This window comes from Sylvia atricapilla, chromosome 2, assembly GCF_009819655.1.
Source record: "Sylvia atricapilla isolate bSylAtr1 chromosome 2, bSylAtr1.pri, whole genome shotgun sequence".
NCBI lineage: Eukaryota > Metazoa > Chordata > Aves > Passeriformes > Sylviidae > Sylvia > Sylvia atricapilla.
This window is the reverse complement of record NC_089141.1, coordinates 63,233,172-63,809,887: the sequence shown is the minus strand read 5'-3', so window position 1 is coordinate 63,809,887 and position 576,716 is coordinate 63,233,172. Positions and strand designations below refer to the sequence as shown.

General features: G+C 34.9%; 1 protein-coding gene and 1 long non-coding RNA gene across 6 annotated transcripts in view; one reads left to right on the top strand and one right to left on the bottom strand.

Moving 5' to 3' along the window:
* DACH1 (dachshund family transcription factor 1) overlaps nt 1–49,362 on the top strand; it is a 355,298-nt gene extending 305,936 nt beyond the window's left edge. For 3 of the 5 annotated variants that reach the window (XM_066313379.1, XM_066313376.1, XM_066313375.1), the window contains 4 exons: nt 7,230–7,377; nt 11,622–11,765; nt 12,233–12,301; nt 46,565–49,362. In XM_066313379.1, the coding sequence (XP_066169476.1) occupies nt 7,230–7,377; nt 11,622–11,765; nt 12,233–12,301; nt 46,565–46,602 (399 nt within the window). In that variant the 3' untranslated portion in view covers nt 46,603–49,362. Of the gene's footprint in view, nt 1–7,229; nt 7,378–11,621; nt 11,766–12,232; nt 12,302–16,246; nt 16,314–46,564 lie in introns of all 5 variants that reach the window. The other 2 variants (XM_066313378.1, XM_066313377.1) reach the window with 1 other exon arrangement.
* Nucleotides 49,363–166,362: 117,000 nt separating this feature from the next.
* LOC136357802 (uncharacterized) lies at nt 166,363–447,370 on the bottom strand. Its single transcript, XR_010742957.1, has 2 exons — nt 447,294–447,370; nt 166,363–166,428 (listed from the first exon to the last, which is right to left on the bottom strand). It is a non-coding gene; the product is annotated as an uncharacterized lncRNA (long non-coding RNA).
* Nucleotides 447,371–576,716: the final 129,346 nt, after the last annotated feature.

The window sequence follows — 576,716 nt, the reverse complement described above, 5'->3', positions numbered from 1 at the left end:
TCTTGTGATTGAATTTGAGAGTGCTGCACTACTTCAGGATAAATGACCAGGATTAATTTTCCAAGAATGCATTCAGTTTTGTTTTACAGAAAATGTGAATGTGAAATTCAGTCGTTAGGGTTTTTTTTTTAAAAATTCTAGCCTTACCTGGACTGAAAAGATAAAATAAAAGGCAATATCATAAACAAACCAGATGCCGTTTTATGCCTTCTTTTGTAGTGCTTTTAAATATCCTGCTCCTTACCTTGAAATTCCACATCATTACAAATCATCTATTAGTGTAAAGTGGTGGGACATAAGTCCTTCTGGATTTTTTCAGTATGTCCCCACATCACAATACACGTTTTTCACAGATTTCTAGGAATCCTTTCATAACAGTATATGAAAGGCATTTCCCTCCCTCTCCCCTGCTCCAAGTTCAACTTTTATCAGGATAACATTAGAAATCTGCTTCATAAAATAAAAAATAACTGAAATTAGTTGATTTTCCCATCTGTGTAGGAAAAGTTGACTTTAACAGCAGTAGAGTATACTACAATATCGTATGGACAGTAGTGGCAATTTTGTTATCAACGCCATTTAAAATGGTTTCCATATTATTATTTCATTGCTATTGCAATGAAAGGGGGTTACCCCATACCCACCAATGAGTTAGATACTGTGCTGCTGACACTCCCAGAACAGTGTTTTAGGTATTTGATTACAAGTTCAAATTTGTTGATGGTGTCTGTGGAAAGAGGCTATTCTGTACCATGGTTCCTGATTGCAGTGTAATTTGTGACTTTGCTAGGAAATGCATAAGCAGCACCTGAAACCCGTGATGCATTTATTACCTGAATTAGAAGGACTCTCTTCACTGAGTAAATGGCTCCTTGCTGTCCTTTGGACCTGATATGTTTTGTGTCCCTTTCAGCAGAGATGTGGTTTCCATAGGGAGGTGGAGCAGTGTGATCCCTCACTGTTCTCTGGTTGCAGCAGTGGAGCAGGTCTAACTTCCTCAAAGAGATTGCCAACGGCTTCATGAGTGGATTTGGTAAACACTGCTCTTTTTCCCCCAGGGTCATTCATGCTGAAAATAGGCATGTGTCCTTTCACTGAAAGGGTATATATCTACTTGTGAAATGCAAGTCCTCATTTTTTGTAAGGTCATGGGTCTGGAGAGCGCCCACAACATACCACACGTTGTGCTGGAGGTAGCAGATGTATCATCCCCACATTTTAGGGATGTGATCATGACAGAAATATACAGGCAAGGAGCTTCCGGCTACGCCAATATGCATGGACTTCATGGTGGATGTCTTTGCCATGATGCCCTTCTGTATATTCAGTTGTGTGAGGTGCAGGATCTGGAAGATCTGAATAATACAGACTTCGTGGCCTCCAAAACAGCTTGCAGAGAATGCCCTGGTTTAAACAGAAACAAGAACAGGATTTAGGGTGTTGTACGGGCACTAGGAGCTCTAATTTTTACCTCTGACAGGGTAAAAAGGATCCTAAATCTTGTCATTGGGACAGTGCTTTTTTGGGTATGCGAACAAAATTTCTAAAGATTTTGTTATTTGAAAACAAATGTGCTTTAAGTCCTCGAGATGCTGATGAACTCAGGGGAATTTGTTGCCTAACTTTAATTGTTTTAGAAGTCTGAGCCATTTTTTAGAGCACAAACGAGTCTCTTTCTTCTATCCATACTAAAGTTAAGTGGATGGCCCCTGATCATGAATTCATAATTCTAGGCAAACATTAAGCAAGCCTATTTGCTTCTGCTGTCACCAGTATGTCTTTCTGTATACCATATATATGGGATTTTCTTACTTCTCCATAAATACTTTTTTAAGCCAAATACAATGTTTAATTATTTGTACATTTACAGTGGAGATAATAACAATGTACAATACTCGGAATAACCAGCATTGTTCTTGCTAGAGACTGCTGAAATACAAATAATAAGCTCTAAAAAATAAAATTAGGCAAATACACACATTAAAGAAGGAAAAAGATTGGGAATATATTTTCTTATTTGGATTTATATCTGCACATCTAAAAGGAAGGGAAAGTAAATTTTCCCAGAGAACTTAAATCAAGTGCTACGTCTGTTTTTTCACAGAGTGTATTTGTAGATTTATTCTGGATTAAATGCTGTAAGTCTAAGTGCAGTTGCAGGGAGGATGAAAGGTGGGGGAAAGTGAGTCAGAGCAAAATGCTGTGTATGTGCTAGTGAGAAGGCTAAAGATGTCTCCATACCCCTCACATGAGTTTACCTTTTTGAGTCATGCCCTGATTATGCCAAAGTATGTTACAGCCACGGCCTTTCACGATGCTTCAATATTCTTGGGTAATAGTAATGTTCTTTCAAGCTTTTAGAGTCTGAATCTCTACTGTCCCTGAACTGAATGTCCATTAATATCTAAGGGTTGCATTAATATCTAAAGGTTGATATAGTTGCACCATGATAGCTGTATTTTTGTATCAAGTTTGTATTATATTGACACGTTTTTATTGCTAAATATTTTTAAAGAGATACATGAAATAATTTGGAAGTTTGATATTAGTAATTGATTCCATTGATATTAATAAAAGCAGTGTATAGTTACAAACTATATCCCCCTTTGGAAACAAAGAAAACTGTTAGCTTTATTGCTGTGAGTCTCCTGCACTGTTACTATCTATGTCTAAATAGTAAGGGAAAAAACAGTGCAAACAGTGGATAAAGTAAAAAAAGTCCCAGTTTTACTTCATGTTATTTTATCTGTCTTCTGCTAAAATTCAAGAGAATGAATTTATTTTTCACAGAAAGTATGAATGACAAATATAGTTGTGTCATATGCCTTTTTCTGTGGTAAAGTATGCAACCTGAGATATTAAAAAATTTTTTCTCAGGAGTCATCTCTAGAGGTATTCTAACTGTGTTGTGTTGCTCACAGTCACTGCTCAGTTATAAATAGCAGATATTCAAAAATTAATGTGTGAAATTGACTAGAATTGTATGTATATATATTTTTTTTCCCTAGAGCTTTTCACTAGATACTTTTAATGATGACAGTGTACAAATTATATATATTTTCTTGACTAAAAGAGAAGGAATGACATTTGAAGTGTTTTCACCATGAATAGCTAATACCGCAGAAAGAAGCCCCTGAGCTACAACCCTCTGGAAGCCAGGAGTTTTGACTAGGAAAACTTCCTAATGTGCATGCCCTGATCTTCTAGTTTTCCTTTTTCACTCAATGTGGGCAGTTGTTGGAAACAGGATATGATCTTCTAGATAGAATGTCAGACTAATTAGCAAGGTCATTTTGATGTCACATATAAATGTATTGCCAACTAAATTCTGTTAGGTGGAACACACACTTATAGATGCAGCTAGAAAGAGAAGGAGCTTCTATACACCTTCCCCTCCACCCCTTTCAAAGCAGGCAACACATTATTTGCATAATTTAAAAATAGTGATGAATAATACTGGTTTTAAGACTGGGTTGAGATTTGATATATGTTTAGGTTCTGTAGGATCATGAAGCTGCCTTTATATGATGGTATTCTCAGATCAAAGGATGGGAAGAAACACATCTATCAACTTAGCCTTGTGTTTGGGACAGTTCTAAAGGATTTGTCAGTGAAAAATACTAAAAAAAGTAAAGTAAACAAATCTGAATGATCTATAAATCTCCAGGGAATAAAATGTCCATTTTTTGACATTGCATTGCAATAAAAATTAAGAGAGACATTGAGAAGAATGGCCATGCTTAAATCCAGGCTCCAGATAGAGCCATACTGTATTAAAAACAAATCTGGAACCTCAGCATGTTCAATGCAATTATCATTATCCAGCCTCCGTAACATCTGACCTTCCCTAAAGAGAAATATTTTCTTTTTGTTAATGTCCTATGTTGCACTGCATTTCCCATTGTCATTGGCAGCATATTGATTTAATATCAGGTTAGAGGATTAGCCATAGCATATACAAGTTGTACATACTGTATTTTGTATAATCTTCTACAGCTGATCCACTGGGAGAATTAATAGAATTTCATGCAACCCTGAAATTGCTATTCCTGTTCCAGGGGGCACTGATGATTTTTTAGATGTTGCACATTTTTAGTTTTTTTCAACCCCTTCTGCACTGAAAAAGAGAGATATTGAATGTTTCCAGTATTTTTGAGTTAGTGCTGTCATTGGCAACAACAGAACTTTTGATATGCATCAGTTTGGCTCTAGTGCAGATTTTTTTTTTTTTTATTGGATGCCTACTGATGTGCACTGATTTAACTTCTAAAAATGAAACTTAATTTTGTGTAGCTTATAAGTAGTCCCTAGTGGATTTTGGCTCCAAAAAGCTAATATTTTTCAGACATAATCAGCAGCAATAGGTAATGTATTACCATTAGCTATGTTAGCAAGTATAAAAAAAGGAAAGACTGGGGGAGGAAGTGTGGTGCAGAAACTCAATAGAAAATGTAATAATCTTTTAGCAGCTTCTTACTTTGCAGCAATTCTTAATATAAAATTACACACATCAGTGTTACACTCTAGTGTTATTCTCCATGTTTATTCATAGTGATTGTTTCATATTTAAAGAACACAAAAATATTGTGTTTTCTCAGCCAAGGACAATAATAGTTTAATAGTAATTTATTTTAAACTGCTACTGATAATACAACCAATCAACACATTAAGTGATGCCAACATTGGCATCTTGCTAAATAATCTCTAGGCTTTGCACCGAGAGTACATCTTTCAAAGATAAGTCAACAAGAGCAATCAGAGCAGAAAATTAGAATTTGGTATCTTAGAATTAAAATACAGCTAAACTAAAGTTTTAATTGGGGTGATCTAAAAGGGCACTTGATGTAATGATCTCTTTCATTTGTTACTAATTGTTTGTTCCTGATGAAGAAGAAACATGTACATGAATGTAGTTGAATTGAGTAAAGATGGCAGTTGCTTTAGCGGCTTGATTTTATTGTTAAACAAGATGGATTTAGGAATTTGAGAAGACAGTTTTTGCAGCTTTAAACTTACTAGACAATACACTTTTCATCAAAAACACTGTTCATGTAATTTCTCTTGATCTGGCTTACCTATGGTTTGGATGATTCACATATTCCAGTAACTGAGGAATAGGAGGCGATTAAAACACTCTAGAGTTTAAGCATAAGCCAGAAGCAGGATAAACTTGATAAACAAGTCCTGCTTCAGTTTCTTACTCATTCAAATGTCCCAGACATAGGAGAATATGGCCATGGAAAAGGAACAGAATTCGAATTAATATTAACTTCTGAAAATAGATTGTAAACACTTTCCTGATACTTCAAATGGTATTTTACTTTGCATATGTATGGAGAGCTTTACAGGTAGATTTCTTTGTTTTTCTCTAATAATTATTCGGGTTTAACATTCAACCCAAAAATACCTTCGTGATTTAGCTATTTGACAACAGCAAAAGAAAACTGCTTAAACTTTAAACATTTGTTTAAAGGTCATTTGTTGTGTTACCATTGGTACCATTTTTCTAAACATGGTTCTGTTCTTACTTAGTGTATATAATTTTGCTGACCATATGGGCTTTGCAGTCAGAAGGTGTTGGGCTCTTTTAGCTTCTGTTGACTTCAATGGGTTGAAGTGTAACAGAGCTGCAGAGCATTAAGCTCTGAACAAGACAAGATTTGAAGCAACAATTTAAGAAGGAGGATGAGAAGTACTGAAAATAACAGGCTCTGAAAACAGAACTAAAAGTTTGGAGGACACATAGTTTACAGCAATCATTGACACTGGGAAGACTAGTGGGATAAATGTGCAGATTAACACTCAAAAAAAAATTCTATTTCTCAGGTATCATTGTACTTGCTTCTTTTTCTATTCTTCTTCGAGAGATATTTTTAAAAATTGAAAAAAAAAAAAAAAAAAAAAAAAAAAAAAAAAAAAAAAAAAAAAAAAAAAAAAAAAAAAACCAAAAAACCCCAGAATCCTATTTAGGAAGTGTGGCTGAGGGGTGAGGAAGCTTATTTAGAAGAGAGGCATCATGGTTTTTTGCCTGTAGTGCTCAAACCAGGTCTTGAGTGGGAATCTTATATCTGTTAGCTGAATGTTTCCCTAGCAGAACCATTGGCGAGTACTGTTCTGTCTCTCTTGTTGGCATTGTTTTGCTTTATATCAGTAATTAAATCTCTGTTGGGTTAAATTATCCCTATGGTATAGTTATCAGGAGTCTTGCCTAGGATATAAGAGAGTTAGTTTCATATCCATGGAGGTTCATATGTGAATATCCGTGCTTAATTATCTACTTTATTATGATAGCTTCAGTAGGAGAGATTCGGGTGTAGACCCAAGAGCCTGATGGCCATGCTTTTGGGAAAGGGAAAAAGATATTTGCATGTTCATGTATTTCAAATCCATTTCTCCTTATATTTTGATCCCCTGTTTCAGTGTCCTAACTATCTAGTTAATATTATTAATAATACACTGTTAGCTGTGCCAGGATCATCGTATTTCCTTGCAAAAGGAGAAGGAGTTTTGAAGTTGGAATTCTCATAAGAAGTTTAAAATCATCTGAATTGTTATTTCCTGATACACTAACAACAGAAAGACAAGTAGAGTTTGTATCAGCCATCTCAGGTCACGAAATCAAGAGATGATTGTGTTTTGTTTTTCTGATGTGAGATAATAATCATACAAATCAGGGAAGAGGCTTGTTAAAACAGAGATGTCTTCCTGCATAGTGACTGTCCTTTCCTTACTATCCCAACATACCTATACTCCATGGAATCTAAATTATACATGTCAATATTTGAAATTAATAGTAGTTAACAAGGATGAGGAGCAAGATGGCAAGGCTTTGAAAGAGGCTTTCTACTTTATCTAATTTCCACTGGCTTGAGTTGAACTAGAGACTGAATTGTGTGTATGATGTGACTGTAAGCTTGCCAGTTTCCCTTAAGAGGAGCAAACCTGTTCCTGCATATTTCTCACACAAGTTATATGCACAGTGAGAGGTGAGTTTGCATTTTGTAAGAAAACCTGACTCCCAGCTTTTTACAGATTTTTGTCCACCTGTTAAAAAGTTAATTCCAGTTAAAAATTGATGTTGATAATAGATAATTTTGATGATGTGACAGAATTATTTTCTAAATAATATTTTTAAAATATCACATCACTATCAAGGAAAAATAAAGGTATTTAGTTATTATGTCAACTGTTCTAATGTTCTCCAAATATCCAACTTTATCTCTGAACAGGGTCTACTAAAGGTTGCTATAGACAATGCCAGAGCTCAAGAGAAACAGGTTCAACTGGAAAAAACAGAGCTGAAGATGGAACTCTTCAGGGAACGAGAACTGAGGGAAACACTTGAAAAACAGTTGGCTGTGGAGCAGAAGAACAGAGGTATCTTGATTAAGCAGACATAGACACCTTGTAATTTATTTCCTTAGGAAACAATTTTCTATCAAACACCTGTGTTTTTTCGAAGGTTTATCCCCCGTAAATCATGTTAGGTCTCAGCTGACTGCAGTGAAGGGTGTTTTATAACCTGCCTAATTTTTGTATAGGGTCTTCAGGAGACTTGGACTCATTTGTCTTAACATTTTTTCTTGAATAGTGTTACATCAGTAATGCATAAGCAATTATAAATACCCTACATGCTGTAACAGACTTTTGCAGGTCATGATCATTAGGAAAAGGGACAGCTACTTAATACAGACAATTTGTATCGTATTTAAGAATCTGCAAGTTTTTAGGAACTCTGCTCTGTTCTTATAGTGCATATTTAGGCAAACTGCATGTAATAAATAAAAAGATAATGGTAATATATGAGCTCTTTATAATACATAGTGGATAAAATACATGTTTGTAGAAGTAACAGTGAAGGTTCTTCTTGATGAAGCAGAAGCATTAGTAGCATTTGTAGCATTAACATCAGCCCACTGTAAAGCCTGTACATGTTAGAGACTTTTAAATAATTACATTGTTAGTGAAGGTGAGGCAGTTTGGAGTGATTTGCATTAACTATTTGCATTACGAGCATGTTTCTATCTTTCTTTATGCATTCATTTCTCTGTCTCTGTATGTCTCACCCTTTCATAGTGCCTGATTACTTTGCAAGGACAGTTAACCTCTGTGACACCCTTGCTGTTTAACTCAGACCATGACAAGTCAGATATGTATGTTTGCAGGCCTATAGTTACAAGTCATTTCTTGTCCTGTTTAATTTTCTGGTAACCACCTAAACAGAGAATCCCAAGAACAATTGGATTCAAGACCAATGTCATTATGCCTTAAACTAATATGCTAGCAGTAAGTACACAATGTAATCCTGCTTCATGCCTTGACCCATTAAAGGGTAGGACTTTCACATCATTAATTACTCTTTTTTAACTTCTGAGAATGTATTTTGAAAGACAGTTGCTGTTATCACACACAGTTATCACACCTGTGCCATGAATCATCCCTTGGTCCATTCTGCTCAATACAATTGTATTACTTACACTTTTAAAGTAATTTGGAAAAAGACTAAAGTAATTTGGTTAGTCTTCACATCTTTCTCACAAGTGCTCAAATATATGTTCCTTTTTAGAGTTGTACAATCACATGCAAAACGGAAAATGTTTGGGGGGAACCCACCTGACCTTACTTTAGTTTTGCCATTTACAAATTAAGCATCTCATTTTAATCAATAGAAATGCACTTTCTGGACAATAAAAAGAAACTTGTATAGCCTGTTCTCAGATAGGTAGGTGGAGTCAATTGTACTGTGAAGACCTTTTTCTCTTCCCTTTAACTCCAGAGGTCACATGGTTGACTAGGCTGTGCTAGACACATGTGTTTTGAAAAGATAAAATTAAGCAAAATTAATTTCACTCAAGGTTGTATGTCAGGAAAAAACCATGGGATAGTCTCTTATTTTGTTCAGGTTACTGAAATAATTGGCAATATTATTTTCAGCGTGATGCATTACCTTCTTTTGTATATGCATCCCTCTAATGACAGTCTTGCACTTGGAAAACAGACCAAAGAGGAATGAATTTGAACAGTTAATGGTGGTATGCAGCAAACCAAATATAATGAGGATTACTATCTCTGCTAGTAGATACTTCTGTACAAAGGAAAAGTATGGATCATTCTTTCAAATAAACAGATCGAAGTAAGAGAGAAAAAATAAGGCCAGGTTGTAATCATTGTATTCTTCAGTTAAAGGCAGAAAAATGCATAGGAGCCTTTACCTATGATCAGTTTTTCAGATAGCAAGTGTCATATCTTAAAAAAGTTTCACATGTCTTAGTGGAAGCATGAGCAAGAAGGGAGAAATGTACCATATTCTCTGCTAGGTGAAGAGATACTGTATGAAAATACTGAAAAACACTTAAAAGCTACAGCACAGAAACACAAGCTGCTGTGTCACATAAGGGTCAAACCCTTTATATGAAGGGGATCTTCAGCATTAGGCAACATCTATCTATCATTTGCTCTTCATGTTAATACAAGTCAAATATAATTCTGTTTGGTAGCTATAGATGAGTATTTTTGCCTTTTGTTTATAGAGCATTGGATTCATGGCTGCTACTGTATGTTCTACAGAGCTGCTTATTTGCTGTCCTGTTTCCTTCCTTCTTTTTAAATTTTCCAATTAACGATTCCTAAGGCTGTAGGATGTGTCTCATCAGCTGGTGAAAGTAGGATAATATCTCTTCTGTGAGCAGCTACACAGTAAGGGTTTGCTAATTCTGGCTCTGACTGCTGTAGTCACATCTACAATGTGTCAGCCATGATGACATTTTAATTCAGAAAGCAACATATGTTTCCTTCTCATTTATTGCAATCACTTTCAAAGTACTTATAATGAAAACATTAAAACCATGCAATGATTCAGAATGTATTTAGTTTAGCCTTTGTATAGATGCTAGATGTTCTTTGATAATATGAGTTAATTAGCCTGCAAAGTAGTTGGTGTACAAAATGAGAAAGAACCAAAATTCCAGAGTCTTGGATGTAAATTATGTAGTTATTCTGACTACAGGATATGTACTTATGTTAATTTTGTGCCTGAATGGTTCTGTATAGCAGCACAAAATATACAAGATCATCTAAAAGGTGGTTCTTCTTAGCATATAAATTAAAGAGTAATAACAATGACAGCTCCTTTTAAAAGTTTCATTATTTGCATTTTGTGAAATGTACCACCATCAGAGTCTACTGTCCCTGGGGAGTATGAACTGGTGGAAGTACATTTCTGTATTTTCCAGCATTCATTCCTGGGCATATACCAGAGGTCACTTTGCAGTGAGGTACAGGGCTAGATAGATCCTGACATGCAAATGTAACAGTTCCTAGCATCTGGGTTTGGTAAGGATAATTCTTTTGGTGTGTATAAAGAATTCTTTAGTGAGTAGTTTAGTAGATAATTTTTTAGTTAGTGTCACAATAACAGAATCTCCTGGAAAGGATTATCCAGGAAGATCTTAGGACAAAAAGCTTTTTACGTGAATGTCAATAAAAACACTAAATTTGCTGTTTAAGAACAGTTGGGGTGTGGTGGGGGAGATAATACTATGCTCTACAACTTTACATGATTGCTTCAGAGGCCCGCTTTGGTTTTAATGGAGTAGAAAAATTGGTTGACGTTACCCTTTTCCATCAGGAGCATAACTTGTAATATGCTCCTTTAGTTAGAGATTCTGCAAGTCTTACCTTTGCGGTTGTAAGTCACTGGTAAACTAAAAAAGCAAATTGTGATGAAGTCCTGCACTGTATTTGCCATCCTTTTCCTACAGAGTTTAAGCTGAAGAGATTCAAGGAAAACATTTTTTCTAAATAAGGACTTTCTGTATTTAATTTCAAAATACTCAATTTTTTTTGCTAATATTTTCCCTCACATTTGACAAAGCATAGTAATATTTACTTGATTGGAGGATCCAGCACTATAAAGGATTTGCTGTGAGTTCTTCAGGGTTAGGTGGCAGATGGGACAGGCAACAACAGAAAGCAAGAAAGAAAAAAGGGAAAGACAAAGGAGAAATGTGCAAAAGAAATAAATAGGGAGAAGAAACAAGGCACCAAGAGGTCAGATTGCTTGCAGGAAGCAGAGCTTGGAGGGGAGTTAGAAGTCTCAGGGCCTTTCTCCAAGAAATAAGGACCAGAGCAGAGTCGAGACAGCCCAGGACCCAGGCAGATGGATCCCCCTCTTGTGTGAGAGAAGCTGCAAGAAGGCAAGAACTCTATCACCATGTATCTATTGACTGTGTTATGTGAAACAGAAATGGTGAAATTAATTCTGAAACCCCCCTCACTTCCAGAGACAGGGGCTTATCTATGTCAGATGATTCAAAAAATATATTCCATTGCTTGTTTCCAAGGTTTTCTGATTTGAAAATTCTCAGATTCTCTGCTGTTTATTTAAAAAGAAAAAAAAAAGTCATTGCTCGATACCACATACAGTTTTACATATAGAACAGTTGATTTTAGAATATTCCTGGGTGATTACAACAAATTTCAAGTAATCTAAATGGTTGTTGTGTAATTAATTAGTTTATATGAACATTGCAGTTATAGTGCTTCTCAGGACCCTTTATAGGTCATCGTGAAGCCAAGTTTCTGGTCCAAACTGGAGTACACATGTTATTTTCTTTTCACAGCAATAATTCAGAAAAGGCTAAAGAAGGAAAAGAAGGCAAAGAGGAAATTGCAGGAAGCACTTGAGTTTGAGACTAAACGACGAGAGCAAGCAGAACAAACACTGAAACAGGCAGCTTCAACAGATAGTCTCAGGGTCCTAAATGGTAAGAAGCCAATTTTTGCCTCTGTGTCATTAACTTTCAATTTAAGTGCCAAAAGAATCTTGTTATACTGAAAATTTATAACATGATGGAAAGGGGAAAAAAAGAAAATCTCTTTCCTTTCCTTCACTCAAGTGATACCTCTCTCTTTATTGCTTTGTTACTTTATATAGTATGTGCAAATAAACTCACTGGAGAGAATGTTCAAACTGGGACAATTTTATATTATTAGCTTGAGAAGTCAATTTTTTTCTTCCTTTTTTTCTCCCCCCCTTTATGTTTGAAAAATCTATTGCTCATTAATCTTCCTAGTCTAACAAAAAATTGTCCTGGCCTCCAGTCATTGTTCAACATTAAAAACACTGACAAAGGTTGATTGTATTGTAATGCTGCATTGGAGTAACAGGTTGTAAAAAGGGCTATAAGAATCAAATGAAATATGTGTCAGTCTTACCTTTCTATGTTTCTAGACTCTCTGACCCCAGAGATAGAAGCTGACCGCAGCGGGGGCAGAACAGATGCTGAAAGGACAATACAAGGTAGGAATTTGCAAAAGGCTATAAATCTAGATCTTGCTATATGAGTTTTTCCTCAGCTTTAGACTGCTATTCAAGCATGTAGCCTACCATCTGGGCCACATCAAAACAAGTTCAAACAAGGTCAAGTTCATCTTGCTTGTTTATAAGAGAGAATACATTCTGTGCTGATAGATTTTCTTTAAATTAATAGGTCATTTCTGTTTATACAGAGCAATTAAAGAAGAATAATTAATTTGAAGCAGTACTGGCTTGAATCTCAGACATGCTGAATGCAGTTTTTGTGAATATGTGTAGTTTGATTTGAATTAATAATATTTTTAAAGGTATGCTTGAAACATCTTGAGCCATTTAACTGTACAAATGGCTAAACCTAATGGGTAACATTCAAGGCATGATGAGAATTTCATAGCTAATAGTCAGTGGCAGTTACTGAAAGGTGTGTTTCAGTAAGCTACTCTGAGCATTAACAATAAATAAGCTGTTTATTCCCATCTTGGATTTTTCATTTACCACATCCCATTATTTACATTTTAATAAAACAAATCTGCTGAGTAAATTTATACATGAAATACTAAAGAGAGCTATATTACTTCCCCTGTGAATCTAAATGTATGTATACACTGCAAACATCAAGATATAAGTAAAGAGCAAATTTTGAAGATAGTATTTATGTTATAGTATCTATTCTTATCAACAGGCTAAATCTACCTACATGAATACCAAGCAATAAAAACAACAATTGTTTTCAATGGTAAATGAAGGTGCATTTTTCAGAGACGAGCCTAAAAGGATTAGCTCCAGTAATCACACTCAATTGCCTTTATTTTGCATTTCGAAGTCAATCATCCTAACAGTGTCATTTGACATCTTCTCTGTGTTATTTAATCACATTTCCTAACATCCAAGGAGTTGTTACTGGTGTGCCACAAGGAGGCTGTAACAACAGAATAAAAAAGTCAAGAAGCTTTTAACGGATTGAACATATAAACAAATAACAAAAATGCAGTAAGTGCTTATGAAAGACAAACACATGTATACAAACAAAAGCATTTAAAGCAAGTTATGTCTGCAAAGTCAATAACACAGAAGTTGGAAAATGCCAGATTAAATGTTGCCTGGGAAGTGAATACATGTTATAAGGTCTGTTAAGGTCTGTCCAGAATCCTGCCTTCCTTCCCATAAAACTTATGTGTTATTCAAAGCACCATTTGATGTAATTCATTTGGTAAGAATTCAGCCATTATTTCATTTTGTTAAAATCCAGATATTTTGGTTACTTCTTTTGATGCCAGAACAGACTCCTAATTTCTTGGGAGGCCATGCTGCTGTTCTGGTCACTGCAGTACTTGCATTCATTGCAAGCATTAATTGCTCCATCTTCAGAGCATTCTTGCAAGGAAGTGAAATTTTGAATATTCCAGTTTGATAGCTGGGAAACAGAGTCAAATACAGATTACGTTGACATCTGCTTAACTGTCAAATATCAAGGACCTAATTTTTCAGGATAATTTGCATTTTTGGTAGTAGCATTCAGATGTAATCAAATCACTGTTGTTGAACTCAGTCTTGTTCCTAGGCTGAAATCTCAAGTTGGATAGTTATATTACAAGCATCACAAATTTTAAAGCATGTATTCTAAAGGATTTTTCTGAAACTATATAAGAATAGCACTTCAGCTTTTGAACAATGATTATGCATTCTTTCCCAGCTATCCTCTGCTCATTTCATGTATTTCCATTTTTGCAATAAATGAAGTCAAGGGTTTACAGGAAACATTCTCAGTAATGACTTTTCCTTGATTTATCTGTCCAAGGTGATGCACATTAAAAACAAAACTTAAATTCAAAGATGATTATTTAGTTCAAGATTGGACCATGATATTTGCTGATTGCGATATCGAATCATATTGCAAAGGCAACCTTAATTCTGACATTTCCTGTATTATCTACTTTGCACTCTCAACATACAACTAAAACAGAGGGGTTTTAAGAAAAAGGAAAGAAGCAATAAATACAGTTTTCATGTCTTACAGCTTAATGTATTCAGCTCAGTCATCATAAAACAGTTCAGAACTTTTAGATCTACTGCAATATGTAACCCTACAAAGCAAATATAACTGTTAGGAACATGTTTTCAATGTAAATCAGTCATTATAGGGTGACAGGCTTCAAAAACAGTTCAAGAAACAGTTAATAGCAGGCAAGTCATGCCAAATGTCAGGACTCTTTGTGTTCATTTCCAGTACTGGAAGGAGTATTTCCTTTCAACATAAACTCCCTTTTCTCTGTGCCCCCCTTGCTATGTATCCCTTTGTATCTGTCCCAGTTCCTTCTTCTGCCTTCCTCCTCCCTAAATCTCACCTTTTGTCAATTGCTAATCTGACTCTTTTCCTTGTTCTACATTGCATTGCTCTTCTTTTTTTCTCAACTTCACATTCTTCCAGCATTCACTTCTGAACTTAGTTTCGTGCTACCCTGATTATTTCCTTAATTATAAGCTCTTTCTGTCTCCGTGATCCCCAGCTCCCTGGCTCTGTCTGACCCTTACTGTTGCCTCCTCCCCTTACCAGTCGTTTCAAGAGCTGCATTGACATTCCCTGTTACTAGCCTGCCCTGTTGCAAACCACACCTCCATCTGTAGTGTCTGCTTCCCCTGTCTGCCTGGTCAGGCTCACATCCCTACTGGTTTCAGTACATTTCTCTTTCTTTTTGTGTACCTGCCTGAATATCAGGAAGGGAAGCACTGAGAGCATTCTGTTCCAAAATTAGCATTTAGCATGACAATTGTAGGCAGGAATGAGGAGAAAGAATTGCAGGGAAAGAAAACCACTTTATTCCTGCAGCACTGGAATAAAGCATGCTCAGTACAGATAGGGCCCTTTACCAGCAGAACTCTACAAAAGCTTTCCAATGATTGAAATATTTTCCAGTACTTTCTTGGATTTTGTTTGGGGCAACAAAGACCATATTGTCACAATTATCATTTCAAATCGTGTCCTTACATTTTCCTTGTAAATAGTATTTTGTACACTTCATTATGCACTATAGAAAAAATATCGTATGCAAATATTTCTTATATACCATTATTCTATATACACTATATTCCATAATTAAAAATATAATACTCTTGCATCTTTCAGGTTCTGGGGAAAAAAATAATTACTAGGGAAATACATTCTTATTCCTTTCAAAAATATACCTGTGTCCCAGTATCTAAGCATGCCTGGGGTAATAGTCTTATTATTTTTTATTTTTCAGTTTACTGTGTTGAGCATGCTATGTAGTTCTATAACTAAGCAAACAAAGGTAGGAAAGCTGCAGTGCTCTGTAGGGAAGTGATATAATTGAAATACAAAGTGTAATTTCAGCATTTAAGAAAATATTATGCAAGAAAATTGTAATTAAAACTAAAGATTTTGTTTACTATTTATTATAAATAAATGGATACTTGTCAACTTGAAGTTATATACAATGTTGCTATTTTTAAGTATCACTTTGAAGAGTAAGGAATAGAACTAATTTAAGCGTAGAAGATAATTGCATTTGTCAATAAGGGGGTATGTTCTGTTCTATTTTTTAGACATGTAGCACTCATTTAGATTCACTTTTAGTGCATGTAAAGTCTTTTGTAAAATGGGAGCAGTAATAAAAAGGAATTTGAATACAAGACTATAAAAAGAAGCAATGCAGGGTATTTTAGGGTTGTGTTTGAGTTTTTTAAATACTGAGTAGATAACAGTTTGCTGCAATATTCATAAAATGTTAACAAATAATCATAATAAATAATTCAAATTCGGGTCTCAGATGTACTTACGTATTTTTTTGAGCGATAGAAAGAGATACTGAGCTATTAGGAACTGGTGAAGACACTGGTTTTAAATGTTTTCTTTGCTTCTGTTTTAAATAATAATAAAGCAGATTATCCTCTTCTCCATACATATTGTAGGTTCACTAGATGCCTATGCCTAGCTCCCAATCCGGTTTCCCAAGACCCCCTCATCCCACACAAAAAGGTACCATACAAAGATAATGTTTGACTTTTATATACTGTTTTATTAACAGACTTCTTACTAAGCACTAGAACAATGACATTTACTGCCGCTTTTACTTTCATATTTCCATTGATTTTTTTTTTCTTCTCATCTGATTACTTACCATGTATATGCCTTCCTATATTATTATGGGTTTTTTTCCTCTATATACCCCATATTCCCAATTTTCTATCTCCCAATAGTTTCCTCCCCAAGACCGGTACCTTCATTTTCATTCTATTTAATTTCAAGCAATACCATTTACTTTACACATTCTCTAAAATCCTCTAGAAGTGTTCTAGTTCTGCACCATCTTACCATAGACCATTCTTTCCTTGCCGTGTTCCTTTCCCCAAATTGCTCACAAATGGTTTTGTGCTTTTGTCCCAAAGCTATCCTGGTAAGAAGAGGAAGATTAATAAAATTTTCCCCTTTCATGCTGCAATTTTTTTTGTCTTTTCCATTTATTTCAAATTTACTAGCAATTGCCTTAGCTCGTACCTTTTCTGCTTTCTTCCAAATAATTTCCATCTTCTGCATACCATCATTCCAGCTGCTCCTGAAATCAGCTCCATCATTTTCTCCTAAGTCTTCCTTACCCTGCTTAGTTCCCTGAATTCTCAGGTCTATCTGTTTTTTTACCCAAAATGTCTGTTTTTGTAGCAAGAGGCCCTTTGCATTTTCTGTGTTCTCAAAGTTCTTCCATCCTGTTCACTCTCAATCAGTTTTTTCCTCAGCTATGCATTCTCCTCTAGCAGAAAATTTATCCTCCTTGTCCATTGGTCAAATTTTCACTCCTCAGTTCCTTATTCTGCTGCAAATATTATTTTTTTTCTTCTAGCACATTATCAGCCTTTCTCCAGATGTGTCTGTTATCTACTCTCACTGTCCCTTAGCAAATTGAACTTACCCTTTCTAAGCCCTTTCCCATTGACATCTTCCCTTTCTTCACCACCACTTCTCTAGGCTCATATTTACAGTTCAGCTAAGTGTAATGCTAAGTGGTTTCAGATTATATTTTCCTGCTGAAAGAAAAAGACCCACTCAGCTACCATCCACACAAAGCCTTCTAGGCCATCTGTCTTTTTCCCCTCCTAGAAAGGACAAGGCAGGAAACAGAGATGTTGAACAGATCCAGAAACAGGGAAAGAAAATAACAGCAACTCAGCACACTGACTTGCATGGTCCTGTATGAAGTTCTTTGTAAAGCCTTTGAAGGCTACTGAACAAGAGCAAGAAACAAATTATGATTTAAATTTCCCCATTGCAAGTGTGCATTTTGCTGCCCAAATATTAGGGGGAAGCTGCCCTGCAGTTGCCCTCCACATTAATAAAAATTGCTTATATACAGCTTTAGTCATTTACCCTGAAACCTAACCTAAATTGTTTCTGCATTGGTTTGAAACTTGTTTAATCTATTTTTCAACAAGCAAAATCCACATAATAATCTCAGCAACTGATAGTCCTTGATTCTTTCTTGTTATATTTGTGTTTGAAAGATGAGTATCTGAGGGACTTCCACAATGAAAAGGAACTTCTGGTGGTTCTGTGAAGCTGCTGCACACAGTTCTATTTCTGATATATAAATCTTGGACAAAAGTATGTGGAAATATGTGATGATATTTTTTATGAGATCAAAAACTTTATTGGAAAAGGCCATTATCAAGGCTGCGAAGTCAAGCATTCCAAAATTAGGAAGTGGTAGAATTAAGGTTGTCTTCCGCACCTTTGTTCAACTGTCTTTGTGCATGTGTTATGATACAATCTTTAATTATATGATTAGATACTGTATTTTTCACAGTACCTTGTTTCATTCAGTGCAGGGGACAAAAATATAGGTGAATAAAGGAATATCTATCCAATATTTTCTTCATCTTCAGTGGTCAGTGTGTCTCTTATGCTTTATATAACACTTGGTTTATATATAATTTTTCCATAATTAGACATCATGCTTTACCAAATAGTTGTAAATTATTGCCTAAATTTCTTTCATATATTAAATCTTTTTCATTTCCCAACAGCTGAGGGCTTTGCTTCACTATTGTCATAGGTAACAATCTCCTAGGGTTGTCTTCTTAACAAGTAAACTACAAAGTCAGACATTTCACCGTGAGACAACACCTGAAATCCATATGGAATTGAATCTTAAGATTGACAGTGATAAAGCTAACCAAGCAATGGATAAACTGTAATACCATAAAATGAGCAGTGTGGCCTAAAGAATGGCCATTTTGCTATGGCAGTTTTACAGATACGTTCTGAGACTGACATTCACAGAATCTTCCTTTCATTTTTCTTGCAACCTGTATCACCTCTAACTGTTTCCGTCAAGCTTTCTTTTTCTTGGTTCTCCCTCATTTCTGGGTTTTCAATCAATCTTAATAACAACTTTCAAGTTTTCTAATTTCTTTCTTGACCCTTTTTTCCTCACTCCTTTCAACATGTTTCTTTTTATATCTGGTCATAATTCCAGCCCCTGAAGTTTTGACTTCTTCTACCTGATATCCTTGTTAATCAAGATCCAGATGTCTTCAGATACTGACTCGTAACATTCTATCTGTATGCCAAATGTCCAGTTACTCATCGTGATTTTTTTCCCTCTAAGAAACCTCAGATTTCTTCCTCTAAGAAACCTCTTACGATTGTACTTGACTTTCTTGCCCTAGCTGTGTTCTGTCTCCCCTCTTTCCTTCTATTCTCAACCAGAGTTTTGTTCTTGTCTATTAATGCAAATAATTTAGTACCCCAATTTCAGTCTCATTCATTGTCTGTCACCCAATCATTTTTAGTACTTTATTTCACAATGTCTTCCAGTGCCCTGGTTTCCATGTTTCTATGTATGTACTTAGCCAGTCTCAGTTACTCCCCCAGTCACATATTCTGTCCTTATTTCCAATTCTGATCACATCAGATTTCTTGTCCTAATTTCTGTAAATCTTGAGTATTTTTATAAGTTCATGTTTGTAGACTTAGAGAAGAATACTGGTGGCTGCCAATCATAGATAGGATACATTTTCCAGTGCAGGGCTACTCTCAACTAATGATTTTTTAAAACAGTTTTCAATATCCTCAAATGACAGAACATTTATTTATTTTCTATGGACATGAGTGTTCTTTGCAGCACATTTAACTAAGATATCGTCTATTTCATCTCTTCTTCATTTATTTTTTGCATGGTATTGACTATGATGACGAGTGCTAAGTACATTTTTTTATCTGTAGAGTTCTTTCAATAATTGCATCTTTCTCTTAAAGCTTCTATCTCCTATCTCTGCATTTCTGTCTGTTCCTTTCCACATCCCCCTTTATCAAAAGCAATTCCATTTGCATCCATATCTGCCTAAAGATTAGGTCATCCATCTGTGTAATGCCATATAAAACAATTGCCATATGTTCTCTAAAGTATTAATTGATTAAAGCTAAGAAAAGCACCTGATTGTTTATAGATTTTATCAAGATTTTTCTTGCCTTTTTTTCCTTACTAAAACTCTTGGAACTGCTAAATGTCTCTCTATGTATATCAACTTGTAAAGTCTTCATTTTTATTCAATTGACACCTGTTCATCTGTTATTCTGGTTTTATCACCACTTAGTAAGTACTCTGGATTTGTTGTTACTCATTTATTGTTGCATGAGACTTCCAGCAGAAAGGTGCTTGGGTTTAGTATAGAGCCAGGATTCTCAAATGAATGTATCAGGTCATTTGCAGAATGAAAATATATTTTCATTTTCCCATGTGACATTCATTCTCCCCCATTGATCCATTTCAACACAGCTTCATCTTCCCCTCTCTTGTTGCTTTCCCATTTTCCTTCCACCTCTGTTTCACCTCCTCCCCTGCCAAGTACTACTTCTGAATATCCCAAATATTTCTTAATATGTCACTTCCTTGACCTGCAAGGCAATGTGTATGTATGATTTGGAGCCATGTGGCTGCTGGTTGACCAGGTGGCTGACTAGGAGGTACATGCATTCTGAGGGATCAGTGACAAGCCAGGAGATATGCATTTTCTGCTGGACATCTTGTTGCTGCCTCTTGGCAGCTGGGCAAATCAAACAGTACATGATGCTTCTCAGCAGCTGAAGGGCCAAACAAATGGTTTTTCAAACTGCAAGAGACCCACAGCCCACCTGTTGTGCAGGCCTGCTATAAAGGTTGAACATTTCAGCAGGGAAAAGAAGTCAGGAGCTGGAAACAAAGCTGTCAGAAGCCTGGAAGGCAAAGGGATTTTTTTTTTCTAGATATGTTGAATAACTGCCCAAGGAAACATCTGCTACTTAGCTAGGCTGTTTATGGAAACAAACAGCTGACGATTCTAGACCCATAGAAATATAAAAAGGTTCTGTGAAGCAGCAATGACAAAACAGTGGACTGACTTGTTTCGAGTTGAACATTTCTGTGATTTTTAGGCCACTTAGCCTGTTATTCCATTAGGCGAGATTAAAACAAACAAACAAACAAAAACCACCAAAAATCACCCCACAAAAAAAAAAAAAAAAAAAAAAAAAAAAAAAAAAAAAAAAAAAAAAAGCAGCCAAACAAAAAAACCAAACGTTTCCGTTTAATTTATCAATTAAAATTTATTCAGCCTAGGAGTCAAGAAGCACTTTGAAGGTCTCCAATGTGAAATAATGTCTTGTGAAAATGTGAGCAATCTGAGACATAGATTCATAGATTTTGCATTTTTCTTTTTACCTGTCTGATTCTCAGGTTTCTTCTTTAAGTTTTCCATTTCTAAGATTTCTAAAGAACAGTAAGACAACTGGTTTCAGTTTTGGTTAACTGCAGGCATAAGATGAGACTGTCTCTATAATGCGACTGTTCTCCTTTGGATTATTCTAGCACCTCCCTAGGTAAGAGTAGTGATTTGAGCTAACAGAAATGTGTGGGAAAGACAATGGAATGGAGCAAAGCCATTGTAGTGACCCACTGGGGAGTAATATCTGTTTTGTTATTGATCCATCTCTGCATGCAAGAGTTTGTCAAACAAATTGATGCACTGGTGAAAATGAATGCACATGCACTGTTCAATTATAGAAGCTAAAGGGTAGTGTATTTTCTTCATTGCTCTTCTTTTGTCTTTCTTATGCTCAAAAGAAAATTAATTTTCAGACCTAGTGATGGTCTTTAGGGTAAGACACTGTTAGAATATTAGTGTCTAACCCTCAGTGACGTTTAGTGGAGCTGCCTTACTAACTCCCCTTGGATCGTCCACCTGATTCTACTTTATTTTTGTTCAGTCTTCATAAAATATTTGCTGGTTCAACACTGTTCTGATTGCAGTAACACATAATGCTTCATTTTCTTTCTGATTAGTGCCTTAAACTTCAGCTGCTTTTTGACTTCACTGTGTAACACCTTGTATTAATGTCAGGGTCATGCACTTATTATTCATGTGAACAGTGCTATTCACTTCAATGAAATTATATACATAATAATAAATAACAACATTAATCTGTGTGCACCACCTTGAATTTCATTACTGTTGCAGAAGATATATCTCTGAAAATAGGTTCTCTTAATTTTTATACATTTTAGAAAGAGCTTGGCTCTCTCTATGCACACTAATTTAAATATCTTGTTTTATTTCTCCTAAGCCTTACTAGCTTTAAGAGCTCACAAGTTTTAAAGACACTTTTTCTACTGATTTTTTTTGGCTTGACAGACTATCCAATATAGTTTAGCTTTTAAACCTAGATTGTATACTAGACATTTAAAACATATCTTGCTAGTTCATCTGTCTTTTACTGTTGATACTGGAATACTCGATGAGGAAACAGACGTTAAAGATTATTTTGTTTCATATTTCATTGACCATGGATAAATACTGAAATTATCTTACAGTGCACGGAAACCAAACAGCAATAAGTATGTTCCCTATCTCCCTGACCAAGACTCAGTACTTTGGCAGGTTTTCAGCTCAAACGAATCAATTAAAAACAACATTGATTAACTTAAACAGAAGGTGTTATTGATTGCAGGCAGTAACATATAAATAGACAATTGTTTCATAGTGTTCATAGGTCATTGTTAGCTACACCTTTAAACTTCAAGGTACATAATCCTGTTATCTATCACCCAAAAAGCAAAGGAAGAGCACAGAATGAATATACAGTTACATATATGTTTCAAAGTACTCTTATACAACTCTCTCATTCAGCACTTATACTCTTACATAAAATTTTTCCCATTTTTTTTGAAATTGCTATCTATTGCAATTTACGCCTCATTTTATAGCTGTATATATATGAACCTGATGGAAATCAAATATGTTCCTGACTTTTCTGCTGAGGTGAATGGTTAATCAATCAGATTTTCTTCCAACATGGTGCTTTAGTTCACTTTTAAAGAAACTGTATGTAAAATTAATGACTAAGCATGAACAGAGTCAAGTGGGAAAATTCAGGACAATGAGAATATTTTAAAAACCCCACACTATGCTCCAGAGGCTATTAAGACTTTATATGGAATTGTTTTGACTTTCATTTTTATTCATCCTACATGCTCATCTTATTCAAAGAGGGAGGGATAGGATAGATGTATTCTAATAGACTTCACCCCAGTTGTCTTGCTGCCTGGGAAGGATGGGCACTGCAAGGCACCATCCTAGGTACTTTTGTTTCCCATATTTTTGTTTCTCTGTTCACTTTGTCTTCTCCCTCCGAAGATGACTGAAACCTGATCAGGCAGGTAGAACATATATTTCTAGTGTAGTCTCATCAGACAAAAATAAATAACATTTTCCTTTTTAGAAAAAGAACTAAAAGGCTTGATTTTTTTTTTTTATAAACCAGGATGAAAATTTGATTAGAACAACATTGTCTCAGTGAAACGGTATTTCTATAGCCTGTGGGAGTGGGCGGAGCCCCAGATGCTTTGCCCGGGAGAGGGCCAAGCTGAGGAGTTAAGAAAGAATTTTGCAACTTCACCCAGAGCCCCTAAGGCAAAAGACAAACCTTCTAATCACGTCGACCTCTCCGGAGACCCACAAGCCCCCTCGGGATCTTATGTAGATCTGTTACAATTGATTGGTTTTGTGCTCTTTTCCTCCCACCCTGGTGTCCCATAAAAACCCCTGGGTTTCCTCTGGTTGGTAGAGGTACCTCGTCCCTGGACCCCTTTCGCTGGTACCTTTGCAATAAAGTTACCACCTGTGGAAATTCCACACAAGACCTCTCTCTCTCTCACCACGGCCGGCTAAAAGAGGGGCAAAATCACAAGGGCAAGAGCTGAGAGCACTGAGCTGAAATCACTGAACTGAAATCACTAAACTGAAATCACTGCTCTGCCCTCCTGCTGAGAACCCCCTCTGCCAGCTGAGGAGCGCCCTGACCCCCCAAGAAGCTGTTTCTAGCGAGAGAGACATCTTTTGGGGGTAGTTGTGGCTCTCTGAGTCCCAAGCTGCGAACACTAGAAGGTTTGTCTTTTGCCTTAGGGGCTCTGGGTGAAGTTGCGAAATTCTTTCTTAACTCCTCAGCTTGGCCCTCTCCTGGACAAAGCATGTGGGGCTCTGCCCACTCCCACAATAGCCTACCATGAAACAGGTATAAATAAAGTGGATTTCTAGTTCATTCACAGCTGAACTATAATCCTGGATGTTCTAAGGCTGGTTGAGGAGCTAGATCTGCTGGATATAAGCTGCAGAGAGCTGTTTCTTTTTCTCTTTCTTGTATACTTTTTTTTCCCTCTGCCACATTTACTATCTTACACAACTGCTGGAAAGTGACATCACATCATGTTAAGATATGTCATAAAGAGGATTGTTTCTTGGCATTAGTTTTATAAGCTATATAAAGATTTAAATTTTCCTGATGTTTGTGTATTATACCCATATAAAGTAATTTTACCTTTTAGTATTAGTGTTGCATTCTTCTATTAAATCCTTAAGACCTCACCATCAACAGATGTCAAAATATTTAATGATTTGAGATTTTTCTAATAGATGCACTTCTACTGTGACTTGTGTGAAGAATGAGGGAGACAACCCTTACACCAAAATAACCATTATATTTTTCAATTCTTCTAAAAGCACTGTGCTTTGGAGACCTAGTAATGTAGACTAGCTACTAGTAACTAGTAGCAATGTTACTTTATCCATTTAGCACATATACAAGGAAATCTATTAGACAGGGAGATCCATATATCCTTCCTGAAAGATGCTATATCTTGAGTAGATAAAAAGAAGCATCCAATCCAGATTGGATTTCAAATCTTGAATATCAAATTCAATGAGACTTAAACCATAAAATATGAATATGAATTCTATTCAGTGGCTTTTTTTTTTTTTTTGACAACAAATCAGCCACCATCTGTATCAAAGAAGAAAAAATTTCTATGTAAGCCATGCGAGCTAATCTACCAAGAAAGGTCATAATCAATTTTCTATCTTATCCCTGCATGTCTGAAACTCTGAAATGAGGTTTCAGAGAGAAGCTAAGATATTTTTATCCTCACATTAGTTCTCACACTATTTAAAAGTTATTTGATTGTCCACAAGTAGATGACTCGTGCTACTTGAGATGCTGCAGTGCATCTGAGACATCTGCATCATGCCTCCAGAAGATCCAGGCCCTTCTGGAGCAGCAGCTGGAAGCAGCCTTACAGGATGTAGAAGTCTGATTCAAATCATAACCGATGTTGAACCAATTCCTTTTGCTCATTTAGAATGCCTTTGAATATTCTTGGGTTATAACACTTGGGTTATATTAAATGGAAATTCATAGTTTATTGTATCTATTGAATAAAAATAAATTTGTCACTGTTTCAATTCTGTCTAAAGGGAAAGCCTATGACACTCCTATCATTGTTACACACAAACATTCATGAGATAATTTCTCTAGATTTTGCTCTCCTATTATTTGTGGACTAGCTTATATTTAACATAGCATTTCGCTAAGATAGGAAAAAGTCAAATGGGGAGAAAAAGTTGTGCATGTTTTTTTAATTTTTTTTTTTTTTAAAGAATCCCAAACTGACAGACTTTCAAAAGCTCTGATAATATTTACCATGTGTGACTCAAAATCAGCTCTTTGCTGAAATAGATAAATGGTCCTGGATATGGCAGCCCTGAACTTTGCTAATGTGTCTTAGCATATTTTAGTACTTTCTCTATTCTTTGGAACATCTTTGACTTCCATCTGTACATTCAATATTAAAATCTTTTCATAACTGCCTCCTTTTTCTTTTTGATTTGAAACAAACAATTCATTTTGGCTGTGAAGCTTGTAAGAATAATCATATTTTAAAAATAGCTAAAGAAGCAAAGTTGGTCTCTAGCAGACATTCAACAGAATGTATTTATTAAGAGTGTGTTTTTCTTTTCAACTGCTATTGTAAATAAGTATATTGTAACAAAACAAAATTAGGCATAAAGCTGAAGGAAAGTGTTTATGCATAATAGTTCTGAGAAACTGTTTAAGGACAGATTATTCATGAGAAAGCACTAATTTTTTAAATCTACAAAAATTAGCTTGTCCAAAATTACTTTGTTAAATTTTGGTTGGTTATTTATTTTCAGAGGAAACTTATTCTATTATAATGTTTCTGCATGAATATAAGTTTTAGTAAATAGATACTTATTTTTTATTTGTTGTACTGATTCCAATTTACAGCCTTGTGGCTGTCTCAGATAAATTATTTTGAGCTATGCCAGGAGTAACTGGAAATCTACTAGATTTTTTTTAATTGTAATATCTGAACAACTTTACAGTCTTTAATGGATTTAGTCTTCACATCAGGAAATACTCCTGTGATGCAGAACAAAGCAATTATCTTTATATATAGAGGGGCTAAGGAGCTTGATCATGGATATGTCAGAAATCTGTGGTATATCAGAGACAGAGCCTAAATCTTGCAAGAGCTGAAGATTTTATTCTGCCCTTCATGTTTTGCCCTCCCTTTTATATATTCTGTCATGCTTTCTCGTTGTATAGACATACGGAAAACTAGATGGAATTTACCAACTCGAATATCAGTGACAGAATTTATGTCCCAAAACTCCATGCTAACAGAATACATGGAGCACATAATCTGTGCTTGCTCTGCACTTGCTCAGACTGATGGCTAACCTCTGTGAATATCAGGGTAATGACAAAGTGCACCTAGTTTAAGTGTTTTCAAGTCTTTTCTATTAGACAAAGCTTTGAAAATACACCACCATAGGCTGCCTAGCATTATTTGATTATTACTTGATTTTATATGAGTGCTACTCGTGTACTAAGTTGACCCTGTGTTTTTATCTTTTGAAAAAAAGACCTGATATAAATTCTAGATACGCGTACTTCTACATAAATATAACCAGTTTGATTAAAACACCTTGCATTAAGACATTTCAAAGTTTTGAAGAGACAGTAGGAGAATGTATTATTTAATTAGTGTAGGTTCTACCTGCTTCCTAACTCAAAGTTACAATGAACCTTTTTTCTTCAGCTTTCTTGTATACACACAAGCTCAATACCTGCTAAACATTTACTCACAGAAGTGAAGATAAACCAGTATGAGCTTTTTGTGCTTCACGAGCTGAAAGCATGTGTGCATTACTACCCTGTCCTTTTAATGTTTTAGTCAAAAACACAGAGAAGATGTAAATTAATTTCATTAAATCTGAGCCATCAAATGCAAATCTGTCTACAAGTATGTTAGGGCAACAGCAGTGTTTTGTGTGAAGAAAGTCATTTAATGTGTTTCCTCTAAGAGGTAAACTGATATCTTGCCAGCAGTGGGGCAACAGTATTCATTAAATCTTTTGTTGTCATCATCTCTATCTATGTTCCCTACAATAGTATGGAAATTTTTGTCCCATATGACCAGGTAAACTAAAGTTATTGAAGGAATGTTACCAAATGATGTCACTTCCCTTAAAACTTTACACAAATGTTGAGGGGAGATGATGACTGTAAGACATTAGTGACTATGCTGGTAAATGCCTTTGATTTATATGGGAAGTTTATATGGGAAGTTATATATGTCCATGAACCTGTATTCTCATCACATTATGGATTCAGGCAGCACTCCTGATCTCAGGTGTTTCTGTGAGACTCATCTGCAAATCCAGGCATCAGACCTGAAGGGTTGTAGAGTTCATCTTGTAAGCATTGCATAGGGGTCTTCTTAACTGTGGACAGCACTATATGAAGCTGCTTATTTGGAAGTATCACTCCAGTATGGAGCATTTTGATAAGGAGTAATGCACAAGGTGAAGGGTAAGGCAAAACCTTTCAAGTACTGTGTTTCTACTTCTTAAAAGGGAAGAGCCAGTGAAGGTTTAGAAGAGAGTGACAATTCAAAGAAGCAGAGTAGGAAAATATTTTTGCCATACAAATTTGTTTATACAACTGAGACAGAAACTTTAGTAGGTGAGATATGAGGAGAAACATCATATGAATTTATAGCTAGAAAGAGGGATAGGAGAATGAGGGGCAGAGACTTTTTATGAGAATAAATTTAGACACTATGTTGTAATGAAGAGTCAGAAGTTACAAACAAGCAGAATACCTTGATTTTGAACTTTACTGACAGAGAAGATAAAAAGAGTTGTTCATAGTGACTAAGAGCAGTAGTAGTAGTGGGGAAGATGAGGAGGAATCTGAAGGGGTGAATGATTAACAGCTCTGTTTTCTCAAACTAAGATTGTCAGAGCAGCGACACATGCACACAGAGGATCAGAAAAGCAGACTGAGGTTTTATGTCAGACAGAAGAGAACAGACCTGGAGTACAAAGGGCCTTGTCAATTGTCAGCATAGATATGGTGATTGAATTTCAGTTTATGGATTAGAATACTCAGATACAAAGTACAGAGAGAGAAACAATGTCAGGAAGATTGTAGCCCTCAGAAATTAAAACAGAAAGTTGAGGAAGAAGCAAAAAATGTCAAACTGAGAAAGAAGTTAGCAATGTGGAGAGAGAATAAGATCCCAACAAAGGGAGAACAGTATTTGAATGCCAAAAGCTTTTTAGAAAATGCTAGTCTAGAATATACCAGATACGGTATGAGGTGTTCTAATATTTGTTTATATAGAAGTCATTAACACAGACACATTCCATGGAAGTTCCAAAAAATCAGCTGACTAGCAGAAATGATGGTCAAGGAAGAAGGCAACTTCCCAGCTTTTTGAAAGAGTCATGTTCATTCATCCGTGTATTTGACACATTCTTAGCAAATTAGGAACATGGACATATTATATCCATGTTGTTAAGCAATAGGTAGCTATAAAAAGGTTTCACAGATTTAAACTTTTTATCAGTAATGTCCCTAGAGACATCAGGATTTTGTAAAGAATTGTTACAGTGTGAGTTCTAGAAATTATATTGGGTAATTTTGCTAAATCTCTGTGGTAGGTGCATATGAGGATTTTTTAAATTGTGGTAATCAACTTTCGAAAAATGTTAACACATGGCCACATTTTGTCTCCTTGTGTTTAAAGAGAAAAATCCCTATTTTGATCAGATTCTATAGATTTGCTACCTAACTGAAATAAGAAATAAATGATATCAAGTCATTGCACTTTAATATCTGATTCTAGATTAAGGTGTGTAGACAGCAAAACTTTCTAAGGGAGGTGCCTTCTGTTGGAACTTGGTAAATCTGCAGGGGAGGGAGAAGTTAATATTTTAAAGGGGCCACATAGTCTTCCATTACCTTTAATCCTGCAATAAGCTAAGAAATACAGAGTGTAAGTGAGCAGATGTCTTAACAGCCTTCTAGCAGCCTGTTTTTGTAAAGAGTGCCAGCTAGTGATTTTCACTGCTTGTAGGAAAACTGGCTTTGTAGTGGTGTAAATGTTAAGGAGAGCAGGTGAAAATCCACCTCTATATACCTTGTAGAATGCATGTATGTATATTCATACTATGGAAAAAGAAAATTACGTTATCAGATTCGGAGCGGATATCATAACTCTTTTGCTAGAGCAATCTTTTTACTACAGGAGCTTAAGCTGCAGAAAAAACACATTATACCTGGGTATTGCATGTAATAAAATATGATTCAAATGAAAGATATTGAAATAAAAGTTTCAATTTAGGAACTTGAGTGTACTGTTGTGAAAAGCCTAGTCAGTTATGTTTATAGCTTTATCTTTTCACAGGAAGAAGTGTAAGGATTCCTCATGCTTTATGCAAGTACAGTAGGTTTTAGATAACAGGATCAGGTCCACAATTTGCCTTTCTTAGAACCTACAATAAGAAATTAAAATAAATGACACCACCATACAAACTACAAAGGTGAAAAAATGCTGTATCTTGCATATTCCTACCTCCTGTGGCTAGGGACAGAATGCAGACATGCCACAATAATGTTTTTTATTTCTACTGTTCAAACCATATTAATGAGAACATCATTTTGGAGAACTAATTATTTCTATTTGTCTTGTGTCACACTTTCTAATTCCCCTATATTAGCACAGCCAAAGCAAATTAATTGCTTTTCCAGCAGTTGAACCTTGTCCAAGAATGAGCTCACATTCCCTTCCAGTTTTGCAGTTTCTAGGAGTGCATTGTGTCAAAAATTTCTCTTGATACTAAACATAGCCCAGAGAATATCTTTGCAGATTTCTGTTGCTGCTCACTTGATGAAATTTATAAGTTTAAGTGACCCACTAGGAAAGATAAAGTTCTTAGCTGCAAGATTATACATCAAAACAGTTAAAGTGAAATTAAAATTAAATGAATGAATCTCACTGAAGCAAAAAAAGCAGTAATTAATGGTTCCCTTAATTGTCTTCATAAAATATTTGCATGGGTCTAATTTGCATAATTTGCATGTATTAATTAATCTTTCAAAGGAATTTTGTGCTGAGAGAAGCCAAAAAATCTCTTTGTTTTATTTAACATCTAATGAAATATTTATCTTCGTTAATGAACTTCTCATCTTCATTAAAATAAAAATTGCACAAGTTTGTATGTTTTAAATGTTTTTATAATTGAAGTATACAAAAAAAAAATCTCTTCAGACCTACAGTATCTGAAAAATAAACACATTATTGCACATTCTGTGTCATTTTGACTACAGCAACATTTAAATTTGGAGAAACCCTACTCCCTCTACCAAAACTTTTCAAGGACTTTAAAATTATTTCAATTTTATCTAAATTGATGATAATTTTTGTTTTTTATATTTTACAAATAGGGCTGACAAAGTAAATATTTTGAGGTTGTTTTTTTTTTTTTACTGTCAACCTGTGATACCTCAGCAATTTTATAGAACAGATATTATGCATAGAAAAAGAAACTAACATCATAGATTGGAGTTTAAAATACTGTAGAGCGTGCACGTGATATGAGTTTAGTTTTTACTCTGCAAGACTAATAGTTGAGGAAAAAAGAAAACAGCTCATGTGTTACTGCCTGGCATTTGATGGCTGAACTTAGAGTGAGACTGATGAATGTAAGTTACAAAGGACAGTCCTAGCTGTGGTGATCAGCAACTTTGAGACAGTATTCAAAGTAGTCAGACATGCAGAATGAGAATATGCAGTGAAAAAAATACATTAAAAAATCATCAGATTAGAAGAAATTAAAAAAAAAAAAAAGAAAACCAAACCAAAACAAGCCCCCCCCCCCCAAAAAAAACCCCAAACAAACAAACAACAACCAAAAAAAAAAAAAAAAAAAACACCACACACACAAAAAAACCCCCACAAAAAACCCCCACCACACCCCAGGTATAAATGGATTGGGTGTTTTGAGAAAAAGATGAAGGCCATTAAAACCAGGACCACCTAAAATCCCAAAGTAATCTATCAGCTACCTAATATTGCTGGAAATAGAGTCTGTGGACAAAGAAGAGAAAGTATGGTTAAAATACTGTGTATACAGAATTTTAAATGTGCATGGTAAGACAGCTGAAAAGGAGTTTTGTTCACTTCAAGGATGAGTACAACATTATCGGAGTAATGAAAATATACTTGAAATAAGGAAATGATTGGGCGTTTATAATTTGCAAGAAATTATATTTGCACAGTAGGGAAGAGCACTATGGGATTTTTATTCATTTTCAATATGCCTGCATTTGCTTAAATCCTTGAACAAGTTTATAAACACATTAATGTGTTTGCATTCATTTTAGACATGCAATACCTGAGAAAGCCAGGCCTGCAGAGACTGAAAAGTAGGTGCTCTTTAAGAGTGCTTTAGAATTTAGTAAACAGGATGTTTAAGCTATCAAGATGGTATACAGAGTCATATACTCTTTACTGCACTATTCTATAATTTTTTAAACTGATAAGATATAGTAGGACTTTGCTGATACCATAATGGCAGTATAGATACAGCTGTGTTATGAAGGTGCGGAATAGCTGCTGAGGGAATGTACTTATCTATAAAATACCCAAACAATATCAGTGGGAGGAATATGTTCCACTTCACATATTTGTGGGGTAGATGTCTTTATCTGAGCTATTTGGCTGGACTCCTATTAAAGTCAATGAAGAGTAATAGACACATCTCTCACTTTGAAGAAAATGAATCACATCTTCCAAGTTCCTTCATTGATTGTAAAGGGAGTCTACTAAACCAGTTCAAATGCAGCTACGTACAGTGCAGGTGTCTGAAGTTAATGTGATGAATTTCATATGTTGTGTATTTTCCTTTTTGCTTGCCTCAGAATTCCAGCATCACTTGTGACAGTAATCACACCATGAGCAGCTGCATTTCAGTCACTTCTTGTAACTTGATGTTAGAAATGGGTAATTTTGCATCAGTTCTGGAAAAATATCCAAGCTTGACAAATCCTTTTCTGATTCATATAATTCTGAACATTTTTGAAAGTTGCATAAAGCATGACTATCAAATGTAGAAAAGACAACTTGAATTCTGCATTAATATCGAAGCTTTGCAGCATTTATTTAATTTGAATGCTACCACACAAGGCACAAGGCATGAAACAAAGGTCAAAAAAACATTTTGAAAACTCTGAAATAAGAACAAAAGCAGCCATAAATTGAGAGACAGAAAAAGAGATAGATGAAGTACCAAGAAAAAGAGGTAGATGAAAGTATCACAGAACTCTAGAAGAGAAAATAGTATCATATTATTCATACAGTTGCATTGTATTACTGTAACTTTATTACTATATCATTACTGGTTTCTGATGGACAACTAATTAATGTTTTGCCTTTTAAATATAGCTATGCTTGCAAACAAGACATGGGCTGGAATTATTATTGATGAAGCATAGTTTTCAATGTAGACATCTCCATGTGTGCTTGCCACCCTTGAGCTTCACTGGAGGGAGTGGAAAGAAATACCTAGAGTAGAGTTTGTCCCATTATAAATAATAATTAGAGTACCCTAGTATAGACTACTGCAAACAAATTTAGTGAGTTAAATCATATTCTAGAAAAGCTGAATTCACTTTTATGGAGGTTAGAAATTAATTTCTTTGTTGTGGTTTTTGTTTGTAGTGCATGAAGGTTTTTTTTTCCCCATACAATAAATCCATTTTATAGCATGGGTTGTAATTATAGTCCAAAATTGTCTAATTGCAAAGAATTGATGCAGCATTTGACACAGTTACAAGAAATATATGCTAAGGAGTCACTGTTTTGCCCATTTTTAATTTTTCAGCAAAGAATTGACTGGATAATATTGATTTCAGAATTAAAATGGTACTGTTTATTGGGGTGGCTTATGTGCTTTACATCTGATGTTTAGCCTTTGAATGGCAAATGAATACCTTATTTTGCATGCTTCAGGGCATTTTTAACCAATGCCTTAAGCTGAAAACAAGTTTTTATGCATAAAGAAAGAAATAATATCGGCTGATTTCTTGATGGCAGCACCGATGCTTTGGTGTCACACAAAGGTGTTGTGAAACTTAATTAATATTTGTAAAGCATTCTGGATCTTGGATGAAAGGCACAGTAGAAGTTCAGTTATGTTATTAACTTCTGCTTTTATATTTTCTTTGGTGATGGATCAGAGTCCTAAGCATTAAAAAGTGGCAAAGAAAGGCAATGCAAGATACAGCAATTTACAACTATTATCAGCTAATTATAGTTAGTTTCAAACCTTGTACAGGGAAATAGCTGGAGGAATATTTCATAGGATTTAGCAAACTAATAATTGATAGCCTAAATGTTGTGTAAATGTCTCTTACCTGAATCATCATATGAGAAAAATTTAATAGACTCACTTACCTTAATTATTCTGCATTAGATCAGAAATGGCATATTACTGAGTGACAGCATTTTGGTGTAGTACAGGACAGTCTCTCTTTTATAATCCTGAGGAGTCAGAAATCCTGTTAAGGAGAATGAGAGTTCAACATACACTTAAAATATTCAAGAGGCAAAAAACCAGTTAGACATAAAATATAAATAAAACTGTACTGTGAGACTTCATCAGTCAGGCAGCCCTTTGTGCAGTGTTAAGAGTTAAGAAGGCAATCATCTTCCTAAAATATCACTCCAACTTAATTGCTCTATTTTGTCAGTTGGAGAAAAAGAAAAAAGTAAAGATAATCTTGCCATCAATAAAGCTGTATTAACTTTAACTAGCTGAGGATCTGATGGTTTAATTTCGAAGTGGCCAAAGATTTTAGGTTATGTCCTTTCCCTCTTTGGCACTAATATTAAAAAAGAGGCATTTCTGTGTCCTCGAGAAATAGGAAATATTTTACCATACTTTATTTTAAGATAAACAAAATGTTAATATGTATGTGATACTCATATAAAGTTCATATTGTAAATTTCTATGTTAAATCTACTGTAATTCTAAAAATAGTGTCTTCTCACAATGGTTATTTTTATATTGATATGATTAAGAATAAAATAAAACAATTTAGCCTGTGTATGATTCAAGAATTTAGCTTTCCTGTGGATTTGATGTGGAATTTAACCCATCTTTATTAGTATCTCAAGTTCCTATGAAATAAAAATGAAAATAAAAATCAATAAATAAAACCAGCTATGAAAAGGAAGTATAAAGGAAGTGAAACTAAAATTAACACATTTGGGAGGACTACTTAGCCAGCATCACGTTCTATCTAAGCTAAAATTCACTGTCAGCATATATCTATAATAAGTATTCTTCCAGTGAACTGCCAGCTGGCTTGTAAAGAGGAAAATATATTCTACAGAATAGACTGCTAGCTTTAAAAAGAAATATTTTGCTTTTGCTCGTTGTAGGGTTCCGTAACACCTGAAGGACATCCTGGGAGACAGCAGCATATATAATGATAATGTGATGTCATTTTGTTTTTCCTAGTTGAGAAACACAAAGTGTGTACCAGTAATGGTAAAAACATTTTTTCTATTATATTCTTGTCAGCCTTATTTTTTAAAGGTGATGCAGCCTCTAATAGCTTAGGAAAAGCAGCAATAGCATAATAGTGTGTGTTTGTCATGGATGTTAGAAAGGATGGATCACAACGTGCTACAGCTGGCCTTGGAAACAAAGTGTTATGAAGGCAGGACCAAAAAATTTACAGTGCTGCTTTATGTGCATGAAATTAGAATATGGATTGTTGAAAATATACAATGCTGTATTAGATAATTCAAGTTTTGACTTGTTTATTTTGTCTATGTGTTGATTCTGCAGATTTTGCCTGTGACAAACTGTTGGTGCAGCCATTGCATTAAAAGACATGTATTTTTCATGATATTGTTTCATACTGCAATATGCTGGCTACAACTCCTTTCAAGTAATCAAGCTATATTGTATACAAACATAAAGTCAAAAGCAGTAATAATTTGCTTTTGTTTTTAGCTTTATACTCTGACTCAAAGATATACACTCCTAGTCACTGGAGAGAGGATAGTATCTTTGCACATTGCTGAATTGGACATAAAGTACTGTGGCTGGATCAGACTCCTTGGCTTCACTAGAAATACTGGAAGCATCATAAAAGTAGTACACTAACCGGAAGATAAGTTCCATTTTCAACCTTGCCATCAAATTTGCTATGACAATCACAGTCACTTTCACTGCAGTAACTGTGCCATCCGATGCAATCTGGTTCCAATGCTAAAATACTGAAAGGCTAAAACACTATTAAAACATACAAATATCATTTTTATTCCATTCCAAATGGGCAGTAGTACCAGAGCTTGATCTTAAACATTCAGTGCATAGAAGAATCCTTACTTTATAAGGTTTCCCTCTATGTTTTTTAGTATTCTTGTAAAACCATAGACTCCTTAGATTTTCCAGCTAAAATTAACTTTATAGACAAATGTATTTTACCAGGCCAGATATTCAATAAATGTATTCAGGATATACTCAGGTTTTGCCTCTTTTTCTACTAAAGTAGCATAGCATTAGAGATAGTAGTAGATGGGCTTTAAAATCTGCATTTTCAGGCTCTGATATCACAAATATATTCATAAAGATCATTTAAATGCATCCATTTGAGACTTCTCAGAGACTTCTCAGAGCTGAGTTTCTGCAAAAGATTTGCTTGTGTCTCTTACTGTTATTTGATGTATATACAAGGAATGATCAGTTGCTCTTCTGTGGTAAGCAAATCAATTGATTTCATGTGCATCTTCTGGACTGTATTCCTTGTCTTATACTAGCGGCCCATTCTGAAATTATTCCAGTCTATGTTCACCTTGAGGATGGGTAGCCAACATCTTAAACACTGTTCCAGGCAGTTCCTGCAAGTGACTTGTATTGGTATTGACAAGAAACATTGTAAGTGGAAAGCTGGGGGGAATGAGTAGAGGAAGGTATATGGGTGAGCAAGAGTAAAAGCAGCCAGGAAGTAACATTTTTCATTTCCTCTGTCTTGAGAAAATCACACTTTGAAGCAAGAAAATTTTACACTTCAGATATTTTGCACAGCTCATTGCTTCTGACAGCAAGGCAGTCACTTGATCCCAAAGTCATTGGTTAAGACTGCTCTGTGGTTTAATTTAGCCATTCTCTTTTCTCTTGCTTACTTTTTGATGATGAACCATGGTGTTAAGTTCTCTCTGGGAAAGCATGCTGCTTCCATATGGTCTGGGATTTCTGTAGAGGGGTGCATCCAGGACACAGTCTGTCATGACATGCTGTTTTTTCTGAGGAATCTCTACTGGCAAAGACACAGAGTGGTGCCAAATTCAAACCACCTGGCCCTAAGGCTAATTGAGTTTTTCCTTGGAGGGTAGAATAATCATTTTGAAGTACCTATCTGAAATTATGTTACCACTGAGAGGGACTGAGGAAGATTGGCTTGTCAGTGCAGTACTTAAATGCATCTATGAAGACATATTCAAGATGGAAGTTTACAATTAGTTAAGGGAACTAGTTTGAACTTTGAATTGAAAAGCAACCTACCTGGGCTAGCATTAGAAGCACTTGCCACAGAAGCAGACTTCCCTCGCAATCTAAAATGCTGTTGGTTTTCTTTCTGGAAAAGACAAAAGCCTTTCGTTTAAGTATTGCTCCATAGCTAACTGCCAGGTTAGACTCCATTTACGTATTTCAGCTCGGGGTCTTCCGCAGAATTAACGTGAGCTGCTTTTATTGCAGTTTTACAGTTATGCTGCTCGTGCTAAGCCCTGGGAACTTCATTAAGATCTCTGTCTATTTCTGAGTGCTGGAAGGATTATGTGTGACTTCAGTTCAATGCTCATTTCATATGGCAATGACTTCTGGTTTGGTTTCTGTTGCCTTGACTCTTATTCTGGAGCTGAATGGCACTGCTTGGTGCCATAAACTTGCTTTCATACAAAATACCTAAAAGCACCAAGGTAACGTTATGGATGTTTTGACATCCCATGCATCCTTAATAGATTTTCCATAAGCTTTCTGCTGTGCAATCTATTTTACAGCCTCATTCCTTCCTGTTCTGCATGTGACTATTTCTTCATGCTTTTCATTGGGCAATTACCCTGTTTTAGCACACAGATGAGAACAAGGGTGGTTGTGTATTAAAGTGGACTGCTAATGTGATACTGATGAAAAAAAGGATTCCACATATTCTAGAATTATGTACGCAGACTAAAATAGCTTTCTTTAAGTGGTCTCTTTTTTCAGTAAACTTTGCAGCAGTTGCATCTCAGTTACATACTCTTGTATTAATTGTGGTGTTTAATCTGGAAACAACAAAACACTAGTCTGCCTTTTAGTTACTTGGGAACATGAAATTCAAATTACTTGTTTAGAAAAGATATGGCTGGGAGAAAAGGATGAGGTAGGTTTGTGATTCTGTGAACCAGAAAAGGTGCTCTGTGTAGGAGTAGGTATTAGATCTAAGTATTTTCTTGTGTTTTGAAAAGTAATGGAGGTAAAGCTCTAGAAAAAAATAATACCTTAGAAAAGCTTGTCTTCATAAATTATTTGAATCTGCTGAAAGAAATTAACATCACAGTGACTGTTGATGGAGAGTACTAACTATGGCCACAACTATTCCTAGCAAAACAATCATGACCCATATTACTTCTTCAGAATTGTATAAAAAAATCTTTATTATTCATACTTTATTATGGGATCTATAGTTGTATACACCTGTACCCTGCCTATTGTATCAGCTTCTAGTTGATGGAAAGGATTTCTATGCATTTCTGTTCTTGAATATGGAGGGTAGTTTTAAAGAAATACTGATTCTATGTACTTTTGCACAGATATTTTCTGTAATTCAGCAAAAACTGCTGAAAGCTCCAACAAACGCTATTCTACTGTATTTTGTTCCAATTTCATTTTATGACCACTTTTTCCTCTCTAGAAAAGGAATTATTTTTGAAGTCTGTTTGAAGCTTAACTGTATGATTGATCTCTTGTATGTAAGATTACTTTGACGATGATGTTTAGTGTAAAAAAGTGATTGTTTGAGCAAGGCACTAAAAAAGAAGGCAAAATGGAGAGAAGTGAAAGAAGACTGCTCAGACTAAAGGCATGAGTAGTAAATTCTGTTTCCTCCATCTAGAATTTACTAAAACCCAGAACCAAACAAAGGGAAAGAAGGTGCCAGGCAGAAACTACATTCCAGTATTCAATTCTTTATCAATTTTATGCTATCAGATTGAAGGTTGTCCGCTGAGTTAAAAAAAAAAAAAAAAAAAAAAAAAAAAAAAAAAAAAAAAAAAAAAAAAAAAAAAAAAAAAAAGTTGTTTATGTTTCTGGAAATACAGTAGCAAATAAAGCACCTTTTTGTAGAACTTAAAAGTGTTTTATGCAGGACAGATTGTTCAGCACCAAAATTATCCACACTGTAATACAAGCAGCACTGAACACAATGAGCTGAGGAAGCTCACAAGCTGATTTTATTTAGCTGTGACTTCATCCTTTAATAACTTTTCCAGATGATTCTTCAGTTGAAAGGGTTTTGTTCTGTTTTGTGTCTCTGTTGTTGTTGTGTATCATTACTATTTTTTTTTTTTCTACCAACATGAAGTGACACAGTACAATGCCTTAGTGACTCAGGTTCAGTGCTTGTCAGTAATCAGTTCTCTTGCCTTTTTTTGGATATGGCTTCTTCTGTTTATATAAATAGAAAAAGGGTTGCTAAGTTTGTGAAGCAACAAGAAAAGACAGTATGATTTTTTTTAGAAAAATATTTATTTCAAACAATTTCTCACCTTACTAGTTCAGTTTTTTTAGTGCTCAAAATGACCAGTTTTATGCATTCTGTATGATCTTTAATAATAGAGGGTGACATATTCAGGTACTCCCCTGCTTTGTTAGTTTACTAAAGACCAGATTGCTGACCTTTAGCTTACTCCCACAGTAACATGGGAGTAATGGAAATAAATATTAATGATTAAAACATACGGTAAAATCACTGAGAGAAGATAATTCAATATTTGAAAATATCTGTGAAAAAAAGGTGTTTAGGTGGTCTTTTTCACACATCCATTGTTTAGTTTTGTGTCTTAAATTAAAATTAAAATCTCCTACGTACAAATTGCTATTTTAAAAAGAAACACATGGACATCTCAGTTTCTTGAATATTTGCACTGAGTATTAACACAAATATATTTGTACATGAATGTTAAGTAGAGAAATGAAAGGTGTATGATTAATAACAATATGCAAATTCAAAACTAATTTATTGGTGTTACACAAAGGGCAAACTGGAATAGTGTTTGGCCAAATATGTTTACATACTTCGTATTTGCATGCGTTTAATGAACATGCAGTGTGAAATCACCCATCTTTGCATAAGAACTGGATGAACACTTTTTTAAAAGAACAAGTTGCTTGAATTTCAAAGCCTTAATGGTTGAGCCAGTTTTCATGCATCTCCTGTACTCTGCTAGGGAAGATGGCAGTGGATCCATCCATGTTTCTCAATGCATAATCTACTTGCCAGTAACAATGTCAGCTCAGTGTATATCCCTATGTCCCTCCTTTTCAGGGTTGAGTTATAAAACCTCAGAGTTCTAATTAACTCTAGACACTGGGAGGAATTATTTTCCCTGACAATGTACTGTTTTGCACTTTATTAGGAATACTAGGAAAAGTTATGTTCAGTTGATTCCATGACTGAATTTTACAAATGCAGGGCTTTTTGTCTCACACTTGGCAAATTGAAAAAGACTCAAGTTCATCCTGAATTATTTTCCCATGATTAAAAAGTTAGATTTCCATTTTTATCTTCCATCTTCAGTGGAAAATAAATCCTCTTGTGTCTCAATTTGGAATGAAATATATGAAGAGTATACAAAAATATATTTCCTCCTTAATTAGTTGTTTCCTTTAAGTTTTTTTGAAGAAGGGTTACAACTTGACTAAGATCCCTTCCATCTGCCACAATATGCTTGCTTTTATTTTGACTTCCCATTGCTGTCTTATCAAATAGCACATGAATCATTACCATTTTTTTGCCATCCCTTTCTTTTGTTTTGTTTCTCTTCCTCCAAATAATCAAAACATCATCTTGAATGAAAGGTTAGAAGTACACCGTGATTCACATTTGCCCCATCTTATTAAAACAAATAAACTGACCAATTACGTAATTTTAATGTGCTTGAGCTATGGCATGCAGATGCCTTTATCAGCTCTGGGCTGAAGAGGTTGTGTGCATTTGGGCATGCACATACAGCTGGTCTTTGAAAAGGACAAACCTCATTAAGATTACAGGTGCCTGGAAATAACTTTTGAGAAAATAGCTACCATTTTCAATGAAGCTACTTCCTAACAGGAAATGCAATTTTTTATGTTACTTAGCACAAGTGAGTAGCTTTGCTTTGATTTAGATATGAGTAGCCCCATTTAAGGTCTCAAATATTTTACTTCTTTTAAACTAAAGTTAGCAGATTTTAATGGTTGGAGGGTCTGGCAATAGTATACTCAATTCCAGTATGAAGCATTTGCTGCCTTTAGGAGCACATGGACTGGTCTTGGAGATTTTGTGTTGCAACATGTGATTTTAGAAGAGGAGCCTAAGCTCAGTTCAGCTCAGTCACCAGCCACAGAGATGGGGTTCAAGTGGGTTTTTATGAAGAACCTTTTATTTCCATTAAATGCATATGCATGTATAGGTTTTTTTGGTTGCTGTTGTTGGTGGGTTTTTTGTTATTTGTGCTAATACAGTACTTAGAGGATTCAGCTAACTCTGCTATTATCTTTCGAAGGACATGAAAAGAGACTGAGTATCTTTCATCAGTACATGAAATTTCTGTTACCTAAAATGAAAAGGGAAAGAAACAGAAAGTTTGAAAGAGAGAACAGAGAAACAGGGGAAAAAAACAAAAAAACAAAACCAAAACAAACAAACAAAACAAAACAAAACAAACCCGAAAAAACCAAACTTAAAATCACAGAAAATTTCAAAGCCGTATTTGGGAATAAAGTTCCTGTCTTCACAACAAGAGACATCAACCTTTGTTCTTTGAAAGTACAAAGAGATTAATAGATACACTATTCAAATACCCTTAAGATCCATTTTAAGTGGCTTCTACCGCTGGCCTGTGCATATTTGACAAAAATATGTTGATTGAAGTTAGGACTTTTAGCAACTAAAACTGTGGCTACTTAGATGTTAAGGTTCTTGGAGCATGGGCTGAGATTTACTATTCTAGAGCTCACAAATTACCATTAAAAAAAAAAAAAGATAAAAAAATTATTCAAACCTTGACACTCTAACTTTCCAAAGCTCACACTGAGATTTCATATCTTGTCTTTCATTTTCTGAGCTACCTGGTCTAGTGAAAGGAATCCCTACCTGTGGCAGAAGGGTAGTCCTTAGTGATCTTAAAGGTCCCTTCCAACCCAAACCATTCTATGACACTGTGATTTTCCTTCTCACACAGTATTTCATCCTTTTCTTTTCTTCTTAACATGGACTCTGGGAGGTTCTTTCTTATCATCTCTCTGTGTCAAGCTGATCTTTCTGTCTGTTTGGTCTCTTGTTTGGTTGTTTTCAGCTCCTAACTACAGAAAACACTATCTTTTTCCTAAGGAGAATCTACCTCAGGTTTTTGTAAGATAGCAAGTGACTGAACTCAGATCTGAGAGCACACCTTGGACATTGATTTGCAGATTTTCATAAAATAAACACTGCAGTATTATTGTCATGATGATTTATTTTTAAAGCAACTCTGAGAATACAAACTAGAATATGACTTTTTGGATGGCAAATAACCCCAATGGGACTTGCTTGAAATGCCCACATTACCATCTAATGGGTGACTTCATTTGCAGTTGAAGGCAAAACCTAGCATTTCATTGTACATTTTTATCAATTTACCAGGTTGCATATTAATATTAATTATATTTGTGTGGGTTTGTGTTTTTACCTCTCAAAATGCTGGGCCCATAGAGAAGCTTACTGGAAGCTGCCCACAGAACACTGAAGTGAATCATTACCCAGATGACATCTCTGTGGGAATGCATTTCTAGGCATATGATTTGTTTCAGCATTGCAAATTTTTATGTCAGTTCCATTTGTTTGTTTTTTATAACATTTATGACCTTTTAACTATTTGGACATGTTCATTCAAAATCCTCAAAATGAAACTTAATTAAAAAGAGTTGATCTAAAAAAATACTCCCTCACTCTGGGTAAAATTTCTGTCATATCAATCCACAGACAAAAACAAATGATGTTTAGGAGTAGTGGCATTTTCAGTTTGAGTTACTAGCATGAGCTTGTGTGATCTTGCTGAACACTGCCATTTGCAAAAGAGCAATTAGAACAGATGACAATCTGCTAATCACACACAGTTCTATTTAGAAATTTAGCAGTATTTTCCCAGTTTGTGTTTTTGCTTGACTTCCTAGGAGTAAAAGTAAGTTTTATGTATCATATTGTATATAACAGTATGTAAATTTTGGAAACTTCACCACAGAACAACAGTTTTCAGTAGGCTAAAAATATACCCCTGTGTTGTAAACATCCTTAGTGAAAGCTCCGTGTGTGTGTTTGTGTGATATATGTTTGTATGCATTTATTTGTGTGGCTAAAATATTCCATATTTGTTTTAGGTAAAATTGTTTTTATGCTGCTAGACAAATTCTGCATTAGTTAACAGAAGAAAGTAACGCAACAGGCCTGCATAGCTGATAAATTAAAGCTGATTGGGAGGTAGAAGGCACAGGCATGCTCAGGATTTAGGATTTAGAAGTAGTGGCATTTTCACATTGGCTTACAAAGAATGAGCTGGCTCGATTTGCTGATCACTTTCATGATTTGTAGGTTTCATCTGTGATTTTAACCTTGAAATCATTAAAGGCCTATCAGTGGTAATACTCCACTTGTATTCAGATAGGAGCTCTGGCTACACCTAGAGGCGAAGTGATTCTGGTGGTTTTGCCAACAACACTGAGAAGTTCCTATCATTAGGAAAGAACCTCAGAATATTAGGAATAGAGAGAGAAATGGATATGAACAAGGTAGTAGGAGTCACCAATGGAAAGAGACAGCAGTCAAATTGTATTGGACTGTATTCGGTCACCAATTTGTGATGCTAGGTCATCGTTCCTCTGTGGAGCCGTGAGTTTTTTCTTAGTGCTGTTTGAAGCCTTTGAATTTCTGAAGTGCACTGCTATTCATCTGTTGCTCATTCTTTATGCGTGGCTACATGAACTTCTCAGCCACAGTGCTCTGACTACTTACCTGGGGAGCCTGTTCCAGTTCCCAGCCACCCTGTGGGTGAAGAACCTTGTTCTGATATCCAGTCTAAGCCTCCCCTGACTTGGCTTTATGCTGTTATCCTCACTGGTCATGAGAGTGAAGAGATCAGCTTCTGCTGCTCCACTTTCCCTTGTGAGGAAATTGAAGACTGCAATGAGGTCTCCCCTCAGTCTCCTCCAGGCTAAAAAGACCCAGTGACCTCAGCTGCTCCTCATATGGCTTCCCCTCCAGACCCTTCACCATCTCCATTGCCCTCCTTTGGATGATCTCTAATAGTTTAATGTCTTTTTATATTGTGGCACTCAAAATTGTCCCCAGCACTGGAGGTGAGGCTGCCCCAGAGCAGACCAGAGCAGGACAATCCCCTCCCTTGCCTGGCTGGCCATGCTGTGCCTGATGCACCCCAGGACAGGGCTGGCCCTCCTGGCTGCCAGGGCACTGCTGACTTTGTTCAACTTGCCCTCGGCCAAGACCCCCAGGTCCCTTTCCATGGCACTGCGCTCTGGCCTATTGTTCTCTAGTTTATACACACCAGCAGGATTTCTCCATCCCAGGTTCTGAATCTAGCACTTGCCCTTGTTAAACTTCATATGCTTTGATCGCTCACCTCTCTCAGTTGTTGAGGTCTCTCTGCAGGGCCTCTCTGCCCTCGAGGGAGTCAACAGCTCCTCCGGCTTTAGTGTTGTTGGCGAACTTTAGTATTCCTTTGTGTTCTGTGGCCAAGCTGCTGATGAAGATGTTGAAGAGAACATATATATATATATATATATATATATATATATATAAACAAGTATCCTCTTACTTTGTAAGGAAGGTGCTTTGCAGAGCTGCCCATTTCTATTCTTATTCATTGTCTGTGAATACAGAATACAGGATCTGATAGTGCCTTCTTTTCAAAGTGAAAAACCTCCTATTGATTTCACTGCCAGGTTGGATCCTTAAGCAGTGTAAAATAGAACTGACTTTTGAGACTGTACCGCTGTTAATCTTTTGTTGGCTGTTACAAGGATTCTGCTTCCTGCAGCTGTATTTTTAATTGAGAATTAGTTTAAATACATATTTTATTTTAAATGGTAAATTGAGACCTTTAGTCTAGTAAAATAAAATAAGTTACCAACTGCAGGTTATCAGAATGTTACGACATGGGAATTATACACAGCACTCATTAGCAAGCGTACATTCAGCATAGCCAAAGTGCTGGTATATATGTAGAGTAATACTCCTACAGAGGTGTCTAGGCAGCTTTAGTGCTGTAAATGTTTATTGTGTTTATTCAGTATGTTTAAGAGAACTATATAGAAATGTAGCCAAAAGTAGCACTAGCTATTCTGCACTTAATGCAGGTTTTCTTTGGAGATGGTGTTCCAGGCCTTCAGTTTTACTGAGCTCCATTTCAGAGGCTCCTTCTTTCTCTCCTAAATTCCCATAAGCATTTTGATTGGTTTTCATGCATCAAATAATAACAAAAAAAAAAAATCTTTAATTTAAGGCCTTACTCAATTCCTTTTTATTTCTCTTCAGTGAAAAAAAAAAAAAAAGACCATAAAGAGCAAAGAGTTTTAGATAGTGGAAAAGTTATCATGTACTCAAAAAAAAAAAAAAAAAGAAGAAAGAAAAGAAAGAAAAAAAAAGAGTGAGGAACATAAAAAAGTGGAGAAAGGGGGTAGGAAAATGTAAAGATGGGGAGAAAGTAGTGAAAGGGCATACACTGCAGAAGCTTGCAAAAGAAAACTAGTAGTGGAAAAGGAAAATCAAAGGCACATTAGATAAGAATCATTGCAGCAGAGTGATTATACAGCCTCCCACTTTCCCCAGCAGTTCTGATAGAACTGGAAAAGGGTGTGCAGAAGGTTTTATAGCTGTGTGGTGTGTACTTTTGTCCATTTTCAGGTTAACTTTTCTTTCTCTCAACAGTTTGAGTAAGTTTGTGGAGGTGATGCCACAACTTTGATAACCAAGCATTTCAAAAATTTCAACATTCATTTGCACAGGTTTATCTCATGCAATTGCTTCACTGTATATCTAATTTTTACTGTATATCTAATAAAAAATTCTATGGATTGATTTGGAATAAAAATGTTAGACTAAGAAAACCAAAACAGAAATAAAAACTTCTGAAATCTTGGAAATATTTGCTGAATTTACTTAGATTTAAATAAGAAGTTCATGCAAACTTTAAGAGCTGAGATACAGCTTGTAGTTGCTAATGCTTACAGTCTAAAATATAAGTAATGTTAAGTAATTATGCACTGGGGAGGATTAATTGCTTCATAATGTGCTTTATTCCCATGGGGCCAACACTGTCTACCCTCCAGGACAGAAAGCTAAGAAGCTTTTCTGTCTGTTTTCTGTTTCTTTAAAAATAATCTTTATATTGATATCAAAATAGGTATATATAAGATGTTCATGGCCCAGGTGAAGAAAAAAATGCTTTGTGCTTACAAATTAGGAGAAAATATGTTGTGGCAATATGTTCTCTTCAATTTTTTTGGTTCAACAGTTACTGGCTAGGTGAGCTTTGTGTTTCTCATGTTCCCTCACATATCTCACTTAAATATATGCTCTTCACTTGGGTGGAAAAAATGTTGTGAGAAAGGTGCTTACATCTTTAACGTAGTAATTGTTCAGTTAATCTCATTTATAGGGGGAAGGAGGCTATACTTCACTGATACTGTTTAAATATCCTATACTGGGTTCTATATAAATAGCTACAAATGTGCACAATGGTTACATTACATGGTATATTTAACAACACAGCTAAATCAGAAAGTATGAGCTATGCCTTTTAGTGATGGGAGTACTAACGATTGCATGCAAGAAGATTTTTTTGCTCTGCAACCATGAAGGAAATAATTGCTGTTCAGCACTATTCAGTTATGTATGCATATCAGTAAAAACACATGCACAGAGGCCCCACCTACATTCCTAGTGCCCTAGCACTAATATGGGTCCAGCATACATTAAAGCTTCAGAAGCTGTTACAGTTTTCCCAACTTACAAAGTGCATGTAATTTTCAGCAGAGTTAGTTTGACCACTGACAGATGTAATTGCCAAGGTGACATTCAGGTTTTATGATTTTTTTTTTATTTTAGACAAAAAACCGTTGGGGACATTTTTGAGATTTGTTGCATGACTACTTCCGCTGAGGTTTTAAATATTGTGGGAGTTTTCCTCTTTTTGATTCATTGAAGATATAAATATATAAAGCAAATGTTTCTCTTTCATATTTTAGATGGAAGACTTTATTTGAAAACTACTGTCATGTATTGAATTTTTCCTGCTGAAAATACGTGTGCTACAGTAAAGAACGTTGCAGTAAGACATTGGCTCATAAGGAGTTCTGTGGAAACAAAACGTTTTCAAACCAACTTCCTCAACTTCATTTATCAATGTTCTTCAAACATGTAAAGAATTCTGCAAGAGTGTCCTCCTTTGATTATCTCCTGTGGCTCAACCTGGAGATCTAGAGAATGTTTGTAAATGTACAGTAGCACTGTTCTCACAGCAAAAATCTGCATCTCTGCACCGGACTATTGTATCCAAAATTACAGGTGGTCAGAACAAGGCTGAGTATTCCCTTTTTCAAGGAATGCAGACTCTCTCCTCCTCTGATGATTCTATATATTTGAGCACATCCAATGATCCTTCCAGCAGTGTCCAAGTACACTTACAGACTGTTATACCATACCGAAACCAGCAAGACAGCTCAGAAAATGAACTCGTAGAGGGCATAAGAGGATTCTTATCTTAAAAAAAAAATTTAAAAAAAGGAAAAAAAAAAAGAAAAAAAAAGGAAAAAGAAGAAAAAATTGATACATTCAGTTTTCAAACTGTGATCGTGAGTTTTCTTCTAAAGACGTTTTTTCCACATGCTTTCCAAGAGACCAACACATATATGTTAGACTACATTAAGTGAAATGGAATTTTGTGTAAGTGAAAAGAAATGCTGAATGTAAACAAACTGTTTTACCATTCACTAAGTCTCTTTTCCTAAAATAAAATTAAAAAAAAAAATAAAAAGAATAATAATTTCTCATTGTAAACTGGCAGGGGTTTATGAAATAAAAGACTTTGCTTCTTATCAAAATGTTGGTCACATGTACAGTATATAACACAAATCACACAAGGAAGGTATTATGTATGCAGTAGAAATCTAGAGTTTAGGAAATGAAACTTTTAGATAATATTGTTTTGTCACCCTGTTGGTCAGAAAGACACCTTTCTAGTTTTAACGCATGCAGGCATGTAAATATTTGTCCTGGAGTCACAGTATTACTGAATGAGATCTTAAGCATCTGGTAACAAGTCAGAATTCTGTATCAGCCACTTTTATTTGTATATTGAGCCCTGGTTAGTGCCCTGACTAGTGCACTTCTAGGAATGGACTGTGGCTGAGCAGCAAGTCAAAATGCCAGAAATATTTTTATATGTTAATGTCATATTACGTCAATGTTGCTAAAAAAAGAAAACCTAACAAACACTTGATGTATCAGTCCAATTCCACGTAGAACTGAGTGATACAGTTGAAGTCTATTGTCCCTCCCACCTTGTCTTAGGGATGGATGGTTGGTTATGTGTTACTTTCACTGTCTTTATGAAAGCTACAGTATGTGTTTTCACCTTTGTGCTGATAACTGGAAGTAAGCTGCAAAACACTGCTTATTACATTACTAAAAATTATGTTCTTTGCTTTGCATAATTTTGGGTTACCCCTTTAAAGACTGATTTTGTGAATCAGTGCTATTACTGTAAGTTTTGTGATTATGCTTTCTTCATCTAATGTTTTATGCATATAAAATATTATTTATTACATGGAAACATATCAAAATCTTAAATGTCTAAGATGCCTAACTTAAAGCAAATGTTTCTTTAAAGTAGTTCTGATTGGATATTAATATTGTTTTGTCCAAAAGGAAAAAAATCTAATGTTTTGTAAACTCTAGCACTGAGCTTCTATAGTTTGTAGGTCTTCCTTGCAGTACTGGTACACATTTATTTGTGCAGTTCATAGTTACTCCACCACAATCCTTTTTTAACAGTAGAAAGATGTATATACAAGTTCACATCACGGTGATTTTTTTAAAGAAATATTAAGCAATATTTTTCATTAAATATTGTTGTCTAATACTTTGTAGTGATGTTATTTTCTAACCATGATTCTTCCATGATAGTCATAGTTGCTTAAACACACATGGGATTATGTACTCCAGTTTTTTCATATGCAGTCTTTAAAGGGTTAACAGCTGTAAAGTTAGATGGACTTGTGGCAAGCTTTTGAATCATTCATATCTGAAAGAGAATTAAAAGCCTACAACTGAAATATGTACTAGCATTTGCCATTGCTCTGCTCCTTGCATAGAGTCACCTGTAAGTAGGTTTAGTAGTTTTACAGTATATTCTTTCAAGACCTTTGGGAATGCCTCAGTGTTTGGCTTGGTACATAAACAGAAGTGTTAAGGATTAAAGGGGAACCAATTTATGAGCTGGATGTTTAGAAAGAATTTTGCTAAAAACAATGTAAATATTACAGAACATGAGATGTTACCGTAAGTTGAAGTTTTTTTGCCCCTCTTTAGTTTTACAGGTTTTGGGTTGGTATTTTGGTTTTTGATTTGGATTTTTTTTTTTTTTTTTGCATAGATTATGATGAAAAGTTGTCCTCATGTTATTGTTTATATGCTTTTGTAATCTTAAAGATATTAATGTCTAGTTGTTCTATATTATAACCACATTTGCGCTCTATGCAAGCCCTTGGAACAGAACATACTCATCTTCATGTAGGACCTATGAAAATTGTCTATTTTTATCTATATATTTAAAGTTTTCTAAAAATGAAAAAGGTTATTACGAATTTTGTTGTACAAAATCTGTACAAAAATCTGTTTTTACATCATAATGCAAGAATTGGAAATTTTTCTATGGTAGCCTAGTTATTTGAGCCTGGTTTCAATGTGAGAACCACGTTTACTGTTATTGTATTTAATTTTCTTTTCTTTTCAACAATCTGCTAATAAAACTGTCTGAAATCTCCCCGCGACTTTATTTACAGTTCATCTTTATTAAATTTTCTGAAATGTATAACATCAGAGGAATATTTACTTTCTAATGGGAGGCATCTAAAAACAACATAAGTCAGCTCTTTGTAATGTGAGGAGAACAATGCTGAATGATTTTATTTAACATGCAACTGCTTCTATCTCTAATATGAATTACTGTGGTGAAAAACATCATAAAAGCACACTCTGTGGTTATTGTTTAACAAGCATATTTTCCATTTTTTTTCTTGCCAGCTAAGCAAACTGCCCCCATCTACATGATTTATTTATGTACATTTCTTAGTTTATGAAGCTGTTATTTGTACCTTTTTCCTTTATATTGTGATATTCCCATGATTCTTATTTCACAAAGCTTTATGCTGAACAATGTAAAGTGGTCACATTGATGGAACAGAACAATATTATTCCTCTAACTACAAAAATGCAGGGATAATCCTGTTGGTTTTGTCTCAAATCTCCTTCACTTGATAGAATGTGTTTAGAAGCACATTTTTTAACAAACCTCAAGTATTTAAACATTTAAACAGCCATTTGGAGAAAGAAATAGCTCTGACAGCATATCTTTAGATGGCATTGTGAGGAAAAAAAAAGGCTGGTTTTTTTTTAAGGTCAAGATTGTTGTTTTAGAACAAATCTGGAACTAAGTTGGTTTTGCTTACTGAAAATTCAAAAGTCAGAGAGGTGTGACTGAAGTATTCTCCCTTATTGTCCTGGCCTTGGCTTGCCTTCTCTTCCCATCATTTCCCTTCCCTTCCTTTCTGAACCATACCTACCTGAATACTTCTGCTTTCATGAGGGGCCAGACCTGTTTGGGACAGCAGAAGAGATCACGTCTCTGGGATAAGCCCATTCTGCTATCCCTGGATGGCCTGGGAACTGCAAGCATGAGGCCGACAGGCTTCCTGGGTTCCAGCAGCTTGTTGTTGCTGGCTGCCTGATTAGGATTTTGGTTATCTGTATAAAGGACAATCACAATCTCCTTCTGCCTGCATTAAAATGTCCTGCATGTCTGAGTTAGTGAGGATCCCAAGTACACTGTAGCCAGTTCCCCTGCTATAAACTGGCACAGCTAAAGCAGGGTAAAAAAGTAAACTCATTAATCTCAGTCTGGCTCATGCCGAAACCCAAATTATCTCTACAGTAACAGACTAGCAACCTACCTGTGTGCTTTTAAGCATCCCAGGAAATAATCTCTTTCAGCAGAAAGGAACTGTACTCTCATAAGTTCCTCCCTACCTCCATTAATAAATAGCTGCTTCATCTGTGCAAGGTACCTGGCATTTAACAGGTCTGAGACTGGGTAGGCTGAGAGATAGTCAGATGTTGGTACTCTTTGTGACTTAAGTAAAACAAAAATATGTCAAAGCTGAGATCAAAATCAAGAAAATTTTGGCCTGAATATATCTTGCCCCGCTTCCCCCTTAGTAGTAGGTTATGGTCACACCCAGACTCATCAGCTAGACAGCTAAAGTTTTAGGAAAATCTTGTGAGAACTGACAGACTGAAATGGGAATTACTTTTAATTTTTTTTTGTATTTTTGCAATGGAAAAAGATATAAAGTTGGGTTTTGATCTGAGAAGTTAACTTCTTATTTGTTGAAGGTTCTATAAATTCTTGAAAATTGCTTCATCTGTTATGTGCTTACATGTTATTTGACACAAGACTGCAATAAACAAAGACTGAGGCCAAGATTTTCAAGCGTGACTGCTGATTACAGATACTTCTAGTTTTGCTGGCCAAACTTCAGACATTTTCAATGCCCTTCTTAAAATAAAATACCCTAGCTCCAGAGTTCTGTGAAACATGTTTCTTCAGTAGCTGCTAACTCATCCATAGGATATTGAGGAATGTATTAATGTGCCTTTGCTGAGCAGGAGCTCACTCTGATCAATGATGATGGTTCCAACATCAGCAGTATCATACCATTTAAGCTACAGTCTCCTGCTTAAAAAGTTTCTTTTGCAAAGAGAGTAGAAACAAGGACTTTCTGAAATTCAAGCTCTTAAAAGGAATCAAGTTAGAAATTAAATCTAGACAGCCAGAGTAGGGGGAAACTTTGTAAATATTCACCTAAAAGTCAAGTACTATGAAATACTAAGCAATTTTGGGGAATTTGCACATGGTCTATGGAGAAACATGATTTCTTCATCCAGATTAGAGTAACAATGGTTGGCATAGTCCAGTGAATTGGGTAATTGATGCTCTAAATTTGATTCATAAAACACAGCTAGGTTTATCTTGCTGTATTAAAAAAAGGACAAGAAAACAGATCCCTGCAAAAAGCAAACAAACCCCACCAAAAATAACCCAAAGTTGAAAACAAAAGAAACCAAAAAAACCAAAAAAAACCACCCAAAACCAAAACCTCCAGCTGGATATAAATGTGTAGAAGTCTAAATGAGAGGGATGAAGCACTAGAACAGTTTTCCTAGAGAAGTTTCGGGATCTCCATCTTTGAAGATTTTCAAAATTAGGTGAGCATGGCCTTTAGACACTTGACCTAACTGTGTGCAGTTAAAAAAGATTACAGTGCTTCACCTTCAGACATGCCTTCCAAACTCAGTTTTTCATGGTTCTAGAACCACAAGGCTTATTTGCATGATGCCCTTCTAGGCATAACACTCTGTATCCAGCTTAACAAGCAAAATTTTATCCTATAAATAGTAGTTGTAAGGTCTAGAATAGAAATTGCTGGGATATATTTAAGCATTCACAGCTTTTTGATCTTCCGTATCAGAAGGCCAGAAGAATGAGCTGTACTAATGGCAAGATGTGAAAAAAGATACAGGAAGTGAATACAAAGGGGATTAAAATGGCACCTATACAGATATAATTATTTAAATAATAGGAATGAAAACTGTAGCAACTTTGGCAATCAGTTTTCTGATTAATTTTCTAGCAATAAATAAATACAAGGCAAAGAAGAAATAATTAATCTAATAATATAAAGAACAGCTGTTGGGGTTAAAGAAAGTAAGTTGATATAGTTTTCTTGGATATACTGACCAGACAATCTTCATGGAAAGTGGAAATTATAACGTGGAACAGATAGATCCTCCTTCTAAAATATACCTACTGTATTTTTTTAAATAACTGTCTCCAAATGGGTTCTTCAAGACAACCAACTATTTTGGAAGTCTAGATTTTCACCATTCTGAGATACAGAGGACTTCGAAGCAGTCAGTTTGGATTGTTGGCTTCTCTGTCAAGTGTGTCTTGTCAAACAGACTGGGAGCCTGAGGTATGGAAATGTTAAATTTGGCATTTTAGAACCAGAGAGACAAAAGGAGTGACTTTGGGCTTCAATGTCTGTGAAGTTGTATTATGGTACAAGTATATTTAACTAGGACTCAGTTCTGAAGGTTCTTGTAGTGTTTTTGCTTTGGAGGTGCTAATTATGGGGTGAATTCCAAATAGAGAGATTAAAACAAAAGTCTTGTTGAGAAAAGCAGGGTAAAGGAATGAGGCTGCTACAGAATTTTTAATTGAACACAGTGATGGCAGAAAATAGATTTCAGCTGTCAAGATCGAAGTAAGTAGTGATACAATAAGGAGAAATTGTATTCTAAAGATACTCTTTAGAAAGATGTGGCAAGATACAGAAGGAGCAAACAAACTCATTTGGCAGGGTCCTTGGCAAGCAGACATAGTTTTCAATTCAGTTCAAAAGCAACTAATAACCATTTGGCTTCTGTTCACTGTGACCAAACTGATGCTGCAGAATCTGGCTGTTCAGTGATGGGATGATATATTGAAGGCCAGAAATAAGTTTCTACATGGATCTCTTGAACAATCTGAACTCAATTTAACAATTGAAGAGGACAGAGATAAAGTATTACCTTCTTTGTGAGCTGATCAATAACAAGCACACCTCTGGGAAACAGATGCTTCAACAAATGCCAGTATTACCCTTGGAAACAATTTCAGTGCTGGAAGCTGAACAGGTTCACAGGAACCTTACACAAAACTTACAGAAGCAGTAAATAATTATAATAATAACAATTATTAATAATAAAGAAGATCTGATTCTCAGCTTTTACAGGTAAAATCTTATCCTATCTGCATCCAACACAAACCTCTACAGCACTGCAAATATATATATGGCATATATGTATCTTACAGAAGAAAAGACTCAAGTGATGAATTATTGCTTAAAACAAAATCACAGCAAAAAGTTAAACTAAGCTATTGACAAACTTGGAGAAAAAAAGGTAGTGATTAAAGTAAAAATTTGGGTCAATGATTTCAGGCATCCACATGCCAAATTCAAAATCATAATAAAATAATTTTTGAAGTATGGAATGCTTACTAAATGTTTCCAGGACTCTCCTGGACACTCCTTGGGCATTGATGATGATGTATCAGTTCCCTTCTGAAGCACCTAGATGACTAGTATGGGCATAACCTCCTCTTGGAGCCAAAGTCTTTGTTCAATAAAGTGATGCATTGAGCATTTCACTACATCAGAAATTTTATTACATTTCACTACATCAGAAATTACATAGCCTAGAAGAATAATTGAAAATAAGGAAATACAGCTGCCAATCCCAACTATTTCTACAGTTCCACAGCCCAAGAATCCAACCACCCATATACCCTACTGCTAGGCTAAACAACACACTCTTATTGTATTTTTCCTTCTGTTACTTCTTCTCCATGCACATCAATCTGTAACTATTTCATTTTGGCCTTCTGCTGATGGAGTGGAGAGGGAATGTAAACCCACTGAGAATAAGAAGCAGCCTGAATGACACCTCCCATGCTTTCTTGGGAAAGTGTTCCTACCACTTGCCTTGAGAAATGGACAGGCCTGGTGTCCTGTATCTCTTGTCTTTTAAAGGCACATTAAAAGTGCATCTACATGAGCAGTTTTTTGTGCAAAAATGGGACTCTGTAGGATGAATTTGCCTTGCATTTGAACTTCTGGTGTGCACTTGGGTTTCTAAAACAGTTTCTTTCCCTGGTGGAACTTAGTCATGTGAAAGGATATCATCTGGATTTTGTTATTTGCAATGTGGCCTTAGCAGCTGGTGCTCTCTACAAGCCTAGGCCTGGCAACCAATAGAAACTTCATTGCTGGTAATGCCATGGGGAGGTCATGCAGTCCTACGAGTGCAACAGATTGCATTTGTCTCATAGTGGGGTCCTTCCCTCCTTGCATCACAGCAATCGCAGTGGAAACACTCCGTGATTGGAACTGCTGCCGTCTGCGATGCACCATCTCCAAAAGGTCCCACAAACCCTGCTGAGATTCGGGTTTGAAGTGGAGCTGATAAACCAGAGCTGGTGGGTGGGGTTTTGGCTTAAATGAGGTTTTTGAATTGAGTATGAGGGTACTGAGAACACATTTTACAAAGTTGGGAATGAATGGCATCAGGTATATTCTGCCTTGCTATACTAATGCTCTTTTTTACAAATAAATTATGCTTAAATCAATTAGCTATTTCTTGATTCTTTTTTATTTATTTCCAGGGGTTACTTTAGTGAGGACAGATTGTGGTAATTATAACTAATGTTTTTTCTTTTAGTTTACTAAGACACTATCAGCATTCAGAAAGATTATGTTTGGGACTGTATGAGGAATGTATTTTGATGTGAGAACAACAGCAGGCACTTACCTTACAACTCCTGCTAACCTTGGATCCTTCTATAAAAGTTGCATGAATAAATGAGTTGTATAATGCATTTTTCTAATAGTTTTCAGTTGTATGTTTTATTCAAGTTTAAAAGTACTTCACCCTTTTAACAAATGCTGCATATTCATCTAAGAAGTGGTCATTAAAGAAAGTGCCTCTATATCATTCCTTTGTATTTAATTTTGGGGTAGAAAGAGAAAACTATACTTTGGTCAAGGTTTATTTCTTTTCCAATTTAGGTAATTTCTTTCTTTACCTAAGCTGGCCAAGTTCGATTTAAATCATTGAGTGAATTGTTGGTGAGATGCTTTTATTTGAATCAGCAAGCATTTGGCCATGGCGAATGAACTTCTGGCAAACAAGAATATTAGTACCAGGGGACATCTTGGAATACTACAGTTTGTTTTTGTGTATCATGAACAGTTTTCAGTGTTAAAAGTTATGTTTTTCTTAAATATTGTTCCATTCAAGGTAAGAGGGGTTGCTTGTTTCTTTGATTTTCATTCCATTCTTCTATCACCACATGTAAAGAATAAAGTTTAACAGGAATTTGATAAAAATCAATGTGTTCCAGTTTATCAGTTCTTCTCCATTTTGCTTTCTCAACTCAATGCCATTTTTTTACTACTTTATTTTTTTCCTAGCTGCTATGATTTCCAAAATATACATCAGAAAATTCTTATGTGATTTTTCATATTTGATTAGGCTTCAGCAGTGCAGTAACCAGGGCAGATGGGGCAATAACTAGTCTGCAATCCACAGAGGGTTCAACACAAGTATTTACTTGGCTGACGATATTTGTCAGTCTCCTTCTCAAAGGCAGAAGAGCTAGCAAGGACTGTGGGGAGCACTTTGGCAGCAGCTGATTCTCTCTGCCATTTTGTCTGAGCCAGTGCTTCACCTGAGAACCCTCCACTCTGTGGCTCTTCTGCAGGTGTGCAATAGATCCAACACAAAGAGACTGAAGGTCGATGTGTACAAGACTGCTCACATTTTTTTTCTTCCCCAATACACTGATTTTACTGAGCACATGAAAAAGTGCCGTCCTTTACATAGTCAATAGAATAGAGTTTTCCAGGACATGGAAAGGGCTCACTACTTATGCAAGACAATCACCCTGAATTGTACACAGTAGGATGTCCTAGGAAATGGCACAGACTGTGCACCATAGCCTTCATTTGATTTTTGCAAATCAGTCAACCCCCCCCACCTAAACCACAAACAAACAAAACACACACACACAAACCCCAAAACAAAATTAATCAACCAAAAAAAAAATCTCAAGAAAAAAACCAAAACAAAACGAAACCAACCAACCAACCAAAAACCCTAAAACAACGAACCAAGCAAAGAGGTTGAAATTATTTACAGTTCTGGGCGTGGGGGGCAGGTGCATCATCTAGTATGGGTCTAAAGATTTTGTGAGCAGACAACTTCACTTTGAAGAATGAGAGAGAACAACATAAAAAGATTGCTCTTTTTGGACATTGTTTGGATACAGAATTCCCAGACTTTTGTGATTACATATAATTTACCAGTGTATTTCTTGCTTCAGCATACAACCCACACTTCTCAGTCATAGCATATCACAGACCCCTCCTAACCCCATCACATTCACATTGCATTGCTTGCACACAGGTCTAGTCATCTGTACTTGCTGCCATTGTGAATTCTACCTTGTTATTTCAGTCTCTACTCCACTAGCTGCCCCTTTATTCAGATATTCACTGGAGATCTTGTCTGGGAGAGGAAAGGAAGAAATATTCAGCCCCAAGACACCTGTCTTTGAAACAAGTATCTTCCATTGCAGCCAATAGGTCAGAGTCTCTTTCTTCTGGGTGGATACTGTTTCCAATTTACTGTGTTTCACTGATACTTCCAAGGACTTTGCAAGAACAGTTAAGGGACCTTTCAGTTTTGGGAAGGAATGGGATGCTTCAACTTGAGACTTTTTTCCTAATTCTCCTTAAAATCAAGATCCTCTAGAGAACGAATTTCTGAATTGTGAAAGAAGATTTAAGTAGTAAGATGAAGTTTCTTTGGGAAATATCTGTTTATTCTGACTTGCTTTTGAAAAAAAAGTCTAAATTGCTAAAATTTATGCACCCTACTGCCATCAGATTTTTTTTATTATTATTATTTAATTTCTATTACTTACGTTTTTTCCAATATTTTTCATTCTTTTCTTTCATGTGTGTGTTTGCACTCAGGTACATACACTGTCAGGATCCTGTGCTGAACTCTAGTGGGAGTTACAACGATGTATCACTCTCCCATAAAAGGATGACAAATGATAGGAAGGTGTCCATGCTTTTCTGTAGGCTGTGGGTATTCATACTTTTCTCTAGGGTGTGATTCCCTTTAAGTCCCAACACCTGGATAATGGCATGCAAATTGAGCCTACTGAATCAAGTAGATAGCATTTTTTAAAACAGCTGTTGATATTTTTCTGGCATTGAAGTAGTAGGAGGATTGAACAAACACATGTATACTTAATTTTTCCAAGACATGCTTTGTTGCATGTACTGGAATTTGGAACTGCCTGGATATCTATTTAAAAATTCACTGGTCACTCGTGGTTTTGTTTAATCCCTTGAAGTTCTTAGTTGCATCCTAAATGAGTTACATACCTCCAGAATTCTGGCCTTTAGAGGTGAAAGAATCTTGGACAATGGCCCTATTGTTAATCATTATTTCCAGTATAATGTAACAAATGTTCTAACCTTGAAAGGAGGCAGGGGAGTAAAACCCTAGCCTGCCTTGTTATCCTTTTTCCTTCCAGGTTTTATTCTTTTACAGCTGTAGCAGTACAAAGCAGCTACAACTAAGAATATGAATCACTGTTGCTATCGTCATTAACATAATGCCCATGTGTAGATTTATCTGCAGACTTTCAGTTTGATAAACTGTTGGCATGTAAATATTTCCTTGAAGAAATTCCAGTCCAGCTGCTTTTGTTTACAAATCTATCAATGGTTAACACCATAGAATGTATTTTGCCAGTATCTGAATTATAATTACAACTTCTTTAATTGTGAATTCATTATAAAGAAGGAGGACAAAACTAAATAATAAATATTTTGCAGAGTTTTGGAATGATGCCAGCAGCTTTGCCTGCATTAATTTTTGAAAATGTGAGGACTTGCGCTTGTAAGTCTCCATTCCATTATTCTTTCTTATTATTTAATTGTGAAGAAACTCTTTCTGAATAATTATTTCATTGTACTTATTTTGTCTTCAGAGGTACTTCTGCTTATTCCTTGTTTTTACTTCTTGACTCCTGCTTGATCATTCTATGGATTTAATTAAGAGTTGGTTTTGATACACCAGTCACAGTAACATCTAAACCGACCTGAATACTGAGTATTTGCAGGTTTTTGAAAAAAATTTTTGAGATACAGATCAAAGAAACTCTGGAATTTCACTTGGCAGCAGGTTATTGGCTTTGCTTGTTGCTGTTTTGACCAGCGATGCAGAGAGTCGTGCTTTGAATTTATTGAACTCTCACTGGTTTGTATAATTGTTTGTTACAACTTAATTACAATTCAGCACAATTTTCACAGATCAGCTCTGGAGGCAAACTATGAAATTTATTATCCCTAAATTAGGATAGCTAAAAGTAAAATTTGAGCTACATATTATAGACCTATTTATAGCCAATGGACAAAATCCACACCTCAAAATAATAAATCATTTGTTATCAACCCTTGGGTGCCTCTTCTAGGATTAGATAAATCGCTTGTGAAGGTACCTATTTGTCTTTATTAGTCTACTAAAGGGTACATTTTAGCCAACAGCTATGGCAGGAGATGAGGTTTACCTGGGAATTGCTGTAAGAGCTGTTGGGAAGCACTTTGGTTTCACTAGCTAGTCCCACCAAACTTCTTCCAGGATTTCATATCCTTTGCATGTGTATCCTTCCAACTTGTTTTTGAGCCCTCTAGTGACACCAGTGAGAGGGTCCACCACATCTGTATTTGCTTTGCTGGTTTCCTCATTTTGCTTATGATAATCAAATAAGTTTGCATGTCTATGGTGTGTAGAATCTGATAGGCACAATCATGGGGATTAGAATACAACAACATCTGGCATTTTTATAGGTTTCGTTGAAGACTTTGGGGTAGTTGCAAGAAGTAAATACAGGATTTTTAATTTTTTTATTGCCTTATTGTATTTTTAAAGAGTTAAATGTTTTGAGATGCAAAAAGAAATCAATGCAAATAAATAATTTTCAGTTTGTGCATACTGTCTATACATATGATAGCTGCTCAGTCTTACAGTTTAAGTGTATCTAGGAGTGTGGGTTAGACCTCTTTTAGACTTAGACGTCGTATGGCAGCTTAGAGGCTCTTGAAACCAGATATCCATCTCCCCTCCCTGCTTCAGGATACTGTTTCAATGGCACCACTCTGCAAAGAATTATTTTAGACTATTTTACTGGATTAAAACATATGATTTTTGTTTTCTATCAAAAGGAATGAGTTGCTACTTTTAGCTACTGCTTTATTTATTGAATCAGTGCTGACTATATAGTCTTCTAATTTTGTTGCTGTTTATTTAAGATAAAGTTCTCAAGGTTTGGCTATTAGTAATAACACTTAGAGATTAACTCTGTTCAGGTACAATATTGATTAACTCTATCATTTGTAAAACTGCTAGAAAATATTTAGCTATATAATTCATTGACTTTCCACATAATCAGCCTGTGAATTATATGACTAAACTTGATGGGCTGACAATGTGAATGATAAATTGATTCAGTAGAGTATTTTTGATGTATTTTATCTTTCTCTGTTACATTATCAAAAATGAAACTTTGTCCATTTAGAATATCTGTTGTAAGTAGTTGCCATCTAGTGCCAGCACTCATTTCTATTCACAGGTAATGGTGCAATACTTAAACTTTGGAAGGCAATATGTTTCTCTCAATTTGTAATGCAGTGAGGTAATGTCATGTCTGTAATGGGAAGTAAATAGCATCCTTTGACATGAATGGACACTTCAGGCAATCATTAAAATAACTGAGTGTGGTAGAGAGTTAGAAAGATGGAGAGTAGAAGAGTTGCAAGCTCTTTCATTGACATCTCCAACACTGTGGTTTGCTGAGTGTGTAATGCTCATGATCTAGTAGTAGTGAATCCATCTGATGGGGCGGGAAATGGTTCCTCTGACCTTCTCATAAAATGTTAGCTTCTCCAGGGGAACATATCATAAATAGGAAAAACATTGTAAATTCTTATCCCCAACTTAGGGATTCATTCTGAACATTAACTCTAACATGGCATTATGTCATTGGGAGAGTGGATTTGTGCTGTTGTCTCTCCATAAGCCTTTCGAATTTGTTCAGTTTACAAATAAGTTGGAAGTGGAAGCTTTCTTGCTGGTTTTGCCAGATATGTGAGAGCTTAGTAGGATTTCTTTCCAAACAAAATACTGCAATAAGATTTTACTGAACCATTCTTTAAGTGATGTGTGACTTTAAAACGATTTTCCAGCAGAACCACAAGCAGTAATCCTTTTGTATTTTTTTTAAATTACTATGAAAGGAGATATGACATCTGGTAAAAGCAAAGGTCGAATTGAAACAGTCCCTTTAAAATCATCCTAACATTAAATATAACCTGTACAGCTGAGTACAGGCAAGGCCTTCCCAAATGAGTATATTAATATCTTCTCTTAATAGTTTTTAATTTTCGTAAATAAAGAAAAGGTGAAAAACTAAAGATTGTTTCTGTCCATGGGCCTGTGGTTTCATCCATTGGATTAATTTATCACACTCTATTCATGCCTCTTTTTTAGTAAAATGGATTTTAGTTCCTCATTCTGCTGCAATGTTTGTTCAAGGTCCCAAAACCTGAAGTGTTGGGTAAAGGTAGGCTTTTCCAGATTTTAAGAAATCATGAAAACTGTGATATGCAAATTAGCTGAAATTCTTGCTATTGTTTGTTTCTAGAAAGTTAGATAATTGATCTGCATATGAAAACTCATCAACAGCTCCCTATAGAACTTTTGGCTGAATTCTAGAATAAACTTTATCTATAACATCTAGCCTTGATGCACCCTCCTAAAGAAAGTGAAGCTATCAAATAACAAAGAGATTTTTTACTACCTGTTCACTATCTCTAAGACTTTATTCCCAGGCTTCAGCCCTCTGTCTTCTGTGTGTGTGAAAGTAGCTATGTGTGAATGCTTCTGATTGCATTGTGAGATTACAGACGATTAAAAAAAGAGTGTAGTAGGAAGTGAGATTTACCTTTTGACTTCTATCTTTTCCATCTGCTAAAATACTCACACACACACACACACACACATGCACATGCACACGCACTTTAGTTTCCAAGTGCAAAGTGGTTTCGGTGGTGAAAATGAGTGAAACTGATCTTGCCAAGATTAATCTCTCTCCACCGCCCTTTCCTTTTTGCAAGCCTGTCTAAACCCTGAGCTGACACTGAAAGTGATGCCCACAACTTCCATTCCAAGTCCTGATCCAGCAAACTTACAGCTAAATTCTGTTTCCTTTCAGCGCCAAAGGAACAAAGTTGTACTGGGAAGCAAAGTCATGCTGTGCCATACTTCCTTTCTGAGGGAAGGGAGAAAACTTCAAGGATTTCTGTTGCTTCTGCAGTATACTTCATCCAAGGAGTAATTTTATGTTCTAGCATGCGCAGAGGATGCAAAAGATAATGGCTGGAGAAACCGTATAATTTATGGGTCAAGTGTCTTTAAGACCATGCAGTCCTACTGCTTACCACACTACAGCTTAGAGCACTTTCTGTGCATTGTCACTTCTTCCCAGTTCTCTCTCCTATGAAGGTTGTAAGAGTCTAATTAGCTTTGTCTTTTCACTCATCCAATCTCTCCCATACCCCCATCCTTATCCCATTTAAAATTTCTTGGTAAACCATTATTCTCCAGGTACTTGTATCTACTATACATTTCTTGTTGCATTACCAAAAAAAATCCAAAGAAATTAGTTGTTTTTTAGGTAGAAACTGCCTTTGGAAAGTCATGATTTTTGATTTTTAGATGTTTAGATTATTTCGCTTCTTCATAAAACCAACCCTGGCTTTTCGAAACTGTTCAAACCACTATGCTCTCAAACGTTGTCTTAAACAAGCAAACAAACAAACAGACAAATGTTCCAAGTCACTACCTATTCATTTTTGAGGCAGAATGGATTTGCCATGGAACACTGTCATGTTGTGCAAAGTATACATCTTCTTACAAGAAGGCAGGTAAGCCAGGTATGACACAAATCACTAAACATACTTTGGCGTTAAGGTGGCTACTTATATCCCGCAAGACTCATATATCCCACATTCATGATTAATTTTCTTTGATGCATTTTAAATCACTTCCATGTATACAGTAATTACAACTATACTCAAACCATGTCGATCTATCACTGCTCTGAAACAATATGGAATATATTTTCCAACTATTTGTAAATTACAATGTTCATATATGCCAAACATCTTATAAAAGTATAGTTAGTTAGAATAAAGAGCATATTTGTTCTTGTATTGATGTATCTCCTTGTCAATGCTTTTTTGGGTTGCCATGCATATTTCTTTTTTTAAATTCAAGATTGCGTTTAACTTTTTATTTGCAGTGGAGTTTTCCTTACTTTCCAGATTTCACTTTCCATTCTGAGTTACAGATAACTATGTACATGTTTAAATGTACAAGTCAATACTTCTACAGGCACAAATTGCAACTCTGTGCTTTTCGCTGGAAATTCACCTCTAGAGACACCCCCCTAGAAAATGCTATACAAATTGTTGTCTAAAAACATTAATTTTCCATTAAGATTGTGTCTTGTGTAAAGGTATGAGGTTAGAACAAGAAAAAAAGTTAAGGAAATCGTAGTCCATATAGGTTTTCTCAACCACTTAAAAAATAATTTTAAGTGTTGCCTTATAAAAATGTGGTGGCAATTTAATATTAAATATCTTTAATGTATCAACTTCTAAATTTTTAGTTGATATTTTATTTTATTCATTTTAGTGATTAGGCATTTATTTCCTGACCTCTCAGAGCAACATACAGTGGAATTTTTCTCCAGGTAAAGGGGCTCAGCAACCTTAACAGCTGGCCATCAAAGTGCAAAGGGAGAACTGACATGAACCTTAAGTATTTCCTCCAGTTTTTCATATGAACTAGGGAAACTTTGTGTGGCTTCAATACAAAAATATCAGGTACCCACAGTATTAATTCAAAGCCAGTCTTAAGTTCATGAACCTTAACAAACCTCTTGATGAACCTCATTTATGTTTGGCATTTCTAATGAAACACAATACCACAAGGGTTTCACATGGTTTTGGGTTTCACGTAGTTTTGGGTTTCTTTGCAAACATCTTCAACCTAATTATTATTACTGTGAAGATATAAAATGCCATGGAGCAAATCTTCACTAGGTGTAAGCTGACAACTCTGCACCAAGTTCACAAACAGCCTTCAAGGTCTGATCCCTTAATTAATAAGCAATACTTGTCATTGACCCCAATTGAAATGAAAAAAAAATGGTACTTTATCATATCCTTTCAGTGCAGAAATGTGCAGATTTGTACAGATAATATATGGGATAAAAATACCATTTGGGCACCTAAAGAAATGAACTTTTTTAGATAGATGTTATTTTAACTGCAGTAAATATGCTGACACATTACTCACTGTTATGCATCCAATCACTATTAGCCAGATCACTATTAGCCAGATTAATTCTTTTTGCTTAATCTCTAGCATTTTTCCTGTCAGAACAGCATTAGTTATGCAAAAGTGGTCATACATTGTCAAACTGAGAGGCTCATCTTGATTATTCTTGGTTATTTTGAGTATAAGTACAATCCACCCTGACTGTTAGTCTGCCCTTGGGACCCAAGCAATTTGGCTGTTATTATAATGAGGTGTGGCTCATCATAAGGCTGATTATAATGGAATCTAAGGGAATAGGGAGTCAAGCCTACTGTATATTATCTTTCATTTTTAAAGACTGTACTTTGGAATAATGGTTGAGTATTGTAGCATTTCTGTTCATTGCATGTCTTCAGGGGTTGAGATATCCTCCAATGGACTGTTTTGATACTAATAGGAAAGCACGTTTAGAACATGAAAATCCCTGTATCTGTTCCTTCAGGCAATTTGTTCAGAGTGTAATTCATATCTGATGAATACTTGGTGACACTGAATGGTCCAGTGAAGATTGGTGCTAATTTTGCAGTAATGCTCTCTGTTGCATCTGTGGCTGAGTGGGAAGGTATTTTTCACCAGTTCATGAACATTTTAAAATCACTTGTATATTTGTGATCATAATATTACATTATATTCTCTAATTTCTTACTGGAGTTGCTGTAAAGTGGTTTTAGGTCTGAGCTGTGATCTTCATAATGTTCTCACTTTTCTGAAGAGGATGAGGTCCAGAAGCAACACAGTTCCTTTTAATTTAGAAGGTGTCATCTTCAGGGAAACTAAAAACTTGTAAAAAAAAAAGTGTTGCACTTTTTCTCCATTCCTTCCTGTGAACAACATCGATGAGAGATTATTTTCATTAAAATTGAGTGCCTTAAATTGTCACCATAAATCCAAACAAATCATCATCTCCGTATAGGATGGGATATTAAGGATTTAAATTTTAGTTGTTTCAAAGATATGATGGACAGAATAACAACAAAAATTAATCAAAATGATTTTCTGTGAAGTCTTTCAAAATATCTCTGAAGTGGGCTGATGTTAAACAGAAATTGCTAACTATATCTAAGAATTAAGCGAAAAGGCTTCTCAAGGTTTTTGTGTAAACGTAATTCCAGTGTCCATGTGTAATTTGTATGTATTGTTACAAGAAGGAGAGAGCTATTCTGACAAAGCTGCATCATTGCCTTCTTATTGAAATAGTTCAAGGTATAATTGTAAAAACAAAGACAAAAATGAAATCAAAATCTTCATCCCTTTCCCTTGACTGGAGAACATAATAGCTTTTAGTTTCCGCTGTACTCTTACGAAGTAATCTAATAGACTCAAAAATAAGTAGAATCCTTTTCTAATATTGGCACATTTTGTGAATGTAGGCAATTCCATTTACTTCATTATAATTTTGTTGCACTTCTTACCTTATCTTTTAAACTTGGGCAACATAAAAATTGATGTTGATCCATTTGACCTAAAGATCCAAAGTTTGATGACTTGAAGTGTTACAGCAATAACAATACAATGGTGACAGTCTGGAACAAAGTGAAGAAAGGTATCTACCCATATACATGGTAATTTGCTGAAATATTTACCAATAATTGTTTGTGATTCAAAATAAGGCAGGTAAAGAATACTGCGGGTCAAATCCAAAAAGCCTTGTTTGAATCAGCCACTGTGCATGACATTGCTGAATTTTACAGCTCTCTGCTTCACAGAATGCCACTAAAAGATTGCCATTCAACTGCAATTACTAGGCAATGGCATACTTTTTTTTTTTTTTTTCTACAGGAGGTTCTGAGAAGTGTTGGTATGTGATGAGAAATGTATTGACCATTTTTCTATAACAGATATTTTGGAGAAGTTTTGCTTAATGCCAGGAATCTAGAGTTGTTAGGATAGAAAATATTTTGCCATTCTTTGTCACAAAGCACATGTTTCATTGGTAGCTGTTTTTAATCTCTGAGTCAGGTAGAAGGAGCATAAAATAATACAATGGAGAAAACATGGCACATGAAAATGATCATTATAAAAGCTAGACTTCCAGATGTGGTATTTCAAGCTAGAAATCCTCATACTCAACATTACTCCATTTCCAAGTTTTAAGGAAATATATGCTTGTAAAATGACATGGGGTTTTTTTGCTTGTCTGTTTGTTTTGGATTTTTTTGGGGTTTTTTGGGTTTTTTTGTAAACTGAAATAATCTGAACTTTTTTGAAGCTTACTACCTCAATTTCTTATAATAATTTCACATGACTGGGTATTAATTACTGTTAGAAAATGCACATATATATATATATATAAAACTTAAATATATATAAATAACTGTAATATTTTGAGAAGTTCACTGCTAGACAATAAATATAAAAAAATATAAGCCTCCAAATTACAATTCTTAATTTTTTTATTTCTGCAGGCCATGGAAGTTTCAGCAAAATCACAAACAATGTTGCAAAAGTGCCTACTTTTCAGTCTATGAGTATCTGGTATGACAGGAGATCTTGCAAATATGTTTTATCCACATTGTGTTCAAAGCACAAAATACCACCAGGCAGTCCATTTTTAAAACTAGAAAAGTTTCTCTCTGGCATGTGCAGTGTTCTGTTGCCATATGCTAATATCCTGTCATTTCTCTGAGCTTCTTTCTGCATGGATGCTCCACCAAGGCCCCCATGACATGCCTCTGCGTGGACTGTAAATATCCTTTTAAAGTGTTGGAAAGCTTAAAAGGACTTGATGACTGGTGCTCACTAGGAGTATGGGAAGACCTTCTAATTTGAGCAGTGCTCAAAAGGGCAACATATTTCATAGTATGTGATGTCCAGCACTGAGTGACGATATAGACCTTCATGTAATATGGCAAAACTTTTGACTTTTGACTGTGTGGATGTTTAAAGTGTAGCTGTATGTGAAAGAAATAAAAAGAGAATTTTAAAAAAGGAAAAAAATCCCACCAAACCCAAAACTAAAACCAGACCAAAAATACAAAATACTTCATAGGGTAATTTCCCTTAATTTCAAGGAGACAATGATTCAAACGTCCTTCTGAACATGATCAGAATAGGTAAGAATAATATTATATTGAGGAATGATGTATCAAAATACCATTAAAAGGTCTTAGCTTTAATGACTGCTAATAGTGGTTCTGACACTGCCAGGATAAAGTGTTGGGGTAGAATATAACCATTCTCAATAATAATTGGTTTGAGTTTGGGGTTTTTGTCTGCCTTAAAGGAAGTTGAGAGAATTAATTTTTTCTGACTCTTCTAATATTGCAGTTTATTTAATGTGCACATGAAGAAATATTTATCAGATTGTATAACTTGGGGTGGATTGTGTGGAGAAAAAAAATTTTCCATTTTGGTAATCTGAACTGAAGAAGGGAAGGGAAGGGAAGGGAAGGGAAGGGAAGGGAAGGGAAGGGAAGGGAAGGGAAGGGAAGGGAAGGGAAGGGAAGGGAAGGGAAGGGAAGGGAAGGGAAGGGAAGGGAAGGGAAGGGAAGGGAAGGGAAGGGAAGGGAAGGGAAGGGAAGGGAAGGGAAGGGAAGGGAAGGGAAGGGAAGGGGTACTTCTGGTGGAAGGAATCTATGGTCATCTAATCCAACTGCCTGAACACTTCAGAGATGATAAAAATTTAAATTAATTATTAAGGTCATTATCCAATTATCTTTTAAAGTCTAACAGGTTGGAGCATAAATCACATCTCTAGGAAGTGTGCTGGTTTTTGACTACTCTCTCTGTAAAAAAATGTTTCCTCCTATCTAATCTGATCCTTTCCTGGTGCAGCTTTGGAATATTTCCACATGTCTTATCGCTGGTGCCCAGATAGGAGAGCTCAGTATCTCCCTCTCCACTACCTCTTCTCAGAAAACTGTAGAGAGCAATGTAGTTACATCTCAGCTTCCTTTTCTCCAAATTAGACAAGCTCAAAGTTCTCAGCCACTCCTTACAGAACATTCCTTCCAGCCCTTTCACCAGTTTTATTGCCCTCCTCTGGATGCACTTGAATGCCTTCCATCCTTGTTAGAATGTTAGGCCCAGAACTGCACACAGGACTGCAGGTGGGACAGCACAAACACTGAATGCAGTGGGATAATCGTCTCTTTTGACTGGCTGCTTACTCTGTGTTTGCTGCTCCCCATGTTGCACTTTGCCCTGCTGGCTGCCAGGGCACACTGCTGGCTCCTGTTGATCCTGCCATGACCATCACCTCTTTCTGTAGGGCTGCACTCCAGTCACTCCTCTCTCAGTCTGTAGTCACATTTGGCCTTACTCTAGACCAGGTTTTGTCACCCTGGTTTACACTGTTTTTCTAGCTAGACTGTCATGTCAGTTATGTAGGGTAATGCAATTTGTAACACACTAAACAATTGCACAACTGGATCCTGTGCCTCTAAGCAAAAAGTGAACTCCATAATTCACTGAGGATGAAAAGAAAAAGAAACTGTTGTTTAAACCATTTTGAAATGTCAAGTAACTTTATATAATGTACCTGTATGGTGCCTCACAGTAGGTCTACAAAACAGTTACAGTATGGACTTAAATAATACTACTTTTCCATGATTAGCATACATAAATAGAACAAATAAAAGCAATTAAAGTGCCCCATCTCATTTTTTTTTAGTTCTGAACTTAAACAAAAAAGTCTGATGATCCCCTCTGATTGCATTTCCTGGATTTATTTCTCAGTAATGACACTTTTGGGAGCAATTCTATAGGGAAAGAGATTGATCACCCATCACTGCTGCTGATGTGCTGTTTAACCAAGCTGGTGAACCATAAACTGTCATCAGAGAGTGGATCAGACTAACAGTGTGTATCATGCAGCTCACTCTCCTGTGCACCTAACAATGATGATCATTCTCTTAGTCCATTAGACAGCACAAGGACCTGTTAAACAAACCCCTGGACTGGCACACTTTGCATACCCAAAAAAAAGAAACCAAATCCTGCTAGATGTGCTAAGTTGTGACATAAATTGAATCCATAGGTTATGGAGCAAGAAGTCTAATGATTCATGAGTTAATTGTTTAGTACAGACTGGATTCTTAAAGCTGAAACTGAAACTTTATTTGATAATAGTAGATATGCTCTAAAGAAGGGTGAGCATAACGTTTGAGCAAAGAACACTTTCTCCAAAATGCTGTCGGTTTACATTTTTTTCAAAGAAATGTGAAGCATTTCTCCCCAAAAGAATTTAAAAGAATAAACAATATTTGTGTTTTTAATTTTTTTTAAAACTCATGTACCACGTGTTCCAATGTTGAAAACCATATAAACATGATTTTAAAAGTTATGATAGCTAGATAAAGTTTATGATCCAGGGCCCCAGACCTATGAATTTTTAAGGACAAAACCTCAAGGGATTTGCCCAGATCAATGAAGATGTACATAACCTGGTGATTGACATTTATGGTCTTTCTAAACTGGTATGCATAATTCCTACTACTGACTTCAGTGGAAATAGTCACATTTCCTCCTTTCATGCTTTTAGTTTTCTCCTCTCTCATGCAATTAGTTTTTGGAAGATCAAAACTGAAATTCGTCCTGGTTCTTCTTCCTTGAGTTGTTGAAGTCTGGTGTTTTGTGGGTTTTGTGGGTTGTTTGTGTTTGTTTGTTCTTGGTGGGTGTTTTTTTTTGTTTTTGTTTTTGTTTTCGTTTGTTTTTTTTTTCTCTCTCTGAGTGAATTGTTCAAAAGATGTAACTAGAAATATTCAAGGAATAGTCATGAGGCATTTGCCCCAAATTAATACTGCTGAGTGAGTTGCAGGTACTAACAGATATTGTCACAAATGCTCGCCCCAATTAATATTGCAGCTGTACCCATGAGTAACCCTTCATTCCCCCTGAAATTTTTTAGAGCTCTGAGGGTGGCTTTGCCTCCTTTTTTGTCCCCCAGCTCCATGATCCTGAGAAATCACCTAGAAACATACTTGGAAGTCTAAATATAATCAAAATTTCACTCCAGGATTTTTTTGCATAAGATTCCTCTGACCAAACTTTTGATATCTGCAGCATGTGACATAAACAATTAAATTAGTCAGTGGGGAAAAAACCGACTGTTCAAGGGCAGGACTCTTCTGTGTTAAGAAGATATGAAGTGAACTTCTCACTGGTAGAGAGGATCTATCTTGTAGAGTGGCTATACCTGTTGATGCCCGAATTCAATTAGACAAATCTAATGCCTTCTGTCCAAATCTGAGTCTCCTCAGGTGTGAAATGAAGTCAGTTCAGTTAAAACAGAAACTCTACCCCTTCCTCTGAGCAACCCATTGTCAATTGATCCCTTTTGAAAATTTTTGTGCAAATGCTTCTTTATTTTCTCCCATCCATCTCTCACCCCTGGAAGGAAATTGCTATAAGGTCTGCTTTACCTGTAAAGTCTGCTTATGGTTCTCACAAATTTCTGCTGGACAGTTTTGTTTTCTGTAATTTCTGTCAAAAGCCTGGAATTATGTAGTCCAGTGGATAACTGAGACACTTAGGAAATACTGGCTTCTGTTTCCAAGTGTTTCTTCTGTGTCCATGCTCTGGCTTTGTTTTTACTGCAAGTACACAGAGGCAGTAAAAGCACTTTCAGTGGACAGTCAGCACACTGGAACATGTAGTGCCTGTGAAAGTAATTAAGCTGGCAGCAACAACAAAATTGAAACGATAACAATAGTAGCACTAATAGCATCTAAAAGTACAAGTAAACAAGAAAAGATTTAACTCTAGAAAAAATAGTCCTCAGGACTATTCCTCAGGAATTCCTCAGGAATCTGTTTTCTATGTACATCACCTATTCAGAATTCACACAGCCACAACAGAATTAGGAAGTTTCAAATAGAAAGTTAAATCATTGTACTAAAATTAAGTAATATCCCCACTATATCAGGAAGTTAAGAAAACTTAGGCACTGATTCCAGAAATAATCATGAGAATAATCATGAGACCCCTGAGGGCACTACCAGCCCTGGCTGTCCCTGCCTAGCCCCTCCAGTGTTCCCCACCTGCTGCTCATGTCCCAGGTCCCTGCTTCAGCCTCCAGAGCTGTCTGCCCCCAGCAATGCCACAGCAGGCTGGTCTCCAGCTGCCCACATCCCTGCCCTCTCTGGCCATGGGACCCTCTGAGTTGGCCCTACACAGGACCCACATCCCAGCTCAACTCTGACCCATTCCAATCCTCACTGAGGTGCCCAATGCCTATGGCTGTTCTGGTGCCCCCCGGCTGCCTCGCTCCTGGCCCAAATAGACCCTGTGGGGAAACACCCAGCTGCCAACACTAGTGGCACCTGGATGATCTGGATGCAATGCTAAGCATAATATCCTTTCATTCAAGTCTATGCAAATTCGTATTGAGGTATTTGATCATTCTTATGCATGAGGAATACCAAGATTTTTTTTCTTACTACTAGAAAAGGTCAAAATTTCAGAGGATGTCATTAGGAGAGTCAGGAAATAGAACATTTCTACGAACTCTTCTTTGGTGTGGGAAAGACAACTGTAATTACTAATTTCTCAGGTAATAAAATATTTAAATTGTTGCTTGTTATGATACCATTGATTTTTTTGTTGTTGCTGTAACTAAGCCTAAAGCTAACATAAAAGCAAATGAAATGTTCATGCCTCTCTTTGCAAGTCTGAAAATCAGAGTCTATGGCCAGAGTAATGTAATGCCTATGCTTTATATGTGTTTTCTCGTGGCTGGATCTTCTATAGATAGTGGAGTCCACAGATTTTGTAAAAACATTTATCTGAACAGAGAGTCCTAATGTTGTTCTGGATGTCAAAAGGTTTCTGAGATCTCTGCAAAAGGCTGGCTTATACAACAGAAAAACCACAGGAGACTTGTGTAGTTCTGCAGTGGCAGCTGGAGGTAAAGAAAATACCTGGTATAAAGGAAAATACCAAGGGTATTTTACCTCACACCAGAGTCCTGTGTTTAAGCACATTAATTAAATCTTAACTTGATTTTTAAAGGTTTAGTTAATGATTCCTCTTGTTATTCAAAATAAAAATAGAGATTTTTACTTGTTTGGTCTATTTGTTGTTTTTATTTGAATACTATCTGAATATAGCGTATTTTGTCTTTCCTTTTTTTCCTAGAAAATACAGACACTGTATGCTAACTGACCAACCACCTTAATTGGCCGGCTGTTACTGATGGAAGAGATTGGTCCCCTCAATCAAAGTTTATAATGGAAACATTTGCACTTTCTCTGTTTACTACAGAAGGAGTAAAGGAATTATAGAATCGTAGAATGTTTTGGATTGGAAGAGATCTTAGCTCCCTCTACCATAAGCAGGAACAAGAGGAGGTTGCACAAAGTCTCATTCAACCTGACCTCAAACATTTCCATGGATGGGCCATACACAACTTCTCTGGGCAATCAATTCTAGTGTGTCTCCACCATCATGGTAAAGAATTTCTTCATAATGTTTAATATAAACCTACCCTCTTTTAGTTTAAAGCCATTTCCCATTGTCCTGTCACTACATGTCTTTGTAAAAAGCCCCTCTTCAGCCTCCTTGTAGGCCACCTTTAGTGGCCTGAAAGTCTGCTAGAAAGAGCCTTATCTCCAGCCTGAACAACACCAGTTCTCTCAAGCCTTTCCTTGTAGGATTGGTTCTCCATCCTCCTGACATTCTTCATTCTTCTAGCCACATCTGGAGTTGCTTTAATGTAGCCATGTCTTCTCATGTTAGGCTGGAGCCCCCAGAGAGGGATGTGGTATTCATGCTGAGGTCTCACAAGACCAGGGTAAAGATTTCCAGCCTGCTGGCTACACTTCTTTTAATGCAGCTTAGGACACAATTGGCATTCTGGGCTGTGAGGTCATAATTTTGGCTCTTACTGGGCATCTCATCAATGGACACGCCCGGGAAGATCCCCACATCCTTCTCCTCAGGGCTGTTCTCAATCTAGTCTCTGTCCAGGCTGCATCTGTGCTTGGGATTGCTCTAACTCAGATGCAGGATCTTGCAGTTGGACATATTGACTTTCAGACATGAAGCTCACACAGGCCTACCTCTCAAGCTTGTCAAGGTTCCTCTGATAGCATCTCAGCCCTCCAGAGTGTCCACACAGTTTGGTGTCATCAGCAAACTTGCTCGGGGTGCTACTATCGCTTACTGCCTATCCTACTGACAAAGATATTAAACAGTGCTGGTCCTGCCACTGGAACATCACTCGTCATTGGTATTCTCTTGGGCATTGATCTGTTGACTACAACTATTTGAGTGTGACCATTCAGCCAATTCCTAATCTACTGAGTCACTCTTTTGTCAAATCCTAGTCTCTCCAATTTAGAGACATGGATGTTGTGTGGTACAGTGTCAAATGCTTTGCACAAATCGAAGTAGATGGTGTCAGTTGCTTTTCTCTTATTCTCCAACACTGTAAACCCTGTTTTAGAAGGACACCAAATTTGTCAGCTCTTGGCAAGTTGCTTTTTCCATCAACTACAAACAACTTTTCCAAAGGGGTCTGTGCTTAGATTCCCTCAGTGCATAGTTGTCTATTCTGAAATAGTTGTAGAAATCTATGGAAAACAGAGTAATGTCATTTCAGAAGTGTATCATCCTGCATCAGAAACTAAAGCATGCAAACCCAAATTGATTTGTAACAGGTACCTTATTAGAAGCAAACATCAAGAAAACTAGAATCAATGTTGAAACAAAAATTTGTCTTGTAAGCAATCCTGAGTGAAATGTGTTGACACAGCATCACATTCTGTAGCCCCATTTTTGCATGCTTTTCAAAGCACAGCCATCTCGATCTGGGAGAGATGAATAATTGACTGATCACTGCATAATTCAACGTACTGTTGTAAAAATTCAAGGTCTGGCAAATTTGAAGCTTTTCTTCTTTATTGAGACTGAGGTTAAAGTTTCAATCAACCTTGAAGAAACATTTAAATAGCACAAGGATGCATGATTTATTAAAGTGCATATTATTCTTCCATATATTCCCTCCTTCTTCATTAAGCTTCCTTACATAATGTTTATGTGAAGTTTATGAAGTGTACCTCATAAGTTGAGCAAAGATTACCCTAAAAGATATTACTAGAGGTCAACCATCTAATTCTTTTTAATGAAAAGTAAAAGCCAAAAACAAAAAGTAAAATGAGTTTGAAAATAAAGAACATATTCACCCATGTCTTTAATAAAATACTTGTGTACTTAAATGCACTGACTTCCCCATTTCCATTTAGGAAAATAAATTTCTCTAATAATTACCAATAAGAGTTACTTTTGCACTGTTCATAATAGTTACATGCAATGCTCAACAATTAATGGCTTTTAGGATATGTTGAATTCCCTAGTTAAATCACCTGTCATTGTCACTAAAATGTCTCATGTGAAAGTTGGTCAAATCTACTTAACTTTCAAGTCATACTGCAGTTTGAGGAATATGTTTTCAAATGAAAATATTAAGTTAAAATGTTTACATTCTTACTGTCCAAAGTTATTATTATTGGTTCTTCATAATATTGCCAAAAATTTGACTCAGGTCAGATTCTTAACACTTTACAGGTCATTGCTGAATTCCAAAATGGTTTGGAGTACCCTTTCATTATTTCATATCTAATACTTATCTAGAGATCTAAATTTACATGGTACCATCTGACACCCAAACCGTTTTCTAAGGGCTTATTCACGAAAGGAGATTAGTGTACCAAAAATGAGGAAGTGAATTTGCAGGAAACTGGGAATTCCATGCTTTCTCTGGTTTATTTTGGATATACACACGATGAGTTATGGGTGCCTTTGTGCTAGAGAAAGATTTAATTTGCATGATTAAAAGTGTTATTATGAAAGTTACTGCTGAATACTTTGTGTGCTGTGAATTTATGCAGTTTCCTGTGGAACAAAGCCCACTGTATGGACAGATTCTATGATCCTATTTATGAATAGACTTATATGTATATGTGAGCAGCATTGCTATTGTAATTTGCATGCATTGAGATGACTAATATATGTACAATTTCTCCTCTGTATTACATATGCAAAATCCAAACTGAATAAATAAGCAGACATTAGTAAGCTGAACACTGGGAAAGGGAGAGTAGTCACTGAAACAGAGATAACTTGATGACATTTTCTGATCAAGTGTTCATTAGAAATAAATATGAGTAAACTAACTTAGATCACACAGGGAATATGTGCAACAGAAATCTGGCTAAAAGAAAATATATATTTTGGTGGAGGGGAATGAAGATATTTGGAAAAAGGGAAAAGAAATTTTCTAGAGTACAGATAAATCATCATGGAGACTTGAGTGTTTATTACAGCCATTGTGTAAATTAACATTAATTTCTCACAAATTTAGTGGAAATTTGAAGGACACATCACCTTGCGGACAGATGAAGCACAAAGATATAGGAAGGACCAGAAACAAATAATATTTAATTTGAAATGAAATAAGAACATTTTGATTTGAAATAATTTTCACAAAAGAAAGGATCAAGAAAATTAACTCGGAGTTAATTTGGAGTCAATTGGAAAAAAAAAAAAAAAAAAAAAAAAAGGAAAAGAAGAAAAAGAGAGTCCTAGAAAAGTACTGCTAAAATAGTTTGCTTCAGACATGAAATGTAGGTAAGAGTCATAAGATTAAGATTTTGGTTATTCTGGTTTCATTTCCTTTTTAGGAGCTTAGTGAAAAAAAAAATCCTAATCCTTCTTTCAAATTAAGGTTTTCAAACATAAAGGACTTTAGCATTTTCATTTTTTGAGTGCAACATCTATAAATATTTCAGGTTATTTGTGTATTTTGACTGCATTTGTGCTGCTTCTAATTATTTTTTGATAAGGACGGGACCTTTTAAAATTTTCATTGATCCATGATTAAAATATTAGATTCTGTAAAAGCAAGGCAAGCCAATGAAGACCATTTTCTGACACTGACTGTCACAGGAGAATAAAACTTGGATGGAAATACTTCAGAAAGACCGTTTCTTGTAACTTTTGTGGTATTGTTCCTACTACTTTCTTTGTAACCTAGATACTACTTGCTCAGTTTAGGGATACAGTGAAGTATATTATATAACACAAATGTTGTAATTAAATTCATATGGTCATGTATTTACCTTCACATAATTCTGTAAATACAAAGGTAAGTGAGCTCTAAATATGTTTCAATAATACATATTTATATCAACTCTAAAGGTTTTTTTTTTGTGTGTGTGTGTGTGTTTTTTTTTGTTTTGTTTTGTTTTTTGTTTTTTGGTTTTTTTGGTTTTTTTTTGAGATGAAATGCCATCACATCAGGTGATTGCTTTTGTTCCTATTAGGAATATCTATGAGTGCTGATACATCAATCTTTGAATGTTATTGGAGTAAATTGAATAAGAACAAGTTTTTCATGACTTAGCAATTGCAGAACTTAAAAATACCAACCTTCAAAAGTTACAGAAAGCATTTGGAAGAATTTTCTTTTTAAGACTTGATTACAAATGCCAATAAATTTACTCAGGTACAGAAAAATAAATCTATTTTATTAACTTGCTCTTCATTTTCATAACCAAGCCATGTTTGATACACGTGTAATTAGAGTCCATATGATGTACAAGTTAAAACTTTGGTGGTTTTCATTTGATCACTGACATGATCGGTTTAGAAATGATTCCTGTTCAAAATACAAAAACCCATATTTGTAATGTTTTTCTATTATGTGATTCTTTTAATATGGAAGTATGTTTCTATTGTAAACACAGGACAGTACGTAACTGAAAGTCAATACTTTCACCAATGGCATTTTCAAGCCTACCTTATAATCTTTGGAGTATGCATGTAATTTCCATAGAAATGTAACTGCTGGGAAAAAAATGAAAAAGCAATGCATACTCTGCAATGTTTATCAAAAATAAGATCTCCATATTTTCTTCATTTAAATAGTTTGTGATGACCTTGGTTGTTTAACCTTTAATTTTAGCTCCCTTACTACATGAGGAGCATCATATCACTGAAGATTCTAATTACCTCCCAGGCCCTTGGGTTTGCTTTTTGGGGATCTGACCCAAAGCATCTTGCCATTCCCAGGGGATTTGTAGAGAAGCAACACTATCACTGAATAAGATTTCTTGCCTTGGAAATGTGCTGTAGTCAGTTACTGATTTGTCTAGCAGCAAATGTAGGGTGAACCGCTAAACCATTGGTAATATGCTATTTGAGTAAAAAACAATAATATAGCAATTTAAATGAATGCCATATATTTGAAACAATAATTTGGTTTTTAAAATATATTACGCTGCCTTACTAAATGTTGTTTTGAGCTTTTCCTCAACGTGACTGAGTATACTTATCATTTAAATAGTGGAAGGTTGCTCTGTGCTTTGCAAAAGAAATGATAATGATTTTCAGTATTTAATGGCTAACAGAATATAATAATAATTCATATAATCAAGATAGGAGTGTTAGCGTAAGCATTTTTACACATCATGCACTTTTAGGGAAAGATGATCCTTTCTTGTGAGCTAAAAGAATCTGATCTAAATAACTCACCATTAAATGTGTGTCTTCTGGCTTCTAGAAAAGTTGTTGGACATTTCTTTACTAAATTGTGATAGAGTAGGAAGTTAGTGACAACTTTTAGATGTAAATAACTGCTTTGTCAAAGAACTTCAACTTCTCCTGGCCCCTAGATTAGCCTTCTGCCTAATTCAGATAATGAATTCCCACAGGTGATTGTTGGCTCAATCTCATAAGGTTGCTGTTGAGCCTTTGTCTTTTTGAAAGACAAAACAACAAACACACCCCACCCCCTCTTCCTTCCCAAAATACACACCTCTGCTTTAAAGAACACCCATGATGGGGGTACCTGTAACCTGTTTGAAACTGTTCCAGTGCTTCACTTTTTAAAATATTTACTTTTAAAATTCACACAGTGCAAGCAGTTTCAATTTCTCCTGTTGGAGAGTTCTTTTTGAGTAAGTTCTCTTCATTTGTTAATCTTGTCTTCATGCGAGAATGGTGATCAAGTGATCTGTTAATATTTAGAATATTCTGTACAAATTGTGAAGTGCAAATTTAGCACTTTGTGTCCGTTTGGGGGAATAAGATAGGATCTTCAAGGAAGGAGAAAAGGGGGCCACCAAGAGTCAAAGTAACTGCACATTTAAACTCGGACAAAAATTTTAAAAGAGGTACTCTTCATTTGTTAGTCTGCTGAGTTCAGTATTTCTGAATGAAAGCATGCCCTCTGTAAAAAACATGGCTTTATTCTTCTGTGTTGCCTTTGGTTTACTTATTTTTTTGTCAGGTAGTAACACTTTCAAAGAAGGGATCTAATGTTCAGATTTTTTTAAAAAGTTCAGGTTCTTAACAAAATACAAAGTTCATTGTGACTCCAGCTTCAAGGTTCAGTGCAGGTGAATTAAAATCTCTCCAATGATTTCAGTTCAGAAATAAATATTCAGTTCAGAATTAAACAAAATCCAGCAAAAAAATGAGAATAAACAAGTACCAAGTATGCTAAAATTTACAAAATTATAATGTGAAATAATTATTTGCAGAATGCAAAATTAAATAAAATAATATCTTTCAAAAAATCCAGTGACACATCTAGTTTATTACCTTTTATCAACCCTTATAATGGAAAGAAATTAATTTTCACTTAAGATTAACACTGAATGAATTTGACACTGCTTCATCTATAGGGGACATTTAGACTATACAGACCATATAGAAAATGTGATTTTCATGTCCTGATTATTCTGATTAATCTGATTGGTTGATCAATCAATCAGATTGATGATCAATATAATTTTAACAGCTGATGATGCTGGGCCTTCATCACTTTTCTGTACAGACCATTGCAGTCCTTATAGTTGAGATTCTATTGTAACAACTTTTGATAGACATTTATAAAGAATGGATTCTTTCTAATTTCAGCATAAGAGGAAGAAATTGAAAGACTGCAACTTTTGCAATAATTTGTTTTCCTGTCTGTTGTCTTCCATCTCCTCCAGCTATTACTAGTTTTCCAAACAGCATGGTTATTCTTTGGTGAAGGATATCACTGTGTTCTTTCATTCTTTATATTGTTCTCCTAAAGCAAAGGAAGTGCTTTGTATCTAGAAGAAAAAGGACCATAGCAAGAGATACATGTGCAATTTAAGTTGTGAAAAGTAAGAATGCTCACCTTTTTATGGCTTCCCACTACAGAATCTTATTCTTTATCAGAAATAAAATGCCATAGTATGCCTTCAGGGTGTCCCATATTTGTTCAAACATGTACAGCTCTGTTAGTCTGTATAAATTCTAAAAGGCACATAGGAAGTGGTATTTCATCCAACTCTTCTATTCTTTAGGATGCCTGAAAAAATTGGTATTATCTGCCTATATTACTTTGGCATACATATTCTCAATTATTTCAGTACCCTATATTATTTACTACAGGGTTATGGATATATTCGTAGAAATATATATTGCTATATATTCGTAGAAATCCTGTGTTTTTCAACTTAGCTCACCTGGAAGTAGAATGAAGGTTTTCTTGCATGAAGGAGTAGGCATTTTTTACAGTATTACAGACTTAAAAAAAAAATTAAAGAAATTTTATAAATCCATTATCACTCAACCAATAATTCTGCAGTGGCAAAAAGGAATAGATCTTTGCTGTTACCCAAATAAAATATTTTTATCTGAAAGACTGATTTTTTCCCTAATCTAATCCATTGAAAGCTTAAAAGTTGGTTTAAAGGTCTTGGGAATCAGGCCACAATATCATTGTTGTAATTTAGATGATCTTCAGTCCCTCAGGACTTGATTGTGCCTCTAGGCACAGCCTTCAGCAAGAACTAGTGTGTAGGTTGTTCATCCCAAGAGGTTGTGTGCCTTAGAAATACACCTCTGAAGTGCAATTGATTCCTTGTTCATACATGAATTCAGCTTGTGAGGAGACTTTTCTTATTCTCAGTGTTCTTCATCCAATTCTCAATGACAAAAGGATCCAGCAGTTGTGGACATGTGCCCACCTAAATTAGGAGCCTAACACAGGAAAAAAAGCTAGACTAGGCTGTTTATCTTGTTAAAAGGATAAAAGGAAACTGGAAAAGTAACCTCCAGGAAGATGTCTCTGTCCATATAAGATCTGGTTTGCTTTCTGGAGGTGACTCTCATGAAGAAATTCCCACATTAGCAGCGGGAAGGAAGAACTAATGCTGCTTTGAAGCACCAGGACACTCAGAATGGTCTTTAAAGCAGAAAGCTGCAATGAGGCACAATGTTCTCTTTTCTGTTCCATATTAGCTAATATGACTTACCATGACTTATCCCTTTCCCTAACCTAGCAGCATTTGGGATCCTAGTATCCATTTGACTCTGAGCAGTCCTTCAGCAACCATGGCTTCATCATGTTACAGTTGATTCCAGTAAAACTTCCTCCAAGGGTTCCTTTGTTATTCTTGACAACTAGACTACTGTGATCTCAGAAATGCATCTTACAGATCTTGTACCTTTCTTCCCTTTCTATTATTGCACTAGAAGAGAAATCCTAGTATGTCTTTTCAGCTAGCACATGAAAAAGAATATTACTGGATGTACAGTGTCTGGCAGGGATAGCCGCAAGTTCAAAGCACAGCACCATCCTGGCTGCTATGAAGAAAGTCTAAAACTGTTGATTACATAAATGTTTTGGTGGTTGCTGAACAAAGCTTGCACATAATCAAGGCATTCTCTCTCTTCAATGTTCACCCAAAGTGAGGAGATTGGGGATGCAAAAAGTTGGGAGAAGATGCAGCTAAGAGACCAGACCCCAGCTGACTGAAGAGATATTCCAGACCATATGGAATGCTTATGCTCAGCAAAAAATATCAAGGAAAAGAGCAGAAAGAGGGAACAGTGAATTTAGTAGAGAATATTCATTACTCTTACTTTTTATGGAGTTACTGTTTACATAACATTCAAAAACGAAGGAAGGCAAACCCAATGTATTTTTTAGTTTTCCTATTCTTGCCAAATACAATCCTAAGATGGAATTATATTTTAAATTATAAAGTCAAATTGTAATGGCTGAAAATTTAAGTATTGCTAGCATCTATATTCTTTTTTCCCACATTATAATTATCAGTATTTAATTAAAAAAAAAAAATCCAAGCAATACTTCTGAATATTGTTGGAACTCACATAAAATAATTTTTCTATGTTTGTGCTCTACAGTATTAAATATATGGCCAGCCACCACATAATCATTGGATTATGATCATTGGATCAAGACTAATTCCAAAGGAAAGCAGGAGAAACTTGCTTTGGAGTCTCATGTTCTATTTCCACCTGCTAACTAATCAATACAATTCTGGTACTGTAAATAATTTTCATCTGATTATTTAAATGAAATAAACAAATGTAGCATGCATTTCACATTTTATTTGGAGAAGACAAAGTATGCATTGATGTATTGGTTATATTTCATTTTCAGATACCAAGACATAGAATTCATGCAGAAAGAGGAGGGAAGGAGGTTTATGACCTGGCCCTGAAGATGAGGGTAACTGAGGCAGGTTAGAATGAAATGACACTCAATGACCAGTGGTTTACATATATATTTTTGTGTGTGTGTGTGTGTTTGTGTATGTAGGGTTTATTTAAAAAAAAAAATTGGTTGCAATGGAAAGCAGGTATGTAGCTTGTTTGCTAATTATCTGTAGAAATATGGCAATATAGAAGCATAAAAATAACACTTATTACACTTAAGAAAATGTATAAGGAACAGAAAGAAAGAAAGAAAAACAAAGGATAAGAGTAGAAAGTTATCACCCTCTGTGGATCTTGATTGTTGCAATTTCTATAACAGTTCGTCCAAGAGATCACTTGGTCCATCTTGATCTGTGAAAGGGTGGAAGAAGCCTGGGAAACACAAATTTCAGAGGGCTCATATATACTCAGGTTCAGGTTGCAATGCCCACATATCTCCCCTTGGCAGGAAAATTTACAGTATTTGTTGCAACACTGTGGATCATATGCAATCCTCTTGGTGGAAGGCCCCAGAAATGAGTCTGCAGGCACTTCAGGGATCTTTGATGGTTTATGATCCCTTCTAAGACATGACAGCTGCCTCCCACCTCAGCACAGTTGAGCAGTTATGTTCCATCAGAAGAGGTGAAAGCCCTTGGGACAATGTGTGAATGTTCTGGTACTTCCCTGGGAAGTGGGGGAGTTTTACACCTGAGCCATTTCTGTAGAAGAGGACACTGGCATGATAAAAAAACCCAAGAATTTTGCCACCTTGGAGGATCTGCTTCTTGTTGGCCTCTTCCCTTATCTGGCTCAAAACCCAGCTTATTGTGTGCACACCCTCTCTGCACCTGGGCTGTGCCTTGAACACTGTCAGCAAAGCATCCTCCGTTTTTCAAATGGCAGATTGTTCTGCATCATTAACCATTAACGTTCCTCTCTTACACAAGGAGTCCCTCCAAACAGGAGGTCCAGAGAATGCTTCATCTGGTATCTTGTGGAGAAATAGAAGCATCAAGATGAAAAATATGCAAGCAAGAGTCCAGTCCTGTTGTCGCATGTAGACAGGTACAACTTAGAACATGTGCAGAATACATTTAAATCAATGCTATTCTGTCAGGGCGCAGAAGTCCCACATAGATTGTACCTGGAGGTCTGGATCTGGTGAAAAGACCGTGAAGTAAACAACAGAAAATGAACAAGAGAGGACATGAATGAACTGAAGCTGGGCTGTGATGATCTTCATGGGCCTCTTTCAGCTCGGGATTCTATGATTCTAACAATATAATCAATCTTCTTAGGAAAATAAAAGTCTATATTGATTATATTAAAAGAAATGAGTTAAAGCTACTATGAAAATGCCTTCTTATTTCACAAATAGGAGTAGGAAAAAAGGTGATAAAAAAACCCCATATAGTTCACTTGCCATGATAAAATGCGGAGCTAGTAAAGGAAAATTTTCTTTTGTTCTTTAAGGATGCATTTTATGAGGAGGCTGGTATTTTGTATCTGGGCTCAAAAAATCTTTTTGGTATCATTTAAATTTCAACGACGGATAAATAAATATAAAAGTATTTTTTAAATATGAAAAATACCAAATAAGTTGCTGTATGGTTTTTCTTTCATTGTATTTTCCACAGCTTCAGATTTCAAAATAAATGCCAGAGTTGTTAATAGGCTGTAGAGGATTTTTTCCTGTCCTCACTTGATTTATTACTGCTGAGTGTAAACTGATCTGGAAACAAGTGAGAATTCCCCTGCGAAATGTTGTAAAATCCAAATTCCTCACGGAGAGCAGAAAAATATTTGAGCAGAAACAATCATCCCCACGTGTATAAGCTTTGAATAATAAGAGCCTGATTTCTACATTTCTTTTGTTCATGATGTATCAATCCAGTGTGAAAGGAAACATAAAACCAGCACATATATAAACCAAATGTGCTACAGCAAAAGCTTTAACAAACCTTAATTATTCAGGTGGTTAAGGAACAAGCTAAATAGCAGCACTAGTGCACTGTAAATCCTTGTGGCTGACACAGAAGTGGTTATGACAGCTTTCACATTATCTCATTGCAGTATCGAGGCAGTAGTCGCAGCTGGCTCATATGTCAAAATGTGTCAGGACTTAAATGGTAAAACAGGAGTGCAACAGCAATCGGCTTTTCAATCAATAATGCAATCAATATATTTCACAGATATTTTCCCATATCTAAATTACTCTGCAGAGATGAGGTAGCCTGACTGAGTGTTTATAAATCAATAAAACACACAGCTAAAGGACATCTGCTCCTGTTCTTTCACTTCAAGGTGCAGTTTGCCTCTTATTTCCAACTCTCTCTTATTTAAGAATGTACTTTTGAGGAAAAACAAGTCTCTTTTTGCACACAAATCAGTTTTGAGTTTCATTCTAACTATAGACTATTTCTGTTAATAATTGTGTACTTCAGTTTTAAATAGGTGTAAGGGACAGTTTCTATTGGCAACAGAGATGAGAATTAAAAACATACATTTCAGATTTGGAATACACATACAAACAGGTATTTTATATATCATTGGGTTTTTTTTGGTTTTTTTTTTGTTTGTTTGTTTGGTTTTTTTGTGAAGTACATATACACAATTTTAAAATTCTCCCAACCTTAGGTAACACAGGGTTTTTTTTTCCCTGAAACAGAATTCCAGAAGATTCTTGGCCATGTTTTGGAGAACAGCTTCTTCTCAGAGCATCCTGGATCATATTTCAATAATTTATTCCATTTTCAGCAGCAGATACATGAAAGGTGATAGCTTGTTATGATACTGTTAGATGAAATTACTGAATTTGCCTTCTGCACCTTTGTTTTTGTTTGTGAAGCAGTGACTACCAGGAAGAATATGGTTTTCAACACCTATCATCAGAATAATTCCATAAGACAACACAGTTTTCTGGTTTTCCTCTATCTGACTACAGCATATACATATTCTATACTGATGCATTTATACTGTTATATACTACACACAAAGATACAGTACGTGTGAAGCACTGTAGTGCTGGAGTTATTTATGAGTTAATGCATACAGGTGTTCATTATTGTTTTGTGCTCTACACATTTTATTTATACAGTGTTCAGAATTGGAAAAAAGTGTCCCTAATAGTGCATTTTACTGTAAAAAGACTTACTGTATTTTAGCCTTATTCTGTTGGAGTCCAGGACATCCCCTTGGATGGCCTGGGACCTGAGGAAAGGAGTTTGAGCCCTGGACAGGGGGGTGTGGAGACAGTCGAGGGGGCTCGGAGGCCTTGGCACAGAGCCCAGGGAGACACCGGGTTTGATTTTGATCCATGGGAAAAGCTTTCAACATTGCAGAAGTAATTACAAACTTCCAGGATGTGAAAATTGTAGTCTAGCACAGTAGATGATGTAGAATTTAATAGCCTTAGAATTTTTAGAATAGAAGTAAATGGGGACAAGATGGTGGAATTTGGGTGGTACCTTATGTACTTCTCCTTCTTCCTCGTACTCCATTTTTTGGGGCGGTGATGGCACAAAGTAGTTAGAGTGGATTGGGCCGAAGTAAAATGTCACTTCTGGTGTGGGCACTGGGCATTGGCACAAAATAGTAAATAACTAGTACGTAATTATCTGTATAAATGTTAGGGGACATCCCATCTGTGGGGCAGTCGCCTCGTGTCCCAGCTGCTGTCCAGACCTCGGCTGGGAGCAGAGAAAATTTTGAGATACCAAATAATAAACAACACGAGAAACCTGAAAACAAACCTTGAGGACTCTGCTTTTTTACACGGACGAGACTCGGGGCTTTTTAGAGGGCCAAGGACTTTAAACCACCTAAAGCTCGGGTGAGGAAACCCCCCCGACATATTCTTCTGATGGAAAATTATATCAGGCATGAAAGAGAGACTAACAAAAACAATTAAGTCTTTTGGGTAAGATAGCCATATTCTGTCAAGAAGTACACAAAGCCAAACAAATTGCATTTCCTAATCTAGGTGTTCCATTAAAAATAGATTGTCATGTTGGTGAATGCCAACTAATCTTATCATGTTATACCTTTAGCTCATATGCTGGGTTATTCTCTCAATGTATATGATCTCTTTCACAAATGTGAGATTCGTCTCTGAACCACTCTTGCAACACAATCAAAGCACAAAGCTTGGGACACAGTGGTTCTCTGATTCACTTACCCTCTGCATTTTATTAAGATAAGCTTTAATGCTACACTTTTAAAGCATTTTAGAAGATTTAAGTAATTTCATGTCACAATTTGAATGTGTCTTTACTGAAAAAGCTCCAGTTAAATTGATCTGAGATCTCAAATATCTCATATCTAAATTGGCGAAGAGATTCTGTCTTTGACTTAAATGGGGAGACACTTTTGGGCTCAATAGTTGATAACATACAGCAACATGGAAAGAAAATCTTGAAAGTATTACAGAAGAAACAAGGAAATTGCCAAATATTGAGATACTTTAAAAGATGTCGTCAACTGGGATGGGATGGCTTCTTTTGTTTCACAGCACTTCATATCTAAGGTGCCACTGTATCCTTTTTGTATCAATTAACTTTTTTAAAAAAATCTTTTTGAAGACACATATGAATAATTTTGATAAACTCTGAAATATTTCTTTTTTCTTGATATGAAGCCTCATCGAAGTATTAAACTAATGTGAAACAGAACAAGGAAATACCTTTTCTTTTTTAGTTAGCAAAAATATTAAATGAATATAATAAGTGGAATCATCATAAAATGCTTTGAGAAAATTTTCCATTAGTTTGATAAAGCTGGCTGAAACTGCCAGAGTTTTTTACAGCTTTTGAAAACTCTTTATTGTTTCAGTGACTGAGCTCTGTGGAATCCCAAGTCAGAAATTCCTACAAGTGTCATTAAAGCCATTCTCATCCATTGCATGTAAGTGTCAGAAATATTTTTAGAGACCTGAAAATCTATTAAACTTCCAGCAGGAAATGTATCTTAAGCTCCAAGTCAAACTCCCAGCAACAATAAAGTGGCTAACATGTTAGTATTTGAGAAGCTGCAAAATGAGAGAACACTTCTGGGAACTGGAAAGTAAAACTAGTTGAAGAATGCCCCTGGTGACATGAACTTTATTTTAAGTACAAGCTGGTCAAAATGCAGTAGTTGAGCTTTGCAAAATACGGCATCAACATTGCAGAAGGTGTTCTGTTTTGCGAAGGTTGCCCATAATATTATTCTGGGAATATTCATATGCACAAATTATGACCAAAAATATTAATTTGTAGTTCTGGAAAAATACTTGAAGAACTTACATGCTTGTTTTGTGTTTGTTAAGGTTTGTGTTTGTAAAGGCTACTCTTCATTATGCAAGGCCAGCTTTTTAACTTGAAGGTTGTGTGCTTTGGCTTAATCACAGTATCTCATGTTTTCTTTCAAAGTGATTCTCTGTCCTATGTGGCATTACCTGGGAAAGGGAAAAGAAGTAGAAATTTTTTCACTAAGTAAAAGAGTATTACTATACAGTGTTGTTATAAATATAAAGCTCTGAAATTCAAGAGATAAACATGACATTTAATTGTAGACATGTCTACTTGCTGGTTTCAAATGCAGTGTGACATTGGATTCAGATGGGTATAAAAACAGCAATGGAAACAAGGACCTTAAATACTTTTAGGAATTCAAATTTAGAAATAACTAAATAGGATATATAGATGAAAACCTTTATAAATTACATTTTTACTGAAAGTGTCATCAGGTTAAATAATAACCAGGATAGTATATAGTCAACCCAGCTTTTAATTTTGTTCATACAGACTATATAAAGAGTAAAGGTTAACCTGTAGACTGTAAACTATATTCTAATTATAAGAGTACATAAATCAATAATCCCTCCAGGGTATAAATGATGGTAGAGGAACACAGCACATGACAAAGCAGAAACCAAGAGCAACACAGTGATTAAAAGGCCTAACAGGCTCTTAAAGGTAACAAAGAGAGATATAATATTGGTCTGACCTAGCTTATTTTGTTCACCCAAGCAGAGGGTTTGGGTGTGCAAAAGTGTAGGCAGATAAATAATCTAAAAAACTATCAAACATATTTCTTTTCTATAACATGGTCTTTTTAACCAGACTATACACCAACTCCATGGTAAGTATCACTACACTGCACGGAAGAGGAAAAAATTCTGTCCTTTGCTAGATAGGTTAGTCACCTCATTTATTTCTGAATAAAACCAGCTTGCAGCTGATTTTGGGGGTGGTGGGGGGGGGGGTAGGTCTGTATGTCTGAACTATCTAAAGAAAAAATTGCTAAAGATGGAAAATGATTTGAGACTGAAATATGAAAGTATCTTTAATGTCCACTGCTACGTGAAGATCTAGGCCCAATTCAGACACCAAACACGGGCATCTAGAATTGAATGTTTGTTGGGGTGTTAGTCTATTTCACCTGGATTCAAGTCATTGCTCCAAAAGCATAGATCCCCTATAAGTCTTATATTTTACCTTCCCTCTTACATGCATGTCTGCAATACCTGCAATGTTCCAGAAGGCTATGAGTTGTCTTTGTGTGGGTAACTGAACTGAAGCCCTCTTTTATTGGTGCCTGTTAGAAAACCTTTGTGATGTTTCATAAGGGATGTGAGTTAGGCACAGGGCTGTGAAAGCTGTCTTTGCAAAACTATCCTGCAGCTACTGTTCTGTACTAAATGCTGTACAGATGCACAGCAACTTCCATAAATCTTAGAATATATAGAATAGACTGATATTCTATAGTGCTCTTACAGTGAGTTTGAGAAAAAGCTGTGCCTCTGCCTTTCAAAGGGAAGTGAGAGACATTATGAGGAAAGTAGGGATAAAATGCAACATTAACTGAAAATGGAGATGGAAGATTATACTGAACTAAGACTGAAGTTTGTATTTAACAGAACACTTGTCAATTTTTTAAAGATATAATTTCTGTTAGAAACTTCAAAAGATGTATATAAATTAAATTCAACATGGACGAATTGTTTACTCAAGGCTAAAGAATTAACTAGTCAAAAATATTTGCTCTGTGAGTAAGCTATCAAGTTTTAAGGGATGGGTTCAATGGCCTTATCCCTGCTACTAGAAATAATTATATTATTGTATTATTGGTATTACATTGCATCTTCTCAGTGAAAATCTATTTTAAAATGCATATGAAAATGAAATCAGTATGAAATTTGGTCCTCAGCAGCAGTGAAATATCAAATTCAAGCAAATTTCTTACTTTTTTCCTTAGTTTTTAAAATCTATGTAAAGGCATCTGATAGTAAGTTTATTAGAAACCCTTATCAAAATGATACAGGAAACAGCCCATTGAATATATTGCAAGAAGATGCATTTATCCAATGTGATTTGATAAATGTGAAGTAGTCTGCCAACAAAGTAGGGGACAGATTAATGGAAAATCCTTAAGGTATATAGGCGGTTTGTTTATTTTTGTTTTAAAGTATTTACTTTGTTACTGTGAATACTGAAAATAAGCATAAAATATTTATACCTTTCTTTTGCAAACAAGATCCTTAATGATATATAAGTAATACTTATTTTTTTCTTCTTCCTTAGAATATAGAGTCAGTTTGATTTCTATTAAGACTATATATCCTTTGGAAGTCAGACCATTTATTTATGACAGCTAGGTATAAAAACTTAGAATTTTTTGCTGAGGGACAGAGATTAGCAGAAGAGTGGAACACAGCTTCTGAGAGTTTTTTCTACACTCTCAGTCCTAAATTACTAAATACAATGAGACATGACCTTTCAGCTTCTAGGTGCTCAGTTTTAAATGATTTTTTCATCTGTACAAAGAATGCCAAGTATTCTGGGATGCCAAGGCTGACTTCATGTGGTAATGAGCACAAACTAAGGAGGGCAGCTAAGAAATACAAAGCCCTCTTCTTATATAAAGCTCCAGCTAAAGGAATAACTTTGCAGGAAAATGAAGAAACCTTTGAGTTGGATATTTTTTCTTTCACCACTGAGAGAATGCATTGACAAGAGGGTTAAGGGGGCTGAAATCATTGGAAAAAGTAGTGATAAAAGATGAGCTTGTTGTGTGTGGGGGCACTATATAATAAGATTACATATGTTCCCCCAACTTGGAAAATGAATTGAATTATACTTACTGTAGGATCAAAAAAATGATTAGTAGTAATAAATAAATAATAATAAAAAGGAAATATTTCAGAAGCAAATATGTAAAGTTATTGTCCAAATATTAGAGAAATTATTTTTTAAATTAAAATTAAGATGATGCATATGATACTGTGATCAATGCATAATAAGGAGATCAGCTACTTTTTCTGAAGTGTTAGAAAATGCTTATGAAACTTAGAGTCTCATGACTGTGCACACTTGTGCACCCAAGCAGGCTTTCCTCTGTCTCGTGGGTGCACAAGTGGTTCACCAGATGTACATACCAGAGGGACAGGATAGAAGGCATTCACTTCCCCAAACAATAAGAAATGCCATCTAAAGGCTGAGGAGATATGGGCCCCATCTGCTGCAGTGGGAAGGTGCGGCAGATGTTCAGCATGTCCTTTGGCCTTGGAGAGACAGACAAAATAATGGCATCCCAATGGACTTTAGGGATCTCTCTTTAGACAACTGAATCCTGGCTAGCTGGTCATACCATCTATTTTTCTCCAAGAATAAACATTGAAAAACAACTCCCAACTCAGAAGGTTTAAGTTAGGAAGTGAAGACATCACTCTGTATCCTGAACTTCTGATAAGAAGACGATGCTGGAAAACGCTTGCTGGTCTGAGGAACAGAAGAATGTTATAAAGGCCTCAGAATTTGCTAAGATTAGCATTTCTGATGCTACTTACCCTTGGCTTGCTTTAGAGCTCATTCATTATAAAAATGTTCAGGTCAGATAATAATGTAGAAAATACCATGGAATCATGGTAACATGGCAATTGCTTTTTTAATCAGGATTCCACTGACTTAAAAAAGAATTCTTCTAGTACTAACTCACAGGAAAAACCCATCCTTGATACCATTCTATAAGGATTAAAAAAAAAAAACCCACATGTATAAATTAAAAATATGTATAGTTATACATTTATTTTTTTTCCTTGAAGTACCCCTTAATTTCACTTTTACATTTCTCTTTTATAATTATTTATTTAGCTGTTATGATAAGAGCTATTATCAGTTAGATCATGCAGATGTTGCTCCAGAAGTTGAAATCACTGAGAGTAAAGCTTTACACAGCCTAGAGCCAAGAAATTTTCCTAACGTGTTTCTGCTCAGACAGCATAAATGTCAGTAAAACAAGAATTTCAGCTGCAAAAGGTAGCCTCTGACATATTGTTAGAAACTTTGCTATTGCATTAAAGATTTGGGGTCCATTAGGTAATGAATGGATTACACTGAGTAACTAGAGAAGATTAATTGGATATTGTTTGTGAATTGCTTTGCAGATAGTAAGCCTCACGTAAGTGCTCTGTATTACCATTATTAATGGACTTTTTTTATCTGTAGTGAATATCTTGCTTCACCATTGTTCTTATACATAAAGGAAAACCATAATACTTTCCTTCAGACCAGCATGCAGAACTTCAAAAGGAATTACTTTTAAGCCTGAATAGACTGATTAATGTTAATCATGAATGAGATGATATGTGACTGTAAAGAGAGGAAAGAATGCATAAAAAAGGTGTTTTAAATATCCGAACAGAGATCTCAGCAGATCCGATATTAATATGAAATATTTAAGTAGGGCCTGGAAATTTAGGAAACAAGCTCTTAATATCTAAACATAAGCTATTATCTTATATGATGCCTTAAGTTTTAGCTTTCATATTTTCTAGATTCCGCACTGCATTAGTATACAACTCTGAACTTCGTATAAATTGTTAGTAAGTTCTCCTCACAGCTTAGTTAGACAGAACAATCTTTTTCCACACCAAGAACCAAGGTCACCATTGCAGCTTCAGGCACAACAAGTATAAACAACAGGGAACTGAGGAGAGCAATCTGGGAGGATGGGACTTCACAACCTGAAGCTGTAATTGAACAATTAAGGCCAATAGGTAAATGGAGCAAAACTTATAAAAGTCTGAAAATGTGTGACCTGTTGTCCATCTTGGGTGCAGCCATGGCCAGGCTCTTGTACTGACCAAGGTGTATCCTTTGAAGGCCTTTTAATAAATCCTTACTTTATTCCTAGAACATTGCCTAGCACAGTTTAGCACTGTCTAGAACACTGTTCTAGGTAAGCTTTCAAGGCATCAGTTTTTGGTGACTCTGCTGGGAGAGCAAGGCATCTAGAAATTCCCCTCTGCCTCTTGATTTTTCTAGAAAGGTACCCTTTAATTACTAATATTTCACAGGAAACGTAGTGCTAATACTTAAAATATTTAAATTCTTTTTTGAAAAAGAATACAGAAAGGATTGGCTTTTATAACAAATGAAACATCATAGTTTCCAGAAAAAAACCTTTAAGTGTGGCAACAATTCTCAATCTGCCATGAAGATTAGAATAGCTTGCCCGTTACTGAAATTGATTTCAATATTTGAATGTGCAAGCTGGTATTTACAGAAGAAGTAACAAAAAGCCTGTCAGTAAACCCATGTGTAAGTATCCTTTCATCCTAGTCTCATGTTCCTATCATAACACTCTCAAATATTCACACTTCAGTTAGATTATGCAAATACTTATATCCTCTGATAAATAATTCCTAGAAAAATCTCAAGTATAACTCCTGTGGCATGAAATACTATTATTGATAGATTCTTTTTAAACATGAACATCATTTAGAAGCAGGGAAAAACATCATCTCTATCTAGAAAACAAATAAGTATGAAGGACACATAGCAGTGCTGATGAAAGTTCCTATAGCCATAATATGGATATGATCCACTGCATGTTTGCTCTGCCTGCCTTGCCATCTATGGTATGTCTATTACAGTCTTAGGCTCTGTTCCATGCTAATAAAGCTGCAAGTCTTTGAAATTACAGCAGGCTCAGATCTGGCCAAATATGTACATAAACTGAAGATCTTGAACATACTATTTATTGACAAGGCATGAATCTCCATTTAAGATAAAATACACGATTTCTTTCCTTTTGGTTTTCAGTAAGAAAAAAAGAAATGAATATAGATTTCTATCAGTGTTATCTCAGCATCATTTGGGGGTGTTTATTACACACTTTTCAATCTCTGTCAAATTCAGACAGCTGGCAGAGCTGCCAGAATACATTTAGCTAAATCCTAAGCATTTCTTATGACAGTAGTCTTGCCCTCCCAGCAGGGAAATGTACCAAATGGGTTTGCTGAGCCCATATGCAGTTGTTTCACTGAGGAGTCTCCCATCCTCAGCCACACTAAGTGTAGCAGCATAGGTTAGTGTCAAAGCTACATGTTTAGATATTATTTATTCCTAATGATAGGTCAGGTGAAAAATAGACCAGATATGTACCATAGACCACTGTATTTCATTCTTTAAATGATTTAAACCAAAAAACCACAAATGCATATTAAGCCTTTACTTCAGTGATACTTTATGTTGGGTGCTAAAAGAGTGCTGTAACTCCATCTGTATAATCCAACAATATACTTAAGTCAGATTCTCTGTATTGGACTTTTTTCAGTTACACAATTCAGTGTTTGGAAGAATCCCAATTATCTGATGTTGAAAATATTGATGAGGTGCTGAACTGCTGAGATGGCAAAATCTGCTTGAGCCTTTTACAATATTAGATACATATCGTGACACATACTATTGTTGTGCCATGGGTAAATTTTTTGTTGCATAGCATGTTCCCAATATAAATGAGATTTGTGGCATTTTTGCTAACTGCTGTCAGAAATAATCTCTCATTGGAACATCTTTCAGATTATCCTCTGGGATTCCTTTGAGATTTTGACAATTTCGTACACATGCGATTGTGTGTCATATTCTAGTATTCATTTGAAAGAAGCTGATCCAGGTTATTTTCAGTAGAAATGAAAGTACATTACTCTTAGAAAGTCTTTTGTGCTTTAAATGGCCTGAATGAAATTTCCTACATGAATCAAATTTGCTAATAGGAAAGTAGTGACATTAACTTTCTGGTATACAGCTAAACAACTCCATCCCAAGTTCCCCTGCTTCCAAAAATACACAGACAATAAGCACTAATCTCTTAAAAATGTAAAATAAACGCAGTATTTTACTCCTTTTCTATGGTAAGAATGAAAGCGCTTCTCTACTGTAAAGACAGTAATGAAAAGAATACAAAAGTCTACTTTAAGAGATTTTAGGAAGTCTCTCCATTTCATCTTTCATATTAGCAATTCAATCCTTAATTTTACTTTTAACTTTGTGAATGGGATCAAGGGAAAAGCATAGTCATTTTGATTTTTTAATGAGTTATTTTTAGGAGAGGAAGGAAAGGGTACTTAAATGGATGTGAACGGCTCCTCTTGGTGCTAATCAATGAAGAAAAATGACTAAAATGTCTTCAGGAGTATGGCATTAAAAATGTAGTCTTTTTAGAGCCTTATTTCTGATTCCAGTGCAGTTATTTCTATCTGTCCAAAGATTGTCTATCAGAATGTTAGTGTATTATATTTTGTTTTAAATAGCTAGGAAGAAACAGAGTTGATGTTTGATGTTATTAAAACAAACATTGTGGCAATACCACAGAAAGGTTTTGGAAAAAAACAGAATGCAAGTAAAACTCTGAGATGATAGTATTACTCTTCCTGTGAACTGGTAGTGTTTTTGGATCAGTGGGAAATTACCAGGTATGGAGATTAATTGTATTTCTCCTAAGTTAGCTTCACTTGCAGATTACTTAGACAGAGAAAAAAATCTTGACATAAACAGATATAAGCTGTGAATTAAAGTATTGAAGAGTTCAAAAGAGGAAGTAGAAAACAAAACTGCAGCTTTTGCTTTCCTTGAATTACAGAATTGAGAATGACGGGAAGCTCGTATGACATGTTTGAGGACAGAATTAGCTCTGTTCTCTTGGAGTTTTTGGAAACAAGTAACATGGGTTTTGAGGACTGTTGTTACATTTGGGCTCTGTTTCAAGTAGTCACAGAGTTTACAATTATGGTTATTATTCATCCATTAATTGAGAATGATTTTTAATCATCCAGCCAAACTCTGTACAATTCTTAATATATATTTCCCCAGAAGAAAGGTAGGTATTAAAAAGTAGAAAATAATTGCTAAGTTCAAGAAACTAAGGTAAAACCTCTGAAGATCAGTGCTGTACTTTCTATCATATATTTTAGGAAAATTTGTCTGGTTGTGACATCATTGATTTGTCAGAAGTATGGCACCAGCTAGTTACAAAATTTCTGCACAAGACACATCTGCCAGCAGTTAAAGGAAATGTTTTGTGGAAAGCAACTTACAACATGTATTTAAACTCCCAATTAGCTTGATCTATGGACGTATTTGGCACTACAGTCCCCAGAATGAAATTATTTTCCATAAATTATGTAAACAACGGAACCTTTATACCTCAAAAGTTATAGTAGTGGTACCAAAAGAAGTTGTTAAGTTTATTTCCTGAGAAAAATGCTTAAATATATATTTTAATGGCAGGCTGCTAGCAAATTTATATTCATTTATATTTGTATTCAATAAATTGTATATAGTGAAGAGATGTAAGTAAACAAGTTTGTCATCCTTGTTATGTTCTTTCTGATAAGGATTATATAAAAAGGAGTAAAAGCTTTATCCTGAAAGAGGGCAGGTTTAGATTAGATATTTGGAAGAAATTCCTTACTGTGAGGGTAGTGATGCTCTGGAACAGGTTTCCCAGAGAAGTGGTGGATGTCTCCATATATACCAGGGAACATCCCTAGAAGTGTTCAAGGCCAGGCTGGATGGGGCTTTGAGCAGTCTTAGCTAGTGGGTGGCATCCCTGCCTGTGGCAGGGCAGGTGGGGATTGGAACTAAATCATCTTTAGGGTCCCTTCCAAACCAAACCATTTTATGATTCTAAGATCAGAGAACTTCTGTTGTTAATTCAGGTGTATAGTAGAGTAACACAATCACACAGATGGATTAGCTGCTGTGTGAAATTCAAGCATTCCACTCCATTTCAGAATGCTAGATAGTGTGCTTTGGTACCATAGTAACTATTTTGCAGACCAGGGTTGCTTGGATCTCTTGAGATGAGCCACATGCAGAGACATATAATTAAACATTTGCTATCTCTTAGTCCACCACTTCTTCAGTCCTTCAATAAGTTTAATGAGGGACATAAATATTTGCATTTACATTAATAGTTCCGTTATAATAGCTCAACTTTAATTTTTGGCTCTGTTCAACCACTTTTCTCAGCAATGCTGTTATCTTATTTCTGTGGTGTGAAAATATTTGCTAAATAGAGTTCTTAAACAAAACTCTTGACAATGCTTTTTTTTTACAAAATATTCAAGTTAGGAAATAGGACATATTAACTGCAAGAAATTTCCTTCCGTTTGGCTAGCATTTGTGAATGTCTTCCATATTTCACAGATAGAACTCTTAAGAAAATAAAATAATCTAGATAACTTGTCAAATATGTTATAAATATTTCAAAAAGAAAAATAAGAAGGGGATGAGAGATAGTATGTTAGCTAACCAGTTTAACAAAGTGAATCTTCAATCTGGATGTCTTCTTAAACATCAGTGAAGATACAGGAAAAGGCATTTTTTAGGACCAGGAGAACAATCTTGTTCTTTGTATGGATTGAAGAACACAACGTTTTTTCACATGATGTTAATGAATGATTTTATACATTTCAACATAGGACATCAGCTCATATTACTGTAATCTTGCTAACATGGAGAACATTGAAAAGGAACCTTATTTGATTTGATGGCTCATTACATATTTTCACAAAGGTGCTCTGAGAACATAGCATATCAAACTAAAACACATGGACAACGCAGACTTATGAAGTTCCGCAAGTGATCCTGAGAAAGGAGAGTATAGTCCATCTACAGCTAACTATTGAGTGTAAATATAGCATCACTGACTTGCTAACGAATTGCTAAAAAGCTAACAAATTTTTCTTAGATATTAGCAAAAGGTAGGTGTGGGTGGGGAATAATTCTCAATGGAATATGGAAGGTACTTCCCTGTTATATGGGAATACATAAAACTCTGTATACTCATTATGTTTCCCACTGGATACTTGGAAGATTTGTGTACCAGGTAGTGCACCCCAAGCACGTCCGTAGCACCATATTACCCCATGCTCTCCACCTTCATGCTGCATGCTTTTCTTCACACACTATTTCCATACCACCTTACCTCTACACTCACCACCTCCGTCTTGCGGTATTATATCACAGTCACTACTTTCAGAAACCTTAAACCGTCCTCACACTCTTTCCACCTGGCAGCACTCCCTTACAGAAATCACATTTTTGAGAAGAGTGCATGCATCTTCCAGGATTCACCATAGTACCTGAGTAATTTTCTTGTAAAAGTATCAAGATTACCTACGCACCATCTGCACATCTCTCTTTGATTTCAAATTCTCCTTTCAAGATTGAGAATTACACATGTAGGTTTTAGTAATCCGAATTTTAAATGCATCTTTTGTTAGCTGCAGATCATATTAATACTTCTTTACAGAAGTATAACAGTAGTTTTAAATTGTTCTTGGAGGTGGAGAGCAGATCTGTCACTGTGTTTGCTGTATTCTGAGTCTGAGCCAATCCACTGGACTAAATCAATTTAGGAAACAGGAACAGAAGATCTCCTGACTCAACAATCTCAAACAGAATTTTAGTAAAGATACGATTAATCAGAGAAAACTCTGCCTGAATTAAGGTGCAAATGAGACCATATGCCAAGGTCAATAAAACAGATTTTACTTAACAAAGACTGTGAGATGGAGATATAGAAAGAATAGAAAAGAGAAGGGGGGAAGGGAAAGGAAAAAAGACAGAGAGAAAGAGACAGAGAGACAGTGAGCAAAAGTGCTACTGCTTTATTTGTAGATCTCCTGATCCAAGCATATATGTAGTACTGAAAATTCTACAGAATTAAACTTGAAAAGGAAAATTTCCTTACCATAAGAGTAAAAATGATTTTTCTAATTTCTCTTTTCTCTATACATTCTTGTGTTAAGGACCTCAAAATATGATTTTATTCTGGAGACCTGGATTGCTTTCTAAACATGGAATTTTTCAACAGAGAAAGTGATGTTTTTGAATTCAGAGGCTCTTGATATTGTTTTGCCTTTGCCCAGAGTCTTCTGGAACCAAAACCCTGGACTTAAGGGGTCACAAAGTCCCAGCTAATTTGAGTACTATCTTTTTGATCAGCAGAGAGCTTTTAGATCCTTTTCTTTCCACACAAGCATTTAAGGAAAACTGGAAAGATAACAGGCAAGAAAGGCACGTGATACATAAATGTGCATCTCCAATTCCTCTCTGAGCTTGGTAAAATAAAGAAGCAAGCAATGGGAAGAGCCATACAGATGATTCATTTTGAGAATAAAGTGAGTGCTTAGGAGCTTAATAGGTGTGGATTTTCTTTTGCATAAAGACATAGAAGATCCAATTCAGTTGTTTGAAAATATGTAACTCCTGCCAACTAATAGGACAGAAAACTTCTGAGTTAATTCCATCCAGCTGTGAGACATGACACAGGATTGAACTACTCTGCAGAAGAGGATGGACGAACTGGAACGAGACCATAGCCTGCAATGCAGTTTCATGCTGACACTTGAATTTATACGTCTCTGTGTGAGCCAGATGCTAAAATTTCAGCTATAAACAAATGAAGACCTTAGAGAGTCAGCCAGTGAAGCCTAGAAAGCATTTCTGTTGACCAGCTTCCAGTGCTCACCCGAGGGGAAACTCTTTAGGCTCCATTTACTCTATTGACTGTATCTTGACTGCATAGGAACCTTAGACACACGGCTGACACCTGGATATTGGCACACACATGTCTATATTTAGATATCTTAATCTGAAGCTGCACAGATAAAGATAGATTTGAAAGGAGGAAGGGAAAGGAATTCCAAAGGAGAGAAGAGAGATCCACAACGTTTTGAAGAGAATTAGAGATGGCAAAAGAGCTCCATCTATTCCCTGTTAAGGAAAGGAACTAATTAATATATTTTATAAAAATATGCTGTTCATATTGAGTAAACCAGTGTCAAAAGGGTAAATATGGCATATTGATATACATTGCCTTTGTAGAATACTTCAAACAGATCAGCTGACTAAGGCAAGATCAGAAATTAAAAGAATAAACAATGCATGTAACTGATATCAGATACTGGAGTAAGCTGAATTCTATTATTGATGAATTAATTAAAGATAGACTGATGTATGTATGAAGACAAGTGAAAACACAGAAGCATGAATAAGAATGAGTACCTATAAGAAAAGAAAGACTTTAGAAAAAAATTAAAAAAAAATTTATTTTAATACTTGAACACCTTACACTGTAACATAAACACACAAACAAGCATTATCTGCTGGTAGCATACTATCTTACCAAGGAAAATTCAACCCAGGATCTTGACCAGAAGAGAAATGAGTATGTATTAAATAAAATGTGATATAGTTCACTGGAAAAAAGATTCTGCATTATTTAGGAAACTGATAAAAAAATTAATAAGTACTTGAAAAAAGAAAATATCATTAACTGAGAATTTCTGAACAGGTTAGAGTAAGCAGACTGAGAGTGAGCCAGCTTGGAAGGTTAGAGAATACATGTAAAGAACAAATTTAGGATAAAAAAGGCTGTTAGAAAAAGAAAGTATATTTGAGCTGTGCAGTACAAAAGCAAGCAAAGTTTGCACACTTTGTGATGTGCGAATATTTCTTGTTTGTGGGCAGTTTGGGCTTGAAGCAAAGTCAATGGGAGTCAACATACTAACCAGCTTGTGGAATTGGACAGATGGTGTATATTGTGTGCAGTTCATATTTTATTTAATTCTCTGGCAGAGGGAAAGAATTACAGGTCAATATTTGTCAGAAAGTGCTGCAGCTAATGAGAAAGTAAAGGAGAATAATGTGTGGCAGCTTTTTACTTTCTTTTCACTTGGAAAGCTAGTGACTCCGTTAATTAAACAAATGCAATATATCTAAATGGGAGATTTTCAGGCAACGAAGTAACCTAATCCGTGCATTTCTAGCAATTTCACTGCAGAAAAAATATTTAGCTATTTTTTTTAGTAAAAAAAAATTAGTAAAAATACTGAAAATATTGTCAGTTTAGTAAGTTTTGCTTATCTTAAAAGCAGCAAAGGCAAGCAGTAACACAGATCCTTGGGTATCTTCTTAGTCTTGAAAATGAGAGTGTCACACTATCACAGAGAAGCCACAGGGTATCACTCTGCCACAGAAGCCACAGGCTCCTGTTCTGTGGATCTGCTGTGAACTCCAGCTTCTGCTGAGCTCTGATTCCAAGCTATGCAGTTGCCTAAGTGGTGCTAGTTTTTAGGGCATTGATTCTCAGTCATAGAAATGTTGTATCTTCTGCTCCTGATGGCAAAATAAGTGTTTTAAATAAAAATTGAGGAGAGCATGTTATCTCTATTTCAACAAAAAAGTTCTATTTCAACAAAAAATTTCTAAATTCTAAAATTCTATTTCAATGAAAGTTCACAAAAATGCGCTTAGTATTCAATCTACTTCCCTGAGATATCTAAATACTGCCAAAATTTTGTGAGCCTAGGAACAGGCCCCTTAAAGTAAGCATTTAAAAGTTACTCATCTTCATGGAAGGAAATAACCCAAACTTAAAAAACATCAAAAGAAGAAAAAAAAAATTATGGAATATGTTGATGATAAAATTAATTTCTTTTTTCCCCCCCTAGTTATTTTAAATTAACCCATTACTATGAACCCATTACTATTTTGGTAAACTCAGAAATATAATTTGAAATTATAACAATATATAATCAAAGTTTAGTGTCCTCAATAATTATTTTTCACTCACTTGTTCTCCCTTCCTTAATTTACTTTTTTAGATTCTCTGTAGATAAACTCAGGTATTACATGTAGGACACCAGCAGAAAAAGTAAACATCACCTTCACACATCATCTCTCTGCATGGATTAATTTCCATCTTCACAATAAAGAGTTACACATTAAATAATCAAATATTTGTAGAATATACTGAGAAATTAATTGTTTATCCTGGTCACTATCACTACAAAATTTGTAGATTGATTCAAAACTGTACATTATGCTATGGAGGATAATCTCTCCACATCTCTCCACTATTTCAACCTCAATCTTGAGTCAATTGATTAATCAGTAATAACTGATGATAATCAGGGTGTAAGTAAATACATTGTCTCTTGTATTCAATGTCAGCATTGATTACATCAGATTTCCTTGCTCTGCGTCCTGTGTCCCATTCCTGAATCAGCCAGCATGTATTTCTACACATGTTACCTTAGATAGTTATCTTTATATTTTGGTCTGATTTGACATGAATGTAGGAAAGTATCTCAAAGCAATCATTATTATCTTTTCAGTTTATATAACAAATCAATGTTTACTTCCTTCCTTCCTTCCTTTCTTCCTTCCTGCCTGCCTGCCTGCCTGCCTGCCTTCCTCCCTTTTTTTCCCCTCCACAAAAGCCCATTCTTGATGCCATGGTTTGAGAATGGTACTCCAGAATTCAGTGCTCCCAATGAGACTGTCCAAATCATGCTGCTTCCTGCTTTTTCCCCCTTCCTTCTCTCCCTTCCTTGTGATGAGACAGAGAGGAGAAATAGAGGTACAAAAGATAAAGCTTAGAAATTGGGAAAAGAACTAGTTACTGGAAAAACAAATAGGGTAAGAAAAATGAAGAGTAACGGCAAGCATACTAATAACAGAAGGGTGCAAGAGAGAGGAGAGTGATTCACTTGCAAAATGGTCAGAACTGTCTTTACCCAACTGCTCTCTCTGCCATGCTTACTCAACTGGAAGAGACTGCTACTCCCCGGAAGAGATTCATGAGGAGGTATGGAATAACCTCCAGGTCCTAACCATGCCCCTTCCTGGCTACTGCAAAAATTTACCTTGTCCTGGCTGGAACAGGGCACTTAATTTTTATGTACTTTGGCAGTCACTAAACCAGCATGTATATGATCTTTCCTCTTTGAGATGGAGAAATCGTGATGAAATGTTGTGTAAGAAAAGGTTTTTGGGATATATGTGTATATATATATATATATATATATCAGCAGAATTCAGCTTTCCTGCATGTAGAAGTTGCCTTTAAGATAAAATTAGTAGCTAAAAATATAGGATTCTCTGTCTTGTAGGCTTTTTCTTCATAAGTCTGTAAAGCTTTTAGGCAATCAAGACGATCTGGTGCTTCTGTTAAAGTCAAAGAAAATCTAATTTGTGCAGTCAACATGGCATGGATTGGTTGACCATACACAGCTCTTTAGTTCCTTTTGAGATAGCCTGAGATAATCTGGACTTCAGCTACCATTTCAGATGGACAAAGATCTTCCATAGATACTGTATTATATCTGCCAGACTAGGATCTATGTCTGATATACCACAGAGTATCTTAAATATCATTAAAAGTTGATAGCAGACAAGAGTCTGGCTCTCAGAATGTATTGAAAATAATTTCTGAAGCAAGGAGGCTAAAGGGCAAACCCTGTGTTTTCACATAGCTCTAGAAAGTAAATGTCCACTTGTTAAGGAAGTCACATCCAGTTCAGAATGAATAAACATTTCTGTACTGCTTCTGAATTGTCCTGAAGACTGTGGGTGTCGTACAGGCTGGTGACTATAAAATCTCAAACACAATGAAGTAGGTCATGTGCTTTTAAAGCTATTATTCCTCTTAAGTGTTCCTTTAACCAAAACTTAATCCATTTTAAAAATGCTAATGTGATTTGCCTTCCTTTTAGGCTTTTTTACCAGTCAAAACAGCACCTGTTGATTTATTTACAGCAGTTTCTTAGTGGAAAGAGAACAAGACCAAGAATTGAAACTAAAAGGCAGCTACTATTATTATGACAGACATGTTCTGCCTGTCATTTTGTCCATAATTTCGAATTCCAAAGCCCCACAAAGGCTTGTTGATAGAGTATTCCTGAAAGATGAAAATATTATTAGGTAAACCTGGCTATCTGATGATGAAATTGCTATTGCAAAACACTGTCTTTGAAAAGTGATAATTCTGAATAAGGTAGGAAAAAAGATATCTTTGGTCATTCCAGCTAGAAACAGAGCAAGCTAGTAAGTCCAGTCTTTGGCCATTTTTAATAGTTCATTTTTAAAGCAATGGAAGTATGTGAGTAGTTACATAACCTTGGTAAAATTTTAATGTGGACATTTTGTCTTAGCTTCTTTTCCTTTAGGAGAAACAAAATGAGAATATAAAAAATAAAGGAAAAAAAAAGGTGGCCCCCAAAATAAATGAAACTCAATTTCACGGCACATTATCTCTCTCAATTCTTTCCTCTCAGCTTTCATTTTCATTAAAATCACAGACAACCATAAATTAATAATTACTTCAGGTTGACTAAATGCAGGCCACAGTATTTAGCTCTCATTTTCCTACAGTGGCCCTTCTTGTTCATGCTGGAAAAATGTTAATTTAGATAATGTGGCTTGCCCCTTGTCATATAATTCTGTTTTGCAGTTTCACTGATCTATAATGGTCTCTTCTGATTAGGTAGTATTAACTTTATCTTTTGTTCAATCAAGCTTCACAGTTTCCTCTGAATAGCTAACTATTGTGAAATATCAGATGAAATGTTCTATTATCTATATTTCTGTTATATTTTGATTCATCTCTATGTTGTAACAGCACTCAGCAGCATTTGTAATTTCTTCCAGTAATAAATTTATTGGCCATTAGCCCAAGCCATATGTGAAACTTTTTTTGGCAAGAGCTATATATATATATATATATATATTTATATGTTCATATTCCTCAATCTTACTACTTTACAGTTTATGCACATTTCAGATTAGTCATTTTATCAACCTGCTTTCCAATTAAGAATGGGTGAATAGGTTCAAATAAAATAAAACCTGAACTTTCACCACAGAGCCTGAACTCAATTTGTTTCTGAGGTTTGAAACAATTTTGTGTAGTTCACTTACTATTATTTTTTTGGCAGAAGATTCTGGTAGTGAATGAAGGAAACTGAGACTTACAACAGCATTTATTTCTAATTGGTGATTGACTTGTTGCTAGTGTCATTTTCATGAAATCATTTAACTTTTCCATGCCTCAATTTACCCATTCTTAGAAAATACTCACTTGAAATTAAATGAGTATCTAGCTGTCTTCAAGGGAAAACAATGGCTATGGCCTCCTCTAAAAATTGTTTCAATACACAAATTTTTATAGAAAAACCTCACACAAAACAAAATTAAATTCCACTGACAATAGGACAGAAATGACACTTTTTATTCATAAGTGAACAACTCAAAGTTTCTAAATGCTTACATATTTTGTACTGTATTTTCATGGTAAGTTGCAACAGAATTCAGCTTTTTTCTCAGGAATCCTTTAGTAGTGAGATTCTACTTCTTGCAAAGTAAGGGTGATAGTTCTTTCATGAAATAACCTGTGTGAAGTAATTAGATGAATATCACTGGTGTTCCCAGATGAATATCACTGTGTGAGGAATTCCTAGATGTGTAGATACCTTTTGCACCCACACCTATCTAAACTAAATAAATTATTGCAGTAATTTTACCTGTGAATATAAGTGGGCAAATATGGTTGCTAATTTCAGAGGGATTGTGGGCCCCACTTTTAATGAGTATTCATAAAATTTAATATAATCAGTAAAATTTATTTCAGGTAGATTCTTATTCATGTTCGCCCAAACAAATTTTCTTGAAATAAGACATAGGAAATTGCCTAACTTGACATTAAAGACCATTGGTAACCATTTGAAAATGATATGTAGCTTTTTCCCAAGTGTCAGAGTTCTAATTCCCATGACATATGTTCTATAATAAGATATATGTCCTCACAGTTTTAAATAAATGCATTTTTCCAAGTGAATGGCATATTTTCTTTCACCCTTGAAAATTGCTTATATAAACATTCTGGTAACAGGCTATTGACATATGGCCTAATCTAATTCCTTGGCTTTTTTTTTTTTTTTTTTTTTTTTTTCTTTCTTTTAGGGAAATAACCTAAAGTCATTAGTGGAAGTTTGAAGATGAATAAGTAAAATTGGCCTGTAGAATAATTTTTGTTATATAAAATTTATTTTGTATCTGTCTGGACACAACTAAAACATCTGAAGATGTGGTGATCTGCTGTAGATTATCATTCAATTTAAGTCAATACTTAAAATTTTAAAATAAATCCTGTATGGCAAATTACATAATACATGAATGCTTCTTTCCTGAACCAATAAACATTTATCACTTATTACAGCAACATACTTAAATGGACCAAAGCATCTTCCATCATCCAAATGATTTAACTCAACAGTGATGCACCTGTTCCATAAGCTAAGTTTTTGACAATCTTTAGGTATGCGCACTCAAGAGAAGAGATATGAACTAGTTTACAGAGTAATACATGAGAAAATAAGATCTATTTATGTCTGTTGAATTAGTAATCATATTGTCACTGGCAAGTCACTTTACCTCTGAAGTCCTTCACAGTTATGTTTCCCTTGAAAGAGAAAGATGAATTGACTTGGGCAATGACAAGTGGATCCCCTTTTTGCAGCCTGTGATACAGCATATCAGTATCTAAGGCAGGCTTATTCTTCAGAAAATATAGATGTCTGGAGCATAAATGTCTTTATTTCAACTTGTCATTTAAATTTGCCACATATCCAGTAGAGAGGAAGAAGCATTTTTCATCATTCATCTGATCCTAACACAGCCATTAAATGTAGGTCAGAGGAACTGTACTTTAGTTTCTCTTTCTGAGCACTGCCTCTCAGCAAAATTTAGACAAGTAGCTCATACATAGATGTCTACATCATAGACACCTGAAGTCAGGTGAAATGTCCCTAAAATCTTTGCTCTACATACTCTCGAATCATAGTGATTATTGGATGCTAATGTAAATGTCTTTGCGCATTTTGCTGATATCTATAAAAGTTGCCTTAGGAGAGGGGAAAAGTAGGCAGGTGGTGTATTTGAAAGGCCTCTTGCCCATGCAGTATGAAAAAATATAATAATCTGTGTTCCTTGAAATTTTTTTTTTTGATAAGGAAGGCAGAGCAGCAAAGCAAAAGTTGCCTGAGGGGTATCACATGGTAATTTTAGGCAAGAAAAGACAAATTAAATTGTCACAGAATTAAATTTTTCTAAAATACTTGCAGTGAAAATATTTTAATTAGCATTTCTTTAAATAAAAATCAGGATAGCATTTTCCCTTCCAATAATAATTCTTTTGTTCAGCCCCAATTCAAACATTGTGGCACTGTATTAATGCAAGACAACTTGAAAAATGGAACTGACTAGTTTCCATTTGACTGAAATGAGAACAAGATCTAGCCTTAGGCAACAGGATCATAACTAGCCAAAAACAAATGCCATTTTTAAATTTCATGAAGTGATTATTTGCTGTTAAAAAGTCAGTATTTCCCAACACATATAAGACAGTAATAGAATCTGAGCTCTCAAATGACCTTATGCTTACAAAGGAAATAGCTGTAATATATCAGCCATTCCAGTGATCACTGGAAATAGGGCTCTATCAGATCTTGTTTGAATTAAAATAGTATAAATTAGTATAGCACTACTTCAAATTGGAGTGGAACCATAAACTTCAACAAGTCTTTACTGATTCAACTCAACAGATACAGGATTTACTAATTGTACAGTGATGGATCTGACTCATCAGATTTTCAGTTTGACGGATGTGTCTCTTTGCAAGTGTTCATTTCCACACCACTCTAGAGTAACAGACCCATGTAAAACTTTGAGGGAATAAAAAGGAAGGAAAGAGAAGGGAAGGGAAAGGGAAAGGAGGAAAATGCAGATTTTAGGTGCCATATCCAGTTAGTTAACTCTATACTGCAGTACTGAATGCATTTTTTTCAGAAATAAAAATATATTAATATATGAATAAAACAGACTAAGGTAAGATCATATCTAGAATATAAGCAAGAAAAAATGCTGAATATGCTTTTGTATGTTAGGGTTATGGTTTTGTAAAAGAAACAAAAAAACCCCACCCACAAACAAACAAAGAAAACCAGAACATTTCCTTCTGCATGTCTCTAGCTGTTGTTACACTGTGACATGATAGAGTCTTGCTAAATTTCCTTGCTCATGCTGTTTATATCCACAGTACAATGTTACCTGTAGGGAAATATCCCTGTGATTGAGATATTTTATCAAAGAAATCACAGTTGCAGAGAGTGTGTGTCATTTATGCATTTGATGCCATAGTCTCGTCACACTGAAAGAGTTAGTCCTGGGGAAAAAAAAGTGCTCTAGCATTTTATAGTGTACCATTAAATACTGTAATTATGTACTTCAATTCCTCACATCTCTATGGATCTATGTAAGTGAACATTCATGCTTTGAAAGTTCCTGCTTTTTGGGAACACTGCTATGGGTTGTGATGCATAATTTTCTGTAAAGACATACTTTACAATTAAATGTTTCAATTACATGAAAATTTAAAAGACTAATAAAGTTAATATGATTAGGGATTTAGTAAACAATTTTTTTTCAGAATACCTGAATCAGCTAGCTGGACAATCATGGCATCTAACTTTGAGGAATAATTTTGCTAGGACTTCACTTTGTGTTTTGTTATCTCTGAAAAGAAAAAAAAATGTTTGTGTAACCCACTTTTTACTGCATGCTTTGGATCTCCTCTGCCCAATCCTATTGTGATGGCCTGAGAGAAAATATTTAGTCTTCCAATGGAGCAATGATGAGATTGTATCTCAGAAGTGCTGGCCAAGAAAATTCCCTTTGATTTCAATTCTTGAGGGGAATAGTGAACCATTATTTTTTTTTTCTAATAATTCATGCTTTAAAGTAATGGAAGGTGAAAATTAAGTATTTCTTCTACCAAAATGTCAAATCCCCACCCTTACAGGTAAAGTTCTGATTTTCTGGTCACAGAAATATCTATATCAGGTATATGTGGGAAAATAAAAGTAAGGCAGATATCTGGCACATACCCAGGTGGATGAGGCAGAATATATTTACAGAACTAATTATGGCTAGGAGAATTAATAGCATCCTTTCAATATTCTTAACATTGAACACTTAAAATAATGCAAAATTAAAGTTATGTAACTTATCCATATTGCAGGAATACAAATACACTTTGCTGCACATTTATAAACTTAGATACACACCTATATTCTTTGTGAGAAAATGATTTTTTTGGTTTTCCCCAATTTCTCTGATTTTACTTTTCTAATAAGAAGTAGTATGCAAGGAAGGAAGAAAGAGCTGAAATTTCACAGAGTAGATCTTTGACTGTTCTCACCTTCTGCCAGTCTCACAGACAGGAACAAGCATTTTCAAAGTATTTAGACCCACAAATACACATTGCACTCCAGCTATGCTTCTGAGTTGTTCATACATGTACTATTTTTACATCAATGCCCACTTTTTGCATAGATTAGAGACTTTGAGATGATCAGATCTAAGAGTCCCCTTTAACACTTCAAGTTTAAAGTAAAGAGTCTAGACTTCTCTGTATCTGGTAAGAAAAAAAAGAAGAAAATCCTCTTATGTCTTCTATTGCATCAATCACTGCTCTTCTTTACTAGCTATTCCCTTCAGAATACTTTGAAATGAGATCTGTCTTTGGATTGTCCTACCTGCCACAGTTCAAACACCTTTCTAAAGAGTGGCAATAAAAAGCTCTAAGTGCAAACCTGGCAGAACAAGGAGTCATTAAGCCCCTTAGATACCGTGAAAGTGGTGATTGCATAAGAAACTATATAGATAGATGAAAGCTTTGGAAAAACATAGCATGCTAGCAGAACTGTAGGAATTTATTCCCTTCATGCAAATAACTTTAAATTTAGAAGTCTTGTGTATGCAAAGAATTCAAAGTGGTGTTGCACTCATAGACAGTCAAACTTTGTCAGTGGACAAGAAATTGCATTTTTACATGTGTAAATCTGCCTTACATCTGCATATGTATTTACTTAAAATGCATGTAGAACTGTTGATTCCTGTCTGTTCAGAGAGAATTGCCACGCATTTAGGTAATAAAACTTCATCCCATGATTACTCTAAATTTTTGATAGTAGATGACATACCGTCATGATTTGGAATTAGTAGATAACTATTTACGGCATTTTGTTTGTGAGGTATATGACTACTGAAGGCTTTTCAAACTTTCTATGACTTTTAATAGGGCTTCATCTGAAGAATTTCTAGAAAATCAGACAAGTCCTGCTATTCTTAGACAGTGGAAGCAATTGCTTTTTCCCTAAGATATTGACAGCATCACACTATCATCTCACGTTCAGCACCAATTTAGCGGAGATCTGCAAAATGAATAGGTACTTGTACCTCAGATTCTGTGAACTTCCATTGGAAGGAGGAGAGTTTCCATGACTAAACATGCTGCTGCCCCCTCTTGGCAATTTTTATGGTTTGGGACACTTGATCAGTTCACATGGGTGTTGAATGGATGGGCTGCTTATTTGGGGTCATTTTGGAAGCCTTTACCCTACATTGCTTTCCTGATTTAGTCAAGTTACTTTCTTAGCTTAATTTCATTGAACAGCTCAACACCCATAATATAGAAATACGTTTTCAAGACAGTAGTTCAAAATCTTACAGGACACTATTGGGAAAATTTGACAAAACCTTATTTGTGCTATACAATCATAATTTTTTTCCTCAGGAACATTTTTTTATATATTTCCCCTACAGACTACCTTCAGTTGATACTCAGTTCATACAGATTACCTTCAAATTTTTCAACATCCTCCTTCTTCCTGAATTTATACCTGCATAATCTTAAATCCCACACTCATTGTCCTGTCCCAGTCCCCTCTTGGGTTTAGAAACATTCTCAGGTGAAACTAGCACAGCAAAGCCTGTGGAATCTGTAAACACAGTATTAAATTTCTTACTCATTATACACCGAAGTGGGTTGTCCTTAAAACTTCCTTTTATGTTTATATGTCAGCTGCTGTTGAGGCCTTTTATTACTCAAAATCCATCAACTTGAAGGTCATGCTTTTATAGACCGTTGATGTCACTGCCTTTTGCATTTAGTGTAATGTGTGCTTGAAGATATAGTGAAGGCAAAAGGGCTTTTGGTTTCCTTGGGGAGTCCCATGCTATTATGTCCATGACTAGATTCACATGACATTTCCTTATAAAGTAAGAACTTTATCTCTGATGTATAGAAGTGGGATGAGTTGAGTTCTGGCATAGCATGCTTCATATTTTCAGATATTTTCATTTTTTCTGACAAACAAAAGCTATTTAATATCAAGAGAAGCTAACATATGTGGGTGGACCTCAGAGAAAAATATTTGCTTTACAATCTAAATTAATTCCGAACTTGTAGATATCTATTTTTTTAGAACATTACTGTGATGTGCTCTGCATTTTGACGTGCATAAAATAGTGCCTTACCTTTGTTGTTATGTGTTGCTTCAGTATTCAATTTGGAAAAAAATAGATAATTCCAGAGTATAAAAAGATTTTCAAAATATTCAAAATCCAAGTACATATTGTTCTCTGTTTGTTGATGATCATAGCTGTCAAGGCAGTACTTTCTACAAGACATTCATTTTTCCTTTTCAATGTAAAACTATGCAAAAAGGAATACTGAAACAGAAGCATTTAAAATTGAAATAACTTTATCTTATGCTAGGATGTATCTGGAGAGAAGTATGGATTTGAGAACAAAATACCAGGTATATAAAACTATATGTAAAGTGGCATGTGTTAAGACAAATGAGAAAAGAGAAAAAAAGCTTTGCAATTGAGACTCAGTGGAGACACCTGATCTCTTTGGATTATATGAATTCATTAGAACTTATATAACTACCAAGCAGTATCCCAAACTATACCAGTTTTGGGATAAAAAACTTCTCTCTCCTTGCAAAAATTTTAAAGCTTGCATGATTGAAAGTCAAGCAAAAAACATCAGATTTTTCATATCTTCCTATGTTTAACCTCTGCTTCAGACTGACCATTTTGTTTACTGTTAAATATAAGCACAACTCTAGGATTAAACAATTTCTTCCAGGTCTGTAATTTTAATCATAGTTGGTAGCAGGAACCATACCTCCTGTATTTGAGAATTGCTTCTGTACCTATTTGTCTCTTGGGTCAAAACTAAAACTTGGTGACTGGAAGTAGAGTATCACATAACAGAGACTAAAGGGATGCCTAACCCATACCATCCTCAATCAGGCATATGGGAATCTCATGAAGTTCAAGCAAAGGAAATGCAAAGGTTTGCATTTGGGGAAGAATAATCCATTGCACTAGCACATGCTAGTGATTTACCAGCTGACATGCAGCTCTGCTGAGAAGGATCTAGAAATCCCAGTGTACCCCACCTTGACCAGGAACTATATAAATGTTTGACGTCTTGCAGTCAACAGCACCAACAGAAAATTCTGGGTTGTATTAGGAAACACATTTCCTCTAGGTCAGGAGAAGTGATTCTGCCCCTCTATTCAGCCCTGGTGAGACGCAGCTGAATTGCTGGATCCAGTGTGGGGGTCTCCAGTATGAGAGAGAGCTGGATATCCAGGAATGAGTCTAGCAGAGAGTCACAAAGCTGATGGAGACTGGAGCACCTGTCGTGTGAAGAGAAGCTGAGAGAACTGGAATTGTTCAGCCTGAAGATGAGAATGCTCAAGGGGATTTTATCAATGTGCGTAAATACCTGATGGAAGGAACTAAAGAAGCAAAAGCCAACACTTTTCAGTACTGCCCATGACAGGACAAGTGGGAATCAGCACAAATTCAAATGCAAAAAATTATTTGCCCAGAGAGATGTAATCTCCATTCGCCACTCCTGGAGATATTCAGAAACCAAGGAGACACAGCCTTTGGCAACTTGCTCTAGCTGAAAACTTGAACAGAAGGCTTGGATTTTAAGTTACCTCAGCATGTCCCTTCCAACCCAATGATTCTTCTGAAATATGTGAACTTTATTTTACATTAACTATTGACTCGTATTTTTTTAATTAAAAGAAAAATCTTTAGCTCCCATAAACAGGAAATTCATCCTCATTTGCCATTAGGCAGATATCTGCTCCTGCACTGAAATAGTATGATCACTGTTGTGTCTTCTAGGACAGTTAAAAATTAGTGTCAAGGGAGATGTTTTGCACTATACCTGCAAAAGAACAATGTATCCTTTCAAAAATTTCATGAACTGGAAAAAAAAAAAAAAAAAAAACCACCAGTACTAGAAATCCTTAAATTGAAATTGTTAAAGAATTGCCATCTTCCTGCATGATCTGCTCAAACTGTTATTTTTCTCCCCGAGCTCCTGGATCTGCAACATATTTATGTCAATTTGACCTTGGTTAATGATTGCAGCACTTTTTGTTTTCTAGAAAACATGAAGTCATTATTTAATTCTCTAAGTAGTTTTGTTGCTGTTGTTCTTTATTTGAAATTAATGTAATGAATAATAACTTCACATAAACCAAGGTTTGGATCATCGGCCTGACAATCAGCAATGCTAGTGTTAAAAATTGGCTCTCATGCTCTACACTAAGGCAAGAAAGCTTTCTCTCATAAACTATCCTCAGCCATAAAATATGGTGTTACATTTGCACTTCCATGAAAAATCCCTGTGGTCCTTCCTGAATCAATTGTATCCCCCCCTGAACATGCAGTAGCAGACAAAAATGCTGTTATAAGAGGATATACATCCCAAATGACAAATACATATAAATAGTACTCTACTTAGCCATTTTATTGAGTGATGAATGAAGATTTATTTGGATAGATAAAAATAATAATCTCTGATATTTTGCATGGAAAACCATTAAAGATTATTAATGTTATAGTATTTCACAATTATTTTGTCAATTTTGAGTAAAATTTAAATTCCTGTGAACAACACTGAATGGCAATTTTAGCAACAATAGCAGGTTTTGTTGAATATTGCCAGTGACACATAAAAGATTTTGTTAGTCAGTAGAGAAAGTTGATAACAAGATTTTAATTTAACTGAATTAAAATCATGTAGGAAAAGTATCTTTGGGCAAACTAAGTGGAATAATACCAACCCAAATTTTAAGTGTATACATATGAACAAAATATATTACCATATTGTTTAAAAATAGATTCCTTTGTGGTTCTACGGGATTTTTTCTATAACGTCAGTCATTGCTATTTTTGAAGATACTGAAATAAAAGTTACAAAATGCTATTAAAATAGCCTATCTGTGAGGAAAATGTTTTACATTCCCTCATTAGTTTAAGAAGCCCTGATAATTTGTATGTTACAAAATTATTTTTGGTGCTTATTTATGTTTTTTGTTTGTTTGTTTGTTTTTTATTTTTTATTTTTTATTTTTTATTTTTCTCATAACGTGGTATCACAGATAAAATAGTAAAGACATAGAAGGTTCTGGCAAACACTGCATAAATCTCTAAAATAATTGCCACAACTAATCAGTGTTGCCAAGACTTTCATCCCCATTGCGGAGGTGTCTACTTAATTTATTGTAGGTCATTTGTAAACCATGGTGATCTATGAAGACAAAGCTAGGCCTAAAAGCAGTTATTTCCATGGAAAGTGAATTTTCCCCCTGTTCCATTAATGTCAGAAGTCATTTCTTGTAACCATTTCCCCACCCTGAAAAGAGAGATACATTCTCCCCTCATGACAGGAGACAATGAACACTTCATGTTGAAGATATTACTTCCAAATTCTAAGCCTCTGTTTTTGACCCAAACAAATGATTCAAATCGATAGAGACTACAGTCATCCAGTCACCTAGAGGACTTCAGTAGTTTTCAGCAAGAACTGGAAATCCTAAACATCAATACTGAAGTCGAATTCACCAAACATGTTCAAGATTGGGTCATAGTCAGAGCTTGGAGAAAACTGATCAGAGCACCCAAACACAATTAAGCAGACCTCACTGGCTCGGTTTTTTGGCTTTGGATTATTTCCCAGATGGAAGTTGAAGTGAAATTAAACCCATCCATTATATTTTTAACAATTACAGCAAATCATAGAAATTATATAATTAGAACCACAAAATGTGAATATGTTAGTACACATAATAATACTGTTTGAAAACCACAAAGGATGAATATATCCCTCTTCTGAAAGTACAGTTCCCTCTTGCTGCAGCAGGAGATGAAGGTTAGAACAAGAAAGCATCAATTTACGCCTTGCTCAAAACCCAGTTATCTCCTTACACATTTGCAAGGCTATTAGAAAAAAAAAATAGAGATAAGCATAAAACCAGAATGAAAACAAAAATCGCTATTTTATAGTATGAAAGCTTTTTTTCTCTGATTTTACCCCAGTGTACAAACAGGATGCTTTAGAAAAATGAGTATATCCAGCAATTAATCATAAGAATACATTTCAGAAAGCTATTCTCCTAGCAAAAATACTTAAGCTTTAAGAAAGTCCTGCTGATGCTGTGTACAAGACAGTTTTTACACATAGAATAATTCCATAAAAGAAAAAAAGCAGGAAATGCTGAAATATTGAATCCACTCAATGCCCCAGATAGAGACCTTTTGAGATGTGTATCTATTTTCAGAAAATGATAGAAAGAGATGGAATTCAGCAGATGTTTAAATCCTGAAAAGACATCACAAATGGTACTTTTTCTTCAGCAATGCTCCAATGGTATATATCAGTTTGACAGTGAAAGGCCACTCTTAATTCCCTCTGTAATAACCTAGGGAATGACACTTGCTCAGAATGTCAAGTTCTGGAAACTTGCTGTTAATTACAATGCTTGCCATGATATTTTCAATTTTATCAGCATTGGTAAGAGTTTTTGTCCGTTTCTCTGTCATACAGTAAGCACTGAAAACTGACCTTCTGGTTTATGCTCTGCCCCAGCACACACAGCTCACACCTTTAAAGTGACCTTTATGTTCACTAGCAGGTGTAAGATTATATAAATTATGACTCCCAGTGTATTATCAATCAAAGAGCTACTTGTCAAGCTGCTTTTTTGCTAACAACAAAAAAAATCAAATCTATCCTCAGAGGCTATAATCCTGTATAGGCGAAAAAAATACCATGGGGTCTGTTCTCCTCTCTGTGCACATACGTAAATCTCATTCCTACTAACATTAATGGGGAGTTACATGCGTGCATCAGGAGAAGAATAAATCTGCAGCAGAGCACGCAGGAAACCATTCAGTGTGAAATGTTTTGAGGAGACAGATAGGGGAAAACACTGCATGGAAAGAGCTTATAATGCATTCATTCAGTTTTACTTACAACTCCTGATTGAAAAAAAGTTTGAACTTTTTCAAACTGAATGCTGTACATTTGTGTCATGTGGATTTAGAATGCTTGATAAATTATATTAGCAAGTGCATATTAACTGTAGCATGATTCAGGTGGGATTGCTGTCTCTGGGTCCTGCATTGCAGATTGATGGTTATAGGGTCCAAAATCTTTTAAAGAATTCATGTTGAATATTTTCAGGCTTCAGTTTTAACATGTTCAACAGGTATTTAAAAATTATTTAGGTCTTACAATCTCTCTTAAATGTTTTTAAGTCTTGATTTAAGTGAAACCAAGTAAATACATACATCTGCTTCCTCAAATGCATATTATTCCATACAAGGCAATCAGCAGAGAATAGAGTGATTAGATGCTGCACTTTGTAACCTCAGGCACATACATTCTCTGACTCTCCAAGTTAAATGTGGTTTACGTGGGCTTTGTACAGTCATATCTTATTAGGAATATTGTGAGAAGGATACTTTGTTTGGACTATTGTAAAATGTTAATCATGATGGGGGAGAAAAAGTAGCTGTACAAAAATGTATCAATAGAACTTCCTTACAAACACCCTGGTTGAAAATCTGGCTTTCTGGAATCACACTTGCTGAGTGGCAATTGAGTCATCTAATTATGCTTGTCCTTAACAGAGAACTTAATAGACACAGGACTTTATTAATATACGTGTCCATATATGTGTATATTCATAAATATATGTATATATATATAGCATAAATATATAAAATTGTGAAGATCATATCAGAAGCAATTTAAGATGCCATTTTATTTCAAAGGTGAATGGCAAAATGAGTGCCAGGAATGCATGATAATTGTAAGTAAAGCAGGAGATTGTCTGAAGAGAGACAGAATTTTCAGAAGTAAGTTCGGTGTTTTTCTTCCCCATCCCAATAAATTCAATTTAGGTGATTATGAATTGTAAAGTAACTGAGGAAATAATGCAGCTTGAAACTTTTTTTTTACAAATTCAAATAAATTCATATGTTCTCAAGTTATTGTTGTGGGTTTTAGTTTGATTTGGTTTGGGGTTATTTTTGTTTGTTTGTTTTTGTTTGTTTGTTTGTTTTTTCTTTTCATCCAAAAGAATGTAATCCTCTGTGAAATGGATGAGTGGAAATTTCAGTTTAAAGACATCATTTTCACATGCTGACAGATGTATCAACCTATAATTTAAACCCTACTTACTCTGCATTAGAAATAGATCTAAAATATTTACTAAACCAGTTAGGGCAGTGAGATAATGGAAGGGGTATGGTAGCACTCAAATAAATAAACTGCAGCAGCATCTGCTATAGACCCTGAAGGCTTGATGAGAGCAAGTATGAAATATTCCTGGACCAACTATCATAGTGCTTGAAATCTCCAGGCACTGTACTCATGGGAAACTTTTGCTGTGCAGCCATCTGGTGGGTGACAAGTACATCCAGCCATGAATCACCAAAGACATCCCTGAGTTAGACTTGTAGAGGACAGTATCATGATTCAGGCAGAAGGGTTATCCAGAAATCAGAGCCTTTGCAATTAAGGAAATGTTGATAGAAAAGAGTATGAACATAGTATTTGTTCAGATACTTGGATGTAAACTAAGTGGTCAAGGAAGTGACTTATAAAAAACCCAGTAATATAAGTGGAGAATAATGAAGAATTAAGAATAGTGGAGAACTAATAGCAGTCAAAATCGTTGGCCTAATCAAATCCACTTGTGTTTCACTGATGATTTGAGTAAAATCAGGTTTTTATTTATACTGGGATAATGGCAATGAGAAGTAGTTGAAGATGTCTGTAGAAAAGAAACTGACATACAAGAAGTACTAAGATTAAATTACAAGAAAGTATTATTCTAATAACAAGAGAAAATGAAAGAATCTATAAAAGGCCAGAGTAGCTTTACAATAAAATTCTTAAAGGTTAAAAGGATCCAGACAGCAATAAATGTAATAAAAAAAATCAGTGCGTAAGATTTTTTTGCAACTCTCTACAATGTCCATGATTTAGAGGCCCTCCCAGAGACCTTTCTGTAGTCCGATTTTACTATCTTTATTTCTTATCCAGAAAGATATAAATAAATTTTAAAAACCCTAGGTAACAAAAGATACAAGGATTGCAGAATTTGCAGATAAATTAGACTTTATTAATAATTTTTTTAATAAACAGGAGATTATGCCAGGTGTAAAAAATATTCCATATTTCACAACTGTAGAACAAAAGACTCAGGGACTGAAGTGAATTTCCTGGAAGTCCTAATGCTTCTGACACCTCCTGCTGAGGCCTCCCAGTCAGCCCGACATGCTAGACAAACGATTATATGGTATTTCTCATACAGCAAAGTTCTGCCTATGTCCATGTCTGGGCAAACACTTGTGGGACGTTGGGGTTGTGAAGGAGGTCACATGCTGAGTTAAAGCTAATACCCACACTCCTCTCATTCATGTTCTAGGTACCTCAGCCTTTTATTGAAATACAGCCCCAGGAGCCACCAGCAACTTCTGGTTCAGCACACCAGTGGAATAGATGGCTTAGCACACATTCTCTTTTCCTTGTGTAAATTGTTGTTCTCTCAGAAATAGCTTCTTATAAACTCTAGCTATTATTTGTATATAAACTCTTTCATAGTGCCAGTACTACATAGCTGTCAGTATAAGGTGCAAATATGGACGCAGAGCAGTGTAATTTCCTTTTAAGTACAGACTAGAAATTCCAAAGTATTCCACATCCAAAACCCATAATTTGTTGTCTGTGGTGAGATTTTTTAGAAGTTATCTTATGTAGAGGGCCTTTTAAAAATCTCATAGTCTATCCCCTTCTCTAATGTGTCATGGAGCTATAGGAAGTTAGTTCCAAACAGGATAAGAAAATTGTTTTTCATCTTTCAAAATGTTTGATTTGAAAACTTTTCCATTTCTGTTACCTAATTCAGGGAATATTTCCAAAAAAAATTTCAAGTTAGTTGAAGAATTTAATTTTCTTGGGATTATGCACATGAATAATATTCCCCCTGTGTGGAGGTACTTAATCTACTTATATAGTATATAATTTATGTTTTAGATTTAATATCCCAGACTCACCAAACTTCTCTATGAAGGTAAACCCTGATAATCCCAGATACTGTATTTTTTTAATTGAGTAGAGGCCACTTAAAATAGAACTTCTAATTTAGATTTAATAACTCTATAAAAGATAAATCTAGTTGCCATGTAATAAATAGTAATTAATTAGTTAATATCAATTAAATACTAAAAATATTAATTTACATTTAACATCTAACTATTGTAATTTGCTATAGTTATCTTATTAAATGCTAATTAAATTCCTAAACATTCTTACAAGTTTAATGCATTAATAATAGGAACGTAAGTACACATTTACTGTATCTGCAGTTCTCAGTTCATTACATGGCAACTAGATTTATCTCTTTTACACTAATTAAATATACTAAGCAAACCTCAGTAACTTTTCTTAACACATACCATAACTGTTTTATTAATTTCAAATTAAATGCCCATTTAAGATTGCTAATCTACAGCTGCCCTAAACAGCTTCCTGCTAACAGAGCAAAGGTTACACTGATGTTATAACTAAACCATGACACTTCTAGATGTTGATTATATGAGAAGCAAGGCTTTCTTCTCTGCTTTGTTTTAATTTAAGCATAATGACTTTTGACTAATTCTCGTTTCTTCTTCGCAGAAGGGATTTTTCCTTCCTTTCTCACTCTGTCCCATGTTAGTATAATCCTATTTCCTTTCTGTAATTAGTTTTGCAATTTTTCTACCTGTACTAGCTGATCGTCTACCTTGGTTATTTCAACAGTCTTGAAATAAAAGCAAAATTATTTCCATATATACAACTATCATTGTGTTATTTAAAATATCTCTGATGTTAACAAAATCATATTAATCTTCAGCAAAACCACTCAGCACCATGGAAGGTTTAAGCAAATGACCATACAAACACCTGTAATCAAAGAAATTCTGGTCAGAATGTCAGTCAGGCCACTATGAGCATGTCAGAGTAGCATCCATAACAGGATTTCTTTGGGAAATGGAGGGAAACGCTACAGTCACATGTATCAAATTATTTAGAATCATGGTTCTTTTCACATACGATGGAGGCTGTCATAAAAACAGGAGGCTGCTGTGCAGCAAGAAAAGCACATTAGCTATTAACCTTCCCCCAGCCGATCAACTTTGTTTTGCAATCTTTCCTCAGAACCATTAGAATACCCTGAAGAAATAACTTTCCAATTAAAAAGGATCTCAGAGAACAAAGCCATTTTATCTCTGACTCCTGGTGTTCTTTATTCCAATAATTTAAATTGGAATTGATTTTTCAATTTAGCCGTTGACTTGCTATGGACACACAGCTGAAAAGGCCGAATGGAATTGCATGGCTGAAATATTTGTCTTTGTGATGCACTCCTCATAAATTCACAAGAGTCTGCTTTTTTTTTAATGCATTTTCTTTTTGCTGCTACTGCTTTAGACAACAGCTTTTTAGCTCAGCATGAGCAAACTGAGAAAACACGTCCAGTATGACCTCAAGGGCCTCATACTCAGTTCTTCATAGATCTATTTAATTGTAACATCCCTAAGAAAAATGAATAGATCCAATGAAGTCAAAGTGATGGCTGTTTTTCAGAGCCTGAAAATGTGTTCTACAATTTTGGTGCGTATTTCTGATTTTATTTCCTTAAAATAATACTCTTAGAAGTGAAAAAACAGTAATAAAGGAATAATTTTTAAAAGTAAATACCTATAGTCAGGAGATTCCACTGTGTTCAGTACAAATGTGGAATTTAGGTATATTTCCTCACTGTTCTAGTAGCAGAACACTTATCACAGTAACTGATTTACCTGTGGAACAGTTTTGAATTAAACAGTCAAGTTATTAAGGAGCCTTTTAAAAGATTAAGGTTCAGTTATGCCTGTAGTTCAGATCAGTGCTAGTGCAACCCAATACCTGACATAACTAAAGAGAGAGTTGTATCAGTTTGACTAAGGACAGAGGTGGGTCCTAACACTCAGAGTTTTGTAATGTCAGCATCTTATCTTCCCAGTGTTTTGCAAGTAGCTTTTTTACTGCACAAACACAGCTGAACATCTGATTCCGAAAGTAGAAAGCAGAGCTGGAGAAGGAAAGGTAAGAGAGAGCAAATTTCTGGTCCAATTAATTAGTTATATTCATCTATTATGGAGATGAAGAGTTGTACTCATAAAGAAGACTGAAACATGATAATTATAATTTTTCTTTGTGATCTTTCATTCTTGGCCTTTTTCTTCTTTTTATTTCTTTTCCCCTGGAGAAAAGCATCAAACTTTCTGATATTTGAAAGCAGCTAGTCCAAATGTTATTCTTGGACACTTCTCTGCTGCAGTAATTTTACTGTTTTAGATGGAAAATTAAGTACAGAAAATCTACTGCTAGTAAACTATGCAGAAGAAAACACAGTAAAAAAGCAAGAGTATCATATTCCCCTTTTCATAGATACAGTCAGAGGAAAAAAATCAGAAAAATAGATGCTGATGTTTTTATAGATGCAATTTTAGAGCCAATCTGTCTAAACCCCTCTCCAGATAGCTAAATACTTGAAAAAAATCAACATTTGTTAATTTTAGTAAAAGTTGTTTTCACAGTATGTGCCCTATTGTCTGTGGTTCATTTACCCTGCTTAGTGAAAAACGACCATGATGACAGCAGCACAGATGATTCTGATTTGAAAGGGACACATAAGGATCATTGAGCCCAGCTCCTGGCCCTGCATAGGACATCCCCAAAATGACTGAGTATTGCACTAATTCATCTTGGACTTTGTCAGGCCGATTCTGTGACCACTTCCCTGGGGAGCCTGCTCTGGTGGTGTACCACCCTCTGGAACTTTTTCTGCTCCAGGTAGGTTTCTTTTAGGTGTACTTTTAGATATATCTGGTCTTAGAAGATTAGATGTGTGTACATGAGAAAGTGTGTGTTGCTGGGATTTAGGTCAAAGCCTGGTCCTTCTTTTTTCCCCTTTTTTTTTTCTCAGTTTGTCAATAACCTGTATGTCTGTGGCAGGATGTCTCCACTTAATGCTGAAAATTCTTAATCAAAGTGGGATGGCAATTGGAACATGGATAAATTTTGAAGGAAACTATGTAGAAACTGAAAGGGCTAGGTTACCCGTTGAATACTAAAGTACCATTAATGTCTTCGACAAATGTATGAAGTAGTAAAGATGAGGGAAGGAGGAAAAAAACATAAGGCAAGGATGTATCAAAATCCTATAATTACTAAACTATCAACAAATAGTTAAGCTCAACAAAATTGAGCTGGGATTTTAGTAACCTTTTTAATTGTCAGAGCTGAAAAGACATCTTGGTTCTTTTCCAACATGAAAAATATGTAAGTATTTTTACTACTTTTAAAATAGATTTTGATAAGTTTGTAAGTTATAAGTTTAAGTGCATAACAGTCTCTTGCAATAATATTATCTTGGAGTTAGAAGTTCATTCTAGTTCTGTATCTTTCTGCTTTTTTTAATTAATATTATAGGCATGGGAATATTTGAATTTTTTTCTGGTTCCTTGATCCAGTTGTATTCCAAACACATTCCAATGATGCCCAGATACGTGATAGATTTTCCCCATCCTTATCCACTTTTGCTTTTCATGAAAAGCAATCCCAGACTCACAAACAGAAGGACAGTCTTATTGGTCTGGTTGACTGGCAAGATAACCAGGACTTCAAATGTTTTGTAGCTTGCATCAATCAGCAGAAGTGAGTGAAGACTCAAGAGTCTTTCAAAAGAAGCTTGGATGGCAAAAATAGCATCCAAATTCCCTCAATTACTAGAAAAAATAAAAATGGAAATGGATTTCCACATACATACATACATACTTACACAGATACAAAGAAGCACATATGTTCTTATACCTTAAAATACTTCCTTTCCATGTGGTCTGCTTCAGGCCATCTGTATAATAAAACAGCAAAACAAATTACAAGAAGCTATTTTGAATTTATTCTACCAAAAGCCGAGAGCAAAAAGATTGTCATCGTCCAACTGGGAGATTTGAGAACATGTTTAGCTGCTGAACAGTGGTCTTCCTAAAGTATATCCTGAAACGGATTTCTAGCCCTTAGATGCAGATTGAGGGAACAGACCATTTCAAGACAGGAAACTGTCTTTCTTTTTAATGAGAAAAAAAGAGAATGAAAACGCTGCTTGTTACATAAAAGACTGAACTCCAAGTTGCTTCAGAAACACAGATGTACATTGTCATTCATTGTATGTTATATTAAAAGCAGTCAGTGTATTGGCAAAATCAGTATTTCCCTGTACAAGACATTGCATAGGAATTATTTAATGTTTTATCCTTGTTTGAGAACAGGTTTGATCCTTTAATTTTAGAGGATCCTCTATTAATTCTGTTAATGTAATTAATTTATTACAAAGGAAGTGATTTAGAATGCTAATGAAAATCTCGAATGCATTCTTACTTTGTCTTAGGATGGCACTGCCTGTGAGGGCATCTTTGGTCAATCGGTTCAAGGAGCCCCTTTTCTTCCTTCCTTGCTAAAGTCATACTCCGCAAATTTAATCTTGTTTAAAAAATTGTTGGAATATTCTGAGAACCTTCAACTGATATGTTTAGGCAGGAACATTCCTTTCTTTTTCTCTTTTCTCCTCCTTATTTTTCCTTCATGATTGCTATTTTCTCTTTGAATCACCTAAAGACAATAAACTAGATTTTTGTTGGGGATTATTTAAAATATGCAATTATGATATAGTTTTAGGGACTTGAATCTATTTCACCATAATGTCTGAAGTATTAACAACTGCAAGAAATTCAGAATGAAGTTTAAAACAGCAGCAAGAAAGAATGGTCTAAGCATTTAACTGCAACTGAGCAGGTTGAAAATATTTATTTTTTATGGAAAATAATCCAAAAATTTTCTCATAATATGCAAGTAGAAGAGACCATTAGTTATGCAAGTACATATATGGAGCTTAAGGTTTCATGCATCAGATTCCAGCCTGACACATTATTTTAAACAAATGCAGCTTCATGGACTGAGTATATGAACTAAACCTTTGACATTGTACACAGTTTAGAAAATTATTTTCCCCAAATTATTACTTTTATGGATGTCAGACTCATGGCCATAATAATTTCCATGTATGCCAATGGTAATGAGTAAATGATGCAAGAGGTCCCACATTTTTATTGTCTGTCTTGTTCCCTAACATCAATAAAAAACCCTAATCTAGAAATCATTGCATTTCTCTTTAATTGTATAATCACATTTCTGTAGAAAATGAAACCAAAACAAAAGCAGGAAAAAATCCCAACAAAACCTACCCTTAACAAATACTGCATAGGTACCATGTTATTCCACAAATATCTTGGATACACTTACGTACCTCAAATGTTGCTTGTCTTTAGGTCCTGTCTTGCAGCTTAAAATTATTTATCCTTGTCCTACGTGCCCCTGTAAAAAGTCCTTTTCTGGTTTTTTTTAGACTATCTTCAGATTCTGGGACAGTTAAGTCACCCCAAACTCTTCTCTTCAACTAAACAATCCAAATTCTCTTAGCCTTTCCTTATATCCTCATATTTTTTTAATCATTTTAGTGGCCTCCTCTGGACTCCAACAGGTCCATATCTTTCCTATGCAGAGACCCCAGGGCTGGACGCAGCCCTGCAGGTGGGGTCTCACCAGGTCAGAGCAGAGGGGCAGAATCCCCTCCCTGGCCCTGCTGCCCACGGGGCTTTGGATGCAGCCCAGGACACGTTCTCTGGGCTGGGAGTGCCCATGGCTGGGTCATGTCCATCCTCTCACCCACCAGCAACCCCAAATCCTTCTCAGCAGGGCTGGTCTCCATCTGTTCTTTCCCCAGCCTGGCTGATACCAGGGGTAACTCTGACCCAAGAGCAGCACCTTACACTTGATCTCATGAGATGCCCTTGGGCCCACCTGAATTTGTCCAAGTCCCTCTGGATGCCAGCCCATCCTTCAGCTGTGTAAACTGCACCACTGAATTTGGTGTCATCTGCAGCTTCGCTGAGGCTGTCCTCAATCCCTTTGTCTGTTGTTAATGAAGATGCCAAATAACACATCGCAGTACAGATGCCTGAGGGGCACCACAAAGGGGATCCTATTGACCAACTCTCCTTGGTGAGCTGGTAGTTTGCTTTCCTATAGCTCAGGGGCCTAACTTTACTTCTTACCTGACCCCTTTCCCTCAGGACTGCAAACTTCAATTGTGCATAATCAGGAAACCTACTGGACAAATCTGGTTGGAATTCTACACTAGTGCTGAACACACTATGATCCTAACTGTGATCAATATTTTAGTAGGAAATTATCTGAATGGGAAGCTTTGACTTGGATTTAGTCTGCCCTATTTTTTTTGGGAGCTTCATTGATTCAAATAGCAGCAGTCTGTCGTGTAATTGTCATGTGATATGTGAAATTTCACTGAATGTCCATTTCAAATGTAATTTTATATTTTTGTTATACATATTGAGCTTTAGGGCCAGTGAAAGAAAGCATGTGTGCATAACATTCATTGTGGTATGAACAAGCAGATGATGTTACAGTGTTCATTAGATTACTTAAGATTAAGGAAACACTTTTTTATTTTGAGAGTGACATTCAAAAGCTGTCTGGACATAGCCCAGGGCAACAGGATCTAAGTGGCCCTATTAAAGCAGGGGGCTTGAACCAGATAACCTTCAGTGCTCCTTCATCTTCAACTCTTTGGTGACCCCGTGATTCTTTCTTTACACATAGCCTCATAATACATGTACAGTTTTTTCCTATGTGCACCAGAAAGCACAATCTATTGAATAATTCAAATTCTTACTAAGAAATTATAGTACATAATGATATCAGTAATTGAGTTTAGCAGAAATTTTCTGAATTCTTCATGTACACAAAGAATGACTTATTTTTTGCCCTTCAAGTTTTTATAGTTGCTACTCTATAGGCTAACACATTTATTCATCCATTTAAAATGTTTTCTCTAATGCTTAGATATATTTATTTATAAATTGTTTTTGAATGTGAAAGTTAATCTAATCTTCTAATAATTTGCTATGGGAAATCACTTAGGAGTCCAGGTGATTTTTATTTTCTGAAAGGATTTGTTTTTTTAATTTGTGCGCAGGGGTTCTTTTTGCATTGCCTAATTGGATCACAGTAAGAGTGTTTTACAGAAATTTTCACTACAGAATATTTTTAGTGGATCAAAAAACTGTCTGTGGGGGGTGTATGAGTATGTGGGCAGAAGGGCTTCAAAAGTGTATTATCTGGAATGAATTACTAATTGACTGCACCAAATATGAGAAGGTTTTCAGTGTTTTTTGCTTACAATAATTTCTCAAAATATATTTATTTGGGCATCACTTATTAAACAAAATTATTTGATTAATTATGTTACCTTGCACCCCCCAAAAATAAAACAAAGAGAAAATGGAAATAAAAGGAATTTCATCAACAAGTTCTAAAATTATAACATTGCAGTGCATAGGAATTTCAGAGACCGTTTGGTCTTGAAGTTGCCGAGTCTTTTGGTTTTCTCTGATCTGCTGAAAGAGGACTAGGGAGAAAGCAGTTAGCATCTGACTACCAACTTAACTATCCTTCTTGTTGCTATTTTGGATGCATCATCTAGACATGTTAAGATGGAAACATTTTTTCAGCAGGGTGTATGTGAGCCACTTTGTACAGAATGGTCCTGTGGTCAGTGATCACCCTCTTTTAGTTGGCAATGTCAATGAATTTAGCTTATCTCTTTATGCAAAGAGAGGCAATATCATTTTATTTGCTATATAAAATGTAGCCCAAGGGTTCCATTGGGGTTTTGTACTTATCAAGCCTGAGTTTGCTCTTTGGAGACGTAAAGAAAAGGTGTGATCTCGGCTACCAAATAATATATGATAGAGATTATTCTACTGGATTGCCAGAGGTGTCACAAGTTTTGGGTGATGTTTATGTACACAAATATCATTTATACCAAAGAACAGGAAATCTGAGTCCTAACTGGCTTCATTTCTAGCTTCTAACAATTAGCAATATCTAAAACAAATCTAATAATTTTTGATTTTGCAAACTACATATATTTTAGTTTTCCTATCCTATTTGTTAGCATATACAAAGACCCACCTTCAGACACCCCAATTGTTTCTTTTTTAGACTACAAACTGGTCCAAAGGCAGGGAATGTAGGAAGGTCGAGGGAAGGTGAAGACACTTTTCCTGAAGTGAAAGTGTGATTAGATATGGGCTATCTCCAAGAGGGAACTACTACAAGCAATTGTTTATCAGGTTATCCAGTTTAGTGGATCTGAAGGAATGAAAGCAGTAACAGATCTTCCCAGCGGACTGAGAAAAAGTAAGCAGCATAATGCATTTTAAATAATTTTAGACACTATGATAGCAACCCAAGTTTGGTTGTTTTTTTTTTTTTTTTTTTTTTTCTCCACATAATGCATTCAAAGCACTGGGGTTTTTGTTAGGAAAGAATTATTGTCTCATTTTTTATGTCAATGGAAATAATCTTTTACAGAAGTGAAGGAAGTAATCTGTTGATATCTACAAAACCATGTAGTTAGACTGGGGTTCAAATAATATTTTTTCAGCCAAGGTAGATATAGCTATAAGAAACTGAAACTATTCAATTCAGTGCATTTTAAAAAGCAAACTTCAGCACAAATTTCTTTCTGATGTAGTTGTGCATTTGGTGGCATGAGGCATGATAATTCTATGTTATTCTTTTGTTCAACAAATTGCATTATGAAGCAGAAACTAGAACATTGCACTTTAATATTTGTGGGGAAGAGAAAAACTACGTCCATAGTTTGCAGAGGAAAATGATTAGTTTTCTGATGCTGATAGAAAATGTAAGAAAATACTGTACTTATGTCTGGCACATCTAAACTCATAACATCTATTTGCTTTGCTTTGTCAAAACATATGAAAAATCATTAAAGTGTTTTAATAAATGTCTGGTTTTCTTGCTCATTCATCTTATAAATATTAATTAGCCATGGATCAGGCAATTAAAGTTTAATCAATTTGCACTAATTAGCACCACATACTTGCATAAAAAGATAAAACCAGCTCCTGCATCTGGCTGTTATTTGCAGTTTTTGTCAAGTGCTGATGAGTTTCATCTTGAAGAGAAGATTAAGAAGAAAAGAAGAAAATAGGAAAGTAGTGTTAATTTTATTAAATCTTCAATCAAACCTTCTGTTCATAAGCTTTGTGGGACAATACCAGGTAACATTTCACTTAACACGAAAGTAGACATGATTGGGCAAAAATTTAACACTTTTCTGTGACCACACCCTTCCTAATTATAACTTGTAAGAAGAAAAATAAGCTCTTCTGTGCAAAAGCCCAGGTTCTATCTTACAACAAAATATATTTTTAATCATATACCTGGATCTCAACACCCAAAACTTTCATAAGGAAAATAAAAACATATTTTCATCTAAAAATATTTTCAGTTCTCACATATGTGAGTGGGAACAAATACTGCAAAATCTAATCTTAAATTCACTTAGAATTCTGATGTTTTTAAAGATGCATTTTAGTATTTAAACTATTCCCTTTTCCAATGGAATAATAAAATTTCAAAGGCCATCTTCCAGTATTTTGCTAGAGGCTGGACCATAGGACAGAAGATTTTAGCCTAGCTCAAATAGCACTGAAATTAGTTCATAGATACATTACTGGAAATGTTCAGGCACCTGTAGTGAAAAGGGGATAAAAGAACTTCCTGTCCACCAGGAAAGAAAATGATTTTCTAATTCTTCTGGTAGTTATTAATGCTTGGTGTTTGTGTTAAAATATTTATTGTCTAAGTTATCTATTCAGCAAAACCAACAAAAAGAGCAAGCAAGGTAACAAAATTAAAACATGCACACACACACACTCTCAATGTTCTTTTCCTTCAAGAGGTCTGTTTCTCAGGTGTTTCTAGAATACGATCTACCTTAGTGTTTCCCAGTGAAAGTGAAAGTCCTAATCTACATTACAGGATTATTAAGAGTATTGGATATGGTTAAGAACCTTATAGTATCCTTTAATACTACACTGTCATGTATTTTAAAAAAAATGCACTCTGGCTGTGCACCTACATGGTGGTCCTTGAACAGAGAAAAATTCAGACATTCCACACATCAGTTACTTATTCCTAGTTTGATTCCAAAAAACAGTGTGGCCGAATGGATAGCTAGATAACAGCTAAGTGTTACTAAATAAAAATTGAAAACTGCATGTTTCGCTTATCACAGACTTGTCCAAGTCACTGTACTGGGCTCCTGTTGGCCATGGCTTGACATTAAACTCATGATTGTCTACTAAGGAAACACTTGAAAATCAGCATTCTGAGTCTCTGGTTTTTTACATAGTAAAATGTCCTGTAGAAACAGTTAAGGTTTTTATAATACAGCTCTGGATGAATTAGACTACCAATCTACCAAACAGGTATTATTGACTACTTCTATATGACTGTTTTCAACTTTAATAATGGGAGAAATCAAAGCATTCCTTATTTATGTAACTGAAAATGTTTACAGAGAATGAAACATGTATTTTATCACCAATGGAAATTTACTTTAAACTCTGCAGGTAAAGCCAAACTTTTGCAAGTGATTTAACAGTAAAAGATCACAAACTAAAAACCAAAACCACACAACACCGACCAACCCATAGCATGAATCATAAAGAAGCTATGCACCATTTACATAGGGATTTTAATGTGGTTTATGCAAGAAAAGACTTGTGAATGGTTATTGATATTTTTCAAATGAAGTATGTATGAGCCATTAAACTCCTCATTCCATAGTGTACAAGCCATTGCTCTGCTAAACACTCTTTTACCAGATAGGCTATAAACAGAGCAGAGGCACTTGAAAATGTGTCATTTTTCAATGTTTGTTTAAAGATCTGACACACATGACACACAACCACCTGGTAGATGAAAGTTCAAATTGCTGAATGTTGTTACAGAATCTTCATAATAGGATATTGTGCAGAAGATATATTGTTTTAGAGTATAGAAAGACTGATTTTGACATGATCTCTAAGCACTTTCCCTAATTGGGGCACTGAAACAAAAAAAACATTAGTAGAACAAATTCCTTCAGAAGAATAATTTTGGCTGAGGGATTTTCTGCTATAATGTACCATATGTATATATACATTGAACAATGCCCTTCACTGAAACTAGAAAACTAAACTCAGTGGAACAGTTTACAGTAAACTTAAGTAGGCTTAGGAAGAAGACAAAAGCTATAGTGTATTTGCAAATAATACATAGACCTGTGAGCAGTATAGATATATTTACTAATATATATTTAGTAAGATATTAGGGAGCTCAAGTGTTTCTTAAAGCTCAGTGCCCAAGGAGTAGCCTGCAGCTCCTAATTAAGTGAAACCAGACCTTATTTTACTGTCTTCACACAGAAGGCATTCAAGGCTTTGTGACTAAATCTTTGCCAGTAAATGCAGAGGCATTAAGGCAAACATCTGAAACCATCCTCATCTTGTACTGTCATTGTTCTTTGCACTCTTGCAAACCAAGGGCTCCATTTTATTGTCTTTTCTATGATCTGGTTGAATAAGACAGAAGTATAGGTCAGCATATCAAATCTCAACTCAACATATATTCCAAACCCGAGTTTTAATACAAATATGGCTTCATGTAACATTTACAAGGAAGCCCTCAAAATTGTGCTCATAGTTGATACCCAGTCTTTTTCAAACATTTTAAATACCTGTCTTTTTTCATGTTTTTCTTCCTGAACCACTGCTGTGCCATTCCAAGACTCACATAAAAATTACACAAAAAATAAAAGAAAAAAAAATTAATTTCAAGGTGGAACATTCTTTAAATACCTATTGCTTTAATTACTTTTGCAACTCAAAGATTTGAACTTATAAATCAAAATTCAATCCCATTTGTTCAGCTGCATTAAATAAATTAGCATTTCAAAGACTGTAGTAGTACTTTCCCTACTGTCATAACAATGGCAGACACCATTATGAGTTCTGAGTTTCTGTTGAATCTAAGAGAGAGAAACTAGATTAGACTCTTAAGACACCTGCAATGAAATGGCACAGGTGGGGAGCCCAGCATTTCAAGGCAGTGTTAAGCCTGAGGGTGTGTCATGTGCTGATTTGTATAGCTCTCTGCAGCTGATCCTTATGTCCATAGCAAGGGAAGGTTGCTTTACCAGGATTGAGAGCCTCTAATACACTACTGCTGTCTATAGCCATGGACAACAGGACTTGAAAATTGCTGTCATGCTTTTGGTTTTTTTCACAAATACGTTGGAAACATAAATTTATATAGTATGAATTTATTTCAGAAATATTGGTTTGGGTCCTTCATGCTGCAGACCACTTGTGTAAGAGAGCACATACCTAGAGATACCTGAATCTTGTCTGTTGAACACATTTTTCTCTGGCTTACATAAATTTGAATTTATAGCATGTTGTTCAATTTTCTGGTGAAGACACTGTGGGAGAAACTAGAACAACATGTGTGGAAGGTGTTTATGGTTGACTAAGAGTTAGGGTGTTTTTTTTTGAAGAAGGGATTTTCAGAACCGTTTTAGTGGATAAAGCTATTAAGCTGAAGTGTTATTTAAATCATAACAAGGATACTAGTGAGAAATTATAGAGTGTCCTTTTAGGGTTTTGAAAATCAGAAGTGGAGAAAATAATGAAAAGTACATATGTTTTGCATGCACCATACAGTTAATGCATTTCATATCTGACATCAGTTTTAATCAAGTCCTTTTGGATCCTTATTGTCACAGTAATTTAAAATCTGTGCCAAATTTTCTTTTTTCTATCTTTTTCACACAGTTACTGAAAAATCCAAAATTATCACAACTTACCATTGTAAGATCTCATCACTTATATCCAGGGACTTTCTTCTACTTTCCAGTGTTTTTATTTTTTTATTGCTTTGGGTTTTGTTTGCTTGTCTGTTTGTTTGGTTTTGGTTTTGTTTTTTTGAGGTTTTGAAGGTTTTTCAGTGGTTTTTTAGGGTCATTTTTGTGTTATGGTTTGGGTTTGTTTTCCTATTTTTTTCTTGAGGTAGCTTTTTCTTTAAAAATCACTATATTTTGTCTCAACTACCTTTTTCTGAAGTAACAGGTCAGAAATTATTCACTAAATGTCAGATTATGAATCGCTTCCTGTCATTGGAGCTGTGACATGAGTAATTTCATTGACTTCATTGTGAGTAACAGCTACTTGCTGTTGTGAAGTCAGCAACTGCTCTCTGCTACTACAGGAGGAATGCTATGGATGATGTGAAGATAGGTACTGATCCAATTTCTCTACCTTTGATCAAGATCAAAGTATGCTTTCTGAGATTGGTGCTGTGTAAGATTAGGCTGTCTTCTCTACTATTCCAATTTGCCATTCTGTTTTTCTTTTGAGTGTATAAAAATTGAGTTGCTTTTGTATTGACAGGCATTGCACTGAGAATATCAATTTGGAATTTTGTTGTCATTTTAAGTCTGTATGCATTCTTTGTAAATGCACATAAAGATACAGTGATTTCCTACTTAATCTTGATATGTGCCTGTAGAAAGTTAAATGAGCACTCAGACAAATGAGTTCACTCTTGGAAGCCTTACTTCACTATCAAGGAGACAAGTAAGAATTGTGCTGCCTACTTTGAGTTTATGCACAGTAGGCAGTAAATATCCTGAGTCTCATCTGTTTTGCAACAACAATGGGTGCCTGGAATGGAAGGAAAAGAAAGTGGTGCATCGCATCTTTCTGCCACTTGCAAGAATGTGACTTCCAGAATCAATAACAGCCTTTGTCTGAAGATATATTGTGAGGTGAAGTACTTTGTACTGTAGAAATGGAAGGGTGATATGGAAGATTCATTAAAACTTCATGTGTATAAACTGCATAGCACAGATAATCATGCACAACTTCACTTCCATAGGTATTTGATTTAATAATTTGATTTAATTTAACTTATTTATTAAGATATCTTCTAACTTTTCCAGACTCTAAGTGTAACAATGTTGGTGGTTTAAGCATAAATTCTGTTCAGAGATCATTGTTCAATGACTAATGAATACTTTGCTCCAAAGGACTTGCATTCTAAGGACGACAGATGGCTCAGCACAAAACAAAGACGATGGTACAGAAAACAGCTAGAGGGTGCTCATTGTAGTTGGAATGTATTCATCCATTCTGGAATTGTGTGAGGGAAGTTTGTGTGAGGGAAAGATATGAAGGAAGTTGCTAAGAGTGACACTTGATTGAACAGATGGAGAAGAATGAAGTATAGAGATAGAGTTTGGAGCCAAAGACTTATCATTATGACTGAATGGGAGTCATAGTCAACTTTAGTCTACATATCACAGGAGCTAAAATTGAGTTTTCTCAAGTATTTTATCTGAGCTTGCTTAAGTGTCATAACACTTTCATCTTTTGCCTTTCACAGAGTTCCCCCCTCTCCCCCCCAATTACATTCTCCTGCCACTTACCCACTGGAAAAGTATTCCACTAGGCACAGAGGTGCTTTCATTGACAAAATCCAGAAATCTTCCAATGATGAGACATTCGGTAAAAACATCTTGATAAAAAAAATGAGAATATGAACAGAAAAAACCCCAGCAAGCTAGTTTAGTTTTATGGCAGAGTTACAGCTTGAATTAGATCACTACTCGACATTTACAGATTGGAACACAAGGTTCACATTTGAGAGAGAACCCTAATCCTTCAAGTATACATCGGATTTATTACACTTATTAAAGTGAGCCCTCTCCTATCTCTGCCTCATAACAGAAGGTATTGCAGCAATGGCTGCATTTGCATGTGACAAGAAAAGAGCCTGTCACAAGGAATACAGCTTTAGCATATCTGAACTACTGTTCAAAGAATGCTAACACTGATTTCGCATGGAGCTCAAACTTTAAAGCATAACTTTAAACTCAGCCAGCTTAAACCTTGTTGGACTTCCAATTCCAGTAGTGCAGGAATAGGATACTGATGTGCAAATACATTTGTAGATAAAATAAAGTAAATAAATACAATACAATTTTCCTAGTAACATAATATAATTTTGCCTTTAAGTATGTATTACTAAGTATCATAGGTAAAATTAACATCTAATATTGAATTTGCATGAGGCACTGTATGTAACACCAACAGATTGTCCAGAGAAGTTGTGGGATTTTTTTCCAGATCTATCCACATGATGCAAAATACCATCTGAGAAAAACAGATGGTCATGCCTCTTCAATCTTGCATTTCTATATATGAGCTTATAAAAATAAGATCCGTAGACAAATTAGCTAGAAATGTTTCCTATTTTATCTTGACCAGTGGATAAAATAAAGTCTCTAGAGTAAAAACTCATAGCAATAACCTAGGATTCCCTGTACCAAACTGCATGTGCTAACTAGCAGCTTTTTCTCTTCTTTACCCTCTCCTCTCTCTCCTCCCTCTCATGATATCCTGAAATCTTTTCTGCATAGTGACACAGCTTCAACAAGAGGGGTGGAATACATTTCCTTCTCTCCCACCTGCCCTCTCTCCCAAATGATTAGAGCACTTTTCAACAAAGTGGGAGATGTGGGTGTCCCTCCCTACCTCATATACACTGAGAATACATTAAGTATGAAATTGCCTCCCAAGGGAAGTGATGGAAATGCCACTTGTTCATTTTTAAACTGGATCTGAAAAAAGCTTTATAGGAAAAAATTCAGCTGTAGTGAGGAAGAGATTACATGACCTTCCTGAGAAAGATTTTAATTTCTAATTTCTAGTGTCCTGATACTGTGGTTTGCTCCCTTCCAGTCTGTCAATTTTTTCATAGCACTGTGTTTTAGGAGATTTATTCAAAATGTGTGTGAGAAAACCAACTGAAGATCTTCAAAGCAGACAGAATATGGCTTGGTTTCATCAGCTGTTTGAACCTGAATTACTGTAATGACTGTAGTGGAATTATTTTCTTTTAAATGAGCAAATCTGACACGAACTTCAAAGGGGAAGTAAATACATGTAATAAAGCATCCGTTTCCCTTTTTCTTTTCCTAAATGATTTATTTTATCCCCAGAAACACCAACAAATGTTCAAAGTTCTCGATATTTAAATAGGTACCAAGATGTCTGAAGCTGTAATCCTTGCTCTGCCAGTTCATTGAAAAATTGCTGACCTTATAAAAGACTGTGTTCCTTTCACTTTGATAACAGCTTTTGCTTCATCAGTCCACAATATGTATTACAGAAGTGAATCCATGCAGGATCAACTAATTGCTTGTACATGCATTTAAATATAAGTACCTTAGAATTCTTACCCATAACCATACATACACAATTTTATTTTAAGAAAGAATTAAAAAGTTTTTGTTCTCTTAAATTATTTTTGTGTTATGGACCTTGTTCTAACAATTACATTTTACCAGTTAGTGCTTTATGAAGCATGATGGAATCTAACCAGCAACTAATATAAGAGCTCCGGTTTGCCCTCAGTACACAATCTTAAAGCCCATTAACATTTGCGAGAATTATATGTGCAATGTGCAGAGAGAATATAACCTTAAGCAAATGAAAACTGAAGTTACCATGTATGCAGTCTAGATTTTTCACAGCAGTGTGTTATATCAATTGAAGTTTGTTAGACAGCAGGGAGACTAATAAAAAGAGGGATAATATAAATAAGATGAAACAAAAAAATTAACAAAGCCCGTCTGCATTTACTAGGACATAATCTACAGATGTTTCTCTGTTGGTAGAAAACAGATTTCCACACAGCAGTTGCATTTAATACAAATGTTTGCACAGAATCCAGCTGGACTAATATCTCTCAAGATTTGAAGCTTTATAAAGAGTCACTGGCTGACTAGAAAGAAGATGGATGTCTTAAGTTATTGTCCAAATTTCCAAAGAAATAAATCAGTCTAAACTGTTGTCTTCAGATGTAATCGAAGCAGAAATTCCTTTCAGCTGTGCCATCCCTGACTATTTCTGTCTTTCTGTTCAGAAATTTGGAGAAGACAGTGAGCTAAAGAAAAATTGCAGGCAGTTGTGAAATTCCAAGCTTAATATGTGTATCAAAACCGTTAATGTGTGTGTGTGTGTGTGTGTGTGTGTTAAGCTTCATCTATGAAGCCTTTATTTTCTTAGCCATGGCTTCCAGCTTAAAATTATCTTGGGACTTGACAAAACTAATTTTAACTTTGATAATATGGGCAACTAGTTAAAACCTAGAGGTCATCAGGGAAAATAAGAGTGGTGAAACACAGGGCATCTATTTTGAATGTCAGAATGTGAGTTAAAAGGAAAGAAAAGACTCTAATTTTTCAGATTTATGCATTCCTTAGTGATTTTGATCAAGTTAGGAGTTGGACTCGATCATTTTTGGTCCCTTCCAACTATAGATATTCTGTAACACTATGATGATCTGTCCTATGTTTCTTCTTCTTTCTCTGATTCTAAATTTCTTCATCTGAAAACCTAATTTTTTAGCGTGGTGGGTGTTCTGTTTTTGGTTTTTTTTTTTTTGGTTTTTTTTTTTTTGTTTTTTTCCAGGTTTTTTGGTAACAAGTAATTTTGTATGTTAAGCAGTTGGAAAAAACACAAAATTTGTTATGCTGCTTTTCTGTTAGATTCCCCTAAACAAAGATGCTGGTAGAAGATTATGTCTTCTGTCTTGCAACTTCTAAAAAATACTTGGAAATTAGTGAAATTCTGGGTCTTGGAGTGTGAGGGATCCTGCTTTTATATTCTTACTGGTCAAACACAACAAGAGGCTTTCCATATATAGGCACCATAAAAATTATCTTGCTGAAGTTTTTCTGTAAAATGTACATATCTTGCCCAACTCTTTGTTGTCTTTGTCTCCATCTGTATTCCCAAGGGAACCGCCTCTAGAAAGTGTTGAATTTTGTCTGTAAATTTAATTTTAGATACTCATCTTGCAGGAGGGTAATTTACCTTCTAATGTACTTTTATTTTTAATGTGGAGAGATCCCTTGAAGCTTGCTTAGAATTGACATCCAGCACTCTGAAGGATACAGTTAGAGAAGAAGAATAGACTGTCAGCGTTCTGCACTAAATGCATTGAAAGACACATGGTGTCAACATGAGGAGGGTTAATCCACCTTGGAGCACTTCTGAAATCCTGCATTCCTCTTGCAACATTTTTAAAACATGTTATAATAAATACAGAGGCCAGTAGCCCCATGCTGAGTTAGCAACATTCAGGGAACTGTTTTTATCTGATGCCAGTTATGGAGTTTGAAAGTAGATGAGGTCAGTGCTACATATGTCATATCAAAACAATTTCTGACAACAGCTTTCTCTTTTGAAATGAGTTCTCTTATAATAATCATAAAATCTCAGTTGTTATTATATTCTTATTTTTCATTAGCAAGAATATTTTAAAATAGAGGAAAAGAATCTGCTTTTGTCCTTGTAAGAGCTGATCACCTTCAGGACCTCTACTCAAGTTTTCTGTTTCTTAATTTTCTGTTTCTACTACTGTTGCATCTTGTATAATTTTACTCTGACTCCTTTTCAAAGTTATACTTTCTTAAAGGTTTGATAGAGGGCCGGAACTGTTTGTGACTTGCCTGCTTTACTTTCCCTTGTTGCTCCTTGTTCAAAAAGCCCTTGATAATGCTAATCATAATTATTCAACTGCTGTGTTGTGTTCCATACAAAATGCTTGGTCTGTCTTTAAGATTTACTTCCTTCTTTAGCAAATAAACAGACATTACAGCACTGTTGCTTACCAATAACCTCTTGGTTGCATGTATTCATCAGCTCAGAAAATCTCCTCACTTTTTATTGATTTGTGCAACTCTTTTTTGATATTCTGTAAAACCTTTTTCTTTGATTTTCTTATTTTTGGTGTTTTCTTCTTTCTTTTTGAAGAACAGAAGGCAATAATTATTACTACCTTTAAAAATCCAGCTTTTAACTCCCTTGAAATTTTTTTGAAATTCCATATTTTATGTGTTATTGCCAAAATTACCTTAAAAGATATGCCTTTAATGTTTTTGAGGCCAGTGTTTTAATGCTTACTGAACTGCAGGTAGTAGTATGTGATTGTCTTTTTGAGTGTAAATATGTGTCAAATGTGTATCTGAGTGCCTGGTAGCAAGAACATACATAACAATGATCAGCAACTCCTATTAATATATATTAATATAGCAGATACTGCATTATCATTTTTTCCACTGCAGAGATACTGCTTTCATACTGCTAACTGACAGTTTCATACTGATAACTAGCATTTATATATGGAGGATAAATTTTCTAATGGAGAATCCTTGATGCTGCTGTCCTGTGCTCTTATTGTACTTTGAATATCTATCTAATCAGCAGTTACTCTGTAACTCAAGTGTTTAAAGAGTGGCTGCTAAATTTATGCAGATGGCAAAACTTTTGTAATTTATATACCTCCAACATGTATCATGGTGAATAATGTATATGATGTGTTAATTAACAAGTTTTAAATTTTGAGGAAGTCTGACACAAATTAAAATGTGTGAAAAGTCTTGCACCGGATGTAAATATCATAATATAGGTAATAAATACGGTGTAATGGGCAACTGGTAGAATCAGGCATGAACTACTGTTTTAAATCCAACTGCTTCTAGCTTGCCTTGGTTTAACCCCAGCTGGCAACTAAACCCCACACAGCCACTTATTCACACCTCCCCTTTCCTGCTAGGATGAGGGAGATAATTGGAAGAGTAAAAGTGAGAAAACACACGAGTTGAGACAATGATGGTTTAATAGAGAAAATAAAAACTGTGGATGTGAGAAAGCAACATAGGAAATCATTCATGACTCCCTATGAACAAGCAGCTGTCCAACCTTCTCTAGAAAAGAAGAGCTTCATTACTGCAAACATCCTCCCCTTTCTTTTCTAATTGCCCAGCTTTATATGCTGAGCATGGTGCCATAAGGTCTGGAATATCCTTTTGGTCAGCTGGGGCCAGATGGGTAATTTTATTAAACAGTTACAGATATCTCACCTCATGCATGCAGAAAAGACGGTATTTTTTCACTGAGGTTGTTTTGCAGTATCAATAACCTGAAGCAGCAATTTCAGCAAGATTCCATAAAAATCAACTTCTGTCATATTCCATGTATTCTGTTCCTTAGTTTAAGAGTGATAACAGTCTTTATAGGCACCTTGAATTATTTCTGTTCAACTAAAATTCAGTTCTTCCTTAAAGATAACAAAAGTCTTTCTAATGTTTTTTTGTTTATTTTACTGTAGCATCTGAAGTGAGTGGTAAAAGAAAAAAAAAGAAAGTGTAAGAAAATCTAGGCAAAATAAACATACATTCCTGACCTCAGTTTATCCAGATTAGTGTCCCATAAAACCCTCACACAGTCAAGAAACCTCTGTTGACAATGTGGTGTAGAGACTGGTAAATAACATTAATAGAAGCTCATAAAAAGTATGTATCTAAAATAAAAAGTGCCATTTAATTCTGTCTGTCCTAGGCTGCTCTGGGCCAGTGAAAGAAGGAACAATGCAGTTACCTTTCTGTAAGTTCTCAAAACTGAATAAACAAGGAAAAAATATGGTTTTGACTCATGTAACAGAGATTCAACACTGTGAGCCTTTTGGTTAAAATGAACTAAATTACTTAAAAATTTTTGCTGGATGTTTAGCAACAGAGATACATTTTCAAACAATAAACAGCAAATATACATTGAGGTCTAACATTCTTGGATCTGATCCATACGTGTGAAGGGAAACTTGAAAATAACAGTAGTGGAAGAGGTTGTGTAAGTAATTGTACTGGGTCCTATTCTTTACAGAAATACAGCTTCCATAGTAAGCTGCAGGACATTTTGGATGAATATGTGATTTCCATTCAAAACACTTTCAATGACATAACAGTTCTTTCAAAACCTGGTTGGAAATTGTGTGAATTTTGGTTTTGGATTGTCAACCTAAACTACTTTAAGTATGGCTGAATGAAGTTTCCTTTTTTCCCTTAAAACCTTAGTAATGTTTACTCCATTGTAATAGCTATTTAGCTTGCCATGACAATACAGGCATAAATGTCCTTTCTGAGACATTAGGGAAGTTCTTGTCATGTCTTTTGGATTACCCTGAAAGGTCCTAATAAAATTGAGAAAATGTTGCAGATCTTTCCCCATTCGTGATGCCCAAATCATCCATTTGGAGGGGAACAAAACATTTTATCACACAGTGGCCCTTGAATATCTAATTAATATACTAGGTTAGGGTATATATTTCCCACTGATGACAAAAAAGGCTTTAATATTAAAACTTATGTATTTATCAAACATCTAATGATGCCTAATCCTTGAACAACCTGATGAGTGACTTGATTATCAGCAGAACAAACCATCTGAAATTCATTGCCCTTAGTCAGATAACAAAAGCCAACAAAAGTAACTTTCTGTGAATTTGTCCTCAGACAATTAGCAGATAAATGCACTATCTTGCAACGATCTCTCTTTAAAACATTTTATCTTTGATTTAACTTTAATTGTTTGAATTTCAACTGGAGTTTGAAACAACGACAAGGAGTTGTGCTGAACAAAGTTGGTTTTAGAACATACACTATCACAATTACATTTTGTAAAACTAATCATACTTGCTATGCAAAGAAGCTGAAGAGACTAAGTGTTTTTCCTGAACTTTCTTCAAGGAAAAAAAAAAAAAACCAAAAAAAACAACCTACTTTATACAGCTAAAATAATCTCTTTAATATTGGTACCAAAATAGCAAAATGCTGTAATTACATCATTATTTTGTCAGTCTCTGTCAATCCGTTGTAAGAAAGTATTCTCTCTCTTACCCTTTATCCAGGTCTTAACACCTTCATAATGTTGTTACCTCAATTGTTTTAGAGTGCATGCATTTCAACTCAGGGATATGGCTCCTATTTGTCTGTAAAGTGCCATCATATTTACTGAGTTATATTAGTAAATCAATAAAAAATGGTAATTGAGCATCTTTTGTAGTTTTTAATGCCCATAACAATGCATTTACTTTGGCAAAGCAGGCTATCCTAGTTATACGTATTTGCTATATCTATTTCAGATATTGAACAATTTTATTGCCCCTAATTGAGTACAAATCGCACTCGAAGTTTACTCACCAAAAGGTTATCTCTCCTTCCCAGCAGTAGCTTTGGACAGCAATCTGTCTAGTTTCTACTCATACTTTGGCCTGCATCTATTTTAGTAAATTAAGCAGGGCAAGAGAACTTTTGCAGAATACTGGAATGCATCTGTCTGTACTGATATTTTATAATACTCCTTTACATGTTTCCTGGTTTGTTGCAAAAAGCAATAACAAATAGCTCCTGATGACAATTGCAGAAAGGAACAATTCCCAAAAGACAATATGGATGTAATTTCTGGTACTGGAGGATATAGAATTTTTTGGTGTGGTCGCATTGCTAACACTGAATGCCAAAGAATTATCCCATTAGTTTTTTCACAAGTATAGATGCAGCCTTAGATGATAAGTAATTTCTGTAAGAGAAAATATAAGTTTTTGTTCTTAAAGGCTGAAAAAGATTTGGAGCTGGTAAACATTCGGTAATCTTACTCTGGCCCCCTGCTGCATAGCCATGTGATAGAAATTTCTCACAAAGACCCTCTTTTTTATCCCCAGGAAAAAATCTGTGAGAAGGAAGGAAATATATTAAGTGTTGTATATAACCTACTGTTTATTTTCCAGTAACACATGTAGTAACAAACTAAATTTGTATTAAAAAGTTGTATTCTGTGTGATACTACAAAAATTTTCAGAAATGGAAGTGTGACCATGATGTGTGCTCTATAGTTTGCCTGAATAAATATACGTTTCTTTGTCTTCACATACATTAGAAAAATTAAGGCACATATAGCTAGTATGTCATCAGGTAAGCCAAAATGCATTGTTAATTCCAAGATCAGAGTTCAACTGGGCATAGATCTTCTAAGACTGCAGCTTATACTGATACAATAACAAGATCATGAATCTTTAAACATGGATTCATTCTGTCTGAAAATTCAGAAAAGTCTCATGTTCAGGAGCTCTTCACAGGCTGTTTTCCCACATTGTGCTGGCGATTTATGTTTTTTTTTTTTTTTTTTTTTTAAGATCAACAAACAAGGAATAAAATCTGAGAAGCATATACATATATATATATATATAAATATATATGTAAATATTAACTGTCTGGAGAAGAATTTATGCCTTTTTAATGACAAGTAATTTTCTGGTACAGATTTCTAACAGTTCCACTTACTTCAGGAACACTATGTGCAGTATTATATGTATATTGAGAAGATGTGCGTGGTTTAACCAAGCGTCTTATTTTTTGACTGCATTAATGTGGGAGTCTGAGTATTGAAATGCCTGCACAAGCTACACACTAGATCAAAACACAGATTTAAAGAGAATAATATTAGCAAAGGCAGTTAAAATTATTCAGTGTGTAAGATAAATTTCAAAAAGACTTGTCTTTTAATGTTGCAGCTTTACATAACTCTACCTGGAGGTATTTTGCAACAAAAGTATATTAAGGTAAACAGAGAAATTCAGATACATAATATCTAGAGCTCTATGATTCCCACTGCAGAAATCTCCATAATTATAGAGATTATAGAGATTGCACACTAATACTAATTCTCCTCTAAAACTGATGCAATTAAAAGATAGTAGTAGTTCTAAATTAAAACCTCAAATTTGCATTTGAAAGATAACAATTAGATTAGTCAATAAAACTTTGTGAAGTAAAAATGTAATCTTTCTTATTTTCCCATGGAAAAACAAAGGAAATAAAGAAGAGAAGAGATAGACTGCAGGAACACTGTAATTATTTACAGTGGAGCTTTGTTCTCCTAGTCATTGCAACACTTCAGTTTTGGATTTTGGGAACATCTGTTCACACATGTAATATGTATATCTACATTGCCATAAAAGATAGATGATAAGTTAGGCTTCCAAACTACTGCTGCTTGTATTGTTGAGTTTGTCACTTTACACTACTTTCTGGGTATACCTCAGCCAAAAGTGATGGAGGAGATAGAAGGGGGAAATGGCAAAGCCAGCCTTTCAGCACTGTACAATAGTAGGATCAAAGTTCTCTTTGAATTCCTTGTATAGTTGCCAATATTGATTTTCAGAAATGTTGGAGAGAAAAAAGTATGGAAAATTTTGTGAGAAAGAATTCAGCATTTAAAAAAATTATTTCAACTGTCTCTAGGTTTAAAAAATATGTTAGAGAAAAACTTCAGTGGAAGCTTTGGCAGAATTCAGAGACTGAAATGCTAGAGCTATTTTTTTTTGTAAATGAAGCCTGGAAGACAAGGAATTTGATGCATATGTTTGTTCTCCAAGCAATAGGGATATTTTAGAATTTGTGGCCTAATTTCTAATCCGAAAAAATAGATTGCAATTTTATTTAGTTGTCACCTGCTGTGTAGACACCTTGTTACAAATGCAAGGATCATAGGGGATGTTGTGGGCATAATGTATATTTTCCCCTCATCGCTTCAAACGAAGGAAATAGCTCTCTCCTTAAACCTTAATGAGTCAAGGTGAATTCAAACCAGATGTTTTCTGGTTTTATTCCCACTGACAAATCACAGCTCAACTTGTTTCATAGAATGCCCTAAATGTAATGACCAACTGGTGCCCTCTCTTTTAGGGCTGAATGTTCATGGGTCAGGCTCCAAGCTAAATGTTTATTTTTCTAACTGTTTTATAGGAGAGTTCTGTTAAAAGACTTGGCACAGCGCACTTCAGTTTAATTTTAGGCTTGACAGCAGTCCTGGCCTCAGAGTGTGTATATGTGTAATTTAGTTGCTGTGCTACTGGAAGTCTATGGAAGATTAATGAATGGTAAAGCTCTATGGCAGTTGTGAAGAGATGCAGGATAGAACAAATCAGTTACCATCTGTTCAAAATATCTCTTACAGCTTTTCTAAGGAAAAACCTTATCAGCAGGAGATAAAGGCATGCAATAGTTTTAAATATTAATATTTTTCTGATGTCAATGGAAAGTTCTGTTGCTGTACTTATCTTGTGGGACAGTGTCTCGTATACAAGTATACAAATACGATTACATTGGTGTTTATGTGATGCATGTTTAACTCTGCTTTTACTGTGATATTTAGAAAAAATGAAACAGAAAAAAACCACATAACACAAAGCACTAGAAACTTGATAGTTCAGGTTATTAAAAAAGCTACCACATTTTTTTTTCCCCAAATAAGAGATATTTACTTCTATATAAATTTTTTGTGTATTATGCATATTGATTAAAATCAAAGTTGATGGTTGTTTATAAAATTTGAAGCCATATGGTTCCTTACTTTGGGACATCCTCAGTTTTCAGATGGATTTAAGAGGTTTAGTAGAGAATTCATGGAAAAATTTCAAGCTAGAGATATATATTGCCAGACTATTGCCAAATTATAAGATGCTTATAATTTGATTAATCAGCATTTATCTGTATCTTGGTTTTCAGAAAAAGTATATAGTGAATGAGAATCACAGTTCTGAAGAAGACCTGACTCTGATTTGGTTGCTAATGTCCCTCAGCAGATAAATCTGGGTGCACTTTCAAAATCTCTCCAACCCCACGAATGCTTTAACACTTCCTGCTATATGAATTTTTGATAATCTGTACTTTTAGGGGTTAATTCTGTTGACCCTTACTTCATCAATAACAGAAACAGAATTTCTGTCACTTCAGAGGAGAGACTCTGCTCATCCTACCTCCTTTTGAGTGAGATCAACTTTCAGAATCCACCTTGAAACAGTGTGTAGGTTTCCTTTACAACCAATACAATTCAAGACAGTATAGTCACCAAAATCTGAAGAGATATTCAGGGGATCAAATGTAGATGATTTCTGTAGGATGAGAAAAATAATTCTTCTGCATGTCATGAACTGCAGTGATGATGGAAAAAATTAATATGGTGACCCATAAACCTCTGCAATTTTATATGCCATGAGGTTATTCCACGTGTCTTTTAACTGCTTCTTCAGAAGGGTTCAAGTCTCCTCCAAGCATTGTTGGCTGTCAGTCAAGCTCTGTGTTATTGCTTCTGAGAGCTAAGGGGATCTCAAACAGAATGAGGTTATGTGAATCTCATCTGCTATTTCCACTAGAGTTGAATAGGAATTTAGATAAACCAGAGGACATGTAGCTCTAGATGTCTAAATGTATATGAACTGATTCCTGTTCGATTCAACTAAGATTTAAACTGATCATCTTGAGCTTGACTTTTAGGAGACTTTAATGCATCTTAAAAAGTCCAAGAATATCTGCCAAGTCTAGCATGTGGCTGGACTTTATGGGGAGGTGTCTGGAAGTGTTGATGGGAGCCAGAAGTAGTGTCTAGGACATTGAAAAAGAAGTATGTGGACAGTTGAATTGAGCTCTTTACCTGCCTTTGCATATGCAGAGAGAAATATACACTCTGGAAGACATGGGTTTGAAAATCAATTTAGATGAATGCAAAAGAACCAGAAGAGCAAACACGTTCTGCACACCACCACCAAGGAACTGCCCTTCAGAGATGTCTGTTTGTCCTCACTGATTACAGCAGGAACACAGGAAAATAAACTTAAAAGCAAACTAGATTTTTACATACCTCAAAAACTAGGTAAGACTAAACCCATCCATGTTTTCTAAAATTTCCTCATATTTCCCTCTTATAATACAGCTACCTTTGTTTACTCTGTGGGTAAAAAATCAAAAAAGGAAAAAATGTAAGGATATTTTCTTTCTGCTTTCATGTGGATAATCTTTAGCCTTTACATGGAATCCATGAACTGCCAAAGAAAGTTCAGAGAAATATATATAAATTGTTTTTAAACTTTCTGCTTTGTAAAACAAGCTATCAGAATTAGTTGTGCTGTATAAATTGCACATAAAGCAAGGACATATGAGGCCAAAGCAGGCACAATGTAACAAACATATTTACATTTTATTTCCTTTTTTTTTCTATAAAGTTATTGTGCACTTTGCTGTGTTTTGAGTTTGTATTTGCTATTCATCTTCTATGACGAATAGGCTTAAAGATAATATAATATCATCTCAGTCCATCAAACATTTAATATTGTAACAGTAACCAACATTAATTTTTCTAATTAGAAAAAAAGGAGTTTATTTTCTGTGACATGTAGAATTTCAGGGGCTTTTAATCCATCACACAAAGCACATTTTCATATTTGAGAAGAAAACTATAATTTTTAATTAAAGCACTGTACACAGAAAAGTCTAATAATTTATTATACTTTTATGAATAGTAAAATATTCTTTCAACACTCACTAGTCTATTCATTTTTCTTTCTTTAAGAATGATTAGAGGCTACCAAGGCAAAACATCTTTGGTTGAAGCATTAGACTTTTTATTGTGTTTATCTTACACAGGGTAATAGGTTTTAATAGTTTAACATTTGTTCAAACTCTACTCTTTTAAAAAAAAACTAAAATTCCATTTCTAAGAGAATATTTACTTTTAATAAAATCTCTAAATTCTTTTCTAAAAAAAATGTAGTGTATATAAAACTGAGAAATCTAGTAATCTGTTCCTTTTTCCTTAGACCAAAAGATACACAGGAGCCAGGTTGAAGATAGAAACCCAAGTTCAAGAGGCAGACTGGAATAGGTCTATTTCATATGAAATGAAATAAACTGCAGGCATCAGTGCCATGAGATAAAGTATTCATTCATGGAGTCACTATAAATCAATCTGAATTTTTTTAAACTTGTTGGAGACAGGTGCTATTTTTACTAAATACTGGAGTACAGAGAGATGAATACCCTTAAAGCCTTGTTGTCTGAAACCTGTGAACACTTAGTATGATCAAGGGTCTTTATGGTGGGATTCAGAATCAGATCCTCTAGTGGATAGACAGCACATTTCCTTTGAAATTAATGTCATAAAAGACAAAAATCTTCCAAATCTATGTTTATTACAATAAATATAGAAGTAAAATTAATCTTTACTTGAATAAAATCAATAAAATCAAGTCTAAAATCAAGTGTAGGAAGGACACACCTTTCCCTTTCAACTTGCTTTTCACTGAGCTGGCTGAGGCAGTCAGCAGCACTAGAACAATGCCTCTGAGTCAGATTGCAAAGTCTCCTTATCACCATGCTGGAGGCTGTTTTCTAATATAGCCTCTTTTCTTTTCAGCAGGTTCCCAGTGTCTTCTCCCAGCTAAAGTTTCATCCATTTGTCCACTAGAGTTCATCTTTCCACACTACCTAATTACCTGGTCAGGAGAAAGGAGAATCCTATTAGAAAAGGGTTCTGTTCCCAAATAGCCTATGCAAAAATTGTTAGGGTTTTTGGTTCATAAGAAGACTTCTAATTTCAATTATAATAACAAACATATAAGATGAGATCCAGACTGCTTGTTTCCAGAACCAATTTAATTGGTCTGACACTTAACAAAAGGTGACAGGTGCAAGATGAGTTTATTCAGATTTGATAAATTGAGGGATTATGTTCTCTATGCAATCAGTCCAAAGAAGTAAGTGTTCCTGAGGCTGAACAGGGCGTAGTCAATAAGACTAAACAATGTAAAATCATATCTACAGAGACACATTTGCCTTTTTGCCCTTCTCTGCAGGTTAGTAATCCAATAAAGATTGTGCTTATACAGTGATGCAATTAAGTTCTTGATCCTAAGTTTAATCAGAGCAGACCTGCTAACACATCAAATTTATGTCCATGTTTGATATGTTAACATACACTAAGCCTGTCTACACATAGTCAGTTATGGAGTCAAAGCTGGGAGCTGGAATCTAATAGCTGAAACGCATCAAGGAACAGCTTCTTAAATTACTTTTAGTTCTGAAAGGTTTTATGAGCAATTCTAGTTAGAAAAAAAAAAAAAAAAAAAAAAAAAAGGAAAAAGAAAAAAAGACAATAAAGCTCATAACTGAAAGGCTATTTTTTAAAAAATGAGCTGGGTTTTCAACCCATTAATCTCAGTGTCTTAATTGGAAGTGGTGGCTAACCAAGTAAAAATGTTCCTAAATAAAATAAGTAAAAAGCTTCCTAAACACCACTCGGCTGGAAGTCTTTGAACTACAGACCTATTAGAGTCCTTTATCCCTGCAGCAGGAAGGGTGGATTTAATTTTGGATTCTGAGTGCTATCAGTTTACATTCACTGCTATGCTTACTCTTCAGAGAGGCTCCAAATTGCACCATGTTACATTTTATTAGGTTGATGGTTCAGCTGGTAAACCTCAAAGGGAAGATTTAGGGCCTTACTGAAAAAGCTACATAAACATGTCTTTAGAGTTGTTTCCTCCTTCTGAGGATCAGGACCTTGGGGTTTTCATGTGAAGGCACATTGATTAAATAATCAGACTTTTTATGTGTCAGAAGACAAGAGGATAAGATAGAAGTGCTCACCTTGTGTACAGTAGCTCTGGAACGGATTCAGAGCTCCTACTTGCAGAAATTAGGGGATTCAAAGAGACTAATGGGAACCTTCCGACCCTTCTGTCAAAGCTGGATCCTGGTGAAGCAAGAAAGTAAGAGAAAGGGACTGAGAGAAGAGAATGCATTTGGAAAGTAGCTCAGAAAATCCTGTATTGCTTCAAGGAAGAAAGCATGACAATTCTTTTTGTGGTGATTTTTCTTCCCTTTTATTCAGCAACTGTCTAATATTAAAATGAATATACATTTCAGGGAGCAATAATTTTTTATATCTAATCCATATTAATAGAATAATTTGTATTATTTTATATATTTTTTATATACACACACATATATATGTATATATATGAAACTGTAGGTATGATACTTTAGGCTGGGTAAAATGCAGCTGTGGTCTATGGAAAGGTTGTGGCTGATCTTTATGGCTGAGTATTTGAGAGTTAATCAGTAACTAATTCACATAATGCTCCTGTTCTCTTGTAGGACTCACAAAGTAAATTTAGCAGTGTCAACCTTTAGGTCTTGAATCATTAGCTTCAGTAGCTTACTTTAAATGTCTAACTATCTAAGTGGCCCTGCTGATAATATAATTACAAAGTACTATAAAGAATGGGACAACAGGTCAATGTAACCCAGGATTTTTCTTCCAGTTTGCTTGTGAAAGAGTACAGGAGCAAAGAAACTACCTTATTGGTTACCTTTCTTAACGTACAGGAATCAATGGCTTTGGAAATTCTCAAACTGAAGAATGAAGTCAGGTATGAGAGTTGTAACAGTCAGAGACCTACTTTCCATGAACTTGTCATATTTTTTTAAGCTCACTTAGACATCTGGCCTTCAGAACATCTTGTGGCATTGCATTGCTTAGTTTAATTACACGTGATACCAAAAGAATATATTTTGAGAAATCATGTGTCTTTTACCAAATGCACATCCTTTTTAAAGGAAGAAATTTTGTAAATAATATCTGCCACTATATCAATAATCTATCTGGAAAAAGGTAAGACTACTGTGTGATTGAAACCCAGTTTTTTTATTAGTTCATTTACTTTTTGCCAAATATATTGTCTGGTTCAGTTCCTTTCTCATAAACCTTAACTTTCATTTTTACTTACACAATTGATCATATTTAACAGAAATGTAATTGTGGGTCCTAACAAGAGATGCTTGAAAATACTCTATTTCTGACATCTCTGTCCTGGTATTTCAGTAGATAAATAGAATTTGGTCTCCAATTCCCTGGAGGCTCCCAGCTTTAAATTGGCTTCATCAACTATTATTGGTTATACAAAGTTAAATCATAGAATCACAGAATGATTTGAGTTGGAAGGGATCTTGTAGGTCACTTAGTTCCAAGCCTCTGCCATGAGCAGGGATACCTTCCACTAGACCACGTTGCTCAAAATCCCATCCAACCCTGTCTTGAGCACTTCCCAGGATGGAGCATCCACAGCTTCTCTGAATAATGGTTTCAGTGCCTCACTTACCCACACAGTGGAGAAGTTCTTCAAAATATCTAATCTAAATCTACCCTCCTTCAGTCTGAATCCATTTTCCCTTGTCCTATCACTACATGCCCTCTTCCTACTGCCTTGTTGGTCCCCTTCTGTAAAGTACTGTGAGGCTGCCATAAGGAGCCTTCTCCTCTCCGTGTTGAGCAACCCCAGCTCTCTCAGTCTGTTTTCAGAGGATATATATTTATCTATTTATTTTTAATAAGGTGCACTTATTTTTTAATTCTGAGTGATTTCATAAATCAGGGTCTATTCTTTGTCTTGAACCTGGGTCTTCGTTTTCTTTCAGAAAACAATCCTCATCACATTATTGCAAATGTCATATGGTGTTTTTTAACCAACTTCAGCCCACAGCTACTCATTTGCTTATAAGAAAGCTGGATTTAGCCCTCATTTTTGAAAAGGCATGAGAAATGTAATCAAATACATTTTGTAAACATCGGATGTTTAATCCAGTTCTGCATATTTTGGAAAGAAGATTTTGCTAATAAGGCAACCTTGCTTAGAGACTAAAATTGGAAAGCACAGATCAGAAAGCCTACAGCTGCACAGTTTAGCCACACAGTCCATTATCTACTAAAGGAAAGGATTTTTAATGAGATTTCCTTGACACTGGTGTTCTTCTATCACAACCAGGACTGCTAATGTACCAATCAGACCAGAGCAGTGTTGCTGCCAGCATTCTTCCTTAAAGAACACTTTTGTTTTTTTTTGTTATGCCCGGTTAAGTATTTAAGAGGTTTGTGTTGTACACAAATCCTTACAACACACTTTAGTTTTTCATATGAAATAAATCAGCCTTCAGATATCAAACTGGTTCATTTCAATGAACATGATTTTTTTTTTCTTCCAGATGTCAATATTAATGGGGATAGAGGTGAATGGGTGGCTCTAATAGTGTTCCTTTGTCACTTTTTAGGAAAAAATGTCTTAGCTATGGAGTAGTTCAACATAATATTTTACTTTCTCCAAGAGATAATCTCAGCCCAGGCAATTAGGATAGCTAGTGGAGATAGATGTAGCACATAGAATGTTGTTTATACAAACCCGATTTTAGTTGTTGTGTTGGCAATTAGGAGTTGTGGCATGTTTCATTTATTTAGTTATCTATAGAATTTAATTTAAAGTTTTTTTTTTTTAATTATTATTGTTATTGTTGCCTGCCAGTTCTGAAATTGAACACAGAGGGTACTGTGCTGGACATGTAACTATGAGAACTCATGCAGAATTGTCTTGAGAAAAAGACTTTTTTTTTTTATTTGTGCAATAGTGTAACTCTAAATGTGGCATAAATTCTGTACTGAAGTCCATTTTAACAGAGTTTATTAAATACTTCCATTTAATTAGGTGAGTTCAGTTTAATTTCAAGACAAGAATATTATAGTGGAAGCATGGTCTGATGGTTAAAAAATTACAGTAGTATGAGCTGTATTCAAGTCCTATTTTGCTATGCCTTCCTGCTAGGACCTTTGGTAAGTACGGAGAATCACAATGGGAGTTTTGTAGAGTTTGGGTACCTAATTTACATTAAACACATAGCAAACTGTGGTAGTCTTAGGAATTGTAGCTGTGGCATTCTTCTCATGTAGTTGTCATGAAATATAAATAGAATGCAAACCAAACCCAAAACAAATCAAACAAACAAAATAAAAAACCACAACCCAACAACAAAAAAGTCCAACTAAAAGCAAAACACCCAACAGTGTGGGCTTGTTTTGTAGCTTTGTTCCTCTTTCATAACTCTTTATCTTTTTGCTGCACAATTTTTCTACCTGATTGAAAAATGAAAATGTTTCTGTCTGGTACTGCACAATGGTAAATTCATTTTCATAGGAGCAAGAAAATTAATTTTGAACACTAAAAAAAGATGGAGGTATTGAAGTTATGGCTCCACCTTATCAGGGAGGCTTTTACCTTACATTCTTTCAAGGGCTGTGTGCAGTATAACAGTGATCCTCAAGAGAAAAAACTCAAGAAGATAGCAAAGACCTTGAAAATTGACAATGCTAAAGGCCATAAAAATATAAACACAGGTCATATATAATCATAGAAGAATGAAACTTTAGGAGCCAGAGAGAACACACTTCCCAGTATAACAAGGAGAAAACAAAATCTATGCATCTAAAATCTGTAATGAATCTCACATATGTTGAAATGTGAAGGGGATAATATAAATATACACTGAAGTCTGCCACAGCTTCTACCAACATGAGAAATGGAAGAAAAGAGAGCAACAGCTGAAGTATTGCTTCTCTCAAGTAAGGACACTATGCCTAATCTGAATCACTACTTACCTGCAACAGGTCCTTGTTCCTCCTTAGCAGAAAGTACTGCTCCCTCAGTTGCCATTATGTTTTGTCTAAACATTAGATATAATCAAGAGTCAGTGCTAAAGCCTGTGCTTTCACCTTATTTTGTTTAATAGTAGCTCGTATCCACATTCTCTGTCCATGAAGTGTATAGACTGTACTTTGATGACAGATTTCTTCCTCTGTCTAGACTGCAAAAAATATTTAGGATATTTTTTAGAATACTTTTACTTTCCTAAATTTCTCAGCTCCTAAATGATGTATGTAGCTATAATTTTTTCCATCCTGGAATTAGATTTGAAGAAAGCATTTTGAATAATGCTAATATTTAAGTTCCCTCTCAGGTGATTTGACCCCTAACTTTGACTACCAGTTTCCCTCCCTTGAAAGAATAATTTATTTTCCACTTTCTTTTAGGAATAGGCATCAAAGCCCTTTCTTTGAGAGTTTGACATTTGAGACCTCTCTTAAAAAAGGAAGCAAAGGTGGAAATGCCCTCCCCCACATTTTTTTTCCTAGGAACTAGTGCTTAGAACATTTACTTGGAAAGATTGAATTCTTTGCTTCAGTGAGTCTTACTTGATGCATAGCAGAGCAAATTGCACAAGCAGGAATGAGAAATGCCTGCTCCAGAAATCCTTGTAGCCTGTATTTTATTGTATTCACTTGGGACATGGTCTTAACATCTCATCTTGTAGAAGAGAGACTTAGGCCTAGTTTACCATTTTGGAAAAGTGTCCCAAACTTCTGTAGGGAGAAATAGTATTTGAGAATGACCTGCTGCTAGTATTTTCTTGGGGCTTAAAGTCAGAACTCTGAGCATGTCTGTCAGTTCACATCTGGCACACGAGTTTGTGAGTGATGCTAAAATGTAGCCATGAAGTTGAGCATTAGGGTTTGTCAGGACATAGTTGATGAGGAGGATGATTAGAAACAGTCTCTTATGGTCTGACATCAGTATATATCAGTATGTTTATCAGCTAAATAAAAGGTGACTAGTCCTCCAAAAGGAGAACAAATAGCTTGTTGACTTGTATCCACTCTAATATAAAATACATCTCTATGTGACAAAGAAATCTATTTGGAAAAATCAAAGTAGATACAAAGTAAGATCAAAGAATGAAGAAGTGGGGGTGCTCAGGTTCCTGTCTGGAAGTTTATTTCCTCTGTCCTTTTTTCTTAGAACAAGCTGTGGAGCAAACTGGTTTAATTTAGCTATCTACCTACACTCTTCTCTTGATTTCTTGATTTTTTTTTTCCTTATGTAATATCAAGTACTTGTATACTAGTGTGATGGTTACTGAGATGAGCTGTGGCAAAGGAGAAAGCACAATGTGGTTAAGACAGCTGACTGCTAACATTGTGGGCAGGTTGTCTCTGAAACTGTAGACAGCTGTCTCTTCAAAAGTGTTTTGAATGGGATATTCCTCACTTTCTCAGTGGCAGTTTTGTTTTCCAGAATGCTTGTTGGCTTTCAAGTCAATGGGAAAAGTTCTTTGAACACTTAGGGTGGGAATTTGTGATTCTGTGATTCACCTCCACTAATGCAAGATGTTTAATTCCAAGCCATTTTGGTGTATAACCTAAAATAGATTTCATTTACTCCTTTAAATTCTAAGTGCTCTGGCCATCACGTGCATGAGCATGAGATGCAGCTCCACCTGGGCAGTTGAAATAAGCATATTCCTTGGCCTCATTCTTTCCCTGTTAGAGTGTCCTATTTGTGAAACAGACAGTAACACCCCTCTGTTTCCGGGAAAATTAGAAAAGTATTTCTGCTTTAATGCCTTTCTGTGTAACCATAATATTCTTCTAACATGGTGCTCTAATAACAGGGATAAAATGTAGGTTTCGCTACTGTAAAAAAGACTTTAAGGTCAAACTTCTGCTGCTTGATCTCTGTCTCTTAGAGATTTGTTTGTATTTTTGAACTCCCTACAGTTCACCTCATAAGCTCAAAGTAAAATAACAGAGATGAAAAAAAAAAATAAAAAACTAAAGGGACTTATCACAGTCTTGAATCTTTGCTGTATGTTTGTATCTCTCCAGAAAATATTTCCTGGATCCTTGAACCTGTTTTTGAATTGCTATAAGCTTATGTTAATTATGATTTTTTTTTCAGAGCTTAGATGTAAAGCTTTGGTTTTTCACTTTGTTTCACTCATTTGTTTCTTCATTTTGTCTAAAAGATTTTATATACCTGAAAGGAAAACCTTGGTCTGACATACCACCTGTTCCATGCAGTTTTGATCTATTCCTTTGTAAGCTTCTGTCTCCTCTTTTTGTGGCAATGTATTCTGAAATGTACTTACTGGTATGGTTAGGGGGAATCCATTATTTGATGCTGTATATTTTTCATTTTTTGAGAGCATGAAGGATTTTAAGAGGCTACATATTCAATGCAGCAGCAATAATGGTCTTGCTGAATATGATAATATTTTGTGATTGTTACATGTTAGACAGGTACTTGAACACACACGACCTATTCATGCCAAAAGTCCCCATATTTACTATAATGCTACAGCTTTTCATACTTCCCCTGCTGAGTTTCTAATGCAAACTATCACAGTGTGTGGTCCTCACTACCGTAAACATGAATTCGCTTCTCATTGTGATTTTATATCTTCTACCCTGATTATAATGATTCTCTATCAGCTCAAAGCTGTCAATGTGCTCCTGAAAGAACAGTTAATGGCAGAAAAAAAAGGCAAAAAAAAGTCTTGGGTACCTAAAAAATATAAAGCACTACCAGAATTAGAATTAGGAAAAGTTTAAATTTCTTTTACTACTTAGTTTCATATAAATGAATACATGTTTATGTATGCTGCTTCTTTTTTCTCTCTATTTTTTTTTTTCTTCTTTAAGTAATCTGAATAATTTAATGCGGGGAGTAGCTCCTTCCCTCCATTTCATATATTTTGGAGACATAAAGATGCATTACATCACACAGTCCATCTATCCCATCAATTTCTGTCCTTGCCAATATCAGTTTGCATTCATTATGTTCACCCACCCCACTTCAATATTAGATGTGAAGCAGGTCTGCTTCCTTCTATTGGGAAACTTATCCATGGTTAGTATAACTTAACTGTACCTATCAAAAGCAAAGCACTGATGAGGATGTCAAATTCTTTTTGCACAGAGGAGGACACTTTATTATTGCAAGAAAGAAAATAATAATGTCACAATGTAAAGCTACTGTGTATGTCCTTCATCAGCCACAGCAGGAAGCAATACTGTATGTGGTAGTTTAAAACTTCTTCAGTGATTTGACAGCTTCCAACTGAGTAAAAGAGTTCACATCCTTAGAGTGAATTAGATGACTTGGAGCGCCAGCCTTAGACTTCAAGAACCTGGAGTTATAGCATAAGCATGTGATCTCATGAGATTTTCACATAAACCTGGCAATAATGGTGAGCTGTGTTATAGCAGTGTTACATGAGAAAGAAGCAACAATGTTGGTTTTTTATGAGACAGAAGCAATTCTCTCATTATTTAAAATACGAAGAATTTCAGGGACTCCAAGTGTGGACTATCTTTTTCTTAAATATATTAATTTCTCTATCAAAACTGAAGAAAATAGATAAGGATTGATGGATTTCTACTACAAACCTGCACTATTTAGCTATGAAAAGTTCTTAATCTATGGTCTACTCCTGGAACAAACTTGACATATCTCACATATCTTATCATAACATATCTCACACTTCTACACGAGACGTTGAAGTGGTAGAGAAGCAGTTACTTTGTTCTAGCAACAGTTAATGTCTACTTTCATTAATTACAGCAAGGATGAGAATCAGACAGCTTATCTACTATTAATTGAAATAAGCAAGTGATCAATATGACTGTTAATTGCACAAAGGGCAACAAATACCCTGGATGCCTTCCCACAGGGTACCAACTGAAGATAATTTTTGTACTGCTGCATTCTTTACACCAATCATACTCATAGGAAAAGAAACCACAACACTGTTGTTCAGTAGACTAAATTTAATGGTGCTCAGTTATAATCAGGGCCTTCAGATACATTACTAATAGTAATGTCAAGCACGATTATATTTTCAGATTTATGTGAAAATATTGGAATGCTATTAGCTATAATTTTTTCCAAGGTTCATCCAGTTGTTTATGCAGTATGTCAATATTGATTCTACATAGTAAAATGTTTATAGCAGGGGCCCAGTGGCTAGTGCATCTAACATGTCCAGTGCCAGCAGCAAGTGATTTCTGCCAAGGATTGGTGGCAGCATGCCAAGCCATCCAATGCACAGTTCATTTTTGCTATGCTATCTGGCTTTGTATTATTGTGGGGTTTTTTCAATCACTTGTGCTTTTCCTGAATATTTTTTCCTTTCACCTAACAGACCATGCAAAAAACCACAAAAAATACAGAGGCAGGTAAAGGTCTTTTTGAAGGCTATTTCTCAATGAAAAAAAAAAAAAAAAAAAAAAAAAAAAAAAAAAAAAAAAAAAAAAGACATATCTAGTAAAGATACCACTCGAGTCATTTGAGCTGTTATATGTGATTGGTGCTGTGTCATTTAGCAAAGTGTTGCTCAGTGAGTACAGCAGCTGGTATATATGATTTTCTATACCACCTGTGAAAATATCCCATACCATATAATCAACCACCTGGATAAAAAAGAAGGGTAGCGAGACACTGTTTATTATGTAGCAGCACTCATATTTTCCTTAAAGTTGCGAGTACATAAACAGACTGATAGTACAGGACGTGTACAGTATAAGGTTTGTTAAAGCTTTTCTGTTCAATAAAGCATCTACTGCCTGCTGTTCAGATAGTATTGAACAGATTTGCTTATTTCTAATGAAGGTGTTTGGGCAATTTTCTGGCACAAATGAAGTAAAATTATGTACTTTAAATGTTCATTAAAAAAAAAAAAAAAAGGCATTCAACCAGCCACCACCATTTTCCTGTAACAGATTGGAAAGTACAAAACATACAAACAGAACCTCAGTGATAAATTGGTATCATTAGTACTGTTGGGATTACTCATTTGCTTAGAAAGATCCTGTCCAGTGGCAACATTTCAAACAACTGTTTTAACAACTTCTGATTAGCAAACCGCTCTCTAACATAGGCAAGAGGTACCTCAGATCATCATTGCTCAGCCAGCTCCCTCCCCACAGTTCCCACTGCTATTACAATTGCAGTGGCCACTGTGATTCGTTTCCATGAAGCTACAGCAGTTTAGTCCTGCTGGAAATCTGGCACTTGGTCTTCAGCCTCTAATGCAACACACCTTTCCACAGCGTAATAATGCTCTAAGTGAGCCAGAAGGAGTTTTACTAAAGGCTTTGAAAGACATGTAGTCTGGCTGCATGAGGTTTTTATGTATCTGTGATTCATTAGAAACACAAATTTTAGTGCTGCATTACTGTCCATATGAGGCTAAGGGTACCATACAGGAAATTCTTGGGTGCTATTAGTTATCTGACATTTGCAAATATCTTGTTGCTTTTATTTACTTTTTTTATGCCTAAATTCTCAGCATCCTTCACAACTGATATTTTGAAGGCAATATCATTTATTGACCCAATAAAATAATGAAGTGTATCTATAAGTAGACAAATTTTTCTTTCAGTTTTACTATTCTAGTGGCTAGATTTGTTGGGTTTTTTTCAAAAATTGCTTTTATGTTATAATAAGAAAAATATTTAAATAGAAATTTAATATTTGAATGTGAAAAATAAAAAATGTAGAAGGATACAGACTCTTTCAACTTCAGGTCTCTAATTCATGTCTGCTGAAATAATACCTAACTTGGAAATTTTCTATCTGTTGGTTTGATGTTCATCTTAAAATGAGCAGAAAACCTGATTTCTGGTTCTGGTGGACCAGTAAAATCATATATGACACCAACTGATAATTTTGTCTATAAAGGCAAAGAGTAATCAAATTTTTTTAAATAAAGAGGAAAAATTGTTCTGTCAAGATCAGTTCTGGCCAGGAGACAAAAGAAATAAACTTAGAAAAAAAAAACCCAGGAGTCCAAAAATCATAAACTGAAATGAGGACAATAGTTTTGTGGAGAAAAAAGCATTTTCAAGACTATTAGCAGTATTCCATTAGAACAATATACTTGTACAAACTGTGAAACTTCACAAACAGAACACATGGAATAATGCTAAACACAGCTTATCATGGAGAGGAAAAGCATAAAAGTACCTGCTGTTATCCCACCCTTAGGAAAAATAGTTTATTCATTTAGAGCAGTAACACCAATTCTGTTTGCCTGATTTGAGAGAGTTTAACAGGTTGTTTTCCTCAAAGTTCTTGCTTAATATCTAGTGGAGAATGACACCCAGACAGTCACACATTTAGAAACTTAGAACAAGAATTTTCAGAGCAGATCAACAAAGAGATAGTAAAAATGGCAATAAAATAAAAACTAAAGAAACCAATCAGTAAAACCGGTTTGGTACCAGCCTTATACAGAATCGCTGTATAGCTTCAAAGAGAGGTTGATTTTTCAGGGTTGTCAACTCAATATCTTACCCCGTTGAAAAAACATCTCTTCAGGAATTTAAAAAAATAAAAATAAAACAAAACGAATAATGCTAAAACACTAATTAAGGCTGTTTTCAAATTATGTTAATGAAACTACAAAGAAAATGCAAATCTAGAAGTCTCCAGAAATTCTAACAGTTGTGGTGCAGCACCATGGCTGGTAGTCCCACAGCAATACTTCCATTGCCCCCAGGAGAATACCATATTAGTGGTTCACAAATGTGCCTTAAATTAATCTGTTTGATCAGTAAGTGTTTTCAATTTTTTTGGCGAGCAGGGATTTATTTTGAACTCTGTTCTATGGGATTCAAAAATTGTGGAGTAATGTTGCCATTTGAGTCACAGAAGTAATGTGAGCAAAAATCTGTCACCATTCGTAACACTAATATCATTCTTCAAACCTCATGACATCAGCCAGCAAGATTCTCTTCATTTTAAGTAAGATATAAGTACACTTATAAGTAATGCTATTTCAGCCCACTAGAAGTCTAAGAGGTCCCACTACAGCAGTATAACAGTCACAAGACTAGTGATGCAGCACTTTAGGAGTGCTTTGCCTGCCTAATCATATTATAAACATATTCATAGTAGTCCCATGGAAGTCCAAGACTGCTTTTGTAGTACGGTACTTATGCAGTACAAATGAAGCTCACTTTGTCACTAAGGAGAGACTTTTTAACATTTTCTTTGGCACATGGGACTCCTGTTACTGCAAGTTTCCCATTATGTTTTTCCATACACAAACACCAACCATATACTTTGTCAGATTGACCTTTCTTTGATATTAATTGAACAACAAAACAAACAAGAACAAAGGCAAGCATCTGTGAGAAAGCATGAGAGTGTGTATGTCTTTGCACTGTACTAAGCACAAGCAAAAATAAAACAGCAGCAGTCTCTAGATAGAAGGGGGCATTCTTTTTTATGTTAAATGCAAGACAGAAAAATGGATATTTTCTTATGCACATTGGAAAGGCCTACACTGAACTCACATTAATTTTAATGGTTGCCTACAGCTCTGTTAAACCAGACTTATCTTTATTCCCTTATAACCTGAAGACCTCAGTTTATCTAAGAAAATCAGTTTGTTGGGAAAGGACAGAAAGAATTAATGGTGTATATACATATATATATATATAAGTCCTCTTCTCTTTGTGTTTCTTCATCCCTTTTATAAGTAATATAAAACTGAAATTTAAATGTTCTTGTGTGTAAGAAATGCAAGAAAGCTTCCCGAGGATACTGAAAAATACATGAGGATACTAAATGATGAAATTTTGTTGATTCAGGTCTCCTTCAAATATCCAGCCTCCAGCTACTTTTAAAAAGCTATTAATTACTTATTTAGGTACTTGACATGATGTAAAAGAGGCTCTTAAGTTTTCAAGTGAGCTCTCTAAAACTCTAATTCCTGTTAAACTACAGTGTGGTTAAAGCTTTCTTTGCCATTTGCAGAAGCAGTGGTTGGCCTTTGGATACTTGTCATGAGTCCTTTGCTAACTATAGGTTGCATATAGTCCATTGATTACTACCCTGAGCTCTGATTTTGGTTGCATTTATCTTTCAATTCTAGGCCTATAAGCCATCAAATATTTGAGTTCTTTTAGATTTTTATTTTTTTAAAATATCTGTAATACATATTTCTATATATATATTATATGTGGTATGTGTGTATTATTAAGAATAACAATATGTACATAGAAGTTTATAAATGAGAATGAAATAACTAATATGAAGTCTAAAACTAACATAAGGCTTTTATAAAAGTTACAAATTTCAGACCTTTAGCATAACCACTCACTTAAAACACAAGATTCTTTAAAGTATTCAAGTAAGGGATATTCTGGTCATTATTTTCTATCTTTTTGTTTGCTTGTTTTTTTGTAGCCTTTTATAATATATGTCTGAATTCCATAAAATCAGGTATTTTTTCTTCACATTACAGTGCTAAGAAATATAAGAGAGACACACTTCAATTTTCTGCTTTGATTCTGTTTTATAATGTATAGTCACCAAACACAGACCATTGTTTTTTTAACTTGTACTCCAGGATAAAAACCAGTGTAGTTTTCAAATTCACTAAGCCGAGTGGTGAAAATGGACATTTCTTCACATGGGAGCAATTGCGGATTTTTCATAGTAACTTCTACTCTGGAGGTATAAAAGTCAGTGCTATTTTTTAAAATGAGCATGTAATTAGTCATTTTATGGTGTCTATTTACCACAACATTCTTTTCTAGCAGTATGATGATTTCTTCTCAGGTGCTAGAAATTTGAAGATGGAATAGGAAGGTAGAAGTTGGAATAATTTAGTTTTTGAGTGCTTTTTCAATGAGTCCTCTTACCACAGTAAGATGTTTTTGGAATACTTAAAGATTGTTGTCACATAATGATTCCTTTGAATATGCAGTAATGTGAAGTTATCTCACTGCGCATCCTTTCTGAGGGTTTGAGATTGGGTAAAGGTTGCAAGAATCACAGAAGTTACAAAGGGAAAAGGTATATTGCACACTCCCCCCTTCCCTCACAGTCCAGCTGTTTTTCTTCTCTGCTCCATATAGATTTTATACTAGCCTGTTTTCCACACAAAAAAAACCCCAAACCAAACCAACCAACTAAACAAACAAACCCCCACAAAAATAAAAAAAAATCCCCACAAAAAACCCACCATCCACTAAAGTACTTATTTTTCCAATATTACCTTTCAGTCTCTCCAGATTAAAGGTCAGAAATATAACTGATACAATGCATCAGAATTAATGTAAATGCAAACAATATTATCCTCAGAAAGTGGATGCTTAAGGAAAGAGTGTGGGAAAGAAGCTGTCTATTCAGTGATTTTTTCTTAATGTACCAGCTGAACTTTTGGAAGCCACCAGTTAGGGGCTCCTTGAGCTGAAGACGGCACCAATGCGGAACATCAGAAGGTCTAAGCCTCATAATTTTGTCCAATTTCTTTCTGAACAAAGCCTCCTTTCTTTCTTTTCATTTATTCAGTGAGTGGTTACAGCTGCCCTGAGGGAAGGCTGAGCCATTATGGCGCACTGACAAGGACACCCCGCTTAGGGTGGGTGTAGTTACCATGGCCGAGCAGATTGGTGAAGGCAAAGAAACACTATCCTGCGAGCAGGGCTTGCCTCTTTCCCTCATCTAACACCCAGCTTGCAGTCTGGGGTGTTGGATGCACTGGGCAGCTGCTGCAAATGACCTGCTGCCGGAGACTGAAATATTGTTTTTGACTTAAACGTTTTCATGAAGGACTTTCAGAACTGTGAATATCACCACACCCTGAATGGGCCTTTGGAGGGAGGCCCTGTGTGGTTTGCTGATGAAGGTAAGGTGAAACTCGGGGTGGGGACATTTACAAAGCACAAGTTCAGCACCTTCAGGGAGAGGGTGCTATTGGCTGCCAAGCTCCCACAGACCCTCCCACCAAAGGGTGGGCGGAGAGAGGCTTTGGGTGTGTGTTGGAAAGCCGCTGGTCAGGCAGTGAATGCCCCTTCTCTGATGTGCAGACCCCTCAGCTGAGGGGCCCTTCACTTGGGGAAAGCTTATCCACAACAGAGAGGGTGTCATGGCCCATCAAAGGGCCCCCCAAAGGGGTCCCCAGACCCTGCACCAGAGATGATGCAACAGATCCTCGGTGTTGCAAGGGACAGTGTCAAACCGGGCCCCTGCAAGAGAGGCACATGGGCATTCCCACCTGGCCCAAACCCTGTATTAATCCACAGAATTCTGTACTCTTTGGCATGGTGTGGTGTGTGGTGGTGGCGACAGGGGACCCTCACCACCAAGAAGACCAGATGGAGAGGAGCAACAAAATATCATTGAGGCCCTCAGATGAGTGAAATGCTTCCACCTAACCCCTGTCACTCTGTCCCTTTCCCTTCCTTCCTTCCTTCCTTCCTTCCTTCCTTCCTTCCTTCCTTCCTTCCTTCCTTCCTTCCTTCCTTCCTTCCTTCCTTCCTTCCTTCCTTCCTTCCTTCCTTCCTTCCTTCCTTCCTTCCCTCTCTTCCCCCCTCCCTCCCTCCCTCCCTCCAGTTGGCAACAGCACAGTTGAAAGCCTCTAGGTGAGAATCAAGGGGCAAACAAAATGCATTCAGCTGGATAAACACATTATGCTGTAGATAAGCCACTGGCTCACAGGTCGGGCATAAAGGGTCTCAGTAAATGGGGTGACATCAGACTGTGATCTGTCACTGGTGGGCTTCCTCTGGGCTCCACCCTCAGGTCTGTTCTCTTCAACATCTTCATAAATGACTTGGACACGGTACTGGAAGGGATACTGAGCAAGTTCACTGTTGCTACAAAACTGGGAGGAGCTGTTGGCTCCCTTAAAGGCAGGGAGGCCCTGCAGAGAGACCTTGACAAATCAGAGGAATGGACAATCACTAATGGCATGAAGTTCAACAAGGAGAAGCGCTGAATCCTGCACTTGGGATGGGGCAATCCTGAATGTATGGATAGACTGGGGAATGAAGTACTGGAAAGCAGTGCCATGGAAAGAGACCTGAGGGGCCTGGTCAGTGGCAAGTTGAACATAAACCAGCAGTGCCCTGGGAGCCAGGAGGATCCACCCTGTCCTGGGGACATCAGGAACAGCATGGCCAGCCGGGCAAGGGAGGGGATTGTCCCAGTCTGCCCTGCACTGGGACAGCCTCACTTTGAATATTGTGTGCAGTTTTGAGCACCACAATATGAGAAAGACATAAGGCTATTAAAGAGTATCCAAAGGAGGGCAACATTGTGGTCTACAACATCCTCCTGAGAGGAAGTTGAGGGGCACACACAGTGATCTCTTCTCTGTGCTGACCAGTGACGGCACTTGAGGGAATAGCCTGAAGTTGAGTCAGGGAAGATTTAGCTTGGATATAAGAAAAGGTTCAGAGAGTGGTTGGGCTCTGAAACAGGCTCTACAGAGAAGTGGTCAGACCGCAAAACTTGATAGAGCTCAAGAAGCATTTGGGCAATACTCCTGGGCATATGATGTGACTTCTGGGGATGGTGCTCTGCAGGGCTAGGAGTTGGACTCCATGATCTTCCAACTCAGCTTATTCTGTGCTTTGTCTGACCAGCACAGTCTGTCTTGCCATCTAATTGCTTTTACTTCTAACTCTCTTCTGGGTTAGAGGGACTCTGTTCTGTGTGCATCTGTGTATGCATGGGAGCTTGAAAGCAGTGGATCCACAGGTTGGAGGGCTTGTATGTCCATGATGGCAGCATCTATCTATCTATCTATCTATCTATCTATCTATCTATCTATCTATCTATCTATCGATCTATCTATCGATCTATCTGCCATCTATGTATATCTATACACCTATTTCTATATAATTAATTCCTATATCTATCTGTATGTGTGATACATGTGCATGTTCCTTATAGGATTACATCATTGGCCTTGCTACAGATTGAATCTGGGAGCAGGAAGCAGCAAGAGTCTTAACTCTTTTGTATGGTTGAATCCAGCATGATATATCTTGATGGATGATATATGAAACAATAAAGCTCTATAATGCTATTTTATTTTTCAGCTTACTAGTGAAAGAAAAAGTAAAATGAAACAAAAAAATATTTAACGCCAGATTTTGTCCTGAATCACCACCACTCTTTTCTGCTGGAGTCATTTAGTTCTCTTCAAAATAAAGAAAGGCTATCATGTGGAGATACCAGCATTGCTATTTTCTTTTCATAATCACAAATGACTACTTAACGTGCACCACAAGTGGATTGTCAACAACATTCACTGAATATGTGGGCATAATGATACTTTGTTTTGCTAAATAGGATGAATTTCCCTACTCATTCTTGGGACTATATTGGGATGAATCCTTTTGGCATGGTGCAATTTTTGTAGCAATGCTGGAGCATAAAACTAATTTCAAGAACCAGTATTCTGCTGGAATGCTCTGATCTAGAGTCCTTTACTTGACACATGGGACGATGCTCTGTGCCCATTGTGTTCTGTGCACCAGATTTGGTAACTGTTGGCTCACAGAGCACAAGCACTTTCCTTTGATGTCTGGGGGGCTGCCTATGACAAATTTTAAACTCACAAAACATTTCTCTAATATAGTAAGGGACTAGCTTCAGTGTCCTGACTAGCCATTATCTTTCTCATTAAAATAATTATTGCGTCCAGGGTTGAATGTGAACTATTGTGTGTTATGACTGTGCATTTGTCGACAAAGTCATTGCGCTCCTGGAAGCTATTGTGGCTCATTTCTATAGGAAACCTTCTTATTATCTTGACTGTGAAGGGGAGTGGGGAAGGAGGGAATTCTGCCTTTTCCATATTCTGCATTTATTAAATATCATCTAAAAGAAAATATTTTAAACACATAAAAGCTTTTATATGCACTCTGCATCCAAGGGAACAGATTTATTTTTTCTGCTACTTTAGCAGTATGTATGTGGTGATGCTATTTAAAGAAAATAGGTCAGGACCTTTTTCAGCCTTTATGAAGACAGAACATTTCTCACCGTGCTGGGAAAAATAGTGGCCTTGCATTTTCTTGCATTCCTTAACTACAAAAAGTTGTCCATGTATTTAGAAATCTCCAAACTACATTATTTCCTACAATTGTCAGAAGTGACTGGAGATACTTCAGATTGCTTTAATATCTCTCAGTACAAAGTCAGCACCATAAACCCCTTTTTATAAGAAGGATTTTCTTAAATATTGTACCACACTGGTGAGATTGAATGACCATAGCAATCACTTATCGTCTTAATTTGTCTTCTGAAGCATTTTTTTTTTTCAGTTTTTGGATATAAATCAAAATTTTCAGGCTAAAAATCTATACATATCTTCCAGTTACAGATAAAGTAAATTATTTGTACATAATAACAAAATCTCCAACTTTTCCTTCCTTCACATCCTCAAAATTACAACTTTAGTTATTTTGTTTTTCAGCTGCTTTTATGTATGCATAATTATTTCAGTCACTCTCTGTTCTGGGAAACCTGTAGTAAACTAACTCAACTGTAAAAAAAAAAAAATCTTCCTTCTATCCAGTCTGAATATGCTTTACCATTGCTCCCTGTCCTATCACGACAGCTACTAAAGTTTGTCCCCATCTTTCTAAGAAGCCCTCTTTAAATTCTGAAAGAACACATTGAGGTTGTTTCTCCCCAGAACTTTCTATTCTCCAGGCTGAACAACTCCAACTCTCTCAGTCTTTTGTCATAGGAGAGGTATTCCATCCCTCCAATCATCCTCATGGTCCTCCTCTGGATCCGTTCCAACAGGTCCAGGTCTTTCCTGTGGTAAGGACTCAAGAGCTAGATCCAGTACTCCAGTTTTAGTCTCAAAAGTCTAGAGTAGAAGGACAGGATCAACTCCCTTGACCTGTGGGCCATGCTTCTTTTGATGCAGCCCAGGATAAGAGCAGCTTTCTGGGCTGCAAGCACACATTGCCAGCTCATGTTGAGTTTCTCACCCACCAGTACCCTCCAAGAATGACAGCCTGTTCTCAATCCCATCATTCCCTAGTCTTTATGGATATTGGGGTTTGTCCTTGCAGGACCTTGCACTTGGCCTTTTTGAACCTTATGATGTTTCCACAGGCCCATTTCTTGAGCTTGGCTCTGCATGGCGCCCTGTCCCTCAGGCATGTTACCTGAATCAGCTTTGTGTCTTCTGCAAACTCACTGAGTGTGTCCCTGATCCATCTGCCTATGTCATTGTTGGAGAAAACAGTAGTGGTCCCAGTGCAGACACCTGATGGACATTATTCATTACTGATCTCCATCTGGACATTGAGCAATTGATTTCCTTCATTTCGGTATGAAGGTACCTCATCCCTCTGAAGTTTTACTCCTGAACAGAGGATGTTGAAAGAAAAATCAATGCAAATATCCATTTTGAGATTGAGTCTAACACTAATATATTACTGTCACAGAGAAACATACCTGGCTAATGATATTTGCATGAATGTCAAAAGGCCACAGGACACCCACTGCCTAATTAGCAGAAATAGAGGTTATAATGACCTGATCTAGGTTTCACTGCCCACTTCAAAGGTATTTTCATTTTGCAAGCTCGGTATTTAGGCATTTATAATTAAAAGGATCAAAGACAAATCAAGATGAAAATAAGGAAAAACTATTTATACATCTGAAAAGAGTATAACAATGCATGGTTATTTATTAGTAAATATCACTGATTTTGAGACAAAAAAATGAACTAACCTGCACACGTGCACTTATAGTGACAATTAGAACACAGCTTTACTTAAAATTATTTTCTCATTTCTATTCTGGTGTGTCTTGCCAACTTTACACTGGACACAATATACCCAACCACTAGATGAAAAATTTTGCATTGTTTTTAAAAATTGTTTCATGTGAAATGTAAATAAATAACTTATGCTATACTAATATGTATATGAACAAAATATGTAACTGTAAAACACACCGCAAATTTGTTTATCAATTCACTGGAATGTTTGATTGAAAAACTCTCCAGATTTTGGTTGGCTAAATCTCCTGCACTGAGGCAGGCTCAAAGACACCTGTAAAGATTTTCATGCACATTATTAAATAAATATCAATACAAATCCATTTCAAATTTGTCCTAGGGGTTACTTTCTGATGCTTGTATCCCCAGTCATCTCTTCTGTTTATGCTGGATATTAAGTTCTTCACCTTTAAGACTGGTTCTGAGGGCGAAGGGAGGAAAGAGAAGACGTGCACAGTTTGTTTTCAGAAGCTGCACTTGCTCCCATGCATTCCAGCTCATGGACTGTGTTGTCTGCAGCATAGACAGCAGGATGGAGCTCTCCTTTGCTTTTAGTTAATTTTTAGCTAGCTGAGGCAGAGAAGTTCTCTGGGCAGTGGCTTTTCTTTCTCTTGGAACTGATAGGCCTGCTCTGGACTGAAAACCCAGAAAACCACCAGGAACTCACACCTGTGGCCCACCAGGGCCCGGGACGTGACATTTTCCAGGACAGGAGGGACTGATAAGAGACTGAGTGAGCTGAGCTACCCCCCACAACAAGGACTTTCTGAATTTGCCATCTCTTCAGAACAGTGGAGGTTTTATTGCTTAATATTATTCTTTTTATATATTTGTGAATATTTTGCTTGTAAAATAAAATAAAAAATAAAAAATAAAAAACAAAAAAACAAACAAACAAAAAAACAACTTTGCTTGTTAATAAAATAGTTTTTTTTTCCACTTTCCTTCAAGGAAATCTTTTCCCGAACCAGCTGGAGGAAGGACCGCTTGAATCTGCTTTCTAGGGGTACCCCTTTGGAAGTTTCCTCTCAAATTTCTCCATAACCAGGACAAAATTAAATCAGAAATTATGACAGCAAAAGTATTGCCTAACTGAATGACAAACTGTCAGAGTGATTTAAATTAAGTAAAAAAGTACTGTCCCCAATCTGTTAAGATGATGGAATACTGACTAAGTATTTAGAAAAGTGCATAGGAGTGTTTTCCTAAGTTTTAAGAGCAATTCCTTTCCTCAAATGAAAAAAAAAAATGCTTCTTTATAAGTTTAATGACAAATTGATTGGAAGTTCAGGAGACAGGACTGCTTTCTTTTCCCCATCTATTCTATGAGGGAAAAAATAAACAGTATGTATAAGGGATGAGAGAGAGATATTATTTGCTGATTGTAGGAAATCAATCTGTGAAACACAGATAATACTTTGTCTTGCCAAGTAAAACTAAGGCAGAATTAATAAAATTTTTTATATTTGAACACAATTAAAAGTTTTACTTAAGTAATGAAAACCATCAAAAATTATATTTTATATGTTTAATTTGTATTTACTTTGATTCAAATTTAGTTGCTGGAATTTTTAAGTGAATTAAACTTTGCCAACATTTCTCAGCATATTAAAAACAATAAATTAGAAAATGTAATAAATATTTGTGGAATAATGCAACTACCTAAATGTGAATTGGCAAGATACGTATTTCTGGGTAACAAGTAGGAATGTACTAACCTAAACTTTCAGTAGGACAATCATTAAGACATATGAGGATAGGATTTTTTCTTGCCTAACTTAGACTTTTAAAGTTAACAGAGAGCAACCAGCCTTTTTGTAAGTCTATTCTCCTTCAGAAATTCTCCATGCTCACCCCAAGTGGAGGGGCTGGATTTATACAAGTTGCTCTTAAATGTTTAAGGCAGTTGAGAAGATTCCTACCTGCATTTAGTTATTGATATTGGGGGGTCTGAGGCTTGTAGATTTAGAGAGAATTGAAAGTCATGGGCAAGTCTAATTCCTCGATGAAAATCGAGAGCAGCCATGCAGTTCCTTTTGTATTTGCCCTTCCAGTTCTCAGAAAGTAATTTTCAGAGCTCTTCCATCCTCTTGTGGTGGGAATAATAAAATGAACTCATGACTTCTCTTTCTCTCCTTCTTAACATCTACAGTTTAGCTCATCCTCAAATGCTGCTTGTGGACAGAGCTTTCTTTCAGGTTTTGGTGTCTTTTTTAAAGTGTTATTAGCTACAGTAATAAGGAAAAATCTTATTGGCCCAGCAACTGAAAGGATCTTTTCTTATCATTCCTCAATGTAACCAGTCGTTTGATTAACCAAAGCCACAAAACACAAGACTTTCCTCTTCTGTAGAACTGTCACAACACCTGTGCCAAAATTTGACTGTCATTTGACCCAAGCTGGTGTTAACATATATAGTGTAGAGGGGAAAAAGCAGACACTAGCAAGAGTTAACTCCAGAAACTTATAGCTCCTATAATATGTCATGCTAACACATATAGCACATTTGCACACTTGAGTGGACACTTTCTGGTGGTTGACAGAATCTAACACCCTTTCTTCTTTGTCTGATTCATTGCTATTAGACTGGTTAGTTCATGTGTCTTTGTGCACATCTATAAATCCTCAATATTTTTTTGCTCCTTCTAGGAAAATTCTTATTTATTTGCTATAATTTTAAGTTAGTTTTATGATTAACATAATTTGTAAAAAAAATAAAAAACCCTAATGAAACAAAGAGAAGTAGTTTTTATTGCCATTTACTCATATTTAAAAGGGTAGAAATTTTAAAAAAAGGATGACTGAGGGTTTTCCTTCAGAGGATAGATTTCTATAACCTTTTCTTGCATTACTACTTGAATGTGGTTGAGTAGCCTCATTGAGACTTTATTTAAAATAGTCAAGTTAACACTGGTACAAGATCAGGTCTCTAGCCAAACTCTTCTGTGTACATCTGTTCAGTCCAGGAAGTGACTGTCTAAGATTTCTAAAAATTAGATGCCAGAAATGTGGATAAAGGCTAGGAAGATTCCCTCAACTGAAATTGAAATGTATATTATTAGTGTGAAATGGCAACTAGAAACATAATAAGAAAAGTTTTATCAAAATTATATTGAATTTTAGACAGAAAAGCATTCCTTCTTTGTCCCCTTTTTTACACTGGTCTGTAAAATTTAACAGAAAATAAGATAATCCAGTGAGTAAACTAGTATTTCTACTTATCTGTATGAAATGATTCTACAAAGAAGTTTTTTTCTTTTAATTTCACATACACTTTTCCTATTTATGGAGCAGCAAATGAAATAATCATGTTAACTCCTATGAATGGCAAATACTCTTTCATAGTCAAGGACTTGTTCCTAAACTCTCAGTGGAAATTGAGTTTATAAGTGAATGCAACTTCTTCCTAAGAATGCTTATAAATGTTTGTAATTCAGCTTAGAATTCTTGTGCTTTTTCCCCATCATTTTTTAAACAATAAAAAAATAGTCCTTGTTATTGAAAGGAAAATGTTAACATCATTTGCCATTAGTCAGAAGTGTAACTTCATTAAAGCAGAAGGCCATATAATCCCTACAGGAGCTCTCTGCAGGAAATACTTTATTCTTACTTAGCATATCTGTGAATTCTATCAGCATTAGTGTCTTTCACAATGTTTGTTTCTCCTGAATATTTATGAAGGACTGTCCAGTGACCTGCTTAGAATCTCCAGGCTTGTTCTGCCTTAACAATCTCTCAAGTAGAATGCAATCAGAAGACTCATTCTCCCTCAACAGTGATCAATATGGCAGAGGCCAAGGAAATGTCTGCAGAAAAGAGATTTCTATCAATGAAATGGAAGAAAAAAACCGAAATATAGCGCTGGACTCCAACTCACAAAAGAAGTCCTAATACCTAAGTCATGGTAGTCTCTCTTTTGTTCATTGTATAATCACGTTGCTACAATATAATGTTCACCACAAAAAACTGATAAAAAAGAGGTAGTTATTTTAATCATAAATTTATAGAGCTTTTGAGATCAGAGAAACAGTGTTCCTTCTTGACTTATGGACACGAAATAATTAATAACTTAAAAGTTTGGATCAATTTATTAGGACCAGAAATTTTGAGGGCTTTTTGCTGGTTTTTGGCATATTTAATTTTAATATTATTGCAACTCTTCATTAAACTTAAGTACTCAGTCACAATTAAGCTATGGGTTTTGTTATCCTCCTGAAAATTGTGTCTCAATTTCCCAAACACCTACATGTCCCAAACAGTGTTTGAGAAGGTTGATGTAACACTAAGCTACACATAACACTCGTGATAAAACACTGTCATCTCATTGACTTTATAACCTCCCGCCCCCAGTAGATTAATTCCTTTGTAATTATTAGCATCTAAAACATTACCAGTTTTTCTCCTTTTAATTCCTCTGGAATTAAACGTACACCCACATTTGGTTGCACATTTGTATAGCTGTTGTTTGCATTTACTGTCATGACAAAGAGCTATGCCCAGCACTATATACAGATACTTCCTAGATATGTTCACATAAACCAACACATTACTTTTTTTCATTTTCACAGACTCACAGAATAAGAAAGGTAGGAAAGGACCACAGTGGGTCATCTGATCCAACCTCTCTGCTCAGGCAAGGTCATCCTAGAGCACCTTTCACAGGATTGCATCCAGATAGTTCTTGAATACATCTAGTGAGGGAGACATCACAACATCTCTGGGCAATCTGTTCCAGGGTGTGGTCATGTGTTCAATAAAGTTCCTCCTCACGTCCAGGTGGAACTTACTGTGGATTAGTTTCTGTCCATTGCCTCTTGTCCTATTTGTTGACACCACTGAGAAGAGCCTGGCTCCATCCTCTTGACACGCTCCCTTCAGATACTGACAGACAATGAGATCAATAAGGTTGCCTCTCACTTGTCTCTTCTCAAGTCTGAACAGGACCAGCTTTATCATCCTTTCTTTCTAAGAGAGCTTCTACAGACCTTTGATCAACTTTGTAGCTCTCCACTAGACCCACTTCAGGTGCTCCATGTCTTGTCCTGAGGAGCCCAGAACTGCACACAGCACTCCAGATGTGGCCTCACCAGGGCTGAGTAGAGGGGCAGGATCACCTCCCTTGACCTGCTGACAATGCTCTTCCTAATGCACTCCACGATACCTTTGGTCTCCTTGGCCCCCAGGTCACTCTGCTGACTCATGGACAGCTTGTTATCCACCAGGACTGCCACCTCCTTCTCTGCAGAGCTGCCTCCCAGCAGGTCAGCCTCCAGCCTGTGCTGCTGCGTGAGGTTATTCTTCCCCAGGTGCAGGACCCTGCATTTGCCTTTGTTGAATTGCAGACAGTTCTTCTCTGCCCATCTCTGCAGCCTGTCAGGATCCCTCTGAAGGGCTGCACATCTCTCTGGGACATTCCCCCCAGCTTTGTGTCACCAGTGAACTTGCTGAGGGGCATCTGTCCATTCATCCAGGACACTGATGGGTAAGTCAAATACTGGGCCAAGTATTGAACCTTGGGGGACACCACTGGTGACAGGCCTCCAGTTAGTCAGTGTGTCACTGATAACGACCCTCTGGGATCTGCTGTTCAGCCAGTTCTCAATCCACCTCACTGTCCACTCATCCAGTCCACACTTCCTGACTTTGCCTATGAGGTTTTAATGAGAGACAGAGTTGAAAGCCTTGCTGAAATCAAGGCAAACAATATTCATTGTTCTTCTCTTATCCATCCTGGTAGTTTTTTCATTATAGAAGGCAATCAGGTTGATCAAGCATGATTTATCTTTAGTGAATCCATGCTGACTACCCTAATATTCTTCCTGTCCTCCATGTGGATAGAGATGGCCTCCAGAATAAGGCTCTTCATCACCCTTCCAGGGATTGAGGTGAGGCTGACTGGCTGGTAGTTCTCATCTCACCCTTTTTGAAGACCAGGGTGAAATTTGCCTTATTTCACTCCTCAGGCACCTCCCCTGATCGCCATAACCTTTCAAAGAAGTCTCTGATTGTGAGAAGTCTCGTTATGATGTCTGCCAGATCTCTCAGTATTCATGGATGCATCCCATCAAGGTCCATTCTGGAAATAAACTCGTAGGAAAATAGAACTAAATCTTCCAGGAAATACTTCATTCTGTGTAGACAGGCTAGCAACACCTTAGCCCACAGGCTACTACTTCTGGAAACTGAAAGTCACTGCTGAGAATTTTTTATGGTACATGTCTAATATTACCTGTATGAGCAGGAAACATAAACCAAATTTAAGATATCATAGGGTAAAGATACAGTTAAAATGAAAAATTAAGAGAGGGACAATTTTATTGAAAACAAATATGTTCTTTTAGGTTTCCCAGAAGAGAGTAACAATCAAGCAAAAGTAAACTGCTTCTTGCTTATAATCCCACCCCATTTTGACTTCAATTTACCCTACATTACATTTGTTTTCTAATTTTTATTTTGAGGATTAAATTTTTTAAAAGTTAAAAATAGATGTGGATAGAGAGGGAATATTGTTGTTTTATAATATATAAATTATTATGAAAACCCTTTTACTTCAAGTAAAAATTTGAAAAACCATCATAATAAGTTATAAAATCATAAGGCTAAAAGAATAAGGTTTTTTTTTGTTTGTTTGTTTTGTTTTGTTTTGTTTTGTTTTTTTTACCTAAAGCAGGAGAATACCATTAGATCTCAAAACAAATATACATGGCTATGTGCGAGTTAAAAAAAAAAAAAAAGGGAAAATTATCAAATGTGCGAGGGTGAGAAGTTTACCTGAGAACTCTGGATAACATAGAAGCTTCAAGTGAGAGATTGTTGAGATTTAAGTGCTTTTCTCTATTTGACTTTTGCTTTATTCAGAGACACTCAGGTTTGGTATTTTTTGTAAATAAAGACTGTTTTGACAGAAATAACTTGGCTTTATCTTGTTATTCTCCTGAATATATTGGTTATTTTTCCTTACATATTTGAACAAAAGTTCTTGTTTTCTGAAAATGGAGCCTGCATGAAACATCCTATAATGACATATTCTGTGAATTTTAATATAAAGAAGTTAAGCTTTTGAGTTGATATATATTAAAAAAATGAACCAGTTCTGATTTACTCAGAACAAAAAGGATCATATACTACTTCAAGAAAATCAAATAAAAAACCCCAGGCTCTTCATAACTACATGTAGTAAGACCTTTGTTTTCCGTAACATCTGAGAGACTTAACATGTAGTTTGAAAATTGTCTCAAGTTCTGGTCAGTCCTGCCACTCCACTGAAAAAGTTTGTGTAACTGAGGGAAGCTCTGGTATTCTTTCTATATCATCCAAGTCATAGATGTCTGTTGGTTTCCATTTTGACAACTCTTGCTATCCATTACCTGACTCAGCTCAGCTGAATTTCTAGATCACCTACAAGGCGAAGAAGGATGTGAAAGAAAGAAGAAGATTTTTTACCATCATCCTGCAATTATGAAGATTTACATTATCTTGGAAACACTACCTAATACAACTTTGAGATTGAGAATTATATATGCATATATAATATATATACATTATATATATTATATGGCTAGGAATATAAAGATTGCTCTTTACTTCTGTAAATAGGAATCTAAATAAAAAGACTGCTTCCAAAACCAGAGCAGAAAGTCCAGTCACTATAATCAAACCCTACAGGAGATTCCCTATGGGAGCCTCATAAAACATTTTGAGAATTGATCTAGCTGTTTCATTTTCCTTCAGTTTTGAGCAGTATGTTTAATACAAGCCATCCTGACAAAATGCTGCAATGCTGGTTGAGCACTGACTCACAAGGAAGTTTGATATATAGAAGATGATCAACATTGCTTCCTACAGTAGCTCTTTTTGTTTCCTTTTTCTTTTTCTTTTAAGTTTGCTATCTATGTACTGACAGATTTCCTACTGTTTAGCTTGTGAAGACTGACAAGAGCACAGACCAAGGGTTATATGGCTGCAGTTCATATAAATCCTGCAGACTTTAAGTGATGCTACAGCAAACCAGCCATGCACACAGAAGTCCATAATGCTCTTTACCTCTTGGAGAAATTGCATACTGGTTGAAATACAATTATTCAAGTTTATGAGGAAGGGTAGTATCACATGGTTATGTGAACCCCAAACATTGATAATACATAAAATCTGTGTAATTTTAGGACTACTATATTTCCTTGTTGCAAATACTGTTAAAGATATTGTTTTAAATTGCACCTTAACGCTAAAATGGGACTTGCTACTTCAGACATTTTACATCAGAAATACACTCCTATTTCACGATTTCTCATCTGCTGTGTACTAAAGCATGAAGTGTTCCACTTAATACCACAGCTTACACAAATAAACATGTTTGATTTTGATGAATCTTGAGCTTGCTTTTTGATGAATACTATTGAGACAGCTCATTAAAAGCTAAACTTTTTTTTTTTTTTCCACTTTGGTCACATTACTATCTAGAACAAAGTCAGACTGCTCTGCAAGAAAAAGAAGTTATATAATGACTTGGATTTCACCTCTGCTTATTAAAACAACATCAGAGCCACGTGCTGCATTTTCTAAGAGAAGGATTGATAGAGTCATGAGAGTCGATGCTGTTTAACATGTATTGTCACAAGTTTCACCATATGTTTTTCTGTTAGCGGGGAGAGCTTCAGGCAATCTAGTTTCCATATGCAAAGCAAGGTTGGCATTACCAGTATCAAAGGCAAACCATCAGGTTTGGGATCAGGAGAAGCAGTACAGCCATGGACACGGTGCTTGGCCTAAACTCACAAACCTTGCAGCTCAGTACAAGTGATGAGGCTACGTGGAGCTCTGCACCTGTGTGGCTGTACCAGTTCCACTAAGAAACGTTTTTAAAGCTTGCCTGAATAGTTTTGCTGCATGACATCGTTTGTGGGTCCTGAATTCCCAGGGTTTTTTAAACAGAGGGTTGGATGAACAAAGTTTTTAATTTTTTGTCGTTTTTAATATTGCAAATATAATCTGAAATTTCTAAATATTGGTTAAAAGCCTTTATTGTCTGCCTCTATTAATTATTTATGTTTAAGAGTCTTTCTTTAGTAGGGTTCAGTGGTGAAGATCCAGGAGGTAGGAAAATAGTTCCTTCCATTTAGTGTGTAGCTGAGACAGAAACTTTGAAGGGCTTATTTGAAAACAGTGATTAAAGTGGAAAAAAATGCTGCATATTTTCTTAGTTGCTATGTCACAGAGCTTCTGAAGGAAAAGAAAACCTTGTGATCAATGTATCAATAAAACTATTCCTAAAATTGACAGCTTCTGATTACTCTCTTTTCTGGGCATATTTTATCCATAAATAAATGTGAATGATGTCACTTCAAGACATTATTTCTTGTGAACGTCACTAATTAAGAAACATGTTAAATGGAAAGACCAAGAGATATGTGCATGTGTCTTGATGGAAACGTCCCAGGCCAGAAGATTATTTTGCTGTGTTCAGATGTCCATTTAGAGTAAAACTCCGAGACTTTTTTCCTCCTTTATAAAAAGGACTAATGAATTAAAAAGTTAAAAATAATTTCGATTTTAGCTGTTCCACTTTTGCTGCTTCTAATTCTGATAACTAGTGTTGAACAGAGCACTGAAATATATTTGGAGCCTATTTACTTAATTCAAAACCAGGTAATATTCCACCAGTAGGGTAAATGGAAAAAAAAATCTTTATGTATAAAGTAAACATCAAGGAAAGAAAGAATCAATCCCAATGTCATGCCAAAAAAGCTTTAAAACTATTAATTGATAATTAGTTGTATTTTTCAAGTCTAAACATCTATTTAGATGAAAATTTACATACATTGCTTTATTTAAGTTGGATATTCTGTTTTCTTTGAAAGGTTGAATACAGGTATGGCTGCTGAGTTACTTATCTTGGTTTTTGGTATGTGACATGACAAGAATCACAGAAGGTTGAAACATGAAGTGGTACTGTTAGCTCAATTTTGATTTGACACTACTGAAAAAACAATTTCTTCAGTGGCACATTCTTTCACAGGCATTGCTGTAAGTGTGAAGCTTATGTTGGTCTGATTATATCTCTTTTATCACTACAATGTCTAAGGCATTTGATCAGCAAACACTTAAGCACTGAAAGCTATACTCAGCTGATGGATGTTTTTTAAGAATATAGATCTATATAACCTATATAGATAAGTACTGAACTACCCAATTCAGTTCATGGAGAATTATAAAAGCATGTCCTGGGGTGTAGGACAAGACGGAGAGACTAGAACTTCTGCTAGACTGTGGCTGAGCTCCAAACATTTAATAAGCAAGTAGATATTTGAGAAAGCCAAATACTGACAGTTGATAAAAAAATTGAACCTGCTTTTAAAATTTCTGCTTTCAGGCAGAAATAGAAATGGATGTGCTAGATGCTGCTGGCAGTCATTTTCTCATAATATTATTATGTTTGGGAAAAGATAATTTATTGAAGATTTCACAAGAACAGCTACTTCTTTGTGATCTGCAAATAAGTTTAGCCTATGATTTTGTAAATTACATATATGACCACTGCTTATTTAACATTTTCAGTACAATGGCATATGTTAATTTCTGGTAATATTTCAATAAGTACTTTCATGAAAATAAAACTTTTTCCTGCTTCTTTTCTATCCTAGGAAAGGACTGTGTTTGGCATGTTGATTGGATTTGATTGCTTTTTCACAATAGATGCAGCTAAGGATGGCTAGGATGTTACTTCCAAAGTAAAGAATAAGAAAAAAGCTTTGAGATGAAAACTGCAAAATTGTTAGTGGGCAAGTGAATCCACAGGTGAGGCTGATTGCTGAATTCCCCTTTATGGAGAGATTCACTACTCTCACAAGATTTCCTTTGCAATAAGTTATTTTATTGTTCCAGTGAGAGGAAACCCGACACAGTATTATGGGCCACAGGAAGGCAAGATATCTTAAGCAGGTCAGTCACAGAGGACTTTGAATTGCTTTCTATAGTTAGTTAAGAGCAAGTGAATGGTGACCTACATAGCTGAGAGAATTCTGGTGTTTGTTTGAAGTAATTGGAGCTTTTCAGGATATATGTCTCGGTTGCTAGAGGGAAGCTAAAATAATTAAGTCCAAATCTTGTGCCTAGATCTGTGTCCAAAAGCACAGACTACAGTAATCTCTTAAGAATGTAAGGGGTAGATGTTTGGTGCTTGACTGTTTTTATTACAATGTTTGATACAACTCCTCACAGAAATAAGGAAACCAAAAAGACCACAAGATAGTAAACCAACTTAAAAATGCCCTCAGCTGTGAGGATTATTATGGAGAAGATAAATCTCTTTCAAATGCTATTCCTAATTGCATCTATCGTTACCTGGTTATCGTGTTGATTTTAGTGATAGGAATCACCACAAAGCTCGAGTAGATATCTGGAACATGGAGTTTGTCTTTCACCTCTCGATATCCCACATCTTTTTCTATGTGTCTTGTGGTAAGTCATGTGAGGGTCATGTGATTTTTGTGGGACAGTAAAAAACAGCAGCCCATACTTTATTGTATGTAATATAAAAAGAGAAAAATATTATTTTTAAAATATTTTTAGAGTCAACTGGAGGTGTAAAATAAAATTTGGGGTGCAAATAACTAACTTAATGGAATATTGCAGAGGAATATGACTGCACTTAGGCCTTGCTCACAAACCAAAGCAGTCACCTATTGAAGATTGTGTAGGTCTATTTATTTTCAGTTATGCCTGCATATCTAATGATTCAAGATTTTGTTGCCTTGATTGTCATTTTTATTTGTTTCTCTGTTATCACATATTAGAAAAGGAAGACAGATATACTATTGTCCAATACTTTCCAAGAGATCCATATTGTAGAATGTGAGTGATTTAAAGCCTGTATTAAGAATTACTTTTATGATGAGTTTCCAAGAAAAAACCCAAGATTATATTCATAAAATATTTAATTTTAAATGAAAATATTTTGGAAGCCTTACCAATGGTAAATTCATTCCAATTTAAATGTTTGTTAAGTCCTGAAAACTGATTTGAATGCATTTCTTTGAGGTTTATGATAACTTTGCACATTGACAAGTGTTTTTGTAATCACTAAGATACCTATCTTTTAAAGGACTACAAATAAGAATGAAAAAATGATCACAATATCAACAAATACTTGAATGTATCAAATACAATGAAATATTATAGATTTTTTTATTGAGATTAAAAACTGTTACATTAATATTCTTTATTAACTTTCTTGTCTAGTAAAAAGTTGCATTCAATAAAATCTACATATGACTTCTTATTAATTTTATTCTTATAATTTTAATTGAAAGAGAAAAGAAAAATAAGACAGGTCACTGCTAATTCAGGCCTTGAATGGTGGCTATTGTAGGTGTCTGGTTTTTGAGGATTACAGATCTGTTTGGCACAGTCATAATAAGTGACCCTGACATTATCTCCACGCTATTGATTTTCACATGGGACCATTTGTTTTGTGAGAAAACTAAACAATGTATAAGAATTCACAGAACTTTCCTATTGTATAATTTTATCTTGAAAAAATCTCCCCAAGTATTTGCAGTCAGTTTTTCATGCTGCTTAAATCTGTAGATCAGGTGTCTTGGACTCATATTTTGCCAAGAGATTTACAATTGTCAAAACTCGATCTTGAAAACTTTGTGCAAGTGGATTTTGTTCTGTTCTCTGTTTTGTTCTGGTTTGGTCTGGTTGGTCTGAGAGTTTTTTTTCTTCCCTCATTAAAATCTGGCTTTTGGATTGGTTTTAGCAAAGGACTTGTCTCACTCATGTGGACTTCAAGACTGAATAAAAGGTTAATATAAGGAGTAATAGCTTTGAATTTCACTGGCTGAAATTCACTCACTGGGAATACATTTCAATTTTAAAGACAAACGAAAAACCCCAAACTAACAAACTCCCCCAAAATAAAGAACTTTTAAAATTTAAAAGATATATGCTTATGTTACAGTTTAAAAAGATTTGAAATTCTATTAATTTTCTATTATTTCTTTAAATTTATGCTATACAGTAATCTATCCTACACATATTGCTAACATTTATGTGGACATAACATTGATTCACATAATGTACCCAATGTGTAGAAAATTAATTTTGGGAGGAGAAGAAGGAAGAAAATGGAAGTCAATATCCATTTCTACTCATGGATTCAGCCAGCTGTGCCATTTGAATTGTATTTTGGATCTAAGCAGGCCATTCCATGGTACTCATGAAATTTCTATGGCTCAGCCACTTTCAAAAGTCTCTTTAGTGCTGAAAGGAGTCCTTAAGCTTTACAATCCTGTTAAAGCCTTCATTTTCCACTCAGATTAACCTTTATACTTTGAATCATTGGGGTATTCATCCTTGCTTGAAAGAAAACTGAGGAAGCTATGGGAAGTAAGAGACAGGAGTTCATCGTTTTGAGGTTTGGCTTTTTTGTTTTAATGTGGGGGGAAAATAAACCTCTCTTTCTGAGCCCTACAACTAAAAATGCCTCATTCTAAAGAAGAGACATAAACTATCAAATGTAATGAAATGTTTTTGTTAAATAATAAGCAACAGAAGCATAAAGAAATAAATATTTTTCATAGAGGTAAAATATATACAACTATAAAATCATAAATATACTGGAGAATTATAATATGAATTTATAAATTGTATGCAAATAGCTTGAAACCAGATCTACAAAGACATAAATAAAGCAACAAGACTGAAAGGTTTATATGTTGGCTTGTTTATAGAGTAGCACAAACATTTTTCTTTTTTAATTGGCAATTAATTTTCGGCAGCCATCTAGGTACTTTCATGTCAAATTACTTTCCCTATACTAAACAAGATTAGGCATCCAAGCAGCAAAGCACTTATGTGAAAAGTGAGAAACTGACTGTCAAGTAGATATTTTCCACATATAACCAATTAAAATGTTTCCTTTGTGATGAATGGATGTTGTAATTCCACATCTTGTATTTCCACTTTGGTCTGCGCACCTGCCTAACTTCATAGTTCTAATGTCTGAAGATAGATAAAGGCAATACTGAGTTCTCTTACTGTTCCTCTTGCTCTTTAACTCCAGGACAAATGTGGTATACAAGCATCTGTTATTGAGGTCTGAGTCATAAATAATATATCCAACCAGTAATGCTGCCCATACATATTTTAGTTCAGATGAATACCCACAATACAATGGATGAATGTAAGTTTTTAGCAGGTCATTGCTTTGATGATTTTTTTGTTTTGCATCACTTCAATATTTTTTCAAGATATCTCTACATTTAAATGTAGGGCTACTGACACATAAGGTATAAAGTGATGTATTATTGATACTTTTCAAATGAATGACATAAAAAGGAAAATATTGATTTTAAGAAGATGTATCATTTTTCTTATTTCACAGAAGACTGATGCAGGTTCATGTGGCTATCAATATTATTTGAATTAATGCATATTCCTTACTATTGATTGCTTTAACAATGATTGTCATAACTGATTTATGGGCACTTAGGCATGTTAAATTTTTAAAAAAGCAAATATCAAATTTGTATATATAGATGGATTGACTTGAATAAACAAGATTGCTAAATGTTAATGACACAGTGTTTGATGGAATTTACATTATAATACATTATGTTCAATACTTTGTTTTTAAAGTGCTACTGAAAAACCCCAAAGTTTTCTTTCAGAAATTTTACTGTACGACAGATTCTGTTACTCTCATTCATGATATCTTATTCAACAAGTCATACCTTTGATTTCAGTGGGATTTACTTTATATATATTTCATTATAAGTAAATACTTTATTAAAATAAAATAAAATAAAATAAAATAAAATAAAATAAAATAAAATAAAATAAAATAAAATAAAATAAAGAGAAAAGGCTAAATATACCTTAAAAATCAAGGATGGCATCTATTCAACAGGAACCTAAACAGAAAAAATGTATGGGAGGGAGGGTGGGAGGGAGGGAACCCAAACTTTTCACATGAAGTGTCTGTCTTTAAAAGAAAAAAAAAAACACAGGTCAGAAAAAAAAATAAAGACCAGAATACAGTGATGGAAGTGAGTGTAAAGAACTTATGATACATAGAAGCAAAATTGTCTTTTGTGGAGGAAACACCTTGAATTACAGAGAAAAATCTTGGACAGCACAGTGACTTGAACTACCCAAGTGCTCTGTTGTAGTGAATAAACTGTTTGGAACACGGTCTAGAAAGCATATGAATTTGCTTTCCTGTGTGTATGTCTAAAGAACCAATATTGGCTGAAGTGGACTCAGAAGAGTGTGCTAGAAAAAATAAAGATTCATTTCACATTAAGTTCAGCATCTATAGGTTTGTTGCTAGTTTTCTAAGATGAATCAATTCACCCACACATAAAAAATGGGGTCAAAACAGCTGAAAGACAAAGCATCTGAACTTTAAACGAGTTTGCAAAATAGGTGATACTTGTGAACCATTTTTTTTTTCTCGTTGATTGGAAAGGGAAACCAAGATGATTACTTTAGCTTTACAAGACTATGTGGTAAATATTTCAAATTAGGTGAAATGAATTCCATTTATTCAATGTCCCAGTAAATAAAAATGCCTGGATTCTGTTAGGACTCAAGGAAATTAAAAATTTCCAGGGTTTAAGTTAGCAGCCAGGACAAGAGTCTGCAATATGTCCATCTAAGCCATTTCACTAGGATAGTTATCACATTTGCCTGAAACCAGTCAACCAACCTTTCTGTCAGAAGAAATCTTGAACTAAGCAGAAGAGCATTTAAGGAATATTTTGTTCCATCCAAACCCTAACTGAGAAAATAACTTTTGAGTTGATCTTTAATCATCTCAGTATCTTTCTGGCTTAATTGTATCATCCTGTGTCCAGAGATAATCTTGCACTCACGTTGTGTTTGTTTGGTTCATTTATTTACTTTGGTTTTGGTTGTTTTGGTTTTTTGAAGAGACATACATAAAAATTTCATCAAGGAAAGAACATTAGGGTTAGGGAAAGAGCATGGTTAAGTTTTTAGCCATGCACTTTTTGAAAGGTAGTACCTCCCCTCAAAGTTTTGAGGGGCAACTATCCTAAATCCACATGGGATTTAACTGTAAAAATATTTATTGCAGTTACTAATACACAAAATGTCTAGACTGCCTTTATATCAAAAACATTTAGATGTGAAGTAAATGGGTTTGTTGAACTTTAACTGAATCCTCCATGTATGCTGTAAAATTTCCTGAAAGTTGTTGGAGTCCTAGAAACTTAGAATTTGGGGTTTTAGTGTATAGTAATACATATGAGTCAAGATGTAGGTGTTGTCTAGGTGTTGTCTTTGCCCTTTTTCATCTTCTTCTTCCTTCTTCTTCACCCTCTTCTTCCTTCTTCTTCATGGGTTTAGGTGGTTTTCTGTTATTGGGTGAAAAAAGTCTGCATTGCAGGCCTTGGGTGGTCATTATTGGGTCAAAAATATAAATAATATAGGTGTCACCTTGGTATTGGGTAATTATTGCTTAAAAGATCTTGAAAAGAGTTAGAAGCTCTCCATTTTACCTCATTTCTCTAGCTTGCTAGATTGAGCTCACGGCTCATGAGTCTGTAAATAGTCTCAATAGATAAGATACAATAAACATTCCAAACTTGATCTTTTGTTTCCTGTGTTATTCATCCTGACCTTAGCAGAGAGAAAAAGAAGCCAAAACCATTGCAAACTATTCTGAAATCATATCAGAACAAGCATAGTACAAGGAAAATACTGTCTCTCTCTCCCTGATGTGACTTTATCAGCGAAGCCTTCATACCTTCATGTGCCAGAGCAGCTTGGAGAAAGAAAAGAGTTACAAAATTCATTAAACTATCATTATTCACTGAGTCAGTGATGCTCCTACTATGGTCTTTACTCTGGTGATGATCTAAGCTACTGTGCTTGGCTTTGCAATGAAATTGGCCAAGATTATCTATTGGATCAACTACTACACTTCAGAGAAAAGGAAAATTAGTTTCTGAGGAGTGAACATTTCTTAGATTGCATGAATTTGTCTGTGATAGTAATTTTGAGACAGTTTAGTTAGCCCATTGCAAATCCTGGATATAACTGATGGAAATCTGGAGAACAACATTTTGTTTTACCAACTGGAAATGCAAATCAAAAAGAGGAAAAACAAATTTACTGAACTCCAGTTCAACAACAGTTCTGATAACAGCAATGTGTGTTATGCTTACAATATGAATCCATTCTGGTTACTAAAAGTGTGTCATTTTTGAATTATAGATGGATTCAGGCACGCAGACAACTGTCCCCTTTTTAATCAGGAAAAAAAAAAAAAAAAAAAGAAGTCCATACAGACTTTACAGCATAAAGAGACATCAAAATTGTCTTGAATGATGGCATTAATATTTTTCCATTGCTCTTGGAACTTTGCTTAGTACACCCAACATATTCTGTTTGCCTTTTTGTCAGTTACATTATGCTGATATGTCTTGATGATGTCTGTGGTTCTGATACCATTCTAAAGATGGTTTTTATTGTATAAACACTAAGAACAGTTATTTTTGTTTTGGGCTGGAGTCCATAGTTATTTTAAAACCTGCAAACACATTACACTTTGCCAGTCCAACTAAATCTTTCTCAGACATCCTGTACCAAATAATGCATGACCTCCTCGTTTCACAACATAAGGATTTAACATATGTTGTTTACAGTTATATGTTACCTTCACCAGTATAACACTCAGGGGAGTGAGGGGTTTTGTAGTATATGTTTTAGAAGCATTGAAATTTTCTGCAATTTCACCTTCTTAAGTAGCCTCTGACAAACCTGCCATGAGATTACAAGAAGCAGAGGACTCTGGATAAAGCTCAATTTTATATTGCATTGCTTTCACTTGCAAAGGAATTCAAATAATAACTTCTAAATTAAACAGCTGTGGAGATGTTAAGGTATTCTCCATGGACTCTGTGCTGTCGTCTGCAAGCTGATGATTCTGGAATTCTCAGGTATTGTCCCCATGAGGTGCTTTTTGCACTGACCTGTACATCTTTTCTGCGTATGTCCCAGTTTCTTTGCACAGTGTTTGTCCTTGAACCAGCAATAATTGGCACTGTGAGACTGTGTTTCATAATAAAAATATACAACCTGTAATGTTCCCTACACTGTACTTCCTGCTCTTCTCCTGGTGTATTTGTTGCCAAACAGATTTTCTGATACTGTTGTGACCCTTTGCAATCTTCAGTAGTGGTCCAAATTAAAACAGTAATATCAAATATATGTTTTATGAAAGCAACCACAAATAGAAGATTATTTGTGTTTCTTTAATTTTGCAAGCTGTGTATGACATGTCCCTTCAGACTTAAGAATTATCCCTTGGCTTTTCATTGAAATCACTTGTCTACTGCAAATGCATTTCTTTAGTTCAGCAACAGCAAGTTATTAATGGCTGAGTTTTTTGGTTCTGTTTTCTTTAACCAGTCTGTAAACGTTCTACAATCTCGTCAACTCTACAGCTTCTGAATTAAGGTAAATTTGTAGAATTTCTGCAATTTCAGCATCGGTTTAGGGCTGTGTTTTTGTGAAGCAGCAGAAGATATGCAACAATGTTTAGGTTCAACTCCAACTGCACTCCATAAAACTGCTACTTTTTCCTCATCACTAATATAATTATTAACTACATCCTGTTACAGTCTTTCAGTATAGGTACTTCAGTCCTCTAACTGAGCCCTCAAATGAGAATATTATCCCCAGGCAAACAATTTAAGTATCTTTTCCTTCTGTATTTGAGCTGCACTGCACCAGAGCTGCAGGATGTGGTTTTAGCTCTACTTTTAATCTCCAAATAATTTGTCTTTTACTGTACATGTGGAATAGGGTCTTGTGTTTGTCAGCAGTTAGTGTATCTTGCTTGCTTGTGGCAGAGAATCTCAAATAATGGTGTGTGTAGGACCATTACCTGTGTAGGAGCGCACACAACATGTGGCTATCAAAGGGTTGCAATCCCTATAGCTTGTGGCAAGCAGATAAGTCCATGGCTCTTGAAACACAGTTGTTTTTTTGAAAAGATGTTCATTTCACAGAAGGAGCTTGTGTTATCCGAAGTAAACACTGAAGCTGTGTACCAAGTAGTTGACTTTAACAAATATCCAACACTCTCCTGCATCTAACTTACAGGGGATGTGTGCTAGAGTTTGCCTTTTTTATATTTACAGCCCAAAAGGTATTTTATTTGTAACTAGAAACCATTTTGAGGTTATCAGGATAAGCTATAAGGACAAAGCTCAACAGCAAAATAATAAACCTTGTATTACGTAGGATTATACTTTAAAGGAAGTGATAAATATCCTAGTAATATATTTTGCACTTATTTATTAATACTAACAGATTCTATATGAAGCATCACTCTTACTCAATTCTCAACCTTCTTCTGAGTGTGAAGGGGTGTTTGGGTATACATTAATAGTGTTAATTTTCAGGAGAAGACTGGTTTTGTGGAATTGCTGTATTATAAAGGATGTGTTAGCTTGTCAGGTTCCTCAGAGAGGGAAGCCTGTGAATAATTGTTCAGACATTTAAGCCTTAAGTACTTAACAAATAGAAGAAAAACTATGCTTTACCTCTCTCAAAGCTAGCTTTTTTAAGAGAAGCACTTAGCTGCAAAAGCAAGAGATCTAAATGGACACTGTCATCAAGCAGCTAGGCTATCATTCTATGTACAACCACCAAAAGTATTTTGGTCTCCATATTTATACAAAGAAGGCTAAATAGGGAGAAAGCTTTTTATGGTGGTGAAGCCAAGCAACTGGGATCCTTGTCCCAGTATGCAGGCATTGACAAGGAGATTGGGAAAAGCACAGAAACTCTTAGCCTCTGCAGGCGACTCCTATTAAGTGAGAAGCAAAGGTGTTTTCTCAAGAATGGTCTATTATTGCACTGAGATGCATAGAACACCATGGAGCAAGGTATCCAATAGCTGAGAAAATTAGCTATGCAGGAGGTACTCTTATAAGGATTCAAGGAATGAGCAATCCTCTTATAAATGCAGGTGAAGTTCAGTGTATAGAAACCTCGTGGTGGAACTTCCTACACAGTGTGCCATAGTCATATGGCACTCGTTGGCAACTCTATGGCACTCGTTGGCAACTCTATGGCACTCATAGCCAACTCCTTTGCATTGATGTCTTGGAAAGAAGGAGAACAAAACATGTATTATTTGGTTACCAAAAGCAGCTCTATGAAGAAAGTATCTCTTTCCTGATACAAGCCTGTGTCTTGCCTGTGGAAAAACTGTTCAAGGATCAACAGCAATTTAAAAAAGTATCCCATGCCTCACCAGTATGGAACAGATTCTCTGTTACGGGGAGCAGGTGCCCCTGACATCTTAAGTTTTAGTTTTCATATTTTCCAGATTTGGTACTGCGTTTGGATATAACTCTGAACTTCATATAAAGTGTTAGCAAGTTCTCCTCACAGTTTAGTCAGACAAAACAATCATTTTCCAGTCCAAGAACCAATGACACTGTTGCAGCTTCAGGTAGAGAAAGTATAAACAGCTGCAAGTTGAGGAGAGCAATCTGGGAGGATGGGGCTTCATAACCTGAGCTGTAATTGGAAAATTAACCCCAATGTGTAAATGGACCAAAACTTATAAAAGTGTGAAAATGTGTGATCCATTGTCCGTCTTGCGTGGAGCCTCACCCAGGCTCTTGTACTGACCAAGGTGTATTCTTTGAAAGCCTTTTTAATAAATCTCTACTTTATTCCTTTAACACTGTCTAGCCTCTGTTCAAGGCAGCCTCTCAAAGCATCACCCTCCCTCCCTATTTGAGATCATCTAGAATCTCTAATCAGAGAAAGAAACGAGATCCTCCAGATCACAAGTTTGCTTTTAAAACAGGTAGGAAGAATGACTCTCCATGGACTGCAGAGGGAGCCAGGAAAACCAACCTAAGCAACACACTTAAATTTCAGATGTCTTAATTTAGGTGAGATTATTCTCTTCCCATGAGTGAGAGATTTCTTAATGACTCATTTTAAATAGGGAAAAACCTAATATCTTTCTATGCAAGAGATATTATTAGGCCAAATTAATATTCTTCAAGTTATTTTCATCTTATTATCTTGAATGTATTGTCAAAATCCAACCTGAACTTACAATATCACAAATGTAATACTATTGTAAGAACAAATACGAATTATTGATGGACTTGTTAATACATGAATGAAGTAAAAAATTCATATTATAAAGTTTATTCTCTTTTAAGAGAATTCTAGATATAAGATAGTTAATAATGAACTATGAAGCTTAATAGCAAACTATATTTATGTCAGCATTTTTATGAGTGGATTTATTCCCCTTTTATCCCTTTAAGGTATCTAATAGACATGTTAATCACAAAGCCCTTCCTTTTTCCTATTAAAAATCCACACAGAACTGGCAGATATGACCCAGAGAACCTGTACCTCTCCAAAATGGCAGCTAAAATTGAGGTAGGACACTAGTGATCTTGCAGTGCTTGTGTTTAAGCAACTGAACCATGCTATTATGAGCTACCATATGACTAAAATCATGGAAGAGCTGATGGAGCTGTAAAGCATTTTCTAAACTTATTAAATGTGTTTTGTTTTTGCAGAGTCAAGCTTAATTTTTTACTTTCTTTCTTTGATTATTCAATTACAATTTTTATATTGATAATTAAAAGTCAAAATCCAAAGATATTTGGTTCATCTGACAAGCAACAATGAGCCTTCCATGGGCCAAAATTATCAGAGCACAGATTATCATATACAGCCTGAATATACAATCACTTTTTGCACATAATTAATAAGGGTTCATGTTTGAAGGAACATCCACCCTTGAAATCACTGACGAAATATTTCTGCAAGGTCAATTGTGGAATATTTGCAAATGTAGTGTATTTATATGATAAATATTAATTTCTCATATAAATGAACTGCTGTGGAGTGCCACAGATTGGACAGACCATCTCCAAATGCAGAATCCTGCCTTTGATGCAATAATTGTATCACCTGAAGAGATGAAAGAGAATGAACTTTACCTGAGGAGACATGCAAATGGTATGAATTCTACTCTAATTGCTAATGAATCAATTTTCATTGCAAAATTCAGAACAGAATATTTGCAGTACATCCTCTGAAGTTTTGTCATGTCATGCTTTAACTTATTTACTATATTGTCCTGGGAAAATGATTTCATATGCTGGCATCTACAGCATGATATGTAGCCACATGCTCTGTTAGTCAGGAGCTACTATTCAATCTTCTTATAAGCTCTTATACTGTATGTCGAAACACTAGTGCAGTCGACATGTTGCTTAATTGCTGTCTAAGTCCTAATAACCTCAAAGAGAGTAAGAGCAGCTACTGGCAATTTAACAGCACTAACATCGCAAGATGAATCTAGGTAATGGATATAACATGTGAGGGACCAGTGGGCTAATTTACTTAAAACAAAATGTGATTAAATGATCTGAATACAAAATATCTTCAGCGGGTCAGGTACTTCTATACCGCGTGACAAACTGTTGGATGGATGCCCAAACTGGCTCTGGAAAGCTAGTATTTATAAACTGTCAGTTCAGAAAACAAATGTATTATAGCCTGGAGCAAACTCCACATTTTCTGAGGCAAAGGTGAGTCAGAAGTACTGCATTAAAAGTGCTGCTATGAAGCTCTGAGGAATGTGATCAAAATAAGTTCCAAGTGGAGAGACAGAGGAAATAGGAAGTACTGAAGTATGATTTGCCTAACATATTTAGGTATCTAACTTAGAAGAGCTGGTTTGTACCCTAGAGTGCTTATTTATTTCCTTGGTGTATAGGTGAACTATATGTATATGTATATGGAGAAATCTGGCTTGATTCATTTGAATGCCACAACAGTTCAGAGATGTGACACAGTCTTAGAAGGGCCAGTTCCCTTCTGCAGTGGTAGCTATGGGCCAGATAGAATTAGAACATCTCAGCTGGTATTACTATCCTCTGTTGGAAAAGCAAACCCAACAGCACAGTGTAAGTGTGAGTAAAATGAGATTGTATGCATCCATATCTTAATCACTGAATGTGAGTATCTATCTGAGGGCTCTATTTCCAAGCACTCATTACATTCCTACTTTGTTGCAGGAGAAGGGATTTTGTTGTTTAAGAATCTTAGCATCATTTTTTTCCTAGATTAGTGTCAGATGCCACTTCTGGATGTGTATTTGGAGGTGTTTTATTTGAGAGAGTTAGTAGAGATGAATACACAAAAATCCAGTGCTTTTTGCTGGGTTTTTCTTGACTCTATTATCCTGCAGTGATTTAGCGTCTGAAATTGAACTTCAACAGAGTTTGAATTTAACACAGAGGCAGATCAATCCTGAAACTATATGAAAACTAATATGCCTTGTGGTAAATGTAGCACAAAGCAGCAGGTGAAGACAAGGCTGCATTCTAGCTAATTTTATTGCCTCCCACTTGGGACAGATCTTCTCAATTTTCTGCTAGATTTTACCTAATACAATGTGTGTTTCTGCATCGTGTTTTTGACTGCTTTGATGGCATAATTTTTCAGACTGGAACAATGCTAAGATTGAATTATAAGCCTTCTCAACTGAATGAAGTGCCCAGAATTTAATTGTAAAAGAACACACATTAAAAACAGAAGAAAACAAAACAAACAGGCTCAACTCAGGCCTGAAATATGCAGAACTGAAAAAATCCCGAAAAAATCTTCTCAACCCTTTGTAGAAGTCTGGATTGTCTCTTCACTAAGATCTTGTTTCTAGGAACTTTTTGCTGAAAAGCAGTCTCAAAAAGGAGATGGACTGCAACCCACAACTGTATATTTTATCAGTCCCACAGTGTCCAAGGAATATACACCCTTTGCCTTCATTTTATTAAAACTTAAATACCTCTCAGATTCACAATCATTAGTGGGGGTGAGAGACATTTATTTATAAACTCTGATTTAATTCCATGTGAGTAGTCCATTGTACTTGATGTGGACAGCAACAGTGAGCTGGGCAGCTGTCTCATGCTGTGTTAGCAATATTGCAAAGTGGTTCATGAGCTAATTTTGCCTCTGTTCTCTGTAAAATGTGAATTATACTTACTTCTCTTGCAAGTGAGTGGAAACTGAAGATAAAGATTAATTTTGGGGGCTTTTTTCAGCTGAAAAAACGAGAAAATGCTTGTACGGATAAAGAATTTCCCTTTGAATACAGAGGCTCTTCACTTACTAGTAAATAATGAGGAAAGCTTTTAAAAAAATAGAATATTAAAAAAACCCATGGTGGTTCCCTTGACAAAATGATTCCATTAGTGGTCCTGCCATCTAGGAATGAAGTTTAATCATTATCTGTTTAGGTCAATCTTAATGTGGGTTATATATTCATAATGTAGTATTTCAACCTCCTTGTGTTTTAATTGCCATGTGAGAATGGCAATTCTCAGGGTGTGAGAATACTGTGCAGGATTTTAGCTTGAGATCTACTATGTGTTGCCAACATTTCCTTAATTTAGTAAGGCTTATAAAAGTAAGACATAGTTAAGTTGGCATGATTTCTCTGTGACTACTATATGGTAGCTACATTTTATCACCTTACTTTCCTCTAGGTGCTTACACACCGACTGCTTTAATAAATGTTCTAGCAATTTACTAGCTATTGAATTTAAACTTGCTGTTCTGTAATTTCCTAGATTGATTCCTCTGCTGTTTTAGTGGAGGCTATCCAATATTTTAGGGAATCCATTTCCCAGAAAAGAAAATGTAACACTCTGAATGCTCTTTAGTATCACCGTTTTTATCTCAGGTGAGAGAGTATTTCAGGTGTTACTCTCATGATTCTCTAGTGTCAGTTTTAGAATATCTCTGCATGGTACAAACCTCTGCTGTAGTTCTTGGTCCTTGGTCCCTTGTCCCTTTGAGTTATACTTTAATCCAGAAGAATTCCACTGAAATGCCTTCAGCCCATGTAAAAACCTGAGAAGAAAATAAAGCCTTAGGAGCTCTGGGTATGAAATTCTTACTTCATGTAACTGAATAAAATGGGGTCACAAACTCTGAAATATGACAGCATTTGCTATTCTTTGTGATGAATTCGAATTCCTTGTTTAATTTGCTTCCACACTGTATAGAATGTAAATAAATAATAAATAAAAACAAAATAATATTTTTAATATTGAAACTTCCTGATGGACAGAGTATTTCTTCCTAATTAATATCAGAGATAAAAAGTGATTCAGTCGAATGCATCTATATTCCAAGTGGCTACTTTTTTTTACACCTCTGCTCCAGGGAGAAGAGGCTTGTACCAGCTGCTGAGCAACAGAAGGTGATGAAAGGTTTAACACCAATAAAATACTTGTGTAAGGACATAACCTTACAGGAAAAAAAGAAAGAGAAAGAGAAAGAGAAAGAGAAAGAGAAAGAGAAAGAGAAAGAGAAAGAGAAAGAGAAAAAAGAGAGAGAAAGAGAGAGAGAAAGAAATAAAATAAGAAAGAAAGAAAAAGGAAAAGATAAATTAAAAAAAAAAATGAAAAGGGGAAGGGAAAGGGGAAGGGAAAGGAAAAGGGAAAAGAAAAGGAAAATAAAAAGGAAAATGAAAAAGAGAAAAAGAGACATCAGGGGACTGCAAATCTAAGGCAATGCCAAAAGACACAGCAGCATCTCTCTCAATTTGCTAGGCTTGCCAAATTCACTGAAGTAATGTCCATTATAATAACATCTTCCAGTAAACAGCAGTGCAGGGTTTCTGCTGTCTGCCAAAACAAGGCAGCAGGTCCTCAGAACAGTATGACTTTCATCTAGGTTCTTCCCCAAACACACAAAAACTCAATGACTCCCTCAAAAACTATCACACAGGAAAAAAGGGAAATTCAAAAAGTTTTTGTTTTTATTCATTTGTAATGCATACAGTGAAGACACTGTTCACAATTCATGACATTTTATTATCTAGCCCCTTAGATAACAGCAAAAACCAAAGATCTAAAAGCTAGCCCCTTAGTTAACTTGCTGTAATTACAGTCAGTAATTGAATGAGCAATTGACTGTCCTGATGAAAGGACTCTACATAAGCACAGGTAAGCTCATGCTTATTGCAAGAAAACACTTGGCAGAAAACACACTTGTTCTGCATGACCAGAAAATGTCATATTCTGTCATGAAATGTCTGTTCATGGCTCCAAGATCCTTTAGGTTGGTGTTTTACCAACTGCCCTCTGATACCTATCTTTCATCAGGGTTATACTCTCAGTCTATTTATGACAGTCTTTTTCAGTTTTATCTTATATGTTTGTTGGACATGTGAGGCCTTTCTACAATTTTGCAGTTAGTGAAAAGATGAAGAATCAGCATCTTAATTTTCAGTCACTAAGCTGTAAATGAGGCATGCTCTGGCCACACTTTTTTTTTTTTTTTTTTTTTTTGTTTGTTTTTGTTTTTGTTTCTGTTTTTGTTTTTGTTTTTGTTTTTGTTTTGTTCCCCTATGATATTTTCATGCATTTTGCATTAAATTATAAATTTAATAAAAACTAGAAAAAGTGCAGAGACTGAATCTCAGACCAGTGATCTTCAGATTGGGTTCAGAACTGGCAGTTTTGAGGTCACAGAGATGCAGCTCTGAGTGAAACATTTAATTATTTTAGATAGTATTGGTGGCAAATCATAAATTCTTGGCTAGGAGAGCCTCACATCATAGTTTTCATGGTGCTAGAGCCTGGAAAAAATAGTTATATGAATAGTTTTTGACTAGAAGCTTCAGGTTATAAGTTACATAGATTCAGTTTCTGGTTGAAGGCATCGTACTCATTTAACTTGAAGATAACTTCTTTGCTGATAACCATGATTCAAGTAAGATTCCAATTAAAGGTAAAGTAGGAAAAAAAAAAGCAGCATAATTTCTAATATGGTCAACAATTGGGCTTCCTAATATTAAACATGTTTCTGTTTCTTAATAATCGTATTTTCTGCTTTTGCTCCAAGAGAAAATATGCTTCCAATCCTCAAGTGAAATCCAAAGTAAAAACAGGGTTAAAAATCTGCAATAAATTGCCTCCTTGTTCAAACCAAACCTGCAAATTTTTCTCAGTCTTTGCCTTGGAACAAGCTTCTCAAATCTATGCAAAATATGTTTGTGAAATTATCAAGTCACAGAGTTACTAAGTGAAGTAATCTTGTGTTTACTTTGCATACATGGATGTATGCATCATCAGATGAAAAAGAAGGGAAAATAAACCAGACCAAGTGTCTATAAATTAAACATCCTGTTGTAAATATTGATGCATATTTTTAATTTTTTAATTTTTATTTTCTATATGAAAGCATCTTAAAGATGCAAGTTACAAAGCTAGAATTCTTACCCATTATAGATGTAGTAATAACTTTCTAATTAGAGAATTCATTGCTACACTGCATAATCAGCTTGTTGAAGGCATGCATTATAGTAAAACAAAAAAATAAAACAACCACTCAACAGTAACATAGCTGTCCCATTAAAGTCTTGATTAACTTCACAAAAATAATGCAATATCATTATACTTTCATAAATTAGAAGACAAATTGTATATATATCAACTGATGAACTTGTATGTATTCAAAAGGATGCATGTTTAATTTAAAGTAAAAAACCTCCAATGACATTAATTTCTTAAGTAGGAGGGTGACATGTATAAACTCTACGCAAACCAAATATTTCAACAGCTCAACTGTATTATGTAAGGGCTTCAAAGAAAGCTGTAATATACAATATCAATGACTATATGTATATGTATATGTATATGTATATGTATATGTATATGTATATGTATATGTATATGTATATGTAAGTGCCACATAAATGACACAGACAACATCAAAAGCAGTAGATATGAGCAATGATAATTGAGATTATCCATTGCAGGTAGGCTGACCTATTCAGGTTGAGTCCCACTGCTCCTGTTTGGTCAGCAGGCACCTTTTACCATCTGCTTTACTTATATTGGCTCAATCTTTTCTTTCATTATACAACAAAGATGTGATCAGATGGTTATTTGGATCCAAAATGCAGTCTGGAAATCACAAAATTTTTAAACTTAGATTGAAAATTTAGATTAAGTTTATAAGACTTTAAAACAGGACAGTACTGATAGCTAAACATGGAGTTACACACATATTTATAAGTAAGAAAACAAAGACTGGTTTCCATATAGCAGAATTTTATATCCAATATCAAGATAACTGAATGAAATGTTCTTAGGTTAACCAGAACCTAGACAAAAATTTCTTAAAAACAATCTCAAAAAGAGTATATATATCACTTCTAGGATCAAAACTCCTCTTACCCCACAAAAATCCCTCTATATCATTGCTCTGTAACTATTCCAATAACATTTTTGAAACTATACTGCTCTTTATCAACTATACTATATCAACTCAGAAACTGAATAACAAAACGGTTTTCTTACAATCATTAGACAATCAACCAGTGATTTAAAAGACTCTATACTGAAGTTCAGTCTCAAAGAGGCATATGACCATAAGAGGAAGACTGCAGATACAGAAAGAAGGCTGGGTCAAAACCCCAGAGCATATCTGAGAGCCCATAGGGCTGGCCGTTTACTTTAAAATGTAGCTAATAAATATTTGTCCAAGCTTGCTTCTCTCCTCAAGAGAACAGAGAGTTCTAAAATTTGATATGCTTTCTATTTTCTATTGTGTTCATATGGTACTTCATACATAGGAAAGAAAGAAGATCCCAACTTTCATCTCATATTAAAGTGAATCTCTTTATAGGAAAAAAAAAACATTTTATCAACAATTTCTTCAAGAAGATATCTATTAAACTGGAAATCTGAATCATATTAGAGTAATAAAATGTTTTTTTTTTTTTTTTTTTTTTTGGTCGTCCCTTTCCTAGATTGTTCTGCAAAGCATTAATTCTGCCTTATCCTTGGAGAAATCATTTTGGTTTCTTTACCCCTTGCTTTCAGCTCATAGAGATATCTTTGGGAGAAACTTTGTTGTTATTTAGATTTTTTGGAAGTGTTACAGAACAGAAACCATGAGCTAGCTAAAAGCAATGGGATTCTAGTGAATAAGACATCACATCAGTATCCTAATCATTTCACAGCCTAAAGACAACTGCAGTGAAGCCAACAAAAGAGCAAGTAGAGCCTGCCAATAAGCCAGATGCTACTGTTGAAAAAGAAATTTCTACAGCTTAACATCTGGGCACTGTGAATACCTTTCAGAGATGAAGGAAAGAACCATTCTACACTGAGACACAGAGAATGTTTATTAAAACATTTCACCAGCAGACACGCATATTACAAAATTGTGATTGGAAGGTATTTATTCTGTAGCTGAATTTTTAAAAAGAGAAGGAATGTAGAAGAACATCCTCTATACTTTAAAGCAGCCCTTGTCCTCAGTTTGAATTAGCAAGAGTGGTTGATAGGAATCTTGAAATCAATATGGAAGCTAATGTGTGGGTATCACATACTTGATTTTATTTAACTTGTAAGTATGGCTTTATTTGTAATCTTAATGCATCTTCTACAGGTCATCTGGAGATGTTTTTGTTTGCCTAGCAGTCCCATATTGGATGCAAGCTTTATCAAAGGTGGTGACTAAAACAGAGATTAAATGAATGCTGCACAAGGTAATTTTGATGTGTGGTTTTTTAAGGACTGTAGCTTGAAGATTTTTTTCCACCTGTGTAGGAAGAGAAGAAATGGAATTTTGGGCATAAATATGGACGTTACATTGCTTTGGCTATCTTCTCCAACAAAAAAAAACAAGAAGATGTGGTGCCTGTATATTTGACACTTTCCAGTCTGTTAAAAGACCAGTTCAAGGAAATTAACACAGGCTTTCCACTACCACAGCACACACTTTGAATAAAACTTTTATGGAAACATGAAAACCTAACAAGCCACAATTTTGACCTGATAGAGAAAAAGTTGTTACATGAAGTCCTTAACTAAGTTTTCATTCACTATTGATTTTATGTGGGAAGCACAATAGTGGCAATGGACACCATAAATTCTATATAGCTGAGCCATGCTCTATTGTCATTGTGGCATCACCAGCATTACCATGATGTCTCAGGGTACACGAACCTAGAGTTAGATCTTTTATGACTCTAGTTTTACATCTAGACTAATACCTGCATTCTTTTTCATTATCTAAAAAATAGTAGTTTTTAAATTTATGCCCTAATATTTTCAAATAAAAGGGGTATCTGATAAAGCAAACAGTACAACATTACCTTTTTTCAAATGAGAAGAAATGTATCCAGAATAAATGATATCTAGTTTCCAAGTAAGGGGTTTGTGAAATACTGACCAGGGAAAAGAAAATTGACCACAGTTCAGGAATAATGTTCATAGCCTTTATTTTCACATCATAGTCAGAATTTCAGGTCTCAGTAACTTTTTTTTCTCCCTTGGGTAATATTTTACAGCCATTGACCTTAGAACCAGTCACTATTTATTTGTTGCCTTTTTTTTTTTTCCTAATACAACATACACAATTTCATGTTTCAAATAGTGTGTTTGAGAAGCCTTAAAATAAGTAGAAGAATAAGAAAATGGTTCCCAAATGCTGAGAGAAGCTGAGTAATTTTAAAAACCTCAAACCTTAAGTGGGCTGCAGCAGCTTGTGTATCTTGTGCTCAAAAATTCTGGTTTGTCATAGAGATCTTGTAAAACCATTGCTAGATGTTTAACACAGGAAAAAAAACCCAACAAGTTGAACAACAAGCTGTGCTACAAAATTTCCTTTATTATTAATTATTATTTAGGCTGTGCAACCCTATGTCAGCCCATTGGATTGTGCTTGTCTCTTAAGATGATAGAATCCAGTCTCAGAATTCTTGACCTTGGTTACCACACACACCTTAGCTGAGGAATCTCACTAGACTGTCTGAAGCAATTGCCTACTAGTCAAATTTTACACTTTTGCAATGTTTGTGGCTCTTAATTCCATTATAGATCTTCATTAAAGCCTCTTGGAAGTGCCAATGATAGGCTGGAAAGACCAGGAAAGAGCTATAACATGTTACTTGTGTAAATATGAAAGAAAATGCAGCCACTAAGATTTTATAATTTCTGTAAGATTTGTTGTTGCATAAAATAATATTTCAATGTACATTGTTTATATTTTCAACAGAATTAAATTTTCATTCATTTACTTCTAAATGCTGCTTCAATTTTGTAGACTCTGTCATTTGCAGCAGATGAGTATATACTTACATGACTTTGAAACTACCCTATTTCTGACTGCAGTTTTGTTACTGCTATGAATGACTTTCACAACAGGAACACAGGCCAATTTAAAGTCCAGGCACCAAGCAATTTGAGATCCACCAGCTTTATGCAGTAATATAATTATTCCCTCCGAGGCTCTTAATTGTATTCATCACACCATGATTTCTGCACAAATTAAGCATGCATTTACTGCTATATATAACTTGCTTTGCAGTTAACATCCTGGAAACAAATTTCAAGGAGATGGAATCTTGAACTTAGTCATCCCATGAAATCTCTAGTTTCACTGCTCGGAAAAGTCACTTAGACTGTGAGGTCATTATATTTTTACATTGCCAAATTATATACAGAGAAGTGAAAAAAGAGTGATAAAAAGATCACAGAACTTGAACAAATATTTTGTTCATACTTTAAATGTTAAAACTCCTAACAAAAATACCTTTTTATTTTTAAGACACATAGCAAAAAATTACCACTATCAAAAATCCTTACAGTCCATAGAAGGTAAAATATCTGAAATTCAGATTCTGAACAATTATGATTGGTATCACATATAGATATGTATGCATATGGATTTATGGATGTGTGTGTGTACCATTCTAACCTTTTAATTTTCTGCTTTTACAAAAGTAAAATAACTCTATGAGTGTTAATAAAAACAACAACAACAACAACAACAACAACAACAACAACAACAAAACAACAAAAAAAAAACAAACAAAAAAACCCCCCACAAAACCCAAACCTTATAGGACTTCACACAATTGTCTAAGCAATGAATGACAATGAATGTGTGTACATTTGAGCTTCCTTGTATAAGGGTATATCTACTCTGTTAGCCAGGTGATTTTGAAATATATGTTTTTGTAATCACAGCAGTGTTGGTCTATGTGAAATAAAAATAACCCAATATATTTTTTTTCTTGCTAAACTATTTGTTGGGTGGGTGCAACAGAGGAATGGAAGGGAAAACGGTCTGAAGCTATGCCTATCAAAAAGGGGTAAATATGAGAGCCTAGACTTTCTTTTTTATCTTACTTTCCATTGTTTTCTTTCTGTGGACATTTCTCTATACCTGCAGTTGTAGGAGGTACTCATCAAGAAAAGAAGGAATAAACAGGATGCAGAGCTTATGATCCTTTTCAACCTTTCCATACTCATTCTTCAGGGATTTTAAATTAGAGTACCATTTTACATGTCTGTAAATTGCTATAGTTTATATTTCTGTAGTTTAAATTGCTATTATTTAATTACAATTATAATTTATAAAAAATTATTATATATTATGTAAATTGTCTTGTGTCCCACAGAATTAAGAATCAAGATTTTAGCAAGGTTCAGAGTTGTTGTGGGTAGCAGAAATGTCCAGAATTAATGTTAGAGTTAAGTGCTAGAAACAACAACAATAAAAGAAAAAGAAAAAGAAAAAAAAAAGCTCTGTGATTTGAATTGGCCTCTACATATTCAAGGTCAAACCAGAGAACCTCTCTGGAGTGTGAGTGGCTGGTGAGCATCAGGAAAGCAAAACTGGCCTAATACAATTATGATATGGTGACCCTTACTTCCTTGCAATATTATTTTCTCTGGCTTTCCTCTTTTCCCCTCCTATTTTTCCTTTATTGCTTTTAATATGTTTTCTGAATCAAGCATCCATAAAATTTTTCAGGGTTTATTCTATTCGTATGTGTGAAATTGTAACCACTGATAGTTATAGTTAACAATGTTAACCTCCTGTTTTAATTGCTGGAGGTACCAATAAATTAATGAAAATATCAAACATATTAATAATCAACTCAGCTCAGTAGAGGATAAACTTGGCCTTGGTGACTGACTAGACTCAAAGTCTAAGGTCATAAGAATAATTCCTACTTTTGGAAGAAGCTCTAATCTCCAATGTCAATGAAGAACATCTATTGACTAATAAAATTAAATCGGATATTGCCATATGTAATGTCAGCAGAATTGCAGTGGTATACTGAGAGATCAGATATCTCATCTCACCATGCATGCATGATAATTTAGAAATATTTCTGCATTTGTTGCATACATGAACCTTTGTTAGAAAACTGGGAAAATTCCCTTAAAGATCTGTAAGACATTTGCCTGACTAAGGTCCTAAATTTGAAGTTTCAATAGCCTACAGGGAGCACCTCCCTCACAATTAATATACCTAAGAATTATGGGAACAGCATGGAAGTGACTTGGAATGTTATATCATGGCCAAGGGACTCTTTAATTTAATGATCTCTTTTAGCTGCATTTCAAATGTATGAATCCTCTACCCTTCAGTATGATATGAGCATTCTCTCAGAGCATTGTATAGTGTGAATGAGCAGATAAAATTTCTATATTTACAGTGCAGAAATGTTCCTTCAAAACCCATATATCAGGCCACCAATAATAATAAAAAAATAATCCCTAAGCATAGAGAAAAAAAAATCAACAAATTTTTTCCAAAATAGAACAACCAGTCAAAAAAGTCTATTTATTGGCAATGAAAACTGTCAGGCCTTTAAGCTCGCCAAATGAAGCCTCTTCCTCAACAAACCTCAACTCTCTGCATGCATCTGTTCAATATCACTGGCTTTGTAAAAATCTGATAAGGGTAACATTATTATTGAACAAGAAAGAAGAGAGCTACAGGAACATTATGGAAAATTGGGCACCACTATTCTTTTTGCTCCCATCATAGGATTTTGAATTACCTTAATTGGAAGGACTGGTAGGATTGGGAAAAAAACCTTCTGCTGAGTGCATTACCCAATGCCATTTTGACCCTCAAAAGTCAGAAGCAGTATTCTAGAATCCTCCTGGAAAGAAGAGACAGACATTGAATTTGTAGAACTATTTCTTCATATGTCATTAAAAATATTATCTAAAATGTAATGGAACTCACTTTTATTTTTCTCCCTCACAACAATATCTTCTAAATAGATGCTGAGCTGGTAGTGAAGCACATTACAGTAATCCAGTGGAGAAAATCTGAACATGGGCTATTATATTCTGATTCTAAGAAAGAACAATGGACTCAGTTACTGCTGCTGCGTGTTTATGTAAAACAGGTAGGACTATATCTGGTCACTCAATCACTAAGATCTGGCAAATAACAATGAGCCAGGTGTCGCAGGAGACTTTCTTACTCAGAAAGGACAAAGCGGTGGCACCACCCAGGTTTTATTCTTAGCACTCTAACTTACAACAGAAACACATGGATGCATCTGTATACAAATATTAGCTTACACAATAACATTCCTTTACTGACTTTAACCTTAATATTTAACTTCATTTTAATCCAGTCTTTCCAGTTCCAAGTACTTTCCTCGATTTCTTCATTCCTTGATGAGGGAGATTTTGCCCACTCTTTTGTTAACATGATAAAACTGAAACTCTAACATCAATGCATATATATATTTCTTGGTTTGTGAGGTATATAAATGTTATTTGATTATTTGGATTCTGAGCTAAAATAAGCCCTTAGTGGTTTGCTTAGGGTACTGCCACTTCTGCCCAAATCTTACAATTTAGGTAAAGAATTTATGTTTGTCTCTGATAACCAAGACTACTTTGAACTGTAACAGAGCATTTTCACATCACTGTGTAATATATGTTCATGTAGCAAAATGAAGACAAGATTGTAACATGTTGAGTAAATCTGTTTTTCCAATCTAATAATAGCATTTCAGGCATGCTGCCCAAGCCTTGACATCTACAATTGGCCAAAGTACAGGCTCCCTGTTCTATGTATGCTGTTATCCAAGTTGTTGCTCTGTACTGAAGCAAATGTCCTCATCATTTATTTTGTTGCCTTGTTAAGCAGATAACAGCAGAACATTTTTACTTTGTTCCTTTGACACTTCATCTATGTGGAGAAAACCAGACTTTTTTATTTTATGCACCCTGATTCCTCAAAGTCCTGCCACATTGAAAGGACAATGTATTTGACGCAAAATGAAATTAAAATAGCAGTTTTATTTATGTATTGAAATAACTTTGGATGACATTTCTTGTAGAGTCCAATCCAGTGACCCTTGAGGCTGGTAGAATTCAGTAGCCACTGATCACAGAACTACAGCTTTTTCACATGCACAACCTTATAAATGTAACTGTGCATTTGTCAGCTAATCAGTGTAGATTTTATTTCAGCGATAAGAGCAATCTGAAGCCAGTTACTTTTAACAAAAAGTATGACAGAAGTTCTGAGCAATCAGACAAAGCAGCACAATTAATGTAATAAAAAGCTTCAACAGGAAGTCTGTTGTGTCAGTTTCCCACTTAATCAGCTATAACATTATAAAGGAATTACAGGCACTATAAATTCATATGAGGAATATCTCACAGACATTTTCTTTGCTATTGTAGGAGAAAAAAAAAAGTGAAAAGACAAGTAATTTTCTCAGGTGCTTCTGAATTTTTCAGTTTTGAGGAATGAAAATCTGGCTTTCATTCTGCTGTTTTTTTTTCATACCTGCATTCTGACATTAAAATAATAGAGCCAATGAAGTGAACATATTTCTAAATTTCTGTCACACACATCACTCTGTCAGTTTGTAATTGACATAATGACAAAGTGGCCAGGGAAAATGTAAGTGGAAAAAAGGGATTGGAACAAACAGGATGTGCAAAAGAAACGGTCTAGAGAGTCTGCATGCACTTGATGGCCTGACTATCTGTTTTCCCATTGTATTGCTTAAAAAAAATAAAAATCAAATATTCTAGGTCTTGTGGGTATAAAGTGAGTCTGATAAACAGAAACCTTCTAATTTTCTACTTCCAAAGAAAGGTCTATCAAGGTTAATACTGACGGTTCCTGAAGAATTTTGATTGGCACTGAGCTATAGTTTGGGAAGCATAACTGAAGAAAATGAAACAATAGGCTACTGAAATATCAAGGGAACTGAGAGTGTTAGCAGTGTTCATACAGCAGTGTACACCATGGCATTCTGGACGTGAATATTCATGCTGCTACAGTTACATATGCTCAAAAGCCTTAAAAAGTTCCCTGAGATATTATTATGCTGTAACTATTAACTCCAGTTAATATGTCCAGAAAAGAGTAAGGTCTCAGACTACACAAAAGGAAACTTTTACTGACAATACTTGGTTTAGTCAAGAAACTTGTTTATTTGTACACATGGTTTTGAACTCTAGCATGATGGCAGGAAAAGTGTTTGGTTATTTTCTAGACTTAAGTTATGTTCATATGGTGTTCAATTCTCTTGCTTCCCAAAACAATGAATTTGTGAAAGGATTTGAGTCTGAGCTCTGGCCCTACTCAATCTTACAGTTACACTCAGAGTTCTAATAAAGATACGCACGGATGTGCATAGCTGTAACTGATTTTAGCTTGCTATTTGGTTGGATTTTTTAATTAGCTCTCTGTTTGCTTGTTTTTTCTTTTGTCTTGGGGCTTTGTTTGCTTGTTTTGTTTTGGGTGACTCTCCTCAAAAAAAACTGGTACAGAAGCTATCCATAAGCAATGTCAGCCTGTAGATCACTGATTGTCCTCTTTTATTTAAAAGCACATTTACAATAGAAAACATTGCTTGGTTAGAACCAGACTGCACAGGAAAAAGGGAAAAAAGTAGCACAATCTCTGGAAGGCAAGTTGGAAGCATCCCTGCTTGCAGCACTTCCTAATGCCTGTAGTCTAGGTGACTTCAGTAATGTGCTTCCTGGACTGTTTTATAGGAGACACTTTAGGCACAATGCTGAACATATGAAGAATATCACTACTTAGTTTATATAATCAAACATATTTGTTCATGATTGTATGCAAAAATGTCAGGTTTTGGCATTTATAATTCTTATATATACAGACTCTTTCACTGCATATATGTGATTTGTATTACTGATAATTTCCAAATGCATTACAAAGATGTATGATACAAAATTATAAATCCTTATGATGACATTTTAACCATTGCTGAACTATACCTCATATAGATCTGCAGAACACTAAATTAAATAAAAAGCAGTTACTTAGAGGATGGAAAAGTCTCCAGTTTCATTTTCATGCCTATTATAAAACATAGCCCCTCAAAAAATTATCCATCTCATATGATATTCATAAATAATATGTAGCTGCTTTCAAACAGGGGTGTTTTTTTACAAAGCTGACATAATACATATTTATTCATAGTTAAAGAAGCCCAGGAATTCATTATTATAAAATAATATTTATAATCTTATTTGTAATAGAATCCTGCCATTATTTGAAAGACATTTTGATAGAAAATACTGTTTAGCTCTACACAATAATCCAAGTCCAGCAATAAGTACATGAAAGACCCATTAAAATTTTCTCCTACTTGCCTCATTAGGTTCAATGTGTAAAGGAGATCAATGACTCCAAGGTGAATTGACGAAATGTGTATTTTATCATTTGCTTGTGCACAGCCTTAAACAGAATAAAAGATTTAGGTTTTATTTATTTTCTGAAGCATTTCTACTTTCATTTTTCTAAGTATACCACATGCAGATGCTTTCACACTCTTTTTGTTTTACTAGCAATCTGTTAGTGATCTTTTCCTTTCATCTCTTCACATACATATCCTAATGAAATCATTATGGCTGAACTCTTAGTTTTCAGCCTTCTCTATTTCTACTGTATATGGTGGTAATGATCTCATTTTATTTTGATACACTGACATTGTCCTTTTCATCCCCCCAAATTTTCTGGGGGTCTCTTTAAATATATACATTTAATTATTCAATTCACACAGCTGTATAATCTCACTTGATGTGAAAATATTTGAATATCAGATACGGGATACTGACATGGTTGCTAACATTTGTTTTGCTGCGTAAATTACAAGTTGTTAAACAATAATACCCTGAACTGCAGTGTAAAATAAAGGACAAAAAGCCAAAACCAAGAAAAAGATAAAAAAGATTTAAGGATGGTTTAGAAGGTTTTGCTATTAAAGGGGAAGTGTGACTCATTTTGCATCTTCTTACATAGTCAGACTGCATTATCTTGCAATTTAACTTTGAGAACGGTAAGTATTCTACTATGAATTTATTTTACATTTGGTCTAAGGACTTAACTGAATTGTGTAAGCCTTACCAAAACAAGGATTGTGAAATTAGTCAAATATCTCTTAGTTGATCACTGTGTGAACCAGGGAGTTTCATTAATTTCTATCTGTTTCAGGGGATGTGTGTTCTGGAACTTGGGAACAAGTGGAAACTTGAATCACCATTTTTCTCTAGGTGTGGTTTGGTCCTCTTCCCCTTTTCCCTTCTGTATTTCTGCACTGGATGATGGGGAAGAGACTGCTCCTTAATGGGAAAATTGTACGGTTTGGGAAAATGGATAAGAACAACCCTTCAACTGTCATTTGCTATAAAGTATCACTAACTGATTTGAAAAATCATAGCTCATAGTTTTGATTTGAAATGTCTCAGCTGAGTCAGAAAAAACCTGAACCAAATCCTGTATTTCACCAAAAAACATCAATAAACAAGAGTAAAAGGGTGTTTTAACATTTCAGACATGGAGTATTTGATTAGCTCAATTCCCAATATTACATTTGCCCAATGCTACTGCTACAATAAAGAGGTTTCTCTGGAAAATGACATGTTAAAAACATATATTTGAACCTTTTTTCTGTAACACATTTTGAAATAAATTATGGTTTTGACCTTTCTTTAAGAAAAACAGTTGCAGTTTATGGTTGAAGAAACTAAATATGTGCATAGGCCATACAATAGAGACTTGCATCCTGCATAGGAAAAAAGGGAATGATATATGACCAAAAAAATTAGAATAAATTCAAATGATTTGTCTCTTAAAAATAAGGAAAATGTTTCAGAGTTCCATGAATTACAAAATTATAAAACAAAGGTAGAGGTGAGAATAAAGTATACAAACAGGGACAGGTGCATGGGGGAGATACTCCCATTTCAGTCTCAACATTCTGAAAATGTTGGATGCTACTGTATTAGAGTACTGAGAATTAAATAAGTGTTTGCAATTCAAGGGTCTTAGTTTATCAGATTCGTACTTTGTGTACGAGAAAATGGAGAAATATCCATTTTTCAGAGATCAGGGAAATGTTCACATAAGAGTAATATGTCTTTTATTCTGAAAGAGAGAAAAGGTTTCATCAGTACCTGAGTTTATCCTAGACTTTTACAAAGGAATAAAACTTATTCATTGACTTCATTGTTATAATTAAAATTGCTGCCTGAATAGATTACTAGTCCATGTAAGTGGAACAGATCCAGGACTATGTTATTTTACTATCAATCAGAGAAAGACCTCAGAAACCTTGTAGCTTTGCAGCATCATCATAATTTAATAAGTGAAATCTAGTGAGAGTATTAGAAGAAAATGTGTAAAAAGCAAACTATATTGGGCATTGGAAAGCAAATATGCTTTTGTGTTTGAATTTCAGGAAGTATTTTATGTGTATGTCAAAAAAAAAAAACAAACCAAAGCATGATTTTTCTCATTTATGCACACAGGAAGATGGTATTATTCTGTAAATAAACTGATCTCAGTTTTTGTTTGTCAGAGATGTAAACATAATGGGTGTATGAATGATCTAGATATATGAGCTTTATATATAGGCTAACATGAATATATAGATGATTGTGGTACTGTAACAGATATTTCTATTCTGATTTAGCTATTGTTCTGTGTCTTCATCTAAAGTCTTGGAATGACACGACAAGAGCAGCATTGATCAGGACAAAATACTTTGTTGTATTTTCACTAAAGGGTGTGTATCTCTCAGTGATATTGTTGATATTGTTTGTATGGAGTCCATTTCAGATATATTCCTCCTACAGGTGTTATTTCTCTCAATCTTTTCTGGTCTTATGCTTTCTCATTTAATCCTTGCTTTGTCATTTTACTCATATCTATGGAACCTTTGGAGTAGAACCTTTTCCCACACCTGACATTTATTAAATATGTGAGAAGAAGTTACTCTTTGAGAAAATGCTTGCCTTAATGACTGGATGGTGAGTGACTTTAAAAGTGACCTAAAAAAAATAATTTTCTTTTCTACAGTTTTTATTTCCATACATAAATTTTTTGATTAATCCTTACATTTTCTGCATATTAATATTGTGCTTGATTTCTGGAATTTATGTTCAATTACAATGAATTAATACAATTAAACTTCTCTCACTTCCAAAATTACACACCTACATACTGCATTTCCACAGCTCCTGAAAGAAATATTTTAAAAAAAGATTATCTGAGTCCCTATGGCAAAGGCCAGCTGAATGGAAATCTTGCAAATTCACAGGGAAGATGGAATTGAGATTCAAGAAATGTTAACTACAGTTGCACAAATATTTTAATTTCTGGAAGCTCTCTGATCCTGTGATAATCAATTTTTTCTCCCCATATTCAGACATACAGTTTGCATTTAGATAATTTTTATTTTCTGTGTGAGTCTTCTAAATCTGGAAGATGTTTGAACTTCTTCTGCCAAAAAAACTCAGTTCTTTAAGCCAACATGTTTTAAATTACTTGCAATCAATAGTGTAAAGTGATTAACATAGTGCTCTTTGTTCAATGGATTTCTTGAATTTTTTGTTACAGACTCAGAAGTGCAGTGATCATGGAACCTTCTCCTTGATCTTAGGGATTGCAATCTTTGGGTCTCACATCTTTTACACCAATAGTTCACTGAGGCATTTTCTTCAGTAAAAGAACCTCTAAAACTATTATTGAAATGCTTTGGAAAAAAATGTGAACATTTGTGAACATTGTAATAGGAATTGTTGAAGAATTTTAGTGACATCCAGTTGCCAATAATCTGGCTTCAAATTTCTCTGATAGTATTCAGTCTGAAATAACCTTAAATTGCTTTTTTAAAATTTTATTTATCAGTTAGGATGTGTTATATTTTTCCTTTTCTCCTCTTTCCTTTTCCCATTTCCCTTTTCCCTGGAATTGCATGAGTTGATTTTGCTTGAATTAAAGCAGCTAAAATCTCCCAGTTTTGAGAAACAAGGCTGGTTTTGGGTTCAGTTTTTTGGTTTGTTTATTTGGGGGCTTTTGATTGTTTGTGGGTTGTTTGTTTGTTTGTTTTTATTTAACTCTTAATTTCCTCTTTTGCTACAAGCTCCTGACAGTGTTTCAGACACCAAAGAGAAGGAGGCTAATGTTAATTCTTTTTATTATCTTAGAGTATTTTAAAATTAGAACAACATTAACATTTTCTTAATCCATGGAAATTGCTTTGGTCACACAGAAGTTGAGTGACTTCAACTAAATAAGTATTAATTTAATTTCTTTAAATTGGCTCAACCTTGTAATGGAATAGCCCTCCATTAATTTATGATTTCCTTCCATCTGTTTAGATTGCATTTATGAAACTATGTATTAAATAAATGTATATTTTGAGATCAGTTTGATGAATTTATTCTTAACTCTTCTGATATTTCAGCTTTTGATGTCAGAGAATATTTGCTTTTCAAGGTAAAGTTTTGTTGTAGTATATAACAAAATATAGTCTGTTTTGACACACTATTCCCTTCTTTTATTGACCCTTTAACACCTGAACTGGATTTGTACAAGGTGGATATATGTGAGCAACTTTAGAGTAAAAAAAAAACATACAAAGAAAAATGGTTCACCTAATGTATAATTTCCTTTTCCATTCCACTTGCTGCCTTCTGCTTCAGTACACTTTAGGGTTCTTATGGAGCTTGATTAGGTTTTTCTTGATGCTTTCATTGTCTACTTTTTATAAAAGAATTCATATGACTGTGACTGCATGGTACAATTTTTAAAGAGACTTCACAAATTTTAATTTCTTCTCCTTTGATGTCCTTGGGCATTCTTGATATGTTTCTTCATGGTTTGTAACCCTTTCATAAAGGGCTAGCCTGTCTAAACTTAGGTAAAATCTCTTTCCTGAGGATGTTGAATGTAGTCATATTGCTCAGAAATATATTCTTTTAAGTCTTGTTCCATTTGTGCATTTGAAATACTTTGCAGATGAAGCTATACAGGTCATTGCATTCTATAGAGAGCTCCATAATGTTCTTCATAGAAAAGTTGTCTCAGCTGAGAAACTGGTTTCTTTTTCCAATTAATACAACATTCATAGGCAGCATTTTGGAGGGCATCTTACAGGATGAGTCAAAGGGTAAGATTTGGTACTGATTTTCATTTTGGGTCCTGCTCATAGAAATAACAAAAATTGCTGCTTGATAATAGTGTAAAATACTTTCCTACAGTTTCATCAAGTAATTTCATAAGGAGTGACTGTGCCTTTAGTACTGTCAAGGGGACAACACTCCAAAGTATGAGGAAGTAGAGGAAAAACAAGAGCAGTCTAGAGTTTTTGTTTATTTTTTCTTTTCTTTTATGGCAGTTAAGAGTTCACTTGGACTTCTGATCAGGAAATGACTAAGAGAAAAGTCATTCAAAATAGGCTCTTGGAAGTTTGATAGCTCTAACAGGAGCAGAGTCTTGTAAAATATCCTCTATTTTCCTCTGGAATTAGATTTGGGTATTTGGGGTTTTTTCTATAATGAAGATCTAAACCAGAACTAGAACTTCTATTTCTTTGCTGTAATAGAAATCCATGCCAGAAGACGAAGATAGACACATGGTCTTCTTCATAAAAGTTATGAAGACCAAAGTCAATGGGAAGGATGCAATGCAGAAAACCTGGTGTCTTGGTGGTAGGATGCATAGCTTGCTGTACTTCCTGTGTATTTCTATCCCAGTGGAAGTGGAAAGTATTAATTCCAGATTGTCCCATATCATGCATACAAAGCTGGGCCATGATTTTGTGGAGAACTTTCCACTGCCTGGCTGTTAAAAATGGCCCACAATCCAGTCAGATACATGGTGAGCGGCTGCTCACTTTATGTTAACTGAAAACTATATGATGTCCATGGGTTCTGGTTTGTGCTGCTAAGATATTTTAAAATTGTTACTGTAGTTGTCATTCTTATTGCCACTATGAAAACTGATATGCCAGTGTGAAGAGCATTCATTGGTAAGAGATATGGGCTTTCCAGTTTGACTCCTTAGTGCCTCATGTTTGTTTCTTAGGCAGCCTGAATTACATCAATAACACATAAAGACCAAACAGGACAAGGTCAGCTGCTGAGCAGTGGGAAAACCTATAGACTTTGAGAAATTACTTCTGTGACTGAATAATGAGCCTTGGGTTCTGCAACCTGGCACCTGTCATCAGTATTGTATTAATGAAAAGGAAAACCCTTAGAGTTGTTACAGAGGCATAAAACCTGGTGTTTCAGAGTGTTGAATCAAGCAGTAACCTTTATGAATAGATACTGTGGTGTTTTACAGTAATGATCAAAAGCACTACAGCTTGTAACACTGTTACAGCACTCTTTACGGATAAGAAGCATTACTCTGGTAAGAATTTTTATAGGTCTGAATCTACCATGCTTTGTCCTAAGCAGCCCTCTGTAAAAGTCTTAAAGTTAATATCACTATTTTATGCTGTACTATCTTTCCTTGAAGCCAATGTCTCCATTAATTTCTATTTATTGTATTTTGATATGTGTAACTGTAAGGCTAGATCCAAGAAAAAGGATTTGAGTGAACTTAGGGTTTTATCTGGCAATTGTGATCTCGAAAATCCCATCTGGGACTTAAAGTATTTTTTGTCAAAATTTTCTAGGTATTATTTCAATGAGTCATCTGGGATCCCTGAATTCTTCCTCAAGGCAGGTGTATAAGATATGTAACTTCGTCACCTAGTGGGTAAATTGCTAAACTGTGAGACCAGACACCTACAATTTATTTTATGTCTATTTTCATTCACAAAGTCTTACTATAAAATACATTTTGGGTTTTAGGAGCCAGTCAGGATTTTACACCTACAATTTAGAAACTACTGTATCTAACCCTTTATTACAAAGATCTTAATTGAAACTGGCCTTCCTTATATTCATAGCTTTAGCAATTACTGTGAACACGTCAGTAATTGAAAAGGTAATGTCATCTAATGATATACAAAGTACACACCATTCAGACATTTCTTATTTGAAATTTCTGTGCTTCTAGAGTATTTCTTCCTACAGAGAACCATTTTAAATGTAACTGATATAAAGGACATTATGGGATATAGCCTTGGGATTATGTCTATAGGAGTGTATGTTTATATGGTTAGTCACACGGTTACTGCAAGTGGCAGTGGGAAAGGCTAGGTTTTCTGCATTATTTTGGCACATAACAAGCCATTTGGTCCTCTTTCCTTTTTTCCAATTTTCTTAAAAGGTCAAAAAACTTTTAAATTCAAGATCCTTCTGATAATACTGCAGTGATATATGTCATTTAAAAGATAGACAGCTGTGGATTTGGCAACATGCTACCTCTAGTTACAGAGTAAATATGTAATGCATTGAAGACTTCAGGAATTCTGCTGTCAACAATGAACTTGCCAGGCAAGAAAGACTATTTTAAATGGACAACACCTATTTTAAAGTCTGTTCAATTGCCATGGGGGGAATAAATCACAAGGATTCAAAAGACTGTGAAAGGCTGACTTCTTTTGATGCTTTGACTCTTTCAGGCAAGAAGTCCATTTATGGATTCACATTCACCTTATCATTATTCCTTTAACTGATGCTTCCCTGTTGGATGTACTACCACTAGGAATTTCTTCTGAAACATGTACAGGCTAATTTCTGTTGACAGGATTAAGAAAACTCTACTTAATTTGGATCAACCAGTGAATAGATGAAGGTGACAATGTCATTTCCCCAAATCCTTTCCTATCCTTAGATTCATGCAATTAATATCTTCTTTTTTTTTTTTTTTTCTTTTTTTTTTTTTTTTTTACTTTAAGAAAACAGAGTAAAACCAAATATAAAATATAACTCAGTAAACACTTCCTGAGCTCATTCTATTAATTTCTTACGGCCATGTTACTCGTATGTCAATGCAATATGTGTTTTCTATGTTGCTTGTGCAGGGACGTATGAGGAGTATATGAGCTTAAGATGGTTATAGTACTGTTTTGAAAGGGCCTTTACTGGTCTTTTAAGATAAAAATTTACTTTACTTTACTTTATTTTCATATATATATCTATGGATCATTTGATATATTACAAAAGTTCTGCAAATTGCTGAAAGAGTTCAAATGAATATAACTAAATGTACTGAATGTCACCAATGTTAGCACAACTTTGTTAGGAAACAACACAAAATTTGTCTAATATCATATCAAATGATGCAAAATGCACAAAATGCAATTATGGGAATGTACTCTTCCATTAAGACCCTGCAGCAACTTTCAGTTTGCAAGCCTATATGGTATAAATTACACAGTTCTCTGATATTAGAGGACTCTCTGATAATAGGTAGGATAAGCCGTGAAATGTCAAATCTCTTTATCCAGTTCAAACTAGTTTGAAGTTTAAAAAATGCTTGGGACACTGTTTTCTATATTGCTTGTAAATTTTGATATATCAGTGAGATGGAAAATGTATTACGAATTTCTACAGTAATCAGCACAGAGTTTATATTTATTTTTCTCTGTTCATGGAACCTATTTCAGGAATTTTAGGAAGCCTGATTTTGCCAGGTACCTTCAAAATAATATTGATTCTAATGCACAATGCTGGACTTTAACAAAGTTGTCCAGTCTTCAAATGCTTAAGTGAAATGCTTCATATTGACAGCTGTGGAGACATTATAGAACCTCACTTACTGTCCCTAGATGAGACTCTTGTCTAAACAGCTGGTACAGAAAATGGGCTACTAAGTCATGGAAACACATATTTGTATCATGGAATTCCATGAAAATATCTATGACAATATTTTATCTTGGAAATATGTTGTGATAGCATTTAGGTATGTTCAAACTGAGGGAGGTTCCTCAGAAGATGAAATGTTCTTTACTCTTCTATGCAGATAAGGAATCCCTCTACATCTGTTTAAAAAGAAGGATTATTTTGAGTCTTCTTATGACATAAATATTCTTTCCTTTACATAGCAAAGTAGGTATTAAAAAGGTTTTAGAAATAGCAAGGCACCAAAAACAAAGATACTGTTAAAGTAAAGTTGATTTAGGCAAGTGGTGACAGTAGATAGGCACCAGACAAAACTTACCTGAAAAACACTTTTCTTCTTTTTCTTTTTTTAATTAAATTTTAGTTTTAAAATTTCAGGAACCACACTCATTAAAGTCCCTAAATCATAAGATTTCAAAGGCAGAAATATATATCGATATTGAAACCATAAGTAAGTATCCTTGAGATAAAACGAAAGAAAAAACTGAACCACAGCATATTCAAAAACTTTGCTTTTCAAGAACATGTGTGTATTTTGTGATTGTTTTTCAGACTTGGAGCTGCCCTTTATAAAAAATTCCTATTTTCTATTCACACTACAGGAGAGAATTAGTTTTAGAATGTTGTTTTTACAGATACAAAATGGAAACAAAAGATTAGTGTTACAAAGATAAAAGTATTTTCACAGGACTGTTTCATACTTGAGTTTGTACAGTCATTCTCTTTTTTCATTCTTATATTGAGATCCACGTTACTACCAAGTAACACACAGCTTCTGAAAAATATGTTTATTCACAGGAAAATGGGAAAAACAAACACTGACTTACTAGTGTTTATTAGGCAAGGAAAATATTATCTGGAAACTATGACATAAAGCAAATTATCAGAACATAATTGAATATTTTCTTCTGCACAAAACTAGTTGATGTTGTAGGTTTTGCAATAATTATTGTGTACATACACAAAGTTATTCAAAACATTTAACACCGGATATTTAACTTCAGAAGCTGTATTAGAGAATCAAACTGCCTACGTTAACTGTGAAACCTGTAAAGGAAAATTCATAGCATGCACACTAGGTGCTGACTTGTCCCATTAACAAGAACTTGATGCTTTAGCCTGCTGCTTAAATACAAGGAGTGTGTAACCCCTTAGCAGTGTGAGGACTTCCATTTTGTGACTTGCCTGTGCTGGAAAGGTCTACATTGACAACCTTGTTTTTGGCTGTACTTGGGTAATCTTTTCGCTGTAGCAAGGAGAACATGTAGTGCAGTGGACAGAGAAAAGTAATGAAAGAAAAGGTGTTAGGATGTGTTACTTCTGGATGTGTTACTTCTGTCTGGTCTGAGAGGCTTCAGAAGGAATTGCATGATACTGTTTTGAGAAGATGAGTATCTTGAGAGCACAGGTTAGACTTCTAACAGTCAATATATTCAAAAGCAGAAATTTTGATGGGTGGAAATAGGACAGCAATGCGTACATGAAAGGACAATTTTTTAAGCTTCTAGGGTGTGATATAAGCTCTTTATCACATGTAAGTAAGGAAAGGGAATCTTATATCATTACATGTTTCATGGAGGCTTATGGTCAATTATAAGAAATTATTTTTTCCTTCCTTATTCAGAAGCCTTCACTGAGCTCCCTACATTGTCCAAGGTAATAGATCTTATACAAAAGCTCCTGGAGCTTCTGAATTCACAGCTGTATTGTGTTAGAATAGCTGTTTCCATCCTCAGTTTCTCACACCACTGACAAAGTTTCCAAGCATCTAGTCATGGCCAAACTGGGAAAACAAAAGAATCATAATTTTTTGGCTCTTAGTAGCCTAACCATGACATGTGCAAAATAAATACACAATGGTGTATGCACAGTTCCAACTGGTAGATCTCTTTGTCATATCTGAGAATCTCTAGGCTGTATAATCACACCAAAGATAATATATGTGTGGTTTACAAAAGTATTTTGGCATGCTGGTTTTCTCCTGGATAAATTTTTGTGAAGATAGTGAGTGTTTAAGCTTCTGAAGTAAGATGAATCATAAAAGAGCATTCAGATATTTGTGAAATATTTGGCTCAAACAAGAGTTGTTGCCAAAGATGCAGGCCATATGCCAGGCAGCACTGGGATCACATAAATTCTGGAGGGAAATCAAAGGGTTGAATTCTTGTTGTACAGGGCTTATATATGTGTGAGATATAAACAGACCAAATAACACAAAAGTATTGAGAGAAAGTGAGCAAAGGAATTCTAGAAGTATCCATAGAAACAGGAATTATTCTGTAATTGAATAGTCTGGAATAGTATCCTGTATCTTCCATTGTGATTTATTGCTTTTGTCTAGTCTTTGCAGGAACTTGTGTGATCTTTGTACAACAATACAGTGTTGAAGATTGCTTATGGAAAGAGAGAGTTAGTTTTGTTTATGAAAAGAAGTTAGTTTTGCTTAGGTACCATGCTCAGGCATCTGAGAAAAAGATCAGATGCCTGAGCATGGCACCTAAGGAAAACTAACTTCGTTTGGGGATAGTAGATGATCTGCTTGGAAACAGCAGTAAAGGATAGGAAAGATATCTCAGGACGGCATTGCTCAACAATGCTTAGGTAATGGAAAAATTCCTTTGGCCTTTGGCTGTGTGGATTTAACTACTAGAGGGTTGATTTAAAAACTAGGGAGAAATTGGAAATGGTCTATATATCTGGAATTGTCATGCTGCCAGGTACCTATGCAAAGCAAAAAAACCTCAATGTAGTGTTGTAGCAAATAGGAAGAAAATGGACAATAAGACATCTTCTACAATATCTCTGATTTGGAAAAACTTCCTAGAAGAGATGAGATAGGGAGAAATTTCTAGAGGAATTGTTCTTGCAATTTCTAATGTGTATCCCTTTGGGACTCAGGGTTGGAGGATGGTACTGCTGAGACACTCAGTAAAATGAGTAGCACATTGGAGAGTGGGCAGTGGACACAGTGCACGGCTACAACACAGCACCACAACCCAGAACCAGGAATTGGTTGTTTGTTAGGTGATGTTTTTCTGTGCTCATGTTTATGATTAGTGGACCCTGTTTCTCCTTGTTGGGCCATTGTACATTTAATAGAAGTTATTTTGCAGCATCATGTTCACATATTTAAAAATGTCACTACTTATTATTAGCTGTATTGATTATATACCACCAGCTGCATTTAGATCTTTATTTTCCACTGATGTTTTCTACTATTTATCCATTAGCAAGTGAAAGTAGAACTCCTCCCCCGCCTTCATCAGGCTGAACTTTGCTATATCAGAGCCCCAGGGCTTTGTGAGGGAACAATCTGGGGGTTATATAACCAAACAACCTCAAACTACTCAATAAAATGTTTAAAATGTAAGTACTGTACCACTAGTGTCATTAGAACCTGAAATGTGCAGCTCTGTGGCTATCCTATTTCTAATACAATATGAAATTATAGATGTTTCTACATAATATTGATTTATGAGACCTAGCAATAAAGCAACATATGCAGATGGTTTCTAGAATGCACTTGGAGCACCTCAGAAAGATTCTCACAGTAAGTAGCACCTTTGCATAGTGGGGAAAACTCCAGAGACAAGTGTGCTACATTAGTATCAGTGTCAAGCTGACATTTCAGGGTCAGTGAATAAATATCTTAAAGCCCAAGTGTTTATTTTTGAGAAATTTCATATATAATGACCTTGACTTTACATTGTTTTTTAGGTACGCATATGACCTCGATCCAAATCACAGTTTACAGTGATTTACTTCAGAAATACTATTCCTACACTATTAAAATGAATTAATCAAAGCTTGATACAGTGCTTTTTCTTTCCCATTTGTGCTTTTATTCTTTCTCATGCTTTGATGAAATAGAGAAAAGACTTTGAATTATTAAAGCACATGCACCCACACAGTCATCCTCACATATATATTCATATATATATAGGATTTATTTTCCTGATCTCCAATTTGTAACCATACGATACATAAAAATAAGGAAGATCCAGTTCACCATCAAACCAGTTGGTAATTTTTCATTTAAGCACACTGAGGTTACTTTCCTGCTTACTCTTAAGGGTGAAAACAAGTATTCAAAAAGATTTTTATAGAATTTACCCAACATAATTGCTAGAAAACTTGTATTTGATTATAGAAGATACACGGATGGGGCTGCCAAATGCTAGAGATCTGCAGATTATGATTTTGCTTATCTTTATGCTCATAAAGAGAAATTTTTCCCTATTTTTCTGAGAACAGAACCATGTTCTCCAGTGAAAAATGATCCCTTTCTTGGAATATTCTAACATATAATAAGTCATCCACCAGGGCAATCCCCAACCTTATGAAGTTTAACAAGACTAAGTCCGTATCCTCCACCTGAGGCAGAGTAATCATGGGGGACAAGAGGATGAAGAGCAACCCTGTAGAAAGACATCTGAGGCTCCTGGCCCATGGCAAGCTGAACATAAACCAGCAGTGCCCTGGCAGCCATGAGGACCAGCCCTGTCCTGGGGAGCACCAGGCACAGCATGGCCAGCCAGGCAAGGGAGGGCAAGGTTTCATTCTACTCTGTGATGGCCCACCATTCCCCTGAGTGGATTTTTGACCATCTCAATATAAGAATATAAGAAAGAATTCAATATAAAAAAAGACAGCAAGCATTTCATTCCTTCTTTTTTAGAAGTAGACATCTTTGTGCTGCATCAGAAATTATCTTACCAATTTAACTCCCTGGCTGAAATCTCAGTTTTTTAAAACTTGTGGGTATTTTCCCAGGCTTTCAGTGATATGCCATTTCATTTTGATATCTATTTAGGACATGGCCTTTATGTTTCATTGCCAGATCTTTTGGTTTTATGAATTCATGATGCATGGAAGTTTTGAGTTGGAAATTAATAGATTAAAAGATTCTGCTATTCCATCTGATTTTTTTGTAGTGGCTGTTTTCAATTAATATCTTGGAAAATATTTTTTAATTTCACCTTGCATTTAAATTTTGCATAGTGGAAACTTGGGTTCTGTGAGACTGATACAGATTAAAGAATTTTCAGGAGGAGAAATTTACAGATAATACGTATTACTCTCATCTCTTATTTTTTTCCTTCCTATCATAATATCTCTAAGAATATCCTCAAGTAATGTACCAGTTCTATTTACTTGTCACTCCTTAGTGCAATATTATTATTTACGTCCAATCTAGGAGGAAGATTTTCCAACTGGCATTACCCTTCTCTGTCAAGCATGAGACCAAAGACCAAGTTTTAAATTGTTTCATCTACCTGTTTTTATTATGACTGATACTTTTGAACATCAAAGGCTTGAATAAGAATGCTAACTCCCTTGATAACTGCTACAGGTATCTAATTTTCCATGTTATGGATCTATCAGTTTTCACAGGGATGGTTACTGACAAACTTAACTGGAATATTTGGCTCTCAACTACCTTTTAAGCAGTGGTAAATAGTTACCTCATAAAACCTCTCTTATTTATCCATCTTTTCAGATGGGAAAACACTTTTCTCAGAATTGATGACTACTTATTTTTCAGCTAAAGTAAATACAGATCTATATCTCTTTTCATTTGTGCAAGAAGCTGACACATTCTGTCACAACACAGCATAAGTAAATGGGAAAGTGACAGCTTCCTGGCAAAATTTTAAAGAGATAAACATCTATTTTTGTTTAAACAGCTACTAAAAAAATGGATAGAAGCTTCCAAGTTGAAAGGCTGTGGAATATATGAATGTTGCAAACTGGCAAATAAATGCACAAGATCTAGATACTAATCATTACCCCTACAGTTTTCACTGTATGTGTCCATTATCTAGTATGAAAAGTTTAAGTAATGTACTTAACATTATTAGTTCAGGTATGTGAAACCATACACTAAATGCTGCATTTTATTATTTTTCAAAAGAATTGATAACCAAATTTAAGAAACCCGAACAACCTCTTTTAAGCAGGAATGTATTTTTGCATTTGATTTATATGGAAAGGTGTTGGTAGTGGGGAAAGGGGCATAGAGGTTTGTATTCTGTAAAAAATATACCAGGAGCTGCCTCCAGGTTGGGCAGAGCTCCAGAATGGACTTGCCATTGCCCGCAACAGCCAAAGAGTGATGCTGGTGGTGCCTCTGTGATAACATTTAGAATGTTGTGAGAGAGGAGTGAGAATATATGAGGGGAGCAGCTCTCCAGACACCCAGGTCAGTGGAGAAGGAGGGGGAGGAGGTGCTCCAGGCACCTGAGCTGAGGTAAAGACCATGGCTGAGGCAGCTGTGCTCCTGCAACCTATGGAGGACCACAGTGGAGCAAATGTCCATGCTGAAGCAGGGGGATATGCCCAGAGGGAAGTCCATGCTGGAGCAGAAGCTGTGGTCTGCAGAAAGGAAGCCGTGTAGAACAGGCATTCTTCTTCAACAGGCACGACTGGTGGCCAGTGGAGACCCACACCGGAGTCATCCATTCTTGAAGGACTGCAGGCTGTGGGAAGGATCCACATTGCAGCAGTTTGAGAGTGATTTGCTCCCGTGGGAGAGACCCAATGCTGACGTAGGAGAAGAATATGAGAGGACAGAGAGGAAGTGTTAGGAACTGACTGACTGTCATTCCCCCTCTCCTTGTGTGGCTCTGAAGGAGGAGAAAGGTTAATCAGGGGTGAAGATGAATCTGGGAAAAAGTGAGAGTGGAGTTGAGGTGAGTTTAAATTTGACAAAAAATTTAATTACTCTTAGTGGGCACCTGATAGTTTCCTTACTACACACACTTAGAGTGGTTAGAGATTCTAGCATCCATGGATTCAAAGTGGTTTGGATAGTTATTGAATCGTTTTTGCTTAAAATTGACAGGATGATGAGATATGAAAAATTCTTTTACTCTATTTCTGAATGTAGAATTCAGAAAGAGTAAGGAGAAAAAAAAAGAAGAAATAAATGAAAAGAAATTTCATAAGGAAGAGAACTATGTGTCCAGAAAAAAAGAATGTGAATGTAGGATTGAGTGGGATAAGACATACAGCAGCATGTGAAAAAGGTCAGAGGAAAGATGGAAAATTTATACTGTTGCATGAAAGAAAAACAGGAAAGACATTTGTCAAGAGAAGAAAACATAAATTGAAAGGTTCACAGGTAAAAGGAAACTTCAGGAAAAGTGAAATGCTTTGAGTGGGAAAAAAGACTGTAAAATCAAAAGAAAGATAAGATGAAGATCTAGATAAAGGAAAATGAATCATTGGATAATCACTGGTCTCTTTGAACCCAAGCCTTTCTATGAGTCTATGATCTAGTCAAAGATCACGAAGCGGTGTGAGAAAACAATGAGATAAAATAAAGTTGTTTTGATTTATGCTGCTGGCATTACAACCTTCTAAGTCTTCATCTTTACCCTTGCAAAGGTAAAAGGAGAAAGTCTGCAGGACCTGTGTGCATTTTCCTTTGTTTAGAACAATAACTGTATCTGTAGTTGGCACACTTTTGTTAAACTGCTGGCCAACACCTCTGAACAGGAAAGTTATTCTATGAGCTCCATTTTGCAAAAAAGGGAAATTGAGGAAAGGAGTAATATTTTTCCTGGCGCTTCAGTGCAGTTACAGTGGTAAAGCTAGGATAACCATATTCCAAACAAAACTGAAATTTCAGGGTCAAGATTTTCTTATGTTGCTCGTGCAGTTGTTGCACTTGCTGAGATTGGTGTAAAGCTCACCAAAGGAGAGTTGGGCTTGTATTTAAATATAGTATATCTTCAATTTCCATCAGTGTTTCTCACTTAACAGTAGAGGACAACTCTTCAGCAAGCATCTGCAGTGTCAGTAATTCCATTAACAAAGAAGCCACTGTATTATCAACATACTGTAGCTTCATTTTAATGTGTCATTTGCACTTCAAAGTCACATAACTTTTATTATGGTAAATCAATTAAAACTATTTCTCATGATAATTTATCTTCTACAGAGTTTATCATCTCAGAGAATGCAATATTTCCCAATTTAACTTCCAAGACAAAAGTGATGTAATTTGAATGCCTTTTACTGAGCTTATTAAGCATAAAGATCACAGAAATTTCAAACCCTGAAAGATAACTGTTTCATCTATGTGATAAAATGGAAGTCACATTTTAGTAGCTTACTGGAGGTAGTAGGAGACAGTATGCTAATTAGTAATATAACCTCATTTACTCATTTGGTATGTCTCTTGTTTTAAATGATAGTCTGTCTAGAATAGATATCCAGCTTGATACAAATATGAAAAGGAAATCAAGTGAAGCTACTGTATATTCAATAAAGCTGCACGTAGTATTCATTTGATTATGCTTTTCTTTGTGTATTTATAATTCAGGAATCACCTTGAAATAAAGTAAACATTCTCAAAGATCTTGCAGTGGAGAACAGAGGTTTGTATAGAAAAATTCCCTTTCAGAAGGGAAAGATGGGTCAGATCCTCAATTAACATAAATTGTCACAACTCTAGGGAAGTCAGGACAAAAATGTCAATGTACATACAGGAGCTGTAAATCTGATGATGTACAAGTGTTAAAAATCTCACAAAAAAAGCATGAAAAACCCAGTCAGTGTACAGCCACCATCCCCTTGAAATCTTGAAGCATTAATATGAGATGAAAAGTTCATCTGTGTCTTTAGTGAATGCATTTGAGTGTGACTGATTTTCTTTTTTAGTGGCAGAAAGCTTGATTCTCATATACTTTTTTTTGAATATGCTTGGGGCACCTACCCCCTGATTTGTACTGTGATTTGTGCTCTTGGCTATTCAAAAGGTTTTAAAATGCTGACAGTCTCTAATTCCTGTCTCTTCTCCATTGAAAAGTGCTGGGTTCACACATTACATTATAATGTGAGCAAAACTAACAAATAAGAAAATAATAATACTTGACTCTCTTAAAATTAGGCCATGCAGTTTTACACAGAACAGAAAAATTAATCCGAACAGTCAGTCTGGCCTCTTTTTTTTCAATTGCACTAGCAGTAAATAATTGCAGGCCCTAAGCCCTAGACCTTTGCTCAGCAGGGAAAGGGTGAGCTGTTCCTGGGCAGTGTGTGTCATTTGCTGGCCTGTGGCTCCTGCCTCTTAGTTTGCACACATCAGTGCACAGCAGCTCTCAGCTAGAGTAAGTGTTTTTGGCTGGAGTAAGATAACTGGGAACACTGGGCTGCCCTTTGAGATAAAGCATGATACATACTAACTGCTTAGAGATCTGACAAATTTAAAACTCTTAACTTGCATATTTTTTGATTAGTTTTTGAAATTGGAGTATTTGAAACACATTGAAGATGTGTTTCTACTGTACGTGGAGTTGATGCTTGTATTTCACATGGTGAGGATGCTTCTTGCACGTTACCATTTTGCACCCTGGAAGACTAAAATGCTGAAAATAGTATGTCTCAGTTACTCTATAGTACTAATGTTGGGGGAAAAATCCCATTCCATGTCTTGCCTCGCTGCTTTGCTCATGAAAGTACAGCAATATCTTATCCATTCACTCTTTTGGCCATAATTTCTGGAGATCTAACTATGTGAAAGTGATGATGTACACATATATATAAAAAGAAAATTTAGACTGAAAATCTGCCTTAATGGTGTGATTTATTGGACTAAATTATGGTCTCCCAAGGGAGGAGGTAGAAGTCCCATTAAATAATGGAAAAACTCATCTCTTGAGGACCAGAACATATGGGAACTAAACACAGGGAAACTGAACTGATTTTATTTTAACTAGAACTGGCCCGTTTCTCCTACCATTACCATATTCCCAAAGGAGCAGCAGAACAGATATACAACATTTTCCTACCATTTGTATTTGTATGGCATAAACAGTATTAAGTATGTTCTAAAATAAGTTCTTTTGATGAAGATAATTTGTTACTATGAAAAGTAACTGGGTTAACAGTAGGAATACTTCCCTTAAATTAATCATTTCATGTTCTGGCCATTCAAGGAAGCAAAGAATGAGTCATTCTTTTGTGTAATTAGCCAGGAAAACACTCACTTAAGAGTCATGTGTCTAGGATATTCATTTGCACAAACTGAAGGGAGTTTTGTTGTTGACTTCATTGGCAGTGATCGAAGTCTCATTCTCCGGATATGCTGAGACATTTTTGGAATTGGTTGCATTTGATTTCACTCAATATATGGAAGAAAATGCTTAGAATCTTGTTGGCAAAATCCATTTGGTCTGGGCCTACTCACTGCTGAAGTCATTTCTCTTCTACTAACATTTTGAGAACAGAAGTACTTTTTTAAGGATCCAAATACCCCTTACTTTGTACTTGGTTTAGTCCTCTGCACTTTTGAAAATGAAAATAGAATCCTGCTCTATCACTGCCTTGGTGTTTACAGTGCAATTGTGCTTCCTTTGTTTTGATAAAAGGGAAGTCTCATCAACATTCTGTATTTGAGCTATTGGAGAAGCACAGACCCACTTATGGAAGGTTACTTATAAGAATTCTTTTCTCATACACTAGAATTATGCATCAGGACATTTGGGCTATAATGCAAAAAGCTGCCTATCTATTATATTACCACCTGAATGTGTTATTAAAATGTTACTGAAGTGCTGCACTTTGATGGTTTCATGCAGTCAGAATCCAACGAACGTCATTTTAGAATCCCATCTTTGCATTACTATTTTTAAGGGTATTGATTTTTTTCTAATAGCCTTTCTGAAGAGTTTCTTGAGTTCAATGAGGTTTCTTTATTCCCTAATTACAGAAAGCTTACTGAAGATAATACTTTTTTGAAAGAATTTTTTTTTCAGTTTAGTTTTGCTTTGATATGGTCACGTTTATGTAAATAAAGATCTGTTTACTCAGTTTCAATATACAGTAGTCTTAAATCAGAGAAAGCTCATAATAAATATGAAACTAGAGCATTCCTTTTTGTAAACACATCTGCAAGCCTGACTGCATCTCACTAAGCATTTTATAGGTTCATTACACTACTTGGCTCACATTGAAGTCACCTCAAATTTTACCTTTTTTTTTTTTTCCTAACCATCATATCAATAAACTTTGGCTTCTGTTTAGACTGGAAAAGATCCAGTATCTGCTGATAATCTACAGATTCAGGAAAACATAACGGTTATTACTGGTATTAAGGTATTTCTCTACACCTGTGTGTCACACTCTAAACTTTAGTGGGGTCACTAGAGGTGCCATTTATTAGAACTGTGCTGCGGATTTTATGTAGAATGAAATCCATTTCATTTGCAAATGTGCAAGGTTTGGAGCAAAGTTAGCTGACAGGCATAAATATAGAACCAGGTGGTTCTATTCATATATGTATGGGTGTGTACACACATACCCTATGTGCACACACACACACACACATTTATATATATATACACACATTCCTGCATATCTAACCAACCCACAAGGGATGGCTTCAAAACATCCTGTTTCTATCGTTTGAACAAAATTTCAGATAATTCCTTGTTTATTTTAGTGGTTTCTTTCCCCTATACAGCATAAGTGCTTTTGAAGATTTCATCGTTATCTGCCTAGGAACTGGTTTCAGAAGCATTTTAGAACAACCTGGGTGATCTTTAGGGTCCCTTCCAAACCAAGCCATTCCATGACTCCATGATTCTATGTACAGCATTTAAGAGTACGTTAAGGCATCCTTAAGAATGCATGATAAGTATAATCAGACATATATATACTATATGCTGAAGGGATTAGACTTATAAGAATGCATTTTTCTTTTAACAGGATGCTATACTTCAGAAACCCATTGTCTCCTGTGTAAACTCACTGTTTGCAACAGTGGCAATGTCAAGTCCACTGATGACAATGCCTGTATTGTAGCTCACGAGATTTTTTCATGAATAAAAAATAATTAACAACTTATCAGCATGAGCAAAATGTTACTAGTTATTTAAATTTTATTATACTTATAATATTATTATTGATAGTCATTGTAAGTTGTTATCTGCAGCTAATAAGGTAGAAGCAAATTTTGGAGGACAATGTTATAAGAATTGCATTTTCCAAGACTCATATAGAAACTTAGTTGCTTGGCTGGATTGAAGAACTTTAATTCATCAGTGTGAAAAGTGTTGCAAAAAGTCAATATGCTTAAGATCAATCATGTCCTACTTTTGTTTGGTTGTATGTAGAACTGTCTAAAAGCTTGAAAAAAGACACACAAATAATTTACTTAATCTTGGCACTGCTTGTAAATCTTCAAGTAATAATTATTTATTAAATATTTACTTGAGGTGAAAATTAGACTTCATCAATGAAAAAAAGATTCAAAGATGCTTGGATCTGTAAGGCTTTTTTTCTTTAAATCTAAACTTTAAACCAGTCTCTTGAGATTCATCTTGTTTCTGTGAGCCCTAGGGAATAGCAGGAAATTCATACATATTTAATATTAGTCAAATCAACCAATGCAATAACCATGCTAAAAGAACAATTATGCAGACTATTTATGTAAATATGGAATACGAATTACGTGTTTTTATTTAGAACACTGGAAAGACTTGTAAATTATTTAATTTAAGAAGATATGCTTTGGAGTAATTTTGAGTAATTTATTTACAATACATATATCATAGAAAAATATTTTAATATATTTGTATTTTCATATTCATTTCAACCATAACTAGGTTAAGACTAGTATAATCTTCAGAGAACAGAATTGCTTTGTCTTTTATGGAACACACATGCAAATATTCGTTAGTCCCAGAAAGAATTTATTTAACATTTTATCTTAACAAGCTTTTTTAAACTAAGGAAAAATGGCAAAATTATTTAACTCCTTGTTTTCAATAGTAATAAAATAATAATAGTATTTTTCATTCATATAAGAATTTTAAGAATCTACAAATATGTTTTACATTTTCCCGATCAACTGTAGTCATGGAGAATGCTGCATATTTTAATGAACCTGGAAACCAGTCTCCAGTTAACTTCCATCTCACAGATAAGGTTCTAGAGGAGCAGAAAAAGGTATCCACAAAAGCCATGAATTCCTCTTCAGAAATTCATGAAATTTTAGTGTCATAGTTAATCTTCAATAATTCATTCTTCTTGTGAAGCCTGTTATTGAAGAAATGATTGTACTCAGAGACATTTGCACTGAAACATGGGGAAGAAACAAATTAGGGTCACAGAAAGACCTTTGAATCTCTGCATTGTTAAAAAAATGCTGGGAAGGATCACAAAACTCTTATTAATTTAGGTGTGTTCAGAACTTCACAGCCATTTTATCCATTGCTTCCTTGCAAAAAGGAGATAGACCTTGGCAGCAAACAGGTCTTCCATGTAAAAATGTGAGGTTTTTGATTGTTAGTTATTTCGACAAACCATTTTTCATATTTATTCTGGCCAGGCATAGATGATAGTCTAAACCATAGAGAACTGGACTCTTTCATAGTCACTTTTCTGACTAATTTGATATCTATGTGGAGGCACAAGATGTATCTTAGACTAAACATGGATGCTATTCATCGACTGTAAGGTGAAGATGCGAAGTCAGGACAAGTGGCTCACCTGTCACTCTTGGTCATTCTACTAACTCCAGTGGAAGGGTCTGCAGTGTAGACACCTATATTTACCCCTGCTAACTCTCCATACAATTACCCTCTAGGTCTGTACTGATACTTTAGCTCTAATGGTAGATTGTATAAAAGGATTTGGATGCCTGCAATTAGGGTCTTCAATTGAAAACCCAACTTGAAAGCTGAAAATCTGAAAACTTAAGCGTGTGGAATTGCTGTTTCTTTTGAGAGATACACACAGGTTGCTGAAATCCCACCAGATTTCAGAAACTAGTCCTTTTCACATCTAATCAAAAGCACTTCAGCTATTAAGGCTTCCTAGAGAAACATCATGTGCAATTAAATAGAATGGAACTTAATAAACAGTGCAAGGATACTTGCTTTCATTAGGAGGTCAAAATAAAAGGATCAACCCACATTTTCATATAAAAGCTCAGTGATCAGAATATTTGCCCAGTTTTTAATATCTTTGTGTAAAGGAATATTTTATCCAAGTTCCTCTTTGAGTGTATGGCAGAAACATGGCAGAGGGACAAGGGAAACAAAAAGGCAAAGAAAGGAATTCTCTTGTTCTTTTAAGAAATTAGGTTTTAGCCTGTCTGGTCAGGAAGGCACACATAGAATCAAGACACTGCTCCTAAATTTTAGAGGAATAGCTGCATTTGCCTTTTTCTGTATCTTTCTCCTGTGTCTATCTTCTGTATTTTTCTGCACAAGCAAGCATTTTTATAGAGCAAATAGAATAAATCTGAACATAGGGATGAAGAGACATACCTTGAAATTCTTTCTTCATTATTTTTTTCAGTGACAATTTTTGTTTGTTTCTTAGATGGAAAAAACCCCAAACCAAAGCCACAAGATAAAATGCAGTCTTAGAGACAAGACCAGAATTTAGCAACTATCTTTCTGAAGTCAATTTAGCACTTAGCCTCACAGTTCCAACTCTTGGGCTGTATTCATAATCTGTTTGAGAATTAAACTACCTAGAATAAGGTAACTAATTCTCTCCATAATTTCAGTGTTTCTCTTTACTTTCACAAGCAAAAATAATGCTTTAAAAATTTATATTACATGGAACAGGGCAAAAAAAGGTTTCCTAACACCTTTTAGCTTTGCCTTGTTCTTATCAGGAAAAATCAAAAGATGTGCTTGTATCTTTGTACCTGACAGACATAGTGTTATTAGTCTTGCAACTAATGTCCCTGCTTTTACTACTGTTTTCTACCTCTGTTCTGTTTCCCATTCTAGAGAAGCCTACAGTGCTAAAGTTAAATTAGAGAGCAGTACTAATTAAAGATCAGTTGGAAGAAATCAATAAAGACATTACTACATATTAACTGTTATCCTAAAAGAAACATTGGTTCATTTGTTCATTTCAGAAAGACTAAAAGAGTAAACTGATGTGATATGTTCCTGAAAAAAACAATGCAAATTGTGAAACTTCAGTAACTGCAAAGAGATGCAAGAACAATTTTACCTGCTATGGACAACTGATTCATATTATAGTCCTGAGAAAGTCATGCAGTAGTCTGGATTGGTAATCACAATGATGTGCATTTCCAAACATGATTTAATGACTTCATAGCCAGTAATTGACATTCATTTTTACATGGACTCCCATAGGGTTACTTTTAAAAACACTATGTCATTGTTTCATTGCTTGCTTCTCAATATTACAGTTAGATAATTATTAAGTAGGCTACAGTCTATGCTGTGAGATATTTTGATTTACAATATATTTTTTACTTAAAATATATAATTCCAGCATGCCTGACCTGATTTAATATAAAGAGGGTTTTTTGTTGTTGTTGCTCTGTTAGTAGGATAATAGTTACTTCTCAAAATTTATCTATTTAGTCCTTTAATTTCTAGCAACATGAAGTTCATAAATTTGAATTAGAAATAGTTATTTTGTGTCAGACCTCATCTAGAGCAAATGAATTCTCATTTGTTTAAGTCTACAGAGTTGTACTGCTTTACTTGTGAACCTGCCCCAAACATCTCTTTTTAACTTTAATTTAACAGATATATTTAATTGTTTAAAATTGATTTAGGGAAAACAATCCTTAGATTTTTCTTTTCTGATTGGAAAACACTATCCATTAGAAAACTCTTAAGAAACACTGTAGGATCATCAGGATATTTCTGTGCAGTTTTATCTTACTCATAATTAAGTTTAATTTTACAACAAATTAAAAAGAAACTCAAACATGATTAGAGTAGCTTCTGACATAAACAAAATGATGCTATCTAGGTAACTGAACTGCATTACAGAAGGCAATTTTTTTTTTTTAATATAAATTATTAGTCATGTACCTTAAATTGTGTATGTACATAGGCACACACTGTGGCAATTTGTGATATGACCTTGGCTGGCTGCCAAGTGCTCATCCAGCTTCTCTCATACTTTTCCTCAGGAGGACAGGGCAGAGGGAAAGGATGGGTCAAGATAAAGACAGGATCACTTACCAATGGCTGTTACAGGCAAAACAGATCCAACTTGGGGAAAATTAATTTAAATTACCGCCCATTTTTAAATAATGTTGGATGGTGAAAAACAAAAATTAGAAACACCTTTGGCTCTGCTCCTTTTCTTAGACTCAGCTGCAGTCCCTCATTTCCAGTTCCTCAACCTTGTAACACTCCATCCAGCATGTCACAGGGTGATGGGGTATGGGAGCTGTGGTCAGTTCAAAACAGCTCTCTGCTTCTTCCTCCCCATGGAGACCTTCTTCAAGGTCGGCTTGGACAGGATGTTGAGCACTCAGTCTACAGGAAGGTGTCTTTGGCAGAGAGATAGGAACTAGATGACCTTTAATGCCCCCTTCAAACCAAATAATTTTCTGATTCTGTTTCTCCCCTCCTCCAGCTTGGGCTGAACTACAGTCTTGAAGGACAAATGGGCTCCATTATAGTCTCTCCCATGTGCTCCAGAGGATTTCTCCTCTATCTTGTAGGATAATATCTCTGCTCCTTCTTTGACCTTGATGTTTGCAGGGCTGTTTCTCCCCCTTTTCTTCCTATTTCTCCTCTCTGCCATTCAGCATTTTGTCCCTTCTTGGATATGTATTCCCTGAGGCATCACAGTGTTGGCTGTAGGGCTCAGCCATGCCTGAGGTGGGTCCATTGGAACCATCTGGAACCACCTGGAACCAGCTCACACAGCCCCTGCAGCCCCCTCTGCCAGGACTGGGACACCTGCCCCAATACAGTACATAAACATACATATACCACAAGATATGCAGACTTCTTCTGATTCCCCATTTCAGGAGATGGGAAAAAAAAAGAGGCTCCACAACAGGGCAGGAATTAAACTTACGACCAACCAAGCCAATCTCCTTTGGCTATACCTAAAGCTGCAGTGCTCATTCATTCAGTCAGTGCTGAAAGAATGACATCCAAAGCAATTAAGAATTAATGGTCCAGATAGCTGCCTTATCTTGCTTTTACACTGGGTATCTGTATTGTATTCATTGTACTGAATGAGTAGACCAGGAGAATATGATCTGCAAGTGTTAGTGGCAGATTGAGTTCCTTTCTTTTAAATGGAAGAAACCCCATATTAAAGGTTTCAGGTTCAATCTCCACAGGTGATCTCTGTTTAGGTATATTATATGTGAGAGCAATAAAATACAATGAAAGGTGATTTTTATTAAAAATGCTCTTGCATATTTATGCACCGTGAATACAGGGGCTTTTAATACACAAATTGATCATAGATTCTACCACAGAGCAAAAAGCCACTTCTACAAACCCAAAGGGACTATTTCCTGTTCGCAATAACACTTTTATCACAGATTTTCCATGATTCCTCAGTGTATTTGGCAGGCAATGCCCCCATGTGACTTCCTGAAATGCTTAGTTTTCCGTTGACTGTTGAGCAGTATCGTATGGGCGTTTACAATTGGAAAGAATATACATAGGTGCCTTTTTGTAACAAAATGTGCTCCATTGATCTTGAAAAAAACAAATTATATTTTAATGATATGGATATACTATCAGTTTCTTATGGAAATTTCTTCACTGTAGGTTACTGTAAGTCACATGGAAATGTGGAGTAGTTTGGGGAATCAATGAAAGTTTTAGTTCTCAAATGGTTGAAAGTCGCCACAGACAGTGTTAATCTTGAAGATGACCTAGGGTGACTTTTAAGACAAAGTTGAAGTATTAGATTTTGTAATAAACTGTAAAAAATCTTTGGCAGTTTGATTTATTTTGGTTTGGTTATATTACTTATTTGTTGTTGTGTTTGGGGTGTTATGTGGTTTAGTCTTTTTTTAAGCAATAAAATTATAGACAGATAGCTATTATTACGTAGACATTTAAAGTCAAAATAGGAACTTCTCTTAGGAATCTACTTTGAAGTACAAACACACAAAATGAGACTAGAGAGAAATTACTTGGACCAGGAATATGCACCATCGAATTCTAGCATTTTCATGGATTTAAACTTCTGTACCGCTTTTCTCAAATTCAGAAGCACATATATATTAGTTGATAGTGGCCCACATCATGCAGATACATGGCCTTATGTAGCCAGAAAACACCCAAACTGTGAAATGTGTATACAGTGCAAACACAGGCTAATAGTTAGGTTGAGGTCAGAACAGTTGGGATAGATGGAGGTTACAAGTATGAAAAAAACCTAAACAAATGCATGGCATAAGGAAATCCATTGCCAGGTCTCAGAAGTTGCAATAGCTCTCATAATTTTTTTGACTAAGGTTTTTAATTACAGCTAATTCGGTAATAAATGATATAGAGGAGTATCCATAGGTTTTCAAGATATTCCACTCTCTAGAGATAATCACCTACATAAAAAAAAAATCAACAGAAATCCTACATAAGAAAACAAAATGAATATTTGGATGAGATCACTCTCCTTTTTAGTTCTGTGATTCCTCAGACAACTTAAAATTTGTTATCCTGTATTTTAAAACTGAGTCAGTTAATGTTGATTTTTCTCTGCCTTTTTGTTAAAAAGTGATTAAGACTCTCATTCAAAGTTAGAAACCCAGTTTTCCTCATCTACTTTTTTCATGTACCAATGTTGTCAGGAAAATGATAAAATTCTTATATAAATCTGTGATGATTGCTGAAAGTTGATGATGAGAAAATACAGGATAAAATATGGATAGGAGCATTCAATATACTATACAAATTCTGAATGATTATCTGGACAGATTGATTAGATTCTAGGATGTGGAATAGTTTGAGAAATGAGGCCTGTCATCTAAGCTTTTTGACAGGTGTCAAGTAAACTGTAGGGTTTTTTTAAAAGATACCTTTTAATTGAAATAAAATTCTATAGGAATGTGTTTTTTATTTGCTGTTCCCAGGGTCCAGTCACCAGCTTGGCGAATTCTGGAATGAACTGTATCTACTTTTTCCCCTTTTTTCAAGGCATCGTACCTGAGTTAGGATCACTTGGTATTGTATTTTAAATATATGTGATTTTTTAAAAATTGATTTTTCAAGAACCAACTAAGAAGAAGTATTATAAATAAAAATGTTGAAGAAACTTTAATTCTAAGATATAAATTTATCCCCATGAGCAAAAACTAACATAAAAATTTGATATAGTAACTTTAAAAGACTTCATGAAGTTTCACCAGATTCTATAATGTCCAAATAAATGGTATTGATAAAGTTCCAAAACTCTTGGAAAATGTACACCCAAACACACAGTTAATCATTGCTATTATGTTAAATATAGTGAAACAGTCATAATTTGCCTGGTAAATTACAGTATATTATGGAGTACACTGTAAACACGCATATTCATAAGAAATAATTATATATTTTAAGACATAAACCCAAACATTTACTTGCAAATTGCAATTCCTTTCACATAGATATAATACAAAGACATATTTAGCAAACACATGTATGACTTTTAAACCTGTTTCCAAAGATTTTAGAGTTATGATGCATTTGAGTTTCATATATTTGGCCAAATATATAGGTGTTAAGAAATAATTCTTAGTGGAAGCTTTGATCACTGGAAATGTAAAAATGAAAAAAAAATCCAATTCCTCAATTAAGCTGTTGTGTGTGTGTTTTTTGCTGTGTTTATTTGTGGGTGGTGGTTTGTTGTTGTTGTTGTTTTCTAGAGTATTGCACCTTAGTGAATAAGATATAAACTATTTCCTATAGTTCTATATTATGCTGTGGGGGTGAACATATTAAGAAACAACAAGGTCTGTGTATCTATCTGTTTATATTTGTTCTCATGTTCGTAATGTCTTACTGCCTGACAATAAGATCTGTTTAGAAACTGGCAATTAGGAAAAGTGAATCTGACCAGATTCATTTTATTATCCAAGCCTGAAGCGATGCAAGATTTAAACACAAGGCAATATTAAGCAAACTTGCATTTAAACAAGCCATGTCAATCTTAGAGTTTTTTCCTACCTCCTTTCTTTTCATTCATTATATTCTATTGTACACAAAAGTCTATATGTTAGTAAGATTTTGGTTACAGTATGTTTGGACTAGTTCCACATTTAGCAAAGCAGCATATGAGAAGAATGGAGGTTTTGGGTCTGCAGAGTCAATATATTGACAGCTGAGGATATCAGGTGTGGTCCATTTTGGAAAAACACTTCCATATCTGCATTAGTATGACTTGAACTCTGATGTATAAGATTTATTGAATCAGAGAATAGGAAAAAAAGAAAAGTATAACTTATGCCTTTCATCAGACAAGGAGTATAAAAACAAACATACAGGAGTACAATGAAGTCTCTGGAAAGGTGTCTCCCTGTTCTGCCTCAATGCCTGTCTCCATATTCCCTTTCTCTTTCCCTTCTGTCCCATGGCAGTGTGTCTGCTCTCAAGTCACTACTAATCATCCTTACTGAGGACACTCTTTCTCCTGTTACAATCCTGTAATGGTCAGGTGCTGAGAAATACTAATTAGAGACACAAATTGTGCAACACATTCCCTCTAACTTCACAAGGTGCCAAAGAGCACGTAGAGATGCTAGGGAATTAAAGAGGAGAAGCATATTTTTTGGTCAGATTAGTTCTAACTGAAGAGTTAATTAAAAGTTAGGAAGGCTATGGTTGGCTTATAGAGTAACCAAGATACTGTTGCAGTAATGATTTTAGGAAGCCAATTTCAAATATAATGTTTTCAAGTGTTTTGTTAGCACACCTAGAAGACTTATAAAGTCTTACTTTATAGATATTTTCAAGTTGCCCAGGAAGGTTGTGGAGTCTCCATCTTTGAAGATATTCAAAAGACATCTGGACATAATTCTGGGCAAGAGTCTGTAGATGGCTCTGCTTGACAAGATTGAACCAGCTGGCCTCCAGAGATCCCATTCAGTGATTCTGTGATACATTTTTATAGTTTACAAATTTAAATTATTCTCTGGTCATCTTATCATTCTGTAAAAAATCTTTACTTGCAAGAATTTTAAGTCATTAACATGAAAACATTTTAAAATCTGGTAATCTAAGTACACAGTGTGTGGAGCAAAAAAATAGAATGAAGCTATTGGCATCCACTACTCTGATTTGATAACCTTGGAAACCACTTAATCTTCACATTTGTGCTTTCCTTTATGTGGAACAACCTCCTGGGAAAAAATCACCCTCTTAAATAGGAAACTGCTTTTACCTTCTAACTCCTGTTATTAATAAATGCAAAAGTCTTAGTTACGGCTGAAACTTCTTATCATGATATCATAATTTTGCTCTTGAAATGTAGTTTTCATTTTAAGATATTGATAACAGAAACTAGATAAGAAACTTTACTTTGCCTTCCAGCATTAGAAAATATCTTGCACTGCTAATCAATTATCTCTTTGCTTTCAAAATAGCTCTACTCTGGGAATAATAGGATTCTGTATATGAATATACAATATGCCCTCTGTGCACGTGTATGCGTGTAAATGAGTATGTATCCTGTCCTTTTTTGTGAATGTAAGGCTGTTTTGAGTACGTCTCTGTTCTCTTACAATAAAACATCCCTTTCCTTTCTAATGGACACTAAGATGAAATCTGATTTAAAAATAGGTCTCTCATCTGAACCAGGCTTGAAGTTGGAATATTTATTTCAATCCTTTTTTTTATGCTACTTTTAAATTAATGTTTAGTTTAAAAATAGGCAGTCCATTCACATATTTAAATGTCATTTTAGTATAAATATAATATTAGGAAAGTTTATTTTTTCGATATAATGAGATGAAGAAAATAAAAAAAAAAATCCTATACTTTGCGTTTTTTAGTACCAAGAAGTGTAATTATGTAGACAAATAGTTCCAACAATCGATATTTTTTGTTTAAATGTTTAAATATTCTAATCATTTGGCAGTAATATGTCCAAGTCATAAAAGGTAATTTTCTTTGACAGCGAGGCCTCTTCTTATTTTAGGAAAAAAAAATCAATTAAGAACGATACCAGCCATAGAATCAAGTTTCTTATAATTTTGGAAAATATACATTTCTGTACCAGTCATTAATCTCATGATTCATGCTGGTCATATCTTGTGTAAAACTGAAAAAAAACCAGCCTATGCACTGACAAAAAATCCCCATTTTTCCCAAACAATGGAAGTTTAAAAAAAAAAAAAAAGTAAGTTTTTCTAAATCACTTCGCAAAACAGTTTTTCCGCAGAAGCTGCGTTGGCGCTGAAGGGAATGAGGAAGGGGAAAAGCGCCACCTATTGATGTTGGCTCGCAGGGCTGGTCGGCGCTGGTGGGTACCTGCTGTGGTTGTGCTCGACGAGCACAGCCGGCATCTTACAGGCACACGTCTGCTGCAAGATTCAATATTGTCAGGCTGCACGTTGAAGTGTTTAAAGAATATACATTAAAACATAACTAAAGCCAAATGAATATTTTACACAGTAGTAATGCTGTATCAGAAGCAATCTTTCTTTCTTTCTTTCTCTTTCTTTCTTTCTTTCTTTCTTTCTTTCTTTCTTTCTTTCTTTCTTTCTTTCTTTCTTTCTTTATTTTTTCTTTATTTCTTTATCTTTATTTCTTTCTTTATTTCTTTCTTTCTTTCTTTCTTTCTTTCTTTCTTTCTTTCTTTCTTTCTTTCTTTCTTTCTTTCTTTCTTTCTTTCTTTCTTTCCTCCTTTCTTTCTTCCTTTCTTTCTTTCTTTCTTTCTTTCTTTCTCTCTCTCTCTCTCTCTCTCTCTTTCTTTCTTTCTTTCTTTCTTTCTTTCTTTCTTTCTTTCTTTCTCTCTCTCTCTCTCTCTCTTTTTCTCTTTCTCTCTTTCTTCCTTTATTTCTTCCTTTCTTCCTTCCTTCCTTCCTTTTTTCCTTTCTTTCTTTCTTTCTTTCTCTCTCTTCTTTCTTCTCTTTCTTCTCTTTCTTCTTTCTCTCTTTCTTCTCTTTCTTCTCTTTCTTCTCTTTCTCTCTCTTTCTCTCCTTCCTTCCTTCCTTCCTTCCTTCCTTCCTTCCTTCCTTCCTTCCTTCCTTCCTTCCTTCCTTCCTTCCTTCCTTCCTTCCTTCCTTCTTCTTTCTCCTCTTTCCATCTTTTCTTTCTTTTCTTTCTCTTTCTCTCTCCTTCCTTCCTCTCTTTCCTCTCTTTCTCTCTTTTTTCTTCTTTCTCTTTCTCTTTCTCTTTCTCTTTCTCTTTCTCTTTCTCTTTCTCTTTCTCTTTCTCTTTCTCTTTCTCTTTCTCTTTCTCTTTCTCTTTCTCTTTCTCTTTCTTCCTTCCTTCCCTCCTTCCCTTTCTCCCTTCACGCCATTTCTGTCCCCTCTTCTCCTTCTTCTCCCTCTCCTCTCTCTCCTCTCCTGTGTCTTGTTCTCTCCTGTACCCCTTTTCTCTCTTCAGAAACAGCTTTCTTTTGTGAAGTAGCGAGGACTTGGGGAACAGCTCTAACAGAAATTTTGTTGAAATCTGTAGAATGTGAGACTGTATACACTGCAATAACTTTGCACCTAGTACAGAACTTTGCATGCTGAATAGAAAATCTCATATATCTTCCAGTACTTAAAGGAATAAACAGTTAATTTTCCTTTCAATGAGGATGGGGAATGACACAGATATCATAAGGTTGGCAATGAAACAATTCTGGTTTTTTGTTTCAAAGATTGTTCTATATTTACTGCAATCTGAATTTAGCATATTTCAAATCCTACCAAGATTTCTGAAATGTGACTTTTTTTTTTTTTTTTCCAAATGGGCATTAATGATGTACATATTGTGACTTTTAAATCACTGGGTTCAATAATGAATAGTTCATTGACTGCTGGTTCGATGAATCGTGTGGAAATTCATGGACCATGCAAGCAAAGAGAAAAGGTAACTGTTATTATTTCAAACGAAGATTTTATGTCTTAGTGGCATTGTGAAAGATTGACCTTCACATGAGATATTGCTGTTCTTGCATTACCACCCTGATATCAATAGAAAACTGCTTTTAATCTACACAAAGGGTCCTGTTATCCTCTCAATGCATGGGGGATTATCATGCTTAACTCTCCAGAACATCGAGAGGCAAATAGACCCCACAGTCTCTGTTGCTGTGAAGCAATTTCTTGAATATAATTCATATGCATTTCAGGGATGTGTTTGAAAACTTCTGTGGTTTGTTTGTGTATGTGTGGCTTGTTTTGCTTTCTTTTAAACTAGGAAGTTTGGCTTCTTGCTATAAACTTTTACAATAATGCTACTCAATATGTATCAGGTAAGGATTTGCCTCGTTCTCGATATTAGTAACTACACTAAAATATTCATGATCATCTCACTTAACCATATGATCTACACTCAGCAATGCTCATTCTAGAAGCTAAACATTTGCGTTGTAATGGAAATGTAAATGTGGGATTTATGTAGGAATCTGGCAAAGGGCACATGTAATTTACAAAGTAAACCAGGCAATAATAATAATAATAGTAATAATGCCCAGCAGTGTATTGGTTTATCAGCATTTATTTTGATAATCTGCAATAATGGCAATACTCTTATTGCCAACATTCCATTGTATATACATCTTTTGCATTTCCAGATCAATAAGATAAACCTGTGTTACTGAGTTCCTATATCTATTAACACACACACATATACATACATACATAAAATACGAATGTATGTAGGCATGTGTGTACTGTGTCCACTCAGTGAAAACTTTTAAATATTAAAAAGAAGTATTCCATCCCATATTTCATCTATTCTTACAAGACAAGAAAGACAGTATTAAGATGCACATTCAGGATAGCACTCTTTCTACTTTGAATGCTGTCAAGAACAAAGTGCTTTACAGACTTAAAATAAATCTAGGTACTAATCCATTGAATTTCTGACAACAGGAGCCCAAGGTTTCCATGCACTTAGCTGAGTACTGCATAAGAGCTTGTGCATTATTTATGTCCACTAATGGTGTTGCAATGCTCTTTGTGTGAAGCAGTGACAGTGCAATCTACTAAGATAGCTGCTGTTGTGGACAAAGCCATACATTTTCCTGAGCTTGAATTTTTGACAGAATACTCTATTAATGCCAATTCTGCTTAAGTAAATGCTGAACAGGGGTCAGTTCCTCCCCTCCATTCCCCTTATTATTTAAGAAAACAGAGCCATAAAACTGAAAATGATGTTCTGGGCTTTGCTGAATTTTGCAACACAATAGTAGCTGATAAAGGTCAGTCTGCTTTTTTGTCTACTTTTATGATTTTGTGTGATGGTCCACAGACTAAATAGGAAAGCTCTTAGCATTGGAGAAGGGAGGTGCTATTAATTCCAGTTTCATTGCCATTATACTCTTCAGTGGATCAATAGAATTAAATGAGCTGAGATATTAGGAAAATATTGTGAAGAGAAGTAGGGTGGTATTATTTGACCAAGGTTAGGATGAATAGAAAATAAAGAACCATTTATATTGGGATGTCAATAAATCATAGGACCCATATATAATAGGGCATAACAATCATAAGCATTCAAATGACTATAATATCTTTCACTTTTTAAAATATTTTGATGTTTGGCTGGCAACTTAAAGGGCCACTGCAAGTTTTTTTTTTTTTATGGAATGATTTTTAAAAAAAAAAAAATTCAAATTCTCTTTGCCTAGAAGGTCATATTTAAATGAAGTAATCTTAAGTTTATAATAATTTGCTAAAAATAGTTGGTTTTATTGGCTTCTTTATCTTCTCTGCAATCTCCATTCCAGCCTTGCTGTTGCTGTTCCTAGGAAAGGCTTTTCTTGAGAGCTTGTAAAACATTGTGTATATCAAATAAATCTGGAGAAATTACTAACCCAAAGGACATGAAGTATCTCCTTTGGAGTCAACATACACAGATTCCTATGGGAGATAGACAAAAGACTTTCAGGTATTTGAGAAGCGAAAAAAAATTGTCTTTATTCCTTTTCAGATTCCACAGTATGAACAGCAATAGTTCTCACCATCTGAAGAGCTCAGTGACTACAAAGCAAGCTTTTTTCATTGTTTCCCTTCTACAGTTAGGAAAATTGAGGTTATACAGAGGTGAAATTTTCCTAAAGTAATAGACCTAAAGGCAGAGGTGTAGTCCTGTCACAAGCCTAATTGTTACTTGTAAGTAATATATTTTAGCTAGAAATGAATTAAAAAATATTTATTCCAGAAAGAAATCAAAACCAAGTCAGGCTAATATGTGCAATAACTTGAGATAAAACTGAAAAATGGTAGATACAAAGTTTGTTGTTTAGTACTAGAATGCTTCTATTTGCTTTTCACAAGCCTAGCTTAACAAGCTGAATCACTCTTCATTCTGTTGAAATCTGAAGAAAATCTCATATTCTTCATGGCCATGATTTTTCCTCCTCTATACTAATCAGTTAATTTCACACTCTTTCTCCCTGTCCTGCTTCTGCCTTGTAATATAAGCTGTCTTCAAACTTTTAGGTCTAGAAGAAAAAAAAATCTTGTTCTTAGAATCACATAATTTATGGCATTTTTAAAGACTTCTGGAAGTTTTTGGTCCAATGCCTCACTCAAAGCATATCCAGGAGTAATAGATTGCTCTGGGCTGTGTCCAGCTGAGTTCTGAATCTCTACAAGAATAGGCATATGACAGTATCTCTGGGAAGCCTGTTTCACAGTGTGCCACACTCTGTAAACACACTCAGTATTTATTTTTCTTTTTAAGACAGAATTTCCAGTGTTCAAACCAGGTTAATGATAATGTTCCAGGTGTTGTCGTACTGCCTATGTCTTCTTTATAGTTGATCATTAGGTAATTGTTGTTTACTGTAAGATACAAGCCCTCTTTTGCTAAGGATGAACAAATGATGGTCTTTCATATGTCTCCACAAAACCAGCACACTTTTCAGACTCCTGTGTCACCACAAATTTTTAGATCTTTGTGAGTCTTGCCCTTTCTATCACATTAAATACCATCCCTTAACTTTCCTTTTCAAGGCCATTCTTAAGCTACCCCTGACCTATATTCACTTTACATTAAGCACAGTTTTAAACACTGACCTTTGAGCAGTGTGTGACATGTGCCATCACTGTCCATTTGTCATTTTTTTGGAACCATAAATCATTGTAAGGCACGCATTGTATGCACATGTAGAAACATGTGTAAGCCTGCCTGCAGTCTTCACTTCTCTTCCTTAAAATTCTGATGCCATTTCTTCGAGGGATGGGGAAAAAAAGCAAAAAAAACCCCAAGTACCCTAGACAGCACTGATGTCAGATAAATATTTGGTAGCCTTATCTAATCTCTCATTGTTTCCTAGTTCTCAGATTTTTGTTTCTTAGCTCTTATGGCAGTCTTTTAGAGAGATCAGGCACTGTGCATTTTGTTTCACCATTGTGTGAAATTTAGCTGTTCCTTGACTACCAGCTCTGGAATTCCTCTCATCTAAGACTGGCAATGGAGATATATAGACCCAAATGAATCAATTTACAACACCTGCAATCAGTGGGGAAAAATAAACATGATTCATCTGATGTGTTTTCAATATCTGCATTTTGATGGAATGCTCCACACTAAAATTATTTATTTAAGTGGTCTGGTTTTGGTACAACTCCAGGTCTATCTGTCTGAGCCAGTGGAGAAAATACTGTTGAGATAGAGTTCTGAAACAGACAATTATAATCACAATGAGTAGTGGGAAAAGTGTACAACTCCCACAAAATACTCAAATAGCATAGAAAACAGGTCATGCTACCTATAAAAAACTAAGCTCAAAGGTCACTCTTGAGAGAAAAAGATTAAATCATCTCCCTATTTAAGATTTTATATAATTTAGTTTGCAATCTGCATACTGAACTATGGCACTAAAAATCTGAAGTAGTTCAACAGCCTTGCAAGGAGTTTAAGTAGAAATTGTTTCTGGTGTATCTGTTTGGCATTGTAAAGATATGTGCCGTCAGTGTTCTACATTTCTCTCTATTTTCTTGATTTCGGTGACCAGTTTGCATGTGTTGACAAGTTGATCCCTTATACGTATACTAAATGAAAATAAAAGCAAGCTTATTCAGTGTTACACCATAGCATATTCTCTATCTCTGCTAGAAAATCTGATACAAACCCTAGGTTTCAGTAGTTTGTTTCAGACATTAAAAAACCCAGATTGTGTTTCTGAGAAAATCATGCCTCAGTCTGTGCCTATTTACTAGTAAATAAAGTGTTCTGTGCAAAAGTTTAAATAGTGTATCAGGATTTTCCAGCAGCTAATTGTGATTATGATCCCTGGCATCTTTTTAGGTATGCACCTACTAATGCCTTATAGACAATGTTCTCTTCACTTTTGTTTAGTACTGTAGGTGTAGTCCTGAGTGCCACTTCGATGAGGACTAATTTCTATTTTACATATCATAAGGAAGGATATAAATACACTTAGAGTTCCGGATTAGGGAATATCGTTTAAGTCACTTAGGAGAGGACTAACAACCACATAGAATGTTTTCCAAGACTGTTCTTTTAAAAGTTATCCAAAGCAAAACCAGGCAGAAAATCTCAGCCCAAAAGCAACTACTTTAAGCAGTTTCTTAGAAAAAATATCTATTTAGCTATTGAATCACAGTGTCTAAGATCAGCTATTTATCCTTTTTCATAATCCAGATGCTGCTATATTTTGACAGTGATTTTAAGCAGATAAGATCTAAACTTGTCATGAAAGTTATCCATTATATGTTCTCAATTATTTTAAAAATTTTCAGGGGCAAACAAATAGAATTGCTTAAGTAGCACAACATATAGAATGTGATCAGTGTATTTAGTTCACAAATAAGGTGTTCCATATATATGGCTATGTTTACAGTAGGTTCGAAAAGAGGACTAAAACTATTTTCTGGAAATGAGATCAGCCAGCACCAGAAACCTTATACCCATAATGTGCTGTTGCCTCTAAGCTGGGTAGCCACAACCACCTGATGGGAATAGTTCCTATCCAGTCTTATTCCTGAAATGTATTCAAGATTAGAGTAGCTGCATGTAATTTAAAAAAAAAATAAATTATATACACATAAAATTATATGAGCTTGAACATTTTCTACACTGAAGTTGTACATTTGGTATAGCTGACTTTATCACCAAGGAAAGAGGTTACCAAAGCCATAGTAGTTATGACTTCCTACTTAATGATTTCATGGTGAGAATGATTGCATATTATTTGAGGACTACAATATGTGATTTAAACCTTTATTACTTCCTGAAACTGTGTACCAATCACTGGGATATTTGGTGAGCTACTGGCTTTCCCAAATCGTTCTGCTGAAGTAAATGAACAACCAGAACTGCAAGAGCCAGAGTCATAAGGTGAAAACAGGGAACAAAATCCAGTTTTGCTGCCTCTGGAAATTACAAGAGGATAACATAAGAGTAGGAACTGTGAAGGCAGAACACACGTGGGTAATTTCAGATATCATGTGACTCAAAGAGTCAAAAAACAGACAGGAAACTGGAGTTCACATTTTATTTTGAAAATCTTAGTTTAATTTTCTAGATGTAAGAATTTATAGTGCTAAGAGTAAAGTTGAGAACATAAGAAAGGTCTTACAGGATCTGCTGCTGTCCAGATCTGGATCAGATCTAGCTAGCCTAATCCAGCTTTGTATCTTGTCCAGTCTAGTCCATCTAGCACACTAAGGGGTTTGCAAAGATGCTCTGTAGGAACACACTAGACTCAGCCCTTTCACCTGTGAATGCTGCTTCCAGGGCTTCCACATTTTTTATCTTAAGGGTTTTAGAACATATCTCCCTGCTTGGATCAATATAGTGGTTCAGCTTTTGTCCACTTCTAAATACTTGCCTTTTCATAACATAGTTCTTCCTAAAATAATCATAAAATATTCACTGGCTTGGATAAGCCTCTCTGTTGGTTCAGTAGCAGGTGAAAAAGCTGATAAGAAGGGACAGTGCTGGGAGCAACAACACAGAAAGTAAAGAAACTTTGAAGAAGTGACTGATTATCATGTGATACATTTTATAGTAAAATCTGGGCATGTCTTCTTAACTCTTCTCTCCTATGTTTCTGATGTAGAATAATGAGTCTATAAACACAAATTTCTTATGTTGTTGAATGTTAGTTGTACTATTAGATGAATTAGTTAAAGAATCCAGACATGGAAAATAGAAGAAAGCTGTTGGATATACCTTTAAGGCGTATAAATTCAGAGATTTGCATTCTTTAAAAATTTCTGGCACAAATCAACACTGTTGGTAAATATGTAACAGATGCACCAATGTGCCTTGAGATGAATACATTATGGACAAAAAAAATCATATTTATTCCCATCACAATAACAGTTTGTTTGGATCACCTGCTCTTTCTGGTTGCACCTGTGGCTTGTTCATTTGGTTGCAACATGGGAAAATGCCAAGATCAATACAAGCTGTGGGTTCTTTCTCCCTTGTGTTGGTGTTTCTTTTACTTGTTCCCCAAATGTTTTCTGTATTCAGTCTTTAGATATAATGAAGAGAAAAAAAAATAAAAGGCATTAGTGCAATATCCGGAATTCTGAACTCCAGAATAGTTTTTAAACTTCATCTCAATTATACCTCTAAAACCTGGTGATGTCTCCTGTATTACTTTTGCCTGCATGTCAGTTCAAATTTTTTGCTACATACACATACAGCAGCTTTTATTGTACAGCCTTTATTCACAAAGAGCTCCTCTCCTCTGCACATGGTTCAATGCTCTATTGACTTAGGTATCATATGTTGGAAACCAAATATTCTTCAGTAAATCCTGTTCTGTTTGATAGATTGCCATCTTAGGCAGAATAACTTTATTTTTTCACTTTCAGAGAATTGTTTTGTGAAGTTTAATCTATATTCTCTGAAAAAGCTTTGTTTTCTCTCCTGAATTCTGGAATAGTAACAGTTCCTCATATTGGAGCCATAGAATCACAGAGGTTGGAAAAGACCTCTCAGATCACCAAATCCAGTGATCAACCCAGCACCAAACACCACTTGTTCATAACTTAACCATATCCTCAGGTGCCATATCCATACATGTTTTGAACAGGGAGCCCACCGCTTCCCTGAGCAGTCTGTTTCAGTGCTTGACAATCTTAATTCTATGGAAAATATTTTCCTACTACCTAATCTAAACCTGCCCTGCCACAGCTTGGGGCCATTTCCTCTAGTCTTTTCACTTGTTACCCCTACCTCGCCACAACCTCTTCTTAGGTATTTGTATAAAGCAGCAAGGTGTCCCCTCAGCCTCCTTTCCTCCAGGCTGTTCAAGAGAAATATGCCCTCCAACACGAGACATTCATCATCAGAGACTTTAGGAAAAGTGGTGAAAAGTAGTGGGCACCTCCTCAGAGTGAAGTGACTTTGGAAGGAAATACTTCTACTTATTAAACATAGAAGGTGCCTATACTGGCTATGTTTTTGAGTGACTTCAGTCAAGTTCCTAACAACAATGAACATTAAACCTAGCCTAAAGTTTCCAGACATCCTAAGATATCTGTACAGATTCAGATTCAATATAATTGAGCTATAACTTCTTCGGAGTTTTGTTTTACTACATACATGAAAAGCATTTTTACTTTTTTCTGGAGAATCCAAATGTACCTGTAAAATATTCAAAACTAGGGAGCAAAAATATATTAGAAAATATATGTAAATTCATGCACAATTTGCTTTGAAAATATAAATTGTTAGAAAATATTTATTTCAACATGTTTATATAATGCATTTCAACACATTTGTCTCCAGTCTTTTTTCTTCTTCAAGTATGGCGGGAGAGAAGCAAGCAGGAAGTCATAAGCAACCACTCCTGGTATTCCTTTCCTCTTTCAGACTGGAATTGCTTTGTAATAAAATTACACCTGAAAAGGGGTTTTCATCTGTTTTAATATCTAAGTTTATCAGTGTTTAAAGTGTCCAGTGCATTTGAGCTTGTGTAATCATATCTGAAGTCACAAAAACATCAAATTTGAATAAGGATTTTGCTTAAAAGTTAGCAGTTCAGGTGAAGCACCATGATAAATCGGCATTTCATGCCAGCATTATGCCAGAGCTTTATTCCTAACTTGATGCTAGAGCTAACTCTGACCTATGAAAATGAGGGTTCAGCCAGTGCATAAGTATTCTACTCTTCTGTGTAACAAACACTAAGAGTGTTGCACTAACATTTTCAAACTGTGGACTGTATCCAAAAACATCACTCTGGGCCAACTTCTTATTTATAAGATATCATACTTCTAAAAGAGAGAAACAAATTCTTATTGATCAAAATAAAAAGGCCTGAAATAGAATCTGAATCCCTGGACAAAATTACTGAACAAAAGAACATATCCACTGTTTAGTAAAACACAGGGAACTGTGCCCAGTAAAAATAGCTGCTGTCAGAAAGTTCTTCAGAAGAAAAGGTTCGTTTTCTGTGCTGATATTTTTGCTAATACTGAAAATAAATAATAAGTAAATACTGAAAAGGTAGCAGTCCTTGTGATTTTCTTTCTGCATACTGCTGAATTTTAATGTTCACAGAAACAGTTGAAAGACTGTACTAATGATATAGCACCGTTCATGCACCAGGAATGCTGTTATGACAGTGCAAACTCATAACAAATATTCTAACCAGTAATACTTACAGCTATTTAAAGTAGTAATGTGATATAGTCTGAATATGGACAAACAGTATAACCTTCTCTTGTAAGTCTTTTGGAGATTTATCAATACCTTGAACTTTTTCATGGATATGCTTTTTCCTTTAATCTGTTGCAATTCCCTTCAAAACCCCTGTGTCATTAACAGTAATGTTTTTCAATGTAACATCTTCAGTGGAAAGCTTTCAAAGACCAAGACATCCTATTGCGCCCCCCCCCCCCAAAAAAAAAAAGAAAGACAACAAAACAAAACAAACCCCAAAAACCCCCCAAACAAAAACAAAACAAACAAAAAAAAAAGAAAAAAGAAAAAAAAAAACAAAGTGTAGCGAAAAATTAATATTGGAAGTTCAAATGGGTAAGTACACAAACTTTGAGTGAATAAACGGGGGGTTTTCTTTTTTTTTTTTATCTTTGAAAGAAGGAATATTTATTCTGTGCCTTCACAAGGTGTGAAATCAAGATTTTTAATTTTATTGTTCAACTTCACATGAAACAGTATGAATTCCTGAACTCAAGAAAGATGTCAAAAATAGATGGATGCCTCTCTAATATTCTTGTACATTTTCATGAAAGATTTTCCACAAGAGCGTACATGACATTTTAGTCATTCAAAATAATCCAAAATTTCATTGCTTTTACTGGCAGAAATGTTTGCTTGATTTCTTTTTCATATGGAATTCTTTTAATTATCAGGATTCATAGAGTGTAGGATCAGATTTGGACCTGCTGAACTTTGATTCAATGGCAGATTAGTGAAAACCTTTACCAGGTCTGCAGTTTTCACATCTATAATCTTTATTTTATTGCCATGAATATTTTCTGTTGAATAAGCAGAATCTAAAAATAAAAATAATTTCTATAGACCCCCCCCTTCCCCCATTAATTTATTCCTATCAAGTTTATAATGAGGAAGAAGCTACTGGTAGAGAAAGTCCTCTGCTACAGATTTTTCATTGATAATACTATGAAGGGGGAATACATTTCAATAATTTTCTTGTATCACCAGAAAGATTACATTCTAGAGGGTAGCATATCTACTGGCTCATCTGTGTTAGCTGGTTTTTAATTATTCTGGGTAAATATCATAACTTCATTTGCAATAGTTCTAGTCAATTCATTTTTTTCTAGAACACTCTGACTTCTATGCAAAAGGCCTAGTAATTTTCATAAATGTAGTATTTGATGGTGCTTACAGCATCCTGTATATAGCTTTACATAATCCATCTTGATAGAATTATTTTGGCAGGCAACTTTGTTAGAAGTCATCATGTGTTTACTACATTGCTGTTCCATGAGGCTTCCAAGAAAGAATTATAAGCTTGTCTAAATCAAAACCACTGGAAATTTATTTCCATTCTTTTCTGTAGTTTTAACTGATACTTATCCCACAGGGATAGATAGTAGAAGGCAGACTCTTGTTCATTGTGCTTTCTTACTTTCCCTAGGTTGGCAGCTTTTAAAGATCGTGGTAGAAAAGCAATTAATAAAAAACAATTTAACAAATGCCATTTTGAAATCCTGATTCTTCTTTTCTCTCTTCATTCCCTCACTGAATTATGTCTTTTGAGTTATAAAGATGGGTTATTAGACTCCAAAATTAACTATTAATTTAATAAGGAGAATAGTAATAAGTATATTTTGGTACTTTTCTTCTAAGTTCTGTACAGAATTCTCAGTTTTACAAAGAATATATAATTCATGGGAAATGACTTCCCATTTTTCTGCTCCCCAGCAAGCATAAAAAAACCAACAACCCCACAGACTTATTGGGAGGGGGGGTGGTGGTATATATTTTTAGACCATAATTATAGATTTTAAATTTTTTAAAGCTTTAATTTGTTTGTTGGTTGGTTGGTTTTTTGTTTTTGTTTTTGTTTTTTTAGTTTTGTACTGTTCACATATCTAAATATTAATTAATTTAGTTTGGGGTGTGATTTTTTGGTAGGTATATGTTTAAGACTACTAATTACTTCCAGGCAGAGTATACATCAACAGAAATATTTATCATCTTAATATATTCACAGACTATGATGCCAAATTCAATGAAAACATAATGTAGAAAGAATAGTACCAATTTATCATAAAATATCTGAATATTTTAAGATGGCAGCAGTATCTCCACTGTTTGACCACTGCATTATTTTATATTAGAATATTGCACAATTGACATACACAATACTTTCCACTTTTTAACAGCAAACGGAATGATGATTATTGTTCTAGCCCCCAGTAGGACTGCAGCAGCTATCAGATAAGGGATAGGTATTATCTAATTGATTACTTGTTAAAAAGTTAATAATTTTAAACTGCTTAATATTCAACAGTAAAGTTCTGCATATTGGGAAGTCTGAATTTAACTGGAATGCTAAACCAGATTAAAATTAATGTGATATATTGACTCTCTTCCTCTTTATGTTCTTTACATAGGTTTTTACCCATTTTTCCCAATTGCATACACACCTGTGGAACTCTGGGTGCTAACCTTGCTTTCTTTGCACAAACAGCAGTATATTGACCTATATGTCTCTTTGCATTTAGAAGTTTAATAATTCCTTTGTAAATTTTGCTTGGAATGAAAAGAACTGCAGACTTCAGAGGCAAGTGCTTAGACCTCATGAGATAGTAAATAATTCCTTCCATTGGAATATTCTTTGGGGCAAGCTTACCCAGGACTTAAATGGCAATGTGTGTGAATTTCAGGGTCAGTGGGCATCTCCCCAGGTTCCACTACCTACATTGCTCAGGGGCTTAAAGCAGCTCCCCCAAACAGAGCACCTGCTGTTGTCTAGGGATGCCTGGCACTTTGCTGCACCAAATATTGCAAAGAAACCTTAGTATGCCTGAAAATCAAATGTTTACATTCCTTTTGATACACATAAAAGAGTATGTGTACAAGTATGTGTACAAGTATGTGTACCACAGTAGAAGGTATTTTATTTCCTAAAGTTACACTCTTCCTAGGCTTTTCAAGCTTTAGTTTGAACTGATTCTAGAATACTGGCAAAACTGTAGGATATAGGAAGAATCTATCAAATCCTGGCATGCTGGGATCAGCAGAAATCTGTGCACATTATATTAAACATAGGTGAAAAATACAGTGTTTCCTTTGCCTAATAAAATGAAACTATTTTCCAGTTGTTACCATGCTGGAATTAGATGTTCAGGTTAAACCACATGCTGGAAGAAAATGAACTAGAGTCTAAATTCCCTAGAAAAACCTCCTTACAATTTTTATCTGCTGTACATCATGCTCTTCATGCATAGTCTAAAATCAATTAGCAAGATTGCAATTATTTTCTTGTAAATATAGAATACAAATCCCAGAGTTATAAAAGGGAAAGGGTCTCAATCCAAATGCTCATGTTTTCTAGCTTTAGTTTTAATTCAGGAATCATTCCAATACACAGTAGCACCTGTGGGGGAAAAAAAAAATCAACAAAATTTCTTGCACAAAAATACAATATAGCAGAGAATAAATGAGAAAGCTTCTGATCACCCCAAGCAGCACCTCTGTTAGTACCTGTGGCAGTTGTCCTGATCTCTGTGGTTTAAGCTTTTAACTAACTATAACTGAATGGACTCTTTGGTGTACCAGGATGTATGTAGTTGGGACATGAACAAAAGAAATAAAAAACAGAGATTGGCATATGGTTGATGGCACATGCATCTTATGATTTTTTTATATAATTTTTAATGTATTTAACATTCAAGAGCAGTAAAAACCTTAAAACAGAAATAGAATGGTCTCACTGGACTTGGAACTTTGGCTTTTAGTGAAGGTTCTCTTTTCTGTTTTGTTTTTTTTTTTTTGGTTTGTTGTTGTTGTTGTTGTTGTTGTTGTTTTTACATTGCAGAAAGTATATTAAAAACCCCACCACTATAGACCTTAATTGTCATATGCACAATCAGCAATGTTTAAGTGGACCCTGTGGATTTTGGTCCAAAACCAAACCAATCAGTTACAAGTTATTTTTCTTTTCTGCTAGATGTTCTTCTGTAATATTTGCATAAATGTAACCATGCTATCCGTCTTTTAACTTTCACTCAATTAATTATGCTCCCAGCCCCCTGCTGATGGACAAAAATGAGGCTTCATCTGCAAATAGCTTCAGCAGTTTACAGCTTATTAAATGCCAAAATCTAGTTAAGACAGTTTGAGAATTCTCACGTCAGGCATTTCAGCCTGCCAGTTTTAACACAAAACTCTTATTAAAAGGGAAAAAAGTGAACCCACTAACCGAAGATGGAGAAATGTGAGTGGGAGGAGGGAGAATGAGATGGAATAAGGGTATTGGGCAGGTAAGAATCATCTCCAAATCATATACTTAGCATATGTGGCACAGACAAATATGTTTTAATGGATTCCCCTAATAATGAAGAACATTGGAAAAGATACCAGTTGACAACAAAATGGTCCCTACAAATTGGAAATAGCTTTAGTCTACAGTATCCCCTTTTATAACAGTTATAGAAGCCTGAACAAGCCTTGGAATAAGCAGGTTACACAGTAAAGTACTCTTAAAGAATAACTTTTCTATGACTCTTTTTGACAGGTTTTGCATTTTGCATCAAGCATCTGGTGCTTTCATTTTTCAGTACATAGTGTTCTGGTATACTTTATACCATGCTGGGTTTATTCCTGATTTGAAACAGAAATAGAGAAGCAGTATGGGATACAGGAGAATTGAAGTGTGCCATTCTCCAAGATAAATTCAATACATAATTTTAGAATATAACCTTGACCAGATCACTTAACATGCTTGAACTTTAAGCAGTCTCTTTAAAACTGGATATAATCAAGAGCTCATTGAAGAATAAATGTTATGCCTGAATGTCAGCTTCTCATCTTGAATAGATTACAGAAAGAGGACTAACAAAATTTCTCTTCCATAAGTTACGTTTCATTCTTTCCTTTTTATTTTTGCTGTTAGCTTATGAATATTTCTATAGATGACTGATGATATAGATAAAAATTCCAGACTAAAAAAAAAAGAAATACAAATTTTAAATTTTGAAATGCATGATTTCACTTGCAGTTGTGACAAACACAAATTCAGTTTGTTTTTGTTTTTTTTTTGAGGTGGGGGGTTGTGTGGGGGGGAAGGATAATGTCGAAGCTGGAAGAGAAAGCTTTTTTCCCTCTAAAGATTCCCGACATATTATCTGGGTTATTGTGATATATTTTGTCGTGTTTGTTGTCTCAAGTTATAAACTAAAGTGACTGAGCTGAACATGACATGATTATTAATGACAGAAATGTCAGGAATTAAGATAAAGAAGTATAATTCATGTCCAGTCATATAGCAATTAACAGATCTCTTATAAAATGGTTAGATTTTTCATGTTTAATGTAATGGGAAAAAAAACCAGTGTAAAATATTGTATCAGTTTCCTATCTTAATATTATATTTAATTTCTGAGGATTTATTTCAAAGTTGTATACACTAAAAACCCATCATGTAGAAGTGTAGTGAAATTTGGTGATCTGTACTAAGTGAAAAATTCCTCAACAAGCAGACACAATACTCAAGCTGTTCCATATGAAATGCCCCTCCTACATCTACTCTCTGTAGTCTGAATTTCCACTGCACTGGTGAGACAGCATCAGCCTTCTCCTTTGCATAAATAAATTCATCTTCAGGCAGATTCTTCTCACAGTCAGAATAAAGGGCACACATGAAATATGTTCCCGTTCTGCATGATTCTGTTGTTCTAAATTTCCCAAAAGTGTTTAAAATATCAGAAAAGAAGAAATTAAAAAAAAAAAATTGGAACATTTATCTTCCCTTATAATATATCAATATATCTCCTTTATTATGTCTCTCAAACCTGATGTTTGTTTTGCTTTGGTTTATTTGGTTGGTTTATTGATGTGGTTTTTTTCTTTGCCTTTTTTTAAAACTTTTTTTCCTTTGATTGCATTGGTTTTGGTTATGAGTTTTTGGTTATTTGGATTTTTTTTTTTTTGGAAGATTCTTTTAGATATAGTGATGGAAGCAAGAACTGAGGACATTTTTTAGACATAGCAATGGCCTTATATCAGACCTGTAGGAGGATGGCTGATAACCACCTCTTCAAAACTCTGTAGTAAAAAGGTACAGAAATAATTGTGGAGGAATGGGGAAAAGAGAGATTGAGTCTAACGTGGCTGATGGAATTGCTTCAGGCAACACAATAAAAAAACTGGACTCAGAATGTAATCAAGAGTGACAGAAGAAGAGTGGGGGTGGTGGTAGTGCTACAGAAGGCTTAGGAGGAAAGATAAAGTGGTCATTTTCCCGACATCTGTGTTAACTCAAAACTGGCCTATAAATGAAAACTATATTTTTCCACTTTCAAATTTCAGTGGTTTAGCATCATGGCAGAAAGTATGCCCTGGAGACCAAAGTCTTGTCATCCATGCTGGGTAGTGACATTGAGTTCTTCTGCATGCATTCCACCTCTTCTTCTTTGGTACTGACATAGATGGACCACCTCTAGGCATGACATGGTAGGTTATGCTCTGCCAATCAGTGTGCCAATTAATGCCATTTACACAGATACATTTTGTGAGACGAATACTCCTGGAACTGATGAATGGCAGAAAATACTGGAGGGCAGTGCTGGAAATATTAGTGGGTTTGACAAAGTGTAAAAATAAGGATTATCTTGAATGCTTGTTAACCTGATCTAAAGAAATTTTAAAAGAAGGTATATTCTGGTTAAGTTGTTTTGGGTTATGAACAAAATTTCATTCAGAATAATGGTGGTGAATAAAATTCATTGAGGTTCATGAAGGGAAATGAGTATCCAAATACTAAAAATACTTTCCAGTTGCCATATATTGATGTCCAGTAGCAATTTCTGTTAGATAAAATGATTTATTTTAAAATAAAATTTAATATGGTTGAGGTGATTTTCATGTTGGGAAAGTAGGAGGGACAATGCAAAATATAATAAAGTGAGATTTCCCAAAAATTCTTCCAAAAATTTTGGGAGAAAATTTGCAACACATTGCAGTTTTCCTTCTATACCATCAAAGTATATGTAGATGATTACGTGATACAGGTACAAGGCTTATCTCACACTGAAAGATATTTTTCTCTACTCCATTCTATTTAATAATGGTAAGATAAGGCATACTTTGTTTTGTAGAGTAAATTATAATTTCATTTTTCCTACTCCTTCATGTTTGGATTTATGAGAGAGTGTGCGTGTATTTTCCTGGCAATCCAAGTTCATATGAATTCTCTATTTTCCCCAGAATATTTTTATGCACTTTAAGCAAGGAGTCAGCCATTACCAGTACTTCATTAGATGTGTCTGATTTTTTCTTTGCATCATTTGCTACTGCAGAACAAAATACGAACAATTAATTTTTGCTTTGATAATTTTTCTCCTTCTGTAGTGAAAAATGTATCTTACATATATTACTAGATAGAATCAGATAAAGTGAAATCTTTCATTTAAATGGAGAGAAAAAAAATAGGATTTAGTCAATAATGGGAGGTGTGGGAGGTAGGCAGGGTGTTATTTTCTTTCATTATTTGAGGATCCTATGAGCTCTGGAATACAGAAAGTTTATGCTATTGGAGAGAGAAATCTATTAATCTAAAAGAGATTTTTCTCCCTCGTATTTCGTTCAGGTACAATACTATAGAATTATAGTGAACCAGGAAAACGTTTCCACCTGTAGCATGAATGTAGCAAACTTGATCTTATTACAGAGGCAGAAAAGTTAAAACATATTAGAACAACAACACATGCTGTATTGCTATTAAAAGTTCCCCAACTGCTCTTTCTTTAGTGCTATGACTATAATATATTCAAAGAAGAAATATATGCTTCATTAGTTGTAGAGGTGTTAGCACTTGCTGCTTTATAGCCAGCAAGAAATAATAGATCATAAAGAAAAAGAATGTGTAAAGGAATGAAAAACAGTAATCAAATATATATGTTTATATACAAACAAAAACCACAATAAGTTTACATATAGACCTGTTTTAAACATATGCACATACACCTTTTGTGTAGAAAGCCTTCAGAATGTGGATATGATTATTTTTAAATGTGCAGGTTTTGTGAAAATGCTGAACATGGTAAGGATACAAGATGTAAAAACATATCAGTTTTATATTTTGAACAAAACTGATTAAGTGTTCTGGAATATAGTCTGGGGTGGACGATAAAGAACTGAAACTGTTCCGACATTATGCATCACAATTTTAAAAAGGGCGGCTTTCATTTATAAATCATTATAAACTCACTAGGTAACTGTAGTGATGATAAAATATTTTGATTCTGCTCTTTTTGGGGCTGAAGTGATAAGAACATATTCTTAGGCACTGAATGACAACATTTTAAGCAACTGCTAGAGCACAGAATAGCTAGCTGGATCCTCTAGACATCTGGCAGCCAGCATTTTTCCTTGTATTCCAACTCCAAATGATTATTGTTTTCCCTTTGTATTTACAGCTGATGGAAGACTTCTCAAGAAGGGCCCCACTTGCAAAATAATGTGGACAAAGAAATACATTGTTGGTTCCACTCTGAGGAGCAGTAACTCTGAATGAAAAGATAAAGGAGGGAATGGGAAAAGGAGGGGAAGCAAGAGGATAAGAAAGGAAAAACAAAGGCATAACAAAAGTGAAGGCAAAAGTGAAGGCAAAAGTGAAGACAGAGGAAGGAAAAGAAGGACCATAGAAAAGTGGTAGTAAAATTCAGGGAGAAGAAGGTACGTGGGCAAAGTAAAGAGAAAGATTAACAAATTATGAAGAAGAGAGTTGGAAAAGCTTTTGCAAAGAGCTTAACAAAAGGTGTAGAAAACCTGGACAATGCGATCAAATACTCTGAAGCAAATATTTCTCTACTTGAACTTTATACAATGTAGTGAAATAGGCACATTTATGTATAATTCATCTGATCTATGCCAGATCATGTTCTTGAAAACACATATGTAAGGATGAACTTGTTGCCATATCAGCTATCCTTCTGAATCAACAGCTGTTCTGAAAGCAAGAGATGTTTCAGATTCACCACATAAGCAGCATTTTAAACTCCGACTTGTTAAATTGCTCATTGAAGACTTGGACTGAGGGTCTCAAAATACTCTTCACCTATGTTTTTCTCTAAATCCCCACAAAAATAAGCTCACAGATTTAGTGTTTTTATTTAAGGCCTTCATTGAGTGGTCCTGTACTAGGAGTCATGAATGTGTAACACTCATCTGAAGAAACAGCCTTTTGAGAGGGCCAATGACAAGTCAACAGAGACACCATTCTTTAGCTCAAATTAACCCCTTCCCACTCTGCTCCATTATTTTATCATAAACAATATACCAAAAATTCTTGACTTTGGACATGAGGCTGTGATTGAGATTTTTTTTCACAGAATCAAATCCTCTTTGGATTTTTGTATCAACCACCAGTTTTGACCAAAATCTCTGGTATCAAATTTCTCAGAAATGGACTTTGTTGGTGAGTTTTGTACTCTGTCTTATTCAACTGACTGGTTGAACACATGTACTCTGATGACAGCAGGTATTTAAAGAGTAATATTTTTAACCCTTTTGCCTCTAGCATCACTTTATTCCATCAAAAATTAGAATGCAATTCATATTGCCCAACTTCAGCTGTCCAAAAGTAAAACATAAGCAGAAACTAGTATCTCTGGATATTCAGTGGAATCTGCAGCTGACAATTCAAAATGTCCTGAAATCTGAAATACTTGGATTTTCCCCTCTGGTGACACTCAGCTCTTTTTCCTTGTTGCTTAAGATTCAAATTTAGACTGTAGGAGTTTGACACTTATACTTAATTAATCAGACTTAATTTTTGGAAGTGAATCATATCCATAATTCTGTATCTACAAATACTGTTCAAATAATTTAAACTCACTTTGAACAAATAAAGAGATCAGATGAGCAAGGAAGCACATAAGCAGGCCCAATACAAAGCTGAAGGTATTATAATTTGGTTTCAGGTTAACATTAACATTTTTTTTCTCTCTTTATTCTTTCCAAACAGTCTTTTCTGTTTCCTCTGATCTTTTTTCTTGCCTGTTCCATACTAAGATGGCTTCAGTGGTGTATGACAATTGCAGCTGTAAAAAAAGCCTAGTAAAGAATATGTGAATGCAAATAGTCATCTTAGTGACACTAATAATGGAATATAATGCTAGTGAAACCAAAAATGTTTAACACATTTTTGTAATATACTTTGATTTTACGTATGTGAATTAAACACAGTGTGTACAATGAATATACTGAACATTTACCTTTAAATTTTTTCTTTTTTGTACTCAAAATGTTTCAGCTGCTGAAATCTGAAATAATGCTGGGTGCTCAGTGTTCTATTAAGCTTTCAATGAAAAATTTCAACATAGTATTAAAGGAAGGATGACACTAGAGTAAAAACTAATGGATTTTTTTTTTTTTTAATTTTATTTCAGAGCCATTCTTTGACTCCTGTGGGTAGTAATAGAGACTATTTACATTTATTTTCTCCTTCAGAAATGCAATTCTTTGAATATTATCTTAATTGAATATTTCTTCAAAGTGATTTCAATGTAAAAAAATGGACCAAAAGGGGACCCTGAAAGAGGAATCTTCCTGACCAGTCCAAATGGTGATAATTCACAGAGCTGAGTTCAGTGACTGTTTCCATTGTTCTTGTAACTGTTGCCTGTGTCCATGCAAAGTCAGAGAAGTGAACCTCTTGCATTCTTTCTAGAACGTGCCACCAGGGAATAGTCCTTTAGGTTTGATCAAACTTGTTTGAGAAACGTGCACAAATAGTTTTCATGTTATGAACTAGCATCAGGATGCCCTAAAACAGAAATTACTTTATATGATAGTCCTTTTTAGGTAGTTACACAACTAATTGAAATGTTAAACTTGAGCAAGCTCACTGAACTGAATAATAACAAACTAAAATTAGTGAAAGCATGCCTAGGGCAAAGTTCTTACATTTCTTTTTACTTTCAGCTTTGTTTTTTCTCTGAAAAGTAGGAGACCAAGGAAGTCCTAAAAATCTCATTTACAAGACTATATAAAATGCAGACTTATAAGACTGGTTTTCCACAGTGAAAAATCAGGTTTTTTGGGGTTTTTTTTGTTGTAAAATTCTTTTACAAGACAAATGGAGGCATTTATTACTGACTGGTAGCTGAGAAGTTGTCTGGGAATCTATAGCTATATTGCTCTGTGTATGTAGAAAATCCCCCACTCTGAAGTAAGGGAACTGTTGTGGCAATAGCATTATAATACAGATAGATTAAGAAAGACAGAAAAAAGATGTTGTAGGCAATCATCAGGCAATTAGAGTAGTAAGTAGTTACTCTCAACTGCAGCTTCAAATACACTGATTTTATGTCTATGTCTTAAGAGTTAGTATAGATAGCTGATGATCAGAGAAAAAAATGGAGAAATGTAAAAAAAAGGAATGTTATAGCCAATAAATTAAAGGGAAAATGGCTTTCCAGAATTTATAGCTGAACCTAAAGCAGTGCCTAGGAAAGGACCAAAATGCAGCTGGTTTCCAGCACCCACCGTAATGTTGATCAAGATGTCAGTGAAATTGAAGTCCAATGATTAACCTAATTAGTTCTTCTTCACAATTTTTGTTTTTTATCTAGTGACTTTTTAGTGCAGAATACAAGCAATGGTAGTGGCGGCTTTTTATCTCAGAGTTTCCATCCTGGTAAGTTCAGGAATGCCTGGAAAACTGACCTTCACTAGAATATTGTGAGTTTGAGACATAGAGTCATAAAATAGTTTGAGTTGGAAGGAACCTTTAAAGGTCCCTGCAATGGGCAGGGACATCTTCAGTAAGATCAGGTAGTTCAGAGCCCCATCCAATCTGACCTTGGGTGTTTCCAGTGATGGGACATCTGCCACCTTTCTGGACAACCTCCTCCTGTGGTTTACAAGCTGTGTTTGGGAGACACTGTGCAGACTACTGAGTATGGTCAAAATAAAGGAATCCAATAACCTTACAGGGAAATGAATAGGTGCAAGAAAACTGCCTAATTTTCTTTATAGGCTCAATAGGAGATGCCTGTGTGGCAAAGTAACAGGTTTAAGCCATATGCCTCTTCACCAGATAGTAAAGAATCTGAGTAAATCTAGACTTTAGAATGGCATGTTATAGCCCAAACTGAATTCAAGTATTGGAAGTCAGAATAACAATACATGCTTTTGCATGTGCATTCAGGTCACATTGAATAATGCCTTTAGCTTATATTACTGTTGGGCTTCTTTTTATCTACAGTAGCAAATAAAAGGAAGAAGGAAAATCTAATTATTTCCAAATATTTTAATGAATTTTACTAGCAGATTTATAGAATGGTTATTCCCTTATTAATCACTGAAAGAGAAATCTGATTTTCCTAATTTAGTGAACCATGAGATCAAAATGAGCAGTAGATGCTGCTGACTTTCTGGATTGTTCTGTATCGATCAGTTATTAATTGTTACAGCCATGCTCCAATATGAATAAGCCTGCAGTGGAAGGCATCACGGTTGTGCATATGTGGCACTGTGTAAAATCATCAATACTTTCTATGCAAAACACAAAGCAGTGGACATATATTAATAGGATGATATGTTTGTGGTGATTGTCTTTCTCCTTAAATGTTGTTTGCTCAAGTATGAAAATTCCTTTAGCTGCAGTGCTACAGGAGCTTGTTTAATTCTTCAGATTAATCCTGTGTTCACAGCAACATCAAAAGGTTTTATCCTGGGAGATTTTAAAGTTTTATTTTACTAACCATTTGTTTGCCTATTGGTTAAGAGAAGTTAAATGTAAAATTACTACCTTTTAATTAGTAAAAAGTAATATCTCTGTACTGGAGATGCAGGATGCCCTTATTCTACTTACTTTCATCAAAAAATTGTAGTTATTCAAGAACACATAATTAGCTTGTTCTAATCTTATCATTTTCAGAGGCATACTACAGTAATTGGCTTTCTTTCCTCTCCTTTTTAGTTAGAAGATTGCTAAAGGATCAATGGAGAATACATTTTTCTATTCTGCAGCATCAATTACAGTGAACCTGGGTGTAAATTTATTGATTTTTCTTATTAGAACATTATCATCAGTTATTCACAGCATGGTGTTTATTAATTAGTAAGGAAAATAAAGATTAATTTGTGAAAAATATTCCTTTTAAGTTCTTTATTTAGCACATTCATAGCTATATGAGATCTCCTAATTGTATTCTGCTTTCATGAACTAGCATGCAGTATTTCATTCCCTATTCTGTTTGTTTTTTCTTGTCATCTTGAAAGAAAAGATACAGAATCATGTCAGCTACAGTTCTGAGCTAAAGAAATTGTCCATTTTGGCTATTGACCTGCAGAAGCTGTACAAGTCTCTTGCATTTTATGCTTATGATGGGTGCTTTATTCTGAGATTAATTGGAAGGACTGGGACTCTAAAATCACAAGCCTAGGGGAAAAAAAAAAAGGAAAAAGAAGAAAAAAGAAAAGAAGAAAAGACGACAAAGAAACAGATACTTATGATCTCCTAGGCACAGCTCAGCATTCCAGTTGTCCCTGCAGAAGGCATACCAGGTACATACCAGCTTTTACTCAAGTCTTACTAATCAGAATTATACAGGTTTTAGGAAAAAGAGACAAAAAATCAGCAGATTATTCTTTGTTTTTCCTTGGTCTTTTCCCATGAATTTGATTCTTCTTCTTTTTCTTTTTTTTCTTAAATTAAATAAAGGGTTATTCCATCTAAGACCTCTTTTCTGGCTTTGGATGGGGAATACTGGTACCCCAGTACATGACACATTAGTTAGTGAGTGAATGAGAGCAGATGAAATATGTAAAAGAACATACAATAATATTTTTTCCTGAAGAGTACATGACTAATAACACATTTAAGATGCTTAAATAGCACTTGTATTAATGTTTAATACCTCATTTGCAGGGTCCTGTTAATTTAAGGCAATTTTGGGTAGCAAGACATAATGTGTTCTGAGTATTTATTAATTTCTAACAATTAAAACAAGGAATTTATTTCTGGATTCAAGAATAGAGCACAAAAATCTACTTATTGGTCAGGCTTTATGTTTCTATTTTCACGTATGGAAAGAACAATAACTTGAAAAAGAGGAACTAAAATATTTTGAATAAGATACACAGAAAATCTAGATATCCAAGGATTTATTACTAACTCCAATTTTTTTGAGGGTGCATACTCTATTAACATGAAAAGTCTTTAGAGAGGCCTTTTTACAATGTGAACTCTAATAATAATGTAGATAAATCATTTCAGTTTCAACAATTTAACCTTTTCCACCAAAGATACAATAACTTTCTTCAGTTTTTCCTTGAATAAAATTCTAGTAGGTATAGGACACAGGACATACAAGTGAAAACAATATTTAATATAGAACAATAAATCTCTCTTTAGTTGAATAATTTTATTTGAAACCCAGTAAAAAGTAGTTTTTATAAGTGAGAATAATGAAACTAAAATTCAGAAACATAGGGTGTTACATTCAGCAGCAACAAGGGACACTGCTGGAATAAAATATTATTCCTAAGTACTAAGACAGTAATTCTGTCCCGAAGGCAGTGCATGGTATTAGCAGAACCTTCAAATGTAACCAAATTCCATACATTATTGGACATGTTAACATTAGGGTTACAATTGTCTGTGTGTTTTCCACATTGTATTTTGCTTGGCTTACTTAATCAGAATGAGTTGCTTGCGCAGAGCTCTGAGAGTCATAGCTAGCCATATTCTATTACAATATCATTACCAACATTATTGATTCTTGAAGTGGATTTTTATTCTTCTTTTCATTTAAATACATTATTATTATTGATGATTATATGAAAAGTAAAAGGTAGATGTTGATTTCTGACTAGCTTCATTCATGCAATATAGTCAGCAGAATTATCATTAAAATCTCCATTGACCTTAGCAGTATAAATATTGACGGTTTCATAGAATATAGTGCTAGGTGTTGATTCACAAAGCAAAAGTTTGTTTTTATAAAACACGCATATGGAAACACTATAATATCACTACTTTCATAACTTATCATAGAATCATAGATTCATTAACCTCCAAGATCATTGAGTCTACCCTTTGACCAAAACTACCACACCAACTAAACCATAGCACTCAGTGCCATTTCTAGTCATTTCTTGAACACTTCCAGAGACAGTGCCTTCACCACCCCTCTGGACAGCCCTTTCCCTTAGTCACCCTTTCCATGAAGAAATTATTCCTGATGTCCAACCTGAGTCTCCCCTGGTGCATCTTAATATTATGTTTTCTCATCCTGTCACTGCTTGCCTGGGAGAAGAGACCAACTTGCACAAGGCTACAACTTCCTTTCAGGTAGTTGTAGGGAGCAATATGGTCACCCCCGAACATCACCTTCTCCAGACTAAACAATGCCAGCTCCCTCAGCTGTTCCTCATATGAATTGTTCTCCAGAACCTTCACCAAGTTTATTCCTTCTCTGGACACTCTCCAGGACCTCAGTGTCCTTCTTGTGAGGGGCCCAGAACTGGACACAGGATTTGAGGAGTGGTGTTACCAGTGCTGAGAACAGAGGGACAATCTCTGCCCTGGTCCTGCTGGCCACACTATTGCTGATACAGGCCAAGATGCCATTGACCTTCTTGGCCACCTGGGCACACACTGGCTTATATTCAGCTGCTGTAGACCGGGACTCCCCAGTTCTCTTCTGCCAGGCAGTTTCCAGCCACTCTACCCCTGTCTGTAGCACTTCATGCGGCTGTTGTCACCCAAGGGCAGAACTTGGCACTCGGCCTTGTTGAACCTCATAGTCTTAGTCCATCAATCCAGCCTGTCCAGATCGCCCTGCAATGCCTTCCTGCCCTCCAGCAGATCAACACTCCTGCCCAGGCTGGTGATATCTGTGGACTTACTGAAGGTGCATCCAACCCCCTCTACCAAATGATGGATAAAGATTGTATACAAGACCAGCCCCAGTGCTGAACCCTGGGACCGCCCCTAGTGAACAAGTACCTGCTGGATGCAGCTCCCTTCACTATCCATCCCTGGGCCATGCCATGCAGCCAGTGAACACATAGCTTATGTTCTGAAAGAGTAACGTCCTCAAGTATAAGGGATAGTCAAATCCTGGAACAAGATAATTAGAAAGAGTGAAGGTCAGAGGAATAGGTTTAAAAAATACCACTGTACATATATTCTTGCTTCAGTTAAGAAAGATGAATTTGATGACTTTATAAATCTTGATGACTATTACCATTCTACATTGCTAGGTGACATATATTTTAGAGGAATCAGTTTCTGAGCCATCATTAGTTCAGCAGTGCTAATGAAGCCTTTAATCTACTTCTCTGGCTTCATACAGAAATAGCTTAGTGTTTTAAATTGCTTACTTTAAGCCTAGAAAATAGCATATTCAAAATGAATTTTAGATTGTTCCTGAACAGTACTCAATCTGGAGCTATTACATCAATCTATCAGCAACAAACCTCTAGAAATACTATTTTCTGAGCTGCAGATGAAAAATATAGCATAAATAATTGGAATCACACTGTAATATTTGCAAGGATTACATGTTTCAAATTTATAGTGTAAGAAATACTTCATTTCAAGTAAGCAAAGAAAGGTCTTGAAGTTACTGTAAATGAACAAGTCCTCTGAAGAACCTTCTCACTGAGATTAAAGCCTTATGTCCAGAGAAGATCTTCAGAATGTCTTCAAATTGGCTTCAAAGACAATAAGAATAGAAGGAAAGGAGTTTAGATTTATTCTTTTTAACTCAGAAGTCTTATACATTTACTCTTATATAAAAGGAAAAGCATCACTAATATTAAGAGGATATTTACAAAAAAATAAAAACAAATAGTCTTGTTCCTGAGAAAAGATGGGTGCTGCAATACCTCAGTATTAGGTAGAAAATACACTGTGGTATGCAAAACACTGTTATTTGGAACTATCAATTTTGTAATAGCTTGACAGCTTTACCAAATTTACAGGTTTCTAGAAAAAACCAAGAGCCTAAGAATACATGCTGATGTTGAGTATATTGCTCTTCCTTCTTTACAAATGACATGAAGTTTTTTTAAAAGAAAGGAAAATAAGAAAACAGGATATATGAGAAAAGATACTTCACTTGATCACTGTCCTTTGAAATATAGATGTAATATTTTATTGTTTCATGTGCAGTAAGTTTGCAATTAATTGCTTTCCTAAAGATGACTGCAGTGTAGATTATACTTACAAGCACACAGAAGTTCTCAACAGCTTCATCTAGCTCGAAATTAGGAAGCTCATAAAATCAATGACCATAAACTAAAAATACAGATAGTCGGCAAAAAGAGGTAATAAAATCACACAAAAAAAGTCTATAAAATTGGACAGTTTTGAAGAGAGTATTCTTGTTAAAAAATCAGTTGAAATATTGAAGTGTTTTATACTCTTTTCCACTCACAAATTGCAGTATTTTAAGACAAATCCCCTGAATGTAAGGTTAGGTATCCTGTGAGGTAGAAAGGAAGGCAAGTAACTCTACAAGGAATCATTTTGTGGAAAAAGTGAAATACATAATTATAATGATTTTCACTCATGGAGCCTCCATCTGAGAATGGAAGATTGCTATAGAAATAATGAGAAAATTATTAGAGGTACACAGGCACTTAAGTCACTGTTGTCAGCTACAACAAGGGGTTTAAATGCATATGAGAATCTGGGGTAAAGTTCTGATCAGGTCTAGAAATAAACCCCTCAGAAATGGAATTGTTCTGGTAATAGTAACATTGATTTGTATTTCAGAAGAACTAATGTGTTCTTCATCTGACAACATTTTTTACCTTCTTAAATAAATTTTCCCTGAGGTGCCAAAACCTAGACCAACCTCCAGCTCACAGTAGGGGTACCACCCACACCCATGAGCCTGCTGGCAGGCTCTGAGGGTGGGGATGCCAGAATGGCTGTAGGTGACATCTGCACTGACTTCACTGGGAAACTTTTCCCAGACAGCTGGGCCTTTGGCCAAAATTCCTGTTCTGAGTGCACATGGGGCTAGTTTGGCCCTGGGATTCCAACATATCTTCCTTTAAAATCAATTAACCCTCCCCATTGTCTTTCTCCTCTCTGTTCGTATAAGTCCAGAGGTGTAGCCCTGTGCTTACCTTCCACCTTTCTTTTAAAGAAGACAGATCAGCTAACAGCCAGCACAGCCCTGGTTGCTGTCTCTTGAGAGTTATCTGAGTCACATCTTTCTCTGTGGGCCAAAAAGAACAATATCCCTGTTTTTTCCCCTCTAGTTGATTCCTAATGTTTTGGCTTTCATGTTTTTTGGATTTTGTGCTGTCTAGGGGTGTGGTTCTGAGCCTCATATTAAGTGTTAGTAAGCTCTCTTCACCGAGCAGGTTGACAAAACGAATGCTTTTCCTGCTGAACACCAAGGACAACAAGTTAAAATTTTCAGGCCCAAAAGTATAAACAATGGGGCACTGAAGAGAGAAAACAAGAAGGACTGGACTTCATAATCTGAAGCTGTAATTGGACAATTAAACCCCAATATGCAAATGGACCAAAACTTATAAAAATGTAAGAGCTTGTGACTGGCTGTCCATTTTATGACCATTCTTAGTCCACCTTGGGTGTAGCACTGGCCAGGCTCTTGTGCTGCCCAAGGTGTGCCCTTAAAGACCTTGCAATAAACACCTACTTTATTCTCTTAGTTCTGTCTAGTCTCTGTCCCAGGTGAGCCTTCCCAAGGCATCACAGCAACTGAGAAGTTTGGGCAGCTGTCACGCACATGTTGCTGAGACTTTCAGGACACTAGTGCACGCTGCTCTCTGAGAGCTAGCACATGTCAGGCAGGCACTGTTCAGAACAGCTGCTTTAGACATTTTGCTGGGGGGGGGTTAGAACATTGGAGAATTTCACAGTGACAATGTCAATCATTTCAATCATAGCCAAAAAATTAATGCTTTTGGGTAGTTATTTACTAGAACAGATTACTAAGCTATTGTGGTTTTAGAACAAATAGTAATGATTTTAAAACAAAGATAATGCCATTCAAAAGTTTAAAAATTTCTAGATTTTCTTACTCTCTGGAAATGGTGTCTAATGAAGGGTTGACACATATAGTGTCTCTAAAAGATTAAATTGGCCCTTAGACAAGGAAAGTATTTTCAGCTTAACTGAATTCCAAGAATGGCAACTCTATTTAACAATATTTATATATTTATGTTACTCTATATTACAATAACTATTTTTACTGATGCAATCAAATTTTGTAAAATAGGAAAGGCCAAGTTTTTCACCATTGGCCTTAGTGATAATTTTGCAGATTTAAGCACAAATCTAGGAAATGGACCAGCTTTGTGATTCTATAAAGTGTTATAATTTAAATAACTGAAAAAAAAAGGCTATTCATGTGATGTTAGGGCCTAAATCTTTTGTCAAAAATATTCAAGTGTAGTTCCTTCCAGGGAAAATATCATCCCTGGACTGGTGCCAAAGTCAGTTCTAGTTTGGATTATCTACTGTACTTGGCCTGTAATTCATCATAGACTTCTGCAGGGGTTGCTCTCACATGCACATTAGCTCATTCAGAAAAGGATGATTGCTCTTGAATCGGTGATCTTTGTCTTCAGCTTGTGCTTCTAACAGGATACATATAGTGATTGCAAATCACTATTTGTTGAGTTTCCAGTAGGTATTGAATAATAATGATTATTATGTAGAAAAAAACCAATAAAATGTACTGTCTGGATAGGTCTCTGGAAAACTGTGAGCAAATATGAAGATTTGGGGAAAGATAAATAGAGAACCTTTTTTCATACTTCACATTCAGGACCAAGAACTTTATATGAATGATTTCTGGTATCAGGAAAGAGTTTTCCTGCCACTTGGGTTCACATTCAAATACAAGAGGGGTTGGAAGAAACAGAGCAACAAGGGGGACCTTTTCCTAAGTTTGTGCTTAAGCATTAGTTTAGGGAAGGACTGTTTCCATTCTCTGGAAACATTCTCTATAACTACAGACTATGCAATGTCAAGTCTGATAATGTTTTTGTTTTGGACTCCAGTACATAGGGGGTTCAGTAACATTAAGATGCAGACAGCTTTCTGCAGTCCTTTAAAAGTTACCCTGTATAAGTCTAAACCACATCACATATGACAATACTTTCTGTTTGATTTAACTCCATCTGAATTTTTTGCACAAGAAACAATTATCTATGTTACCTATGCTATGTTACAAGGTACAGGTATGTTATAGGCTCTTAGTGTGCAGGCTACATTAAGACCTGAAGAGAAGTGTACTGGACTTTAAAAAGTAAATGATGATTTAGAAGGAATTAAATGGTATGAATGGATGCCGCATTGCAAAGGTCATTCTTTACTCTTTAAGAATGATTGAAAGGCACTCTGGGATTTACACTGATAACATTCCTGTTTAGTTTATCATGTAAAATTTAACTTTCTCATTTAAGAAGATGTAATGAAAGAGAGTGAGATGATTCATACGTACACATTTTTTAGTAAAACTTTTTTAAAGAGTTCAGGTGAGTCGTTTGTGGCTTGGTTTCCTTGGTTTCCTTTGCACATTTTGTTTAATCACACCATTATTAATAAGAGAACAGACACTGTTATTTTAGAGCAGAAACTGTTCTGTGTAAAATATTGCTCAGCTAAATTTCTGCTCTTCTGGCAAAAGTAATGTCCTCAGCTGGCAAGGGTACTGACATTCCCAGAAAAACGGTTCAAATGGATTGCTTTGCTTTGTAGGAAGTGGAGAAACTTTCCTTACTTTCCTGCCAAAAGAACAGTTTGAAAGAGTCTTCATTTTGCCATCCATTGAGTCTAATCAGACCTTGCATAAATGGAAAAATAGGAGTCAAGTTAATGTAATGAATAAACTGAAGGTAATCACTGAATTAATGAGGTAGTTGCAAATTAATTAGCTCTCTACAGTTGGACCACTTAAACCAGGTCTGAATTTAGCCTATTTTGTTTAAATAAATCTTGGAAATAAATTGAATTCCAAGGAAAGAAAAAAAAAACAAAAACAAAAACAGATAACTCTAGTAAATAAATAAATGAACTAAACAACTTTGATGATACTAGATATCTATGGCAAGGAACACATGTTTCCTTAATGGTTATCTTCTTGGCATTAATGTTTAAAGGTTTGGGGTTTTTTAATTAACCTAATTTATTTTCAGTCTCTGTACGCTACACACTATCATTTCCAGAATGAATCTGCTTGAATTGATCCAGGACATCCCTCAACTTAGTTAAAGCATTCATTTGAAAAACAGGAGAGCAAAAATTTGTCTTTTACTCATCCAAATTGTTCCTTTTTACAAACCAAAACAAATGTTTAAAGTAGGATATGTCCATTCCCTCAGAGGGAAATAACATAAAAAGAGGACTGAAGAAACTGAGGCACAAAGGAGAATAACAATTTATGAAGAGATGCAACAACTTTTTCTTTTCCAAGAAAATTTCAAAATATTTAAATGTGCCTCTCAGCATTAGCAGTAGACTAATTCCATTATCATAATTTATTAACCAGATCTTTTGTTCTACGTAGTAATACACTGTGTTTCCATGCTGTGTATTTTTTATCCTGTGACCTAATTTGCGTAAAAGGAAACTCTTATAACTCCCTTGTTGTAATGAATAAAATGTTAATGAAGAACTACAGAGAATTCCCCTTTGCATTAGTTCCTTATTCCCAGGAACATCATCATAAATTTGTTTGCCTGGTTCTGACAATGGTAGTGATGTTCAAGCTGTGGAGAAGCAGTAGTTACACTAAATGGTTCTGATGGAAAAGTTAAAGATATTCAAGGCACTGTCATCAGGGATGGACTATTGGAATTTATCTTTTGGAAGAGGAACCTGATGGATTTGGCCACAGTCCAAGGGGTTTTTTTAAACATTTGTTGTCTGCATTGATAACTGCTCTAGGAGATGCCTTTTCAGAAAATGTAAATTAAAAACAAAGTTGTGAAGAAAGATTGTTTTTCTTTAATACATTGAAATCTTCAGATTATATTATTATTTATTGCAGAATATTTTATTATTTAATACAGGAAATCTGCAAAAATCTGCATATCACCACTGCATATTGTTTATATTATTCAGTAATTTCTGGCAATGATAGCATGGTAGAAGTATTAAAGTATTCAAGTTAAACAATACAAATCATTATGTGTTTGTAGTGATTATAGATCGCTTGTTAGTAACTATAATATTTACTTCAGTAGAAATTGCCAGGCTCTATTAAGCCTTTACAGACTTTAAGACTAGAGATGCAATTGAAATCATATAGGATGATACTATTCATAATTTTATTTCACCAAAATTATTCAACTTTTATTATGAAACAAAATATACATTAGCTATGAATTGTATTCTAACTACTTTGTCAGTATTAGTACAGAACTTTGAAAATATGTATGTTCATTATAAATTGTATTAATTTATGATCTCACTGTCTGACACTTCTGGATTTGCTTCCGACAGCTCTTTGGAACTAAGGCATACGCCTGTCCTGAGGCACTCATATCCCTAAATGTCAGATAATTTGTCATTTACCCTTCTCTGTAGATTAGCAAACTCATTTTAGCACCAAAGGGTTTTTTGCTTACTCAGATCTGACTTACAGGTCATGTCACTTGCATAGCTAATATAATCATAAAAATTACATGTGCAATTTTCTTAACACTTTTTTTTTTTAAATTTTTAAATAAATACTCCCTAAGTTTTTCCAAGATGGAGAATTATGGCCATTAATATTAATAGCTTAGACAGTTATAAAAGCATCTGTGAGAAAAAAATTGTATAAACTGCTCTCTGTTATTGTACGGTACTATTTCATGTTCCTGGTTTTTGTGTTAGATGAGAAGTACTTCAAACATAATAAGCACAGTAAGTGACAAAATGGATCAGCTTGTAGGCAGCTGTTTGCCTGCCTCTGTTCTTCCCAGTACAGCATGACTTCAGTGGGTCATGGGTTTGCTTACTCAGCACAAGTGAGTGGTCCTGTGTTTCTAAAATAGCTGTGTTGACACTCTCTTCAGGAAAAATGGTAGGGAATTTTCAGCTTTTACTCTGTTTAACCCTTTATTCATGAATCTCTCTTTTCATTATGTCAGAGTCAATAAATACACAAAATGTCAGAGTTTTAAAATTAAAATATATTTTAAATTTATAATGAATCAAATAGTAAATAAGCAATTTTTTATGCTGTCATGAACTTTAACTGTATATGCTTATAGAAGCAAATTATATTCCATGGCTTCTGACAATTTTTTTCCTCAGATTGGAATAAAATGTAAAAATTAGGTGTGTCACAACCCCAGCTGGCAAGCAAGCACCATGCAAACACTTACTTGCTGCCTCTCACCTTGGTAAGGAGGATAATCAGAATGAAAGTGTAAACCTGGTGGATTGAAACAAAGGTGTAATTTAGTGATATAAAAAATAAAAATAATATTAATAATAATAGCAACAATAAAAACAATTATAATAGCAACAAAAATAGCAATAGTAATGACAAGGAGAGGGAGAGACAGCAGGAAACCCCAAGAGAAACAAGCAATGCACAATAAAATTGTCCACCACCAAAACCCAGCCCATCCCTAAACAGCAATCAGCATCTCCTGGTCAGTTCTCTCCAGTTTATGTACTGGGCATGTCCTTCAGTATGGAATATCTCTTTGGCCAGTTCAGGTCAGCTGTCTTGGCTGTGCTTTGTCAGGTACTCTTGTGCACCTCCTCACTTGCAGAGCATGAGACACTTAAAAGCCCTTGAGTTAAAGGAAGCTCTGCTGAGCAACAGCCAAAACATCATAATTGATATCAGGTTTACTCAGTATTACTAATAGTCTCAGTATTACTAATTCCAAATAACCACAGCACTGTAGCAGCTACGAAGAATATAAACTGTTTCCCAGACAAAACCAATACAAAATGTTGTATGAAAATCTGTAAAAAAGAAATCTCTTCATCTGCCTGTGAAATCCAAACACTCTGCTTGATTCAGTCCCTGTTAAAAATCTATGTCATGTCAAAAGAAGTGCTCCTCACACTATCAAAGAAGAAGAGATATCACAGCAGTGATACATATCCAAAACCTGTTTGTCAAGTCTTACCACTCCTCCCATAGCTGCTTAGGTATCCCCTTAATGAAAGTGCTTGGATTGTCTGGACTGATATGTTAGAAAAATGATTCAGATTCCTAGCTGGTGATTTACACTAGGGTCAGCAAAAATTATAGAAAGAAGCTCCAAATGCAAAAAGGGAATGAGCAAGAATTGCAGTCCTAAGGCCTTAACTAAACCTTCTTTTCTTTTTTCACCTGAAAAATGACAGAGCTTTGAAAAACACTTAAAAATTCTTCTGTGTTTCCTCTTGTGCTTTGGTTTATGTTCAGTTTGAGAGTTCAGCATCTTGAGCTCAGCCCACAGGTCTTCCTGCTATGTCGTAGGCTGCACAGGACTTTGGCTTTTGCAAAGTGGACCAGAAATTTCTACTTTCTTTATGATACAGAATAACAGGGGCAAGTCCACTTTTTATCAGTAATTTTGTATAGGAATATCCACTTGGATCTGGGGAGTTATAGAACCAATTCACTTCCCTATTTGGAGGGTTCAGACCCTTACCTTATGCCTCATTGGACACTGCACTTTGTCCAGGCTGCTCTGGAATAGCTGACAGTTTTCCTGTGAAGATCAAGTGAAAAATTAATTTTTAACAAAATATAAAGGATAAAGCAATCTAAGGGGCAAGAAAGATAGAGTTTGTGTTGCGATCCAGTTTTTAAAATCTGCAATGGTGTTGAAACTGCAGATTAATATGAAGACTAAAATATAAATTTATTTTTTACTGTCCATATTATTTCAGGTTTTTTTATGAGAGAGAGCAGAGAAATTTTAGTTCTGATCTTGCTGGGATCAGTTGGGCAAGAGGAAGTTCAGATTGCACATCAGGAAAATGTTCTTCAGTGAGAGGGTGATTGGCCACCAGAATAGCCTCCAGAGGGAAGTGGTCGTGGCACCAAGCCTGCCAGAGTTCAGTGTGTCTGGGTGATGCTTTTAGTCACATGGTTTAATTTCACATAGTCGTGTGAGGAGCAAGGAGTTGCACTTGATCCTTACAGCTCCCTTCCAAAATTTTCCTTTGTGCATTCTGAGATTAGATAATACACCCAGGTCTCAATGGCTATATGTCCAGAATTAAAAATATCTCCTTCAAGAAGTAAGCCCTTATAGCCCCTTATGGGCTAATCTATTCTTTACTAGATTTTGCATGCCCACACTAAAATCTCCTTAACCCATAATTTGTCTTTTTTTCATTTCCTTGTTTGAAGGTGTGGTGGTGTGTATTTTTTCATCCCAAGACACCTGGGTAATAGAGTCATGAGATTGTCAACAAAGTTAATGCTTTTAAGAGGGAATATTGAAGACATGCCTTAAGGCCACATGCCTTAAGAACTGATATGAAGGCACATGGAGTGCTTGATAGTGTTGGTGTGACAGAAAAGAGAATTATGTACATGAGATGAACTAAACCCTTATTCCGTAACAGCTCCGTAGAACAGGCTCTCTAGTGAGATGAAAATATCATAGCTCTTCATTGTCCAGACTCTCATCTCTTTTTGAGAAAACCTAAGTATTTTATGCCAAGCCATAAGCCATGCATTTTGTGATGTAGGTGCTTTATCAACTGATGAGCTTACTGCTTATGGAAGTCATTCTTAGTGTTAGTCTCTAAGTACTTTGAACTTTTCCATTCCATTTCTATTACTCCAGTCTGATCTGCTACTATTTCCTGCCATATGATATGATCCTATATTGGCAATATTTCCCAGCTTTATGCTGTTGGCACATTTCATTAGGAAGCTCTTAGTTTATATTGCAGTGAAATGTACTTCAAGGTATGTGTCAGCCTGTCTGCAGCCTGGTACTTTAAAAGCTCACTCTATCCCATCACAGGAAGGTTGTTCCATTTCACTGTCATTTCAAATGCCTTGCTGACTCCTGTAGTATTTCTGGCTTGAAAGTGTAACAAAGCCTCATGGGGAAATTTAGTGTGCTGGATAGTGTCCAAGTATATTTGGCATAGTTACATACCCACCATAGACATTATCAGTTAATCCTTTACCTCCACACTGCACATCACTGCCACTTCTATGAGCTGAGGTAATGCTTTTGTCTTTGCAGCATAACTAACTTTTAAGTTCTAACTCATGTTCTCTGCAAAGTGACCACATTTTCTGATTTCTTGTGTTTCATTATGCAATACTGGTTTGGTTTTTTTCCAAAGGTTTAATTCAGTTTGTCTTTTAGAAGTTCCTTTACCCTTTTATGTCCTATTGTCTGAAATGTTCCACTCTTAGTAATCAGTTCTGTTTTCTGTTCTGCATAAGAAGCCATTAAATTTCCTTTTATTATCTGGTTATGTCTAAAAGCCTTAAGTACAGTATTTTTCTTGTGGTTTGGAACCATGTTCACATGCCCAGCTGATAATAATCCTACAAGGTTTTCTGTTTTTTTCATTTTTGGAAGTGAGACTATTAATTATAGTTCTACATTTATTCAGCCTTATAATTTAATCAAAACTAATACCTGGCTAAGTATGAATACAAGATTTTATGGTTAGGTTCTCTGTACTGTCCTTTCTCCTGTTAAAAGGAGCTTAAAATAGTATCTATTGGGTTAGTGATTATTTCCTGAAGAAATGTTGATTATCATCTCCAGATCATCTGACCCTGACTGTCATTATCTTAGCATGCATTTTAGTTCTCTCTTTAGGCTTTCACTGTTCATTATACCATTAACATTTACTGCTACCTCAATAGTGATACCTTTATTGCTCCCTGATGTGGACACAGTAGATTTTTGATAGCTTTTTAAATTCTGCCAAATATTTCACCAATTTTTTAGTTTCACTATAGTCAAGGTGGTTCTACAACATCAATTTTGTTGTGATACTGTGTAAATAACAAGGTTGGGAAAGATACTAAAATGGATGTGAGCTTGAAGGCTAAAATTTATTATGTTTAGTATTTATAATTTTTATTTCTCTATCTGAAAAATATATGTAGTCTTCTTGTTGTCTTGTTCAATTTTTATTACTATGCCACTCTTTTGCTAATTTTTTATCTAAAAAATAAAAGAAAATAAGCTTTCTCCTCCAGAAAGCTTTACATCTATTAGAACATTCATGGAGCAGTTGAGGATTTTCTTTCCCCTTGAGTCTTTACTTTCAAAACCATATATGTGTTAGTTTAACCTTGGTACAGATGCTTAGCTACAGGCTAAGAAAAGAAAAGTTCACTGTTAAATGACTCATTAATCAGCTTTAAATCTGATGAATAATACTTTACAACCTCTTTGACATGTGGTAGAATCTGCAGCAAGTTTGGAATAATGGTTTCACTTAATAAACACCTGATTAGCATTGTTTAACAGGTTTAGATTGCATGAAAACAGTAAAATGGCCACAGTCTATCTAGTTAATTCCTCATTAGCAGCCTTACATTCACCGTGTTTGACAGACTGTACACCAGCTTTGACACAAGGTGACCTCTTGCATGGGCCTGTTCATCACCTTCAGTCTGTCATAAATGGAGTCAGTATAAATGTCAATAAGAATGTGCCATCACCAGAGATTTCTGAGAATTAGAATCCATCTGGTATCATAAAGGTTATTTTTTCCAACCTTATCATTACAGACTTGATGAAATTATATTGAGTAACAGGTAAAAATGTAAGGAGATAAAGCCTCAGTAAAATGTCTGGGTGGAGGCTTTTATTTAATAGATGTTGTAAAAGCTGAAAATTTGCAGTATGCAATCCATAATCCATTTCAGAAAGTTGGAAAAATGTATCACAGCTTATAAATGCATAGCTTTTATATTTTAAACAAACATGAAAATATTTATTCAGCCAAAAGCTTTGGGAAACTGTTTGCTACTTTAATTTGGATTAATGCCTTTCTAAAATACATTAATTTTTTTTCTTTGAAGAGTGATTATAATTTGATAGCTCATTCCCTTTATTTCCTCACAGTGTGGGTTATTCAGGAGCAAATGACATCCTGGTTCTGCTGTGGGGACAAGAAGAAAATTTTAACTAAAATAATTGAAGAATCTGATGCAGTCAAGTTATTCTCCAATATGAATTAATCCCAACTTCTTCCCTGATGTGTACTCCATCTAACAAAGCATAATGTAGCACCAGACAGTGCAGTGGTCATAGAAGATTAGTCACCATCACATTACGCAAATTACATCTATAAGGTAGGAAAGATCCCCTGCAGACCTTCTACTGATTGAAAAGTCCTGTGAATTTGCTGAATGAGAAAATCTTTCCCCGTACTAGTTTTTATCATGAAAACCCTAATTAAAAAAATCTGTCCTTTAGAAGTTATTTCTAAACTAAACTTAAGTGGTTCTGGAAATATGGTGGTGGAATATACAGTTTAGCCTACTATACCCACAGTGCAAAGCACAAGAGTTGTGGAAATTTCTTACAGAGATTATAGTCAGCTGGTAAATTGAAAAATATACAGTAAAAAACGGAACAAAAGAAAGCGCATAGGAAATGAAAGAATGAGTTCTGAGCTTTCATTGGCCATGAAACACAGTCCCCATGGAAAACCACTACCTTCTATTCTACTGCTGTCTACTCTGCTGTCTTTCCTGAATCAGTGGGGCACCAGAGAGAGAGAAAAAGGAAACCCAATAGCTAAAATATTGAAGACAGTTTCAAAAATATTTGAAGACTGGGGTATAGGGGGAAGTGGTAATTGTCATAAAATTCAAAAGCCTTAATCAACATGTACTTACTCAAATATTCAGTAACACTGACATGAATATTGTAATTCCTCTATAAGATATATTCAGACTTTTATTCAAGAAAGCACTCAAATCTATGCCTTTGTCTCACTTTTCTCAATTGTCTGCATAGAAATCTCAAACAGCTCTACATAATCTAAAATGGGAGAAAAATTATCCAGTGGAGAATTAAAGATGAGCTTCACATGGCATTATGAGGATTTCTTGTGTTCTCCGGTGAAACACTCTGTGTTCCAGAAGAAGCCTGGAAATTCAGTACATAAGATCATGCTGTCCAAATTTAGAGTACACAATTTTCTTTCACAACAGTGATTGTGTCAGCCCTGAGGAGCTTCAGTATCATCAATAATCTTCAGGAATTCTGCTTAACTAAGAGAGACAGTGTCAAGAATGGTCACTAAATCTTGCTTATCTTTGTCCACATGATTATTTTAATTAATTTGATTGAGATTAATTATCTTAGTAAGGTGGCTGTCCTCCCTCTCTACTCTGTTCTGGTTAGGCCGTGGTCAGGAGTGCTTTGTCCAGTTCTGGGCTCCTGAATTCAGGACTAGGAACTACATGAAAGGGTCCAGTGGAGGGCTACAGAGATAATTAGGGGACTGAACTAACTCTCTTATGAAGAAAGACTGAGTCAGCTGGGCCAATTTAGCCTGGAGAAGACTGAGAGGGGATCATATAAATGCTTACAAATAACTTAAAGGGGATACATCAAAAGGATGGAGTTAGACTTTTTTCAGTGTGCTCACTGATGGGATAATGGGCAACGGGCTCAAACTAAAAAACAGATGAGAGGAAGTCTCATCTGAATATTAATAAAGCTGAACAGGATGCTCAGAGAGTTTGCAGAGTCTCCTTCTCTGGGGATATTCAAAACCTACCTGGACACATTTCTGTGCAGCCTGCTCTGGGTGACACCTGTTTTATCAGGGGATTGGACTGGATCTCCAGATGTTCCTTTACAACCCCAACTCTTTCATGATTCTGTGATTCTTCAGAGTGTTGAGCTTGCAATTCAGCAGTTTAAATTTGGGTTTATTAATATTTGGCAATTAAAGTGGAATTATTCACAGATTCAAATATAAGTTTCTAAATATGCCTTAAGAGAAAAAAAAAAATAAAAAAAAAAATAAAAAAATGCAGAGCACTCAGGCATTTATGCCTTTGGAAGTACTCCTGCAGACAACTTTCCCGCAGTGCTAGCAAGAGTGCAAAGAAAGTTGCTGTGCCTACAGAAACGTTATTTTTGAACACAGCCTGATAATTTAAGCAATTGTTTTTGACAGGCCATAGTAATATAGAAGTCACTTGAGGCATAAGTTCATTTTGTCATGTCCAGTTTATATACATCAGATAAGATGACCTACAAAACCAACTTTTCAACGGGACTTTGCTGATTTTCACAATCTGACGACTGAACAACTGATTTTTAAGGCTGCTTTATGATTATATTTAGTAATGACAAAGGTTAATTCAATGATCTAATTTTAAGAGCAGAGATTTGATCTTACCTAGTAAAAGTTATATATTAAATGAGATGTGCTGCTTATCATACCTCATCACAATATCTGTAATCCAAGGCGCTTTTTAGTACACTTCTTAGTGATAATAGAGATGTGAGCTCACAGTAGAGTATTCCAGCTGTTGTTTAGGCAGACATAAGCAATTGAAACTCGCTCAGTAGAGTACTTGTGCAGTTGGTAAAAGTAGGCGGTTACATGTTCTTAACCCAGAATTCATACTTGCTTAAAGTCTAAATATTCCATTCAAATTTTTTTTATGCAATTGTTATTCTTTCATATTTTTTCAATTAACTTTCCACCAGTCAAAAAATTGTACTGAAATGCTTAAAAAAAGCAATTATCACAATTTGGGTGGGTTTTTAATATATATGCTTTATTAATATAATATGTTATAACATTACTGTCATTATAGGTAAATTTACAAACTAATAGATTTAGTTTTAATCTTACTGTTGATCATATCTCTATTTTTATTTCGTCTTTATTTCACATGCCAGTGTAGACCCCAAACTATAAAAGAGAAACCAAGTAAAGTGAATATTGAGTATAGATTTTGGAATACATATCAAAAGTTCAGAGATTTTAAAAATAATTTTGGGAATGAGTTTTTAAATTATATTTTATTTTCATTTTTTTGTACTGTTATGCTTTCCATCATCTGCTCATCAGTATAAGAAACCACCATTATTATACCTAAAAATAACTACATTCACAAGGAATTGTCACTACAAATGATAATATTTGCATATCAGATTAAATCATATTCATCTAAACTAATAGATCACACAATTATTTAGTAAAATGTACACTAACAATGAATTCTACAACTATTTGTAGGGATAGCACTGCTTTTCTGATACTGCAGGCTATATAAGTATTTCAGTATGGAAAAATGTAAAATTTTTAAAACACCTATTATTGGGAAATAGAATATCTTTACTACTATCTAAATCTTCTACAAGTGACTGTCAGCTGTATCAGGCAGAAGGCTTAAAATAACCAATTTCATACCTTTTTTTTGCATTTTTTCCTACAAAATTTAAATGTGATTTTATATCTGTATTTTCTATCTTAATATCAGGTGTCTAATATTTATTCAATAAAGAAAAGAATAGAAGAAAGTGAATTTAACTCTTTGGACCAGATACATTTCGCATTTATTTCACACTGCTTATGCATTTTGGCTTCCCTGAGATGCAGTTATAGTATGCAAACATACTCATAAAATGGGAAATCCCAATGGTCTGATGTTTCTTCCATCACGGATAAAAAGAATGGAGGGAAAGTACTAGCAAATACTAATATGCATAAGAACACTTTTTTGTTTTGAGGATTCCTGCAAAAACTAAGAAGCATGAAAATTCTTCATAGATAGAAATTATTCTTCCCATCCTGATATTCCTTTACATCTACTATTTTCATATCTTTAATATGTGTCATTCAATGCCTCTCCACTCCTTCCAGATCAGCCAAAGTATAAGGCTGGTGCACAAGCTAGATATGTCATTCCTCTATTTTTACATATCCATAGAGTATTCATCCATGTGTTTTGAGTTTGGATTTTGGTTTAGTTTGGGAGGTGTTTGTTTGTTTGTTTGTTTTTCCCTTCACTGTTATTGCTTATTTCCTCTTCTAATTCTTCCTTTAGGCAACTTTTCTTTTAAAAGTTCTTGTTTTAACCACAGTCTTTAAAAGACATAACTTACTCAAAGTTAAAAGTACCTGCTGTTCCAGCACCTATCAAAAACACTATTAAAAGTGTTTTTATTTCAGTTATTTTTTACTCATACCCCAATATACTGTGGAAGTGCATAATGTCTAATGATTTTTAACACACAGTCTATTTAAGTAAAAGGTAATTGCTGGGATGTTAAACTTCAACAACAGAATAGAAACCATCAATCTAATGCTTAAAGAAAATATAGATAGACAATTTCAAAAAAATTATATCTTGCCAGATTCCAAGTACTAGCAGCAACTTATGATGCAGAAATAGTTCTTGAAAGTGTTCAAAACTTTTTGCATTTTTAATTCAAACACAGTGTATCACTGATTTCTCAGTTTTGCCATAATTTACAGAATAGTTATATATAACTGACATTTAATAAAGGTAGATTTCAGTTTCTTGCAGATTTGGTAGGTTTTTTTTCCAGCAAGACCATAGCCATCCATATTGAAACCAAACATGTAGGAAGACATAGGTGGAAGTATATTAAATCTGACAAATGACCTCCCATGTGAAAAGGAGGAAATAAAGATTCATTCTCCATGTTTGTGGGATCATTTTGATGAAGGAAAGGCTAATTGAGGATGACATATATTCTAAATCTAATTCAAATCAGCATTTTTACATGAATACTCATCACATTTCAATGGTATACTCTACCATAAAACAGCTTAGTAAAGACATTGTGAATTAGATTCTGGATTTTTTTTAAATCCTTCAAAAGAATTGACATTTTTAGTAGCAATGAATTTCCAGTCTTAATATTAGTACAATCTAGGTACCTGTGGTATTTCACATCTTCTGTGAGAAGATGATGTTGGAGCTAATTAGAAGACAGCCAAAAATCTGATCCGAGAGATGGAACACCACTCTGATGAAGACAAGACTGTGAGAGCTGGGGTTCAACTTGGAGAAGAGAAGGCTGTGGGGATAGCTTTTTGAAGTCCTCCAGCATCTTAAAGGGGCATGGAGAGAGACTATTGACAAGGGCATGTAGTGATAAGACAAAAGTTAATGGCTGTTACCTGAAAGGGGACAGGTTTAGAACAGATATCAGGAAGAAACTCTTTAACTATGAAGGTCATGAGGTGCCTTAACAGGTTGCCTGGAGAAGCTGTGAATACCCCATCCCTGGAAGTGTTCAAGGCCAGCCTGGATGGCCTCTGAGGAGCCTGATCTAGTGGAAGGCGTCCCTGCCCACAGCAGAGAGGATGGAACAAGATGATCTTTAAGTTCCCTTCCAACCCAGGCCATTCTCCAATTCTATTTCTTAATACAATTAAGTCTCAAGTTTCTGAGAAAATCCCAACTAATATGGGATTATGTTTAGCAAATGTGGGAGAATACATGATTTCTTCCTGCAAAAACATTATCATTGTAATGTTAAATTATGGACTTTCTTCCTTTGGAATTAATTAGGTAATCATATTTAGAAAAAAAATGGTATTATTTTGTCTTTAAAAAATGAGAAGGACTACCATTAAGCCCTGCTGCTTCTTATTTTAAATGGTAAAAAATCTTGAGATCATTATTAACACAAAATTAATAATTCAGTTCCTTAATATATTCATATCATCTTATGAGGCTGTGCCAGAGTCTTTTAGCCAGCTCAGTCACCACAGCACAGCGCTGAGAGTGGGACGTGTATACTGGGCAGGCGATGAGAGACACGGATTGGAGTGCTCTGCTCTACAGCACAGAGGTCTTTATATCAGCACTGGCTGGGAGCAAGGAATGAGAGGGAGGGCCTCTGTTTGCCATCCAGCTCTCCTGAACAGTCAGTGACAGACTGGACCTAGGATACAGTCTGCAGCAGCTTATAAATGGGGGAGGTCCCAGGGACGAATGCCAAATTCTAACCAATAGGGAGAGGATGTGGGAGGAGAAGAAGGAGAAGTTTCGTACTTCAGGAACCAATGGGAAAACAGTGGGAGGAGAGCAGATCACATGGGCCAATGGGCCCATGCTGTTGGATTAGGGGAATTTCTGGGAGTGGGTTACATGACGGTTGGCCTGAGGGAAAGATTGACTTACAACTTTCAGGAAAAAGGGCTTGGGCTAGGTGCTACTGACAGCTAAGGGGGTGGAAACAACTTTCGGGACAAAACCGTTAACTCAGAGAAACAGAGAGATACAGAGCAGTCCATTGCCAATGAAACTCAAACAAACTACAAAAATCTTATGCTATTTTGCTTTCTTAATATAAAATATTACAGATTGTGTAGGTAATATATACTATGAAATATCATGATCACTTCTCACAGAAAGATGAAATTGCATTTTGAAGACATATAGGAAATTATGGTATAAAACTCTGTCTAACTTTGTGTATTGAATGAACAGGACAGAACACTTAGGAAATACTTAACTGAATGCATGGGTAATACTTTTCAACCATTTAAATTAAATTTAGATTCAAATATATTAATGCAAGGAAGGATGGTGCAAACAAGGCTGATAATAGTTGATTTTCACTCTCACAGTGGTCATTAAGCCTTCTCTCCTTCATGAAAAAATCCACCAAACTTCAGGTTTCTCTAACACAGGAATGAAGTAGAAGTAGAGGGGTACCATCATGTGAGAATTTTATTATCCTTCTGTAATTTTTTTCCCTTAAAAATCCCATAACTTTAAAACCGCACCATAAAATTTTGCAAATTTTCTGTTTATACATTGACAATAAAACTGACAATAGTAATTAGAAGCTCTGATTTACCATTTCAGATGTTGGATACACAAGAGAAAAAAATAGTACTTAGAGGAAGATTGCTTTTCATGGAGTGGCCTCTTCAGCTTAGTGATAATTATATGTGACTGTAGCCTTACCAAAACTATTCAAAGAGATGCCAAACAAAATAAGAATGAGACACATAAATTTAAAAAGTTACCAAAAAAAAAAAAAAAAAAGAAAAAGTTAAAAATTAAGTCTACACCTTGCCAGCAGTGAATGATGACAATAATGGGGCTGTTGCCCAGAAAAATAGGCTACAGAGCTTATTAAAGCAACAATCTCCTCAATAAGAAACCAGGAAGACTCCAGGGACATGAGGGCATATTGACATATGTCATCATCCATTCGTGTATGAAAAGATGGTCTCCATCTGGTGGGTGCATAGTAAGCGCTGTGAAGTATTATTTCTACTTTGGAATCCAAATGATATATGTTATATGTCATAGAAAGCATGAAGATCTGAGGTTATGTCTTTGGGTCTGTAGGCAGTGTTATTTCCTTTATTTCTTGAAAGTGTAAAAAGTATATTTCCTTTATTTCGTGAAAGTGTTAAAAGAGCACAGATATGTTTAAGTCAGATAAGCATGTCTAAAAAAAAAAAAAAAAAAAAAGCAAACCAAAACCCTAGATTGTCTTCTTAAATGAACAGCAGTATTTGCTTACAAATCATGTTACTTGACTTCTGGATCTCTTCCTGCCTTAACCTCTGCTAAGCCTTTGCAGTGTGCTTCCACTCATGCTGAACAAATTAAATGGAAAGAAACACCATTCAGTGAATAGTAACAGAAAAAAATTCACATTGCACTGAGTAGTTTACCCATGTAGGTATTTTCCTGTGTAATAATTTACAACTTCTGTCACCTTCCCAATCTACTACTAGCAACTTTGGATATGAGGAGAGCAAAAGGAACACTGTAGAGTATAACTCAGGCTCTGTTGCTTGTAATGATTGTGTTCTTCTTTTAAGGCTTCATTTATTTTTGACAGAAACAATTATGTAGAATTATGTGGAATAATTATATTGAAAGCAGGTGGTATGCAGTGTTCAAATTAGAAAGTATAGAGCATTGTTTGACTGCTATCTGGAATATCCCGGACATTGAATAAAAGTTTATATCAAGAGGCAACAATATTACACTCTGGTAATTTATTATTTAATTCAAATATCCCAATATTCATAGTGTAACTTGACAATATGCAGAAAAAATCCAAGCATAACTCCACAGCTAGGGGTTACTTTAGACTGAAATGCATACTCTTATTTACAGAAAAATAATTGAGCTTATACAATAAACAATTGGCATTTGTATTTAGAAATGTACTTAAGAAATGGTTTATTTTGAATTTAAAAAAAGAAATTTAAAAAAAATATTCTATATATACCCCTATTTTTATTCAATGTTATTTCACAATTTTTCATGTACTTTATCTGTAATAATTGTAGCTGGAATAACTGAAATATAAAACCAATGAAATTTTCCAAAAGTGATGCTACTGTTAATTTCATATAATTATAAAATGGCAAAGGTTAAAGTGTACCTTTAAATTCATATCCTTCCAACCCCACTATCATTGGCAGAGACACATTTCACTAGACTAGGTAGTTCAGAGCCCGATTCAACCTGGCTTTGAAGACTTCTGGTTATGGGATATCCGCAGTGTCTCTGGGAACATGCCTCATGACCCTCACAGTAAAGGATTTCTTCCTAATATCTAAACTAAATCTACCTCATTGCAGTTTAACATCATTAACCTTTGTTGTATCAGTAAATGCCCTTGTTATATTTGGTCTGTATTGTGTTTGTAGGACCAGATTTTGGTAGTGGGAGGGTGGCAGGGTTGTTGTAATTGTGACCAGAGAAGAGTGGGGTGAGAACATGTGAGAGGGACAGCCCTGCAGACACCAAGGCCAGTGCAGAAGGAAGGGAAGGATGTGCCCCAGGCTCTGGAGCTGAGATTGCCCTCCAGCCTGTGGTGAAGACCATGTTGAAGCAGCTGAGCCACACAGCTCATATGGAGGACCATAGGGATGTAGAGATCCACCACCAGAGCAGGGGGATCCCTGAGAGGAGGCTCTGAACCCATGGGAGACCCTGGAGCAGGCTCCTGAAAGGGGCCTGCAGAGCTGTTGAAAGAGGACCCTATGCTGGAACAGGTTTCTTGTTAGGACTTGTCACCCCATGAGGGACCCACACTGAAACAGCCTGTCCTTGAAGGACTACATCCTGTAGAAGAGTGACCAGGAGTAGTGGAAGGACTGTTGCCTGTGGAATGGACTCCTATTGGGGGAAGTTCATGGAGAACTGTGAGAGGGAGAACATGTCTCCTGTGAGAGGGAGCTCATGCTGTAGCAGGGAATGACTCCTCTCCCTAAGCAGTGTCAGGAGCAATGTGTGATGCTCTGACTGTAGCCCCCATTCTCTGGATCCTTGTATCACTGGAGTAGGAGGCAGAAATAGAGAGGAGGAAAAAGAGTGTAGGGAAAAGTGTTTTTAAGATTTTATTTTCATTATATTTCTCATTATTCTGCTCAGGTTTTCTAGCAATAAATTTAATGTCTACAATTTGCTTTGTCCATGAAAATATTTGGTGAGTGACCTCTCTCTGTCCTTCTGTCAACTCCTTGTCCTCACTCAATCCGGCTGTCCATGTCACCAATGGATATGTTAAACAGCACCAGTCCCAGTATCAACCACTTGTCACTGGTCTCCAGTTGCATATTGACCACAACTTTTTTCAGTGCAATCGTCCAGATGGTTCCTTATCAGCTGAGTGGTCCATCCATCAAATTAATATCTCTCTAGTTTAAACACAAGGATGTGCTGTGGGTCAGTGTCAAATGCTTTGCACAAGTCCAGGCAGATGAGTCGATTTCTCTTGCCTCATCCAACCTACTTTCTAATGTATGAGGAACCAAAAATTTGGAAGGATTGCATACATTCAGCAGAACTAAATAGTAGTAATCAAATTCAATTTTAATGTAATGAAGAAAATTCTTTTTGCTTTGATTTTATTGTTGTAATGGCAGAACAAGAAATAAGTCCCATGTCTTGCACATTGTCACTCTAAGTAGAGAAAGGAGTGATCCAGGGATTGCATAAAAGGGGAAGTATTAATTGTTTTTTTGATTTCTATCCATAAAGCAGAAAAGTAGAAATTGCATTTATGAAATTGCATTTCCTTTATAGCTTTCCAATATTTTTATGCATTACATGCAAGTTCTTGGCAGGATGTTGGATCCTGGAGGGGAAAAAATTGTTAAAGTAAAAAAGTTTTTTTATAATACCAAGTAAACTTTTATAGCTTTTCTAGAGCCCTCTGTAGAATCAGGACAATTAACATCTGGTTTTGCTGATGTCTCATTTTGAAAGGTGAAACTTTTCTTGGTATTTAGGTGGTCAGCTTGTCAAATCTCTGGGTTGAAAAGTACAATTTTTGAGTTACTTTCTCTCACTACAGAATACTTGTTTCTGTTAGGAAAAGAAAAATATTCTTTGCCCGTTCCCAGTAAAGCCTATTTGCACTGCAACTTTTTTAGTGCCAAAATCCTTTTTTGACATAATTATAAATTATTAGTTATATACTGACTTTCCCCTTCCTTGCTTGCCCACAAAAACAAAACAAAACAAAACAAACCACCAAACAAACAAACAAAAAACAAACAAACAAAAAAACCAAACAAAAAAACCCTGCAGAAATTAATATTTTCTATTATCTACACAGCCATATTTACACATTTTTACAGGCATTTTAAAAGCTGAGTGTTAAGGAAAGGTAGAGAGGTGAGTTCTTCTGCTGTGAGCAAAATTTAATGACAATGAAGAGATTTATGCCTCTGATTCTCAAAGCCATGCCAGCGAGTACTGCTTTAACCCATAGGTACCTGCATGAGGTCTAACAGAAGTTATATACACCTATTTGTACTTAGTGTGGAGGGAATTTAGGCAAATTTCAGTGGATATTCTCACTGTACTTGCAATGGAATTTTAGAAGAATGTAGAAGAATCCTATTCTTTTGATACCTTTCTTAGTATCTTTGATTACCTCACAATATTTTGGGTTTTTTTTCTTAATATTTTGTCACATTTGTTATTCTCATCATCACTGCAAATGGAAATACAGCAATTGAGATGTATTTTTTGAATGATGTTACTTTTTTAACACCCTAATGCACCGCGTGTTATTTCAATTGTTACACCTTTTATTCAAATTCATGTTTAAAATTACAAATATACTATGGTTTTTAAATGTGTAAACAAAAAGTGTTGTGGAATTTGAAATATTGCACAGTCAGTTTCAACATAAGTGAGTGGTATTAACATAAGAAAATCTGATGTCACTTAATTTAAACATCTTACCTGTTTTAAAATTTCACTGTATCTAGTTCTACAAGAATAAAATAGGTTGATTCTCTGAAAATTTACTGGATTACACAAATTTCTTTCCTCTTCATTGGAGGAAAAATGCACCATCCATTAGAGCAGGACATGTTGCAAGATCAAATTTATACAATTTCCTCTTATATTTCTAATAATCATCAAGCTGTAGAACGTTCTGAGTTGGAAGTTGCCTACAGGATCGAGTCCAACTCCTGACTTCACACATGGCAACCTAAAAGTTCAGTCATATCAGAGTTGTCCAAATGTCTTTTGAACACCAACAAACTTGAGCCATGACCAGTTCCCCAGGGAACTTGTTCCAGTGTTTGGCCATCCTCTCAGTGGTGATTTTTTCCTACTATGCAACCTGAACTTCCTTTGACATAATTTTGAAGTCACTTGTGTGTGACCAGACACCTGAGAGAAGAGATCATCACCTCTCTACCCTCTCTTCATCATAAAGAAGTAGTAGGCAGCAATAAGATCACTCCTCACTTTCTTCTTCTCTGAGCTGAACAAGCCTACTCTTCTCAGCAGCTCCTCTTCAGTGATAACTTCTAGTCCTTTCACTATCCTTTTTGTACTCTTCTGCCCACACATTATAAAATTTTAGATATTTCTTAGATTGTTAATCCCAATCCTGCCCACAGAACTGAAGGAGAGGCCAATCAGTGTTTAGTATTGTGGGACAATTTTTTCTTTTGCTAGTTGTGCTGCTCTTGGTGCACCACGGGATACAGATGTCACTTTTGGCCTCCAGAATGCTGTGATGACTCCTATTGAGCCTGTGAACAACCAAAAAACCCAGATCCATTTTCTACAGAGAAGGACTCCAGCACCTTGCCTCACAGTCTACAGGTACATCCAGGATTACGCCATCCCAGGGGCAGAAACCACTATTTTTTTTGTTTAATGTCAACATGCACCTGTTTATTGCTTATTTAATGCGTATATATATGACATATTGTAACTCATCTCTGAATACACCTAGGTGGTCACTTTTGAAGAAGTTGAGGATGAAATGGATTTTTTTTTTCATCAATAAAACTACAACAAAAAATGGATGGAGAAAAGGATCTGGAATCCTTTACAGGTTAATCTGGAATTTTCCAATAGTGGTGTTTTCAGAAAGTTATTTCTAAGACAAGCTTTTGTTTCCTGTACTCTAAAAAGTATAATATGCAATTTCAGTAAACTTTCTGTAAAACATATTATCATTCTTACTATTATTATTAATAATATAATATAATATAATATAATATAATATAATGCTAGTAATAATAATATTGAAGAAGTAGAAAGGATATTCATTCTCAGGTGGCATGTATAGGGCAAAAGATGGCTATATGAAAATTTAACAATCAGTTGCATTCTTGAAACTTTCATCCATTGCTCTACATTTTTTTTTTTTTTTTTTGAGAACTCTATTCTTTTTCAAGTCAGGACTACAAAACATAGCAAGTTCATAATGAGGTGTTTGTCCAGCTATACAATCCTTTTTGTCACCTGCAATCTTAACAGAACTGTTTTGAATCAAAAACTGAGTGTTGCTTATACTTCAAATATACTTTTGTGTGCATGTGTGTGTAGTGTTCATCTTTCCTCTTACATGTTCTTTACCTTCATGTCTGTCAGTCTTTTCCAGGCAGCATTAAACCATAGGTCTTTTTTTAGTATTGAATTCTCAAACATGTGACTGTATTTTGATGTGATGCATTACACAACATAAAAAAGGCTCTAAGTAATTCCTCTCATGAAGAGTGAAACAATGTGAGGGAAATGAATTGCAGCAGTATGGAAGTGTTGCTGTAGTTTAGAAGTGTGTGTTTCCAGCATTAAGATCTTTGACTCCCCACCCTCGCTACCCTATGTCAAAGCTTTTAAGGTCTTTCATCATTTCCCCATAGCTTTTGGTTTCATTACCCTGTCTCTATATTTATTTGGTCACCTTCCCATTAATTACTGCAGTGAGCAAGTTCATTATATTTTTTCCTGAAGTCTTGCCTCTGTTATTTTTTTATTACCTTTTCCAGGAAAGCAGACAAAAGACCAAAAGGAAAAAGGCACAGAATTTTAGACTGTATGAAGTGTTAAATAATACCACTATTTTGCAGATGTGCTTTGAATTGTAGGAATAGTGTTATTAATGCATGCTTTCATTTTGGTATTTTTTTTAGAGGTTCTTAGAAGATTGTGTCTACCTCATGTCTTAAAATAGTTTAAAGTTCAACCTGTTTGCACAGAGAGAGGAATATATTAGGAAGACCTTCAGAATTGGGAAAAAAACCCTTAGCTTCATATATTAATGACAGAATAGTTCATTGAAATAAATTGTATTGAATGCTACATTTGACCATACCTATATTAATTTTAGAAATAAATGCGATTTTAAAAACCCATGTAATGTTTTCTTGAGTAAAAAATGTCTTATAGCACATTACAACTATATAGATCTACTAAACTACTGAAATATTATGCCCATCCTGTTTTAAAAAAGATTGATCTTTTCTAAGCTACTACTTCTCTAACTACCATTTTATGGTAAATATTTATATTGTAGTGGCATGGAAAATGTGCTATTCACTGTGTAAACAATTAAATATTCACTTCTTATTTAATAACTTATTCTGCCATCATTACATGTGTAGACCAGATCAATGTCAGGATATAGTTTCACAGTACAATGGGGAATTATGTTACAGTATGCAAAGTGCTAATTTCCTAACATTGTAATTAAAGTTTCTGAGTGACAAACTTTGGAAATTAAATGCAAGTCTCCAGTGTCTAAGAATGTCTGAATCATTTGCCATCATGCTTGAGTACTTTTTCTCCTCAAAGTATTCAGTAAACTGACTTGCAGGTAAGGGAGGGAGGGAAATTGCTTGTTTATTTTTCTTCTGCTTTGGTGGTTTAGAAGTACTTACATCACATGTCTCACAGGCAAAAATTTGCTGCCATCTCCTGTGAGTGCTGCTGAAGGCATATCTATACATGTTTTAAAGGGAGAAAGAACTGGGGAAGACTTTTTGAGAATAGGAGTATTTTTTAATCCTTTCCTCCCAAACATTTTCATGGGAGTTTTACCAGCTAGATTATTCCTAAGACTTATAAGGCTTTTGAAATTTTCAGGTTGAATCTGAAATGTCCTGGAAATGAATTTACTTATTTGCTTTAAACAGTTTCCAGTGTGTGTGGTGGAGAACTGGAGAACTGAAGAGTCCAGATTTTCTTTTTTTCCTTCCTCCCTCCTTATTAATGTATTTATTTGTTTTTTTCCAGTTCATAAGATCTAGTAATATGTTATACCAGAGAGGTTGTTTGAAAACAGAATATTTATTCTTACCCAGAATCGAGCTTTTGAGCACAGTGCTTATTTTATCAAACTTTCTTGATCATCAACTAAATCTGTTCTTTGATAGCTTGGACAATTAATGTGCTGCCTAGGAAACAAAATACTTAGTATTTTTATTATTTTGGGAAATGAATTATCTTATGCACCTCTATCGTCAGGAACGTTAAAACAATTAATACCCTAGAATGAAAATATGGCATATAGTTTTGTCACTAGTATTACAAGAAAGAATAATTATTGCTACTCCAGACTTCTACATACTTAGATGAGGTCAGAATCTCTAGCAACTGGATACAGATGGCAAAATTTATATCTGACTTGTAATGATTTATAAGCGTTAGAGAAGGAAACTTCAGCAGCGGAACCTCTGTATTCTGACCTTGGCCAGAGGCCTGCTACTTATGAGGACATACAACCTCTTTCATAAAGCCCTAGCAACTCTGCAAGTCCCTTCTGTTTTACTAGTGCCTTAGACTTCAGTATACAAAATACACATCTCTGTAAAAGACTCTCTCAGAGAACTCAATTAGCAGAAAAAGCTGTACTCATTCTCCAGGAACCACTAACCCTTCAAGTTTTCACGTCGAATTCTGTAAAGTAAAAACTTTTATCTTGTTTTCCTAATTTTTTTTTTCTTCATTAGTTATTTTATGGTAAGAGCAAAACTATCCCAATAGAAGAAAAGCCTTGCTTTTACTTGTTTTGGGGAATTCTTAACTTTCTGCACATAGAACTTTTAAAAATTTCTATTAAGACCTAAATGGGGTAGGGAAACTGTTTCTTTGCTGCTCAGTGACTTTTGTATGTTTGTTGTTACAAGGAAAGAATTGAGAAAAGTAAATAAGATGCATATTTACAGGATATATTTTAATTTCCAGTCTAGAAAATAGTTTATATATCATCAGATGTACTTTCACCTCTTCCTAACATAGGTCATTGTATTGTCATTCATTCACAAGTCCTTATAAGAGAGATCAAAATAAACTAACCTGGGGCAGATGCTCCTATGGTTTATGGTGGAAAGGAATATTTCAATAAATTCCATTTAGGTCACTAATGTGACTTTAATCTAGTTTCTCTCTTCTCCCTTTCTAATTTATCCCTGAACTTCTGTTATTCTCACCGCTCTGTCTGATTTGAACTTAGAATAGTTGCTCTTAAATTATATTTACTTCGAAGTTATCTGCTGCTAAAAAGGTTTTGAGTACTCAAAGTTTTTTCTAAGCTTTCATAAAGAAAAGTTTTTTTCAAAGTTCTATATCTTATACTCCAAAAATATTGGCTGGTGAGTATGCCTTGGGAAGGCTGACCTGAAACAGAGACTGGACAGAGCTAAGACAATAAAGTAGGTATTTATTGAAAGGCCTCTAGGATGAACCTTGAGCAGGAAAGGAATCTGCCCAGGGCTACACTCAAGATGGACAAAGAATGGTCACAAAAATGGACAACTGGTCACGAGGTCTTACACTTTTATAATTTGCATATTGGAATTTAATTGCAATTACAGCTTCAGGTTGTGAGGTCTCATCTTATTTCTTTCTCCCTTCAGTCCACCGTTGTTAGTGCTTTTGGGCCTGAAAGTTTTCCTTGGTGTTCAGCAGGAAAAGGATTTGTTTTGTCCACCTACTCTGTGAAGAGAGCTTTCTAACACTTAATATGAGGCTCAGAGCTACACCCCAAGACAGCACAGAATCTGAAAAACATGAAAACTGAAACTTAAGGCATCAATGATACAAAACTTTGCTTTACTTGATAAAATCCAGAATGTGGTAGGAATGTAAAGAAACATGGATGGACATTGTAATTGAAGCTAAAAATCTGTATAGTCTAGTGTCTCTCTTTTAGGGTACCCAAAAGGAAAACTAAGGCTAAAGAGAACAAATATTTAAACTTATAGTGCTCGTCTTCCTGAGGAATAAACTAGCTCATTTCCAATATCCCATTTCTCCTTCCTCAGCTTTTGGCAGAAAATTAAGCCCAAATATTTTAAGAGTTAATTGAAATATTTACTTAACCAGCATTTATTTCACTGTTCCTTTTTGTTTGTTTCTTTGGATTTTGTGTGGGGGGTTTTTTTGTTGTTGTTGCCTTGCATTTTTGTTTCCCTGTTTGGTTTTTTTTTTTTTTTTTTTGTCTTAGCTGTGCAAAATTTAGATTTGAGGTATCACAAAATTTGGGAAATATGTACATTCAATCATCAATAGCCTTAAGACTTTCCTAGAAAATGTAAGCTAAAAACATTAAACATTTATAACTGTTTTTCATTTTAAAGCCCAAGAACAGCTTTTTGAACCTTTCCTAATCTTTAAAATATTCTAGTAAGATTAACTCTGCATCTTAGATGAGTAGATGTGTCAGAATGCTTCACCTGCAGATAGTTGTACTGCCTAAGCACTTCTAACATTTATTTTAATTTATAGTAAGTGTTTTGTAAATTAAATTTCTTGGCATGCTTTTATCTATTGTGTGGTTTTAGTCTTTCACATTCTTCAGTACCAATTTAGCAAGACTTTCATTGTGCAAATTAGTTCTGTATTGCCTAAGAGAAAACTCAAATATTTTCTCATAACACCAAGTTATATGACATTGGAATTTTTAGTTATAGCTCTTTGTTATGTTTCATGTGGTGAAATTACACTAAGGTGAAAAGATATGTTAAGCTACAAAACAGCAATGCTTTTAATTTAAGAGGCTTTCCTGTTTCATTACTTTTTTACTCTTCAATGGAGCTACAGAAGATTGGAAATGAAGCTGTAGGAACTGAGTGTTCACTTTATGCATCATATATTTAGAGTCTTACCATATTTTCATAAAGACCATCTGTAGGGGAAAAAAACCCCAACAAACCAGAACCATATAATCTGTGGAAGACCTATATTCCACACTCAACAGTGGTTTTTAGAAAGAGAATTTTCATTTTGCACTAGCAACTCTTATTTGGACATTTTGAAAGTCTTTGAATATGTTTTGTATTTTACCATTCACTTTTTTCCATCCTGTCATCTGAAATGCACAGCCAGGTGATGTGAAGTAGGTTTAGTGCTACATCCATTTTCAAATGTGTAACAAGGAAAATAGATATTTTTGTACAGGATCAAACACTTGACACTTCTAATCTACAGCATAAACTGCTATTTATTTGAAACTTTTGATAAAAAAAGAACAAAATTTTTAATTTCTGTTGGCTTTTTTTTTTAATGAATTATGCAATTTTCATTAATTTGAACAGTGACATAAATACAATTTATCTTAGATGATGTATTAAAAAAACGGTAATGTTATTTTCCTTTTCTTCAGGTAGATATCTTGAGTATAGTAAGTACTTCCATACTTATTACATTACTTATACATTACCTATAGAGAAATAAAAAGCATATATAATTTGGTCACGTATGCTAAACATGCATGTTAGGTTTTGCTCTTATAAATGCTGAATAAAAATTGTGGTCACATTAAGTAATAAAGTTTTAATTTATTGAATAGAAATACACTGCCATAAATTCATTGACAATTTTTTTTCTCTTAATTTTCTTCATGTTTTTACATATCTATGATTGCTTTAAAATTATCTAAGGGTTTTCAAATCATTATCTGAATGAATCTGCTTCTTCAAGATAAATAAGTCTAAAAACAAAATAATAAAACCTTAATAGAATATTTATTTCATGGTAAATAATATCAAATTTTTCCTGTTTCTTCTTTTTTAGTAAATAACCAAATTATTTTTAATTATATTGGCATTGAATTACATCTAGAATGCCAAAGAGTTTGCTCTCATCTTGCTTGTGACTCAAAGCCTTACTGCTGCAGCAGCTGTACTTAAGAGACAGATTTTTTGGCTAGTTTTCATTTGTCCTAAATTTAGAACTCCCCAGTTTGGCATGAGAATGAGAGATCTTGTTCTTACAAATGCTTTCCATACAACTGTATGTATAGTAATGAGTGCAGCTCATGTGTTTTCTACAACAGGCATTCATAATAGGAATGATGAAAAAGACCCTCCAAATCCCTATAGGCTGTTTAAGAGAAGAAGACAGTTTGGTTGTTGAAAGTTAGGTGAGAAAATTTCTGTTCTTGCTGCTTCAGTGGATAGGCCTATATAAAATAAAGTCCGTCTGAAACAAATAATTTTTGATTTGGATAGTTTCCTGATGGACATGGTGCAAGTAGCTCGAGGAGCACCACATCAATTTAATGATAAGAATCTGCAGTTCTGATTTGTCTGCTTTGTACATTATATTAAATGAATGTGTAAACAGCATTTGCAATAGCTCAGGTCTGAACTTAGGACTAAGCTAACGACTGATACACAGTGAATTAACAAAGACAAGTAACACACATTGGGAGGAAAAGGAAGATCAATGACACACTCCATTGAAGGGAATGACAATTAAGATAAATCATATGTTATGCTATTTAGCATATTTTCAACAAAGTAAATTATATACAAACTTACATACATTTTTTTTCTTTTTGACAGTTTGTGGCTGAGTGCTTTGTGAAGGCATGAACACTGTTGGCACAGATTCTCTGGATCTCCCCTGGGTTATTCTTAGGTTTTTTATCACATTTCTACTAAAGCAATGACACTAAGTGCTGAATATATAACTTGTTTCTAATTAGATACCCTCTGTTTGCAAAATCTGTGACAAAAAAAAAAAAGTGTTTTTCTAAATCTAATCTAGATAAAGGCAACTCATTATGAGTAGCATGTGATATGTCTAAAGGTTCTATCAAACAAAAGGAGGTGTTTTCAAGCATTCCCCTGGAGTCCTGCTACCCTGATGGTAATTTTAAATTTGAAATATATTATCATTTAAAGAGCCTGAAAGATGTAAAGAATTAATTCTCTCTACTAGAGTCAACAAATAATTATGAGTGCAGGATTAGATTGATAGATTAGTGGCATGGTAAATTAAAAGTAAAACAGTAAGGGATATATTAAATCAACCTAGCTACTTTGAAATTATTTATTAACACTCTATTTGGGACTTTTAAGAGACTAATACTGAAGGCACACTCACAGTGTCTGTGGGGATCCAAGTTTAAGAGATTTGAAAATATAATGTTTTTCTCCCCTTGTTCTTTTTGCTCTTTAGCCTTTTGAACACTGCCAATGTGCCTTCATCAGCTTTTTGCTTTTGATGATGATGCATTTCTGAAAAGAATATTACACTTATGGGTTTGGTTCAATCCACAATATAGTACCACCTAACATGATTGCCTTCCTTTAGGATGAAAGTAAACCAAGAATTCCACACTAAAGATTAGCTTGATTAACCTGATCCAAGCACTAGTGGTTATTTGGTCTGTATGGCTTTGCTATAACTAACTGGAAGTAAAAACTCCCAAAATGTATACAGAATGCATACCAGATCCTCAATATCTTCTGTTTTTGCTTAGTGATAAACTCTTGATGTGCCACACTGATAGCCTGGCACAACTGGGGACCTCAGGGTAGGAAGGATGAAACCTGTTCCTGGATGCTTATGACCTCTGTTATCCTTGTGGCTAAAAAAATGCTTCAAGTGAGGTGCATTTATGTGCATCTTACGTTAGCATTTAACTGTTATTTGACATAACAGAAGCAAAATTATGTGGTACAAAAACATGATTGGCATCACTGATCGGGATTTCATACAGATTCACTGACCTCTAGGTCCCTTTGCATATTGCTGCTCTTGAGTGAGTCTGCCCTGTCTCTTGTCATGTCTTGACTGAAACAATAGGGGGAAAAAAATCTTCCAAATGTAAACATTTTGACTTTGAACCCATGTTTCTTGTTTTACGAATTATGAAACTATGCAAGGACCAAATCTGTATCCATAACTCTGGTTTAGAGGTGACTAGATTTTTTAGCTTTTACAGTATGAATAAGATGTGGGATTGACAGAGCAGTCTCTCAATTTACTCAGTCAAATGGAAGCCTTATTCATTCCCATGATGTACTGTTGGCAGCTAAAAGAGACATTATGCTTTTAGTAGTTTTAGGTAAGCTGCAGCAAGAGTATGGGGTGGATTAGCAAAAGATGGGGGATGAAACACAGCACTGCTCAACCAAAGGCCTCCTTCTGAGCTCTCAGATCCCAGGAAAAGGCTGTGACAAAGAGAGGGTGCGCCTGAAAGGGTTTCTGAATGCTTGAGTGGCAGCTCTCTCTATGACAAGTCTTGGGGGATTGGGTACTTAAATCTTAATTACAAAAAACAATCATCATCAGGTATTAAAACTCTGCAGGGAAATTGAAAGACTCAGAGAAGAGAGTCCCAATAGTGGAGATCTGCTCTACGCAAATTTAATTGACTCATATTATACAAATAAACCTGATAAATTAAAAAAAAAAAAAAAAAAAAAAGTACCTGTAAGAAATTGTTGCGTGATTCTACTAGAGACCAGATGCTTTAAGAAAGATAGGGGGTGGGATTTTCAACCTGAAGAAACTCAATGGCTGCTTAATGAAGGGCAATGAAGGGCTAAATGCCACAGCTGACCAACTTTCTTAGAACAATTTGTAATGCACCTGAAAGCAGAAAATCTTTTAGATCATTCAACGTCAAGCATTTGCAAAATATAAATTGATACATTTACATATTATTTAGGGTTTGTCATGCCTGTATGATGAAAGCATGTAAAAAAATTTGAAAATCTACATTGGTGGAAGTGTCTCTAAAAAAAATGAGAAGGTTTTACTGTAGAGTTGTAATAAAAAGAATGGGTTTTACTGTCACTGTCTGGAACTGAAGGAGAGTGGCAGTCATTGTCAGTGATGGATTTTGTGGTAGCAGTGAGCAGGAATGTAAAGCAGGTCTCAATTTGGGGGAAATGATTTTCTAGTTAAGCAGTGGCCAATTTTAGAACTTTTCAGAAACAATAAAATAGATCTGTCACACTCAATTCAAAGAAAAATTAACAATGGATGTTTTTTCTTTCATATTTACTAACCACTTTTGTTATTGTAAATGACTGACCTAGCAGGGAAAAAGAAGTTTATAAACAAAAAAATTCTCCTTATAGTATATTGCCTTTGTTCTGCACTTTCTTTATTAACTCTATTGATGATAGCTAGTCATAGTGACAAAAACGCAGTAGGTTGCTTCTTCATAATCTTTGAAGAGAAAAAAAATTAAAGTAAATTTCTATAGCCTGGACAGATGTGGCACTGTGCGTTTCTCACGTCAAGTCATCATTCAGCTCTACATTTCTCCAGTGACAAAGGCAGCTGAAGACATTTCCAGACTTCTTGGACTGTCCTGGCATTCCTACCATGATTCACAGCTTTGGCTGTATTAAATGGATGTCCAAGCATGATATAGTATGGAATAAGAGTGATGAAAGCTATAAATAAAAGCCAACTTCCTTGTGAGTCCTCCCCTAATACTTAATTGAACACAATTCTGGAGACTAGAAATGGCTGTGTGGAGCCAGGAGCAAGCATATATGAAGGAGGGCTAGCTTTGCAACCAGTATAATAAAATGTCATGGAACTGTTTCCTCAGACATTACTATCATGCTAGCTTTTTTTCTAAGGTATTTTAGAAGGGGTTGAGTCTCTTTCTGCAAACAGAAGAAATTTAAGTGAGAGACTTAAACTAGATGGCTAAGTTTTGGACACTTAGAGGCACAAATAATGAATGATTAATGCATGAACTTTTTAATATTCAGTAATTTAACATATGTCATGTTTCCATTAAAATATTGTCTGCTATTGTTTCCCCTCCCTTTCATGTACATCTCAAGCTTCAGGAACATATGACTTCAGTTGTAGACTCTTTGCTTGTAGAATTCCTTTTTAAACCAGTGGGAACTCAGATTGTGGAATCTGTCAGATCAAATCCTCTCTTCTGTGGAAATGCAAAAGGACATCACTGAATAGGGAGTAAGATACTATACTATCCAACAAGACTGTTATTTTTCCCCCTAACATTAAGCTTATTTAAAATGGCTATGATGCTTATAATAACAACATTTTGTTGGGAAAAAACCCCAAACAACAAAAAAACCAAACCAAACCAAAACAAAAGAAAATTTCCTCTCCCTATGTTTGGCTAAAGCAAAATTAATTTTTCACAAGCTGATGCATAAATTTATAGATTTAGTTGTTCTCACTTTCAAATACTCAAATGAAAGAGCAAGAAAAAAACTAAATAGCTAACACTAGAAAATATGTTGTAAATGAAGTTTCAGCCATAGGAAGTTGGAAAATTATAGTCATTAAATAGCCACCTACTGATACAAATTTTGCTAAGAAGCTGGAATTTCACTCTTTAGGGCACCTTTAAAACATATACTGACAGCTTAAATTGTAATGAACTTGTAATATATTATAAAGAATACTTAACCAAAGTTTGTAAACAATATAATAAGTTTTGAAGAATTAGTAAACAAACAAAATCCTAATTTTTTTGTTGCCTTTAGTTCCCCTCTTTGCAAAATGCACAGGTAATACTTGAGTTGCAGTAATAACGTCTCAGTACAAATTTTCCTCATAAACCTTTTCTTAAACATACTTTACTTGTATAAAAATTTGTATTGCAAATTGTTGGGAAGAGTCCATAGACATCTGTAAAATAAATCATTGTGATTTCTCTCATAAAATTATAGGGATGTGTAGTCAATATAGACATAATTCTGATCAATGAATTATTTTCTGCGAAACTGTTTCATCAACTTTTAGTGATAACCAATATATATGGGTTAACTCATGTGTGTTCTCCTTCACTGCAATGACAGCTCTGTAGTATTACCAGGTGAAGGCTAAGAGTGTTTTCCTCTGAAAAACATATAAGGACATGTCCACAAGTTTACCCTGCATTCCTCCCTCTTATAAGTACTGTCCTGATAAACACTTACAGACATGAGTATTCTCACTCTTGTCAAATTACAGTTTTTCACCATGCAGCTGACCACACTAAGGATTCTTAATGATACAATTAAAATTTACCTTTTTTAATGGAAATCTCTCCTGTTGTGATTCACAAAAGAAATGGGATATCAAAATTCTGATCTTGCTGAGTTAGACTGCATAAGCATTCAAGCTGCTCAGAGGAGTTCATACTACAGAAATATGTCTCAATCTAATGTTGTCTGCTCATTATTGTTCTGACTGAGCCAGCTAAGAGGAGAGAAATAAAAGTAAGAACAGCCCATAGCTCTTTTGTCACTTCTTAGCCATGCTGTATACAGCACCTTCAATCTAGCAGTAAAAAGTTCTGCTAAGCACTTGATTGACCTCATAGTGCTGCCTCATTGCTAACTTAATAACTATGCCGGCTTGATAATATTTCTTATGGAAATCTTCCATCAGGAAACTAATTTTCAATGAGATCTGAATAATCTGCAGGGGGTTGTTAATTTAGAGGAATTTCTTCAACACAAATTCAAAATATTATACCTTGATCAAACCAAAATGCTACATTTTGACAGTTCTATTTTTATTTATTTCATAATGATGATGTATGTGTACTTTATATTTGATATTATGTTCCTAAAATACAATATTGGTTATACTACTATAATATTAGAACTTCATTTCAGATATAAAACTTTATGAATTAAAACTATAATATTTAAAATAAATGTGTAACTCAAACTAAAGCAGAAATATTTGGTTTCACTTCAGTAAAGTATATTTCTCATCTGAGTGAAAAGAAAATTTGAAAGAAAATGGTCTTCTGATATTAAAATTTCCCATAGTACGAAAATGTATAGTTTTTTATCCTACTATTCTTGCTTATACCAGAATTCTCAAATTTACTCAAACACATTCTACCCTAATCAAGAAACTTTTAAAATAAATTCTTCTGTTGCATATTCTGGTACTGTCACCCAGCAGAAGAGAGGACTATGTTACAGAGAGCCTTGCAATCTGTAGGAATGTAGGAATGAGGAGTACTGAAAAATCTGAAGAAGCTAGAGAGAAATACTGATGCAAGGAACACTAGTATCCTGAGAAGAATTCTTTCACTACTTGCAAAGCATCATTTTCTTTGTTCCTAGGATAGCCAACATTACTCTTTAACATTATCCCAGCTCTGAATTTACCCAGGAGGAAGAATGTCATTTACTGAATCATCACTAATGTAGTTTAGAGTTGATTCTAATTCAAATGTGGTTTTCAGCTTTGAAATGAACTGATAAAATGTTCCAAAGTGACTTAGAAAGAAAAGCAGAGATTTGTTCTGTCCCTGGATTTCCTTCTTTATATGTTTTTTCCTTAGAGACTTTTTAATAACGAGTTATAAAGGCAGGTTTCTGTTCTGTGAATTTCTATAATTATTTTGTTCATTTGTTTTGTTAACTCTAAAGGGTTGGGTTTTTGGTTTTTTTTTTGGTGGGGGTTGGAGTTTTTTTAAAAATCTGTTTGCAGTCAAAATTAAGAAAATGGTTAAACCTGCTGTCAATTAACTTAATTGATTTAAAAAGTTGATGGGCACCTGTAATGAAAGTATTTTGCCTGCAGCTGAGCTGAATACAACAGTAATTTATTTTAACAATGAACGGTGAAGGAAGAATTGAGCAGGAATACTGTGTGGGAAATCCTCAGAGGGTTAAAATAAACATGTACAATGGTTAGTGCTAATGTCTCTAATAGTGGACTGAGATTTGTTTCAACCTGTTAATGCTAGTGCTACAGAAGGAGTTTAAAAAGAATTGGGTAAATGCATTTTAGAGTAGAAGAGGTCATCTTAGAACTGAGTCAAATTTAGTGGTTATGTGAAGAGTGTCAGTTTATGCAATAAATGTCAGTTGATCAATAAAACACTATTTAATACAGGAAAAATAACCTATTTGGCCTAAATATGATATTCAGTGTGTGTGCAAATTCTAAAGTGAATATAATTCACTTGACTTGAGACTATGGGGCTGTAGTAAGGGCATCTTTTCCAGTTCCAGCTTATACAAATGCTTTGTGATAAATTGTGTTTTGAATATCTAGGGGCTCATGTTTCATTCCGTAGTGAAGAGTAAAAGTCGTTTTTAAATGGAGGTGAAGTAGAAGGAACAGGTTTCTATGGATTACCCCGAATTTCTAATGAATGTTAGTTTAATATAGTTTGAAACTTTTATACATCACCACAGTTGATTAGCTATTTTTTATGTAGTAAATATTATAGTCTCTTTTAAATTTTTTTATTTTATCTTTACAAATGAAAACACTTTCTGGGGAAGTGAACTTTCTGTGTTTGGGCATAACTTTAGGCTGATAACAAAAACTAAGAGCTAGTTAATGAAGAAAGTATTTTAAATCAAATGGGGAGGAGAATATTAGTCCCAAATACGTTGTGATTAAATTTTGTCTCTAGTTTAAAGGGCTTTAAGGACTTTTGAAATACTGAGATTCATATTTCCATAAGAGATGGGCCTAAGGATCGAGAATTCAAGCTGATTGTTTACCTAAAAATGTAAAAAGGAAAGTAAAGGTTCATGGGGAAGTGTTATGTAGGCTCAAGTAGTTTAGTATTAACATAAATGCTATAGGCACTTACTAATAGAAATTTTCATTATCTATTAGGAAAGATAAGCAAAGAGTGAGCTGAACTAAAAAGTCTATATTAACTATAAATTGAAACTAAAAATTGTATAGTAATACTCTAGTAATTTGTCCTAGTAATACCCTTGGAGAAAGTAGCTGTGTTTTTCTGTTTGATATACTTACAGAATTCTGCTTTTGTAAATTTGATGTGATACATTATAACTACAGATTAACAAACTCAGATTAATATGCTTTACACTTGTGAAGGCAAATATTGGTCACTCAGCAGTTCTGAAACAAACTATATTCAGGTTGTGATGCTTATACACATGTTCCTTGATGTTACTAATATACTAGGAATTCTTCAATATGCTTTATTCTCAGTGAGACTTTATGATTATTGGATGTTTCACCTACAATTTCTTATTTTAAATATTCATTCAGATGTTTCCATTCAAAATTATTTATCTCATGTATCCAAAGCTGGTCTGTGTTCAAGAGTAAAAACAAGGCAAGTCAGTTTAAAGAATACTACAAAGGCAACATTTCTTTCTTGAATATAAGAGCAACATGTTTTGAATCTTTCAACACCACCAAACGGGCCCATTGTGAAAAGTAGCTTAGCCAAACCATATCTTAGTATAATGATGCAAAATGTGCTGAATGAGGGGAGCATTATCAGGCCAAGTGGGTTGGCTTAAACATTTTCGACACATGCCACAAGTTCACATAATCAGCCTGAGGCAGTGAGAAACTTAAAAGCTAGTTTGATAGTGTTCCTTACAAATATTCTTTGAATTTTATTACTTGTCTCCCACATGAGGCGTAATAGTTTCAATGTTCTAATTAGTACTTGTGTATATTGCTATTACTTTGTCTCTTTAATCAGGTTATTAAGTCTGTTATGGAGATTCCTTATAGAATCACACTTTATAATAGTGTTTCTAATTTGAATATGTCCTTTTTTATGTTGTCTGAATCTGAAACATCATAAACTCTTTTTATGGGTCCTTTGATAGTAGTCACTTTCCTGTTTTATGCTTGATTAGAACATACAGTACTAAGTAATAAAGAAACTTCCTGAAGCTTTGGAGTTTTAGTACCAGAAAACATTTTAACTTCCTCAGGCTTTTTTTGTCTCTTTGACATCAGGTCAAATAAAGATATGCTCTTGTCCATATTAAAGTATTGAACAGGAAATATGCAAGAGAGAAAGCACTTTTGTTAAATTGTAATAGATTTTATATAATTTCAAAGATTGATTTTTAGTCTTGTTTTAAACAAGAAATATAATAAGAAATTACCTAAAATAAAAAAATCTGATCATTTTCTCAAATACCAAATATAGATACATATAGTTATAAACAGCATTTTAATATATAAACCTGTTTAAATGCCTGTGAGAAGAAATAACACAGAAATCTATCTCCCTGACTCTGTCTTTCTATCACTCACCTTTTCTGAGGAGCTAAATGTACCATCAAATTCAGGGGGAAATCTGTTCAGCAGTAAGGAAATTCATTATAATAACTCTCCTAATCCTGATACTGAATTTGATAAGACAGGACATTAAGTAGGATTTTTGTTTAAAAACAAAAACATCCACAAAAAACAAGCCAGAAAATAATACTTTAGGTACAACATAAAATCAGTCGTGCAGATTGAAAATTGGAAAACATATGCACAATGTCATAAGGATTAAAATTTATCTAAAAGGTGTCATATGACTGCAAAATAAGGTAAATTGGTTTACAAAAAAAGACACAGATCCCAACAAAGCTTAAGCTACCTATAGTCTCATTTGATGTCCTCACTGGAAGCCTCTGAAGTCATGGTGTTTTCCAGCTTCAGCTGGGTTTGTGTCAGAACCCAGAAGTCATTGGACTTCAAAGACTACTCACAGCTTCTTTTGTAAGCTCCCTTAGAAGCTGATGAAATTCAAGGGCCAACATATGTGATAAAGGACTTATGAGTGGACATTAAAATATTCAAAGTATCTGTTTTCTGAAAATATGATGAACATGGGGGACAGATGCAAGAATTTATACATGCTGACAATCAGCTGCAATTTAGAAAAGGAAGTGTTAGCTCAATTCAAAATTAAAATCTATTTAAAGGAAAATAATAGGAAATAACCCCCTCCATTAAATCTTGTACTTGCTGAAATTTTCTTCTCAAATGAGGTTTGCATTCACTTACAAGCAGTTTGCAAACAGGAAAGAAAATCCTTTTTCTATCACAGAAATGAAGCATTGGGATGAAGTTATTGGAAAGGTTTTTGTTCAAGATCTAAATAACCAGGAGTTATTTAATGTTATAATTTAGACATCTTGAAAGTCCACACCTTAATTTTCTAGTGGATATTCATAAATGCAGGTTCAATCTCTGGTACAATTTCATGCTTACTGTATATTTGGCACTCATTTCTGTTTCAGTTTGGTTTTTTTTTTTTCCTCTGTAATGCTATCAGTAGCATCACAATGAAAAGTCAGTCAGTTGTCAGCAATTGCTTTCTCACAGAATTCAAACTTGGCATAAAACTCTACTTCACATCATCCTCTCACAAAGCAACTTTTTTGCCCCTACAGGATGGAAAAAATATACAATCTATGTTTAAGTTTGCTTGGTAAATGCTGTCATTTTCAAGGAATCTTTGGAGATTTTCTCGGGTTTTTCCAAAATAAAAAGTTTGGAAAACAAAAGTCCATAAAACAGAGGAGGAACCGTTCTGAGGTTTCTCCTCTCTTTCTGTCAGGTCTTTGAATGGTTTCTGATAAAAACACTTATGTATGAAAAAGAGACAGTCTTGTTCTGGAGCTTTCTTCTGATTTTCTTTTTATTAGAAACATAAAGCTTCAACTCAAGCATCTCATATCAGCAGTTTTGTTGGAGTGAATATATAAAAAAAACATTTTGTGCTACATCCTTCTACCCTAAATATATTATAATTTTCTTTGGGATTTTTGATGATATTTTGTGTGTAGAAACTTAAGCAATGCAAATTTCTGTGTGAGAAAATATTTTGAGATATTACCTACAAGTACTAAAGAATTAAATTTAATTCTTAAGTGTTTTCTAAAATGTTCTTCGAAGGAAAATATATATTAACTTATAGCCTGGAAAGTGAAATTTATTCACACATTTTTTTCTTTGTGTTGTGTTAAATACAGCAGTTAAATGATAAACTTGCAAGTTCCAAGAAATAATAGATTTAAAATACTTTGATAACTGATACAAATTTTTGCCAATTAATATTGTCATTTAATTGTTATTCTTACACTATTCTCCCAAAACAAAAACAACACTCTAACAAATGTCAGTTTTCACTTGTTCTTGTAATTTCAGTAGAGAGAAGAAGTGAATAAAGAATAAATGGTTTAGCTTCCCTCATAAATAGCGCTCATTTCAGGAATTCACCGAAGGCATACGTGTGCAAACAACTGCTGCTTGTCCTTTATTTTTTTCTAAAGATTTAGAGTAATTTCCTAGCTTATGAGTCCTCCTTATGAAAAGTATTAATCCTTAGAAAAATCAATATTTCTTATCTGGAGTTTTTTGGGAGCTTAAGAACTCAAAGCTAATACTTGGACTTTCTTATCTAGAGTATACTTGTCTGTCTATCCCAAAAAAGTGTGTCTCTCTCACGTATTTTAATTGCAAAGTTTCCAAATGTATTCAAACATGAAATAGTTTCTTTTGCAGGCACGACAAAAGTAATTGAGCAAAATTTTGCGACTGTTCCATGTGTTTAGCTGCAGCACTAGGAAAAGGCCTTTTATGAAGTCATTTTGAAAAATAAGTGTTAAGGAAGTGGGACAGACCTCTAGAATTTTTGCTTGCTTTGCACAATTTCCATTGAATGCAAATATATTTGCCAGTTTCACATATATTTAAAATCTTTCACAGTTATTGCTGTGTTTGAGTACAAGATAGAAAAGCCTGATAAACTGTGAAGCCACTAGCATCTATTATAATTCAACAGAAGAAGCAGAAAGATTAACATGTGCATAAATAATCTGAAGTAAGAACACACTACATATAACGAGAAAGTGAAATATTTTTCAGTTTTTCCATAGGGAAAAAAAGGGAGGAATTTGGCATTATGCTGACTTTAATCTGTAGCAGCTAAAAGGATGACTTCTACTAAGAAACTGACATTTTTGTTGCAAAATTTTAACTATAAGAAAAAAAAAACCAAGGCAAATGAAAAAAACTAGTCCAAACCAAGCTTTTAAATAATCATGAAAATAGGATACTCTCTAATGCTATCTAGGTATTTAAGATCTATATGCTTTTACACTGCAATTTATGATTAATTCAATAGGAAGTCACTTTAGAACAGGACTGAGATAAAGGAGAAATAATCAGATTCAAATATTATATAAAAAAAAAGAAAAAAGAATCTGTTCCTAAAGCTGGGGTCCCTTTCTAGAGGTTGGGCGGAGCTACCACATCCACACTGAGGCCGTGGTTGATGCCGCACTGGCGTTTATTGTTTTTCTCTTCATATTTATTCTCTTGCAACTTTATTGACATTACAAGGCACTTAAAAATGTACACACTTGCTGCCTTAAGGAGGCTTCCGTATTAACACTATAAAACTACATATGAACACCCGTTAGAACCTGGAACACCTTAAAGGAGAGAGGTGAATTTTTTGCTGTGCCACAACTTGCATTTTTGCTGCATCACAAAGGCTCACCGGTTCTGCAGGCCAAGGGCTCAGTCTGGAGTTGCTCACACCTCACTCCAAATACAAGTCATGTCCTCCATTTCTCAGAGACTCTGCTACGTGTTCCAAATGTTCTATATCTTCAGTAAGTGCTGGTTGAAAGTATCTGTCTGAGTAATTATTTAGATTCAAATTTTAGACAATCAATTCAGGCCATTATGTAGCTCCAAAGTATGAACACAAAAACAATTTTTAAAGTACAAATTTAGAACACAATATATGAGATCAGTGTCTAAGTTCCCATGATAGAAAAATAAAGAACCAGGCTTAAATTCATGAGTGTGAAAAAAGGCTTCCAATCACAACTGAGATATTCAGGAATTGTGTATATTCACATACTATTCAGAGTAGCATTTCAACATTTTTCTTCAGGTATTTTCCTTGTATAGATTAGGCAGATGACATTAAAATATTGAGGCATATCTATGATAAAATTGATAGGGGAATCAGGTGAAATGAAATATTCCCTTAGTCTATCTGCAACAAATAATATCAGCTGGAAATTGAGAAATTACAGGGAGAAAAGCATGCTAAAAGAAACTAGAGGTTCTTAATGAAGTACAGCTATCACCAAAAATATTTGAATGGCATATAAGATGATTTACTCACTGACTTATTCTATGCCTCCATAGTACTTTGGAACACTAAAATAGAGAATAAAATTCTGATGATAAAATTGAGCGTCTTGGGATTTAAATTTTAAAATAATAGAAAAAATTCCATGGAAGAACACTTATGTTCCAGTTGTTTCATCACTGACTGTTATTAATTTTCAATTGCAGAAGCTGATGAATTCTAAATTTATCAAAATATTTTGGCTCAATACACTATTTTGTCTGATGGAAGATGTTTTTTAGTACAGTACTCTAAGAATAAATTTATTTCCTTTGAGGGTATCAGAAAAAAAATTTGGTTGTTAAAAGAATATATGTATTCAGGATAAACATATGTGGCTGCCAGGGAATGTTATTCACCCATGGAAGTTCATAGGGCATTTCTCTAATACCAGAGATACCAGAGGTGAAAAAAATGAAGTAGTTCCTGTTTTGGCTAATCAGGTTTTATAATCAGCAGATAATTTTGTTGCAATGTCTCTATCAATAAGGGACTACTGCACTGGAGTTATCTGTGGATTTATAGTTATTTTACTCCATTGAATATTTTTCTTGCTGGGGTTTTTGGTTGGTTGGTTGGTTGTTGGTTCTTTTGTTGTTTTGTGGGTGTTGTTTTGTATGTCAGCAATCTTTTGTTTCAGCCTTCACTAAAGTGTATATTCTGGTTAAGGTATGCAGTTAGGAAAGATGAAACTGTATAGTGTCCCAGTAGCTAATGTTCAAAGGAGATGGAAATGAAAGTGTGAGAAAGCCCAGGCAATAAAAGATCTAGGCAATGAGCTGACATAGAAAAAAAAATAAAAATCCAAGGAAAGTGAAGAAAGGAAGAAACTGGGGCAGCTATTCCAAAAGTAATGTATCCTCCAAAAATAATGGAGAGCTTGGAAGCTATAATCAAGGTGATATACAGATTGTGCTTACATTTTTACCGTAGGTCATTTTTATGTGGATTCCACTGGCATGTCAGAAACAGAAAAGAGACTCCAAATGTTGGTCTGATCTAACAGTTTATGTTAGATGAAATGTACCTTTGATTTGACAAAATGTAATGGTCATTTTATCATATTCTACCAACTTTGGCACATTTTTGTCTTCAGGAAATAGGTGGACCTGCCTTCAGTACCTGAGCTGAATTACCAACAATCTTGATTGAACAGTGATTTTGTATCAAAAAGAATTAGCAGCCTAGAAAAGCATATGAGTCTGGGAAATTACTTACATCCTAGAAATTTTAGCAATGAAAAAACTTGTGAGAGGATGAAAGGGAATGTGTATGACTTTGCTCTTGTGAAGCTTCACTGAAATTGTGCTTCCATCCCCAGGTTAAAGGTTTATCTTAGATTTCAATTTAAATCTAGATTTATCTCCGTGAAAAATTACTGCACGTACTTTGAGAGTAAGAGAAGTTGCTGTCTTACCAAACCAAATTTCAAGAGAGCGATTTCTTCCCCCGTGTCTCATCAGATGGGAAGCACTTTAGAAAACTACTTCAAAAAACCTCTTGGTATTCTATTTGCATATTTCACTATATTTTATTTCAGTGAAATCTATTAAAATCTAATGTTTGACAGTGTTAGATATTAGTATTGAATTTAAAAAAATAACATAAAACATTCAGTACTTCTCACATGACGTTAATTCTAAATTCCTTATTAATTTAGCTATTATGGTTCCCATGTCAATTTATTTACATATTCTGGGTTAAGCAGGACTTAGGGATGGACCTGTTACCCCTTTTAGATCAAATGGATTTGATTTTAGTCAAGTAAGAAAAAGTCATGCAACTATTAAGGAGCTGATGCTCAGCTGCTGCAAAGAAGGAGTGAAAGCACAGAGTAAGAGAAGAGCAGTGGGACAGCATTTCTTTCTTGGAACTTGATGTGATCTGTGCTTCAGATCACTTCTTTTTTGACTGCAGAAACAGCATTCAGCCTTGATTGTCTAGTTGACTCTGAGTCTGCTTAGGAATGGAAAGTGTCAGGAGATGGCAATCATACTGAATAATCCTCTTATTACTGGCAGCTGAATTACATCTCCTCTGTATTCCTTATTGCCTCAGGCAACATAGATACCTGGGAGTAATTCAGTGGATATGGGAGTGGATATGAGTGGAGGTCATAATGCTGTGCAGATGTATGTCCCAGAAACACAGCTTTCCACAAGTATTTAGGAGATATGCTTGTACCAGTTCTTGAAATTGTGGCCCTAACATCTCCTGAAGTGCAAGTACAGACTTCACCATTATAAGGCATCTTGCATAGGACTCATTTAACATTGCAATTTATGAAATTAAGTTGTATTTAACTAATGTTTAGGCCCTCTGATGGGGGAATGCTTCTCTGTCTGGGGAATAATTCACTCAAAGACTCAAGATAAAGCTGATCATTGTGTAGGCCAGACCCTGGGAGATTCTAGAAGCAGTAGCTATTTTACAAGGCTTCCTTCAATAGAGCAGGCATGATTTGGCCATGAGGATTTATTTATATAGTTTTTGTTTGTGTAGTCACCTTATTGAACATGTAAAACATTGGATTAAGCCATAACGGGGCTAAATTATTAGAACATGAGCTAGCCACAAAGGTTAATGAAAATATAATTAGTACTGGTTGTGCTACATGCAGCTGAAAAGAGGGTCATAAATCCTATTAATCCTTCTTAGTTCTGGAATTATTGACCTGAAATACCATAATGGGTATGGTCTGTAGTGTCAGTGAAGTGCAAGTTGACGATATGTTACTGATCTTCATCTGTTTCGTTTTGAAAACCAGGAAAGGAAAACGGAAGTAGTTTTGCATCATTGTGGTGCTGCATGATTGTGATGTAGTGATGAAACAAAGGAAATGGTGAACAATAAATGTTTAATAATCATTCTGTAGTGCCTTGCATGTGATTCATAAACTGAGCTGTAGATAAATATCATGCATATCATTCATGATTGGCATCTCTTTTAAAGATATCTTATATAGTTCTATAGTGTAATATGAAATTAGTAATACCTTTCTAATAACTTATTTCTCACACCCAAACAAAGAAAAAGATAAAACAACAAACACAAACCTCCAGTAGCCCACGTCATGAAATACGAGCCTGTTAGGTATTTCTAAAGATATTTTCCATTCCTAGTTATGGGATTAGAAATGGACAAAGAGTAATGCTAACCAAAATGTTTCCAAATAAAAAAAGAAAAAATTGCAAATAAAAATAAAACCAATACCAAGTCACACCAATATAACTCCATCTTTAAGTACACATGAATCAAAATTTAAATATATTAGTGTGAATTAATAGTTAATTATATTAGTACCTGTAGGCTTCCTGCATGTTCGATTAAAAGTTTAAGAACATTAAGACTTCTCTTTCTTTAGATTTTTCCTGACTGCTTGCACCTATTTCTGTTTTGGAGGGCTTTTTTTTTTTTAAATTGTGTCCCTTATCATTCACTACCAGCTAATCTGAGAAGGCTACTCCACAGTAAAGGCTAATTTAGGCACTACACTAGTATTCATTAGAAGCAATTATAGCAAAAATTAGGTGTAACTAAAGATAATTATTTTGAATCCACTCTTTTGCAGGTGTCCTAGGCAGCAGTGATTCTCTTTAGTTCACTCCCGGAGAAAAGAAAAATCTCTAATATGAAACAATGTCCCCCTTTGGAACTTCATGCCTTTTTTAGAGGTTTTCAGGTTTGCTTGAGTCAAGCAATGTTATAGCTACTTTACACAATTTATGAAACTTTGTCTTATTTCTAGAGATAGATAGTTGTCTCCTCAAAAACATTACCTAGGTTTTGAAGAGATCAAAAATCACAATGTCGTTAATAGATTTGCAGATACGTTAAGAAATGCATTAGATTATGCATTCAGCTAACACATTGAAACACCAGTGTATTGTTTTTGTGCCTTTAAGGGTATTTGGTTGTTGTGCTCATCCCTAGGGGAAAATGAATAGTTAGTGAATAAAATCACCCCTATGAAATTTAATAAAATGTTAAACATATCCCCAGATAGTAATGAACTGTTAAGCTAAAAGTTAATGTCCTGCTGTATTGCACTGCTCAGCAGGACAAGAGCAGTACTCTAGTATGACAAACTGCAACAAAATAGAGCACCATACACACTAGGAGCTTCCTTTACCCAGAGCCCTATCCTTGGCTTTGCTTGGAATAAATAATGAAATAATAACTCAAATAATTCTCTTTCACATGCAGATCATATGAAATTGATATGGTGAGCAAAACAAATGCATCAACTCCTTTTCATGCCTGCATCCTCACTGCAGATGAGAATTCTCAGGAGTGTACATTCCACTAAACCAAAGAGAATTCTGAAATCTAATTTATAATTTAGAATGAAGATTACAGAATTTCTCTTGTTATGAAGGATGAGTCTTTTCTTCTTTTAATTGTAAAAAACAGACCAGATGATTCCAGAAATTGTTCTGCACACCAAGTCTTGGTTGAGTGAAGAAGAATAAGAATTGTACATTGAGTTTTAGAGAGGTGGATATTAACTCTACTGGGGAAAATTGATGGTCTTAAAAATATTAACCAGTGCTTTCATTCTTTAGTCTATAACTGGTCTTTTATGGAAAAATGATCCTCTGTCATGTCTGAAAGCTGGATCCTTGTTCAGACTGAAGTTGCAGTATGCTACTCCTCACTTGAAAAGAAAAAAAAACTTAGTGTGCTTTTAAGCCCCTAAAAAATCATCAAGCAGTAACATAGGTTTTTTTTAGTGAGAGGTAAAATACAGGGTATTCGAAAATATCTTGAGAGAAATCTTGCAGCTTGCAATTACCTTACAGCTTTGCATGAGTTCCATTCATCCTAGCAGAGTTCCAAGGGAGCAGAGGACTTCCACATGTAAATGCAGCTCCAGGACTGAGTCTTTCTGACTGGGAGTTTGTCTTCATTCCTACTATAGTTCAGCATAGTCCTACCATGACTAAAGAAAATTATGTTGGTAAGACATAGAAAAAGGAAATATATGAACCTAGCAGAATCTGACATAATGCTTTTCAAGCATGAAGCCATCAAGTTAATTAGACTAGTTCTCAGTGTAAATCAGTGTAAGCTTAAAAATCAGTGTAAGCTTACACTTTAGTTTAAGAAAACCAAGTATCTCATGTTTTAATAATAAATGAGATATTTATAATTCATCTTTTCCTTCTATTTTGCATTGTAATTCTAATGGTAAACTTATGAAAATTATCTTCTAAAGGGGAATTTAATATTCGATATCCCTGTCATCTTAAGCAGTCTTTTCTCTAACAAATTATAATAATACTCTTTATACCTATATATGATAAACTTATGATTTTCTTAGTGCTTAGATAATGCACGTTAAAAAAGAAAAAATGGTACAGAATTAATTCCTTCACAGCTGAACTCTATGCCTGAGTGAGCTTCTAAAATTTTAAAGACAGCTTTAATGGTCTTGTTAAATGATCTCTTCCCAAAATAAATTCTAGGTGAGTTCACAATATTTCACTTTGTCAGAGAAGAGTTTCAATATATAGTAAAATATAATTAACTCTCCTAACAAAAAATTGTGCTAAGATCCACTTTACAATACAGATGGCAAAAACTTCTGAAAAAAAGTCTTCACAGAAAGGGAGGTGAGCTTATTCTAAATTTTGACAAGGTTTGAAGGTTTGAATGCATATAAGTTTCTTTTTTCCCCTGGATTTGCTCTTTTATGTCGATATCTTTCCTGTGCAGGGACCCCAGGGCTGGATGCAGCCCTGCAGGTGGGGTCTCACCAGGGCAGAGCAGAGGGGCAGAATCCCCTCCCTGGCCCTGCTGCCCACGGGGCTTTGGATGCAGCCCAGGACACGTTTGGCTCTCTGGGCTGGGAGTGCCCATGGCTGGGTCATGTCCAGCCTCTCACCCACCAGCAACCTCAAGCCCTTTTTGAGCAGGGCTGCTCTCCATCTGCTCTTTCCCCAGCCTGTGTTGATACCAGGGGTTACCCTGACCAATTGTGCAGCATCTTACACGTTAAACCTCATGAAAAGCCCATTTCTTGAGCTTGTCCCGGTCTCCTGGATGGTATCCCATTCATTAGGTGCGTCAAACCCACCCTTCAGGTCCACACCATTGACAAACCTGCTGAGGGTGCGCTTGATCTCACTGTCACTTCCATTGATGCCATTGATGCCACTGAACATTGCTGTTCTCCATTGGGGGAACACTACTGTCCCCCAATGTCCTTTGGGACAACAAGCCTGTGACCACTACTCTCTGATGCAACCATATGGAGCTCCAACCAAGTGTTCTGAGTCATCATTGATGAGTCAGTGGTGGGTTCTTATAGACATAAAACAGAAGAGGCAACTGTGAACAAAGACAAACAGTGCAGTATATGTAAAGTGTCATATACAGTCCCCAGGCAGCCAGATATGGTGTTCTATTATTTCCCTGTACTCATTACAAGAGCAATTTTCTGAGCTGGGAGAAAGGTGAGGAAACAGCTGCTGGTTAGTACTGTTTGTCTTGAGGTTATTTCCAGTCATGCGGATGGTTTGTGCTTGGGCTTTTTTTCCACCTTTTTTATTTTAAATCATATTAACTATAAATTAAAGATCCATTCTCAAAGAGATATTGTTAATTGATCTTTGGAGTGTTTATATACATGTCTATACACAGACACACATACATGAGTTGTATATAGGTGAAATAAATATATATCTATATATGACATGCATGTAATAGCAGGCTACAATGGACTGGTTCACAGAATCACAGAATATTCAGAGTTGGAAGACACTCATCAGGACCGTCGAGTCCAACTCCCAGCCCTGTGCTTTTGGGACATCCCCAAAAACCATGTCATGTGCCTGAAAGCATTGTCCAAATACTTACTGAATTCTGCCAGGCTTGTGTGACCACTTGTAAGAGCCTGATAACAGGAGAAAGTCATCAAAAAGTGCTTCCTCAAGATGTCTGCTTATCATAATCACTCTGAACACCTGAAAACTACGTGTGGGATGGAATGTGAGTAGTCTGCCTTGAAGCCCAGAGAAAGGAAGGCAAAACGTGGAGGGGAAAGCGAGGGCCAGAATCCCTGACCTTTGCCTTTCCCTCCATCACCATTACCTGCTGAGAGACATCCTGAGGCTCCTGGAGCCGACACTGCCCGCTTGGAGAGAACCCCCTGATGCTTCACCCCTGGCCAGGAGTGAGGAGTGAGTCGTGGAACCCCACCCTGCTCCTGCACCCCGCGGTGAGAGCACCTGAGGTTTGGCCACAGCCATCGGGCACTGCGCCTGCATCCCGGGGGATGGGCTGCTGCATCCCTGCCAAACTGCTCCCGGGATCGGAGAAGGCAGATGCAATACTTCCAACAGCAGAAAAAAAAAGACAAAAACTGCTCTGCTGCCCCCACCCCATCTCAGCAGCAACAAAGGTAGCACAGTGTGGTGGTGACCTATCCTATGCTTTTTAAAGTAATCTTAGTCTTTTCTAACCTTCCTTCCTTCTCTTCCTTCCCTCCTTCCTTCTCTTCCTTCTCTTCCTTCTCTTCCTTTTGTTCCTCTTCTTCCTTTTCTTCCTTCTCTTTCTCTTTCCCTCTCTTACTATTAAATAAAAATATGTCGGGTTTTTTGCATCAACAGTTATTTTTTGGTTTGTTTTTTATCTTGTTTTTTGGGAATATTTTGAACCTTCAAAGGCCTTTCTGTTTTTTTCACAGAGACTTAGTTTTCTTTGCTCTTCTGTGTCTAAACCAGTTCATAACACCACATCCTTGGGGAGCCTGTTCCCAAACACCCTCTATGTGAGGAACCTTTTCTTGATATCCAACCTACTGCTCCTGACACACCTTCAGACCATTCCCTTGGGTCCTGTCACTGTCACTGTCACCAGAGAGAGGAGATCTGTGCCTGCTGCTCCTGCCTGATGAGGGAGTTGCAGACTGCAGTGAGGTCTCCCCTCAGTCTCCTCTTCTCTAGGCTGAACAAACCAAGTGACCTCAGCTGCTCCTCATGCATCTTCCTTTCCAGACCCTTCACCATCCTCATGGCCTTCCTTTGGGTACTTTCTAACAGCTTAATATCTTTTCTTATATTGGGGTGCCCAAAACTGGCCCCAGCATTGGAGGTGAGGCTGCCCCAGCTCAGAGCAAAGCAGGACGATCCCCTCCCTTGCCCAGCTGGCCATGCTGGGCCTGATGACTCCCATCACACGCTTGGCCCTCCTGGCTGCCAGGGCACTGCTGACTCATGTTCAATTTTCCATTGAGCAGGACCCCCAGGTCCCTTCCTGCAACACTTCTTTCCAGCACCTCATTCCCCAGCACTGTACTTCCAGGGTTGCCCCATCCCAGGTGCAGATTCTAGGACTTTTCCTAGTTAAACTTCATATGGTTGGTGATTTCCCAGTCCTCTAATTTGTCAAGGTGTTTCTTCAGGCAGTTTGACTCCCTGTAACTGATGAACTCTATGAAACATGGTTATGATATACTTTGAGTAATCCTCACATTCGATATAACATTTGTATTGGACAAGAGAGGTGACAATTGAGAGCACAGGGAAAGTGTTAATGTTCTTTGGTTAAACTTAAGATTTCAGTGTCTGCTACACAGGAGTGCAAGTTGCAACCTAAACATATTTTGTTCTTAGTCTGTAATAAATGCCTGAGCAGGCAATTTTGTGTATATATAGTTTTCTAAATAGTGTTAGATAAAAGTTTAACCAGCCTATGTGGAATCCTCAAAAGTATGATCAGCAGATTCTGCAGTCACTTCTTTTTCAATACATTATGCAAACCCTTTGGAAAGGAGATTAGTTTCTTCCCAAATAGCAATGAGATGTTGTTTCATTAAAACAAGTTAATGAATTACTGAAGCAGCATTTTGTGGGCAAAGTTTGAAAAGACTTTTTTTCATACTATTAGTGATTACAGACTAATATCTAAAGTAGCTTCTCAGTTATGAAATGCTGACTACACATTGCTTCTACAATCTCTTGAAATACTGCAGATCTAAGTCATAGAAATGTCACATAGAAATATCATAGAAATGGTAGCATTTCCAGCAAGTGAAGTTGAGTTTGGATTATGCTCTAAATATATGGAATAAAGGTCTAAATATTAAACATACTCAAGTTTCCAGGCTTAACTCCAGCCAATACTGGAAAATATAGGTCTATACTCAGCTCTTGTCATTCACAATAGGACAGAATTATTGTATTCACACGTTCTTCTGATGTTTCATTCAATTATCTTTCTTTTTTGCTTCTGACAATATGCTTAGCTATTCAAGATTTTCTACTCAGTATTACTCTGAATCGAGTCCGTGTTTAGACCTTTCAAAAGAAATCGCTAAAACTGAAGTTATGCCATGAACTTATTCTAAAGGCTGATTGCACCCAGGGCTGCAATGATTGCAAGACAGAGTTAGATATTGCTTGGAATTCTCTGGTCCTCTTCATGTGGATTTCATACATTAATGTTTTGGTCTCCAGAGAAAACGATCTGTAAATTTTTGGTGTTAAGACAAGAATTTACCTTGAAGCACATACTACATGTTGTGGAAGGTCAAGACTTGCCGTGATCCAGAAGGCTGCTTTATATTTTAAGGACCAGTTGCATATCAGTTTTCTGTTAGCATGAAATTCTTGTTTGTCATAGTATCTTATGTATCCTACACGCCTCACTATTTATCTGTCCTCTATTAAATAATTGCATCAACTGGCTTTTATCTCCTAACTCCAGAGATAAGAAAGAACACATTCACTTTTAATTGTAAGTAAACCTTCATCCTTTCTGTAATTGTCAATTAGAAAGCACTATAACCACACACTACCAGAAACCAAGTATTCCATTAAATATACATCAGACAGACTAAAATATAGTTTTTAAGCTTCTAGAATCTACAGCAGTTTAATTTATGTTTTGATCAAATGTGTAGAGCACACACTCATAGTTGGTAATTTACTTGCAAAATATTTGGAAAAATGTAAGTTTTTAATTGTCTTCTCTTTTACACTGATAAAACACCTTTACACTCTCAGTGGATTTATATCTTCTTCATAGAATACTGTGTCTTTTGTACCATGAAATATATATACACTATTTTTAAATCACATCTCTGCCTTAATTAGACTCCTTGACTATTAGAACAAAATGCTTATATATTTTTCTTACAAGCAATATAAAACACATCGACATACATGATTTTTGAGAAAAAAAGTTCCTTAAAAATTAAAAATATTCTTACAGTGGTAAAATCTGTTGTAACTGATCTCTTAAATTAAATTTAGATTTGAAGAGTAATGTGACAAGTTTGTGCATGTCCCAGGATGTTTTCATATGACCTGGTGTGAATGAATTCTAAAGACCACTGCAGGATTCAGTGTACTGATGCAGAACTGCAATTTTAAGCAGTAGCAAGGTCATTAAGGGTTATTCGTCAATCTTCCCTAATGAGCTGCTCAGCCTTTTCAGCATTCATGTGTGTTGCTGCTGACACAGGTCTCCCAGATCATGGTTTGTCACAATTGCTAGTCTCACCTGACTTCAAATGTTTCAGCCATCTGTACACATTTCTCAGTTTCATGGCTTCAACCTTGTACAGTTTGCAAATTCTTATAGGTCTCTTTACTGCCTGAACTCTCACTCTGTAAAATTTCTTTCCTTACACATTGCTGTATCTGATGCATACACTTATGTCCCTTACAGTGTTCAGTTCAACCACTGCTTTTGAGACCCTCGAGAGCTGAGAAAATATTCATGCAGAGTCCTGCAAATACTTATCTCTGAACATATTGAGAAGATTTTTTTTGTCTAATTTTAATATTAAAAGGTTTATGACACTCAAATCTTAATAGACCTGATGGCAGCTAAATACCACAATGCCACTTGCTCTCTCATTTCTCCCCCTGCCTACTGCCCAGGTTGGATGGGGAGGAGAACTGGAAAAGAAAACAGTAAACTCCTGGGCTAAGATAGGAAAAAAAAGTACCAATTAAGATAAATTAAATATAATAATAACAGCAATAGTTGCAATGAAAAGCAGGGCAGAGAGGGAAAGAAAAAATATCCAGGAGAAACAAGAGATGCACAATACAATTGCTCACTACCTGCTGACCAATATTCAGCCCCTGAGTATTGTCCCTGAGCCACAGTTGTCCCTGAGCTCTCTGAGTCAAGTCCTCCAAGTTAATGTACTGGGCATGTTGTCCTGTGGTATGGAATATTGCTTTGGCCAGTTCTGGTCACCTGTCCTGGCTATGGTCCCTCACAGCTTCTTGTGTCCCTGCAGAGTGGCAGAGCATGGAGAACTGAAAAGGTCCTTGGCTCAGGGTATGCACTACTGAGTGACCACTGAAACATCAGTGTGTTATCAACATCCTTCTCCTACTGAATCCCAAACTCAGCACTGTGCAGGCTACTAAGAAGAGGAAGAGAATGAAGTCTAACCCAGGCCAAACAAGGGCGCATGATTGAGCTGAGTGACACATGGTGCAGTGGCCTCATATTCCTATAAATATATTTTATGCAAATTGACCATCGCAACCACTCTAAATTATAACTAATATTAAAGAGGAACACATGCCAAACTGTTAATCAACTTTTTTTTGGATGGGTAAAAGAATCAAGAGGTTGCTAGAAACCAAGTAATAAAACTAAAGAAAATAGTTCTTCTAGAACCACAGGAACTAAAACTAAATAAATTAATGAAAAAAATACAATATATAAAAAAGATAAATAAATATACCTAAACCAAACAAAATGTGCCAATTACAGCCTCAAAAGAGAATTGAAGAGAAAGATTTCTGGACCTTGATTGGTTTCAAATTTTTAATATTGGTGTTATACATGAAGACTAGCTCAAATTTAATTTTATTAGTGAAAATGGAACCAGGTGAAATACATCGTAAATTAAAAAAAAAAAAAAAAAAAAAAGAGCAGAATAGAGGACTTAAATCCTAACATTCCTCATGCAACTCCAACTGTTAAAATCCTGTGATCAAGATACCAGTAATTCAGATATTTGTATATGCTTCCACAGACGTATAGTGGTTTTATTGGTATGCATTCCCTTAATAGTATAATCTAAATGCATTTTACTTGATAAGTTTTTATGCAGATCTTACAACACATTTTTCTACCACATGTTGGAACATTTGTGCAAAAAAAAATCCCATCTTTATGTTTGAAATTTATGGGAACACAATTAAAATGAGAGGGGTCCAAAGGTATCAAGATAATTACATTTTTCTAATCTTACTAAACAAGATAAATTACCTGCAGGCCCTCTTATAAAAGATGAAATCTTCATAATAAGTGAATTAATCAAGCAGCAGCTTGCTACTGCACATGCATTTATAACAGGAATGATTCAAAGACTTATTTTATGGAGAAATTAATGGAAACAGGCTTTTCATTCTTCTGCACCAATTGAAAACCTCAGCAACCAGCTGCCCACTTGTCAAGAAAACAGAAAGAAGCTGGAAACAAAGATAAATAAAAACACCTTTTTCCTGGCACTTTTGAAGAGAAAAAGCAGCTCTCATTTACAGCAGCCATCTGTTTGTTATTTAATATGGGTGAATTACATGCTGTAATGAGTTTGTTTCTGCATCACTCAGTGCAATGGAACACAAGTTCACTCTCATAATGTGCAGCAGTTTTTAAAAGCTAATCATTTAATTGGACACAATAGTCAATGACAAATGGAGATGTAAAAACTCAGCCAGCTGTAGAGTGAATATGTAATCATTGTGAAATCATATTATTTTACATGCATGAAGACTCTTTAATAGTGGCTGATGTTGGTCAGCACTACTAGCTGAAGAATGGAAGAAACATGATGAAAAGCAGCATTTCAAAACCATTTTTCATATAATTGGGCTATTTTCAGGCACATGCTGTATCTGCCATTACGTTTTGGTGCTTTATCATGTCCAAATCGTTTAGTGGCCTCTCCCAATTTTTGTTTACATTTGCTTTCAACATTTATGGTTCAGTAGGCATGATCTACAGTTTGTTGAGAGTCATCTGACTCTTCAGACTGCCTTATAGCTCCTTGCTGCTTGTTTTATTTATAATGCTACCGCAAAATAAATATAGAAAAGTGGAAGAAATTAATCTCAGGGACAAAAATGGATTCAGGTAATCTAGACTTTTGTTTAAAAGGTTTCTATCTTGTGGTAAGGGATTTATCTGTTTTCAGAACTTCTTGAGGAAGCAAAGAAAGTATTTTTCTTTGGATGTGTCATAGATTCAGCCAGTCTGTGAGTTTTAGCCAGATTCAGTAGACATAACCTTTTTCTGATGTAATAAATTTATGGATTCTTCACTTCTAAGTAAGCATAATATTTTGGCTTCAAAATACAGCAAGAAAAGCAAGTTTAATGCTGATGTATACCTCTGGATGAGGCAGGACAAATCTGTTTTCTTTTTTATAACTATTAAGAGAAGCCATCTTGAACAAGGATTCAATTTTTATTAAAAGATTCCAAGTTCTAAAGAGATTAGAGGGATCAAAACAACTTTCTGATAACATTTTTGAATGTGTAATGCTGTCCAGTGTCTCACTGTTGCATAATGGCCTGTGTACTGTAAGGTAATATAAATAGATATATTCATTAAGTTTTAAAATGTGAAGAGGCAAGAAGTGAGAAACAATACTCATACGTAAAGTTGAAGCAATTCAGATTATTTCTTCCCTCAATATTTTAAGGAGTTCAAGACAGAGGAAAAATCCCTCAAGAAATGGAAAAATATCACCTCAGCATCTTAGGGAGAGGGTACTGAAAATAATAGGGGTTTAAGTACCCAGAAAACAAGGGAAAACGTGAAGCTACAGAGTAGAAAAGTGACACATCTCCTTAGACATAGAGAAAATGTGGGAAAACCACTTACTCATGCCAAAAACATCCCCTCAGAACATGCAATAAAGAGAAATACAAATAATGCAAATTGAAAAAGCTTTTGAAGTACACATCACAAACAAAATTAGTAGGGAGGAAATATCACATGATTCCTAATGGATGACTAAAGGTGGAAAGCAGAGTAAATTACCAAGTATTTTAAAAAACAAGCTATGGAACTCATGCTAACAAGAGCCAAACATGTAAAACTTATTAATGATGCACATAGAGTGGAAGGCAAAATCACTTGGATAGAACAAGTACCAATTAGAATTGCAATGTCAGAAGAAAAGCCAAATCTGTTGCAAACTCCCATGTAGCTGACTTTCTTTCTTTAAAGACAGCAAGGAGAAGTTCTTCATTTAATGCAGACAAGCTGAACAGTTGCACCACTTCTCCCCCACCTACTGCAACCTGATGCAGTGCTATATGGGAATTTCATTTCAGGAAAAAAAATACCAACACCAACCACAGTAGAAAAAATCCTAACAAGAGGAATACCAACAGTTTTATGTGGATTGCTCATTTTAGTTTCAAGGAATATTGCTTATTGGAGAAATTATAGGGAATCACTCTTCATCAAATACAGGACTGAATTTTTACTGGCAAGCTATCTGCATATGATGAATGTAAATGGTGGCAGGTATTTCTAGGTATTATTTTATATTGACAGAACAGAAATGCAAGTGAAAATACGTGATTTTTCAAATGAACTTGTTTCTGAGAATTTCATGCTGAAGAAAATACCCTATAAAAAGATTCATATATCAAATTAAAAATTATATCTAACTATTTCCCCATTTCTTTTAAAATAATTTTCCAATCAAAACACTTACTTTACATAATTTGCTTTTTAATTTTTAATCTCTCCTCCATTTTCCGCTCTCTTTTTTCTGTCACTTCTGTATGGACAAGAAGTCACTAATAAGGTGCTTTACTCCCACATACTTCCTAACTCCTGCTGGTAGCTATTATATTTGATATCAAAGAATGTAAAACAAAAAAGGTAATCTTCCCTGAAGTGCAATCTTAGAACACCAAGATGAACAAAGTCTCTGTAAGGTGTCAAGAGCTGAGCACCAATGAGCCTCAAATAGTTCAGTGATCTCCATCATAGACCTAAATAGGTTCTCTTGAGGTAATAAAAGGCATTAAGATTTCCTCACAAATCCTGATGGAAATCTTGCAAATTAACAATAGAAATTCCTCTACTTTTTGATCATTCACACTTTTAGAACTAGTGTCCATGACTGTCAGTCACTTCCTGAAGTTATTTCTAGGTAATATAGCAGACAGTAATATTATGTCAAAGCTGTGCAGAGATGCTTATGAACCTCTGCCCCCTCTGAAACTGACTTTATTCTATCCACATCTAAGTAAAGAAGCTTTGACTTTTTGTCTCTGTTACTCGGCCTTAGCATAGATATATGAGGAGAACAATAAGAGTACAGAGATATACAAAGAGTGTTCCATTTGTGAAGCTTCAGGTATAGGTCAATGTGGGTAGCATGGCCTTTGTATAAACATCAGATTAGACCATTATGCTCTTGGCTGCAATTCAATGCAGTCCTAAGAAGTGGTGAGGTATGAGCTGATCTTGGTTCTCATTTCTGACACTTGATAGTGTTTAGGTGGCTTGATTTATACTCATGACAAAAATATCTTTAAAACTTAACATTTTTAAAAACATTTGTATGTTTGACCATACACTTGTGCTCTTGAGGAAAGTAAAAGAATGGAGAGAGCTGACAAAACAAGAAAGAAGCACAGGTTGATTCACTGGGAAGAAAAAACCAAAAACAAAGCCAAAATATGGCCTGCAAAAGCGGAAGCATCTGTATTAGTTGCTAGAATATGGAGCCATTTTACCTCTAGGCAGTTTAACCATGCATCCAAGTATTGTAAATGATCCACTTTATAGTTTTCAAAAACCTCCTGGAAATTTAATTCTTCTTACCGAATGTGGTCATTGCCAGTGCAGACACTGACATCACAAACAAGGGTTTTTTGTAGTCAGTTAGTGATTAGTGCTCATCATTACTATTTGCTGTTTAAGATTTGCACAAATATTGCAATTTTTAAAAAACAGAGGCTTTTAAAGTGGATGCTGTTGGTATAAATGAGAAAATCCTTCTTCTTGAGTGCCTGAAATCTAATAAAAAAGGCTCCTAAATAAGACTAAAGAACAGACTAAAGAATTTCTTTTTTTTTTTTTAGTATTAATCTGAGACAAGGACAGAAACCAAAGACTTTGGAAGCCAAGTCATGCTTCAGAAAATGGCCACTGGCTCATCCATTCCAAGATCTGTTGAGGTGGGTTTTAGCAAGTAAAGCTGGGAGTTTAACTTCTAGGCACCAACACCTCGAGCATTTATGCTGTCTTGTTCTCTAGTCAATGAAGAGCAACTTACACAACTAAGGAATGATTTACCTCGATCCAATGTAAACATCTAAAATGTGTCCACTGAATTAACCTAAAAAGTGCCTATTTATAAGAGCTGTTTAGATTAACTTAGAGGTGGATGTATCTCCTGTAGATATCTCAAATTGTTTTAGAGAAATTCACACTGTCAAAATCTTATGCCCCAGCTCTAACGTTGCAGTAGTGTTAAAACCACTCAGCTAAAGTGATAAACAACCTCAGATCTTTTCCTAATCAGTGTGGATTTAAGTTCAAATTGGAAATCTGCATTGTCGGGCTAGAAAGAGATTATTTGAATTAAATGCAAGGAACTTTCTCCATTTCTCCACATTTTCTACTTTTATTTTACCAGTTATGTGGCTAAGGTGTAAATATTCATTCTACCGAATGCAAGGAATTAGAGCAAGCAAGCTTTCTAGCTTAGAGAGAAGGACATTAGGCTAGAATGCTCAGAAACCTGAAACTTGATCTGCAAATCATAATTCTAATATTGTATACTTCTTTTATCCCAAAATGCAAAATACAGAGCCACTTCCTTTATGGATCTGGGCCTTAAAATTAAACCTTGAACAAATTGTGACAGGCAAGTCTCAATACAAGGGTGAAAAAGACAGTGATGGGTATCCAAGCTTTTGCTCCAAGAGTTTGTTACTGTTGAAATAATTTTTTCAGTTTTGAGAAAATTAGATTCTGATGAGCCACCAACAGGATGCTTGTCTAGAAAGACTGCTGTTTCTTAGGTCTTGTCTGAAAAAAAAATCAGAAGAGAGTTTTATGTATGTATTAAAATATGTACCATGTTTTATTACAGTTGATGTTACTGCTTATTATGAATCTATAAAAAACAGAGCAAGCCTGTTCTAGATAAGTCAGTTAGTAATGTTTTATGATATTTGAGCTGACATTTTGCAGGTACCACAGATTCAATTAGATTAGCTATTCCAGTATCTTTTGAAAATTGTAAACGTTTCCCCAAAGTGTGCTCTATATATTGTGCGTATTATGACATGTTGTTACCTTTTAAATTCTGGTAAAATTCTGAACAAATGGGATCCTTTGTTTAGACAACAGTATGTGCTGCCTATAAACTTTCATGCCACCTGCATGAATCTGAGACCAGAATTCATAATGTCATGGACACTGCCTAATCTAGGGTAAATCTTTTACTCCCTTCTAGTGGGATCTTTATCAGCAATGACCCAGAATGACAACCAATCATTGGAACAAAAAGCTTGTATAGAGAGACTGAAACGTTCAGTGAGTCTGTCCTCCTCCCACTTGATGGCTACATCTCTATTCTCAAAATGTTTCCAACTGAGTGTTTGGGCACATTATGCTTAAGGCTTACACAGATGCAGAGAAAAGAGAGGTATTGTATTTCCATTTTCTGTGTCTTTATGTTTCTCTCCTTAGAACTACATGGACAGAATTTTAGCCAGTATGAATATTTGCAGTCCTAAGCAGCCCACTCTGATTCATCTTTCTTGCTGTTATCTACACAGAGGAATGCAGAGTTTTTGCATCCCAATTATTTTTAGAAGATTTTTTTTTTCATAAACCAGACTTCTGTATGTATACACCTACTTGTGTTCTTTGCTATCTTGACAAAGTAGATTTTAGAAAACCTTTTAGTGCTGTAACAGAAAATTATCATGAAGTTACCTCAGAGTATTTTATTTCAATCTAATTCATACCTCTGATCTCTGCCTTCAAATAAGGTTCTTCTATTATGAATTTGGTTTAGGCTCTTTATTGTTTAATGTGTTCTGAAAACATCCTGAATTACATTGTAATGATTTGTTCTGTCTTGTAATTGTTATGTTACAGGTGAAACTGTGACTGACCATATGTAAGACTAAGGAATGAATGAATAACCATATCCCTTCTGTTCTTCAGTGCCAGCATAATGAATCTTAAAACCTAGAAAAGAACATGGAGTGGGAAGTTAGATTTTCACTTGGGATGAGTAATTCCAGGGCGTATTGAAAACACATGCATGAGGCATATATGGAACTTTAATTCTGCTGTCTAAAATATGCCAAACAGGGCAATTCACGAGGGGAAGGATAAGCCATGTATTATAGAAGGCAGCAATAAAATTATTTCACCCTATAGCAAAGGGAAAGCAAAAAAAGAATTGCTTCTGTATGTCCCTAGGCTCGTCCTAGCACAGGGCTAAGTTTAAAAGCTTGGTCTTAGTCTCTTTGAGTAGAGTTTTAATCTGTTTCAGCTGCTTTGCCCTTGGAGTGAATGAATAAATTTTTCTGATGGAAACAGGATGTCCAAGAATCTGTCTGACTAATGTGATTACTATAAACAGTATTGAAATTTTGTCTCAATAGTTGTTTTCAGCAAAAGAAATTAAATAAAGCAAATAAAAAATAAGAATGAAATTATGAAAAGAATACAGAAGCTAAAGGAGAACAGGAATAACAAACAAAAATAAAAAAGAAAAAAGCAGAAATCAATAGACATGCTGATGTACTCAGTTTTATGATGGAACTTTGGGGATACAAGCTGCATTTGGGCTATTTCATGTCTGTAGTTATAATGGAGAGATGATATAGACTACAGTAACTTATGGGGTTTATCTGATACACGTGAGTGACTCATAAGTTATTAGTACCAGAAGCCATAATGAGTTATGTCACACTACTCTTATGTAGCCTCCAAAAAATTGCAAGTCCCTCTAAGCCATGAGCAATATCATTAACTCAGCACATTTTCAGTCTTTGAGATTGTATCCAAATTTTGAGAATTTTTCTTACACTTCACCAGTGATGCATGAAAACTAGTAATGAATATGAGAATGTAAGGCTGATCCAAATACCCTGACTTACATAACTCTCTCGTAGCCAAGAAAATATTCCTCTGTCAATTAATTTTTATTCAACCAAGAACTAAATTGAACTTCAGAAGTTTACAGGATCTATTCTTAAAAGTGTAAACTTTCCAAGATGCAAGGTATCCACTGTTTCCCAGTGGCTTTCATATGACCTGTATATTCTTCTGTAACTAAAAGATTGTGTTAATACTTTCAGCAGCATGAATTTATGATCCAGATACTCTGATATCTAAGAACCTTTGATCACAGTGTAGCTTACCTCTGGGTGGCTTTTTATTTTCTATTTATTCTGTCTATAATATTTTTTGACTACATTTGAAGATCAAACTGGTATATTAAATTTCTTCTATGGAGATAACACTATATATTTAAATATAATTAAAACAGATTTTGAAATACTTATATAGAAGATGGGTTGACTCAATTTTCATTAACACTCACTGTACATTACTGTTTTTATTAGTCTCCTCAGCTAACTGCTGAAGAATAGACTCAGTGGAATAATTCATAGTTTATAAAGAAGTAAATGTTGAAAGAACGATGAGTGGTAATTTTAGCTTTTCTCATGCAAGCAACTAGAATTTCTCCTCACTACAATTATAAGTATTTCAGTGTAGAGGAAAGGAAGTCTAAAGCTTATATGGAATTGCATAGGTAGTTGTTTTTACTGTTGTATTATTGTTGTTGAGGGGGAGAGTCTATTAGGATATGATTTTACATGTGATACTCCACTTACCAGTTCCTATTTGTCCTTTATTGGGTTGGTTTTTTTTGTTTGTTTGTTCCAGTACATTGGTATAATTTAGAAAAACAAAAAATGTCAAATTATATAACTAAATCAGTACAAAACCTCCCTAACAATTAAAAAAAATCGTGTGTTACTTGAAATTTCTCACCCTTCTCATTTTTATTGTGGTCATGGTCATTTGTCCTACATTCCAAAGACCAAGAGCTTATGATTGGTTTCTTGCACTGCTATCAAGTACATTTCAAAGGACTTACATGATTTAAAAAATGTAACAACAAAGGAATAAAAAAGTTTTACTCCAGCTCCTTCAAGGAATACATTACCCTGACAACACAACGTGTATCTCAGAAGTGGGGCTTTTAATTTTTAGCATGCCTTTACCTGAGGCAAGGCAGACTGGCAATGTAATAAGAGTTCATATGACAGACCAAAAGGATGAGTATCATTCACAGAGAATCTGAAAACGACCAAATATAATTTTTTAAATCAGGTACCAAGCATGGGCAGTTTCTATCCAACCTGCCATGCTTTCTCCAGAATACAGGAGGGAACCCATCTGATTGGAGGTGCTGTGTGTTCTTGGCTCAGAATAATCCTTCAAGCTGTTCCTCTTTCTACTGAAAAACAAATGAAGTCCCATCCCTCAGGAAACAAGGATACTACAAGATTTACAGACAAAACCAGAGACAAAATGTCCAAATTTTGATCAGTTCTAATCAAGATTTGGGTTGCATTTTTAGTATTTATAAACTCTTAGGGAGGCAGGAGATTTCAGAATAGTTTATATAGAGGAAAAAAAAGAAAATTTACAAATTGCTAGCTTGAAGAGAATCTAGCATGCAGCTCTCTTAGATTAGTTTAATTCATAGATTAGTTTAATGTATAGGACTATCTGACATTAAAAGCAACAATGAGAATATTTGCCAAAAACCTTCAAACTTTTTACAGAATAATCTAAAGGAATTGAGATGAGAAAATACAGTGCTTTCACAGATAAATTTATTAATAAGCCAGTAAATAGTTCAACAGGCAAAATTTAAATCCCAAGGAACCTGGAAAATCCAAGTAGATACTAATAAGACCAGATTTACTTTTTTTTTTTTTTTAAATCAAAATATATTTCCATCACATTTGAGAAACTTCGTGTTTAAATATATTAAATTTAACTGGATAAGTATAAGAGAAGAAAAAAATACCAAAGAAGGGTGAAGTAGAAACATGTGAAGGGGTGCACTCTTCTGTTGACTATGAGTTTTACGGAAGAATTAGACTTTTTGATTCAGAGTAAGTGTAAAATATTTGAACATGCATGATCTAGTTTCATCTAGTTTATGTTTTACGTAGTATATTTTCTCTGCTAAAATAAAAAAGATAAATAATTAAATTTCCATGCTAAAAACAACAAATCAAAATCAATCTATTTATCCCATTTTTAGTTTTGTTAACTCTCTTATGCAAGATATCAATGTAAGTAGTAGTATTTTTATAGAGCTGGCAAACTTGGGTCATCTTGCTGCATGAGCATATAGATAGATAGATAGATAGATAGATAGATAGATAGACATATAGATAGATAGATATACACACACACACATATGAAGCTTGCCAAACCTGTGAGCCATGATGAAGGAGCTTAATTAAAGTTCATGGGCAAATTAAAAGTGAAAAAAAAAAAAATAGAACAGCAAGAGAGGCATTAATTAAGAAAACCTGTATCTTAAAAAGAGCAGACCCAAGGGTATCAGTACAGTAATAACTAACAGCAGGGGTGACCATCAGACAGAAGATAAAATAGAGTAATATGGGGTAAGAGAGCAAGTTGTCCAGGTCTAAAATTGTTATGAAGTCCATGACTATGGCTCAAGAACAGCACTGAAGTACTCAGTTGGAGCACTGGTGTGGTTTGGGAAAAGCCGTCCTTTACCTGTGCCAAGAAAAGGTCTCATGAAAGCATCTGTTTGAACTCAAAATTATTTTTATCTTTTTATAACACTACTCTTGCAGGCCTTTCCTTAGACTTTCAGATCCATTTTATAAAAAAAAAAAAAACAAACCCAAAAACCCAAGGTTAATATTTATAAATTCAAGACAAATAAACAGTATTCTATTACATGGAAGAGAATACATTTATGAAAACCTGTGAGATTTTTCTTTAAGGTTCATTAGACAATATGCTTTGCAGGATACTTTAATATTTTGTCTTCACAAAAACTGCTCTGATTCGTATCTTCTAGATTCTCCTCATTTTCTTAACAATCTTTTTTGAAGGTTATCTCATTTTCTTAGCAGTTGATGAGGTTTTTCCCAGCTTGCCCTCCAGCCCTCCCCACTGTTCCCCCCAGCCCCAAAAAGTTCATAGTCATAGAATGGTTTAGACTGTAAAAGATCTTTAAGATCATCGGCTTCAAACATTGACCTAGCATGCTAAGTCCATTAATAAACCATATCTTTAAGTACCACATGTATATGTCTCCTAAGTATCTTTAGAGACTAAACTGCTTCCCTAGGCAGCCAATGCTGATGCTTGACAAATTCAGTGATTTTCCCTAACAGACAATTTAAACTTCCCCTGACACAACTTGAAATTATTTCCCTTTGTCCTATCCATCAAGATGAAGCTAGTTTGCTAGCTCTATAAAAATTCTATTGATTGGGAGAAGAGACTGAGCTTCACCTCACTATAACTTCCTTTCAGGTAGTTGTAAAGAGCAATAGGGTCTCTCCTGAGCCTCTTTTCCCCAGGCTAAATCACTCCATCTCCCTCAGCTCCTCCTCATAATGCTTGTGCTCCAGACCTTCCACCAGCTATGTTACCCTTCTGTGGACATGCTCCAACATCTCCATGTCCTTCTTGTACTGAAGGGTCCAGAACTGTGCCAAGTACAGAGGGAAAATCCCTTTCCTAGTCCTTCTGGGCCCACAACCTCTGATACAAGTCAGGATGCCATTTGCACACTCCTGGTGTTGACCAACACTCTGAGATCTTTTTCCCCAGGGCAGCTTTCCAGACACTATGGTGCTGCATGGGCACTCAAGTCCAGGACCTGGCACTACTCATAAGCAACCTGACAACATCAATCCATTACTGTAGAATCCACATTCACCATAATTTCTCTCTAGAGGAGAAATATACTATATATTTGGTTCATTTAATTTTCCTGTATACATATTTCTGTCTGTAATAGGTGGTTCATTAGAGATGTTTACACTGCTCCTGATGCTCATTGAGAAGAATCTCATGCTGTTTCATGCTAATGGAAAACTGATGAAACTTTGCTGTTTCAAGCAATTAATATTAACATTTTTTTATCACCACTGTAGTTGTCATTCTGTTCTGTGGTGACAGCAGCTGTAGTGAGACTATGATAAATGCAAAATAGGCAGTGGATCAGAAAATATTTTGTAGTCCCTGTTAAATTCTTGCGCTGAATACAACAGCTTTGTTTATGCAAATAGATGGCTATGATTTAATACAAGATATAGATATTTTCAGAAATCACTTGAAATGGTTATTAATCAAATCAGACCAAAAATTAATTTTAAACTATGGTGCTTTTAATAAGATGTTTGATTTTAGACAACTAGCTCTGTATCCAGTTAAAATTAATTGTTCAACTGATTTATATAAAAATTATATGTGCATGTGTTGCATGTTGTTTTTCCTCACATTCTTTCATAATAGAGACCATACTGAGAAAGATGGTAAATGTCCCTCAATACCACTCATAGAGATTTTTCAGTATTTTGTCTGATTCTGCGTTCACTTTTTGCCAACTCTAAAGCAGTGGAAAATCCAGATATTATGATGATGTAGGTATAATATCTTTCTCAGATGTCCAAGAATCTTTCTTAATATGTTATCTAATATTTTACTTCATTATATAATTATAGTAAACAACATTAAGATTGCAGATTAAAGAGAATTTATTTTATAGGGTTTTGTCTTCTCACGGACAGGACAAAAATAAACTAATTCTTAAGGTCATGTGACATTTATACAAATGAGATTTCTTTTTTAATTTGTTCCTAAACCTTTTCCCCTTATTGCTTAAATCTAGTATTTATTTTAACCTTGAGCTTCTTGAGACCTGAAGCAGAAAGCTTCAAAGTGTTATAAAAACTATATCCTTTTTGAATCTAACTCATTTGAATGCAAGTTCCTTACAAGCTCAAAGAGTGTTGGTTGTTCTCATTGAAGTTTATAATGCCTTAGATATTCAAATCAGCTTTATGCCTTCCATTTGTTATGCAGATTTGCAAACTTTATATATCACATGGTTTATCTACATTAATACAGCTTTCCCTAACAGGACTTACAGGAATAGATGTATACTCTAAAGATGCACATTTTTAGTACCTTGAATTATCATAACATAAAAATGGTGTGTATTGCTCTACTCTAATAAGACTCATTTTTATGTGGTTGTTGAAAGCCCTTTTGCATTCCATTCTGTGTCTGGAGGTCTGTATAAAACCGATTGAGAAAAAAACCAAAGTGAAGACACCTGCTGGCTTATAACACAAATACTAAAATATCTTAGAGCCTGCTGAAAGGAGAATTGGAACAATATGTCATTACTGAAGGCTCACTTGCAAGTTCTAATGTATTATAATGAAAACAGTATGACAAACCTAATGAGACAGTGAAGATTTGGGTAATTGTTCCTACAATGTGTGGTAACTTTTCCAGCCGTTATTGGCAAACATAAAACCTAATGAGATTTTATTAATTTAAATGCAGTACATCTGCAAAACATTTCCTTAGTTGCAGTCTCCTCTGCTAATCTCCCTTCCCACACGTACTTGATCCTTTTAAGTTAATTGTTCTGCATAGTACACTTTCTAAACAAAACATACAAAGCACTTACCATAAATGTGCATTAACTTATTTTGCCAAGGCTTACTTTTTGTGGGTACACTTCCACATTGGTTGGATAGATTACAGCTTTTTTCCTCTCTGTGAAAATGTGTATAATGAAACTTGTATTTTTACTTGGAATTTGATTAAGGCAGCATCTTCACACAGAGCCCAATTTTGTCACTGTTCTTCACATTACTCTTCCAGGCATCCTATGGAAGCAATTCACATTTTGAAAGAGTGATATTTACTATGACTGAATAAGGTCAATATAGTCATACTTTAGAACTTCAATTATTTTTTTTATATACAAGCTTGTTGATAACTAAAACATACATCATGTTTATTATCTGGATTTTTATTTCCCTAGCTTAATAAAGCCAAAAAGTTTTAAGAAAGATTTCATAAATAATCCACCATCTGATGCAAAGTTTAATTGTGTACTTAACATTTCTAACTGCAACCAAGCATGAAAACATCAATAACTAAATTTTGCTACTATAATTTCTTTGAGTATCTACTGATTAAACTGTGTGTGTAACTATAATCTTCATCAATATTTTCATTGAAATGTTAATCTTGAATCATTCTGTAAGTTTTATTTTTAAAATTCTGGTATCTTCTCATGGCAACCTCATCAGTAGCTCAGGTTCAATGTTTTTCAAAAAGACATCTTTTTCATTCCTTCCAGATCTCCCTTCTGCTGTATTTGAGCTATCAAAATATTTCAGGTCCAGGAACTGAACTCTGTCTTTGATCTGAACTCCTTTGCACACACCTATATTTGGCCTATCTATATTCTTTCTGCTTATTAGTCCTAAAAACCCACCATTTTTATGCAGCTATGTGTCTTATTAAGTTTTTAAACGGTCACATAATCTTCCTTAATGGTTGCTTTGATAATTTAAAACACTCGCAAGCCTACACTACTACTTTGCTGGAAATGTTTTCAACTGGAATTAAAGAAGGCACCAGTGAAGGTGCTCTTTGCTTACTATGTGATGACAAACATCAAGGATGACAATACTCTTTGATAGGCTTTTTTGTCTGATTGATTATTTAAGGAGAGCTTGGAGTGGTTGGTTTTGGGTTTTTTTTTCATATTTCTGTCATCTTCTGTTTAATTTTGGGGTTTGCATTTTCCTTGGAGTACAAGCTGTCTCCTGCCTCATGTCTGTGTTAAGCATGTACTTAAGTGATATATGTGAATCCATCTGCCATAAATAGCCCCAAATATAATTATATAAATTAGTAATAGACATACAGATAGATATATCTATATATCTGAAAGCAGATATATGTTATGGTGTGTACTCAACAGGAAGCAATAGGTACCCCATTATGGCATCTAGCAAAGATCAGATCAGACTTGGCTTCTGAAACCACTCTTTGTCTCCATTACTTGTAAAAGCAGACAGTAGTAGCTAGACTTTCATATCTATCTATTAATATTTCTGTTGTGATGAATGCCAAACACAGCATCATGGAAAGCTTCACTATGTTCTTTGTATACAGTTAATTTATTTCTGTAAGTAAAGAAATATCTTTAAAATAAATTAGTTTCATCTTTAGTATAAAATCTTTCTTTAAAAGTGGAAAAAAGCCTGATTTTAATTATTTTCATGAAAAAACAAATATATACAAAAGCGTTGCACTTACCATAATGACTACTTTGTTACTCAGACTCTCAGAATTAAATCACTTCAGACAGTGCTGATTTCTGTTCATTTTCTCTGTTGTATTTAGTGCTGGATCTTTTTCAAGTTACAATGTCATAAAAGGATGACAAGGAAAAGTCTTGACTTTGCAGTCTCGGATGAAAGAGCATTTCTGGATGAAGGTACCCATAACACACTGCCAAATCATGGCACAAAAGCAATAGAGCTGTCATGAAGTTCAAAATTATATTGTCTCTGCTAGAATAACTGGGAAGAGATCATATTCACTTTTCCCCTGAGTTTTGCAGGTCATTTTGGATTTATAGCATGGCTTTTTATTATAGTTTGTAGAACTTTTAGGGACTGCAGTCATTTTTATCAATTATTCTTTCACTTGATCAGAAAGTCCTGCATCATGATATCAAAAATGTGACAAAATTAATTAAATAATTTCTCTAATTGAGCATCATAATTTTCTCATGTCCTTGTCACATATCCTAAGAGGCAGGACACAGACAAGGCTCAAAGCCAAAGTGGGTTGCAGGCTTAGAAAGCACACAGCACCTGCATGTAGAGGAGGCACTAACAGGAGACATCTTTCTTGTAGCCTAATTCTTGTTGGAACCATATCTGGTCATAAGCAGACTCCTATCTGAACCCTTCACACATCTGGTAAAATGATGGGAAATAAACTCTTCTGCTCTGACTAATACATTCTCTTAACCTATACAAAAATCAAAATTTCTACAAAGTGTCTGGCTTTTCTAAGTAGGAATAATTTGAATTCTGCAGTTGGAATTGGGAGTATTTGGGGATCTGACAAAGGCTGAGACCAGAGTATGTTTCTACCTATGCTACTAATAGGCGTAACTACTAAGGATTATACAGGCTAGTAGTTTACTGCTGTCAGGAACTTCCTAATAGACAGGAGAGCAACTGAAGGGGGATACACTACTAAAACTATCTCAAAGTGCATAAATGCAATTGTCTTTTTCGTTAGCAAATTTTTTTATTTTCATTTTTGTTAGAGTGTTACAGTAAAATGTTGAATATTTTCACAATCATTAGATCAATCCATTTTTGTTATAATGATTCTCCTTAGATCTAGAAGCACTGCATATATCTAAAAATACATCTTTAGGCAAAATAACCCTAGTAGAAACTCATATGCCTAGCTATCCAGTGAACTACTCTGGATAACTCGATTTGTAATCTCTCACCATTTGTATGACTGTATGCAGGCAAAGGCAGGGAGAGGAGTGCCTGCCTTTAGCAAGCCCTGTAGACTAATTGTAGAGTAAAGTATCATTAAATACCAGTAGGGGAAAAAAAAAAGGGAAAAAAAAAAAAAGAAAAAAAAAAAGAGAGTCTGCCATGCAGGACAACAGCCAAGGGGAGACTTTAATCAGCAACCGGCAGCCTCCTTTTTACCCCAAAGACTGCATAAATGAGAAAGGCTTTGGAGGCCTGCCAGGGAAAAGGAGTGCTGAGGTTAGTAGAAGCATGACAGTTTCCATTTTTCTCAATTCCTCCCCCTCTCAGCTTCACAAGATTTCCCTCCTATATTATGTAGCATTTATATTATTATTATTATTATTATTATTATATGATGGTTGTTGTTTTTTAATATTATCACAGAATGTCGGAAATGGAAGAACCCATAAGGATCACTAAAAAATAATAATTATTATTCAATTATTATCCTTATTTTAATACAGAAAGAAGATGTAGTTGTAAGTAATGCCTGAAATGTTTTGATTCCTAATAGGTGAAAGAATTGCAGACAGAAGAGATTTTCGAAGAAACTATATTGTCTTGTGGTGAATCGATGGAAAAGATTATTATTACTTCCAGAGCATCATTTTCATTTCTGTTGGGAGGAGATTTCTTAAGCAAGACCAATTCATTTTTAGATACGGTTTTCAAGGCTTTTTTCACAAATATACCACTCTCATTTATGCTTTCATTTTAAAAGGCAATCCCCATAGCCCCATTCACCCTAGAGAGAAGAATTTAACTTTCCTGTGGTTCTCCTGTGCCTTGGCTGTACACATTTTTCTATAATGTTTAGTATTTTTAATAATAGTGAATGTGCATTGTGCTTTTTCATGACTGCATGTTAAAATCTGGTTAATACTGCCCCATGCCTTAATGCCGCCTGTCCTCAGTGCATTCTTCATAATTGCAAACATAGGGCTCAGTCTGTTTTATTTTCCCAGTTTCCAACGAGGGAAATCCGAACAGAACAGAAAGAGGTGCTACAAAAATGTCCCATACCTATATAAAGGCTGAATGTTAACAGACAATCCTCTTTTCCTCTCCACACCAAGCCAGCTACTCAGACAAGTGACAAATGTATGCCTATGGAAGTGGGCTAAATATGGCCAGTCTGACTTCACCTATTTGCCATCTAAAAGTAGGAAAAATTGTCCCTAGTGGCAATCAATTAGTAGAGGCTAAGGTGAGATGATCTTAACCGCATGATAAATACAATTTGTTCTCTAACTCTTTAATTTATCACATAGATTTCATGCATCACTTACATAATGTGCAGATAATAGTATATCTCTCAGGGTAACCTTATTTTAAACACTAGGGATGCAGTTGATTCTACTGTACTCTGATTTTTTACTGTATTTGTAGTAGAGAAATCAGATATATTTAACAACTGAATTGGTTAGTTTTTTCTTGTCTTTCTAGATTTTAGTAAGCATTTTGGCCAAGAGACTGGTATCTGGCTCTTATTAAAATCCTCATTCTATTCATGTTGCTATAACCTGCTGAATGCAAAGGACTGTGTATTTCTCTAATTCAGACAAAATTCTGAGTGATTTATATATGCCTTTCTATGTGTGTCCCCATTTTCGTATGAATCTAATTAAATTATATGCATATATTTTACATTGTGTGTAATATAACCCAAGCCTGGTTTGCCTTTTAAGCAAAATCCCCATTGCCAAAACTTGTAAAGCACAACCTACCTCTATGTATCGTATATTCTAGTTTAATTTGTGAGATTTTTGTAGCTCTTATTAGTTAAAAATCTGACTTTTATTAGAGAGTAATTTACGTTTCTATTAACAGGAATGACCTACCAAATTAAGAGCAGATGATCACATGATACAAAGCAAGACTTCAAAAAGAAAACTGAATTTCTATCCATTTACTATGATGCATGTCATACCTAATTCACATGGTGTTTATATAGATGTAGAATAAGTGTAATAAATTAATACTTTAAACACCACTCTATTCCAGAATAATCAATCAAAATGACGTCTGATTGATTTCTTTTTTAAGATGAAAACTTACCCATTGCTTAATTGATTTTAATATTTTCAAAAGGTGATTTGAAAATCATATGTTTATAGAAAGCTAATTTTTTTAAGTTTATACAGGAGGATTGATTTAGGCTGATAGTGTCTCTTCTCTTCTTAGTATAAAATGAGAAAATCTGAAATTTCAAATTCACAGCCAAAAAATTAGGAGAAATTCCATAGAAGTTTTACTTTTTAAAGTTTGCAAATATTTTCCTGCTGACTACAACTTCTGAAGTTCAGTTGAGATATTTTGAATGCAGTAGTGAATGTCTGCTATACTATGAAGAAAAATAGGTGAAAAACTCTCTTGGGTCCTATGATTGTAGAACTCAGGTACTATAACTAGCAAGAAACAGATGGTTCCACAGCACAGAAGCATTTTAAAATAAACATTAATACAAATTGGGATAAAATTTTTATTAGGAATGCAGTTTTAATCATGTTAACTGTTGTTGACATTGGTACTGAAAACTGTTTCATAGATCCTAACAAAAGAAAAAAAAAATCTAATTAACGTGACATACAATGAACATGCCGTTAACTGTATTATTTACAGTAAAAAGTCATCTCCTGAAAAAATGAGTATTATTTTGGTTTCATGAAACATAGTCTACAAATATTTTTAATTGCTTTCATGATAGTTTCAGTCTACTTGTTACTAATGTCTAGTCACTTATTTGTTCCAAAATATGGTTGCTGATTTATAGATCATACCAACCTCAAGTATCTTCTGCAAGGAAAGCTCTGATTCTTTGGCTATGTAATCATAAGTGTTTAATTGACCATTAAAAAAGACAGCTATTTCTTTATCGTCAACTTGACTAGACACAGAAAACCAGAATTTTTTATTATGCTCTAATAACTATGCTACAGTACTGAAATATAATACTATAAGGGATGCCAACAGCCCACCACCTAAAAGGTCAGCTTTAAAATAATCTTTCAATCTGATGTTTTCTCTGGATGAGTATCTTTTGTCACAAATTCGCAAAAAACACAAGAAATGTAATAATCAGTCTCTTTTCAGAGACTATGAAACATAAGATTACATTTTTACTAAATTTTTCTTAGGTTTTTTCTTCCGACTGATGAAAGTAATATCTAACCTGATTGTATAATTGAGGTGATATTCAAATTCCCAAGTAGTGTTTTCAAACCTGTTTTTCAGTTTAGGCATATCCAACAAAACCATGGCAAATAATAAAAAAATGTCCAGACCGCCTGTCAAAACAAATATTTATTTAATAAACACTGTTAAACTCATCAGCTTGAATTTTAGAGCTGGGCGGTAAGAAGAGAGTAAATCTTATCTTCCCAATGGAAGATATTGGTGTATTTGTATGTTTCATGTACGAGGGGAGGTTTATCTTAGATATTAGGAAACATTTATTAATGGAACAGGTTGTAAAATATTGGAACAGACTGTCCAGGGAAGTGGCGGAGTTGTTGTCTCTGGAATTGTTCAAAAATATGTGGATATGGCACTTGGAGACTTGGTTTAGTGTTGAACATGGTGGTGGTGCTGGGCTTGCTGTTGGATGTGATAATCTTAAAGGTCTTTTCCAGCCTTGACAATTCTATGATTCAATGATTCATTTAGCTCCTGCTACGTTTGCACATGCCCTTCAATTCATGTTTTCTTTTATTCTCTATTGAATCACATAAATTCAATGAACACCTGTCAATACGGACAGTATTTATATCTGTTGGCAGTCCAGTTCAGTATCCAGAGCTTAGAAGCAATCCTTCCATGATGCTTCCATATTGAGAGGGAAAATGCTCGAGTGTGTGTCATCAGTGTGCCTGACTTCAGTATAACTCCATTATTTAGTTTGGGAAAGTTTAGCCACTTGGGCTCTCAGCTCACCTTTGAGTTTAAAACTTCAGAGTAATCAATAGGGAGGCCACCTTTGAGCTGTGGGATTTGAAACACCAGACTGCTGGAAACCCATGTGCCAGACTCAGAAAAATAATTAGATATTTCAGATTTAGAGAATCATTATTATCTGGCAGACTCATTTTGCCAGAAGATTCCTTCACTCTGCTGACAGTAGTCCTATTCATCTGAGTACATGCTGATGTCTACAATATAGATGTCCAAATCTCAGCTAATCGTGTTAGATACCTTTATATTTAAAAGATGCTTTAGGGCATGGTTCATCTCATCCTAGAGTAGACATGGACATTCATTCAGATAAATTGGGCTCGTGAAATACTTATTGCTCTACATTGACTAGAAAATGACCCGGTAATGACTAGCTGGAATGTAAAAGTCTGTGTTGCAGGTGTCTACATTTAGATGAAATTAATTTCCTCACAAGGATGGCTTTCGGCTGCCTCATCATAGTGCCATGTGCGATTTCTTTTTTTTTTTTGCTGAGGCACCTCACAGTGCTGTTAGATCTGAAATAGGATGACCTAAAAAATGACATTATAACCTCTGTTTAAGTAACTGAATTCTTCCCTGAAATCTTGAATACCTACTTAAACCTCTGGATGGATTCATAATCTATAAGGAGTATGGGGAAATTGAGTTTTACACAACCATTCACAAACTGTAATAATTCTGAAAGCCAGGAAAATGCTAGCATACAAATTATCTTTGTCATCTGGCAAATGGAGTAACTTTTTACAAACCCAAAGCTAAAGATTTTCTGGAGCTGCTTGTTCATCTAGAAAAAAATAGGGTTGGTATATACCATCTCAAGACAGTTGAGAATTTTTAACAAGACTAATGACAAGTTTTTCTCAAATTTCACATAGTAAAATCTTTTCAGTTATCTACTCCCCTGTAATTTAAGACTTGTGCATCTGATAGTACCTTGGAATCCAGAAAACATTTCAAGCCATTTACTTTACAGGTCACCTTAGGCCTCCTCCTGGTATAGAATCATTTAGAATGGTTGGGATTGGATAAGACCTTGAAGACCATCTTGATCCAACCCTCCTGCCATAGACACGGACACCTTCACTGGACCAGGCTGCCTCAACCAATCTGGCCTTGAACTTTTCCAAGGATGGGACACTCACAACTTGTTTGGGAAACCTGTTCCAGAAGAATATTTAGAAGAATGTTCTTCTAAAATCTAACCTAAATCTCCCCTCTTTCATTATATAACCATTCCTCCTTGTCTTAGCAGTACCTTCTTCTGTAAAAATTCCTTCTCCAACCTTCTTCTAGACCCCTTTGGGTACTGGAAGGCTGATTTAAAGTATCCCAGGATCCTTTTCTTCTCCAGACTGAACAGCCCCAACTCTCTCAGCTTGTCTTCATGTTGAATCACATGTCATCACATTCTTGCCACCATTTGTGGCCCCTACGTGTGTGGGGTCTCACATAGGCAGAGAATGGTGGGAGAATCATCTCCCTTGAACTGCTGTCCACACTTATTTTGATCCAGCCTAGGATGCAGCTGGCCCCCTGCACTGTGAAGACATGCTGCTGGATTATGTAATTCATGAGAACCCCAGCTCCATTCCACAGGGCTGCTCTCAATGAACGCTTCTCCCAGTAGTTATGTCTGGCATTGGCCCAACCCAGGTAGTTTACCTTGCACTTCGCCTTATTAAACCTCATGGGCCCATTTCTCAAGCTTGTCCATGTCACTCTGGATGGCATCCCTGCCTTCTATTGTATCAGCAGCACCACTCAGCTCCATGCCATCTTCCAAATCTCACTCAGTATCACTCTCCATGTAACTGATAAAGATATTAAAGAGCTCTGGCCCCAAAACAAACCCTTGGGGGACACCACTTATCACTGGTCTCCACTTAGCCATAGAGCCATTAAACACTGCAGTCCATCTGGATCCAGACAGCCAGCTCCAGTCCTTGTCTGCAATCCATATCTCTCCAGTCTGGAGATAAGTATGTTATTAAGCACCATGTCAATGGCCTTATAGAAGCCTAGGTAGATGGCATCGGTCACTCTTCCCTTGTCAAACATAGATGAGTGTTGGAAGGAAGGACAAATATAGGGACAAAAACAGGCTGAAAAGGCAGATACAAGAAATTATCTAGTTTAAAACTGAGAATAAACTTAGGCATCAAATGGGAAAAGCTTTCTGAAGTGTATGACGCCAAATTTGAACAAGAAGCTACTCAATATAGTAACAAAATAAAAATTTGATGGGGAAAAAGCCAGATGAAAAGAAACTTCAGGAGGTGTAGAGCAGATAGGAAGCTGTTGTGAAATAAGAAAGGCTGGAGCTGACTAGGAAACATAATTAAGAGAAGAGCAAGTGTGTTGCAGAGATGATGGTCAACTTTTCAAAAGTTTATGCTTTCCTGTAAAAGAAATTAAATTAGTATGAATCCAAATGTTAGAATTTCAAAATCAAAGTGAGCTTGTTTTTTAACTAAGAAAATAACACACATATGCCCATCTGTCTTACATGAACATTATATGTAACTGTGTTACATTTGCAAAGTTGAACAGTAAAATTTTGAAAATTCTGAAAAAAAAAATTACTAATTTAGCACAGCTGTCTTCCTGCAGATATAATGATCAATATTTCTAACTACATGATGCAATTTCAATGCTGCTATTATTATTATTGAAAACTTTCATTAGATTTAATGGTATAGGTAGAAAATCAGATGAAACTTTGGACATGCATGTACAAAGTTTGTTATTCCTCTTACTTAAACACATTTAATTTCTTCATTGTAGATTAACCCAAAAAACACAAAGATGTTCCCACAGTCCAAGCAAATAAATATTGCTCCAGAGAAGTAGATCCTTCTACTCTCTCTCATTTATGTCTTCTGAGTGATAAAGACAAATCTCTTATGTCAATGTCTTAATATTTTAACACTAATTATGTAATGCCTCTTTGGTGAACTTCTGAGTTGATGTTTGTCAATTTATAAAAAGTAGATGGCTTAGAACTTTGACTGAGACTGTAAAAACTAAACTTTAAATACATCATCTACCACATGATTTTCAAAACTTGGCAGTTTAGGTGAAACAATCAGAAAAAAAAATATTTTAAGCTTTTTCTATATGCCTCAGTTTTCCTTCACAAGGTGTGAAACATGAATATTTTGGAAGTGTCATCAGTACAATCTCAGAGTAAAGCTTAGATGAAATTTACAATACTGTCTTCAGAGCAAAGTATATAGCAAGAAATTTCAAGGGCTTAGGACCACACATCGAATGATGTAGGGGAAGAAAATATTGAGTAGGTGCTAATAATCAATGCCATCTGTTATCTGCATTAAACGAGGAAAGGCTCAATTAAAAAGTAGTAGGTGATTCCATAATTAAGGTCTGTTGCAAGTTATGTTTGTGACATAAAAAGAAGAGATTTGAGGCATGGTAAACTTTACTGCTGGCATTCCTTAATTTTCAGGTGTTCAGCTTCAAAATATCAAGAATATGTTATTAAGAAAGTTTCTCTGTGTGATTATCTAAATCTACAGATGTTTTTCTTTGATTTAAATTAATGACAAAAATGAAAATCATCATATTGAATATTCTACAGACGTATTTTGTAGAAATACTGCTATGGCATGTCTTTGAATTAGGAAAAATAGATTGCTAGGAAAAAACATTCTTGAAATAATTTAAAATATATATCTGTGTACACGTGCTACATTCACATCAGATATATAATATACATATACATACATGCATACTTACATGCATAATAGTATATTATTCCAGATAATTATGTTATTATTTAATATCCATTAACAATTATATATAATTTTAATAATATATTGCTATATAGCAATGTGGTTATAATATATTGCTATATAGCAACATTTAAAACTTCAAAATTCATATAGTGACACTCCTTTCATGGGTGCCATATTCTCCTTTGAACCAGAAAAATGTCAGTAGAGATATGTGTCTTCCAAAATTCAATGTCTACTTTTTTCAGGTCTGTTTTGACATCTAGATATCCCAATTTTTATGTTTAACGTTTTTACAATGATCAGGTGGAAAGCAATATCTGGAGTTACATTGAAAATAGTTAAAATTAGAATAACACATTTACAGTATCAATTATAATATCATGAATATAATTAACATATACTTAAAATAAATAATAAAATATTTTTCAAAAATATCATAATAATGGAATATATGACATCTATTATGGGTTCATATAAATGAAGATAAAACATGATGCCCTTCTAGCTGGCAAAGTTATCAGGCATTTATTGGTACTGCTAATCCTTTCTTGAATCTTCCATTTTCGCCACGCAGGTGATCAGGTTACATGCTTTAAAACTATGACAAAACTCAATATCTAAAAATGAATAATTTTCTGTTGTAGCAGAGACTGTCAATTTTCTCTTTTCAATTAAATATATTAATTTATGATATATTTTGACTAGACTGGTTCTTGTACACAGTCTTTATCACAGTGTCACATTGCGTTTACAATTTTTCAAACTATGCATTTCCAAGATAAATATGCCTTTTCAGAGAAAACTTGAAAAATTTAAAGAGATCAGTCAGCCTCGGTAGAGAGAATATATACTGGGAAAGTTACAAGGGTAAAAACTACTGTTAAACTGTTGTAGTCTATGATATCAAGAAGAGCTAACTTCTTCCAACAGAAAAGAGAGATGGTAATTTTCTGTGATTTGTAATGACTACAAAAGAAAGTTTGTATAGAAATGTTCACACAAAGTTTTCATGTGTTTTCTAAAGAGCTTTGACCCAAAAAAGTCTGATTAAAAATTTGGCATATTTTTCTAATGCAGCTTTGAGGTGACAGCTTTGAGGAGTGTAGAACATGTACGGGTACCTTTCCTCTATATGTTTGCTAAAAAGCTGGCCTGCAGCAAACACTTTCAGCTACTAAGGTACATTCTTGTCTTGCCTCCTCTCATGATTCATCCAGAAAACCTGTGTTGCAAAGGAATTATGACCTTTTTCTTAAATTTGCACAGTTTTGAATATCTCTCTGATTGAACATTTTCAGTTACAATGGTGAGAGTTTTAATTATTTCAGTAAATCCCCATAGATTTTTTCTGCAGATAATACCAGATTATAAGAATTTCTGAATACTCAAATGTGTTTCTTTATAACAAGAAAAGCAACTCTAGAAAAATAGCAAAATCAAATTTTTATGTAGAACATTGTTAGAATTGACCTAAACAAATCTGAAGAGAAACTGAATGATATGATCATCTATTTCCTTCAATCATCCTGACTCCAGTAGCTAAATTCTGGAAGAGTTCATCTCTTCAATACCAAAACTCTACAAAATTTCTTGTGTAACAGGGATGGAGAGATAGAACAGCAGTCAGGTGTGTTATTTATGTTCTACTCTTTAAAACATTTTTTTCTATAGCCCAGCTTAGAACATCTTTGTTCTAAGAGCTCTAAATGGAAATGGAACCATCTGGATGTAACGCAATGGACTTTGGGATGAACCTACCTGAGCAGGGAGGTTGGACCAGTACACCTCCCCGAGATACCTTCCAATCTTACTCATTCTGTGATTCTGTAAAAATTTGAAACTGAAAATATTTCCCATCTTCCAATTTATGGTTATATTGATTTATTTATTCATGTATGACAGGAACACCCTGTGCCTATCTGGAAAAATCCAAAAGCTCCTTTTGCTTTGTATCTTAATAATGAATAATTAAAGAAGACGGGGGAAAAAGTTGCCTAAACACTATTATTCAAACCTTTCTATTTAGGAGAGCTGAAAATGCAAGTATAATTTCAATTTAGGGTAGATTAATTTGACATCTTTTAAATAAGCAGTTAATCTGTTGCCTATTTGCTAGAGTACTGCTGCTGAGTGTTCATTTCACTGCCTAAGAGAAGGCACACATTTGTTTAAAACATGTCTGCTAATTAATTATTTATGTTGAATGAGCAATGAATATTATCCCTTGAAATATTCTTTTCATATTTTTAGAAACAATAAGGAATAAAGGAAAGCAGGAAGGAAAGCCTCAGTCCTCAAACTGTCAATAATAAATGACCAAAGCTTGGAAAAAGACATACAAGTTTTATTATATATATATATAATATATATAATATATATTTATTTATACACCTATATAGTGATGCAGTGATAAAGTTTGAGTTTTCATTGGTAGAGTTTGAGTTATCAACCATACTGTCACGTGTTTCACAATATTGCGATATATGTTAGATTTTACTTCAATATTTTTAATAAACAGTGGTTTTTATGTGAAGTGCACTAAATATTGCAGAATCCCATTCAGTATAAGACAGCACAAAGCATAATAAAACTAGCACTTTTGGTGCAAGTCACTTGATTTGTATCAGAGGTAATGCAGGCAACTGTGCTCTTGTCTTATCCTGGTTGTATAGAATTTCTTCACAAAATACATATTACCAAATATGAACTATCAAAGTTCTAAGGACACTATATATGCAAAAATTTTGGAACTTCCATGAATGATTAATATGTATACCTCAACTGGTATACACCTAAGTGTTTCTTTGCAATTATTTTTAATTTGTAACAAAATTCATGGTTTACAGATAGGCAAATAGGCAGGTTGGCTGATATACCTTCATTGTGTTAGTGTGCTTATGCTAGTCCTATGTTCTTGCAATTAATCCTTCTTCTAAAAAAATCTGATTCATTCTGCTATAAAGCGTGAATAAAATGGTTTATGTCACTAGATGAGGAAAGTAAATAGTGAAGAAATTTTTTTCTGTAGGTCTTTCAGCAAAATGTAAGAAGTCAGTACCGGTTAATTGTTCACATTAAGAGATTTGTCACTAACAGCTTCTGCAAATTTGTGGTATATGTACTTAGCACATATAAGATAGGTTATGTGACATTTGTGATGTTTAATATTTTAAAACAAAGTGAAGCAACAAAGTAGGCCACAAAAGTTATAATGAAGTAATTTCTGGTAATCAGTTTCTTTGAGTTATGAGATTAAGATTACAATTTTCATGATATTTTGGAGTCTCTTTCAGTCATTTTTGGACAATGGAGAGTTAAAAATAGGCACATGTTTTTGCATTAAAAAAAAATCTGTGTACATCTCAGGGTGACAGATATGCTTATATTCTGCAGAAATGTGCTTCTGAGTGACAGGAGCCTTGAAATGTTGTTTATGTGTTTAGCTCTGAATATCAAGGACATGATTTAGTAGGAAGCCATCATGTTAACACCATTAATAGCATTTCGCCGACATTTATAATCCAATACTGAATAAGACCATTTGCCTCTAAAACAGACTGGACAGAGTTTCCACATCTGAGTCACTAGTTTTTCATATGATATCAAAAGTTAAAAGTTTCTTATTAAAATACTCACTCCCTAGTAAATAAATACTTTAATTGATGAGTTCCATATTGTAAACATGAAAGCATATACTTTGTTGTTGTTGTTGTCATTGCCAGAAATTCTGCTTGCTTTTTCTATTATTAAATGAATGTCAACACAGAGGAAAGTATGTTCTTGCTGTCACAGGGTGTATGCTTAGACTACATCTGAACATTGTTTTTCAGGGAGAAGTGTTCGATGATTTGATCACCTGTCAGACACGTCTCTGTGAAATGTCTTGCAGAGCCTTCAGTTCTCTTTCTCTTACCATCTGTGTAGCAAAGAACAAAGCCCCTCTTCCTATAAGCTATGCTGGCACAGAAAAAAATCACAGGCATCCATTTGGGGCTTTTGTCCAGGTGGAATTCTTGTTTCTTCCACACAAACACAGAAAATCAGTATCATAATGTTGGTGGTTTTTTTCCCTGTGTTTTTCCAGCCAATATCTAATAATACATTTCTATAATCTGTCACACGTCTCTCTGTCTTTTTTTCTTCAGTTTCCAGAATTCTTTTACAGACATCACTACAATAACATATAATGCATGTTTCTACAATGTAATGTTATACATTAAATCGCTAAAGATGAAAATTCCAATAGTTCTTTAAAAATGATTACTAGTTCAAATTCTTTCAGCAGAATAGGCTTTTTCCTTTTACAATTGACAATGACATCCATTCTTGCTGGATCAAGACATAATATCCTACTGTTACTCACCCTGATGCTCCATGCACCTGTATCATATTGCAACTTATTCAACTTCCTGGCCAGAAGAACATACTTTAACTATATCCTCTTCTAGTTTACAAGGATGTCTCATATTCTCTATATCAAAAGAAAAAAATGGGTTTGCCAATGTAGCATAATTTCTCTGGGATTGTAAGATTCTACACTTGCTCTTATGCTACTAAAGGCTGTCTTGTTACCTTGTTAATATTAATCATAGAAGAATTTTAAATTTGCTTCAAATCATGCAAAAGAGATATGGATCCTGACCAGAGCATTATCTAAGTCAATGCATAAAGCTTAACAAGCCCCTTTTGCCGAAATTCCTTGATCTGATACATGACTTAATAACCATATTCTGAAGATATCAGTGACTGCCACATAGGCAAGACCACCTGACCATCAAGGGCTTTTACAGCAGTGTCTCTTTTCCAGATTTTTCACTAGTCCATACAAGGTAAGTTGATGCTGCCAATTATTGAGGGTAAACAAAACTGGATCAAGACATTTTTGTTTTACTTTTGGGGGGAGGGGAAGGAAACACAACTGTCTGGGAGACTCCAGAGGCTCCAGGATTATCATAGACCACTAGTCATGCTATGTTCATCAGCCTTTGTTGCATTAGCCATGGACACATCAAAGTTTAGAGATCTTTCTGTGGAATTCTCTCAATTTTTAACAAGGGATGTTACACCAAATACCATAAACCTACATTTTCTGAATAGAGAAACCATCGGGATTTTTAAACATAAAATCAACAAACTTCTCTTTATTTAAATAGACTTATTAAAAATTTAAAACAGATGAAAATAATGTCAATGAAATAAATAAATAATTAAGGCAAATCTCTATGCTTGTCAGAAACCCCATATTAAGAATTAAGAGAAGGTAGACAGATTTCTGACATCTGCCTTTTTTTATAGTTAAAGGTAAAGTTATTTTTTTATGCTTGATATTCTTTTCAAGTTTACCTGATCAAACCACAAACTAAAAGGTGTTGCCAGATAACTTACACTGGTAATAATCATAACCTTTAATCACAGTTAAAAAGAATGATACAGTACTGGGTTTTTTTTAATAGTGGGCTTGCTTGAAGAAGCATTACATGCTTCAAGCAATTTTAAACATTGATTTGACTGTGAAATGCAGAAACAGATTGCACTTTGAAAACTGGTCACTAGCAGTGCATTGTCAGCAGGCCTAGACAGTAATCCCTGAGTGTTGTAAGACTGCTGCCATTAATAACTGAGCTTGTTAGTTGAAAGCTGGCAAAGACTCGAGTGTTTAAGAGGATTACTGCTATAAATCATATTAATTTTTTTTTAAACATTCAAGGTCTTATTCATTAAAGGGCTTTTGCAACAGAAACAGCTACACGAGGATATGATTCTGTTTTGATAAATGACTAGGACTTTCATTTTGCAAACGCTTGTCATGGGTTCTTTGAAGAGTACTTAAAGGAATCAGTTTTTCAATTTCTATAAATGAGGTCCATTTTCTTTGTAGGAAGTCAACACACTAGTCAGCCATCCTCAAGCAATGAGGAAAGATGGATTGAGATTCCATAGGTTAGAGATCCTGGCAAGAGGCATGTTTCAAACTCTGTGGTTGTTAGGTACTCATATGTGCAATTCTGCTTTAGGCAGTGTACTTTCATCCATAGCAGCAGCATTCTTCTTGATCTGGCCTTAACAGAATAAGACCATGAGGAGTCAGAAAGATGATCTAAGGGCTGGAGAATCTACCCTATGATGAAATGTTGAAGAATTATAGGATCATGAAATGGTTTATGTTGGAAGGGACCTTAAATATTATCTAGTTCCACTCCTCTGCCATGGGCAGGGACAGTTTTCACTAGACAAGGTTGACATGTCCATACCTTCTCTGGGCAACCTGTTAAAGTGCCTCACCACCATCATAGTGAAGAATTTCTTCCTGACTTATCTGAACCTGCCATTTTTTAGTTTAAAGCCAATACTTTCTTTTCTCTCCAGATAAGGCATTGTATTGCAGTAGAAAAAAAAAAAAAAAAAAAAAAAAAAAAAAAAAAAAAAAGGTTAACTACAAAGAAGATGGAGGCTCTGTCTTCACAAGGAATCACATGGAAAAGACAAGGAAGTACATGTAAAAGTTGCATTGAGGAGGTTTCATTTCAATTCAAGGAATTTTTACAATGAGAGATATCAGTCAGGAACAGCCTTCCCAGGGACATGGTAGATACACCATCCCTGGGGGTTTTCAAGATACGATTAAGCAATTACCTCACTACTCTCTTCTAAAGTTTCTTCCCCTATAAAAGATTGGATTGGATGATCAGGAGTAGGTTTTGACCTTTGAATTTCTTAACCCTTGTGTTATGACCAGTTTTTGGCAAGTGTTTTTCAAGGTGAGAAGAGAATATTTTTGTGGTCTTTCTGTATTCAATGTATTTCCATAGACTGAATAGAATGTAGAGTACTAGAAACTGTGTTTTGAGTACTCCCAACCAGCACTCAACAACGAGCTGTTGAAGTTCTGGGATCTCTTAGGAAGACTAAAAGTGGATTTTTCTGTGGGTACCTTACTTATCCAAGACAGATGACCAATGGATAATGACATCTAATAGCTTGCCTTGATCATTTCTATACTGCATATCAGCCAAGACAAATGGAGGATATTGTAATCTGGAAATTTATTAAAAATGAAATGAAAAAGAAATGAAATGCAATAGATAAATGAGGCCTAACAGAAGAAGTTCTGAATTTAATTCTGCCTTAAGTGTGAATTTCAGTCTTTAATTTTCAGGGCTTCTGTGATCCAGAAGATACTTTATCATATATTTTGTTTGTCTTTACATCCCTTATGCCTAAAACCAAATCTAAATCAATTGGAAAGAATGTTTTCTTTTAAAAAACCCAAACCCTATGAAATCCCAGCAAAACTTTCAAAATGTACACGCACATTCACATAAGCATGCTCAGCTGTCATCTGGTAACAACACCGTATTTAGCTTTTTAGTCAAATATTTCCAAGCAAGAAACCAGTTGCAGCTCAGGTGTCCTGGAAGTCATACTCAGAGAAAACTTTTCTTACTTTGTACCTCTTCCTGTTAGTATTACGTGCTGCTTATCAGTAATAATGTCAGAAGTGAAAGTACATCAGCATCTGCATCATGTACTCTTCATTCGTCCTCAGATCCTTCTTGCCAGGGCATCAAACTTATCTATCACTATGTATTTTTCTTTCCCAATCTTCTGTTTCCTGCTCCAAGAATACAATATCAGGAAATGAAACACTGATGTTACATTATGAATCAGCTGAAGTAACTGTAAAGTTGCAAGACTGACAGCATTTTAAAGCCTTGTCTTCCAGCTTTATGGGTGTTTTCTGACAAAGTAATCATAAGAATTTATAACTGACCTGCGTGTGACCATCTAAATGCTACAAGGAATGGATATTCTATAAATGTTCCTCATAATTTCGTCTTGAACCTGTAAAAAAGAAAAGAAAAATGTAAAAATGCCTAATTATATTTATATGGCAACTCAACAAATCAACAGAACTTGAATATTTATTATGTATGGATTAGATCTACTTTTGATGGTAGTTTCAATGAGACATTTGTGCCTTTATTATGCAGAAACTTTAGGACTAAACATGAAAGGATGTCTGAAGATACACTGTAATGCTCTTTTATATTTGATAAAAGAAATGGGAAAGAAAAAGCTTCCAATTTGCTCCTTAGCACAATAGCTTCACAACTACAAACAATTTAAGCAAGAGAGATTTTCTTTGCCTTTAAATAAAATATATTCTTTTATATGGATTTATATACATTTATATATTGAAGATGTATTTGATATAATGAATATTGAATTTAAATTTCTTTCATATTTTACTGAATGTCTCAGTCCACGTGTCAGTCATAATAATAGAAATAAAATAATCTTTTGTTACCTGGATCTGGAAAAATGTAAAAATGAAACTTCAAAAATTGATCTAATAAAAACCATAAATGTGGATTTGCTTGAAATTCTTCAGAAACATTAACTGGCTTTCTTCAATATGACTTCACAGAATTTTATTCATGAATTCAAGGAAATGAGAGCTCAGTTTCTGGAGTTATCTTAAAGACTTGGGGCAGATTTGTGAGTCTTTAATACATAAAGCCATTCTAATTTTTTATAAATTCAATTCTTGAGTAAATAAGATGTACAGAACAAAATATCTGAGACCTAAGAATCATTTTCAGAATTGGCCATGACTTAAAAAATGCTGTGACTGGAGTATTTTTATGAACTTTGAAGTCTCATTGACCTCATTAACTCACTGAGGAAGGAGAAAACATGCACTCAATTTGGCAAGAAAAAAAAATAAAAGAACAAAATGAAAAATTTAAAATTATATGCGGTAGTAGTGCTAATTTTGGTTTATAATTTCATTCTTCACTACACTTCAATATCTGATATTTTTATAATTAGCAGAATTTTCAGGTCGATCTTCATGACAAATATAATGAGTAAATATCAGTCAGAAATGTTTCGCTACTTTTAAGACACTGAATTGCTCACTGAACTTCTAATCTTTTTTTCTAAAGATTCTTCAAATCAATCTTCATTCATAGCTGTGTGATAGAAATGTTCATAAAGCCTGTTTTTTTTTCACCTGCAAAAATCAAATCTATCGCAGTATATTGATAAATTTATTTGGATACATATTGTAAATGCAACTGGATATTTTCGCCAAAATCTAATTTCAAAACTCATCGATACCTCAATTTAAAATAATTTTATATTCAACTGGAGCCAAAAAGAAGTGTGAACAATGTGAATAGAGAGAGCTGTGCATTAATAACGGGATGTTTCATTCCTCAGTCTGAGATCAAAACTGATTAAAGCAATGGTTGAATAAGACATAAGCCGCAATCAATTTTTGTAAATGTTAAATTTTACTTTTTATAATGATAGAAATAATATTTTGATGTGATTATCTCCTCTTCCTACAGTGACACAGGATTATGTTTTCTTTTACTAAAGTGGAACCGTATTCATTGAAAATCCATTCCCAAAGAAATCACAAAGAAGTATCTTGAGAACATTTAAATTATGGAGAACCAGACTAATATAAGGGTGTAAATTCTTGCTTTCATTAACTGATTACAGAGTATTTAGAAAAGAACAAGGTGAGAATCTAGAAGACACTGTTTGCTATTTGAGCTACACCAGTTTTTTTATTTTTTGTTTGACTGTTGAAATACCCATCTTTGGGAGTGTATTCAAGACTCTATGCAATGCTAACTCAGTTTAGGGGTTACTGGATGACATTGTTCACATGTATTTTTATAAATGAACAAATTTTCTTTTTTCTGCATTGTGATAGTGAACAAAACAGAACAAAAATGGAGTATTCTTAAATTAATTTTCAGGGTTGCTTTTCATGAACCAGTCTCTTTACACAAAATTGTTGAACCATAACAAAAATATTAAAAAGCTATTTGCTTAGACAATACCCTATTATATCTACAGACTGACTAGAAGACCATAAATTTTTTTATTTCGGGTAGAACATGGGCATCTTTTACCACATGAACTACCTCTCAAGAAACAGAAAATTGAGCTGTAAGAGAGACTTCTGATGGTAAGCTTCACATGATTACTATGGTTAGAGAAACTAATTTATTCTGCATATGTGTGCCTGGTACATGAGCCTTGACTTTTTAGGCAAGTTTTAAAATTCATTGATACATATGCAAGCATATCGTACTAGACTCTTTAGCTTTATTACATATTTTCAAAAGGCACAGACCCTCTGAACAAAAACAGAACAGTAGATTTTGTCATATATGTATGAGGAATACTGACTGCATTTTACACAGGCATGAGATCAGGAACCTACTAGGTGATGTATATACTAGTGATTGGCAAACTTACCAACTTGTTGGTATGTTACACCTTTATTAAGTCTGTATAAATGAAACTGAACGAAATATTAAGTGTGATCAGGATATTTCAGGGTATATATATGTTTTATCTTCAATTTAGACAAACATAATAATTATTAATATAGGATTAATATACCACTGATAGAGCATAGAATTAAAAAGTGCTTACAGTGAAATGAGGTTGCATGTTCAATTTTTACTTCGACATAAGGATAAACATTGTTTATAACAGGCAGGAAAAAAGATCCAAAAGCCTTCTCAGATCTTTAATGCTCATATAGATAGGACCTTGAATTAACATGTTCTTTGACAAGGAGCACCTTTATCAGCAATTTCCCCTAACCATGGACCTGAAACAAAAGTCATTAAAGGGTTTTTTGTCTCTTCTTTTCTTATTTTTCCATTGATTTAAATGGCTGGCTGCCAAAGTGTAGAATCGGCATGCTAAATCCAGCAGGACAGGAAGATGAATTAACAATACACAATTTAAACAGACCCACTGTGCTGAATCAGTTCTGACTCAGAGGAATAGTACTGAGTCACCAGAATCAGTGTGTTATATTGTAGGAAGTCTCTAATTTTAAATATGGCAAAATTCAACCTGCACAGATTTAAAACATGGCAAGAACAAGGGCTACATAATGCAGCAGCAAGTCACAAAAAGGTTAATATATACTAATATACCCGGAGAAAAGCTAACGATCTGGAAAAGAGGGAAATATTTAGAACTTGAGATTGGTTTGAAAAGAGCTTATATCTGAAAACTAATATTCAAGGAGTGACTTGTACTACACAGAAGAGAAATGATTTGGTAATTATTTTCCAATTTCAGAATAAAATAGTGAACTTCATTGTTTCTTCAGTTTTGTGTTCAGTGTGTTTTTAGGACTGCTGCTGTTTCACACTGATGGTACTACTTCACAAAGGTCTGCACACATACATGTTTTCTCTCTCATGCATGCACACACATGTGAAAACAGATCATCCATAGTGTCCACAGAATCATAGAATTAATCAGGTTGGAAAAAACCTCTGAGATCACCAATTCCAACCTGTGACCACACACCACCAGCGTTAAATAGACCATGGCACATCTGGGTGCCACATATGGTCTTTCCTTAAACACCTCCAGGGACACTGGCTCCACCACCCCCCTGGGCAGCCCATTCCAATGCCCTTGCTGTAAAGAAATTCTTCCTAATGTCCAACCTACATGTTCCCTGGTACAGTTTAAGACTGTGTCCTTTTGACCTCTCACTGGTGATCTGGGAGCAGAGACCAGCCCCCACCTGGGTACAACCTCCTTTCCGGGAGTCATTGAGTGTCACAAGATCACCCCTCACCCTAATCTTCTCCAGGCTGAGCAACACCATCTCCCTCAGCTGTTCCTCACGGGACATGCTCTCCAGACCCTGCATCAGCTTTGTTGCTTCTCTGGACACTCCAGCCCCTCACTGTCCTTCTTGCAGTGAGGGGCCCAGAACTGAACACAGAATTTGAGATGTGACCACACCAGTGCTGAGTACAGAGGAACAATCCCTGTCCTGGCCCTGCTGCCCACAGTATTGCTGACACAGGCCTGGATGCCATTGTGATTGGAATTGTGCCTGGCCTTCTTGGACACCCGAGCAAACCAATGGCTCATGTTTAGCTGGCTGTCAACCAGCACCCCCAGGTCCATTTCTACTGCCCATCTTTTCAGCCACTCTGTCCCCAGTCTGTAGCACTGCATGGGGTTATTGTGGCCAGGCCCCATTACTGTCCAGGTTCTGGCGGGTTAGCATTAGTGAAAAAGTAAAAAAACTCATGTAACTATCTAATATATTTACCCTCCAAATTAACTATTATGTAATATACCTATTACATAATTAACTATTATATAATAGGAATATTTACCCTCCAAAAAGTTCTAGTTAACTATAATGTAGTAGGTCACGATACCTGTTATCAAAGCACTACCACAGACATCAGAAAAAAATTTTGTTCACATTCTTGAGAAACATTTAAGAAATGTATAAAATGAAAAATCTATTGCATAAGGTAGAATCAGATCAGGAAGATGGGAAAACAAAAAAGAAAACTGATTCCTCAATAAAATTGAAGCAATAATGGATAGTACAAAAAATTAGGAAAAAATAAAAGGAAGAAATAGAAAATCAGGAATATTTAATTCTTTAACAGGAAAAAAGCAACAGAAGCATCTGGTATCATCAAATAAAATCAGCAAGAAGTGACATATGTTTTATGATCCTGGATTGCACAGGATGAGTTCATATGAAATATTTTCCTTTATAATTGACCAGATACTTGCCCTATAGTGCTTTTGCATTCTTTGCCACAGAAACTTTCCCTTCCCATTTGTGGCTCGGAGTGTTGAGTATTCACATAATTAGTAAGTGTTGTCAAGCCAGAGAAAAGCAGTGCAGTAGCTGCTGACTGCCCAGAAGTAAAAGAGAATAGTAAAATCTTGCAAACAGGACATGAAGAGAAGTTAAACAAGAGACAAATCCTCTATTTTGGCACATACTCACTGTGGCAAACTGGGAAATTACAGATGGAAAGTGAGAAAAAAAAAAAAAGAAAGTTATGAAAAACTAAAAGTAAGACATGCAGTTGGGTAATTTTGAAAAATTCATCATTCCATCAATCTTTGGATAGCAGATACAATATATGACATAGAACATACTAATGAAAATGAATCCCTTCAAACTGGAAATTCCTGAGATAAGTAAGCCAAACATATTAGGGAACCCATTGCATTCATACTAATTCAACCTATTCAAGAGAACCAGGGGTCAATTTGATTCTAGGTTGATGGAGTAGCAAAAGAAGAAACGGGGGTATCCAGCGCAAATATATAGTTGTAGAAACCTTTTTTAATAAATTGTGGAATTTATTAAAGATTTGGAATTTGATTTAATTTTTTGTTTTTATTTTTATTTTTAAACTTGGACATCAGTATAGAGATTGACATTCAAAATAATATTGAAAATTTTGGGGGAAATAAAGTCTCATTTTGTCTATTTTGTTGCCTCTTTGAATTCTCCTTTTCTGTAAGATTAAGAAACTGCATTATAGGTCTACAACTTTCTTCTGATTTATCCCCAGATGCAACCAAGCTCCACCAGCAGGCTGGATAAGACAATCAGGATAAAACTGAGAGAATTATTGGGTAGGGCTAAAGAAAAAATAGGCAAAGCCAAAATCATGCACACAAGCAGTGCAAGGATTTAATTCCTCACTTCCCATGGTCAGCCAGGTGTTCAGCAGTCTATAGGAAAGCAGTGCTGGATGACATGTAATGGTGACTTGAGAAGACAAACATCATCACTCCAAATATCCCTCTCTTCCTCATTTTTCATCAGCTCTATATGCTGAGCATGACATCATATGATACAGAATATCTCTTTGGTCAGTTGAGGGCAGCTGTTCCAGCTGTGTCCCCTCCCAAATTCTTGTGCACTCCCAGCCTCCTTAGTGGAGAGTTGGGAGGCAGAGGTCGACTGTGTGCAAGCACTGCCCAGCAGTAGCTAAACCATGGCCCATGCTATCTATTGTGAAGAAAACTGTCTCTGCCACAGTAGAAACCAGCAAGAGCTTATTTTTCAGATCACAGAATTATAGAAGAGTTAGGGTTGGAAGAGACCTCTGGAGATCATACTTTAAGAGTCTTTCCACTACTGTATTTTTTCTGACTATCTAGAAATCTAGGAATGTACATAAAGTGTAACAGCTCTGGAAAGTATTTGCTTAATCCAAAGAAAGTGTAGGAGGAAAGCACATTTTAGTAGCCTAATACAAGCATCCCAAACATAGGAGTGTATCAGAGGTAAGAGCCAATGTGTTGATGATTGAAGAAATTTTAGTTCATAACCTGTGATGCCACTGTGAATGTCATCAATAAAGCTGTAATAACTGAAAGAATTAGATCAAAGAGTTTGCAATTTGATGTGCAGAACCTGTACAATATGATAATTTTTTTCTCTTATTCTCTCCCCAAGTTGTTAACTTTCCAATAAAGATATCACACAAAAGTCATAAGTACCTGACCCAATAGCACAGTACTCTTATGTTGGGTTATTCAGGCTAGATCTGCATGCAGGTGACTTACATAAATACACCTGATGTTTTCTAGATGAAGTTACCCATGAGATATATTTTAAAAAAATACAAATTAAAAAAAAAAAAAAACCAACAAAACAAACAAACCAACTACACACACAAATCCCCACCATCGTGTCAGTGAATGACTGGTCACCAATAAATGCATTATTGTCCAGAAGTTAGATTTGTGTGACCCTTTTCTGTGCTTGCTTGTAATACAAGTGATGTCTGTGGCAGTACTCTGTTTTAATAACCTCAAAAAATTTTGGTAGCTACTTTTATATGTATACAGATTACATCAAGCAATAACACAAATACTTACATGAATAAACTCATTTGATTCAAAAGTTATCCAAAACACCTGACAATTTATTGAAAAACTCCATCTGTGTCTAAAATTTGTGATTGAATTAAATCATGCATGCTATAATTTTACAGCCTCCCATGCTGTGAGATGTATATCATCTGATTGGACAAACAACTAGCCAATATAGCGTGAGAAGAGCCACTCATATTGTTCCCTAAATTTCATAATAGATACTATAAGTTGTGAAAACAGTGTCCTCTTTTTTATATGCTTTTGTCTGATTGTTTGTTTGTTTTAATTAAAAAAAAAAAATTCCAAGATCACCAGCAACTTCAGAGAAGGCATTTCTGAAACACTTGCAGAATCTTGCATATGTTTGATTCTACTCTGTCTGGTTACATTAGACTGTGTAATAGGGTGAAGGTTTTACCTACTATCACACTCAGGAGATTAAGCACAATATGGTCCTTCCATATGGCATTTTTGCCTAAAAACCAATGAGATTAGAATGCCTATGCTGAACATCGCTCATATGTTCATCAGAATAGACCATAGGTCTTGATAGAACTAGGGATTTTTTAAGGATTTAAATTAATATCTTTAACAGTGCCTCGGAAACATCCCAAGCACTGCCAATAATTATTGTGTTTCTCTCTTCACAATTATGCTATACGTGTCATGCTAATAGCTATTTTTTTTGTTGTTGTTGTTTCCAGAAATAATTTACCTTTGTTAAGTTAATATAATTATTTCATTTCTATGCTGAAAAATGTATACTCTATTTCAGAAAAAAGATCTGCTTTGCACTTAAACACACTGTACACTTCATGCAGAAAAAAAAGATTAAGTCAAGAGTTCACACTGGGTTTTTGCTAGGTATTTCACTGATTAGTAAATTGAGTCTTTGAAGACACATCTAATTTCCTGCCTAATATTTTTTACATTTAATCTTGATATTGAAGTCACAAGACAGCAGCAACTTTGTCCCTATAATTTAGGGAATTAGAGAACAAAGAAATCACAGGTTTTGGAAATGTGCACAACCACAGTAGTAATATTCACAGTTCTCCCACATAGGAAAATACCTTCTCATCCTCACAGCCTTGAGTAAATAGCAAATCCTCAAACATGAAAATTATTTTCTTAGCATTTTTGATTGTTCGGCAATTTAAGAAAAAAACCCTCCTACAAACTCCTCTCTTTTCTTCTATCTTAGATGAAACACAGATGTTTTTCTTTTCCAACTGGACTTGAGGTGAAGTCACGAGGCTGAAGGCAAGAAGGCTGAAAATCAGGATAGAACAATAACAGTCAAAAAAGACAGTTATATACTTTGCTCCAGAAAGAGAATCTTTACAGACCTTTATCTTTGAATAGCTTGTATAAGGTTTAAACTTAAAGCAAGTTGTATCATTATGTTTTCCAAGTGGTGGGGTTTTTTGTTTGTTTTTGTTTTTGGTTTTGGTTTTAGTTTGTGGTTTTTTGGGGGGGTTTTTTAGAGTTTTTTTCTGAGGGAAATCTCTTTCCTTGTTGGTCATGATTATTTATTGTTATTTTCTCTTAGATGGTCTTTTCTCTGGCTAGATATTGGATAGAGTGGTGGCTTCTCTTCCACTATATTTTATTCACTCAGTTTGTTTAGAAAAGAGTTTATTAATATTCTATCATCTCCTTTAATATGGAGCATAAATATAAAAGAACACAAGAAGTTACTGCTATTGTTAATGACAACTGTCACTCAAAATGCCTTTGGATGTTTTAAATAATATACTTAATGGCTTTAAATAATATATTTAATGGTTCCTTGAAAGAAAAGAAAATCTAATATTAATTTGGCTTCTGTTTTTTGAATTACTATATTGCAGAAGAAAATATCTTAATTTCATTGGCTTAAGGTATTTTTAGTTTTACACTAAAAAACTTACCTAAAAGGGATTATTTTACACATCATTGCAATCTTTATAACAACCTAAACTGACTTCTTTTCAATGCTGCTTGCAGCTATCATTTAGGAGTAATAATAGAGTGCGTTTAAAAGAGAATATCCCATCATACAGTATCTATCTAGTAATTTTCCTCCTCTCTCTTGTATCTTAAGAAGGATTTTCTTTTTTCAATTGACTGTTTCAACTATGAGAATTCAAACTTAAATTTCTTTTATTCACTCTAGCCGATGACAGAAAATTGGAGTTATTCATGATTCTGTCCAGCAACATGGTCATTTCATATTTTTCTAGCTCTGATGTGTTTTTAATAGTGATATCAGTACAAAGAGATTGAAAGTAACACAAAATAACAGGGCAGTGGAAGCCAAATGCAAAATCAATATAACAGAGTATGTAAATAGAAGACAGTTCCCTGTGTAAATAAAACAAACAAGCAAACGATTGTGACTTCATTTTTGCACACATTTTTGGTTAGTCTATTTTTTAAAAAAGACAAAGTATGTCTGCTTCTGCAGTAGCATGATCAAATTATGCCAACTCTTCTTTGAGACCATTTCTATCGCTGTAATGGAATAATCCAGATTAATTAGTGTTATTTATTGCAGTCAAATTATGCCTAAATTCACACTAATCGAAGTGTAACCATACCTATTGGAGCAAGAAAAAAGTGTCTCAAAGGTATCATTTTTAAAAATCACATTCATACTTTGTTAATCACCTCAGTAAATCAAAAATTCCTTCACTTACTTACAAAATACATTTAGAATCTGCAGTTGGAAATAAATCAGTAAAAACAGTTGTAAAGATCTAAAGAAAAATTTTATAGCTTGGGCTCAAAGTATGTTACTATTTTGTGGTGTAATTGTCGTATTTTTGCCATGTGATAAGGGAGATAGGCATTGGAATTTTACCAGTTAAACTTACCAACGATTTTTTTCCTAATTTGCAGAATCATTTTGCCTCCTACATTGGTTTACAAACCATAACCATGGAAATGATATTTCAGACTTTCAGGACTGAGATTCACAGATTCAGAATCTCAGTTAAGATCTAAGGATTAGTATTTTTCTTTAATTCAGCAAACTGTTCAATCATTATTTTAGCTTCAGTGACTTCTTTGAGATCTCACTGTCTCTTTCTGTGCATGATTTTAAGCATGTTATCTTAAAAATATCAGTAAAAATAGAAAATTTGAAAGCCTTGTAAAATAAGGTTTCAGGACATGCTTTTGATTTTAACAGGAAGAATTTTGGGGTTTAACTGCATCTGAACTGTTAAAACTATTTCACCCCTTATGTAAATTATATACCAAAATAAAATATGAGGGTTGTGGTGCAGAGACGTTCCAGCAATTGAAAAGATAAATTTGGATGTTATGTACACAAAAGGACCTTTAGTGTTACTTTATGCAAAGAGCCTGTCAGCAGTTCAAGAGCTCAAATGTTCCCATAAACCCTGTAAAACCTCAGTCTGTTAAGGAAATGGGGTCAGTAAAACTATTATAAAGAAAATTATCTTAGAAAAATCTTCCTAGCTGGAAGTCAACTAGTCAAGCTTGCTCATGTAGACTTTCAAAAAATAAAAAATCTTTGAGCTCGCCTGAGGTGTTTAAGAGGTGTTAAGAACATGCAGTATTTGGATTGACACGAGTGGCATGTCCAGAGTACATTTTCCTGACTAAACAACATGAACAAATAAACCAGTTGCATCCAACAGCTTTTAAGACTGTTTTTACTAAGTGTACATTCATAAATTGCCCTCAGAATCTGTTCTAGCTGTAGGTATTGGCAACTATATGCTTGCAGGTAGATCCTCTTTGTCTTATCAACATACACACCTACATACCATACATATCAATAGAGGATTGGCACGTGCCAGCACTCTGTTTCTTGGTGATACAGAAAGCACTTTTTAATGGAATCATACAAAAATACAGTTACAGGGGAACTCTGAAGTCATCTAGTCCTGCTCCTGCTCAGAGCACGGCAAATTTTGAAATTAAAGGGACCTGCTAAGTGGTTTGTCCAGCCGAATTGAAGCTGTCTCTAAGGTCAGGGATTGCACATATGTGCAACCTGCAACAGTACTTAATCACTCTCATTGAGAAACTTCTTTTTTTCCCTCATGCTTGAACCTGTGACTGTAGCTTTTTGCCCTTCCTCTCACCCTCTCTGAAAGGACACTGTGTGCTATAGCACCGCTTTAGGAAGTGTAAAACTCCAATTAAGACTAATCTTTGTTTTCCCTTCTCAGTCTAGACAACCATCTAACTTGGCCTCCCTTCATGTTGCATACTCCATACCTCCATCTTCTCCATGATTTGCTTAACTATTTTGACATATCTTTCCTCATTTTCTCTGTTCATCAAATACTGGTTGGAAGGTTTCTGAATGCTTCCTTTTTATGCAATCAGATTCAAAACAGCAGTGAAGAAGGACTTTCAGGTTATGAGTACAATCTAGAGAGAGTCACTCCCTCACCCACCCAAATACCCTTCTCTCCACCACTGCATGCATGCCCACAGACACACACAAACATGAACAAATCCATTGGCGTGGTTCCAGTTCTTTTCATGGAGTATCACACACAGAAACTTGACAATTTGTGATCCAGACTGTTTTGCGGTGGGGGGAGGAGGGAATATTCATCTGTTTATGCATCCATTTTTTTCTAACAGAAAATGAAGACTAATTTATTCTCAAGTGAAAATCAGTATTTGGATCAATTTGCAGCAGAGTTACTCTCTTTTCTGTGCCAGATTTATTGAGATAATTTATTTCAATATTTAAAGTAGGTAACACTTTGCATCATCTATTTAGTTTGACATATTTATTTGTTGATGTAACTTCTGTATAAAAATATGTAGTTACAAAAGGTTACATTGCTGCTGTTGTAAGATCTGTTGAAATTTTATAAAGCATATTTCACACTCAGTGCTCAATTAAAAGAAAAAAGGATTTGGAAAAAAAATTTAAATAGTAACTACTTATTCCACAACTGGAGATCTAACGATTTTTCTATTGAAGAATGTTGTCTTGATGACCAAAGAGTTAACTTCCAATCCTGTATATATAAAATGTAAAATAAGGTTGCAAGGAAAACACAAAAGTAAGATTTAATCATCTTTCTGCCTACACCATTGAAGCTTTGTTTTGCAGTTTGACCGTCCAAAACCCAAAAGTTTAGATTTAATCCATCCCTCTGGGAATGTAAAGCAGAGCAGAAGCTAGGCCTTCTTTCTGTGCTGCTATGCATGGTATTATAGACAGCATTTGCCAAAACCTAAAAAGGTCCTCTGTCATGAAAAGTTCTCATCAGAATGCCTTGGAAACCTTACATCTATGGGCACTTTCTATTTTCATCACAGTTTCAAATTAATTAGTGGGACAACTTCAAAAGCTTTAATCTAGGCTATGGTATTAAGAAACATGCATTAGACATTTCCTGTTTGCATTGCTATGTTGCTTGTTTAAAGAGTTCTTTTACTTTCATCGAAGGCTGTTGAGGACCTTAATGTACAATATTGACAGAGTAATAAAAATAGCAAATTATGTTTCTGACCGTGTGCCAACTTCATTAAATTTTCAGCCATATCAAAAACAATATGGAGGACAAAGGAAAAACAACCTTATTCAAGTTTAAAGAGGATTGCAACTGAAATGTAATGCAGAATAATCAACATATTCTTTTCACTAAATAACTTCCCCCACGCACTCCTTCCTGAGGCACATTAATATTCTGCACTTCCCTTTTCCTGCATGCCTGTTAAAACCATGACTGGCAACTTCCTATGAGTTTTTTTTTCCCTAAATGTTTCTATTTCTGAAATAAAGATTGCATTTTCTCTCTCAATTATAGTATTACACAATCATATGCTTTGGGGTATCAAAGATTAATATCTTGGGGCTTTTAATATTGAATTTATTGTATGTGGCAAAAAAACATCTGGAAGTATGAATTATTGTATCTAGAGAACATTTTGAAAATATGAGATCAGCTAAAAAAATCCATAAAACTTTCAAATGGCACAGCTTGATGTAGGATCATGTATCAGACCAGGATAACTTTTAGAGACAATGTTTAGATTTCATTAAAGATTTCAGCTGAGAGATCCCTACATTGATGATGGTAAATATTAAATGAAGAAAACAAAAGCATGTTCAATAGCTATGAAAAGCAGGATAAATGCTAGTGTGGCATTAAATCTTCATCTATAACCTTCAAAATACTAAGTGGAAAACTGCCTAAATTATCTAGGAAGATATGAATCCTTCAGGCTTGATTGCCTGCTTCATATGAAGCTGTTTTGCTCTTTATGAATTTGACAGCTTCATATTCCTTCTATTGTGCTTAATCTCTCTTAAAAAAATATTTATTTCATTATTTCAGAACAATGTTTTCTACTCTTAAAAATGATTGCATATAATTTTGGAGACCTTGTTGAAACTCTTTAAGGGACTTCAACATTTTTAAAAAAGTTTATAGATATCAGCCATTCTTGACAAAGAGATGAGAATACTCAGTCCTTGGCTCTGGGGTGTCTCAGCTTTCATTTGATTATATTCATTTATATTCATTTTTCATTCATTTCGTTTGATTATACATTCATTCAAAGAAAAGAACCTGTTCAGGTATAGCATAAACATTCCACTAGAAGTTGCTTTACAAAGACTTACAAACACAGTGTGTTTCTCCTGCACACTTATTGTGTTAAAGGTGGGGGAGGGGACCATGAAAGGCCTTTATTGGAATTTTTTAATTCTTTAGGGAATTTAGGATATGCCTAATGTCTCAATTCTGGTAGAGATTAAGCATAAGGAAAGCATACAACTGATTGAAGATTTCCAGAAAGATTTATGACTATGTCTTTCTCACAACAGAGTTTTCTTTTTGAGTGTCATAGGTTCAAATTTTAATGACATAGACTGAGAAAAGTGTGCCTAGGTATTTTTATTTTTTTTATAATGTAAAAGATTGCATTTTCTTAAACCTTATCCTGAGAGAGAATTGAAAAATACTTAATTATGGTACTGAGATTCAAGAGCCTGGATTAACTTCTACATTCTAGAATGGAGTATATTTTCCTGCTGTATTTTGTAGAAACCTTGCCTACTGAGAATTATATGGCAGCTAGAGTTTTAAGCAGTCTTGTGCATTTCAACCTTCCCATCAACCTTGTTCTTTATAGACAGTCCCTTCTTGTTTAGGTTATTATATTTTGTTCAACACTAATTTCTGCAATTGCATTGCAGCAGAGGATTCAAAAATGCTTTTGTGATTAAATTACATTAAATTATATTTTAAGACATGAAAAATTTTTCTTTTCTATCAAAATGTTTCATCTTTTTTCCTAACTGGAAAGAAAAGGGAGTGAAAAGAACTAGTAAATTGGCTCATTAAAAGATAGTTTTTCTCGCTCATCTAAGGAAGGAGACACAAAAGGCGTGCAGACACTATGTGGGGAATTGACTAGAAAGATTTAAGAAAGCTGTCTGCATGGAGTGAAAAAATCCAGAGGTGAATGAGTGCAGAGGTGTGAGCAAGATCAGGACTGTGCAGAGCTTCAAAGCTGAGAGAGAGATTAAATTTTGTGCACAAAGCGAGCAGATGCCAAGTTACTACAGTGTTAGTCACAAGGATTAAAACTGTGGAGAACAAGACAACCTACTACATCTGAAATGGGAAAACTGAACAGCAGACAGAAGAGTTCCCTATGACTGAGATAAAAATTAGCCTGTCTTTAGGGGTGGGAAAGAAAAGACAACTACATAAAAATGCAAGCCCAAAAGAAACCTGTATAAGCCAAAATATTTCAGAGTGTGATTAAGTAACAGGAGTTGTGCATGACTGTTAAAATGTAGATCCAGAATTCAAAGGGAGAAAGAAAAATTTACTATGGCTTAAAAATTCAGGTAGAGACTTTATTTGTATACCTTATTGTCTAGCTGACTTTGGTCACTACAACAAGCTGTTCTGGGGATAAGTGTTTTTTCAAATACTCAAAAAATTCAGACTTTTGAAAAAGAATTTCACAACTCTCATACCAGTTTATCTGACTCTCTCTGGTTTACATTTATTATCATTTCTAGTGCACCACTTCAGCACCTTTTTCTCAGAGAAAAGAGAGGAAGTTTTGTGGACTTATGCACTACTTACATGTTGTGTCTCTCTTTAGAAAATATATTGAAGTATTTAAGCTTATTACCAAATGGAGATTTTTTTTTAAATGAATGAAGCCTAGTGGGAAGATGGAACTAACAGAAAGCAAAATGGGCTCAGATTGCTACCACTTGAAATGAATACTCTCATAAAAAAAGTCCTGAAGAACAGAAAGAACTGGAAGCTCTAGTGAAATCTACAACGCAGAAGAATACTTTTTCTCAGGAAGAGTTACAGGTAACCAATAGAAAAAAATAATTCATTTCAGCAAGCAGCACAGAACTAAATAAATTAAAATGAAATATAGGTATAGAATAAAGAATTTGCTGTGAACTATATAACATAATGATGCTACTAATAGGGAAATTTTGAGAGGAATTATAGACTATGAAGAGAAAATGAGCAATATGGATGACAAAAAATTTACTCTGTAGTGTGTCTGGTTGAGGTAGAGTTAACTTTCTGATAACAGTCTGTATGGTGCTGTGTTTTAATTTGTGACTAAAAGTGTTGATAACACACTGATGTTTTAGCTACTGCTGAAAAGTGCTGGCACAGCATCAAGACCTACTTTGTTTCTCACTTTGTCCCCCCAGTTAGTAGTCCTGGTAGGAGATGGGAGATAAGACAACTGGGACAAAATCATCAAAGAGCTCTTCCATTCCATACAACATGATATTCAGCAGCAAAACCTGGGGCATAGTTTTTCCAAAGTAGTCACTGCTGAGGACCATTTGGGTATTGTTTTGCTAGTAGTAGGTGGCGAGCATTGCCTTCGGATGGTTTGTTTGTTTGTTGTGCTTCTTTTCCCTTTTCCTTCACATATTAAATTATCTTAATCACGACCAATGAGGTTTTCCGCCTTTTGTTCTTATTTTCTCCCCCGTCCTGTAAAAGGGTAGAGAGTGGCTGGTGGGTGCTTAGTTCCCAGCTGGGGTAAACTGCCCATACTCCAATAGAGGCTGAATAAATCTTACATAGAGAGATCCAATACAAAGACAAAATAAAGTAACAAAATCTTTGTTCTATAGCAGAATAGCAACTTCTATTTATAACTGATGAGTATACAAGGCACTGGCAAAATGCAAACATAATACTTACATTCAGCATCCATTTTACATAAAAGTCTGATGAAATAATCACAGGGTAAGTAAGGTTGGAAGTGAACATGAGATGTGATCTCATCCAACCTCCCTGCTCAAGCAGGGACTCCTAAAGCATGTTACTCAAGCTAGTCTCTGGGCAGCTTTTGGATAATTACAGGAGACTCCACAGCCTCTTTGGGCAACCTGTTCCATAATGTTTAACTTTAAAAAAAAAGCAAAAAACAAAAAACAACCTGATCCTACATATATATATATACCCATATTTGGATAATTTATTACTTAGGGGTTTTCTTGATTCTATTAATATCCATCAGTCCAGGAGTAATTCTGTGAGAAATTTATACCTTTCTTGACATCTGTGGGAACTATTGCAAGCCTTTCTGGTGAAAACTCCATCTTCTTCAACCAGACCATTGAATTGATTACAAAACAAATGGGCCTCATCTTTTCAGTCAAAGGATACAGGGGAATTGTTTGAGACATTATTGCTATTTATCAAGACATTGGTGAAAATCCCTCTGGAGATATCCATAGAGTTTCCATGCTAGGTAAAAAAAAAAGCCAAACTAGAGCAGCTTGAGAGGGGACTAGCAGAGTGGAGACTGGTTTATCAGCAACTCTGGCCCAGTAAGAGACAATGCGCTAGGTCAGCTGAAAGAAACCTTGGCTTTACAGCAGTTCATCCGGATTCAAAATTCAAAAGACATGTTCATATGGTGGGCATATTTCAGCTAGGTTTAAATTGCAAAGGAAGGCAGAAATTGCAGCTTGATGCAAAATGCAGTCTTCAGGGAGCTGGAAGAATATATGAACAACCACCTCCCTTTGATGTTAAGTTCTGTAGTGTCTGTGATGTAAACATGGAGTACAGCTCAGCCCAAAATCCACCCTGAACTGTAGATGACAAATTTCTCTGGAAAATAATAGACAATGAAAATTCTTTTGCAACAAATGCATTTAAATAGATTATGAGTAGAGTTAAGAAAGAAAAAAAAAAAAAAAAACCACTTTATTCTTCAGTAAAAGAGGATTTTGGAACCACTTAATAATGAAAATCTTTGATGATAAAAGAAACTAGTCAGTTTTAAGAATTTTATGTTTACTGGAAGTACCTTGTAAGAGACAAGGATGGATTGCCATGCAATAATAAACTGCATTACCCATGAGGTCCTTTGCAGTCCTAGATATTTCAGACATAATTAATTTCCAAGTAATTGTTACTAGATATTAGCAAAATGCATTGCTATGACAGTTCACCTATATATGCAGTTTAAGACTCAATCTAGCTTGTTTATCATGTGAATATTAAAAGCATTTTGTTTGTTTAGGTAATATTGAGATTTTTCAAATTAATTTTATCCCAGAGCATGCTGTGAAGAAATATAAGTAACTTTTATCTAAATCTTATTTTAATATTGTAGAAGAAGCTGTATCATCTAATTCATGATGGCCTCTCTTTACCTTGTTAAGTTGCTCTCTGGATTTTTCAGCCAAGTCATAATATTTGCCAGAGATGAATGACTTGGGCTAAGGTTTTATTTTTGTAGTCTCAAATTATTAAGAGACATCACTCATTGACTCCTTGAAATGATAGGCATAAAACAATGAGTATGTACCTAATCACTTGGCTGCATAAGCTTGGGATGAAAACATTGCTGAAGTGATTGGTGAATTGATTTGCCATTTACTATGGGTTTTCAGCAAACATTTCATTGATTTGATATGTAGCAATGACCCATGAAAGGCTACAAGTATTTGTCCTGAATTTTTATCTAAGGGTTTTTTTCTCATCATTTTAGAATTCCTAAACAGAAGCACGTTTCATCAAATATAAAGACCACTGGTGTCAAAGTCATCTCAATAAAGGCAGATAAGCAATGTTGTAGACAGGTTTTGAGCATGTAGCTCTCACGAATTTGCATTCAAATGACCACTCATTCAAAGCTTTTGTTGCTACAATTCTGAAAAGCCAGAGCATGAACATCACAGCACTTTTGTAAGGTCAGAAAGTATTCTTAGAAAGGGTAAACTGAGACATAGCATTTTAATGTGTTTCTCTGTTCTTTGAATATATGACAGAAAGCAGTAAAGTGTGATGACTAATTCTTGATAAAACTATTCCACAGTGATTAACGCCAAAAAGGGATCGTTTGGTCTACAATGATGTCTTAGCTATCAGAAAACAGTACATTTTACTCAGCTATGTTCATGTTGGACTTCGTGATTTGTTTTAGAATATTTCTATGTTCAAAAAACAAATTTCTATAGGAAGAAGCAGGAGATGGTGAAACTACACCCATGCCTACAAATTAATTTGTTCCTGAGCATCAGCACAAAAATGTTGTTGTCTAGCCTTGTCAAACTCTTAGAGTGGCTTGAAACTCAGGTCTTTCTCCAGGATATTTAGCAGTCTCTTACACAATTCCCAGACTTTACCAGGGAGTTTCCATGACCCAGGATCATCATCAGGAGGCAATTTCCCTTTGACCACTCTTTACTGGGGGAGGAGAGAGTTCAGCAGTGTGGATCTGGGCCAGTCTGTCTATTGGAGGTTGATCAGAGGCACATTTAGTTTCCTAATTGTGTGCATAACCTCTTTCATGACTGCTGGCTGCAAGGAAGTGGATCAAGTAATCTAAATGATCCTCCTAAGAACAAATTATCCCTGCAGTACCAGGAAGAGCAAAGCTCTCTGCCTATCTTTCCAATGTCAAATGTGATTTTCACACTTGCACACAAGTGACATTAAAAAATAAATTCCCATCATTGATTCAGCTCTTGTCTTGCTGTGGTCCAAATCTGGTTGTTCAAAGACAGACAGCATAATCCCTAAATCTGAGAACATATCAATAAAATATTCTGTGAAGGGGGAAAAATATATAAAGAAAAATCCCTGATGGATGTGATTATGCTATCAATCATATGAGGCTTTGAGATTAAAACGGTTTAAAGATATTTGTGTTTCCCAGATCTGTGGAAGGGAATGAACATGACTAGAATGCTTTAGAAGGTCTAGTATGGCCAACATAACAGAAAATATAAAACTGTCTGGAGTTGGAGTTTTTAAAGAATTTTTTTGAAATGGTAATCTATATCAGAATTTGGTAATTCTATATCAGAATCTGTAAGCAGCTCTTATATGTCACCTGGTAAAGAGTTACAATATTTAATCATGAGTTTTCAGAATATTAAAATGCTGAATATGTGCAGCTATACCTCCCACGTACTAAATAGTTATGCTGATTACTAAAATACCTGTTCCTTGTCCCATTAGGTACAGGAGAGCATACGTAAAGCTTCTCTTCTACCACAAAGCTGTATTTATTTAAATGAACCAGATTCATGTTTGAAACACCAGTTGAAAATACAGGTCCATGTGGTTTAGGTATGTTTTGGTTAGCGGAAGGGAAACCATTTATCATTTGAACAAGTATATTCCAGAGCTTTGACCCTATGTAACAGTGATTTCTGCTCTTTTGCAAAAAACCTGTTATGCTTCCCTGTAGTCAATCAAATATTTTCTTTTTAAAGTCCATGTAAAAATATTTCTTCAGTCTATATTTCTTTACTGTTCAAATAAATTGTTTTTACACAATATTGTTCCTTTAAACAATGATATTGAGGTTGAAGATATTTGTCCAAGCAGGAATAATAGTTCTATAACTACAAGGAGAACCATTTAAAGACTGAGATATATCAAATAATTATGAAAACTATCACAGTTCTAAAATATGCAATGTAAATTATGTGATAAAGAAGAGTTTGTTTTAGAGGATTAAGAACTCAAGGTTTTTCTAAAATAAATATCTCATTGTGAAAGACTGAAATGTTAATGGTTAATTACTCAAAACAATTGCCCATTTGTGGCTGCTGCTGTCTGTTTCCAAATTCCAGTCTGTCCCACCTGAGTCTTTAGCGCACTAACAAGACACACAGCAACACAAAGTGGCATCTAAAACTAAGATTTCCTCCAAAACTTCCTCTATTTTTTTGCCTTTTCTCTCACCATTCAAATCAGGCTTTCAGGTGAGTATGTTTGCTTATGAAAATCTAGGGGAACCAATACTGGGAAAAGCAATAACTAATACAAAATTATTACCTATAAGGTTTTAGTACTCAGTGGAATTCAATTACATTTTATGTATAGCAAGTTTTGACTTTCATACCAAGGCAGATAATAAAATACAAGACATCTTAAAGCTCACCAAGCCCATAATGTCAGCATTTGTTGTACATTTGATATATTTTTGAATAATCATCCTTTGTGCTTTGACAAAGTGCTAGCTAGATTTTCTAATTAATGATTTCTGATTTTGGTCAATATTACTTCATCTTTCTAATACACCAGTCTGCAGGTATCTTGAATGATATTTATCTAAATAAAATATAGATATCTGTAGTCATTCAAGCAATTTATACTAGAATCACATTAAAACCTCTTATTTCTGTCCTTTGGCTACAAAGAAAAATTGAACTATTATCTTAAGCATAGACATCTAGATAAAGGATACACAAAATGAGGCAAGTGAGTCATAAGTCTGTTTGTTTAGGGTTTTTTTTCACATAAAAAACATTTATTTGTTCTGGCACAATAATTTATGAAATGTAATATTTGCCTGTGAATGAAGAGGCTCAGCACTATGACTTTTACAGGACACTTCCTGTACTCTTGTTTTCTTGGGCTGCAGCAGAATGGAGACTAAGGACACTAATCATGGGATTCATATTAATGAAATAAAAAGAAATTTGTTGAGATTGGCTGCTAGGAGGTTTCTATTCTGATCTGATTTAGTAGCAAAAGAGCTCAAAGGAAGATGTGTGCTTGGCATAAATATCATATTTTTATATTTGTTTGTCCAAACCAGGACACACATGGAGAAATCCATGTAATCTTTCTGCTAAATTTTCAGAAGTATCATCATTATTAAATATAAGTGAAGAATTGTGAAGGTGTTCTTTTCAGTAATGTGATTCATTACTGAATAAATTATTTATTATTAGTTGGTTGGCTTCTTTTCATGACAAGTTTTACATAGAATCATGTGACTTCAGGCAATATACATGTACAGTCTGGAACATAAACTAAAAAGGCTTTGCTGCATCTCGATTAAATAAGCAAAACCTACTGGAGAAAATAGGCTACTATTTTGCACTTGTAGCCCAGGAGGGTGCTAGCAACCTTTGTCTTCCACAACAGGAAACATCAGCACAAGATTTTAGGAATGCCTGAAGGGAGCTGTACTCAGGCTATACCTCACCATAATGTATGACTAAATTAGTTCATCTCATATCCTTATGTTATCCCTTCTATTCCACTAAAGGTCTAGTTCCAAGTATTGTTCTACATATGAAGATTTTTTAAATTTTTTGTCTGCTGCATTTGGATTTGAATTGGTAATTTTTAATTTATTTTTATAAAGTTTTATGAGAAAAATTTAAGCAAAGTTGCCTGAAGTTTTTACCTTCTGATGAGTTAAATTGTACATAAACTGAAAGAATTACCATCAAATTAGGAACAGAGTCATGCCAATGGCTCCTCTGTAATGGGTTGAGAAAATGTCCTTTTAAGGATGGCTTATCTTACCTTAGCAAGGTTAGAATCTTAATTTCCTTCCACTGGCTAGAGAGACAAGTATATGACGGCTATGTTCATACTAACACTGGTGACATGAGTCCATCTTTATTTCTTTGGAAAAATTAAATCTTCATATCAGAGATTTTTGTTTTACATTATTTTATTGTTTCTAGTCTAGTGCATAATTTCAATCAGCTTCTAAATCCAGCCACAACAGAGGTAGTTCTAGTACTGCCCAGACACAATGAATATATATTTTGGACTGAAGAAACTCTCTATACATAGGTTTAATCACAATTTTTGGGGAAAGCTAAAAAAAAACCTAATTTATTTTAAATCTCTATATATGATTAATTTTCTTTTACATTCCCATCTCTTGAAACAATCTTAAAGTAGTTAAGTCAGATATTAAACACATTTTATTTTGGCAACTGTAACTTTAACAGTACTTCTAAATTAATCAAGAGTTTAGGTACTCTGGGGAAGAATAAATAGCTAAGTGAGGTTGATAATATATTGCAATGTTATACAACCCGGAGAGAATTGAAGACTCATGCATTGATTATCTGTTGTTTCAAAACATCTTATCTTTTTTTTCTCCCTCCTCTAATTCGAGTTGGGTATTTGCTTATGCATAGCATGGCCAGTGTTATGGGAAGGTGTTGCTTACTTCAGAGCTTAATTTCCTGGCTAGAAGAACATGACAGAAACACTCAAGTTCACAATTGCTTGAAAGCAGTGTAAACTTATCCACCACAAAGAAATGTAACAGGTTTTAGGCATATTGTGTTGTATTTTACCCTGTGAAAATAGTCAATCAAAGAAAAAAACACCCCCCACTCTGAATAAAAATACTTTTATGACAGATAGAACAAGCTAAGAGATCGTGTTTGGTGTATCAAGTTAAATGGATTTTTTTTTTGAATGAGCAATTTAAAAAGTGAATTCTTTTACTTATTCTGATTAATCTACGCTTATTAAAAGAGATGATGTGGATAATGATGACATTCCTTATTGATAGGAATAGCCTCATGATACTGGAATGATTAGGACACCTTGCTCTATAATATTCATTTACATAAAATCACAACTAGACCAGACTGAGTGGAGTTAATTTTTAGTTGTTTGGATTCTTTTTACGCATATTTAACTGTATGGAAGATGGGGGAAAAATGTCATGACCTTAGTTGCTTGCAGATTTTTGTTTGTCTGAAAATGTTACTTGTAATGATTTTTTCCTTTTGTTTGTTTGGAATTGTACAGCAGCTGAAGAAAACTGTTACTTGCTTTTACAGTCAAGCTATTTTAACAACTAAATTATCACACAGTTGGAACTAGGTAAGGAATTTTGTCACTCTGAATATTTCTGAAAGTGGAAATATGAAGATAGAAGGCATCTGTCATTCCAACAGGTTATTTCATTTCATCTGAGTGTATAAAAAAGCACATGGATCCTAAACTCAGTTTTTCAGACTGAAATGGACATCAGACCAAATAACTTTTCTCACTCTCTATAGAAGAGGCACACAATACAGAAGATGTTATGGTAAATTCTTTTTCCCAATTTCTCTTTTCTTGCTTATAAAGTCAATGTAGTTACTGTAAGATACAAATAACTAATCTGAGGTGAAGGATTATTTTGCTCTTCTAAGTATATAGATTTCTATAATAATTGTCCTTGAAATTTTATATTTCTGCAACATCCCCAAATAATCTTTTATTTGTGTAAATGTTTGCAGGTTTTGGCTTAGTTTCTCACAATCTGAATAAATTTGAATCGACAATAATTTTCTCTCTTCTCACACTTTTTTTATTTCTCACTCTTCTCTCCTTTGTGTGGTCTTTTGCCATTTCAATGCCATCTGAAGTTAACACCCCCCTGCAGAGAGGTCATCTTAGCTAAATATTAAAAGAAACAAACCCTAAAATAGTATAAGATCTTAAAAAAATATTTTAATATATGATTTTATTCTACTCTAAACCTTTTTCAAATTTATTATACTTGCAAATGTAGTCACATATACCTCCAGCACAACTACTGTTCTCATTGTCCAACAAACTTCCCTCTTTCTGCTTTTCCAAATAATGGTAAAACATTATGCAAGGCTTATTACATTCCTTATCCTGGAAAAGGAGATGATACATGGAAAGGTACTAAATGGCACAAAGTTGTTTATAAGGAAAATCTTATAATTGTTCTAGTGCAAGCAGTGCATGATTAAAACTTTGATTAAGAAAGAATATTTCAATTAATCTGATCTTATACATGCAATGCAGTATATGATCACTGGGGAATAAAGTTCTTTTGATATTAGTTTGAGGTAACATTTCAAAGCTATGCTAAGATGTTTTACTCCCATTGATGCTGACAGAACTTGCCTGACCAACATCATACACTGTATTCAAAATTCACCCTATTAATTAAGAAACAAGACTTCATAAATGCTGTCTACATCTTAAGATGTCCTGGAGTAAGAAGGTTTCTATAGAGTCATTGTTTGTGGGGTACTGGGTGTCCTATAAGATTTTCCCTTGACAGTTCTTATAATTTCAGAGAAAGTGAGTGTCCTGAAGAGTGCAAATGGGTCAATCCAGTAATTCTGACTGAAAGAAACAGTCTTTCAAACAAATATTTTAAACATATTTTGAACAGAAAAGAAAATATTTTGAATACGTATTTTGGATGTCTATAATCTCAATGCAATAAAATGCATATATTTTATCCTTTGGGTGCCTATTTTCAACTAAAATTTATAACAAAACATCACTTAGAAAGACATTTTTCTAAAGACAGCTGTAAAGGTGTATGGTGTATATAAAAACACATTACCTTTTCATACATAGAAGCTCCTCTTTTTCAACTCTACAGGTAATGTTGCATAACTTTGCTCAGTCTTGGAATACTGGTGTATATACGGTGTTGTAAATGTGCTACTATCACTTTTCTCCTAAGTATTTTATATGACAAAAAAATCTTCCTCCAAAAACAACATAACTATGTCCTGCCCTGCCTGCCTCTCCCTGCACCCCTCCAATAAAAAACCAACCAACCAACCAACCAAACAAAAAACCCCAAAAAACCCCCCCAAAAAACCCAACAAAAAAAATCTCCAAGCAAGCAAGCAAGTAGACAAACCAAGAGATTCATTCAGACTGATCTATGGGATGCATTCTTTAAGGCAATGTCATTGGCTTACAGTTGCAAAATAAAAAAGGTCATATTTTTCTGTAAATAGAAACATAAGATTTTTTTTACTTTTATAAAGAGACATGCAAATTAAGCTCTAGCATATGATTTCTTCATGTCTTTACTCCACCAGGAGCACACTGACTCTAACTTGGACCTGCTGTTTTTCTATACAGGGCCAGGCCATTAGCAGTGCACAGGTGAGTCAGTGAGTCAGAATGAATCCAAGCAACTGAATCCTCATTTGTAGATAGTTGTGTTAGTTGCAATGTGCACTATTGTGCACAGTACAATTCCAATCTTTTAAGTAGACCTACATATCTTTAAATTTTGGATAAACATTGTGTGCAATGTGCCCTTTGATAATGGTACATCTATATATTTCATCTCAGCGTTAATATCAGCTATGAAAGTGAGCAGGAGCTACCTTCAACCAGACTTACTTTCATTGTTACACTCATAAATTTGTATCTGTCAGTCTTTCCACTGGAACCACAATTACACAGTCACAGACTACTGTAGTTATGGTGAAACTGCAAAATTATTTTCAGAACTCCCCTATATTCTAGTTTTGTTGAGACTTTCCTAGATCACCATGAAAGGACCAAAGGATGTTTCCTTTAGTGGAATAGCTGCACCAGTGAAAGTTCTGTAAAAAATTAAGAATAATGAAATATTGCTTCCATGTGTTTATCCCCAAGTTGCACCTTACCTGGTGACAGGAGGCATAGACCTTTGTCTCAGATACTTTCATCACTTAATGTTCCCAGGAAACCAGTCTGATTTTTCTTCTTCTTCTTTCTGTAACCATGTAAGAAAGAATGATAAATATTTTTGTCTTCCAGCAACAAAGCAGTGAACACTGAAGTTCCTTTCTTAAGGTTTGGGGTCTTTTATATGTATTTTGGTTTCATCAGATCTTACAAGGCAATTTAAATGTCAAGTGTGTTTTTCTTCTGCTGGTTTTATTAGCATGTCAGAGTTTACTTTGGTGTGCCCTGGGCATATCTATTTATTTATGGATTAAATAACTGAAAGATCCTGTGTGCAATAACACAATCTATCTGAACAGTAATTAGTGTTGTGATATGTGGTGGAGTAACTGACTGTAAGTAGCTCATCCACTCTGTAACTATTGATACAGCATTAGAGACTTGTAGCATTGCACTGTATATTTGGTCCTGTTTCTTCTGAAATTGGGCCTGGGTTTGTTTTCCACTGGATTTGGGCTCCCACCAGTTAGGTTCCTGTGAAAGTATAAAGCAAAGAAAAGGAAAACAAGATAAATAGAGTAGAAAATGAGAGAAATTCAGAGAAATTACGAGAAGGGCAGGACAGCAGATGTAAAAAATTAGAGTAATATAGACAGAAAAGGGTGGAAGTCTCCTGTGGAAACTAAAGGAAAAATAAAAGCTAAAACATGGTAAAGATGAGGCAACAGAAAGGAATGAGGAGTAAGAGGCTATTTAAACACCTATGTCATCTCTCTATTTCATGACAAAATGTGATTCTCAGTACTTATAAATTGGTATGGTCTATATTTTTCTAATCCTTTTTTGCTTTCCACTTTTTTTTGCTTCTCATTCACTTGCTTTCTTTTTGCCCTAATTGTTCATTTCTGCTCTGCACTTTCTTTCTCACTGTTTATTTGCCTTATATTTCAGTCCCATATTCATCCTCTTGCTACCAACTCAGTGGTAATTCTAGAAGTATCTTCAGTAGAACTTTTCTATTATTTATGTTGAAAAAACAGAGTGCAGAGAGAAACAGATTAAGTATTTAAATTAGGTAAAGAAAACAATATTTAACATTATAATAAAAATGGCAGGCTGAGATTTAGCCAAGATCATGCTTTTTGCAATACCTCTAAAGACAGTTTCAAATACTATTGTATTTGTCATAAATTGAATTATTTTAATGAACATATGTGAAATGAGAAAATTTTTAAACAAAATCTCTCATTTCCTGTTAATATAATTTCTTCAATTTCTTTGTGCTTTGAAATGAAGATTCTCTGGACATTTTAAGATATATTTTATGTCATATAGAGACATTAAACAAGAGGTACTCAGTGTTTTCAAACTTAAAACTGCTTTATGTTCGCATAGCAATTGCCAATCTTTGGTTAAATGTGGCACAAATAAAACTTAGTGTTTTAGAGTTCCCAGAAATTGCTTTTGTATTTTAGAATCCAGTGAGTTTTCTCCCTGAGTGACATTAAACCAGTGACACATTGTCTGCAAGTGAATCCACATTATGACCTTGTCCTTCACATTTTAGTTTTTGCTACCTGTTTAGGTAATCAGTACAGTCTGAATGATATTACTAATATCAATTAATTCAGGTCAAAAGCATAACAGCAGGAAAAAGAGATCAGCCAGTTACCATATGAAAACCCAAGACGCTGGGACACCTTATGGTATGTGCAAACAATTCACTATACAATTTCTGGAGAGAGGAAACTGGCATACTGTTGAATACTGTTTTCCTTTGGGTAAAATTTTAATTAAAAAAGCAGCATGGATACAGGTTTTTGATCTTCACTTTTCAAATAGCTGAGATAGCTGTTTGAATTTTAAAATCCTATAAAGTATTTCATTAAAAAACAGACTTCTGTTATCTTAACCTTAAAACTGTTTATAATATGATGGACCTGAATTTATGAGTCAAATTAAACTTGAAGTACATCCTAAGAAATCTTAAGAAGGTATAATGAAAATTTGCAATTAGTTTTCCTAGGTTAAGCTTTAAAATCCCCCAGAGAACATGTTGAATTGGAAGGGACTCACAAGGATCAGTAAGCTCAACTCTTGGCCCTGCGCAGGATGTCCCCAAGTCTCACACCATGTGCCTGAGAGCGTTGTCCAAATGCTCTTAAACTCTGTCAGGTCTGGTGCTGTGACCACTTCCCTGGGGAGCCTCTTCCAGTGCCCAGATCCCTTTTTCTAATATGTAACCTAAACCTCCCCTAATACAGCTTCAGGCCACTCCCTTGTGTCCTGTCACTGGTCACAACAGAGCAGAGATCAGTGTCTGCCCCTCTTCCCCTCACAAGGAAGTTGCAGACTGCAATGAGGTCTCTCCTCAATCTCCTCCAGGCTGAACAGACCAAGTGATCTCAGCCACTCCTCATACTGCTCCCACTCCAGTTTCTTCCCCATTTCCATTGCCCTCCTTTGGACACTCTAATAACTTTGTATCTTTCTTATATGGTGCTGATATAAGAAACTGCACACAATATTCAAGGTGAATACTGTTCTCAAATCCGAGGCTGAGGAAAGGTAACTCGTGTTATACACACCCTCTATATTCACAATAGCCCTGATACGTTCTGACACTCACCTGAGCCTTGAGAGACATTCTTCAGTCTTCTCAAGGAGGCATGGATACTCCTCTATTCATACACCTGGATCATGAAATGGAAGCAGGGAGGAAAGGTCATGGAGGAGCCTTGTGTCCAACTCTTAAGCTGTATTTCTATGTAAGCAATTCTGCACGACCTTTTATCGTACTCCTGCTGTTCATTCTAGGGTGATCAAATTTGTATTCATATAATACATTTGTGTAAATAGAGTTCCATCAAGATATGCTGTAGCCAAGGGTGAATGTTAAAAAGAAAAATATACATTTTCTGTAAAGATTATTTTTCCTTTCTCAGTTTAATATGGTTACTAGAGGCATATGAGAACTAAATTGACATCCTTTCAGTTTGTGAAGCACTAGGCATTTCTGGAATGGGTAAAAGCTTCGTTAATTCTGATTTCTAAAGCCTGGGGGTATAGAAGATAAAAGGATTTTTTTTCTTTTTCTTATTTTTTTTCTTTATTTTCAAACCAAACAGCAGTTTGTGCTTACCTTTGGATGTGATGTCTGCTTATTACCCACAGAAATGTAAATACAAAACTGGAACAGTTGCAGTAGTAAAGGTCAAGCATTTTAAAAAGTTAATATAACAAAACCTAATACAAGGGAAAAGGAACATCTGACCTTCCTACTTCTAAGAGATGATAAAAGCAAAATCAGCAATATCCATGAGGTATGTATAAAGCAAAGTTTATCTTGACAAAATTTGCAGCTCACAACTTTCAAAATATTTTTTGACTTGAATTACACTTAAAATGGATTCATTGTTGTTATTTTTGACATTAAAACTTAGCTTTCTATTTCTGAATCAGTCATGGATGAAACATTTATAGGAGTCAGAGTTAGAAGCATGCAAACAAGAAAGTTACTTCAGTGTCTAAACCTATAGTCAAATTTCATCTGCAGAGAGAACACCTCTGAAACCCTGCATTTTTGAGTTTGTGTCCCAGACCGGCCTTGGCTACATTAGATCTAAGAATTAAATCTGATCACTCACTATTCCTGTTTCTGTTCCTATATTTTTATAGAAACAAGGATCAAATGCAGGAATTGGAGTAGCTATTGGAGGGACCAGGACTCTCACCAGGGGGCTTACTGGATCAGCATATCAAGTCACATCCTCATGTTATTGACATCACAAATATAATTTTGACATACCTCATAATAAACTTGTGGTGGTACCTACCTCTCTCCATTGATTGTAAATTCACAGAATTATAGAACCATTTATGCTGGAAAAGACCTTTAGATCATCAGGTTGAACTATTAACCCTGCATTGCCACTCCCACCATGACATGTCCTGAAGTGCCACTGCAACTTATAAATACCTCCAGGAATGAGGACACACCTGCTTCCCTGGGCAGCCTATACCAATGCTTCAGTGAAGGTAACTGTTTCAGTGAAGAAATTTTTCCTAATTTCCAATCTAAACTTCCTGTGTCACAAATGAAGGCCACTTCCTCTTGTGGATCTCTTCTTACTTGGAAAAGAAACTGACCCCCACCTCACTACAACCTCCTTTCAGGTAGTTTTAAAAAGCAGTAAAGTCTCCAGGAAAACCAACCTCTGATGTTCCTCATATGACTTTTTTCAAGAGCCTTCATTAGCTGTGAGTCCAATCTGGCTAGTTCAGACTCAGAGGTCTAGAAAAGGTAACCGAATACCCCTTGAAATTCCCTAGATATCTTTCCTGACTGTCATGTGTCTTTTATAATCTGAAAGTCTCATAGAGCTATTGGAAGTCATCTCAAAATGTAAAAACAGATACCTAAGGTCACATTACCATCAAAAGATACAGAATCTAGAAATCAGTTGCTCCATATAGATAACCAGTCTGGTTTGAGGTGGTTGGCTCCCATTTCATAGTTACACCTCCTGCTGAATAAGAATGTGGTAGAGATATATGTTATGGCAGATTGTACGCCATGCAGATAATATATTTAAGTATATACATAGATATACATTAACATTTTTATAGATGTATGTATAGCCAAAGGTTTTAGCTAATATATGTTATTCAAACTTTTATCTGTGAAGTGATTGCAATCACAGAATAATAGTAATAATACATATTTCATTCTCATAATGAAGCTATGTTACATATTTGGTACCAGTAACAGATGTTTTGTTACCTTGGTAACATGGGATTCAAGTCTTCCATGACATACAGAAAAGAAAACTGCACCAGTACCTGTGGCAGAGCAGGTCACAAATACAGTCTCTCCAAAATATATGGTATTTTCTTGTGGCTAGAATTTATGGAATCAAGTTTTCAGGAAAACATAAAACTTAAAATTTCATCAGGTAGACAAGGCTGAGCATCCAGTCAAGAGTCTCTTACATGTTCGGTTTGTTAGGTTCTGGATCCATCAACCCCTTTTCTGAAGACAACTGACAATAAGGAAAGATTTAATTTCTTTTATATGGCATTCAGACTTGAGGAAAATCATTTCTCTATATCCCTCACCAATCCAACATATTACCTTTCCTCTTGCATTTTTACCATTCTTCTCAGTACCTATGTCTAAATATTGTCTGTAACAGTTCATAGTTCCTTGATTTCTGTAAATACTCTCCTAAATTAAAAACTTTCTAAACTAATGCTTTCTAAACTAACTATTTTCTTAGAAATAGTGGAAAATACTAAGTCTACCATAACCCCTCCTGTATGACTATCTGGTGAGTCACATATCCTGTACACAATATGCTTCAATTAAAAAATAAAAAATCACTGGTTCTGTGAGAGTATTTTATATTTAAAAAGTCACCTTAAGAAAATCTGAAATAGGGTAAATATTGTTAATTTAGGGAAACTATTTGATAATGTAAGCAAAATAAACACCAGAATATGGGTTTGTTGCATATTGGAGGTGTTACTAATGTTATTCTCATCTGTTGAATGGCTATTGCAATAGAAAAAAATTGATAATTCACGTATATAGGCTTATATATATAATTGTCTATATTAAAAATAAAAGGGAATTTTTAAATTTCTCTAGTTTGGGAGTTTTGAGAGGGTTGTATTTTAGAGTTTTTGAAAGGAGCATTTTTGTTTGTTTGTTTGCTTTTTAAATATTTATCAGTAATTTCCTTTGTGATGTTTTCATATGAAACCTTGATAAATAATTTTCATTGGAGAAATTCTGCTGTTTTAAAGAGCGATTTTAACAGAATTATTTCTAACAGGTAGCAATGTGTTCAATCTTCTCACATTACATGCCTCCACTAACAGATAGACACTACCTTGCAAGATTTTATCTAAAATACTTCTCTGATAATAAGAGTGAAAGGTGCTTTTCTGGAGTTAAAGGATGCTTAGTGTGAGAAGATAGACATACCATGTAAAAAAAGATTTAAAATGTATTTTTGGAATTCCGTAGGCATGCCTTCTGATTTTATATTTTGACCACTACATAAAAAAAAAAAAAATCCAGTATGGAATACTCTGCAGATATCCACTGTTATTCTTTTGGGTAGTGCTGTTTAAAAAGCTTTTATTCTGATAGAAACTGTACCTAGTCAGAACTTTGTTTATATAAATTATACACATGCATAAACTAAGCATACAGATTTATGTTTTGTGTGACCCTTTTAACTCTCTGTACTTGCTGTTAAGTTGTATATTTTTCCATAGGAGCACTGTAACTCATAAGAAAATGACTAATGCTGAAAACTCAGTTAAGTCTCAAAAATAGGCATTAGTTTTGAGGCCTGGCACTCCTTTTGGGAAATCAAAGTTTTTATTGCCAGATAAATTAGTGCTTCAAAAGTATGAATACAGATGCTGTTTGCAAATTTGTCACAATCTGTCTTCCAGCAGAAAGAATTTATACTGTATATAGTAATGGAAAACAGAAAACTGCATGTTTCACTAAATTGTAGCTGTGTACAGAAGATTTATATGGTTGTTTTGTGTCAGAGAAACATATAGGTCTGTCATTATTCACTTCAGTATTCCACACAGGACTCTGGTATTCTTATTTTAAAGTTATTTTATACTTTTTAATAGAATAAATAAAATATAGCTCTTTTGGTTGAGAAAGTCTTACATAATAACTATGTTTATCAATGTTTTATTGCAGAAGATGACTGCAGTAATTGTGTTATTCTCACTACAGGCTTGACAGACCATATCTAAGAATTTCAGTCTGCAGCCCATTTTCATAATTCCTAAGTGTCCACTCAGTGCAGTATTAAATGTTTTAGAGGACTTGTATATCATCCTAGGTGGGCAATCCTGGAAGAAATGCTGAGACTAAGTGACAAAGTAACAGTTTTATTTTTATTATAATCAAGTTCATTCATTTAGAGATTGAATATTCTCAGATAACAGAAAGCTGAACCCAGACAGCAAGTTTCTTTTTGCTTGCGTGCCTTTACATAATGGAGTCTTACTTTCCCTTTTTTTTTTTTTTCTTTTTTTTTCCCTCCCCAACTGTCAATTCCCTTACAGCAAGCAGCCTTCAAAACAAGAGCCAACACTTCTTTTGCAGTTGTGAAGTATTGGATCCAATTACTCCCAGCAACAAAAAAACAGAGTTCATTTTAATAGGATTTGTAGTAAAACAAGGCATATAAAAATCAGATGCATAGGCAAAGAATTTTTCATCTTTAATCATTAAGCTACCAGTACAAATTGAGCCCTGCAGTTATTTCATTCCCAAAGGAGAACAGAGATTTAAAGAATTCAGAGGATTAAATATTTGTGTTTGAGTGAACATGCTAAGTGTTTTTGTGGCTGCTATCATTAAAACTGTATTTCCACACTTTATTTCAAATGCATACAATATACATTCTCTCTAAATGATAGCTTGAAACTCTTACTCAAAATGGGCATTAAGGTCACTTTTGTTATATCACCTTCCTTCCCACAAATGCCCCTGTTTTTCTGGTTACTAACATATTGTTACTCTTTGTCAATATAGACAATTTAAACTTAGTATTTTTTCCTCAACAGCAAAGAGCTACATAGTACAACCTCTTAATTTCAAGACCAAAAAATGTTATATATTGCCAGACAAAAGTTTGTTCTTCCTTTGAACCCCTGAATATCAAAATATGTTCTACATAAATTATTCTCAGTATTTGTCAAATGCTGCTGACTTGCTTTCCCATGAGAGTGTAAACATGGAACAGATGAAATCTTTATTACACTGCTACTGAAAAAGACTAAGAAATTAATAACAAGATAATAAAATTCATAAACATTGCGAGAAAAAATAGTGAGAACTTGTCTATTGCACCCACTTGCAATAGGCAGATCAATATCCTACACAGAGGGATTAATGTATTTTGCAGAATAAATGCTTAATGACAATGAAGGCCCATTCATTTGTTTTTGATTTCTCCTCATATTTAGTACATTTCTCTATGCAGGAAAGATATACCAGGGTCTAAAATAGATTGCTGTCTCCCCAGATAGCTATAGCGCCTAGTGGACTGCTAATCTAATGTTTTAATTTATGTTAAAGCATGTTTTTACATTCAAAATCCTTTTCCTTATAAGTAATTAAGGAAATGTGATATACTGTGATCCATATTACACCTCTAGTTACAAAGGAAGTCTTACAAAAAGTCATAATTTTCATGATCTTGCTTCATCCCTTTTATTAAGACTATTGATTTAGGGAAGGAAGTTAGGAAATGCTTCCCATTATAATATATATGCAAATAATCTTCTTATATACAACTTTTTTATATGATCTTCTCAAAAGCCTGGAGTGTAGAGTGGACTATATGCAACATCTGTGTCTAAATAAATGACTGTAACATTTTTGAGGGTAATTAATACCATTATAAATCACTCATTTACAAGTAGAGAAATGAATGATGCCTTGATATTGCCAATTCTGCCCAAATATTATAAAGGCGGTTGGGATCTGTCAGGATATATATCCCAGTGATATTACTAGACTAAATGTTGTGTATAGGCTATATATTCAGAATTACCTTGCCCTGGCTTCCAAGGTTGCCTATTCAGGGTTTCATGTGCACTTCAGCTGTTCAATTTTACAGTGTCCACAATAATATTTGGTGTTTCGAACACGAAAAACTAAGACATGGCTAAACAAATTCTGGTATTCTTTAAATTCTAGTTCATATATAACCTTTAAAAACTACTTTGGAAAATATTCCCCTAAATGTTCACACACTGTCATCTCGGCCATTGTCTAGGTATCATGGACAAGAATCTTTAATTAGCAAATCTCTTTGAAAACTTTAATAATGCACACCTGCACTGGTATGATCTTTGCATGAACAGAATGGAACAGATAGGGTTATCCCAACTCCTGAGTATGAGTTTTGCATAAAGATATCCAGATGGACTGGAATCTGTACATGTGTAGGAGGGCAAGTGCAGGGTGTGCCTGAGAGATAGAGAAAAGCTGCAGATGGTGTTTGACTGTTGAACTGAGAATATGTATCTGTAATTTATCTGGAAGATGAGGTAAACAGCACATTAATTAAATTTGCAGATGATACCAAATTGGAATGTGTTACAAACACCATTGAGAAATGATACAAAGCAAAGTGACCTAGAAAAGGTTCGAAACATATGCAAAACTTAAAAAAGTGATATATAAGCTTGGAAATGAAAATTTGTATATTGAGAATCAGACCTTAAATAGAGATAACTGAAAAACAATAATATTAGGACAATTTAAAGTGTGACAATAGTCATTTTATGACCAGTTTAAAATTCTCTCATCTTGTCTCATGTCATCTTGTCTCATTTCTGTCTCCTTTCTTCTCCTATCTTCTCCTTTCTCCTTTTAGTTTAGATTTGGTTTGGTTTGGTTGGTTTGTTGTGGGTTGAGTTTTCTCGGTTTTTATTGTTTATTTATTTGGTTTAGTTTAGTTTGGTTTTGATTGGGTTTTTTGTTTAGTTGTGGGGTTTTTTTAAATTTGTTTGGGATTTTTGTTTGTTTTTTATTTTTTGTTTGTCTGTTTGTTTGTGATTTTTTGGTGGGGTTTCTGCTATATTTTTATTGATGTATTGAAAGTGTGGTTTTTTTTCAGGTGAGGAAAATTTGTATCACAACCAGAAAGATACTGTCCCACATTTTATTTTACTGATCCAAAAATCTACTCCTACATCTATAAAAAAAAATCCGTGGCATTGGATGCAAATTGTCATTAACTTAGTGACTATAGGCAAAATAACTTCTTTATAGTCTAAAAATAAGATTGGGACCTCATCTTGTTAAGATCTTGCTCCCTGCTACCATTGCCTCTACTGCACAGGAAAGGGGTTCCTTTTCTTGCATTTGGTATAGCCAGTGTAAGTCTAATTAAACTCAGACACGTAGTTCCCAGTTTGTATTTAGCTTTGAAGTTTGCTACTTCTGTTAAAGAATAAAGAAGGGTTGTAAACTATTTTTTATTTCTTCCATCTGTACTGCTTAAGATAAACTTATCAACTCCCTCTAGAAACAGCATATTCCCTTTGCCACTGTGATTACAATAACATTCTGACTGGTAGAGAGTTAAATTCTGAGAATAATTTAATATCTAAAATTTCAAGAAATAAACATCATTGCCTGTAATTATTACAACCGTCATCCAGGAAGTGAGAACTCAATTGTATTTCCTGCTCTGATAGAGAGTTTGATTTCTATTTTATGGTCAAGTATGAAAATCAGTTTTACAGGACGTCTTAACAACAGGAATAAATTAGAATAAAGACTCACAGTGAAGGAGGAGAAGAGTTTATAGTTCACAGGTAATGACTCTCCCTTTTTTTTTCCAAATGATTACCCAGAACTGACTTTACCACTCTGAGAATTACTTTCATCTCCTAAGCTTTCTCCTCCCTGAAAATAAATAAATTAATAGTTCTGGAAAGTGAGATCAACATCCCTAGATAACTTGATATCCAGGATACCTTTAACCTTTACCTTTTAGCTTTATACCTTTAAGTTATGGCTACGTGGTATATTTATCTATGTGACAATATTCGATATGCACTGCACTTATGTTCCTAGCTGAATAGTAGAATCAGTTTAACAGCTAGATTACAAATTATTACTCCCAATTATTTCAGTCTATTGCTCATAGTTTTCAAAGGATGTAGTAGGTTCAGTCTTTTCAGGACAGGAATAAGCAGAGGCCAGAAATGTTATTAGGAAACAGGGAAACTGTTTTGCAAGAGGGCCTATAGCATCAGATGTCGTCTGCATAAGGTATATTTGATATAAAAAATGAATTGACGTATCTGCTTGCAGACAGGAATGTGTGTTTATTAATCCATTTTCCACAGAATTAACTTCCTTAAGCTTTCTTAACCAAATTGAGAAACTGATTCAGCTTGACCGCTACTGAATATCCTGTCATCATATTCTTTTTACAATCATCAGGAAATCCACAACTTCCCGTAACATTGAGAAAGCACCTGTCTCTTTTTTTTTTTTTTTTTTTTTTTTTTTTTTTTTTTTTTTTTTTTTTTAAATCTCCTTTACAAATAAAATATATTTGCTTTTACTTTGTCTGGTGAAGTTTACACAATAAAATCCTAAATCCAGCGTGGAGCATTGACAGAGGACTTTTGCAGGGTTTCGAGGTCCTCCTCTACAGTGGACTAAAAGAACACTCTTAAAGTCCCAACTAAAGGCCCGTACAAATAACATCTTGATCAAAACTTATAACAGAAAACCTCAATAAAAAATCCCACAATTTTTAAGAGAGGTTGGCAAATGCTTAAAAGGGAAAAATTTCCCTGAAATATTGTCAAATGTTATAACCAATGTACTTTGAAAACATTTCTGAAGTACATTGACTGCAACCTCTTGAGTAGTGGGAAAACATGTATCCATAGTTCAAAACGTTTGGATTGTTTCTGCACAGGAAGAAAGACAAAGATTTAGAATTCATTTTAATTGATTTTTTTGCAGAATGCATATTGTGCTTTTCCTGTTACACATTCAGAGCGACTCCACTTGCAAGAACAAGCAAGTGAGCAGTCACATCAAGAGACCATGTTTTCATTTTCCATTGTTGAAGACTAAAATAAAATGTTCTGGTTATGGCTTTAAAACCATTTATTATCCTTTACACAGCTTAATAGAACCCTGAAACAACAATATATATATATATATTTTTCCTTGAAGCCAAATAAAAGCATCAAAAAATCAAACATAGTGCAACTAATAAAAATGTATAACCATATAGTATTGTATAAACATTAGAGCTTATACAAGATATAAGCATTTTACAGAATAGAATCCATTTCATCTTGATGCTGTAAGGATCTGAGCAAAAAATTCTGGCAGACAAAGGACAAGATAATAATGAAGGACTAAAAATAGGCAGAATACCATGCCAAACAACAAAACCCCAATATAATCAGCAATAGGAGAAGACCCTTCTGTTTTTGAAGGGAGCAGGAGCATTTGAATAAAACACTACACACTGGTGGAGTCAACTAGAGAAGAAATAATATATGATAACTTCAGCTGCAACTTGACTTAAAGAGCTCTGAAAGCTAATCAGCTTCAGCTCAGTGAAATGTCAAGTACCACAGACATTAGTGCTAATGTAAACATTATCAGCTTTACAGTACTGTATACTGAGATCTAATTTAAGAAGTCTTAAGGGCTTCTTAAAGGTTTTGTGTTCATAATGGTGATGGTTAATAAGGTACAAAAACCAGTAAAAAAGGTGTTACTGAACAATTAATTTTCTAAAGTTTAAAAGTTTCAAACTATTCTGCTTTATCAATCTTATGACATTCTTATAAAGTCCTAATTTTCGTGTGTGTGTATATATATATATGTAAACATTTATTTAATGGAAATGCTTCTCCCCCAATTGATTAACTAAATATTTTTATTTGAAAGACTGAGATTATTCACCTTGTATCCTTATGCTACCATTGTGTTCTCTTCCCTTTACTCTCATTGCATTTTCCCTGAAATTGCAATTAACATTAAGAAAGAAAGCTTTGGTAAGAGTATTCTCAGTATCCCTTTGTTTTGCCTTGAGCTTTCTTTTGCCATGCAGCATGACCTTCTATTTTTTGTGTGCATATGAAAGTTGTTTTGAACAGAGATAAAAATCTAGGGGAAAAAAAAAGAAAAAAGAGCGAAGATAATATTGCAGAGATATATGACTGAATCCAAATCTTTCTTTACTAAATGATTATCTCGTTTAAAATAACTATGAGATAAGTGCTGAAAACATAATCATTATCAGCAATTTACAATCACACTCATAGCTTCACTATCAGTTCAGTGAAATTATTTTAAATTATTTTCTTTTGAGTTGTTAATGTCTCATGAGTTTTCCACACTGTCTGATGGCAAAAGTTTGCAAGAGAAATATTTTTTCCTGTAATAGACAAATAGACAATAGATTTTTATCAGGTGACAGATTACACAGTGGTGAAAATAATAACAACAAAAAAGATTCAATAAATCAGATAGGTCACACTTTTTTTTTTTTTCTTTCAGCATCACTGAGTATAGTGGAGTAACATGTTTTTAAAGATCTTTAAGCTTATGGGTGGTAAAAAATAGTTCTAGATTTTTGGTTTGGTTTCTTTTTCTGTCTTTTTCTGGTATTTGGTTTTGGGGTTTTTTTGGGTTTTGTGGTTTTTGGTTTCTTTTTTTTTTTTTTTTTTTTTAGATTTTTGGTTGGTTGCATTTTGGTGGGGTTTTTTGGGGTCTTTTTTGTTTTTTGTTGGTTGTGGGTTTTTTGTTGTTTTTTTTTTAATTTGCATACTTAGACCCTCTGCTGATGACCTGAATGGAGTTGTGCCAATTTGCATTAACAGTGTTGACACATATTTGGCTGTGGATTAAACTAATGCATTTTTCATCTCATACATCTGCCCCAGCCTGTTATCAGAGGCTGCTGTCCCATGGCAAGGGCAGATGAATGAAAACCTATTTCTTAATCAAGGCTAACCTGTTAAAGAGACTTGAATTCACCATTAGCTTACCTTAATGTGACTGGCTGTAAGTTCAAGGAAATGCTGAAGCATTTAGCTCTTCCTGTTCCTGTGGTGGCATCTTCCCCAAGTGGAATAGGCAGCTAGGGGCTGTAGAGAGATTCAAATGTCAAATCTCAACATGCTGCAATTTTTTCTTTCTGACACGAGGTCTGGTGGAGACAGATTCAAATGTCCAATCTGAACATGCACATTTTTTTCTTTCTGACATGAAGTCTGCTTTGGGAGAAAATCTACTTGCAGCTGGTAGGGATGGATGGCTACTGTCCCTCACAGACCTGCAGTGTTCAGGTGTCTAACCCTTCTTTGAGTTAGAAAGCAAACTGGGAAGTAAAATCCAAAAAACCAAAACTAAAAAACAGCAACAACAACACTCCTCCCCAAAACCCCCCAAAAACCACAATAAAAAAAACAACCAAACAAATAAGCAAAAACCCAACCAACCAATCAAAATAACCCTCAAAAGACCAGCCAAAAAGCCAAGCCAACAAAACACGTCAAAACTGAAAAATATTAACACTCTGTTAAGAAAGAAGCTGAAAATGGAAGGGAACATCCCACTACTGTGACTTGAGCTATAAAAAATTTTAATATTTGATCAATCATTAAAATGCTGTCCACTTGCAAATTTTCATCTCTATTTGATGCTATGTTAGACAATCATTTTCCTACATAAACTGCAGAGTGATACACAAGCAGGTAAAAGGTCCTTAAGCAGATGAAATGTCTTTTTTTTAAATAAAAATTTGTATTTTCAAAAGTAAAAAAAAGCAAATAAGGTATGAGAAATTGTTCTGAACCCTTAAAAAAAGTTTAGTTATTGTGTGTATTTCTCTTAATATCAACCTCATTAAATGCTGAGACTGGTTTAGTCCTTAAATATTCTAAATAAAACATACTGAATTGTATGAAAATGTGAGAGGACTCTTTATAATTTCCTAGGCAGTGAAAATACATTTTCAGTACTAAATTCTCAAATACAGTGAAATGGAATTTTACCAATCTTTCCAAAACACTGCGCTGAGGGAGAAGAAAAAGCATGAGAAATCCTCCTGACAGGTAGTGAAATGAGAAGCATTTGAAAAATGCTGCTTTGAATGAAAGTGCCATTCCAGCCCTAGCCATAACACCACATTTCCAGCTCTACAGTCACTAGCTTCCTCGTGAATATTCCCTTTGCCTTTGAACACAAGTCCTTTATTATTCATTCAGCAGCCTTCCCAAGATGTTTGCTAAAACACAAGGAGGCATAAGGATTTTAAACAATAAATAAGTCACCTCAATACCACTTGGCTGTAGATTAAACACAGAGGTCACTGAAAGCAAAAACAAGATTTGACCTTCACTATTTCAGTACACATTGAGCAGGGCAAAGCAGAGCAATGTGAGCAGGCAGTCTGAGCAAGCATCTGTACAACTTGCAAACAGCAGAAGAAAGTGCCGGTGCCACAGCCATCCACAGCTCTAGGGGAGCAGCCTGAAAGCTCCAAACGGAAATTTACTATTATGCTTCATTCCCTGTATTGATGTAAGAGACTGTGAATTGGAATATCTGAAGAATGCGACTAAAGTAGGGGTTGTTTGGTTGTTTCTTTTTCTTTGGTTTTTTTTTTGTTTGTTTGTTTGTTTTTTGGGGGGTGTTGTTTGTTTGCTTGCTTGTTTGGGTGGTTTTTTTTTTTTTGTTTTTTTGTTTTTTTGTTTTTTTTGTTTTTTTTTTTTTTTGTTGGTTGGTTGGTTTTTGTTTGGGCTTTTTTTTGCTCTAAACGTCTTGGGGTAGTTTTTTAGTTGTTAGAGATTTTTTCCTGCCACCATTCTTGCTCAACGTCTGGCCACAGACAGATAAGGACATAAATGCTACAGTTTTGACATATTGGAATTGTTATTGTTGCACCTATAAAATATAAATTGTAACTCTACCAACTAGAATAAACTTTAAATAAATTCATACACTACATATTACTGTACATATTTTAAGTATTTGATTTGAATATATTCATGGAATGCAATGAAATTTGCTGGATTTTTTTCTCTGATTTATTTTTCTGTGTTTCAGAATACAGAGTAAATGCTTCTCTGGATAATTTTACCTACACATGCATAAAAAACACTGACATTTTTTTGAATGATTATTCAAGACAGAGAACTTTCCTTTTGATTTGAAAGTCTGTAGTGGCTAAAACTGCTTGGCTGCCAGATTTTCTGGCTTGCCACAGAGCCAGAATGAGGTCCCCTATAGACTGCTGTGGGCACACTTGGTCTGGTCTGGTCTTCCATGAACTGCAGGGGAAACCGATCCAGGGCCTGGATCACCTTCTCCTCTCCTTCTTCTTTTCACTTTGGTGCCTACAGGGCTATTTTTCTCACATTTTCTTACTCCTCTCATTCACAGCTGCTGTGTATTTTTTATCCTTTCATAAATATGGTATCATAGAGGAACAAGCAGCATTGTTGAACATCTCAGCTTTGTGCAGTGGTGGGATCATCTCAGAGCCAATTGAAAGGGGCTCTGAGGCTGGTGCAGTTTCTGATCTCACAGAAGCCACTCTTGCAGCCCTCCTGCTACCAAAACTGTCATGTAAACAAACTCTTTTGCTGCTGTTCATTTCTACTGGTCCTTTTACCTTCATTAATATTGAATTTTATTCGTCTCCTCTAATCTAAAAAAGAGTCTTCTTTATACATTCCTGTCATTGGTAACAATATTTATGTTTCCCTGCCTCATCCTTTTCTAATTTCCTTTTTTGTCAATGTCAAAACAACTCATTCTCATACAACAGGGATTGGCCAATATCTTATAAAGCAATTTTCATTGGATAGCCTCACTCAGACACAGGGAAAAAAAGAAAGGAAAAAGAAAATGGAAAATTTCGAATTACAGAATTGTACTTTTTTTTTTAATTGCAGAAGATTCAATGGCATTGCACATTTTTATTATTGATGTAATTTTGGTAACTTGGGGACAGCTGGATGTCATGAAAGCTTAGAAACATTTTTCTGTTTCTATGGATTAGGGTTTGCCAATGTTTCTTATCTCTTCTGTACCAACTGTCATGATTGGGAGCTACTGAATACACTTTTTTTAATGACAAGCAATAAATAAATAATTGGTAACAAAAAGGGGATAAGCACATATAATGTAACTATATCTTAAACTATGAGGTGCAACAAGTCACCTTGCCAGTTGTTTGCAATCATTCTCAAACATGAAAACAAACTGGTGGTGAAACTAAATCCCAGAAGGATGATAACTACTGAATTTACATCCACCAGTAAATGCAATTCCACATATGTTTCCCCTGTATAAAATACAGATGAAGAATTCTTAAATTCATACAGCATGAGAATTACATCACCAGCAGGAAGGGCACAGAAGAAACCAACCAAACAAGTTCAACTTTCAAGTGTTAAATGTCAAAAAAAGGCCAAATGCAGCAACTGTTTTTCAGTGAAAGAGAAGAATTCTCTTCACAGACATCTCATCTACCTTTTTAGTATATGTCTAATATTCATTGTGATGTAGTTGTGTATCATCTAATATAGGAAGACTAAAATAAAAAGAATAGAGAAATACAATGCATCAACATTACTTTCACACAAATTTAATCATAAAGTTACTGGTTCCCTCCATCTTCAGTCATCAGTAAGGTAGATAATTAGCAGGTAGGCTTCTTCTGTACTCCAAAGATGTACCAATCCCAAACCAAAAAATTATACTTAACTATGTGGGATAAGTTTTTCCTGAGGAGGACCACTTTATCTTCCACACAAATTGAATTTGGCTGCACAGTTAGGCATCTAGTGCCCTAAGAAAGTAAGAAATGTGTGTAAGAAGTGTAGAGATTAAAAAAGACCTATGGGAGATTCATGTTCTGAAGCAGAAACTGGATGTCAAACAGTATAACAGCCATCTCAAATGTTACTGAGCATATGTTGGTCAACTGGCACTCACTTTGACTTTTTTTCAGAGCAATTAATGGTGTTTCATTCATCTCCACAGTCTGCAGATGCATCTTCACACCATGCAGTTATCAAAAGCATGTGCAAAAGGCTGACAGGACAAGCATACAGTTGTCTGAAATATCCAAATATCCTACATAATTCCACTTGGCCTGGGACTGCTAACTGTTAGCTCAGAGGCTCAGACCTGAGTGAGTTTCCCGAACTTCCTTTCTTTTTTTTTTTTTTTTTTTTTTTTAAATATATTTAAGTATGAAATCCTAAGAAGTTTCAAATAACATTAGACAGCAGTGTTCAGATGACTGTATGGAACTCTTGGAACTTTTGGGCTTACAGTGGTAAGAGATGAGGTATGAGAGTACACTGGACACATGAATATACTCTCTGTTAACTAAAATGAGAGCTTAAAAACTTGGCTCAAAGGCAAACACCTACATTGAAACAACTGAATTTTAGGATCAATTCTTTGAAGAGGGGTTTTCTCTCTGTTTGGTTACCGAAAGGTAGGCATAGTTGGTGTATGTTATTAAAGCTGTACGTTATTAAAGACAACCAACTCTATGTAGCAGCCTTTAAATTTACAGAGTAGATAGGATCCCATAGGATGCTTCAAACTACAAAAAATATTCTCTGTTCCAGCAATTACATTCAAATCTGAATGCTGAGTAATACAGATAACTTGACTTCCCTGTGGCCAGCATTTTACTTTAGCTTATGAGAAGTTCTAGATAAATATTTATAACCTATAGAAGTATTTCGGAAACATATATGTACTAAGATTCCCTGTAATTATAGCCTCTAAAAATGTGATTGAATAGACAGCCAAATCTTTATTATCATTCCATGCATTTCAACAGCTGGATTTGTTTTCAGTGTTGTGTTTGTATTATTAAAAATTTAGAAGATCATTATATTGTTTACCTTTGTTGTTGCTGTCACTACAGTCTTTGTTGTGTATAAATGTTTTGGGGTAATTCTGTCTTTTGAGCATCATAAACAGTAACAAATGTTTTTTGATTCACTTACAAATTATAAGAGAAGAGCCATGAAATTTTCCTAACCTTTTCTGCAGCTCAATAAATCACAAACAGACAAGAAAGTTAAGCACTGCTTCAGTGGAAAATCAGCAGACAGATGTAGCACACATTCCCCTCAAAATAATTCAGAACCTGTTCCAATTTATCAAATGCCTACTTTATCTGTCAAAACAATGTCCTTTCTCAAATAAAGGGCATTGTTTCTGCAGCAAGAAAAAGGTTCTGATGTATTGCTATCTGCAAATGGATGGTGGAATAATGGAACAACAGGCAGCATTTCAAGCTAAGAGATCAAAGGGCAGAATACATTACAATTCTTGTTAAAATAAATTAGACTGAAATTGTAATTTTAATAAAGACATTTATAACCTTAAACAATATTTTTTCGAGTTCCCAGATCAGCAGAAACAATAAGAAAATCCCTTTAATTATATAAGGAGATGCATTTATTCCCATTGTGAGAACTTTGGATTTCAGAGCTGTAATGTAGATTAGCTGATATCTTGTACTGACATGACACTATCTTACATTTGTAGAGGAAATAATTTCAATTGATTTATTCATTTTTACTGTATTTTCATCATATTACAAAAGCTTTCTTAGATTTCTAGATTAAAAATTTCTGCATCTTGAAATCTGCTAGGATAATTTTGATCTTTAAATGTTCAATGATGTATTATGATATTAAGTCACAATATTGAATCATACATCTCCTTATAAGCAGCCATTCTTTCCAAATTCCACTAATAAAATTAAATCAAGGATTAAATTATTTTAAAGCCCTATCCTCTCTAGAGTAAATTAGAAAATGACAACCAAAAAAGTAAAATGTTAGCCATTTTCAATTAATTGAAAAAAAGCCCGGGAGCTTTAAGTGTTTAGCAAATCTGTTTACTCAAACCTGGTTCTATTATCAAGCTATTGTAATGCTCAGATACTTTCTTTAACCTCAACATGTCAGATATTTATGACGATTCCTGCAGCCAGCTTGATCCTGAGCTGAACTGTGACAACTTTGCACTGATGTATCTGTCTCCTCCATGATTGCATGTGGCTCTTTCATTCTTATATTCTTCCATTTTTCAATTCTTCTTTATGTAAGTGTGACCTCTGTCAGTTATTAGGTTTTTCTGCTTATGATACATTTTTTAATATCATAGAATCTCCCAAAAATACATGACTGAATCAAGTCCTCTAGAAAATTATTCTTATACAATCAGCTAATGGCAGCTTCAAAAGTTAGCAATATTTCTTTTTTTAAAATGAACACTTTACTTACGCCTTGATATTCATAATCTCTGAAACTGTCTCAAACATTCTATGAAAAGAAACCCGAGGATCAGAATCATAGCAAAGTAAAAACAAGAACATTTTGCTATATATCTTCTAAGGTCAGATTTCTTTCCAATCTAAATTTTTATTTTGGTGCCATTCCAGTGCAAGGTAAAAACTCCACCCATCACCTTTAAACCTGGACATCTGTTAAAGTTCAGTTGTGCCAGCTCTTGCACAGCTGATACCTGCATAAAAAGATATCTGCTTATAAATAGTCCAGCTGAAATCAATTAGTCCTTGTACAGTTGCAATACAGATGATGGGGAATTCTAGAATTTTCCTCATTAAGATTAGACTTACTCAGAAAGATTACTGATATGAAAAAAGCTTTGACCAGTGTGAATCTAGGTAGAATTGTGGGATACTCATTGTAACCCCTGTTGCACATCAGCAGTCCCTGGCTCGAGGTGGTTCCACACACTTTTACTACCCCCACTGTGTGAGAGCCTTCTCTGTTCTTTTGCAGGCTGATTGAACAGTTTAATTCAGAAATATATACCAGTGCAGCTGATTTTGCTCACAATGTGCTAGGGAGCACTCGCATGAACAAAGTTAGTTACTGAAAAGCTGCAGGATGACTGCCAGCTAGTGGGTAGTGAGAAGAAACTGGGTGATAAAAATTGTCACTTCAGCACAGCCCAAATGAGAAGGAGTTGTGTATTTAAGCCTCAAAGGCATGGAGGATTGCACTAGCACAGGCAGACTACACTTCTTTGAGAAATGAGGCATTCTTTTACTGCTCTTTACTGCTGGAAACATTCAGAACAACATTAGTTTGCCTCAACCAAGCAATAGACCATTTTTCAGGACAGTTTTGTTGTATTGATAAAAACAAATTTAAACAGACATATAAAGAATCTTGTTTGGAGAGTAAATAAGCACTAATGTTATGAAATCTAGGCACAAGATTCAAGAATCACTTCAATGTCTTCATCCCACCTATGTTTTCAAGAAGTAGTTGACAATACTCTATCATTTTATAATAAAGCTGAAAACTCAAAGATAACTCTATTTAAGGAGTTATGAGTAGATAAATTTTATGACTAGTATTTACTCACAAGTGATGAAAATTAAGAACTGACAGACAACTACAAATGTAATTTTAATTTAATAAAGATATTCTGTAGCTATTGACAAAAGAAAATGGTCATTAAATAAAGATTAATGAGGAAGTGAATTAAATTCAGAGAATGTGAAGATAAAATAAAAAAAGTATCTGGAGAAAACAAACCTTTCTCTTCCAGATATTCTTAATCAAAATCAGAGACAAAACCTAAATTGAAATGGTTAATTAGGACCCAAGCCGAAATCTCTAGGCAACCAGAATGCCAGCTGAAATTAGTGAGGTTTCAGTTGCACAGATGATTAGGAATAGGATGATCCCAGATCAGCACAGTTTATACAGAGGACCACAATCTCTATTGAAATCTGACTTTGGGTTGCTCTGGAAGCAAGCTGGAAGAACAGAAAACATCTAATTTGAATATCAGCCATAAACTATCTGAAACCAAAATCAACAGAGATACATCAGTGTAAATGGTTGGCAAAGAGTAAATAATTTGCCATAATTCTCTGCAGAGCTGCAGCAGGAACTTTTCCTCGGAGTCATTTCTGATGCTGAGAAAGCAAATTAGGACCTTGTTAACACAACTCTCTGCTGCCTTGCCCATTACATACTAACCCCTCCCCATGAAACAAACATAAAAGTGTGACTAAAAATGATAATTCTGATATGATAGCAGATTTCCCAGGGCAAAATGACATGACAAAGCACAGGCGACTGGAAACTAAACCTACCATATTTAGGACATGCAAAGTTCTCCATGTCAAGTGAAAAAAATATCAACTAACTCCCTTATGCTGTCTGTGGAACACTTTCAGATTCATGTTTCTGTATGGTATTATATAAAAAAAAAATCACACAGAATTTTTGGTTTGGCACAGTTGCCTTTCTTTTAACCACATACTTCTTTTGCTTAAGAGAGAATTTTCTTAGCAATAGCTTGAAAATACAGTGCATAGACAAGGAAGTGAAAACTGTTACTTAAAGTGATCAAGACTATAAAGGATACATTCTGTGTGAGAAAGAATACTCACAGAAACAAAAGGTCAGAAAAAATTTGCCTTCTTAAGGAAGTTAAAGTATTCAGGAAATATTATATTCGCTGATAGCCAAAAAAACAGGATCTTGCTCTTTACAATACAAAATAATGAAAAATAAAATAAATTATATGCAAGTGATTTGACAAAGCCCTTCCTAACTGTAATAAAATTTCACAAGGTGGTCAAAACCCACATTGTTATCTACACTTTCCATTAATATAATTCTGCTCAATTATCAGTTTTTTTGAAAGTTATATTCACTTTTTTGCAGATGTGAAAGAAAAATGAAGCCACATGTGTCGCTCTGCTTTAACAAAAAGATCAACAAAGTGGTTTGTGGTTCACAGTTCCATCCTCTTCTAACAGAAATTTATAGGAAATCAAGTGTAAAACCAAAGATATGCATAGTATCCTTATTTTTCCACTTGATATTCATATGCTGATCTTGTAATTAGGCAAAGAAAATCAAGACAGTTTAATTTGGCTTCTCTCAGGAAAATGACTTGAAGAATACAAAGACCTGTATACAGTTATTAATTTAGAAGGTAACTGTGACTAATACTTAGATGAACACTCAGGCTTATGAAACCTTGATCTTGTCTGCTAAGTAGCTTTGTAAAAAGTAGTTCCAAATGGAGCTTTTTTTCCCATATATCATTTAGTTTGAGAAGAAAAAGCAACCCATTTCATTTCATTTCAACAAATTATGTTGACTTTGGTAGTGTATAGTATCAAATTAAATAGCTACACATCATATTTTTCTCCAAAGTTAAAATAATTGTGACATTGAGTAGATAGTTAAACATACAGTAAAAATGACAATTTAAAAATGAAATATTTCATGCTTAATTAAAAAATGTTATGAATAACTTCCTATTTGGACTGGTTTACAGTTCTTCATCATTTGAGATACACATCAAAACAGGAAAATAAAACCTACAGATCTTCCAGTCTAATACACAGCTTACAGTAAAGGGAACTTTGAATATCCCCTTAGAGATTTCGGCAATGATTTTCCACTCCATTACACCAATTTCATACTGGGGTAAGTCCATTGATGTCAATGGTGTTACATCAGCTTAAAAACAATATGACAGAATAGAAGATCAAGGTTATTCAAGCTCTTATTTATGGTTATGGAAAATTACACACGTCTGATGTACATAACAAGACTCTGTTGTTTTGTATTTCTTTGATAATGAAAATGTCCTCGTATACAAAAAAGCAGAAAACTGAAGTTGAAACATAACAGATATTTACCAGCTAAACATACATAGGTGTAGACAGCAAATGCTGGTTGTAAAATAACCATGTAAGATGACAGCTGCTCAGCTATACTAAAATTAAATGTGAGAAAAGTTTGAATAGACTGAATTTTCAGAATTTATGAAGTCCTAGGGAACTATAAATCAGGAAGTTAATAAGTTTAGAGTTATAATCACTTCTGCTGTACTACTATTTCATATTTATTTATTTACTTTGGTATTTTACTTTTATTTATTTTATATTTCTAGAAAGGTAACCAGACCGATTATTATGAACTTGTGAAATAGGTTGCTCTTGAAACAATAGGCACATAGTCACAAAGTTAACTACAAAGACAGTCTCCTTTCTGGAACATAAAATTGATCTAGCTAAATTTTCATCATAGCTAAGAGATTTTTCCTGAGACCATCTGAATCTTTGGTTACTTCAAATACACGGTGCTTCCCAAATACACCACAAAGCTGTTTGCACCTGGCCTGTGGCAGAGCATATCTGAGCTTTCTGTAAAAAACTCTGGCATGGCTGTGGTGGGGAATCAACTTCTCTTTTCTTCTAGATGCTACTGCCTTTCACAAGAGCAGAGAAGATAGAGGCATAGGATTCTCCCTGTCCTAGCAAATCCTACAAGTAATGCCGGAAAGACTGCAAACCCTTTGGGATCTGTAGATTCACCCACAAAACTTAGTAAGAAACATACACAGACAGTTAACATGGGTGAGTAGCTGTTTTATTCTCAAGCAGACCTGGGTATCATGTATTCATGGAATCCTGGGTTGCTTCATTTAGCTTTTCATTCATGGAACTTCCAGATTTTTTTTTCCTACTGAAATAATAGCTAGTAATACCTTCACTTTTCTTGTGTTTTTGCAGTAATTTTTAGTCTAAGAGCACTTTGCATTTTTATTTATTGGATTGCATGTGTTTCTTTTTATAGAGTTTCTCTAATTTGCACTTTTTTTTTTTTTTTTTTTAATTCTAATGCCAAAACATCCTTACTTCCCCTTCCTCTGCATCTTGATGTCATTTATAGGGTAAGACCCATTAAGACCATGTGCTCTTAAATTTTCTAAATCAGTAATGGAAAACTGAGATAGGCATAGATCATTCTTGTCTCATTTTTCACCCTCTTTCATTTTTCCAATATTATTGGTATCATCTCTTTAACACTTTGAAAATAGTTTTCCAACTGGGCCATTTTTGCCATAGGAAAACATAACATGTGATTATGTCAACAGCTCAAAATTTGCAGCATGCACTGCCTTTTCATTTTCACCAAGTCTACTCTTTTGGAAAAGAAGAAATTATGTGTGGTTTGAAGATAAATACGTGAATTGTTTCTTGTCACCTTAATATTCTGATGTTTTATATGGCTGGATTTTGGCTCAGGTGCTTTATTTACTTTATGGCTGTAAACAGATACAGGGTCAGAAGTCTATTATTACTGGGAATTGTGAGTAAGGCTACTCTATAAATGCAGCAGTATCCACTGGCTGTTGTATTTTCTTCTGAAATACTTCAAAGAAGAACAGACAGTGTGTTGCATCTGGGTAAAAAAATTCTTTTACTTTATAAATTATCACACATCAGCAAATTTAATGGTTTACAGAGTAGGTGTCTACTTATCAGGAGAGGTCCCAGTTTATTTGGCGAGAAACCCACAAACAGACATAAATGATACCACCTAAGATAGAAGAGTTACGTTATCACACTCAGCTTTTAGCTTCAGAAAGGTATTTTTTTCCAGTATATTATTTATTCTATCTTTCCTGAGTAAAATGAAACTTGGATATGTAGATCACATGTAGACTGATACAATGTAAATATCAGATTTAGGGGTTTTTTTTGTTGTTTTTGGGTTTTTTTTTTTTTTGTTTTTTTTTTTTAATCTATGCTGGAACTCAAAATAAATATCAGAATAATTTAACTGAACTATCAAAAAACTTCAAAGAAGCAAAACTCAACCTTCAAAACTTAAATACTGTTGAAAGAAACAAATAGCAAACAGTAATAAAAACCTAAACTTAAGTACAGAACATATAAAAAAATAGAAAAGATATTGATGTAAACAAGAATGACAAAAGTCTATAAGGGAATATACCACAGAAAACTTGGGTATGAAGATCCATATTGATTTAAAAAATACTTTGAGTTAGTGCAAAAAAATGGATAGTTTCCTGTTTCTCCTGGGTAAAAGGCAGGCTAAATGAGATAGGAGCCTCTGTCAGGTCTTTTATCCTGTTACAGACTTATTTCAGGCTGAACTGAGCCACCTTCTGGAAAGGTCTGTCTTCTATTTAGAATTAAAGTAACCAAGTCTCTTACATTAGCAGCTAATATTCAGGTGGCTTAAGTTCAGCAAGATAAAACTATCCTGTCTATAATAAACCATGTCCTGCTCCAACTGTTTCATGGAGTTTTAATCCCATTTTGCTTCAAAAGTTATATCAATGGGGTAAAAGTAGATTGCTGGAAAATAACTTCATTACTTTCTGGATTAGCTCATTGATATATTAATAGTTAGCAAGCTGTCTCCAAAACCATTTTTTCTTATTTAGCCCTTTGTCAGTCTGAGACTGTCAATCTTTGACAATCTGAGAGAGTTGTAGCTATTCAGCCTGATGAAGAGAAGGTTCCAGGAAGACTTTAAAGCAGCTAAAAAAAGGCTGGAAAGGGATTTTTCAAGGGCACATAGTGCCAGGATAAGGGAAGTTGCTTAAAACTGAAAGGAAATAGATTTAGATTAGTCGTAAGGAAGAAATTCTTTACTCTGGGCCACTGGAACGGGTTGTCCAAAAAAATTGTGACCATGTCATCCCTGGCAGTGTTCAAGGCCAGGCTGGATGGGGCTTTGAGTAACTCTGGTCTAGTGGAAAGTGTCCCTGACCTTGGCAGTGGGGTTGGAACAAGATGATCTTCAAGATTCTTTCCAACCCAACCTATTTTATAATTCCATGATTAATCTCCAGAAAGCTTTGAGAGTTTGTTTTGTTTTGATATCTGTATTAAATAAACTATTTCCATAGCTGGTCATCTGCAGGTATTGGGAAAATAATGTTTTGAACATCATTTTTGATGAACAGAAGTTTGTAAACTGTGGTGGTTTGTTCTTGGCTGGTTGTCAGAAGCCTATCCATCTGCTCTCTCATTCCCCATCCTGAACAGGATGGTGAGAAAAAGAGGTGAATGAGTGGAAATAAAGAGAGGGAGATAGGAGAGAGAAGCAAAATTGGTTTAGGCTACTGATACATTACATAGTTTCTATAAAGTGAGAAACAGGGGCTCTTGGCCCATGGGATTTTAAGCCAATATTTCTAACAGCACAGGAGAGCGTCCTACCTACAACATACAGTGCAGGAGTTATGGACAAGGATATGTGAAGCATAGTGAGCACTTACTACACTTCTGCTGAAACTCTACTGCTCTCTTGGGAAAAATAATTCTCACAGAAGTTAGGGCATAGTTTTTATTTTAGTAGTTATGACACATTGCTTGGAACAGTATACAAGAATTTAATTCTTTTCTTCTGGGTGGTTTATACATTTTATAAACAAATAATTTTGACTGCAAAACAGAAACACTCCTCCAAATTCAAAAGCATCCAAAGGAGACCAAAATGCTTGAAAAAGTCTCTTTTACAATGTATATAATGAATCCTCGGCCAGATTCAAAAGCATGGATAAATAAAGTACCTTTTGTGACACTTCAACTACTTTATAGGACTGTCTAGATCCTTTGAATTTGCTATATGGTAGCTATTTAGTATTAAATACCATGGACTCTTTTTCGTATTTACTGTGGAACCATGAGATCCATATGGACTGAAAGACTTCCCTGTGGGATCACCTTCCCAAATTATGGCTTATTTTTTATTGATTATTTTTCAGTGTCTTTCTTCTGAGTACAGTTCTTGCAAGCCCTTCAAATTGGCACAATCACATTAGAAAAGCTTAGGCTGTATCCAAAGCCTGCAAAAGTTTACAGGAATTAACTGATTTCGATGACTTTGTTTATACTTAAAAAACATGCAAGCTGAAGTCCATCATTCATTGCTATGTGTCAATATGGGATATTTCTTTGCCTGTGTAGACATATTCAGATATTTTAATGCCAGTGTTACAGATAAATAAATCTCATCCCTTGTATATGCTATGAGACAATTTCATCAAGTCAAATGATATGTGAAGTCGGAACAAAGCATTCTTCATTTCCTTATATAATATATTTAAGGCTAGACAATTGTTCCATGTCTTTCCAATTTTGTATTTCTCTTGTTGAACCACTGTTTGTCTTAATGCATATTGAGTTCAAAACTACTGAATTCTCTCTGAGTCATTATAAACCAGCAACTATAACCTTGTCTCTTAAACACACAGCTTCTTTATTTTAGTAACACAAGAATAAGACCTGCATGCCACCCACTTCTTATCTTCCCAAGCAGCTGATTACACATCTGTAAGTTTGTTAAATTTTTAAAGAATGTAGTTCAAACTAGAGTTAAAAAGTGGTTAAAATCCACAGTGAACACATTTCTCATATTCCTTGTGAAAAACCAGTGCCATACATTTGCATGCTCAGGACAGCATTTTCAAATAGGTCAAGCTGAGAACGTTCAACTCTTTTATGAGCAGGTGCTTCAAAATTTTCCTAAGTGTTTTCTTCCCAATGTATACACTTTCTTTTTCTGGAAGTTCAGCTAAATCAAATTTTTAATCCATCAATAAATTGGTTTTGTAACACAGTTTCATATTGTAAGCTTTTATTTTATTTATTTGGTTATTACTATTTTTATTCATTCCATAACTTTTAAACATAAATTTAGCACTTTTAAATATAATTTTTGCAACCCAATACCTGGCAGATTTTCTTTATAGAAATTTTTACCTATTTCATCTTCAAAATTTTAACACTCTAAGGTTTATTATATTTCTTCTTAAAAGCATTTAAAATTTAAAATTAAATTTTGTGTTGCCAAAAAAAAAAAAAAAAAAGATAAATGTACCTTACCAATGTCTTATTTCAATAATTATACAGTTTGTTTCAGTTTTTTTCCAGTTTTTAGAAGATACCTCTTTTTCACAGAATTTTGTAATATTCATATGACTGTAAGGAAACAGGTAGCAGGTAAATTCTCAAAGTATGTCTTTGAGAATTTTCACAAATAAATCACAGTCATAAAAATGAATAAATTTTTCACAATATTTCCAGCATTACTCTCTGGCTGTCTAATGCTGTATCTAACACTATCTTCAAATTAATTTTGAACTGAATTTCCAGGCATATTCATTGGCAATCTTATCTTCATCTGATCTACTGATTCTGTCCTAATTTTTATTTCAGATTCCTGCAATTTCTTCTCAATTAACCTCTCAAAATATCAGCATCCTTTGGCCTTGAACATGCTATACTATTTCAATGTTTCCATGTTTCCTTTACTCTCTCATCAAAACCATATTTCTTGTTATATTTTTCCTCATAAAGCACTTCTCCCCTCTTTCATTTTAGGGATATAGTTTTCATTACTTTGTCTCATTTAACAAAAAAAAGTATTGAAATGCTCAACAGTTTCAGAATGAAAGACTTTTTAAAACTAAACGTGTTTCTTACCTTCTCTTTAGCTGGCACCCATTTTATTTTTGCATAAAGAGTGAAGTGTTTTCTAAATGACTTACAATTATTCTCTTTATGAGGTAACAACATCCCCCATCTCCAAGGTAATTTTCTTAGTTAACAAGTACTCCACTTTAAGTGCGACAACAATTACTCAAAACCAGGGGCCAGGTCTGGCTGTGGGTCCTCCTAAGAGCAATTCATCTTTTCAAAAAATATGTTTGAGAGAGATAAATATTGTTTTCAAGAATATTCCAGCCTTACCTCCCTGTTGTTTGCTTGATGTTTTTGTTCTTGTTGTTGTTTTGGGTTTTTTTAATTTATTTGTTTGGTTTGGTTTAGTTTCTTGTTTTGTTTTCTGCCCAGAAAAGACTTGATAGAATTGCTCACACTTTAGCATGAATTGACATTTGAAATCACGGGAAAGTAGCCTGTGTAGTCCTATGCTGTTTAGACAGCTCTTCTGTAGTCTTCTGTCATCAAATGCACAAAAAGTCTCAAACACTATTTCAACGACACTTGACACATATTTTAGGCTGTTTTATTAAGATCATAGTCTAAACACCAGCTCCCAATTGATATCTACCTTTGGTCAGGTTATTTGGCAATACTGACTGAAATCCAGACTCAGTTTCTTGAGGGTATCACTTCTTGATTTTTTAAAAATTTATTTATTTTATAGTTCATTCTAATTTCTGCCTTACTGCTGATATTTAGACAATATTCTTCCAATGCAGTTATAAACAACAAGAAGCTCTCAGAAACTGGGAACATTCTGACACCATAAAAGTAAACAGGGATGAGATTTATATTTCTGGAAGCTCAGCAGAGAAATCAATTGCTTAAGCAGAGTTATCTGGTGAAGTGTGAGATAACTGAGGGTATCTAACCTGACTTGCAGCTCCTCACCAGAAGCACGCAAGTTTCCCACAGATCCTGTGTGTTATACACCAGCTGCATGCACAACACCTCAGATGTCATGTGTCATTTCAGATAGTTCTCACTATGTGTGCTTCAGAAACTTAATCACACTACTTCAGATGCATAGGTAAAATCCACCTTCTGTGTATTTAGTAAAAGTCAGCCAAATCATACAAAAAAAGACATTAAAAATAATTCTAGGAAGTTTGTGTAAGACCTCCCAGATATCCATAGTTCAATTATTTTTTATATGCTGATGATGCAAAGATTAGTTTGGTCTGTACCAGAATTAAGTGGCCATGCTCTCACATTCTTCCTCCAAAGTCAGCTGTTGGTTAGATCTGAACATTTTGATTTAAATTAGTAATTTTTCTATGCACTTAGTCAGAAAGTGGCTTGAAACAAGGGAGAGAAATTATGATTATCTTTTTTTATCAAATTTAATTAGAAATCCCATGAAGTCAGCATGTCTGTACCTTGAGGGAGGGACTCATTCGTATCAGTTAGCAACAAGCCATCTGGTCTCTTTAGAAGGAATGCTGATAGAGTCTCAAGTTTCCTTGGCCAGAGGAGGAGATTTTGGTCTTATACATTTATTGATAGAGATGCAACTATCACTTTATCACTAGAATCATACTGTTTATGCAGCTTTTCCTAAAACTCCACTTTGAAGAAAGATTTATGAGCATTATGTATCCTAAAGTTATTCTAAGTCTGGTATGGCCTGACAGGTGCATAAAAAGGGAAATTCATGGAAGGTAGAATGCCTCCCATACAAACATTGCCCCTGAGCTGTCACATCCACGAGGTTGTTGCTGCCTCTTCACCATTCTGGCAGCAAGGAGACCAGGAACTTGACTGGTTTGAGTCAAGGCAGAACTGGTGATATGGGATAGGTCAGCTCACTGGTGAAAGCAGCCTTTGAGGCAAAAGAAAAAAACACGATTCTTTGTGATTTAATTTCTTTCATTTTTGTCTCAAGTAGAGAGAAAATTTGAATTTTTTCCCCCTAACACATCTGTGTTTATCAGGGTTTATGTGTATTATAGCATCACTGCTGTCATAGGAAAAAGCAATATGAAACAATTTCTAAATCTCATCTTCTTCTTCAAAGCAAGCAAACAAATGAGCAAGAAAGATCTCCCTAGAATCTTCTTATATTTTATGTAACCTGAGGAGAAGGAAGTTCTTACAGGAATTCTGGCAACTAATCAAAGGTAGAACATTTATTGACTTTACATCTCTTAAGATATGAATATATCTTAATATAACCCAGTAAAGTGTTTGGTTGATGCAAAAGTGAGTGCTAGATTCAAATTTCACCAAAGTCCAGGCTCCATCCAATTTTATAGCTTAATATCTAACTCTATTTCCATCAGTAAAAGCTTATTTTTCAGGTTTAGATGTATATTCTCATGTATCGCAGTATAAAAATAACTATTCCACTTCAATTTTTTTAATATTTCAGACTTAAATCTAGTTAGAAGAAAGCTGTCAAATTTCGTCTGCAAAGCCTTTATTTCTGATGACAATTATTATACAAGAAATAATTAATCTTCTACATTCTAAAATGAGAACATATATTTCTTTCCCAATAGAGTAAATATGGTGGAGGAATCAGCAATCATAAGTTAAAAATGCAATTATTGTGAATGCAGTGTTCAGAACAAAAGTACTTTTTAATATTTTCATGCAACTTGTTACAGAGAAGGGATCTACTGTCATGCAATTCACTTTGTTTTCAAACTTACCAATTTTTTTAAGAAAATGGAGTTACAATTAATAAGGATAAATGTTGCTCCAGTGTACTAAGTCATATGAGTGCATTCCACATGTCAAGCTATGAGAAAATAAACACAATGCAAATTCATTGTCTCATTCCATGTAATCACTCAAAAAAGAAAAATAAATATTGTCGAGGCATGTGCCTTATGGAATATCATAAAGAGGTCTTTTCTTAGTGTAGTTTATGTGGAGCCTCTCTTCCTGGTCCCGGCATATCAAGAAATAAATACAAAAATTTCCAGGTAATTAAAAATTTATACAAACTAAGCAGAAAAAAAAAAAAAAAAAAAAAAAAAAAGGCCAGCAGTGTGGAGAAGACATGGGTGTTTTGACAAAGAAGATCATATGAATCATGGATATTTAGGTGTATTTTAACATGTTATAAACCTAGAAGTGAAGAATACAGTCACATTCAACATTTAATTCTGAAATTTACTATACTGAGAAGGATTTTTAAGTCACAGCAGAGTGCCACATTAGCTACCTATATGGGGTGCCCATACAAAGCTGTAGTCGAAACACATAACCTTAGGGGAATGCATAATCTTAACAGAAAGAGGATGCCAGAAGCACTCACATCTGTACATGATATTCAAAACAACATTAACAAAAACATCTAGAGATTTCTACTTTTAAAGTTTTTTTACAAAAGATGTCTAGAGATTGGGATTTTCCAAAGTAAATAAGCAACAGAAATGCATGTGGTACACTGGGAAAATTTGGCTCTATAGAACAATGTCCCAAAGCATTTGGGCTGCATGGAGAGACACTGCAAAGCTCTAGGGATATACAGAAGTGATTACACATTAAAACAAATAAAACCCCCAAACAAAACCAACCAACCAACCAAAAACCTAATAAAAGAAACAAAAACCACACACAAAAATACCAAACCAAACTAAACCAACAAACATAAAACCCCTCTTCCATGGGCAGGGACACCTTCCTTTAGACCAAGTTGCCCATCCTACCCGACATTTAACACCTCTGGGAATGTGGCATCCACAACTTCTCTGGGCAATCTGTTTCAGTGTCTCACTACCCTCACCACAGAAAATTTTTTCCTAATATCGAACCTAAACCTGCTGTCTTCCATTGTAGAGCCATTCTTCCTTGTTCTGTCTCTACATGCCCTTGTTTGAAATCCCCCTCTGACTGTCTTTTAGGCCCCCTTTAGACACTGGAAGGTGTTCTAAGGTGTCCCCAGAGCCTTTTCTTCTCCAAACTGAACTCTATTTAAACATTTCTGCTCTGTATGTGCTTTTCATTGCTAAATATCACTTTTTTATTTTTTTACTTTCTCGATGTATTGCACTACAGAAATCTGAAGAAATATGAAGAATATGACTTTATTAATAATCCTCAGATGTCGGAAGTTGTCTGTATTCTCTCTTTGCAGAAGGTCACAAGAAACTGTGATTAAGGATCCTCTTTGCTCCATTACAAAGTTCTTCATTCGACAAGGAAGAGTCCTTGCACCTGAAAGGTGTTTGGTGGTTTTGGAGGCTCACAAACACGTTTGCTGTTGAATTAAGAAGCTTTGTATGCTGAACACCTCAGATTAGAATCTCTCTCACTGTTTGTGCATTCACCTTGCTGAGGAGCTTCATCACTTCCACCAATGAAAAGTAGGTTCTTCACACATTTATTTTGTCATAATTTTTGTGGTATGATCCACACTAACTGGAGTACAAGGACATTTGTTTTGGTTATGCTACTGGAACATTCTTTGTAGTGCATGTTATTTTTCAATAGGTAGGAGAGGATATTTCAGATTCTTCCACCAGAATGATAAAAGAGAACACATTTGGGGTTGAATTACATGGTCACAGTCATCACAAAAGTAATTGCCATCAAGTAGCTGTGCCACTGAGGGTCTGCAGTGACGAACAATGCACTTTAAGAGTACACTTTTGTCTTTTAAGTTGGGCTTCTTCCATAAGCCATTGGAAGAAGAGCTTTAAACAAGTTATCAAGGTCAGGGTTGTTTTGAATAATGTTCCAGTGTTTCCCTAATAATTGCTTGGATTCTGCCTATCTATTCTCTCACCTAGTGACATGGCTAATAGAAAGTTATCTGTGTTTTGATGCAGAGTTGCTTCAGTAAGAGCTCCACTCATGCTTTTTTAACTCCAGGTTTATTCTAGGCATTACGGAATTGTGCTTAAGGCAAGCACCTATAAAATAAATAAAACTTCTTTCTCAGCCCATCAGACCTTTTCAATAAAGGCCTTTATGTTTGAGAAACTCTTGAATATAAAATGTTATTTAATCAGTAAGTCCCAGCTTTTATTGAAGCTAGCAATTTTTGTTTGGTTTTTTTTTTCCTGTGAATAGGTGTATTTTCTATGATAGGCAATATTTCATCTTGAAACTTGTTAGCAAAACTATGTATCAAAATAATGTCCCTTTTCCCCATTATGTTCAATATGGACATGAAATATTTTACAAATTTTCTCTGCACCTGTCAAAATAAACAAAATATAATTTCCAGGATAATTTGTAATGAATTTTAAAGTTTGGTTTTTTTTCTTGGCAAGTTACATTTTCATCTTTACAATGGGGAAATAAAGAAGATTCATGTATGCTTTTCTCTAGATATGTAACATGTTACTTTGACTCGAAAAAATGAGTAAGCTTACAGTAAGGTATATAACATCTACTAAGTAATGCAGAAATTGTTATTATGTGTACACACTTTGGAAATGAAATAACCTGCATATTAATTATACTTCCCTGTGTATTTAAATGCTATTTTCAAGAAATTTGGGTTTGTAAGAAAAATACCATATAAAGCCTATATTTTGATTTATGTAGACAAAAAAGCAAAAAAGAATGATAAATTTCCTTCCATCTCTGACAGGATCAGCATTTTTATTCTTTGTTTCAGTGCTGGAATTCTAGCTCCTCATTTGGAAGAAACCTCAGAGGTCTTTATGTTGTATGAAGAACATATTCTTCTATATCCCTTTACATTAACAATGTCATTGAACTAGATGATCTGGAAAGTCTTTTCCAATCTGGACATTTCTGTGATTCTGTGATTAAAAAAAAAATACAACAAACCACAAAAAGACCCCACACAATAACCCCACAAAACATAGAAAGCAACACTTGAGATTGAAGTGAGTATCATTTCTGACTAAAAATTCTTGTGGAAAACATGCAAAAGAGCATTAAAATGCTTGTAAAGCATCTGAAAAAGTTTTGGAAACATTGCTCAAACCATAGTGATGCTAGCCAGAAATTGATGACAAATTAAATAAACCCTCAAAATACCAAACTGGCAGAGAGTTTACCATTTGAAATACAGAGACCGAATTAATCATTTGTGTGATTTGAATGAAGTCAGTTGGAATTATCTGAGGAATTAGTATAGCCCAATTTGTTAAAGATATGGTACTGTAAATACAGCACTGTGTCAGATGTACATCTGTTCAACAACTGCCTCAGTTAAATAAATAAGAGACTCTTTTCCCTCAGCTAAAAGCAACCTAAACACTTAGACTGGCCCAATCTGCCAGGGTGCAGAAGTGGCCTTCAAACAAAGCATCTCTGTAATTTTCACTTGGAATCAAGCAGGCATCTAAAAATTATATAAAGAAAGAAAAGAAACAAAAATAAAAGAGAAGAAATTACCAAAGATCAGAAAGGAATAAAGGAAGGAGGGCAGCATGAAGGGATATTCAGAATACAGCATTCAGTCACTAGCAGTCTGATCTTCAAAGGATTTCAACCAAGTCATTAAAATAGGAGGTTAGTTTTTAATGAGAAGGTATACAAGATGCCTAGTATAATTAGACAGCAGGCTCTGAGGATTTACAGGACTTATGAATTTTTGAAAGAGAAGAAATAGCTAAGCAAACTGAGTTTAACAAGTACTATCCTAAATATTTTGCAACCTGCACATCTGCAAATTTTTTTACATGTTATTGTTCTTCAACCCCAGCTGGCAACCAAGCCCCACACAGCCATTTGCTCACGGTCTCACCAGTGGGATGGGGGTGACAGAGGAAAGAATAAAAGTGACAAAACTCATGGGTTGAGATAAAGATGGTTTAAGAGGTAAAGCAAAAGTTGTGTGCACACAAGCAAAGTAAGACAAGGAATTCATTCACCACTTCTCACAGGCCAGCAGGTGTTCAGCTAGGAGAACAGGGCTCCCTCCCATGTGATTGTGACTTGGGAAGACAAACACCACCACTTTGAACAACCCTCTCTGTCTTCCTCCTCCTTCTCCCAGCTTTATATGCTGAGTATTACACCATAAAGTCTGGAATACATACACCATGAAGTCAACTGCGGTCAGCTGTCCTGGCTGTTTCCCCTCCCAGCTTCTTGTGTACTCCCAGCCTTCTGCTATTGTTGTGGAGTGCGGGGCAGAAAAAAAACCTTGACTCTGTTTAAGCTCTGCTCAGTGATAGCTAAAAGACCCCTGAATGATTCACGCTTTTTTCAGCACAAATTCAAAACATAGCTCCATACAACTTACTGAAAAATACCTCTACCCCAGCCAAAACCAGCACAAATATGTGTGCTTTGAACCTTGTAAGGTGCTGTAAAACGAGTTCCCTCCTCACTAGCAGTTTATTCGGAAAATCCTACCGTGGGTTGCACTGGATCCTGTCATCTTCTCTCCCCACCACTCTCACACAGTGAAAGCTATTCTTTTTTTTTTTACTAGATGATCCATCATGTGTACTTTACGTATGTACAAAAGAGTTTAGTAAGGTCAGCAAGTGACAGCAAGGCCGAGTTTTCACGAAGGATTTTTTTTCCCTTTGTTTACTGCTACGCAGTTAAAAGGCTCAAGCTTTACACAAATGCATCATTTACTTGAAATACTGATAAGTTCTCCTAGTGATCAACTCCTCTAAATACTTGATAATAACAAACATTTAAGGTAGAGTAAAAAAAAAAAAAAGTAAAGATAGTTAAAGTAAAAGTAAAGTTATAGATAGAGAGAAACTTTAAATCGTATCTTGCTCACACATTTAGGAAGCCTAAAGAAGCTTTGTTTGGAGTTATGCTTCTTTCTAGCTTAATCAAGTAAATCTAGTAGAAATGGAGGGGTTTTTTCCATCTCATTGGCCCTTTTCCTTTACTTTGCTTTTGTTTTCCATGCCTAGATGTGGTGGCCTCCTTCTTGAGCTCCCTGTCTTTTTTTTTTTTTTTTTTTTTTTTTTTTTTCCATATGAGAAGGCTTTTTGCATGTAAGCATTTACCAACCTTTTTATTTTTAGGAAATAAAAGAGCTGAATGCACGTTTTAATGCATTTTTAATGGCTGTTGCTGACAGACAAGACACTTTGTTGGTATTGTCTTACATTACTATTATGTTAAAAGACTTTTTTTTTATCAATATCTATTGTGCCGTGTGGTTAAAATGACAAAGACTCCCACGCTGAGTAAATTGAACACGCTTTTCACTTCATTGAAGAAAAGGACCAGTTCTGGCTGCAATGGCTTTTATTTTTTTGGAGAGGGGGAGTCATTGTTCACGTTCTATTGACTCTATAGTTCCTGTTAAATAATGTTCATGTATTAATAAGAAATTATTCGTCTTTAGTGTACAAATAACTTTCTTTAAAACACTGCTCCATCTAGAGTATTTCCTCAGGAGACTTGGTCTTCTGCTGCCACCTATAGCCAATATAAGGTATTGTTGCATGGAGTGTCTTAATGCAAATCACAGGGGCATGTTACAGTTTCAGAGACATTCATCCGCTTTTATTTGTCATCGTAATTTTGTTTATAAAAAGACTTGGAGGAAGTCATGTAGAGATACTGTAAGAGAATACAAAGAACTGGACAAAACCGTTCTCATTGACTTATAGTCAAAAACTTTTTTCTGTAGGATTAACACATTCTAGTCTATTTATTGTCTGTCCCAAAGTGAAAACAGTTCCATCTTTTAACTGTATACATCAGTTCTGTTCTGTGTTTGATCATTGTTTCTTGTGCCTCATGTTCAAGATAGCACTTAGTGACAATGTTTGCTTGCATCTCATTCTAAGCTGGTGAAATACCCTTTTGTATGTCCTTCATGCTCATCATTCTCTTGCTGTTATCAGATTGCAAGGAAAAATCAGACTGGTGGTTTTCTTTTCTTGTTTGTAACACACAGTACAGATTAAATTCTGCCAGGCTCCAGCCCTCCTGGAGCTGTAAATCTCACAACAGGCACTGCACAGATGTGTGTCAGAAGGAATATCAGCCTTTGCTTCATTCTGCTGAACCTCTGTGGGCACTGTGAAAGGAACCTCTGCTAAGAAATTGTACAGCACAATGAAGTGCTAAAAAAGGTGTAAAAATGAAAAACCCTCAGTATATTGCCCTTTACTTAAACATGGTGATCTACCATCTACAGAGGTCTGAGATCAAAATGACTCATCTTCACCTGTTCCATCTCTGGGGTCTTGTCCCAGAAGCAGAAACAAGTTCCTGATACACATTCAGACCGTACTATATTGCAGCAATATAGCTGCAGTGCAACCTGGAGCCAGCTGTTTCCTATGCAGAAGAAAAACAATAACTTAGTCTGTGTACACTGAAATGCAACAGGTAGTTGTGTGTGTATTTGTGTGTTTTGGGGAAAGGGGAGAATAAGTAATAAAACCTGCACCTTTGAATACTCAAGAGGAAGCCTTCTACATGCTGATTAAGACTGGTGAAGGCTAGCTGTAAATTTTCTTGTATTTAACTATGCAAAAGTAACGCTTCTGAATCCTCCAGTTACTAAAGAGGGATGTGTCAGAACCCCCAGCTGAGACAGTAAGAAGACATTATGTTTCTGCATTTAAACTACTTAGCTTGGAAAAACTGGAGATGGAAGTTCAGGAAAAGTAAAGGAGGGGACCCCCAACAACAACAACAAAACAACAACAAAAAACAAAACAAAACAAAACAAAAACAAACAAACAAAAAACCCCCACAAAAACCCAAAAAACCAACCCCCACACACACATACCTACCAAAACCCCCACAAAACCAACACCACAAAAACCCAAAAAACCAACCCCCACACACACATACCTACCAAAACCCCCCCAAAAACCCCCACACACACATACCTACCAAAAACCCCCAAAAACCAACCCACACACACACATACCTACAAAAAAAAGAAAAAAAAAGGAAAAAAACCAAACCAAAACAAAACAAAAACCCAACAACAACCAAAACCAAAAAACCCAAAACAAACAGACAAACAAAAAAAAAATAAATCAAAAACTCCCTAAAAACAAAAAAAAAGTAAAACAAAACAAAACAAAGCAAAACAAAAAAACCAAAAAACAACCAACTAACCAACCAAAAAAAACACCCCAACAACCAAAAAAACTACAAAAAACTAACCATTCTTCACAAAACAGGAGGTCTGGAAAAAAGGTGAAAATCACTGCTGGAGGAAAGCACCAAGAAGCAGGTAAAGATCCCAGATGTCAGACAGATACATGGAGGAAGTGATGAGGGAGTGGTCAGGGGCCTTGTCTGATGTCCCTCAAGGTGGTTGACTGTCAGCAGCAGCATGGTGTGAAGAGGCACAGCTTCATGCCTGATGTTCCCAGACCAGCAGGAACCCTAGTCTGGCATGGGAGAGTTAAACCTAGAGATTGTAATACAGAGGAAAGAGAGCAGGAGTGTGTCATAAATGAGTGGAGTGGAAGCTCTAATTTTGATGGTTCACTACTTTTGATGATTCTTATATAAACATCAGTTTCCATATCGATTATGATTTTTACTCTCTCTGGTCTCCATCAGCATGACAGACAATCTCCTGCTCAGGAATAATAGTTACAAATACACAGAATCCTGGTAATATCCCTACAAACACAGTAGAACCCAGCTATGGCTTGTTCAACTCTCTCTTTTCTTTGAAACAAAATTTCTTCACAAACTAAGAAATAAATTGCTTAAGTAGAAGCGTAATGCTTAAACTGAGCACTGCAAATTAAATTGGTCCATTGGTCCACTGTGCTGCTGGGGCAAGGAGCTTCTAGCTTCTGAGGAATTTAGACCTGAAGAATCTTAGCCTCAGAAATCTGCGATTGGTGGATACAGAGAAACTAAAAACCATTGTAAATTTACAAATACTTTGATAAAATAGAGGAGATTTTTCCTGATGAAAAAATAATTAATAGTGACATCTTTTCCTGTTAGACAACATTGTTTTATACATCAAACAGACCTAAATTAAAAATTATTAAAACCTCAAAACAACAAAACAAATGAACAAACAAACCTTACTCTCATCATAATTTTCTTCCTTTCTCACCTCCTCACTTTTATAAATTTCAAGGCCTGAAAGAGCCATGAAATTTTAGATTGACCTTCTGCTTAGCACAGTTTTTAACCCTGTTCAGTGCCTTCTCACAATAACACATTTGCATAACTATGTTTATCAGCTACAATGACCTTCCTCTTGCCTTCTACCAGTCATTGTAATTTAACAGAAGAGGTACTTCATATTCTACAGATTTTAATATGCTTTTTTACTGAAGAAGCTCTCATTTGTAAACACAGACAGAATGTAAGTTTCTTGGCTAAATTTACTCATAGATATGCATCATGTCTCTCACAACTTTAATACATCCATTTGGTGATTTTTGTTTCAAATAATATCTTTACCTGTAGAGAAAGAAGTTTCATTTCTTTAATTTTTATTCTTAGTAGTAAAATATAAGAAAAAGTAGTTCAAAACCACCAACAGCAGATTTGACAGATTAGACCCTTACAGATACAATGCTGTTGTTTTCTGCTTCATCTTACAGTCAAAACCAGGAAGTAGTATGCTGACTGATAGTAGAAAGTAATTACACCAAAGAGTTAATAGGAAAAGTATTTTCCAGATTATTTCTACATATTAAAATGTAAACTGTGAAATAAAACATTGCCACATTCCATAAATCTATCCTTTGGGTGGTTTTATTCACCCCCCAAAAATTCCACAACTTACTATTTAATTTATCTAATTTTTATTTATCTATCTATTCTGATAGAAATTACAAGGGCTAATTTCTGTATACTTTCATAAACACATACACTACATATTTTGATGTTACCATTTTGAAGTAAATTGAACTGCTAAATGAGAATGAGTAATGCGTACAAGAAGATTGTAAACTTTTCATTTTGATGGAAAAATCAAGACTAAGCTTACCTCCATAGAAAATATTTTGCAAATATGCAATAATTGATGTCCAGACATTGGTTCTCTTTCCAGATTATTAATATGGATTTTTACAGACTCTTCAAAAGTTACTGTGAAGTTCGATATAATAAATGTTATTTGTTCCTGTGCATAGTTTAAATATTTATTAAAGATTTTATTCCTTATCACCCAAAATGCTCATTCATTACTCACCCCCAATTGTCTTCTTTGCCTGAGAACGTGTATCTTTATTCATCTTAATGAAGGAGTTAACAATATTTCATTGGCATGGTTGGCTACCATGAAAAAAGTCTGAGAAATCAATCTTGGATTAAGGACTGAAGGATTTGGCCCAATCTCTATAAAATATGAGAATATAATTCTTTTTCAAGGAAGAATAATTATCATCATTCATTGTCTGTTGATGAACTCTGTGATGACTGCATTACATGGCACTCTGGATAGCAGTAAATGACTATTGTACTTGAGAAGTCAGATTTATTTTGCACATGTAAGACATTATATTCATTCTTGGTCTTCAAGGACCCTTTGTTCAGAATTTAAAATGTTTCATCAAACAATGTAGCATCTGTTAAAATCATAATCACTTGCACCAAAATTCATATTAAAAAATATACTGTACTTTACTTCCTTTGTATTTTATTGCTCCCCTCAAATAGGTGTCTTAATAATTTTGGAGATATATAGCTGGTTTATATGGTGGAAAAAAAGTGTTTCACTGTATTTTTGTTTTTAGCTAACATCAGAAGTGCAGCAGTGTTATTTTAGAAAAATAAATAGGCTTTAAATGTTTTTATGGGCCATGCAAAGACAAAGTAATAAAGCAAGCATGTGGGCTTTATTAATCTATCATGAATGGTGTTATTAGCATGAAATATATTATGCAGACTTTGGTCGATTTGCAGTGAGGATTTTTGTAGGAAATTAAACTGCTGCTTGTTAGTGTGAAGGTGAAGAGGAATCTTAAATTCTACTAGACCTTACTGTTGAATCTTAACTGTAGGTAAAAGACTCAGGAAACCAAGAAGAGATGAAAGAAAGGATCAAAGAATGTCAAAGATATCTACTGCTGCATGCCAATTGTCATTTTGGCATCCAGTAACCATTGTCTTTTTCAAACCATGCTAATGTCATGAAAATACAAATATTAGCTTAACAGTAACAGCCTAATCTCTTTTGAAGTTCTGAGTCTCCTTTTCATTTTTTTGTCTTTGTTCACTGGATCATCCTCTGCATATTTATTTTTATCCCTGGGACATGCTAACAAATGACAAGGCAAGGTAGCAAAACCTGCTCTGTTGTTTTGGGTTTTTTTTCACTATTTTCTGTTTTTCATATATTTTTTTCTTCTCATTTTCTCTAAGGGTCATGAAAATGCTTTAAGTTTCTGTTTCTTTATGGAGAAACAGTGTAGCCTGGAAACACACTAATTTTCAAACTATGTTCTCCCTGTACATTAGGAAATTCTGTGTTGAATGGTGGGAGAGATGTGAAGGAAAATTTAGTCTTACCAAAATCTTCAGGATATGCACAGTCCCTTGACTTGACTAACAGGACAATTTGACTTAACACATTTGTCTTTAAGAAACACCCAGTGATATCTAGGTTTGAAAACTTCTATTGTATTAACATGACGGGACTTGTATGCTCTCCAAAGTTAGTTCAAATTAAAGTAAAATGTTTAAAAATATTTAGTAGCCCAGTAAATCAGTACAGAAGCCATAATGTCTCTCTGGGATTTTAATTTTTTTTTCCTTAGAGGGGAAAAATAAATTATTTGAAGTAATGACTTATTGAAAGGATGCTGCTATTTTACCTGTAAGTTGGGTTGGTAGATAAGTCTTTTACACCTCCCAAAGAAGAATCAAAAGCCCTGTTTAACAAAGATCCTGAAGTTCATTGAAATATTATCAAAAATTGAGAGTAAAACAAGAAAAAAGTGTGGATTTGTGGCCTGAACCTCAGTGCTTTATGCATACAAACATGGGCATGAAATACAAAACACTGTTTTGAGGGCCTTTTGTCCTACTTGACTCAAGTGTAATTAGGTCAGTCATTTCAAAGCAGACCTAAGCATGGTACAATAAGACTGTACATTACCCTATGAAAGTGATGATCTTCTTTTCTATGTACTTCATATTCCAATTTTGATATTCAAAATTGATGTAAAAATATGTAAAACACTTAAGAAAAGCTTGAGTACATAAAAATCTCAAAACCAAAACATGGTATGAATAAATAGTACATGTGTCATATTAAAACAATTGGAAATACATCCCAAAAGGACAAAAAAAATCACAAAATATTACGGACATATTTCAAAATACATCACTGAAGCAATCAACAGTCATTAAAATGAACAACATATCACCATAGGGAGTCCTAAATTAAAAATCCTTCATACTTCAGAAGTCAGTATAGTTAGTGTTGGCAATGGTACACTTGGGATTATTTTAATATACTATAGGATCTAGCTGTTTAGTTGATATGCATAGTTACCCCTTTGATCAGTTATCATTTGTAATTTCCGTTTGATTTTTTTTATTATTATTTTGCAGATAATGGTTCCAGTGATTTATCATCAGCTCTCTGTTTTAATGGGTTATTATCTATTACATGAAATAGTTTTACCTCTCAGAAAGAGAGCAGATTACTTTGTCTTTTGTTTTTTTTAGGAAGAAGAGGCAGCTTGTCATATTTCACATTGTCCAACTTCTGTTTAATGGTGAGGACGTTTACCTAAAGGTATTTTACCAAAAGATACACCTCAACTAGCCATATTGCAGAAGAAAACAAGTTTGATCCAGCATTTTATTCTAGGATCATTGAGTACCAACGTAGAGAAATATCAGTGTCATTCAGTCCTGGCTTTACCTCTTAAACAAAACAAAACAAAACAAAACAAAACAAAACAAAACAAAACAAAACAAAACAAAACAAAAAGGTTAGTGGATTGAGGATTTAATCTGTGCCCCTTTTGCACTGTTTATATGACTTCTTTTTCTTTGTTTTACTTGAGCAGAAGTCGAGGCAAAAAGAGGGATGTATTTTCCATTTCATTCCCACCTGATATAATCTATATGAAGATTCAAGACTGAAATTATATAGATATTCATAAGAATAAATCTCTACAGCATGGACTTTATTTACAAGAATAAATATCTAAAAGATGGATAATAATACATTAAAAGTTTTTCAGATACAGACTTTATAATACAGAGAGGGTAGCAGGAGAAAGATACTTTTACAAAAAATATTGTAAAATGAAACTTGAAAAATATTCTGTAATTTTGTTTCATTTTAGTTGTAAATAGTGATGAAGAAGCTTTTTGAAAAGATTAAATTACATTAAAGATAGTGTGATTGAAGAAGGGAAATAGTTGATTTTTATTTTAAGAGGTAAGATATCTACAATCCAACCTATAGATATGCAAGTCATCAGTGATATGTTGGTGTTGGGCCAAAAGGTTCTAGCACTTCATTTGCTCTTATAGTGCTATTAAATTTTACAGAAGAAATGCTGGAGCTAGAAGTAATTTCTCCTTGTGTTTCTGATTTGATTTTATGAAATGCATTCCATGAAGACTGATTGTACTAAAATAAATACAGTGCTAGCCTCTTCTACAAAGAGCAACAATGATCTCTAGTGGCGGCAAGTTTTATTTCAAGCTTAATGAAAATAAAAAGAAGGTATTCTGCATCTTAATTTAATTTAGGCTGAGTGTATTGATTGTGAAAAAGTTTTCTTAAAAAAAAAAGCATTCAAGTAGCAGAAGTTAATGAAACAATTCCATTTATTCAGTATTTCTCTCAATATGTATTCAAGTTTTCAAATCTAGCAGACTCTTTGAAAAAATAACCCAGTTTTGCATATGCAATTGCCTGCTGCTTTTTTTTCACAAACTCTTTTAGATATATTATTTCATAACACTTTTAGCTGAGGCCAAAGAATCTCTGAGTTACTGTTGGTATAACAACAGAAAACAAAATGCTAAATTTACTCTCTATACCCAGGGTAGTTTTATGCAGTCTTTATTAATTTGTAATTTATTTTCCTTCAAAAACATAAGATTTGGGTCACCCAAAACAGTAGCATTGTGTTATCTAGGAACACATTGATAACAGTATGGTTAGAAATTCTTGTAAAATTTTGTATTTAAAGGAGACTCGGGATTATAAGATATTAGGCTTTCCACTAGTTTTGAAGGAAGAAAAAGAAAGAAAGAAAAACTCCATCAAAAATGAAAACTCTATTTTTTCCATATGCTGTCCTCATTTGGTTTTAATGAGATTACCATGGGCCCACCTCTCAAATTCATCCAGACCCTGTTCCTCAGGTGTGACAACCACACTGCTCAGCTTGGTCATTTCTAAGCTATTGCCCAGCTCTGTCTGATTGCAGCAGCCAAACCAATTCCTCATCCACCTAAGAATCCGTACATTGAGTTCATCTCTCTCCAATAAAAGAGAAGGATGGAGTGGAGGACCATGTCAAAGGCTTTACAGAAGTCCGGATTAATGACATCTGTAGTCCTTCTCTTGTCCATTGATGTAGTCACCCCTCCATAGAAGGCCACTGGGTTCATCAGGGCAGATGCAGGACTTGCCCTTGGAGAAGCCACGCTGGCTATCCCAAATCACCTCCCTTATCTCCATGTGTCTTCACAGAGCTTCTAGAAGGATCTGTTTCATGATCTTCCCACAGAAGTGGACTGACGCATCTGTAGTCCCCAGGGTCCTCGCCCCCATGCTCTTGAAAGATGAATCAAGAAAAGTAAGATATTCTCTTTTCTACCAATAGTACACTTATATGGTGCAGGTATTTATTCTAGATGTATGATGGAAACCTTGACTTCTGTCAGGAACAGAGCATTCATCTTGCCTATTCTACTCCAGTTTTCCTCTTTCCACATGCTTTTTTACTTGCTCCACTTTTTCCCTTGTTTGGTGTTTTGTTTGTTTTTGTGTTAAATTTTTGGATTTTTTTTTTAATTGTATTGGGTTGGGGTTTTTGCATGATACATAGATTATTACCACAATATCAAAAAGATGTTGTTGATTAATTGTTTACCTGTCTGAAAGAGCAAGGAGCTCAGGGATCAAAAGGACATATGTAGTGAAGCACATTCATGAAATATATCATCCTAAGAGAGATGTTAGGGTTATGTACAATGACATTCAGAGCAGCAAGCTTCAAAATGGATCCCAAAGCAGCTGGTAATCTGAATAATGTTTCCTAATGACATAGACTGCTTGGAGTTAGTCAGTAGAAAAACACTAAGAGTAAAAAAAATCTTCACTTATTCAAGATGACGTATTTTTCCTGTTCTTTGATGAGATGCTGTTCTGTAAAAACCTAGAATCTTTCTCCAAAATCAGATAATACTGTTTACCTTATGCCCCCTTGTTATATAGTAGAGAAATAGCCTTCTTGCCAAGACCATGAAAGAAAGAGTTTTCAGGCTACTGTGCTTTAACTTGTCTAGGCAGTATTAATACCCTATTCCCTTTTTCCTTGTAAGATTTCCAAAGTGCAGGCTATGTTAGAGAGAGTTTTACACCTTACATTTGAAAATTCTAGTTGTTTGTTGGAAGGCAAGGAAGGCAAGGAAGGCAAGGAAGGCAAGGAAGGCAAGGGAGGCAAGGAGGAAATGAAGAAAGGAGGAAGGGAGGAAAAGAGGAAACAAGCAAGCAAGAAAACAAGCAAGAAAGCATGAAAGCAAGCAAGCAAGCAAGTGAGCAAAAAAGCAAGCAAGAAAGCAAGATAGCTTCAGAGCTACTTCAGACACTCCTGGTGGTTCTTCAGAGCCTTACATATATTTTCAATTGAAATAAAACAAGATGCAGTTAAAATAATAAGTATGTTTTAGGTCTACTGGTACACTACAAGATACCTCCCTGTTCAAGTGATCTGAAACTCCAGAGCCTCACTCAGTCATTCTCCATCAAGTTCATTTATAAGGTATGGATAAACACTGCTATGAAAAGTATTTGCTAATATAAACTGGAGAAGGTCCTGGTTCTGATACTTTGCTGAGAACCACAAAATCATAAGTTCTTCCTATATAATTTGAGGGCACAACTAAGAAACTGAAGCATCACCACCTTAGGGACTAAGGATGCAGTCTGAAAAGTTCCATTTCTTTCTGTTGAGTGTGTAAAGACACATCTGGAATCTGAAGACTCAGTTAAGATTTCTGTCTTCACATTTCACGCTAAGATTTTGCCATTAAGAATAGGATTCATCCAAATCAGCATGCTGAGCAAGGTATGGCATAAGAGTAGGGGAAGAGCCATTATTTAATGTGTCAGCCATGAGCTCTCTATGAAAAAGACAATTGTGTCAATCATTTACCACAAAATGCACCTGCACAATTCAAACTAAAATCTTTTTACTTTTGGGGAAGGGATTTAAAGACATATCTAAGCTGCTCTATTATTTTAAGGTACACTGTTCTCATAATATTACTCAAAGCTGTTCCCCTCTATAAGTCGTAGTAATTGGGACAAAGAGACAGGAGAGTGGTTCAACATGGGTTTGTGCCTCAATGCATACTTGATTATTTTACAAAAAAACAGAGACCTGAATAGGACCAAGTGTACAATACATAGTTGGGATGTCTTTGCGTCACAGGCATGTTCTGCCTGTCAGTATCCATAGATAAGTACATGGAGACAAACAGAAAATACATTTTAATAGTAAATAAATAAAAACCAAGCAGTAAATATGAATTGGATAATTCACCCTGAGTCAGTAGAAATATAGACAACTAATGATTAAGGCATATACAGAATTAAGCAATGTTGAGAGGAGTTGTGAGCTCTATCTGGTGCCTTGTATTAAACTCAGAAGGAATTTACCACTAAGGAGCTAATGCTAAAATTACTCGGGACTGAAGGTGTGCAAGCATTGTATATCACCATAGTTTTATGAAATGCAATAAAGTTTGCAGTATCCAAGCAATACTAGAGGAAAAAAATTTATACATTAGATGCATTAAAATCTGATCAGTCCACATTAACAACTATCCTACAATTATGATTTTTTTAGTTTCTCTTGTTATTTCAGTTTATTTCAATTTTTATATGATGAAACAACTACTCTTCATTTTCTGAAATATTCTGAGATGTTATGGCAATATGGTCTTGTGGAAATCTTTCTCAACCATATAAAAGATGAAAAGTCTTGCAAAAGAAACATTGTAGAAAGCAACTATTCAAAATGCCAGTTTTTTCATATAGCTGTTTGACTAGGAAATAAAGACTTGTATTGTTAGTTTTGGCATTTTACTAAAATGGATAACCAATATACCCTAACATAAGGAGTATGCATTTAAAGTAGGATTTAATAAATAAAGCTTAATAGAACTTTAAGTATTCCTAGCAAAGCACCTGTTTCTTTTTTTGTTGATTCTTTCCTCTGAATCTCAAAAATATAGGATCATATTTGAAAAGGTGAAAAAAATAGAGTCCTGTAGTACTTTCTCTTGTGAAAGACATCTTTAAAAATAAAAGATATATAAGTGAAGAAGCATTTAATTTTAGGAATTATTATTTTCAAAAACTATTAGAGGCATTTTGTGTGTTATATATGGTAGCAGGTGAAAAACGGAAGAAAAAAATTGAAAGACAGATGCTCTATTTAGGTAGGAAAGTATACCAGAAAGCATAAATAAAAGAGAAACATGCCCTAGCTGGATTTCTAATCTATGATAGCTGCTTAAAATTGGGCATATGGATTGGACATATAGATTGGCTCTATTACCAAAATGAAATTTTTTAAGCAGCAACAGAAGTGATATGCTTTAAATGATAAAATTGCTTCCCATTTGCTTATAGGTATTTCATTTTTTCATGCTTCAGGAATGTAATTCTAATATTGTGTTTGTATATGTATATATATAAAAAAATCTTCTAAAACCTATAACATCTTAAATGATCCAATTTTCCAAAGTGCCGAGTATATGAACTTTCACTGAAGAATTTGGCTGTATTGTCTGCACTGCCTTTTATCTGTCTTCTGAAAGAGGATATCTGAAAGATGAAATTAGGTTGATTATTCATGTCAAGCTGATACCTATACTGGAAAGCATCGATTCAACATTTACAGCATAGACAGTAGAAGGTCCTCCATGCAATAATAACATATATAAATGTAATAGTGACCAAGTGAGTTGATCATTTATTCACCAGGAAATTTGGGTTCTGGACCTATCTACTGAAAACTCATACAGTGCTGATAACTAGAAGCAAACACTTTAGTTGCAAATTTAGTCTGGGTTTATGTCTATTCAGAATTGCACAGAGATGCTTGTACCTGAAATAGCCATTAGCAAAGAAAGGCAAAAAACTAATTGCTAGGTCCTCAGAAGGGCTAAAAAAATGAGAACTAGTGTAGACAAAGGAAATAGATTCCTATTAATATCTGTGACCTATTTCATGATCATTTTTTATCCTGACTCTTGCTAATGATATTTTTGTTGGGAAAGTACTAGTATGTTAAACTTTGCACTTCCAGTGTAGAAAAAGAGTTCAGAATGTTTATGAGTGGGGTTTGACTATGCAGGAACTCCTATACTATATTAGCTCAGAAAGAATAAACTTTCTGTTGAGAAGATAAGAGAATTTGTTAGGAATTTTGTAGAAAGTCACTAGCAGTAAGATCTATAGAAATACAGAAACCAACATGCTGTTAGGTAAGACTATGGCTGGGATGACATTGCAAGAATTTTGGAAGATACGAAAGAACACTATCGTGGAACTTCCCCTATTTGGACTGTGAATACTACCATTACATGTACTAATGAGTACAGGTGGAAGAGCAGCTCCCATAATTAAGCCAACGGAAAAGTTTCAATCATCTTCATCATTGAATTGTAGAATAGTTTGGGTTGGAAGGACCTGAAAGATCACCTTGTTTGAACTCCCCTGCCATGAGTGGGCACACCTTCAAATATACAAGTTTGCTTAAACCCCACATGAGTGTGAACACAATAAACTAAACCCAGTCCTCTAAATACTTTTGTTGTGATATGCAGCACAGGAATATGGATACATAATTCCAATAAAACCTTTATGAAATTGGACATTGACTTAAGCACCTGTAATACTGGATTGAAAATGAAAGATTTTTTTCTGTATTAGTGTTATTTTGCCACAGTTTGATTATTAAGAATGAAATCCACATAGAAACAGAAATATTTATTATTGTTTTAAAAACCCTGAAATATTAAGTGTTCCATTAACACAATCAATACTATGAAATAAACAGATTAAAAGTCACAGAGCCAGCCTACCATCAAAAGTATAGGAAATCAAAAAAAATTGATCACCTTATAACTTTGATTTATGTATTCTTGCTGACTCTTTGTTAGATCTTTTGCCTGACTATACATGAATACAAGCAACTAGCTGCTGGTAAATCCGATGATACCCAGGGGTACAAAAAGCAGATTGGGTTTAGTCAACATGATTTGCCTGCTATGTATTTAAATTCCTGAAAACCAAAACTGACTGTAGTGGATTGACTCTGGCTGAGTGCCAGGACTCACTGAGACACTTTATCCCTGCCCTCCTCAATTGGACAAGAAAAATATGATGAAAGGTCCATGAGTCATAGACAGGGAGTGATTGCTTACAATTACTATCATGCACAAAACAGACTCACCTTGGGGAAATTAATTTATTAACCATCAGATCAGAACAAGTTAATGAGAAATAAACCCAAATATTAAAACCATTTTGCCTATACTCCTACCTTCTTCCTGGGCTAGTAAATTCATTTACAATTTTCACTACCTCATCCCAAACGGCACAGGAAGATGGGGAATCTTTTCTATACCACTTTTTCCTCCTCATTCTGTTCCACTCATCCAGCATGGGATCTCACTGTGAATTCTAGATTAATTGCTCCATTGTGGGTCCCATCCACAGACTGGAGACCTTCAGTAACAAATGCTTCAGTGTGGGTCCCCCACACAGGATCACAAGTCCTGCCCACATGTGTGTTCCAGTGTAGGCTACTGTCTTCCAGGGGCCACAGGTCCTGCCAGGAGCTTTCCCAGTGTGACCTTCCCACAGGGTCACAGCCTTTTTTCTGGTGTCCACCTGCCCCATCGGAGTACTCAATGGGATGAGGGAGAGTCTCTGCTCTCTCCTCCATGGGCTGCTGGGGTACAGCTGCCTCACCATGGTCTGCATGGGAACCTCAGCTCTGGTGCCTGGAGCACTTCCTCCCCCTCCTCCTTCACTGACCTTGGTGTCTGTAGGACAGTTTTTCTCACGTGTTTTCACTCCTCTCTTTGGCTGACATTGTGTAGCAGCTTTTCCCCTGATTCAAATCTTTTTTTTTCAGAGACACTACCACCGTCACAGATGGGCTTGGCAATGGCCAGCAGTGGGACCCTCTTGGAGTTGGCTGGCATTACCTCTGTTGGACATGGGGAAAGCTTCTGGCATCTTCTCAGAGAAGTCACCGCAGTAACACCCCTACTACCAAAACCTAGCCACATAACCCAAATATATTATAACACTCCACTACTACTCATAATCCAGCAAAGTAAAATAAAGAATGACTTCACCCTACATAATACCTATTTTAGAATCACTCACATTTACTGTTTGTGATTCAGTTCATTAGTCACTGCTTGTTACTGTGAAAGATGTCCACTTCAATGGTTAAAATTTTAGAACTTTATTTTACTATTTTATTTCACCATTTAATTTGCTTGATTGCCTTCAGTAATGCTGGTGCCTTCCTTTCCATGTTCTCACCATCAGGGTCTATACTTGAGTGTTATAGTAACCAAAACTTCATTGTTGTAGCCTAGGCAAAATGGAGGTAGACCATCAGGGAAATAGACAAAAAAAGTCACCTAATTTACAAGGAACAAGAAAATTCTTTGCAGAATAAGAATTCTGTGCTACATACAGAGATAAATCATATGGGGAAAAAAGAAAAAAAAAAAAAAAACAAACAAACAAAACTTGTACTAGTTGAAGACATGCTGTTTCAATGTTGTTTCAACAGTTCAACAATCTAAATACCTGGGTTCCAGATCCAGAGAACATGGCTCAACATTGCTTAATTTACTCATATAGATCCATTTGTTCTAAAACGAACTCTAATGAATTTTACTATATACTAAGTATTTACTGAGCTCACCTAAATAATATATCTTTAAAGTTGGCAAATTCATAGTACAAAATGTCAAAACAAATACCAGTTAAATTCTGTCCTCCTGCATCTAAAGGCTTTAGAAATACTGCTGATCAACAGAGAAATAAACAGCAGATCACAGCTTCTGAGCAGAAACAAAATTAGGTAGATAACTTCTGGAAACATGGCCACAGGCATCCCCTAAGTACAGTATCAATGACATGTTGTTTACTGGAAATAAAGGGATACAGTTTGTGTCACATGTCAAATTTTTCCATAGTAGTGCAACAGGCAGAGTGTGCCACCTTTCAGCATGTTTGTACAATTTTAGGCTCCTAAATTTAAAATATTTGGCATAAATTATTACAGATTAAGTCCACCTCATTACAGCTATGGAAACAGAGGCATGTATTTGCTGCATTCTGTCTTTTCTAAAGTATTCTTTCGAAGGTCTTTGTGAAGCCAACATTAATAGGCTAAAATAATCATGTTCTCATATTTCCACCAAAGTTACTTTGCTTAAGGCAGTGACTCTGCATTGCACAGTAAGAATGTTTGTTGCTTACTCCAAAAAAACATATAATGCTACTGAATATATTTTTCTAAGAGACCAGTAATACCTGAACATAAAGCTACTTTTTCTGAGCATCTCATTTCTGGGTATCTCATAAAAGAGAATGTAGATACCTGTGTTAGAGCCTATATGAAAGAAGGCAAGGAATGATCTGAGAATTGGGCTCTAGATTATCCACATTGCTTGGCTGTTTTATTCAGTAACTGCATAATACCACTTATTACAACTCCTTCCAAAATAATGCTCACACACAGTTCTAGGACAGTACTCCCACAAGAAAATATAGCCTATGTAAGATCACCAAGACTCATTCTTTGGTTGCTAGGAAATGCAAAATATAGTTTTATCACAACTGTCCATTAAAATATTCATGTAGTAATGCACATGCCTATTTGAGTGGAATAAACATTCATTGAGACTAAGAAAGATGTATTCCCAAATATTAAATATTTGAGCTCTGAAACTCACTTCCACTAATAATCTTTTATCATCCACATTGCTTTAATAATAGTTTTACTCTAGCATCTCTTCTGGAGTGAAAAATTTCTGCCCGGTGTCAGCTCCTGAAACTGAGCTATGGCAAGCTTTGGCTGTATCTGTTGGATTTCCTTTCTCTTATAGTCTTCTGATACTCTTACAGCAGCTTAGTACCCTCAAATGAATCCATATGACCTCATGCAACTTTCACCTTCAGAGCCTTACCATAAAAATGCCTTTCTATGGCTTCAGTCCAAATGGGACTGACACATGCATAGACAGCTGGTTTAATACATAGGCCAGAAGTTGCAGGCATTTTTATTTAAAGTCGTAGCCAAGAATGATAACCATTTTTTCATGACATGTGAAAGGGTTGACAAATAATTCTGGAACACCTTCCCAGAAAGTGAATAATCTGAATTCAAACCATTGCTCTTCATAAGGCTTTCCAAACCAACACCTTTTCCATCTACTGAAGTTGTGAGATTTCACTGTGGCAAAAATATAGTATCTATCAAGTCAGTAAAAGTACAAGAAATCTAGAATATGATTCTTTAATGCAGTAATCTGGAAAATTCCCAGTGAAAAATATTACTCAGACTCTTGGACAACTTCCAGAGCTCTATAAACATATTTCAAAATGTGTATTTCACATTAAGTGGATGAATGCATGAAAAAACACACAAAGAGAGATTAAAACATAAAATCTTTCAGTTACACAAGCCCACTGTCAGCAAGGCTATGGAAGTAGGGACTTTATTTTTTCTTTGTCATAGTCACACAGTTCTTACTCTAGCTGGAAAACAGTGGCACAGGTTCAACAAGGAAGACAACAGGCAAAATTCCAGGTCAGTTCTTTGAACAATACAAGTATGATGAATGAGGAATTACTGTTCCTGTAAAAAAATACCTGTGTAGGAATTTTTTAGTCAGTTTTTTTTTTTTTGTTCCCTTTGTTTTCCTGGTGTCTTTTTTTTCCTTTGGTTCATTGGATAGTTAGGTGTTTTGTTTGCTTTGTTGGTTCTGAATCTGAGAATATTACCTAGGTTTACACATTTCACTCCTCCAGCCACCTTGGCCTCTAGCTAAGGTGAATTTGGGCACCATGAAATAATGCGGAAGAGAGCTGAATAAGAAATAACTGAAGAAAGATGGTCACTGCTAAGGATACTGTGCTAATCAAGGTATGAGATAATAAACATCATAGAAAAACTTGATTTAGTAGCAGCTTAGTTTTAAGTTTTTCCTACTGGTAAATAAGGGTAAAAATAGGGAATAGCTGATTGCAAAATTTTACTGAATGTCTGAAGCTGAAGATCTTGTAAAGGACATAGTCTTAAAGCATAAAAAATTATGTACTGGATATAACTTGAAGGTTACTTTTCACAGATTCCTACTACATACCATGACTAGGAGACCTACATTTGCTTCAGAGGACAGAAAGAAATACTGATTTAAACAGTTCTCAGGAAAAATGGACCTTCAAAGTAGTTTTTTCATCACTGTAAATTCTGAGGACATAGTTTAGAAAACTGAGTTAGGAAGAAGAAAACCCATAACATTATGGAAGCTGGCTTTGCTGTGGGAACTCAACTACACAAAATACAAAATTTTTGTGTACTTTCGATTTATGCCTTCATGCAACAGATACTTCTTTATATAGCCACAAGATGGCAGAAGAAGACTGAATAAAATTTAGTTCTGTGCCTGGCCTCACACACATTGACTTTATCTGCATCTTTGCCTGCAAAGTGGCAGAAATATAGTATATATGGCACAGACCCAGAAAACTGGAGCTGCCAAGCACTTTTAAATTACATATAACTTTAATAAAGAGTGAATGCAGCACTTAGATTTATTCAAATAGGCATTTTGTAGCATGTTAATACCTAAGAAGACATACTTTGAAAAAGTACTTCGGTCATGGTTTAAAAAGTAAAGTTTAATACCCAGGTAAGACTATTTCTTCAGTAACATGATTTGAGTTAACATTCTTGATATTCTTCTAAAGGTAGAGTAGCATACATTTTATTTAACAGCCCTAAGTTTCATAATATTAAAAATATTTTTCAAATTTATTAGAAATTAATGTAATTTTTAATGCTTTTCTGTATAAAGGGGAAAATTTCTTTTAGTGAGGCAACCACTGGGTAACATAAAGCTGATGAAACTTTGTTTATTTTCTACGTTTTTTTATTTATTGAATCTTAAGAGAAATTTAGTTTCTGTAGTAATAATAATAATAATAATAATAAATAATTATTATTTATAATAATAATTAATAAGTTTCTGTAGACTGTCTATAATGAATGTTCAAATTACTCTCTGGAAATCTTCCATATAAATATACATTATTTGCAAATTGAAATATGAAATGATTTATTCATTAATTCCTGTAACAAAGAAGTTTATAAAAGGATTCTTTGAAAATTTTCAAGGTGAGTGAACTGTAAAACTTGTACAAAAATTAACCTTTTACAAAAGAAAAGTTCTCCACCTTTGTAAAAACAAGATATATAATTAAGTTACAAAACAAATCTGATTTACTTCAGAACTCAGGTCTGTTGTCTTTCTTCTTATAAAAGACACAGTTTACATATATAATGAAAATATCTACAAAAAGTATTCCCAGAAACTGAGACCCGAAGAAGAAGGGAAAACTGGCCAAGGAAATTTTAAACCTTATATCACACTGCAAATGCCAATAATATGTAGATTATTTACCACATCTGCAAAAAAGTAAAGAGAAGCATATAATAAATCAGAAATACATTCTAGTAAGGTCTATATGCTGAATGAGTGATTTGGCCTTCTCTTCCCAAAACTCACCGGGAAACATAAAAAGAAACAAGTCCAGAATGCTCTTGAGAAAAAGTCAGCTGTTGAGCAAAGAGTAAATGTAAATTTTTCTATAACAACCAAAGGCAGCAGACCAGCGTTGCTGAGTCAAGATCTGCTGGTCAAACTTGAGGGCAAGAAGGAAATGAACAAGTAGTGGACACAGGGTCAAGATCAGAGAAGTTCAGTTTTGCAACGGTTGGATCAGGAAAGCCAAGGTGCATCTGGAGGTGAATTTGGCAAGGGATGCAAAGAACAACAGGAAAGGCATCTATGGGAATTTCAGCCTGAAAACAAAGATCAAAGAAAGTGTACCCCCCTGATAAACATGATTGGCAAACTGGTGACAACGGATGAGAAGGCTGAGGTGCTCAACAACTTTACTCCTAGTCCCTATCCTGTTACCTATCTGCCCAGGAGGTGTGGGAATAGAGGTTTACCTTAGTAGAGACTAAGGTAAAGTCCTTCACACTCTGAGAGGATGGTAACCAGTTGAAGAACCCATAGAAGCCTATGAGATCTCATGAGATTAATTCCAGAATCCTGAGGGAATTGGCTGCTGTAGTTGCCAAGTTACTCCATGATATTTGAAGTCACTAAGGTGAAGTCCCTGGTGATTGGAAAAAGAGAAACACCGCACTCCATCTTTAAAAACAGAAACCAGAGAGAACTACTGACCTATTCTCCTCACCTCACACAGTCCCCCACAACATCCTCCTTTCTGAATCAAAGACATACAGATTTGATGGCTTGTCTGTTCAGAAGGCTATTCCCACTCTTTGGTAATCAACACAACTGCAATGTATCAGGGGCAAGATTGCCTTCAGCGCTATCTCAATCTGTCTTCCCACAAGGCATCATTGACAAGTGGTGCCCCTCAGTTGTCTGTGTTGGAACCAGATCTGCTTCATATCTTCACTGATGACATAGGCACAGGGAACAAGTGCACCCCCAGCAGCTTTGCAGATGACACCAAGCTGAAGAACAGGATGACATCTCGAGGGATCTGGAGAAGCTTGAGATGCGGGCCCGTGGGAACCTCAGGAGGTTTAACAAGGCCAAGCGCAAGGTGCTGCGCCTGGATTGGGGCAATCCCTGATATCAACACAGACTGGGGAATGAACAGACAGAGAGCAGCCCTGCTGAGGACTTGGGGGTGCTGATGGGTGAAAGGCTGGATATGAGCCATCAACATGCTTGTGCAGCCCAGATGTGTCCGGGGCGGCATCAACAGATGTATGGCAAGCAGGATGAAGGAGGACATTCTGGCCCTCTACTTCACTCTGATGGGATCCCACCTGGAACATTGTACACAGCTGGGGGGTCCTCAGCACAGGAAAAAACATGGACCTGTGGGAAAGAGTCCAGAGGGGAGCCACAAAAATGATCATGGTAATAATACATTCCTCATAAGAGTGTAAGCTGTAAGAACTGCGGTTGTTCAGCTTTGAGAAGGCTCTGGGGACAGCTTATTGAGGCATTTCAATACTTAAAGGAATAAGCAAGAAACATGGTGAAGATTTTACAAGGAACTGTTGTTATAGGATAAAGAGCAATGGCTTTAAAATACAAGACTAGACAAGCTAGAGTAGATCTGAGGAAGATTTTTTTTACAGTGAAAGTGGTGAAACACTGGAACAGGTTTTCCAGAGAGGTGGTAGATGCCCAGTTCAAGGTCAGATTGGATGTCACTCTGAGCATCCTGACTGAGCTGAAGATGACCTTGTCCATTCCAGGAAGGGTTGCACTAGGTGATATTTAAAGGCCACTTCCAACCCAGCATCATTTTTTCTGGTAGTCAGTGACAGCATCACATGTCATCAACATTAGATATCTGACTTATTTGTTAATCTGAAATTACTAAAATAGTATTTCAGAATGAAAAAAAGTTGGATACTAATCTGATTTTAACTCTCTGAGTTGCAGATAATTTCACTAAACTGAGAGAAATGTATAAATTGCTTTCAGAACTCATACTAGTGTAGGAGAAATCAGAACAGAGATCTTAGAGTCAAAGTTCTCTTTTCAATATAATATGAATGAGATTTTAAAATTAAGACTATTTAAATCTCTTTGTGAAGTCATAGAAATAATATAACAAAGTTTCCATACTATATTTTTGACACTCATGCTCTAATAGGAAAGTCTATTCTGAATATACCTATTTTTTATTTAAGATGAAAACATGATTGTATTCAGCCATAAAGAGAGTTCATACATTTCAAATATGATTCCTATTCAGTTTACCCATGTATAATTTGTAAATATATGCCACTACACTTTTTTTTTCTATTTACTACAAGATGGGTGGATTTCCCACATGGATGAGCAGTCAGTGTCACCCTGTATGTAAATAATTTACGGGTGTTGTTGAAAGGTTCATTTCTATTTCTGTGAAATAAGGATGGCTTTTTACACCACTAAATACTTGCGGGAAATCTTCAGTCTTTTCACAGCTCAACTCAGATGTGAGTTTCCTGAAACGTCTGACTCAAAGGGACACGTTTTAGAAAATGCTATCACCTTTGTAGCACATTTATAAACAATGACAATGAATGTCTACAGACTCATATAATAAAGGGTGTGTTTCTTAAGAGAATGTATGCTTTTTTACTTCATTAGTCTCCGGGGTCTGTACAGGCAAAACACAGCAAGTGCCACTTAAGCCATTGTCTGTTGATGTTTTAAAATAGAGGATAATAATAATAACAACAACACAAAAAGCAAATGTGCTTTGACTTTTATAAACATTATACAAAACTTCAAATTCATAACCTGTATGACCTTGTGTATAAAAACTAGTGCTAAACAATGAGAATGCAAATTTAGGCATACAAAATCTAGGAAATAACAGAATGAAGATTTCCCTTTGCCTTGAATGTTTCTGTTAAATAAAGTTATTAGGTGTATGCCTTTAACTGCATTCTATTTTCTTGCACTGCCTTCCTTCCCATTTGGCACACAGGATGGATGACAATGACAGGCTGTCCCTATTTCCTGCTCTGAAATATACCACCAATATATAATTTCTACATTTTGTTCAAGAGACATATTGAAACAAAAATGGCTTATATCCTGATATTCCTACTCATGCTTTGCATTCTTATTATGAGAGTATTTAAATGCTTCACATCTACTAAGAGACAGAGTTATCCAACACTTCTTTGGTGCTTGAAGAAGAGGTCATCAACCTGTTTCAATGCTACATATAGCGTATGCTAACTTCCATCTAGAAATTTGATTTGCATGCAAAGTGCTGCAGGATGTGACACTGCTGTTGCTCATGATGGAAAACTTCCATTTATTCTTTCTTTAAAACTCGAAATAAAGTCACATCAAGAATATTTTGTATGTGAAAAAACCTGACATTCCAGAATTGTTTATATATTTTTCATTTTTCAAACCTGAAATGGTTACACCACCTGAGCTCTCTGAGCACAAGAAATTCACAAAATGTCCTTTTGTTTAAATAACAGGTACCAGATGTCACAACAAGTAAACTATACCTCAGCTGCCTGTGGTTTAGCAAATTCCCTGTGTTCAACATTGCTTAGATTAATTGGCAGGATATTTGCTTTTGACTTGCTATTTGCACTGCAGGACAGGGCACAGCCTCAGCTATGTGATTACATCAAAGTCTACCAAAAAAAAAAAAAAAAAAAAAAAAAGCTTCAGCTTTAGCTACTATAGTAATTAAAAAACATAGCAACAAACAAAGTGCCCCACAAAACCAACATGTATATTTATATTCTTCAAACATGTTTCTTGTGCATATAACCCACAAATAAAAGTGCCTTCAACATCTCTATCTTAAGATATTTAAACAACCAAAACCATTTTCAAAACCTCTGACTGTTTATAAATCAGAATGTGTATTATGTATTTTTATAAAACTTCTATCTGTCACTCAAGAAGAAAGATTGTATGTGCAAAAATGTGAGCTGGGAATACCCATGATAATCTGAATCAACTAGTAAAGTCTGATACCCATTTATTTTGAGTCAGGTTGTTCAAAGTCTACAGGACTCAAGAAACCCTTTTTCTTTAGCATCAATCATAAACAAGTAAAACTGTAATCCCTATATCCTACAAAGCATTAAATTGGTCTGTTTTTCCAGTGCACCCTCATGTTTGTTGGGGAGTGTCAGAGAGTAGAATGGTAATATTACTTTATTACTCTACAGAAATACAGGGAAATAAAAATTGTATTTATTTCCAGACTCTATATTGTATAATTTAAAGTGCAAATAACTTGAAATTTCAAGCACTGAAATATTGAACAAGCATTTAATATACTATTCTAGTTTCAATCCTTTGAAACAGAGTGAAAAGCAGCCTGAAACTGAAAATAATCAGAGGGGAAAAAAAGCCCGAAAAAGGCAGTAAACGAAGATCAAATATCTTCAGGAAGAGGGACCATGATTTTTTTAAAAAAACCTACATAAATAATAATTTTTGACTATTTATTCAAAACCCACTTGAGACTAATCATTCAGACACCATCTCTTGCAGTTTTGCTGCAAAGATAGTTCTAAACGCTGTGTCCACAATACTTCCTCATGATAAACATGAGGAAAGATTCAAAAAGCTTCCGAAAGATTTTGCAGTCAGATGTTTGACAGCAGCAGCTGTCTCCAGGCTGTACACTGCTGCAGCATGTGTGTTTCAAGCCCAATTGGGAGCTGACTAATACATACAATCTTGGTCCAGGAACAGCCTCACATAAGGCCAGTTCAACTCCATTGCCATGAAGCCTTCCCTCTGACTCCTCTGGTAGGACGTGCTGGGTTTGGTGTTTAGAAAGCCACACAGGAGGTTGCTGATGGTGGTGATGTGCATCTCAGGAGCCAGGGAAGCCCTGGTAGACACAGAGGCCTGTCAGGTGGCTGATGCTACAGCCTCTTTTCCTCTAGGCTCTTGAGCTCTGGAGCTCTGATGCGTCTACCAGAGCACCTGCACCTGCCCTGACACTGACCAAAAGGAAGAACAGGAACAAGGCCTAGGACATACACAGCCTGATCAAACTCTTCCACTTCAATGCCATTCAGAGATTCCTTTGTGATACAGGTACTACAGTGGGGAGAAGAGTACGGCTATGAGTTCCTTCTGCCACCTCTAAGAGCTATGTATATATAGAGCATGGTTTATTACACTATTCCTGCTGCACTGAGAAGAATGTTCCTAACCCAAGTCCTCCAGACTCAGTAAAATCCCTGTTCCACTACTACCCCAGACAGAGACATGTCTCAGAACAGAGACAAATATTCATCACATCCATTCCTAGAAAAGCTAAACTGTAACATTGGCATGACTGTCTGAAGCCCAGGTTTGGCCAATGTGAACAGAAAATATATGTTGCCATTCCTCCTACTCCCAATTTTATAGACCTCTAGCACTTTTTAGATTAAATGTTCTTAGCTTATTCAGTTGTTTCTTCTACAGAAATTATTCTGTATTTTGCTGCCTTCTCTGGGCTATTTCCAAGTCGATAGCAAACTTTTTTAGAATCAGAGATGCTTGGATTATTCGAGGTGTGGCAAAGTCAGCTACCAGCATTATGGTGGCTTGCATCTTGTTGTCTCCTTCTCCTAATTGTCCCTAGCATTTTATTTGTTTTTCTGAACACTGGTATTATAAAACTGGTATTTCAGGAAATAGTTTTTACACCCCAAGATATCACTCTTGAAAGGTAATGGTTAGTTCAGATCCTATAATTTTATATGTCAAATTAGGATTGTTTTTCTCCCATGTATATCACGTTGTGTTATTTACACTGAATTTCATTTGTCACTTTTTTGCCCTTCGGTCTTGCAGTCTTCTTTTAATTCCTCACAGTTAGCTTTCAAGCTTACTATCTTGAATAATACAGTATTGTCAGCAGCCTTTCTTTTTTCAGTAATCTCCTGCCTTCCAGGTCAGTGATGAATATGTTTTACAGTACAGGCCTCTGCTTACCAGCATTGATGACCTGTCTCCACTTCAAGGACTGACGACTTACTCCTATTTGTGGTCTCTTTCTCCTAACCAGTTATTTATCTATGCAACAAATGCCTTTGCTCATGCCACCTAATTTGCTTAAAAGCTTCGTGTGAGATACTTTGTCCAAAGGCCTTTTGAAATCTATGTAAACTAAATAAATTCCCCCTCCTCTCCCACCATCATTCAGTTTCAGATATCTCCTGCTGAGAGCAGATCCCTAATGGGACTCTCCTCTCCCGTTTTTCTTCTCCAAGGTTCACCACTGAAGCCTCTCAACAATGACCTTTCTCTGTTTCTTTGTTTTTATTATACCTCTTGTATTCTGATAATCAAATGGTCATATAGACTTCTTGATCCTGATGTATGTAAAAAAAAAATATTAGTTTTTTCTCCCTTTGCCACTCACTTGTTCTTCTTAATTACTCTACATGAATTCACATTTTATAATCCCTCCTAATTTCCTTTGAATGCAAAGGTATGGCTTTAGCTTTTTTTAATTGTTTCTAGAAACATCCCTCATATTACTATTCAATTTTTGTTTTATATCTTATGGTCTAACTTGCTTTACAGTGGTATTAAAAATACTGATTCTTTTTTATGAAGCAAGTTGCATGTTTCTTCTTTCCCTTTTTTTTTTTTTTAGCCTAGAAAATTGACTTTCTGAATTGCTATTCTGTTTAAAGTGCGAAATTAGGAGAAACAAAACTCTCATTTACTCTCTCTCAGGTGATCCAGGGACCACTTTTCTTATGAAAACTCTCTATGCATGCAGTTGGAAATGACCTTCTTACTGAGTTTATTCATGTTGTCTTTTTTTTCTGGGGATGGCAAGGGGATAAATAGACTGGATTTGCTTAAGTCCATGGGTCAATTTTTTTCTTGCAAAATTTAAAACAGGCAACAGAGATTTGAAGTTGATAAGAGAATGAAAGCCTAGACAACAGAAATTTATAAGGATTTGCATTTCTGGGCAAGTAGCTGAGGAGAAACCTAATTCCTTTGGTCATATGCCTGGAAGTGTATACTAATTTTCTGCCTTGCTGTAGATGTCATGAGTGAAAAGCGTAGAGAAAAAGATGTGTTCTGAACATTTCATAATCAGGTCTGGGTGTTTAACATTCTTTCATGAGATCATTTTAACTACCACCTTCTTTGGATTAGTGTAATTTCCCCAGGCCTAAACTGAATTTTCAAAAGATTCTGACTTCTTTCTTAAAGGTCACAGAATAAAGAGAAAAGAACCAAAAGATCAATTTTCACAAAGAAAAATTAAGTAGTAAATCATGTGTGATGAAAATATTCAACAAATATTTTTCCTAGAAAAGCCTGTATTTACATCCTTTCTTATAGCAAGAACATTAACATTCTAGATAATAACTATTTATATGGAATTGTATTCTATTCATTTAACTATATGCCACTGTAATTTTTCTTTATCATTATTTCATTATTTGAAGGTAGGTGTCACATTTTTCTTGGAGTATGACTAGTTTGACAGAAAGAAAGACACTTATTATTTCATCAGAAGTTAGGTATTTTTAGTTCCATGCATATCATCTGCTGGTGAAATGAGGCCCTTCCATTTGGGACCCTTTTGTATGGCCTCAACAAATAAAAAAGAAGAAAGATTGAGTAATAATGAATTAAATAATGCAAGAATTAGTATTGTATTTGTATAGTCTATATGATATGCTAACTATCTTTGCACTTAGTTTTTGAATTGTCTTATCAAGTATTTTACTTTACAATGTGTATGTAATAGGATAACCTGATAAGTAGTTAAAACTGTGTCAACACTTCCTCCACTCAAAAGGTTTTCACTTGAGTAGGGTCGAGGCTTAAGCTTGACAGGCAGGCTAGGTTCTGTATAATCAGCTCATGTAGTGGTGGAAAATTAAGCAAGATAATACAATTCTTCAGGGACTAGCAAAAGGGAATGAGCTTGGTCTTCCTTCCTTGTACTCACAGGTGCATATTGGATTGAATCTCATTCATTGAATGCAGTTTGTTGGTCCATTCTGACACATCTGCTCCAACTAAAATGAGTTCAATTAGCTAGAAATTCAGCTTTAAGGTCTTTCCTTGATGGTAAAAAGTGTTTGCAATTTGCTTCTGGCAATGTAGTGTGTCAGGGCCTCTGTAAACATTAAAAGTGAGGCAATTCATGTTTCTCAGTTTCCAAACCTCCAATTTGACTGCGAAGAGTTACCACAGAGCCCTATCTGTACTCGGCTACTGCTCAGGTATTTGACCTGAGATCAAAGGAACGTGTCAGAATACTCCAGCCTCTCAAAGCTCTCTAATTAAAAAAACTATGTTGCAAAACAATAGGATTTTTAAAAATACTGTTTTCTGCTGTTAGTGTAAGTATCAATAACAACAATTATATGAATTGTTATGACTAAAATAAAATGTAGCTTGAAATTGTCGGAAAATAATTGCTAGCTTTCATGGTGGATTAGTCTTGGCTAACACCCAGACACCCACACAACCACTCTTATTTCTCCTCAACATTCTGGGGAAGAAAATAGGCTGAGACAGCTCAAGGTCAAGATAAAGGTAGAGCATTTATTAGCTAATTATTCTCATGGGCAAAACAGACTTGAACAGCAGTTAAAATGTATAAAGCATATTTCTGAAATTTCAAGGGCCATTTAGAAAAAAATCTATGGAACAGCCTTTTGTAAAATCTTGTTTCTGTGTGTATGTGTTTGATATTTATGGACTGGTACTCAAGTGAAAGGAAATTTCTTAGATAACCAGCCAAACCTCAACATGTATACCCTTCAATCAAATTTCAAAATAATTTGGATTTTATTTTTCATTTTAATTTTCATTGCTAATTAATTTTTTTCAAATTAATAAGAAATGTTGGGAAAGTTTTGCATAGAACATCCTTAAAAAATGAAGTTTCAACAGTCATTTAATAGAATTTGAAAACACCAAATGCATTGCACAACTCAGAGTATACAATGCTTTTTTTTTTTTTTTTTTTTTTCCTCACAGGGAACAGCAAACAGTAGTGCCATAAATATGTAGACAAACTGAGTCTAATAAACAGATAGTCTTGACAAGTGTAATGGGAAGAATTCTAACACAAATCTATAGACAATTCAACAGTTTTAATTCTGAATTCATCTTTCATTACCCACAAATTTTGAATGAATGAGAACATGTTTAAATAAGTTAAATTATAGACTGATAGTAGCTGAAAAGAGAAACTAAAGACAGACAAATCTTTAGTAACATTTAATTTCAGCTAGTTAATCTGACTTGCTCACATAGACAAAAATGCCCAAGAGGAAAGTCATATCCAAATTTATATTTCCTGGAACATACTAGATATGAAATATAGTTCTGTGAGTTTAATTTAAATCAAGTAAGAGGTCAATTATAGGGAAAAAGTTTTAGATTGACTAATTTGATATTTAGTTTTCTTTTGATAGATACAGTGTAGTTAATTGTTTTCACATGCCCTTAGGAATATAACAATGTAATATTTTAAATTTACTTACAATTTTATTATAATGTAGAAAACATAATTTGGAAATAGTTTAATATATTCACTTATCTTGAACTCCTTAATGAAAATCGCATAGGTTATTATTTATGCAAAATTAAGCACTTAAATTTGGCCTAGGCAATTTCAGACAGATAGAAGGAAACATAAGCATTTGAAACTCTGATTTAAGTTTTTGATTCACATGTCAACTAAAGTGACCAGGCTGATTTGAATTTTGAAATTTTTTTGCATAATACTTTTAATTTCTTTACAAACAAAAATAATTCAAAAACAATATTTTCTGGACACTATAAAATGATTAATACATTTGAGAGTGTTCTAATTTACCTGCAGAGAATTCAAGAACACAGAGAGGTGAAATTCAATGAATAAATTAGAAAAAAAAACTTTCTCAGCTTAAGTTAGAATGCAGACATCAGCAAATTTAGTCACCTTTTTTAAGTGCTTACCCTGATTAATATATCATCCCAGCATTTTTTTAAACTTGCATAATCTTAGGGACATTGTTTGGAGTTGTTAATGTGTCAGTCATTTCTATTGAATATTAATGGTTGTCAAACTAATTTTCTTCATTGAAATAAGGCATCACAATTAAATTTTAAGCTTATCTTGCTGATATTTTTTAATGTAATGTAATGCATTCTGCATGTTATTCCTCTTTTTTGATATGAAACATAGAAATAAATGAAAAAAGAATCCAATAAAAAGAATTAGTTTTCCTAATCAGGCAATTCTTAAGATAAATGTAAAAAAGACATCTGAAAAACTGAACTCAACAATAGAATTTCATAAAAAAAGTAATTTTCATACACAGATAATACTTGAAGTTTTCCATATTGGGTAGAAATCTCCTTAATGCTGAATTTCTAGATACGTACTAGTTAAGGCTCATTTTTCTGTGATAATTGGATTTTATGAGGATCTTATGTTGGCCTACTCCTCAGGTAATTATATTTTTTAAAAGAAACAATCTGTTTCTGCTGAAACAATTTTCAAATCCAACTAGTTCAGTGGCTTTAAATTGAGCAAAACTGAATATAGATACTCATTTGGGAGAAAGAACATGTCTGTTCCCTAAAAATGCAAATTTTATGGGAATGTACTACAGCTTGCAAGAATACAAGCAATTTGGGTCAACTAGCAAGCATAGATAAATAAGTGCTAAAATTGAAACTTCCTTTCATTGTACTGAAACCTCCTTGGTATTATTCAAAGAGTGCTGATGAGAATTGTGTTGTTTTAATGGCTTTTTTCTACAACCCATTATTTCATGAGTATAAACCTAGATGAAGGTGAAAAGGTCTTGAGATGAAGAAATAATTTTGACAATCTCAAAAGTATTCCTCCCTAAGTGCTAAGCAATGCAGCCATTTCTTCATGATAGGGGTTTAAATAATAGAAGCCATCTCTAGATGTGACTGGTAGGAGGGCCAATATCCACATCTAATGTGAGAAATAGTTAAAACTATTAGTTTTAGTATTAGTTTATGTATATATAAATATTAACTAAAGGCAAATATTTGGGTGATTTAGCAAGATGATTACCTTGTCAGATCTGAAATATGATTATAAAGAGATATTTTATGATAAATGAAAAGACCCATTACTTAAAGGGTACATGTTATTAGAGTGAAAAAAAAATTGTAAATTCATGGACCCAAATGGGTACTATTTTGCTTCAAATATTTATGGAAATACTATGTTGTCTATATTTGGTGATAAGTGCTTGTTGAAAAGCTGATATGTCATCCTATCCAGTTTTTGATGCAAGACTGTATTAACCTTGAGCTCAGGATGATATTAATCCTTCTTATGCTCTCCTCACAGAATACAGCAGTGTGTCATCTACACCATGGATACATTATAAAATCAACAGGATTTTTCAAGGATGTTGACAAAATTGAGAAAGTGAAAAAACAAAAAAAGCTGTCCTTATGAGCATACAATAATAAAAAAGCTAAAAATCCCCCAATGCTGAAAATCAAACAGGTTGTCTACTAGCTTATATGAACAGGTATTTGTTTCATTGGAAGAGAAAAAGACCTCTCATGAATAAAATATTTTAAATCAGAAAGTCTACCATAACTGATCCACAAAAATTAATGAAAGAAACATGCAATTCCACTGTTGAAGCAAAAAGTAATAGCATTAAATAATAGATGGACCAAAGGGGACAGAGAGAAAGAAGATGATATAGAGTTATATTATAAATATTTCTAGGTGTATGTAATATAATCCTTTTTACTTTTATAGACATTCTTGACAATACTTTATTTGAACTTCAAATTATTTTTTTGTGCTCCCTCAGATATGTGCCAGAGTAGAAGATTGGAATTATTTAATTTGAAGATGAATCTTTTTATATGTGTTACTGCTTTCTGGAATAAGCATGTACAGCTTCCACCACAATCCACAGACTCAATTTCATTCTACTTTTGATCATTTCATTTTGTGTGTGGAAGACCATATCCGATGAGTTGAAGCCAACAGCTCTTTATCCCAGTGGACATCAGTAATAAGTGGTGTGTATCAAAGTTCCACACTAAAACCAGTACTGTTCAATATCTTTATTAGTTACATAAACAGTGGGATTTCATATTCTCTCAGCTAATTTGTGGATAACCAAGGTGTATGGTATGGCTGAACACATGTGATGGATAGGGTGCCCCCCCTTCCCCCAAATTGTTGTCATTTTAAGAGCAGCAGGTGATTAAGCCCAGCACAGCCCTCCAGCCCACACACTGGAGGGGAGGATCAGAAGAGTAAAACTGAGAACACTCATGGGCTGAGATAAATGCAGCTTAAAAGGCAAAGCAAAAGCAATACATGCCAAAAAAGCATAATAAGGAATTAATTCACCACTTCCTATGGGCAGGCAGGTGTTCAGCCATCTCTGGGAAAGCAGGGCTCCATCCTGCATAACACTGATTTGGAAAGTCAAACATCATTAACCTCTTCCTTCTTCTTCCCCCAGCTTTATATGCTGAGCACTGTATCATATGCTATGGGATGTCCCTTAGGGACAGCTGTCCCAGCTGTGTGCCCTCACATCTTCTTGTGCAGTCCCATCTTCCTCGCTGATGGATTGGGGTGAGAGACAGAAAAGGTCCTGACTGAGCACTTCTCAGCAATAACAAAACCATCTCTATATTATCAACATTGTTTCCAGCCTAAAACAAATACACAGCCCCACACCAGTGAGTGTGAAGAAAATTAACCTTACGACAGCCAAAACAAGTACAAAAGGGATCTTGACAGGCTTCAAGAGTAGGCACACGTGAATCTCATGAAGTTCAGCAAGCCAAGTGCAAAGTCCTGGATGCGGGCTGGGGCAATCCCCAGCATCCATACAGGGTGGAGGCTGGTGGTTAAAAGGTTGGACAGGAACTAGCAATGTTTTCTTTCAGCCCAAGAGACCAGCTGTGTTGTGGGGTGCATAAAAGAGGTGAATCTGCCCCCATACTCTGCTCTGATAAAAGCCAAAAGGGAGTACTACATCCATATCCAGGGCCCCAGCCCAAAGCATGGACTTGTTGGTAGAAGGGATTGAAAATGACTCCTGTGAAGACAGGCTAAGAGAAATGGGGCTGCGCAATCTGGAGAAGAGAAGGCTTTAGGGAGACCTTATTGCAGCCTTTCAATATATAAAGGCAGTTATAAGAGAGAAGGAGACATATTTTTGTACCAAGGTCTGTAGTGACAAGAGGAAACAATGATTTAAACATTGTTTAAGGTAGGTTTAGAGCTAAGGAGGTGGTGAGGTGCAGGAACTGGTTGCTCAGAGGAGCAGTGGGTGGCCCATCCCCAGCAGCGCTTAAGTCCAGGTTGGGTGGGGCTTTGAGTAACCTGGTTGACTAGAAGGTGTTCTATATAAGTGAGGTTGCTCAAGATGATTTTTGAAGGTTTCTTTCAACCCAAGACATTCTATGATTCTGTAATCACCATATAGAAAAGCATTTCTGTATCAGTAGAAAGCAAAACAAAACAAAACAAAAACAAAAACAAAACAAAACAAACAAAAAAACCCCACCCAAAAAACCCAAAAAACAAAAAAAACAAACCAAAACAAAAAACAACCACAAAATTCCATGGAGAGATTAACAATGGAAGGAGAAGACTGTGGTTGGCTTCAGACACAACAAGATGGCATTTCTTGTAGAATGTGTGTCCTAGAATAGTAGAATCATGTAGGTTGGAAAAGATCTTTGCCATCATCAAGTCCAGCAGTCAACTTAGCACTGCCAAGTCTACCCTTAAACCATGTCCCTACGCACCACATCTGCACATCTTCTAAACACCTCTCTCCAGGGGCGGTGGCACAATCACTTTCCTGGGCAGGCTGTTCCATTGCCACCATCCTGGCAGTGTGACATAATGACTTTGCTGACTCTGATTTTACTGATATCTTTAGCTCTTAGTCATTGATTATCATCATCAGTAGAAATTATTATAGATAGCCATAAAATATTTACTGCTTTATAAAGAAAATCATCTCAAAAACCAGTGAAATTAAAGGAGAATTGTGTGATTTGCTAGCATGAATTACAAACTTACATGTTCCAGGTGTTTATTAAGTATTTAAGTACATTTGCATTTGAAGACATAAAATGATTTATTATATAATACATAGTCTTTTCCAATTTTATTTTATTTAACAACAGTTAATTTAATCTCCAGATTTAATGAATCCATTCACCAACAGATTAAATTTTTCTATGAAATTTTCAGAAGCAATGTAATGTAGTCACCTTCAGTCTGGAGTCTTCAGACCACAAATTAACATAATGGGATACCCTAATTTTTTCTGCATTAAGCATGAACGTGTTTATTGAAATATTTCCAAAGAAGTTATAAACAATGAATGTCTTTTCTTCTAATGTAAAAAGTTATATCTAACTACAAAATAAATTGCTGTCTGTCATTCAGAATTCAAATAAGGTATTTAGACAACGAAAAAGAATGTTCAGGTTCAAAGAAAACTTAGTTTTTAAGCCACAATTTCAACAGAACAAACTGGATACAGAGAAAAATCTCAAAACATTAAGCAGCAATAAATGATGGTCTTACCAGTGTGAAAGAATATGTATGCAAATTTTATCTATGAAATGTAAACATAATTTTGTTATTAAAGTGAAAACCTTTTCACTGTAGTTGCTGTAATATTTATTTAATTCTAAAAATTGGAATATGGCTTTGCTGGGTAATCTTGTCATTATAACAGGAAATCCATACCAAAATAAATTGAACATTGTAGCACTCTGTTACCATCTAATAAACTTTGTTGCCATTTGTCTAACAAAAATATTAGGAGTGTGGTCTGGTGATCTGAGTAGTGGGCTGTGAAATTGGCACCTGAATTTGCCACCACTAGATGTGACCTTGAGCATTCTGCTAAAATATAAATCTCATTATATATCAAAAGCACATATAATTGAGAAACAAGTTATAAATATCTCAGAAACTGAATGACATAAAAGGTTAATAAAAGAAATTAGTCAACATGTTTGAAAATGTATGATGTGTGTTACCTTATACATCAAATTACTATCAGTCTTATCTGAAAATAGGATATCAACAAAGACTTGTATAATACAGAGATCTAAAATGTGTTGGATGCCCCATAGAATATCAGGAAAAAATTCTACACTTGAATATAAGCGTCCTTAATCTTCATTGACAACTACGTGAAAATGTATTGTTTGAGGTTACGAGTTGTACTGCATATATCCATGTAAAACATGCTACTGTGAAAAGTTTTAATCTTCTTTTTTGCATTTTCTTTAACAAAAGAAATAGACCAACCCTTTCTTCTCACTTTTTATTTTTTCATTTCAAAAATTAGACTTTTGTGCCATAGTGTTGATCCTTCTGTTCTTTGCACTTCCTGCTGATTTAAGCTCTACCCATATTCAAGCACATCCATTATTTACAACATTTTATATTACATCAGCTCAGAAATATTGGGGCAACAAAGTCCAAGTAATGGCAGAAAGCTCTAAAGTAATGATCATTACTGTTTCAAGCGAGTTTTGTATTACCACTTGTGTAGCACTTTAGCCTTCCACCTTCCCACTGAAATTTCACAGAACACAGCAAAGGGACTTTGTGGCTTACAAAAAGTTTTATGGATTGACTTTAACATGAAGACCAAAATTTGGAAGAATTTCAGACTGAAGACTTCCTTCAGTGTGGTCTATTAATAAAAAATGAATAGAGAAATAGTAAAATGGTTTAAAAGTAGATACTAAGAAGGAATATAATTTTAAGAGAGTTTTGACAGCTATTATCTGTTCTAGTTGCTATCCATTCTTGTTAAATATATGTGAGAATTCTATGGCAAAATAAAAAGGATAAACTTCCTCCTTGCCATCAGAGGGACTGTGAAAAAGGACTAAACATTTGAGTGGCCCAAAACAGAAAGATAGCGGATAAATGTAAATATTTCCTGGATGAGTAAATCAAATACATCCAGGAGCATTCCCCATCACTGAAGTCAACTAATAGAGAACTGCCTGTATCTGTGGTGAAAATTTCCTTTAGTCTGCAAGAGGGAGTGACAATGTGCAATAAAAATAAAGAATACCTATAATAAGATACTATTATATTGTTATTAATAGTAATATAATAGTAATAATAATAATATAAGGAAGAAATATGGAATATCATAATTGCTCATATATGTACATAAATTAAAATACTGGTTTTCTTGGGTCAGAAGTATTTAACTTATCATTACTATTTTATTTTAGGTCTGTCTATAGTTGCCATGTCAAAATTTGTAAAGACCTTCTATTTATATCAAAACCATTTTAGACACATTTAAGTATAAAATCTCAGGAAACTGTAAGAAAGTAATATACTCTATTCCTAGGGTGGCCCATGTCACAAAATGGGAAACAAATCATAAATGCATGAATGGATAGTTTTAAGCTGTCAAAAATTTCCATAACATGGAATTTAGACATTATTAATGTTCTTGAATTCAAAAAAATGACTCAGTCAACCTGCTCACAAGTTCAGGCTGACCTCAAGGGAATTTTAAATTGAAGTAGTTCCTTTTTGAAGAGCATAGATCTCAAAACACCTGAACTTCGGTGTTTGTGTTAGTACACCAAACTGAATTGCTAGAAATTCAGCTCTTGCTTAAAAATCAGAGCCATGCAGAGGCAACACACAACATTGCCAAGGCACACAGGGGAACCTCTCTCTCCTGTGTTCAGAGCATTTCTAATGTGCAGTGACAGCCCTGAGTTCAGCAAGACACAGAGCAGTCACAATCACTTTACAGGGTACGCCTGTTGGCACTGTCACCACCAGTAACTTTTATACAGTGGTCTGTTCTTGACATTATTTAACCAGCAGTTGTGGAACAAAGATTCTGAATCCTCCACAGCATGTCAATATGTAGTCAAACACCAAGCTCTAGGCCTCTAGATAGGCTAGACAGTCTCAGCTGAAGCTGCCCCATTTAGAGTTTCAAATTTCATGACTAGCTTCTGGCAGGCTTCACTGCCTGTTCAGTTCTGTTTCACAAAAAATAACTGAATAAAAGATTTTTACCAGAGAAAATAATGAATGGATTTCATCCCCAAATACAGACCACGTACTCAACTGAATGATTTAAATATTTCCCTAAAATTATGTCGGTGTGTCTCAATGAAGTAAGATTTTTAGAAGGATACCAAGCTGATCTAAACATAACTAGAGATCTCTAGTATAAAACATGCAGGCATATATTCAAGAAATTTAAGGATGAAAAGCCAAAATATGTCTCAACTGAAGACTGCAAACTGCATGAATAAGAGAAGTTACGTGATGACCCTAATATAGCAAGAACTCCATCAATGAAAGACACAGAACACTTGTCTATAGAGCTCCAAACCCATTTCCAGAGTATTGAAGGATGTCAAAGATAAAAGTATGAATAAATTTTAAATTCAAATATTTGGAGGGTGAGTGGGGAGGAGGGTCCTCCTTTCCACCCCTTAAATTATCTAGAAACAAATTGCAAGGTTATTATTTTTCAATTCAGAAAAAAATTGCAGTTTCTATATTTTACATATAAAAATTCAGACAATTCCTTAAGAGAGGTGATGTCTTCAGAGAGTCTCTTTCCGTTTCAGAGTTCTCTTTCAAAAATTTGAAACCAAGCTGTAATATTTTTGCAGTGGACATGTTTCACAATCTGGGAACTTTTTCTACCGGTTTCATGTGGTGTTGGTTATGAAAACCTATTAAACATCTCTAGCACCTCTAAAAATATTTCCTCCCTTTGTGCATCTTGTTTCAAAGTTTTATTAATATATTAGCGTGAGACTGGGAACAAAGAATACATTTCACCAGAATGGTGGGAAATCCCATGAGTTTTCTCTCATTGTATTTTCAATTTCATTGTGCAATTTTGAGATGTGAACTCTTTTTTTCTAACTGTAAGTACCTTGTATAAGATATGGTTATAATAACAGAATATCCTGATTTTTATCACCTGAAGGCAAAATGACATCTATGGAGTTTAAATTATTAGCTCTTCTCCAGTTCATGGAGTAAGTGTTTAGCTTTTCAATAATGCTTTTAATTCTGAGTTAGAAACAATATGAAGTCCTGTTTGATTACTTGCACATACAAAAAATAAAACCTCACACCTCCATAGACCTTTAAAACCAGTGAACCTATCACTAGCTCAATTTGGAATAGTCTTACATCCTTTGAGTTTTAATTTAATGAAATTATTTTTTTGAATACTGTTATGAAGAAGGTGAAACAAAAAATGAAACTCAATTAATAAGATCTTTAGATTGCTTATGAGGTCACCAGTGCTTAATTCACCAACAAATCACCACCTGTTACCTGTTTCATTTCCAAGCCAAAAATAGTTTCTTTTGATTGTTGCTAAACAGCTCTTAGGAAAATCTGAATCATCAGATAAGCATTGTCTTCTTGATTCTATTAAACCCTTGATACTTCTAAACTGTCGTGTTGTAAAATCGGGGACTGAAATCTACATCAGTTAGTTAAAAAGATACATTGAAAAAAGAAATTAACTGTCTTTCTGCGAGTAAAAGCTAGGATGCTTTCCTTTAGGATGATTAGGATAATTAACTTCATGCTAATTCTTTAGTTTGGATGACAACTACTACTCTGAAATAAGTCTCACAGCCTTCCCCTAATAATGTGCTTGCATAGTGTTTGGAGCATGTGTTAGATTGCTTTTATTATGAAATTAACTTGGAAAAGACAATCCAGGAGTCTACAAGATGTGCTCTAGCTGTATAAGGATGTAAAATCATAAAATAGAATGATAGAATGTTTGATTCTATCATCATGATTTATAATTTAAGGCATACAATGTCTGACTGAATATAACAAGTTAGTATGAAATTAAAACAAAGCCAATTTGTAGCAGTACCATAAGTTTACTTCTCTGATTTTTTCTATCTACCCCAATGTGACATGACTTAGAATTAAATTATCATTAAGGCTGATCATAGCTGCCTAAAAAAAATTAAGAACTGTGGTAATAACAAGAACAGTAACAACAACAAAAATAATGTTACATATACCCCACTGTTTAAAAAAAGAAAATAATAATTATAAAAAGGTAATAAAAATATATCAGTTTAGCATTTCTGAAACCTTCTAAAACATATGGACACTGGTGTAAGCCATTAACATTAGTTTTCCTTTAACTTTGTACCCATTTAAAATCACCTTGTGCTGCCCTTCATATGATATAAGAGGATTTGATTCACCTTTCTCCTGAGAATAGATGGAAATTTTGTATCAGATAAAACAGGAGAAAAAGACCATAGAATAAAGACTGCACACTGATATTGAAGATCCCCACAAAAAAAAAAAAAAAAAAAAAAAAAAAAAAAAAAAAAAAAAAAAAAAAAAAAAAAAAAAAAAAAAAAAAAAAACCAACTTCCGAGAAAGCTAAGGAAGGATGGAGGGGTGAATTAATAAGAAAGCAGGAAGGTATAATTCTGTTTCTCTTACTCTTCAGGAATCACCCTTTTGTTCAAACTCTTCTTACTTAGCCACCAAAGAAAATACTCTTGAGATGCTGTTTATGACATGTCTTAGATGCATAAGATGAGCACAGTATTTGTGTACATGTGTGTACTTTTCTCGTGCAAACTTATCAGTTATACATTTATATGGACATATGGATCAAGTCCAACTTCTGGCCCTGCACAGCACCATCCCCAAGAGTCACACCATGTGCATGAGAACATTGCCCAAATGCTTCTTGAACTCTGTCAGACGTGATACTGTGATCATGTCCCTGAGGAGCCTCTTTCAGTGCCCAAACAGCCTCTGGGTGAAGAACTTTTTTGTGATAACTAACCTAAACCTCCCCTGACACAACTTCAGGCTATTCCCTCAGGTCCTGTCACTGGCAATCAGAGAGAAGACCTCAGTGTCTGCCCCCCTTCTTCCCCTCATGTGGCAGTTGTAGACTACATGAGGTCTTCCCTCAGTCTTCTCTTCTCCAGGCTGAATACACCAAGTGACCTCAGGCACTTTTCCGAGGGCTTCTCTTACAAAGCCCTTACTATCTTTGTATCCCTACTTTGGATGCTCTCTAGTAGCTTTATTATTTCAACAGAGTTATCTGATTGATATGCTGCAGAATATTCTTACACAGACGGTCTGAAAATCTGCAGCTGCATCAGCAGCCAGCAGTATGCAAAGATTAGTCAGACAATTCCAAGTCGAGGAGTAAAACGTCATCAGCCTAGTGACAAAAAGTGTGAAGGCTGGGACAGTTGGCAAAGAAGACAAGGAGGCTGGGTTCCAGGCAATTTATTGTCACACATTTACACAATTTGATTCAAAGTCCATTAATACGCTAACAATGTCATTATTCATGCAATTTGAAAATGATAGTACTTAATCCTTTTTTATTTTAAATTGGATTTTATCAAGAACATCCTAAAAAGAGTGGGCTGTTAGTTACTAGTCCATTAGATTTACAATGAACAATGACATACCATGGATGATTTAGGAGTTATCTACCCAAAATCATGAGCACATTTTCTGAGGAGACTAATTCATGCTCTTCGCAAGTTCTACAGCAACTCAGTTTTAGATGCTTGTGCCTCACATACTTGTGAATGTATAGGAGAAAGAAAATGTAACACTGAGTGGTGGGAAACACTTCCAAAATGAAAATGCAAAATGAAGATTTCAACATATAGCAAAGCAAAATATGTTTGTTTTCCTAAAACATGTTTGTTTTCCTACTGACAAAATGCAGAAGTCTTTCTCCTGTTCTTCCACATCTGACTGTTGGTCAGATATCTCCTACCACCCTTTCAAATCATCTCCAATGCTTGTTAGGCTACATATTAGTTCCATTTTCCAGAAATCTACCTGATAAAACAAACAGTAACTGTAAAGTCATTACAGAGAAAAAGTAGAATTTCATACTTCATTGCATCAAGAATATGTCAATTTACCAACATTATAATCACATCTGGTTTCACAAAGTAATATTTGCTCTCACAAAACACGGACTGTTTCTCATAAGCCAGATGGTTGGACAGAGAGAAAGTTCATATTTAATTGTTCTATAAATAGATTAAGTAATCTAACTCTTCAAATTTTTTTTTTTTTCACTCAGCCAAATTTGTTGCTATAATTATCACCAATTTGGTCTATTTTGAGCAAGGGAAACATTAGTATTTCTGAACAGTTTTGGTTCATCTAGAGTGGCAGGAATCTAAAGGAAAGAGGACTAACTCTAAGTCTGCTTAGCAAAATTATATGGAACAAAGCATACAGCATGTGCTTTATTATTTTAGCACATTCTGCAGAACATTCAAGTCTGCACAGACTGTTCTGGAAATTTCTCCACAGAGTTAAGCTAAGAAGGGCCACATGCATTTGTAACCCCCAAAAATTCCCAGAATGCAACAGTGTATTGGTAGCATAATTTAATTCCCTTTCAAAAGCAAATTGTTCCCATCAGGCTCAAGAGAACCTAAAACTCATAACCTTATATATTTGAACAGCTGCTGTAAGATCTGGAATTCTTTGCCTCATTAGCTTTTGAAAATGTGCCATTCCCAAGGGAATGGCAAGGCAAAGAATGGGAAATATTTTCCAATGGTTATGTATATTGTGTCAGCTAGAATTTTCAGGACCTGAGTAACTGCATTACATACTTAGAAACTAAAAACCTATGCAAGACAAACCTCACTTTCTGAATTTTCAGTGAGGGAATACTAAATTAGATTTAAAAATTTGAGACTTCATTGAATAAAACAAATGAAACATTTTGCAGACGCACAGTTTCAGAATATGCTTTGTGATTTGACGTTACTTTTTTATTGACTAAAATATAGTCTACATAAAAAAGGACATCAGATTCCATGTATAAAACAATACTTATCTCCCTGTTTTATGGAGCTTCTAAAGTCACAGGAATGTTCCTACTTTTTTCTTTTTCAGAATGAATGGTAACTGCAGTACCACAAGTGCAGCCATTCATATTCACACTTCCAAGCATCACCAAAACTTGTGAAAATAGTAAAAAAAAGTAATAGTCTGAATAATGGTTACAAGCATGATCAATTATAATGTTTAATGCAAAAAATTAGAATAACTTGAACTTTAAACTAATACACTCTATACTTAGTCTTCCAAGGAAAAAAAGAAATTATCTCATGTTCATGTTGAAAGAAATTCAGTTTTCTGAAGCTATTCCTGATTGTCTAGTCTTCTTTATTTAACCAGTTACTCTTGGTTGTCTAGTTGCATTTCTGAAATTACATAATTAACATTTGACAGGTGAAATCTGTCCATAACTCTTGGAATTAACCATTGTTCTTCTCCAGAAGAAACTATGCAGAAAAATTCAACTCTTCTCCAAATGTTAAAATAATTTGAACTCATTTGTGCAGTTTAGTAGATATTGCATTATATGAAGAGAAAATTTGTAGTCATCAAGATGACTAATTTTTCCATATGTCTGGTTTTATTTATAATGGCTTTTATTCTTTTAACTTCAACTGAATATGGCAAAATAAACTGTAAACCGCTGGTTAAAATTTGTGAAATACTATTTCATCCATGGTCAAGATTTATTTAAAAATTATTTTTAACTAAAAATGAAACAAGCTTATTTCATTAAAAGGCACTTTCCATAAATTATCATTTTATTTGAACAAAATCAAATATCTGTCTTGATTGTGTGTTCTAAATTATTAATTTTAAAATGTCAAAAGCTAACATTTCTTGTTCTAACTGAAAGAATATGCATTTGACTATGGATCAGCATTACTGATGAAAGTGATCACAGAAAAACCTTATTCCTATGTTCAATATTTTACTCATGGCATCGGCCTTTACCTATGAATACACTAAAAATGATAGCAATTTTTTAATTGCAACAGCCAATTTTGTAGCTTTGCCTATTTGGTAGAAGTTAAATCATAATTTGCATTTTGCCTCTGTATGTCATTACTTTGTTTACTTCTCTGTTCTCTCAGTATCAACATGTATAGAGAACTGCATTTCTGCTGGAGCAGTAATGACCTATAAAGTGAATGTTACATTTCAGAGGTTTTTTCTTTAGAATTACTGGAATGAAAAATGAAAGAGATGTCATCTGATGGACTAGCTAGAGATTAAGTTATACATGCTACCATCAATCCACAATAATGGTAACTTTGGAGGGAAATTCCTCCCATTTAACTTCAGTAATCTATTATGTAAATGTGTACACCTTAGGTGATACCTTTAGGCTTCTGCCAGAGCTGTGGAAGAGAAATAGGCATGTTTAGGTATGATATATCCACCATGTTGAATGCGTGTGTGAGAACAAAATAGATGATACCTCATAAGTAATCCTTTCTCTTCATTAACGATAAAATGAGCCTTAGGTATCTATTTGAGGTTCATACATCTGTGATATTTCCGAAGTTCAAAAAAATATGTTGCATGCTAAATGTCAGTAAGACATTTTAAGAAATTAACATGGCTTCAGAAAAATATCACTGGTAACATTCCATCTTCACTGTGTATTGATTCACTACTAAAATAATTTGGTTTGTATTTCTGGTTTTTCACTTCAATTTTTGTTAATGCCAAGATTAAAACGAGACCTGGAGCTTTAACATTCTCCCTCAGATTCCAGGATATAAAGTTTGAGGAGAAAGGAGATTTGCTGTGGCTCCAGTGTTGCTCAGAACTGCAATTGTAAACTTCTTAATGTAGGTGTCTTCTTGTGAGTTTCATTGAATTTAAGTGAATCAAGGATTTCCATTTAAGTTGCCCAAATATGCCCTTGGTTTCTAGGAGCTGGTCCAAGAGAAAGTGGGTCTCCTATATTTCCTTTTTCCTGTCTTCAGCCTTGTGAAATGTCTCAGTCATTTTAACAAAGCTCAGATGATAACAGGTACCTAGAGGAATGTAACTGATTTCAGTCAAAATAAAGGAAGGGAGATCGCTTACCATCAGAGAGGCAAACCAGACTTGACTTTGGGAAAATTAATGTAATTTATTGCTAATTGAGATGGACAGTGAGAAGCAAAGACAAAAACACACCATCCTGCCATCCTCTCCTCTTTTTTTCCGGGCTCAACTTCAGTCTTTCACTCCTGAGTCTTCTACCTTCCACCATATCAACAGCAGTGGTTAATGTAGAATGGGAGCTGAAGTCAGGCTGTAAATGCTCCTCTCTGCTACTCCTTTCTCCTCATACTTGTCCCATTCCCTGTTGTCCACAGGCTGCAGCATATCTGTTCCAGTGTGGTCCTATCAACAGGCTTCAGAGGTATCTCCTTCCCTCCTTTGTCTCTCACCTTGCTGTCTGCGGTGCTGCGTCAAATAGCACGAATGTGAGGTACACATATTCCTCACTTGTCCTTCTGAAACTGTCACCTAGTATTTTTTAAAAGTTTTAAAATATGGTTTAAAATGTGGTTTCCTAAATACACTTTCCCCAAGGTCCCTCCACCTTGGCTGTGGGGCTCAGACATGCCCCGAGATGGGTTGTTCAGTGCCAGTGAAACCTCCAGCATGAGGCAGCCCTGACCACTCCTCACAGAGTTTCCTGATATCCCTGCTGCCAGCACCGAGGCATCAGAACTCAATACATTAAAGGTGAAAAGCCGATAGTATTTCAGCCTTTTTCAGAAAACTGTGATTTGGGAAGGCTGCCTCACTGTGAAACTCTTTTTTAGCACTGTAGAAGTAGGTGATCCCTGATAAGCCTAAAAACCTATTGGTATGGACATCTGAGTGGAAATACTTTTGTATGCTACTCAAAAGATTTCCCAATACAGTATTTTCAAATGCATGCTGTATGCTTTTGTCTGTTTAGATTTGTCTGAAAAGTAATGAGAGTAGGTGGGACAGCTTGTGAAACACATTATAGGAATTACTGATTTGAAAAGTGGAGAAGAATAAAAGTAGCAGGAAGAAAATTGTTAACACCATATATTCCTAATTACTCTCCAAATTATTTTTGCCTTAAGTAATTGAAGCCTCTGTGTTTGAATGAACTGCCCTAGCATTTCAAGATGTTTTAGGAGTTGTGGAGGTATCTTTTCTTGTTTTTTTTTTTAATGGAAGAATGAGCCATTTTTTACTGGAGCTGAAGCTTCAGATAGGAGAATAACCATGTATCCATCAACAATTAAAAAATGCGGCACTTCTCCTTAACTATAGAAAAATCAAAGTGATTTGCTATTTCAGCAGAAAAATGTCCAAGTTTTCAGCACATATAAAAAAATGTCCAAGTTTTCAGCACATATAAAATAGGCAGATACATGATATAAATACCACAGCTAACTATAAAGGATGAACAACTAAAACATCCCCAGAAAGTGACTGGTTGAGATGTATAAGAGCAGTAGTATATTGACCTTCTTAATATCTGAACATCATGATAAAAAGTTTGCAGCAAATGAGAAAGTAAGAGTGATGTATTGAAAATTCAGTACATGAGAAATGAAGATGACAAAACGTTCCCAAATAAGGACATGTAAATGCTGAAGTATAGGCAGAACTCCAGGGAGAATTTGCATTGAGTGGAAGTGATGTTGCCATTTTGATTGTGTCTGCTGCATAGCAGGTGATTACTTCATGACAGAGAAGAATGATCCTTCTCTCATCTCTCTTAGGTAGTTACATAGCTGTCATCACTTCAGTACATGAATGTAGTTTCCTCTTCCTTCATTTATACAACACATCATTCATCTACTTTATGTACACCATTTAGAACTACTTGCAGGAGGTCTCTGTGGCAACCTTTGATTGCAATTACATTCTGTCAAGTTAATTTCAAAAGTTATAAGTCATCTAAATTTCTCTTGCATTTTATCAAAACCCATTCCCTTTAGGATACTAAGATGATTTTACAGAAAAACACTAGCTCAATGTTCACTCGTCTAAAGCTATCAATTGTAGCTTTCATCAACAGAACAGAAAACTGTAGAATATATAGTTAGAAGAGATAAAATTGTTGTCATTGACAGATCTTTACTTTTCATTTTGCAGGTGAGTCACATAAACAAAAATGATGACATTATGAATTTTTAAATTTTTTACAATAAGAACTTTCAAAAGTCAGTCACAATTGTAATGTACCAATACAATGGCTAAGAAAAAGGAAAAGGTAACAGTAATCATCACTATTTTCTGTTTCTGAACCAATTTAGGTCATACTAGTAATTCTTGAGAAAAAAGTAATTTAAATTCAATGTAGTATGATTTACCATGTATTAAAGGATTCCCTGGTTATAATATGACACAATATTTTATGACACAATATTTTATGACCCTTTTTCAAATCCTATATCAATTTCTTCCGCCCCCCCCCACCCCCCCCCCACCCCGTAAAAGGCCATAGATTTCAAAAAAGTTTTATAACTTAGCAGAACCTAATGCACAGGACGTTCCATTTGAGCATGAGGAAGAATTCTTCACTGGGAGGGTGATCACACAGTGGAACTGATTTTCCCAGAGAGGTTGCGGAGCCTCCTTCACTGCAGATATTCAAGAACAATCTGGAGTCAACCCTATGCCATGTGCACTAGGATGACCCTGCCTGAGCAGAGATTTTGGACCAGATGACCCACTGCAGTCCCTTCCAACCTCATACATTCTGTGATTCTGTGATTAAGAGAAAAATCATTACAATAACCCCTCCTTAGACACCATTCTTACAGTTTCAATATTTTTAAAACTCAATGCCTCCAATTTTATTGTTACTTAATAAAATACAATTATGCTTTCATTTGAGTAGATCTTCTGAATTTTCCTACAATAATATGAGTCTTTAGTCACATATTTTTGTCATTGTTATTAAAGTTTACCACCTACTCATGTCAGGCAAAGTTACAGGATGGAGTAATTAAGTTTTGCTTCACATTCAGGTTCTGTTCTGTTGTTTATATACCCAGGTAACAAAATAAAGTTGATCAAAGTGTGAATAGGTAATTTGTCAACAACTAGAAGCAGCATGCTTTGTATAAATTAAAATGTTTGTTCAGTGATTTTTAAAAGCTTTTACTACTCTAGCAATTATTCCTCTCTTCAGCTTTGTTGAAACCATAGTAGCTATCATTGTTTCATCAAAGTTTCCTGGAAGATTTCTTTTCCTTTAATTACTAAACATTAGTTTATGCATTCTTTTAAGATCCTGGTTATTTAAACATTAATTATGTTTTCCCAATGAAAACAACCACAAGAGTACATATATACACCTATATTTGCACTGTTTATATATCTGACATTCAGTAAAACTCATTAATATTTGCAAAACCATAGAATTTCTGACCAGACTAAGGAGAAAAAAGACACCTTTTAAAATGTATTGTATCATTAAGAACACTAAGAACTGAGTTTCGATTAAACCACAGTAATTTACAAAACCTAGGTATGCTGGACCCAGGAGGTGAACAACCTTCTGTTTTCTTGTACTCTGCCTTTCAACTATTAAATTGTATACAAATTTGCAGCTGCCAAGTGTCAGGTCATTGATTTTCCTTCCTACCAGGCAACAGCTGCTCTGCTCACTCTTCAGAAATCTTCCTCTCCAGATGACATTGGGAGTGTAACAAGAGACTGCATTACTGATATAATAAAGCCTTGGACTACTCCAAGAAAATGATCAAAATCTCCCCAAATTTTAGCAGAAATGTGTAAATGAACTGCAGAAGAGATTGGTGGGAACAAATGTGATACTTACCTTGGAGTCAAATCATATGAATATCAATTTTCTTATATATCCTTGATTATACAAAAAATTATTTGTTTGCTAATAAAATAGAGAGACTCTTCAGCTGTTGAGCTTACTCTTTTATTAAATTATTAGGACGTGAAAGGATGTCCGCTATGATGTGAAAGGATGATTTTATCAATGAAGCATTAAAAAAAAAAAAAAAGTTAATATTGTCACCAACTCTAAAAAGTAGATCCCCTTGCATTTAAAAAGGCTATGTTATCTGGTCAAAACTCCTCTTCCACTTTCCATTTACATCAAAAATATAATAGATAACTTGGAAATTATTAGAAAATTAATCAAGAAGAGAATAGAACACCGAGTCATGCAAACTGCATGATGCACATATGAATTTAATGGTACATGTACTCCTGGTCACACTATTTGATAAAAGGCATGGGGAAATGGATACACAAAGAGAGAGCAGCACAAGTATAAGTCACAGAATGACAGAATCACCCTGAATAAAATATTCAAAGAAAGTTTTCATTTGCGTGGAGCAGTTTCTGTGTTTCTAGTTTATGACATCTGCACTATCCTTGGTGGAAAAGGATCAAGTCAGAGCATATTTAGGCAAAAGGGACATAGAGAAGTCCTTGGACTCTCATGGGATACACTCACAAGCACTGATGTAACTTCAAGGCTGCTTTGAGTAATGTTTGAATGGTCATGCTGAGTGGAAGAGGTGCCCAAGGGCTGGAGAGAAAAGATGTCACTTTTTTCTTTATGGGGGGCAAGAAAGAAAATCAAGAACTTACAGATCAGTTAGTCACACTTTGATCCTCATAAAGGTAATGAAAGAACTAACCTGGAAACTCCTTCCATGCTCACAAAGGACAGGAATGTGACAGGAACGGGAGCAGTCAACATGGATTCATCAAGGGGAATTCATTTTTGAGCATTATGATAAATTTCTATGACAAAATACCTGCCTTAGTAAATGTAGGGAGAGCAGTGGATATTGTCTAAGTACTTAAATAAATATTTTGACACTTTCATTCATAAGATCTCCATGGAAAAGCTGATGAAATAAGGGGTGGATGAGCAGATCCTAAGCTGGAATGAAAATTGTCTGAGTGACCAGAGCCAGAATGTGGCACAAAGTCTACTTAAAGGTCAGTAATTTGAAGCGTGACCCAGGGATCGCTACTGAGTCTGATGCTGTTCAAAATTTTCATTAATGCAAGGGTGTTTGCTTGTCGCTGAACACTAAGAACTTAAAGAATGCTGTTTGGGTTTGGTTTAGATTTTTTTTCCCTATGAGAAAACTCCCAGAACTATAACTCATTTGTTACCAGTTAAGAATTCTTCCATTACTCTTCTGTGTCTGGAATCCAACAATCAGGTTCACCTCCATCAGTTTTAAACACCGCTCAATTCCAGATTCTGTTTGCTCATTAAAATCAGCAGAGAGAAATACACATATCCCATGGAGTAATTTCTTTAATCTGTTGAAAGTGTTTACATGAGGAGATGATCTGTATAGTGAAAGTGTTCCTTTTTCTGCACTGATTATGAAGAGAGGCAAAGGAATACAATTCAGATGGCTGAACCAAGAAGCCTGTATCTCTGGTGAAAGAACATCAATCAAAATATTAAAGTACTTAAGTATTTCCCTTGGCAACTCATACAGATTCAATATTTACTACGTAATAAGTAGATTCCAAAAAATTAATTTTCATGAGCTAAAAATAATAATGTACAAAAATGAAAATATGTAAGTTCTAGGTTAACTGCCATTACTTTTACCATGCTGTGGCGTTTTAGCATGAATGTGAAAAGTATTTTTAAAGGGAAATTCTAGCATGGATTGTGATTGACAGGTTGGCTGACTAATGGGAGTGTTTCTATGTCTCTGGAAACATAGTCTTAAATCACAAGTTCCAGGACTTGTTCTCTTTCCTTTTCTGGCCGACAAGAAAGTAACACCTCATGAGTCAGGGTTTGGGGGGAGGACCCTGCCTGTGTGACAGCGGCCAGGGCGGGCAGTGTCCCCTCTGTCCCCTCCCGGCTCCTCTGATGGGGAGAGAGGAGGAGGACTGCAGACCAGCAGTCCAGCCCTGTGCCAGGACCACGGTGGCCGTGCTCTAGGCCATAGATGCCAGAACCGCTGGTCCGAAGGAGGAGAGACTTTTAAAGAACTTTTCCCCGGAGCTTCAGGGAGCTGATCTGAGTTTGAGTCGCTTTAGATCTGACCAGGGGTGGAGGAGATTTCATCCATCAGCATTCCTGAGCACGCGCTCTCTCTCTCTCTCTCTCTCCCCCCCTTCCTCCCCCCACCATCACCTGTGGCCTTGAGGCTCCAAGAAGCTGCTGGAGAGAAAAAAAACCTCTGGGCAAAGACTTTAACCCTTTTCCCTCCTCCATGGAAGATAGAGTGGTTTGAAATGTAGAGAGACAGCATTGAGACAAAAGTCAGTGAAAGAACTGAGAAAGACTATTGGAAGATGGGATGGAGAAAGTGAACATTTCTGACCGGACTTCTCTAGATGTGAATTAGGGAGAAATGGACTGTTTTATGTAATATCCTAATGCTGCTTGGGGGAATGCAAGTTCTAGCCAGAGTTGTGTGTATTATTATACATGGGTTTTAATTGAGAATTTTGAATAGAATATGTCCCTGGCTCCTGGGAAAGAACAAGGAGGTCTCTATTTCTTTTGAGATAGAGGCACATTTAGAGATAGAAGAGAATCCTTGTTTTGTACTAGAAAAGCATGCTTAAAACGATACCCCAAACATGTGGAAGCCCATAAACAGCTTGAGAAACTGTTATATGGGTGCACAGAATCTGCAAAAATTCTGTGTGGTTGCAGATCTATGAAAGCCACCAGACCTTTTCTTGTGGTGTGTTCTCCATAACTCTAGAGAGGCTCCTCTCCCAAGGTGATGTAGGATCATGTTTAAATGGTGGTGACTGACTGAAAATCATAGTTTTCTCTCTGTGGTGAGTGGGAAAGTGAACAGTTTGGGGAGGGGGGGGAAGGTGTTTGAATGTCTAATTTTTTTTCTCCTCTTTTTCTTTAGTGTATATTAAAAATATCTATCTGTTTTTACTTTTAAGTTGTGCCTGTTTTGCCCTTTTCTCCCAAAGTCCTATCTCCTAGTTGATAAATGAAATTTGGCAAACGTGAAACCATGATATAAATGGTGCATTGTCTGGGAAACCAAATTGAAAGTATAACACATGCCATATGATACATATCACTTGCACATTGCAAAAATAGCCAGAAGAATAAACAAAAAATCACTTTCCATGTGGATTTATTAGCATTAAAAATTATTGAGATAATGAATTTACTATGCCTTTTAAAATTATTAGTTTCAATTTTGATAGTTTTCAAAGTTTTGCAGTACAAAATTTTCAAGGTAAAGTTGCAAGCCCATGACTCATTATCCTCTCAATGACTTTTAATTTCCACTAAGATGAGACATACGTATAAACAAAAACCAACAACTCATTAAGAATTAATGTATTTTCATGAGTGCTGCACAATACAGATTAATAAGCAGCAAATCTTCCAAAATTTGCTTGATCTGGGTTCAGATAAAAGTGGAAATTAGGGAAGGCAGATAAAATATACCCTTTAAAAAGAATGATACATGCATCACAAGAAATATTACATGAAAAAAAATTGTAATTACCTCATACATTAAAACTGGTTCACAGATTGAAAGCTGTTTGAGGAGAAGAAAATGAAGAACAAAGCACAGCAGTATATAAAATATGGATATGCAGTGCAAAATTAACAACTATTAAAGTCTGTATGAAGCAATAAGATGCCAATTAATATCTACAAATAGTTTTAAAGTGGAAAATAGTGCAAATTATAAATATGGGGTAGAGAGAGAAATGTTGTCAGCTAACAAGAGGCAATATGTTGTCAGCTAACAAATTTAGTGTGCTCCCCCCTCCCAAAAAAAGAGCAGACTGTTTCAGACAGGTGGAATATGTAATTAAAGGTATTATTTAAAGAAAGCAGTTAGACTGTAATACCCCAGAGGTACCATTGATTGAGAATTATTCTATTGCCTTCAGATAGAAAACAAGTAAATAAACAAAAGGCCCAGAACAGACTTGCTAGTGGATAATTGCAGAAACAAAATTACAGAGTCTAAGTTATCCAGTGGGAAAAGGATACAGTCCCATTCTCAATATGTCTATTGTGAGAGATCTAAATAAAATGCAATTGCAAGCAGTGAAGGATTCTTCTTAGTCCAAAATAGACATTTTGTGTCTTGTCTTCTGAGGTGAGAAAGGCAGTATGGCTTACCAAACCTAGTGAGAGAAATGTGTTGAGTGATAAATTTACAATTCATTCCAGGTAACAAACCAGTTATATATTCATAAGATGAATTCTGAATAAAGTACCAAACACAGTCTAGGTTGGCCAGTCAGATATTGCTCTGAATTGAAAACAAAAAGTAAACATTTCTCTTTATCCAAAACTCACCGAAAGAGAGGTAAGGAGTAACTAAACCTGAGTCCTCAAACTTCAACAAATCTCCCATCAACACTAAACTAGAAATCTCCAGAAGATACTAAAGCTTGTATAATTCTGACATGGGCTTGAGCACAATGTTTGCATTGAGTTCAGTCCCAAGTATAGATACCTTTGTTCTATTCCTTCAAATTCCCTATTAATTAATGATTACTTAATAGTTATTTCTGCATCTAAACTGCAATGTGTTTTACCCTGAATGAAACCATAATTTAAAAGATTGTATCTCCAGAAAAAGATTCTTATGATGAGTGAGCAAATCAAGGGGTCACTCAACAAGTTTTTGAGTTTTTAAAAGGGCCAGAAATCAGAAACATCAAGTGTCATTCTCATAAAATAAGACAAGAATATTTTTCAAGTATTTCTGTAGAATTTGGATTCTAGTTCTGTAACAATTCTAGGTCTTATTAGACCATCTCAGGAAGGCTTAACTTCCATTCCTTAATTCCCACTTACAAATTGTCACTTACATTATAGTCAGTTCAAATCCAATGAGTGGACAAGAATATTTGTGTTTGAAGCCTTCCCTTAGCTTGTATCATTTGCAAAAGCATTCAAAGCTTAGATGGAAAAAATTTACCCTTTTGGCTCAATGCTTCTTAAAAAAAAAAAAATCTAATATAAGTTAAATGAAAGTTGTAGTCCTCTATATAACCTCTCCAAATAGAAAGCAATAATAGGTTTACTTGAGTGATATCCTGAAATAAATACATTCAGAGAGATCTCATTAGATATAGACTTTCTTTGCCTTTAGTCTAGCCATGTACCTATAATTTTCCTTCAAGGTCAAACTGGAGGATGTTCGATCTGAAGCAAAATCACAGCATTTCTTCCCAATAAATCCTGGTTTCCTGAAGCTCTGAAGTGCTATGTGAACACCATGATCTACATCATATATTCTGTGTTCATTTACGAGTCCAATTTAATGTGAGATGCTATCCTTGTAATTTTTAGCTTTAAGAAGTTTACTGGAATTAGGCAGTTGCCTGAGACATTAGACGGTATCACATAGTAATAATATGGAAAAAAAACCCAACAAAATCAGTTTTAAATTAAGCTACTATAAATCTAGATAAAAGATTTAGTAAAGGCTAATACTGTGATAAGAGAACTTAGGGCTATTTTGTAAATGTAATCTAAACCCACAATATATAGCATCAGCTAAATTTGTTATTAAATTTTCTATACAGCTTCAGTGTCAATATTCTGCTAATGGAATGAGCAGATGCTTTCTAACCTTACAATTCCCCCAGTAAGATTTTCTTCAGCAGCGGCAAGCTGTTAAGTAGCACTATTTGGAGCCACCTGAAAATGCTCCAGGCATTAGCCTTTGATAAAAGCCAAACCTGCAAATGTGTAACTTCTGAGTGTGACCAACATACCCTTACACAGGCTCTAGATATCTGCATTTATGACAGCATGTGTTTATTGCATATAAATACATATAAAAGGAAGCTCAGTGTTCAGACATTACCTATACCCATATTTTCATTACATTCCCTCAAGATTTATGAACATAGAGACAATTAAAAAAGATTTTCGAGTGGCTTACTTCTTTTCTACAAGAGAGCTTCTGAAACATGAGAGAATAATACGTTCCCTAATGAAACATTATCTCACTCTATATAAGGATACTAATTTAAGTCATGACTTGGTTTTGAATTTTATGTCACAACCATTTTGGAAGAACTTTGTTGTATCAATATAAACAAAAATATTTAAATTTGAGTTACTGTGTTAGAAATTACTAATGTAACATTTCTTCATTTACAAAGTTATACGTTAAATCAATAGTGTCAGAACAGTGTATTTACATTTAGTCTTGGTTGTCCTAAATCTTTCTCTGAACATATTGAAATTCCTATACTAAGAGACAAATATTGGAGGAGAAGGAAAACTGATAATTGATTCATACAGTCTGTGCATGGCATATACTGCTTTGAAGTCAAAATTCACACTGCAGTATTTTAGAATAATTTTTAATCTTACTTCTTTCCAAGTTGCTATAGATATATGTTTATATTATAAAATATTTTAACATAATGTTAATATTATACACTCCACATATTATTATAGATAACATCTGTAGAGAAAAAAATCTATGATTTGCTTTACTAGGAAGTCCTTCTTTTTCAGTTTTCAAGCTTTTCTTGTGTTACACAAGAATATTTTTCAACATTCTAAATGTTCACTATCAAATTATATTATTTTTACAACTAAAAAGTGCTTTCAATCTGTCTCCAAACCATGCAGTAATTTACAGAAATTCATGCTGGAAAAGGACTCATATTCTTGCCGAGCATGAATTCTCTTTCCAAGATACATTTAATTAATCATATGTTCCCTTTTTTATACCCTTGAACTGAACATTTTAATCTTAACATGATTTGAAAATAGAGTTTTAGAGATTTCAGAGCAACAGATGTAGAATGTTTAATGTAGAATACTTTTTTTTTTCCAATTTTTGAACAGTATTTCCAGAGATCTAGAAGCCTACAAGGGTTAAAATCCTGTTTAAATTTCATTTAATTTCTGAAAGGTTTTGCTTCTCTGAGGACTTAGAATTAATCATAATAAATAATAAAAGAACACATGACCTTTAGTAACTAGAATAGATTAAACAACATTTGTAATTAATAAGCATTACCTCATTATTAAATGGCATCAGGGACGACTGTTTTATAGCCATATTAACATTGATGTAAAATGTTAAAGTATCTAAATGTCAAGCCATTTTCCTTAGGTTTCAACCATTCTTCCATTTTAATACATAACAAATTGGTCAAGCTACAGCACTTCAGTAGCAGAAAGGTTATTGAAGCACCAGCCTGATCCCATTCTAACCTATTGCTTACCAGGGTCAAATATTCCTCATGTTAAAAAAAAGTTGCAAGGCTGTATTCAGCTATAAATAGAATATCTGAGCAACTATAGATATTATAGCTGAGAACAGATTGTACAAATGCTTCTGGAGTATTCATGCAGACAATTTTCATGTCCACTAAAAAAAAAAAATCAGTGTATTATTAAAATTCAAATGAAATGTAAAGTTATAGAAGCTACTCATGGTGGTTACATTAAATCTGTTGTGACAGTATGTTGAGGAGATATGAAATAATGCCTTCTTTCAAACCAAGAACAATTATTGTAAAAAAAGAAAAAGACAACTTCTCAAAACTTTATAATTAGTCATATGATTCTGGATTTTTTCTCTGATTGGTAATGTTCCTTAAATGTTCAAAGAAATAGATAGTACAACCTATCAACTGGATGGATTCCTTCATCCGTTGCCTTCTGGCACATAGCATAATCCACTCAGCTTTTAAAGATCCTTAAAATTATCATTTATGTAGACTTATTAACACAGGATATGATAATCACTCCAAAAGCCACCTCCTCCAATCTGTCATTCTTTTCCAGACAGCATCATTAGGACAGACTAGTATTCATCAAACCTCAGTGAACTTTAAGTAAATTGAATCTCCTATTGAGATTATCAGGTTCTGGAACATCTCCAATTTAACATAATCAAATGTATTTAAGGTAAAACGACACCACAAATAGATGCATTTAAAAGGCGCATATATTTCTTGTCTACTATGAATAAGCCTACAGAAAGAATTTGATAAAGACTTCCTAGATATGAATATGATATTTTTTTTAAAGCTAAAAGTTTACAGATTTAAGGTGAAGTGGTCAGAGCACCAGCCTGGCATTGTTCAAAGATTTGTTTGGACAGGCATATAGTGTGACTCTTGGGGATGGTTCTATGCAGGACAAGGAGCTGGACTCAATGACTATTGTGGGTCCCTTCCAACTCAGTGTATTCTGTGATTCTATGAGATCTGAGAATTTAACACCATTGCAGTGCAGTATAGATATTTTTTTACAGACTATACTTTTCCTAGTGAAGATAAAAGTGTATATAAGAACTTGAAGTAAAACAGGTTCCATGTTTGGAAACATTCATTTCTTATTATGCAAAATAATTTATGCAAAATTTATTATGCAAAATAATTATGCTCCTTTTTTAAAGTTACTTTATCTTTATATTTTAAGTAAATGTAATAATAAAAGAGGAACTGGTCTCCTGGAAATCATCCATACAAGTATATTGACTACCTATATTGTCATAGAATGTAATTGTACCATTCATTTCACTATAACTCAAAGACATAAAATTTCAGCCTCATAGGTTTTAGGATGTGGAAGTTGTTTTCCCTGCAATACATTAGCTTTTTTAACATGAGAATGAGACAAAATTGGCATAGTCATTTACAAATGTTAAATAATACTTAGTTCATCTATCTTGCTAATTCATTGAAATTATACAAAACCCTGAGGGCAAAGTTAATGTTTTGCTGATTATAGCATATAGTTGATTTTTCATAACATTATGAAGAAATTTCTTAGTGTAGAATAGTTCTAGTCCATATATAAATAAATATATGATAAACTGACTGTGTTAAATTTATTCGTGTTTCTATTCATAACACCTGTTCGTTCAGATTATTGTGTCCTGTAGATGCATTGTAATATTATTGTAAACTACATGAAATTTCATTGAGTTTCTAAGAGATTTATATGTCTGGTTCAATATGGAGTAACCTACCTGCATATGCAAAAAGAAACTTTATAACCTGAATGCTGTGACTGGTGCATGGGAGTGAAAGATATATACTGAAGAGATTTCACAGTCAGAATACAAACAAAAACTTGCTTGAGAACCAAATGATGTCTGGATAGGAAAGGTAATTATTTTCTTTCTCTTAAGAAATGAGATCAGAATTGTATAATTATGTAATACTGTTAGTATTGTATATTACTAGAATATGCCTGTTCCAATTACCTGTGAATTTGAAACCAATCAACTTTGAGTATATCACTTACCCAATTAAGGCCAGAATAACTTATTTACTAAAGATAAGGGCTTCAAAGAGCTAAATGTAGCCTACTAACAATCCTTTCAAGTTTGTTTGCTCTCATCTTGGACCATGATGGCAAACAAAGAATACGAACCAAAATACTACAGAAATGAAGATCACAAGTGACTTTCAAGGTATAATCCATAAAGCAAGTGAAGGAATATTTAGATTTTGGAAAAGAATTTAAGAAAATATTTGGAATATGCCAGAGAAACACAGGGTCACCTGTGTGGAAATGAATGTGTTAAGGGAAAATGGCAAAGCTGCTGAAGCTAAAATCTGGAAGCAGCCTATTTGCTCCTGTTATATCAAGTTTGTTTCTTTTATTTGTTCTTTTCCTTCACTGATTCAGTTGAAAAGTCAGTGACATAGAAGCTGCTTTGAAATTTGTTTAACTGAGAGTGAACTGACCTAGATGAATGCACGTGGGAGTCAAGCTCACACATGACATTTGAAAAGTACAGCATTAAATAAATGTCAGTCATCCATATATCATCAAGGAGCTCCTCAAAGCCAAGTTTAGAGTAATTCATATTACTCAAAGCTCCTTTGAAGGGTTCCAGGATAATTAAATAGCTAGGAACTCACAATATGCCTCATAGTGTGAATTTCCTGATTTCCTGATAAGGCTAGATTGGGATGATTAGAAAAATCCTACCCCACAAAATATGGAAGAGGCATTGTGTGATGGTTCTGGTTTCTTTTTCTCTGCTGAGGTCAGGATTAAGACACATAAGAACATTAATGTAGATGTAAATCTACATTAAGAAATGCAGATTTTGAGTTCAGACTTGCATGTTTATTGTTTCTTATCTATTTACAGACTCATGAGGCGTGAGCTCTAACTAGCAAGTTAGAGAAATGAGATAAAATGGAAAACCTCTGACTCTTTCCAAGGTTATTTAGAAGATAATTACCCAATAACGAGGTGATACCTATATTATTTTTTACTTTTAACCCAATGATGACCACCCAAACTCATGAAGAAGAAAGAAGAAGGTGAAGAAGAAGGACTTAGACAACACACAAAATCCTCCATTTTGACTCGCGTGTATTACTATATACTAAAATCCCAAAATCCAAGTTTCCAGAATTCCAAATGCATTGGAATGAATATTTTCCTCCAGGTTTTTGTTCCTTTACCTTAAATACATCTTAAAAAATCTTGGCTCAAACTTTCCTCTAACACCATCTGGTAATCTACTATCACTAAAGACTGAACTATTAACTCTACAGGAAAAAAGTTATGGCAAGTCTTACAGAGACAATAGTCAGATAATTTCAAATCTAGGAGAAACATGTCTCTACAACAATAAGAAAGTCACAATGTAAACTGCAACCTTTATCTTATTCATTCAATGTTTATTCGAAAACAATAATTAAATAGTCCTTTACAGTTTAATAGAAGCAACTAAACCAGCCTCAATTACACCTTTACTTTTAGGCTTTTCACATTTTTCTATCCAATATGTTTTTTGATACCTCACAGCAAAGAGGAGACTCTGACTAAAATTTAGTTTATTATGCTAAAAACCATTCTTAAATACGTTTTTGAAGTTTTCCAATTCAGTGGTGATACATTTCTAAAGGAAAAAAAAGCAACGCCAGACCACTTTCAGAGTCTACTTTATTCTCCAGCATTGATAAAATGTCTTAATACCATAGAGGTTATTATAGGAGATTTTTTAAAATTAGAACCCTTTCTCTTCACTACTTTTAAATGTATAAATAGCTTATCTTGATGTAAAATCAATGAATGTTTCATTTCCACTTCTAATTACCTCTGGTCCTGCTTATAACAAATTCCCTTTAAAACAGACAACCTGACAATTTTTCTATGTGAAGTCCTACAAAATCCTAGCAAGGGAGGGATAAAAAAAAGCTCTGTGAAAAGTCCAGTCATGCAGTGAATATTGTGTCTGTGTCCATGATGCTGTGTGACTGGAGCTGTTTAGCAAGCTATCCAGATCAGTGTAATCATGTGAGAAGTGGTAGCTGAATTGAATACATGAGGACTTCCAACTATAACTTTAATGTTAATCTATTACTGTCTAACTGTTGACACAAAATTCTAATTAAAAGAAAGACTTTTTTTCCATTACATCTCTAATAATTTTAAATTATAACATACTTGAAAAACATTGTGATTTTTTTTGTTTTCAATATAAAAAAAAAAATTAGTACAAGTCAGGAGCTATATCATGGGTTATAAATTTTTATTGAGGTTATGAATTCATTACACCATTTTTTTAACTTCTGGCTCTTTTGGATTTATTAAAAACCCTGCAGTAATAAGACAGATTCTGTTTGAAGAAACAAGTGGGGACTCATTTCTTTTAGACTTCATCTTCACATATTCCATCATGAAGGAGCAGTATCTGCCTATGCCAAATAACTTATGGACTGCTTTTGCTTTTGCCCTACTTTGAAGGGCAGTGGTGTGTCTTCCTAGCAAGATATAACCAGCTGGGTAAAAATATTTCGAGATTGGACAACGGAGTACTAATGATTTCATTAAGTAGTCTTTAGTGGTACTAAAGTCTGTACAAGGCTTACAAAGCCATGAAAGGCTGCGTGATGACCCCAGAATGTCTGCATTTGAACATGGGATTCCCTTTATTCCTTGTGGCTTCCAGACATTCCAACATAAATATTTTTAGCCTATGTTCTGCAAAAAAAACCCACAGTAGAAGCTGTAGTATTAAAATCAAACCAAAGATATGTCTATATTTAAGAACTATGTGGGGTTTTTTTTCAGTTTTCTTCTTACAAAATTACTGTATTACCCCAGAAATAGTACCAAGAGGAAAAAATGTCTGTACAAATATTTTGCAGCAAGAGAGTTATTATGTCACCTTTCTACGTTCATAGTATATCTGTAAGTACTGTGGCAAAATCTGGAAGCCTAAGAAAGTGAATTTGTCCTTGCAAGTTCCTCAGGTATCTGCATTTACTTTACAGAACCAATACAGAACTGTTTTTCTTACTTTAGCACCTTCATCAGAAACATAAAATTTAGCTGAGCTGCATCCTCGCCTTTATGTTGTTCAGAAGGGTGCTTCTTTTGTGTTGCTGTAGACTATACCAATATCTTCAGAAAAGTGTCCATGTAGAGAGACAGGGTAAGATTCCGGTTCATCTACATAAATGTCTATATAAAACTGGATATCTGAATTTACATCTGTCACTGCTGTTGTAATCAGCACTCAGTGAGGTTCACTCTACCTCTTTAATTTTTTGAATACCTCTCTAGAAACCATGAACTGTATTGAATAGGGTCCTACCTTCAGTAAGAGGAAGTAGGATATCAAACCCACGTATATGCACCTATAATTTAAACACTCAGAGTAATGGTGAGATCATTCCCACCAGCAGAACTATAGGTATATGAAACCCTGCAACAACTGCAGTAGGAAACTACAAGAGAGGGTAGTAACAGTGACCATCACGAGTATATGCTTATGTTAAGCTGACCACAAGAATTGGCTAATTTACTCAAATGGCAAACCATGTACCTTTCTTGCATTTTTTGTTTGGATAAGCTCAGTGCTGATAATGATGATAATGAGGAAACATATTACAATGAGGAGTGAAAAAAATATTATCATGATTTAGTTATCAAGCAAACTTCTTTGAAAATCTTTGACAACAAGCACGTGACAAAAATGTGATGAGAACAAGAAATTGAAAGTAAAGGGTGTGAAAGGGGTTGAAATTAATGTATGACATGATATATGAAGTTGCTTAGCACATATAAAAGAAATTAACTCTAAGCTGCGGGTGCTAAGCCTCTGGAGTATTATATTGCCTGTATATTGTTTGACTGCTCAAATGGAAAGAAAATATTTTCTTTTACCTGTTGTGGTGAACTTGGATGACCACCAGGCACTCACTAAGCCATTCTATCACTTCTCCTTCTTGACAGCAAATGAGTAGAAAATTAGACTAAAGGCTCATGGGTCAAAAAAAGCAGAGGGAGATAAACTTACCAATTACAATCATGGGCAAAGTGGAAAACTTGGCAGGAAATTAATTTAATTTATTGTCAGTTAATAGAAGAGTAGGATAGTGAGAAATAAAATTAACTAAAATCACCTTTCCCTCACCTCTCTTCTTCCCAGGCTGAACTTTACTCCTGGTTCTTCTGCCTCCTTCCCACAGGTAGCACAGAGGGATGGGGAATTGACTTGTGTCCACTTCATCATATATTTTTCTCTGCTGTTCCTTCTTCCTCACACTCTTCCCCTGCTCCAGCACAGTGACCCACAGGATATAGCCTTTCATGAACTACTCCAGAGTGGGTCTTTTCCCGAGGCTGCAGCTCTCCAAAAACTGCTCCAGCATGGGATTCAATCCTTCAGAAACAGATTGACCTAACATGAGTCTTCTGCAGGGTCACAAGTCCTGCCAGAAAACCTACTCTTGCAGGGGCTTCTCTCCATAGATCACAGATCTTGAAGGACCTCACTTCAGCACAGGGTCTCCATGGGCTGTAGATTCCTTGAGGGCACATCCACCTGTTCTAACATTGTTCTCCAAAAGCTGCAGAGGAGCAACCTGAATCAGCACAGACTTCTCCAAGGGCTGCAGATAAATCTTTGTTCTGGTGCATGAAGCATCGGCTTGCCCTCCTTCTCTCATGTTGCAGGTTTTTAAGGCTCTTTGTTTCACAGTTTCCTAAGTATTTTTTCTCACAGTATTTTTATTTATCCTTTTTTAAATGATTTCCCAGAGGTAACATCTGCATCATGGACAGACGCAAATGTGCCCTTCAATAAGTCCACTGGAGGCAACAGGAATTGTCTGTGTCCACAGTAGCACCTGCACTACCAAGACCTCACCAGTCATCTATGTGTGCATAGAATATCAACAAAAAATGGTTTCTCAGAAATCAAAAAACAGAATTAACTTTTGCTTTGTTTTACATTATATATTCCAAACAGAGCAGTGTTACAAATCTGTGTTTGAGGAAGCTGTGTTTAGCAAAGTTGTCTCCTTTACTAGAAAGCACAAACAAAAGGAGGTTAATCCTGGAGCAAGAGATAAAGGACAGTGAGTGTTGTGCAGTATATTCAGTCCATCGGTCTGTAATTTTTCGTGCTGTCAGAAAACTGGATATAAAATATGTATATGAGTTGGCTTAATGCCATTGAATCATTCTCCTTTTGTATTTGAGTTTTGGATCAGGACAATAGTTTTGAAGTGTACCTCCTAGTTGTCTTCCCACAGTGGACTAGTTTCAGCCAGGAAATTATTAAAATCCTTTTTGGCCAAAAAGGAAACCCCAGCATGTATTCCAGGGGCTCATGTAATGCACTCCAGTTTCTTAGTTCATCTCCTAGACCAAAGTAAGCTGGGCCAAAGCAAATGCCCCTGAAACACACAGTGATTGCCATTTTGTCATCTTCATCTCTTGACTCTATTACCTGCTAAGATTGTATTTCATCACTTACTGATGTAGATGTGGTCCTTGTGGCCATGAATCACATATCTGAAGATAAGTGATAACTATTAGCATTATTAAAATGAGAAATTATATACAAACCTGTCATAAGAAATTCAGTGACTGCAGCATGTTGCCATAACTATTTATTTCTTACTCTCTGAACTATTAATATCATGCTATCTTAATCAACTAAAACAAGATTTGAGCTTTTATTAAAACAGCTGTTCAACATGGTTTCCTTCCATAGAAGCATACAAAGAGGAAATCTCACTTACAGAATTATTAACACAATTATTGTCTGAAGGAACAAATGAAAAATGATCATTTCAAATAGCAGTTTGTGTGAGAATATTACCTAAATTAATCACTATCTAGATTCATTTATTTCATAATTAGGAAGATCTTTTCTTCTGCATGGAAAAAGTGAGTCATTAATAGAACAGACATTCATAAAGTCAGATGGCTTTGTTCAAGCATGCAGCTTTGTAGATGTATAATCTTTATAAGCATAATTCAATTTCTTGATTTAATAGAAAACAGCAAGATGAATGTAGAGGAAAAAACCCACAGAACCACAGATAATTCAGGTTGGAAAAGACCTCTATCATCACCAAGTCAAATCATTAACCTGATGCTACCAAATCTGCCACTAAATCATGCATTTAAGTACACATCTTTTAAATATCCCCAGGTAAAGGGGCTCAACCACTTCCCTGAGAAGCCTGCTCTAAGGCTTGGCCATGCTTTCAGTGAAGAAATGTTTCCTAATATCCAATATAAACCTCCCCTGACACAAGTTGAGACCTTTTCCTCTTGTCCTATTCAGAGAATTTATTTAAGCAGTGAAGAGTCCAAATCATGAGCTGCCAGTTTCTCTAGGAGAATGCCATGTGAAAGGCTTTAAAGTCCAGGTAGACAACATCCACAGCCTTTCCCTTACCCACAGGATGGGTCAGCTTGTCATACAGAGAGATCAGGTTGGTGAAGCAGGACCTGCCTTTCATAAGTCAGTGCTAGCTAGGCCTGATAACTCGGTCGTCCTATATGTATCAAGCAGAGACCATCAAACTTAAGGAGGCAAATCAGGTGAAGTATTCAGGGTTATGAGTACCTCTAAGAAATAAGACACTTCATGTAGTTCTTCTACATATGTCAGTTCTGAATTACACATCATGTTACAAATTAAAATTTCATTAACAATCTGCCACTAGTACGCTAGTGGTGCATGGATTAAATTTTTTACTTTACTGAGTAGTTTGGATTTGACTATTGCTTATTACTTTTTGATGCAAGAAATAAAAGCAGAAACCAAAAAGAAATGTTCAGAAACTTATGACACTAGTATATAAAAGTTTTGTTCATAGAGGGAGAGATGTTCAGCCTCTTTGAAAGTGATAATTACATTTCTTTCAGGGTGAGCATCTTTCATTTGTAGTTACTTTTCAATGTTGCCTATGTATGTTATTTCATATATCAAGTTCAGTTTTATTAAAATATTAAAGACAATACAAGTTGTTGCGTTTTTTTTAAATTTAAAGAGAAAGTATCTCTGGAAAGGAAGCTTTAACATCCTATTATTGCGTATATATGTACACATTTTTAGGTTTTCTGGATTGATGTTGCAGTCTGAAATTTAAGTTCAGCAAATTTCTGTAAAATGGTTTGTTCTACCTACCCCATGTAAAAACCCCTTTTGGTCTTTCCTTAGTTGTGGGTCCTGTCTGCCACTCTGCAGCCGTGCCCAGGCTCTGGTGGGAGGCCGGAGTGATTGGCAGAGTCACTGATTATGATCTATTTTACATTATAAATTAAAGCCATACTGGCAAAATTTCAAGTATATAAGAATTTTAATATTATTATTTCTGTGATCGTCTCTCATCTGAATACTCAATGACTTCTGAGTGTCCTCTAGCATGGTATTTTAAACCATATGTTCCATGGTGTCAATATGCAACAATCTAGAAAGTTAAGCCTAGACAGTTGGAACAAATTCAACTTGAATTCAAATGCCATTTTTTCATCTTGATTTCATGTGAAGTACAACATTCTCATGAACATAGCTCAAAATGGGTTGCAGGATTTGAATCTTTAGCTGTAGGATATCAAACTGCTCGGTGATAATTGGGAGTCAGTGAAATGTAGAATGTCACAGAAATGCTTTCTCATTTGTTTTGCTTCATCTCTTGCAAACACTGTGCATCTGACCTGCTGTCATCAAATATAAAAATACATTACTAGTGTTATGTTAGATCAGATTTTGCTTGGCTTTTTTAAAATTGTTATAAATTTAATTTTGTCATGTTCCTTGGTGGTGGTTTCTAAGAAGCTGAAGCACTGCAAAGATTGTTTCTAAAAGCTACAATAAATGTGAGATTTCTTCAGTTTTGGTTTCAGAAGGGGGTGCTGACTAAGTCATAGGACAATCTTATATTCCATCACATTTTATTTGTGCAATATCTCCTTTTGATAAGGATGCTGAAAGACATTATTTTCCAATATGCACAAATAAATCCCATGATGCTGTTACATACTTGTCATGACAACACCTCCATTATCACCAGTCCAAAAAACAAACCGGTAACCATATATTTCATTATCATGAATTGTAAATTTTTAAAAGTTTTATAAAGTTAATCAGTGAAATGGATTTCATTTTTTAAACTCACTATCAAATATGCAAATTAAAGGACAAATTAATGCATTTATAGTGTACTTACACTTTTGACATTCAACTCAACTGCATTTTTTACAGATTTGTCCCCCTTTTCTGAAGAGAAAGGTGAAGATTGTTGGGAACTTTCATAACCATCAGGTCTCATGTTTCAAACTAATATTGATAGAGGAAATCATCTTCCCATTAATTATTTCCAAGGGTATGACTTTAATCCATTTAAACAAACTACATTAAGTACATGAGAAGAAATTGACAGTCTCATCAGGTTTCACTCATGTTGTTTTGACATGGAGATGAAAAAAGAATTTTGTCTATTTTCTTGATAAAAGTCCAGAAAAATTGGACTGTTCCCTGAGACAGGAGAGAAAAGATTGTGAGAAATTAATTTCTATGTATGTCCCAACACTGAGAGGGCACAATCTGGTCTCATGATGAATCTCTCTTCCTTTCAACTGAAATACACTTTCCATACAATATACTTCTTCTGTAGCAAAGGTCTAAATGTGCAAAGCAAAAAAAATGACTTGGTTGTATTCAACAGTCCAATAATTCAGTCCTTCAACATTTTTGTTTTGCATTGATCGTGTGGTTCCCTTTGGAGTGACTCAGTAGACAGGGATTTTATTAAGGGCTGCTGAATCATGAAGAGTGCTCACATTTGTAGATGAAGTGGGAATAATAATAAGACAAATTTCCTGGTGCATACTCAGCTGGACCTCTGTGACATTGTACTGGCCAAATTTCTGCTCATTTGCTCATAATTTTACCTTTATTTAAGGCTATGCAAGAGCATAGCCTGAAACATACTAAGAGAATTGTCTGTACCCACAATTTTTCAATTCCATGCATAAAAATTTGACTTACCCTTACCTTGCAATTAAAAAAAAAATTCAAAATTTAAAGAAATGTAAAAAGAAAAGAAGGAAAAACCCAACCCAGCCAAAACTCAGGTATATATTTATTTCTTTCTCTGCATAAAAAAAACAAAAATTGAAGAAATGTAGAGAATAATACATTAGATTTTTTATATACTCTACAAAAGTCTAATACCAGTGTCTCCTAGTGATTATGTGGTATAGTGGGGTTTTGGAGGTTTTTAATAGCAGTTCTTATGAGAAATTGCAATTGAGACTTGTAATTATGAAATTCAAACTGCTTTGAAATATCCAGATATTTTTGTATCTTTACACACACCAGAAAGAAACGAATATACGCTACCCAAAAGACGCGGGTCAGGAGATAAAGCAGAAGTTAAGTAGGTGATAGACATTTTAGCTGTGTTTTTAAAAAGTCATGATCTAGAATCTAAGCACCTCATAGAATTCTTTTAAGCCTCTGCTTATGAATATTTCTAAACTTGTCACTGCATAAACAAATCTCTTTTTTAGTAGACTAGCCCAATTATGATGTAGTAACTAGATGAAATTCCATTTGCTAGTCCACTGTGGTTGGTATTTTGAAAGTGCTCTTAAGGACTAGCTGGCAATGCAAAAGCTTCATAGCAGAATGCACATGTAATTTTCAAGCTCAGTTTGAGGAGAAGAAACCTCCAGTAAGAACTAAAGAAATAGATTTCGGCAGTCATTCAATATGTGGAAAATCTTATTCCCAGCTAGTACTCTCATAGCCACACTCTAGCCAAATCTTCATCTTCCACCAGTCAAGGAGTTCTCATGTGGGGCTACAGTTTGTTTCCCCTCCTCTCACTGAGAACAGAACTGAAAACTTCCTGGTGTGAAAAAGAGAGTGTTAAATCAAAGAACATGATTTCCTAAGACAGTTAAGAGGGAAGAGGTATACCTGGCTTTTATCATCAGCCGTAGATAAATTACATATAGTTTATGTTTAAGCTACTTAATTTACAACAAACACCTGACAGCAGAAAAAACAAACAAACCAACAAACCAAACCAAACCAAATCAACCAACCAAAACCCAAAAACCCCCACTAACCCAGAGATTAAAAAAAAAAAAAAAAAAAAAAAAAAAAAGGAAATAGCTACATTGGACATATGACATCTATCCCAGACAAACTAGAAGCTTGTATATATATTTGTATTACTTTCATTCAGAGACAGTGCACTAAACTCAGACAGGCTAGTCAAAAATCACATGGATAATACCTGTCATTGGAACAAGAACTGAGGAATCTTTTATTCTGAGGATTATTAGGCTATTAATATCTTTAAGAATAGTATCTTTGTGGTACCCCAATGAATAACCTAGAACTCATGCACTGATTTCCATAATTATTTCATAGTTGATTTATATATTCAATTTTAACCTAGCTGAGTTAACCCCAAGGAGGTAGTGAGGATGAAGGACAAATTGAAAGAGCAGAAATGAAAGCACAACTGGGATCTATTTGTTGATGTCTCTCATTTTCCTCCAAGGACAATAGCAATATTTGCTTTCTTGGATCTGGAAAGAAACTAAGTCCAGTAAGTCTCAAAAGCTTTTATCTAAGAAAGAGACATTACCTATAAGGACTGAATAAGTTAAATTAGCCACCAAGATGCCTGATTGAGTGGATTCTGAAAGAGGTTAATTTCTGGCAGAAAGGCTGAAATACACACTGAGACAGACTGAGTAATATGACTGAAAAAAATGTTATTAAAGAAAAAGACGAAGACTTAGATGCGTGAAAAAATGTTCAATTTTAAATGTTCAATTTTAAAAAAATTTAAAGTGTTTAGAAGTAAATAAATAATGGTTTAGGCTATTTAAAGTAAATTTGAAAGGGAATTCCTTTTTCTCTGCATTATTCTGCCAATTCAGAACCTCAGTAAAAGGAAAAAATATTAATGTCAAATAGCTTCTTTCTTTGTCCTCTCTAGTGCAGGAAATTATGACTGCAGTATTATTACTATCAGTGTTACCTGTTTGCAAACATAATGTTAGAATTATCATGGAATCTTAGAATGGCTGGGTTACCTTAAAGACCACCTAGTTCCAATTCCCCTTCTCTAGATAGGGACACCTTTCTGTAGACAGGTTGTTCAGAACCAATCCCAACAGGCTTTGAACACATTCAGGGATGGCGTAGATGGGAACTTCAGAACTTGCTTATTTTGGGTTATTCATCCACCATGCACTTGGCCTATTGGAAATTAAGTTCAACATGTGTGACCCGAGTTCTTTACCCACCTTAGGTTTGCACTGTCCTCCACTCACTATTTAAACTTATGATTTATACCGTGACTGTACCTTTGTTATTGCTCGATTAGTTTGTTTTGTGAACACTTGATTGTGAAAACCTCAGTTTGATGACTATGTAATTCAAACAGCACAAAAATCATATAATTTTGAACCTTACTGATAACACTAGAGGCTTGTATAAACAGAACTCAAAATGAATTCACATTATGTGGATTTTCATAAGCAACTTGGATTCTGAAGAGTAATAAATACATCTCATGGTCTGTTAGGCAAGGATATTGAAGAAAAAGATATCCAAATCATTCAAGAAATATTGACTACATAGCATAATGTAAAAAATGAAATATAGAGAAGTAAATGTTTTTTGACAGGCTAAATGATTCTACTCTTTCTTAAAAAAAAACTGTTTTCTTCTTATTTATGGCTTTCCTGAGGGAAAATGTGAGCTTGTTGCATATTCCTTTTTAAATATCCTGTAAAGCCATTATGACACCTGCAGTAGAGCAGCTTGATTGGTTTATGCTCACACAGTTAGGATCATAGTGCTGTAAATTTTAGAGCTGCCAGACTGTCCATGCACACTACTCTGGAATTGCCTGCGATCTTCTATTATTTTTCTTTAAATATTTTATGCTTGTGACACAAATCCAATATTGCTTGCATGGCTGGATGATGTTTTCAGATTCCAAGGTCATTTGCTGTGACCAGGGATCATGAACCCTATAAAAATAAAACCCCAAAACATTTTCTAGCTCTATTTCAGTTATATGCCATTATATTAAAAAAGACCTCTTTCTCAAACATAATCTGAAGATTCTGACATGAGCAGGGAAAATGTTAGCAAATTAATGAAATGAAACAGTCAGATAATCCTGAATTCTTACTCCTGTTAGTAAAGCTTTTAACTTTTCTGTCTGTCACATGATTGTGAAAATCTCAAAGTCAGCATGTGACTGTTTAGCTTTCTATACAGGACCCAAAAAAATCATCTGCTTCACATGTCAATTTTCATTTATTTCACTCCAAGCTATGTTTTAATAAATCCCTAACACACAATCCCCTCCTATTCCAAATATTAAATAAATAGTTCAGTCCTATAAGATGCCAGCCATCAGAAAACAATTTTAATCCATCAACCTGAGTATAAATTTTGGGCTAATTTTCTATCTTCAAAACACAATTGAAAATAGATTTTAAGACTCACAAAATGGCTGATATTACAAACGACCATTGGAGGTCACCTGGTCCCACTCTCTGCTCAAAAACCTAAAACCCAGTAGCCAGGATCATGTTCAAATGATCTTTGAATGTCTCCAAGCATGGAGACTTCACAAACTCTATGGGCTGTCTATGCCAGGGCTCAGACAGTATTACAGTAGAAAGAACGATTTCTGATATTCCTTAGGAAACGTGTGTTTCAGTTTGTGCCCATTGCCTTTTGTAGCAGTCCTCTACTCAAAACAGGAGGACTTCATCCTCCTTCATGTATTTATGTACATTGAGAAGATCTCCTCACAAGCCTTCTCTTTTTCTGGATGAACTGTCCTAGAGCTCTCAGCCTTTCCTCATAGGATAGATGCTTCTGTCCCTTAATCATCTTTCTGTTCCTCTGTTGGACTCTGCAGCATGCCCACCCCTCTCTTGTATTGACGGGCCCCAAATGGAACACTTTGGTCCACTGTGACCTCACTAGAGCTGAGTAGACTGGAAGGATCACCTCCCTTGACTAATGCCAGAATTTTGTCTGATGCATCCCAGAATACCATCAGCCATTTTGTCAAGGGTACAGAGCTGCTCTTGTTCATTCTTCTGTACATCAGGACTTAAAAAAATTACTTTCCAGCTAGTTTGTCCCCATCTTATGCATATGCATGGGGATGGTTCTTCCTGAGCGCAAGACTTTGCACTTTCTCATGTTGAACCTAGTATGATTCTTGTTAGCCCATTTCTTCGGCCTGCTGAAGTTCTTCTGGACAGTCACAAGACCCTCTCCTGTGTGAGGCATTAATTTCATTTTTGTGTCATTAGCAGACTAGTTGAGGATTCACTTTGCCCCATCATTCAACTCTCTAATGAAGACTTAAAACAGGATTTACCCTTAGGGTACACCCTAAGTACCCTAATTAGTGGTCTCTGACTAGACTTACTACTGAACACCACTCTCTGGGTACAGCTAGTTTCCAATCCACCATGAGGTTCTGCTCGTACAGTCACTATTTCCTCAGCTTCTCCACGAAGACCATGTCAAAAGCCTTTCTTAATTAAAGATGGACAATAATCAGTGTTGCTCCCTCCTCTATCAAGGTAGTCATTTCATGGTCAAAGGTTATCAGGTTGAAAGGTGTATTGAATTCAGAAAGCAATGCTTTATCATCCGGCTGTAGCAGGAGTAAAATCCTGGGGAAGAGATCAGGGTTTCTGCTTTCCAAGACATTGCCAGTTCCTACAGAGTCTGCAACAGACCCAGCCCCAGAGGACTTGGTGGGACCTTTGTGAAATATATTTAAGAAAGGTCATAAAATACTGGATAAAAAGGAAGAGGGGGGAAAAAAAACAACAAGGGGAACACCAAGTTGGAGGTGGCTGCATGACAGGGTAAGCTTACCTTCCAAAGGCACAGCAACTCATGGCTGAGCCCACACTGGAGCAGCCCAAAGGGAGTAAATCCTGTGGAGCACACATGTTGGAGCATAGGGAAAAAATGGGAAGGAAGGAAATGAAAAGAGAAGCTGCTGCATCCTGACTGCAACCCTCACCAACCACCCCCCAGTGCCACCTGAACTGAAGTTACTGAATCAACTGAGTGCAATCCATGACAACAATAGGGTGCATAGGACAGGTGCTTGCAATGAAGTTGAGCCTTTTGTGTTATTTATCCAATCTATTCTTTAGGTACAAAAGGGCATAAAAGGTGTAAATACATTTTCCTTTTTCAGTTTTTTGTTTTGTTTTTTTCTCCTCCACTATTCAAATAATTAATTATTTTAATTTGCAATAAATAGCGTTATTTTCTGCATATTGCCTGTTTTGCTCACTACAGCAACTGGTAAGGGATCTGCCTGTCTTACTCTTCACTCCAGAGCCTTCTTGTTCTTATTTTTCTACCTGCTGCACTGCTTATTTTTTCCAATTAACTAGCATACTGTGGTTTTTTTGGAACTGTTTTATGAAAAACTTGGAGCACTTTTTAAAAGATCAATGTGATTACTCCAAACTGCTTATCTCAGTGTGCATCACAACACTTATATGGTATGTGACTCAAGTACCATCATATAGTCTATAATTGAAGTAATTGAACTCTATTTTTATACCACTTAATATATTTTTCTTCACTAATGCATCTTTATTAATCAGCAGCACAAAAAACTTCAGTTTCTTAATCTCAACGATTTCAGGAGTAATTTGTAGCTCAGATTTGTTGAATTATTACAATGTGTTCTTTTAGACAAAAATATGAGCTAAAATATTTCACATAATACATGCAAAGGCATGGTGTTCTATGTGTTAAAGCTTACAAAATGGAACATAATTCTCTACATGTAGCAGCAATGTAAATAATCATCTGATATATTTTCAGAAGTATCACCTTCATGAAATGTTTAGCAATTTTAAGTAATTGATCAATTCTGATGGGGAATGCTAATGATATAATAAAACATGACAGAATATTGTGGGTGGTTATTTAATCACTATCATCTACAGGTGAAATTTTATAGTGAAAGAGATGTGATAGAAGAGAGGAGCTAGAAATGGTAAGAGAGGAAGCCCGTACCTCTATGCAGTCTCCCTGGAGACAGTTGAATGAAATAAGGTCCTCCAAGGAGAGTTAAATATTATTTTATGCTTTTCTTTGTTTCATGATATTATTTATTTTAAAAGAAGACCAGGTATATGCCTACATATTTTGGCTCAGTTTTGCATTCAATACACTAATTGTTCCCACTAACTATGTTTCATTCATGGAAAAGTTTTTATGCATATAAATCAATTCCTTTTAGAGGAAATGGTACTGCAAGCTCTTCTCTAAAATGTGCTGCTCACCTTAATGGAGAAAAGTGACCTTTTAATCAATGAATGAATTTTTCAACATCTTTGGCCAAGTGTTTGCAAGATGTTCAGTCATACAAATTAAACTGCACCTAGTATGACAAAAAACCACTAATGTAAAAACTGTGTAGAAATAAGTAGCATAGAAGCAATAATTTCATTCTTCTGACTGTTTCTATTGAGCCAAATTTCTTGGTGCTATAAGCTTTGCCTACAGTGGATATAACGACAGGCTAAAGGTACCGTGTAATCTGAAAATTACACACCATAAGGGCTCAGTTCCGTGCTTCTAATCTTTTCCTTTAGCCACCACAACCCATAAAGCACTCTACTTTCCACACTCTCCCCAAATATTCTGACAAAGTGGTTTAATTTTTCTTATTTGTCTAATCACTCAGTAGTTATCCTGTTAATATTTCTGCTAAGAATTTCTAGTAGAAACAGACTTTTTTTAAGCATTATTTTCCTCTACTAGAGTCCTTTTCACCTGCCATTTTAAAGACTCCTGCCATGGAGAATGGCTGTCTGCCATCTGTTTGCAGGCAGGAAGAAAGCATTTAATAATTCATAAGGTGGATGACAAATAATGTTTGACATTTTCCTCTGATTGCAATATACTTAAGAAAATATTTTGTCTATAGAAATGGTTTTATCATTGAATGGATAGGAGAGTTTTACTTGTCACTCAAATAATCTAGAGGCAAGATGATCAGTGGAATAGCAGCTTTTCTAAAGCTGTTGTGGGTTTTTTGGCATCAACAGCCCTATTAATTCTACCAGTAGCAAATATTTCAATTAATAACTCAATCAAACTTCACATAAATTAGAAGAGGCCTAATGATATACTATGGTCAAGCTCAAAGATACAGCACAATAAAGAGTTCATTTTCATAAAAGGAGGAAAATAAATCTGATTTTTAAAATTTATTTATTTAACAGTAGACTTGAAAAGAAAAATAGACTAAATAGGAAACTAATTAGAAAACAAATTCAAGTGAAAATAGTGTTTTTCAAATTTGAGCCTGTGTAAATGAATCAGGATATATAAATTTCAGTAATTTTTCAGATCTATGTATAGATCACATCTTCCAGTGGCTATCAAATAATTGTGAAAATTTAAAAAGCCTGATAATGCAAAAAGAATCTTGCTGGGTAAAAGGTGAGATTTAACAATAGGACATAATCAACCACATCCCATATTTGCCTGACTTATTAACATTTCTTTACCTCTTACCATTAAAATTCGCTTTATAGATGTTTGTTTAGAAGTATTTCCCTGGATCTTCTGAGGATCTGTGTTTCTTCAGTTAGCAAGAGGAAAACTGACTTGAAATAGGCACAGTAAATTGTTCCAAGATTCCTCTTTTGATTCTGACTTAATTTCAAAAGTCACTTGTCTTTATAGAGAAAAGAAAAAAAATTCATATTGACCATTACAAAATAAAATGCTTCATATATAGTTGTCCTTTAGTTATCTTTCCTGTCTTAAAGTATATATTCATATTATTTGAAAGAAAATAAATAAAAAAAAAGGCAAATTGTACACAAGTAAAAGCACACTTACATCATATAGTGAGCTAGCATATAGAAAATTAGAAGTTCATTTGTTATATTTTATCCTTGTAGGTAGGGGTAGATCTGTGTTGTAGATAGGATAAGAGAGAGTAATCAACTAATCAATATATCAGAAAAACCCACAGAATATTAACTCTGAGTAAAAATGGATAAGAGATTCACAGATCATCATCATCTTTCACTACCATTTCTATTAGTAGCCTCTCAGTGATTTTTCTCAAAAGGTGAGGATAATCCAAAGTTGGTTTTGGGTGTTTTCTATGTTCTCCTTACAACACTATTACCAGCTAAATACAGCTGACTTTCTTTAGACTTCACTAAGATTAATTTTAATTTCTTGCTTAATAAACATAGTTGAGCTATATTTTTAAGCCCCATATTGAAATAATATTCATAGACGTTCTGAAATAGTTTATTATTTCTGACACAAAGACTGTTTAAATTGTGAAATTGTACATATAAGCAAAGTTATAAGGACATTAATACACTACTTTGTTTTGAAACATACCATTAAAAATCTGTTTTAAAGAAATCATATTTATTTGCCTGTAATGTTTTCCAGGCAATATCAGCATACCTGATTTTTTTTTTTTTGTTTGTTTTTAATTTTTAGTAGCTTTTCATTTAAACCTTTTTATTTATAATCTCACTATTTGGTATGTCTACTGAAAAACGTAAAAAATTCTTGTTGCTTTTCAGTTTAAATCAGAATCTATTTCTATGGCACAATTTTGTCTCTGTTATCTAAATCATGTCAACTAAGTTGCAGTGTTTATGACCACGTAATCTATAATGACAGTTGTTCAGAGTAGGACAGCAGACATGAGCTTGCATATAGACAGAGCAAATGGCAAGCCCAAAATTCATTTTTTTTTTGCTGCTGGATGGTCATGGGGAAAAATATTTAGACATACATCAAAGTACAGGGTTTTTTTTATGGAGGATTAAGTGATATATCATCTTCCTGCTGGAAGAACTTTAAAATTATGAAAAGTCAGTTGTCTTCCACATAGCTTGAAAAAGACAACTCACTAGCTAAAAAAAAAAAAAAATTCTAGAAAAAAGGACAGATGAGCAATTTATATATTTTCTTTTTAGTTTTTGTTATTAATTTTAGCTGAGTAATTCAAGGAAATAAATTTAAGCAGAGGAACTGCAAATTTTCTCATTCTCTGCAACATCCAAGGCACCTCATTTTGAAGACAAAACAATTGCATTTTAGGAATACAAACTAGATGTTAAGTGTTCAAGATTAACAAGATTTCCTTTCTTCAAAGTTTTTGAGGGCTTTTTTGTTCTTTGGGGGATTTGCCTTTCATTTTGTAGCAGCCTGCTCAGAATGCATTTCTGAAGCTGGAAATGTGATAACAAAGTTAACTGAGTAGAATACATTTTTGAAACCCATTAACCAACCTCTGTAACTCATATTCTTCACTGAAAGCATGTATTGTTTCTTATATTTTAATTGTATCATATTCCATTTGGTGGACTTGAATATTATTTCCTAACAAACTTTCTGTTTTATATATATATTTTTAATTAAAACCCGAATTCCTAATGGAATCATTAATTCTAATATTAATTGGGAAGTTTCAGATATGGGAATGACAGGCACATATTAAGTTTCATTTTCTTCTAAAGAAGTAGATATAAAATTTGTTTAATTTACATTGAATGCAAAAGCGGTATTATAGTTTCCTTTACATTTCATGTAAAGGAAATGTATGTTGCCCAACAAATATGTATTTAAGTATCAAAAATATCCCAGGTTTCTGAGCACACAAAAAGTTAGTTTTCTAACTTGATTTCTTTTTCTTCTCAACCTTATAATCTATAGCTATCATACACTGTCATTTCTTTTTCCTTCCAGTCTTTGTATCCCAGTTTATCATATTTACCCTGGCACTAATCACTACTAACCTGCAGTTTTCTGGGATTGTAAATATTTTTTATGTTCTTTATAATGATACCTTTCCACCCTTCTCTTCTATAAATTGTACTAATCCATATTGACACCTCAGTTAAAAGAATCTTCTCACCAGGTTTCAGTTATGCCTACAAGATCGCAACCACTATCATTTAGCAATATATTTTTTTTCAGGTTTTTTTGCCTGTTTCTCATTCTTCTAGAGCTGTGTAAAGGCACTCTGATACAGATGTCTTTTGATCCTTCAAGTTTTGTTCTTTTGGCAAATGTATCTTCTGATTTTTTACTTGGTACTAAAGGTGCCAAAAGCCTAACAGAACTCAGAGGACTAGATTTTTGTAACAGATAATATCTGACAGATAATAAAATCTCCAGTTTTGTAATGCACAAAGAAACCCCTACAAACCTTCTTTCTTCAGGGTTTAATCAGGTGCTAGCTACATTTTTTAGAAATAAAATTTCCTTAACATAGAACTTCTTATTATGGAATGTAAAATTCACTATTGGTCCTAATAAAAGTTGTGGAATATAAGGTGTGGTAATACCTTAGCATTTTGAAGTTAAGATCTGTTTGGATCCCTAAGCAGGCATCTACTTCTAAGGATTTTCACCTATAAGCTAAGTCCTATTCTGAAGTTATGCAGTAAAATTAACTGGCAACATTGTAAATTATGTTGTGATCTGTAAATAAAAGAAATTTAACACTGGAATTTTTCTTCTGAAAAATATCTTTGGTAGCATTGTAGATGTTCCATGTGCAAGATTTAGCATTTAACAGTAAAAGAAAAAAAAATCAAGATCTAAATACAAATCCTGCATTAACAAGAGTAACTTCTAAGCAATACCAAAATTGATTCTAGTTGGTGATATGGATAAAGCTCATTTCTTTATACTCACTCTTTTTTTGGTTTACAGATTTCATTTGCTTCCTCAGATACAATATGGGAGTAAATTCATTCAAATATGGGTACTTATATCCATATCCTGTCTCTCTCTGTCATTTTTGCTTCCACATAAGTAAACTATTTTCCTATTTAGAGCTTCTATTCACTGTAGATATTTAGCTTCTTACTGTGGATGCCATTTTTTGTCAAAATTAGTTTTAAGCTTATAGTTGTGGTTTGTTTCATAGTCAATTGCATTTCACAGTAGCTATTCAAAGAAGCAAATTTTTTTTTCCTCAAAATTATTTCATTTACATTCTTTATTGCATTTACATTCACTTAATTTACAGACAAAAGTGTCAGAGATACAGTAAAATATTTTTAGTATAAGCCTAGGCACATGTAGGACTATTTCCAACATTAGTCCTAAATGTCTCAAAATTCTGAACCAGAATTTTTAATTTTACATGCATTTGAACCTGTAAGTTATTGGGGGTTTATGCTACATAGAGATAAGAGAATTCATTTTCTCCTTCCATTATAAGGTAGCTACTAAACTGTCCTGCACATCTTTCTGCTGAATAGACAGTGGTGTGTGGTCATTCATCATCCTGTATTAGATTGAAGTCAGTGCTACTCTTTTCATTTTCTAAATATTGTATTGGTCACTCATTCCTAAACAAAGACAAAAGACCAAATCTTAAACATACTCTATGTATACATAGAAAATAAGTGAACAGATATGATAAAAATATCTGAGAGAATTGTGAAAGTCATCTATGGATACAGACTGGAAAACCAGGATAACTCAGGCAAAATTCTTAACTGACACAGAGAGATGTTATGGTAGCTAAGGGAGATGTTATGGTAGCTAAACTACTATTTTTGTTAGTTTTATATAGTTATCAAAGGCAAAAGGTGACAAAGCAGATGAAATGCAAATATTAATGGGTAGGTTAAATTAATAATAATAATAATGATAATGATAATGTATAAATCTGAAATGCACTAAATTATGATGATATTTCTGCAGTACTTCAGCCATGATAAAACTTTAAACTATGTGTCTATGGCTGAATACACAGATATCCACACAGACACTCTTGCCTACCTTCTCATTTGGATTAATCCTGCTGATGAATTACCAAATGCAAATTGACTCCTATAGAAAATAATTAGTAAGGTTAATGCCTCCCTGTGGCTCCAGTTTAGGATACCACTAAGAAACTTCCTGGCATGGTTTGGCTTTCACACTATTTCCCATTATTGCTCTTCCATGTGGGTGATGATGGAGGTACATTGTGTAGTTCAAGGGCAATCAAAAGGCACTTAAGTGCCTTGGGAGGGTTGGTAGGGCAATCTGGAGAACAAGTAATTTTTTCCTCTCTCTTTCCACTTGCATCCAGTGACATATGAAGAAACAGATTAACTCAGTCTATTAATGCCTCTGTGGCTGGTGTCACCCGCACAGTTTTGGGGTTTTTCAGTAATGGGACAGTACCAGGTCTGCTGACATTCCATTGGATTCATCTTTCTCAAAGGGCAAAGAGGATCTGTGACAGAGCTTTAAACAAGACTTGAAGTGGGAAGGGGATATTAGTCTTGACAGTGATAAATTCAAATTAAGACATTGACCCAAATGGCTTTGCTTTCTTTTGCTACAATTACACTTAGATATCTTACAGTATTTACAACAGAGTAAGTTTTTTCATTTTTTGTTTATTTCTTTTTTAAGGGATCTGCTAAATATGGTGGGAAATATCTACTAATCTGAATTATTTTTTACCCATCATACACAGTGAAATCTATATTCTTTGTGTTTCCAGTGCTGGAAATTAGAGAAATATAGTGGTTTTCCATCTTGTGGTATATGTTTGTTCATCAAGTTCCTACAGATAGCAGAAGGCTGACATTATCTTTGCTCCAGTCAGCAATACCAGAATTGGTTTCAGTGTTTATGCCCACTGATATTTTGCAGGTGACAATATAAGTGATAGTATTGGAAAAAAAATCAAATATGAATCTAAGTTCTTTCTTTAAATAAATAAATAAGTAATAATAAAAAAAGTTGCTAGCACCCCCAAGAAAGCAACAGCAAACTATTGACCGTTTAAGGTATCACTTTATATTCCTCTGTAAAAATCTACAATCTGTCAGAAATGAAATAATAACCTCTTCCTCTGAGAGAAAACAATTTTTTCCTGTTTTGTTTTCTTGCCATTCAGTATTTTCATCTTGGATAGTCTTAACTAATTTTGCCATTATTCTTATGATTATAACCTTTAATCTAATCTGCAATTTGCTCTGCTGAGTTCAAATCATATAGAGAAGAGCCCAAGCATTGAAAATAGTTAGTTTTCATAAAATACTTAAATCTTTCCAGCACCAAGAACTCTGCATCACTTTTTTAAAAATAATTCTGATCACGTCTACTAAAAAGTATTTAAAAATTAACTGCTTCTGCCAAGAAAGCAAATAATAAGATTAAAATACTTTCTTCTCTTTTATTACCTGTGAAAAGCTTTGTGCATACCCATCAGAGATAATAATCATTCACTAATTTCATTTGTGTTGTATTCTAGTTAATTTCAGCCATTAAAATAAGGAAATATCACAGAATCAGAACCATAGAACAATCCAGCTGTGAAAACCTCTGGAGGTCTCTAACCTAACCTCCTGCTTCTAACAGACTTAACTCTGAGGTCACACAAACAGCTCTGAGCTTGATTTCGCTGAATTTTGACAATCTCTAGGGATAGAAACTGTATATCCTCTCCCAGAAACCTGTTTCACTGCTTGACTCTCTTACTTGTTGCATTAAGGGCATGGGAATTTAGAAGAAATTAAATGCTCTTGCAGTCCAGCTGATCCTGAGAGATCAGAAGGTCTGGGTGTGGCTGATCTTAATTTCTGATTGTAGCCAATTTAACACTAGAAGTCTGGTGGGGTTCAAAACAACTTGCATGGTAACAGATGCACAAATAATTCAATTATTTGATACACAGTTCAATTCAATTCAATACAGCCTTATAGGTCTGGTCACATTCAATATGGGCTTTGCACAATCCCAGTTTACAAATGCTTGAAGCCAAAAGAAAGCAGGTTCTAGATTACAAATGATAATTGCACTAACTACAGAGAGTAAATATATGTTGTGCAAGGAAGCATAGCAAGAGAGATTCTAATACCAGTGTGTATGTTTTAATGAATATTCCTGGGTGTGCTCCTATGTAGTTGGAGGTGCAAAACTCATCTAAAGGGATTCCTTCAGGGAAGAGGAAGAGACCAGTTCATTGAACAGACAGATGTTTCCTCTTTTTGTCCTTTCTGCCTTGAAGCACTCCTTTTATTCTATAAATTTTGGCACATCCAATGTGACTGAGCAATCACATGTCATAGGGGAGGTTTAGTGACTTTGTGCACACATGCATTATACATCCCATGCTCTCCTTCTTTTGCATCCCAAGGGTTTGTGTAAGTTAATATTTTGAGTATGTGCTTGTTAGAAAAAGAGTAAGTCAGCTCTCCACTATCAATCCCTGATACAAGTGTTCCTTCTAATCTCACAGAAATTCGACATCTACGCTTTATTAACATTAAAAAAAAAAATACTGGTCCTATTAAAATTGAATTCTATTATCAATATATTATCAATGTTTATTATCAAGTCACAAAACCACAAAGGGAAGAAGAGTTAGAGTGGGCTGGTTACAGAAGAGGATTACCTGTAAAACCCCACAGATTTAACTGAACATAGTCCTGCCATAAAGTATTGCAGGAAGTTCTGGGTGATGAGAGGAGAGAGATGATACACAGAAAGTCGAATACTGACATTACTTGTCAAGATATAGTGAGGGAGGTTAGTTTAATTGCTTATTATCTGTTGAGGAGACTAACTTTTCAACTATTTCTTGTCAGGAATTATCATCTTTCATAAGACATTCCAACCTTTCATAGTTATGGAATTTAAATGGTTGACTGTGCCTTGAGTTTTCATTCCCAGCAATATCTGTAATTCAAGGTAAAGCACAGATGTAATTCCCAAATAACTTTCAGATGTATAAAGTCACTAAAATATTTTAATAGCATGCTTCATCATTTTAAGCCATCCAGAAACCTTATAGACTTTTTTTAATTGTTCATGTGCACTTTGGGCAGCCATTGATTAAGGAAGTGAATAAGCTGTTTGGGTATCTTAATAAAGCAATGGAAGGTAATATAGAGAACATTATTTAATATTGCTTTACATTTTTTAAAGCGGCTAAGCACCACACTTAACTTTTCAAATGCTTATGCATTCTGCATAGCCACTAGTTAAAATAGTAAATATGATACCTTTTCCCTGTAGAAAGGAATAGCACAAGTACATCACATTTTGTATGCTGTCATGCTACCTATTCCATGAAAGTAAATAACTGCTCATATTTATCCATGGTATTTATTCACTGAAGCAACTTGGAATCTCATTCACCTTTCTTTACCCCTGAAGCACTACTTGTGAATTATTTTACTACGGCACAAGAAGACATGTCAGAATTAGAGAATTCATCCCACTTTTAACTATTTTTAAGTATTTTATAAACATGTTTTTTCAGCTAAAGGAGGAAGGGAAAGCATGTTTTTTCATATACTTTCATTTAGGTATTTGCATAGTTTTAGTCCTGAACAGAATTTCTGGGATAGTAGGTTGGTAGCAACATTGGCTATAGTGAGTCTAGAGAGTGAAATTCCGAATGCTAAGAGATGAGAGAACGGATCACAGCAAAAAGCAATATCATAACCCTGTGTTTCAAAATAAAAGTTTTCCCCAGATCAGAGGTTAGTTTGCAAGCATTAGGGAGCAACAAGGGTTGGCTGCCCAATCAGGGAAGTTGAGTCAGAAGAATTGTGTCATAAAAAGGCAGATGCAAGAAGTGACCCCACCAAGGAGGACCCAGCGTGGGGAATGGCAAATCAGGGTCAAGATCAGAGCCAGAGAGAGTAGCCAAAGTCCAGCATAATTCCGTGGTCACTCAATTAGGTTGTAGTCCTGCATGAGCAATTCAAAACTGATTTGAACCATTTTGGATGGACATAGTCTGTTTTGAGTTTGAAAAGAAGAAAACCTTTCTCTTAGAATAGTGATTTATGGTATATGAACATAAATTTTATGATACTCTAACAGTTAGAAATTACAAAACATATATAATGATCTAGTAGCATGAAGGTGAGGTTTTATCTCAAAATTAATTGGAACAGAAGTTAGAGAACAGTTTATTATTATTTTCTGATTATTTTGTGATGGCAATGTGTTGCAAGCAAGAGTTTCAGTCTAATACAGGGAACAAATACTTAATATACTGGAGCCATGAGCCATGTCACTTTGGATGAAGAGTACAGGTTTTTGTCTTCCCCAGCCACTGCTGACCAGTCTTTATCCTCAAGTCTTGCTTATAGCAGTGGATGCTTCAGACTGCTTGTTTACTGACAGGGTGCTGAAGGATGCCGAAATAATTGAAATGAACTTTGCTTTTTGGATCAACAGCTAAGGAGGCTAGATGACATAAAAGTGACACTTTGGAGGCAGAGAAAGCTTCTTTGAATACATATTAGAAGCCAGTACTGCTTATATAAGTGTAACTACTGAGCCAATTTTGAACTACTTTTTTTTTTTTTTTTTTTACGTGACAATAATGAAAGAATAGAAGCATAACTGCAAAATCAGACATCTTTTGTATGCATATTTGATTTTTTGTTTGTTTACCAGCTCAGCTAGTGTTATTTTCTCCAAAAATTGTGACAGTCTGTAGTATTTAACATGCACTAAATGTTTTCCTAGGAGAAAACAAATAAACTAGCAAATTTGTATTTTACATTTTAAGGTGAGTTTGCTAGTGTCTGCTTCTAGTTTACAGATATATGAAGATCTGATATTAAACTGTTTATTATTTCTTAGAATACAAAAATAAAACTAGGGCTTTTGTTTGATTCCTTTTGTTTGTCAGGGAAAAGCAAAAGCTGACATGAAAAGAAAAGAGGAGAATGAGAGAATTATACCAAATAGCAGATAACTTTGTTCTATTATTATTTCGAATTAAAAGGACACATATTTCCCATGTAAAAGCAAATAAATAAATAGTAAAATACATAGTCAATATTACACACTAACCTGATACTCTTTTTCAGTGCAATTACTTTTGATTTAATGCAGGCAAAAATTCATCTTGCATTGTCTTGCATAGTCTGCTTCTACTTTGGAGGGGCAATAGGCTTCTGCTAGGGATATAGGGTGGACAAAAATATTATGATAAATACGATAGAAGAAAGCTCTACAATGAACATTCTGACTGTCATTAAACTAGATGATAAACCCAAAGTCAGATTAGTTTCTAAAGTATTTAGACTCCCAAGGTCAGCTTTGTCTTTAGGTAAGTACAGAACCAGGGCAAAGGAGAAAGCCTGACCCCTAAATATTTCACATAGTGCTTTATTTATCCATTTATTTTGTTCTCAACAGTAGTAGTACATAAGGAAATTTTAACAAATCAAACTTTGAAGACTAAATGTTCATATATAACAAACAGTTCAGATAACAGCATCAAAAAGGACAGTTTTTAGGCTTATAGACTGAAAAAAAAAGATATCTTTTATTGACCAACATGAACTGTGTCACTGAAAAAATCATATTCAAGGTAATTACTCTAAATACTACTTAGAGAGAATTGGAAAAAAGCTATTTCAACTTCCTCTTGCTCTTAATTGTCCCTAGTCTAAAGTTAAAAGCATAAATATCTGAATTAAATGAAAAAAAACTCCTCTTATAGTTACATCCTAGTAAGCTTTTGCAGAACACGTAACAATGTAATACCATGCCATATATCATATTTTGTTCAACAAAGTTTTCCAGATGAGCTAATAACAGAAAATTAGTCACAATTAAGTAATAGCTCACTCCACACACTTCTCAAATATATAAGCTTTTGCAAGGAATAGAAAATAGTTTTGTAGTAAGACTTAGTCTTGTATCTGGGAAGAAGCTTTGTTAATAGCTTAAAGAAATTTGAAGATGCTATTTTCAGATAAGCTCTTTACCTATGTGATAGAGATTAGCCTATGAGGTTATTTTCTCATGGCTAATAAATGTCATGTTTTGCATTACATATATTTAAGCCAATTAGTGTAGCCAGATATTTTACTCCAAGAAAATTAAATTTATCACATTGCATGATAAAAAACCCTAAAATAACAGTGTCTCAAAAGGCAGAATAATTTTTAAAAGGAATTTCATGTTATCCTGTCAAGGTAAATATATGTATTCCTAATTATACATCAATGTCATACTTCAAAGCCAGATTTAAGGAAAATTCATAACATAATTCATAAAAGAAACCAATAACTTCTAGGTTGAGTAAAACTGATCAAAGACTGGTCAAGACTGACCAAATTATTCAATACTTACCTGTCTCTAATTCCATGTTAACATCCATCTTTTGTTATTACCTGGATTATGTGGAAGTACTGAGTTTCTTTACAGAAATCAAATTCTACTTCTGTATCACTCATAAAAGCTCATCGATTGCTGATGACTGATTCCTATTATTCATGCCTCAAACTAGTAATTTTCTTCCTGTGTATGTTAGACAAGACTTCTACGTCTGCCCTGGGAGATAAAAGTTTCAGAGATTTGTGTTCCACAGATCCTCTGAGTGGAAGGTTGTGTCTTTAATCACAATAGGTGAGAATTTGTAGTGTAAATAGCAAATAATATTGATCTGAAAAGGGTATCTGCACACATTTTAAAATTGCAGGAGAAATTACCAGCAGAATTTAATTCTATACTTCTATAATTCTCAGTACCTTACAGACCATGCTATTGTCAAAATCTAGTCGATACTAACATTGCTCTATTCAACTAAAGGCTTGAAAAGAATATTTTAAAAGATCAGGCACATTTGCATCAGAAATTGACACTGAAAATAACAATATGCATTTATACTCCCATGTGGACTTTAATACATGCAGGACTAAAACTGAAAGGAATTGCAGACGGTATTTTCAGCTTAATGGCTCATTCTGTGGACAAACTTTAATTTTCTTGAATACCAGCATTACAAACAAATCATCAGGGACAAGAGCTGCCTGGTATTGTAATTTAATTGTGCCCCAAAGAGCACTAGCACTAACTTGTCTCAGGCCAAGAGTCTGTGCTTACTCTATAGGCTCCATAAAATGACAGTCATAGCAACTTTGGGACATACATCAGTTTTGATGAGGCTAGTAATATCTCATTTGAATAAATCAATGTTAAACACACATATTTACATGAAATTTATAAATTTTAATCAAACTGTTTTATCCAGAGAGATAGAAAAATGCATCATATAAAATCATATGCAGCTGAAAGTAATACATTTAGATAGCTCAAACTGACTTCTTGATATGGCAAAATTAACGGTATAGGGTTTGTCAGCAGTACAAATATATTTTCTCTTCTGCAAAATTTAACTTTGAAGCACTAATATAAGTATAATAAGATAAGCATATGTAATCCAAAAGCATGTTGCATATGCTTTTGATATGGATAAAGATATGGATATTACTTTTCACCTATAAAAAATCAGTGAACAGCTGATAGCTTGAATATTACTTACTGCATCACTTCAGATAAGCCCTCTTCCTTGAGTTATTTTGTTTGTTTCGGTTGGTTATTTTCTGTTTGCTTGCTTAGTTGTTTTTGGCTTTTTTTCTGTATTCAGAAAATCAGAAATTAATAGGCAATGTCTTATGAAATAAGCAAGAACACAAATTACTGTAGCCATGGTCACAGCATTACAACTCTGCATTAGATTAGTGACTTATGAAAAATTATGACATGCACACACTTGGTATCTTTGCATTCACACTTTCACAAATTAGAAAATCGATTCAATTGTTAAAGTTTAGATATTTTTATTACTGAGCAGCTATGAGTCTAAAGTTGAAAGAATTCACTTCCTCATTATTTATGATAGCTATTTGTGGATGACAAAGTATTATATCAGCTATGCTAAGTTATAGGGAGAATGATTGCCTAATGAGGCTTCTACAAACTTTCTCATTATTTTGGATTTAGATAGTGTAAGGGCCACATCAGGTTTTCCAGCCTTTGAATATTTTTATTACATGTACTACAGTGCAATAGATCATAACATAATGCTTCTCAGATATCTTTCATTCATTTAGCTTATATATGTGTTGGCTTGCAAACCACATTTCTGAAAAACAAAATTAAGGATATTAATACATTGTGATATTAAAAGACAACAAACATAACTGTATGGATACATTTCATTCTGTGTCACATATATGTTACTATTTCTTATTGAGGCAAGGCATCCATTTTCAGATGTATCCAGAAGTTTAGGTTTATCTGTTAATACTCAAAGTCCTCAAAATATGTTAAGAAGGGAAGGGAAGGGAAGGGAAGGGAAGGGAAGGGAAGGGAAGGGAAGGGAAGGGAAGGGAAGGGAAGGGAAGGGAAGGGAAGGGAAGGGAAGGGAAGGGAAGGGAAGGGAAGGGAAGGGAAGGGAAGGGAAGGGAAGGGAAGGGAAGGGAAGGGAAGGGAAGGGAAGGGAAGGGAAGGGAAAAAAAGAAAATAAAGAAAATTATTATAGCTGGGGAAAAAAAGACAGAATATGGATCAATGTACAAATAGTCTTCTTAGGTAACTCATCCTATTGAAATAGCAGCTTGAATTAATGGGCTATTTGCTCAGCCTGAACATTATTTCAGCTTCTTCTATTTTTATATCACCATCAGGCTGTGCCATAGTTTACTTCCTCCTAGCACATGATTCTATTATTTTATTATAAGAAAAAGCAGAAATTGCCCAGAATATTATTAAAACTTAAACCACTATTTCTGTGATATTCTAATAAGACAGCAGTGGCTCTAGACACTGCATTAGTGTAATTGTTTGGAGTATTACATATCATTTTCCAAGTTCTATTTCAGTAACTGTTTATATCAGTCTGGCATTTGATACAGAGGGCCAGCAATGACATTTCAAGCAGAAGAGCTTGAATATCATATTAAGTTCAGAATTTTATTTTCCATCCAGGAGTTTCAAACTCTGGCATTTTTCTCCTGGACTTCAATTGTTTTTCTTGAAGAGACAGTATAAAATATATTTTCCTCTAAGTACCACTGAACACTAAAGTGCTAAAAGCACTCTATTTCAAGAAATATGGGTCTCATTCTAGTTTAGCTAGCTTGCCAAGACAGACAAAATAACATGAGCCTTCAGTTGAAAAAGAAATTTAAACTTAGCATTAAATAATCAATCTGTTAATGCTCTACATCTATCCTATGCAGTTTATACTGATGGTAAAGATTCAGGTGACACTTGGTGCTGCCTTATTAAATTGCTAATGGCTTTTCTAAATTTATTAATTCAGCAACACAGATGAAATATTAAAAAAAACTCAGCAAAAACAGTTGTAGAAGAACTCTAATAATGTCCCTGAGTTCGGTATGGCTCATAAACTATTTACTACTGCTCAGAGACACTACATGCTCTATATACAAACTCTTAGGGGAATAGAGAAGTAGAGACAGGTAAATGTGGAACACTTCATCCCAGTGGGATAAAGTGTTCATCCCATAAGGGAATTGCTAAAGATTCAAAAGAAAATATTTTATTTTCAGTAGACATAATACAACTATTTGATGGGACAGCTGAGCCAGAAAGTGTAGTATGGTGCCTAGAAGTTTAGGCTTATTCTCTGCCATAATTATGAGGATATCTTCAATGTGAAATTCATCATTACTGTAACAAAAAGCTCATAAAAATGACCAGTAATTATTGCTTAACTCCAATGCTTGGTAGGAGAAAATATCTGAAGGTATATTTCTATGGTTGTCCTGCCATAGTAGTATTCCAACTTCAAGTCCACTTTGAAGAAGTTTTCCAACCAGAAAATAACCAGTCTTGTTTCCTTTATGTAGCATTAGAGACAGCAAAGGACTTAGATGATTTGAAGGATGTGTGGTGGTGTGGTCACATCCTCTGTTCTGTGCTTGTCACTGTCCTTAGAGAGGGAAGGTCTCTTCTCAGTCTTTACTGGTGTGGTTCAAAGAGTAATGCTGTCCGAAAACACATTATAAACCTTTATAAAGGTTTAAAACACATTATAAACATTATAAACATTATAAATCTTTCTTACTGAGACAATAAGAAAGATGAGCAATAACATTCCCCTGCAGTAACAGAATCATAGAATCATGGTTTGGGTTGGAAAGAGACCTTGAAAGTTCAGCTTATTCCAACCTCCCTGCCATGGACAGACACACTTTCAATTAGACCAGGTTGGTCAGAGTCCCATCCAGCCTAACTTTGAAAACCTCCCAGGATGGGGCATGCACAACTTTCTTGGGCAACCTTTTCCAATATCTTGCCACTGTCACAGCAAAAACTTTTTTCGAATATCTAATATAAATCTACCCACTGTCACTTTGAACCCACTCATTCACTCATTTCCTGTCACTACATGTTGTTTTAATTAGGCTTGCCACATCATTTTTGCAAGTTCCCTTCAGGTACTGGAAGACTGCAATTAGGTTATCCCAAAACCTTCCCTTTTCCAGGCTGGACAATCCTAATTCTCTCAGCCTGTCCTCATAGGATAGGTACTCCAGTCCTCTGACCATTTTTGTGGCCCTCCCCTGGACTCATTCCAACATGCCCATGTCCTTCCTGTGCTGGGGCTCCAGGGCTGGATGCAGCCCTGCAGGTGGGTCTCACCAGGGCAGAGCAGAGGGGCAGAATCCCCTCCCTGGCCCTGCTGCCCACAGGGCTTTGGTTGCAGCCCAGGACACATTTGGCTCTCTGGGCTGGGAGTGCCCATGGCTGGGTCATGTCCAGCCTCTCATCTCCTCAGTGAGTCATACAGTGATTCACTGGGCACCAATAGTAAATACAGGGTGATAGGAGATGTCATGGCTGTACTGAAATGGGCAGACACTTTACATGTAGATAAGCTAAGAGTAAAAGCCAGTAGCACAAATGTTTCTTGGATGTGGTTAAAAGTTATGCTATGCCTTGGATTCACCAAAGATTGGAATCAGAGAAATTCAGATCTTACACAGGAGTAGCATGTCCTACCTGTCACTGGATTGATGTGGGCCTCTGGGGCAAGGTGTCAGTTACTTTGGCACTCCTGGAAGTTTCTATGCCTCTGCTCTTGCAATTTTTTGCTGGCCTTTCTTACTCTAAATGAGTTGAGTTGGTAAATTTCAATGATTTAAACCCCTGAGGATAACCTGGCTTGTTTAGCTCTCACCACGTTCAATCAGTTACCTGTCTGCCTCTCTGGAGTGCAACAAAAAAAGGTTATCATATATAATCAGGAGAGAAAAAAGTACATGCTAGACTGCCTTGATAGCCTCTTTAGCTCTATACCTCTGCAGCAAAGCAGAGTACATAAACACCAATCAAGAATTTTTGACAGATTATGAGAATTTTCAAAGTATTCAGCACTGACCTATAATTTTTTTTTGAAAGCTGTCATTTTACCATCACAGAATTAGAGCTGAACTTTCAGAACTGGTTCAGAACTGATTTGTTCTGATAAGCCTCACCTCCAATATTTAACATTTTAACAGCAAAGCCATTTGAGAGAATGAAATAGTTTAGCTAAAGCTGAAGTCTTTGTGGACATACGCCATTAATCAAACTTCTTTTGCTAGCAGTCATCAAGGAAATGCTGTTGGCATACCAAGAGATGTTAAACTACCTGAATAGTTTGAATAGAATAAATTTAAATGGAAGCAAACAAAGAAGCCTTAAAATTATGCTTAATGTCAAGTTACTTAAAAGGCCTAAAGGGCATTTATGAATTGAAATAGCTATAGAGCTTCCTAGTGGGCCAGTTCTGAACTGTGAAACTGATGTAATTTTAGAATGTGCTTTCAAAATTTTCACAAAAAATAAACCAGTTTGGCTCTTTTTAAATCCAAATATTGTTTTAATAAAACATGTTACTAGGAACTAATTAACACAAAAAATCAGGTTTGGGGACTGAAGACCATTTTTCTGGGGAGATTGTATCACCTAATTATATGTTTTACTACAAGTGTGTACAGTTATCGTTCCTAAAACTTTCTGAGCTTTAGCAATTTGTTTCATGGCATCATTTTTTTCTTTTATGAATAAAGATACAGACTGTTTAACAAGTGAAGGAAAGACATTGCTGCCCTCTTTGGATATCTTCCAGATCAGAAAATTGCAGAAAAATAGATTATTGTGAAGGAAAAAAAGTGAGGAAATGATGCTAATTAATCAAAACAAAGCCCCCCAAACTAAATTACTTTAAATATATAGCAAACCAGCACAAAGGGCAATTAGCATTTCGCCAGGAACTATCAGACTACATTCAGCTGGTGACAAAACAGAAACAAAGCTGGTAGAGAGTATAAAGATATTTTCCCCAATCGTACTTTTCCTGGGCTGTGGCTAATATGCACTGAGGATTAGGAGGTAGAAGCATTTCATTGCTCCATTCTATAGCTGCATGGAATAAGTTTGGGTTTGGTGGGTGGTGGGTATTTTTGCTTGCTTGTTTGTTTGTTTGTTTGTTTTAATGTGACGGAGTTGAAAATGAAAATTCAAAAGTGAATTCTGGCAGTGACTTCTGTGAATTAAGGATATCAATACCAGACTGTACTGAGCCCCTGTGCTGAACTTTGTTTACTTCAAAGAGGTGAAAGAGAGCTGCTAAAAGAGAGGATCTTGCTGTGTAATACTGCTAGCAAAGGTGTCAAATGTACTGCTTTGTAATAGGAGTCACCACCTAAAAATACCTTACAATACCAATACAAATATATTGTATGCATGTATATGTATGTGTGTAGACAGAAATGTCAATGTAAAAGTAAAACAATAATCTTTGAAATTTTTTCTCACATTTATATTAATTCCCCAGAAATTCACCTTTTTTTCCCCTGAAATTTAATATTTCAGGAAATTCTTTTGCATCAGTTTTTCTTAGTTTCATTCAGAAACTTTAAAGTCTATAGATTATACAATGGCACAAGAGAATTCTCAAATCTGTATATTTTTCGTAAAAAATATCCTTCACAACAATTTTCTGTGCAGTAATAGCACTTTGACAGAGCTATGCAAACTTTAAATCCCAAAATCATAAGCACTAAAATTGCACTATAAACTGCAATTTTAAGGAAAAGAAACTGTAATTTTAAGGAAAAATGTTTAAATTGATCACATGTGATATAACTATGAAAGGATTGATTGCTCAGAAAAAGTCATTTTATAAAACTAACATAACTTGAAAGCTTGTATGCATACTGTAAAGAACACTGTATGATACCTCATATGGAATTGAGAAGCTCTGAGAAAATCTTTTATTTTGTAGTTATAAAATCTCTACTTCACTGCAATCTGTGAGGTTATTTTTTAAATGGATATTAATTTCAAAGTTCAAGCTGAAACTGTTGGACCTTGTGCATCTCAGCTGACCACAAAGAATGTGATCCTAATAACAAAAGAATCATAATGTTACTTGTCCAGATGGTATTTATGGGCCATAAAATGAAGTCAAAGAAAAAACTAAGGAAACTTAAACCATGATGAGGGAAATACTGCAATATTTGTGTTCAGTAAGACAGGCTAACTGCAGTCAGGAGAGATGCAGGGGCATAGAACATTAGATTTCATAAGTTTCACCACTCTTGAAGCAAGACCATAATTGTTTTTAGGATGATGCATACAGTGTTAGAATTAAACCAAACTTCTTTACGTATGTATTTTAATCATATTAAACTACAAGTTCAAATTCTTTTTCTGAATTGCTATTATTTGTTAAATTAGTTTAATAAAAATCTAAATTAAAACCTTGTTTTGGTAGGTCTCCAAAAGCAATTAAATGTCGAACCTTTTGTGTGCTTAGTGTAAGGATGTTAAAGAGTGTGTCAAACAGCCAGAAGTAATATAATCTAATTTACAGCTAACTCAGCTTTAAATTATCAGGGGACTGAATTACTTGCAGGAATTTGTCTTTGGTTATTGCTAGTGTACAGTGTAGAGTTGAAATATCAAAGTAGAAGTTGGCTGTAAGTGCTGGTGTAGTACGTTTTTTGTCTCATTGTCTATTGGTTTGCAAGATAGGGTTGGCAAAGTGATCGATACGAAAACAAACAAAAACAACCCCAAAACCAAACTACCTTTCTTTTAAAATTAAGAATGGTAAAGTCCATGAGAGCCAAGTAGATAAGCAGATGAAACCAAAATCTTGAAAGCTGTTGAGGATTTGCTCTAAGATAAGCACAAGCATGTTCAAAGGTAGGACAACCACAATTTTCAGTATTTCATTGTTTCCTGCATTCAGGATGAGTGCTGAGAAAAAGAATATTTTAAAAAGTAATTTATGTTATAATCATAATATATGGAATTCACATATACCTAGATGTGTGCACACGTGTATATGTGATGGTTTGATCATGAATATGTATATAGATTTTTTTTTTTTAAATACCTGCTGCAAGGAAAAGCATCATGTTTAGATCAGGATGAACTACGTACATTAACTACTGCTCAATCATTATATCGGTGTCAATAAGTTCTGAAGTGTAGTACTGTCTATGCAAGAGAACGGTTAATAATGCAAAGTACTAAAAAGTTGCAGACAAGTGCCTCTCTCTGCTTCCTCTTTTCTTGCCCATTGGTATTTCAGACTTCTGAGTTAGGGAGGAGGCGGGAGCTAAGTGTAGTGATTCTGGCTGTGTAAGTGCAGGGGCGTCCCTGGAGGTCTTCCACAGTCAGGTGTCCCCAAGGCTGTAGGCTTCTGCTCCATGCTGGGGTAGTGGAGGATGGATAAGCTTTATGAGGTGGGGACCATTTTCCAGATTATTTTATCTTTACTTGTCAGCAGACTGCTTCAAGATCCTGCTTGTTGATGGGTGTAGTGAGTCAGTGTGCAAACATTCTCATATAAATTTAGTGCTGCTGTTCCTGCCTTTTAAACGTGGGTGGTATTTTTTTATAAAATACCTTCCTAACAGTGCTTTAACCAGTGGAAACTTTGTCCCTAAAAGCTGCTTAGCAACATACCTCAGGCCTCCAATATCAGCCTGATTACCCAAGTGATGTCAGCTCAGCAGTCAAAGACAGGGAAAAAGTTAAATGAGGTGAATTCCATCCTAGCATTCTTCTGTTTTTGTTAGAAGCTCTAAGGTTTATTTCATTCTGTACAGACTCACTTTGAAAAATGGTTTCCTTGAGAGTATGTTGTGTACCCTTTTTCACTCTTTAAGCTAGTGAGATCATCACTTTGCAGAGTTTGTCAAACTGACTGCAGCTCCCTGTAAAAGGTCAATGTCGCTGTGTCCAGAGTAAATGAGATATTTCTTCTCCTTGTAATAACTTCTATTCTTTTTATAACACAGCACTGTAAGACTGCTGTCATCCATACTGAAACGTTGAAAGTCAAGGTTTCAGACCACAGCTGCTGGGTTGTTTTTTTTTTTTATGATCTGATATAGGTTTTGTACTATTGTCCTACTTTTCATATTCTAGTCAACAACTATGATTTTTTTCATGCTCCTAGAAACTAATTTTGGGGGCTCATTAATTTTCAATAGTAGGGATAAACAAATTCTGTTTTTAAAAGCAAAAGCCTGTCTGTCTTAATGGAAAATACACAGTATTATATCCAAATTAAATACTTTATATTTTATTCATAGCGCACCTGACTTTAAAAGTATGATTTTAGCAAAGATGCAAATAGTGAATCATAGATTATCCCGAGTTTGAAGGGACCTACAAGGATCATTGAGCCCAATTCCTGAATTAACACAGGAAAACCTAAAAATTATACCAAATATCTAATAGTTGTCGAAATGCTTATTGAACACTGACAGGCTTTGGATGATGACCACATCCCTAAGGGATCTTGTGCCTGACTACCACCCAATAATGTAAATATTGTAAATTCTCAAAGCGACTAGATGACTGTATGTCCCTAAAAATACCCACAGTCCTTTGTAGTGATTGAGTAATTGCAAATATATATCATATCAGACTTTTTCCTTGTATTTCAGAATTGATAAAAATCAATCCATGGTAATTCATGTTTCATGGTTTTAATTTTCTCTCAATATAGACTTTGCTCTTTTAATAAATCACCTTTTTAAGATGTATTTAGATAATATTACAGAAGATAGATTAGTGTTCTGGAATTCTAATCCATGTTATTGTAATCCATGTTCATTTTGCTCACTGTTCTATTGGAAACAACATTATGTATAAAGTATGGTTTTCAAAAACCATTCTTCTTAAATATCACTTTAATTATTATAGTTTGAAATAAGCTAAGTCACTTAGCCTGTCTCCCTGTACATTTACATTAAATAATTTCACATATTTTTTAAAAATTACCTGTTTTGTGACCTGAAATGATCTCACTTAGAATGCCTTCCTAAAACCATAGACAAGTCCATGATAGCTGCAGCTCTGAAAAATTACTATATAATTTTATGCTGAGAGTAGTCTGAAATTCTGTCTTTAGTTTAAATACCCAGCAAATGAGAACAGTTGTCAAAACTGAGAATTGTTTTTATTTATTTATTTTTCTGAATTTATACTAAAATCCGATTGACTGGACAATTTTATTTATGCTACATGAAGGAAGCATATCTCAGGTTATTCAAAAATATCAGAAAAATACACTGGGAACTGCCACATAATGATAAATTAACTGACAATAAGTGAACTGCTTCCTTTGTGTTTCATTTTATTTTAAATAAATAGGGTGACTTAATAAATGTTCCTTTAAATCTACTTGATTTTTATATATGTAAATAAACAAGATCATATTATATGTGTTCAGCTTCAAAGAACAATTCCAAGATTTTTTGGAAACTACTTGGTCTCTAGAAGCCAGCTATTGTAGGCGGAAAGAATACAGGTGACCTTGCTCCTGATAAGTAAAAACTGTGTTGATTACTCAATTTAGCCTCACCCCTGATGAGTCACAGCTATAGCCAACGAAGATAAGTGTGATAAAAGGGAGTTGGGTTAGCTGCTGAGGGGAGAATCATGACAGAGGAGAAACCCTTAGGAAGAGGGAATGAGAGCATCATGAAGAAGGAGGATCTTGGGGAGAGAGAATTACTGTTGTGGGTCTGGGTCTACAGTTAGAGCTTGCTTTTGGAACCTGCAGTCACAGTCTAGCTGGGTAAAAGCCTGCAGTCAGAGTCTGCAAACTAGTAACTGCAGTCATAGTTTAGCAGGAAATAACCAGCAGTCAGAGGCCACAAGGGAAACCTACAGCAGGAGCTTGCTTCATCCAGATTCAGTGGATATTTGAAGTCACAATGGCTAAGCTGTAAAGAGGAATAAACCAGGACCCTTTTGGGTCATTTCTACACTCTAACAAGAGGGCTGCTGCAACAAGTTACCACACATCTGTAAGTTAATAAATGTGATAGCCACTTATGTCAGCTGTCACTGATATAGGCACACATATCTTCTGATGAAGGAACAGCAATTTTTATGCAAAGTATACAAATTATTTTTCTCTCTCTCAAAGTAAATTTGCTATATTATATCTTACATTTTATATATGTTTTATGGAAAAAATGTTTCCTCCAATCAATGAAGAATGTGGTGAGTGACACTTGTTCATTAACTTGTTACTGCAATATATGACTTATATTTTTTAAAGAGACAACAGATGTCTCTGATCCTTGTTGTCCCAGTTGACTTTTAAAAAAGCAGAAAATATGTGAGAAGTGAAAAATTATATCTTTATTAATCAAGTCTGTAGCAAAAGCCTTGACTTAAAAATGTGAATTATAGCATTAGAGTAAGAGCCTGGGGGATTTTTGCACTCTTCCTAATGATTGAAAACCATAAAGCATTGCCTTATGGATTATTAGAAATTTATTTTGTGCTGCAGAGAGTGTACCAAATTAGACATCCTTGCACAGTAAGTTTTTATTTATGTCAGTATTATATGCTGATACTATTGCTGTGGGTTTTTTTTCTTTTTTTCTCCTGCAACAGGCTGCTGGCAAAATGAAAATTAAGAAGCTCCTCACACTGACCTTTAAAAAGCCAAATTGTGTTATTAGGAGGAAATATCTAAAATAACACTGTTAGAATGAAATAGCACTTAAAATACTGTTTATGATACAGTGAACCTGAAACCATAGGCTCATGAAGAATTACTGTATTTTCAGGCTTTTCTCATGAAGGCAGTGTATTACTTGAGGTATGGGTATGTCACAGTTTATAGAGATAAAATCATTTCATCATCTTTTGTAGTTCTGGTCTCCATGTTCTGAGAAGGACATAGGATAGATAAAGGACATAAAATAATGACATAAGAAGATGTTGCTTTGTGAGGGAGTGCTGTAAAAGACAGTACTCCTCAATTCAGAGAGGAAAAAAATAAAGATAATTGTGACAGAGGTTTACAAAATCATTAAGAACATTGATTAGCTCCTCTCAAGAAAAATTGGAAGCATTCTGTTAAAGTATTAAGAATTTGATTTGAATAAATATGACAGAGTACTTGACACAGAGGGAATGAGCTAGTACTAGTTTGCTGCTGCAGGACACTACAAAAGCAGGCGATATCCTAAATGAAACAAAAAAATTGATCAGGCAATACATTGGACAACAAGTTCATGAAGAGATCATAAAAAGATTAGTTGAAGTCCAAAACAGAAGATGTACTGGGAACATGAGCTAAAGCTACTTCAGAAAATGATCAAGCTGAACAGTATCTTACCACCATTGTCAGATGCTCCAGTCTGGGCTGAAGGGAGCATTAGTTCGGCCCAGCAGTGCTTTTCTTCTGTTCTTCCAACCTCTCCTGGACACCTGGGAGTTTCCAATTCTTCATAGAAAATACCTATAATTATTCACAATTTAAAAAATAGCACAATAGAGAAAATTGGTGGAGATACAGACAATCCTAAAGGTGTCTATTGCCTTTCATTTATCTTCCAGATCAATTTAATAGTTTCAGTAATTAAAGGGGTTTGTACGTTTGTTTCTTTTTATTTTAAAGTGTACTGGCTCTTCTCAATATGGGTCATGGCATCACCACAGGCAACAAAAGTTGCAGAATAATAATGTCTTCCTGCTGTTAAATAAAGGATGAGAGATTCTTACACTGAGTTTGAACAGAAACTTCTGTGAGCTCCTGATCATCTGGTAACCAGTCCCAAATACCTACACACAGAAAAAAAGCATGAGAATGTGTTTTACAGAGATCAAGATAACAGTTCCAAGGTGATTAGAGAAATCTTTCTTAACAATAAGTAAAGAGTGTTTGCTTTCTGTTTTTCTACTTGAAAAATTCAAAGCAAGGGAAGATACCTGAATTTAGAAAACATAAATTTAGATTTAATTAATCTGAATTAAAATTTCTAAGAAATTACTTCAACTCAGAAAACTCATATTAGTAGGTTAAAACATGTAGCTGAGTTTGTGCTTCCTTCAGAGCTTTCTTTTTTCAGTAGCAATAATTTCAAAACAGAATTTGCATAATAGATATATCAAATTAAGAAATAAGTACTTATTTAGAAACTTGTCTTTGTAACTTAAATTCATTGGGATCATCAACTACCTTTAATCTTAACTAGTTAATCTTGAGTGTGTTTGTTTGTTGTTTTTTATTTTCCAAGAACATGTTTATAAATATTCAAGACATCTGATTTAACCTTTTTGAAACATGATTTTTTTTAAGAGAAAACACATTTGTCTAAATGATACAGGTGGTAGCATACATATTAAAAAAAGATAATTCAGAAAAGAAATACAGAAATATAAAACACTGGGGCAGGCACTCCCGTGGAAGACATGTGATAAACATATCTTTTAGGAAGAAAACTTTTATAACTTTTAGGAAGAAATAAGCAACCAAGGACTTTGACTATCAAAATTTTGTGATGATTGTCTTCATGGTAAAGTATACTTACTGACAATGTAGAATATTTTTAAAGACTAATGTTCTTTATATGCCATACTGATGATGAATACTGTGTATGAACACATTATTTGCTAAAATATATTGTTTATGAAAATAACAGTGTGGGTTTAAGACTTGAAAGCAGCCTGATTTGTCAGTCATTTAACCTGATCTCTCACTATCTCTCTATTTGGTTGCAATAATGAAGTAAGACTGTATGAAAATTTTGTATTCATAAAGCTGTATATGAATCACTTACTAATTTCTACGTCTACTTTAGCATTTTGGTTCAGAGTATAATTTTTTTTAAACTAAATTTACAGATCATCTATGTTTACTGAATTTTCCTGTGTTTTTTGGGAAGCTTTTGATCTCCAGAGACTAGATTCTTTTTGAGAGCAAACTAAGGGACAATCTCTTAGTAAGGTGTGTACTATATGTTTGAACAGCTAGTGAGCCCATATAGGTGCTTACGGGCATCTTTGTACCACTGGTGTGCTGAGGATATTTGGTTCACGAAGCCAGATGATGTTGATAAGAATTAAAAATCTGAACCATAAAGTCAGCACAAAATACATGAATGAACTGACATTCCTATTCCAGTCAAACATCTTACTTAAACAATATATAATATATACTTAAATTGCAAGCTAATATTATAAGAGTTTCAATGATGAAAATAGATAATATACCACTAGGCTTAATCTTCTCCTCATAAGTGAAAATCGTTTTTCATCTATGTATTTTTTTTTAAGTTTTTGGCAAGCACATAGTCATTGTGAAAGTACCTCTGAACTAAAAATCAATAATGCAGGTTAAACAGTCTATTTTGTTGTTTAAAGTAGATGGAAAAAGACTTGTTAACACTGCATACACAGAAATAGAAAAACAATCCATTGTGTTCACTAAAGGTGCAATAGGGAGCTGGGTTCTGCTACCTAGCACAAAGCAAAATAAATGAAAAATGTGGAGAGCTCTGGGTTGGATGTGGCGTCGTTTTTTTTTGTTTGTTTGTTTTGGTTTGGTTTTTTGTTGTTGTTGTTTTTGTTGGTTTTGTTTTTCTGGTTTGGTTTTTTGGGGGGGTTAACCTATTATGAACTGTTGCATCACCTATAAAAGCAAGAGAGTAAATGGGATATTATTGTGAGGAAAATTAACTTGAAGACTTTGATTCTTTTGGCTTGCCCATGACTTTTCTACATTTGTGGAACAGAACAAGGACCTGGATCATGTGCTGTGCAAATTCTCTACATGTGTGTTAAGTGAGTGTATTTTAAACAGACTTTTTGTTAAAAAGCACATGCTGGAATAGTCCACTGAATTTTAAGTTTCAAGAATTCACCAGTGCATAAAAATACTGTTTCAGTGATATGAATCAAACTCTATGCTGTAACTCCCTGAAACTAAAATGTCAAAGCAGGGAATATGTAATGAATCATAGAAACAGATTAGTATATAGAAATCAGGAGAGTATTGCATATCTTAGCATCTGAGAGAGCAGATGTCATGGTCTGATGTACAAAAATCAAATTGAGCTGCTTTGATTTAAAAAAAAAATCTTTTAAAATTAACACATAGAATAGGACAGAGTAAAGAGACTAGATATTCACTGAACATCTGCTATTTCTGTGTCATTCAGGTGACTCATATACCTGCAATACCTGCAATATCCCTGGGGATGCCAAGTTGTTAAAGCCAGCTTCTACTACAAGATTGGTGCCAGTAGAAAATGTGCATAAATTTGACTTCAGTGAAGTGTCATTTCTTTTGCTGAAGCCCTAACACAATGTTGAAATCCATCTCCTTTACATTCTTTTTTAAATTAACCCATTACCACTGCTATTCTAGACAAAAACTATTTTTTAATTACTGGCTATGTTTAGAAAATCTCCACTCTTGGGCAGATATACCTGTCATATAAAGATATAATCTGGATTATTTGAGGCACTTGTAAATGGTTAAGCCCTGTGATGAGCTCCATGTAGCATATTAGAATACGCACCTCTTCAGGCATCCACAATGCCACCTGATACATTTAGCCTTTTCCCAAATTTCCCTGCTTCTTGGTTTAAAAGGTGACATAAAAGTATAGTCATCAACCAGCTGACTAAAAAAATAAGTCAGTGTTTGATTTCTTGCTTTCTTGCATTTGTTGCCTCAGTGTTTTGGAAGTGGTTTCCCTATCAGCAATCAACACAGAGCATTTCATGTTGCCCTAATTAAGAGAGTGATGGCAGCTGCTTTATATTACTGAGTGTTCATCTTGTGTTCTTTCAATGATGCTTTCGATTTTCTCCACTCCAAAAGGGAAATATCTGCAATCTTTATGGCTTCCTCTTTCACACTTCTCATATGGCCAATGATGGATTTAGCAATCACTCATATGGGAATGATGATACAGTTTAATTGTCTGCCTGCTTAATTTCTGAATATCTAAATATCCTTTAATACTAACAGAAGGAATCATAAATTTATGTCAAGCTGCATAATAATTATCCCGCTGAAGAAAATTATATATATCTTAAATATACATTTGTATAACTAAACAACAGTGGCTATGAATCAGCAGATTGGTTTTGTACAGCATTTTCTGTGAATTAATCCTCACTAAAACTTTTGGAAATAAATAACATTTTATCAATATATTTCAAATAATCTGATCTCTGAATAAAGCAAATAGAGTTCCTAAGTTGCAGAAATATATTTTAGTAAAAAAATTCTTATTTCAAAATTATAGTTCTTCATTAAGAAACAGCTACTTGCTATTATTTATTAGATAATCCCTGTCATGAAAGAAAGAAACATTATCACAGAGATATAGAAAATAATTTCCCAATGAAATTCTGGTGTCAGTGAATGACAAAATTCCCATTAACTTCAATAGGTTCAAGAAAAGTCTTTATGCAGATATGTTGGCAATCAGTTATTAGTTTATCTCTGTGCTTGGGCTAAATAATGAATCTTCTCAAAGCAGCCCAAAAAGTTAAACAAACTAATTACAAAAAAAAAAAAAAAAAAAAAAAAAAAAAGGAATGGTATTTTTGTATATCGTTTATATAAGAGCAGAAGGTTCATAGAACAGAAAAGCAATAAATAAAGAATGTGCTGTTTCCTGACACAGAAAGAGATATCTTGATGACAGAGAAAGTTTTTTCACTAAAATCTCACCTACCAAAGAAAGTAAGACACAGTGAGAAAGGCATTTCTAGTTTGACTCATAAGAAAAAATGTGAGAATAATTTATATTGTAAAACAATATCAAAAAGCAAGGCTTGGATGTGGAGAAAAGAAATAGTGTCATCTAATTCGTCTTTGCTATGTTATCAGAAACTGGAATTTATTGTGTTCTTGTAAATATACCAAAGAAACGCTTTATCCTTGTTTTTCCTAATAGTGAAAGCAGACAGCTAGATTCCTTTGACTTACAAGTACTGTCAAAAAAACTATCAGAGTTTTGAATCTAGACAATATAAATTTATAAATATGGTGATTTTTCCCATTGAGGTAATTTTCACATGGTCATTTTGTATAAAGCAAATCAAAGCTCCCAAGATGGTTCTCCTGCACAGCTCTGATGATGCGCAGAACAAAGTAATGTTACATATAGATAGGTTTTATGAAGTAAACATAGTTTGCAATTATTTTTTTGACATTTATCTCTCAGAGAACAAATAAAGAAACTTAACAAAATGTTTAAGGCTATACCTCACCTTGGTGATTTTCTCTTTTGTTGGTTTAGTTTTTAATTAATGTGATATTTTGTTGAAACAAGTATTACAAACTATTAACCTATGACAGTAGCTGGAGAAATGAGACTTTACTAAGCAATTTAACACTTATTAAGCACTCTTCGTATGAAAACTCTCCCACCTATCACCCCTTGGCCATTGTGTTTTGAAAGACCAGAAGCTTGGACACAGTCTTTGCTAAAGTAAATCAATTACATTAACACTTGAATGTACCTGAGAAAAAAGAGAATTATTCAGCTCTTCCATTCCTTTATTCTTTGTTTATAGTAGTATCTGTATATATCTGACAAAATTGTAACCCTAATCCCTTCTTCTAAGAATCCATTTATAATTTTATCTTTAGAATATTTTTCTCTACTGTAAATGCAAGCAATTCTAACAACCTTACTTGAAATTCTGGCTCAGCTTCTCAGTCACCAGAAAGGGGCAAAATAATGATGGTTGGCACTTTTTTGTGTATGTAACTCCGAACTCAATAATGTAAGATTATTCTTATTTGATCTTTTGATGGATAATTAGTAATCATTACTCATAAAATGTCAAAAAATCTAGGCACCTACTTCAATTTTTAGAAACCTCATGTTACAGACATGCAATTATTTATTCCATCTTGCACTAACAATTTCAGATCATTTAAAAGAATGTAATTAAATCTTTCAGAAATGTGTTTACAGTTTACAAATCTTAACATATATAAGACATTAGTACTTTCAAATTTACTTTAAAGGAAAAATTAATTCTCTTACTATATCATAGTGTGTGCTAGTTTTTGGTGGGATGTTTTTCTTGTGAAGACTCAGCTTTGTCATGAAACAAGCACTGGCTAAATGATTTTAGTGCTACCAAAGCAAGCATTTCATAATGACCACTATCTTTTCACTTTCCTACATGTTTAGGCTCACTGCAGTAAAAGAAAAGGCAGAAAATTATTTCTCCAATTTATTATTGCATTTTTCTGGAGGCAATTTTCTGTCTGAAATGACACAAAATCCACTGGGAAACAAGAGCTATGGACCTTATAAATATGCAGCCATAACTTCTATGATCAAGCTTTTGACTCTGTTGCTATGGCTGTCATAATAAGATGGAATGCTACGGGAGAAAAATAAAAAGGTTTTTTGTTTGAAATTCTTTGGTGCATTCCTAGCACCCACAAAATCGCTGCCTATTGTAGGCACCACAGAATCTAAAAAATTACTACACACACTGTTGGCAGCTGCTGTCAGCTGAGATGGTAGCTGTTATTCTCTTCAGCATGTCAGTATTTTAAAAAATCATTACAGCTCCCTATTCTTCAGTGTATTATGTTAATGTGGAGCATTTGGGCAATTGTTTTTCTTTTGCTGCCTATCAGAATCTTCTGGTATACTTTAGCTTTTCACTCTTTCTGTTTTCTCTTTATCAAACAAAAACCAGAAGAAATTTATGGGAGGAATGACATAAAAATTGTTTTCCTGGACAGAACACTGTCAATATTATTTTCTGGTACTTGTAAGCTTATCATTACTACATTGCCATGTATCCAATTACAATTTCTGTAACTCAAGAGCCTCAGATTCTGCTTGCAATGTGCTGTGGCTGGCACACTGCTCCTCCTCATCAAGTGTGACTGGGCTTTGCAGGTAGACACTGTTATCATTCTGACTTAACACGAGTATGAGGTGGCATAAAGGTCTCTCAGACAGTCAAAAAATGGCTGAGAGTAGTTATATGGCCTTTTGCACTTCATTTTCTGATCCAGCTGGGCAGGACTACAGCTGACTAGAGAAATATCTTTTATCTGCTCTGTTGGGTGTCAGTAGATTAAACAGTGAACCCCAATCAGGCTGGAAACAGATTCGTGCTCAGTATGAATAGACAGCTGTGTGGAGGTTGGTAACTAGGGCTGTGATTCACTGCATGGAGCTCAGGAAGAACTAAATAAGAATTGGCTCAGTCCTAGGGAAGAAGTATTTTGTTACTGCTATTATTGTCTACATGATCCAAGAAGCAGTGAGTATGGATGGAGACTGTATTGAAAGAAAAACTTAGGAAAATACAATATATTCAATTTCCTACTAGTTAGTAAGAAGTAGAAGTTGACACAGAGGTCCTGAAGTCAACAAGCAATATTTTAAGTTCTGCAGAATGTGTGAGTCCAGAAGCAGAAAATTCAAATATGTAGGTCTGAAAGCTCCCCAGACCCCCAGAAGCTCACCTGTACATAAATAATAATTATGTTTCTATCTCCTGCAGGTGCTGAACTTCACAGGCTCACAAACAGCAGCTGGGTCCCAGTTTGCCAGCTGGCCTGAAAGAGCACTAGTTCTCTATTTGTTTTCACTTGAACTGTTCCCTGCAGGAAACTTAGATTTTTTTTCCCTACATACAGTTTTTAAAACAGAAGTCTACTTCTATTCCCAGAAGTGGAATTCATAATTATAGAAAGGGCATTATAATTTCAGATTTGAGCAACTCAGTCTGCATATTTGTGTATTCAAGAAATCTATCCAAACAAGAAGCATAAATTAATTATTATGGTTGTACTTGGTACCAAGGGTCAAGCCCTCATCTTTGATTAGCTGATAGTTTCTTTTTATCTTTCAGATCAAGAAAAAAAGGTTGAAGGTGGGGAAAAAAGGCTAAGATTTTTATTCTTCTCAAGCTTTCCTTGTGTATACTGAGTAGCAGTTGAACAAAGACAGAAGCTATACTGAGAATAGTAATACAGTCTGCAAGAGCCATTCACCAAATAAGAAGCTGATAAAACAGAAGTGACAAGCCAAAGGGAACAAAGTATTATCTGACTTGCATATTCAAATGTAAATATGCAAATTTTAGAAGTCCAGTTCAATTCTGCTGTGAACCACCCTTCAGCATGTGAACTTGGAATTATGATAAACTTTGACAACTCCATTTGTTCTGTTTCTATTTGCACATTCCTTAAATACAAATATTGTTCTAATTTATCTCTTTTTTTACATACCCATGTTAATGGATTTTTGTCCTCTGTGGCTTATGTCCAGCCTTTTTTTTTCCTATTTAATTTTTCTTTTTTTCTTTGCACGTGGTCCTGAATTCCTCAATCTCCCTACACGATTTTTTTTTTCTTTCTTTCTTTTCTGGCTTAATGAAAAAGCACTAAGAACAGTCAGGAAACTGCAGTTCCAGTAACATTGCCCAACAGAGAGCTGGCATTGCCTTCATAATTTTTTGGAGAGCTTTTCTTACCTTCCATGAACATAATGCAGCATAAATACTTCAAATACTTGAGGTGGCTGAAAGGCACATTTTCAGCTCCATAAAGAAGCAAAAAATTCAAAGAGATGCTGTCATATATTTTTTGGAGAAAATCCAAATTAGCTGTTTCTTCCTCATCTGATTTATAAAAGAACAAGAGCAACAAAAGAAGAGAGGAAAAGAACAAATTCCAGAAATGCAACTTCAGTGATACAAAGGAGTTATTGAGTGTCTAATTAGTTACCAGAGGCTTTTATAAATTTTTCTAACTTTCTGTGCTGTACATTTTTTCCTATGATACAGCCAACTTGTTCAGCTCCTACATTGATCTTTTGAATTGTGATTGTGTTCGCAGCTTATAATCAGAGGTATAACATGAAAGATAAGTCAGTTGGGAAACAACAAACATAATCACCAGTAGCATGCAAGTCAGCAGTTTTTCATTATTAAAATATTTTTTCAAAATCTCAAGACTCCTTTTAAGTGACTTTAATAAAAGCTTGACTTGAGACTGAAAACCAATACTGATCCATTTTGACACGTTTTCAAAAGAAATTCTGAGGAAAAAATTTAAGTTACCTCTTTAAAACAGACAATAAATTCTTTTCTATAACTTCTTTGACTTAAGTTTCTTTTTTTTTTTTTTTTGCCTATCACTTCCCATCAGCAGAACAAATGGCAGAAATAGGATTTAAGACTCATGTGTTGAGGTAAGGAGAGGAAGATCACTTATCAGTTATGGTCAAGAGCAAAACAGAAGTAACTTGAAGAAGATTAATTTATTTCCAATTAATAGCAGTGTAGATGTTGAGAAATAAACACTAAACTTCCTTCCACCTTGCTTCTTCCCAGGCTCAATGTCTCACCTGGTTCTTCTGCTTCCTTCCCTTGACCAGTGCAGAAGTGCGGTGGTGCATGTTCTGGATTTTACTTTGCTTGTTCTGTTATGATGAGTTATTTCCAGAAAGTTTAATGTAAAATTGTTTGTTCTCTGTACCCCCCTCCTGTTCCTTTCCCTTGGTTCATCCCCAAGTTGTTTGTCAGATAGTCATTAAGTGTCAATCATTAGTTACATAAACCTCTGGTCCTATCAGTCACTCTGGGGCCTCTCCCTGTGTCCAGAAAATTCCAAGAGAGGCGTCGAGTGATTGGGCAGGATCAAGGGGGTCCCCTCCCATATGGTTATGATTTGATGTTGCACCTGTATGTCATGTTAAGAGTCAGTCCTTACTTTTCTGTTATTGGTTTGTCGCTGTACCCATCCCTGAGACCCACCCCCCTTTATAAGTTGCTCCCCTCACATTCTCGGGGTCTCTTCTGACACAGAGCCCTGGGGTGAGGATCCCCCTGATCCAATAAACTCTGTAGCCCTGTCTCCAAAGAGTCCCTCCTTTTATCTCCTGCCTTCACCGTGTCTCTGCTTTTGGTCAGCCAAGAACTCCCTGTGTCATCATGGTGCCAGGGCTGGCCGAGCCGGGACACACAGGCAGCTGCTAAGCAGAAGGGATGAGGAATGGGGGTTGCAGTCAGTCCATAACATGTTTTCTCTTCCTCCTCACACTGTTCTCCTGCTCCAGTGGGGGTTTCCTCCCACAGGATACAGTCCTTCAGGAACAGGCTGCTGTAGCCTGGATCCCCTGCAGGTCACAGTTCTTGGCACAAAATCATCTCTAGCACTGGCTCCCCTCCACAGACCACAGTTCCAGTCAGCAGCTTGCTTCTGCATGGACTTTCCACAGGCTACAGTGTCCTTCAGGGCGTTTCCACCTGCTGCAGCATGGGGTCTTCCATGGGAAGTGGATGTCTGCTCCATTATGGCCCTCCAGGGGCTGCATCTCTACCCAGTATGGGACTGCAACCTGTAGAGAGGCAAAGACTAGATTAAAAATCCTTCTAAAGATGTAGCATTAAAGAGTGTATAAAATTAAATGCCTTAGAAATAAAACCTGAGTCTTGGGCTTGGATTCATTATTATAGTTTAAATTTCTGCTCCTGTTGCATAGGTAACTGTTGGGATCTCAGCCTTAAGCCTCATCTAATTTATCAGTAATATGCAGTGAGGAGAACATGGTCTAAATACAGGTGAAAAAGGATCATTGAAATTAATTTGGATTATTAGGCTTCAGGACTACAGCAGCATCAGTGCCAAGAGTGGACTCCTCATAAAAATAAAAATTTTTAAGGTAGCTTCAAAAGCCAAGTACACTTCAAGCTGTCATGTTCTTTTCAACTGCTATCTCAAACATGGCTTCCCAAGAGACAAAAGCTTATTCCAGTCTGTGAATCAGATGTGCCTCTGAAGATGAGCCCGAAGAACATAAACCTGTAGTTGTGGCTTTTCAGTTTCTCTTCTGTCAGACTTTTTTAAACTGAAATTTTGCAGAGATTTTAATTTTTCCCCCTGGCAGTTATAGGTTTATAAATAGAAGAATCTTATTTTCTCAGTCTCTCTTTTTTATCCTTTTCCTTTGGTGTCCTTTGAGTAATATCTGATACCCTATGAAACATGAGGGAGGTCAAAGAGGATCTCCATCCCTTATTGGATGTGGGAGACGGGTGGGGGAAACAAAAAGATAAAGGATGAGAAAAAGGCTGAGAAACTTAATGCCTTTTTACCTCACTTTTTAATAACAAGACCAAGACCAGCTGTTGTCAAGGTACTCAGCTCCCTGAGCTGGAAGACAGACAGGGAGGAGAAGGTTGCCTCATAATGCAGGAGGAAATTATCAGAGCACTCTCCTAACACTGTCCTTTCAGATGCTTACTGCCAATGATGAGATCACTTCTCAGTTAGTTTCTTCTTGAGGCTGACCTGGCCCAGCTCCTTCAGCCTTTCCTCGTATGAGAGATGTTCCAATTCTTTAAATATCTTTGTTGCCCTCTGTTGGACCTGCTCCAGGAGCTCCATGTCTGTCTTGCACTGAAGAGTCAAGAACTGGACACAGCACATCAGGACTGAGTATAGGGGTGGGATCACCTAATTTTTTGGGTCGCATGCTGCAAGAAGAACATTGAGGTGCTGGACTGTGTCCAGAGAGGGGCAACAGAGCTGGAGCACAATGAGAAGCAGCTGAAAGAGCTGAGGTTGTTCGATCTGGAGAAGAGGAAGCCCAGAGGTGACATCGCTCTCCACAACTACCTGAAAGGAGGCTGTAGTGAGGTGGGTGTTTGTCCTTTCTGCCAATTAACAACAGAATGAGAGTAAATAGCCTCAAGTTGCACCACAGAAATATTGCTTTAGAAATTAGAAAGTTTGTTTGTTTGTTTTTTTTTGTTTTTTTTTTTTTTTTTTTTTTTTTTTTTTTTTTTTTTTTTTTTCATGGGAAGGGTAAAGTAAAGTGTTGGAACAGGCTGACCAGGGAAGTGGTGGAGTCCAAAATGCATTGTACTTGAGGATGGTGATGGTGCTAGGTTGATGGTTGGATTTGGTGATCTTAAAGTTCTTTTCTAACATTAATGATTCTATGCAACTATGATTATAGGTATACTTAAAGTGTACAAAACACTGTCAGTGCAACAGTGTTACCTCATTGATAGGTTAGTTTTTTTATAACTCTGATGAATTTTTTGCATGCCTTTGGGTAAGGAGTAAGGATGTTTACAAGTGCAAAGCCTGGAATGGGGTTCTTTGGAGTACTTCTTAGGTAAAGGGAAACTAAACTTGAAGCAAGTTTCATTCATACTGATTTTGGGAGAAGAATTTACAATAACTCCGTAGTTATGTTCAGTCTTTCTCTTGGAAAGAGCTAGATGTGGTGGTCCAAAACAAATACAGGGATAAAATTAACAGGTAAATGCATGGTCAGAAAATGATGCTTTGGCTTACCTTCCAGCACTCTTATTTATTACTTACCTGAGACATTAATGGAATAAAAAATCAATTTTTTTTCTAGACAAAGTTACATTTTTTATATTTATTCCTTTTTTTGTCTTTTGGTTTTGAATCTCAGTGAGAAGTAAACTGACAATTCTGTGCTCATTCACTTGTAAATTAATGAAAATATGTTAAGACCTTTCATCTTAATTCTAAGTTGAGACAGAGCTAGGCAGAAGCGAGGAAAGATTGTTAGGTGTAGGTATGGCAAAAGATCAATGCATTCAGTGTATAATCTAATGCTCATAGGAAATTAGTTTACTCTTTATAATAGAAAGGTCTACTGTTTCAGCTTTGTTAATGATGGAAAGTTACAAAACAGGTAGAATCTCAAATAAGAGGGCAAAAATCCTGATATGCATTTAATTGGGATATCAGGCAATACAATTCATTCCCAGTGGAGAAAATTTTTCACATGTCTTGTAGCAAAGTTTGCATGAAAAGAGAGCCATGTATCTCTCTACACCATGGTGACTAACTGCTTCAATAGTTTTCCTTTCCACACATTTTTGCAGCTGGATATAGTCACAATCTAAAAATACTAAAAAAAAGAAAAAATTACCATTTCCTTTTTACCATTTCAGCACAAATATAGCATCAAAAAATCTTTTCCCAAGCATAAGGACTTAAAGATCACAGTTGCCTGTCTCAAGCACTCGAAAGGCCATAGAAGGAATTTGCCATGAGACAAGAACAGAAGGGAGTGACAGGATGGTGCTAACTCCAGACCTGGCAGAGGTGAGATCTGCTTAGCACATCCTGGGTAACACATTCAGACAAAAAAATCACACTGGAAAACCATGTAAAGAACCAACTGCTCATACACATATCACTGGTCACACAGAGATCACCCCAAGTTATGGGACAGATGACATCTGAGACCGACAACAACCAAGGAAGCCACCCCATATATGCTTCCCTGGACACCTGGAAATCGGACTGGAAGATAAGCCACAACAACTGGGAACTTGAGACAAGGTAAAGGGGTTACATTTGTCCAGGTGTTATCTCAGATCTAGATGGAGGTTAACAAAGCCAGGGGAGAAGAATGGACCACTGATAATGGACACAAATAATGCAGAATTTATGGGCCACAAACAAAGCCAACTCAGGAACTACGATGAAATCAACTCTGAGTGGATGAAAAGCTATCCAGCATGGGGGGATCACAACCACAGACTCAGGAATCACCAGCCAAAGAAATGCAGTGACTCAATGGGAGAGAAAGAATCAGAATGGGACTAATGAGCATTGGAAGTGAGGGAATCATTTAACCAATAAAATAAGCAAATTGTGTAGCCAATTAACATTAATTCCATTAATGTATAAATAGTAAAAGAATTTAATGACCCCAGCCACCTAGAAGCCCAAGGAGGAGGATCAACTGGACACTGCTGGTGGTGGCTGTCTTCTGCTTGAACTCTCTGTACCTTTTCTATTTCTTCCTGTCTTTCTGCCTCACATTCATTGTAAAATAAATTCTGGACTATTGACTCTGGCATATGGTCTAGTTTGATTTAATTTGGGCTGAGACATCTCTCAATAATTGTAACACTAAGTGTTTAAGTTTTGGTAGGTTTTGATGTAACAGGTGGTATTAATTTAATCTTAGATTAAATGAATTAAACTTCCCTACTAATCAAACTCAGCCAGCCCTCCTAGTTTTCCTTCCTGAGGATTAAGAAAAAAGACCTTAATAACATGTAATTCATAATATCCTCAAAGAATTTCAAAATTATATTGAAAATTTGTAGATGTCTGCAATATCTACATAATCTAAATATTTGTCTACATCTTTGAGATGTATCATACATCCCTAATATTTGCACACATAATATATTATAAAATAAATAAATATAAAATAAAACAAAATATGAGAAGCGTGTTATCTAACTCATCTGATCAAATATCAACATATATTTTAGTATTAAATAAACCATATTTTTTTCTCTTCTCTAACTAGGAAGGCAGCCCAGTTTTACTAGTTCAGATATAAGGCATCCTCATTTGGTTGGTGTCAATATTACATGACTATTTTTTTTGTAAGGATCAAGACATTAATAAAACAGCTTGTTGGAAGAAAATTAGGATGTTTAGTTTTGGTGGTTGTTTGTTTGTTTGTTTGTTTACATGGAGTCTAAGCTTCATTCACTGAATTTTCATTGTTATACTTCTGGAGTCAATGCAGCACATAATTCTCAGCTTCTATCATAATGGTAATCTATCAGAAGCAAAAGAGTGATTTAGTGATTAAAAAGTTCCAAGGAAATAAAGAAAGAACAAGATATTTACACTCTCCCCACCCCCTCTACACAGACACCTCAGAGAGATCATTATTTTATCTTTCTAGGTTCATTCTCATTTTCCCCCTTAATATCCTTGTCAGACAAGTAGATTTTGCTATTTTCTAATTTCTTCACAGGTGAAATATGTTTTAAATTTCCTTACTGAGTATGGAAGAACCAGACAATACATAAATCAGCCAGATCCTCGACTGAAATTCTACACATCAGTCTTCACAGAAATGAAAGACAAAGAATGTTCCGTGGCTGATTTTATTTAGCCTCACAAGAGTCCTGGCTCAGATAATAATCATAACAATATTCCCCAGCCTTGCTAGGGGTTATGAGGGAATTTAGTTTTTTGTTTGTTTGTTTGCTTGTTTGCTTGTTTTTGTCAGAAAGGTCATTTAAAGCACAGCTAATCAATTTATCTAAGATCCTTTGAGTCAGAAAGTTAATAATGTAGTACCCTCATCCCAATAAATCTTTATCATGCCAGTTACTGGATTCTTCCTCCCCTTGGGTATCATTTGCTTTGTTGCAGCAATTTTTTCCGTTAATGTTTCATCCCATGCCTTGTTTTTACACATTTATTTAAAAGATTTTTGTTAGAATGGAAGTTAGAAACCTATCTGCAACTAACTGTGCAAATACTTAATTGGTTGTTAACCTCACTTCCTACTATTATTCAAGACAGACTTTTTTTTCTTATTTGTTCATATACTTTAAACATTTTTAATTATCATATCTATATTCCTCATGATTTTTTTCTATTTCTGCTTCTTAAAAATACATTTAATCACATAAAAATCTTGTATTTCTCACATAAGATCTTATATTTCTCTCAATCCTTTCTGGTTATTTACAAGTCCATTAGAAAAGCTACTTGCTTTCTGAAATCTGTATCTATTAAAACATTTTTTTCCCATATAGTTGTTTGTGGACGTAGATATTGTTTGGAGTTTTGGGATAGGATCTTTTAATAGTGGAAAACACTTCTGTCTGTTTTCGCAGCATCCAGTTCCTTTGGCCTTTGTATCGAATTGCAGGAGTCTTTCCAGTAGAAGTTTTTTCTTAAAGATATTCAGGTCTTTTAGTAGAATGGTATTCTTATAGTAATTGCAGGCTAAGTCAAAACAACAAAACGAAATTATTCTTCAGTATTTTTTATATTTCCATCCTAAATATCTCAACAGCATGCAGTTTATCTTTCTAAGTAAAATAAAATTAATATATTTTAGCTAGAGATGAAAAATTAAAGTGTAGATTTGCATGGTATTATTAAACATGGCCCTGCAGCATTACAGTCATAGCAAACTTTGACACTGGCTGCTGTGAGCATTCACATGAGGCCATCTGTTTGTGAAAAGGAAATTTTCTTTGTAAATTCAAGGTGACAGCTGGAGGTCAGTTGTCCTTTGACAGGTTGAAGACAGTCGTGTTTTGAGAGCAAGCAGATATGCCTCTAATCAAACACTGTTATCTCAATATGGTCTACATATTGGGAATAGAAAATACATTGTATATGTCTTCTGTATTGGAAAAATACCATCTTAAGACCTCATCTGCCATCATCTTACTCCCTTTGTCAGTCTATCAATTAATTTCAAACAGGATAGTAAGTCCTTTAAATAATATATATATTTTAGAATGGCATAAATCACTTAAATTACTATAACAAAACCTTGCTTGGAAATAAAGCCATGCTTTTTCCACAGTGGAAATTGAAAATATGATCAGCATGTAAAAAAGAGACATTTAGTCTTACTAAGTCTTAGACAAATTTAAAAGCACTTGTTATCAGGACCGCCATCATCTCTTTCCTGTTGCCCATAGAAACAGAATGCCAGAAATATTCCCACTACAGCATATCAGGCAGGAGCCTGAAAAACTTTTCAAAGCCCCGTAAACTGACTTACTGCAGACCTCTGCCAAGTGCATGCAATGGAATTTTCCTACTATCATTTTTTCCCATTATAGTTATCCCACATGTTATGAATTTGTTTATAAAGGTGTACTTTTCACAGTACATTAGTGTGCAGTTCTTGCTATTAAAGTACTACAAAGCCATGAACGTATTACTGATACTCCCCAAATTATACACGTGATACCCTTCGTATCTCTTTAATGTATCAACTTCCAAAACTTTCAAGAGAGCATCCTAGGTTTTGAGGATGGAATTTTTTGGCTTTCATTATGACCTGTCATTAGACATTATGAAAACCTCTCTTTAAGTCAAATGTAATGTAGAGAAAGCCACTATAAAGCCAGTAAATCTGTTCAAAAGATAAAACACAGAAATATTTAGGTCAAACACAATATTTAAGAGTAATTACAATAATCTCAGGACTGTTATAACTTTCCAGTTGACTTAAGTGTCTCCCTAATTACTGTGGCCATTATATTTCACCTATCATGTCAGAAACTACTCCTATAAAATAATTAAAGGGCAAATAGAAAAATATTTTAAAAATATAGAGAATATTAAAATGGAATATTTGAAACATGAAGTATTTGTAAGCTATTTGATTCCTGGTTGTTCAGGAAGAACATCATGTTTTAGACCTCACAATCATTGCTAAAAAATTGCATTCAGGTTGGAGAATAAGGTGTAGAGTCAAAAGACCATCTGGTCCAGCGTTTCATAAAAAAGGGAATCTAGATAGTTTTATCAGAAAGGGAGCCTAGATGATATAATTGGGAACTAAAATGAGAATAGCACAGTTCTTATAATTTATTGAACATCTTTTGGAGATGAACCAAATTCCTTTTGGAAATCTTCATAGAATTTATCAGATCAATCATGTATTTATCAGCAGGATTTATTTACAGGTCCTGAAAAATTTGTCCTACAGCAATAAAGACTATCCTTCTTTTCCAATGCAATATTGAGAATAATTTTTATAGATATAATTTCACACAAGACTACTTAATACGTGTTTGTATTTTTAAATTACAGTTGTCACAAAAACACTAATAACATAGCTGTAAGGAGAGCTATGCTTAGAGATTCTCTGCTGGCATCTCAGAGCACCTTTCCAGAACTTTCCTTGGTTCAGTTAAAAAAAATATCAGTTTTCTAATTACAAGTACATGAACAACTTCTTAAATAATCTTGAGAAGAAAGTTGGAGCGAGCTGCTTTGAGTCAGAACTGGGCCTCTTGGCCCTGCGTGTGCTGTCACTTTTGAGACCAGTTTTGTCTTCACTGTAGCCTGTTCATGTTTCTCCCTAAAATATCTTAAGTGGATACACAAAACAGACAGGGTGGAAGGGACATTGGGATGCCAACACTGGTCCAACCTCCCAGGTCAAACTTTGAAGTCTGGTCAGATTCCTAACATCATATTCACCAGAGGTTTGAAAAATTTGTAGCTTCCTTAGGAAAAAAGTTCCAGTTAGGTTTTTTTCTTTTGAGTTGTTTTTTTTTTTTTTTTTTTGTTTTTTTTTTTTTTTTTTTTTTTTTCTTTTGTTAGTTTGTTTGGGATTTTCTGGTTTAGTTTGGGTTTTTTTTTGGTTTGGGGGTTTTTGTTTGTTTTTTGGTTGGTTGGTTTTTTTGTTTTGTTTATTTGTTTGTTTTTGGTGTAGGGTTTTCGGTTTGGTTTGGTTTTGTTGGTTTGTTGGTTTTTTTGTATTTGGGTTTTTTTGTCATTGCTTGGTGTGGGTTTTTTTGTTTTGGGGTTTTTTGTGGGGGTGTGGGTTTTGTTGGGGTTTTTTTGTGGTTTGTTGTTGTTGTTGTTTTATTTTGGGTTTTTGGGTGTTTTTTTTTTTGCTAAATCTTTTACAGTTCCCTGAGTTTTGTGTTTAAGGGTCTGTTGTTGGACAGACAACGTACATAATACGTAAGTATTATTTGTATAGATCACACCAGCTTAACAGCTCTATAAATTCCACTGGTTTGCATTAATGACCTACAAGGAAGAACCTAATGTCACAATATGCCTGAAAGTTATTGACAGCAGCTACATGAACTGATAGTTTTCTCAGAGGATATATAGAGGATCTGTATTCACTTTTAATGGCAGCTACTAGAGACACAAAGCAACCAAGGTGCCCTCAAGTGGCAACTGGTACCTTGTGTGTGCACAATTGAATAGACCTTTGCAAAAAACAACAAAATCTGTTGTTTTCCCTTTGACTACACTCAGAATTTAGTCATGGAGCTCACTTAAAAAAACCCAGAGATTTAGATGAAGAATGTAGACAATTGTGTAGACCTGAGAGCTGAATCCCAAATTCAAAGACAGATGCCTGGAATCTGAAATATAGTCTACTATATCAGCCATCTGATTTCCCAACTACTTTCTATTATGCCTGAAAACAATATTCTTTTTAAAATAAAGGTGAACATAAATGCTGCCAGTAATCTGGCATCTTGGAAAGCACTGACAGAAAATATAGACACTTCTGGTTTCCTCTTAGAAGTAAATAATTGCACTTCCTAAATATCTCTTTCTGAAGTAAGTTGTCATTTCTTCAGTTAAACCCAATTTCAGAATGACTTTTGAAACAAAGAATGAGACAGCTTGAAATAAACATGAACAAGAAATTAAGATATGAGCAGTGCGCATCTGTTGAGTGAGGTGGCACTGCAGGGTGCAGTACTCAGGGTGACAAGGCAGGGACCACACCTTGGATCTGTGAGCAGGAGTCCATGAAGCGCTTTCCCAGCAGTGCATTTGTCAGCAAGGTACACACAAAGTCAGGGCACCCTCATCTCCCACAAAAGTCTGAGCATAGAGGGACTCCCCCACTCCTGGAAATGGTGTACTGGTAACCTTCCTGGCCTGCATCTTTGTGTGAATGACTCTGTGTGTGTGTGTGTGAAGAGACACAGAGAGAAGGTCGTTGGCTAAAGAAAGGTGTTTAGAATTATGTGTTTATTGACTTTCTAAAATGTCTAGCACAGTGGTTTATCTTCTGTATCATTGTTATTGATTTTGAATGTGTATTCACAAATCGCTTGTTAATTACTTGTCACCAATAAATCAATAAGTCACTTAGATCATGATTTTGTTTAAATTACCTGAACTCAGAAATTTTTACCTGTGATAGATATTCTGAAGTTCAGATCCTTGTTGTGGATAGTTGGAAAACCTATTCATTTTTTTGACTCTAAAAATGGTCTTTTATTTTACAGGATGCAAACATAAATATTGTCTGCCATGTCAGACCCCAATATTTCAAAGTGAAACTCTTGACATTTCTGAGAACATTAGTTCCACAGATCTGTGTTTCAATATAGTTAAAAAAGAATGCTATTCATTACAGGCTCTATTTAATAGCTTGCCCAATGGCATGCTACCCAATCTCCAAACAATCCCGAAGTGTCATAAATTATAGCTCTATTTGCACCCCTTGGAAAACACTGTGGCATTTTAAATAATATTATGCACCTCCATTTGGAAAACTCACCAAGCTCTCTATCAACACTTAAAGTAGGGCAATTTACACACAATGAGAAAGATTCCTGCAGAATGAGAGTTCTCAGCTGAAAACCAATTCATGTAAAGAATTACTGAACAATTGATTCAAAATATATTGTAGAACTACCAGGAACAAAATCAGCACAACCAAACCAACATGTGGAAAAAACCTTCTACTGATGTTGAGAAAGGAGCAATAAAACTGGAAGATTGTGACAAACACTGAATGAATTGTACAGGTACTTAATATTTTTCTTCCTGTAGTGATGTACTTCATAGATAAATTTCAAAAAAGAAAATTTTTCCTAATATGTGAAAAAATTTGATTTGAATTTAAAGGTTCAAAAATCACAGAAATATGTAATACTCCCTGAAAAATAAGATCCTAATTGCTCAGTATGACAAAACCCACAAGATATTATCACACCCGGAAAGTTTGCAAAATTATTTTTATCACAACAAGCTCTTTTATCAGGAATAGGCATTTATTAAACTCAAACCTAAATCTATCAAAGATAGCTTGCTTATCAAAGAGCAAAATTCATATCTAAGTATTTAGTCAGCATTTGAAGTACAATTCATTAAGTTTCATTTAGTATAAGAGTCCTAAAAAATAAAAAAGATTTGGGGTAGAAGAAAATGGTTTAAATTACATGGCAATATCTTTGTTTTTATTGAAGTATTTGAATATTCATTTATCAGACTCTGTACTCACATCACGTACTTTCATAAGAGCAAAGGTTTTCTCTAGTCTGAAAAACTTAAAATACACTTAATACCGTGATGTATTTGACAATGGGATGGATATATTCGGCATTGTTTCTTAAAGGCAAAAGATGCAGAGAAAGTCAACAGAGAGGAAGAGGCAAAGATTTGCCCAAGTTTTGCCTGCACTAGAGACTCACCTGAGTGCTGCCTCACAACTGATTTTACATTCAGTTGCTTTGCATTTCAGACTTGCTTTACAATAAAACCCTTCAGCTAGAATTCTTCCACCCTGATATGTGACTTCCCATACAATTCTGGGCAAGAGAAACTATAGTGAGAAAAACATAAAGTTTCTCCTCTCTAGCTCTAGGTGAACTCCTATAACTTGCTAATTCCATGTGTAAAAATACAGTAATGAGGATTAAAGATAAAGAGTTTATAAATTTACTGTTTCATCAATAAAATATCCATTCATGTCCAGCATCCTATTTGAAATGTCAAATAAATAAGATTCTTCCCCTTCCCCTTTCTTTCTTTCTTTCTTTCTTTCTTTCTTTCTTTCTTTCTTTCTTTCTTTCTTTCTTTCTTTCTTTCTTTCTTTCTTTCTTTCTTTCTTTCTTTCTTTCTTTCTTTCTTTCTTTCTTTCTTTCTTTCTTTCTTTCTTTCTTTCTTTCTTTCTTTCTTTCTTTCTTTCTTTCTTTCTTTCTTTCTTTCCTCTTGTTTGACTGATAATACATTAAAACAACAGTAAAGCTTAATAAGAACAGTAATAAAACTCAGCATTGAATTTAGGTATTTATATGATCAGTTGTGAAATACTGATTTATGTAGGATATAATAACCCTGTACTGCTAAAATTATTTTAAAAAGTGTTATGTTCAGGACACAGCTTCAAAACATTGACACCTTGAAAGTAAAGCAGAATATAAATTCTTCATGAGTCCTCAATAGAGTTTCTGTGTAAGCTGATTTTCTCCTTTAATGCACTTTTTAAATTTTTTTGACTGTGGCAAGTGTGTGATAGACTGATTTTGCCCAAAATTTTCCAGTAATGAGAAAAAAAATTATGAGGTTTGCCGAATTTAAGTCAATAAATACGTCATCTAATCTGAAAAGTGTCTTCTTTTTTCCTTCCATTGATACATGACAGGAAAAGAAAAATAGTCGTTATTTAATTTTATTTATTTAACTATATAGCATAAAAAGAAGTTTCTGTAGTGCTTAAAATAATGAAGAAAATGCTAATGAAATAAAATTATACTGATTTATATTTTTAAAATGAAATTTAATAAAAGTAAACCAAAATTAAATTAGCATTAATTTTGTTAATTTTGGCTTAGGATACGTTCCTATATTCCTGAATAAAATCAGTTTGAGAAGGTAATATGGTTTCAAATTTATGTTAATATTTTTGCCATTGGAAGTGTAAGATGGAGATTAAAAGTACCATTTTTATTAGGTAAGATGATATGAACTGGTATAAATATGAAGAAGAAAAGCCTGAAAACTACAGAGATATTCAAATAAAGGGACTAATTTAAAAGATAAAAAATAATTAGTTTAAGAAAATTAAATTACTTATAAGTAAGCCTTATAAAAACTGAAATCTTTATAATTATTCAGCAACTCCAGAACTTGACACTAAACGTCAACTTACTCCTGATCTACTGGGGGTGTAACCTTAGTAACGCATTTTCATTAGAATAAAAACACCAGCTCTTCTCATCAAATAGTTTCAAATCCAGGTATTTCAAAGGACACAATTATAAGCAAATGACCACAGCTAAATTCCTTAACGTTATTTGAGGGTTTTTTTCTGTCTTTCCCTATTTCTATGTCCACTTCACTGAATCAGGAATTTATGCAGCCTGCAAATTTTATGTCCATTTGCTACAGACCTTCTGCTTCATTACTCTTTCCATTCTTTTTACCTTCCTCCAAATTTCCCACTTTATTTTCTCTGTCTCATGTCTCTCTTTAAATCTTCATTCCTTCAGAAATATACACTTCGTGTATTAGGTACATGCAGCAGAGGAGAATTCTGTAATTTTTTAAGAAGGGATTTAGATATTCTGCTGTTGAAGAACAGAATAAAACAACATGATATGGTAAGGTTACTTATTAAACTACAGATATATTGCTTCATTGCAATTTTTTACTTAATACTTAGTAAAATAATTAAATAATGCAATTAATATTTTCAATAGATCAAATAAGATCTTATTTGAATAAACCATCCTACCTAAATATCCTATTTCAGAACATTTGATTTTTAAAAGCATTTTATTTTTACCAACTGAAATATTGTCATCATTGAGGTTACGTTGAGAGGTTTTTCACTAATATATGACTACCAATAACAAATTTTGTACCTGGGTCATTTTAATTGCCTCCACTTTTTTTTTTTTTTTTTTGCGAAAGGGTGAGGTGAAGTTAGGAGTCAAAGTGAGGAACATGAACCGTGACTTCTAGACTGCAACTTAAATTTTCAAATATTCCTGACAGGCTTTCCTGTAACAAAAAGATGTGCACATAGTTGCATCAAGAAAAGAATTTACAACATCCCTTGTAAAATGTGTATTCATAAAAAATGTAGTATCTTCATAAAACACTGTACCTCATCTCCTCCCACCTTGTTCCTTCACTGTTATTGCTGTTGGAAGTGGAAATCTGGGGGGAATTAGTAAGGCATGATAACAACATAATGATAGTAAAAAGAAGTTACTTATTGCTGACAAAACTCAACAGAAATGATTCTTAGGACAAAATAAAAAATAGAATATCCTAAAAGTCAAAAAGCTCAGAGGAGAGATGCAGGAAGATAGAAGATACATTTATAGAAAATTGAATTGTAGATTTCCCATTCTGCTACTGTCAGTTTCTGAGTTTGACTAGAAACCCCAAACCCTAACAACCAACAGACAAAACAAACCAATCAAGAAGGTGAAATTCAGTCACATTGCTGAAAAGAACAAAGAAGACTGACTTTGGACATCCTGATGTAGCAAAGAACCATGCACAGAGACAACAAAAGGTGGTAGACTAAGTGAATCATGTGGACAGATTGCTCCCTCTGTCCCTTAAAGATGTGCAAACCCTTTGCATTTTAAGTACATGGTGTCCCTTGAATTCAGGAATAGGAACAGATCCTTGGGTTCTTCTTATTAGCTGCAATGATGACTTTGTTCCTACAGTGGCTTACTGTATGTGGGTTTTTTTTCATTTTGCGTTCTAATAAATAAAATTGATGAAGAAACGTTCTCTGGTGCTCAGATCAAGTGGCACGGAGCACTTAATTTCATGCATTTCGAACTCTATACCCTTCAGCATGCTTTACTCTCCTCTAACACCCTTTGGTAATGATCTCTGCAATTTTTTATCTCCCAAACTAGTATTGGAAAATGCTACTTGGACTGTAGAAAAATGTATCTTAGGCCATCTTGATAACATGTGCGTACATGGTCCCCAGAGCAGTACCAGCTATAGTTTCCTTAATGGTATTGACATAGCCTTAAGGGCCTTCTGTTCATGATTTTCACCTTCTATATGTTTTCCTCTGTGTAATATAAAAGCTGGAGAATGTGAGAACAAGTACTTAAAAATGTGCAATTGAGAGTTTGAATAATCTGAATTCAGTGCAGAGAAAATGAGGGAAGAGCAAAGAAAGTTATTTCAAGTGAATTTTCTGACTCCTCCCAAAAGGGAGACAAGGCTGAACTCAAGGACAAAATAGTCATGGGTGCTCCAAGTTTTACCAGCATCCCTTATAGACATTTTGTTCAGCCAGGAACTTACAAAGCACAGGAGCAAGCAGAAAGTACTATATATCCTGGTACATTTTTAATAGTAAGGGCTGGAAGAAGAGACATAGGAAGTAAATGAGTCCAAATTTTAGGATTTCAGGTTTTTTTCAGACTAGCTTCTGTTAATCATTTATCGGTAGTGCATACTAGAGGAAAACATCAATTTCTCATCTAATAAGCATTTCAAAATTCTTCCTCAGAGATATCACAAGTTTTTAAGGATATTTAGCTTGGAAATACTATGGTTAGCTTTTAATTGCAGATTTCAGGAGCATGTGCTCATTCATGGTAAAATAATATCTGTATGCTGGCATATCATTATATGTGTTTAAATGCCTTCCTGTTATATGAAAATGCACTACAAGCTGTTTTCTTGACTAGTTTCAGTGAGGTTTTCCTTTAAAAATGTAAATTTTGGAGCAGTTTGTCCTCTAATAAACCACAACCTTGACATTACTGGGGGAACAAGTGACTTCGATGCACTCTAAAGGACCCTATAATTTCAGCTAGTCAATATGCATTTATCAGAAGACAAAATAAATAAATACAAACTGACTTCTGTTACATGTGCAACTATATATTGGGCTGGACTAAGCATTATTTTGCACATTGCTCTCTATCTTTCTATTAAAAGCATGAAGTATTCTGAGACGTATTATGCCGTATGGCTCTTATAGCTGCAGAGCAGCTGGGCTAAATTATCAAAGGAGGATGCACAATTAAGCAGGATCTTACTAGTACAATCAAGGTCTGTAATTAAGCTTCTGTCTCCATAGACACATCTGGTCCCTGCCTCCTCACTGTGCTCTGGAATCTGAGATTTACTGTTGTTTGGCAGTAACAAGTCTGTTGAGGGGAGTGTGGTGTGTTGTGTGTGCGCTGGTACTATACACCTCAGAAAGATCTGCAGGATCAAGATCTTTGTGTTAATAAATTGAACTTCAGAGGAGGACATCATTTAACTTCTTAAAAAGGTCTAAAATGCCCATTAGTTCTGTATTTGCCTATATTAATTTGGCTGTTTTGAAAAAACATGTATGCCTGGAAACAGTGCCATCAATTACTACATCACACTTAATAACATGCAGTTGTCTGTAGAACTATTTGGCCTTTTTTTTTAATTCTCTGCATTATATGAGCAATGTGGTAATGCCTAATGGCTAAAAAGATTTTCCATTTCTATTCCATACTTTATTATTAGTAAGAATGAATTGAAAATTTAGCGTTGCACAAACAAAATTTAAAAATGCCTGTTATAGAATGCATATTAAGGATCAAAATCACATGACTCTAAATTCAAAGTAAACAGATTTTAAATTGTCTCTATACTATTATCATGCCTGTATCAATGCAATAAGAGATGATGTCACTTATATCTGCAATCACAGAATTGTAGAATGCTTTGTGTTGGAAAGAACCTTTAAAGAATTTCTAGTTTTAACCATCTGACTTGGTCAGAGATGCTTGTCTTTAGATCTAGTTGCTCAAAGCGCCCTCTAACCTGGCCTTGAACATTTCCCCTAGTGGGGAATCTACAACCTCTCTAGGCAACCTATTCCAATGTGTCATCACTATTCTAAAAACTTTTCCTTGCATACAATCTAAACCTTTATTCTTTCAGTTTAAAACCATTGCTCCATGTCTTACCACTACCTATGATAAAAAGTATTTTTCCATCTTTCCTTTAGGCTGCCTTTATATGCTGAAAGGACACAATATGATATCCCCACAGTCTTCTCTTCTCCATGTTAAAATACACCAACTCTCTGAGCTTTTCCTCATAAGGGAGGAATTCCATTTCTCTGACAATTTTCGTAGCCCTCCTCAGGGCTCACTCCAAGATATCCTCTTCTTTCCTTTACAGAGGACCCCAGAGCTGGATGCAATACTCAAAGTGTGGTCTCACAACAGCAAATTAGAAGGGGAAAATCACCTTCCCCAACCTGCTAGGCACAGTACTTTTGGTGCATTTGGCTTTTAGGTCTGCAAGTGCAAGATGGTAGCTCATGTCTGATTTTTCATCCAACAGTATCTCCAAACTCCTTCTCTCTGTCTGGCTCCTTTTAATATCTTCATCACCCAGTCTGTACTGACACTTTACTTTGTTGAACTTTAATATATTTACACAGGCTTACTCTTCCAGCCTGCCCAGTCTCTGGATGTTATCCCATCCCTCAGGTATGTCAAGTACACTACTGAGCTTGGTGTCACTTGAAAGTCTGCCGAGGGTGCTCTCAATTGCCCTGTCTACGTCATCAATAAATGCATTAAATATTATTGGTCCCGGTGTAGATACCTGAGGGAGACCCCTTGCTACTGATTCCCATTTGTGCATTGAGTCATTGACTGTAACTCTTTGGATGACTGTAATATCCATCCATCCATCCATCCATCCATCCATCCATCCATCCATCCATCCATCCATCCATCCATCCATCCAATTATTTATTTATCTGAGAGTTCACCCAACAAATTCATACCTCTCCAGTACAGAAGTTGTGTGGGACTTATCAAAAGTCTGGGTAGATGACATCTGTAGCTTTTCCTCTGTCCACTGGCACAATAGTTTCATCATAGGAGGCTACTGGTTACTGAGGCAAACACATTCAATTAACAGCTGAATAGAAGTGGAATTAGAAGTGAGGGTACAGAAAAAAATCAATCAGCACAAACATTGTCATTGCAAACAAGCACACACATATTTAATGAATAAGAAGCATGCTTTCAGTTTTGAAGGATATATGGGCTGTATACTGAGTTAGTTCCTGTTGAGTCACAGTGGCATGAGTATAAACAAGTCTCTACAAGTGTCACAAATGTGAGAAAAGATAATTATATCTGCACTGCAGACATTTCCTGCTGACTATCAGATTTATATAAAGCCTTTTGGAAACAGGAGAAAAGTTCTCAATAACTAGTTTTTTTTATTATTAAGCAACATGTGAAGAGTTTGTTTACAATATAGTAAGTAGATTTTACATTTAAATAAAATGCTAATTTTATTTATCCAAAATCAGCAAATTTTGCTAATTTTAGTGGATAAAATAAAAAATCCAATTACTGTGCAACTAAGATTTGTAAAATTAAAAAGTGTGAGATTGATCTTTTCTGTCTAGATCTCATAATTTTTTGTATTTATGCAATGAATATATACTAATATACAAATATATGGACTCATCTCTTCTTAAAATGGGGCCAGAATAAAATTATACTTCACTGTCACTATATTCTAATGAAAAACCTGAACATCTTAAAAATCCTTTATTTTATCAAAAGGGATAAAAAAGCTAAGCTAGGTTTTGACATTCAGCGTCGTACATTGCAATAGGCAGAAGTCTGCCTATTGAGGCCAGAAACACACTGCTGGCTCTACACCCTTGCGACAATGCAGACAATAGCTGACCTGTGCATGTAAGGAAATGATATTAAAACTAAAAGGATGTATTTACCCTGTGTGTTTTTCCAACTCTGTTCTGCAAGCTTTATAAATAAAATCCTCAGGACATTTTTTGAGCTCTTTTATGAGTTTGCTAGAACTGAAAGACACTCCTAACTTGAATGTTTAGTTATTTAGTAATTTCTCTGACCCGTGAGAGATAGCTAGGATGTATTATAAATATAATTCTTTTCAGAAAAAAAGAAAGATACTTAAAATGATGATGTCTGCTCGACACTAGGCATTGGGAGTTTTGAAAACTGCATCTTTGAATTTGATCTTATTTTGATGGCAAAAGTCTTGGATTGCATTTTTTTACTTGACTCTTTCTTAGTAAATATGAACTATGTGGTGTTCTTGTTACTGAGGAAACCTTGCAAATGTCCTACCCCTGTGGCATTATAAATGATGGCACAGTATCCTTGTGCTGTTCAGGACAAAAGGAATGAGAGAGTCAGAAATCAAAGGACAGCAGCAGGTAGGTAGCCAGCATTAAAATTGAGAAATATTAGAACTGTTCAAGTCACCAATTCTAAGATTCTCTTTCCAGATCTAGAATACGTGTGGAATACAGTCTTTCCTTCAGTCTAGGAGAAGAAGAGAAATCCACATGAACCATTAGTTTCAGTTTGTAGCTTTGAATATTGTACTGAGCTGACAAGCACCAAGTCCTAATTAATTGTAATTAATTAATTATATAAATATCTTTTATGAACTTCAAATATGGGATTATTTAATATTAACTGTATGAGTAATACGTTATGGAATTGTAAGAAATAATTGTATCATTATTGTTTATTATGTATATATAAGGTTTTTACCCAGAACATTTCAGAGTTTGACTTCTGATACTAGCTGTTTGCTTACCATAAGGGAGTAGTGACAGCAAAACCAGGCAGCTGGAATGAATCTATGCTTTTTGAGAAACCTTACCCTTCAGCTGAATGCTGCCCTGAAGCAGGACAAAAGATATAGAAAGATAAAATCTAAACTCAAATTTTTTTGCCAAATATTTTGGGAAACGGCAGTGTAGCATTTGCATTCACAGAAACTACAATTAAATATATGATGATGTCAGTTCAATACTTTTTGTTATCTTGAGCGGCTGGACCTCCAACCATCTACTTTTCTATAGAAAAGAAGACAAAAATAACTTCTTACTCTATTTGTTTTATACTACAGTGAAACAGCAGCCAGTCTATGTTCTGAACATAAATTGTATAGATAGTGTGGTATGAACTAAAATGAGGTTTTAAAGATCATAAAAGGGATGTAATTTCACAGGAACAAAAGTGTTCAACCAAATGACACAGACAAAACTATTGAAACAGCATGGCAGCTAAGTAAGATACACTGTAAGATGAAAAATAGAAATTACTTAATTTTCTCCTTCTCTATGTCTGTAATTAAGTAATGAGTGATGCCACATTGTATTATTTCATGAATCCTATAGAACATTCTAAATACCAAGAAGGGATGCATCTGATTTCAATAGGAATTGCAAAAGAAACAGGGTTTGGGTCCAGTGTAGATACTGGTCTGAAACTGGCAGAACAGTTTGCCCTACAGATGTAATGAAATGTTTGACCCTCTGAAATACAAGAAATTTTATTTCAGTGCACTCTAAGAACTGCAGGAAGTAAGATAATTCTATAGACAAACATATTGATTCATGGTTAAGGATGCAGCAGTTTTAAAGAAATCAATTTTGATGCAGTTATATGTTATTTTGTGCAGGGGACACTTCTTTGATCTCAGGCTTGGGTGGCAAAGCCTTATTGTGTACTTACTTAAACTCTCTCATCACCACACAGGGTTTGTTCTTCTGTACCTCCTGGCGGCATGTGCTGTCCAAGCCTAGATGCTTCCTGGGGAAGAGCTGGCATACAGAAAGCAATGTTGTAGATGGTGCTGGCAATTAAGTATGAAAAATGACAAACCTTCTTACGGTCCCTGTGCTGCTTATGCACAGAGAAATAGCCTCAGCGTCTTGCGGATGTTTATTAATGTCACTGGCGTCAGCATTATCTCCTACTTAAATATGAGACATACTTTCAAGACTTTTGTTTAGAAAGTTAAGGTGCATGGCAAATACATTCACTATATATGAAATTGAATCCTCTTAGTTTATAGTTTATACCTGGGAGAAAATAGATTGTATAAAATTAAAGCATGCATTTGGGAGCAAAGACTCTTGTATCCTAGTGCTGCAGGAGGTATTACCTATTTAGCAAGTCACTGAGCTGTTTCTACTTCATAAATCCCAAATACAAAAAAGGCATATTCTAGTCATTAACTCTGGAAAAATAATAATAACCTGGAATTAAAAAAGAAAAAAGAAAAAAAAATCAGGGGAGATGGGAAGATGGTTAATAATATTGATTTTTATGTTTATTTAAATATCAGTTAACTTTATCTTCAAAAAAATCATGCACCTTGATTTAAAAGAAAAGATAAAGATAGGTGTGGGTAAAGAGTCAAAGCAGTGTATCATAAATGGAAGAGGCTAGATCTGTCCAATAGAGAACCTGACAGGACACATGTGATAATATTATTCGATCTAACTGAAAATCTGATTAATGGGAAGTATTAATATTTAGCACTATGTACTCCCATCTTATACTCATTAGAGATTAATGAGTATTTAAAGAATGAGCAAAATCTGCAATTAGAAATCATTTGTCATTTGGAAGGTGTCATTGATCAACATTAGCTTTTAGTAACATATTTGATTTCTATTAAAAAGTATTTATTTTTTATTCTTAGCAAGTATCCACAGAGAGATCCTTCAGCTCACATTTATGTGCACATCCTGTGATTATAGACCAGTCAAGGGTTGCTCATTTCTGAGGTCCTTTATTGACAAAATGCACATAAGCATGCTTAATAATGGTGAGAAAACAGCATATGCTTGGTGTCCTAGAAAAATTTTATCTAAAAGTGCAGCTGCCCAATACTTCTGTAGCCAACTGAGAATTCCTAGTTGATTAATCTGATATGCTAGTTTGTCTCCTTTGATTCTTCTAAGTAAGCCTGGTTTGATCATGTTCCCAGATATGCCAGGTGCTTCAAGTGAGATTGAAGGTTTCTTCACTAGGAAACACTGCAGCTTTGACAAATACAGAGATGTTAATGTCACTAATGCTTTTCCACTCTTTTTGGAAGAAGTAAGTTTTTATAATTAATAATAATACTGAGAAAAAAATTCTGTCCAAGTCCTCAAGGAATGGTGTTGGAGTTTTTATGCAGATTTTTCATCTTCACATGACTTATGAATTGATGGGAAATTATACATTGCCTCACTGCATTATCACAAAGCATATTTATCATGGTTTATTTTGAATTAAAATTTTGACATTTATTTCTCTGTTATTAACATTAAAAAAATACCACAAAACCCAAACAAAAATCATATTAAGGAGATAAACCTATGTGAAACAAGCAAAGTAGTGTAATTAGATACACTATTTTAAGGAGATGGTATATTCACTGAAGCAATTAAATTATGTTGCTTGAAGAGAATATCAATATTTTCACATTATCTGTCTATTACTTTAGCTGTTATTAAAATTCAAAAGGATTCAGCCAAAGAATGAATCCTTTGAGATCCATTCTTTGAGATCTTCAGTGTCATGGAGGAGTCTTCACAGCTGTACACCTGTAGGGGATGCAAGAAAATGTAAAAGTCATCTTTCCCATGCGTATATACCTGAGTTGTCAGTGGATTCCTTCATATTTCATACCTTGGTCTTTGAATTCTGAAGTCAGAAGCCTGAAAATAAGATTATTATTAGAAGAAAAATCACAGAATAATCACTACAATGCAGAGATTATTAATCAAGGTACAGTAAAGTTTTGCAATGGCAAAAGCAGACTACTTTATTGTTATGCAAATAATTATCTGAAAATTGTGAAGATATTAGAACTATTACACATAATAAATAATAGGCTTGTAAGGAATCAGCCAATATGTATCACAAGGCAAAATAACTTTTTTTTTTTTTTTTCTTTATGGAAGTATCTAGGTTTGTATTTATGAGTCTAAAACATCATAAGTATATATTAATTGTTTGAAATTTCTCTCTGAGTTTGGCAATTGGTTTATAAGTTCCCCAACGATTTATGATTTATCACTTATAGCATATCACTTTTAATATATTTTTCTAATTTAAGTTATTTTTCCATACTGTGTGGTAATTAAAACAATTACTTTTATTAAATGATGTATTTGTTTGAAATGTCATTTTGCTTTATGAATTCATATTGACTTGCTTGTTGCCTTTAACATACTTTTCTTTACAGCATTAACATTCTGTGGTGCAGTTGCATTAAACTAATGGAGCTAGGCAGGCATTCAACCAAAGGACTTCAGTTATATGATGCTCAAAATTTTGAAATGTAACCACTCAACTCCAGCAGTAGAATTTACAATGCAAATGATCAAGTTTGCATAAACTGTGATTCCCAGAAACCTCTTTCACTACTGGAGTACTCTGGATGGAAAGCAGAAAATTAGAAAGGGATAGACTCAAGTGGGTTGCCTTAAGTGAACTCTCATGGTCTGGGAATCCCAAGACATCAAAGATGTGGACCTATTGGAACAAATCCAGAGGAGGCCATGAGGATGATTAGAGGTCTGGAACACCTCTCCTATGAAGGCAGGCTGAGAGGGTTGTGTCTTCACCCTGGAGAAGAGAAGGCATTGAGGAGAACTTACAGCACTCTTCAGATATCTAAAGCAGGTCTACAAGAAAGCTAGAAAGGAAATTTTTCCTAGTGCATGTAGTGGTAAAACAATGGTGAATACATAGCAAATTACTGATCCATCTACTTTCTATTAATCTCATAAGACTAATCATCTTACCTAGCATTTACACCTCTAAAAATTATGGGAGTTTGAGAGAAGATGCAGCCACAAGGAAAAGACAGCTTTGGGAAAGAATGCAAATTAAGAAAATGAACTGGAGTCTATATGTATATATTGCACAGCTACATCCACCATAGCTCTATTTGTTCAGCAGACAGCTTTTTTAGTGCCAACTGACATTTTTTATAGCTTTTAACTTAGATTTCAGTGGTGTGCTAATCAGATCTTGGTGTCATAAATACCTTGCAGAGTGTGACATATCTGACGTTGACAGAATAGGGTACTAGTCACCTTGACATTTCATCCACCTCACATAGATGTGTCCTGATTCTGCCTTAAATTTAGCAGGGGAATCTGAAAATTACAGGGGAGTTGAAACAGATGAAACTAATGTGATTATACAAAGGATGCCCCAAAAAATTATATTTTGTGCAATACTGTATATTTTCAGAAGTTGTTAAAAATATCCTGTAATTAGTAATTATATTCTCCTCCACAGTTCAACAGGCTACATTAAGTTATTATTTCCATTGTTCAAATTATATTTCTTGAAGAAACATGTCAATTATTTTGTATCTACAAGGTTATTCTTTTCTAATTATCCATTGCACAAATGGTAATCAGTTGTGCTGCATTGCAGCATCAGTTCATTAAAATAATATTTTGTAAAAAAAAAATCTACAAGTAAGAGAGAGACAAGCCTCCAATCTTTAAGACTTCTGCTAGCTTTTATCATGTTTAATTTGCTTCATCATTCATATTATTTTCTTTCTGATTTCTTAGAAATTGATAAAAAAGAATACACAGACTACTTAATAAAAGTGCAGAATTATTCTTCTATAAAAATTAGCTACTGAAAAATTCAATAAATTACAGGGTCATTGCATAATTCCCATCTTATTAATGCTGTCTAAATCCCAGTTTCCAAACATACCCTCCATCAAGACACTGTACATCTCCTTCGTTTCACCTCTAGCTGCTGCTGTCAATCCAGATATTTCCTCCAATTAAGAACTCAAAAAACAACATGTAAAAGAGCTCTTGTCTGGACAGGAGCATACTGAAAACATCGCTGTTACAGTGGGAAATAAATAAATAAACATGTATTTTATCTCATTTGTAGGGCAGCAAAATCTTCCACCTGGGAAAAATATACTATCAAAGTGTAAAATACATTCAAACAATTAGGTTATTCAGGTAGAAAGGAAAAACAGGCCCTGAAAATTTCTTTTGATGAAAAGAACTCATATTCACCTTCACTGATTCCCTTCTGAAATACATTTGACTTCATTCTTCCTCTACATGTCAATTTGTCCACTCCAGCACAAGCACAGTGGCACGCCTGACAGATGCCTGTTCTGCAAAGCCTCCAAAGTTAGAGGCTTTGAAGACTTGCTGTGGACGTTTCTAATGTCTTCTGGCCATTAAAAAACTAAATAATTTGTTCCATTATTTCTTATGTAGTTCACTATGTACACAGGATGCAGGTTATTGCATTTGCAGGATGTTTTTATGGATTTAAAAAATATCTTCACACCAGAGCCACAAAAGCATCCCCACACACTTTTTGATCATTTTCAAACTAAGCAATTCTCACAATAACATAACTCATAAATGACTTGGAGAAACACAGCAAATATAAGCAGTGTTAAACTGCTGAGGATTTTTTAGGGATACCATACCCTAATATTTTAAATTAGTAAGCATGGATGGAACACTTTTTTTTTCTTAGTGGACTACAGAACCAATGGCACTTTTGAGGAGGATGTTTGGATCAAGATGATCCTGGAAACAAAGAGCATGGCTACATAGAAAGTGCTGCTGTTAAACCAGAGCATTCAACTAGTTAAAGGGAGATAGGAGAATAGCTGACTAGTGACAGCTCTGACAGGAAGAGTCTGAGGATTAACCCATGGGAACAATATTAACACATTTCAATTAAAAAAACCCTATTAATATCAGAGAACAAGCATCAGTAAAATTAAAAAGTCAAGTAAAGTAATCTTTGTTCTCTGCTTATCAGAAGCACGTTCCTCCATATGAGTTATTTAGGTAAGGACAGTGCATTCAAAGGTGTGAAACGGTTAGAAAACCCATGGAACAGTGCAACACAAACTTGCACAATATGCACCATAAAATGCAAAATGAATAAATAGTAATTTCAATATTCCATGGAATTAATTACATTTTATTGTTATTTTAGCTTCAGCTGCTAAAGAAATAATTTTTTAGACTGAATTTTATTAATTCAGCTAAACAATATTTTTTAATGTCTTCATACCCATACTAAACATTGAAGTGACAAGGAGAATGGCAGTGGAAGGAAACCTGGTCCATCTCCTCTTCTTTGTAGCTTCAGGCCTGTGAGTCATTAGAAGCTGGTCACTTCATTTGAGATAAATAGCTTTACCAAGAGAGAATATTATCCAGCCTTTATCTTTCCTCTTGGAGCTGTTCCACTTTGTAGTAATAAATTATTGACTCACTTGGTAAGAAGCAATGGCATTACAGCCATGAAGGTTAGAGTGCACTGATGGGAAATTAAATTTTCACATTCAGGTCCTTACTTCAGTGAATATTCAAAATTCTTCAGAAAAAAGTTCAAAGACCAGTAATCCCCACTCAAATTAAAATAGTCCATATGCATAAGAGACATCAAGCAGGTGCTCTCATCTGTTAGGGGGATACCCAGTCAGTTCATTATTGTCTAGTTAGGAGGTAGTAATTTCTGAAATAATTTCATTTTTCATATTACAAGTGAACAGTCAATACATTTTTTTACTGAATAAGATCAAATAATGTCTTCTGTGTCCTTTCATAGAGGAAGGTTACCTGAATCTAAAGCTGCTTAGCTCCATGATAGGATACTTTGCCTTAAGAGGAAAGTCTATTCTTTGTCCTGTTGGATTGCTTCCATAGCTTTTCACTCTCTCTGCAGATACCTATTAATATGTCCTACTATCCCATGCAAATTTTTATGTGCATAGTCCCTGAATTTGTAAGTATTCCATTAAGTCCACGGCCCCTGTTGAGATGGATCCACAGGTTCCAAGGGAGCTAGCAGATGTCATTCTGAGGCCACTCTTAAATAATATTGATGGATCATGGCAACTGAGAAAAGTGCCCAAAGACTGGATGAAACAAATATCACCCCCATCTTCAAGAAAGGCAACTAGGAGGACTCAGAAAAGGACAAGCCAGCCAGCCTCATTTTTATCCCTAGGAAGTTTATGGAGCAGCTGTTTCTGGAAAACATTGCCAGGCACACTAAGGAGGAGAAAATAACGCAGTCAGCATGGATCCAGCAGGGGAAATTAATGCTTGACAATTTTAAAACCCTTATGAGGAATCTGTTTGCTTGGTAGATGAAGGGAATATTGTGTACCTGGGCTTCAGGGAGGTTTTGGACATTTATGTACATAGCAGCATGCATGCATACCTGAAGGGATAATGCAAAGAGGAGGAAACCAGTGTTTTTTCAGTGATGCTCAGTGAAAAGATAAGAGACTGAACACACTGAAGTACAGAAGATGGCCTCTGAATATCAGGAAGTGATTTTTTTTACTGCTAGGATGACTGAACCATGGCACAGGCTGCCTAGGAAGGTTGTGGAGTCTAGATTTTTGAAGATGTTAAAAGAACATCTAGATATGATCTTGGGCAAGAGGCTCCAGGTATCCTGGTTTAAGTATAGGAGGGTTGGACCAGATGACCTCCACAGACCTCTTCCACTCTCATTCATTCCGTGATAGCGAATTCTCTTAGGGAGGCATTTCAAGGACTGGCATTTCAAATTTCTGTGCAGAGATAAATCCAAATGGACATGGGATTTAAGTTCCTTATGTGGTCTTCAAGTGGAATGTGAAACTCTAGGATAATGCTCTCTTCCATAACTGAATCTCTTTCATGGGAAAAATCCTCAGGTATCTAAAGCTCTTCTGATACACATGTGTAAGACTGACACTGGCTGACCAAATTTCTCCCTATGTGTGTCTAAGGCCAATTACGATCTTCACAGAAAGTGTTGTCAACATAGTTATAGAAGGTGTATTGTTAAGAAGTGACAACTTACATCATAATGGCACATATTGGTCCACAAAATCTATTAATGTATGGGAATTATGTACTTGTGTTCAAAATAAAAATAAAGAATTGGTCTTTATTTAACACATTCATTGCAATTTTCATAAGGGAAGAAAAAGCCCCTAACTTACTTAACTCTAACAAAGATTTTAGAAAATCCTAGTAAAAAGATACCATGATTATCAGATTATGAAAAAATTTTAGATGAGAAAAAAAGTAATAAAATTGTGCATAATGTGGCAAAGAAGCTAAGAAAATAGGAAAGAAACAAAAACAGAGAAAAAGAGCGAGCTTGAGTCTGCAACCTAGTTCTACAAGTAATCTTTTAGAAGAGGGAAGCCCAAGTTGCATTTCAAACATGTTCATGCACTTTATTTAGTAACTGGTCAATGTAAAACCCAATCTTTTTGGGCAACTTCTCCCAGCAATAAAAACAATCCAACACGTTTACACCACCATCACATCTGTCCCAGACATATTTAAAATAGAAATAATGATTTTCTTGAAAATGTATTTACATAAAAGTTGCAAGGCATTTCAGGAATTCTCCAAATTCTCATTTCTCCATGTGGCTGGAAAGTATATTTGGCAAAACACATAACAAAGCATATGATTTATAAGGTAGAGTAAAATTAATGATTTGGTAATTGATTTCTTGGTATTAACTTGGTGTCCACTCTCTGTGAAGATTGTAAAAAGATTATGGAGATAAAGCATAAATCTGCCACTAGAGGTGGTTTAACACAACATTAGTACTCCTTTTGGAAGTAGTGCCCCTCCTAAAACATTCAAACCCATGTTTTTCATAATTCTCCATTTCATGTACATTGATACTATCCCAGATGCAAGAGTGTAGGAGAGTGTAATGTATGTATTTGGAAATATAACATAAAATATTATTAGCACCAAAAAATTCTATTAATCATACAGAATGATACTGAAGAATGAACATGAATAATATTCCAACTAAAGTAAAAGAATCTAGAATTACAGATAATGTAGTTTAGGAAATAAACAGTGCTTTTACAAATACATGCCCTCATTTTGTTTTTTACTTTTATTTCATCAGAGAATGAAAATAAAATAAGAGTAATGAACTTGTCACATTAAAAATGCATGCAACATTCCAGTAGAAAATAGGATAAGCAGAAGTAATTAATTGGAATATGCAGAACAAAGGATTTCCCTTAAAATATTTACAGCATTAGTTTTGATATTCCCCTTGAATGGTTTACTTGCTTAGATTAATTAAAGTTTTACAGGAGCTTTCAAAATGATAGTCACAATATAAAATCTTAAACATCATATTTTCCATGAATTAGAATTGACTGCCTATAGTTTAAATTATTAAAACAACAAAGGAAATAATTAGAAAGTTTGTTAAATAAAATATATTTCTTTATAAATTATTACTTCATAAATATGTCACTTTTAAAATTAACTAGAGACAATACTTATAAGGGAAAATAAATCATCAAGGTTTAGGAATTGTACAAGAAGTATTGTGAACAGAAAAATGGATCAGGCGTTAAATTTCCAGCCTCCAAGGTCTAGGTCAATAACCATCACATACTAAAGTTAGAAAAAAAGAATTCAACTTCCAAAATTGACATTCAAGTAAACATTCAGCTCAGAAGATTGACATTATATTACATATTTTTCAATAAACAAAAGGATGATGACAATTCATATTCATGAAGCTCAATAAATGCAAGACAAAGAAAAAATTTAATGGGGTTAAACAAAATTGCATGCACAGAGATGTAAATTACTTCAGAATTTTATTTACTTTTCATATAACTTTATGATATATTTCCTTTTTTAATATATATATATATTTGTTTCAGTTCAGACCTTTCCTTAGTGCAAAATTTTGGACAGTAAACAGAAACTGGCATAATTATGTCTTTAAAAAGATTTTTATTCGTGCTCCATTTTTTACCTAAGGTCAAATAGACAGTGTAGTCATCCTATCTGTGTAAGATAAAATATTTCAACACACATTTATATTGTTAAGTCACACATCTAATATACCCATATTTGTTATTCCATTAACTAGATTAACAACGTATGGTATGAACATATCTAATCAGCCAGTTATATTGCTTTGTACATCTTATGCATAGCTGCTGATAAATGAGGCAATAACACATTAACAATGCTGAAGCTGTATATAACATGCCTTGAATGTTTTTTTATTATCATTAATATTTAATAAATTAATTAACATGTTGAAGTAATAAACTTAAAGCTTACTTTGTGTTATAGCAATGGAACAATGTATTTTGGCTACTAACAATAAATAAATGCTCATAGTTGCCAGCCTCAAAAAACCTATATACACAATGCTTGCACAACACTTTTAAGAAAAAGCATTAAGAATTCCACATTGAGTTGATAAAAACACCCTAATAGGGTAAAGATGGAGAAAACTTCTTTATTCATTAATTCACAGGTTTTCCCTTCTTATCACTACTCCACTAATTGACAAGGAGTTTAACTTCATGGAATAAACTTGCACAAAAATAATAGGGGAAAAAATTGTCAAAAAAAATTACCCTACTATCATTTTCTATAGAAAAACATTTTCTCTGGTTATTAAGGATTTTAAATATTTAATTTTGTTTAAGTTTCTTGATATGTATAGAAGTTATGTAAGTGCTTGATACCAATACAGTAGAAGGTGAAAACTACTGAATTATAAATCCATGAAGGAAAATTCTGAGTATTTAAGGAACATAAAACTGTCTACATGGAGAGAGATCAAAGAGTTATCTAGCATGAAAGCCTGACAATAGTCAACAATGGATGTTTAGGAAAGAATATAACAAAAACAAAAGAAGAGGCATCAAATCTCATTGAGAAACATTACACAAAATTTTGTACAGTATTAGTGAATAAAAATATATATAGTCCTGATCTTCAATGACTTACATGTAGATAATAAGAATTAAGACAGTGACTTATATGGTTCAAAGTGTCCAGTTTTATGAAGACTGCAGAAATCACTCATCAGCCTCAGTGGTATTTACTTTCTCCAGATTACCTGAAAATAGCAGAATGAACTTGCAGTTTAAAACTTAAAATAAGTATACACTTCTTCACATTCAACCTTGAAATGTCTCATGCCAAGGGAGCAGGGCTGTACAGTGGTGTGGTAACACTACTTATGTAAGAAAGAAACGGAGGACCAAAGAGAATCAGTTTAGATGCTGACTTTGTGTAACATCTGGCTGCAGGTCTGAATATAAATCAATACAGATTCATTTCCATTGACATTTTGAAGGGTACTAAATTTCTCTGAGGAGATGATAGTGTTTTTATTTACTGACAATGGAATGGTATTGAAACAAAACAAAACAACAGTTCAGTTGTTTTGTTAAAAAACTGTGAAAAGTGTTAGTGCTTAGGTCTTCTGCAGTAACTGTGTGTTTCAGGACTAAATTGGGTCAGTGACACTTTGAATTTATTTGCAAATGTAAAAGTAACCACCGTCATACCTGTGACATTTTAACTTCTGGATTTGTGTTTCTCCACGTCCTTTCAAAGTGTACTGTCCATGTGCTATATTTAGCATCACATAGTATAACAACTTGTGTCTGGTGTCTTTTGCTGCTTCAATTTAGACTATATGTATGCCACACCCTGCTTTACCTTCCCTGCAATGTTTTTTCAGTTCAGTCTTCACAAGTTACTTAGGAAATAAACAACCATAGCTTAAGGTGCATGAATCATCAGTGAGCCCAAAATGTGAATACAGTAAGAACTAGCGCTTAGTAAATACTTGATGCTACCAATATGTTTTTAGCAGTGATTAAAAATAATTACAAATATGCAAACCAAAAGCTTTGCAAATAAGACAAGTGCAGCAAATGAATGAATTTGCACTTTGAGATAGAATTGGAATTCTTCCTGTTTAATAAAAAAAAAAAATAAAATCAAAAATTAAAAAAAATCATTGGATAGCCGAATAATCCAAAATTCATCACCACAAGTTGAGTGCAAAAAAGTTCTTAAGTGAACTGCTGTTAAAAATCAATGCTCTGATGAAAGACGGGAATTTCCAGAAGGACATTGACCAGAAAGTTTAAACTTTTCCTTAATGTCCTGAGTATAGCAGAAGGTGTCCTTACCAAACCTCCTGTCATTTGTGAGGCATGCAGTGAAAATATTTGTGATAACCAAAGATAATAAATAAATATTTTTTAAGACTGCTGAACATTATACATATATGTATGTATATGCACACACGTTTTACTTCAGGATGTGAATGGTTTGACCAGCAAAGGGACAAAGAAGTGTACAGTTTTCTCTGGGAAGCATAGTAAAACTTACAAACAGTGACACAAGTAGCAGATATGGCAGACAGAGAGCATAAAAATAAAATTGTCATAAGAAGCTGCAAATTAAAAAATAAAAGAAAAAAGCTTAGTATAAGAGGCTGCAAATAAGCAAGACATCCTGATAAATGCATTAGAAGGATGAAAGGGAAACAGAAACCAAAATTGCCAGCAGTGGGCACAGATGGGATTCACCATCTTTTAAGAGGGAGAAGCAGCATGAAAACATAGTCTTGAATGAGGAAACCCAGGTAAAAAGAATAGTTCTGCTTCATTCAGATTTTTCTTTGTCCTCAATCATGGTTACAATCTTATTAACAAAGAACAACCACGGACCACAGGCCTCAGTGCTATTTATAAGGCATAATTTGTAAGTTTCAAAGACTAACAGCTCTGTATATGAACTGCCAGTAATACCAGTAACTTTCAAACTGTGCTCCTAAAAAATTTCGGTTATTCAAAATTCAATATTTTTAAAAATATTTAGAAGACACTAAGTGAATCTGGCAATTGTTACAGTGATTCCTAAATTTCAGAGACATAAGGTGTAGATGTATAGAAATATTTACATACGTGTGTATGTGTTAATTTATTTGTGCTCTCTGTATATGTACATCTGTAAAGATATTCAGCTTGAGTAGTACATATTTACTAACTCCATTCAGTTGTGATTTTCATGGACAAACCGCATCAAAACGAGTTTTTGAATAGTTATTTTGCTTCTTTCACAATGGGTCAGCTAAAATCAATGGAGCTATTTCACTGAGTTCTACATAAAAGATGTAATCTCTGTGAGTTCAAACTATGATAGTAATTGCTGTTGAAAAAAAATACCAAAGCATATTGAAGTGTTCCAGTTTTAAAACAAACTTTTTGATATTGATTCAAAGTTTCAGATCTAGTAATGAACCACAAAGGGAAAGCATTAGTGGATTACATGTTCCGCATGGTAACACCATCAGCTACGTCAAGACAGTACAGACTGCTCATGGACATGGAGCAAAGTACATCACTCCAGCATCACTTCAAGTCCTAACTGTTACAACCAACCAACCAGCCAGAACCCCACTCTTTACTGGATATATTAAAAAGGAAAGAACACATAAGGTCAAAAGGTATTATGTTATAATAAAGATAAAATTAGTAGTAAGGAATTACTGTCTTAGTAATAGTAATAGCAACAGTAATAGACTTTTGGTATCTAATAATGAATATTGCATCTGTATAATAGTGAAAGTAGACAAAGGCAATGAGTAAATTAGTGAAAGAAGTAGCAGTGTTTGAAAGTTTGAGATCAATTATATGTGAAAAAATGGAGGGGAAATAATGGTTAAAATACAAACTATGGCATGCCTTTAAACAGAAGGCATTAGTTAATTAATTAAGAAGTATTAATTAAAAAAATAATGAATGTCAGTATGGAAAACATGAAGCTACACAAATCAGCTAGTGTGAAGGCTACTGCTCAAATATATTTACCAAATCATTCTTCAAAGTAATTTGATAAATAATTTGAATAATAAATTAAAAAAAAACAGGAGGATGACTTATAAATATTGATTTGGTAGTAAAGTTGTTGCTTCATTACTGAAAGAAAACTGTACAATTTATTTTGCTGCTCTAGTGTAAGCTTTAAACTTTGTGTTCATTTTTTTAATATAAGTTTACCAATTTCCTATATACTGTGTGCATCACCTCTCAAAAACTGTCTCTCCTTTCATGGCTTTTACTCTATAATCTGTGCTCCTTCTCTATCTCACCGAGAAAATTCAAAACTTTGGCAATCTATAGTACACAAAAGCATAGCAAATATTTATAACTATAATTCAGTGGTTTACAGATTCCGTGTGAGACAGGGCTTGCTGCCTGCAGAATGTCTTTTCCATTTGACAGTGTACAAACTCACCAAATTATTTGAAAAACAATAAAAAGGCATTTGGACATGTTAGATGTTTGCAAACTAGCCAGTTTCCAATAAGTTAATGAACTAAACATATTATCCTGGCTTACTATTCACTTCTTTTCCCCTAAAGGAGACCAGAAAAAAGTCTTGTGCCATATGACGGATTTCTTTGAGAGGGCACTTTTTTGACAACTATTTCATTGTGGAGGCTGTTAAACAGCAAATGAACATGAAGCTGTGCTCCACTGAAATTCAAAATGAACTGCCACTATTAGTTGAAGGGAGATGGACAAGAAGTGGTTATGAAGCAAAAGGGAGAAAACCCCCACAAACCACAGTGACAGTGAAATTGGTTCCAAAAAGCTGCTGTTGGGGATATTAACACTAGAAATCTTGCTAATGTATAGTCTGAATGAAATAAATTTAAATACAGAGTCACAGAAAAAGTGAGATTAGAAGGGTGTCTGGAGTCTGCCTAGTCCAAATGCCCTGCTTAAATTGTACCAGCTAGAACAGGTTGCCAATGACCATATGTAGTAGGGTCTTGAATGCCTCCATAGATAGAGACTGCACAGACTTTCTGAGCAACTCATCGGGCACTCTCAAAAACAAAATGTATTTTTTTCTCATGTTCAGATGGAATTTTTTATATTTCAGTTTCTGCCCATTGTCTCTTATACATTTACTGAGTACAACGGAGAGGAGTATATCTCCATGTTCCTTATCAGTTATAAATACTAATAACTTTCCTTCTGTCTTCCTTCCCTTCTCCAGTTTGAATAGTCCCAGCACCTTCAGCATCTCTCTGTACCAAGAGATGCTTCAGCCCCTATTCAACTTTGTGGCCATTCAAAGGAATATTCATATCTCTGTTGTATTTGAGAGTCCAGAACTAGGCCTGCCAGTTGAAATGTGTCTCCCAAGGAAAACATCCTCTCCTGAACCTACTAGCAATAATATTGCCTAAGTAACCCAGTAGGCTTTGCCATAAGAGCACACTGCTGGATATAATTTGTTATCTGTGGAAAGGGATTGGTTAAAACAAAGGAAAGGTAACTAATTTTGGAGTGACCACATCCAAAAATTTGTCTTAAACCAAAGCAACTAAAAAAAAAAGCCTATTGGAATGCCTTTAAGACTTATATGCAACAGTATGTTTCATCATAAACTAAAGTAGAGGGTAGATGCTAATGCAATAGATGAAAATTTCCTCCTTTATGATGCTTAACTAATTTAAATCTTATCCTAAAAGTAGTTTAAAATTCTGAGCATATTCACCTTTTATTAGAGTGAGATTAGCAATTCATAGCATTTCACAATTGCTATTTGTGAATGTCAACAAAATATCAAAGTTTATGAGTTAATATTTGAAGGAAGAAATATGCCATATAATCACAAAATTATTAAAATTAACATGCTAGTGCAATGTTGAATAAAGACTAATACAATAAAGATATTTTTAATAAAATTAACATATTAAACAGTGAAGGGGCAAAGAGCTCAGTTGAAAGTGATGAACTGTCACAACACTTTCTGAAATCAGGAGAATTTTAAATTACTTTATGCATTCCAATTCATGTGTCATTAATATTAATATTGGTTAGATACTTTGGAAAGGAAGAACTGAATTTATACTCCCCAGTTTTCATTGTTACCCAAGAATTGTTTTCACAGGAGTTAAAAGAGCTCTTGTAGCCAAGCAGGTCAACATCCTACTGGATTACTTTGGCAATACTATTGCTAGTAGGTTCTTCCAGGTGATTCTTCTAATTTCATCTCACTCTGTTTTCTCCCATTCCCAATACCAAAACTCTATTCACTACTCTTCTATGTCTCTGACAGACAGTAGGTAGAATATCAGAAGTCACAAGCGTATCTTTCTTCCCTTAAGTCCACAACTGTTACTTTAAATCACGGGGGCCCATTAAATACTTGCTAGATGTCAATAAAACTTATTTCTTTTTAAGATGTATGGATATGTCTTGCAACAAAACCAAAACCAAAACCAAAAACCCCCCAAAAAATCCCAAACAAATGCAGTACAAACAAACAAAGTATGAAAGAAATACATATCAGCTCATTTCCATGTACAAAAGAGAATTGATAAAATCAGGAATGTCTGAAAAGTTAGGAACCTGCTATAGCATCTGCTATTTTAGTGTGAAAAATTAAATGATTTAATAAATAAATAAATCTGAAAAAAAGTTTTCTTTTTATGAAAGTAATTATTATGTTATTGGTAAATTAATAAATATAATAGAAAAATATCACTCAGTTGTTCTCTATGAGGGTCAGACTGGCAGACAAAATGTAGCAAGAGTGTTTATAGGTTAAAATGTATATATATTTGTCAAGACTATGACAGGAATAAAAAGTTTAGAAATTCATCCCTTTCAATATACACATGCTTGGTCTTCCCACAATCACACCGGACTGTCGAAAAAAATAGAAATCCTTAGCAGGGGCAACATACCTGTGGAGAGATCAACGAGCTAATTTCTGATTTAAAACACATACAAAATATATATCATATATTGACATAACAGATAAAAATAATTGATTTCATTTGTTCCGGAGTGTGGCAAAATCAAAGTTCAGGCCAAAAAATGCTATGCAACAGTGTTGCTATGTGTGAAGCAATCTGGAAAAAACCTCAAATTAATATAATTGTTTCACCAGAAAACATGGTGAAACATGTTTTTTTATTTTATTATTTTATTTTGTTATTCATGTTTCAATATGAACATTGAAAAATTAGGTCTGAAGATTATATTATCTGAAGCCAGAAAGAGGAAATGAAAAGTCTAAATATTAAGAAAATATCATAGACATAGACATGAAAATTGTATAAATTAATTAGGAAGAAAGGGATAAGAGAAGTAACAGCCAACAAAATTTCAAAGATTACAAGCAGAAGTTGTAAAATATGAGTCAAAGTAATGGCAGAACCAAGACTTCATGAAGACTTTGCCTTTACTTTGCACAAACTTAAACACCCCCTCCAAATGACAAGCAGGCATGCCTGGTCATCTGAAATCTTGCCCTTAAATGCTTTTCTTGGGTTTTTTAGAAGAAGTTTAATAATGTGAAAGAAAAAGACAATAGCATATATTCAATTCAATGAAGTGCTCTTTGCATCCAGAGTGGATAAAAAGTAACTTTGAGAAGACTGCTAAACCAGTACAGGCAGAAGAATGGCTTTGAAGTTGCTTTTACAAGAGAAGATAGAAAAAGTCCTTTGAACAACTTAGGATGTTGTGTCAAACCAGCAGCTGAGTTCTGTGGTAGTCTGTGTAATTCACTGAGAGTGTAAGAAAATGTCAGATGTGACAACCATTATACTGTCTTTCTGAAATTCTTTCTAGCTTGTGTAGCTTGTGTATGTGCTTCTTAACCTACTTTTAGTGTGGAATCCTACAGATCTATCCTTTTTTTTTTTTAACAGAGCATTCTACCTCAGGATATATTGATAAAGGGGGGTCATTTGACAGGAAACCTCTCAAGCAAGAATAAAGGCAGGATTTGCTTTGTTTTGTGCAGCCTCATGGAAAAGTGACATCTGTGAGACAGAAGGTCACATGGCCCCAACTCTGAGGCTGTCATCACAATCCATCCAACGCTGTAGAGTGCTTGAAAGTTTCACAGATCTGTTCTCAGGTTTAGAACAGGTTTTATCTTCTGACTAGAATATTATGCCTTTCCAGAACATTATATAATTTTGTTTACATAGCAATTGAAAGGTAAAACAGGTGTTACCTTAGGCATGAGATGATACACTAAGCCAAATTTTCTGTAGGTCTTCCTGGTGTAGAGCTAGTATTTTCCTGATACTAGCTTGTCATTACTGGACATTGTATTAAATTGTGTTTTATAATTTTTGTGCAAAACAACAACTTTTGTTAAAGCAATGCATAAGATTATTAAAGGGAAAAAAGACTTTAAAACCCTTTGTGAAGACTCACTAGGCTTTCATCAGAAAATTAAGAAGAATTAGTCTGATGATAAAACTGACATGTGAATTATCTCTTTATATATATCTCTTTCAATGCCAATAGAAAATAATCAAACTCTATTAATTTTATTCAAGCAACCTAATACAGAGAATTGAAAAATTATTTCCTTCCTCTCTATAGTGGTAAGGGGCAGCACTTTCAGCTTTCTTATGTTAACTAAAATATTTTCTGTTACATACAGGATATTGCTGCAAGCAGGTTCCATTTTACAGAGATTTCATGGTTTGTTAGACTTGGGGAAACACAGCACAAGCTGGTTCAGGCAGTTAAGTCTAGGGCCAGAAGTCTAAACAGGCAAAGGTGTGATAATCCAGTCCTTCATGGTAAGGAGCCAAGAATCTAACTACACAGAAAAAGTAGTTCTAATGAAAATCTCGGATTCACTTTCGAAACAGATATGATATGTCCAGGGTTCCAAGACCTCCAGAATTCAGGATTTCCTTTTTATATTGGCATCTCAGAAAAACAAGGCCAGTAGCGCTGGAGGTTTTAGAACCTTCCAATTAATTATGTGCCAGCTGGATTTCTGGTATTTTGCAGTATCTGGAATCGTTCTGGTATAAAAGAAACTACTGAGCCATATGTATTTAATATGTAAAAAATTACTCTTTATGATCCCCTATGTTTTTACTGTCCTGAGATCGTCACTTGGATATGTGGATTGTTACTTGGACATTAGTAAAGCACTGATGGCATTCTCCTGGAGAAACTGGCTGCTGGTAGCTTGGTCGGGTGTGCTCATTGCTGGGTAAAAAAATGGATGGACAGCTCAGCCGACAGAGTGATGGTGGATGGAGCTGGTGACTTGTCACAAATGGTGTTCCCCAGGGCTTAGTACTGAGACCAGCCTTTTTTTGACTTTTATCAGCTATCTGGATGAGGGGAGAGAATGCACAGTGGGTCAGTTATTCTGCAGATAACACCAAGCTAGGCAAGAGTGTCAGTCTACTTTAGGAAAGGAAGGCTCTACAGAGGGGTGTGGACAGGCTAGATCTATAGGATGAGGCCAGTTGCTTGATTTAGTGGTGGACCTGGCAGTGTCAGCTGAATGCTGGAGTCAATGATCTTACAGGTGTTTTCCAACCTAAGCAATTCTATGATTCAGTGATTTACCATCCATTGTTTACCTCATGCATCAAGCAGAGAGAGTTCCTACTTTAAGGAAGACATTAATAACATTTAGATTAAAAATTATGTAGATCTTCACCATTTCAACAGTAGCTTAAAACAGTCATGTATACTAACAGCTCTGCTTTCCAGAAACACTGCATGATATCAGAATGACATTAAGCATAACAAAGAAAGCTTCAACTCAGCATAAAGGGCATACTTGTGAAAATGTTGGAGTGACAGTTGGGTGTCAAAAGAAAGGTTCACTGCTGCCCCAGCAAGGCCAATGTGATGGCCTAATCAGAATGGTGTGGATGACATAACCACCCTCGAGTAGACAGAGTTCAGTATATATTCTCCAAAACACTGAATTTCCAAAGCCTTTTCAGTTTTTTGGGTGTTTTGTTTTGGTGGGTTTTTTTTTTGTTTGTTTCTTTGTTTTACTGTAATGATATCTGAATCTATATTACTGGACCCAAAGCAATCTGAATACACATCATCATTGTATTCTGATTTTTGCCAAAAAACTCCTTTAACCAATTTCTTTTGACCAGCCAAATCCAATTGATGAGATAAGTTTAGGCCATGAACATTTTCCAAGGGTGAGGAACAGCCCCATAGTAAAAGGTGTGCTAGGTGCTAAATATACATTTATTATTGTTACAGAAAATAATCGGAGAAACTTCTTGATGAAAGGCCTGAATCTGAGAATTCAGAAGAATTTCAATTCCAACATCTGTTTGCAGGTAAGCCATGTCAGGGATTTTTTCCTGTCTTTGAAAATTGTTTTTGGCCAAAAAGCAGAAGAGGATCCACTGCATCATTCTCAGCATCAAGCGTTTGTATTAGTTTGCATTTCACAAGTAATGGTTCAATGAAGAAAATTAACCTAATGTGCATCCTTTGGGAAAAAAAAATCCTCTTTTATTGCTTTTACAGTTAATTGAGCATGATCTGTTATTCCAAAATATGAAGAGAAATTTAGAGTGCCCCAGCACTGCAGCAGTGATTTGGTGAATGGGAACTCATTTCACATCCTTCCCTGTCAAGGCATTTGTACAACAAATCCGGAAACCTAAATGCTGCATAGCTGGGTAAAAAATTCCAAAAATTTTGGAGGAATAGAAGTTCGACCATCAGCAAAACTGGCAATGGACTTAATGTAAGAAAGAAGCTCTACAGTACAAGGACTGCTAACTATAATGAGAAAAAGATTTTTATAGGATGGAATATGATCCTGCAACAGGGAATCTAAAAGTAGATATTTTCAGGACTTGTAGGCAGATTTTTACATAAGCCTATACATTCTTTGATCCACTTGCTAAGGCTAGTTAGAGGAGAGTTATAAGTCCTTACTCAGATCTAGCTGACTTGCCAACAGCAGTTACAGTGATTTTAGAGCTCTTGTGCATGTTCCTTACATTCTACATCAGCAAAAATAGTGAGTGGTTTTTTTGAAGTCTTTACTTTCCCAATACCTCCTGAAAAAGTTAATTTATATTGCCCTTACCTTCAGGGAAAGAAGCAATGGTAGGAGATACAAAGACAAAAACATTTTTTTTGCCTTATATCATGGTTCACCTCAAGGCTAGAAGAGCCAAGAGGAAACTAATAAAACAAGAATGTAAGGATGAAGTCAGAGGAAGAGATGATGACTATTTATGCTGCCTTTGACCTTTTAAATATGGTCTTAGAACCTGGCCCTAAATTTATCCCCATAGAAATTATATGCAGAATTTATATGCAGACTTTTTGAGGTTTGTTCTTAGTCTGCAATTAATTTTGTCTCTGGTGAGTTCACTATTTGCTAATTTATGTAATCTCTTATTGTGTTATGTATCCATGTCTTGTTACTGGCTTAGACCTTTTTTCTTTCCACGTTGGAGTTTTTGTATTTATTTACACACTTTTTAAAATTCCTACTATTCACGATAAAAAACTGGTTCCTGTTTTCAGTCCTCTGTCTGTTAATCTGTTGGCTGTACTTATTTACTGCCCATTTCTCATCATAAGCCTTGCACAAGCTTCTATTGAAGTGCTGTAAAACACAAAACAATACACAGTTCAGCATAGATGCATCATTAGCAAAAACTTGCTAGGAGACAAATACACACAAGATATTAGCACATCTGGTATGGTTCACAGTGCTTTGGTAATGCTTTTATTTGACCAATTCCTATGTATCTTTGAATATTTTTTCTGTTTACTTGCTGTCATGTTAAGGTGTGACTAACCAGGATGAATTAATGTTCTGCAGAGCTGAAAGTAGCCCACTGTTTTCCTTGTCTGCTTCCAGCTGCCTAACCATTACAAAAACAGCCTCTCAGTACTTTACATCAGATTCTGTGAAACACAATGTGCAAAGGCACAAAGTGTCTTTGTAGCACAGAGTAGCAGCTTTTTACAGAGTAACCTCTTACAAAACTACAGGTACACCTGCCATTTAGAGCACTAATTGATGTTAGGCCATGATTCAGCCTCGGGAATCCTCCTTACTTTACTTCCATTTTAATGAGAAAAGCAGACATCATTGCAAGCCAGTCCTGTTTAATACATTTATCAATGACCTGGATCAAGTGCACTCTGTCAATTTGCAGATAACACCAAGTTGGGCAGGAATGTTGGTCTGCCGGAGGGCAGGAAGACATTACAGAGAGATCTATCTAGACAGACTGGATCAATGGACTGAGGCCAATTGCATGACATTCAGTAAGGCAAAGTGCTGGGTCCTGCAATTCAGTCACATTCTTCCTCTGCAGCATCTGGGGAAGAATGGCTGGAAATCTGGCCAGGAGAGAAGGACCTGAGGGGACTGCTGGAGAACTGCTGGACATGAGCCAGCGTGTGTCCTGGTGGCCAAGAAGGTGAACAGAATCCTGGCCTGTATCAGCAAGAGTGTGGCCAGCAGGACTTAGCAGAGCACATTTGAGGTGTTGATGCTTCACTTCAGGTCCTGTGTCCAGTTCTGAGCCCCTCACAAAAAGATGAATATTGAGGTGCTGGAGTGTGTCCAGAGAAGGATAACAAACAAAGATGATGAAGGGGGTGGAGCACAAGGCTTAAGAGCAGCTGAAGGACCTGGTGCTGTTTAGCCTGGAGAAAAAGAGGCTCAGGGGAGAAATAGCCTAAAATACTGCCAAGGGAGATTTAGATTGGGCATTAGGGAAAATCATCTTCCAGCTAGAGTATACCTTCTTTGCTGCTGCACTTCCCCTATATTTCTGTGACCTGTGATTCCCAAAGACTGATCTCATGAATAAAGACTGAGGGAAAGAAAGCATCCAGGACTTTCACCATTTCCATGAAGAAGACATGCATGTTAGGTATCCAGACTTGATGTCAAAGACAAAACATAAAAATATATGAGAAGAAATAGGCTGAGCTTTAAAATACAATATTTCTGGTAGATTAGAAATTCACTGCCAGCAATGTGAAAAAAACCAAAATCCCCCAAACCTGTATCTACAGGATATCTATGCATAAAATATATAAACCTATGGAAAAGGAGAGTTCTAGGGCTCAGAATACCTCTAACAGTGTCTATTTTATTTGCTGAGACAAATGATTAAAACACCCAGAGGGACTGAGCTATGAGAAATATATATGCTTACTTAGAGTTGCAGTCTTGACTGAGGCATTGAAAAAAGTATTTCTTAACTTATTCACAAAAATCTTCTTAATAAAAGCTGAAAACTTTTCCAAGAGATCTGTGCTTTAGGAAACAAAATATGCTTTCACATGCTCTAAAATTCTCTTTGACACATATGGTTCAATATTTGGGTGTTTCCCAGAGAAATTAGACAGAAAAAAAATCTCCTAGTGGACTTGACAGATCTAAGCCAGTTTTCTTCCCATCTCTATTCCTATGGAATACTTATTTGTCTATTTGCTTTTAATTTAAATTTTTGTAGTATTGATAGTGCAAAAATAAATAATTGAATATTTGTGTGCACACAAAAACTCACACACACAAAAACACACACAAGATCTTCCAGCTTAACTGTAAATGCTACTATTATCTGAATCTCTTAAAAAATCTCTTAGCTATCTTTTCCTCTCAATGTTATCTTTTCGTGGATTTATTTTATAAGTTTCACTGCCTCAAACAAGTAGTTAGGTTATACCTGTGGATTTGACACACAGGTCCTTGAAGATCTCTAAGATGGAGCTGACACATGAGCTGACAATAAAAGTGGACTTGATAAACAAAAGTGACAATGAAAAATACTTGTACTGATTAATTTCAGTGAGGAGACAAGCAATAGAAACTCCTTAAAGCTTTCAAGCTCAGCTTCAAACAGAATGTATGCATGATTCTCCTCTGGCTCTGCCCTCATAATGAGTAAGGTATTAAGTTTACTAATCAGCTTATCTAAGAAATGTGATATTGTACTGCTGGATCTGCATTATTTAGAGGCAAAAATAATCTTTTAGCAACCATTCCCAAAAATGTCTTTTTTTTTTTTTTCTTTTTTTTTTTTTTTTTTTTTTTTTTTCCAAACTATCATTCGTATTTGCACATTTTTAGGTATACTGTAAACTACTATGGAAAAACCCTCAAAAGCTCACATGCACTTTTCAACTGTTATGGAATGAATCAGAAATGTGTATCATTTAATCTGAAGGATAAAAGGGCCAGAGAATGGAAACAATTCTATGAAAATCTAAATACCCTGGATATCTTATAGCAACATAAAGAAACACAGCAGACACCTAATTGCCATCCTCATCTATACAGTTAAAAGAGGTCTGCTATAAAAATTACATGTAATCAATATGAAAGCAGCTATAAACAGAACCACACATGGCACCCTGCAATTTAATTCTGTCCCTACTACTGCTGGGTTCCACTTTTGTATTTATAGTACGCATAATGAATGAATAAATTTTAGAACTGATCCAAATGGTAGAAAATCTCTTTCCTTTTTGACATATTCAGAATCAACTAGTTGCTTTTCTTACATCCAAATTAAAATATATTTGGGTTGTGGCTTAGCTGAGGAAGAACTGAGTTTGGTTTGTGTAGCAAAGAGGCTATGTGAAGGAGAACATTTCATTAAATAAAACAATATATATATATCTTATAAACAATAAAAAATTCAAATAAAATTATAAACAAATTTGCACCAGTAGCAAATGCAAAATAATTAAGTAAATACATATTGTTTCCAGATGTACAGGTATTTATTTGCTGATTACTTTTAAAATCTGACTTCTGGCTTACTTTAAAAAAACTTTTAAAGTAATTATATTTTAATGAATTTAAATGAATAATTTAATGAATAATTTAATATGCGTTGAAAAATAATTTTCCATGTGTTTGTAATTTTGGTCAGCTAATGCAACTTAGTTAATGTTGCTTGAACACTTGAGTCATGAATCATCTATTGAGGATTGAGTCTTGAAGAATCTACTGGGGATTTATTTTCTTTCTTGTACCATTGTGGTGGGTGAATTCATCCTCTGCATTCAGATTTCTGCTCCTCTTTTGTGGGAAACAAAAACAAAAAAACAAACCAAAAAACCAAAAAACCCCCCGCAAACAAACAAAAACCCAACAAAAACAAAAACAAAAAAAACCACCAAACCTCCCCCCCACCAACATAAAAACCCAAAAAAACCCCAACACCTAAGAACTTAAAAAGATCTGTGCAGGTGAATGTGAACTTCAAATGCAAACTCGGTGGCTCATTTTTAACTACTTGTATAAAACAAAATTTTAAAGAAAATAGAGATAGAGAGTAACATGAACTTTATGAATAACTAAATCAAAAGATATCTCTATTTTTATAACAAAAACATAAAAACACGGTTGTTATGCCTGGGATGCATAAAAAGGAGTGCCAGAAGTTTGAAGGAGGTAAGCAGGTCTCTACCCTTCTCCTATGACACTCCACCTTGAGTATTATATCCAGCCCACGAGTCCTCAGTACAGAAAAGGCCTCTTGGACCCCTTGGAGTGTGTCTAGAAGAGACACAAGACCACAAGAATGATCAGAGGATTGGAACACCTCTCCTATGAAGAGAGGCTGAGACACTTGGGGTTGTCCAGCCTGGAGAAGAGAAGGTTTCAAGGAGACCTCATTGCAGCCATTCAATACTGAAAGGGCACCTGTAAGAAAGACAAGGACAGGCTTTTTAGCAGGGCCTGTAGTGATAGGTCAAGGGATAATGGTTTTAAAGTAAGATAATAGATTCAGATTAGATGTAAGGAAAAAAATTATAAAAAGAGAGAGATAAAGCACTGGAACAGTTTTCCCACAGAAGTGGTGGATGCCTCATCCCTGGAAATATTCAAGGTGGACCGGGCTTTTGAGCAACCTGATGTAGTTGAAGATGTCCCGATTCACTGCAGGGGCATATGACTAGATGATTTTTAAAGGTCCCTTACAACCCAAGCTAGTCTCTGATTGCATGTTGCTACTTACTGAAAATAATAGGTTTAGAATGGATGTGTTGCCTTCATTGAAATTAGTTGTCAAAATCTTTGTTAGCAGAAAAACCGTGAAGAAGTGAACATTTGGTAAGTATGCAAGAATCTTTTTCTGCATGTTTAAGAGGGCAGGGGTGCATGTGAGAGAAGAGATTCTTTTGCTTTGCAGTCTGTGTCCATAGTCAGACCCAAGGTCTTTGAATGGGTCCCACAGAGTGTGCACAGAAGACCAAACCAATACCATGCACATCAGATCTGTCTCTATGTGTTGCATTATTGTTTCTGTACGTGCTGCAACTCTGAAAGCTGAGATCTGTGCTTCCAGGGGTCTAAATGTGGCAGATATGTTCATGTCATTGTCTATGCCATATAGAAACACATCACATAGAAACTGAACTGCCCAAGTTGCCATGGATCCTGGGGGTCACCTTGGAAAAGCATGTTTCTTTTTTTTTTGTTGGAAACTACTAAATATTCTTCTGTTCTGACTATAGCACCTTTTTCCATGCCTCATCTACTGTTCTGGTATAGCTGCCATTATAATCAAGCTAGTACTTTATATTCACAACATTATTATTCAATAACCTTTCTTTTCTGTTGAGAGATTTCTTGCTGTCCTTGTGTTTGACCTTTAAAGTGAAATGACTCTACCTAGAAGACCTTTCTTTTATTCCAATATTTTTAAAACAACATCCACTCTTGCAAAATGATCCATAGAATCATAGAAAGGTCTGGGTTGGAAGGGACACCTAAAAGGTCACCAAGATCCAGCCCTTCTGCCAAGCCTGGAGAACTTTCCACTAGACCACACTGCTCAAAGCCCCATCCAGCATAGCCTGGAACACTCCTGGAAATGTGGTGTCCGCAACTTCTCTGGGCAACCTGTTACAGTGTCTCACAACTTTCATAGTGAAGAAATTGCATAAAATCATTCTAAAAGAACCACATCCACTGCTGCTGAGGGAAGGTTTATCCAAATTCAAAGTTCTTAAGCTCTAATTTTCTGTGCCATTGATTTGCTCTCTAACCTCAGATTTTCTGTGATTTAATTGCCTCAGTTTTACTTTGGATTGATATTATCTAATCCTGTGTGACTCCTCTGAAGACTTAGTAGAGTACTGTTATTATATGAAAAGAAAAATGTTACATGAATACTTATTATCATGTTTAGATGCTTTGCATCAGCCTGCTGCTCATTAATATTGCCTATAAGCAAGAATGAATGACATAAACTGTATATGACAAAAATGTCTTCAGCAATTGCTAGAAGTAGTGCTATGAATATACTAAAAATAATGACACTGTCATTGTATTCAGGCTGACAGGCTTTGCTAAGAGGCAAGGAATGCTATCTTAGGCTTTGATCTGTTAAAATCTGTATCCTGGACATGGCTTCCTATGTTTGGCTGCTTTGTTGTGCCAGCAGGATGAACATCTGATGATCTGCAGCAGCTAAAGCCTGTGACCTCAAATATATTGACCTGCTCATGCTAATATTGTTTATTTGGCTACTGGAATCAAGCATATTTCTGTCAAGTTGATTTAGAGGACTTAAAAAACACTCCATAACAACATACATCTATCCAGAACCATCCATACACATCTGTCCAAGCTTTAATCATTCACTAGTCTTGTGAATTGAAAGGAATCCTTCTTTTATGGGTTTTTTTCATGTCTCAGGTTTACAGTTTTATTATTACATTAAAAGTATAATGTATTTCATATTAAGCAGTTTAATTAATATTAGAGAATACAAACTTCTGAAGAGATTTTACCAAATCATAGTTCTTCATCTGGTTTGATATTTTAAATAGCACTTTTTTTCTTTAATTTAAAGAAGTTTATACGTAATTGACTAATCAACAGCAAAACCAAAACCAAGTCCTTTTTAAAAATATTTTATATTCAAAGTGCTTAAATTTTGTTTCTGCTTCCAAATATAAAAATAGGCAAAAGATGCAGAGAAATGGTTTATTCTCCTCAGAATTTCCATTTGAATATAAAATGTTCTTTTCAGTAACTTTAATAAATATTTGTAAGAAATACACATATGTTTTAGGTACTGCAATGAAACTATATATTCTGAGCGCCTCACCATGATCAATCATTTCTTTAGTAATTCCTACTGAGAAGTTGTCTAGAAAGAATAAACTTCTTAATTGTCTTTTGGCACATTTAATTCTACAATTTTTTAGTATTTTGAGACAGAATAATTTCCTCACTGTATCATCTATACTCTACTTATATTCAAATAATCCTTTCTTTCTTCTATATTTCAGCATAGTTTTTCATATTTTCTTGTCCATTTTGCTGGGATCCATTTTATGAATACTAAGAATTCAATTTATATCTAAAACAATCTCATTATATTAGGCTACAGCTTCAGCATTTACCTATGAAAGGTCTTCTTCACTATAAAAGATATGTTTATATTTTATTTCTTCATTGATAGTTTCACTCCTTCTTTGTGGGTTCTTGCAAAGCAATATTTTTCTTAGAAATATTATTTGTGGCTGTTTAGGCGTGGTTTTGCTGACAGATCTCTATCTGTTTAATTTTCTTTTTCTTCTGGATATATGATGAAGAGTTGATATAATTTTGTATCTTAGAAAAAAAACCAAACTATTTTCTCTAACTTTAAACCAGGTTCTTAATAGCCTTTCCCACAGTTTTGAGTCTCAGATTTCTATTATAACACTGTTTACTGAGATTCTAAATACTTTCCAAAGATCTCTCACTAGTCTCAAGACTTCTTTTAATTCTCTTTTTTTGAATTTCTTACATTAGAATTATGAAATATAGACCTCAATTCTTTTGAAGACTTAAATTTCCTTAAGTATCTTAATTTCTTTTGCACTCTTCTCAATAGCTATGTATGTAATGTAACTGCATAAGTTGGAGTTTTTACATACCTGAGATTTATGAAACTGAATAGTAGAAATTTAAGTTATTGTTTTTTCAGGTGTCATCTAGATGATTGACCACTATTTATTGGGCTGCAGTTCCGGATGTGATAGAGAACAGAAAAAAGCTGATCATTAGAAGAGTGGGAAAAAAGCGAAACTGTGGAGAGCAAAGGCTAAATTGAATGCACTGCTAAAAATAAGACAATGGCAGAAATCAGGACAAGAGTAAAATAACTTCACCTGGAAGTTTCTTTAAAATGATGAGAAATGCCGGAGTGTAGAACATAACAAAGGATAAAATTCTTTCCTTCAATCTGTGTTGCAGTTCTTAATGGTATATTCTCCAGCTGCCCTGTACACAGGGCTCCCACTGATATTAATAAATGCTCTTTTCATAGAACTATTGCAGAATATGAATAGAAATCAAGAAGATAAAAATTTTGCTGCGTCGAAGGGTTTCCTGACGTTCAGAGGGAATCTCTTGTGTTTTAGATTCTGCCTCTGGTCCTATCACTGAGCACCACTGAAAAGACCCCAGCTTCATCCTGTTTACACTCCTCCTTCAGATGTTTATATACATTGATCTTTTTCCCCTCAGCCTTCTCTTTTCCAGGGTGAACAGTCACAGTTTTAAAATATCCTTTTAAAATGTCCAATTAAGGAGTGTTATTAAGGAATTTATAGAACATTAGGCAAATTATTTTTATTATTTTCTTAAATTGAAACTAACTCTGGTCTCTTTTTAAAAAATGCATTATATGTTGCTTGACAAAAGAATTGCATTTATACATATGTGGTGTATTGCATAGATTTAGATCTGAATGAATTTACAGAATTAATATTAAAATATAACTTCATTTTCTAAGGACAAACAAATGCAATATTTGATTATTTTTATAATCAAAACAATCTGCATGATCCCTAGCATTTCATATATGATACAAAGTACTCAGTAGTAACAGTGAAATGGATTTTCAAATATGTATATGTAATTTCTTTCAAAGAGCAGATATATTAAGAAGTTATAATAAAGAGAGTAAAATTGTTCATTTGGTAAACAAAGAAGGAGAAAGGAAAGGAGGAAAAATTCAGACTACCTTAATATAAACTGACTTTGAGTCTAAAACAGGTGAGCAAGATGGGTTTTTTTGTTCCTTGGGGATTTGTTTATCCAAAATAAGATAAAAACAATAGAAAAACAGAGATTATAAAGAATCAAAAGGAATTTCGGGTCAGAGAAAGCAAATAGCTTATTCCAGAGTATAGTAATTAGTGAAAAGCCTTCAACTTCTCATCTAACTTCAGACATAGGCAGTCTGCTTGTCTCTTTGATGTATTGACACGAGGATTTATTTATAATCAATACAGAGTAGCCGGAATTTTTAGGCTGTGATTTATCTCATCTTAAGTAGATATCTTAATTCAGATGAATCACACATTGCAACTGTCTGTTTTCTTTCACTAACTACAAACAAAAGCTGAGAACAACTAGCTACGATGCAGACTTCTCCATTTGATTTGACCCACTCTCACTTCAGTCGGTCTTGGATTTCTAGAAGCAAAAATATGGGGGTTTATAATTGCTTAATGAAACATATCAATAGGCCAAAATAGTCCAAAATAACACATGAAGGGAAAGGATGCCTCTTAACCTGAACAGGAGTGATTCCATTCACTCTATGACTGATTCTGCTAATTTCACACTAAGACAAATTGATTTGGGGATATTGAGCTGACCAGCATGTATTTAAGTTTTAGTCATAACTGAAGCCCTTGGTGCAATAAACTTTCTGTGGAAAGCAATAATAAGAAGCAGAAATTTATTATCCTTCAATTTCTGAATACAGTAGCTTTTAAATAATGCAGCAAACACACACACTCCCCTTCAAATGTACCCCCTTCCACACATACCCAGATACACACACAAAGATCAGCATAGCAGATCATTAACCCCTTGAAAAAGACTGACATGCTAAATACCTCACTTCTTGTGTAAAATATCTGGTACAATCATGGGAAAATTCTGTTTAACATCTATATCATATTTAAACCACAATTTTTAATTTAATTTATTTTCAGAATATTTTAATTTAATTTTCATTAAAATTACTTATTTCTCATGTGCTGTATTTCCATGAATATTTTCCTCTAAAAATAGAAAAAAATATTTTATGTATTTTCAGGATAAAACATTGGTTTATACAATTTTAAACCATAATTATATAGAATGATTTAATTGTGCCTCACTAAGGTGAAATATGTCTTTTAATCACAGACCATTTACAGTGAAATACTTTACATTTTTAGGATGGCTTCAAAAAATTTTGATCCTCATTGCTTATTCATTGTAAACAGTAATTTTCAGTGAATGGAAAATATATGTGGTATATCTACATTAGTTAATACACCAATTGCTACTAATGGCCAGCCTGAACTACAGTAACTAATGCCCTGAAGGATGCTTTGCCTCTTTGTTACTTCATTAAATCCTAACATGATAAAGGGTTGAAATAGAGTTTTCCTCTTTGATAGTGTCCCATGTTGAAACCCATCCCATGTATTTTATGTTGTAATTCTTGTATATTTTAAAATTTGATATCTTCTGCATAGTTTTCATTAACTTGTTACAGTAGTGAAAATCACAGATAAATGCAATTTTGTACAACTTTGAATTTACATCAACAGCTGGCAGAACACTTGCTCTTATACTTAAATCTGAGTTTCTTCGGTATTCAAACTTTGTATCACTATCACCAAGAATCTCATTTGTTGCTCAAAGCCCTGTCCAATCTGACCTTGAACACTTTCAAGGATGCCAAATCCAGTTTCTCCGGGCAACCTATTCCAGTGTTCCACCACCCCGATAGTAAAGAGTTTCTTCCTTTTATCTAATATATGTCAGAAATAATAAATCTAGGCATATAAAAGTTGAGGAAAGATTTGGAATTATTTTTATTTGAAACACATTTTGTATTAGTAACAACTTAGAGATGACCAAACTATGTTGATGGGCATTTGAGCTTGACAATTTTCAAAAGTGCATAGAATTTAAAATTAAAACCAGTAAAAGTAAAAACTTCTTAAAATATCCTTTTTTCTCTAATATTCAAAATTGCATATGTCAAATATCTATGTTTCATACAAATCTCTCTGTTACTCTCAGAAAAAGTTTTTTTTCAAACCAAAATATGATTTATGTAGAACACTAGTACTAGTGAAGGTTTTTTGGGGGATAGGGGGGAACACCTTCTCATTAGATTTCTTTGCACGATGCATTTTATCCAAACTGGGAAATTCATCCCAGGTGTGTTATATGCGTCAGTTTTACTGCACCAGGCCTCAAGATTCTGCAAAAAGTATCCTTGAACATAGCCCATGTGAAACAGATGAGAGGTGATGAAGAAATTGAGGGAGAGAATAAAGAGCATATAGCCTAGCACAGACACCAAAAAGTACCTTTTCATGTGATCCACAGCCTGAAAAATTGTTTAGCACCATTTAAGGGCTGTGTTTGACAAACAGGGCTGAAATAGATCTTCAAAATATCTTGTAGAACAAAATCCCTTTAAGCAAGTTACCATAGCCAGTCACCTTGCTGCTGATAATTCATCCTTCATGCCAGCTGATTAGGCCCAACAATCGTGTTGCAAAAGTACTGTGAAAAAGGTAGGCACTTTTTTTTTTTCACAGATGCAGGGGAAAATCCTCTTGGATGATGATTCCTCAGGCAAGGGTAGCAAGTTATGTACCCTTATCTACTGTGCAATATCTAAGCTGGTGAGTTCATCATCTGTCAGCATCACTCACTTTAGAAAATAATTGTTTGATCCACAAAAAATACTTCATATGTCTGTCTGCTTCATTTCAGCCAATGAATAGGCTTTGTTCGATCAGCAAAATGTTTATGGTCATATGTTTCTTTAAACTGTGATAATTCTTTATTTTTTTCTAAATCAGCCACTGTCTAGCCATAATTTTCAGATGTCCATGGCAGGGGTGTAATTAAGTTTCATGTTCACTGAGTCAAAAAATATCATTCTCATTATCCTTTTATTAAATTACTGACATGTAGCATCAGTCTGAGATCTGAAAAACAAACTTAATTTGCTGTTTGCCAAGTGTCATCTGTGTGATACAAATTCTACTTGATAAATCACACCCACACATTGCCATATGATACTACTAGTAAGGTCTTCACAACCTCTTCCTCATCGTTAGGTATTTTGGTGAAGTGAATGATTAGAACATAAGCAATGGCATTTGTTCAAGATGTTCCAGAAAGAGCTGCAGTCTGTTCTCTTCTTCGCTGCCCACGTTTGCACTGTGCTGTAAAAAAGAAAGATTACTAGGAAGAGTGTTACTTTTAGTCTAAATTTGTAAATGATATTCGGAATACCCTGTTAAAAGACAAGATGCTATTTTAAAATATGGCATCTGAAGGGAAAAAGTCAGCTTTAAAGAGGTTTTGAGATAGTTGTTTCTGGGGGAAAAATAAAATTGGAGGCATCTAAGGTCTTTAGCCATACTATTTTGAAGATTCCTTCAGTTCCTTCACAGTTCCTTCATATAGGAATAATAGAGGACAATAAATGCAACTCATTTCAACCTGGAGTTATATATATTTCTGGTTGGGATTGCTGGACATAATTTCTCATAAAGTCAAGGGACTGCAGTTAGCTGTCCAAAGCTTTCCTTCTCTGAAGTTCATCTGCTCCTATATCAAGAGTTTCCATTTATTAGTGATGGTAATAAAGTGATGCACTCCATCTATGCATTAGAATATTCAACTAGAGCATGTGTCTCATACTGTCTGGAATTTGATTGAGTTGGCTGGAAGTCAATCAGTATTTACAGTTGCTTATATTACAATGTTGTTATTTTGACAGGTTCTCTTTAGACACTCTTTAAGCAGCAATAGAAAGGGTAAGTACAACTAGCAGCAGGGAAGGCATTTTGAGAAGAGAAAATAGCTACTCACTTCTGCTTTCTCAAGTTTTCTGTATTTAAGTACATGCCAAAAGGCTTTTCATAGTACTACTACTCTCTTGTAAAAATACTTGATATAATCCTACTTTTGATAAAATTACTAATGGGCTGCTTTTCTACAAGGCAGAAGATTTTTCTTTTAATAATATATTTTTAAAAAGTTGGAAACGTGAACTTGTGTACCAGTCATGTGGAATGTACTCCTACTTCTTAATAAGTTTCACAACCTGATTTAGAAAATTTTCATTCTGTATAACTTAAAAAAAATTTCTAAGCATCTTCATTCTATTGATAAAACTTTTCTTATCATTTTTTTAAATATTAAACTTATTTTTACCAATAGAAATATTTTTCCATGACAGCTATGGAAAATACCTATGTTTACTCAATATTGCAGCATCAGTACATTGTTTATAAATATTTCAACACAGTCCCAAACATATCTGACAGCTAGACAGCAGAGGTTAGCAACACTAAATGGGAATAACTTCTGAATGATTTTGGTAGATTTCCCAGAAAGGGCTTGCCTTCTGCCACTATAAATTTTCCTGGAGATATTGTCTGATTAACAGTTGCATGAAAAGAGTATTTTTTGCACAAACCTTGAGGAAAGGTCTCAACTTTACTAGTGAATGCAAAGAGGGTAAAAGTGCTGCTTCAACCCCCTCTGTGCACTTTCAGTACCAAGAAGGAGGTGACCCCAGAAATAAGTTTTTGATCTCTCTTCAGAAGAGAGGCACATCATCAGTGTTATGACATTAAATTCCACCAATCATGAACAGAAATTCTCACCTCTTGATACGGAAGTCATGATGTTAATGGAGACAAGGATATCTGGGCCATGCAACAGGAACATAAAAAAGCAAGTAAGACTGTGATCCTGTACCAGTGAGAAGAGAATGCAACAAGGACATTTTCCTTTAAGAGTCTTCAGGATTAAGAGCAGACCAAATTTTTTCATGTGCAGTATTTATGAATACAATTAACCTTTAAAATAACATTGTTTTCAGACACTTGTTTACATTAACTCTTATAATGATACACAGTTTTTATAAATAGAAAAATAAAAGCATTTTTTCAAGCTATTGTGCACTCTAAAACAATCTACAATAAAAACAGTATTTTTTCATGCTGGAAATTATGTTAATTACAGATATGCCTTGTAGCACATTTGGCACAGTAGTCTCTTGATTAGCACAGTTTTTTACTCATCTAACAAGTTTCACATTGACTATTTTTCAACCTTAATTAATGGTGCCTTTGTACTTATGCAGCATCCATGAAGAATTTCTTGGGTTTCATTTTGTACTCAATCCTAAATGGCAGGTTCTGTATTCTGCCATCTGTCTAGCTTTCCCATTTGATCCAGCTTCTGAGAGGTATTTTCAGAATTGAGGACTACCAGCAAGAATATTGTTAAATACATGCATTTTACTCCTTGGTTAGTGCAAAACTATTTTTCCTTTACAGCACAATTATAATAAGAAAATAATGATGGTAGATTCAATTCTCATACTAATACAAAGAGGACTATTATCATCATTAGAAACCAAGCAAGTCATATTTATTGCACATGCAGTACTGCCACTAATGCAAATTACCCTGTAAATTCAAAATTAATTTGCATCATACGAGTGGATTGAATTTTTCAATTGACATTTTGCTTAAACCAGAAAATTAATTATTTTGACAGCCAACTCATAATTGCAACCTAACTTTCGACTACTGCTTTCAAACAGTTGAAACATGTCCATTTATAAAACTATGCAATACAGTACACAATACCAGATCAGGTCAAACACACTGAAAAGAAAAAAAAAAAAAACTATTGAAGGACAGATTCATTCACATCTCCAGGCCCACAAGAATGTAGAGGTCAAATGCCTCCAGGAAACTAGGCTGGTGGCACAAATTTTCTACATTTGCACTAGCTGAAGCAGCTTCTATCTTTATAGGATGCAATCTTGCTCATATCAACCTTCAGAGCAATCTTCTGCACCCCTGCCCAATACACCTTCTGCTCTATTCCTTGGACTTCACATTTGCATTTCTACAGAGTCCTGCAAACTGAGTCAAAGTCCGGGTAATAGATTTCTGAGATTTATAATTGTTGTGTTAAGTTTATTTACTTCATCCAGTCTAAGCATACTGTAACTTTCTAAAGTGAAATATGTAGAATATGTCACATGTATCTTGCAAGTTATTTCTCCTCCATATTAGAACTTCTCACAGACCCCTGTGATGCTTTACTACAAAAAATATATAGCTGAAAAGGGTTGTTACTGGAAACTGGAATAGCCAGAAAACTATGTAAACAATCTAGCAATAGAGCCCTGATTTTCTGAATATAATAACACCATGTAAGGTCAAAATATAATATTTAAAATATTTTCATATAATAATGAGTGTGGAGAAGAGAGCATCAGATAGGCTTTTCTTTTTAAACAGTTCCAGGAAAAAAATAGTCTTGGAAGTATATCATTAAATATTTTTATACAAAGTGAGTTCTCATTGCTTAATAATATGATTTGTATAAATGGATTAGAAACCAGAAATAAACAACAAAAAATATTCAAGCTATAAAAGATGTGAGTTTTCTCTTATATTTTAAAGTTTTCCTTCTATTTCAGATTAAAAATGTTAGGTAGTTAAACAGTCACACATTATTTTAAAAATCATCTGGACATAATAATACATACATTTCTGCAGGACTTGAATGCCAAGTATTTCTGAAAACTTTCATTTCACTGCTCCCAACCCTGATTCAGTCCACCTAAACCCAGCTGTATTTCAGATGCTCTGTGAAACTCTCCATGTAATGAATATAGTTTACAAATAATCTGCAAAAAAAATAGATAAATTTGAAGATCTTTTTCAGTAAATGGCATTTAAGTTATTTGTACAAACACACAGATGGGATTTCTGCTGTCTTCTTCAGGCCACTTCCTCCAGAGACCTCTCCATTAAATCTCTATATTTCTACTCTGGTGATTCCCAGTTAGCAGTGGGAGTGTCCAACTGCATGGAATTACTGTATGCTCTCGCTGCACACTGAGGGCTTCTGTGTGCAGCATCCTGTGAGCCATGTTTATGTCACCCTACTGGTATAAACTGAGATACCTCAGCTGGCTGACATCAGCATCTTAAGGGACAGGACTGTGCACAGATTTTATAATACAAATTAGGTATTAAGAAAGAGGCTGGAGAATTTAAGCACTTCTGCCTCCAGCTTAAGCAACACTAAATTTTGGTCTTTATCTGGAAAACTATGTGAATTAATTCATTTGGCAATCATAGGCCAAAAATATGAATAATACACTAAGAACTATCAAAAGACAGTTTTTTAACAATTGCAGACAGTAACTTGTAAAACTAATTAATTTGAAAAAAATCAGGAAGAAAGACTAATTATGCAAATATCCTATCCTGAGAATCATTCTGTTAATTTATACAGGTTTCCTATTATATTCCCACCTAATGCTTGTGATGACACAAATATTTGCAAATCTTACCAGATAAAATGTGTCCTCTTCAAACAAACATAAATATAAAACATTTATTTATGGTTGGATTTGGTAATTACATTTGGACTCAATGTTCTCAATGGTCTTTTCCAACATAAACAATTCCATAATTCTCTAAGTCACACATCCTGTTCTATTGAGATATGTCATCAGACTATGCTAAGACAAATTTTTGGAACTTCTAATTAAAATTCTACAATCACAGTGAAGCTGAGTAGGAAACACAGATCACTACAGTTACCTTGTGGCATGCCAGTACTTCCTTTTAATCACAATGTTTTTCATTTTTAAATCAATGACATCACAGGCACTAATTAAATATCTTCTGGGCAGGAAGGAAGAGATTATTCTTCTCATTATACTGATGGGTAAGCTGAAATGCAAAGCAGTTAATTCAAAGTGAAAATGCAATAAAGCAAAATACTAAAACTCACCACAGTTTTGTTCACTACCCTAAATCCTTACTGTCCCAAAATACAGTAAGAACTGTAAAAACCTTATGGCTACTTAATTTTTTTCCTGTACCTACATGGTGGGGTAAGGTACAGGCAATTCCAAACAATGGCAATCCACAACAAAGCATGCTTGACATGATGTTCAGGTTTTGCATAGCAAGCTCTTCACCTGATAAAGTTATTCCATTGCAATAGTTTGGGGAGTATCTTGGGAGGCTGGGTGTTGCTTGGTTTTAAACCAACTTGATGATTCAGGTATTCAGTAGAAATGAGAGAGTTTAAAATAAGATAGTGCTATGCATTGATTTTCATACATGACAGACATATTTCTACAACACAAGAGGCTGACCTAACACTTTACTACATATGGGTGAAGTGGCATCCTGTTCCCCATAGGTTTTTCTCTTTATTTTTAACTGCTTTCCTACCAGACTAGTGAGCTGAACTAGCTGGCTCAAAAAGGAATCAAATAAGTGCCAGAGCTTAAAAAAATTTCCAAAATGGTGATTTTTAAGTGTGTTTGAAAATATAAGGCTTTTGCACTTTTCATAGATATATGGCATTCTTTAGAATGATATTGCTCCAATGTATTCTTTTTAAATTCTAAATGTTATGCATTGTTTTTGCCTGTTTTAGTAAACAGATTTTCTCTGATATATTCTTTCAAGCTGAAATTGGTTCTAGTAGATAAAACACATTGGTAGGTAAAAGCAGACTATAAAAGATAACATTGAGAATGTATTTCCCTTGACTTCCCATTAAAGCAAGTGAAGAAACCAGGCAGATCTTCAGATAATATTCTATGTGAATTGAAAAGAATCTGTTCTTATTTGAAGCAACTGAGAAACTCACACAATTAAATACAGTTCAGACATATGAAAGGGTCACATATGATGTCACAGCTATACTTATAATGTTTGAATTAAATGAGGTTTCTTTAAGTGCAACCATACAAAATAAAGGTGATTTTCCAGAAGCAATTGAACTGGATCTGTTTTATAAATACAGTGTTCTTTAATTAAACTGAGGATTCGAGAAGGCAACCTTGAAATTAAAAGGCTTTAGGAAGATTCAAGAACCAATATTGGCAGTTCATCAGCTTTAACAGTCTCTTTGAGATAAGATATATTTTTAACTTCTGCTTGTAGGGGGTCTGATGCCATTAAGAATGCAGCAATTAAAAAAAAAAAAAAAGGAAAAAAAGAAAAAAATTCTCAAAAATTTTTGTGAAACCAGAGAAAATATGATTTATAGGGGTTAAGTGTTCCTTTAAAAGGTGTCTGGCAAAAGAGATAAAAGAATTCTAATGACTGCAGAGTATATTACAAAACTGCAATGAAGCATGTAAGGGGCAAGAGCCTGTAATAAAAATAGTATGCTGTGTTTATCTGTTGAAAACATTCTGGAATGGTCAAAATTTTAATTCACTTATTATGGGGGAAAAAAAAAAAAAGAGAAGAAGACATAAGGAAAAAAAATTTGAACCTGTTTTTCCATTCCAGGATGGTATAATGGTGTTCTTTCATTTTGTTACCAAGACTATTTAATATCTTATTAAATGTTTTACAATAGAGAGATATTCACACTAACCATACAATTTTGATGGATTTCTTACTTTAGACAGCAGCAGATATTGTTTAGTACTCATTCACCATTCAGTCCTCCAAACTGAATGAATGTGGCAGATTTAACCTAACTGCCCAATCCACCAGAATCCTTAATTATTTTTTAAAAAGGCTCTGCTATATCCCATTATCTGGATGTGTCTCCCTATCTTCACTTCGAGCTCCTTGATCTTTCATCTACAGGATGAGATCCAATTTAGCCTACCAAGGATGTAGCCTTTCAAAGCCACATATTTTATCTCTTATATTCTTACAAGTCCATTTCTACTGCAGGGAGCAGTTTTGAAGATCCTAGGCTTTGAAGATCTAGATTTTGTTTTTTAGATACGTTGCTGTGTAAAATAGCTCCTATTTTAATATTTTTCTCTGCTAAAGTATAGGGTCTGTGCTTAAATTCTTGTGATGCTAACTCATAATATATTCTGTAGTCCTACTGAGTATATGCAGCAAAGTTTTCTCTTCTACTGAGAAGAAACTTCTACTTTTCTCTTCTACTTTCTACTATTTTTATGAGAAATGCTGAAGGTCTGAATTTAGTTGCAAAGGTCACTGATTCACAGATTGCATAATTGTTAACTCACTAGAGTTAATAGTAGGAAAAGTGTGCTGTTTCTGTGTGTGTAAATGTCAAGTCAGCTGCTGTTGTGATAAAAAAACACAAACATGGTTTAAAAGAAACATGGGTATAATACAAAAGAAGAAGAATACATTTGTTGTGATTTGTGCACTAAGGAACAAGAATAAGTATGGAGTGCTAATTTCAGTGGCTAGACAGTATCATCCTTGGGCCAGTTCTCTTCAACATCTGCTTTAACAACCTGGACACAGGACTTGAAGAAACATAAAGTAAGTTTCCCAAAGACACTAAAGTGAGTGGAGCTGTGGACTAACTCCCTTGAGGGCAGAGAGATCTTAACAAATAAGAGAGATGGGCAATCACCAACCATATGAAGTTTAGCAATGGCCAGTGCTGGAGTCAGCACCTGGGACAGGGCAGTCCTGGTGTGTGTACAGACCAGGGAGCAACAAGCTGCAGAAGCACTGCAGAAAGGGGTCTTGGCTGATGCCAGGTTGAACATGAGCCAGCAGTGCCCTGGCAGCCAGGAGGGCCAACCCTGTCCTGAGGGCATCAGACACGGCATGGCCAGCCGGGAAAGGGAGGGGATTGTCCTGCTCTGGTCTGAGCTGGGGCAGCCTCACCTCAAGTGCTGGGGGCAGTTTTGAGTGCCACAACAAAAAAAGACATTAAGCTATTAGAAAGCATTCATATGAGGTCTACAAAGACAGTACTCAAGGAAATGGCATGCAGTTGAGTCAGGGGAGGTTTAGGTTGGATATCAGGAAAAAGTTTTTTATCCAGAGGATGTCTGGGCTCTCCAGACGGTGATCACAGCATCATGCCAATCTAAGTTCAAGAAGCTTTTGCACAATGTTCTCAGGCACATGGTGTGATTCTCAAGGATGGTTCTGTTCAAGGCCTGGAGTTGGACTCAATGATCCTGATGGGCCTCTTCCAACTCAGCTGATTCTATGATTCTATGATTCTATGGCTCTGTCCTGGCCACTAAAGGTGTATTACTTGGTCTCAACAGATTTTGATCTGCTATTATTGGTCAGAATTTGTCACTAGTGATAGTCTGTAGCATATGATATTTATCACAAAAGACAAAGTGCCTTTTCTCAACAGAAATTTAAACACATGCCCTATAATCTTAAAAAAAACGTATTTTCCTTGAAACAGCACTGTCTTATGCCCAGTACCACTCCCAGATCTTAAGCAGAAAGAAAGCAAAATGAGGGGACATATTACAATAAAGCATCATCAGTTTTCCAGTTCTTTAGCAGTTCCACTATCCTTTTTGCACTTCCACTATCCTTTTATAAAAAATCATGGTTTTATATAGCATGTAATTTTCTAGCAAGTCACATTTTTGCAACTCAGCCCATCAGCCTTTGTGAAAATATATTTTAAAAAGCGCAAAATGTGTGAATAGGCAGTGACAAGTGAGGGGAAAGTAAGTATGAGAAGCAGCCCTATGATACTAAGGTGAGATGAGGAGGAGGACATGCTCCAGTTGACAGAGCAGAGAATCCCCCGCAGTCCCTGGAGGACATCATGGTTAAGCAGGTTGTGTCCCTGCAGCCCCTGGAGAACCATGAAGGAACAGGTACCTGCACTGCAGCTCAGGGAAACCTCCATGCCACAGCAAGGGGGATATGCCTTGAAGGAAGCTGCAGCTTGTGGAGGGAGGATTAGAAAGCCATCCTCGAGTTCTTTAGTGGAAGAATATGTGCAGATGTCAAAGAACTGCTAACTCTAATCTATTCTCTTTCCAGTTATCGTCATAGGTAAGTAAGAAGGAAATATAAGAATTAGAAAGCTAAAAATTTTAGCTTGAGGCTCCCAATCTCTCTGTCCCCCTTTAAAATTTAGTTTTATATGAAATAAAATTCAATATAAAGTTTGTAAGGCTTGATGTTCAGGCTTTATAGAAAATAGAGGGTGCAAATAACTCTTGTAGCCATACTCTTTTTTCCTTTTCATAGAACCAAAAAAAAAAAAAAATCACTGTTTTAGAAGGATTTATTGAAATCAATTGGGAGAGGTAGTGAGAATGAAGAGTATAATTAATCTGAAATGAGAATATCATTTAGTTATCTCAGCTGTGTACATGTTCTTTACCAGGAACTCTAGATGTTTAAACAGACTTAGAACACAAGGGTTATCTCTGACAATATTTTAGTATGTATAGTACATTCATCTTTAAATAGCTCCAGCTGTTTTATAGTTATTACTTACATTTTAAATTTTATTTGAAAAATAAATTGTGATTCAGATAGTTTACAATTTTTAAAGATTCCAGTTGTTGACAGTTTTTGCTGTATCCTGACAGCAGGAAAATAGTCTAAGGACCAATACCAAAACAAATTAGTTGGAAAAAATATTTTCTTCATTTTTCTGTATATTCTAACAGGCAGAGCAGCAAAACCACTGCTATGAGTTTGAATGAGAGTTAGGTATTGAAAATTCAAAAATACAAAACTAAAATTATGGAATAAATGGTTTTAAGGAATTTTCTTTGTATTTTGGTGATACAGATTATCATCTTAATTTTTAATAGAACATACTTCTGAAAAATACATATTAGAATTTACTACTTTGGATAACAAAAATATTTCCAAAATAAAGAAATTGATTTATGCAAATGAAAATATAATATTCTAAATATTCAATATCCAGTACAATGTCCTTACACAGTAAGCTTATTGAAATTTCTAGTCTCACACAAACATAGAAGGATTTTTCAACTGACTATAAAATCTTTAAAAGCAAATTTACCTTTGGAAAAAAGATAAATAAAGATCAGAAAATCATATGCATCTACACTTACTGCATGTTGGTTACTAAATATAAGATCTGTTTTGTGGGTGAGTACACTTCCCATTCCCATACACACACACAGATATACTCCTTCCTCCTGCAAACAGATGTGTGATTTTGAGAGTCAAAACAGGGACTATCTTTTTTCTGTTCAATAGGTTTTGGTTCTCAAAGTCAAGGGGTATTCTTTCTGGATCTGAAGATAATAAAATTAATAAATATTTGGAAAAAACTGTCCAAACTACATCTTCCTGTGAACCGTTTAGTCTAACTTGGATTGCTTACATAAAATTTTTTAAAGTATTATGGCAACTAAAGAATAGTTACATCAATGACCGATCATCTTTTGCAGGAAGACGTCTTATGGCATACATTTTTTATTAAAGGATTTTTTTCAAGAAATCTCTCTAGGTTTAATTTTTCCAATTATTTAACTCTGGATTTGTTAAAATACAAAAAAAGCTCTCATTAAAATCAACACCTTGCTTTCCAAATATCAGCTACCACAAATATATTTGGGTTCTATCTAGGTAATACCAATCAGTATATATAAATTGTAGGTGTAACCTTCAAAATAGATTTTCTTTTATCAGAGTCTATGTTTTTACAAATATCATTCTTATACAAACGTAGTTAAATTTAATATAATTGTTTCTAAAGATCTCGACCACAAATAAGATAAGAAATCTATTGTGGAAATTCACCTAAGCTCATTTGCTTTATAAGAGGCTTGTGAGAAGTGGAAGGTAGGCAACAACATGGTGAGAAACCTGTTCCAAAATGAGCAACTGGATACCTTACCATGATTTGATGAACTTG